Genomic DNA, 576,716 nt, shown 5'->3' on the forward strand with positions numbered 1-576,716 from the left:
AACGCTTCATTCTTGGGTCTCTTACAGCAGATGATCTTGAACTATGGGGCAAATTCTTTGACAGTCTAGGTTAAGCTTGGTCTTCTAACCAACAGTTTAGTAGGTTTTATGTCTTATTTTTTATATTTTTTAGAAGAAGATACAAATCCATAGGGTAAGTCCTGGGGTCTTTACCAACTTCTAAAGTCCCACGCTAAGTGTGGTCCGAACACCGCATCTACCCAGGGTATGCTTTTTCTGACAACAGCCTCCTCACTGTGATTTTCCAAGCGGAGCCAGTACCTGAATTGAACTGAAGACAAACTGACCTAACTCCTCAATGGAGCTTTCTTTCTCTGGTCAGGGTGCCAGGAAAACAGGCCTTCACCTGGTCCAATAGCAGTTTCGAGAGAAGCAGTTTCTCCTTCCAATTCCTCAACCTGAATATCCAGTAGAAGTTTGTGGAATAAAACCAGGCGAAGGTGTTGTTCTCAAACATGTTTATTTGTAACAGTTTTACATGGTGTGTTACAGAAATTAATGGAAAATTTCTAAAAATTTTGCTGTTCTGTTGAATGCATTGTACATAAAGTTAAAAATAACGTGTCCATATATGTTAACAAACTGTCATCTGAGGTAAAGTTAAAGTAGGTCTAGAAATGTACTGCAACAGTCATTTTCTCTTTCTCATCTTTATTAAAAAAATATGTGTCAGAACGCAGAAAGTGAAATGAACCAAACCCACAGAGTAAACATTTTTTTTTTTTTTTTAAAGAAGGTGCCCAGTACATTACACGATGGGGATTCAGTAGACACAGGGATGAGTACAAATTATCAAAAAAGTCTCGCGGCATGTAAAGAGAGCTACGGGGAATGGGAACAGAATGACAGGTGGTGTTTCCCTGGTTTCAAAATTTAAAGTGACAAATTTCGTGCTAGTGAAGGATGAGGAATTAACAGTTGTACACGCGGATTTTCTATCAGTCTAACTGGAACTGTGCACACTCCCCATGGCCTTTTGGTATCTGCACCTCAGCTCTTATTTGGAAATCTCACTGTTTTCCTGGGATAGGATACAGTGGTTCTGAGTTCCCCAAACAGTGCTTATTAGACAGCAGAATTCAGCCAATGATAATATGGATGGCAGTTTAAAATCTTGACTTTATTTCCCTCACTTTAATGTATTACAGGGGCCATCTTCTTTAAGTTCAGAGCCAGCTACATTTTCACCCACACTCAGTGCATGATGACAAATCCACTGGGCTGTCACTTTCCGCTACGAAATGAGCTCCAGATGGTGTACCTGAAACATCCACATCAGCCAGAGTTCACTTTGAATGTGTCAGAAGCAACCTGCAGAATCAGTGGAAGGGTGTGATACTCCAAGACAAACTCAAGACAACCATATTGAGGGAGAAGATAGCACCACTGGTTTAGAATCAGAATCACGGACAACAGAGCAATTTAAGTTACTTCCCTGTGGGAACTGCCTAGCTCATCAAATCCCCAGAAAATGCAATTGAACTGGTCTCAGGGCAACTCTCATGGTTATCACACCTTTCCCATTTTTACCTTCACATGGAAGGATCAGCTCATCCAAAGTTTGCACATTCCTGGAGAAATCATGTCAACCAAAATGTGACAGCTACACAGGAAGGTAGTGGCCCTTTTCAGCTCTTGAGTTCTTCAGACCTTCCATGTTAAGGTGACACATCTATTCTTCAATGGACATTTGCCAGTTAACTGGAAAACATTTAGATTCCAGTGACCTGACGGTGTAAAACATGGGCTTCAAACAGTAACAATTACCTTGACTTCTCAATTTTTTCCTTGGTCACCAAGTATACCTTCTTCCAAATCATTTTAGTTTCTGTTGATACAAAGTATCAAAGTACACAGGCCGATGGCAGTCAATCATATGAAGGTAAATTCTACTTTTCAAATTTTAAAACCAAGTAAGGATAATCACTCCCACCCCCAATCCAATTCATCCCATGATTCTTTAAAGTTTTCTTCTTAGTGTTAAACCATTCAATTCAACATACTGTAACTGCATAGGAACATCAGGAAAACACAGTTGACCTGTAGAACAATATTCTCTGTAGGGCAAAAATATAGATTCTTTATGAAAATCATGTGCTAAACATACAAACCAAACACTGCACTTTTTGTCTCATAAATGTAAAAAAAAAAGGAAGCTTAAATTCTTCTGTTTCACGTACAAACAGTCCAGTGATGTCTACAGGGTCGGTGGGAGGGAGTTTCAGAATCTGAAGGACAGGCCTTCAGAGCGTGAACTGTCTCTTTCTTGTTTTACACAGAGGGTCGTACTCTTGCAGAAAGACTTAGATGAGAGGCTGGAGTCACGTGCTCCCTTCCTGATCACTAGCTGCTGATTGGCTGACTGTTCCTGCCAGTTGTCCCTGAACTCCAACTTCCTACCATAGGCTCCAGAGTAGTTTCTGGAAAGTGAGCCCCATCCATCAAGTTTGTCACATTCTGCACTCAATCTGCTACCTTCTCTACAGTGTAATGGCATTATTTAAAAAGCATTTTCATTAACATTTATATTTACAAAAAAAAAACACAAACGGGCAATTTTTTTTTTTTCATTAGAACTCCTTAAAGCCATTTCCCTTAAATATTTAAAGAGTTTAATGGTAAGGTTTTTTTTTTAAGTTATAAAATAAAAATCCCATTTGAATTTTCTGATGTACAAAAAGAGATAGAGATGAACCATTGTGACCACAGAATCAGTTTGTTACTCTGAATATTCATGTCACCATTGTTCCATTAGCAAGTCGATTTTTTAAAATCCCAAACCACATTACCAGGATTGTACCAGAAGTATTTGGCAAATGACTTTTCTTTGAAAATGGCACATGGAGAAGACACTTGTCTGCATAGCATCACAGCAGCAAGATATCGGAAAAATAAAAACATCTCATTTTATTGGACTTAAAGAGTTTAGAGCTTCTGAGGAAATCAGATGTACTTTTCATCTTTCTCATCAATGGGATTCGATGTCCTTTCCTACTCACAGAGTGAAGGTTAAACCGAAATCTGTCTTTCTTCACCAAGATGCAGAAGAGCTTAAAGGGTTGTTTTGGCAACATTCTTAATCAAGAAGAATCATCAGCCACTTATTTGTCTTGTGATGATTTCAAGTGAATTCATTTCATATAGGGTTTTTTCTTTTTTCCCAATTGGATTTCTTCATCAATATCTAAAAAAAAGTCAAAAGCAATACAAAAATTTGTACACTCATTAATTTCAAACATGACAAAGAAAGGAAAGGGGAAAAAATGGCAGACCAGGCCTTGTGGAGTATTGTAATTATACCATCCTTTGTGAAAAGGCATACAAATGAGCATCTTGTGGTGACAGAGACCTTACATTCGCCTAAATAATGTCAGTGCCAACCCTGATGTACCTCTCTGAGGCCTGTCACTCCAAATCAGATGTCTTTACAGTGGTCAACAGGTTGAGAAATAAAAAGAGAATTAGGGTTTCACATACTAGGTCATCTTAAACCCACGCTAAGAGAGCCTGGAATATTTGTTGGGTGAGCACTTGCTTGATTTGTGATTTGATGCTGGGTATGGTTTTTTATACTTCTGTGTGTTTGTTTTTGTGCTGCCATAGACCTCTGCCAGTGGTTGACAAAACCTCTTAGTTCCCTCTTCCAAAGGAGTTCCATTGGGCAATCGTGAATTTCTTCGTGGGATGACGTGAGGTGGAAGAATACAAGAGAGCCTGTCGCGACGCTGATTTCCATGCCAGTCTTGAAGCACCCGCCACAAGCCCGCATTGATGCTATTTCTTACATCTGTTGATCTGCGCATAGAGAGGCTCCGGCTCCTATGGACAGAGGGACAAAGTGAGACCCGCTCTTTTCCCGATAGGGTTTTCTGAGACAGCTTGGGAAGGAGGGTTTGGAATTAGAACAGAAAGATGACAGCTTATGATGAATGACTTAGGTTATTTGGGGATTATTCTGTCATGGTGCATATCATTTTGGCATCATTCTTTACCCTTAAGAAGAACAGTCACCCAGTTGTGCCCTTGGTTTTCAAGCTGAGCCTGTTAGGGAAATCACAGGGTCTAGGAGACAGAGCTGGACCAGCTGTGTGATATGGACAAGATACTTTTACTTTCTGAGCCTTAGTTTACCCAACCATGAAATGGGAATAATATCATTTACCCTACAGGGTTCTTGTGAGAATTAGAGAGAATATATATAAAGCCTCTAGCATAGTGTTTGGCAGGAACGTGGTCTTCAGAACACGGTAACAATGATCATACATCAAGTAAACATTTTTTCAAGACAGTTTTATGAACGTCCACTTGAGACTGCTGCAATTCTGTCTCAAACTGCTCTTTGGTTTCTGCAAGCAGCATTGACTGGGCATGCTTTAGAGCAAGAGAACAGCAATCATGCCATTAGCTCTTAGTTAAAAGCTTCTAGGGCTTGTTTCCATCCACTCTCTGCTACAGTTTCAGGTTTGGTCAGTCACTTGCCTGCAGCCCTGGGGCTGTCCTAAGATATACACAAGGTTTTCACCAATATATGACACAGCAAAAGTTCAATCCAAATGTAGATGGGAAATGGTGTTTGGCCTCGCTGAAGTCATTTCAGACTTCAGTTCATACTGAAATGGACCAGGGTGCACTGGCCAAGCAGATCAGGTCAATATATTGGTCTGAAGCATGCACAGGCCCTTCTGTTAGAGTTGACATTCATGCTGTCACTCTTGGATATTTGTACCAGAATTAAATGGACACAATGACATCTTAATTCCACCATATTTTGTTTACTAGCCTGCCTCCTGCTATGTGGGTATAGATCCTTTACAACTGCTTATTTTCCTGAACCAACAGATGGAACTGGCATTCTGTAGCTATACCATGGGTCTGACACCATGCTGCATATTTTCAAGTACACTGTCTTTTGAATGTAGTGATTAAGGCAGCGATTTATCTCTTTCGCAAATGAGAAACCAAGCACAGAGAAGTTAAGTAATTCGACCATGGTCACATGGCTAGGAAGTCACATGGGACTTGAGACTTAAAAGTAAGTTCCAGTGCTTTTTCTCATTTATTACAATAGCTGCCATTAAACAACAACAACAAACCCCATAACAAACAAGCAAAAAGTCTTCCAGCTATGGTGTTGTAGAGTGTTTTGGAATTTATATAAAACACCTTTATGTCTTATTGGGTTGGCCAAAAAATTCACCTGTAACATCTTATGAGAAACTCGAAGAAACTTTTTGGCCATCCCAATATTTTATCTGCCTAACCATCCCCGGAGTGGCTTTTATTCTTTCCATCTTCATTTTGCAGGTGAAAACTGAAAATCAAAGAGGTTGTGTGAACTCAAAGTCATTGTTCTGCCTCTCATAGATTTAATATGTTGTATGATGGCTGGATGGCATCACCAACTCTGTGGACATGAGTATGAGTGAACTCCGGGAGTTGGTGATGGACAGGGAGGCCTGGTGTGCTGCGATTCATGGGGTCGCGGAGAGTCGGACACGACTGAGCAACTGAACTGAACTGAACTGATTGCTTGCTTTTATTGCAAAGTGGGGATGGGCAAGAAGATGGAATGTGAAGCCCAATGAAGAGAGCTTTTGCTTCCCCAGAGTCACAAGGTTACTTAGTAACCAGGCCGTAAATAGAATCCAGGACTCCTGAGATCAAGTCCAGCATATTTTCTTCTAGAGCTCATCATCTCTGTATTCTTCCAGGAACAAGGAGCTTCCTATTCTTGGAGGCACCCAGTTGTGTAATAGAACAGTTTGCCAATTGGAAACCTGCATGGTTTCCAACCATGAGACTTCATACTGTCCTTGAAAAGGTAAAAGAAAAAAAGTATAATACTTCTTCCAAATATCTGATGACATAAAGTAGGAAAGCTTATTCTTCCACACCCGACTCCTGAATTACCACCTGTGCATTCTGTCTGCCATTTTACACACAGAATTAGCCTGGCAGGTGCTCAGTGAAGGTCTGCTGAACGAATGTGAATGTCGAGGATACAGTGTCTACTTTGCTCACTGTTCTGATCCTTTTGTCCTAAAACACACTCTCCCCTGGCTTTATTCTCTCTGCGTCAAATTTTGAGCAAAAGCTATAGCAAGATGATTTATTAAGCACCTAATTTATTCTCTGCCAGCGTCTTGAAATGTTTCAGACACTTGTGGTAAGGCTAAACATGGAACTTTTCTGGGTGTCTGTGTTCTGGGGGTGGAGTGAGTGGAGCAAAGGTAGAGAGGTAAAGTAGTGAAGTCCCGCTAGTGAGAAACATCTCCTTGTGCTATGCTGGGCTGCAAGAATGCAGCTTCCTCTTTCCTGGGTAGACTTTCTCAGCTCACTTGGCTTTTTGGATGCCCTAAGAAGTCAGGCTGCCTTGATCTCACCCTACCATTTGCTTTATTCTAATTTTGGAAACTAATTTATTCAACTGAGAATGACACCTAAAAACAGAAGAAGACAGCAGGCTCAGACAGGGTAATTAATGCCACACTGCATTAACTTTCTGCAGCTGAGATAAATATTCACACATCTCCTGCTTGCCGGAATTTAGCTTCAAATACCCATCACAACAGCGGTAACGACTGCAGTCAACTCTCAATTATCCCCACTAATGAAGGGGAGCACTGGTGTGGAAAACCCCAAGCAGCAGATAATCCCAAAGTCTGACACTCTGATGCATTATACGTTTTGGAAATAGCTTTACTTTCCTTGTTACAGAATCTTAAGACTGTCAAGAGCTGGAGGGGAACTAAGAAATCATTTGATCCAGAAATTTCTGACCTGACTTCTGGCAAGGTCACCATGGGGTCTTCAGGTTATTTTTGACATTCCAAGAAGCCTAAATGGAATCACACATTAACATAGCACATTTTTGACATCTGTTGTTTTCTTTTGTCAGATCTGACCATATCTCTGCCCTGCTTCAAATCCTTCAAAGTCTCCTCATTACCCACAGGGCAGGGACGGGGGAGCCTGGTGGGCTTCCGTCTATGGGGTCACAAAGAGTCGGACACGACTGAAGTGACTTAGCAGCAGCAGCAGCAAGGTCAAAGTTCCTTCACTGGGCACATAAGACCTATTAGTCTCATAGTCCATTAGAACTAATAAATGCCCCTTTCCAGACCATGAATCAAAAGTCACCCTTCTGGTCACATATATCATGCTTTAAAAAAAAAAAAAATTCTTCATGCTTCTGTCAGAATGATACTTCTGCAAGGGATTTGGTCATACCAGTTTCTGATTGAAACAACCCTCCAGGCTTCTTAAGTCCCCAGGGATAATGCAGACACCCCTTCAGAATGACCCATGAGGCCCATCCAACATGGCTCCCTTTCCCATTGGCTTCATCTACTTCCACCCTCTGTTAGGTCACACTTCTGCTCTGTTCTTCTGGTCCCCTTGAAAGTGAAAGGGTTAGTTATTCAGTTGTGTCCAACTCTTTGCCACCCCATGCACTGTAGCCTGCCAGGCTCCTCTGTCCATGGAATTTTCCAGGCAAGAATACTGCAGTGGGTTGCCATTCCCTTCTCCAGGGGATCTTCCCGACCCAGGGACCAAACCTGGGTCTCCTGCATTGTAGGCAGATTCTTTACCCATCTGAGCCACCAGGGAAGCCCCTGGTCCCCCTGCCATGGTAAGATTCCCCACCTCTGAGATGCTGCTTAGACAGTTTCTTCCACTTTGGGAACCTCTCCTTATCCTGCACCTGTAGGTTCATACTTTTGGAACTAACCCAAATAGAAGGGCTTCTTGGACTGTGCAGGTGACACGGACCACTCTGCTCCTAGACGCCAGCAGTGCCCTGCAGAGGCCCACGTCCACACTGCCAGCACATTACCTCCTAGCGCTGTCCCCACAGTGAGCTCTGCTGCACCTTTCACGTCAGCGTCCCACATTCTGAGCAAAAGCTTGGAACCTGACAGGCACACCCACTTACAACACAGAGCATGAGGATGCAAATGAGCGAATGCAAAGTTGCCTCTCTTACTAGGACTTGGCAAATACTTATGAACGTTAATAAGCTCATTTGTGAATCTGGCATATTAATAACCTTTGTTTCTAGAGGACAACAAAGTAGATAGAAACCATGCGGCAAAGATGAAAACAAATCAACTCTCCAGCCTTTGACGCAAGTTGAATACCCTATGTTCTGGGAGATGCAGTCAAAGAGTACAAGCATGCTGATGTGAAATCGCGCAGATCCAGGCTGGTATTCCTACTACCAACTGCCTGCAGACCACTGGGAACACTTGCACTTGAGCAAGTTTGATTTATTGCTCATTGCAATGAGGGGAAACAGGGGCAAGTCTGGAAGAAGTGATTAGAAAGGGCTTCTTATGGGATTAAGCTTATATTAGATGTTTAGGGGGAGGGTCCAGAAAGTAAGGTTTCTCTCTGGGTTAGGTGCTTTCAGGAAGCATGAGTATGATTATCTTAATAATTCTTACCTGGGAGGCAGGAAGCACACAGTAAGGCCAGGAGCGAATAATGTTTGGTCATTTTTGGAGCTTGGATGATGATCATGGCAGCCATGGCTACTGAGTGATCTTGAATGGGCCTTGACCCATCATGGTGCCTTGTCTGATGCTCATGCTCTGTGAAACTGTTTACAATGCAATAGAACACCAAGGGCCCAGCTGTGAGGGCTGGGCTGGCTCCTGGCTGTCATGCTAATGTTCTCTTTCCACTGTCACCTACTTAGTAACCTTAAACTCCATGCAAGTTACTTAACCCTTCTGGGCATCAGTTTTCTCATCTGTAAAATGAGGCTAGAAGTCCTCATTGAGGATTGAAGGAGAAAACACATATTGAGCACACAGTCTGGCACAGAGATATTACTCCCCAAACAGTAAGGTTTCTTCTATCTGGGTGAGTGATTCTATCCTTCCTTTATAGAAGATGGTTTTCGGCCTAAAAATCACTGGTAGGTGGCTTTAAAAATTCCATCTTCTTCATATTGACACTTCTTCATAGTGTAACTGGGCTGTTAAGAAACCTAACAAATGGCACAGGATCTGTCCTGGGAAACTATGTGGAAAGAATGCAGAGTACATTTAAAGGGCTTGGTTGCAGGGCCCTGTGGATAGCAAAGACGTCCATGTGTCTGCAGACGACTTTAAATATGAGGTCTGAGCGCATGCCAAAAAACCAAGTGGAATCACAGAATGAAGAGTATTAACAGACTATATATTTATAGAAACCAAATTAGAGTCTATAGAGGGTTTTCCTTGATCACAGCCATGGTCTCGTTTGGGCATCACAGCGTCTATACCCTGGGTATTCCTAGCTCCTTTTACAGGGAAGAAGCAGGGCTCCTTAGAGTTTGGTGACTGGCCCAACGTCACTCAGCCAGCATAGGGCAGAACTGGGATACAATCACATTTGTTACATTTTTAGTTGGTTTTTTTTTTTTATTTCAGTAAAATATTTAGAGCAAAGCATTTGCCATTTTGATCATTTTTAAGCATATAATGCACAGACATTCATTATTAAATCCCTTTCTTTACCCCAAATAGACTCTGTACCCATTAAGCGACTTCCTAGTCCCCTTGACCCCTAACTCCTAGTAACTAGTCTCTCATTTACTTTTCCATCTCTATGAATTTACCTATTTCTCATTTCTAAATCAACTTCACTGAGGTATAATTTGCATACAATGAAATGTTCCCATTTTAAGTGTACAGTTTCATAAGCTGTGACGAATACATATACTTATCTGGGCCTCCCCAGAGCCATCAAGCTGTAGAATATTTCCTCACCCTACAAACTTCCCCCATGTCCTGCTCAGTCAGCCCCTCATTCCATTGTGGCCACACTGGTCTGCTTTTGACCACTGTAGGTTAGATTTGTTTTCTCAAGCACTTCATGTAAACACACCCAGGTCTTTCCTAAGCCCACTGTCCTCTCCACTGCCATGTGATCCCTTTTATAAAATGTCAAAGCAAGAAGGGCTCTCAGTCTGACAGTTCCTTTCCGGCAGGAAGAAATGAAGGCCTCCGGATGTGAGGGGTGCTTTACCAAAAGTCCACAGGAGACAGTGGAGAGCCAGGAGGGCAGCCCAGGGTCTGGACTCCCCTTTCCATGCATAATCCCTCACTCTCCCCACCTCTTCCCAGCCGTTTGGCTTGAAGTACAAAGGTACATAGTTTTCAATCCCACATTTTCACGAGCCCCTTTGGAAAGCCACCTCAATTGTGCTTATGACTTCACTTTAAATTTATTGTGTTTATTTTGGGAAAGCTTGGCCACATTAAGCAAAGGCTGGTCCAAAACAGATGATGAGCGGGGAGAAGACGCGGCATGCTGAGAAAGGTGGTCTTGGACGTGAGGTCACGCGCCATGCAGTCTGGTTACTGAGCAAGCCCACTTCTGCCCCGTCCTGGGCGCCTGGGGAGTGAGAGCCACGCTGAGCCAAGCTGGGAGTCAGACTGCAGCTGGGAGGTGAGCCAAAGCTTGAGGCCCTCAGCATCGCCCTGCCTAGGCAGCAACTTCAGCCTCGGGGTCTTTAAAGTCCCAACACTGGGGCCTACCTCAGTAGGGTCTTACATTTCCTTGCTTGGCAAAATGAAAATGGGGATGGTAACCATGGAGTAAAACTAAGGCGGAAAGACATCAAAGTTCCATCTAAATCCATGAAAAATGTTTAGAGCCACAAAGACTCCAGCCATCTTCCTAACTACCTGTATGAACTGAGGCAGGCATTTGACCTGGGTTTTTTCATCTCTGCAATGGGGCATGTAACACCAACATCATGGTCCTGTATGTAACATGGAATAAGTGAGGTCATATGACATAAAGAATTTTAACAAGTGGCAGGAGTTTTCCTTTCTTTTTTCATTCAAAGGAAAGGGAAAATGACAAAGCTTTCTGACTACTTTCAGCCAGAAAATCTGGCTTTTAGGATAGGAAAGCCTTCAAAACAAACGATGGATATAACGGTACTATCTTAGAGACTGAAGTTGCTGCCAAATGCACTAGCTTCCAGGGGCCTTGCAGTGCCAAAACCCACTTAGTGATCACAGGTGCGCAATCCGAGTTCCTGGGAGGTCCACACTCATTCTGATCAACTCTGCACTTCCCCAGTATGACGAATGATGGGCACCAGTAATCTGCTTTGCATATTTACATCACTTCTTTTTTTAGCTTGTCATGAGGGCACTAAGGTTGTGGATGCCTGTTCTCTGCCAAAAGCAAGTGGGCGTGTCCTGAGTAGGCTTCTGGTGGTCAGGAGAGGGTCCTACATATCAAGTGGAGAGTCACCGGAACCCCTAAAGAAGTCACCACATTTCAGGGACTTCTGGCCTTTCCTTCATTAGGTGGGAACAAGGACAACCTGGGAGAAGGGTGCTAGACGCTTTTTGAGGATTGGGTCTTCCATGCTCTAGCTGGGTAACCCTGGACAAATCAGAAGTCCTAGAATGTAAGAGCTAGAAGGGCCTGAGGAACTGCTTTTCTGAAGAGAAGACCAAAGGCCAGAAATGAAGTCATCTGCCTCAGGTCACAAGCAATTAAGTCAAACAGAGGCCGCTAAAACCCAGGTGTCCTGGTCTGGGTTGAGTGCTCTTAAGTTCTCTAATCATGGTCTAGAGTCAAATCCTAGCCTCCTGACATGTGATTCTTGTGATTTCAATGAGTTATTAACCTCTCTATCTTACCTGCCATATTTGTGAAATAGGAGTAATAAAAATATTCAAGAGTGTCTCCCTGAGGACTGATGTTTAATGAAAGCGCTATAAACAGGCTGCTGATTTTTAAAGTTATCTCATTAATAGTAGTAAGTGCAGGCTACTTGCATTACCTTCCACAGGGTGATTCTAGAAACAATGAGCATGATCTACCTCAGCTCAGCAAAGCACAGCCCATCAGCCCATTTGAGTGACTGCCAGTTCTTCTATAAATAAAGTCTTACCACACCCAGTCCTTATGGGCTATCTTTTGCTGTTTTCCTGCTACAATAGTAGAACAGATTAGCTGTGACAGAGGCCCGGATGGCCCACAAAGCATACATAGTTCACAGTGTTTGCTGAGCTCAGGTCTAAATGATCAGTGGATTCTAGCTCTGCCCACTGCTCTAGGGGCTGAAAATCATGTTGAAATCTCCACCTCTGGGCCTCTGTCCTCCAGAGTCTCTTGTTCAGCAGTCTACCAGCATCTGAACTTAGAAGTTCAAAGAAACCTCAAGAACACCTGGTCCCAAAGTAAACGTGCCTTTTTCTCTGCTTAAGCCTGCTGCTCTGTGTTCCTTAGCGTAGTTCCTGGCCCCACCTAGATCCCCAACAGGCAGGCAGGAGCCCGGGGAGTCACCCAGTGCATGCCCTCTTCATCCTCTCTTCCCGCTTCCCTTCAAGCCCTAACCGCCTCTTGATTCCATCTTTTCATATCCCTGGGCAACAAGCCTACCTCTCTAACCTGGCTAACACTGCTCTCAGCCAGGCTTTCCCATCTCCTACCTGGACCAGGTTGGCCTGGACGAGCTTCAGAGCACCACTATGCTCATGTAAAGAAGTGGTTATTTTCCATTTCTGTGGGTCTCTGTTTTAAGGCTTTTTGCTATGTGATTCTATTTAAAAGCAAAATAGTAATAATAATGCCAAATATGTGCTATTTTACTCTCAAAGCTTATAAAGCACTCTCAAACTCATGATATCTTCTGATTCTAGGAGAGCCTGAGGAGGGAGCTGTTGTCATGATTCATTTTCATCTATGTGTGAGGAGTGGGGTTCCAGGGGTTAGCTAAGGTCCTGCCTAAGATCATGTGCTTAGGATCTGTAATTCAGACCCAAGGCATCGTTTTTACTCTCTCCTTTTTTTTTCCCCCCAAATCTCTCTCCCAAAGCATCTAAAGTTCTGCTTTTCTTTCCCCTGAACACTAAAAATCCATCAGGTAATATTTTATGTCTCTTCGGTTCCCACTATGAAGATTGGTCTTTAAAAAAAATGACAGTGACTTATTATTTATGGCAATATGTATTGTTACTAAGGGAGACAGACCAAACAAGTCTCCATTGTTACAGATGCTACTTTGACTTGACAGCTGGGGAAGTCTGATAGGCAGTTTATTTACTTAGCTATTTAACCAAATAAATGTTTTCAGTTTTCTTTCATCTCCTCAAAAGCTAACATTTCGCCCTTAAAATTGCTCCAGCAACACATCAGTGGAGTATAAATTACCTGCCATTCCCACACCAGCCATTATAATATTATTTGGGTTCTTTTTTTGTGCTCTTGTTGACCCAGTCTTTCACAGACATGTGATTCTCCCAGATGGGAGGGTAGGGGAAAACATGAAATAATTGAAGATATTCTCCCTTATTGCTAAAACAGAAATGCTGTTTGAGATTGGCCCCAAAGCGTCCACCTGCGAGGATGGAGGCCGTCTGTTTCCTCTTAACAAGGGTGCGATATGGTTTTAACTTATCAACAGATGTCCCCCCTTCCTACTCAGAATTGTGCAGGCATTTCTAATAAAAAGCAGCTGGTGATAATGGTTGCAACGGTGATAAGGCTGAGACTCCTGCTTTCCAACTGCATGGAGGCAGAGGGGAAAATAGAGCTGTGGACGTAACTTGCCCTGCATGGTGTATTCTTTCTCCAAATGCCTGGAAAGGCGCTAAGAAATTGCAGTCAGTAAACTTCCGGTTGGGTGGATAGGTGAATGGAATGGAGACAGAAATATCAAATGTGGCTTGTGCTGTATTGAAGGAGGGGCCCAGAAGTCCCATTTGAACTTTCGTCATGGGTATCTTGGGAGCTTCCCTCATAGCTCAGTTGGTAAAGAATCTGCCTGCAATGCAAGAGACCTGGGTTTGATTCCTGGGTTGGGAAGATCCCCTGGAGAAGGAAATGGCAACCCACTCTAGTATTCTTGTCTGGAGAATCCCATGAACAGAGAAACCTAGCAGGCTACAGTTCATGGGGTCGCAAGAGTCAGACACAACTTAGTGACTAAACCACCACCACCACTACGTGGGTGTCTTACGGGATGTGTCAGCAAGGCTGGCATGGGCCTCTGGGAATGTGATCCCTGATAGGCCATTGTGAAATTGCCAGACTAAGCTTTCAAAGGGAGAAAACTGCTTCATTGAAGATTACAGCCCAGCCCTCCTTTGGAGCTGGGAACTACTTATTATGATTTACATGTGAATATAAGATAAGGCTGCTCTGTTTGGAGAAGTGAGTTGGCCTGTGAGGCCCTAAAAGGGTTCATTCTGATTAAGGGGCAGGGTGAGCCAGAGAACTAAGAAATAGGGTTTTTCATTTTCTTCCCCCAAAGCTCTTTTAAGGCATACTGAAAATTAATTACCTGCAACTAGAAAGTACAAAGCAAAACCTCCCAGGCAATGGCCTGGGTCCTTATGGTGGAATTTATTCAACACAAGGACATAAGGGCTAAATGTATAAAATCCAAGGGAGTGGTAAACCATTTTTCTTGAGCACATGTGATGTCGGTTTGGAGTGGTGGGGATGATGTTGGTGTTGCTGATGGCAACTAACAGCTCTGCTACCTTCTGTGTGTCAGATGCAGTTTTAAGAATTCCAGACATATCACTTAGTTCAAACAATAACCTCATGAGGAAGACTATTTTTATCCTTATCTTTCTAAATAAGATAGAGAATTATGACATCTCATCAGGGTCACATAGCTTTTAAGTGCCAGTGCCAGATTCTGAATTCACTCTTGTTCCAGAACCCAGATTTTTAAGCTGAGTACTGAGTGTCTGTCTCTATGTGCCATCTCAGTTAAGGTAATGGACACACCAGGCCCTGCCAGCAGATAAGCACACTAAGACTCCACAGCAAGTATGGTTCTTGCCCAAGATTTCCTGCTATTAGGTAGCTAACCTAGAATTTGAACTCAAGTTCCAAATTCTGAGCTCTTCCCACAAGACTGTGCCACATCCATTTACACCTCGGCCCTGGCCTGGGGTTCTAGACAGAGCATCAAACACAACACGGAACAGGCTGAAGCCCCACAAAACAGCTTGCAAAACTATCTCAAGCAGAACAGACTCATAAAGATGAGGGCGTGAGGCATCGATCTGCAAATGCTGTCCGTCATCTCTGTTCTCTAGAAGAAGTTCAGTTTTAGGGTTGGATGTTGGCTGTTATGCTGACGAATGGCTCTCGTCACCCCTACTTCACCACATTTTTCAAGCAAGGGTGAGCATGTGAAACAAAACAGATGAAAGGGGTAGAAAAACCTGTTGGGGCGTCTTCCCAAGGTGTCCACTCATCATCGCCAACTTCTGCCTTTCCTGGAACATCGACTCTGTCTATTAGCACAAGCTCCCGTAATCGCTTTGTAAGACTACATTTTTAGATGGGTGTTTGCATGGCACGATGGTATTCTCGGGTGCTACATACTGTACTGAGGTGAAATGTGGCAGAATGTATGGTATGTGAGATTCTCTAATCATAAAATCTATGAACAAAACGCACTTTGAAAATACTCGATGAGCTTTCAATAACCATCAAAATAACTTACGCACAAATGGCAACTGATTCCAAGGTAGTCTTAGAATCCATTTATGAACAGTGAAAACTATTTACCATTTTAATGGTTCTGACCATGCTGCTCAGGCCTAAAAACAGAGCTCTGCCAGTTAGGGCCTTGCAATCTTAGGCGTTTATGGAAAACTAGAAAAGTATCTGAAAATTGAAGACATTTGTCAAGGAGTGACCTTAGAAATCATGTCTGGGTAACAAGGGGGTACTTCTGTCTCCTGGGAAAGTTGGCTTCATCAGCCCCTCTTTCTATCCATCAAATCAGATGTATTGAAATTCAAGTGCCTAAACCCACTTCTAGTAAATGTAAGTACACCTCTCTCGAAGTCGCTGCTGATGGAGTCTGAAGTGGTTTGGTGGCAAACCACCGGCTGTCACACAGGTGCAAACAGCAGAGCCTCAGAAGTGAATGCCACACGTCTTTGAATTCTTTCATGTCAGAAAGGGTGCAGGGCCCCTTTTGGCCAGACAAAACAGGCTACCATGATCTTACATCTCTATCAATTTTATTTCAAGCACTGCTTGCTTTGTTTCTTAGTCTGCCTGCTGAAGAGTGTTTGGTTGGTGAATTTTTTTTTTTTTAGATCTGTGGAGTGTAGGCAAATTCTGTGACACACTGCTGAAGGTGTCTAAGCATCTGGACCACATCTCACTGAGAAAGAATGTGTCCATCTCAGAATGTTGATGCTTTCAGACACTGAATCCACATTAAGCAGCTCTGACCATGCCTCACCACCCCCCCCCCCACTCAGAACATATTGGTAATAAAATAGTATGACCATTCCCCACTCCTCACCTTTACCCCATCCCAATACATGTCAAAGGTCATGCATCCATGAGGATAGACAAGGTGGAAAACAGACACCAGGCAAGGCGAGATGATGCAAACATTAGGGATACGCTCAGGCCAGGAAGATGGTGCGAACATCAGGGATGCGACTTCAGAGGCAATGAACAAGCAGAAGGGAGAGCTGATGGCTTAAAGGGTGGGAGATCAAAAGGACAGATACCTACCCAGACCTGTGCTATCTAGCTACCGGCCTGTGGACTTATATTATCACCACTGGGCTCCCCACTGGGCTCACCAAAGGGATCACTGTTGGATGAGGCCTGTGACCCATCAGGCTAGAACACAAGAAGATAACACTTTTTTTTCTTCTTTTCAGTAATTTAAAATATAAGACAGCTGGGTACATTTTCATGCACACATATCATCCATTATTTTAAAGAAGGCAGCACTCCATTGAAAGGATGCCACTTCTGCGAATGTGAGAACTCACAACAATGTAATGAAAGGATAACAGTTTTCAGCTGCTCATTTGAACATAAAAGAAAACCCCTTTAGTCACCCCTTTAGAACCTGAGTCTGAGTCAGCATTCTTTTCTACATAGGCTTCCTCAGGCATTGTTCATTTTAGATACAGAAGTTTTAAACGGAAAAAAAAAAAAAAAAACAACTCAAAGAACAAACCAGTCACTTACAGCTTCTTGCTCTTCACTTTTGCTGGGACTCTCAAAGCCCTCTTCAAAGATGTCATCGGTGGTCGGATCACTGGCGTGGGATGCAGATGATTTGGATGGAGAGCTCTGTCTAGGGGCTGGGGTTGGAGCTACATGGAGACCATGCAAAAAAGAGAAAATATTCTAAGTGTCTGGAGGCGACTGTTTCTACCCCACAGAAACCCCAGGGGTCTGGTTGTTTGAGTCAAATCCCAGGACACCTCTTCCCATCACAAGTCAAATCAGTTGAACAGTTAATCTCTCTTCTGTATCTATTTATCCTGTCCTCTCACATACTTGACAGTCAGGAGGAGCTGGTCCACAGGGATGGGTGAGGCAATGGTCCTCAAGGGATGTTCCCTGGACCGGTAGTATCAGTCACATCTGGGGACTTGTTGGTAACACACATTCTTGGACCCTACCCTAGATACACTTGCTGAATCAGAAACCCCATGTTTCCATAGACTCATGTTGAGACCTGCTGGACGATAGTTTTCTTTCTTTCTCTTTCTTAATTTCATACAATTATTTCAATAAGAATAAATAGAGATGAGGAGAGTGTGACACATTTATTGGATGCCTTCCATGTATCAGAGGCCATCAAATTTCACAGGTAATATCTGTGATCCTCATAAAGCCATTTTTGAGGTAAGGGTTATTCAATTTTACAGATAAGGACAGTGAAGGTTGCTAAATTGCTCAAGGTCTCAAACTTGGCAAGTGGAAGCAGGCTTTGTATCGTGGCATGTAGTAGGTGTCTGATAAACCTGTGTGAATGAAGAGTGTCTCAGTGATCTGGGGAAATGGAGACGGCTGAAGGCAACTTCACAGCTGATGCTTTTTTCCTTGTTTCATAAGGATCTCCGTTTTCTGTCCTGATCTTCCCACAATTTCCGTGTCTTCCTTATTCCAGAGGTTTATAATAAATATGCCACTGGAAACCACCTTCCTTTCCATAATTTCTAATTTGGCACGGAAAATATTCCTCACTGGCTCAGCCCCAAGGTAGGGGGAGGAGGATAAGACTTGATTTACTAGTTGAACTTCAAAAGCCATTGATAAGGTCTCCCTGCCATTACTTCCCAGAATTTACAAAATCTGGCTGCTCATCAGACAGTGTGTGATTATAAAACTTAGTGAGTTGCTTTTGTAACTCTAACGTCTTTAGAATGACGTTATTTACTGCGTGTCAGTGAGCTAGACACAGTGCTGGGCACTTTGCATTCATCATGCCCTCTAATATAAACACTGCAGATGCTACTGTACCTGCTGTCTTTTTCTGATGAAGAAACTGCCACTCAAAGAGATGCAGTGCCTTTCTCAGAGTTAACACAACCGTGAAGAAGCAGGAGCCCCGGAAGTTAACACAAATCTGATACTGCTCAGCCCCACTGTGCTTTTCTATTTCTATCTGAGGATCACTTTTGGTTCTGCCGCACCCAAAACATTTGAAAGGTGATGCTGATGGACAGAGAATATAAAGACAGGCTGCACTCATTTTCTTTAAAACATAGATTTATTTTTAATTAAAAGGAAGTAGGTTTAAAGAGATAATTTATGCGAAAACACCTTGAGATGCAGCACACGCTTAATATTTATTAGTGAAGTGGGATTCCAAAGTGAGTTTGATGTGGTTTCTTACTTACTGAGAATCCTGACCAGGCCACCGATGCTAAGAGGTATACTGCTCATACTTACTGGATGTAATCAGTGGGATGCAAAACTGTTTATTTATGCAAGTGATTAAGCTTTAGAAGGTTTTATAGAATACCTCTATACTCTAAAACAGTAGTTCTCAATCTGGGACAGTTTTACTCCCAAAGGGACTTTTTGCATTATCAAGAGTCATTTTTCATCATCAAGGCTAGGGGAAGAGGATGTGACTACTGGGCATCCATTGGGTAGATGCCAAGGATGCTGCTAAACATCTGCAATCCATAGGACAACCACCCACAGTGAAGAATTCTCTGGCCCCAAATCTCAATAGTGCCAAGGATACAAAGCCCTGCTCTGAAAACACAAGAGTTACCAAGTGGCTTTTGTTCTGTTCCTTTTCCTTCATTCTCTACAATCTTGCAAAATACCTCCCATGTGCCAGATACCACAGGAGCATCAAAAAAGGTGGAGCAACACGAGGGTGACTAACACATATTCCCTGTCCTCAAAGAATTTACACTTCCCTCTTTTATATGTAGCTGGCACACCAGCCCCTTGAAAGAGAGACATTTGCTTTCAAAAGACACTTGCTTATTTATGCATGGCTATCATTTCTTTAGCGTTTCCTTTTTTAAAATTCATGAGTCTTCATTGAAACCCTGTGAGTTGGAGTAAATAGAGATGCCCCCACCATGTAGATCATATGGCCTGAGAAGAAATAGGCTATCTATACCCACAGAAGAGGTTCATTTTCAGAACAGCATTCCGGACCTGGCGGAAGTGACATTATCTAATTGTGTTAACATTTTAAGTTCTTTTAACAATTCACGGTATTGGTTAAGCAGTGATCCGTATCATCTGACAGTAATGAAAACGCCAACCTCACTGAGCCATGAGCCTTTTCCTTCCCCTTATCAACTGTTAAGGCACAGGCTGGATCACCAGGCATCTTCCTGGGTTGATGTCAAGCTGGCATCAGTGTACCCCAGTGTATCTGGATTCTGTTTAGCTGCATGGTACTCGTTTGCCAGAGGCTGGCAGTAGAAAAGTGAGTTGGGGGAGAATCATTGAATGACACAAACCGGACAAGACACACAGCTATCGAAGCCAGCTCACTTATCCTACCCAAGACGCAACGGAGGTTACGAGAAGTCACCCACTTGCCCAAAGATACAGCTTGGGGTAGAGAAGGCAGGATTAGAACCTCAGTGTAGGACTCTGCGTAAATCCACTCGGTGTGCCATAACAATGACGATAAAAATACTTCCTACTCTGTGAGGGTTGTGATGTTTTAGTACCTGTACCACTGAATGCTTTTTATGATCCTTAGCCTGAGATAGCTGAGGAAACTGAGGCACAAAGAAATAAAATGACGTGATCACTGGCACAAAACTAAGAAGTAATCAAGCTGCTCTCTGGATTCCTAGTCCAGAGTGTTCTGCTACAACAACTTATTTTTTTTTCCCCTTTGATTATCCAAAGCTTTGAGCCAAATTCTGACTGCTATTCTACCTGCTGTGGGAGGCTTTACAACTGCTCTATCTCTGGCCTGCATTTTCTCCTGATCTTAATCTTCTTTTTTATCCTTGTTCCTAAAAATTTTTAAATGCACATACTCCATTCAGTTTGAGTTCAATAAGCCATACCCCAAACTACGTATCAGAGCCGGGATACACATACATGAATACATGAAGGAGCGAAGGGACAAAAACAGAAGACGCAGGGTGACATGCTAGAAAAATAACAGGCTTGTATTCAGTCCTACCCTTTTGTCCATTTTCTTTGTCTTTGAATCTCACTTTCATTATCTGTCAAACAGGTCTAACAAAACTTGCCATCAGCATTGTTAGGAGTACAGAAATAACGCATATAAAGCCCATGGAGAAGGTGCATATAATTGGCATCTAATAATGGGAGGCTATTGTTAGTAGTAGTATAAACAAAGAGGCCTGTTGAATGCAGCTGAGGTGGTTTCTCTGACACCAGAAACAAAGCATCGATTGCTCTCAGGGGTTTCTGTCTCCAGAGCAGGACACTCACGTGAGTTGGTCGATGGCGTGGTAGAAGTCACAGGTGTCAAGTTCAACTGGGAGATGTCAAAGTCATCACAGTCATCCGTATCCTGTGCCAGCCCGACTTTGTTGAAGTAGCTGGAGAAGGCCTCTGAGGTGGAGGTGAGGGCGGGCTGGTCGGGTTTGCGGGAGGGCACAGGCGGAGGCGGGGCCATCTGGAAATCCTTAAACATTTCTTTTCCCATTTTCTGCCTGGGCGTGTCGGTCTGTGGACTTGACCTGGCGGAGTCGCCCGAGGCTGGGACGGTTGCAAGGGGGGTGAGGGGACCTTGGAACATGGCAGCTGGCAAAGGCATAACAGTTTGTGTGGGCATGAAGGCGGCTGGCGGAAACTGCCCGGCCACGGCGGGCCAGGGCTGCTGAGTGGCAGGGAAGAGACCCGGCTGGCCCCATGCGATGGGCTGAGCCCCCGGCATCACCTGAGCGACTGGCGGCTGAGCACCCATGGCGATCTGCTGTTGGACGAGGGGCTGCTGGCCCCAGAAGGATGGGAGGACGGCGCCCATAGCAACATAACCTGCAGGCATGAAAAAGAAGAGTCAGGAGCCCTGGGCACGAAGCATTCAGGGAGTCAAGTGATTGGCAGAAAGGTATCAAGTGGCAACTCAGCATCAGGGTGTGTGCTAGGATGCCAAGGTGAGTACAATAGAAGTCCCTGCTCTCCTGGGGTCTGCCTTCTACAGTGTGGTCAGGGATAAGTAGAAACTAGAATGCAGTGAGGGAGCAAGCCTGGCAGGCATTTGGGGGTAATAATAATAATGGTATAGTTCTTACAGTAGTTATAGTCTTATAATTCTTAAAGGTTTCTGACATCATACAGCTCAGGAACCGGTATGCTTGATGGGAAGGGCAGAGTGCTGGAAACAGGCACATCTGGGTTTGAATCTTGCTTCCCCTTCTTGCTAGACTGAGGGCATCCTCATTGCTTCTGCTATAAGTCAAGCTCTTTGTTGGAAAATCAGGCTACAATATGTTTCTTCTCCGCATCAAAACCGTGTGCAAGATGATTGAGATCAAGGTTAAAATTCAGACTGCCACTTCTTATCTGTGGAATCTGGGGAGAGCTTAAGAAGGTCTCTAAGCCTCTCCTTATCTGTAAAATGGGCAGAAAATACCTTCTGCCTTGTTGGGTTAAAGACTGAGATTATACATTTAAAATATAGAGAACTGTGGTTAACATAGAATGAATATTGAGTAAATGTTAACCATTAGTGATTTGAATCACAGCCTATAAAATTACTTAATACCTTCCTTGATATGTAAAAAACATGCAAGAAAAGGTAGCTCTAGGTATTATTATATATTATTGTTATGTCAATCTTAGAGATTAAAAAATGGAGCTTAGTAATCTATTTAGGAATACCACATACAGTGGCACAGATGGGTCACTGCAAAACTCCAGGGGTGTACTCACTTACGTTACCGTAATTTTTTGCTACAGTGAGATATAATCATTTTAAAAGGAGTACAAGTGATACTCTATACCACAATAACAGAATCAACATAATTTCCACTTATTAAGTGCTTACAACATGTTAGGTATAGTATTAGGTGCTTCACATCTTCACAAAATCCCTGCAGGGTCAGTATCATTATTTCCATTTTATGGATAAGGTGATTGGTGCTCAGAGAGGAAAAGTAACTCACACAGGGTCACACAGCGGACATTAAGCTGAAATCAGGGTCTGAACTGAGGTTATCTGTCCCCAAAGCCAGCATTCTCTCCAGTGCCCCCTACTACTTCACCCAGATGGCCAAGACTGACTTCTGATCTTAGCACAGTCCATAAAGTTGGTCCAACCATCAGATGTTTTAGCTTACTGTGGGCCTGGAGGAGACTCCCACATCCTTCCAGGGGTTCCCACCCTTCTCAGGGTGCAATCAAGCCCAGGAGACAGACGACCAGTCTAGGCAGAGTAGAGGATGAAGACTGATCTCTCAAAATAAGCATTTTTATGGCTGCCAGAAGGAATCTGCAGGTCCAGAACGGTGAGACCAGGGAAAAAAGAGGGTGGATGTACGGTATCCTGCTGCTGCTGCTACTAAATCGCGTCAGTCGTGTCCGACTCTGTGCGACCCCATAGATGGCAGCCCAACAGGCTCCTCCATTCCTGGGATTCTCCAGGCAACAGTACTGGAGTGGGTTGTCATTTCCTTCTCCAATGCATGAAAGTGAAAAGTGAAAGTGAAGTCGCTCAGTTCAGTTCAGTTCAGTCGCTCAGTCGTGTCCGACTCTCTGCGACCCCATGAATCACAGCACGCCAGGCCTCCCTATCCATCACCAACTCCCGGAGTTCACTCAAACTCATGTCCACAGAGTTGGTGATGCCATCCAGCCATCTTATTCTCGGTTGTACCCTTCTCCTCCTGCCCCCAACCTTTCCCAGCATCAGAGTCTTTTCCAGAGAGTCAACTCGTCGCATGAGACGGCCAAAGTATTGCAGTTTCAGCTTTAGCATCAGTCCTTCCAATGAACACACAGGATCGATCTCCCTTAGAATGGACTGGTTGGATCTCCTCCATTCCTGGGATTCTCCAGGCAACAGTACTGGAGTGGGTTGTCATTTCCTTCTCCAATGCATGAAAGTGAAAAGTGAAAGTGAAGTTGCTCAGTCGTGTCCAACTCTCAGCGATCCCATGGACTGTAGCCTACCAGGCTCCTCCGTCCATGGGATTTTCCAGGCAAGAGTACTGGAGTGGGCTGCCATTGCCTTCTCCAGTATGGTATCCTGCTGCTGCTGCTGCTAAGTCACTTCAGTCGTGTCCGACTCTGTGTGACCCCATAGACGGAAGCCCACCAGGCCCCCCCGTGCCTGGGATTCCCCAGGCAAGAACACTGGAGTGGGTTGCCATTTCCTTCTCCAATGCATGAAAGTGAAAAGTGAAAGTGAAGTCGCTCAGTCGTGTCCAACCCCCAGCGACCCCACGGACTGCAGCCCACCAGGCCCCTCCATCCATGGGATTTTCCAGGCAAGAGTACTGGAGTGGGCTGCCATTGCCTTCTCCGGTATGGTATCCTAGCAGCTTCCAAAATGACCTGGGTTGCGTTGATGACTCTGGTGAACCCAGAGAAATGACACGTGGGCTGCCTCACCTGTGCGCTAGCCTCAGATCCATCTGCCCTTCAACTGACTCATAAGAGATGGAGCCAACTTTCAAAGCCAGTGCATTTCCTTACAAGGTGAGAGGAGGCTCCAGAAGGGGTGGACACAGAAACACAGGCCTCCTGCTAATTAATTGTGTTCAATACTTTTACGGAATGAGGCAGGAGTGGCAACAAGCAAAACAGACAATGTCCTTATCCGATCACCTTGGTACTAGTGCAAGGAAATGAGAACACATACTAAGACTCTACTTCTCCTCTCTGAGCACCCATCACCTTATCCCTAAAATGGAGATAATGATACTGACCCTGCAGGGATTTTGTGAAGCACCTAATACTATACCTAACATATTGTTAGCACTTAATAAGTGGAAATTATATTGTTTCCGTTACTATGGTATAAAGTTTCACTTGTGCTCCTTTTAAAATCATTATATCGCTCTGTGGCAAAGAGTGACAGCTCGCTCATGTTGTCTATCAGAGAATAATACAATGACTTAAACATAACAACAAAGGATTCTGCAACTTTTTCTTATTTTCCCATTGACTTTGACAGGGTCCAGTGGTTCTTGGTGGGAGCTCTACTGCCTCCTAGGGGACGACTAGAAAATTCCTGGGGTGTGTTTGATTGTCAGGAAAACTTGGTGGGGTGGGGGGCAGTACAGTTTAAGGGTCAAGGGCACTGACACTAGCCCTCCTATAATGTGGGGAATTTGTGATTATTTGAGTGCACTTTGAAGCACGTGGAAATTTAGTTTCTTTGCAGTTTTAATTCACTTAATTTTTCAGAAATGCATACATCGGGGAAGATTATACTTTGTTCCTTTGGAACACAGTCAAGAGTTGATCAACAGCTTGGAAAATTGTGGTCCCTGTTCATGGCATTGGAGACAGAGTTAGCACTCCTATTCTGGTTGGTCTATTCTATTGCTGGTTTTAGGTACACACATCTGATCACTTAGCATTTGTTCTAGTGTGGTGGTGGTGGTGGTGGTTTAGTCGCTAAGTCGTGTCCGACTCTTGTGACCCCATGGACTGTAGCCTGCCAGCATCCTCTGTCCACGGGGATTCTCTAGGCAAGAATACTGGAGTGGGTTGCCATTTCCTTCTCCAGGGGATCTTCCCAACCCAGGAATCAAACCCAGGTCTCTTGCATTGCAGGCAGATTCTTTAACAACTGAGCTATGAGGGAAGCCAGTGTGGTGGCACCTGGGTATTTCCTAATGGAAATACATATCTTGTTATAATAAATTTGCTTTTATTTCTACTTTCTATTACAGCTAAAACACTATACTGATTTTTGAACAACTGTGTAGATAGTTTATATTCTGGATGAATTTCATTTCACGATATTAAGGGGGATGTCATAAATCCTCGTTATAAAGAGGGGCACTAAGTCTGACAGGATGAAGACTTGCCCATGGATCTTCCTACCATGCCAACCCTGATGCCCATTTCGATAAATGGATGGAAGGTTTCAGTCTCCAGTCAGACTTTTATGCTTGGCTTCCATCCCACCCTCCTCACTGCCACCATATTCTAAAATGCAAATACGGCTGTCCCTTGAATAATGCTCAGGTTAAGGGCACTGAGTTCTGAGCAATGGAAAACCCATGTGTAACTCATAGTTGACTCTCCATGTACCTGGTTCTGCACCCATGGAATCAACCAACCTTGGATCATACATAGTACTCCTGTAGTATTTATTGGAAAATATCCACATAAAAGTCAGTTCAGTTCAGTTGCTCAGTCGTGTCCGACTCTCTGCGACCCCATGAATCACAGCACGCCAGGCCTCGCTGTCCATCACCAACTCCCGGAGTTCACTCAAACTCATGTCCATCGAGTCGGTGATTCCTTCCAGCCATCTCATTCTCTGTCGTCCCCTTCTCCTCCCGCCCCCAATCCCTCCAAGCATCAGAGTCTTTTCCAGTAGACCCGTGCAATTCAGGCCTTTATTGTTCAAAAGTCAGCAGTATAGTGCTTCATCACCTAGAAAATGATGCCCAGAGACTGTAGCTTATCTTTGGGGCTCTGGTGTCAGCCCCTTTTCAGCTCTTCACCCCTATTTCCCATTTGCTCTCTCATTGGCACCCTTCCCTGCAGCAGTTGCAAACAACACAACCTGCTCCCTCATCTCTGCTGATCTACCTGCATGGACACCCATCCCTACTTCTTCACATGGTTGTCCCTCCTCCGCTCTTGGAGACTCAGTTCAGCATCACCTCTGCCCTCTGCACTCAGCCGGCTCTCCTCTGGCCATGCACAGTTCTTTATGTTCACCTCTATCGTGGTGCACGTCACAGTAAAAAGTTAGCGTCGTAACTGCACAGTGATTCTGTCTTCCTTCATTAGACTAGAGAGCCCCTGAGTGTTGGAACCTTTTATTTCTTTCTGCCTCTCCCATCTGTGTCTAGCCCAGTTGTGGGCACACATCCACTGCTCCATAAATGCTTAAGGCTGGAGAAAGGCTCTAGATAGAGGTGAGCGAGTCACAGTGGAATAAATTCACTGCATTTTTCTAAGTGTCCGATTCAACTCCAGCAACCATAAGTGCTATGATCTCTGATAAGTCAGTCTGCTGCTGGTGGCAGGCTTTCCTCCCCTATCCTTTTTCCCCTTTTTTCTACAAGGAACAAACAGATGGGCTGTACACACTTTTCTGGAGAGAGCTGTTAGCATGTCTCTCTGGCTTCATGCCATCTGCTTCAGACCAAAGTACAATATTAAAAAGAAAAAAAAAGACAGCAAGGGTAATTAGGTATCATGTTTGGGAACTTGCAGGTCTCACTTGCTTTCCTGAAAGGGGTCCCGGCAGTGGGGGCTTTCCCCAGACCCGTGAGATAAGGCTCCCTGGCCACGTGGCATTGTGTGTCCCTGACGGGACATCTCAGTGGCAGGGCTGCGCTAGCATTAGACATGGAAAGCCGCTGCGTGGTGGCCACTGCAGCCACTTAACAGATTAGTAACTGTTTACTCGCTAACATTCAACAGCAGAGGAAGGAGGTGCCAGTGAGCATCTGTTTATGCCACGAAGTTCAGATCAATCATAAATCTCTCTCTGCAATGAAAAGAACCACCTGCATTACTGCCTTGCAGTTAGATTTTTAAAAGTGTCGAAAACTGCAATTTATAACCAGATGCTGCACCTGGGAATACCCTCATTATTTGGGGAAAAAAAAAAAGGCAGACTAAAAGGTAAGAAAACACTGAAAACTGAAGGATTTCTCTAACATATATACAGAACTTGTGTGGTACCGCTCATCTACATTATGTCATTTGATGCACTTGTTCAAAAGTAGTCCTCCTGGGTGGCAAACACTGTTTGTCTTTGGAGATTCAGTGAAGAACAAGACAGTGTTAAAAATAAATAAATAAATTAAATAAAATAAATCCTTACCCTAGTGGAGGTCATACTTCTTGTGAGGCTGATCCTTCAACAAGACTCTGTGGTGGCTGTTATCAACAGCTCTTTAATTGGGACTTCCCTGGTGGTCCAGTGGCTAAGACTCTATGCTCTCAATGCAGGGAACCTGGGTTCAATCCCTAATCAGGGAACTAAATCCCACCTGCCATAACTAAGATCTGGCACTGCCAAATAAATAAATAAATATTGAAAAATATCTTTTTAATCTGCATACAAGGAACTGACAGCTTCCAGAGTGGAAGGTTTGATGTGGACAAGACCAGGAGCTGACTGTGGCTCAGATCATGAACTCCTTGTTGCCAAATTCACACTGAAATTGAAGAAAGTAGGGAAAACCACTCGACCATTCAGATATGACCTAAATCAAATCCCTTATGATTATACAGTGGAAGTGAGAAATAGATTTAAGGGACTAGATCTGATAGATAGAGTGCCTGATGAACTATGGACGGAAGTTCGTGACACTGTACAGGAGACAGGAACCAAGACCATCCCCATGGAAAAGAAATGCAAAAGAGCAAAATGGCTGTCTGAGGAGGCCTTACAAATAGCTGTGAAAAGAAGAGAAGCAAAAAGCAAAGGAGAAAAGGAAAGATATAAGCACCTGAATGCAGAGTTCCAAAGAATAGCAGGAGAGATAAGAAAGCCTTCCTCACCGATCAATGCAAAGCAATAGAAGAAAACAACAGAATAGAAAAAACAAGAGATCTCTTCAAGAAAATTAGAGATATCAAGGGAACATTTCATGTAAAGATAGGCTCGATAAAGGACAGACATGGTATGGACCTAACAGAAGCAGAAGATATTAAGAAGAGGTGGCAAGAATACACAGAAGAACTGTACAAAAAAGATCTTCATGACCAAGATAATCACGATGGTGTGATCACTCACCTGGAGCCACAGACATCTTGGAATGTGAAGTCAAGTGGGCCTGAGAAAGCATCACTACGAACAAAGCTAGTGGAGGTGATGGAATTCCAATTGAGCTATTTCAAATCCTGAAAGATGATGCTGTGAAAGTGCTACACTCAATATGCCAGCAAATTTGGAAAACTCAGCAGTGGCCACAGGACTGGAAAAGGTCAGTCTTCATTCCAATCCCAAAGAAAGGCAATGCCAAAGAATGCTCAAACTACCGCACAATTGCACTCATCTCACATGCTAGTAAAGTCATGCTCAAAATTCTCCAAGCTAGGCTTCAGCAATATGTGAACCATGAACTTCCAGATGTTCAAGCAGGTTTTAGAAAAGGCAGAGGCACCAGAGATCAAATTGCCAACATCCGCTGGATCTTGGAGAAAGCAAGAGAGTTCCAGAAAAACATCTATTTCTGCTTCATGACTATGCCAAAGCCTTTGACTGTGTGGATCACAATAAACTGTGGAAAATTCTGAAAGAGATGGGAATACCAGACCACCTGACCTGCCTCGTGAGAAACCTGTATGCAGGTCAGGAAGCAACAGTTAGAACTGGACATGGAACAACATACTGGTTCCAAATAGGAAAAGGAGTGCGTCAAGGTTGTATATTGTCACCCTGCTTATTTAACTTATATGCAGAGTACATCATGAGGAACGCTGGGCTGGAAGAAGCACAAGCTGGAATCAAGACTGCCAGGAGAAATATCAATAACCTCAGATATGCAGATGACACCACCCTTATGGCAGAAAGTGAAGAGGAACTAAAAAGTCTCTTGATGAAAGTGAAAGAGGAGAGTGAAAAAGTTGGCTTAAAGCTCAACATTCAGAAAACTAAGATCATGGCATCTGGTCCCATCACTTCATGGGAAATAGATGGGGAAACAGTGGAAGCAGTGTCAGACTTTATTTTTTTGGGCTCCAAAAATCACTGCAGATGCTGATTGCAGCCATGAAATTAAAAGACGCTTACTCCTTGGAAGGAAAGTTATGACCAAATGACCAACCTAGATAGCATATTAAAAAGCAGAGACATTACTTTGCCAACAAAGGTCCGTCTAGTCAAGGCTATGGTTTTTCCCGTGGTCATGTATGGATGTGAGAGTTGGACTGTGAAGAAAGCTAATGACCAAAGAATTGATGTTTCTGAAGTGTGGTGCTGGAGAAGACTCTTGAGAGTCCCTTGGACTGCAAGGAGATCCAACCAGTCCATTCTAAAGGAGATCAATCCTGGGTGTTCATTGGAAGGACTGGTGCTAAGACTGAAACTCCAATACTTTGGCCACCTCATGCGATGAGTTGACTCACTGGAAAAGACTCTGATGCTGGGAGGGATTGGGGGCGGGAGGAGACGGGGACGACAGAGAATGAGATGGCTAGATGGCATCACCAGCTCGATGGACATGAGTTTGAGTGAACTCCGGGAGTTGGTGATGGACAGGGAGGCCTGGCATGCTGTGATTCATGGGGTCGCAAAGAGTCGGACACGACTGAGCGACTGAACTGAACTGAACTGAACCCAGAGTATGGGTAGAAAAGTCAGGATCCCTGGTGAGCAGGGCGGAGAACTTTTACTGAGTGCTTACTTATGTAAACACTGCCAGGTACTGTTTTAAATGTTTTACTACATGTGATTAACTCAGGAACAGCCCGATGAGGTAGAATCATCATTCCCATTTTACAGATAAGTTCCCTGAGGCTCTGAAATTTTATAGCTGAATGTCACACAGCTGGTTAGCAGAAAGGTCTATTTATAGAGTATACTCTCCAGCCCTTCAGGCCAGCTCTGCCATGTGGTCAGAAGGTCAAAAACCTAAACTTTATTACATGCATTTTTTTAAAAAGGGAACATCCCAAGAAGGAAAAGGAAAAAAAAAAAAGGTAAAAACAAGACATATTTTCTTCTACTTTAGAAGTCAAGGTAATAATAATACTAACATATTCTACACAAAGCATTTATAACATGCCAGAATTTTTCAGAAGCACTTGATTTTATTTCATTTAATTCTCATGATATTGTTGCAAGGTAAGTATTATTTTAAATTCAGTTATAAAAATGAAGAAACTCTGGCTCTGACAGGTTAAGTAATTTGCCCAGGAGTCTAAAGCTTATAGATAAATGTCTGAGCCAGGGCTCAAACACAGCCTGCTCACTGCACTACACACCCCAGGTCATTTCCCACATCCCTGTTGCTGGCAGGGTATGTAGGGACAGCGAGATGGAGATTCAACAGCTGCAGAGATTTTTAAGGCCAGTTGAAAGAAGGCAGACAGTTTAACACCAACTGAAGCCCAGTTTTGTTTCTCGGCAGTGCTTAAGTAGAGTAAGAAAGCAAAAATATGCTAACTGAAATTAATTTTAGACTTACATTTTAAAAACTGAAATCTTGGAGGTAATCTATCATTTTTTTAAGCAGCTAAAGAAACAGAATCTGTATGGGTGGAGTGGTTTGTCCACACTGTGCAACATTGCTGATCAAGTGGGAAGACTGTAAAATAGAGTTCTCTAAAGCCATGACTGAGCGACTGAACTGAACTGAACTGAAAGCCATGACCTGGCCCCGGCTGGGTAGAGGGCCCGGAGCAGTACAAGCAGGTTCTCAGGCATTTTAGCCAAGTATAAGGGCCAGAACTGAATCCAGCCCCTGTTGCTTACAGAGAAAGGGGGTGGAGGCTGGGAGGGGCCACCGGTAGTACTCTTGACCCTGATACCTTCCTGGCTCATATCACATGTTTGCAGGGGCCCCTCCTCCTGACCATCACCTCTATTCACACCTGCCCTGCTCCACATTTTCTTCTGTTCGTACCACTGATCCACCATTCCTAACAGATTATGTTAAGGTACCCATTTTCATGTTGTCCGTCTCCGCACTTGAAAGTAAGCTCTCTGTGGCCAGGGCTCTGTGTCTATTGTAGTCACTGACACACCCCAGGCACCTCGAATAGGACCTGGCCCACAGTGCATACTCAGTGAACATTTATGGCATGAACATGCCTGAAAATGAGTAAATCTGGTGCCTAGAGGTCCCATCCTCTGTCCCAGTATATCTTCATGAATCAAATGGGACAAAGCATGGTTATTCTGAATGCAAGACTGACAGCACAGGAAGATTGTCCATGTCTGATGGACAACTATTATTCTTACTTAAAATGACAGATTCCATTACATTATTCCCAAGGACATCTCGGTCATTTCCAGTTTAGGTAAGGAAACTATTGCCACTGTTCCATTATAGGTTTGGGTAAAACAGATTTGATTGGGAAGCTTAGCAATTAAAGACATTTCTAGGCTACCTATACATTCTCAACTGTAAGTTAGACATATTAGCTACCAACCTGTGTTGCTTCTAGAAGTGATCCTTCAGCTCAGGAGGAATAACTATTTCAGAACAGAGTATGAGATTTTAATGTTACTTTAAGTAACAACAAGGTTTATATCTGGTGGCAAGAATTTGTTTCTAACACTATATAATTAAAAGTAGTGATTTACAGAAAAATGCAAGAAATTGGTGTTTTAAAACATACCAACTCTGTCATTTATATAAATAAAGTAGAAAAAAAAAGATAAAGCCACATATTTCAAATATGTAGTTAAGGGAAAAAGAAGTCTTTAAGAACCCCTGTATGCAAATAGCATAAGTAATACCACTTATCTCTGACTCAATAGACATGAATTTGAACAAATTCTAGGAGGTAGTGAAGGACAGGGAAGCCTGGCCTACTGCAGTCCGTGGGGTCTCAAAGAGTCAGACACGACTTAGTGACTGAACAAAACCACCAGCAGAATACTACCTCTGGCCATGTCCAGGTAGAATAGGCTGGCTTCATGGACTGCCTAATGCTATGAAAACAAGATGCCTCAGACCCCACCGACGCACACTGGCAGCACTGTTAACTATATGTATTTTTACCCTGTCATAAAAGAACATTTGGAAAATAGAACAAATACTAAGTCACTAAGCCCCACTGCAATTCACTGTTCACTGTCAGCAGAACTCCTAGGTATTCCTCTTTGCATGGGGAACACCCCTTCCTTGGGCCTCCACCCCTTCCATCACTCAGATCTCAAGAGGTCGGTGGAACATACCTGCCCCTTCCCCACTCCCACCTTCTCTGCATCCAACTGAGCTGACAGTGCCAATCAGGACTTGCACTGATTCACACAGCTATGTGTGCACTGAGCTCCCCAAGCTATACATCTGGAATCTTGACCTTTCTGGTTCAAGACATGACTGGTTTCCAGCCTCCCGCATACCAGAGCTTGGTAAGCACACTACTCCCTGCCCATGGCAGCTTCTCAGTGTCACCTGAAGAGTCACAGGGAGAGAGTGGTCACCCCACAGGTGTCTGGCATAACCTGGCAGCTGGTTCAGTCAGCCTTTTCTTTTTCTTGGTGGATGGAGGTGGGAGGAAGAGGACTTACCTGAGGGTACAGCAGCAGTGCCAAAAGGTACAGAACCAAACATGTCTGCACTCGCCGGAAGTGTCTGCGATGAAGACGGGATAAAGGCATCACCTGGAGTTGCAGGAGTCTGTCAGACAGAGAGGGGCGGGAGTGCGTGAGGCTCCTGGGAGAGCCTTATTGATGACCAGGATGGGGGGCAGCAGGCCCAGAAGTTAAACGGGGAGATGCTGCAGAAGCAAGCCCTGGTCCTGGCCACTTTTTGTGAACTGCAGACCATGAGCTGCTATGTATACAGAGCATAAAATGAGAAAATCAATACCTATTTCTAAAGCTGCTGACAGGCTTCAATGAGATCATGCATTTAAATCACTTAGTACTATGCTGAAGCACAGAACAGGTGCTCAGCTAACACTGGCCAGCATCAAGACTATTTAGTTTGAGCCCATACCCTCTGCGGGTGTCTTCAGGCCCTCACATTATCCCATAATATCTGGCTTTCGTCCTTTAGAAGTTAATTCAAACTGACATACACTCACTCAGGACCTACTGTGCACCTGGCTCAAGGCTGTCACTGAATACATGGTCAATAAACAGATGTTGACTAAATAAATAAAGATTAGCAAGTGGAACAGAAACCCTTGGGTCCTCGTGCCTCCCAGAAGAATCCTGCCCGAAACTTCACTTGCAAAAAGAAGCAAATGTTCTCAAGAAGATGATAAAAATGATGCCAGAGCAGCTGCCAACTCTAGATCCTGGCCAATGCTGGAATTTCAGAAATGTCTACTCCATGACATGGTGGGTAAGGTGAAGGCTACTGAAATCAAACCTTGAGTACTTGCTTCTTTAAAGGTCCATGCCTTTCCAGAAACAGAGTATGCATATTTGATGACATAATATCTTTATTTCTTTCCCCTTGGAATAGATTGGGGCAAGCAATTAGTCCTGAAACCATGGCAATTAAACAAGGCCATTTTTAGATTAGCAGCTTGCAGGAGGCATAGCATTGTTCTGAGGATTATTAAATACCCATTTGGATGGCACTCAGGTTCAGGGCCAGAAACACAGCCATGAGCTGCTGTATTAAGCACGTTAGACCATAATCAATGCCATTTGCTTTCCTCCAGTGTGACCTTGGGTGAGTCACATGCCCTGTCTGGAACTCAGTGTGCTCATCTGTAAAACAAAGGTGCTAAATAAGGCTAGAAGATCACTCCAGACATTTCTAGCTCCATGGCCCCACAGTTCAGAGATGCAGTTGCCTTCCCTGGAAGTGGGGAGAGAAAGCCTCACTAGAACCAACCAGGCTCCCTGGAGATAGGAGCTGCTGGCCCCTCCTTCACTGCTGCTCTGGGTACCAGGTGTTGGAAGCAGGGCAACTGTGCTCAGATTCCCTGGCGGCAGCTGTGGGCAGCAGGCTCTCCTGCCATCTGTCCTCAGTGAGGTTACAGCCTCTTCTCTGGGAGGCGCAGCTTGCCAATGAAACGGAGCACCATCCCTGGGTTTGCGCTAAACGTGTGGTCCCCAGAGGAGCCGCCCCCTCCCAGCAGCTTCAGCGGGTGCAGCTGTGGCTGACTGCTCTCCGCCCACCTCCGGGGAGTGGGCTGAGCAGGAGCTGGAGGGGCTAGCTTGGCTCTTTGCCGTGGCTGCAGGGTTGCTTCTGAATGCCTCCCATTCTCAAAGCGCTGGGATTCTATTTTGCTTTGGCTCCCTGTGAACTCTGGCCTAGTGCAAGCAATGACTGAGACAGCATGGCTGAAACTAGAGATGGGAATCCAAAGCTTTCTGAGAAGCTCAGAGAAGCCAAGCGTGTGGGAAGGGAGGAGGAAATGAAAAGAGGAAGGAAGGAAGGAAAGAAGGGAGCAAGCCAGGAGAGAGCTGGAAGGCCCCGGGGAGAAGATGCTTCCTTTACTGGGTTGACCACCCAGCTGGGGGGCTTCTGGGTAGGAGATGGCAAACGTCTCATCTCATCTGATGTTCTGTGGGGCTTCTCACCCATATTCCCAGCTGGACCTGTGCTCCTTGCAGGCAGGGACCACATCCCTGCTTCTCTTTCCACTGCCCAGCAAAACAGCAAGCACCCCAGTGATAGTCTGTAATTGCTGATGCATGATCTCATTTATTTCTCAAAACAGAGCATGCATCATAATTCCTTTTTTTAAAAAAAAAGAGCAGAGGAAATTGACATTTAGAATTGCTAGTTAATATGCCCAAATCAGACAGCTGGAAGAGTCTGAGTTGAAATCCACCAGCAGCTTCTTTTACCCAAAGCCCATATATTTGTCACCATGCAACTGAAGAAGGAAAGGAAAATGTAGGGCTCCAAGCACAGTGCATACTTACAGGGGGAGAGGTTATATCAGGAGGGGTGGACATGTCCCCAAAAAGTTCTAATTGGGTCACAGCCTGAAAAGACAAAAAGATAATGACGTAACCACAACGGAAGCTGATGCTGCTGGACAATGCTTTAAAAACAGTAAGATTTGAGGACATGTATTTCCCTTTTTCATCATGACTATATAAACAGTAAACCCAGTTGGTCATTATGATACTTCTTGATCCCAAAGACAGCATCTCAGATGCAGCCAGAATCAATTATTGTGTCAGTGTGTCTGGCTGTTTATCTGGGTTTAGTCAAGCAGATCTGGGCTTAGCCACCTTGCATAAGCAATAATAATACCATTTTACACATATTTACCATCCAATGCCAGCACTGTCTCTCTTCTCCAGGAGACAAAGGCAAGAGGTAATTTTATCATTTGCTTCTCTTTCCTGAGTATGTCTACACGTTACAAAATGCTTTTCCCGTACCAAGTATAGCAAGTCACCACTTCATGGCCACTTCTCAGTAAATTCTCCAATATCACTGACCCTGAAAGGTATGAACTGTCATCCCATTTTTACAGATGAATAAACTGAGTTTCACAGAGGTCACCTCAAGACCACCTAGGCCAGGACTTGAATTTTCTGCATGTAGAGCAGGCAGTCAAATGACAGTCCTCGAAATAATCCATCTTCAAGATAAAAAATACAGTTGGAGGAGGAGAAAATGTATCATTTAATAGCAGGAAGGGTATCAAAAACAACCCAGTATATACACGATTAATCACTCCGAGGAGCTCTATCACTGTGGATACTGTATCAACTATATTCCCATCCATCATCCCTCAGTGTCTGAGCAAGGCCAGCCACAGCAGTGGGAGAAGCCCTTTAAGATACACTTAGAAATTAATCAGTATACACTTCCAGCTTCAGAGTCTGTAGGAGGTCTATGGCCGCGAGTCAAATAGCCTGACTTAAAGTATACAATCATGTGTTTTGTGCAAATTTGCCCACTGCAAAAAGAAAAAGAAAAAAAAAACAACTTTCTGCTCATCTTCAGACTTTTAAGTGATAGTTTCTAATCAGGGGACTGAAAAACACCACTGGGAGAGTCTGTCCTGGCAGACAGGACTCCTGTCCTAGAAATCTGTTTTAACCAGGCAAAGTGGGATCACCAAGATGCACACAAAGAAAGGAACATTCTCCACTACTGACAAACTTGTGAGCTCTAAGCCCAGGAAGAGTCCCATCCCTGGGCTTGCATCTGAGTTCTATCACTGACAATCTCTGCAGCTCCTCAGGGCCACTTTTCTCTCACCTGGATATTAGAGATGGTAATATCTCCTTTGGAGATTTATTGATTATATTACTAGAAGGACTCTGAAGTTCGGGTAAGCTTGGTGAAAAAGGCACAACAGATCTTCTTTTTTTTGCTGAAAAGCAAGCACCTTAACCTGATAAACTCACTTTCAATCCTTTCTCTTCAGGTTTCAGATAGAATAAATGGTTCCTGGCACACAGTAGGGCCCTATACATATTAATTTCTTTCCCAACTACATAATTTTGGGGGGCTCCAAAATCACTGCAGATGGTGACTGCAGTCGTGAAATTAAAAGACGCTTACTCCTTGGAAGGAAAGTTATGACCAACCTAGATAGCATATTATAAAGCAGAGACATTACTTTGTCAACAAAGGTCCACCTAGTCAAAGCTATGGTTTTTCCAGTAGTCATGTATGGATGTGAGAGTTGGACTGTGAAGAAAAATGATCGCCGAAGAATTGATGCTTTTGAACTGTGGTGTTGGAAAAGACTCTTGGGAGTCCCTTGGACTGCAAGGAGATCCAACCAGTCCATCCTAAAGGAGATCAGTCCTGGGTGTTCACTGGAAGGACTGATGTTGAAGCTGAAACTCCAATACTTTGGCCACCTCATGTAAAGAACTGACTCATTTGAAAAGACCCTGATGCTGGGAAAATTGAGGTGGGAGGAGAAGGGGACGGAGGATGAGATGGTTGGATGGCATCACTGACTCAGTGGACACGAGTTTGAGTAAACTCTGGGAGTTGGTGATGGACAGGGAGGACTGGCATGCTGCAGTCCTTGGGGTCGCAAAGAGTTGGACATGACTGAGTGACTGAACTGAGCTACATAATATGCTGGTACACACTGGACAACTGTAAGGTGTTAGGCCCTGTGCTGGGTGCTAGGAACATAATTAGGAGGAATGTCAATTTTCAGCCTTCAGGGAGCTTACAGTCTAGTGGGGACAATCCACAGATATAATAATAAATGTTTGCTTGTCTTTGGGAAGGCTTATTTAGCATGTGAACAATATTTTATATTATTTGGTGAAACAGTGCTAATCCTTAGGCTCTCTCCCAAACCCACAGAAGGCATCATTCTATTTAATACGTTCAAAGGAGGTTTCTGGGCTTCTTGGCCCTTGGAGCTCAGTGCTTTGCAAATGGCCCATGACTGTTTTCAGCGGTAGGAAAATATTAAAATGAAGTTAATAATTAAGTTGCACAATTTACATTTCAAATGTGGTGAACTCGTGGCACACTTTTACTAACATCATAAATATAATTTATTGGCTAATTTTCTCCTTAAGCACAACTTTTAAAATAACCTTCATTCTTGAGCTACAGACTCTCCTCTTGCCAGATGATTTCCATTCAAGGATTAAACGAGAAAAAACATGCAGAGGCATAAAACATAGATTGTTATTTCATTCCATTGGATTTGCTGCTTAAATAGAACCTCGAGTTAATTAAATTTTATAGAAAAAGGGGATTCTTAGGCCATAAAATTAAAAATAATTCTAATAACAGTGTATGACTGAGAATCTGGAATAATATCTATTTTCACAGCCCCTCTCCCTCTTGTTAACCCTGGTTCTTTCATTTGTAACTTAAGAAGCCATGTTCCATCTGAGAATATTGTCGTAATTAATCATTTTAACAGCCTCATGAGAACAAAACTAACCATTCACATTTGTAGAGCACTTCATAGTTTATAACGTATTTTCCAACACATTACTGTAACATTGGATGCTCCCTGAGCTCTGTGAAGTTGGCAGCACAGGAATCTCTCCCACTATCTCTAGTTTGCAGATGAGCTAATAGAGGCCTGAAGGTAAGGTGACTTGCCTCTGATCGGTCAGCAAAAAAAGCTGGGCTAGACCCACAGACCAAGCAGCACCTTGTTCATCTACGTGTCCCTTTACCCAGCCCTACTTAGCCCTCCTTCATGGTGGAAGCCCAGCCCCACAATATTCTCCAACCAGAAACCAGGGTTCCTACAAGTCCTGCCACGGTTCACGTCACTCTGAAGAAGTCATCTCCAAGGTCAATCCAAGATTCCTCCTTGCCTTCCCCTTCCTGGCCCTTCAGACATCTTCGGGTAAAGATGTGGTTGTTGATGGCAGATTCTGCCCCTTCTTGAGGTCCTGGGCATCCTCCAGGGTAAACAGAGTGACCCTGGAAGCTGCCAAGGCCAGTGAAAAGGATGAGGAGAAGCTTGGCTATTGGAGCTCCCCAGTATCTCAATCAGGCCTGTCCCCTCCCAAGCCACTCTTTGTTATGAATCAGTGGTGGTTTTCCAATAACATCTGGAATGCCCTATAGGCTGTTTCATAATTAGTCCCCTGGTCCTTCTTTCCACTAAACCTTTGCAAGTAGACTCCCAGACCCCTCCTGCAGAGAAGCGCTGAAAGCGCCATTGATGAAGGCAGAGGTGTCCACGACTGACCACCAGTACACATTTACACAGACCCACTCCCTCAGTTTTGGCACTGGGTGCTCCTTCAATTAGGGCAAGCATGTAGTTCCTACTGTACATCAGCTACTGTGCCGAAAGCAGGGGACACAGGGATGCATAAGGTATCTTCTTGCACTGAATTTCATGAGCTGCATGTTCAATGGGACGACAGACCTATAGACACAGTGAGGACCGTGTTACAGAGGAGAGAAGCACCAGGGGTCACAAAAGGATGGGCCACCTCAGGGCCTTGGCACGTGCTCCTCCTCTGACCAGAACACTCATACCTTCCCCCACTCCCCTCTTTCGAGAAACAGACTAGACACCTTCATTTCTTCCCGGGAAGTGTTTTCTAACTCAATTTGTACCCCATCCCACTGTCCCAAACAGCTTATGTGAGACCCTTAGATGGACTGTCAGCCTTGGATACCCTGGTGGCTCAGTTGGTAAAGAATATGTCTGCAATGCGAGACCGGGGTTTGATTCCCGGGTTGGGAAAATCCCCTGGAGGAGGGCATGGCAATCCACTCCAGTATCCTTGCCGGGAGAATCCCATGGACAGAGGAGCCTGTCATGTCTCAGTCCATGCAGTCGCAAAGAGTCAGACATGACTGAGCGACTAAGCACACACACTCAAGGGAAAAATATGGATGCCTGGTCCCTACCCCTTGAGGTTCTTAATTAGTTGGTTTGAGGTAGTTTAGTAACTCAAAGTTTAAAAATTTTCCTGATGATTCTAATTTGCAGCCGAGGTTGAGAACGCCTGTCCTACAGACTTCCCAAACACATGTACTCAGGAGTGACAACACTCACTCGCCAGTGTATTAACCGATCTGAATAAACACTGGCTGCAAACCAGTACCTCTATTCCAGGTGATGTGGACCAAATAGCAGTCTTATCTCCATAGGTGCTGCTGCTGCTAAGTCGCTTCAGTCATGTCCTACCGTGCGACTCCACATATGGCAGCCCACCAGGCTCCCCCATCCCTGGGATTCTCCAGGCAAGAACACTGGAGTGGGTTGCTATTTCCTTCTCCAATGCATGAAAGTGAAAAGTGAAAGTGAAGTCACTCATTCATGTCCGACTCTTCGCAACCCCAAGGACTGCAGCCTATCAGGCTCCTCCATCCTTGGGATTTTCCAGGCAAGAGTACTGGAGCGGGATGCCATTGCCTTCCCCACCACCCCCAACCCCCACACTGGTTTTTATCTCCATAGGTGCACTGAGCAGCTCCAGTACAGTGTCTGAATCTCTACTATACTATGTTACACTCCACTACACTAGGCAATCCTACCCTACCCTTCTCTACCAATCCCATCTGCCCTCTCCTATGCTATGTGACACTGTGTCACACTTTGAGCTCCCTGAAGATAGGGGTTGTGTCCTCCACCCTACTGCATCTTGAGCATCTATCAGAATGCCTGGGACACATTAGGAGATTGAAAAATATTTGCTGAATGAAATAAATGAAGGGGTGTCATTTCCTCTCCAACATACACCGTTTCTCTCTCTCTCTCTCTCTCTCACACACACACACACACACACACACTCCTACTATTTGCCCTCACCGCAGGGCCCACCAAGAGTCTCTGAACATCAGCAAAGGCCTGCACCACAGCAGAGCACTGAGGAGAGTGAGGCTGTATAGAACAGATAAGAATGACCAGAACAACCCTCACTTCACAAGACCATGGAGGCCTTACCTTTGTTGCCTCAAAAATCTCGTCAAAGTCCATCGGCAGGTTTCTGTTCTGTAACCACAAGGCATGACTTATGAGCATGAAATGAGTGATGGGACAATGACGCGAAACCGTTAACCAGGCTGGGCCCTCTTGCGCTTACCGGGGTGGCTGCGGCAAACCGCTCTTCAAAATCCTCGAACGCACGGCCGTTCTGAAAGCGTAAGGGATGATGAATGAGGATGAAGTGAATGACATACAAATGACATGGATTTATGAGTTTAATGATGACATTATCTATGGTTTACACTCTCGTGGTCACAGGAGGCAGGAGCGGTTGCCAATGTGCTGTGAAAACCCTGGAATATGTTCCCAGAATAAACTGATGATAAAACATGTGCCTGGCTAGGAAATACAAGCCATAGGGAGTTTGTATGTTTAAAGTTCATCTTCCTGAAATTACAGACCCGACCCGGCCAGTCTCAATGGTGACAGCAGATAAGAGCATGATGTTTACCCTTGAGATTTTTGTTTTAAAAGGAAAAAGTGTTATCATGTGCTTTAGCCAAACTTAACCTTTGGATCAGCCTGTGAACAGCTGGTTTTGTAAGTGCCTTTGTACATACAACCTTTTCTGCCTGAAATGCTTCTGTCAGCCTGGCAAGCTCAAAGCTCACCCAATTCCTCAAACCCAGCTGAAAGGCCATCTCTTCTGTGAAGCTTTCTTTGGTCCCCTGAGCTGAAATCCATCCTCAGAGAAACAGCATAGCACCTGTACCCATTACACAGTGATCTTCCTGAAGCAGGGACCACGATGCTTGTTCCTGCATCCCCAGCAGGACACGGGGGATATGTCCCATGGCAGTGCTCAAAAAAATACATATGAATGAACAGATAATCTTAAAGATAGGCAGCAGCTGACCAAATCTAATCATTTTGTTAATTTTTTACTTTGTTTATAATTGTTGAGAGCTTTGCTACACCACTTCATAGTACCTCTGCCTCAGCATCCCCTTTGTGTAGCCAACCAGCCTACAGGGGCCTTGAATTGATACCAGTTTCTCCAGTGAAGTAGGTCCTGGATAACAGCCTACAGAGTCACAAGTAAATGTCCGTTCCTGATCTGACCATCCTAACAGCTCTTATGATTACACTCTCCCCAGGCTCCCAGGGCTTTGCCTTATGTATCCTTAGATAAGATTCCTTAGACACTTACCAAAACCCTGATCTTTTTGGTTTGAAATGACCAATCTGGCCTCAGACCAGGAACGCTAAAGCACTCTACCCTAGGGCCTTAATAAAGGCAAGTGCCCCAGACCCTGCCTTGTTCTCTCTGCCTGCTTCCTCCCTTCACCTCTGCATATGGCCCTTCCTCCAGGACCTGCACTAATAAATTCCTCTACCTCAACTCCCTGGTGGTCTTCTGTTAAACCCTGGCTTACTATCTGTTAGCCCAGAGCTTTATTTAAAGAATGTTAATTGAACAAAGTCACAACATTAATACATATCGTAGGTAATACTCATAATATTTCCATATGTACACGTTTATTTTTAATGACCATGTTTTTGGTCTATATGTCCAAACTAATTATGCTTGGGATGAATTCCAAGTAGTGTAATAGTAGTCTAAGTCTGATAATATTGACATTAACTTGGAATGATTATGCTTGAACAGAAATACTTGCATTGTTCCCTAATTTTCAGGAGAGCTTCCCGCTGGCCACGGAGGAGAGGAGGAACCATCAGCCATGACCACTTTCACTCTGTCTGTAGTAAATGTGACTGTACATCAGTCAGCCCCAGTTACAGGGTTGCAGAGAAGGGAAACACACATGCCCGTGCCCACTACGGCAGAGCCTTCACGCCAAACACCAGCAAGTTCTGTCATCAACCACCTGCTCCCACTAGGTGCTGGCTCGCCAGGATTCAACAGTGGCTCAGAGAAGAGGAAGAAGGATCACGTCAGATAATGGCAGAAATAACAATAATAACAATTATTATTATTTGGCTAGAGACGGGGAGACAGTGTTATCCTGTAACCTCTGGTGTGGCCTGAAAGGTTAAGGTTATGTCGCTACATCCTTTATAAATTCCCACACTTCTAGGGATTTATGGCATAGCCCCTACCAGCTAGCTCTGGGTCATAACTTTTAATAAAAACATTTTTTAGTGTCCAAAATCTCATTACATCTGTCCAATATAAAAAAGCAAATGGCTTCAGAGCATGATGGATGAATTAAATAAATTTGAAAAACAGCCGGTGGTAGAGTCTCATAAAACCCCCACCATATAATGAAAACATGTGAGGATAGCCAGCACTGGTGTGAGACTGTCACTTTGCTGGGGACAGAGAGGGGGTCTCTGATGGGGGTGGGGCCAGGGTGTGAGGAGGCGATTTCCGTAAATCCCATCTGGAGACTGGTCCAGACGGGAGAGTAAATGCACCTCTCGGGAGTCACACAGATGCGGACTGAATCCCGACTGCGCCCTGTGCTGTCTGTGTGACCCTGGACAAGTCATGGAGCCTAGGTTTTCTCAGTGGGATGACACTGGTAACATCATCTTAGGGTTATGGAGAGGATTAACTGAGATGCGAGTGCCGTGCTTTGTTTGCTGTTTGGCACACAGAGATGCTTAATAAATCGTAGCTATTATTAGGCTCTTCTCAATCAATTTCTTTCAGCTCACTTCTGCAATGCACAGGCACACATCTCTTAATATTAAGAAACTATTATTATATGATATTGGGAAAAAGGAGAAGCAAAAGTATCTTGTGGAAAGCCCCTCTCTAGAAACCACCCCACTTCAGAACATGGACTAGGTCCTGTGTAAAACGATGCCAAAGACTTCCTGCTCTTAGTTCTGAATGCCCAGTCCACTCTTGACCCCATCTTTTCGCTCTTATTGACACAGTCTTGCCGGGAGCATCTTCCCATCCATACCCTTTGTACCTGGCATATGTGGTTACCTTCCTGTTTTGATACTAGCTCCGTCATTTCTTGGACTTTCTTCCTCCTGCCTGGGACAGCCTTAAGGAATACTCAGGGCACTTCATCCAGCCATCAGAATATTCTTCCAGTCCCTGAATTATTCTCTCAGTTGACTCTTAAGTGGGGGAACCTGGAATCCATTCCCTAGTCTCCCTGCATCCCCAGGTCCTGTTTTACCCACATTCACTACTAGAGCTTTGTTCATTTACCTTCACGTCTTTTTCTCCCCTTATTAGATATATTCCTCACACTTACTATCATAACATGCATGCAGTTTTGTATTCTGCTCTTAAAATCTCAACATGACAACCTAGTTTACTCACAACTTCCATTTCTAATGAAGGTTTAAAAGAAGAGGTTCTCTTCTGTTGTTTCAATACAGCTCTAGCCCAAAGCATCATTAAGACACTGAAATAAAGCTTCCACATGAAGTTTACTTTCCCACAATCTGTCTTGAGCAGTGGGACACTATTGTCCCATAACTGAGTAGGGTAACTCTTAAGAAGATAAGATTCATGTTACTCTTGCAGCAAAAGTGAATGGATTAAGAAGTTGTGGTACATGCATACAATGGAATATTACTCAGCCATAAAAAGGAATGACATTGAGTCATTTGTAGAGATGTGAATGAACCTACAGATTGCCATACAGAGTAAAGTAAGTCAGAAGGAGAAAAACAAATATTGTATTATTAATGCACATATGTGGAATCTAGAAAAATGGTAGAGATGATCTTATGTTCAAAGCAGCACTAGAGACAGAGGCAGAGAACAAACGTATGTACACCAAGGGGGAAAGGGGATGGAGGGAGGAACTGGGAGATTGGGACTGATATATTTATACCACTATATATAAAATAGGTAACTAAAGAAAACCTACTGTATAGCACAGGGAACTCCACTCAGTGTTCTGTGGTAACATAAATGGAAAGGAAATCCAAAAATGAGGGGATATACATATACATAGAGTTGGTTCACTTTGTTGTACAATAGAAACTAACATAAGATTGTAAAGCAACTGTACTCCAATAAAAATTATTTTTTAAAAACGGTCTTACCAATTTAAAAAAATGTGAGTGGATGAGATGGGACTTGGGGTGAACACATCAAAAAGGATGACAACTTATTTATAGCTGCCAAATCATAAACCTGCAGTGGCTCTCACCCCTGGCTGCACAATGCAATCCTCTGGGGGAGATTTTCCACAGCTACACGTACCTGAACCTCGCCAGCTAAGATTTGGATTCTGTTGGTCTGGGGTGAGGTCCTGGCATCAGTAGGTTCTAAAAGCTCCCAGGCGAGTCTAATAGGAAGCCAGACTTGTGAAGCACTGTGCTGGGGAATGAACTCTCTGTAGGAATAATTAGTGCAAGTCCTACTGGGAAAAATGAAGACATCTTGATAGATTACATAATTGATTAATGAATTTCTCCAGCAAACATTCGCTGGGTGCTTTCCACATGCTGTGTTCCAACTAGGCGTTGGAGATACAAAGATGACTGGTACATGGGCCATGCTTTCTTAAAGTTCAGAGCAGAGCCAGGATATATAACCATTCTAGCGTGGAAGGTGGACACGTGGAAGGAGTGGGACAGGGAGCTCACAAGGCATCAAGACCTCAATTCAGACAGAACCTAAGCCAGCGCTGCAAAAGAATGAATTCAATTATTCATTTAGAAGGCTCAGGAGAAATGGATTAACTTAAGTGATTTGTAAGTGCACCAAGGTGGGTACTATTAATGCACCTACTGATTCCAAGCATTTGAATTGTGTGCCTTTCCCTGGTGAGTGATTTAACCATGAAGACAACATGATAATGAAGACTAATTCTCTCTGGGGTGTCTAGGAGTTTATGCTCTCTATCACCTTTAGCCAAGAGTAAACAGTCACTTTCCTACTACTTGGCAGAGAAAACAGCAGAAACTCTGTTTGGCAACTGACAAACAAAGCAGGGGGTGGAGTTGAGATGGGGAGTAGAAAACGTGATGTTAACAAATGATTTCTCTCATGAGCATCCCTGTCCAACAGAACTTTCTGTGATGATGGAAAGTCCTACACCTGTACTTCCAATTTGGTAGCCAGTGGCTGCACATGGCTATTGAGCACTTCAAATATGGCTTGTATGACTAATAAATTGCATTTTAAGTTTTATTTATTTTTAATTAGCTTCATTGTAAATAGCCATATATGACCAGTGGCTACTATATCGAACAGCAAAGCTCTAGATAATAGACATTAAAAACAAACAAACAAACAAAAAACTTCAGCTGCCTGATTTATGTGCTTTCTAAATACCAGACATATTCCTTCCTTACAGTCTCTTCTTTTAAAGAATATCCTAACTTTGTGTTGATGAGAAAGGTTCTATGGGAGCATTGAATTCTTGGCTATGTCTAGATAGCCATGAATCAAATTCAGTTTGCAAAAACCACAGCCTTCTTCTGGATGGAAGTTTTGTCACTGCCTGGGTTAAGCCAGAGCCAAATATCAGTGGGATTTTTTTTTTAAAGGAGGTTAACAATCTTTTAATGAACTTCAGGTGGAAATCCATGGGGCCTTATCATCATTCCAACAGAATGGAACTCCCTTTAAAGGCCAAAATGTCCCAGCCTACTGAGATCTGGGGTTCAGTGGTTTTGTGGGACTCAGTGCCTTGATCTAATAGAGGATTTGGTACTGCTTTGTGGCTCTGTCCCTGGAGTGATTGAGAAGTTGGCTCTACTCAAAGCTGGGCTGTATTTCAGCAGTTAACGGCTCTCCTTCTGCCAATTAACATTTTAGGAGGGCCCCAAGGTTGTCTAGACAGCTAGAGGGTGGAGGGAAATGCTTAGATCTTATAATGAGAGTTACATCTTCCCTTGAAGTGCACCCAAGGGTAATATATCTGCTAATCCCTGGGACAATGAAATATTTATATCCAACTTTCTAAAAATGAAGTTGGTTTAAAACAGCCCCCGTTTCTCTCCATTTTTTAATTGTGGTAAGAACACAACATGAGATCTACTTAACAAATTTTCAAGTGTATGATACAGTATTATTAGGGGCACAACCTCTAGGAGTTAATCTTCTTGCACAACAAACTTAATACCAATTGAATAGCATCTCCCCATTTCCCCTTCCCCAACCTCTGGCAACCACCATTCTATTCTCTGCTTATGTGTGTTTGACTACTTTATGGACCTCATATAAGCAGTATCCTGCAGTTTTTGCCTATCTGTGTTTGGTTTATTTCATGCAGCATAATGTCCTCAAGGTTCAGCCACGTTGTTATGTAAGCAGGGACAGACTTCTTTTTCAGGACTATATAATATTCTGCCGTGTGTATATACCACATTTTCTTTATCCATTCATGTGTCAACAGATATTTATGTTGAAATGGCCTTTCTTGACATGCAAGAAGAAAGTCAGGATGCAGACTAGAGGTAGAAGGAATTTGATGGTGCTTTATTCAGGGGCATGTAAGAGAAAGGTAGACTCCTTTCATGAAGATTAGGGCACTAAGTTGACCAAACTGGGCTAATGTGAATGAACAGGGGCAGCTGTGGCTACAGACCCTATATCTGGAGTCTTGAACTTTCCAACTTTAATCTCAGGCCAAGGAAACCAATGTGCATGCTTTTAAAGTGAGAAACTTCATGATTTTAGGAGGGACAGGCCATGGGCACGGGGAAGACAAATGTTAGAAACAGTGGCTTTCACAAGACATGGGAGTAAATGTCCATGGACAGATCAGAGGGTAAGGAAGATGTGGCACATTTATATAATGGAATATTACTCAGCCATAAAAGAGTAATGGCATTTTCAGCAACATGGATGGACCTAGAGATTATCATACTGATGTAAGTTAGACAAAGGCAAGTATCATATGATATCACTTACACATGGAATCTAAAAAAGTACACAAATGTACTTATTTACCAAACGGAAACTGACTCATAGACTTTGGAAACAGACTTTTGGTTACCAAAGGGGAATGGGGGAGGGGGAGGTAAGGGAAAAACTAGGAGTTTGTGAGTAGGATAAACACAATACTATATATAATATATTAAAAAGCAGAGACATTACTTTGCCAACAAAGTTCCATCTAGTCAAGGCTATGGTTTTTCCCGTGGTCATGTATGGATGTGAGAGTTGGACTGTGAAGAAGGCTGATCGCCGAAGAATTGATGCTTTTGAACTGTGGTGCTGGAGAAGATTCTTGAGAGTCCCTTGTACCGCAAGGAGATCCAACCAGTCCATTCTAAGGGAGATTGATCCTGGGTGTTCATTGGAGGGACTGTTGCTAAAGCTGAAACTCCAATACTTTGGCCACCTCATGAGACAAGTTGACTCACTGGAAAAGAGTCTGATGCTGGGAAAGGTTGGGGGCGGGAGGAGAAGGGGACGACCGAGAATGAGATGGCTGGATGGCATCACCGACCCTGTGGACATGAGTTTGAGTGAACTCTGGGAGTTGGTGATGGACAGGGAGGCCTGGCGTGCTGTGATTCATGGGGTTGCGGAGAGTCGGACACGACTGAACGACTGAACTGAACTGATATATAAAATATATAGTATATTATATAATTTTATAATATATATAAAATAATCCCAACAAAGACCTGCTGTATAGAGGGGGAACACTACTTAATATTCTGTAATAACTTAAATGGGAAAAGAATCTGAAAAAGAATAGACATATGTATATGTATAACTGATTCACTTTGCTGTACACCGGAAATGAATCCAACACTGTAAATAGACTATAGTCCCAAAACAGCTTTCAGTTTGAACTTCTACTTCACCATTGCTTTATCCTTGGATGAATTCCTTCCTTACTCTGAGCCTCAGTTTTCTCCTCAGAAAAAATAGGGAAAATAATGCTTATAACATGCAATTGCTGAGAAGGTTTATACACATGAAAAGAATGAGCACAGCACTTGACAGAGTAACAGCTCAAAGGATGTCAGCTCCCTTTCCTAAAGGACAGAAAGGGAAGGACGGGTGGGAGGGAGGAAGAGAGGAGGAGGGGGGAGGAGGGAGGGGGAAGAGGTGGCAGGGGAAGAGGGGAGGAGAGAGGGAAGGGAGAGAGAGAAGAGGAGGAAAGAAAGGAAGGGAAGAGGAAAGGAGAGCCACGGGATTAGACGCTTGGTACGTGACTGCAGGCAGGTTCCAGGCTACGGCAAAAGTTGGGAAACACTAGTCCAGGGAGGAGAAGGCAATCGCACCCCACTCCAGTACTCTTGCCTAGAAAATCCCATGGATGGAGGAGCCTGGTAGGCTGCAGTCCGTGGGGTCGCTAAGGGTCGGACACGACTGAGTGACTTCACTTTCCCTTTTCACTTTCACACATTGGAGAAGGAAATGGCAACCCACTCCGGTGTTCTTGCCTGGAGAATCCCAGGGACGGGGGAGCCTGGTGGGCTTCCGTCTATGGGGTCACACAGAGTCGGACACGACTGAAGTGACTTAGCAGCAGCAGCAGCAGCAGTCCAGGGAAGGAACAAAGTCACTCGGAAGAGAAGCTAACGGTGTGACACAATCTTCACATGGCAGACACTGGTCACAGTGGGTTCCTGCTCCTGCACATTTTACCAGAGCTTAACACTAGCAAGGCTGGACCACTGTGAAGTCCATCAGCCACATCATTCATTCCATCTACCCATACCCTTCTTTTCTCCACTGCCTTCCTTACACTGATTTCAGACCTCCAGTGGGCGACTCTATGCTTTCAGGCCCGTATCTTCTAAAACACATCCCTTATTTTCTTGAAAAATACACTTAAAGATGGGAGTGGAGGTGCAATTTGCAGGCTGCAAATTGTGCTAAGATACTAAGTGCTAAGTAAGTTTGATCTCAGGAAATGACAGCGCCCAGAGTTTGGGGTGGCGGCAGTGGTGACAGTGATGGCTGTCCTAAGGTTGTCCTAACCTGTCCCTCAGTCTCTGCATATCTGTTTATTGAGCAATTATGCTAAGATACAATCCTTGCCCTTAGAAGAAGACAGGCAATGATCATACGATTGGTGTCATAAATGAGACAATTCACATGAAGCTTGTAATACACAGTTCAGAGTAATGACATGATTCATGCCAGTGGTTACTACCACCGGTAACTGATCCCATCTTGGTGGGTCAGACATTTTGAGACAGTGGCATCTGTAGTGCTGGGGATTTTGATAGTTTCAATACTCTTGGCTGGATGGCATCACCGACTCTGTGGACATGAGTTTGAGTGAACTCCGGGAGTTGGTGATGGACAGGGAGGCCTGGCGTGCTGTGATTCATGGGGTTGCGGAGAGTCGGACACGACTGAGCGACTGAACTGAACTGAACTGAACTGATACTCTTGTCATGAGGCAGTGATTATAAAGAGATGATGGTATAGTTGTTAATATGGTGATAGCTCCAGATGTGGCAGTGTTGGGAATTGAGAATAAATGCCGAAAACACCAGCCTACCACGGAGCTTCTCTAGAAGTCCTGGAGATGACTTTATATTCTGATACTCACGGAAGCTTCCTGGGCTCTAGATCCTGTTCCCAACCCATGACCTCATTCCAAAGCTCTGATGTGTGACCATGAGGATTTTAGGATGTAGGGCCCATTCCTTGCTGTGGCTCCTCTGTGGGGTGAAGGGCAGGCTGCAAGATGGCTTGGCTACTTTGCTGGTTGTCAACAGAATAAACACACCTGCCTGGGTCTAAACATACAGTGACAATGAGAAACCACAGGGAAATCATCTCCTGAAGCTTATAATTATTTGTTTTTCATTCTCTCTTTCTTGATCTCATCTCCTTAAAAAATATCTATTATTCTAGTTCCACATTAGCAAAAACTCAAAGGGTTTTTCAACAACTCCTAACAAGATTTGGCGCTGGTTCAGTACTTTGAAAAGGGGCGAATGAGAATCACAGGGAAAGTGAAATCGGCTCCTGTCAGCAGGATGACAGGCTCTCAGCACACTCCTGGGGAGGAGGGCAGGGGGATGCTCAGACAGGCAGTCAGCTCCTTCTCTGTGGCTGTGTCTCTCTTAGAGAGGCTACTCCCGCGGTCCAGATGGCACCCAAACGGTAACAAGAAATATTGGATGGAGCTGAAATCAAGCAAGAGCAGCAGAGGCTCAGGCTGAAGGCAGAGCAAATCAGAGGAAATCACAAATGGAGAGGTGTCACAGCAAAAGGAAAAAATAGTCATGGGGGCCTTTGCCTGCTGCTCCGACAGCCGTTCCCTGCACAAGGTTTTTTCCTTTTCTTCTCTGGAAGAATGCAGATTCTACATCTTAGGCATTTATTTCATAATTAATAAACCTTTCCTGAATGCATACTCTCAGGAAGGCACTGGGCCAATCTTGTGAGGACTGGAATGCTGTCCCTTCTCTGAGCTGCAACCATCAAGTGAGGGAAATGGGAGGAAGCCCGTTCGGGTCACAGCATGAGGAGAGTGATGACAGGGACACCGCACGGAGGATTTTCACAGCCCATGGACCATTTTCACTGCTGCAGGACTGAAGCCAACTCCTCTGTAAATGACCAGAACAAGAATTCCGTTTCCATGTGGTTGGAATTTGACTAGTTTACCCATCTCTTGAATTTTCTTTATCGTAGAATTAGGGAACTATCCACCTTCTAAGACAGGACTTCCCTAAATAAGATTTGAGGTAATAGCTTAGTAAGCAAAGTGCCTGAGACAGAGCAAGATCTCCATTGTGCTGTGCTGTGCTTAGTTGCTCAGCCGTGTCCAACTCTTTGCCACCCCATGGACTGCAGCTCAGCAGGCTCCTATGTCCATGGGGACTCTCCAGGCAATGATACTGCAGTGGGTTTTCATGTCTTCCTCCAGGGGATCTTCCCTACCCAGGGATTGAACCCAGGTCTTCCACATTGCAGGTGGATTCTTTACTGACTGAGCCACCAGGGAAGCCCAAGATCTCCATTAGTGGGTTAAATATTAAGTCAATAATACAGTGAAGTATCCTTTCAGAGTATGATGGTATTTTATCGCATTTTGGACAGTTTTATGAATTGCAGGATTGCAGGGAAGTAGAACTAGAAGAGGCTATAAACATCTCTAACCCAACTCAACCCGATATATTGTTCAGATGAAGAAACTGAGGTCTTTAAGATTTTCAAAATCATGATAATGTTAGCAGCAGAGCTGGGATGAAACCCCAAGTTCCAAACTCCTAGTCTAGCTCCTTTATTTCCATCACAACTCCCCTCATGGGTGAACAAACTAAGAGGAGAGAAGAAGTCAGAGCAGAGAAGGCGGGCTCACAATTTACAACAAGGAAACTAAGGCCCTAAGGAGCTTGCTCATATGTAAGACAGTGAGGAAAATGACTCCTTCATAGAGCTCTGAGTATCAAGAGAGGTGATGTTCACCAATAAACTAGACTTGGAAGGCAGCCTACAGGTTGCAGTCAGAGGAAATTTACAAGAGCATAATTGTCTCTGATTGATTGTCCAACCTATAAACAGTTTGTAACTGTGTCATGATTTCATTTGCTCTCTTAACAGGTCTCTCAGTATATTATATTTCTTACTCTCTCAGGCATTGGTATAAGCCACTCCTCATGACTGGTTGCCCTTCCCATCCTCCTTCATCAGGAGACCCTGGAGACTTGGGTCTAGTAATCTGTCCTAAGCCCTTAGAAGGGGTTAGATGATCCTCCCCTGGGCATCATATATGTTGTAATGGTTGATTACTTTCTCTCTTCTCTACTACAGACCATCACCTCATGACACTAAGTTCCTTGCATCAGAAGCTGTACCTTATTCTTCATATTCCTAATGTCTAAATACCCCAGTTGGCTAGCAGACAAAAAGAAACTCATTGAATTGATAGATTAAAACAAAAAACCAGAATGAATAAATAGAGGCACTTGTTTATACAAGAGAATAGAAAACTGAACAGAAAGAAACTTGGTGATAGTGTGGTTTTCAAGGCAGAGGGTATGGTGGTCCATATGGTGTTTTCAAATGCTCAGCAAGTACGGGTGTGCACACACACACACACTCACTCACTGAGACACGGCATTTGCTATTGTAAACTCCAGAAAGGATGTCACATCCACTGTCATTTGACTGAATGAGACTTCGCAATCAGCAAATAACTCTGGTTCTAACTTCAAAGAAATACTAGGGAGATGTTCCAGAAAAGGTCATAAGAACAGGAATATGCTTTTCTTCTAGCTCTTCTAATATCTGGATGGCATCTTCTTCTGAATTCAAGCCCCTTCCATTAGCGACATCCATCAGTGGCTCAAGGGTAGCAGTCAATCTCTGATATTCCTCACCACTCGAAGTCCAGCCAATGCCTAGGCTTACCCTCCTTCCCAGCAAGTGATGAAAGGATTGTATCCCATACTGTTCAGACTCTCAAACTTAACTTTTGCAAAGAAATTTTGATCTCCTAAAGTCTGTTCGTTCCTTGTCTTCTGATTTCTACAAAGGCTACCAATTCAGGCCTGGATGCTCAGATCCTCAAAGGTGAAAGTTATCCTCTACCCCTCTCTCGTCCACACCCTGACATCCAATCATTCTTTAAGAAATGCTGACTCCATTTCTAGGACATATCCCACCTCTGCCTGCCCCATTCCCACTTCTTGGTGGCATCCTCTTTTGCCTGGACTGTTGCTTTTAACACTTTCTCCCTTAAGTTCATCTCCTATACAGCAGCCAGAGTGATATTTTTAAAATGTCAGATCAAGTTCACTTCCTGATGAGCACCGTCCACTGATTTCCATTACACTTGTGATAAAATTCAAACTCCTTACTGCTGTCTATACCATTGTCCATACCACCGTCCACGTTCAGCTGTTGTCTCTGAGTTGGAACCCATTCTCCACCACTCTCCCCTTCCCACCAAGCTCTGACCAACATCAGCCTTCTCTCTGTTCCCCCTGGACCCCTAGAACATTTCGGTCCCAGGTCTTTGACCCTACCTTTCCCTGTCCTGATTCCACTCTGCATCAGCCTGGTTTCTTCTCATAATTCCGACTTGGCTCAGGTGTCACGTCCCTAGACCTCCTCTGACTATTTACTTAAACACAGTCCTAGCTCCCAGCTCTTGTCACGTTTTCCTGTTTGGTTTTCTGACTAGTACTCGTGCACTGTTTGGAGAAGGAAATGGCAACCCACTCCAATACTCTTGCCTAGGGAATCCTGTGGACAGAGGGGCCTGGTGGACTGCTGTCCATGGGTCGCACAGAGTCAGACACAACTGAAGTGACTTAGCATGCGTGCATATATTGGAGAAGGAAATAGCAACTCACTCCAGTATTCTTGCCTGGAGAATCCCAGGGACAGAAGATCCTGGTGGGCTAGCGTCTACGGGGTAGCACAGAGTCGGGCACGACTGAAGTGACTTAGCAGCAGCGGCAGCAACAGCATGCACTGTATGTCTGTTTACTAGATTGTTCGCAGCCTTCTCCTGTGAAATGTGGGCAAGGAGACGGGACCTGGTCTGACATGTACAGCACCTGTGTCTGTGTGTGATGCGTGATGGACACTAGACTGTATTTGTAGAAGGAGGAAGGAAAGAATGCTTGAATAGAAAAATGCTTAAGTGACCAGTGGCTAGTTCTAGGAGGTACCTTCCAGTACTGCAGAAACTATAAAATTAAAACAAAAAGGATATTTTGTACATACCTCTACAGGGACAAGGGAACACTCTGTTTGTCACTTTGATGTCTGGTCTCTTGTCTCTTTTCCTGCCTTTTCTCTGACGCTGGGCAATGCATCTCTGAAGATCATGGAGCCAGGGTCAGAGGATGGTAGATTCGGCGAGATCCCATACAGATCCCACAAGCAGAAACCCTCTTTAGCCACATCCTTGCTACATCTGTTCTATGAAAGACCTTTTTGATTTAATCGCTATTTCTGGTTTGGTCACAAGTGGTTGACATCATTATTCCTTGTTTTGATAGATCCATAAAGTTCCTAAATGTACAAGCTCCTCTTGATCCTTCTCTCTTCCACACCCAGACATCCAGTCATTATAAGAAATACTGACTCTATCTATAGAACACACCACCAAACAGTCCATTCTGCTCTAAAGAGGAAGGAAGGGGCTAAATAGTAATATCAAGACCTCATCTGTTCTTGGCCAAGCAGGGATCAAGCATGACGGTAATCATAATAGCTGATGCTTAGATGAAATTTCCTCTCCATGAACCAGACACCACTCTAAGGTGTGTTCATATAATAACTCACTTAATTGCCATGGCAAATGTAGGTGCTATTGTTGTCCTCAATTTCAGAGGAGGGAACGGAGGCACAGAAGGGTCAATGAGCTTGCCCAAGGTTACACAGCTAGTAAATGGCAGAGCTAGGATGTTCGCCAAAGTGGGTGAGCTTTGAAGTACATGTTCTTGGCCAGTACTCTAGGGCGAGGAGAACAAAAGGTGTAAGACAACGTGTGTTTTACGATGAGGGTCAAAGTAAGGGGTTGGGAAGGAGCAGCCAGTGGGGAGAGGGGTAGTTCAGAAGCCCGCCCCTCCAGGTCCACTACATCCTCTCCGGAGGACCATGGCCTGATCACCCGGAAAGTGTTATCTCTACAGTGATGATGGGGCAAGGGGCTAGGACTTTCGAGGTGACCGTGGAAACAACAACCTATAGACAGCCAAAGAGACGAGGCTATGAGATTACAAATACAGGAGAAGGGGAAAAACCAGACTGCCGGGCTGACGGCATGGGATGGTGGGAAAGAGGAGTAATACAGAAGATCAGGCAGCGGCTAAGCTGCCCGCAAGCAATGTGATGACATACTGACAGATCTCTGTGACAGACAGAAAAACGAGAGGTGGAGACAGGGGAAAGAGGGGAAACAGGTGAGAGTGGACGTTCCCTTCACACGAGCTGTTCCCGGTGCACAAGTGAAGAAGCAAGAGACTCCTGCATCAGCAGACTTTACTTCCCTCTCCCTTGAGCAACTAAACCTCAGTCTTCTCATCCACAAAATAGAGAAAATAATAGTTGGCATGTTAACTAAACTAGATAAATGTGAAGTGCTGGAATCCACTGGGGGAACTTTATCAATCTCTATATATAAACACATGCGACCCTTACATCTATAGGGGTGATGCCCAGGAAGTTCTGTTTTCAAAAAAAGTGTCACCAGGGACTTCCGTGCAATCCAGCAGTTAAGACTTCACGTTCTACTGCAGGGGGCAGGGCGCAGGTTCAATCCCTGGTCAGGGAACTAAGTTCCCACATGCCACATGATAAAAAAAAAAGTGTCACCAATGACTGTTTGGCAATGTGATATTCGGGAATCACTGATCTGGATGCAGCTTGCCAAACACTGTGCTCCCTGCCCCCCAGTAAATACTCTGCAAATACCCTTTCTTGCCTCCTTTCTGAGTCACTGCAAAAACAGGCTTCACATACTCTGGGTTGGGACTGTCACCGATCTATATTTTCTTATTCTCCATGACCATTTATTCATCTCTTTCCCCTTTTGTACAACTAGAATTCATTCATTCTTCTTCTGCAACCACTAATAACAGCATTTAGGGGGAAAGAAAGAGCCTTAGCACGATGATTTATCCAGAAACACTGAATTACTGTACCGGGAGAGAATGAGTGTCAGCCTCAATGGATATTTACGGGGAAACTGTATATCACAGCTCTGCTCATTAGAGATGCTGTAGTTAAGTTTCTATGGATGTTAATGATCTATATTAGAGGGATAAGGAAAGATTCCCAGCAGCAGCAGCAGCAGTTAACAGATATCCCGGAATCCCATTTTCTTCCCACATCAGAGAGCTCCAAGGAATCTGATTTATGCCCACTGAAGGAGCAGGCGTGCACTGGGGCACCTGTATCTTTGGGGCAGTGCTGTCTCTGTTTTAGAATAGGTAGTGCGACTGGCAAAGAGTTTCAGGAACAAAGCGGATAGACAGCTCCTGCCTTCTGTTTGAAATCTCACTGTGTTCTGGTCTTAGAGACAGCTGGACCCAGTGGGAAGAGCATTTCCTGTGTGTGGGTAGGGTGGACCTGCGCCCTGGGCTACCTAAGATCACTCCCGTTCCTACCTATTGTCCTGACATAATTATTAATAGCAATCCCCCTTTCCCTTTAAAAGTGACCCAGTTTGGATGATAAACTAGGTCACCCTACCTTTAGGGTCAGAGAGAGCAGGATTAGATCCTTAGTGATGCCTCTTCTAGATGTGCTGGTTTAACTTCTCTGATCCCCAATAGCCTTTACGTAGAGAAGAGATGTACGTCTCAGAGTAATTTGGGAATGCCTTGACATAGTATGTTGTGCCTTCTATAGTCCCTTGCTTGATAAGGGCGCTCAACATTGGTATCACAACTGTTTGTTATCCTGACCCCACAGCCCTGGCACTCCCCTGCAGGCTCAGCCCCACCCCATTTAAGCTTGGTCTTGTTAGCATTATTGCTTGAGCAAGGAGAACGGAAAACGTTCCAGCCTCTTACCCTTCCCCTCAGTGCTCTCAGGACCCTAAAAGCACCCTAGTGGTTAGGCCAGGTCTTACTCATCATCATATTTCTTGAAATATGTGATATAGCCCTTTGTTCATAGAACAGTTCATAACAACAACTATGGCTAACATTTATTGAGTAGTACTTACTATATGCCAGGCGCTGTTCTAAATGCTTCACACGCGTTACCTTATTCAAGTTCTCAGAACGTAGTTACCACAATCATCATTCTCATGTTACAAGCAAATACACTGAGGCTCAGAGAAGGTTAAATAACCCACCCAAGTTTACATAGCTGGTAACAGAGGCAGAAAATTTTCAAGCATTAAGTAGTCAGTCTGCAAGGCTCACATTTTTAAGTGTACTCTCATGCTGCCTACCAAGTACTGAATACCTACACTGGGCAAACACAACAGAAATCACATCTGTTTTCTAATTTAATCCTTACAGGAACCCAGGGAGGTAGCTCTCCCCACATTGTTAACTGGTCACTAAGAAGAATCTGAAAGATAGAGTACCTTGCCTAGAATCACACATTTAAGAAGAATAATGCTCTGAATTGCTTCAAATTTCAATGCATACCTGTGGAATCTAGAAAAATGGTACAGAGGAACCAGTTTCCAGGGCAGGAATAGAGATGCAGACATAGAGAACGGGCACGTGCATACAGGGGAAGAAGGGAAGGGTGGGACCAACTGGGAAATCAGGATCGACATACGCACACTACCATGTGTGAAATGGTAGTGGGAATCTGCTGCATGGCACAGGGAGCTCAGCTCGGTGCTCTGTGATGGCCTTGATGGGTAGGAAATGGGGGTGGGGGGTGTGAGGGAGGTCCAAGAGGGAGGAGAGACATGTGTACATATGGCGGACTCACTTCATTGTATAGCAGAAACTAGGTTCAATCCTTGGGTCAGGAAGATCCCCTGGAGAAGGGAATGGTAACCCACTCCAGTATTCTCGCCTGGAGAATTCCAGGGACTGAGGACCTGGCAGCATAGAGTCCATGGGGTTGCAAAGAGTTGGACACAACTGAGCAACTAACACTCAGTTGCAACAACACTGTAAAGCAATCATACTCCAATAAAAAAATTTCACGCTCTTTCTGCTGTTTTACTGCTTCTTGAAAGTCTATAGTCCTGGTCTGCACTCAGAATTTGATTGTCCAATAACAAAGCCTTGATGGGAAATGATAAGAAGGTTTTCTGCATCTGACCGCCCAACTTCTCCCACCCATGGAATAACTGTGGGATTCTTTGACGGTACCTTCTCTGCACCTCTTCCCTTCTAGAACCTCTGTTCTTCAGAGAGAGGAAGGTAGAGGGTTTCCAAGTGGGTGGGCCTTAGGGTTCAACATGGGTCTAACCACATTCTCCTCTTTCATCTGTTTGTACAGACGGCTACTGGGCACGTTTCATTCAAAAAAAGAATTTTGAGTTTTATAAAAAGTTTAAAGACCATTCCTCCAGGAGACCAGTGGCAGAGGAATGAAGTGATTTATGCATATGTGATTTTTGCCAATACACAACTGAGCAAGGAGGGAACCAGGCAACCGCTGACACACCCATTTATCCCCTCCACATTGGCTTCTATGAAAAACAAGTTTTGGGGATGACTTAACACTGAGCCATCTACAACCCTGTTTGTACAACCCTTCACGAGAAACTTGATTGTTAACCCTGGGAGAAAGAACCAGATATCATTCAAGGTGGCAACGTGACTGGGCCCTGATGTGAGTCGTGGATTGAAAACAGAGAGGGAGATGAAAGGGATTATCTTTGACAAGAACTTGAAAACAGCAAATGGAAGGGCTGATGAACAAACCCTCTTAGAGGTCAGAGCTATAAAAAAACACATCTGTAAATGAAAAGAGCTATAGGAGAGGAAACAGGGCATTTGGCTCAGATCACCCAGTTATCTGATGTCCCAAAGTTTTCCACCTCGGAGACAGCTCGTATTTGTCTCACCATCCACATCTGCAAGAATGTCTAGATCTAGCCCCATCATCCACTCAAATGTACACACAGCCCTTCCCGCTTTCTCTTGTCAGCAGGGTCTCACCCTCAGTCCAGACCCACAGCGGTCCTCACTTGCCTACCCCTCAACACTCGGCCCTCAGAACCATCCTTTCCTGTCCCTGCTCCGTGCTGAATGATAGTGACCAATCCCAGTAAACCACATTGCTCGGGCTCCCTTGCCATCCATTTCCATTTAAATTTGACCAAGAGGAGGCTGGGATCAAAAGTTGGATGGTGGGAGGGAAGGAAAACTGTGAATTTCTCCCCTGCTCTCCCTGGGCAGTTTTCTTGCAATGGGTGAGTTTCTCCATGGTTTCTACCAGACAAACCTCTCCATGTCACCTCACCTCCCGCTGGGCAGCTCCCTCTGTGGTCCCAGGGCCTGCTGGCGACCCCAACTCCTGGGCTCTGCCAACACCACTGCCTTCCTTTGTCCGTTGAGCTCGAGGGGTAACTCTAGTAGCAACTTCCGACCAAGACTCATCTGGGTTGCCCCACTGTTGCCTATTTGGTTTTTTTAAACACCTTTATCAATAACCTCAGATGTGCAGATGACACCACCCTTAGGGCAGAAAGTGAAGAACTAAAGAGCCTCTTCACTTTCTGCCATAAGGGTGGTGTCATCTGCATATCTGAGGTTATTGATATTTCTCCCGGCAATCTTGATTCCAGCTTGTGCTTCTTCCAGCCCAGCGTTCCTCATGATGTACTCTGCATATAAGTTAAATAAGCAAGGTGACAATATACAACCTTGACGTACACCTTTTCCTATTTGGAACCAGTCGGTTGTTCCATGTCCAGTTCTGACTGTTGCTTCCTGACCTGCATACAGGTTTCTCAAGAGGCAGGTCAGGTGGTCTGGGATTCCCATCTCTTTCAGAATGTTCCACAGTGAAGCTCAACATTCAGAAAACAAAGATCATGGCATCTGGTCCCATCACTTCATGGGAAATAGATGGAAAAACAGTGGAAACAGTGTCAGACTTTGTTTTTTTGGGCTCCAAAATCACTGCAGATGCTGATTGCAGCCATGAAATTAAAAGACGCTTGCTCCTTGGAAGGAAAGTTATGACCAACCTTGATAGTATATTAAAAAGCAGAGACATTACTTTGCCAACCAAGGTCCGTCTAGTCAAGGCAATGGTTTTTCCCGTGGTCATGTATGGATGTGAGAGTTGGACTGTGAAGAAAGCTGATCGCCGAAGAATCGATGCTTTTGAACTGTGGTGTTGGAGAAGACTCTTGAGAGTCCCTTATACTGCAAGGAGATCCAACCAGTCCATTCTAAAGGAGATCAATCCTGGATGTTCATTGGAGGGACTGATGCTAAAGCTGAAACTCCAATACTTTGGCCACCTCATGCGACGAGTTGACTCACTGGAAAAGACTCTGATGCTGGGAAAGGTTGGGGGCGGGAGGAGAAGGGGACGACGGAGAATGAGATGGCTGGATGGCATCACTGACTCTGTGGACATGAGTTTGAGTGTACTCCGGGAGTTGGTGATGGACAGGGAGGCCTGGCGTGCTGTGATTCATGGGGTCGCGGAGAGTCGGACACGACTGAGCGACTGAACTGAACTGAACTGAACTGAAAGAGCCTCTTGATGAAAGTGAAAGAGAGTGAAAAAGTTGGCTTAAAGCTCCACATTCAGAAAACTAAGATCATGACATCCAGTCCCATCACTTCATGGCAAAGAGATGGAGAAACAGTGGCTGACTTTATTTTTCTGGGCTCCAAAATCACTGCAGATGGTGACTGCGGCCACAAAATTAAAAGACGCTTGATCCTTGGAAGAAAAGTTATGACCAACATATAAAGCATATTAAAAAGCAGAGACATTACTTTGCTGACAAAGGTCCGTCTAGTCAAGGCTATGGTTTTTCCAGTAGTCATGTTTGGTTGTAAGAGTTGGACTATAAAGAAAGCTGAGCGCCGAAGAATTGATGCTTTTGAACTGTGGTATTGGAGAAGACTCGAGAGTCCCTTGGACTGCAAGGAGATCCAACCAGTCCATCTTAAAGGAAATCAGTCCTGACTGTTCATTGGAAGGACTGATGTTGAAGCTGAAACTCCAATCCTTGGCCACCTGATGCAAAGGGCTGACTCACTTGAAAAGATCCTGATGCTGGGAAAGATTGAAGGTGAGAGGAGAAGGGGATGACAGAGGATGAGACGGTTGGATGGCATCACTGACTCAATGGACATGAGTTTGAGTAAACTTCAGGAGTTGGTGCTGGACAGGGAGGCCTGGCGTGCTGCAGCCCATGGGGTCGCAAAGAGTCAGATACGACTGAGCGACTGAACTGAACTGAACACCTTTGTAACTAGTTCCCCATGTTCATGTCTCTTTATTAAATTGCCTGGTATGGACTCTCTGTCCCTGACTCCATCTTGACGTAGATGTATAGATAGCTCCATTAGCTACGTAACAACCTCCCCACCTGCTAAGCCACCTGCCATACGCCTGAGTGATGTTGAAAAATGCCTCCAATAGTGTCACTCCACCACCTGAAAGTGACAGTGGCCTCCCCCAAACTCCCAGGTTCTCAGCGTCACACTTCAGGCCCTTTCCTTCCCTCCCTTTGCTATTCCTGTCTCCTTTCCCAAGAGGGCATGCCGTGGTCCTGTCATCCCAGACTGTTCATCAGCCCCTGGGATATGTGAGGCTTCTCCACATTTCAGTGCCTTTAAACACTCAATTTCTTCTTCCTGTATAGTGTTCCACCCTTTCCCAAGTGCCAAATTCCCATAATCTTTAAGAGTCTTTACAAACTCTATCCCCCAGGTAAAGACCTTACTAAACCCCCTCAGGCAAAGTTTACTGCCCCTCCACTGCCCCCAGGGCCTCTTACAGCCTTGACTATATTGATTGCGATTACTTTTATATGTCTATCTTCTTTTTGAGACCATTAACTTTCTTAAGCAGCTGGTCTGATTCATCTTTATATCGCTATGGAATAGAACACTGTGTGGCTGTTAGGAGATTCTTAGTAACCATTTGCCAAATGGATGAATTAAAGAATAGGATGAATAGAAAAGAATGAAATGAAATAAAGTAGAATGAAATAGAAATAGAATGAAATGAATAGAAGTTGTAAGGGAACTCCAAAGAGAGAAGGGTTTTGTAGCAATCAGAGGTCTGGGATTACAAAAGTAATGAAGGTCTGTCACTGCAGGTATGTGAGCTGAAGCCCAAGAGTCAGGAATGCTTATTTGCACTTATCACAAGCCTTGGAGGATTTTTGCTTTGGTGGGCAGGTTAAACGAGACAGCATCTTTTAATATTCCTATTAAGATTCTAGAAATTTAGGATTCTATCCCAGGAAAAAGTTTATGTACCGCTAAAAGAAAGTCCATTCAAGAAACATTAGAAGAGGCAAGCTTTTCTTTCATTTGTGGGAAGACACATATTCAGATTCCTTTTTCTCACTTTGAGATTATCTCCTCTCTCGTGACACCTCTGCTCCCTGTGTTGTGATCATTATAACTTCTCTACAATGTGGTGCTTAATCAGGAAGAGAAACTGACAAACGCTCAGATTAGACTTAATCCAATTATGCAACATCTTGATTCAGATTTCAAACTAAAGGAAAAACCAACTGCTAAACTGTGAATGAAAATTTATTTGCTGTGAATGATGGGGACTGGGGGGTGCAGGAAACAATTGTCCAGAGAACTCTTGCAATTCTTCCCATGAATGGATTGCCTCTTTCTACATTTGCATCAGCAAAATGGAAATGAATCCGGGGCAAGGAAAGCCATCCAGAGGCTGATTGCTGGGGGACAGGGGTCTCATAGAAAAACACCAAGGAGTTTGGAGTACAGGAGGCAGGGGCATTAAAATAAGCAGGATTCTGAGTTTCAGAGGTAGGCTGCTTTCATTAAGATTTGTTCTCTGGGATTCAAAAATATCTTTTCAACAGCAGGATGAGGAAAGCAGTGGTGTCAGGCAGAGTGAGGATCTAGAGAAGGAGAGAGGTATTCACAGGCATACACAGAGCCTCAGGCCTCCTGAGCTCCGAGTGTTTATAAAAACTTAAAAGCAATGAGTAATCAGAGCTGGGAACTGAGTTCCAAGTACTGATTCTGATCAGTTGAGGGTTAGGAGATGGAGGACTTTGCATTTTTCTGGAAACCTAACGGCAGCATTATTTTAGTGAAATCGTGTGGGTACCTGAGTCAGAAAAACACAGGGTTCAAATTCTGGCTTTGTGAGTTTCGTGAACTCTTAATGCCTCAGGCTCCTTATATGTAAATGACACCTACCTAGCAGGTTTGTGGTTACTGAAGGAGATCAGCCAAGACCAGAGCCTAGGCTGTCTGGGGCAGAGATGCTCAGTGGGGTCTTTCTGCTTTTCCCACAGCTATATTAGCCCTAGATCAAGTACATGTGGCTACTGTCCTGGTATCATAAAAGAAACCGAATGGAACCCTCGACTTCAAATCTGATCGTTGGGATGTTTATCAGTTTCATCCAGCCTGATAAACTGGACACAGGATACAGACTAGTCTACAGCCTTGAGGATACAGACTGGTCTAGAGCCTTGATTTCAAGTTCTATAGGAGAAAATTAAGGAGGAAAAGATTTCTAAGCACCTGCTCTGGGCCAATGCTTGCTCATTGAGGTGATCTGATTACACTACTTGGTTAACTTCTTATCCAGAGCACTAATTTCACTGGGCAAGGCCACAACTTATTGATGGACATTTCAGAGTAGACGTCTGAAGACAGGATTCTAATAATGAAGCCAGAAGATAATAATGAAGACAGGGAAGGGGTCTCTGGGGTATATGGCTTGGCAGCTGAGCTATCTGGGAGCAAAATGATGAGATAAGTATTAATACATGAGGGCAAATGGAATGCCAGAGGAGATAAGAAAAGTTGAAGTGTAGCACTGTAATTGCCTTTACAACATAAGGATTCCTTATAGAACCACTATGTGCTGCCTGAACACTCCTAGGGCCAGAGAACTCACTACTTTGAGAGGCTGTCATTTCTGAAAATCAGCTCAGATGGTCTTCAATTTCTTTCTTATACTGAGAGCAGTTTTGACCTCTCTTGTCATTAAACATGGGCCATTCTCTTAATCAGGTCAAAGTGTTGGTCGTTCAATCGTGTCCAACATTTTGTGACCCCATAGACTGTAGCTGCCAGGCCCCTCTGTCCATGGAATTCTCCAGTTAAGAATACTGGAGTGGGTAGCCATTCCCTTCTCCAGGGGATCTTCCCAACCCAGGGATTCAACTTGGGTCTCCCACATTCCAGGCAGAGTTTTTACTGTCTGAGCCACTTGGGAAGACTCTCTCTTAATCATAGAACAGCACATAAAATCAGTAGAGGTAACGAATATATACCATCCTTCAATCTTTACTTCCCCAGAATCTCATAAAAGTGACCCCTGAGCATCACAGAATATGTTTCATGTTGATGTGTGAGTCTCATGAAAGCCCTGAAGTGTTACTAGCAGATGGTGACCCTTTCCACTTTGCAGCCCAAGAAAAGGAGTCTCAGAAAGTCAAAGCGACTGACAAAGAGAGAATCTCAAGGAGGTCTTATCATTCCTTTCAATTTCTGAATCCATGTTACACCAAAAGGAAATTAATGTTGAGACTAAAGCATCCATTTGACAACCTATGTCCTTCCTATTTACCACTATGCCAAACTTCCCAAAATTTCTTTTGAAAGCCAAAAAAAGTTTAGCTAGTAATCACTGACTCCTTATTACTAATAATTAGAAAGTCTTTTATGTCTAATACAACTACATAAAAAGCTTTTAAACTGGGCAATTATAAGGTGAAGGATAAAAGATCTTATTTAGTTGTAAGAATATTATATGAGGGGGTGAGCGTAAGGGCTTCCCTGGTGGCTCAGAGGTTTAAGCGTCTGCCTCCAATGCGGGAGACCTGGGTTCGATCCCTGGGTCGGGAAGATCCCCTGGAGAAGGAAATGGTAACCCACTCCAGTAGTCTTGCCTGGAGAATCCCATGGACGGAGAAGCCTGGTAGGCTACAGTCCACGGGGTCGCAAAGAGTCGGACACGACTGAGCGACAGAACGGAACGGAACGGAGCGTAAGGGAGAAGAAGAATGTGGAATATTTCCTGTCATTGGAACTGTTGACCTTCACAGAGAATCTCAACTAAGTTCAGTGCTCTGAGGCATAAAAGGGTCTGGAATAGGCCCTTCAGCAGCCTGTGAATTCCTCGCTGTGAAACTAGACCATGTCCAAAGGCTAACAGAGTGCAAAAGGCACTAAATAATTAATGTAGACACTTTCCTCCCCATTTAGGAATGTACATTTTTGACATCCCCAAAGAGGCCAGGGTATTTGTCTAAAGAACATGACAGAATCATCAGCTGGCAGAAAGGGAGACTACCTGTCTAGCCCACCTCTTTGAGAAGGAAACGGATGAGAAATTAACCAGGTCTGAGTGTTGCTACCTAGAGGCAGTTTGTACACAGGAACCAGGACCTCAGTGATTTGCCCAGAGGTGCTTCCATGTCGCTTTTGCCTGTTCAAATCCTCTCATTCTTCAGGGCTTTGCCCAAGTTGTACCTTCTTTCCTGAAACCTTCCTAACTCTCTAGCCAACTAACATTTCCTGGCAGCAAGCATTTATGCCACCAGGTTTCAGACACCTTGACATAGAAACAGACCCACCTGTTTAAGATACAGAGGAGATCAGACCCTGTGCAAAGCTTCTGACTTCCTTGACCAGGAAGGGATGGAATGTATATTTCTAGGAGTGAGTGGGCTCAGATCACTCCTTATCTGGGCTCAGATTCCCAGGAAATGATGGAGGGAAGCAAAGCACGACCCCAAGAACAAATCTGCTGGAAGAAGGCCACATTATAGGTGCAAAGTAAGATAAGCAAACAAAAACATCCTAATGTGTTATTTACGAGAGCAGAACAGGAAAAGGGCCAGTACAGCTGAGCATCCTAAGTTTATGGGACAAGGAGGGTGTTCAACTAGGACAGGGATGAGCAATTATGAAAGTGGAAGTGTTAGGTGCTCAGTCGTATCTGACTCTTTGCAACCCCATGCTGTCAGACACCTCTGTCCATGGGATTTTCCAGGCAAGAATACTGGAGTGGGTGGCCATTTCCTACTCCAAAGGATCTTCCAGATCCAGGGATTGAACCCCGGTCCCCCGCATTTCAGGCAGATTCTTTACCATCCAAGCCACCAGGGAAGGTGAATGTGAGGGAGTAAAAACACAGAATTGGCTGTCTGTCTGAACCTGCATGCATGTGTGCATGCTAAGTCACTTCAGTCCGGTCCAACTCTTTGTGACCCCATGGACTGCCAGGTTCTTCTGTCCACGGTGTTCTCTAGGCAAAGATAATTGGAGTGGTTGCTATGCCCTTCTCCAGGGGACCTTCCCAACCCAAGGACTGAACCAGCATCTCTTACATCTCCTGCACTGGCAGGCAGGTTCTTTACCACTAGTGCCACCTGGGAACAATGTAACGAACACAATGAATTCTAACTTCTGTGGCCCTAAACCTCCGAAATCCCCAATACATCAAATTTGCTGCTTACTGAGTATTTCTCAGACCGTAAAGGAGTGATGATGAGCCACTGGCTGAGGCTTTAAAACAGAGGTTCTAGAGTTGAGATCAAGGGATCTCGTTGGCTTCAAGGCCTACAAAAACTTACATGTGGACATGTGTTTCTTTCTGGGGAATGAGTCTATAAGCAAAATTTCAAGGTGAACAGAAATCCCAAGAAAAGTTTCTTTATGTATCGTGTTGATTAAAAGTAATTCTTGTCCTCAAGGGGCTCACAGAAAAAAAAGGGAAACGAATAGCATAATAACAGTTCACAGCTACTGAATCCTCACTGTGTACCAAGTCCTGTGCTCATTCACATATTTAAGCTCATTTAGTCTCTAGCAAAAACTCTTTAAGGTAAGTGCAATCATTAACCCCAAAGTTAGGCTTTTAAGGAACCCAAGGTCCAATGGCTCAGTGGATACATTAAGAGAAAATAATCCTTTATGATCATCACGAGAAGGACAGGGGTATCCCAGAGAGGCTGATTGCTCTGGGGCAAGGAAGGCTTCCTGGTGGAGGTGGGCTGTCACTTAGAATACTTGGCAATCCTCAGCCCTGTGAGAACTGTTGGCTGGTGCATTGCTTGTTTCAGCAACAACTGGAAATGTTCTCATTTAATCTACTCCATGACCGCTATTAAAGGTTTTACATAAATCTTTCCTTTAATCTGTCAAAGCTAGAAGACAGACATTACTTTCTTTGTATAGATGATGACATTGAGGCTTAGAGATGCAGAAAGCTACTCAAGGATCCTTAATAGGTGGTCAGGATGAGAGCCATACTCAGATCTGACTCTGAAGATCAGGTGGTTGTATTTTTCTGGGCTGGGTGGTGGTTTTCTTCAATGACAGCCCCAAGCTGAGTCCTTTATTAGGACTCTGTGCAGATCTGTCCCAGGGAAGAAGAAACCAGGTGGTCCCCAGACTAACAGACCACTGGACAGTCTCCCTTCTTGTGGGAAGCTTGTAGGAGCCCCCAGACTCCCTTGGAAGATGACTGGTTGTCTTTGGTTTGTGTTTCTGGGTAAGGAGCAGGTGTTGAAGTGTGAACAGCGACAGTATGGCAGGGATTCTCAGAGCATAGATATATCCTGGGGAAAGGCACTTGGCAGACAGGAGGGGCTTTGGGGGGAAGCCTGGAGCAAGGGAAGATGTCAGAGCAAGGGGGACACGGGATACATGAGACATCTCCAGGAGGTTTAGGCAAGTGGAAACAACTTTCCAATACACAGACTATTTTATCCTCAAAATCACCTTGCAAGTTAGTATCAGTAACTCGTTTTGGAAGATGAGAACACTATGCCTCAGAGGCAAGGAAACCTATCAGAAGCCTTATAGGCAGTAAAGATTGACAGGAGTTAAGATTCCAGGTGCATCCATCTGCCTCTAACTTGAGACTATGCTTTTCACTTTCTCCCTCTCTCAGATTTCTAGAAATACTTAGATAGTTCATGGAAAAGCCATTATCACCATCAGATGCTTCTGAGAGTCCATGGTAACAGTGGGTTGGAAGCCACTGTGGGGCATTCAGGCAGCCCCGATATTTTCTAAGCAAAACCTTAGCATACGTTCTCAATGACTATTTGGAATCAGAGGAACAGGAAATTCTCATTTAAAAAAAATAGCAAGAATTTTCATAAATCCCTTCTATAAGGAAGAGGCATTCATATATTTATTAACTAACCCTAGAGTAGCCGTGTTGTGTCTGGCTGCTACGAACCAGACCCTGGGCTTGCTTCTGGTAACACAAGGACCTCAGGAAGCTCCCAGAAGCTCCCGAGGAAGAAGGATTCCAGTACTGTGTGGTCTACTCCTGGAGGAACGACAGGTGTGGAGGCACAAATGCAGGGGTGACGTGCTGACACTGATGGGAGAATTAAGAAAGACTCCCCCAAACACAAGGCAGGAGGTTGGGGGAGGGCTGCAGGAAGGGTGGGGAGGGTATGACTGCTAAGGGAAACTGAGGAGTCCAGGGGAGCTGGACCAGGGTGAGGCAGGCCAAAGATACAGCAGAGGCTGGGACCCGAGTGCTGTGTATGTCAGGTTGAGAAGTCTGGATTTTCTTTTTTCTTTTTTTTTTGGAGCTACTAAGCATGGAGGTGGTGTGGCCAGACTGGTTAATAAATTCACAAAAACCAAGGCAGCAAATGGAGCATGTTTCCTCACATATCTAAGCCTGTTAGGGGCAAGTAAGGCAATTTAGGCACAAATTGATTTGGAGGGAGCGGTGAGACAGGGGCTGGACCAAATTGAAACACGAAGAGGAGACCGGTGTCTTGGTGACAAGCAGGCTTGATTAAATGCAAAGGCCTCTGAGAGAAAAACTGTTTTTTCCGAATGGCACCACACCGCATGCCTTCTATCTGTTTCCACATCTGGTGTTTTTAAAGGGGCTGGTATTCGGATATGTCTTCTTACTAAAACTAATGTGCACTGAGTTTTGGAAACCGTATTTAGGTGGGACAGGATGGCTTCAAGAGACTGGCAGAGTAGGTAGAGAAATGGAAATAAGTCAGAAAGAAAGTTCACTAGGAAAAAGGGGAGTGAAGCCAGGGGAAAGTAATAAGGGACCAGAAAGACTCCTGATTGGAGGGATCCAGAAACTCAGGTTTGGAAAGGGTATCAAAGGCCTGCCCCTCTGGCCATTCAGTGTTTGAATCCCCGCCCCTCCCCCACCTTCATCCCATCATCTTTCTGACAGGTGGTCTTCAAGGCTCTGCTGGTACGGCTCCAGTGATGGGGAGCTTACTCTCTGAGGTGCCAGAGTTCCATCCTTGAGCAGTTCTGACCATCAGTAGATCACCCTTAGTTGGAATTGGAACTGACTTTCTTTAAGGGCCACCCCCTTGTCTCAGTTCCAAGAGTTGGCAGATACAGAACAGTATAATCCCTCTTCCATTTAATAGTCCTAGGGACACCCACCTCCATAGTCATGGTTTCATTTCTCCAGACCATAGGTTTTCAGGTCCTTCTGCTACTTGTTCATCAAATTGGGTTTCAAACCCCATTATTAATCTTATCTTGAAACATACAGGACTGTCTCTATGTCTCTCACGGTGTGGGGTCCAGGACTGATAACAGTGTTCCAGATAAGGTCATTTAGCCTCACAACAGCCCTGTTAGGACCAGAGCTGGGTTCCTGAGGGTCAGTAAGACTTCAAAACCGGTGCTCCTCCCACCCATGGTTGAATGAAGTCAACAGAGACTAAACACCCCAGTTCTTTCTACACAAGCTGAGGCAAAGTCATAGACCCCCCCACTCAAAGCCTGCATGGCTCCTCAGGGCTGCCTGGGTTAGGTAAAGGGTGCCTTCTGAGTGCAACTGAAGGTCTCAAACATGGTTCTGAGCCTAGCAGTGACACACAACTGAGCATTTTCCTTTGCATCTCAGATTTCCAGGAGTCCCCCTAGCAGATGGGGTCCAGGTGCAGCAGGCCCCCTGTTTTGCAAGCCTACAACACATGGCTTTTTCTATAGTGTGCTGATCACTGACTGGACCCTTAACACATTCCAAAGGCTCTGGTCAGCCTTTGTTCTGTCTCTCTGAAGCTTCTTGACCGCTTTCAAATTGAGTTAACAACTCTCTTCGCAGAACCAAGAACGGCCCCTGCTTGACCAGGCGTCATGGAGTCTTTGGCTGCAGACTTTTCCCATAAAACACCTGAGACTCTGAATCCCTTGGACATAGGAGTTTCCATGATTCAGCAGATAACCACTCAGGGAGCCAGACCTTCATGCAGACTCAGCCCCATCATTTCTACCTCTAACCCCTTTCCCCTGACTCACTGAGGAGTCCCCAGGATGCTATCCCCAGCAAAGCCATATAGGTAGTGATCCATATACATAAGAGCAGATGGTGGACTCCTTCCTCGGATTGCATATCAAGCCTCGGTATAAGGCCAGGTTGTACGGACCCAGCAGAAGAGAGGAGATGTACTTACACTTACAGGTTGACTTTTTGGCACATCATAAACACCTTCCTTCTTTTGGCTGGTGGGAACCTACGAAAAAATCAAATTCAACACAGTCAAAACACTCTGGTACTCTGCTTTTGAAGAACAAAGCAACCAGACTTTCCTTCCACTGGCTAAGCGTGTGTGAACTCAGCCCCTGAAGCCTGAAGGGCCAACTTCCAGCAGAAGAAGCTGTTGGTATCATGAAAGCATCAGGCCAGGCTCCTTCTCTCAGGCAAGCTGGAGGAGGAGAGGGGTGTGAATGATTCCAAAAAGGTTTGCAGGATGTCTCTGCCACTGGACTCCTCACAGTACCACAGCAGAGGAAGCAAAAGGCAGAGACCTCAGAGATCATGTGTTGAAAAAAATAATCATTGCACCAAAGATAAAAATGATGCCAGGGAGATGCTAAGAGTTGCCTAAAGTTGTTAAAGACAGTTTGCAGCTGAGCTTGAAGTACTCCATGCTGATTTGAGATCCAGGTTATTTAAAATTCAACAAATATCAAGGTCCTAAGACAAAATACAGCTTCTGTTGGGACCATGCACATACTATCTGATAATCACCGAAGGTTTTTCGTTAAGAAAAGGGTCCATCCATGGCAGGAAAAGCATGCGACCAGAATCAAAAAACTCTCCAATGGTTTTCTAACACTTCTCTGTAACTTCTTTCCTCCCTCTCTTCTCTTCCTCATCCATCTGGCCTTACTGGGCCACGTGATAACTGTCAAGCCCTAAGCAAGTCATTAACTCCTCTGAGCCTCACTGAAATGGGAACTTCAGCTCTGCTTCTTGCTTAGGTTATACATCAAAGAGAAAAGAGCGTAAACAATACAAGTCTATTTGGCACCATCATACTGTCAAATGTTAGAATGGTAATGTATTTTGCCATTGATACATTATGTAAATATGTACCCAAATACATATGATTAACAATGGACTTGTGGAATACTTTTCAAATGAGTCTATCAGGGGCCTTGCTCTGAAACATTCCAGTTTCTGACACTAGTTCATCCTCAGCAAGTAGCAAAGCTTAAGTCAAACCCTCCATGGGAGGGATCAGCCAGTAGTGGTTTTCTGTCTGATAACTGGTCTCTCTTTGATCAGACAGGGAGCCCCTTAAAAGCAGGCACAGCACATAAGAGCCAGTAGTCATTCAGCAGGTGTCTGCTACGTAAGTATATCATTGAGGATTCTGGAGAATAGTTAAGAAAAATTATCTTTTAATCTTGGACCAGCTTAGAGAAGAATTTGAGCTTATTCCTTGAGTCCCTTTGCCATTTTCACTCTCACTTAACTTAAAATCTTTATACTAACCCTGAGAAGTTGGTATTAAAATCTCCACTTTACGTAGTAGAGAGTGAGGCTCAGAGATGTTAGGGAAATTTAGAAGTTTCATAGCTAGTGAGCGATCAGAGTCAAAGGTAGTTCATTCTGGCTATGGAACAAGACACTTATCACTAACAGTATAAGTTAACACTGCCAGAGCATTTTCTATGTGCCAGGCATTATTCTAAACATTTATGTTCACATACATCCTCATTTAATCTGTGAGTGGGAAGCCAGGAGCATCAGCCTGCGTGGTCTGGCTTGAACTACTGCATCATACAGACAGCTGCAGCTCCCCCCTGTTCCCACCATTCCCACAGTAGATCTGGGTGCTTCTTGTCCTCTGACATCCATTCTATACTCCTGGAAGCTCGTGCACATCCTTGCAAAACAACAGGACTCTGAGTGAGCATAGCTGTGCAGAAGATGCATCTTCAGAATTACTCCTGCAAACTTGAGTTTGCAGGCAGCCCATGAAGAATGTAATTTCTTTGCTCCTGATAAGTAAGCTCCCTCCAAAAGGAACCCTCTAAGAGTGCCTACAGAGTCCTCGTTAACAAGGGCCAATAAATTACAAGCCCTCACTTTTATTTTTACTAGCAGCTCAGCCTTGCCTGAGCAAAATGAACAGTGTTTTTCTGTTCCCTGCAATTCACTGCTCACTATGGGCACTTAGTAAGTTGAACCACGGCTGACTCTCAATTATGCCTGCAAATGGAGGAGAAGCAGTAGGATGGAGAAACCCAAACTGTGCATAATTGAAAAAGCTTTTCTGCTTGGCTGTCCCATGGGTGAGATATCAACCTGCCTGTTTGTCTTTTAAGAATTATTTCAGCTAAGAAATCATGTTGAGAGGGCCACCAGAGTACTGGTGGAGCATTCCTCTGTACTTGTAACATCTGGTGCATCCTTTCATTAAGAAATAAAAGTTACCAAGAACCTATTAAGTGTCATGCACTGTGCTTTCCTTAGGACAATGTGGTGAATCAGACGAACGCGGCCCCTGACTTAACAGTGCTCCTTGTCTCGCTGGGGGAGATGCAAACGCCATCAGGCTACTGAAGCAGGGTGTAAAAGGAGCTTTATCTTACAAAGTAGTTGTCAAACCACATTGCAGCTTCCTGGTCACTCTGAATTCTGACAGATCTATAAGCCTGCTGAGGGCTCAGTAGATATTTTATTACCTTTGTTTCCCCATCTGTAAATACTGGTTAAACAAGAAACTTCTAGGCATCACACATTTACCACATATGTGCTAAAGACAGAAAAACCAGCAGAAACACTAGAAGGATGAAGGCCAGACAGTGCCTGGTCTCGGTTCTCATCTTCCCCTAACTGGAATGTCCCATCTGTGGACCATTTCAGTAATATGATGCTGTACAGAGTGATAACAGTCCTGGACCAAAAGGAGGTGGAGGGTCTGGTTCCTAACCCTGGCTCTGCCACAGGCTGTATGACCCTGGAGAAGTCACTGTTCTCTGAACCTGTTTCCTTATCTGGTTATCATGAGTATCCATGATAGTTTAAGGAGTTACCTACAAACACCTTGAAAGTGGGACCAGGCTGTGTGTCACTATTACATCCCGATGCACCCAGCACAGGCTGGTGCTCCATATGTAACTTTCAGTGCAGTGATATATTAATAGTGTGGAGGGGCAGGTTGACGGCTGGGTGACAGAGGATTAGAGACATGTCGTTTTAAAATAACAATGTGTAACAAATCTTGGGTAATTAAAAATGATTTTCAAATGAACAAACTTGAAGAATGTGCCCTTGGAAAGCTGCGATCTCACTGACGCTGGAAGCTTGCTAAAGTCTGAAGGAACGCTGCTGCTGCTACTGCGTCACTTCAGTCGTGTCCGACTCTGTGTGACCCCATAGACAGCAGCCAACCAGGCTTCCCCGTCCCTGGGATTCTCCAGGCAAGAACACTGGAGTGGGTTGCCATTTCCTTCTCCAATGCATAAAAGTGAAAAGTGAAAGTGAAGTTGCTCAGTCGTGTCCGACTCTTAGCGACCCCATGGACTGCAGCCCACCAGGCTCCTCCATCCACGGGATTTTCCAGGCGAGAGTACTGGAGTGGGGTGCCACAGAGGCTCTGGCCTTGGGCCCATCACTTAAGTATGAAGGACTTAAATTTCTTACATTTAAAATGGTAGTTATTACAACTGTCCTCATCTCACCAAGTTGTTGGAAAGGTCAGAATTAAGTGATGGGTAAAAACGCTTTGTACTGTGGGGTTCTGTGTTGTTCTAAAAAAGACAACTAATAATTTTTTTCTGAGGCATGCAAATAGAAAGACAATTATTATTATTATTAATTCAGTTTGGAAAATGAGACTACTGATCCTCAAAGAGAGGTGACATTTACTCAAGAGTCTCTCCCTCCCTTGTGTTGGAGTTATAAATAGCAAAGTCAAGTGAGGCTGCAGCTTTCCACTGGGCTCTCTGACAAGATAAGGTGAGCAAGTCGTGTTCTACTTCACTTAATACATCATCACAAGACGTCTCAAGCAGCATCTGATATTCATGGCATTAGAAAGTGAAAGGAACTAACATTTACACAAAACCTACTATGTACCAAGTGCTGTCCTGGTTGCTTTACATCTTCATACCACTTCTAGAAGCCGAGACTATAGTATCTATATCCTGTAGCCCAGGAAATTGAGACACAAAAGTTAGGTACTTCACCTGAGGTCGCAAAACAGTTAAAACCTTAGGCCCTCATTCCAGAAAATGGAGAATAAATAAAATAAAATCTGAGACTATCTTGACCAAGCTGAAGTATAAGAAACATTGAAGTCTACTCAGGAAGAATAAATATGGGACACTGGTAGGCCCTAAAAAATGTTGAGGCTCCCAATAGCAGTTCCTTAACAGCACAGCCTATCTTCAGGGCCAAGAGCTTACTTCTTGTTAAGCAAAATGAGGCCCAGTGGACTGGCAAGACAAGAGAGAAAGATAACCAGAGGCCCTTCCAACAGAGAGCAATAAAACAGTCATTCGCTTAAATGGTACTTCCTATTAATTATGGACAGAGGGGAAGATCCTGGATGTCAGAACTGTTAACACAAGGGTGACTTTTAGATACTGACTTGAAACCTATATAGAATCTACTTGTAAAACTTATCATCAAGGATATTCTGAACTGAAAAGAACCCTTGGATTTATTTATTTATGTACAGAAGTCAGCAAGTGGGAGGTTCTACCTCTTGCTAGCTCTGTAAGCCTGGGCAACATATGTTATGTTTGTGACACTCTCTTTCCTCATTTGTAAAGTGGGAATTATGACTCGAGCCACTTGGGGTAGCTATGAGACATAAGAAGATACTATATGTAAGCCCCCATTCACAGATACCTTGCTTGAGAAATGTTACCAAAACTATGTATACATACATACACATATGCTCGCACAGCACTTCTAAGCTTTGTTGCTCTGTAAAGCAAGGTAGCATGCTTCTCTAACAGTTCTGTGCTGAGGCCCTAGTTGCAAAGAATGGAAAAGGGCCATGCACAGGAGAAACTTCCATCTTATTTGCTCATTTTATAGATAAGTAAACTGAGACCCAGAGAAGGAAAGGGATTGATAAAGTGGCTTAATGGCTGTGGATGCAGTGTGTGACCTGGGATGAAACTTCTTTAGAGTCTCCTTGTGATCTTGTTTCATTCTCATGCCTACATGTGATTTAGGGAGAACTTATTCTCCTACTTTATCACTGGGGAAACTGAGCCTCAGAGAGGGCAAATGCCTTGCTTGCTACCCCTTAGCCAAAGGTAGTTGGTGACAGAGTCAGAACTACCAGTTCCCTGCTTCCCAAAGCCAGTTCTTCCTAGTACACGAGGCTGCAACCCAGAGAGCCCGACAGGGCACAAAAGAAGCCCTGCCAATTACAGATAAGTCTGAATTCAAGAACCTCTTATATTGAGAAGTCTAACTTTATTTTAAAAGGTTCTCTCTCTTCATCAGATGACTGGTTAGTGGTTCCTCTGGCGTCACATTGTAACTGAGCAGGACCCTGTGGGGCCTTCCCAGAACAAGCTCCTGCCTCATATTTTCTGGAAGTACCTAGATAATAGGATCTCATGAACATTTCCTGAGCTGTTCTGCAGATGCTAAAACCCCCAACAAATTGAAGAAATTAACTACTTGATGACCATGAGCATGTAGTGCCCAGACCTACTGATGCCTAAGGAACGATACTGTGATACCATCCTGTTACCACATGATTAACCTGAGAGTTGTGCACAAGCTGATCACATACCCTGCAACTCCCTTCCCTCACCTGACCTTTAAAATGCTTTCCTGAAACCCACTGGGGAGTTCGGGTGTTTTGAGTACTAGCAGCCCTGGCTCCTTGCTTGGCGCCCTGCAACAAACTCTGCTCTTTCCTCCACCACAGTCTGGGGTCAGTAAATTTGTCTGTGGACCCAAGTGTGGTTCAGTGACAATACTGACACACTGCAAGGTTGGACTTTAAAATTTGACACTGAGGACAGATATGCAACTTTTCTATTTAAAGACAGAAACTTTGTAAACGATGATTTTAAACAAATTCTCAAAGAGCAAGCTCACACTTGAACCCAGATGGAACCTGTGGATAGAAATATATCATTACCCCCTAGGGCTGGTTAAACCGAGGTGCTGGTAGAACTAACATACTCTGGTCATTTAGAATTCTGTACATTTGATGAAAACTGAAAATATGTTTTACTTTTATTACACAAGTAATGCGTGCCCAAGGCAGAATAACAGACCACACAACTGAGTAAATTAAGAAAATTAAAATCACTTATTTAAATACATTAAAATATTTCCTGCTTCCATAATGTTTATATTTCAAATTAGGGCTAAAATTCTAATTAATGAAAAATTGGAGGTTGTCATATTTGTTTGATGTGTGGCTGTGCTGTAATTACACAGATTCTTTGGTAGTAAAGCACAGGGGAAGCAGTGTGGGTTTGGTCCCAGCTCTTAACAGCTGTACAGCCTTGAGGAAGCTACTCAGCCTCTCAGAGCCTCAGTTTCCCCTTGAAAAAGTGGGGTTAAAATACCTACTTTACAGCATATTTAGGAGAATTAACGAGTTTAAAAGTGTACAGCAGACTTGTGATTGCCAAGGGAGGAAGGAGTTTGGGATTAACAGATGCAAACTGTTATCTATAGAATGGATAAACAGCAAGGTCCTAGTGTGTAACGTACAAGGAGCTATGTTCCATATCTTGTGATAAACCATAATAGAAAAGTATGAGAAAGAAGGCATATATATGTATAAATGAATCATCATGCTGTATAGCAGAAATTAACACAACATTGTAAATCAATTATACTTTTGTAAAATAAATTAAAAAAAGTGTGTTTAGGCTTCTTCACATAAGCAGACATTTTAAAGAATATTAATTTACCTTCCCTTCAGAAGGGATAAAACCTTTAGCTAGACTTTCTTTCATTCAGTTAATATTCCCAATGTTGTCTCCAAACAGCATTTTTGAATTTGGCCTTCATTTTCAGTGGTGCAATTGACTTTTTAAAGAAATTCAGCAGCACGTTCTTTTGAGAAATGAAGGACCCTCATATTCTGAACAACAACTCTCCAAAGAATTAATTTAGTAAAATGGAATGTTTGATTTCTGTGTCAACTGAAAACAGTTAAGATCCATTAAAAATTAAAATATTCTACCCAGTTGGCCATTAAACATGTCAATGATCAGAATGAAAACTACTGGTAAACGGCAGGGAACTGGAGCCAATTCACACAGAGGTATTTTAACAAGCCCAGAATGACCAACAGAGCAAGGTGGAGGCTGGGAGTAAGAAGAGAGCCCCTGGTGGCGGTGCGAAGGAAGGAGAGGAAAGTGATTTATACCTGATAAATGTTTTCTTCCGTTTCGGGATCACGGATTGGCTCGTGTCCAGCCTCAAACACAATGTACTATGACAGCAGCAGCCAGAGAGGAAAAGTTAAGGGGAAAATGAAAGAGGAAAAAAACAAAAAGCATTTGGAATTCAGGATACAAATTGTAGTAAGCATTAAAGACACAGGCACAAGAGAAAACACCCTGAAGAGACATTACTGACATTCCACGTGGCCTGGCACATTCCTGCCTCTTCTAAGGAAAATTGCCATGATCTGATGGTCAGCCTTTCAGTCAGGACTGCGTACGCACTACAGACCTTTCTGGAGATATAACCGCTTCCTTCAGTGGCACTGATCTCAGCAGTGTCTGCCTGTGCGGGAACTGCTGGGTGGGGATGATGTCTCCTAGGACCCCAACTTTGCCATCTCTGGGTTACAGCGGTAACCTTTGCTCCCCTTTGCTCCCTAAGGCCCACGGTCCTAAGCCAATTCTGATTTGCGGCTCAGAAGCCGCAAACGCCTTCATCTCATACATATCACCTTACTTTACATTCTCAGTTTTAAATACTGAAGTCAAATTTTCCATATACATGTTTCAGACTCTAAAAGACTGGGCCATTCCAAAAAGGACTATGTTCTTTACCCTCCGAGACCATGAGCCCGGGGCTGAGCTCATACTATAGATGATATACACCCCTGGTAGTCTAAAGCAAAGCCTGACATCAAATGCACCTTTGACTTTTGTTTACATCCATGTTAGATACTTCTTCTCTTTCAAATTATTCAGATTCTGTTAATTTCTTATCCATATTATTTTCTGTTCATCATAGCAGGGGCAGCTTTTGTGTGAAACTGCATTCTGTGAAACTACGAATGCATGTGTGACACACATATATAGAACCCATGTGTGTCCCAGTTAGAAATGTACATTTCAGATTGTCTTTTATGTCCCGTAAGTCAAATGTTTGGCTGCTCTCTCTCCTTGGGAATAAGCACAGAGTGGGAGAGGCCTCCTCTCTCATCTGCAGCTGTTAAAACAGAGCATATACTTGCACCCAAGAGAAGCCATCTCTACCCATACTTAGGCTACAACCTTGAAGAAAGTGCAGAGAAAGCTATGGACAGGCACGTCTGTGGGATCTCCCTTTCCCCCACTCACAAAAGCCCCTCTGGCGTGAGCCAGGGAATCAGGGGGCAGCCTGGACAATCAGGGGCCAGAGAGACTTCTCCTCACAGTTCTTTCCCCAGCTCACAAACCATCCTTTGGATGTGTGTTCAAATGTTGCCAAAACGTCAGTCCCCATCTCTGGTTCTTAACTCACTGAAGCCACCTCATTATTCAGTCTCTCTAATGAACTCAGAATATTCAAAGGACTCTTGCAAACATTCAGCTCTGGGATCAAACTTATACAGATTGCTGAGAAGGCTGAAGCAGGGGCAAGAAGGGAGAAGCCTATTTCTAAATCCCATGCTACTGATGCCAGCCAAACTTCTGTTAGTTTTTATGGAAATTTACTCCTGGAGGGCTTGGCAGACCTCATCCTCAGAAATAATCTTGGTCCCTCTCCAGGTTCTGCAGCCAGTGGAGACAAATGCCTATACCACTGGCCCAGGCCTTTCCTGACCCTCTACCCCGACTAGTTTCCAAAATTACCTGGTATACAGGATCTTCAACGTCCTCTTCCAGAATTGTCTACAGCAGAGTGAGGGAAGGGAGGATGAAAAGCAGAGGATATAAAGCGAGAGATGTGAGACTGTACTCAGAAATTACAGGACAGTGAAGAAACCAGCTCTGGGTAGGAGAGGCTGGTGGGTCATTAAGGCAGAAAACTGGCAGAAAAAAAATGAAAACCCTGTAGCCGCCCCACCCCCACTGTTAACAAGAAGCAAATGCAATTGACTTTCCTTAGATCTCCTCCCCTGAAATCTTCCCCAGTTTTAAGATTTCACTTTCTCTCATATGTCTAGAATCTCAGAGAATAGGGATCATTTCTAATGGCATGCTTTCGGTGCCTGTAATTTACACAGGAACGTTTCATCTTTGTTTATTTCTACTTGGCAGCAGGAGGAGAAGCCTTGACTGTCAGTTTTCATATCTGTTTATTTTAAGCCCCTGCTGTCTCCGGTACCAGGATAAATTCACAGGTATACCTGATACACAGCTTGTTCGCACTGCTTATCCTTTTGTGCCTTTTTTTCCAGCTCTTCTCTTTGCTTCAATTCATAAATAAGTTGAAAGAGATCTCTCAAGTCCAGAATAACAGGTTCAGCCTGGAGTAAAAGGTGGTAAAGCACATGAATAAGGGAATGGTTACTGCGCTGCAGTGACCAATTTTTGTTTTTGATGGCTACAACCCGCAGCCCTTCCTTTTTCTATTAAACTGAAAGCATTCCATCTTTAATTAATTCTACCTTGTTATATTGGTTTAGCAAATTGCATCTAGGCTAAAGTTCATTTCTTCAACTAATTATATTTGCAAATTCATAATAATCATAAGCATAAAAGGCACTGCTTTTATTTATTAGTAATTTCGAATACAACAAAATTAGGGTAGGCCTTATGCAAAACAGCTATTTGTTTTCTCTTATTTTCTTTTTAAATGAGGCTAGCAACACAAGGAAACTTATTTGTGTAGTGTGCCTCCATCCAGCTTAATCAGAAAGGAAAATAATTAGTCATTACGAAATACCCATTAGAAAAAGTAACAATAACACAACTGGATGGGCGTGAGCCTGTTTCTTTGCTCTGAGGCTGTTTATCTTTTCTAGATGGGAAGCTGAGTGTCAGCATTGCTGAGTCACATGTCACAATGGGCCCCCGAAGACCAATAGTGTGACAGTGCTATCCCAGAAAAGGTACAAGGAAAAGCATCCTCCTTGGAAGGGGGCTACTCACCGCCTGGGCTGTTTTTATGGCCACAAATCTGTGATTCCCCTCCTTCCCGCAAACATATCCGAAGGCCCGGTGATCTGTGATGTCCTTTGCGATGTAGGAAATTTCGTGAACAGCATGATGATGCTGAAGGGCCTGTGAGAGACAAAAAGAAGAGCCTATTTCAGGGGACTTTCCCTCCGAGCAGTTGATCAATAAGAGATGTGTTTCCGCTACGTGTGAACAAGCCCAGAGGGCTTTGGAAAAGCTGTTTGGTCCAGATGGAAGGGAAAAAAGAGCTGCGCCTGCCCTTGAGAAATGGAGGCTTCCTTGCATGGTCCTGATGCTGTGACCAGAGAGATAAACAGGACTGTTCAGATGCTGAGGGCGCATCTGTGATGGTGGCTCTTTCTTCTGCTTGCCGGGCCCAGTCATTCTCACCCAGTGGTACAGGCTCCTCTCCATCTTTCCTCATGACACAGCCCAGCCTAAGTTCTGCAGTGATATTTAGTACACGCACATAACCAGGGCCTCTGCTTGTCCCGCTGGACGGTGTACAGTGTACAATGGCCAGGGGCGCCCTCTGCATTCAGAGAACCACCGATGTGCATGGTTATGACAATTTTCCAACAGGTGGCAGTGATAAGACTGCCTTGAGGATCAAACACCCTTCTCTGTTTTGTCCCAGGTCACCAAATGGGTTAGACCCACACCTCTGAGGATTTTTACGTGTTGGTCCCCTTGTCTGCAAGACCTGTTCTTTTACCCACCTGCCTGAATTCTATTCCTCTTGAAAAGCCTATTTGAAATCACGCCACCTTGTGAAATCCCCTGAACAAGGCTTGCCCTTTCTTTCCCTGCAGAGGACAGTCTTCCCTCTTCGGTGTTTCCCAGAACTTCAGTCCAGCGATACTGGAACTCCCAAAGGATTCCTCACACACAGCTCCCGGGGCTCCTGCTTTCATAGATCTTCCTTCTCTGATACATTTTCCTGAATCCTGGTCTTCCCCACCTGACTCTGTCTTCATCTTTGTCATCCTAGTACCGAGTGCTGTGCCTGACCCATAGCTGTTGAACTAAATTGGGACTGCTGATCAGTAATTCAAACATCATTTGAATCTGACCTTCCTGCCCTTGTTAACTAAACTTCAACAAGCAATATCCACCATCCTGTTAAGCAATGGTGATCTTTATGGTCATTTTTCTAGATTAAATGTACCCCAAATATTCCTCATTAAACAGTACTCTGTAAAGGTTTATGTATGTATCTAGGCATTATATGATGTGTTTCAAGTCCTTACAAAGGACCTTTTCATTATACTGGGTGCTAAGAAGCTTGAATTCTAGTCACTATATGTGAACACAAGGCACTCACTGTATGTCTCTGGATCTCTGTTTATTCCTCTATTAAAGGAGAACTTTGAACCAGATCAATGGCTCCTAACCCAAAGTCCTGGATCTATAGGGATCATTAAAAATAATGAAAAGAGGTCCCAGGCAATTTTCAACATTTCAAAAAGCTAAACAGAAATTTATAATTATTCCTAATAAGATGACTTCTGTTATTGTGCACACAAATAAAAATGCTGAGTTTATTTAGAATTATATCTGGTTACTGTTGTACCCCTCAGCTCACCTTGGAGCAGACTCTCTTTGGCCATCAGTGATGGATTCAAATAATCCAAATAGGAAAGTAAATGACTATAAATGCATTTTACTGAACAAAGTCTCCTATGTTACTGAATCTGTGAAGGGAAGGAGAAATTTAACACGAGGAGAATTTGGTTATGAAAATATTGAGAACCACTGAAGTAGATCTTCTCCCAGGTCTCCTTCCATCTTCCCAGATCCTTTAATCATCTAGATCTCACATCACACAGCCAGCCTCTCAGTGGCGCCTGCCTCTTATGATGACCATTACTTAGTTCTGGATTGCTGGCCCTGACCTTCAAAAACGTCCATTCCCGGCCATCTTTTCAGGCTCTGAACTTAGGAATCATTTCTGCAGTAGAATTTGCTGCTGCAGCTTTACCTTCCAGAGGCCAGCCATTCACTCACCTCTTTCTTACTCTTAAGATGCTCCCTGTGGGTTTCATGCCCATCTAGGTTGCCCAGTGTCAGCTAGACATAATGCATGGAGGGTCGTATCACTGCCTGGTCACCCTAGCCCCTTAAGTGGCCATAAGACAACTTTATAATTTTAGTGGATTTTGACACAAAGTTGGGGAAGAAGAAAGTGTTTATTAGTAAAATGACCAGGATCCAATTGTTCCCGCTTTATTAAGAAGGCATATTTATCTAGCAGAGAAAAACTGCTCAGAGAGCAGTAGCTTTTCCATGGTGTTAATGATGTAAAATTGATGAGATTTATATTCACAAAACAAGGCGGTATTGATTTAGAGGCTTTTGTGAGCTTGAATGGGATACAGCAGAGAAAAGTGAGAGACAAAGGCATCCTCCTTCTCTTTCTTTCCTGCAAGTATTTCTTTCTCTGCATAATACAGTGAATGTTATCCATGTATCCTATTAAATCAAAGTTTGACGACAGCACTTTATTGATTGCCAAGTGGAATATTGCTCTAAAATTAAACCGCGATTAGAAGTCTTCCTGGTGGAATTAGATTCGGAGATGATTGTGCAATGGTAAAATATCACCTACTATGCAAGACAGCAGATGGAGATGTTTTAATTTATCTGTGAATCCTCATTAAGTGTTTTAAAGTCAAAACATTTTTAATGCCTGATGATACCTAATATTTCCTCACAAAGTGTAGCTGTGTGTGCGCATGAAGGGCTTAAAAATATTGTAACATTATCTTTTCCCATAGTTAATTTTATGATGTGTTAAAAAGGATTGCTCTGAAATTGGCTCATTCATTTGGAAACGAAGAGTCAGATAGGGATTATGTCTCCACTTTCTCCAACCTTAACCATGCAAACATCATAAAGATCCTTGGAAATACAAACATATTAGAATCCTTCTAATCCCACATTATCACATTCATCTTGGCAACTCAGAGGACACTGCAAATACTTGCTCAATGAGCCTCCAAATTGCTCCATGTCTTCAAGTAGGTTTTATCAGCACAAATCAAAGGCAGGTGGAGCCAGAGGAAATGTAAACATCATGTAGTTCAACTATGAGTTCATTCATGAAAGGACTGCGGACCAGAAGGTGTTCTGGCTGGACCAATACTTAATTAAGGCCCCACTCTCCCTACTCATAATGGAGAAGCATTGAGTAAAGGAAACTAGGTCATTTAGAATCAGGGTCTCCTTTCCTTAGACTCTTGGCTCCCTAGATCAACCACAAAACCATGATCCCTGATAAGCTAGGATAAGGAAGGGAAACTAAGGAAGGAGGTCAAACTGAGGGTGTTCTGGATTCCAGCAGATTACTAAGGTCAGAAAGGGTCACCAATCAGAAGGTCTGGGGTCAAGGCCAGCTATTAGGATCTCAAAGAAGAAAGTCAAGACCACCTGGTCTGGAAGGGCACTTTCAGGGGCTTGCCACCTGCAGTATCTGTGGAGCAGCCAAGGCCAGAAAGCGGAGGTGAAGTCCTTGGTAACAGAAAAAACAAAAGACCATTTCATCCCAAAAGTGTTTCTGTGGGGAGTTTCGAGGCATCATGTGTTGTTCCGGAGATGCAGAGAATACTGGGGCCAGAGGGAGAGGGAGAGAGTGGAAGAAAGGCAGGTTCTGGTTGCCCTTCTTCCACCCTTCCCTCAGCAAAGAGTTTCTGTCTTGGAAAAACATAATCTAGGTATGAGTGACTCAGTCATGTCCAACTCTTTGCAACCCCATGGACTGTAGCCCGCCAGGCTCCTCTGTCCATGGGATTCTCCAGGCAAGAATACTGGAGTGGGTAGCTATTTTCTTTCTCCAGAGGATCTTCCCAACCCAGGTATCAAACAAGGGTCTCCTGCACTGCAGGGAGGTTCTTTACCATCTGAGCCACCAGGGAAGCCCAATCTAGGTATTAAAGCACCGCCGAAAAATCAAAGCAGATAATTTGGTTTTAAAAAGAGTCTTCCAGAACACCCAATTTTTCTGCTACCGCTTCATTTACTCCTCCTGTTCTGAACCCTCTCATTGTGGATCAAATTGTTGCTACTGAATTCCAAGGCCAATTCAGAGATCAGCCTCGCCAACCCAGTCTGACTTTCCTCCCAGGAATAACAATAATCTGAAGGGGTCATCATCCCCCTCTGGGTTCTGGACTTTCTCACCTCTGTGCCATCATGCACGTGGTTTTCTCTGCTGGCTGCCTCTTCTTACCCTAACCATGCTTCATCATCTCTACCTCACTATATGATACCTATGCTTCAAGGCCTAGTTCCAACACCATGGTCATCTAGGGACCTTCCTCAACTCCCCTATTCCCTGTAACAATAATTCCCAACTCTAGAATTCACTGGGCTGTGCTCTTTTTCCTCTATCTGGGATGCTCCAACCTTCTTAGTTCTGTAACACATTTTCCATGCATATAGTTATTCACACCGTATAACTATTCAGTTCAGTTCAGTTTAGTCGCTCAGTCGTGTCCGACTCTCCGCGACCCCATGAATCACAGCACGCCAGGCCTCAGTGCCTAATACGTTCTAGGTCTCATTCTAAGTGCTGCATCTGCCCAAATGGTTAAACCATGGTCCCTTCCTCAAGACCCTTGCAGTCTCAAAGAACAGGCAGGCACAGAACCTAACAATCACAATATAATAAGACAAGCTTGATATTAAAGGTGTTGTAAAGGAGCAGAGGAGAAATGGGGAGGAGCATCCCAGGGAGGACTTGACAAAGGAGCTGACCTAGGACTCAGTCTCCAAGAATAAAGGGGAAATCCTCAGAAAACCAGAGAAAGGGCATTCTAGGCAGAAAGAATGAAGCAGGCAGACGCCTGTAGGTCCTGAAAACAAAATATCTGGAGAACATCTGTGCACATGTTTTCTCTCCACTTTGGGATGTTAACTCTTCAAAAAAAAAAAAAAAGAAATTTAATATCAGGTTCTCCTCAGCCTTATCCTGGTTCCTAATACTGTTCCTTTTGAACAACAAGTGCTAAGTAAGGTTTCATGAATTAAAGAAGGAACAAAGGGACTTCCCTGGTAGCTCAGTGGATAAGAATCTGCCTGCCAAGGCATAGGAAATGGGTTCGACTCCTGATCTGGGAAGATTCCACATGCCCGTGCCCCATAACTACTGAGTCAGCACTCCAGGGCCTGTGAGTTGCTATCTACCGAAGCTTGTGTGCCTAGAGCCTGCATTCTGCAACACAAGAAGCCATTGCAATGAAAAGCCTGCACACCACAACAGAGTAGTCCCCGCTTGCCGCAATTAGAGAAGGCCTGTGCAAAAAAGCAATGACGACCCGATGCAGCCAAGAATAAATAAATAAATATATTTTTTAAAAAAAAGAGAAAGGGGGAACCAAGCTATCCAAAGACATACAGTGCACAAGGTAGTCACTCAATAAATGCTCAGTGATTGACTAAATCAGGTTAATTCATGATATTTCACATAGAATTTATTCTGTAAATAGAGGGTTCCTTCTCTGATTACCATTTTTTTCTTAGCATTTCCATGAGCCATTTACCAATGTTTAAATGAAGTATCAAATTGTTTGCAGGGTTACTGTCTGACAGAATAAATTACAGAGAAGACTTAATTTGTAGTATGGTTCAATACAGCCAATTAAATACAGTATGGATTAGAAAGTCATCTGCTCAGACTTTACCATTAGCTTTTTTTAAAGAATAAATTCTAGCCTATTTAGCCTTCATATTATTATTGGGTGGGTATATGTGTGTATGAGAGGGTGTGGTTTCCCGAGGCTATACTATTCACAGGAAAAATACCCACCAGGATTCAAGTGAGTTAACAAAAAAGCAAAACAAAAAACAGATATGCAGATAGACACAGAATAAAAATAGATACATGAAAAATACACTGCTTCACACTACAGGCAATTACAGTAGTTAAAATCTCACTAGACAAAGAGAGGCCCAGGCTCATTATATAGGCCTTTCTCTTTTCCAACATATTTTTGGATCCATTTGCTGCATGGCAGTGCCAGCAAGGCTGGGAGTCAACCTCTGTACCAGCCCCCAGGCACCCCATCATCTGAGGCTCAATGGAGCAGGTCAGAGTGAATTTTTCTCTAAGTTCCCATACTGAAATCTTCTAGAATGTTTTACTCAAGGACAAGACCAGATTTCCAAAGATCCCAGACTCTAGCTAAAGAGGCAGCACGCTAACAGAGGAAAGAATGTTAACACTGGAGTCAGAGAGAACATAATTCAAATCCAAGCTGTTTCACTGACTGCATAGCTTTAGGAATGTCTCTCTAACTTTCTGAGCCTTCTCTTTTTATATTATACAAAGAATGATACAGAACCCAACCAGTTACTGAAAATATTACATTGATTCTGATAAAATATACCAGACTAAAGAGATGCCACTTTTCCCCACCAGAATGGAAAAAAAAAAAATACTCAGTGTTAACAAAAGTGTGGGGAAACAGAAACTTTCTTGGGATACTGGATTTCTCTAATATACGTATTAATACAATGGGACAAAGAGTGCCTCTCTCATGGTCCTGTTAGAAAGACTGATGAGTTAGTCTGGTATACATAAAGGGCTTGGAGCAACACAAGACACATACTGCAAGGGCTTTGTAAATGTTGGCTGTTATGGTTATTTTTGTTACTTGTGGGAGTGTGATTTGGTGTAACTTTTCTGAAAGGCAGACTGGCTATCTCAAAGCATTAAAGGTATGCATAAATTTTGACCTTATGATTCTTCTTGTAGGGATTCAAGTATCTATAAATAATGTAAGATGTGGTAAAAGACTTAGCTATGACATATTGCATGCAATGTTTAGAATAATGAAAAATTAGAAATGTCTGAAGTGTTGAGCATTAACAGACTGGCTGAAGTAACTGCATTTTGCTATAAGATGAAATAATATGCAGCTATCCAAAAATCACCTTGGGAATGTATGTACGTTTTGCTGTGAAAATATATTTTACTTTGCAACCAAAGATGGAGAAGCTGTATACAGTTAGCAAAAACAAGTCCGGGAGCTGACTGTGGCTCAGATTATGAACTCCTTAATGCCAAATTCAGACTTAAATTGAAGAAAGTAGGGAAAACCACTAGACCATTCATGTATGACCTAAATAAAATCCCTTATGATTATACAGTGGAAGTGAGAAATAGATTTAAGGGACTAGATCTGATAGATAGAGTGCCTGATGAACTATGGACGGAGGTTCGAGACATTGTACAGGAGACAGGGATCAAGACCATCCCCATGGAAAAGAAATGCAAAAAAGCAAAATGGCTATCTGGGGAGGCCTTACAAATAGCTGTGAAAAGAAGAGAAGCAGCGAAAAGCAAAGGAGAAAAGGAAAGATATAAGCATCTGAATGCAGAGTTCCAAAGAATAGCAAGGAGAGATAAGAAAGCCTTCCTCAGCAATCAATGCAAAGAAACAGAGGAAAACAACAGAACAGCAAAGACGAGATCTCTTCAAGAAAATTAGAGATACCAAGGGAACATTTCACGCAAAGATGGGCTCGATAAAAGACAGACATGGTATGGACCTAACAGAAGCAGAAGATATTAAGAAGAGGTGGCAAGAATACACAGAAGAACTGTACAAAAAAGATCTTCACAACCAAGATAATCACAATGGTGTGATCATTCACCTAGAGCCAGACATCTTGGAATGTTAAGTCAAGTGGGCCTTAGAAAGCATCACTACGAACAAAGCTAGTGGAGGTGATGGAATTCCAGTTGAGCTATTTCAAATCCTGAAAGATGATGCAGTGAAAGGGCTGCACTCAATATGCCAGCAAATTTGGAAAACTCAGCAGTGGCCACAGGACTGGAAAAGGTGTTTTCAATCCAATTCCAAAGAAAGGCAATGCCAAAGAATGCTCAAACTACCACACAATTGCACTCATCTCACACGCTAGTAAAGTCATGCTCAAAATTCTCCAAGCCATGCTGCAGCAATACGTGAACCGTGAACTTCCAGATGTTCAAGCTGGTTTTAGAAAAGGCAGAGGCATCAGAGATTAAATTGCCAACACCCGCTGGATCATGGAAAAAGCAAGAGAGTTCCAGAAAAACATCTATTTCTGCTTCATTGACTATGCCAAAGCTTTTGACTATGTGGATCACAATAAACTGTGGCAAATTCTGAAAGAGAAGGCAATACCAGACCACCTGACCTGCCTCTTGAGAAATCTGTATGCAGGTCAGGAAGCAACAGTTAGAACTGGACATGGAACAACAGACTGGTTCCAAATAGGAAAAGGAGTACGTCAAGGCTGTATACTGTCATCCTGCTTATTTAACTTATATGCAGAGTACATCATGAGGAACGCTGGGCTGGAAGAAGCACAAGCTGGAATCAAGATTGCTGGGAGAAATATCAATAACCTCAGATATGCAGATGACACTACCCTTATGGCAGAAGGTGAAGAGGAACTAAAAAGCCTCTTGATGAAAGTGAAAGAGGAGAGTGAAAAAGTTGGCTTAAAGCTCAACATTCAGAAAATTAAGATCATGGCATCTGGTCCCATCACTTCATGGGAAATAGATGGGAAAACAGTGTCAGACTTTATTTTTCTGGGCTCCAAAATCACTGCAGATGCTGACTGCAGCCATGAAATTAAAAGACGCTTACTCCTTGGAAGGAAAGTTATGACCATCCTTGATAGTATATTAAAAAGCAGAGACATTACTTTGCCAACACAGGTCCGTCTAGTCAAGGCTATGGTTTTTCTAGTGGTCATGTATGGATGTGAGAGTTGGACTGTGAAGAAAGTTGAGCACCGAAGAATTGATGCTTTTGAACTGTGGTGCTGAAGAAGACTCTTGAGAGTCCCTTGGACTGCAAGGAGATCCAACCAGTCCATTCTAAAGGAGATCAGCCCTGGATGTTCATTGGAAGGACTGAAGCTAAAGCTGAAACTCCAATACTTTGGCCACCTCATGCGAAGAGATGACTCATTGGAAAAGACTCTGATGCTGGGAGGGATCGGGGACAGGAGGAGAAGGGGACGACAGAGAATGAGATGGCTGGAGGGCATCACCGACTCAATAGACATGAGTTTGAGTGAACTCCGGGAGTTGGTGATGGACAGGGAGGCCTGGCGTGCTGTGATTCATGGGGTCGCAGAGTCGGACACGACTGAGCGACTGAACTGAACTGAATGAATGAAAAATAGCAGGTCACAAAATAGTATGCTCAATATAATCCTGTTTCTGACAAAAAGTATGATTTTCCATATATGTATGTGTATAAAGTCTGGAAGTACATTGAACAAAATCTTAATAGGAGTTTTTCCCTTGAATGGTGAATTTACCGGTGATTTTAAAAACTGGACGTTTGTTCACTTATACTAACTTTTTGCAAAAAAATTATTCTAATTTATACAAGTTACATAAAAATACTAAGTTTCCTGGACTTCACTGTTTGGTACAATTCTTCAGTTTTCCATGATGTATATATATGGATATAAGGCCTCCCTGGTGGCTCAGTGGTAAGGAAGCCACATGCAATGCAGGAAGCTCGGGTTTGATCCTTGGGTTGGGAAGATCCCCTGGAGTACGTAACAGCAACCCACTTGGGTATTCCTGACTAGGAAATCTCATGGACAGCGGAGCTTGTTGATCTACAGTCCATGAGGTTGCAACAAGAGTCAAACAAGACTGAGCAACTACACAACAACAATATAAAGATATATATTTTCAGCTCCAGAGTGGTAGAAACAATATTTTTCTTATCTTTATCCCACAATCAGGTAAAGTACCTGATATACAGTAAGGATTTAGTACTTATATATTTTTATCATAGAAAACATATGCAACTTTAATTTACATTTTAACCATTATTAGGGCTTCCCTGGTGGCTCAGAGGTTAAAGCGTCTGCCTCCAATGCGGGAGACCCGGGTTTGATCCCTGGGTCGGGAAGATCCCCTGGAGAAGGAAACGGTAACCCACTCCAGTATTCTTGCCTGGAGAATCCCATGGACGGAGAAGCCTGGTAGGCTATAGTCCATGGGGTCGCAAAGAGTCGGAGACGACTGAGCGACGGAACTGAACTGAACCATTATTAAGTGCATGGTTCTCTGACATTAAGTACATTCACACTGCTCTGCAACTATCACTACCATCCATTTCCCAAAGTGACCATCTGTATCATGAAACACTAACTTCTCATTCTCCTTCTTACAGCCAACCTGGAAACCACGTTCTACTTTCTGTCACTATGACTTTGTCAGTACCTATTTTTAAATGAATAATTTGAATGAATGAATCTGTCAGCAAAATCCTGAGTCTAAGTCTGTCCCTGAACCCCCCTGCCTCCCACACACAACCCTATTGGCTCTAATTCTGTTTCTCTAACACTTTATTTTCTCAGCTGTTAAAATAAGGAGGTTGAATTCGATAAATACTCATGTCCTTTTCTGCTCTTGACACTTCTGAAACTTTATAACAAGACAACAGTTATAAAAGACAGCTTCTTCTCAGTAACTCTCTGAACATATGTTATGAAAACAGAGCTCTGCAACCAAGTGAGTAAAGTTCTTGCCTAAAAATAGGGAGATGAACTAGTTAACTAGCTGAAAGCATTCCCGACCTATGATTTAGGCTTAAATTTGTCTTAACAGGCAAAGTGGAGCCAGGTGTGCTGAATCAATTAGCAATCACCACAGTGACAAGGAAGCAGATTTCTGCTCAGGAGAAATAAAAACCACCTTCCACAGGAAACCAGCTTCTGTATGAAGTGTTTCCTAACACTGGGGTTCAATCAAAATCCAACATCCCATGACCTAGGATGTGCTATCACATAATCACAGTTGGTGGAAAGGTGGACTAGCTATCCTCTCACATTCAGTTCACATTCATGCCTAAAAGCCCATCGGTACTAGGATACACCGGGCCCTGGAAATATGGAGATAAAGAAGATGCAGTCTGTGCTCTCAAAAGCTGGCAGTAAGTGTGCACGCGTAAGCCAGGGTGCTCCTATCTGCTTCACTCTCAGAGTACTCTGCATACTGTGTTGTCCTTCCCCATTTCAAAAAAAGCGTGTCGTGTGATGAAAGGATTTGGTCTCATCTATGTGGCCATGGGCAAGTCACCTTCCCTCACTGAGCCTCAGTTGCTTCATCTGTACAATGGGAATGATCCCTTCCTCAAAGGAATGTGAAGATTACTTAATGTGTCTAGCAGGATGTCTGGTAGACAGTAGGGTTTTCATACTTTGGATCTTTCCCCAGACAAATGAGTTTAAGATCTAATGGCTATGTGACATAGTGTTCAGTCACCAAGCATGGTTCCCACAGATTAGGCCTTCCTTAGAGCTCCCTGGATAATAGTCTTGGAGTAACCAGAGGATGGTGAGAAAATCTGCTGGGAAATCAGGTCATCAGGAAGGAGAGAAGAGCTGAGAGAGAGCGCATCACACTTTATGATGCCATCTAACAGGCAGGATCCTACTATCCTGGGAAATTTAACCCCGCAGTTTCCAGTTACATAATCAGAGAATTCCTTTCATTGCTTAAGACTGAAGTGAGTTTCATATTACTTGCAATGAAAAGATTTCTGAATCAGTGATCATCATTATCCCTATCTTAGACCAAAGGAAACAGGCTTAGCAAGAAGTGACTTGCCCAGGGAATATCAGGCTAACAGGAGATTTTAGCAAATCTCATTGTCACTCAAATCTACGCCTGGTTTATTGCTAGCAGTAATTCACGTTGGAATTCCAATTTTGAAAGAGCTTTGGTTATATTTTAGGATAAATATATATACAAATATATTGTTATTAGAAAGCAAGCTTTTCAGTGAAAGAAAAATTATATCTACACATAGACTTTAAGAAATAAGCCAATAATTGTAATTTGAATTGGAAATATCAATATGAGTTCATCCTTTAAAAACTATATTCTTAGCACTGTTTGCAGAAAGGGACTAGAAGTGATGAGACCCCAGGAGCAATGAGCACACCTAATGCAATCTGTTTATTAGTTAGATATCCATTTATCTATTGATCTCTTAGCCTATCTAAAGAGAAGGAGAATCAGGTAAAGCAAATATAGCAAAAGGTGAAATTTTCTGTGTGTTTGAACATTTTCATGATAATACAGTAGAAAAAAACATTACATCTCAATGTGCTCCTTTCTCTATCTCCCATTCCCTTTTCCTCTCTCTGAGAACAGGAGAAATCAAGGCACTGAACACTTCAATGACTTAATTGAAAGTAGGCTGCAGACAAAAGGCTTTTATCAAGTCCACCTCAGGCAGCCATTGGTCCAAAACACAAGGGGTCGTTCAGTGCATTCAGAAGAGCGCAGTACAGAGCTGCCAGTTTTTTTTGTTCCTTTGTGCTTTCCCAAGGCCAGCATAAATAAACATCAGCCAGTTGTGGTTCTATTTGCAATAATATTTTTTAAAGTTCAGGAGGAATACATAAGGGAACAATTTATACTTTCAAAACTCTGGATGGGAAAACATCCCAAGCTTGGAAGATTCTCCAAATATTCATACAGATTCAGATTTAATTTTCATTATATATTTTAAATATATAATGGCACAGACCCTCCCTCACAGAAGTCATCCAGAGAATGACTACCATGTGTTGGTCATTATGCCAGGTACTCTACATATGTAATCTTCATTTATTTCACTCAACCAACAGCTTTACATGTTATTTCCCCTCCTTTTACTGCTGAGACACAGAGAGGTTGAGAAACTCACTTCAGGTCACACTGCTGATAGGGCAGACCCTGGACTGATGCCAGGTATGGCTGGTAGCCTCTGTGCACTTAACACAGTATCCAATGTATTTTAACTGCCTCCACTCTCATTCTCCTAAAATCGGTGTTTTTATTTCTGTCTCTTTCTGCATGAAGGATCCTAATAACCATTGTAGGTGTTTAGTAATGTAACCAATGATTTCAACATTTCAGCTTATGGTGTAAAATTATTGTAGCAAGTAGGCAAATGAGTGTGAATGAATAGAAATGAAACAGCATGTTTTGCCACAAGTCACTGCAGAAACGAGGTCATTATATTTAATGGAAAATTACTTTTTGTGTTGTAACCAGCCTGAAATTAACCTCTGCCTTGGTCACAAAGAAGTCTTGCATGCCAGACAGAAACTTACAAGAAAGTGATGTGACTAAAATGCAGCCAATGGAAAGAACGCTGGATTAGGAGTGAGCAGGCTGGTGTTTTCACTTTTATTAAAAGATTGAGGTGAATAGCAGGTGGTGGTGGTGGTGAATATGGCTTCTAAGATCCATTTTAGTTGGATACTTGCATGTTTAAGAAACACGTGACTTTGGATAGATACAAGCCAGCATCTGAAATTCAAATCTATTCTGTACTACTTATGCCACCTTGGGCAAATTACCTAACTTCTCTGAACTTTAGTATATTCACCTGTAAGTCCATTTGTTTGGGGGGGGGGGGCTAAGTAAGATCCTGGTACCCTGCCTGGCATGCTTAATAAATGGTAGTTCAAAGATTCTATTCTGTAAATTGTCTGTCATCATTATATGTTTAATTTAGCCTCTCCAAACTCTTTAAAACTCTTTAAGTTGAAATCCTAAACTTCAGGACTTTAGAACATGACCTTATCTGGAAATACAGTAGACCCTTAAACAACAGGGGGATTAGGGACACTACTACCCACTCTTCCCCACCCTGTGAGGTAGAAAGTCCATGTATAACTTTACAGTCAGCCCTCTGTATACGCAGTTCTGCATCCAGCCATAGACTGTGTGTACTGGAATATGTATCTATTGCGTAAGTCTGCATATAAGTGGACCTGTGCAGTTCAAACCCATGCGATTAAAGGGTCAACTGAAGAGTGACATGACTAAAGTGACTTAGCACAGAATAATGGTGGTGATTAGTGGTTTAATTGCTAAATCATGTCTGACTCTTTGCGACACCAAGGACTGCAGCCCACCAGCCTCCTCTGTCTGGATTTCCCAAGCAAGAATACTGGAGTGGGTTGTCATTTCCTTCTCCAGGGGAATCTTTCCAACCCAGGATTGATTTCTTGTCTCTTGTGTCTCCTGCTTGGCAGGCAGATTCTTTACCACTGCGCCATGTGCTAGAATAGGGTATGCCTCTAATCCAATATGACTAAGGCCCTTATAACAAGAAAAAAAAAAAAAAAGAAAGGAGAAATGTAGACACGGACACATGGACTGATTGCCTTTTAAACATGAAGGCATAGATCCAAATGTGTCTAAAACCACCAGAAACCAGAAGACTGGTGCAGACCCTCCCTCACAGTGGTCAGAAGGACTCAACCTTGCCTAAACTTGATCTTGGACTTTTAGCCTCTACAACTATATGAGACAGTAAACTTCTGTTTAAACCCCTGGATTGTCATACTTTGTTACGGCAGCTCCAGGAAAGAAACACAGCAATTGCCTTAATTTTATCTCCAGATCCCTTTGTTTGATGAGTTTACCAAAAGAATACCATAGTGAAACAATAAAATCTTTGGTATCTAGCCCCATCTCTGCTCCCTCAGTGAGATTCAATTTTCCCATCTGTAAAATGAGGGGCAAGATGGGCATCTATCGGCTCTATCATTTTCTGGTTAGAGACAAGAAAACTGAGGCTCACAGGGGCCCAGGGGTCCCCAACCTCCGGGATCTAATTCCTGGTAGCAGCTTTGTTCTGCTTGTCAATGCAGGATAGCAAAGCCTTTAGTTTTCCTATTTCTGCCAGACCTGGTGACTTGACTCAGAAGCTGAGCGTGGTGCAGTGCCATGCAATTTATAATGGTGTCTATCCAATTAGTTCCCATTTAGTGCTGTGCAGTGCTTCCCTGAATAAACACCACCAAACCACTGAGGTGGTGGGCTGAGCTGAATACCAGGATCAATTGTTTCTTTTACACTAATTGGCCCCATGATTTGTTAGGCTGCTGCCTTGGAAAATGAACTGTCAGGAAAAGAAATTAGCACAAAATTGCCCCTCTCATTGAAAAAGCACCAAACACCATCCTGCAGCCGTGTTCTCCAACTCACCTTAGGGTCTCAGGGGCAAAATTGACATGAAGTAATACCTTCTAACCCTTGGCTCTATCATTTTCTGGTTAGAGACGAGAAAACTGAGGCTCACAGGGACCCAGGGGTCCCCAACCTCCGGGATCTAATGCCTGATGGTCTGGGGTGGAGCTGATGTAATAATGTAAGAAATAAAATGCACAATAAATGTAATGTGCTTGAATCATACCAAAAGCACCCCCCCACCCCCTAGTCCATGGAAAAAATCGTCTTACACGAAACTGGAGCCTGATGCCAAAAAGGTTGGGGACTGCTCACTGGCAAGCAACTTGTCCAGTCAATGTTCAGTCAATGGTGAAATTCAGAGCTGGTGCTGAAAGTAGGCGTGATGGCAGCAAACTTCATGCCCATTTTATCACATCAGGTTGCCTCCTGTAGGGCAGCAATCCTCAGGTTCTGCCTAGCTCTCTACTCTCTTATCCTCACATCTCCTCCTTCTGGCCTCTGTCTCTACTGGACTCAGAGAGAGCAACACTCAAGTGAGGGCAGCTATCAGGAGGCTTGGTTTGGTCACTCCGCACTTCCTGTACAAATACCATGGCCTGTTGGGCCAGCTCTGACTTATTTCCACAACTCAGCTCCAGTAACGGAGCATCTCCCTTGACTCTGTGGCAGGCACTGTGCTGGGAATACAGGGCAGGATCCTGGCCCTGGGGCAATCTCCTGTCTCTGGGGAGATGGGGCATTTGGTGCCTTTGTTTAATGGTTCCAAAGAAGCCCACTCTTTCTTCCTAATACCTAGCGCAGTCTGTAGTCATCCCTTCATGGGCATGATCACCTGGTTACTATCTGCATCTTCCATCAGTCTATGAAGACTAGGGAAGCAGTCCTCGCATCAGGCTCTGGTCATCTCTACCTCCCCAATACAGTGACTGGCACTTAGTGGGTGCCCAGCCACAGTTTTTTGAGTGAATAAGAGAATATTGTGTTCATGCCATAATAAAGGTATGAACAGGGTGGGAATGGAGGCAAGAACGGACTAGATTAGTAGGAGCTGACTAGGTAAATATTAGTGCTCCTGGGGGTGGTAGGGATTAAGAGGTTCCATCCAGACTCCTAATGTATACCCCCCCACCCTTCCCCTTTTACAATCATAAATTTGTTTCTGAACTCTGTGAGTCTGTATCTGTTTTGTAAATAAGTTCATTTGTATCATTTTTTTAGATTCCACATATAAATCTAAATGCCATCTGTTGTTGGAGTTTGGGGTTGACATGTATACATTGGTATATATAAAGTACATTACTATATATAAAGTAGATAACCAACAAGGACCTACTGTACAGCACAGGGAACTCTACCCAATACTCTAATAACCTATACGGGAAAAGAATCTGAAGAAGAATGGATATATGTGTATATATATATATATATATAACTGAATCATTTTGTTGAACACCTGAAACTAACACAGCATTGTAAAACAACTATACTCCAATATAAAATAAAAAGTTAAATAAAAAAAAAGAAAGATGTTCCATTCAAAGGGATACCAAAGAGACCTGATGGCATCAATCATATTACAGATAGGGAACTACAATCAGTTTGGGATGATTAATCCATAAGGCTAGCAGAGAGGACTGTGCTAAGATAGGCTGAGACCAGGGAATGCAGGCTTTTTGAAGGCCAGGTTAAAAAACCTATAAAAACTGAAAATGAAGTCACTCAGTCATGTCTGACTCTTTGCGACCCTGTCAACTGTAGCCTACCAGGCTCCTCTATCCATGGGATTCTCCAGGCAAGAGTACTGGAGTGGGTTGCCATTTCCTTCTCCAGGGGATCTTCGCGACCCAGGGATCCAACCTGGGTCTCCCGCATGGCAGGCAGACGCTTTACCCTCTGAGCCACGAGGGAAGCCCCTTAAAACACCTGGGTGGTTGAAACTGTCAGTGGTTTTTTATTTGACTCTGCTGCTCCTGCTGTTTAGTCGCAAAGTCATGTCCAACTCTTTGAGACCTCGTGGACTATAGCCTGCCACGCTTCTCTGTCTATGGGATTTCCCAGGCAAGAATACTGGGGGTGAGTTGCCATTTCCTTCTCCAGAGGATATTCCTGACCCAGGGATCATGTCTCATGTCTCCAGCTTGAATGGCAGACTCTTTACCACTGGGCTACCTGGAAAGCCCCACTCAACTCTGTAATTGACCCTTTCAGGAGGCTGCAAAGGGAGTCCATACTCAGGCTAGAGAAGAACAGGGAACTGAGCAGCCCCTCCCTGCTGGGGGCCATCAGCACGGGCACCAAGGGGATGTACAGCTGAAGTGTCTGAGATGGAGGTTCACAGGTGGACAGACGGTTTCAAGTGAGCTGGGCTGTTCTGTGGAGAGGAGGCCCTGAAGGCACTGGTCAGACTGCAGACTGGGCTTCTAAAAGCCAGATTCTCTCTGGTCTGGTGACAACACGGCAAAAACATTTGTGAGCCGAAGATAGGTCCCAGCTTTATCCACCTCTAACCCCTGCTCTCTGCCCACCATCCAAGACCCACAAATGACAGGAGTTCTGTCTCACAAAAACGTGAATGGCGGTGCTGGTGGTGGCAGGGATAAGGGCAGGGTGCCTCTTTGTTTCACTGGCTGCCTGGATGGTTTCTGAAAATAACTGGAAATGCTCCCAATCTCATAGCATGAGGTTCTGCGTGCCAGGGTCAGATGGGTCTGGAACATTGCTTGGCTCCACTATTTTCTTTGTAATAGGCCTCCACATGCCCTTTTGGTAGATGCTGGCTCAGAAGGCCACTGAACTGCACATGTCTGCTGTCAGGTGCTGGTGAACTTAAGTGATGGGGGATCTGGGAGGGCCAGGAAGCACAGCAGGCAAAGAGATGAACAACCCAGGTTCTTACATCAGGCCTCAGCTGAAGGCATGCTATGAGGCGACTTATATGGTGGCACAGGGCACATGAAAGGCACGTGGCTGGAGGCGGTCTTTGCCCTCCTGAGCACAGAGTCTGAAGGACACAGCTGGGGATAGCCAATCACAGCCAGGTGTGGTGCCTACTCAGAGATGCCAAGAACTGCCAACAGGGGCAGTTAACCCTGCTGGGCAGGCTGCTTGGAAGAGGAGGCATTTGGGCTGACTCGCAAAAAGATAAGGAGCTAGCAAGGCATGAAAGGGGAGCAGCATGTGCGAAAGCCAAAGGAGAATAGCTGAAGTAATTTTGAGGGGTTCTGGGATTGAGGGGTCAAGGGGTACAGATACGAGGTTACCTGCCTGACCATTCTGTGTATTCTTAATAGAACTACCTGCTAGTATGATCTGAAGGAGAGAGAGGCTGACAGGGCCACATTGCAGAGGCCTGTCATATGGTTCTGAGGATTCTACCAAGATCCCAGGGATGAACCACTCAGGAAGGTGCTGGGACTTTTGACGGGTTTCTGTTACCGAGCACTGAAGAACTGATGCTTTCGAATTATGGTGCTGGAGAAGACTCTTGAGAGTCCCTTGGACAGAAAGGAGATCAAACCAGTCAGTCCTTAAGCAAATCAACCCTGAATATTCATTGAAGGGCTGATGCTGAAGCTGAGCTCCAGTACTTTGGCCACTTGATGTGAAGAAATGACTCATTAGAAAAGACCCTGATGCTGGGAAAGACTGAAGACAGGAGGAGAAGGGGACGACAGAGGATGAGATGGTTCGATGGCATCACCGACTCAATGGACATGAGTCTGAGCAAATTCCAGGAGATAGTGAAGGACAGGGAAGCCTGGCAAAGAGTTGGACATGACTGAGCGACAAATCTGTACCCTAAGCCTCTTGTCTGCCGTCCTCATGCTCAGAACACTTGCCCTTCTGTCACCTGATGACCTGTTCACTGTGCACCTTTCTGTAACTTGTCTGGCCGTCCATTCAGGAATCTTCATGAGAATAAGAGCAGTAGTGGCTCACCCAAAGCCAAGCTGGTACAAGGATCACGGAGACCAGCAATGGAAAGAAGGATGAACTTGTGATAAAGACTCTCCTTGTCAAACTCCAGCCAGACTCCTCTGCTGGACTCCTCTTCTTGTCCAGCCCTCTGCTAGATGAGCCCTCCACCTTGGCCTCTGAAGATTTGAATAAAACACTAACATCATTTCTGACAGCTCAAGGCCACATTTCTAATGGCCCTAGCACCCATCAAAGTCCCTGCCTAAGACAATTCAAGGCTGCCAAAAGAATTTAATTGATTCTTTCAGCCACACTTGGAGACAGGGTTGTGTCCCCCCTCTGTGAGAGGCTAGAGCCTAAGCTTTGGATAAGGCCCAGTTATCAAACCCAGATGAGTTTCCACGTGGACTAAACCCCCATTTCCTGCTTTCTGTCATGTTTTGCTCCCTGACACTACATAGTCCCCACTCACCATCCACCCCTCCATCCCTGCATTCTCCCCTCAAACCCCAGTCACCTCTGCACAAACTGGAAAGAAGTTCAGTTCTTCTCCCTACTGGAAGGAGTTCCTAAATAAAATCTTTTTTACTATGGTCACATCCAGCTGTGTTTATCTTTGACACCATACAAGTGATGACAATCTCCAACCACAGTGTGAAGCCCAGGCCCTGGGCTAAGTGGGTTATCCATGACCTCATTTATTCTGGCCCTGGAGTGGAAGGCAGTCTGCACAGAGAAAAGGGAGGGGATGACTCAGTGGTTAAGGTTAAGAGCCCAGGCTCTGGAGCTAGAGGTCAAGGCCTGGCCTCTCTATTCACGGGCTCTGACCCCTGGGTTAGGCACAAGCCTTTTCTGTGACTCAGCTCTCTCACCCGGATCCTGGGTATAACTGTCTCCATCTCTCAAGTTGTTATGAGAACTATATGAGTCACACACACACAGCATGTTGAGCCCAGAACACAGTAAGGGCTTAATAAATGTGCCATTGTTATTTCAAAGTCATTCAAAACATAACCCGTGAGGGAATATCTTCTCTGTTTATGCAAAATATGTGCCCTCACCTAGCACAAATTCTTATGCATAGTCAATGCTTAATAGGTGTTTGTTGAGTAAATGACTCAACATTGAAATGCTCATCCCTGCTGTTATTCACTTCTACATGAGTGTTTTCAGTCTGGTCCCAGACCTGGGTGGCCACTCCTGGCTTGTGTCTGCACAGGAGCACTGTGGGACCCTTGAGTGCATCTACACACAGCATCTAATTGCACATCTTATAATACAAGGCAGATAAGGATGGGAATGCACATCTGTGACTCCCAGCTGACTCCCAGATCTAGTCCAGGAGTGGTGGCGGCCAGAAGAAACTCTCACATCTCTGGTCTCCACTGAGCAGAAGCAAAACTTGGTTTGAGGCTGCTGCATTTCATTCTTCCTTTGTGTATGAGAATGGAATGAGGGGACAAAGTGACAGGAGTTGTCAAGTTTTGAAATGAGTAATAAGATGTTTTTCGAGTGAGGCATATAAAATAGATGAGCTAAAAATACAGCTCCAAGAGCATCTGGGAAGGAGAAGGATTAGCAAGCAGCCTTAATTGCTGCAGAACAAAGACCCCTGCTGAAGGGAGTTTCCCCCACCAGTTGCACCTGCATCAGGTAAGCAAAAGGGTGAAATACACAGTGTTTATTCTGAATGCCGTCTCCCCACTTTAGGAAATTAATTCCAACAAAGTAGGGATCTAGAAATTTCACATCATGTAGATGCAAGGGGAAAAGGGGCTCAGTGAGTGGGAAAGACGGGGACATTTTGGAGCACCTCCTACTAGCCTGATGCTCTTCTTACAGGATCAAACTTAATTCTCATAAGCCAATGAGAAAGGTTTTATTATCACTTATTTGACAGAAAAGGATACTGAGGCTCAGAGAGGTGAAGCTGCAGGTTTAGGCTCAAAGAGCTGGAAGGTGGAAGTCCTGGAACTGGACATCCAGCCCACCCCATCCACTGCAACTGCCTAATCCCCAAATCCAAGGCCTGGATAATATGCTGTTTCTTATACATTTCCTTTGTTAAGTGTCCTCTACTTGAAGTATGTCTTCTAAAATACTGATAAATTCTCTCTCTATCCATCCACATACTCTCCCTCCTCACCTCCATCCTGCCCGGTTTTGAAAAAAACAAACAAACAAAAAAAAACATTGTTTTTGCAGGCCCAAGGCATTCATATAAAGCAAGTACCTCATCTTATCATTCAAAGCTCTTTGACATCTAACAATTAATATCCACTTCATACTTAGAGATGCTAAGAGTTTTATAGCTTTTAAAGCTCTGTCTAGTGTATTATCTCATTCACTATCTTGTTTTGTTCCACTCATGATAAGATGAGGAAACTACATAGCCCAGAGTGGCTAAGTAATCTGCCCAAAGTCATATGTAGCAGCAGATGGGAAATCAGCACCCATGAAGACCTTCTGAGGCTGACATCCAAGCTCCTTCTGTGTCATCTTGATAGAAACAATAAATGCAGGGGTTAAGAATATAGGCACTGGGAATAAGGCTGCTGGGTTCAAATCTTGGCTCTGCCACTCACTAGCTGTGGGGCCTTAGGTAAACATGTATGCCCTCTCTATCTGAGTTTACTGGTCTGTAAAATGAGCTTCATGGAACAACAGACTGGTTCCAAATAGGAAAAGGAGTACGTCAAGGCTGTATATTGTCACCTTGCTTATTTAACTTACATGCAGAGTACATCATGAGGAACACTGGGCTGGAAGAAGCACAAGCTGGAATCAAGATTGCCGGGAGAAATATCAATAACCTCAGATATGCAGATGACACTACCCTTATGGCAGAAAGTGAAGGGGAACTGAAAAGCCTCTTGATGAAAGTGAAAGAGGAGAGTGAAAAGGTTGGCTTGAAGCTCAACATTCAGAAAACAAAGATCATGGCATCTGGTCCCATCACTTCATGGGAAATAGATGGAAAAACAGTGGAAACAGTGTCAAACTTTATTTTGGGGGGCTCCAAAATCACTGCAGATGCTGATTGCAGCCATGAAATTAAAAGACGCTTATTCCTTGGAAGGAAAGTTATGACCAACCTTGATAGTATATTAAAAAGCAGAGACATTACTTTGCCAACAAAGGTCAGTCCAGTCAAGGCTATGGTTTTTCCCATGGTCATGTATGGATGTGAGAGTTGGACTGTGAAGAAAGCTGATTGCCAAAGAATTGATGCTTTTGAACTGTGGTGTTGGAGAAGACTCTTGAGAGTCCCTTGGACTGCAAGGAGATCCAACCAGTCCATTCTAAAGGAGATCAATCCTGGGTGTTCATTGGAAGGACTGATGCTAAAGCTGAAACTCCAATCCTTTGGCCACCTCATGCGACGAGTTGACTCACTGGAAAAGACTCTGATGCTGGGAAAGGTTGGGGGTTGGAGGAGAAGGGGATGACAGAGAATGAGATGGCTGGATGGCATCACCAACTCTGTGGACATGAATTTGAGTGAACTCCGGGAGTTGGTGATGGACAGGGAGGCCTGGTGTGCTGTGATTCATGGGGTCGCGGAGAGTTGGACACGACTGGGCGACTGAAGTGAACTGAACTGAAAATGAGCTTCAGGCTAGAAAGTTCTTCCACCACGAGGAACTGTGGTGATTGTTGTTCAGTGGCCAAGTTGTGTCCAACTCTTTGTGACCCCATGGACTGCAGCACGCCAGGCCTCCCTGTCCCTCACTATCTCCCAGAGTTTGCCCACATTCAGGTCCATTGAAACAGTGATGATTAAGTAGATTATAATATTCAATACACTTAAAATAGTGTCTTACATCTAGCAAATATCATTCAAGTATTAGGTTTTTATTTTTTTCAGTTCTTGTTTCTTTTTGAATATTTACCTTTCTCCTATTGTGGGAAGTCCTCCCCCCGCCTTGTTTGAGAGCATCCTGTAACTGGCCCAACACTCAGTTAGGATTTGAACTGAGGCTTGTCTGACATTTTCAGGTGTATCCTGAAGACTCACTTGCATGCCTCTCCTCGTGGAACATGGGGTTAGATGTAGAAAAAGATGGAAGCCGAGTCTCTATACTGGCCAGTAAAAGGAAGTGTGCCTCCTGGGAGAAACCCCCATCATAAGGACACATTCTCAGAGTGACAAGAGTCATCTCCACTGTATATATGTCTTTGTTCATTCAACAGAATTATTCATTGAATAATTGCTATGTTTTGAGCACTGCACTGGAACCTAGGGACACGATAATGAAACAGACACGGCCCCTGCCCCCCCAACCCCACCCCCCAAGTTCAAGGTCTAGTGGGAAGCCATGCAGGAGAAATAGCAGTGTGATGTGCTAGGTGCCCTGAGAGAGGAAGGACAGGGTAATTGATGAAGAATCCATGGAAGATGCCTTTAACCAGTATAGGGATGGGGTAAGCCCTAAGTACTTGCATTCTGAGACTAAACACAAGCATTTAGAAATCATACAATTTCTTTTCCTAACTTAAAAAAAAATATTCTTCTGAGGATTCCCTTTCCTATACACAAAATGAAGTAGTCTGTTTCTGGTTCAGGCAAGGAGTGACAATTGACTGAGATGGGGTGGAGGGGGCTTCACTCACATCATTCCCGCAAGGAGAAGAAAAACAGGTAAAAGGCCTGATGAGACGTTGCAAAAGCCAGACAGGGCTGGGTGCTCACAGCTACTCTGCCAGTGCATGGCGAGCGCAGACTGTTCTTTCTCTGGCTGATTCCAGAGCTGATGAGCAGCACAGATGACAGGACTGAGACAGAGGTTCAGGGAGGGGTAGGTGGCTCCCCATCACCTCCTTCTTGGCATTACGGAGGCAGGACAAAAGTTGGGAATTGGAGCACCTTGTGCTGCTGAAAAGCTGTTGTCCTTTGCTGGCTTGGAGGCTTCTTAGCACAGAAACAACATATAGCTAAGTTGGACTATAAAGAAAGCTGAGCACAGAAGAGTCGATGCTTTTGAACTGTGGTGTTGGAGAAGACTCTTGAGAGTCCCTTGGACTGCAAGGAGATCCAACCAGTCCATCCTAAAGAAAATCAATCCTGAATATTCATTGGAAGGACTGATGTTGAAACTCCAATACTTTGAGCACCTGATGCGAAGAGCTGACTCATTTGAAAAGACCCTGATGTTGGGAAAGATTGAAGGCAGGAGGAGAAGGGGATGACAGAGGATGAGATGGTTAGATGGCATCACTGACTCAATGGACAGGTTTTGGATAAACTCTGGGAGTTGGTGATGGACAGGGAGGCCTGGCGTGTTGCTTTTCATGGGGTCGCAAAGAGTCAGACACAACTGAGTGACTGAACTGAACTGAATGCCCTGTGAACCCATTTCCAGACTCATGCCTGGAAGCCAGACATTGAAGCAGCACCGGAGGGCTCTCTCTTCATCTAACATGCAATGGGAGACCTGACCTTAGTTTCCTCATCTACAAAATGGGGATAGTAACAACAGCTTCTGTGTAGAGTGACTATGAGGAATAAAATGGATATTGCATATAACACACATGATCAGGCTCATAACAAGCTTCCAATCAATGGTGGTGATGAGTTAATCCCAGTCTTCCAACAACCTGTACGGCTGTAGGCAATAATTTTACTTCTAAGTGCCTCAGTTTTCTGATCTGTAAAATGGGGACTAATAAACTTCACATCATAAACTTGTGAGTTAAATGAGATGATTTCTGTAGGAACCTAGGAGAGGGCTCAGAATGGCCCTGGGATCAACTGCCAAGAATCTAGGAGCTGACATCTTCAAACTTTTTATTTTTCCTTTTCTTCCATTTGAACATAGTTTTTTTACTTGTTCATTATTTTTTCACTCCTTCAATAATATTTATGGAGTACTTGCTCTCAGGCAGACACACTGCGGGGCAGCTTTGGTTCTGTCTCCTTTACTACAGCCATTTTCAAAAAAGAAACAGAGCCTAACATCACCTTGCAAATCTTTACATCGTTCTCCCTTCCTCACGAGTCTGAGCCATTTTAGCAGCAACATCCAAACGTTTGTTCCTTTCATCTACATATATGGAGATTTGGTTTCTAGATGCATTTTCTCAGCTGCCTCTGTATAAAGGTTGGAGGGTCTGAGATCAGAGCAGTTACAGATAGGAGAAGAAGGGGGAACTTTGGGTTCAGTCATGCTGGAATCAGCCAGTCCCATCCTAGATTTCCATGACATGCTAAGTTTCTTAGGATGAGTAGGGTTTCCTGCTGACCACTTTATATCTCCTAACATTATCAGGAAATCTGTACCAGAGAGTGTCGCCTGTGGGAACTCTCTGCAGTCGGGTCCTGAAGGACCTCATCGCTGCCTATGCTCCATTCCTTGTCTCCCGTGCCTGAATCACACCAGGATCACTGGAGGCAAATTCCCAAGAGGCCAGGCTGGGTGGAAGCCAGGAGGCAGGGCTTTGCAGATTTGGTTTCTGGGACAGTAGCCTGCCTTCCATTACACAGAAAAGCACCTTCCAATCACCCTGGCTGATACTGTTGACAACCTTACATCTTCATCACTTGCCTTGCATCCTCACCCACCTGATTTCCCTCAATTTTACCAACTGACTGCTTCCTGTTAAAAGCCTTTCTTCGGCTACAGCTTTCCAAGACTGAGCTATAATTTTTCCATCAACTAAAATCCACACTCTCCCTCATGCTGAACTGACTCACTTGACTCTTTTTTAGTTTTGGCTGTGCTGGGTCTTCGCTGCTGTGCACCAGCTTTCTCTACTTGCTGCGAGCAGGGGCTACTCTCTAGTTGCAGTGTGTGGGCTTCTCATTTTGGTGGCTTCTTTTGTTGTGGAACACAGGCTCTAGGCACATGGGCTTCAGTAGGGATGGGATCTTCTTAAACCAGGGATCAAACTCGTGTCCCCTGCTCTGGCAGGTGGATTCCTAACCACTGGACCACCAGGGAAGTCTTGCAACTTGCCATGCTAAGAACTTTTATGTACTATCTTATTTCAGCCTCATAATTAGCCTATACAAAAGATGTTATTATTATTAATATCACCAGTTAATCGATGAGGAAACTGAAGCAGAGAGAAATCATCTTTTGGCCAATATCAGCCAGCTGGAAAGGCACTGGGGCTAGGCTTCACACCCAGGCCTTTCTAACAACAGAGACTGTGGATTCACCAAATGAACAAAGCACACCAATTGCCTACCTCAACTTCTTTGCTTAAATGCTTACTGCTCATTCTTTCCTGGCTCTTCTCAGAATACTGCTTTCTGAAATGCCTAAAGTAAACACATGTAAGTCCAATAATAGATACCTCCACTGCATGAGGAGAAGGAAATGGCAACCCACTCCAGCATTCTTGCCTAGAGAATCCTGTGGACAGAGGAGCCTGGTGGGCTGCTGTCCATAGGGTCACACAGAGTTGGACACAACTGAAGTGACTTAGCATGCATGCCACTGCATGAAATAGATTTAAACTCCCCATTTTAAGCAAAGGAACTTAAAGAACACTCAGCAAAAGAAAAATGAAGTGTCCCAGCCATATGTGACAAAACATTAAGCTTGTTAAGATTCTGCTCCACATCCCTGTCTACCCTGAGGGCTGCATTTTTCATGTCTCCTTGGGGCCTTGAAGCCCCTTGGCCCTTGTAAACTCAGTTCATAGGGCACTTCCTCACAAGAGCCTCCCTGTTGACCCCAATTAAAGTTGCCCCCTTCAGCTCATCCCTAAGACATCACCCTTTTCTGTGGGCTTCATAATATTACTCTGAAATTAATTTGTTCCCTTATTTATGTCTTTATATATTGTCTCGCCTGCTTTGTTTGTTACTATATCGACAGTGCCTAGAACTGAGCATATAGTAGCTGACTGATAAACATTTGCAGAACCAATAAAAAGCTCCTGCTTATCCACCAACACCCAGTTCAATTTCCTCCCCAAACTGGGATCAGTGTCCCTCTTTCTGGATTCCCATACCACTTCTCTTATTTATCAGCTCTTACCAATTATAATTCTAGATTTTTCTTGCCTGTTTCTCCAGCTAGATCCCAGCCCCAAGACGGTAGGATGATGGGGCCTTTAAGTATAACATCCTTAGTACCTGGACTAGAGGGGCTTTCCAAGTGGCGCTAGTGATAAAGAACTCACCTGCCAATTCAGGAGATATAAGAGACGCAGGGTCAATCCCTGGGTTGGGAAGATCCCTCAGAGGAGGACATGGCAACCCATTCCTGTATTCTTGCCTGGAGAACCCCATGGACAGAGGAGCCTGGTGGGTTACAGTCCACAGGGTCGCCAAGAGTCAGACGTGACTGAACTGACTTAACATGCATACACACACCCAGACAAGAATAAAGCAATGAGCAAGTGGTAGAAAAATGTCTGTTGAATACATAGGCTGATTGACGCATGGATGGATACAATAAAGGAAGTAAAGGAAGAACGGACAATAATTTTTTTCAGCTGAAAAATTAAAATTTACAAATATTGCCTGAAATACTGTACCTTGAAGTTCTTTGATTTACTATATTAAATATATGGTAGGTTAACCATGAAAACTAAATGGCTTGTTACAACTAAAGTTCATATTGGGTTGCAGCTACATGGGTTGGCAGGGGCTCTGATGTACAGTCTCACTGGGCTCAGGTTAATGGATGTCTTCAAATCACATCCTATGGCCCTACAGTTGTTAAGGTAGGAGAAGTAGTAGCCAGAGGGTTACATCTGATGCTTATGAGCTGGGCCAAAAAGTGATGTATGTCACTTCAGTTCATAGTCAGATATACTCATGTGGCTCCAGCAGGAGCTGAAAATGTGGAGGAGCCATGGGTATGAGGTGGGGAGCAAGTTTCTTCCCTACTTGGGCATTACATAACTCCTAAAAGCCACACGAAGCACTAAAGCTTACGAGAGTTCCAGGTTTTGGGACATGTCACCCAATACTTTAGTGGGGCATGTCACTAAAATAAAGTATTAGTTCATCATTGTCTAACTTTTATTTATTTATTAAAGACATGGTTAACTACCAATTGGAGCTTTATTTTTCTTGAATAGGCTATAGAGTATGACTTCACAGAGTTGATATAACTTCAACCAAAGGCAGGAAAAAATTCCATTTTGATTATTATTGAAGGTATATATATATAGCCTCTTTCTTTTAAAAATAATAGCTCACATTTATTTACTGTCTACTTGGTGCCATTGTGGTTGGTCTTTTATTTATATAGTATCTAATCCTCCCTATAACCATACAAAATAATATTATATCTCCAGTTTTAAAAATGAGGAGACTAAGGGTCAAAAGGATTAAGACTCTTGACAAAAGTCAGACAAATCAGAAGAATCCAACTGGAATTTGAACTTAAGTTTATGTGACAACAGCTCTTCGAACCCATAATTATCTAACTGGGGCCCAGTGTATGTGGAGGACAGAGGAAATAAACTGCTGGGACTGTTTCTTTCTACTGTGCCTTTGAACCCTAACATCCTATGAAAGCATTCTACAGGCCACAGTGGAAAAAATTCAAACTGTATTATATAAATGTCACTGACTTATCACGAATAAGTTATGACTTATTCCTTGTTTAAATTTGTGAAAGGAAAAATGGAAGATTACAACTTAAGGTCCGATGTTCTATCAGACCATGAACAATCACAGGGCCCCATTTAGGAAACCAAAATAATAATCAGCAACAATTGGGGAAACTATTAGGATTATACACTAAATATACCTACTGGTGACAGCCCTGGGGATCATATAATTTGAGCTTTGCAGGCTCTGGAGTGAGACCACCTGGGTTCAAATACCAGCTCCATCATCACTAAACTAATAGGATCTTGGGCATGCTGGTGTCTGGGAGGAAGAAATTTTCCTCTACCCTTCTGCATTCTTCTGGCTGGTCTAAGAATTAAATTTCCATGAGACAGATTAACAGGAGAAAACATCTAACAAAAGTCTGTAACATGTATACATGGGAAAGACTGAGGAAATCTAAGTAACTTGCAAAAACAGCTGAAGTCATCACCTTAAAAATCATCTTTAGCTAAAGATAAAAGTGGATGTTGGGGGTACTTGTTTGGGGCTTCAAATGGGAGGAGGGCAATTCACATGGAGTTAGAAAAGCAAAGGTTTGGTAAATAAATGTTCTGGGCCATGCAGAGACAATGGGAAACAAATGGACTCCTGTATTCTTGCCCTACCTAGCTCATGTTCTTTGCAGGTATCTCTGGTGACAGCTCTATTCTGGAAATAGGTCCTCTATCTGAATTTTTTTAGGGAGTTAGGGGGAAGGTCAAAGTTTCTTCCTGACTCTCTTGAACCTTGACTGTTTTAGCTTGAACTAATTCACATGCCAAAGAGACATTTTGGGGTGACAATTTTAGCTCCACTACATTGCATAACCTTTCTGAATCTGTTTCCTTATCTATGAAACAAAGATTAAAATAGAATCTACTTTATCAGGTTATCACAAAGAAGAAGTAAGTAAACAGTTTATATATGTAAGTGATTTAAATATTGCCTGGAACATAGTAAAGGCTACATAGCTGCTGCTATTATGCTATTATTTTTCAGATGGTAACGTACATCCAGAAAGATTCTGCTATCCAACAAAATCAGACTCCTAGTCATATTGTATGTCAATTTATTTTCCTATTTGTTTAACAGCCCTGGCTGTGTGCTTTGTCTAGGCACTAGGGAATACAAAGACAATACATCACAGTCTCCATCCTCAGGTGGCTCAGATACAAATAATGATACTAGACACAGAACAAACTATATTGCATTGACTGTAAGATACTACAGACTGTAAGCTAAATGCTTATTGCAGAAATGTTAAACTGGGAGAGAAAAAATATCTTAAAATCACTGAAATATTATATGTTCAAGATATAAAGTAGCAGAAGGGGGAGGAGTGCCCAATTCTGCCTGGAAGAAACAGGGCTGCTTCAAGGAAGAACTGCAGGTTATACAAACAAAGTTCCAGGGCTGGATGGCTTCACTGGGAAATTCTACTAAACATACAATGAAGAACTTATACTGATCTTCCCCACACTTTTCTAAAAGATTAAAGCAGAGGGAATACTGCCCAAGTCATTCTATGAAAGCACCATCACCCGTATAACAAAACCAAGACACTACAAACAATAATAAAAACAAAGAAAATCACAGGGCAATACCTTTGATGAATAAATATGCAAAAATTCTCAACAAAATGTTAGCAAGCAAAATCCATTAAGGCAAAAAAAAAAAAAAGGATCATACACCATGATCAAGTTGGATTAATTCCAGGATAACATATGCAAATCAATGAATCTGATATACCACATCAACAAAAACCAACAACCATATGATCATCTCAGTAGATGCATAAAAAGCATTTGATAAAAGTCAACATCCAGTCATGGTAAAAAAAAACTGTTGCCAAAGTGGGTATAGAGGGAACATCAGTTCAGTTCAATTCAGTCGCTCAGTCGTGTCCGACTCTTTGCAACCCACCTCTATATAATAAAAGTTATTTACTAAAAACCCATAGCCAACATAATACTAAACAGTGAAAAGCTGAAAGCCTTCCTGCTAAAGGAACAAGACACAATGCCCACTCTCACCATGTCTATTCAACATAGTATTGGAAGCTATAGCCACAGTGATCAGACAAGGAAAAGAAATAAATGTATCCAAATTGGAAGGGAAGAGGTAAAATTATCATTATATGCAGATGACATAATAGTCTATACAGAAAACTCTATAGAATCTATAGACATAAAAACTACTGAAAGTGGTAAATTAATTCAGCAAGGCAGCAGGATACAAGATTAATATATGGAAATCTGTTGCATTTCTTTACACTAACAATAAAATATCAGAAAGAGAAAGTAAAAAAATAATCCCATGGAGAATCACATAAAAAAATAACAAAGTACCTAGGAATAAACCTAACTAAGGAAGTTTAAAACTTACACACTGATAAAGGAAATCGAAGATGATTCAAAGAAATGGAAAGAAATCCTATGCTCTTGGATTAGAAGAATTATTATAGTTAAAATGGCCATACTACCCAAAGCAACCTACAGATTAAATGTAATTCCTCTCAAATTACCCAAGATATTTTTCACAGAACTAGAACGAATGACTCTAAAATTTATATGGAACCATAAAAAATCCAGAATTTCCAAAGCAGTCAATCCTGAGGAAAAAGAACAAAGCTGGAGGAATAACTCTTCCAGACTTCAGACAATACTGCGAAGCTATAGTAATCAAACCAGCATGACATTGGCACAAAAACAGATACAGATCAATGGAATAGAATAGAGAACTCAGAAATAAACTCACACAACTATAGCTAACTAATGTTTGACAAAGGGGGAAAGGATGTACAAAGGAGAAAAGACAGTCTTTTCAACAAGTAGTGAGGGGAAAGCCAGACAGCTGCATGTAGATCAATGAAGTTAGAACACTCCCTCATGCCACACACAAAAATAAACTCAAAATGGCTAAAAGATTTAAAAATAAGATATGAGACCATAAAACTCTTAGAAAAAATATAGGCACAATATTCTTTGAATTACAATATTTTCTTAGGTCAGTCTCCCAAAGCAAAAGAAACTTTAAATGGATTAAAGATGTAAATGTAAGACTGAAAACCATAAAACTCCTAGAAGAAAACATAGGTGGAACACTCTTTGACATAAATCGTAGCAATATTTTTTGTGATATGTGTCCTAATGCAAAGGAAACAAAAACAAAAATAAACAAGTGGAATCTAATTAAATGTAAAAGTTTTTTTCACACCAAAAGACTGTTGACAAAATTAAAAGAACACCTACTGAATAGGAGAAACTATTTGCAAATGATGCAACTGACAAGGGTTTAATTTCCAAATAGCTCATATAGTTCAATATCAAAAACAATAAATTGGCCAGAAGACCTAAATAGACATTTCTCCAAAGACATACTGATGGCCACCAGGCACATGAAAAGACACTCAACATCATTAATTATTAGAGAAATGCAAATCAAAGCTGTAGTGAAATATCACTACATACCAGTAGAATGGCCATTATCAAAAACTCTACAAATAATAAATGTTAGAGAGAGTGCAAAGAAAAGGGAAACTTCCTACACTGCTGGTGGGAGTGTAAACTGGTACAGTCCCTGTGGAGAACAGTATGAAAGTTACTTACAAAACTAAAAATAGTTATCATATGATCCAGAAATTCCACTCCTGGGAATATATCTAGAAAAGATGAAAACTCTAATTCGAAAAGATACATGCACCCCAGTGTTCACAGCAGCACTATTTACAACTGTCAAGACACAGAAGTAACCTAATTGTTCAGGTGAAATGTAAAAGATGCACTATACATGCATGCATGCACATGCATCTCACACACACACTGGAATACTACTCAGTCGTAAAGAAGAACAAAATAATCCCAACATAGATAAACCTAGAGATTATCATACTAAGTGAAGTAAATCAGACAAAGAGAAATATTCTATTGTATGATCGCACTTATATGTGGAATCTAAAACATTAGTACAAATGAATTTATTTACAAAATAGAGACATTCATAGATATAGAAAACAAACTTACAATTACCAAAGAGGAGAAAAGGGAAATGATAAATTAGGATTATGGGATGTGAGAGTTGGACTGTGAAGAAAGCTGATCGCCGAAGAATTGATGCTTTTGAACTGTGGTGTTGGAGAAGACTCTTGAGAGTCCCTTGTACCGCAAGGAGATCCAACCAGTCCATTCTAAGGGAGATCGATCCTGGGTGTTCATTGGAAGGACTGATGCTAAAGCTGAAACTGCAATACTTTGGCCACCTCATGCGGCGAGTTGACTCACTGGAAAAGACTCTGATGCTGGGAAAGGTTGGGGGCGGGAGGAGAAGGGGATGACCGAGAATGAGATGGCTGGATGGCATCACCGACTCTGTGGACATGAGTTTGAGTGAACTCCGGGAGTTGGTGATGGACAGAGAGGCCTGGCGTGCTGTGATTCATGGGGTCGCGGAGAGTCGGACACGACTGAGTGACTGAACTGAACTGAACTATCATATATAAAAACAGATCAACTATAAGGATTTATTGTTTAGCACGGGGAACTATGTTCACTGTCTTGTAATAACCTATAATGGAAAATAATTGAAATAAGAAAAGAATACATATACACCTCTGAATAGATTTGCTGTACACCTAAAATAATCACAGTATTGTAAATCAACATATACTTCAATAAAAACAATTAAAAACTGAAAAAAAGAATGCAGGTTAAATAGGAGCTTGCCAAGCTGGAAGAGGGGTACGGACAGGAGAGGTGGGGACAGGAGATGGAAGCAAGGAGTCCCAGGGAGCGGTATTAGCAGGCATGGCTCACTGTGGAGGGCAGGGAATGAGAAATAAGATCCTCAGGGGAGAAGGCTAGAGATGAACCTGGAGAGAAAAAGCAGAAGATAGATCACAAATAATTCTGTTCTGTTCAGTTGCTAAGTTGTGTCCGACTCTTTGCGACCCCATGGATTGAAGCACGCCAGGCTTCCCTGTCCTTCACTATTTCCTGGAGTTTGCTCAAATTCATGTCCTTTGAGTCGGTGATGGTAACCCCTCTCCTTTTTGAGGAGAAATGTAACTGCTAACCCCTTCTCCTTTTGCCTTCAATCTTGCCCAGCATCAGGGCCTTTTCTGATGAGTCATCACTTTGCACCAGATTTATCAGATCATAAATAATAACATCAAATATAATTTTCAGCCCTTATAAGGCAGACACTGTTTAAGCACTGCAATCCTTCCAACTTCCCCTCCATGAGGGAGATACTCTTAGTAGCGCCATTTCTAGAGATGGGTGCTGGAGACACTCTAGGTCCACAGCAGGGGCAGAATCTGAATCCAGTCAGCCTGACTCCAAAGCTCTGCCATATCCACTCACCATGCCCTGTTCCTTGAGTCTCACCCTTGCCAGGGCACAGGATTTGACTTCTGCTCAGGGCCTTGGAAGCTGCTACTGAGTCAGACACAACACAGGGCTCTGTTCAAACAGAACTCAGAATCAACAGTCAACCCCTTTTCCATCTCTTTTCTACACTGACTTTCTAACAACTGTCCTCCCTTACTGATATAATTACTTTGGTATTTGAAAACCAATAACAAATTAAGGGAGCTACATAATCAACTGTTACATTAATTAGTCACCCTTTGTTGAAAGGCAAACATCCTGTTAAATGTGTGAGTTAATAACAACCTCTGCATCAGTTCTCAGTTTTCCACATTTGCAAAGGCTCAACTTCAGTCCCTAATGTGCAAACTTCTTTGCCTCTCCGCTAGCTATCTGAACCAAGTCCAGTCTTCTCCCGGCAGCCTCAAGTTTCAACAAAGAGGCCTGGATTCTGGCAGAGCCACTGACATACAAAGAACGCTATGGATGCAAATAAGCAATGTGTGCTCTGGACTATGGCTATGCTGTTTATTCACCCAACCATCCATTTATCCTCCTACCCTTCATACACTGATTCATCATTGACTCTATACCAGTCACTGTTCAGGGCACTAGGAGTAGAGAGATAAGGATTCCAGTTGATATTCAGTGAGCATTTTCGAGGTGCCAGGCATCTTACTAGGGTCCTACTTATTTAATTCCCATAACCACTCTATGAGTCAGGCCACTAAGGCATAGAGAACAGAAGTACCTACACAAAGTTGCCAAGCTCACAGGCTGGTAGACTGTGAATGAAGGCTATCTTGGCTCCAGAGTCACTGCTTTTATTACTATTTCACACTGCCTACTATCACGGGGGTAAATAAACAAGGGTCCATGCTCTCAGTGAGCTCCCCATCTAGTGAGGCAGTAGACACGTGATCAATCAAATGCCAAAGCAGTATGATCTTTGCAGTGACAGCAGCATGTTTATACAAAACCTTGGCCAGAGGATCTTCCCTTCTGCATTCTTTCATTCTCTCTCTCCCTTCCCCAAGCTCTCTCGGCCCACCCTGCCCACCCCCCCATCCCTCCCTCTCTCTGCTGTGGAATCACAAACAATTAACACACACGTTGCTAACAGCAAAATCCAAACTATTTCAGTAACAAAGCTCAAAGGATGTTAAGATGGATTGAGATAAAACTTAAAAGCTTGAGAAGAGCTACGGCCACCACCCTATGGTGATATTTTAATGACACTACACTGAAACAGACTACACTGCCATCTTCATTATATTAATGCACTGTAATGATTCCAGTCTGTAAATAGTGTTTGGAATTGACTGACATGATACCAAATTTGCACTTGCATGCATAATTCTAGTATTTTATTATTAAACCGAGCTCACAGATTGAGCGCCAGGATTTAAAACAAACAAAAATCTATAATTACGGCATATGAATTTTTCCCATTGCCAGTGCCTGTTCAACTATTTTCATCGAGAAAGCTTTTATTCTCCTCTTTTCAGAGCTTTTCTCGCTTCCAGTGGAGACCCATGACACAAAGTATAGGATATCATGAAGTTGCAAAGTTCAGGGGATTCTCTTTCTCATATTTTAAATGGAAAAAAAAATGTTTTTCATCTCCGGAATAGTTCATTAATTCATGTAAATGGATTTTTAACTGTATATTCACATGTGTGAAGAGGCCAGAATATGCTGAGGCCTCCTGGAAATTGTTAGCTCAGAAGCTTTCTGTCTGGTGCCCAGGGAAGCTCCAGATGGGAAGTTGAAAATGGCCAAGTCCTGGATATGAGTCAGACAGCTCCAACCTCAAAATGGCAGAGTTGGATAGGGAAGAGGAAGGTCCCTGAATTTAAGATCTGGTCTTAGAAATCCACAAACACAGGCCTTTCCAAAGAAAATGGACAAAGTGGGGGCATTTTAAGTCATTCTTCAGTCTCTGCCTAATACTGAACCCCTGGGTGCTAACATCGGGGTGCTAACATTATCTCCAAAGTGAGATGAGAGGCTAAGAGGAAAGCAGGGTCAGCTCTGGTGGGGAGGATGGTGGTAAAAAGCAAAACCCAGAGATTCGTGAAAGGGTATATCTCACTGCGGCGAGGGAGGGGGCAGACAGGAAGATAGTATGATTCCCTAATCTCAGCACACGGAGGCCCTCTAAGGCCCAGAACTAGGTGAGAGCTCTGGAGAGGCCCCGGGATCTCCCAGGTTGGGTGTGGATCTCACTAATAAGCTGTTCATTCTACCCCAGGCAAGCTGCTTGGCTCAGATGGTGAAAGAATCTGCCTGCAATGCAGAAGACCCAGGTTCGATCCCTGGATTGGGAAGATCCTCCAGAGAAGGGAATAGCTACCTGCTCCAGTATTCTTGGGGCTTCCCTGGTGGCTTGGATGGTAAAGAATCCGTCTGCAATGCAGGAGACCTAGGTTCGATCTCTGGGTTGGCAAGGTCCCCTGGAGAAAAGGATGGTAATCCACTCCAGTATTCTTGCCTGGAGAATTCCATGGACAGAGGAGCCTGGCAGGCTCTACAGACCATGGGTTTGCAAAGAGTCAGACACGACTCAGCAACTAACACAGCAAGCTATTTAACCTCTCTGAGCTTCAGGTTTCTCATTTTAAAAATAGGATTAATCACACCATGTGGACATAAGGATTAAGTGCGATCCCTCTTTACAAATTACCTAGGTACAGAGCCCTAGAGCAGAGGAGCGATATGTACTGGGTTTGTGGGGAGAAAGCAGGAGCAAAGGCCCTGAGTAGGTTTTGTGTGGGAAGGCAGAGGACTTACAAAGAACTGAGAGAAGGCCAGGTTTGCTGGGCAGGACGGAGTGGGACAGGGTGACGCAGGGAGGCAGGCCAGGATGAAGGCCCCCAGCACCTCACAGGCCATGTTAAGTGCTGTTATCTTTAGCAAAGGAAGCTATCAAAGAGTTTTAAGCAGAAGAGAAACTGGCTCTGTGTATATATTAAAGAGGTTGCTGGGGCCTGATTTTGCAGAATGGAGAGAACCAGGTCCAGAGAGTCTGTAAGAAAGACCAACCAAGTAGGAGGCCCAACACCCAGGGGAGATGGTGGTGCGGTGATTACAGTGACGGACGGTGAGATGAGGCAGGTGGGTGGGTCTAACATGGGTAAGAGGCAAATTCCACAAGACTTAATGCAGTCAGAGTGTGGGGATCAAGTGTATGGCTCATGTGAACGGATGAACAACGGTGCCAGAGACAGGAGGTCCTGGAGGGAACGGGTCTCTTCCACCTCAGAACACATGTGCCATGGGGAATGAGAAGGTAAGAATGTCCAGAATCACATTTTTGTGGTCTGCAGACCGGAAAAATCCTGTAAATTACTACTGATGTGTAACAAGGTAAGTACAAAGATGTTGTCCAGAAACTTCTATGGCAATGTTGCTGCAGCATCCAAGTGTGTGCTCAGTGGTCCCATCTCACTGAGAGGGGAGGTGGTGAGGTTCGTTACCATGGCACTCACATGGTAAGTCACGTGTGGCACAGGGCATTCATTGTAAGACCACCTCTTCTTGGTCTTCCATGAATTAGAAAATTAAGTGACCTGTCCTTCACCACAACTAGCTTAAAGAGGAACACCATGGGAATCTATACCTGACAATTTACATTATTTTTTGCAATTAACATTTGCTGATTTTTAACACTAAAGCAAGTTGACCTTAAGAGAGAGTTGACCTAAAGCGAACTGACCTTAAGAGAAGATGTGCTGGGAATGAAGGTAGGAAGGGCTTAAACTGGTTTCAGTCACAGCCTCTTACTTGAATCTATGCTCTGTGGTTCAGAAAAGCTGTATATTTCCTGGGAACTGTATGTTTCAGGCATAAACTATGGGAAAAGATGAAGTAAGAAGAAACAGAGCTGATGTGCTGCCAGCAGCCAGTGTACCTATAGGATAAAGCAGGATGGGGCCAACAACACTGACAGTAAGACAGCCTGGACTCCATAGCATCTGGCTGAAATATATGTTAAGAAATGGAAGGAGGAGAGGCTTGAGAAATGAGACATGAATGTGTGTTATAGAAAAAACTGGAAGAGGGCTGAGGGAGTGGGCTATCAGGATTGGTCATAACCAAATCCTATCACAGTGCAAATTCTGTTCAGAGAGGTGGGCTGGGACTTTGAGAAGCTATGTCAGAGAGAAACCAAGCTGTCCAACTCCAGTATTAGGTTACTTCACTGCATGCCCTCATGAACATCTATCCCTGATCACTAAAGCCCATCTCCCAGGGATGACTCTAGGTCAAGTATCTTCGCAATAAACGTCAATATCTAGGTACACTTAAAAATGATCACAGCCATGCAGTGACAGACGAGGAACCTCAGGGGGGACCTACAATCCCATCCAACTCCTCAGTGTAGTTCAGGCTATCAACAGATTCAGGATCCTTGCAGACAAATCTGGATATTTTACAAATTCTTTTGCTTTTACCCAGTATACAACAAACACCCTAATTGATGCAAAATGCCTCTACGGGAAGCACATGCTGGGAATGGGGGTGGGGTGGTGTGGATTAATTGGTCCCTGTAGCGAATGAGAGAAAAAAAAAAATGCAGTTTTCAAAAAGCCAACCTCAAAAGAGCCTGGAAAAGAACAAAGCCCTTTCAAGTGCTCTCGGTGTGTATTTTTCTTCCATCCTCCTGTTGTTTGCTGCTCCAGGGAGAGGTGGGAGCAGCCGCAGTCCTCCTCAGTAGGTGCCTGTCACATTGTGTTATTACAATTCTATATTTCAATTAAAGCAATGTAGCCAATTTAAAAGTTCTACCGTGCACCACTCGCGAAGCAGAGATCTAAGGATTCAACTCACATATTTTAATACCCCACTTTTTCCCCTTCTTCTCATTTTCATGTAAATCAGGTTGAACACTGTCTTTTTTCTTCTTCTTCTAATCTAACCCTCAAAATACAATGCCAATTAAACAGTCTGTGCAAAGACAGCCTCCACAACCCAGCTTGATTGTACCGTGCCACTTTGATTTTCCTTAAAGTTTTCTTTCTGTCCTTTTCCTTTTTTCTATTTTCCTATTCTAATTTGATAATTGATATGATTTCCTTCTAGGGCATACATGGGATTCAGAGCCCTATTCCTAATGGCCCTATTTGATGGGTTTTGGGAGAAAAACATGAGTGTGGGGCTGGGAGCCCAGAGTCTGAATCCAGGCTCCCTTGCTTCCTATTTGGGATGACCTCAGGCAGATCCCTTACCCTCGGCAGACTCAGCATCCTTATCTGTCAAACACAAAGACTAAAACCTGCCTTGCTGCCTCATCTGTCTTATGTGGTAGGTGCTCAGTTCCTGTTAATTTCTTTCTCCTTCTCTTAGGCAACCATGATCACATCGGGTTAACCTTTTCTAAAACAGAAATAAGATCTGAAATGACACATAAAGCCTCTGCTATTTTATCTGATGTTTTGAAATCTCTCTTTCTGTTCATTTATTTTCGCCCAGTATTATTTCTTTGCACTAAACCTTGGGGGGGGATTTTTAGTTCCTTTAATCTCAACAAGACACAGGCTCATTAAGACCGGCTCCACACAGTGGGTGGGAGGAGTGAGTGTTCTGTTTGCCCAATTTAACTACTTCATCGCAAATTTTAGGTCATTTTGCACATTCCACGGGGTATGCGGCTCTTTTATAAACAACAAGCATAACCCATCTTTGATGTATGTGGGTCTGGATCAGTCCCAAAGAGACCCAGTTGGTAGGGTGGAGCTTCCTCTCTGTTTCTTGTCCAAGGAGAGCCATGAAGGATCAGAGATCATAAAAATGTGAATTTTCACTTATACAGTATGAGGCCTTCAAAGACAGGCAAGTGTTTGAGACATAGAGAGTGGCTTTCTTTTGACTGAATGAGAGAAAGAAATGAGGTCCCTTTAAAGGCATAAAGTTGATAAAGGACAAAAGGAGTAGAACCCACACATCTTTCACTTCCTGAGCAACTTCTGTTGTTAAACTTGGTGGAAACCAAGATGGATAAGAACCTACTCTTGTCCTCAAGACTCACAGACTGACAGAGAGCAGAACCAGATAAACAAGTGCATTATAACAAAATGAACAAAAGCAGACGCAAAGGAAGAGACGGATTAGTGGAAGAATGATCAGTGCTATCAGGGTCTCAGGGAAGCAGGGTTGTATCAATTCAGAGGGGGTCAGGGTATCATGAGACTGGAGAGGATTTTGGGCATCATCTTGCCTGATATCCTTGATTTATAGGCAAGGTGATTTAATGAGAAGGTGAATTAAAAAAAATAAGGAAGATTCAGTTATAATATATATACATTTTTAAAAATCTTTTCGATTATGGTTGATCATAGATATTTAATTGGAGGATGATTGCTTTACAGTGCTGTACAGTTTCTGTTGTACAACAATGTATATCAGCTATAAGTATATACATATATATCCCCTCCTGTTCTTCTTGAGCCTCACTGAATGTCTTTGCTGTTCAATAGGAGTTAACAACACTGTAAATCAACTATACTTCAAAAAAATAAATAGGAAAAAAGTAAGGAAGAAAAGCAGCTTTGCAGTGTGCAAAGTCCAAGTATTCTGTGATCACTTTCTTCATCACTGAAGTCACTGTCACAATCTTCTGAATATACCTACTTCAGAAATGCCAGCTATATTCTGAGAATTATTGTGTGCTGGGTATTGTGTTCAGTCTTCTACGTGCTCTGTCTCACTTATCCCTCCTTGCAGCAGCCCTGTGAGGGAGATATGATTATTTTTCCCATATTTCTTATTAGGAAAAGGAAAAGGGCCTTGCACACAGTAGGTGTTCCTCTGTATTTGCTGAATGATTCAGTTCAGTTCAGTCGCTCAGTCGTGTCTGACTCTCCGCGACCCCATGAATCACAGCACGCCAGGCCTCTCTGTCCATCACCAAATCCCGGAGTTCACTCAAACTCACGTCCACAGAGTTGGTGATGCCATCCAGCCATCTCATTCTCCGTCATCCCCTTCTCCTCCCGCCCCCAACCTTTCCCAGCATCAGAGTCTTTTCCAGTGAGTCAACTCGTCGCAGGAGGTGGCCAAAGTATTGGAGTTTCAGCTTTAGCATCAGTCCTTCCAATGATTATATGAATCCAAACACCTTAAATGATTTCTAAAGACAATCTGCTGTGCTTCAAAAATCAATATCCCAGCTGTCATTTAAAGGCTCACAAGCTGTCAAATCATGGATGGATCAATGCATATTACTTCCAAGGGAGGAGGAAATTTCCAGGCAGACATTTCTTTTATCAGATGGGCCATGGGGACAGGGCAAGGCCTGAGATTATGAAAGTTACTCTGTGACACAGGAAGCATAATTCAACAAACACTTTGTTTTGGTCAAACCTAGAGATGAGTTTTGGAGAAGGCAATGGCACTTCACTCCAGTACTCTTGCCTGGACAATACCATGGATGGAGGAGCCTGGTAGGCTGCAGTCCATGGGGTTGCTGAGAGTCGGACACGACTGAGCAACTTCACTTTCACTTTTCACTTTCATGCATTGGAGAAGGAAATGGCAACCCACTCCAGTGTTCTTGCCTGGAGAATCCCAGGGACAGGGAAGCCTGGTGGGCTGCCCTCTATGGGATCGCACAGAGTCGGACACGACTGAAGCGACTTAGCAGCAGCAGCAGCTGCAGAGATGAGTTTGCACATAAGCATTTTTACATTAATCAACTCTAAGTAAGGTGGCCATATGTGTCCATTCATTTATTGTATGTAGACGGAGCATCTGTTCTGTCCAAGGGTTTTTGCTCTGCTGAGAATGAAAAGATGAATGAGACCAGCCTCCATCACCATTTCCAGAACAGTGTGGAGATTCCTTAAAAAACTGAAAATAGAACTGCCATATGACCCAGTAATCCCACTGCTGGGCACAGACACTGAAACCAGAATTGAAAGAGACACGTATACCCCAATGTTCATCGCAGCACTGTTTACAATAGCTAGGACATGGAAGCAACCTGAATGTCCATCGGCAGATGAATGCATAAGAAAGTTGTGGTCCATATACACAACAGAATATTACTCAGCCATTAAAAAGAACACATTTGAATCAGTTCTAATGAGGTGGATGAAACTGGAACCTATTATACAGAGTGAAGTAAGTCAGAAAGAAAAACACCAATATAGTATATTAACACATATATATGGAATTTAGAAAGATGGTAACGACGACCCTATATGCGAGACAGCGAAAGAGACACAGATATAAAGAACAGACTTTTGGACTCTGTGGGAGAGGGCGAGGGTGGGATGATTTGAGAATAGCATTGATACATGTATATTGTGAAACAGAGCACCAGTCCAAGTTCAATGCATGAAATAGGGCACTCAAAACCAGTGTGCTGGGACAACCCAGAGGGATGGGATGGGGAGGGAGGTGGGAGGGGGGTTCAGGATGGGAACGCATGTATACCCATAGCTGATTCATGTCAATGTATGGCAAACACCACCACAATATTATAAAGTAATTAGCCTCCAATTAAAACAAATAAATTAATTAAAAAAAGAAAACTAGGCCAGATGTTCAAGAGAAACAGGTATTCTAATGGGACAAAATATTCCAAATTGGGGCTCATCTTGGAGAACTGGAGCTCTGTTACCCTCAGAGCTATCAATAACCTACTTCTATGTACACTGCTGTTCTGAGAGGGAGTAGACATTCCTTTCAGATCTACCACCAACAGGTTTTGTAATATTGGGCTTAACTCTTCAATCTCTGTTGGCCTCCATTTCCTCTTGATAGCTAAAGGTTCCTTCTAGTTCTGAAATCCTATAATGTTTCAGTGTTTACATCTACAGAGAAAAGGAATATTTCACTTTACTCAAAATATTTACTATGTACTGTTTGTGTTCTTACTCCTTGGAAAGAAAGTTATGACCAACCTAGACAGCATATTAAAAAGCAGAGACATCACTTAATCAACAAAGGTCTGTCTAGTCAAGGCTATGGTTTTTCCAGTAGTCATGTATGAATGTGAGAGTTGGACTATAAAGAAAGCTGAGATTTGCCTCCAATAAAAAATAAATTAACTACAAAAAAAAAAAAAAGAAAGCTGAGCGCTGAAGAATTGATGCTTTTGAACTGTGGTGTTGGAGAAGACTCTTGAGAGTCCCTTGGACTGCAAGGAGATCCAACCAGTCCATCCTAAAGGAGACCAGTCCTGGGTGTTCATTGGAAGGACTGATGCTAAAGCTGAAACTCCAATACTTTGGCCACCTGATGTGAAAAACTGACTCATTTGAAAAGACCCTGATGCTGAGAAAGATTGAAGGTGTGAGGAGAAGGGGACAATAGAGGATGAGATGGTTGGATGGCATCACCGACTCAATGGACATGAGTTTGGGTAAACTCTGGGATTTGGTGATGGACAGGGAGGCCTGATGTGCTGCTGTTCATGGGGTTGCAAAGAGTCAGACACTACTGAGCGACTGAACTGAACTGATGGTAGTTCTATTTTTAGTTTTTTAAGGAACCTTTATATTGTTCTCCATAGTAGCTGTATCAATTTACATTCCTACCAAAAGTGTAAGAGGGTTCAATACATATGATAGCCAGGCATGGAAACATCCTAAATGTCCGTCAACAGAGAAACAAATAAAAAAGATGTGGCACATTTATACAATGGAATAGTACTCAGCCATAAAGAGGAACATTAAGCCATTTGCAGAGACGTGGACGGAGCTAGAGACTGTCATACCTAGCGAAATAAGTCAGAAAGAGGAAAAAACAAATATCGTATATTAATGCATATCTGTGGAATCTAGTTTCACCAACTCCAGGAGTTGGTGATGGATGGGGAGGCCTGGTGTACTGCAGTCCGTGGGGTTGCAAAGAGACAGACACAACTGAGCAACTGAACTGAACTGATACACAACACAGGAGAGAATATGTTAGAATTAAAAAAAAAAAAAGAGGAGTACAGATAAAGGGTTTAAGCAAAGGAGACTACTTACTGGTGGTGAAACCTAGGAAAGGTCCTGAAAGAGGAGCTGAAGGACGGGTGGGTTTCGGATGGGAGAAAAGGGGAGAGATGGAATTGGCAACAAGAGCAAGTAAGGGTGACCAATCTGCACCTTCAGCCCCTCCCCGGCTGGTGACATGGTCCTTGTTGCACCATCAAGGCTGGGATGTATCAGTTTCCTCTTGTGAGCACAAGTGCCTGCTAGTACCTGTCTCCCCACAGCACTCTTCACTCATCCCATGCTCTCATCCATTCATTCTGATCCAATTCAGGCTATAGCTTGTGTCCCCTATTCACAGATGCCTTCCCTCATTCCTCTTATCTAATTTTGCCAGCCACTCCCTATCATTTAACCCTGAATTTTAAAAAAATCACAATACTTATTGCTACCTGAAATTATTTATTTACTTATGTGGTTACTGTCAGACTCCTCCAATAAAATAGAAGGCAAAAAGGATCATGGCCTCATCTGTCTTGTTCCCTGAGTGCTGAAGCCTCCAGGCTTATTATAGATGATCAATAAATAGTTGTTGCACAGATAAATGACTAAATAATCTCTGCCTCAAATTTAGGGTGGATTTGTTGGTAAGGTTCAGGAGTCAAAAAACTTAAATTCTGCTCCAGGCTCTGAAATATTCTATTAGGAGAATCTCAGTTTCAGCATCTTCCAACTCCTCCCATTAAGAACATATGGATAAACTGAGTTTCCAACACCTAAAAAGTCTGTGATATCATTATGACATTCTTGCTGTCACACTTTCTTTTACTCTAGGGTCTAATGGGGAAAGTCAAATTGTCTGCTTAATTTCAAGATCCTTTCCACCTATCTAGAAATTTGCTTCCAGTCTTGGAGGCTAAGAGTATAGAATAGCCTCAGGGACCTGTGTTCTGACAGCCAAAGATGGACTTCAGGGTAGGGGCTGTGGCCATCCACTGTGAATCTCCAGGCCAGACCATCCTGAGTCGGTGGATATCAACACAGCTGCTTAGCAAGTTCTCATCACGCCCATGAATGTCTTCTGTTTCAGCCCAGTGGGTGAATCAATGTAGGGGTGGTCCACTTCCTGACCGTGCAGACCCTCATGCTATCTTCTACCCGAGAAATCCTGCTTGACTTCCAAGGAGCAAGGATGGGGCGTACTGCCAAGCCATGGTTGTATGCAAGCAGCCATGCAGTACATGTAAACCAATGGGAGTAGCTGTGTTACAATGAGCTTTTATTTATGGACAATGAAATTTAAATTTCATATACTTTTCATACATCATGAAATATTCTTAATTTTTTTCCAACCATGAACAAACATAAAAGGCATTCTTAACTTGTGACTGTACAAACACAGGTGGTGGACTCCATTTAGCCTACAGGCTGACTCTGACTCCGGATCCAGGATGTAAATCCATTCAGGTTGATGTCAGAGGCTGTTCTCTTCACTAGCAAGTACAGGGCACACCCCCAAAACCCAAACTTTTGTCCTTCCCAATGCACATGCTTGTTCTCAGAAATGCTCTTATTCCTGAAGAGTATTTGACAAGGATGGCCATGGAATACAGAATGTACACACTCTCAGAGTGGAATTCAACTCGGGGCTGGAACACTTTCCTGCTGCTTTTGGTGATGCCTTAGAGTCACTGTAGCAGTTTCTATGGCAACTGACCCGGTCCCTATGCCTCGGTGATCCCTGTTTAAGTTTTCTTCCCTGACCAAAATATGAATGCAGAGGTGGGGACCACCCGCCATGTTTGCATCTATCCTCCCCAGCCATCTTGTATTTAGGACTTCAGATACACCAACTTCATAGATATAATTTATTAGTTAACAGACCACCCCAGATACACGAGAAAATGGAATGAATAAACACCGTTCATGAAGGTTCATCTTTTTTATTACGCTCAGAGTTCTTAATGAATGAAAATGGAATGCAGATGGTGCTATTTTCTTCTTTGCTGTATCTTCAAGTTCAGTTACTGTAATTGAACAGATTAACTTAAAAGGGGCTGGCAAAGAAACCTCCTTGGACATGTATCGGAATCAACTGGAATAGCTTTTGCTCAAGAAATTCCATTTATGTTTGGGAAAAAAAGCAAACCGGTACTGCAGGTCTGTAATCAGTTTTCAAATTACAGAAGATGTTGTCCATTGTTGTGAAATGGGGCTCTGACAAGAAGTCAATCAGCTGTATTTGCTGCATCGATTGACACTTCAGTGGCCAAGGGAGAAGGCCAGCCTTTGCACAAGGCCAGCTCTCCAGGGACTAGATAAGTTCCCATGCTCAGAAGCATCCACTGCACTCAGACACCTGGCTCTGTTTACTCTCCCAAAGCAAGCAGAAGATGCACCAAGGTCCTCCACATTTCAAAAGAGATGGAAAACCCTTCTGTGAGTAGTAAGACTGAAATCAGACTGAAGAGGGTCAAAGTAACAAGACCCAGCAGACACGACAGGGGCTTCGGCGTTCAGAACACCTGGGTCTCAACCTCTGTCACATACCAACCACCATGATGATTATTTAACTTTTAAGCTGTGATGTTTTTCCTCTGAAGGGGGAAGATAGTAATTATATCTACATGATAGAGCTATTAGGAGAGTGAAACATGGTATGTGCATGGAAAGTGCTTAGTCTGCTAAGTTCCGAACAAAGGAACAGGTGCAAAATGGATGGCCAAAACCATCCTCAGCACCCCTAGTGCTAGCATCAGCCTAGCCCCAGTCTCAGCCCACCCACATCCCACTGGCACACAGAAAATGCTACACAGGGTCTAACAGAGGCAATGACTACGTCTACTGCAGGATACAGACGGCAACAGCCAGTGCAGAAGAGCGGTTCAGAAAGTGAGTTTCAGAGCAGAGAGACCCAGTATCCGGTTCCAGTTCACCTTCTTCCGAGCCATGTATCCTCAGGCACGTTGACACCACTAAGCCTCAGGCTGCTCATGTGTTAAATCACATTTAGTTCTAAAAATGTTCAGGGGATTATAAAGTATTTAGCATGGGGTTGGCACAGTGTGAGGTGGGCAATTCCATCACAGGGCAGTGTGAAACCAACTCTAGAACAGTCCTGTCTGAATGAACTTCCTATAATGAAAGAAATATTATATATGCATACTTTCCAATATGGAAGTTTTTAGAAAATATATAAAAACTCCTCCTATATGCTTTTCCTTTATTGTTACACTACTACCATGCTTACTATACTTCTGACAGCAAATGTATGTCGTTTTCCCCACATACAACAAGCAATGCTCTGAGACAACAGCTGGGTGAGCTACAATGTAACTGTCTCTGACAGGACCTGGCCATAGGGTTAGATACAACAGGTAAGGGTTGGTTTCTATGAAACTTTGCCCTTCTTCAGATGCCATTCACAGGTCCAAGTTGTTACCTGAGCTTCTCACCAACGGGTTATAGGTCGGAATTGCCCATGACTACGTTCTCAGGTTTGATTACTGGCTAGAGCAGCTCCCAGAACTCAGGAAAACCATTTCCTTACTAGAACACTGGTTAAGGATAAAAGGATAAGACAGTAACAGCCAGACGGAAGAGCTGCACAGGGTGAGGTCTGTGGAAGGAGCATAGAGCTCTGTGCCCTCCCCAAGGGAGCTACTCTCCCAGGACTTCCCTGGGCACCAACCTGGAAGCTCTCCGACCCCATATTTCTGGTCAATTTGTGGAGGCTTCATCACGTAGGCATGACTGATCAGTACCTCAATCTTCAGCCCAGTTTCCCATTCTCAGGAGAAGGGGGTCACACTGAAAGCTGCAAGCTTCTTATCCTGGCTTGATCTTCCTGGTGTGTCCAGCCCCCACGAAAGAGCCATCCAAGAAGCCCACCCAGAGTTGCTCCATTAGAACAGATGTCACTCCAAAACCCAAGAAATTCTGAGGGATTCAGGAACTCTGTGCAAAGAACTGGAGGTAGAAACCAATACGTATATATTTCCAGTAATTTGGGGCTTCCCAGGTAGCTCAGTGTTAAAAGAATTCACCTGCCAATACCAGAGACACAGGAGATACAGGTTCGATCTCTGGGTCAGGAAGATCCCCTGGAGGAGGAAACGGGAATCCACTCCAGTATTCTTGCCTGGGAAATGCCATGGACAGAGGAGCCTGGCAGGCTACAGTCTACGGGGTCGCAAGTGTTGGAAATAACTGAGCGACTAAGCGTGTGAGCCTGTGTGTGTGTGCACGCGCACACACACACTCTCTCTCGCCCTCCTATTATTTCACAGGTAGCCACCAGCCACATGTGGCTTTTGAGCACTTGAAGTGTGCCTGGGGTGACTGAGAAACTGTATTCTCAAATTTAATCAAAATCTAACTACTTTAAACCCAAATAGCCACATGCAGCTAGAGGCTACTACACTGGACAACACCAGTTCTAGAAGGATGAGCTAAAGTTTCTTGGGTCTTTAGAAAGCAAAAGCATGGTTTTCAAATGGGCAGACAAGGCAAGGCCATATGGGCTAGGGTTTTTTCCTGAGCTGGCCTCTTAAATAATAGATTCTGACCTGTAGAAGGCTGGTCCTCACTTTGAATGACCGGAAATGAGCCATTTCTTAAAAGAAAAGGAGGTGAAGCTGAGCTGGGTTGGAGCCTCTCTTGGAAGGGTCTGACTACCAATCTGATGTGAGTGCTCAGTTGTGTCCGATTCTTTTGTGACCCCATGGACTGCAGTCCCCAGGCTTCTCTGCCCATGTAATTCTCTAGGCAAGAATACTGGAGTGGGTTGCTATTTCCTGCTCCTGGGGATCTTCCCACTCCAGGGGTCGAACCCTCGTCTCTTAACGTCTGATGCATTGGCAGGTGGATTTTTTTTACCACTGTGCTACCTGGAAAGCCCTACCAAGCTAGTGAGGGATCCTCAACAGGCCATGTGGAACACTGTTCCACAGACAGCAGATGACATGAAGCAGTAGTTCCTGCCTCTACTGCCAGGTGTTACATGGGGATGCTAGCCCATCTCTCCTCACCTAACCGTGAGCTAATGCATCACACATACATGTCAACAGCATGTGTAAATACTCTTTCTGCAGCTCAGCAGACTATGCTCAGGGATTGTTTAGGGACATGGTTCTCATCTCAGAGTGCTTTGCCTTTGTACACAGATTAGCTCAGAAGGCAGGCGGAGGCCTTCACAGGGTCCTTCAGCCATACTGCCTGCATGAGCCACACTTCTTTAGAAGCTATTCCAACAATTGTCCTCATTTTACAAGAGGCCAGATACCAGCAGCAGCAAAGAGGACAACTCAGGGACTCATCTGCTCATGCAAGGATAAAGGGAGCACAAGGATAAAAATGGTTCTTGGAGTTGCTTTTCTCTTTTACTGACTCAGCGGATGGTTACAAGACAGGAGAAAGAGAGAAGATTATAGCCCAATGGCTTTAATACTAGACTTACCTTGAACTACTAAGACACTTGCCATCTTTGAAATATTCACAGGAAGAAGAAGTAATTAGGTGGCTTTTTACAGCTCTCTATAACTGCTATGAATTAAGAGGAGCACCATGGAGAGAATTCTTTTTATGTCCTGGCATATATCTTTGGCTACAAAGCAGAACTAGCATTTATCCTGAATAGAGACCTCAGTGACTTCTTCCCTCCCCTGTACAAACATCGCCCGGCAGACAGCAAAATGAGAGGCCAAGACAGTCACAGCTCTTCTAATTCACACCTATGTGGAAAAGCCCAATGATTCCTGGCTTTGACTTCTGTTTCCTCTCTCTGCTTTCTCTAGTGAAGGTTATGAAATAGATGAGAAGAGTCATTTGGCTAAGAAAGCTGGAAATTGTCTTGTAGTAAAAAGTAAGGGGTTCTCAATGGGAAAATTAACTGCATTTACAGAGATGCCCTTTGGATTTGCAATGACAGAGCCACTCCACAGCCTGGCCATCCCTATAATAAACCTGCTAACGTTTGTAGAATTCTAGAGTTCAAGTCTGAAACAAACACTTTCATTTACATTGTACTGGAGCCTGACAACCACTCTGGGAAAGACGTGTGGGGTATGTAGATTATTTTGACCATTTTACAGAAAAAGAAAATGAGGCTCACGGAGGTTAAATGTCCAAGATCACAAAACTGGTCAGTTGGAGAGCTGCTCTTTGAGCTTCTATCTCAGTCCTTAAATGCCACCCTCTTCCCACTTTGGTAGCAATTAACATTTTGCATGGTATTTTGCAGTTTTCAAGGCATTTCTGACACACATAGTATAGTTCAAATCCTCAGGGCAGTGCGATATATATCATTATCTACAACTGAAGAAACTGAGTTTCCAGAGCATTTGTATCACCTGCCAAGACAATGCAGCTCACAAGTATAACTAGGATTGACCCTGCGTGTTCCCTTCTGATTCTGTATTGATACCAAGCATTTGTTCTGTTCCTAAGCTATTTTATCTGCACTCTCACATTGAAAATCTTCCTAGAATGCTGTAGTCTATGTTGGTGATGGACAGGGAGGCCTGGCGTGCTGTAATTCATGGGGTCGCGGAGAGTCGGACACGACTGAGCGACTGAACTGAACTGATATCCTTTTCAGCCCTGGTTATAAAAATCTCATGAAAAGGGTGGGATTTTCAACACAATGTAGGGAAAGGGGTGTGAAGAGTCAGTCCTCATGTGTCCTCAGCCTGTACTCTGTGACCCGCAGCTCTGCTGGTTGGTACATCTGCAGAAAGAGTTGAGGATATAGCCTGGCACATCTGGGGAAACTATAGCCCAGTGACCTTCAAGGATACACAGCCCATCAGAGGAAGAGCTGGCATTTATTATGTCTTTGGATACTGGACATTTAGATAAAGGTATATGAGGTGGCCCAATCCTGAACCTGACCCCTTCACTAGTACTTTTTCTAGCTCATAAAACCAGTATAATTACAAACAGCTGGAGAAGAAAAACATGTGGCCAAAGTCAACAATGGTTTGTCATCATTCAAACAGACTTTCTAGTTAAGAGTATAGAGCTGCCATCACAACCACCAATGGATTTTTATAGTGGGGTGGTGAGGAAGTACAGATAGATCATGCTGCAAAAAAGAGTGAAAATAAAATAGATATCCAACAGGAATTTGCTGTATGGCTCAGGAAACTCAAACAGGGGCTCTGTATCAACCCAGAGGAGTGGAATGGGGAGGGAGATGGGAGGGAGGTTCAAAAGGGAGGGGAAATATGTATACCTATGGCTGATTTATGTTGAGGTTTGACAGAAAACAACAAAATTCTGTAAAGCATTATCCTTCATAAAAAAAAAAAAAAGAGTGAAAGCCTAAATGTGCGCTCAATCACATCTGACTCTGGGAGCCTATGACTGTAGCCTGCTAGACTTCTCTGTCCATGGAACTTTCCAAGCAAGAAGACTGGAGTGGGTTGCCATTTCCTACTCCAGGGGATCTTGAACTCACATTTCTTAAATCTCCCACATTGGCAGGTGGATTGTTTACCAATGCACCACCTGAAGGGCCACATTAATTCACATGTGGACAAGACACAAGCTGTAGTAAGGTACTAGCAGGTATCAGATCAGCTCAGTCACTCAGTCTTGTCTGACTCTTTGCAACCCCATAGACTGCAGCATGGCAGGCACCTCATGGACTGTAGCACACCAGCAGGTATCAGTTGCAAACAAAAGATTCTACCAAGGAATCTTTCTCCATCACCTTCATCAGCTTTGACAGGCTGGGAGACCCACAGGGATGAAGGGAAGACAAAGCTACTGCATCCCAGGCTCAAAAGTCAGAACAAAGACCGAAGCGTGATGTTAACACAGAAAACACGTAGCATACAGGCAGCAAGTGTGGCGTGAATTTAGACTTTGGAATGAAAAAGACCCAAGGTCATATCTTCCAAGTAGGCAAGTTTCAGAACCTATGACTTTCTCATCTTTAAAGTGAAAATGATACTGCCAGCTTCTACTTTTTGAGCACGTACTGTGTGCCAGGCACTGTTCTAGGCACTATATGTTCCTTGACCTCATTGAATCCTCTCAACAACCCTCTGACATTTTGTGAGGGTTGCTGTAATCATTTTCCACTTCCAAATGAATAATCTAGGTTACAGATAAATTAAATAGCATGTTCCAGATAACACAACTGGTAATACTTCCCATGTAGGGCTGTCTTGAGGATAAAATGCTAATATATGTTGGTAGCAGACATGTAGAGGAAGCCCAATAATTCATAGTGTCAGCCAGTATTATTATTCATATTATTATAATGGCCTACTACCATTCACTACCAGGATAAAGTACTGAGCCTCTCACATTTTTGGATGTTTAAACAGGCTGGAAGGCTGCTGGTAGACCGTTTATCTTAACTGCATCTACATCTTTTCCAGCCATTTGATTTTCTTAAACTATTTACACACAGGAGCAGCCTCCTCCTAGACTTCTCCCAGCATCAACATGTGCTTAATCCTAACAATGCAAGATTTATAGCATTCCTTTATTTGAGTTGATTCCAATGTGTCAGCAGATATGAATTGCAACATAAAATAATTACACTTGAAAGTGAAATGCAGGCCTAAGGATTCTGGTTGGCTATTTTTTTTTTTTTTAAATGCCAGCAATTTCTGAAAGACTGGATTTATTTAGTGCCTTCCCCACCCCCCACTCCCTCCTCTTCAGCACTTAGAGACCTCAGCATTTAGGAATGCCATTCTAGTTACCTTTATTACAGACTACTTTATCAATTACCCTGACAGTTATTCATACTATACGTGAATGTACTTTATAGTTGTCACATGTGCTCCACAGACAAGGTAATAAAATATATAATGCGTCATTCTTATCAGTAAATCCTAATGGGTGATACAAGCCACAGACTCCTGAATGGGAGCCTCTTAGAAGTGTGACAGAACTGAAGTGGCTTGAATTTATATACAAACAAATTAATGGAGTCTTTAATGCAGCACAAGAAGGGGGTTCCCACAAGGAAGATTAGCAATTAGGGCAGGAAGAGGCCTATTAAATCATCTTTTCCATCCCCAACCATGTAGGCTGTTCCCTATAGCAAAACCCCCTTCCAGGTTAAATTACCTAAGAGACTGGGATTCTGTTACAGCCCTTGGGAAACAGCTGATTGCCCAATCAATCTCCCCATTCCAATTCTTTTGGTTACACGGCAAGAGACTGGGAAAAAAACAAAAAGCAAATGAAAAGTGACTATATCGCAGGAAAAGTCTTACATCAGCCTCTTTTCCCCCCCTTCCTTTTCTACCTTCCTTTTAGTCTTCTGAAATCATTTTTAATTTAAGATATGGCATTTTACATTCACTTATCTGCATCCAACTCCTCTGGTTCTATTGAGCTGTATGTGGAAAGTGATGGCACATAAAGGCTGGCATGATGAAAAGAGTATTTCTGGATTGGAGTAGACAGCACCTGAGTTTCAATCCTGACTCGGGCACTGATTACTTGTGCAATTTAGTCTGGGCACCTTTCCTTTCATAGTTTGAGTTTCCTTTATAAAATTAGGATGCATTAGCCTGGTGGGCTGCCGTCTATGGGGTCACAGAGAGTCAGACACGACTGAAGTGACTTAGCAGCAGCAGCTTGATATAGTCATAATAGATAACTTCTACATTTATTCTGTTACTCAACTGTTTTGATTTTTTTAATTGAACACCTACTATCTGCAAGATGTGTGCCAGCGCTGATACACTGATGAAAATCCATGGTTCCTGCTCCCAAGGGCACATACGTATTGGAAAATACGCTGTCATGACATACCCAATTACAGCACATTTTAAACAACTGTGATAAAACATACATGACAGAGAAACTACCATTCCAGTCATTTTAAGTATACAGTTCAATGGCATTGAGCATATCTACACTGTTGTGCCAACATCACCACCAACAATTTCCACCACCTTTTTTATCGTCCCCAACTGAAACACTGTACCTGTCAAACAGGGACCCCCATTTTCCTCCCAACTCCACCCCTGGAAAACACCCTTCTATTCTCTGTGTCCATGAACTTGACCACTCTCAGGGAACCTTATGTAAGTGGAATCCTATAATATTTGCTTTTTTGTGTGATTGACTTATTTCACTTAGCACAATGTCTTCAAGGTTCACTCATGTTATTGCATGTGTCAGAATTCCCTGCTTGTTAGGGCTGAATACTAGCCTACTGTCTGTATATACCACATTTAGCTTATCCATCCACCCACTGACGGACACTTGGGTTGCTTCTACCTTTGGTACAATATAGTTTAATAACTACTGTAATCGAAGTGGCGGGTGTATGAAACTATAGACAACCATACCTAGGTTGGTAGGTTAGGCAAGAATTTCTAAACAAATGGTACCCAAGCTGAGATGACTTGAGGAGCAACTGGAGTCAACCAGGTAAAGGAAGGAGCGCAGAGAGGGTGGATGGAGGGAAGGCAGGGGAAAAAGGTCTAGGCAGAAAAATAAAACCAAACCCCACCAGGCCATGTGCGAAGGTCGAGAAAGACAGGCACATTTAGAACTGACAATGGTTCTCTTTGATCATGGGGGTCAGCTGGGGATGATGCTGAGAGGATTTCTGAAATGATCTGAGATGATCATTTTGCTGATTCTGTCCTCTACACAGTACCCGTATTAGATGTCTACTTCACCAACATTCCCCGTACAGATCAATTAAGTATCATCTGCTGGTTTAATTAGAATAACTCTGTTTGCTTTCCTTTTCAGGTCATTAATACAGAAGCACACACGTATGAACCTGAAGTGAGGCGGTCATCCCATGATCCGGCTTATCACACAGTCATATAATTGATTGTTTACTCAGCTGCTGGATCATGAGTCCTGGGGAGGAAGGGGGTTTTTCCCATACATCTTCATATCTCTGTGACTGGGACATAGGGCACACTAGGTAAATGTTTGATAGAAGAATTTAATTTTTACAGATGAAAGTATAAGGGAAAGAAAAACAAATGACTTCACCAAGGTGCCAATGGGAGCTCTGGTTTTTTAAGGGTGGAATTTTACTCTCTATAAAATAATTAACCTTAACTCTCCCAATGATATTCATATACTAGTTTCACAATAAGAAATATACACAAAGGCAGATTTGTGCAGAAAGTACTCTGAGGCTAGAGAAATAGCCTCAAGAAGTGTAAGGCACATTCAGTTCTCTTGAAGACCTTATCTGGGTGGCTGGAATATAGGCTCTGGGGCAGAACACCAACATGATGAGTGCCCTGAGGATACTAGAGCTGTCCTGAAGGAGGCCACAGTCAAATCTCTTTATATTAGATCCTACTAATTCTGAATGTAGGGACCTAGGCACCATCTCTTGTTCAATGAAACTGTTCTGTATAAGTCAGACAAAGTTCTTAGAAAGAAGGTCAAAGGAGGAACTGATTCATTCCTAAACATTTGGTAAGTGCCAGCTTCATACTTCTGACAAAAATAGTGTATTAATACATCAACAAGGAGCATTTATTTGGAAAGGACATCCAAACACACTCTGTCCCCTGGAATTATTGCAACAGAACTCTGCAGAAAGCCAAAGTCATCCCCATCTCCATCTTAAAATTGTGAAAACAGGCTCTGAGTGATAAAAGGTCTTGGCCAAGATTGTACAGCTTTATGTGTAGGAATGCATATACAAACAAATTTTATTCTGCCTGAAAGTCGAAGATCATAAATCTTAAATTATAATAGTAAAGACTGTCAAGTTTTCTCTTCTTGGTGACATTTATTCAGACATGGAGAATCAATAATAAAACCCTAAATATTGCTCAGGGAAAGTATATGACCAAGGGCAAAATAGATAACGGATAGTTAACACCTTGAGAACTGATAAGCCAAGCCCTATGAGAAATTCATTTTCAGCCAATTCTCAATGCCCTTTGACATCATTCAGATCTGCAGGTAAAACTAATGGACCATTAGTCTCAGCGTAAAAGACAGATTCTGCCATTATTATGCTGCTGCCTTATAATGACTATTATGAACAGATAAGGAAATTAAGATAGAGGCATTAAAACTGAAGTTTAATATCATAAAGTTTAAAAACTGATACTTTAAAATAAATGGTAATATTCCATGCTGACAAATATGCAGTGAAACATTTGTACCTCTGTACAACTTTCTAGAACCTAATATCAACCTCCCTGGAAAAAAACAGACCAAAGCATTAAAAGTGTACATATTTGTTGACCCAGGAATTCTGGAAATGAACTAAAAGAGGTACATACAGATGTGTATAAAAATACATGCCCACAGATACAGATACTAACAATATGGTATATATTAAAAAAAATTACACTCATAGACTAGAATGCTCTATAGTAGATAAAAATGATGCTATAGAAACATTTAATAAAATGAAATACTTCATTTTAATTTTTATTTAAATTTTATTTAATTATATGTAATTAAATTTTAAAAATAAAATTTTAAATATTTTAAATATATTCAATAAAAGAAAAAATGTGGATAAGTAATAAAGTAGATCACAAAGCAGTATTACAGTATAATTTCAATTTAAAAAAATATATACTCACATAAAGAAGACTACTGGTATATACACCAAAATAATGACTGGGTTTCTGTTTCAGTAGTGGGATTTCAGGTAACTTGCATTTTCTTCCTTTGACTTTACTATATTTTTATACACTGCCTATAATAAATAGATAACTTTTATATTACAAATAGAAAAGGCATAAAATACAAATAAGGATTAGTCTCTGTCCATTATCACTGTGTGACATTGGGCTGGCAATTAGACTCTCTGGGTTCCAGGTTGATCACCAATAACACTGCACGTGTAATAAGTAGACACTGTTGTTCAGTCACTAAGTCATATCTGACTCTCTGTGACCCCATGGACTGCATCCTGTTGGGTTCCTCTGACCACATATTGTAAGATTAATGCAAAGATCAGTTATAAGAAAAAAGTGAAAATACTTCCCAAACTACAAAGAGATTCTCAAATCTAAGAGATACTGTTTTGTTTTTTAAATCATTGTATCTGATGAAGAAATTTTTGTTAAGTGCTAGGGAGGTTGTATCACAGGCCAGAGATAGGCAGAAAAAAATAGAGGCACAGACTCTGACAGCACAGAAATACACATGAAAAAATGTGCATGTCCGTTTATGTGGGTGAATAGATGGTCCTACATGGAGTCACGAGATGATGTATCTCTGTATCTGAGCCTCAGACACTCTCCTTGGACCCATTTATATTGAAGATGAAGCATCTTTTCCTTAAAAGTGAGGTTACGACTGTCTTGAGTTTAGACACTGTCCAATACAATCTTTATTTTCAAAACTTTAAACATGTAAATTCAAAATAGTCTACACATCTCTTAGATATCATGAAAAATTCAAATCTCCGTCTCTGGAGGGGCAGGCATTTTGTATTTAGATATTGAGGCCATGCTTCTCATGTAATTTCTTGCACCTTTGAAATCTGATTTTCTAAATCACTTAAGAAGTCAAATCCATCCTGCCAGGCAAATCCCTGAGCTCTGTGAGTGAGGCAGCTTGAAGGAAGAGAGTACTGGGGTGATCCCAAAAGAAATATTGACTGAGCTGCCTATGGCTGAGATGGCTGCACGCTGCATCCAATGTGGGCTCATCAGACAGACGGAAAGCCAGGGCTCGAGTCAGAACTGAGAGATCACTGGTCTTTGTCCTGAGTGCCTGGAGTACCTCTATTCTCTGCCACCCGCCATGATCAGGACTCCATCTAGAATAGGGTTGTTGATACCTATGGTTATAGTGTGACCTAAAGGAGTGAAGGAGACCATGGATGTAACTCACTCAGGACAATAGATACAACTCTCCTAGGTCACCCCTCACCACCTCTCCCAGGCTAACCTTCTCTCTCTTCCTTCGCATCAAAGCATATCTGCACACGTTCCAGGCTGCAGGGAGCCCAGGTATCAAAATTCTGAGGCTCAGATCCCTGGACCCTGAAGGGACTCCCATCCCTGGGGGAAGCTCCCTCTGCTGGCAGGGTACAGGATGAGTAGGAGAAGGCAAAGATTTTTATTCTCCAGGAACTTATATTGTAATATTTAGAGTTGGGGCTTCCCAGGTGGTGCTAGTGGTAAAGAATCTGCTTGCCAACACAGGAGACATAAGAGATGCAGGTTTGATCCCTGGGTCAGGAAGGTTTCCTGGAGGATGAAACGGCAATCCACTCCAGTATTCTTGTCTGGAGAAGCCCATGGACAGAGAAGCCTGGTGGGCTACAGCCAAAGGGATTGCAAAGAGTCGGACATGACTGATGATCTGAGGAAACATAGTATAGAGTTCAACAGACAGTAGATGGTCAAAATGTTAAGGTCTTCCCTTCCCCTAAATTATTTGCATAGTATGTTATATTTCCTTAACAGCTGGCTGTACTTTCTATGTTATATACATAGTAGGTACTTAGTAATGTCTTTGGAAAACATATATGGCAATAGGGAAAAAGGGACTACATCTACATGCATATGAGAGCAGAGAAAGGGACGAAGAAGAAGACAGAGGTAAAGGAGATGGATGGGGAAAAGGAAAATGAGGGAAAAAAGTCACAGATGCGTAAAGCTCGTTAATAACAGTGGAAGTTGAGACTGAGTACATTATATGCAAACTTTAAGGCATTTTATAGAACATTCTATTCATCTGGAAGTTAAAGGAACTCTAGGAAGGGCAGATATGTCTTCCCATGGCAGAGGGAGCAGAGCTGCTACTTACTGTTCTCAGGGAGATAACTGTTCTTTTTTTTTTTTTTGGTAATTAATTTATTTTTTATTGGAGGCAAATTATTCCACAATATTATACTGGTTGGTTTTGCCATACATTGACATGAATTCGCCCCGGGTTTATATAAGTTCCCCCTCCTGAACCCCCCCCCACCTCCCTCCTCCCTTTATCCTCCCTCTGGGTCATCCCCGCATGCCAGCCCCGAGCATCCTATAACATGCATTGACCCTGAACTAGTGATTCGTTTCACATATGACAACATACGTGTTTCAATGCCATTCTCCCAAATCCTCCCACCCTCACCCTCTCCCATAGAGTCCCAAAGACTGTTCTATACATATGAGTCTCTTTCTTAAAATTCAGATGCCGCCCACAAAGCCCAAAGGTTTCAAATGGACACAGCTAGACAAGAAGGTGGATCAGAGGGCTGCCTGACTTCTACAATGAAGGAATTCAGTGAAATTCCACAAATATCTCCTGGGAGCTTACAATGTGCCAGAAAGTGGTAGATACAAGAGTGACCGAATAGTGGACCCTGGCTTCCACTTACTCACAGTGTAGCATTTTTGTTTCTTTGTTTAAAATTCTCTCTACTTTCATGTTTGGGAGTTATCAGGGAGTGCAACTGCTTTGACAGCTTAGCATAGTTATTCCTCATCTATAGAAAAGCAGGAAAAGGTACAAGAAAGAAGCAGTGACCAAGAGCACAAGACATAAAATAGGAGGGCATTAGATTCATCTTATCGATGATGCTAGATTTTTTTAATATGTATTTTTTAATTTTAGTATCAACACATAAATATTCAAATTCAAATAAATAAAATCTGTAACTATAGCACAAAACAACAAATGATGAAAAAGTCAGCCAGGATATCACTGAAGTGTTTTGTTCCAGGTAAAACCTAACCACTCACATGAGATATAACCACACATAAGCTTCCCTGTTGTGGTCAGCAAACCAGAGAATTACAAAATAATGTGGTGGACAGGGCAGTCCTCATTAACCGAGATATACTGGCAGTTCATTACATCTCTCTGAAACTCAGTGCCATCCTGCGTAAACCAGAGATAATACCTCATCTGGTAAGACTGCTATAAAGCGTGGTTAGTTAATTATGCCTTCATATTCTAGAGGAAAACATGGAGCCACTAAGAGGTTCAGTGATTCATAAAAGTATGAGGATGTGCATAAAGCACTTAAGACAAGATCTGGGACAACAGAAAGGGCTATCATTATCATCACTATTATTGTCATTGTTGTATTTATCATTACAGCTCAAGTGATAATTCAAATTCAGGCCCTCTGAAAACAAGCCCAGACTTCTTTGCATGACACAGGTCATCCAGACCCCAGGTTCCACCATTCACATCTCCCCAGATAGAGTCTCTCCTCTGAGAGGTGGATTTTATCAGCTCTCACTTTGACTTGGGACTTCCTGGTGGCTCAGACGGTAAAGAATCTGCCTGTAATGCAGGAGGCCGGGGTTCGATCCCTGGGTGGAGAAGATCCCCTGGAAAAGGCAAGGGCAACCCACTCCAGTATTCTTGCCTGGGAAAGCCCATGGACAGAGGAGCCTGGTGGGTTATAATCAAGGGTCACAAACAGTCGGACATGACTGAGCGACTAACATTTTCACTTTCACCTTGACCTGGGGTCTCACTTTCTATGACAGGTATTTCTCTACTGTTCCCAAAATTATTATTGCTGCTCCACCTCTGGCTGCCACCGAGAAGTACTTCAGACAGGCACAGAGAACCATCTGATCAGGGCTGGGCCTAATCACAGCATCACCATTTCGATACAAATAGTTCCTGAAAGGCATGTCTTCATTAAAATAGAAGTACCTATTAAATAAATGAGGCACAGTCTTAGAAAATGAGTTCTAAATTAAAATTTAAAATAAGCATGTAAGACAGAAAAACAATAAACAGCAGACCCCATATAAAGCAATCAGCCATCTAAACAAAGGCAGAGACAACCAAATGGACAGCTCTGATTTATCAAGTATAACGGCCTCTAGAATTCGGATGAGAATTTTCAGAAGTATCTTTTTCCATTACTCCATTGACCCTCAAATCTAAAGGAAGCTCCCAGAGCACATTCATATCTGTGATTTACAAGGCACGTATGTCATAGGCCTTTTTGCAAGGACAAAGGAGGTACAGTGGGAAAATGCCATAACCTCGCTGTACTTTAATCATTTTTCATAGCACTCATTACTTTCTAACAAAGTATTAGATGCACATATTATTTATGTGCATCTGTGAGAGTTAGACTGTAAGGAAGGCTGATCGCTGAAGAATTGATGCTTTTGAACTGTGGTATTGGAGAAGACTCTTGAGAGTCCCTTGGACTGCAAGGAGATCCAACCAGTCCATTCTGAGGGAGATCAGTCCTGGGTATTCTTTGGAAGGACGGATGCTAAAGCTGAAACTGCAATACTTTGGCCATCTCATGCGACGAGTTGACTCACTGGAAAAGACTCTGATGCTGGGAAAGGTTGGGGGCGGGAGGAGAAGGGGATGACAGAGAATGAGATGGATGGATGGCATCACCGACTCTGTGGACATGAGTTTGAGTGAACTCCAGGAGTTGGTGATGGACAGGGAGGCCTGGTGTGCTGTGATTCATGGGGTCGCGTAGAGTCGGACACGACTGAGCGACTGAACTGACTGACTGTTTCTTGTATGTCTCCCTGCATTAAAATGTAAACACAAGAGAGATAGCCTCCTTTTATTCATCAATGTATGCACATCCCTGAGAATACTACTTGGCACATAGTACGTACTCAATGAACATTTGGTGAATCCATAAATGGATTAAAATTTAAGGGTAGTCAGTCACCTCCTCTGTAAAATGGGAAAGATAACAAGTAACTAACCCTTGGACTGTCAGGGTCTGGCAATTATTACTTCACAAATGGTAGAAATAACTAACACGACTCTTAGAGCTGAATATTTACCTTCAATGTCATCCCCAAAGTAAGCCACCAAAGAAAGAGCCAGGGCCCAGAGATGAGAAACTGGAGATCTCCAGCTGGTGCTCACCCCGAGCTCCCGCAAGGCTTGTCATGGGGCAAGAATGAGGAAATTAGGAGACTCCACAGGGACCACCAAGCACTGAGCCGGCAGCGTATGGCTCATGGGCCAGCTACTCATCTTCACAAGGCAAGTCTTACAGGAACTTGCCAAGCTCACTTGTCGACACACCATCTGTGGGGGCCTTCAGATGACAGCGGCCAAAGAAAATGGTTAGGAGGCCATAAGGCTGCCAAGCTTACAACCTGGACCTTAAAGAAGAAGTCTGAGGGATGACCGCGGTCTTCAGGTGAGGAATGGGTACCACAGAGCGGGCAGAGGAGCCGCCCAAGGTCACTCTGCACATTGAGGCACTGGCCGCTCTAAGAGAAGCACCGCACACAACCCTCAGAGGCCCAAACAGGAGCTGATAAACCCTTACACACAGGGTGGTCTGCACAACAACAACCCGAAGAGCAGTGAGACTCTCCCCCGGAGAACAAATGAAAGGTCGCTTGCTTACCAGAGGCTGTAACTACGCCCATGGAAAGAAGAGACTGCTTCCATGTTCTAACTACTGTAAATACTTTCACAGTGAACAATGGGGTGCCTGTATCTTTCGCAAGTATAGTTTTCACTGGGTATATACCCAGGAGTAGGATCACTGAGCCATATGGTCTGGAGGAACAGGCAAATTTGGCCTTGGAGTATGGAATGAAGCAGGGCAAAGGCTCATAGAGTTTTGCCAAGAGAATGCACTGGTCATAGCAAACACCCTCTCACAACCACACAAGAGAGGACTCTACACATGGACATCACCAGATGGTCACACTGAAATCAGATTGATTATATTCTTTGCAGCCAAAGATGGAGAAGCTCTATACAGTCAGCAAAAACAAGACCGGGAGCTGACTGCGGCTCAGATCATGAGCTCCTCACTGAAAAATTCAGACTTAAATTGAAGAAAGTAGGGAAAACCACTAGACCATTCAGGTATGACCCAAATCAAATCCCTAATGATTATACAGTGGAAGTAAGAAATAGATTTAAGGGACTACATCTAATAGAGTGCCTGATGAACTATGGACGGAGGTTCATGACATTGTACAGGAGACAGAGAGCAAGACCACCCCCAAGAAAAAGAAATGTGAAAAGGCACAATGGCTGTCTGAGGAGGCCTTACAAATAGCTGTGAAAAGAAGAGAAGCGACAAGCAAAGGAGAAAGGAAAAGATATAACCATCTGAATGCAGAGTTCCAAAGAATAGCAAGGAGAAATAAGAAAGCTATCCTCCATGTTCAGTGCAAAGAAATAGAGGAAACAAAAGAATGGGAAAGACTAGAGATCTCTTCAAGAAAATCAGAGATACCAACGGAACATTTCATGCAAAGATGGGCACAAAAAAAGGACAGAAATCGTACGGACCTGACAGAAGAAGATATTAAGAAGAGGTAGAAAGAATACACAGAAGAACTGTACAAAAAAGATCTTCATGACCCAGATATCATGATGGTGTGATCACTCACCTAAAGCCAGACATCCTGGAATGTGAAGTCAAGTGGGCCTTGGGAAGCATCACTACGAACAAAGCTAGTGGAGGTGATGGAATTCCAGTTGAGCTGCTACTAAACCTAAAAGATGATGCTGTGAAAGTGTTGCACTCAATACGCCAGCAAATTTGGAAAACTCAGCAGTGGCCACAGGACTGGAAAAGTCAGTTTTCATTCCAATCCCAAACAAAGGCAATGCCAAAGACTGCTCAAACTACTGCACAATTGCACTCATCTCAAACACTAGTAAAGGAACACTCAAAATTCTCCAAGCCAGGCTTCAACACTACATGAACCATGAACTTCCTGATGTTCAAGCTGGTTTTAGAAAAGGCAGAAGAACAAGAGATCAAACTGCCAACATCTGCTGGGTCATCAAAAAAGCAAGAGAGTTCCAGAAAAACATCTACTTATGCTTTATTGACTATGCCAAAGCCTTTGACTGTGTGGATCACAATAAACTGTGGAAAATTCTGAAAGAGATGGGAATACCAGACCACCTGACTTGCCTCTTGAGAAACCTGTATGCAGGTCAGGAAGCAACAGTCAGAACTGGACATAGAACAACAGACTGGCTCCAAATAGGAAAAGGAGTACATCAAGGCTTTATATTGTCACTCTGTGTATTTAACTTATATGCAGAGTACATCATGAGATACACTGGGCTGAAGGAATCACAAGCTGGAATCAAGATTGCCGGGAGAAATAAAATAACCTCAGATATGCAGATGACACCACCCTTATGGCAGAAAGTGAAGAAGTACTAAAGAGCCTCTTGATGGAAGTGAAAGGGGAGAGTGAAAAAGTTGGCTTAAAGCTCAACATTCAGAAAACTAAGATCATGGCATCCGGTCCCATCACTTCATGGCAAACAGATGGGGAAACAGTGGCAGATTTTATTTTTCTGGACTCCAAAATCACTGTGGATGCTGATTGCAGCCATGAAATTAAAAGATGCTTACTCCTTGGAAGGAAAGTTATGACCAACCTAGACAGCATATTAAAAAGCAGAGACATTACTTTGCCAACAAAGGTCCGTCTAGTCAAGGTTATGGTTTTTCCAGTGGTCATGTATGGATGTAAGAGTTGGACTATAAAGAAAATTGAGCGCCGAAGAACTCATGCTTCTGAAATGTGGTATTGGAGAAGACTCTTGAGAGTCCCTTGGACTGCAGGGAGATCCAACCAGTCCATTCTAAAGGAGATCAATCCGGGGTGTTCATTGGAAGGACTGATGTTGAAGCTGAAACTCCAATACTTTGGCCACCTGATGTGAAAAACTGACTCATTTGAAAAGTCCCTTCTGCTGGGAAAGATTGAAGGCAGGAGGAGAAGGGGACAACAGAGGATGAGATGGTTGGATGGCATCACTGACTCAATGGACATGAGTTTGGGTAGACTCTGGGAGTTGGTGATGGACAGGGAGGCCTGGCGTGCTGTGATTCATGGGGTCACAAAGAGTCGGACACAACTGAGCGACTGAATTGAACCGATGGTAGTTCTATTTTTAGTTTTTTAAGGATCCTTTATATTGTTCACCATAGTGGCTGTATCAAGTTACACTCCCACCAACAGTGTAAGAGGGTTCAGTACATATGATAGCCAGGCATGAAAGCATCCTAAATGTCCGTCAACAGAGAAACACATAAAGAAGATGTGGCACATTTATACAATGGAATAGTATCAGCCATAAAGAGGAATAACATTATGCCATTTGCAAGATGTGGATGGAGTTAGAGACTCTCATACACAGCAAAATAAGTCAGAAAAAGGAAAAATCAAATATCGTATATTAATGCACATATATGGAATCTAGAAAAATGGTACAGATGAACCTATGTGAAAAGAAAAAATAGAGACACAGACAGAAAGAACATACATATGAACATCAAGGGGAGAAAGGGCAAGAGGAATGAATTTGGAAGTTGGAATTCACATATATACACTACTATGTATAAACAAGTAACTAATGAGAATCTACTTTACAGCACAGGGATCTCTACTCAACATTACATGGTGACAAAGAGGGTAATGCATCTGTGTATAGTTGATTCATTCTGCTGCACAGGAGAAACTAATACAAGATTGTACGACAACTTAATTCCAATTTAATTTTAAAAAAGGAAAAGAGAGAGACAACTGCTTGGAACTGACAAGAACATGGGCTTTCCCACCATGCCAGGCTAGAGTTAGTGCCTGGCTCTCTAATTTGTTGGTCACTTGGCCTTGTGTAAGTTCAGTTTTCCCACCTGTTTAATGGGAAAAATAATACTTAGCTGAATTCTTAGGGGGTTGAATTAAATGAGACCAAACATGTAAAAGCAGCTAGCCCAGAAAATAGGATCTCTTTATCTCCTTAAAGACCAAAATTCATAAAAATGATTCATTAAGGGAAAGACAGTACATTTCTGAGTTTACTGAATCTACTTGACAACGTTCACGGTCTCACTTTCCAGAGTAATGTGAATATCCTTTCTCCTCTGTCATGAATTATCCTGTCTAAATTATCTAACAGTGGCAGCTTCCTGACAGGGCCAATTTCTAAAAATATGTTGGTTTTGAGCTATAAATTGATTTCTTATTGTGATAAATTAAAATCCAATATCATCCAACAAGACACTGAACATACAGAGGCCTGATTTTTCCCCTTAGATGTTCATTCTCTTTGATATGAAAATGGATCTGGGGCAGCTGGCAGGCTGTGGGAGCCTGAACATTGAAGCAAATGAGCAAAGAGTACAGAGATGCTAGAGACAGAAGGGAAAAAAGCACAGAGGAAGGGAGGTAAAGTGAGGAGGAGGAGGAGGAGGGAGGGGAAACGATGCTTTCCCCTTTCTGTTTGTGAGCATCAGGGAGAGACTCAGCTCTGTCCTGAGAGATGTTCAAACCTAGGTGCTTTGCACATCATTTAACAAGAGGTTCAGGAGCCACTTCCTCTCTTTGGGTTCCGAATTTCTTCCCTTGTAAATGACTCACTTGTGGGTGAGTCAATGCCTAAGGGACCTTCCTTCCATCCCTGACATCCTAGGACTGAGGAACCCTGAGCCATGTACATTCTTCTTTCCATGCTCACTGCCTGCATGGCAGAATGAGCATCTTTGGCACGCAGCATCTTGGGCTCCACTATCTAGCCCAGACAATGAGTATTTTGTTATAAGTTTACTTATTCACTACTTCCTCTTCCTTCCTTTCCTCTTTTTCATTCCTTCTCTCTCTGACTGCCTCCCTTCCCTTCCTCCAGTGTGCCATTAGCATCTCTGTCACTTGCCAGGACCTGTGGTAAACCCTGCAGATACAGCAACGGATGAGGCCAGGTACCTCATGGGGCCTGAAGTCTGATGGAAGCATGAGTCAGCTCACTCTGATACAGACCACCATGTGCTACGATAAAGGTGAGTGGAGGATAATGCAGGATGAATACGAAAGGATTTCTTTATTCTGAGGGGAGGACATAAGAAAGCCCATATCAGAGAGAGGACAATAGATTGTTATTATTCTATTATTAATAGAACTAATAATATAATACTATTTAATACCTAGAGCTTTTTACTGTAACAGGCACAATTCTAAGTCTTACGTGATTAAAGTAAATCACAATTTAAATGATTCAATTAAATTAGAAGTGATTAAATTTAATCTTGCACCAACCCTAAAACATAGGGGCTTTGATTATCCCCATCTTACAGATGAGCAAAAGAGGTAGAAAGTCATTCATAAAAAGCATTGCTTTATGACCACATAGCTGGGCACGAGCAGATCCAAGGCAGCTCCTTCCACTCTGTCCACTCTCTGCTGCCAGCACCACAGTGGTGAGGAGTGTGGGCTGTAGATTCAGACAGACCCAGTATGAATCCTGCTTGGAGAATGAAATGCATAAAGCACTTAGTCTAAGAAAATACCTGGCCCAGGAAAGGTCTTGATAAGTGGTCACTGTTGTCCTGTGTTGCTGCTGTTCGTGCTGTTGACATTACTGGACCTTGAGGTATTCACTGAGCGATGAAGGGCAAAGGGCTGTTCAGAGTGGAGGGGTCTCCTTGAGCTAGACCTGAAAGTTGGGCAGTGCATGGTGGGTACAAGAAATGGCAAGATGGGACTCCCAGCGTTCTGCTCATGCACAGATGATACTCCCAGATCTGCTACCTACCGCTGAGCAGGGGGTGCCCTGCACAGCTCTATGGGGAGCTAGTCATCATATAGTCATCAAAAACATGTATAATTATTGTAACCATTTCCCAGTAAAAGTCATCCCAGGCAGTGAGCCTTAAAGAAAGGGATTTTTCCCTGATTTGCACAAAGGTGACTTACAGGTCAAGGATGACCTTACAGTCATGTACTTACCTCTCTGAATAACTAGTGCAGCTCCAGGGCCATAGAATACACTGAATAATAACTGAGCTGTAATGGACCTGATTCAACCAAAGCTCTTTGGTCTTATATTCCAGGTCTCACAACTGGGCCCTGCCTACCTTCTCAGTTTTATCTCATTCATAGCAAACTCACATTCTCCAATCCAGAATATCTGGCCATCTCTCTTCTCCACACCTGGCCTCCTTCATTGCTTTCTAATTCTAGGGCCTCAGTAAACACTTCTTATAATTCCCTTGGTCTGGTCACTCACTGGTCCTGTTATGTCTCCAACTTCAAACTCTGCCCATTCCTCAAGGGTCAACCCTCTGGTCCTAAATCATTCCATATCTTTTGTTTTTTTTTCCCTCAGATGGAAGAAATAATTTCTTCTTTTGAACTCTCATGATGACTTTGCATTTTTCTCTTGTTATTCTTGCTTTGAGTTTTTAATTATATATGTCTTACCTCCTAGGTTGTAGGTTTCTTGAAGAAAAGGTTTCAGGCTAGTTCATCCCCACCCAGCATGTAGAATGTCCCTTTCCCTTAATTAGTATTTGTGGAATGAATAAATGAATAAACCAAAGAAAATGGCAGCATGATCTGTACACGGATTCTTATCCTCATTTGATGAAAAACCTCCTTTTTATATAACAGTATTTTGTATCTTACTGTATTGTCTGGAAATGATTACATAATCTAACTACACACATAAAGTTTAAGCAAATCAAAATGTCCTAATTAAAACACAAAGGATAAATAAAATAAGATGATTTCTGGTAAAAAAATAATGTGAGTTTCTATATATAAAGGCTTAGTTACAACTATGAATGAAGAACATAATGACACTGAGCCTTCTTACAATTAATGAATAAATTTTGGTTTAAGAAAGCATTCAATGATCACTGACTCAATGGACATGAGTTTGACCAGACTCTGAGAGATAGTGAAGGGCAGAGAAGCTTGGTATGCTGCAGTCCATGCCAACAGGGTTATAAAGAATTGGACACAACTTAGCAACTGAACAGTAACTTTCCTTTATACTTGACATTTTTAAAGAAAAGTCAAATAAGTCCAGATAAAAGGTCAGTTTAAGAATGGTTTAAGAAAGCATTCAACCAGCACTGACTCAATGGATATGAGTTTGACCAGACTCTGAGAGATAGTGAAGGGCAGGAAAGCTTGGTATGCTGCAGTCCATACCAATGAGGTCACAAAGAATTGGACACAACTTAGCAACTGAACAGTAACTTTCCTTCCTATTTGACATTTTTAAAGAAGAGTCTTGAGAGTCCCTTGGACTGCAAGGAGATCCAACCAGTCCATCCTAAAGGAGATCAGTCCTGTGTGTTCATTGGAAGGACTGATGTTGAAGCTGAAACTCCAATACTTTGGCCACCTGATGAGACGAGCTGACTCATTTGAAAAGACCCTGATGCTGGGAAAGATTAAGGGCCAGGAGGAGAAGGGGACGACAGAGGATGAGATGGTTGGATGGCATCACCAACTCAATGGACATGAGTTTGAGTAAACTCCGGGAGTTGGTGATGGACAGCAAGGCCTGGCTTGCTGCGGTCCATGAGGTCGCAAAGAGTCGCACATGAATGAGTGAGTGACTGATCTGAACTGTGAACATGATAGCTAGACGTGGAACTGAGAGAGCTGTGCCCTGTTGTAGACTTAATATGAAGAGCAATCACAGGGGAGTGGTTTTCCAGAGTGACGACCAACTCTTAATGAGTTTCCAACAAAACAAAGCAAATCTTTCTGTTTAGTTGCACTCTGGAAAATGCACTATTATGAATATGAGATTAATTTTTATTTGTAGAGTTGGGTTTTACATTCAGATAATTATAAATAAATTTTTCTCATACATGAAAGTGTGGTAAGACATTTAAAGTCAGATAGCCAGGAAATCATTGTATTGTGTATGAATGTCTTGTACATTGTGGAGTGTCTAGCATCCTTGCCTGTAGTGAATTCCTATATCAGCACCCCCTTCCCCAAAAGTTGTGAACACCCGAAATGCCTACATTAAGTTCCAAAACATCCCTTATGGGTATGGAACCAGTAAAGTGGAGAATCTCTGGGGTAAAAGAAACAGACAAGCTCAGGAGTTACAAATGTGAATTTGAACTCAATTTCCACTACTCAGTGTAGCCTCAGGCAAGCCACACACTCTACTTATATTTTAGATGACTCATCTGTAAAAGATTTAGTCAGTCAGTAATGTCCAACTCCATGGACTGTAGCCTGCCAGGCTCCTCTGTCCATGGAATTCTCCTCCAGGCAAGAATACTGGAGTAGGTAGCCATTCTCTTCTCCAGGGAATGTTCTCAACCCAGGGATCGAACTTGGGTCTTCATTGCAGGCAGATTCTTTACTGTCTGAGCCACCAGGGAAGCTCCATCTGTAAAAGGAGGGTAATGAAACCTCCAAGAATTGTTGGGTGTCAAATGAGACAGGATCACGAAAGCCTGTCTACACACCTGCTGTAGACCATACGGTCTTGTTTAGTGGTTAATCATCATATCCAATCCCTGAGAGTGCTGTGTACTGCTTCAACAGCTCTCAGGATGACAGGGGTATCCCAGGTCCCAGCACCCTGCTTTGTAGCCCTTTCATCCTCCTCGCTGTCTCCCTCCCTAGGACCACTTTCCTTTGATCCACCTCAGCTGCTCTCCCCAAGTCCACTCCAAATATTCTGTTAGAAATAAAGGGAGAACAGTCCTGCTTTTGATGAGATACAAACAAGGGTAATATCTGGTTTTCACTGAAGAATAAGTGATTAAATCAGTCCTGAAATGTAAGTGCAGCCATTGCATTGAAAACATCATTACCCCTCTATTATGAGGGACAATATTCAATCTTGGGCCACTCTCCGCCTCTCCCCTGTTATGCCCTAGTTGTTCTGCATACACTTACTGATTCATGATCATTAAGTCATTTTATTTTCTGTGCAATAGGTACTGCTGAGCACCTACTATGTGGACTTCAAGTGCTAACCAGATATGAAGAGTGAGTTAACAGCCTTGTTAACCTGGGTGTTGATAGAAGTGTTCAATAAATATTTCCTGAAGGAAAGAATGAACACATGTGAGCACACACACATACCTTTCTCCTTTAGACATCTGTGCATTTAAAAATACGTTTTCCTCTTCCCTAACTTGCTTATCTGGTCCTCTTCAACTCCTCCATGGCTAAATTAGTGTGCCATTTTCTGTGAAAACTTTCCTGATTATTTCAAGCAAAGCTCTATCTCCATCCCCTGAGTACTGACAACTCCATTCACACCTGTTCTCAGCACGTGTCAGTTCATTTTGTGAGTCTGGTTTCACCACCAAACTGTGACCACCTCAGGGAAAAGGACACATCTTCATCTTTGAATCCTCAGGAAACAGAACATCATGCAGCACAGAACAAGCATCCAGTGCAGTCTTTCCTGACCACATGGTAACCAGTGGTTACCCTGCCAACATTCTGCCCACAAGACAGTCCCAGTGGTAATGCCACCCCTATTATCTTCACTCAGGAAGGCTCATTAAAATGAAAGTGAATAATGATGACAGTAAAACAGGGATAATACTGAATCTGCTCTAATATATATGAAAGGAAATCATTTATAAAGTTTGAAATTGCTATGGTCTCCTTCAGTTCAGTTCAGTTCAGTTCAGTCGCTCAGTCATGTCCGACTCTTTGTGACCCCATGAATCACAGCACACCAGGCCTCCCTGTCCATCACCAACTACTGGAGTTCACTCAAACTCATGTCCATCGAGTCGGTGATGCCATCCAGCCATCTCCTTCTCTGTCGTCCCCGTCTCCTCCCGCCCCTAATCCTTCCCAGCATCAGAGTCTTTTCCAGTGAGTCAACTCGTCACATGAGGTGGCCAAAGTATTGGAGTTTCAGCTTTAGTATCAGTCCTTCCAATGAACACCCAGGATTGATCTCCTTTAGAATGGATGGTCTCCTTATGTGTGCTCAAATTTCATAGGCTGAAATTCTGATGGCATTATTATTAGGAGATGGGGCTTCTGGAAGGTGATTAGGATATGAGGGTGGATCCCTGACACATGGGATTAGTGCCCTTATAAAAGAGGCCCTAGTAAGCATCCTCCCCCTCTCCCTCTTCCGCCATGAGAGGACACAGCAAAAAGGCACTATCTATGAGAAAATGGGCTCTCACCAGATACCAAATCCTGGGGCCAGGATCCTGGACTTTCCTGCCTCTAGAACAGTGAAATAAATGTTTGTTGTTTATAAGCCACCTAGTTTATATATATATATATATATAGTTGTTTATAAGCCACCTGTTTTAGGAGTCCAAATACTAAGAAAAATATGTAATTATTAGTTGTATCTTACTAGCACCAAGGACTTTGTACAAGACTATCTGGGTTTGAATCTCAGCTCTGCCATTTGAGAACTGTATAATTAAATTGTTTGGGCCTCAGTGTTCTCATCTGTAAAATGGTGCTAATAATAGCACTTCATAGAATTGCTGTAATGTACATAATATGCATAAAATGGTGCACATAATAGTGACAAATCCGTGCCAGCTAAACTAAGTGAACAAGCAGAATCCATTTGTGACTGGCAACAGAATGGGGTATTATCTTGAAAAGTTGAATCAGATCACTGCCCTCTATCCCGAGAAACAGACTTAACTTTAGGCTTCTGCAATATTTCTGATTTTTAATGCCACACATAATATGGTAGAATAAAATTGTAAATGAGAGAAGAAAGCTAGTGAGTTTCCCTGGAAAGACATAGGATTTGGGATTGGAAGGTCTGATTTGAGTTTTTAGTCAAATCAGGAATAATCCCAGAATTTCAGTTTCCTTATATGTGAAATGAAGATGACATCACTCCTGCATTGGTCTGCTTTGAGGATCTAGTAACATACCGATATGAAACCATTTCTATTCCTAATTTGCTATTGTTCCTACTATTACTAGTAACAGTGAGCTCATTTATGACATTTTCTGCATTCTCACTGATACTTTTGATATATTAGCAATACCTAGATATCTGAACATATGGACAGCTTTTGATATTGATTTATTTCCTGCAACATACTAATAATAAAATTTACTCACATAAGGATTGGGATCAAGAACCCCTTTGAAATTCAAGACAAGGTGTAAATTGCTGCAAAGGGTCTCTTTAATTGGGATCAAAACATTTTTGACAGCTTTTGGATTTTTAGAATTCTAACTATTGTCACGTTCTGCTAATGTTTCTTTTCTTGGTTTTGAAAAAAATAGCACGGCCAAGCTTGAACAGGAATACTTCTGACATGATAAACAACTAAAATTTATCATTCCAAATGAAAAAGACCCAGTTTTCCACTTCTTTGATAAGTAGGACAAAACACCACTGAGACTTTTATTCTGCAAAATTCAGCTGGGTCCCTGCTGGGCAATGACAACAGTTTAGTAAATTGTTCATGCTCACAATCTCCAATGGAGGTTTTGAAAAACCTCGAGTTATCTGAAGATAGGTCACATCCAATAGGGATGGATTTAAAGGAGAAACAGACTATCAAAACTAGTCCGGGGAATCAACTAAGATGTGACTTTGGTCAACACCTCATCTTCTACCTGACTTCCTTCCACAATATCTCCATCTTATGACTGTTGCTTGAATCCTCCGAGGGATGGTGTACTCACTTGCACAGAAGGTAGTCCATCTCAATGCTAAACAGCTCTGACTTGTGGAAAACTCTTCTTCCTCATAAACTGAAACTGCATCCTAGAAACTTCGGTCACCAAGTCTTGGTTCTGTTCCCTGAGTCACACAGAACACTGAGCAAGTCTTTGGAGAGATGAACAACGCTAACGCAGAGTGCCTTGCCCAACACTCATCTCTACTTCAGGCTTAAACGTTCAGCCCTCTCTACCAGTCTTCCCTAGACTCGCGTTAAGACAAATTAACAAGCTATGGTTACAAAAGCCCTAAGGTGAGAGCCTAAGGTAAGTCAGCAGACTAAGTACTAAGTCAGCCAGATAACATTTAATTCTGCCTTCATCCTAAATCTCCACTAGGATATGACATTTTTTTTTCCCCACAAAGTCAAATGGCTTTGAGCTGAAATGATGATTTTTCAGGCATTTTTTTGTGTGTCCAAAGAAAGAATCAAAAATCACATTACAAGGTTTGGTGGTATCTTTCTTTGGGGCCAGTTTAGCCACCATTGAGTGAGGATCTAGATAAAAGTAAAGAATATAAATTACCTCTGCTCATTAGCTAAAGTTTGGTGAATAGGACTATTTGATGGTGGGGTACATGATGGAATAGCAGGACCCCAAAACACGAGAATAAAAAGTAAGATAGACAAGACAAAATGCCTGATACTCTACCCCTGCCATTTCTGTCCCTTTGGTGGTGCCAGTGTCACGGTGATGGGCAGCTGTGGACTTGGCAAGAGACTGGAGATGATGACATATATTGGGGTATATTAAACCTTGTGAAAGTAATATCTCTCAGTTAGACTTGACCCACATTACTTGGTTCCTTCCCATAGAGGATGATAAAGAATGAATAATATCCTCCAAGTTTCTACAATTCCAAAGCTCTCTACCCGCTGTGTGTTACCCAGGATCCCACAAGGCCATAGCATGTCTGTGCTATTACTAATCAGGAGTAACTTTTCTTCAAGAAAATATATATTTTTTTTTTACTGTTAAATCATCATCCTACTAACCATATGGTCTCTTAATATGAGTCAGAACAAAGAGGGGAAATTTGTAATGCAAAATGACAAGGTTAAGTAGCTTGGTTAATTGAATATTGTTTATACACTGCTTGATAAACTACCTGTGAAGTTCATAGGAAGTGATATAAGTGGGAGTATGTTAGAAGCTATAAAGTACTGAGTGAATAAAAGAAAATCATGCCCATCTGACTCTTGCTCTCTGGACAAAACAGATCATAAAAAGTTTTTCTCTTTTTCCCTTACCATCAGCGAACAGGGTCAACAATTCTAGGCAAGTCCTGGGGATAAACCTGGGAGCTAATTGCTGCCAGGAGGTGGATGAAAATACAAACCACATCTTCAGTGGGTTCAACACACAGATCAGCCCTTACATTTCCTCATCATGCAGTGATAGATTTTTTTTTTTTAAACATTGAAAACTCCATTTATTCTTTTTGATGACAGCAATTGCAAGGGGCCACAGGTTCAATTCAAGAGAGTCTGGATGCTTTGACCAAGTCAAAAGACCCCCGTACATCTCCCTCTAGGACGCATGTCATTAAAGTTGCCAACACACAAGGAAATTTAACTTAAACTGTCACATTACCCACTGCTCTTCAAAGCACATCAATCTCCCATTGCATTACCAGGACTGTGTGACACTTTTATCCCAATTACACTGTAAGAAACACGGTGCAGTCATACTGTGGCCAAGTCAGGGAAGAGCCTCCCTTTGATGAACAATCACAGTTGATCAAGTTTGTCAGTTGCTTTATGTGTTTTTATGCTTGTTTGATATTCCTGCCCAGAAGAGTAGAGGCTTTTAAGGGCACATCTGTCAATGGATTCAATTTCACCATGCCATGTGATTCTTTTACTTACCCCTGTCTTCTCATCAAAGATTTTGATTCCTCCAAAGGAGACGGTTAAAAAGATTTTCTGTTTGTGTTCTCCTTTGGAACGAGCGCCAGCAACAACGCCCTGTTGAAAGGAAGGATGTGGTTTTTACTTTAGTGTTTTCATTTGAAAATTCCCTCTGGTCCCAAAGGCATGTCAGATACCATGAACCAAAGCCACCAATCACACATACTCTTTTCCCTCCCCACTTCCATACTATCTTTCCCAGTGGGCTTGCATCCTCTTGATGTTTTAGGGTAACACTCGTCCTCATTGCTCAAAAACTGTATAAACAAATATCTGAACTTAGATTCACTGGGCAAACCAAGATTTAGAGTGCCTACTTTGTGCCTAGATAGTCGGCTCAGAATTTGAGATCCTAGGATAAACACAATATGGTTTTCTTGTTAAGATCTTTTCTGGGTTTTGTATTAGATATGGTTTTAACCTTTTAAATAAAGATGAGTCATGGGATATGTTCCTAAATGTGATTTTAATTTCATACTTCTGGAAAAAATTTTTCATATGAATTAATTATAGAGATTAAAAAGAAAAGAAAAAATATTGCCAGACTGCATGTCTCAAGTCTGTTTAGAAAAATGTGATCGTCATCTGCCTCTGGCTTGAGTTTTTAACCACACATTTTGTATGTTCTTCTACCATTTTCCCAGTCATTCTTGTGCTTTCAAGAAAAGCACCTACCAAGAGCTTCTATTTCTCAAAAACCTGTTTCCCCACTTTTCCAGTTTATTTTTAATATACTGAGATATATGTATGAGTCAGTTAGAAGGTAAATGTCACAAAAGGTGGGTATGTTACTCTGCTCACTACTCTCTCTCTAGTACCTAGGACAGTCCCTGGAGGGTGGGAGGCACTCAAGAAATTATTATGACATGAATGTGCTATCAAGAGTTCCCTCCAAAGTTGATAGGATGCAAGTTAAGAGTAAAATCACTTGCTTCTTAAATTAGTCTCTGTGGTGGCCAATTATAGGCAAGCATGGGCTTCCCTTGGGGCTCAGCTGGTAAAATCTGCCTGCAATGTGGGAGACCTGGGTTTGATCCCTGGGTTGGGAAGATCTCCTGGAGAAGGGAAAGGCTACCCACTCCAGTATTCTGGCCTGGAGAATTCCATGGGCTGTATAGTCCATAGGGTTGCAAAGTCGGATACGACTGAGAGGCTTTCACTTTCACTTCACTTTTCATGGGTATCATACTAGGGTACAACTCAGAGGATGAGAACATTCAAGGGTTTTATGCTCTCGGACTGTTGCAGACTCTGCATTAGGTGTTTTGAGGCTTCCAACTAGCTTCCACAGAGTGGGAGATTAAGCCCATATTTCACCAGTAATCATTCTAGGATTTTTTCAGAGTAGAAAAGTCTAAAATAATAATGATTTCATATTCTCAAGATAAAAAAGTCCTTTGTGTTGTTGTCAGCACAGCATGTTCTGGAACAGAGTCAGAGGTATGACCAGCACAAGGAAGGGACATTCTTTTAAAGTTGTGTGATTATCCTCACTTTGGGTTCTGGAAATATTCTATGGAATCAAAAGATCTGTATTATACTTATGGCTGTGATCTTGGACAAATGACTTAACTCCCTGCTCTACTTCCTTGAGTGTAAATACTTCTCTGGCATGTTTGAGAGAATGAAATGAAAACGCATGGAAAGTACCTAGTATAGTGCTTGGTACACTGTGGGATGTCATAACCAACCTTTAGCATTTGTGGTCCAGTTCCTGTTTGGGAACTAGTAACAGGAAATGCACTCCCCTCAGGAGTCACCCATTCATCCTCAGGCACCTCTGACATACAGATGTTCAAAATGTTAGAGTCACCAGAAACCTTCAAAGTAATCAGTCTAAATTTCTCAACTGGCAGCTGAGAAAAATGATGTTTGATAAGCTGAGTAGACGTTTTCAAGATGGTACAGAGAACTGGTTAGAAAGTTGAGACTACACATCCACTTTCAAGGCTCTTGGTGCAAGAGTCATTACTTCCTTAAATATCTCTTCTTTCTAATAAGCCCAGATTTCTTTCCTGTATTCCTACCTGGTGTTCCTCTTTTGACCTTTAGGGAGGTACCCACTGACGTAAGATCCCTCCTCCAACGACTGTCCTTTACATAGTTACAGGGTCACTTACTCCCAAAGCGAAGCCCTCTGTGTCTTTAACCCCTCCTGTTCAAAGGTCTCTAGATTCCTCAATGTGCTGCTTGCTTTCCCATAAATTCACTGAGAGATGGTTTTATGGACATGGGAGAAGGCTCAGAGTATGTCTTTGCAATCCCAGGGGTAGTTCTTATTTCTCTTCAGTGTCACGCAAAGATGCTGTCTCTCACCCCTCCACCCTCCACTCCAACCTGCATCTGATCTTTCTCCCTGCATCTCCCTCCCTTATGGTGCCCTCCGGCATGCTGTATATTCATTTGTTGACTGTCTGCCTTTGCCCAACAGGACAAAAGCTCAACGGGCACAATGGGAACTTTGTTTTATTCATTCTGCGTGCCCATGGTCAAGAATGGAGACTGGAATAAAAAAGGCACTCAAACAAGTGAAGTGACTTTCCCCTGACTTGAGTAGTGAACAATCTAGGTTTTGAATCTATGAAAACCTTGACTTTGAAATCTGTGTTCCCAGTTTGATTTGGAGAAAAGTAACTGATGCTGCCATCCCTCTGCAGCCTGACCTTCAACTTCAGGATCCAGAATTATGCAAAAGAGAGAACAAGAAGCAGTCCTGTGATAAATGGAGGCGTTGGAAGGACTGTGGCAATGGGTAGGGAGCCTCTCTTTCTCGTTTGAGTCCTTCCAACGTGAAGACATCTCACTTCCTCTGGTCAAAAAGAGTAACTTCAATGACCCCATCTCCAAAACAGACCTAACAACCCCCAGCTCTTGGAATTACCTAATATCAAACAGCACTAATTCCCAACACGCAGTGATGCTGACTAGCTAATGCTCCCCTTCACTTCCTGTTACAAACGGTTCCAAGAACTCCCTGGCAGAATGTGGCTGCAGATAAAGAGGGATGGAAAGAGCATGTTTGAGAGCATTTCCGCTTGGGACTGCTGGTGATACAGCTTCCCAGGACAAACACAAGAGAGAAGGATGATGCACATGGTACAATCTTTGAGGAAAATAAACTCCAATTTCACCAAGCACATTTCTCCTGTGAGACACAACCCTGAAAAACTACACAAAGTCCAAGTAAACCTGCTGCCAGACAGCCTGCCACAGGGTCACACCTCCCCATGGTGTTTTGTAGAAGATCAGGTGACAGAGCTGGTTGGAGAATTAGAAGATATGGATATAGGCATCTTTTGGGTTTCTGGGTTTAATATTAGCCACCTGGCCTACAAAGTCATTGTTGGGAACCTGGAAATGAGAGAATTTTTCGGGTACCTACCAAATGGAAGGAGTTCTCTTATATGCTATGTAATTTAGCTCATCCCACAATTCTAGGAAGAATTATCTCCCTTATTTTACATATGACAAAACCTAAGGTCAGGGGGACAAGTGACTGCCTCAAACCTCGCAGAACTAAGAAGACATAGAAGGAATTCCAACAGTGATCTTTTGAATTTCAATGTTAGGGTTCCTTCCTATAAGGGTTCTATGGGGCAGGAGGGATGAAAAAAGGTGGAACCCCCAGCTTCCAGACACAGCAGTAAAGGAGAACTCTAAGTGAGACGACTCATACTTTTAACAACAGCAAACCGTGCAGATACTGCGCATCGCACAGGGTGCAGCATGCAGGGAGAGCTCAGCAAACCTGACTGACCATCACCACCGGTACGAATCCTGATACTGCGAAACAATGCCATGTGCTGGGCACTGTGTGGAATGACTGATGCAGGCCTCCCTGAGGAGTCACACTGAGGCAGCGTCTTACTGAAGGAATGTCTACACAGACAGGGTCAGGCACACCATCAGCACTGACCTGTCCAGTCAGGGACTGCCATGAGAGTCCAATAAGATGCTGCAGAGGAAAGAACTGAGACCTCACACAGCAGGGTGCATGCCCGTGATGGGAGACTGTTCCCCTCCAGGGAACAGGTCAAGCAGGTGAGCCCACACAATAGGCTGCAGGCCTAGCATATATCTAGAATGCTATTCCAGAAAGCTCCATGAACTAAACCTGGTCTCCAATCTCAGCCCTAGTAGTTAAATCAGCTGTACAGTCTCTGGGGGAAAACTCATCACAACTTTCACTTTTTTCCAGTTAAGAAGGGGATACAGATATCTTCTTCACTTTACACCCAGAGACTGGCCCCTGAGCTTTGCACTTTCGGGTCCTCTGAGCATCCCGTCCTCTGGATCCCACCAAGGAAGGCACGGACAGAAGGTCAGAGTGGGGGAAAGAGAGAGGTCCAGGTATTTCTTTGGGCTTCCTTCCCATCCCTGTTCTACTGTCTCCAGCAGTAGCTATAATTTTGCTTGGCAAGGGGACTTCCTCCTCAACCCCACCCTCCCTGGGTTCCAGTTAATACATCTCTCCTTGGGGTGGAAACAGCTTCCCACTGCTTCTAGTTTTTGGTGCCTCACCAGCTCGTTTGCTATCTTAACCTGGCCTACCCTGCACTAGTTGCTCCTTCATTAAAGTGTTGCATCTGACCTAGCTGGGGTGACTGTTTCCTACAGGACTTTGACTAATAGATTCACTTCAGACCCTGCAATCAGTCCTCCAGGCACTGTCTTTATGAGACACCATTTTGCCCAATACCTCTGAGAGGTGAGTACTTTGTAAGTTAATGATGTGGGGCTACCATGTAGTAGCTTACGGGTAGAGGTTTAAAAATCTAGCTGGGCAACCAAGATAGATTTCAGTGCAGATACAAAACAGAATAGAAGGAAGCACTTAACAATATCCTATCAAACACGAGACATCTGGAGATCTGGGTTTGAATTCTGGGCTTATTCCAGGTTAAAATGAAGGCTCTGGGGCAAATCCTATAACTTCCATGAGCCTCAGAATTCTTACTTACAAATAAGGAGGCTTATAGCTACCTCACAAGATAATATATATAAAAAAGATAATATATATAAAAGTGCTCTGTTGACTAAATCAAAATACAATGACAATGAGGCTTCGCTGGTGGACAGGCAATGGCTCACACAAACTCACATTACGAATCCCCTCTTAAATCTCTATAATCCAAGAGAAAAGCCTCTACAACAGGCACCAGCGTCAGAGAGTCTAGCAAACAGAATTTTTTTTTTTTTTTAATTTCTCAAATGGCCTGACATGAACAAGTGGTCCTTTTTGCAAGGCTAACAGACATTTTTTACTTCTTTGTCTTTCTTTTCTGGGCCGGTAGCCAAATGGAGAATCGATCATTTATGTTTCTGTGCTTCCTAAAGAAACACCACTGGGAGCAGAAATGTCAACATTCTTCTCTGCAACTTGCAAATAATGAAAGACAGTTGTCTGGAAACCAAGAACTCTCTACAAGTTCAGGGTATCTGGCAGGAGTGTGTTACGGTCAGACCAAGCCTCAGGGGTTTGGGGACCACTTGGTTAGAAGGGGTGACAGGTGGGACACTTTACTGCAGGTAACCAAGATACACACACACACAAGATACACACACACAGACACACACATACAGACAGACACACACACACACAGACCCACACACACACAGAGACACACACACAGAGAGACACACACAGAGACACACACACACGCTTAGCAATCATCACAAGGCTGGTCCAGCTAGCCTGTGTGAATGTTAATCTTTAGGGAGAACTTCGGGGCACACAAGCCAACTCCTGACTCACACCCACTGAGACCTCTATGCTTCTACGGAGGCAGATGGCTGATGAAGTGGTCTGTGACACATGCCTGGTGAATGCTATCTATCAGGATGCTGGGTGAGGATGCATCAGTCTCTTTCTTGTCCTCAGCAGAGTTGTAGCTCTGGGTGAGAATGAGTTCCTGGAGATTTTCTTGATGTCTTTTAATTCATATTTGTCAAAAGCACATCTCCACCTGCCTGGCCTCATACTCAGGAAGGACCAACTTCACCAAGAATTAAGGTCGTGGCCTTTATGCCCATCCTTGATTAGAGTCTCAGTGGGGAAGCAGGCATGGCACGGTCTCCTCTGGGTTCTCTCTCTGAAATCCACCTGCTGGTAGAGAGGCTGAGTTCTGCTGTGATCTCATACATGGGTCACAGTGCTGCTCTAGGGCAGTGGGGGTGAACAGGGAGGGCTGCAGTTAGCCAACTGCCCCACAAACCCACTGGAACAGCCTGTCTTCTTCAAGGATGCCTTGTGGCTGTGTACCTGTATCATGTCTTCCAGACCAGCATTTATCAGTCATAAAGCTGAAATTTAGAGTTCTTCCTGTTGGACTCCTTTGTCTACTTGTTGCCCAGGCGAGAATTTGAATTTGAATTAGGCAGAAGAAGGGGGCTCATTATTAGACTGTCCACTGCAAGGAGATCCAACCAGTCCATTCTAAAGGAGATCAATCCTGGGTGTTCATTGGAAGGACTGATGCTAAAGCTGAAACTCCAATACTTTGGCCACCTCATGCGACGAGTTGACTCACTGGAAAAGACTCTGATGCTGGGAAGGATTGGGGGCGGGAGAGGAAGGGGATGACAGAGAATGAGATGGCTGAATGGACATGAGTCTGAGTGAACTCCGGGAGTTGGTGATGGACAGGGAGGCCTGGCATACTGTGATTCATGGGGTTGCAAAGAGTCGGACACGACTAAGCGATTGAACTGAACTGAACTGAAAATCTCATAACATCATTTAATTATTCTTTTCAAAAAAAGATACATTAACCTCTTCCAAGGAGGCAATCTGTAAACTCGTGATTTTAACATCTTTTATACATTTTCTGGTATGCCTTCTGGTAGATTTATAACTATTAAAATAAAATTTGCTATGTAACAGCTTAAAAAAATAAAAAGAAAGTAATGGATACCCAGTTTAGAAAATAAAGAGTTTTAATAAAGAATGATTCCTATAGCTAGACTATAAGGAGTCTTAGAATCTGATACACACGTTAAAATGAACCATTGAGAAAATGTGTACAATATAAACAAAAATAATAACTGTGCCTTATTAAGCATTTATCAAAGAAAAGGCAAAGAAGTCGTTTTATAGACACTGTCCCATATAATATCACTAGGCACTTGGCCAGCCTTTTTTTCCTTCCCTTTTTCTTACATTAAAAAAATTATATTGACCATGTTGTATCCTCAGGGACTATTAGAAAATATGAAAAAAATGTACATGATGTATATCATTAGGTAAGGAAGAAAACAAGATATGAAACTATAAATAGTCATTCCAATTACACTACATATATGCATATGATTCACATATACATATACACAAATGTATATAAAAATACAAAGATTGTTAATAACACAAAAATGTTGATACAGATTTTCTTTTGTGTAGTGCAACTGTAAGTTAATTTTCCCTCTTACACTTCTCTGTGTTTTCAACATTTTACAGAGCATTTTTTTGAATTCTATAATCAAAAAAAGGATTAAATTATAGATCTTAAATGTATATGATACGTATAGATTTATTGTTAAATAATTTTTCTAATATTTTATATTACTTTTTTTAAAAAAAGAAGCATAGACTACATGGAGACTGCAACTGGAAACAGACAATACATGATTTTGTACGCTTTTAAAGGCTACTTAATAATATAATTTTCTCATTTTGTATATTAAAAATGTTCCCAATTTCTTAGATTTCTCAAGGAAAAGGCTTCTTTAAAACATTTAAAATTAGAAATTTCTTTGTGCTATCTCCAAATATCAATATCTAGTTACACATCACTTAAAAAATATTTTCCCTTTATTATAAGGTATGTGTGGGGAAAATTAATAAAAATTACAAGGAGACCCACCTCCCAGAATAATGGAAATAAAAGCAAACATACACAAATGGGACCTAATTAAACTTAAAAGCTTTTGCACAATGAAGGAAACTATAAGCAAGGTGAAAAGACAGCCTTCAGAATGGGAGAAAATAATACAAAATGAAGCAACTGACAAAGAATTAATCTCAAAAATATACAAGCAGCTCAGCCAGCTCAATACCAGAAAAACAAACGACCCAATCAAAAAATGGGCCAAAGAACTAAACAGACATTTCTCCAAAGAAGACATACAGATGGCTAACAAACACATGAAAAGATGCTCAACATCACTCATAATCAGAGAAATGCAAATCAAAACCACAATGAGGTACCATCTCACACCAGTCAGAATGGCTGCTATCCAAAAGTCTACAAGCAATAAATGCTGGAGAGGGTGCGGAGAAAAGGGAACCCTCTTACACTGTTGGTTGGAATACAAACTAGTACAGCCACTATGGAGAACACTGTGGAGATTCCTTAAAAAACTGGAAATAGAACTGCCATATGACCTAGCAATCTCACTGCTGGGCATACACACTGAGGAAACCAGAACTTAAAGATACATGTGTGTCCCAATGTTCATCGCAGCACTCTTTACAATAGCTAGGACCTGAAAGCAACCTAAATGTCCATCAGCAGATGAATGGATAAGAAAACTGTGGTACATATACACAATGGAATATTACTCAGCTATTGAAAAGAATACATTTGAGTCAGTTCTAATGAGGTGGATGAAACTGGAATCTGTTATACAGAGTGAAGTAGGTCAGAAAGAAAAACATCAATACAGTATATTAACGCATATATATGAAATGTAGAAAGATGGTAACGATAACCCTGTATGCGAGACAGCAAAAGAGACACAGATGTAAAGAACAGACTTTTGGACTCTGCGGAGAGGGCAAGGGTGGGATGATTTGGGTGAATAGCATTGAAACATGTATATTATCATATGTGAAACGAATCGCCAGTCCAGGTTTGATGCATGAGACAGGGTGCTCAGGGCTGGTGCACTGGGATGACCCTGAGGGATGGGATGGAGAGGGAGGTGGGAGGGGGGTTCAAGATGGGGAACACATGTACACCGGGGCTGATTCATGTCAATGTATGGCAAAACCACTACAGTATTGTAAAGTATTAGCCTCCAACTACAATAAATAAATAAATTTTAAAAAATTACAGGGATGAATAAAATCAGTTTTATTAACATAAAATCTTTTACCATATTCATCATATGGTAGAATATAGAAAAGTTATTAAAAAATAAAGTAGAAAAATCTATAAAATCTGAATGACTGTAGGATTTGATGACTTGGTACTTTTATTTTTGTTGGAACCACACAATGAAGATACAATTGAATAACATGTGATATGTTTTTATCATATCAATAACTACAAAACATGGGTTAGCAAAACACATCCACATAGGAGATGCTTAATAAAGATTTGCTAAATGAGTGACATATCCTCCCAATATATAAACGCAATGAGTCACCAGTATACTAAGCAGTATACCAGTATGTGAATAAATAAAAACATGGTCACCAGAGTGACTGAAACCATTGCTCCCTCTCGGTCACATCAAATGTGCACTGCTTAAAGTGAGAGGTTGGCACAGTACCTTGAGTTTCATCATCGAGTCTTGGCATAGCTTGTCTCCCCGAGCTGCGGAAACCTCATCAATTCCAATCAGTTTGGCCTTGTACCGGACCCCTTCACCTTTAAACCTCTTTATCAAAGTGGCTTCACTGCGATCCTGACCTAAAAAGAAAGAAAAGCAGGATTTCGATATGTACGTGTTCAGGTCCCATTGACTTTAAATATCCACAGTTGCAAGACTGGTTCTCTGGTTTACCTAAGTTCAAGGAAAATCAAATCATTGGATCCCATACAAAAGAATGACGACACTCCTGGATACAAATTCTGGCTCTATCCTTCCAAATCCTCAGACAGATTACATAATTTTCTCTAAAATTGTGTTTTCTCAGGCAGAAACAGAGAAAAAAATTAAAAAGTAAGCAACCACAAAGTGGCATGAAGATTTAAAAAAGCCAGATAAAACATAGAAAATACCCAATTTGGATTCTGATGCACACTAGATTGTCAACAAATGATCATTACCCACTACAAGTTTATGTCTGACACTCTTGTTAGAATAGTTAGCCCTGAGTCTCTCTGGTATTTCCAGCATTCAAAATGACTTTGGCCAGGGTCCAAGACCCTCCTTACACCCAATTCTATGGACCGTTTTATAACGAGGCTCCAGAGTAATTGTTTTGTATCAAGTAATGACCCAGGGTCAATTATCAAAGAATGGTTTTACAATATCTCTTCTGCTAACTCATGTGTATACAGAAATAAGCTTCCACACTCCTTGGTACAGTGCCCCCATAACTTGCAGTGGGATTTCCCAGTAATTATTAGCATAATATTTTGCTAAGACACATCAACCAGAAGTTCAAACACATCCACATAAAATAAAGACAGTAAAGTTACTGTGAACAGAGTATGTGTTTCTTGTGAGATGTTTTATAAACTTTATTCCCATTCTTCACAACTCAACCACATCCAGTTCCCAGATGAAGGTCACGGAATTCAAATAGCTTGTCCATATTCACACAGTCAGAAGAAACAGAATATATAGGAATTCGAATCTCTAGCTTCATCAAATGTCCATCAGAGGAGTCACAGGTTGGGGGCATTGCTCATCTGGTTCTTTTTTCTTTTCTTTTCTTTTTTGGGGGGGGTCACATATGGGATCTTAGTTCCCTGATCAGGGATCAAATCTGGACCCCCTGCACAGTCTCAACCACTGGACCACTAGGGAAATCCCAATCATGCAGTCCTTAAGCCTGGAATGCCATCGATACTCATCTCCTGGAATATCATGAACTTCAGTTTCTGATACCTCCTCCATCATGCCTTCTTTCATCAGTTGGAAATGTAGAGCTGAGGCTATCAGAGATAATTCAGCCCATTTCTCCCTATCTACACGATGCACTTATTGAGGCCCTTCCATTAAGTGGGGCTGAGAATTATTTGAGGACGTATTTAAAACAGAAACAAAAACAAAACAGTAATAGCTGACCGCTGTGTGATGCTTTTCTACTGACAGAATATGGCATGCACTTCATTCATTTATTCATTCATCCCTTACTGAGCATCGTCTCTGTGCCAGATGCTATCACTCACTGGCAACAGATGAATGAGACAAAGTCTATGCTCCTAGAGGCTCAAGTTTTTGATGACTGCAAACAAAAATGTGTAGTGTGTTATGCTAGGTATATAAGAAGGCAGAAGCTTTACGGCCAGACATCCTCATGTCAAATCATGGCTCTCACTTGTAAGTCAACTAAACTGTCTGCTGAGCCTCCATCTCCGAACTATTGAATGAAGATTAAATATTCACTTTCAGAGTTATTATGAACAGTAACTTACATGAGCTAGCACATGAATAGCATGGATTCACATGGTAAGTTCTGTATACACGGTAGCTGCCGCCCCTGTTACCAGCTCAGTAAAAGTAGCACCTAGAAGATACAGTTCTGAAAGCAGGAGAGCACAGAGAAGGGGTGTCTGCACAGTTAGTCCCGGACCTGTGGTCCCCAAATCCCACTTGATATTTTTTTCACCACACTCTTGCTGACTCCTGGTATATTGAAGTCTCTGAATTAATTCCACTAAGCAAATATAACACATGGATGATTTGTCTGACTGTGTAATCAATGTAAAAATTAAGCCTCTGGGATCAGTGAGGGCAGATGTCACAGAGTAAGTGAAGTGAAGTGAAGTCGTTCAGTCGTGTCCGACTCTTTGCGACCCCGTAGACTGTAGCCTACCAGGCTCCTCTGTCCATGGGATTTTCCAGGCAATAGTACTGGAGTGGATTGCCATTTCCTTCTACAGGGGATCTTCCCGACCCAGGGATCGAACCCGGGTCTCCCACATTGTAGCCAGACCCTTTACCATCTGAGCCACCAGGGAATCCTAAGAATAACATTTGCCATGATACACCCTATACTGACATCTAGCTGTGGGCAGTGCAGGTCACCTCTCCCTGCATTGTTAAACAATATTTGGTAGGAGTGGCCTATGATTTGATCTATTTCTTGGGAAGTTTATCTTACTCTTTCTTCAATTCCTGATACTATTTCAATCAGTAATGACATCTCTTTGACTATCTGGAACTTCCTCTAAAGTTTAACTATAACGGCAATACCAGGTAGTATTTATTATGTTATGTACAGCACATTATATGCATCAATTTGTTTAGTCCTTAAAATAATCCTAGAGGTAGGTACTGTTACTCAGATCTTATAGATGAGGATCTAAACTGAAGGTCTGAGAGGCCAAGTAACTTGTACAAACTCACTGAGTGGGACTTGAACCCAGATCTGTCTGATGCCAAAGCCCATGCTTGCGGTTTGCTTATGTTCTGTGTCTTCAAGCTTGTTCTCTTAATTATAATGATTAATTGTTTCTCATCTATCCGACTTCCCTATAAAAGTGTCAGTCACTCAGTCATGTCCAACTCTTTGTGACCCCATGGACTGTAGCCTGACAGGCTCCTCTGTCCATGGAATTCTCCAGGCAAGAATACCAGAGCGTGTAACCATTCCCTTCTCCAGGGGATCTTCCCAACCCAGGGATCAAACCTGGGTCTCCAGAATTGCAGGTAGATTCTTTACTATCTGAGTCACCATGGGAAGCCCTTGAGATGATACTTATATAAAAACTCACCTCGCCCAAATCTGTTGATCTTTAATATACTGGCAGCATTAAAACACCACTGAAAGATGGCTTGAAAATGGAACATACACATTCCACACTGCAGGTCATGTCCCAAAAATGTCCATAAGTCAGATATAAAGACAGTCTTAAGAAACATTTGTCAGGGCACAGAGCTCTGCTGAGGAGCACACTTTGTAAGAGGAGGCAGAGAGAGAGATCAGGTGAATGAGGGCAGAGATTAATAAGAAAATATTAGGCCATTTAGAGGAAAGTAGAGAGTCCAATTTAGATTAGGACCCAGGGCCAAGCTAATTTGTATGAAGGGCACTTATGCAGTAGATAATCCAGTTTCTCATTAAATGCTCCACCATTAAAAGGGTAATTTTTCATGAGCACATCTTGAGCGAGGTCTCAGATATATAAATTAAGAAATACATAACAGATATCAGAGCCATAAGGCTATTCCTTCATAGGCACATATGACTTGAGGGTGTTGAAGGGAGGGTCAGTCTTCATGCATCTAAAGTCATCATGAATCCCCAGCCTAGTCTGCTGAAAGTACCACTGACTCTCTGTTTTAGGATGGACAACAGAAAGGCTATGTGTTTAAGGAAAATCATCTATTATCAAGCATTTATGATATCAGTCACTGAGTCGGAAGTTTTACATGCAATCTTTTATTTAATCTTCATACCTGCTTTTTGAGTTTGTCTTTTTCATGAGCCCTATTTTATAGAAGATGACACCAATGCCCAAAGCTAAGGGCATTGCCAGAATTCTTTTAGGTAACAGCTTTGTTGAGATTTAATTCCTATACCATTCAATTCACCATTTTAAAGTATACAGTTCAGTGGTTTTAGTACATTCATAGTTATACAACCATCACTGGTAGCTAATTTCATAACATTTTCATAACTCAGAAGGAAACCTTGTGCTTGTTAGCAGTTATTGCCTATCTTCCCCAAACCCATCAGCCCTAGGCAACCACTAATCTACTTTCTGTCTCTATGGACTTGCTTGTTCTGGAGGCAATTACATTTCACACAAATGGGATCATGTAATATGAGGTCTTTTGTGACTGGCTTCCTTCACTTAGCATCACATTTTCAAGATCATTCGATACAATAGCATGTATCATTGTTTTGTCTTTTTCTTTCTGAATAATATTCCATTGTAAGGATATACCGCAACAGTTGGTGGACATTTAGCTTCTATTTCTTTAGTATTATGAATAATAGTAAAATGAACTATTTTTGTACCAGTTTTTATATAGTCATATTTTTCATTTCTCTTAGGATTATACCTAGGAGAGAAATTTCTGGGTCATACAGTAACTCTGTTAACCTTTTTGAAGAATTATCAAACTGTTTTTCCAAAGTGGTTCTACCAGTTTAAAATCTCACAAAGTATGAGGGTTCCAATTTCTCCACCAGCTGTTCTTGCCAACATCTCTTATCGTCACTGCTTTTTAGTCATCTCTGTAGGGGTTTAATGATATCTCACCATGGTTGTGTTTTGCATTGTCTGCAGGACTAGTGATGTTGAGCATCTTTTCATGTGTTCATTGCCCATTTGCCTATCCACTTTGGTGAAATGCCTATACAAACATGATACGCTGAATCTGACCCCAGGTCTTAGGCGAAATGTCATGCTTTTAACCATTAGGCTACAGGGCCTCCTGTGACCTGTCACAGCACTAACTGCTTCTCACTTTGTGCCACAGTTATTTGAGTAGATGTCATATGGAGTTGTCGTAAACTGCAAGATAGCTTACTGCTAAGACAAGCACAAGTACATACACCTCGCCTGATATTCTCCTATCTTGTCCTATTTAATCTTCTAAGGTTACTGGAAGGACGTGCATCATCATTCAAGAGGAAGAAACTAAATCCAGAAAGGTAACTAAAGTTATTTCAGTTAGGGCTCAGAACAGAGCCTCACCCTGTTGTACTCTGAGGCCTGAGTCCCTCCACGGGGAGCCCTGAGCTCTGGATTCAGATGACCTGAGTTCAAGTCCCAGCTCTCCCACCCCTGCCGTAACTGCGATGCCTTAGGTAAGTTCCTTTACAATGTCTTCCACAGCATCTTTCTCTGTTCAGTGGAGAAAAGAACAGTTGCTCCCATACAGGGTCACTGTGTAGGTCAACAAAATGCCACACAGACAGTATGCAGGAGAGTGACAGGCAAACAGCAAGAGGTCATCAGTGTTGGCTGCCATCTAGACGTTCATATTCCAGTGTGTCTGGGACAGTCCCTGTTTACACCTTATGTCCTGACACTGTTATTACTAGTACCCCTCATTATTCCCAGAAGGATCCCAGTTTGGATGATGAATTGTGTGGTCACCCTAATTATATTTTCTCCATCTATAAACTGTACTGCCTCAGCATGTTCTTTGTGCAAGGCACTGTGCAGATTCCCGCGGTACCGAGCTGAGTGAAAAGTGGCTCTTCTCTGGTCTGAAAGCCACATTTCAGAGACACAGATAGCTTTACAAAATGTTGAGATAATCAGGACTGTGAATGTCACATAGAGTTGAAGGGAGGAAAAATTGTTTCTGCTTGACAGGAAGAGGATGAGCAAACACTGCAGAGGTGAGATGACATTCGAGGAAGGATGGTAAGAAGCAGAGACTCAACAAATAGAAAAGTAAGGAAGAAGTTTTCTAGAGGAATTAAGATTATGGTAATATTCAAAGACAGGGAGTAGTCATGTTATTCTGAGTGATTCTCAACCCTAGTTATGTTTTATTTGTTTGCTTGGATTTCTTTTATTTAAACTTTTATTTTATATTGGAATATAGGTGATTAATAATACTGTGATACTATCAAGTGTACAGCAAAGTAATTCAGTAATACATATACATGTATCTATTTTTTTTTTCAAATTCTTTTCCCATTTAGGTTGTTAAATAATGTTGAGCAGTGTTTCCTGTAGGTCCTTGTTGGCTATTCATTTTAAATACAGCAGTATTTAAAAGTCAATCCCAAACTGCCTATTCCTTCCTCCCACCTCTCCTTCTTGGTAACCGTAACTTCGTTCAATAGTTTCTGTTTGGTAAAAAGTTCATTTGTACCATTTCTTTTTAGATTCTGCATATAAGTGATATCATATGGTATTTTTCTTTCTCTGACCAACTTACTTCCCTCAGTATTATAATCTCTAGGTCCACCCATGTCCCAGCAAATGGCATTATTTCATTTTTAATGTCTGAGTAATATTCCATTGTATATATGCACATCTTTTAGCCATGTTTTAGCATTATCTTGGCAACTTTTTCAAATACCACTCCATAGATTTTTTAGTATATTGATCTGGGATAAGCCTGAGCCAAACAATATCCTTGCAAAGTATTGTGTTTAAGCACACACCTCAATTGATGCTAACGAAGGCTGGAGGGGCTTAATTAAGAAGAGTTTTGGAAGTCAAGCTAAAGCTTTTGGGCTGTTTTTTAGACCACAGGCGCTATTAATGCTGTGGTCTGTTATGAGGATTAGACTAAAACAGTAACAATAGTATAGCAATATTTGGAGAAGTATAAAACTCTCATTGATTCTTTATTGGTTGACAGATATTCATATTCAAAAAATATACATGTGTATATATGTGTGTGTGTGTGTATATCTATATATATATATATATAGATATATAGTGAGTGCTCACTATAAGTTCTAAAGTGTTAGAGATATAGTGAGTGAAGTTACTCAGTTGTGTCCGACCCTTTGTGACCCCACGGACTGTAGCCTACCAGGCTCCTGCATCCATGAGTTTCTCCAGGCAAGAATACTGGAGTGGGTTGCCATTTCCTTCTCCAGGGGATCTTCCTGACCCAGGGGTTGAACCCAGGTCTCCTGCATTATAGGCAGACGCTTTAACCTCTGAGCTACCAGGGAAGCCCTGGATACAGAAATACAGTAGTGACCGAAATATAGAAATATCCCTGTACTCATAGAGCTTACATTCTGGTGAAAAAATCAATAGATTACTGCAGTCATTTTCTAAGTATAGTTTAATTAAAAACTGCCCATTTAAAACACACACACATCCCACATACACACAAAAAACAGGGATTCCTAAATCCCACCCGTTCAGATACTGAACCTAGTGGCAGAGACCCAGCAGACTGAGTTGATTCAGACACTAGTAATCCTGGAAGTTCACCAGGAACAGAAAGAAGTCAAACAGCAACCTTCTTATGTAGAAAATTTCCTGGGAGGTGCTATTTCTCAAACTGGGCCCTCAGAATAAGAATTTCAAAACAAAGTTTTGCCATTTAGAACTAAAACTTAGAGACTCTAACCATGGCCAGAACTGTATGTTTGCACTTTGTAGAGCTCAGTTTACTCTTTCACATCAAATGTGATGCCGTCCACATATTTTGAATTCAGAGCCAGAAATTGAGAGAGGTCATGTAGATTAAATTGATTCATCTAGGTAAGTTTCATGCATTGGAGAAGGAAATGGCAACCCACTCCAGTGTTCTTGCCTGGAGAATCCCAGGGATGGGGGAGCCTGGTGGGCTGCCATCTACGGGGTCGCAGAGAGTCAGACACGACTGAAACGACTTAGCAGCAGCAGCAGCAGCAGGTAAGTTCTACAGTGAAGATTTAAACTCAGGTCTGCCTAAATCAACAGAAGCAGGGTCTCTGGCGATGTTTTAGTTTTTAAAATCGCATCTCTATCAGTAAAATATTTTTGAGCATACAACTTTAAGATAGGTATATATCAGTATAAATAAAATTAACGTCCTTAACATATCTTACAAAGCCCCAACGAATCTGGTCCCTGTTGAAAGTATGGCCTCATTTTTGGACCACCCTCCACTCTACTTCTCACATTCTCGCCACAATGGTCTTCATCCTGTCTCTCCAAAAAGCCGTATTCTGAGCAAATGTATGCTGGGCTCTGCAGTTTTGCACCTGCTGTTCTTCGAACCTTGAAGCCACCACACCCCCAACCTCATCCTTCCTCCCCCCCCAGCCCCTTCCCACTTCCCTTTGACACCTGAAGTCTCAGCACAATGCCACGTGCCCAGGATTCTCTATCCCAGAGGTCTATCTGGGAGGTCCCCTCTGAGATGTGACCACAGTACTCTCCTGATAAGCCCCCTGCATTCCTGCAACAAATTAATCTCATTTGTAATCATCTGTTTAAATTGCTCCTTCTCATTCCTCTGTAAGCTCCAGAAAGCCCAGGACTGTGTTATATTTGTTAGCCAAGGTATCCCTGGAGACTGGCGTTTTCCTAACAAACAGACACATTTTCACTCAATTCCCTCACAGCATCTGTCACAGCACTGTGGCACCTCAGTGACTTTGTCTTCAAGCCTCTTTCCTTCTCTGCACTTTCGATCCCTGAGGATGGGGCTGTGTTCTCTGAACGTAGCATGGAGCCTGGCATAGAATGGACCCACAGTTCCCAGCTCTACTGAATAATTGAATACATGAATACAGTTATTTATTTATTCAAAAGAGGCCACTGACTCCCAGAGTCTGGATCACTCTGGGGAAGTGTACAGGGTCACTATAAACCCCTTCCAAACAGACTTTATCTCAAATCCATTGCATGAGTGTGGATCACTAAATCTTCAAGGAATAAAATTCCTAACGGGAGGAAGCAAATGTCACACCTGCAGTTAAGTTCACTGGTGCCTTCACTTCATGCCATTAGGGGGAGAGCATTTCTCAACCTCATCACAACCTGCTCACCTCATAACCGGGAAATGACTCTCTGAATTTAGATGGAGACAGTGCCGAGGACACTCAGTAAGCTCCCTGTTTTGAGCAGGCCTCAAGGATGCTGTCAGGAAGAAGACCATGTCCCTATGTTGGAGTGGAAGGCACTCCCAGCATGGAAGTCCCACACGGGGAGTGACTTTGTAGAAACATCAATAAAAACAAGCCCCTTGGGCAGAAGCCTAGATCCCAAAGAAGCAGGCAATTAGCATTTCCCGCGACACTGAGGCAGAGAGCCCACAGAAGTCACTGGAGTCATAATCGGTCTCCCACTCCAGGCTGTTCACTCAGGACGGCTAATGGCCAAGTAAACGAGATTTCACACCCAAGATTGTTCTCTCTTCACCTCCCCCACGCATCCTAGATTATAATGATCATGGCCACAGAAACCCACGCAAGAGCCAAGATTGTTTTTTCTACTGTGGGCAGTCTGGCTGTGAATTCTTCTAACTTTTGACAGTTACCATATTTATCTGTCTAGCAGAGGTCAACACCAACATATTTCTTATGTTAAGCTGAATATTCAATTCTCTTTTTTTAGATACTTACACACCTAAGGAGGTGTCTCAGCTCAGGCTGCTATAACAAAATACCAAACACAGTGTGACTTAAATGGCAGGCATCAATTTCTCACTGTTCTGATGTCTGTGAAGTCTAAGAGCAGGGTGCTGGCATACTTGACCCTCTTTTTAGTTGGCAGATGGCTACCCTCTTGCTGTGTCCTCACACAGTGGAGCGAAACAGCAAGTGCGAGAGCTCGGATTCTGTCTTCCTCTTCTAAGGGCAAGAATCCCACCAAAGGGGCCCCACCCTCATGACCTAATCAAAACCTAATTATGTCTGAAAGTCCCCACTTTCAATGTCATCTCATCAGAGGTCAAGGCTTCAACATAAAATTTTGAAGGGTGTGGGGGGAGGAGACACAAATATTCATTCTGTAACAAGAGGCTGGAATGAGGAAGAGGGAAAAGCTGGATGACATCCGAAAGCAGGTGTGTCTGTTCCATAATCATAAACTATTTAATTGAAAATTCAGAACCACCTTGGAGGCAGACTGCATCCCACTGAGAGATGAGGGAATGGAGGTCAGAAGGGAATGGAGGTCAATGGTATTGAATACAAGGCAACGCTGCTAGTGAGGGGCATGGTTGCCTAACTCTGGGGTCAGAAGGCACTGCAGTAGCTCTGTACCTACCTGTGTATGTGGGATTCTGGGGTACTCATTTAACTTTTGAGTGTTGGGCTCCATCTGTAGAACGCTGTATATCGCTTCTCAGCCTTTTGGCTAAGATCAAGTGTAGAATACTATAGTTATTTGTAGTCCTCTCCAGGATACTCCTTATTGCCAAATTCAGACTTAAACTGAAGAAAGTAGAGAAAACCACTAGACCATTCACGTATGACCTAAATAAAATCCTTTACGATTATACAGTGGAAGTGAGAAATAGACTCAAGGGATTAGATCTGATAGAGTGCCTAAAGAACTATGGACAGAGGTTCGTGACATTGTACAGGAGTCAGGGATCAAGACTATCCCCAAGGAAAAGAAATGCAAAAGGCAAAATGGTTGTCTGAGGAGGCCTTACAAATGACTGTGAAAAGAAGAGAAATGAAAGGCAAAGGAGAAAAGGAAAGATATACCCATTTGAATGCAGAGTTCCAAAGAATAGCAAGGAAAGATAAGAAAGCCTTCCTCAGTGATCAATGCAAAGAAATAGAGGAAAACAATAGAACGGGAAACACTAGAGATCTCAAGAAAATTAGAGATACCAAGGGAACATTTCATGCAAAGATGGGCACAATAAGGGACAGAAATGATATGGACTTAACAGAAGCAGAAGATATTAAGAAGAGGTGGCAAAAACACAGAAGAACCATACAAAAAAGACTTTCATGACCCAGATAACCACGATGGTATGATCATTCACCTAGAGCCAGACATCCTGGGATGTGAACTCAAGCAGGCCTTAGGAAGCATCACTACGAACAAAGATAGTGGAGGTGATGGAATTCCAGTTGAGCTACTTCAAAATCTAAAAGATGATGCTGTGAAAGTGCTGCACTCAATATGCCAGCACATTTGCAAAACTTAGCAGTGGCCACAGGACTGGAAAAGGTCAGTTTTCATTCCAATCCCAAAGAAAGGCAATGCTAAAGAGTGTTCAAACTACCGCACAATTGCACTTATATCACATGCTAGCAAAGTAATGCTCAAAATTCTCCAAGCCAGGCTTCAACAGTATGTGAACAGTGAACATCCAGATGTTCAAGCTGGATTAGAAAAGGCAGAGGCACCAAACATCAAATTGCCAACATCTGCTGGGTCATTGAAAAAGCAAGACAGTTCCAGAAAAACATCTACTTCTGCTTTATTGACTATGCCAAAGACTCTGACTGTGTGGATCACAACTGTGGAAAATTCTGAAAGAGATGGGAATACCAGACCACCTGACCTGCCTCTTGAGAAATATGTATACAGGTCAGGAAGCAACAGTTAGAACTGGACATGGAACAACAGGCTGGATCCAAATAGGAAAAGGAGTACGTCAAGGCTGTATATTGTCACCCTGCTTATTTAACTTACATGCAGAGTACATCATGAGAAACGGTGGACTGGATGAAGCACAAGTTGGAATCAAGATTACTTGGAAAAACATCAATAACCTCAGATATGCAGTTGACACCACCCTTGTGGCAGAAAGTGAAGAAGAACTCAAGAGCCTCTTGATGAAAGTTAAAGAGGATAGTGAAAATGTTGGCTTAAAGCTCAACATTCAGAAAACAAAGACCATGGCATCTGGTCCCATCACTTCATGGGAAATAGATGGGGAAACAGTGGAAACAGTGTCAGACTTTATTTTTTTGGGCTCCAAAATCACTGCAGATGGTGACTGCAGCCATGAAATTAAAAGATGCTTGCTCCTTGGAAGAAAAGTTACGACCAACCTAGATAGCATATTAAAAAACATAGATATTATTTTGCCAACAAAGGTCCGTCTAGTCAAGGCTATGGTTTTTCCAGTAGTCATGTATGTATGTGAGAGTTGGACTATAAAGAAAGCTGAGCACAGAAGAATCGATGCTTTTGAACTGTGGTGTTGGAGAAGACTCTTGAGAGTCCCTTGGACTGCAAGGAGATTCAACTAGTCCATCCTAAAGGAGAACAGTCCTGGGTGTTCCCTGGAAGGACAGATGCTGAAGCTGAAACTGCAATACTTTGGCCACCTGATGCGAAGAACTGACTCATTTAAAAAGACCCTGATGCTGGGAAAGACTGAAGGCAGGAAGAGAAGGGGACTACAGAGGATGAGATGATTGGATGGCATCACCAACTCAATGAACATGAGTCTGAGTAAACTCTGGGAGTTGGTGATGGACAGGGAGGACTGGCGTGCTGCAGTCCATGGGTCACAAGGAGTTGGACATGACTGAGCTACCAAACTATGGTAGTTGCTACCTTGGTGGGTCAGTGGTCAAAAATATGCCTGCCAATGCAGGAGACAAGGGTTTGATCCCCGGGTCAGGAAGATCCTCTGGAGAAAGAAATGGCAACACATTCCAGTATTCTTGCCTGGAGAATTCAATTCCATGGGCAGAAGATCCTGGCAGGTTACAGCCCAAAGGGTTGCAAAAGAGCTGGACGTGACTTAGTGACTAAACAACAATTAGAACATTTAGAAGGATTTGATGAGATAATACACATTTTTCTCTTAGCACATTCCCAGGCACACGGCAGTCTTTTAATAAATATATACTGCCTTCCTCCTCCCCAAATAACATATTTCACATTAAGCACCAGTGGCCCATAGCAAATTCATAGCACTTTAGAAGTAATGGTCCCAGCCGTTTGGGAATTTTTTGTTTGTTTGTTTCCTGGGAATAAGGTTGCAATTAGGAACAGGAAGTTCCTTCCTGAAGGCTACAGGGAGACCACCTTATGAATTATTAACACAGTATCCAAACAGACACTTCCTCCCTCCTTCTGCATATCTCCCTGAATTAATTACTAGGCCATCCATCTTGATGATAAGAAAATTTCAGAGTTCCCCACCCCCAGCCTACCAACATCATTCTGTCCATTGCTGAGAAAGCTCTATTGTTTGTTAGGTTGTCCCATTTAAGAACAGATTGTGGGGAGAATCTCAGGGCCCAGGAGCAGAGACAACTTATTTTATTTAGAATTCTATCTTGCAGTTATCCAGGTATTGATTTGCAATGGACAAAAAATTATGTATGCTGACTGTGTGGGGGGGAATGCTGATTTTTCTGTAATTAACTAGCTGGGCAGAGAGCAGAATAAGGGGAACGACACACTTAAGAGACTGTTAAAAGGCACTTTTATGAACATGGTGGCTGTCATCACTGCTAAAAGGTAAACTAATTAAAGAACTAAAATAAATATTCAACCTATAACTCTTACAGGCATTTTCTATAAAAATGTTCCTCTCTGCTATTTTTGGAAAGTCCTCCATATAAAGGGCATCTGGAGAATGGAGCACTAAGATTTCTACAGATTCTAATGTGAGGGGCTGGCCATCTGCATTTTCAAAGCTTGGCCAATGATTCCTAGGCAGAATCAGATTAGGAACCACACAAGAACAAGGGAGGTCCTTTAGTGAAACATACGTGAGCCAATTCTTACTCTCGGATAATTGGCCCTTCTTTCATTTTCCTGACAAAGGTCTACTAGTGCGTGTTTTCTTTCTGCCAGGTGTTCATTTAACAAATCTATTACAAACATTGTATGACATCATTGGTAAGCTCAATAACAGAAGAAAACAAGCATTGGGCACGTCATGCCACTCCGACAGATCCTTAAACCAACAGTTTCCTGCCAGTGCTCTTTCAAACCCCGTTTTCAAGTTTCTGTGAAGGGCACCTGCAGAGACCATCAAGCTAAGTCAGTGTGGGGTGTGACTCATACCCCTCTTGGTGACTCCTGGTGCCGGAGGGCATGTTGCGGCAGGAAGAGTCTGGGCCCAGGAATCCCCCTCACTGGACTGACAGCTAGCTTCCACAGGGCTCACATGGCCATCCGTTGTCCTCTCTGTGCCCCCCAAGCAACTAGGACAGTCTGGGCATTGAGTGGGTACTCAATAAATACTTGCTGAATAATGATACTCTCAGTAAGGGAACTTGCTCTCACTAATCCAGTCTTCAATAGTCTCTCCCAAACACGCAGACATAGCGTCTTATAACTTTTGAAAGTCAAGTTTACGTTCTCATCATGATGTCCAAAGACTCAGGTGCTATTAATGAGGTTAGTGGCACTGCAAACCCAGCAATGTTTCTCAATCAGAAGTCAGGCATATGCCAATCATATCTCCATGTAAGAAGGAACAGTGAGATGGAAAAAAAAAATAGAGATCTTCTGGTTTAAGATTATAAAGACATCTATAATCCTCCATTGCTGACTCCTGAAGTCCTCTGTGAAGGCATACCAGCTTGGTAGACCCTGCTAACTTGAGCCTGTTTCAAGGATTAACCATCCTGCCCTCTAATCTGAAGCTTTTTTTGGTTCTCATTTGCTTACCAAGAGCCTGAGGATGGCACACACCATTTACTTCTCAGGTCTTTGGATAGCTGGGCTTGTGTCTTTTTCTTAGTGGCCATGAGGCAGAGAGGGTAAAACCAGTTTGTGCTGCCACCATGCGTAAGGGAAAGCACCAGGTGTGCAATATTTTATCTCATGCTGATGCCACAGTGCAAGGCATAGAATGTGCTTTGAACAATTTGTATGCTCCCTTTCACTGTTCTTTTACTCCTCACAACAACCTAGCATGGCATGCATTCTTAGTCGCTTCTTATGGATGAGAAAATAGAGGCTCCAAGAGGTAAAGATTGGCCTAAGACCACAGAGCTCGGAAAAGGCGGAGCCAGGAGTGATGGAAAATCAATGGAGTTGAAATCAAAGTTTTAAGGCAAACAGGTAGATACAGAGAACAGAGTATTGGTTGCTAGAGGTGAAGCTGCTAGACGGAGGGTAAAATGGGTAAATGGAATCAACTATATGGTGATGGATGGTAACTCAGTGGTGAGCATGTTGTAGAGAATACAGAAATGGAACTATAAGGTTTAGCATATGAAAAAGATATTTTTACAAACCAATGTTACACCAATTAAAAAAACTACAAAAAAAAAAAAAAACCACTTAACAACAAAAAAATACCAAAGCAAGAAAAAAAAAGCAGGGAAAGGGCAGGTCTAAATCTATAGTCATGGAATTAATTTTTGATTCTGTTATGTGAAAAAGAAAGGGTCCTGTTACGGTTGCAGGGCTGCAGGGATGAAGACAGGTCAGGATGATGCACATAAGGGTGGGGAGGGGCAGGATGATGAAAGGGAAAGAACAGAGTTCAGGGGGGACTTGTCATTCGAAGGCTCCTGGCCTGGAGCAAGTCATTTCATCTCTCCACAGAAGACAGTTAACAGTGTTCCTCCTGCAGGATTACTGGAAGAACTGTATGCCATTGTATGGGCGAAGCAGCTAACAGTGCAGTACACCTCCTGGCTCACATCATATATTGATAATATTTTCACTTCCTTTCCTGTGAACTGCAGTCTGCATGTGGTGTCTCCCAAACCCAGTTTCTGGTCTGAAGACTCCTCCCCCAGGTGACATGCTGACCCAGGAAGGCTCTTGAGTAAGCTGCTCTCAGAGAACTGTCCACCACCAAAGAGTCCCTCACCCAAGGCCAGGTTCCCCTCATCTCACTCCCTCGCCCCCCTAAAGTGTACATCCAATCAATAACTGGCTGATTAGATGGGGTTGAATATGAAGGCCCACAGCCCAACCTTCAACTGGGGACGCCGCTAAAGGCAGGTCAAGAGCTCCCTGTGGAAAGGTGGGGATCAGCTGAGGCCTTTGTTGCAGCTGCATCAAGGTCAACTCCTCCCTCTGCCCAGCCCTGCCACCCACACTCCTCATCAGCACTGACTCTGAAGGTACTTCCCCAAAAAGCTTTCTAAGCAAATCTCCATCTCCACCACCGGTTTCCTGGGAACTCAATGGAAGACAGTACAGAATCAGTGCATTTGAGAGAAAGCGTTCTGACAGATGATACAGAAGGGGTCTTGACATGGAGATGCAAGCCAGCAAGTGTCTGTAATAACCCAAGAGTAACAGGAAGAGGGCTTGGGGTGGGGGGTGGAGGGAGCAGCACTGAATGTCCCAATAATGTAATCAGGTTTGACACTCCATGAGGCTAAGCCTAATCAAGAGGGCAAATCCAGAGCTAACACTCTCGCCAAATGCAACTCAAAGGCCCCTGGCAAAGCTGCTGTGGGCAGCTGCATCTGTAGGAGTGAGCTGGATGATCACCCATCCAAGGGCATCCTCACCACCACCAGAACTGGGAGGTCCACTGGGGTTTGCTTTTCTAAAGTTCACAACTTGTCTCCCTTTGGCAAATGCACATGATAGCAGATACTAGGCACCTACAAAGCCCTGAGAGCTGATGACAAATGAAGGTTACCTTGTTTTCCAATGAAAAATAACAGATATATTTTTAAACTTTTTCTATTTCTTTTTGTAAAAAAAAAAAAAATGTTTTTTTTTCTTTTCAGTTCAAAGATAAACATGCTCAAATCTTAAAATTTGGAAAATATAAGAGAGGAAAAAGAGGGCAAGTCATCCAGAATTTCTTCCAGGGATATCTATGGTTGCATTTGAGAATATGGCCTTCCAAAATTTCCTAAGTGTACACACACAAATGTACATTTCTCAAAAATATTTTCATACTGTACATCTGCAGCTTCCTTCTTTCATTTGGCAGGGCAGTACATCTTTTCTTCCATATTGATATTTTTTTTGTAACATGATTCTTGAAGTGAAGTGAAGTGAAGTTGCTCAGTCGTGTCTGACCCTTTGGGACCCCATGGACTGTAGCCTACCAGGCTTCTCCATCCATGGGATTTTCCAGGCAAGAGTACTGGAGTGGGTTGCCATTAACATGATTCTTAGTGGCTGCCTAATATCCCCGTCCTATAGACGTGGTGTAATTTATCTAGCCAACTCCCTATCATTGGACAGTTAAGATCTTTTCAATTAAAACAGTGCAAAGAGATACAATATTGAGAATTTCTGCTGAAGACAGGAGGAAGATGGATTTTCCCTGTGAGAACGCCTTCATGGAATCTTTCTACATGTATCAGAGATGACGTTTCATTATTTCCCCCTACCCTTCTGCTCTAGAGAAGTGTGGGCTCAAACAGACAAGTGCAAATGTGAAAACAAATGCAAAATTTACCTCTCCCAGAGTTTTTCAGTGGGAGAAACAATTAAGGAAAAGGAAGGAAGTCTATGATTTGCATCACACATGAATCTCTTGTAAGCTCTGAACATGCTGCCCACGGGAAGCCAGACGACTGAGATCAAAGAGAGAAGCAATGGAGTCAGCTTTAGTCAGTAAGCTGAGGTCATAGCGCAACACAGAACAGTTGAATTCCCAGCTTTAAGTTGTCACCCCACATGCACGAACACCCAACATTTGAAAGTCTGTTTTTGGACCCAGACTCTGGTTAATTAAATCACAAATGAACAAGGGTTTCTATTTTCATATGCAGCCTACAATTGGCCAAGAACTTTCTTCTGCAGTAGTCACCACTTTCACAGGGTCACCTCCATTAGGAGAAAAAAAAAATAGAGGGTTTAATTGAGTCTCTCTGCTGCCAACTTGCTCACAGACTATTTTTTAAGGAGATTATTTTGGTCCTAAAAGATTCTGGTGGGAGCGAGACTCACGCTTTATCTTCCATCTGCCTTCTAAACAAGAGGGCTGTGTATGCTATCGACTGATTAAATGATTTCTTTAGAGTACAAAGAAGTATTTGTGATGAAGACAACAGAGAGGGCAAATCAATTATTTACTGAGGAGACTGCGATATAAATTACATTTGATTAAACTCAAAGATAAATCACAGTGATGGAGGGTTTAAGTGGAATGTGCTGGAATAGACAGTGACTAAGTGCCCCCCGACATTGCCAGTAATGAACGCAAGGGCACAGGCCCAGCCCTGACACCCCTGGATTTCTAACACAGGCAGCCTAATATTCTTTCATGCATGGCACAAACAAGAGTTGAATGCCCACCACACAGCATTTGCCCAGGTCCCAGGCAACAGTCATGGACAAGGAAGAAAAAGCCCCTGCTCTCCTAGAGCTTCAGACCTGAAGAGGAAATAAAGTGAATAAGCCTATAAATAAATAATGAACGAGATCATTCCAGAGAGTGATAAGTGTTATGAAGATGATAAAACAGTTTGATGAGATGAAGAGTGACTGGGGCAGGGTGGGGAACAATTAATTTCGACAGGCTGGTCCAGGAAGACATTTCTGGAGAAATGACATTTGAAGGGAGATGTGAACATCAAGAAAAGGGCAGTCATACCAGGAGGGAATGTGCTTGGCTTGTTTACAAAACAGAAAGACAGTAGTGTGTGATGGAAGCAGATCCAAGAAGGAGGGGCCGGAGCTGCAGGGAAAAGGGAGGCAGGACTCCTGCATGTGCCGCTTTAGGAGGTCAGGTAAGGGGTGTGGATTTGTTTCTAAGCCCATCTAAAGCCAGGGTATTGAGAGGGGAAGGAGTTACGCAGGTACATGATGGCATTTATAACCATTTCTCCAACTGCTCTTTGGTAAAAGGGGGTGAAGTCAAAGCGGGAGGTATGGTGGTGATCCAGGTGAGAGAAGAGATCAGGAACATAGATTAACACACAGAAAAATGGGCTGAATCAAAACAGACACTGCAGGAAGGCAGACAGGACTCATTCACAGATTGTTTGTGGGAGAGACAGAAAAAAGGAGTCCAGTATGATTCTTGATTATGGTTTAGGGACCCAAGTGGAAGGCAGGCTCCCTTCCTGAGATAAAGCCATCCTAATCAGTGATGGAGACACAGCCAAGGGATCCAGGTGACTTCAGGTTCCCTTTAAGACCTTTCAGATTCCATCTCTGTGGACTGTGTGTGGAATTCAGAAGCAGACGGATGCAATCCCCCAATGCTGGTTCTGTCATGAGGGCACCAGGCCCCACTAAGTCTCGGGAAGTTCAAGACCCACCTGGATGTCTGAGCATGAAACCAGGATGTGTAGTCCATCTGGCAGAGAGGTGCTCCGTAAATATGAGGTTTTTTCCCTCCAGTTTAAATGTAGCCCCAGAGTACAGACTGAGCTATTTTGATGCTGAAAAACCATTATATCATCATCTAAAAACACTCTTTTTTTTTTTTCTATCTCACTGACTGTATGAGAATTGGGCCTTGGCCTCATTCATCAAGACTAGACAACTTTAAAGATGTCTGTCCAATCTTAGTGACTGAACCCCCAGCTGACTGCCCCCTTCCACACAGCAGGATCGTCCCAGTGACCTTGTTTATACAACATGACCTGACCCTCTGGCCCCTGCTGATCAGACCAGATGATGACACCTAGTCCAAGCTGTGTTGATCAGAGTCCCAGGCTTGGGAATTGAGAGCCAAAGCAGAGAGGAATCAATCTTTCCTTGTGGCTAGATTATAGAATTCTGGGTGGCCAACTTTTTCTGCCATTGGCTTGGGTAACAGAAAGGCAATCTTATAAAAAGCCAAGGGAATAGATGCTCTGGAAGATGTGACCACAGAGAAAAAACACTGTAAAAAAAAAATGAAAAGAAGAAAGAGAGAGAGAAAGAAATATCAGAAAGTAGAGTATCCCTGCTTGTGTTCCTGATCACTCGTTTGCAACCCCGTGAACTATATACCCCACCAGGTTCCTCTGTCCATGGGATTTCCAAGCAAGAATTCTGGAGTGGGTTCCATTTCCTTCTCCAAGGGGTCTTCCAAACCCAGGGATCAAACCCATGTCTCCTGCGTTTCCTTCATTGGTAGGTGGATTCTTTATCACTGAGCCACCTGGGAAGCCCGGGAGTATCCTTGCTGCTGCTGCTAAGTCGCTTCAGTCGTGTCCGACTCTGTGCAACCCCATAGATGGCAGCCCACCAGGCTCTCCTGTCCCTGGGATTCTCCAGGCAAGAACACTGGAGTGGATTGCCATTTCCTTCTCCAATGCATGAAAGTGAAAAATAAAAGTGAAGTCGCTTAGTCGTGTCCGACTCTTAGCGACCCCATGGACTGCAGCCCACCAGGCTCCTCCATCCATGGGATTTTCCAGGCAAGAGTACTGGAGTGGGGTGCCATTGCCTTCTCCCGGAGTATCCTTCCGTTCCGTTCCGTTCAGTCGCTCAGTTGTATCCGACTCTTTGCGACCTCATGAATCACAGCACGCCAGGCTTCCCTGTCCATCACCAATTCCTGGAGTTCACCCAAACTCATGTCCATTGAGGCGGTGATGCCATCCAGCCATCTCATTCTCTGTCGTCCCCGTCTCCTCTCACCCCAATCACTCCCATCATCAGAGTCTTTTCCAATGAGTCAACTAGATTCCCAATTCCTGATTCATCTCCGAGAGGCTCCGTTCACACATGCCCTTCCTTAAGTCTATGAGACAACTCTCAGTACTAATGATGTGTCCCTTTGTTATATTTAAGTCCATTCAAGTTGACTTCCATTACTTGCAACTACAAAGCTTTCATTAATAACGGATATGAATTTCTGTATATCTGGCCCCTGGCCCACCTCTGCATGGTCAGGAGACAGTCAGTAAATGTTTGTCGAATGGAAGGGATGTAGATGGTGGTACTCAGGGCACTGCCCCAGGGAATCTGCTTTATCTTTGCATCTTTCTACCTAGCTTCATACCTCCTAATAAAGCCAAAAAAAGAGAAAGAATTTGAATTTTGATATCTTTCCCCCACTGTCATCACCAAGATCTCAGGAAACAAATTGTTTAATTTTGCAGTTTATCTCCTTGGAGATTAACTTTAGCTTTCAGTTAATTTTATGTATAAGAGCCAATTATCTTATAAGCAACTTCTTTTTGTCTCCTTTCTGCTAACAAGGAAAAATAGACAAGTCTATTTGATTGGATAACAAAAGCTTGAATGCCTACATGGTCTTGCTGATTTCAACAAAGCGCCTCCTTTCCAAAGAGCTCAACATAGGATTGCAAGCACAATCCTAATGCTTCTTAAACCACTGTAGTAAAATGCCAGGGAGAAAATGTGACAAATGTTGATAATCAGCAATAGTAGGATATAACGGATCAATGGAAAACAAATAAGTATTAAATCCCTTTTAGTTTAATTCAGCCAACATTTTGTAAGCATCTTTCATCTAACTGATACCATGCCTGGGGCTAGAGCTGCCATGTATTAAACACCTACTGTGCTCCAGGTCTTCTCTTGTTTTGTTGAAAGAGGCTGTGTGCTATGACCAGTGCGTTCTCTTGGCAAAACTCTATTAGCCTTTGCCCTGCTTCATTCCATGCTAAAGGCCAAATTTGCCTGTTACTCCAGGTGTTTCTTGACTTCCTACTTTTGCATTCCAGTCCCCTATGATGAAAAGGACATCTTTTTTGGGTGTTAGTTCTAAAAGGTCTTGTAGGTCTTCATAGAACCGTTCAACTTTGGCTTCTTTAGCGTTATTGGTTGGGGCATAGGCTTGGATTACGGTAATATTGAATGGTTTGCCTTGGAAATGAACAGAGATCATTCTGTCATTTTGAGATTGCATCCAAGTACTGCATTTTGGAAACTTTTGTTGACCATGATGGCTACTCCAGTTCTTCTAAGGGATTCCTGCCCACAGTAGTAGAATTAAATTTAAATTAAATTCCTGAGTTAAATTCACCCATTCCAGTCCATTTTAGTTCACTGATTCCTAGAACGTCGACGTTCACTCTTGCCATCTCCTGTTTGACCACTTCCAATCTGCCTTGATTCATGGACCTAACATTCCAGGTTCCTATGCAATATTGCTCTTTACAGCATCGGACCTTGCTTCTATCACCAGTCACATCCACAGCTGGGTATTGTTTTTGCTTTGGCTCCATCCTTTCATTCTTTCTGGAGTTATTTCTCCACTGATCTCCAGTAGCATACTGGGCACCTAATGACCTGGGGAGTTCCTCATTCAGTATCCTATCACTTTGCCTTTTCATACTGTTTATGGGGTTCTCAAGGCAGGAATACTGAAGTGGTTTGCCATTCCCTTCTCCAGTGGACCACATTCTGTCAGACCTCTCCACCATGACCTGCCCATCTTGGGTGGCCCCACATGGCAAGGCTTAGTATCATTGAGTTAGACAAGGCTGTGGTCCGTGTGATCAGATCGACTAGTTTTTCTGTGATTATGATTTCAGTGTGTCTGCCCTCTGATGCCCTCTCGCAATATCTACCTTCTTATTTGGGTTTCTCTTACCTTGGTCGTGGGGTATTCCTACACATGGACATCACCAGATGGCCAACACCAAAATCAGATTGATTATATTCTTTGCAGCCAATGATGGATAAGCTCTATACAGGTAGCAAAAACAAGACCAGGAGCTGACTGTGGCTCAGATCATGAACTCCTTATTGCCAAATTCACACTGAAATTGAAGAAAGGAGGGAAAACCACTAGACCATTCAGATATGACCTAAATCAAATCCCTTATGACTATACAGTGGAAGTGAGAAATAGATTTAAGGGACTAGATCTGATAGAGGGAGTGCCTGATGAACTCTGGACGGAGGTTCATGACACTGTACAGGAGACAGGGACCAACCATCCCCATGGAAAAGAAATGCAAAAAAGCAAAATAGCTGTTTGGGGAGGCCTTACAAATAGCTGTGAAAAGAAGAGAAGCGAAAAACAAAGGAGAAAAGGAAAGATATAAGCATATGAATGCAGAGTTCCAAAGAACAGCAAGGAGAGATAAGAAAGCCTTCCTCAGAGATCAATGCAAAGAAATCGAAGAATACAACAGAATAGGAAAGACAAGAGATCTCTTCAAGAAAATTAGAGATACCAAGGGAACACTTCATGCAAAGATGGGCTCGATAAAGGACAGAAATGGTATGGACCTAACAGAAGCAGAAGATATTAAGAAGAGGTGGCAAGAATACACAGAAGAACTGTACAAAAAAGATCTTCACAACCAAGATAATCACGATGGTGTGATCACTCACCTAGAACCAGTCATCCTGGAATGTAAAGTCAAGTGGGCCTTAGGAAGCATCACTATGAACAAAGTTAGTGGAGGTGATAGAATTCCAGTTGAGCTACTTCAAATCTTGAAAGATGATGCTGTGAAAGTGCTGCACTCAATATGCCAGCAAATTTGGATAACTCAGCAGTGGTCACAGAACTGGCAAAGGTCAGTCTTCATTCCAATCCCAAAGAAAGGCAATGCCAAAGAATGCTCAAACTACCACACAATTGCACTCATCTCACACGCTAGTAAAGTCATGCTCAAAATTCTCCAAGCCAAGCTACAGCAATACGTGAACCGTGAACTTCCAGATTTTCAAGCTGGTTTTAGAAAAGGCAGAGGAAACAGAGATCAAATTGCCAACTTTTAATGGATCATGGAAAAAGCAAGAGAGTACCAGAAAAACATCTATTTCTGCTTTGTTGACTATGCCAAATCCTTTAACTGTGTGGATCACAATAAGCTGTGGAAAACTCTGAAAGAGATGGGAATCCCAGACCACCTGACCTGCCTCTTGAGAAACCTGTATGCAGGGCAGGAAGAAACAGTTAGAACTGGACATGGAACAACAGACTGATTCCAAATAGGAAAAGGAGTACATCAAGGTTGTATATTGTCACCCTGCTTATTTAACTTATATGCAGAGTACATCATGAGGAACGCTGGGCTGCAAGAAGCATAAGCTGGAATCAAGTCTGCCGGGAGAAATATCAATAACCTCAGATATGCAGATGACATCACCCTTATGGCAGAAAGTGAGGAGGAACTAAAAAGCCTCTTGATGAAAGTGAAAGAGGAGAGTGAAAAAGTTGGCTTACAGCTCAACATTCAGAAATCTAAGATCATGACATCTGGTCCCATCACTTCATGGGAAATAGATGGGGAAACACTGGAAACAGTGTCAGATTTTATTTTTTGGGGCTCCAAAATCACTGCAGATGCTGATTGCAGCCATGAAATTAAAAGACGCTTACTCCTTGGAAGGAAAATTATGACCAACCTAGATAGCATATTAAAAAGCAGAGATATTACTTTGCCAACTAAGGTCTGTCTAGTCAAGGCTATGGTTTTTCCAGTGGTCATGTATGGATGTGAGAGTTGGACTGTGAAAAAAGCTGATTGCCGAAGAATTGATGCTTTTGAACTGTGGTGCTGGAGAAGACTCTTGAGAGTCCCTTGGACTGCAAGGAGATCCAACCAGTCCATTCTAAAGGAGATCAGTCCTGGGTGTTCATTGGAAGGACTGATGCTGAAGCTGAAACTCCAATACTTTGGCCACCTCATGCGATGAGTTGACTCACTGGAAAAGACTCTGATGCTAGGAGGGGTTGGGGGCAAGAAGAGAAGGGGACGACAGAGAATGAGATGGCTGGATGGCATTACTGACTCGATGGACATGAGTTTGAGTGAACTCCGGGAGTTGGTGATGGACAGGGAGGCCTGGCGTGCTGTGATTCATGGGGTCGCAAAGAGTCAGACACGACTGAGCAACTGAACTGAACTGGAGAAGATCCTAGTCTAATGGAAGAAGTACAGTTTCATCAAAGGTGGTGTTTCGTAAAATGAAGGTACCACCAATGTGAAAACTGAGGGCCAGGGAAGAGTCTCACATTCTGATGGAGAAGACACAGACTGCCTATATCGAAGAGGTGGCATTTCACTGGGGGACTGTGGGACGCACAGGCTTCCAGAGATAAAACAGATATATTCAGTACATAAGTATATTCACACCTTAGTAAGAACCAGGAAAGTGGTGAAAACATAACTGGGGACCAATTATGCAGCGTTTAGGCCATCAGTGACATTATGAGGGAGGCATTATTCTTTTTTCAATCTTACAGATGAAGAAAGTTGTGTTCCCAGTGGGAGGGTAATTTCTTCCATCTCACATAATCTTCATTTAGCTGCTAATTATTTCCAGTTCAGGCATTTTTGATTCTAAATAATATATTTTACCCTGCTAGGTCATATCTTCCAAAGAATGGAAAGACAAAGGAAAAAAATAGCTACAAATTATAGGTGCAATAAATTATAAGGCTTCTTTCTACCCTCAGGGAATTTACAGTCAAGTCAGGGAAGTAAACATACACTCTGAAAACTGAAACAAGAAATCAAGGGAGAAAAACAAGTTAAGAACAGAAATCATCATGGTCCAGATCAGCCCAGGAATAACTAGCATGTATATTATTCTGAGCAGTGTCCTAGGGGTTTGGAGAAAAGACACAGGACTTTGAAGCAAGGTCCTTGGAGAAAGTTTTCAGAAAGAGGTGAGACTGAAGAAGCCAGGTCTCAAATGATGCACAATTTCCATCAAGTAGGGGACAGAGGTCCAGTCTCTGCCATGGTTAAAGGCAAAGATGAGAAAAGCTGCAAGGGAGCCTTTACCTAACTCTGCACAACAATAACTGCTCCACATTATTGGGCATCCCTCCTGAGCCAGGAATGATACTACGCACATGGTAAATGATGCTCAGGTACAGAAAATACACTGGGCATCAGAGAGGGACATGAGTTGGCTAAGAAAGACAGACAGCTGCATTCAATGGTGCCCATCTGACTCCAAAGTTCACTCTCTTTCCATTATGATCCATCACCTGTGCTCAGATTTTGGAGGGAGGTGAAGGCCACCTCTTTTCTGTGGGTGTTTCAGGGTGTCTTCGCTAAGCAACATTATTACAACGTGGTCCACATTATGGAGAAAGTGTCTAAGTCTGGGTGAAATAAAGGGAATTAAAGTGGAAATTCAGTCTTTTACTTTTCATTTTAGGCTAGAACTCAAATGAGAAGTGAAGCATCTTAAAGGCAACCAGGATCTGCAAACCACAATCTGTAAACAGAATTATCTGGTTCCAGATTCACTAAAAATGGGGTTGATGGCATACAAGGTGTTCTCACGAAGGTAAACACATCAAGGAATTATTATTTCAACAGTCCTCTTGCCACGCTCACTCTTCTCGACCCCTGCATACAACTGGACATCTCACTGTCTCCACTTTCCTAAAGGTATTTCCTCTTATGCTTCTGTGACTAGTATCCTGGTTCTCCTCCTTTCCTGACGGCTGTATCTTTTCTTGCCAGATCTTTAACGGAGGTTTTCCCTAATGTTCTGTCCGTGGTCTTCATTTTGCACTTGACAATCTCACCTCTCCTAGATGACATCCTAATTAATATATTTAGCTTTAATGCCTCTCCTGAGCTCCATGCTCACTTTTTTGACTGCCTTCTAAATGCCGCCATCTGATTTATTACAATGGGCAAAATTCAATATGTATAGAACTAAGATGACTAATTTCTCCTTTACTCAAACCAGCTCTTCCATCTCAATGCCCAATACCATTGCCAACTCCCCACCCCCCACAAAGCCTCACCAGGCCAAGTTTAAGTGCAGTCACCACAACCCAACTGTTTGTTTATGGCAACATCAGCAAAAGCACACTGTGCAATGACTTGCAGATGTGATGTACCACTTGTGATTTTCACTCATCGTTGAATCCTCAGTGTCTAGGACAATGCCCAGTGTAATACAGGCAATGTGTCAGATAACTCTCACAAGCAGTCTACACTTTATTTGGGTAGAAACCTTGGAAATACTTTTATTTCCCATTTACCTTACCATAACTTTCACACACATTATAAGAACTGTAAATAATATTTCCAAAATATCCTCACTGTCACCACATTTATTCAGGTCCTCAGTCTTCCCTAGATAATTCCATGGTATACTGGTTTATCTGTTAATACTTCTCCCTACTTAAGTCCATTTGATAGAGAACTATAGGATGCTCTTCAGACAGTATATTCTTATAAATTGAATTCCATTATTCACAAGTCTTCAATGGTTCCACTTCCCTCCAAACCAAATGAAACAGAAATTTCTCAGTCAATGATTCAGTATTTCATTAAATATTTACTGTACACCTACTTGGTAAACATTGGTGGAGCTAGAGGAGAACCTTATGGATAAATTCCCTGCCCTTGTGAAGATCACAGCCTTTTCAACTAGGGGAAAAAAATGCATTTCTTCTTCCTCACTCCCATTTTCCCCAACATAAGATCTTTGCTTCAGTCAAGCAAAGCCCACTGGAAGCCAGGTCCCCAAATACATTCTCCATGTTTGCATACCCATGCATTTTCCTGCACGTTTTCCGGCACAAGCAAGAGTCTGTCTTACCCCACCTGCCAGTCACCTTCCTGTTCCCACCTCTGTCCACCAGTCCAAAATGTTGAGAGTCTTGTCTCCTAGTTTTCTCTTATGTGATGAATTGAGTTCCTTCCAAAATACAATTTTTCCCTTGATCTCTCTCCCTCAATTTATGAATTCTATTGTCAGACATTCCCAAATGTCCCTTTCTCTTTAGTTCATACTGAAAAGTTTCTTATGAACAAAAGAAATACAGATAAACTGAAATGGGCACACATACACATTAAGAAAGAACTCAAGTAATTTACAAAATACATTTTCTAACACAGCTAAAATCTAGACACAGACAGAGGTACCTGACAACCTTATAGGTATGTGTATCCCTTCAGCAGTTATACAGAAACTCACTCTTCAAAGAGTTCTTTTTGTTTTTACTAATATTTACTTTGGCCACCTGATGTGAAGAGCTGACTCATGTGAAAAGACCCTGATGCTGGGAAAGACCGAGGGCAGGAGGAGAAGGGGAATACAGAGGATGAGATGGTTGGATGGCATCACCGACTCAATGGACATGGGTTTGGGTGGACTCTGGCAGTTGGTGATGGACAAGGAGGCCTGGCGTGCTGCAGTTCATGGGGTCGCAAAGAGTCAGACACGACTGAGCGACTGAACTGAACTGAGCACTTACTGTGTGCCAGGCTTTGTGCATATATTTTGCAAACTCCGTCTCAATGATTTCTCACAAAAATCCCTTAATGTACACACTGTTATTCTCTCCACTACACAGACTGAGGAAACCAAGGCTTGCATGTGTGCATGCTAAGTTGCTTCAGTCATATCTGACTCTTTGCAACCCTATGGATTGTACCCTGCCGGGATCCTCTGTCTATGGCATTCTCCAGGCAAGAATATTGGAGTGGGTTGCCATGCCCTCCTCCAGGGGATCTTCCTGACATAGGGATCTCACCTGTGTCTCTTAAGACTCCTGCATTGTCAGGCAGGTTCTTTACCACTAGCGCCACCTGGGAAGCCCAAACCAAGGCTTACAGAGGTAAAAAGGGCTTGGCCACGGTCACACAGGCAGCTAGAATTCATTTGAACTTAAGTCACTCCAGTACTATTGCCTAGAAAATCCCATGGATGGAGGAGCCTGGTAGGCTGCAGTCCGTGGGGTCGCTAAGGGTTGGACACGACTGAGCGACTTCACTTTCACTTTTCACTTTCACTTTTCACTTTCACACATTGGAGGAGGAAATGGCAACCCACTCCAGTGTTCTTGCCTGGAGAATCCCAGGGATGGGGGAGCCTGGTGGGCTTCCGTCTATGGGGTCACACAGAGTCGGACACGACTGAAGTGACTTAGCAGCAGCAGCAGTGTGATTTTTAACTATTAACAACACTCTGCCTCCTTTAAGTATGTAACTGATGAATGTGATATACTTAGCATAGTGCCTGACATAAAGTAATCATTCAATAAATGTGACAGGTGATAGATGGGGGAGAGAAAACAGGTTGACAGATACATACGAAAGTATAAGGTGCATTCACATATACAGAAAACACAAAATCCTGGCAACAGACCTGCCAGGTACTTATTATGAACTGATTTTACAAATAAAGATACTGTGATGCTAGCAGCTACAGGGGATTTGAAAAGCTTCCCCAGCTGGTAACTTGGCAAGTGCAGAATTGGAAGGCACATCTCTGAGTCCAGCTCCAGTGCCCTCTGAGATGGCCCCATTGTCTCTTTTCTCTCCCTAATCTATACACACTTCATCGTCTTTATATTCCTGCAATGTCTGGGAAAACAAAAGGGATGGTTCTGTTCCTCAAAGGGCTGGAATAGATGTGAGTTTTGGAGAGGTCATGGGTTGGCTACTCTTGCTCTCGTCTCTGCATGGAAATCACCCACAGGTGGGGAGCTTTTGATACTTCAAAAATCCTCTCTCTGCTGGAATTTTGCAGCCTGCAGGCGGCTCGCTCTGCAGGAGCCCTGGCTCCCTCACTGCTACCTGCACACTTGAAGGAGCTAAAATCCTACGTTCTCAGATCAAGGCAAAGGGTTCAATATGGCTCAGGAGAAAAGAGAAACTGTTTTGCGTTGTGGCTGGAAAACTCCTCTGAGTCAGGGGATGAAGGTTGCTGGCTCCCAGAGTCTGAGTTTCTTTATGAGAAAGCTGCTGAGAGTGGTGACAAGTAAGCTATCATCAGTCTGTTGGAGGTTTTTCCATGTATCATCAACTTGAAAGTGAAGCTGTACCAAAAAAAGACAATATCAAAGAAATGTCCAGTGATGCACTGGGGGCACGGCCTTGACTATGCACGTAGAAGGAACTCCCTTTTACATTTAAAAACTGATCAATAAATATGAATGGCAAAGTGAAGTGTTCTGTGCTCTCTTTGTACAATGCAAATCACTCAGGATGGTTTCAGAGAAGCTACTCTCCTTGGTCCCTCCAGCCGCCTCCGCACACCTGTAAATATCTTTTCTTGCCAGTGGAGAAAGGAGGCCTAGAAGAATTCCTCTCTTTTCCAAGCTCTCTGAGATGCCTTAAAAATGTTGTTTCAAGATGACAAAAACAGTAACATGTTTCTATCTGCTGTTCCTTTTCAGGCTGGTATCATGAGTCTGTTCTTATTGTCAAATCTCCTGCAGCAGGACGTGTGAACTGAAGATGACTGCATGCACGACCCAGAGGATTAAAAAATACACATTACACATCTGAGAAAAGATGACCCCTCTTCTCTGTGCTCTTAGGAAGAGCAGAAATGTCGTGTTCGGCACACCCAGATGTATGTCTCCGAAAAGGGTCCTGCAGCACACTTACATGGATACATTTAAAGGAGGCCACAGGAGGAGAAAGAGGTTTCCCAGGTGGCTCAGTGATAAAGAATCCACCAGCCAAGCAGGAAGTGTGGGTTTGATCCCTGGTTCAGGAAGATCCACTGGAGAAGAAAATGGCAACCCACTCCAGTATTCTTGCCTGGGAAATCCCATGGACAGAGGAGCCTGATGGCTGTAGTCCATGGGGTGACAAAGAGTTGGACAGGACTGAGTGCCTGAACAAGAGGAGGAGGAGGGACAGACGGAAGAAAGGTCAGGAACTAAGATGGACTGACGTGTGCATTAGTGTCCTAGGGATGCTGGAACAAAGTACCACAAACTGAGCAGCTTTCAAGAGAAATACATAGCTTTACAGTTCTGGAGGCTAGAAGTCCAAGATCAAGGTGTCTACAGGGCTGGTCCCCTGTGAGGACTGTGATAGAGACTCTGTTCCGGGCTCCTGCCTAGCTTGTCTTGCCAGTCTTTAGCACTGCTTGGCTAACAGATGCATCATTCCAATCCCTGCCATCATCTTCACAGAGCATCCTCCCTGTGTGTCTGTCTTTATGTACTAATTTCCCAGACATACCGGACTAGGACCTGCCCTAATGGTACCATGCTAATTAATTACATCTGCAACAACCTTATTTTTCAAGGAAGGTCACATTCTGAGGAGGCCAGGAGTTAGGACTTCAACACATGAAAACTGGAGGGAATGGTGGGTACACAATTCATAACACGGGTGCTTTAGGCATGTTAGCTCATTTCATCTTCAAAACAATTTCATGTAAAAGAAAAGACATAACGCTTTCTTGTCTACTGATGAAGAGGTGCAGGCTCAATAAGGTGAAGTGATCTGGCCAAACTGCAGAGGTAGGAAGAATGGAGCTGAATTGTGAACCTGAACCTAAAGACCCCATCTGTGCCCTTTCTGCCCTATAACCTCTGATCATAATGAAACTGGTTACTTGATCTGCCTGCTGCCACTGATGACTGGTCCCAAGGAGTGGTCCTTCATATTGAGCGTCGACATCGGAAAAACAGTGCTGCATGTGACAGGCATAGTGATCAGAGGCACCTGGCCCTTGCTATAGCCACTCACCCCTTAAACTATGCAGATTCCAAATCATGGGTTATTAAAGCCAGAAATAGCCCCCAGGTGGAGAAAGAGACTCAGTGCCAGAGAGAAAAGCAGGTGGAGTGAGAAAGACTATGTGCCAGAGAGAAAACCAAGAAAGAGGAGACTGCATTCTGTGACTTGCCCAAGACAGCTTTCTCAAATCAAATCAAGCTAACACAGAAAGGGTGCTGCTCTCCACATTTCATAAAGGCCATTTCACTTCTTTTCTTTGTAACTTGGCACAGGGTCCAAGAAACATTTTATTGTTTAGACACGGCTTTAATAACGAGGGTTTGATTCTTATCAACAGAGTTGCTAACAACTGGAGAGGGAATTTTTTTTTTTCCCAGGAAGGAAGCATCACAGTAAGTTCAGTCCACACAGGGGCTGTGAGGCTTCTGACTGTTGAAAGTCTGGAAACTCATGGAATTTCCAATCTGTCTTTTTAAAGAGACAGACCTAAAAATGAGTAAGATACGGTCACTGCTCTTAAGAAGTTTCTAGGATTGGAATTATGTTTGGTTCCTTTTGCAAGAATCCTCTTGTCTGGTGGCAAACCTCTCCATAAAAATTTTGATTAAATGATCTTACCTGGCAGCAGGCTAGACTAAAATACAAAGGAAGAAGCTCCCCAGAAGGGTACTTGGGAAAATCAGACTGACTTGGGACTTTGTGGTCCCGCCAGCCCCATCAGGATCAAGTCATGGGTGTTACAGACTTGGTACCTGTGATGGTATCTCCACACCTACCCCCTCACCTGTCCACATGCCAACCCCTAGCATTTGCTCTTGACATCCCCACCCCAGACACAGGCCCTTTGGCCAGAATTCTCCAGCCCATCCCCCTAAGAGTAATCCCTACCCTTGTCCAAGTACAAAAGTTAAAACATTTTCAGGTGGCCTACTAGATGCTAAGCAATATAATGGAGAGAAAGCAAATGACTCTGGCATGGCCTTTATCCCCACAGGCTCATAGTCTAGTAGAAAAACTAAATATTGAAACCAACGATAACCATCCAATGAGAATGAATTGATAGGTGTGGGAAAAGACGAAAAAAAATTAAGCTATGATTTTCTGAGCTACTACTATGTATTCATCACTTTTTTATGCTAGTCTGTTTATATGCCTTCAGTTCAGTTCAGTCGCTCAGTCGTGTCCGACTCTCTGCGACCCCATGAACCACAGCACGCCAGGCCTCCCTGTCCATCACCAACTCCCAGAGTTCACTCAAACTCATGTCCATCGAGCTGGTGATGCCATCCAGCCATCTCATTCTCTGTCGTCTCCGTCTCCTCCCGCCCCCAATCCCTCCCAGCATCAGAGTCTTTTCCAGTGAGTCAACTCGTCGCATGAGGTGGCCAAAGTATTGGAGTTTCAGTTTTAGCATCAGTCCTTCCAATGAATACATCATATCCACAGACCAACTCTATAGAAGATGTACAGGAAAAAAATCTCTTAAGCTAACCAATGTAATGTATTTGACCCTTCTCACTATCTGATGCTGCCTTCCTCACACTTTCAGGTAGACTACTTGATTTCTGTTTGATTCCGTTAAGTTAGATATTTACCAAGAACCTTACACCTTACCTGCTTATGAGAATTATACTTGTTATTGTAATTATAATAATCATTAAATATTACATGTATCAGTGAAACATGACTACAAAAGGAAAAGGGAGGTGTTATTTCTATGAAGTTCAACAACTGGAAACAATCAAAATGGGCAAGTTGTGAAAAGAAAGCGTTCTTAAAAAAATTAGGTGAAAAAAGCACACAAGCCCAGAAGGATTCTCCCCTCTGGTTACTTTGGAAGTGTTTTTAAATCCTCATGCCACTTATAAGAAACCAAAACTGGTCTTCATAGAAGATATGTTTTACAGGCATGGATTTTATTAGGAGAGTATACAACACTGCAATTAGCAAATCTATATCCCAAGAAAAGTCCTTATACTGACATCAAAAGGTCAGGAAACTTATGTACATTTATTATATGTCTTCAGTTGAAATAAAATGTAAAGGGAAACATGAGTCATTTCTTAAATGATTTCCCAGTTTAAATTTTTTTTTTTTGATTACCTGACCAACTGCAGATTCCAATCTTCTCTGTTAAGTGCTATTAGCAGGAAGATTTCTCTGTTGGGTTAATGTACTATTAGCTAAGGAACTCTGGGGGAGTCTTCCTGCAAAGTAGGTCAATTCCTTGCTCTATAATTCTGATTATGTCAAAGCATTTATTCATGAGTTTTCTAATTCAACCCACTTCAAATAGAGTCGTATTTATATCACCACAAAAAATTACATCCAAATTACAACTAAAGCCTTTGCATTTAGCTCTGTGGTGAACATGAGGGAAATTTAACCATTTGCATGGCATATCTGCACTGAAACAGTAGGGCCTCAACATAGCATCACAATGGCCCATCCTGGAGAATTTCTCAGAAAGACTGCAGTGTTCCTTGCAAATTCCAGATGTTGCTTCCTCTCTGCTAATAGCATTCTAGTAAATACTACTGGACAATGCAGAGAGTATTAAATACTGGACACTCAATGCAAAACCTAGCAGAATGACAGCCGCTGTAAAGTCTCCTTTTCAGGAAAGCTGGCTTCCAGGCTGACATTCTTAATAAGCTAGATTTTCCTCCTTGAATTTTTCTTCCTTATCTGGAGCATTACTGTATAGCAGTTAAGCGCAACATAGATGGACCTGGACTCAAATGCAGACTCTGTCACATTGAAGCTATGTGATTTGTGATTTGGGGCAAGAGACTTAACCTTTCTAAAAAAGTTTCCCCATTGACATTGTAGTTATGGTTCATGGGATGATTGTGAAGATCAAAGAAGAGGATGCATGTTAGGGTAGGAATATTCTCGGCTTCCCTTGGATGACTGGCATTTAAGTTTCAGCATTAACCAATATTACAGAGGTGTGTCCTTCTACATTTAAATATAAACCCTCTATTTAAATATAAACATATACACATCCTCCAACCTAGCAGTCCCATTTAATCTGAATGTAAGCTAATGTAAATGAAAGTATATGCTTTAAAAAATGGTTCTAGGAGCTCCAAGCACAGATGTTTTAGGATGGATTTAATTGTGGCATATTCACACAATGGAATACTATGTGTCAATAAAAACAGATGAACTACAAAATCTTTTATTACTTGCAGCAATGTGGATGCATTATACAGTTGTGCAAAACAACATAATCCTGATAGAATATACCCTGTGTGCTCGCATTTATATGAAATTCAAAATCTTGAAAAATAAATCCATGGATTATTTTATTTATGGATCAACTATGGTGGCTCAGATGGTAAAGAATCCACCTGTAATGCGGGAGACATGGGTTTGATCCCTGGGTTGGGAAGATCCCCTGGAGAGGGGAATAGCAACCCACTCCAGTATTCTTGCCTGGAGAATCCCCATGGGCAGAGGAGCCAGGAGGGCCATAATCTATAGCGTCACAAAGACTTGGACACGACTGAGTGACTAAGCACAGCAGCACATGAAGAAGAGCAAGGAAGGAAGTGTCATAAAAACAGGAGTGTTTCTGTAAGAGGAAAGGAGGGGACTATGGGGCTTCCCTGGTGGCTCAGAGGGTATAGCGTCTGCCTGCAACACGGGAGACCTGGATTCGATCCCTGGGTTGGGAAGATTCCCTGGAGAAGGAAATGGCAACCCACTCCATTTTTCTTGCCTGGAGAATCCCATGGACGGAGGAGCCCGGTGGACTATAGTCCACGGGGTCGCAAAGAGTCGGACATGACTGAGCAACTTCACTCACTCACGCTTAAGAAGGGATATGGGAAAATTCTAAGGATGCTGGTTACGTTATAATGTCTTGATTTGGATATGAGTTTTATAAGCATTCATTTTATAATCATTCATTATGCTGTCCATTTATGTCTTATTAATGTTTCTGTACTTTTTTATTTTTATCATGTTGCATAATACAAAACTGAAAACAACTCAAAGATACCCAATCGCACAGATACCTAACAAAGTGTGTGGCATCTATTAGGTGAAATAAAAGGGGAGCTGCCCCGCAACCCCTTCTGTACCTCCTAGAGATTAAAGGTTCACTGAGAATGACACACAAAATATTATAAAACATTTTAAAGGTTTTCTTCAACTGTAAACAATAAACTCAGGTTACTTTTAATGGAGAAGGAATGAATATTTTGTTTGGGGAGAAGAGTATCATCAGATTTCAGCCTCACATAGCAATCCTGACATTCCATATGCAGACTCTACCATGTAGCCTAAGGGCACCTGGGGATTTGGGGTGGATTAGAAGTAAGGCTTCAGCACCCTGTTTAATGACATGAGGCTGCTCTTCCAGGCTGTGGCACTCAGAGACCCCTGCTGATTTTATTTAAAGGAGATTCCAGCACAGCAGCAGCCTAGGTGGATGATGGATCAAGGCCTAAAATGCAGCAATCTGCTAAACATCTCAGGGACAGGGGGAACCCCCAAGGGCTACATCCCAGCCATTGTACCTGCAGTCACTTAATGGCTTCTAGAAGCAGAGCTCAGGAAGGGGCAACAACAGGTGAGATACCCATTTCACTGCTGCTTGCCACACTCCTAATGGGAGCCTAGGAGAATTTATATCAGATGCAAAGTGTGTATTTGTCCCTGATTCAAATAGCAGGGCTAGTCTCCATTTCAGATTCACTCTTAGGCCTTTCTGCATTTTATGAAAAGTGGTTGTATTCAGTATGAATCAATTTTCCCCTTGAGTTTTATTATTGAAATCATCCAAATAAATCACCTCTAATCCTCAATCCTACCTGCTTTAAAAGCCGGGGGGAAAGCAGTGAAATCCTCTTTAGAAAATACATAAGTGAAACATTTTTGTGCACTTGAGACAATGACTAGCTATTAAGTTAAATTTTTTCCTGAGGTGTGTGTGTGTATGTTTGTGGGGGGTGTGTGTGTATGTTTGTGGGGTGTGTGTGTACACACATGTGTGCGTGTGTGTGGGCATGTGTGCTGGACACAGAGGCAGTATGAAGTTTTAGTTTCCTGTAAGTTTGTAGGAGTATATCTAATGGCTTGCTTTTGTGTTGTTGTTTTTTTCCAGTGGCTTGTTTTTATATGTAATAAGGAAAAGTACTATTTAAACAAGAAAAGCATAAGGACAGATGGTGAACACGGACCCTAGGATATTAATCAGTCAACCAGAGGAGAACAGCAGCATGCCGATTTTCACCAACCAGTTCTGGTGTTTTCAAATTAGTCTTTCTGTTTTCTCTTTGTCCTAGTTGAGGGAGGGAAAGGGAAAGAAAAATGAAAAAGTGGCAACCTTGCAAGAACCCCTTCCTTAGCACACACTCTTCACACCCTGGCTAGTGTTAATCCTCTGGCCAAGTTATAAATCTTCACTTCGCTCTTCTACAGACTCTAAGAACAATCTGGTATACATACAAACTATGGAAATGATCAGCCAGTCTTAGGTAACAGACAACAGCAAAGGGGACCAAGGGATCCCTGTCTTGTCCTCTTACCTCTGGTCTCCACCATCCCCCTCCCCCCAACCAAGACCATCTCACTCTATTTTCACAAGTAGTTTTAATCCAAACTTTATTTTGTAGAATAACAATTTTTACCTGCACCCTCAGTTCTGCCATGGCCCTAGGGGTATATGCCGTAAAGATTAGAACATTTGTGTTGTTATTAATATTTAATGTTTTAATGTGTCAGCCACCAGGACTTTTTATGTTCCAGCTGCAAGCAAAAGTAAGCCAAAAAGCAAAACTGGGAGAGGTTTCAAGGTTTGTGGACAAATGGGCAAGGATTTTCAGAAGCAGCTTTGTGAAGGCTCTGATGTCATTCCACACAGGACATGACTTGTTGCTCAGTCGCCCAGTCATGTCTGACTCTGCAACCCCATGAACTGCAGCACACATTTCACTATAATTTTGGTCCCGGGTAACATGACATTCTTGTCACTAAGCTCCCTACATACACTTACACTGAAGAGGAAGTAATAGAGGTGTCTCTGTCCCTGTTTTTCTCTCCTGAGCGCCCATAACTTTCCAGGCACAATCCAGATTTATTCCCACAGAGGAAACCAAGCTAACCACTATTCATCTTTCAATACCCAGTTCAAATGCCAACTCTCTTTAACACCTGCTCTCTCCTCACTTCACAATTCTTCAGAAGGATTAGCTCTTTTGCCCCTTTCCTGTTTGCCTATTTCTGTTCACCTCAAACTTTAAAATCTTAATTACAGATGTGAGATAACTGCTGCTGCTAAGTCACTTCAGTCGTGTCCGACTCTGTGTGACCCCATAGACGGAAGCCCACCAGGCTCCCCGTCCCTGGGATTCTCCAGGCAAGAACACTGAGATAACTAGGCAATATTTAATCTGACCCCTGGAGCACATGTCCCATGCATCTCTAATTGGATGGTATCAGCAACTCCCTGATCATACAATGCCTTGTCTATAACTTGTTGATTCTTTTCTCAGATTAAAGAAGTAGGAATAAAGAATAAGTAATCAACAGATACGGAGAAGGCAATGGCAAGCCACTCCAGTACTCTTGCCTAGAAAATCCCATGGATGGAGGAGCCTGGTAGGCTGCAGTCCGTGGGGTCGCTAAGGGTCGGACTCAACTGAGCGACTTCACTTTCACTTTTCACACATTGGAGAAGGAAATGGCAACCCACTCCAGTGTTCTTGCCTGGAGAATCCCAGGGACGGGGGAGCCTGGTGGGCTTCCGTCTGTGGGGTCACACAGAGTTGGACACGACTGAAGTGACTTAGCAGCAGCAGCAATCAACAGATAACTGCATCTCTTCCCCAGCTTCCCCTTCAGTAACACTGTAAGCAAACCGTGTGAACAGGATAGCTTCTAAAGGTAGATCACGGTGAGTCAGCAAATCTGCATGAAATGGAAAATGAGGAAGAATCTGATCCCCGACCTCAAAGATTAATTACAATCATTTCCCTCTTTTCTCTTTAAAAACTTTCATGGCCAAGAAGAATCGTGGAGTTGATTGTGTGACCTAAGTCCACCTTCTCCCCAGGTTGCTGGCCTCCTGAATAAAGCAATCTCTCCTTCTCTAACCAACACTTGCCTCTTGAGTACTGTCTTTGTTTCACTCCTTCATTTGCACTGTCACAGTACTTGGTGTATTCTTTTCTCATGGTAGTGATGTCAAATCTGGCTGTCCATATAAATCAATTGGAGATATTTTTTTAATTTGGGCCCTCTCTCAGGGATTCAGATTCAGTAAACCTATGTGATCCATTTCAGTGGTCTTTACTAATAGGCTTTTAATATATGGGTAATCCTGTGAAGCAGACTATTTTGGGAACCAATCTTAACCACTAACACCATCTGACCTCATATTATAATCGTCTATATGACAATGGAAAGGCAATATAGCACTGGAAGTGTAAGCAAAGACTCTAAAGCTGGACTCCCTAGGTTCAAATCCTAGCTCTAACCTTACTGGCTGTGTGATCTTTGGCAAGTTATGCAACCTCTGTTTGTCTGTTTTCCCAGTCATGAAATGGGGACAGACAGTATCTAACACATAGGACTGTGGTGGGGATTGAATGGATTGCTCTGTGTGAGGCTCTTAGGTGTAGCGGATGCTTCTCACCATAGGTGTTCACTGACATCACATGTGGGCCTTTTATCTTGGTGCTGTCTCCTCAAATGTCAATGTTGGGCTCTATCTCAGGGACAGGTGCCTTTCCAGAGCAGGCTGACCCAGTGCCCAAAAAACCTAGCACCTTTATATAGTAAGATACGCCATTAAAGTGTCAGAGAAAGGAACTGATGTTCAGAAAACAAAAAGGAACTGAAGGGGAAGGAACCCAGTGATGTCAATAAAGGGGTCAGCATCTCGGCTCCAGTTGAGTCTCTTCAAAAGCAAAGCTTATTGTACAGATAAAGAAAGTGAGGGCCTGACTTGAAGCTCCGATGAACTACCTTCAAACCCTCAAGTTTGAGTCCTCCAAGGATCAGATAGTAGCAGCCTTTCTGCTTTACACAGACCTGATAATCAATGAGACTTCTGTGAATGCAGCTGATCAATGCACTTCACAACACTATCATTGAACACTTATCTTGAAAATGCTCATGACAATCTATTACACAGTCTAATTGAGAGGAAGGATTAAATGCTTCCTTATCTCTTTACCTAAAAATTGCAAGCAGGGAATGGAAACTCTGTACAAAGAATGCAACTGCTGCTGCTGCTGCTGCTAAGTCACGTCAGTCGTGTCCGACTCTGTGTGACCCCATAGACGGAAGCCCACCAGGCTCCCCCGTCCCTGGGATTCTCCAGGCAAGAACACTGGAGTGGGTTGCCAGTTCCTTCTCCAATGTGTGAAAGTGAAAAGTGAAAGTGAAGTCGCTCAGTCGTGTTCGACCCTTAGCGACCCCACGGACTGCAGCCTACCAGGCTCCTCCATCCATGGGATTTTCTAGGCAAGAGTACTGGAGTGGCTTGCCGTTGCCTTCTCCGAATGCAACTGCAGTCTCCCAAATCTACTTGTTCTACTTATTCTGTTGGCTGTGTTAAAATGATCTCCCCCATGATTTGCTTTAATTGAATATGTGCATCATTACCTGGAATTAAGTACAAATCCATGTGAGAGTGGTCTTGGGGAAGTCTAGCATGGGCTTTGCATTCAAACAAACCTGGGTTTGCATCCCAGTTAAGCCACTTCCTAGCGGTGGAGTATGACTTCAACCATCAAATGTGATAGTCATAACTGCCTTATTAGGGTTGTCATAAAAAGTGAATCCTAATTAACTGGTTAACACACTGATTAGTACTCAAGTACCTGAGGAATTGCAGAGGGAAAGGCTCAAACATGTACAGAACATCTAATAAAAGTAGCTATCAATTACCAAGGGTGAACATGTCCCAGGGACTTGAGATACTTTATCAGTAATCCTCATAATCGCTTAAACAATGAAGGAATCATAATGCTCTCTTGACAGGCAAAAAAATTTAAGGCTCAGGGAGGTGGACTTGGCCAAAGCTGCAGAATTGTTAAGTAGCAGAAAGAGGGCCAGAATGCAGAACTGCCTGTTCACTTACCCTGTATCACAAGGCTCCTTGCTGTGTTGGGGGCAGCAGGTACTGTGCAATATCCTTGGGATACCATGGGGGAGAGATTTAGCCCCCCGCCTAATCAAGGCTATGGTTTTTCCCGTGGTCATGTTTGGATGTGAGAGTTGGACTGTGAAGAAAGCTGATCGCCCAAGAATTGATGCTTTTGAACTGTGGTGCTGGAGAAGACTCTTGAGAGTCCCTTGGACTGCAAGGAGATCAACCAGTCCATTCTAAAGGAGATCAGTAGTCCTGGGTGTTCATTGGAAGGACTGATGCTAAAGCTGAAACTCCAATACTTTGGCCACCTCATGCGACGAGTTGACTCACTGGAAAATACTCTGATGCTGGGAGGGATTGGGGGCAGGAGGAGAAGGGGATGACAGAGAATGAGATGGCTGGATGGCATCACCGACTCAATGGACATGAGTTTGAGTGAACTCCGGGAGTTGGTGATGGACAGGGAGGCCTGGTGTGCTGTGATTCATGGGGTCGCAAAGAGTTGGACACGATTGAGCGACTGAACTGAAGTGAACTGGAGGCAGCTGGTTCCCAGGAGGCACTAGTGGTAAACAACCCGCCTGCCAATGCAGGAGACATGGGTTCGATCCCTGGGTCAGGAAGATCCCCTAGAGGAGAGCATGGCAACCCCTCTAGTATTCTTGCCTGGAGAATCCCATGGACAGAGGAGCCTGGTGAGCTACAGTCCATGGGTTTGCATAGAATCAGACATGACAGAAGCGACTGAAGCATGCATAAGCCAGAGGTAGCCACTGTTCAATGGAGGAGATGGAAGGAAAAAGACAGAAGCAAGAGACTGTATAAAGTAAAATACATGATGAGTTTCATGGTGGGGGTGAGGACAAGGCTGAAGCAGCACCAAATTCAGTCTCACGTTCAGGAAAGGTTTTAGCAGGAATGAGGGAAGAGCAGCAGGATTCTTACAGACCAGTACGAGTTTTCTTGGAAAGGATTCAGGGCATTCTGGAAAGAGAGCAAACCTTGATCCAAGGTACAGAGGTAAAGGATACCTTAGTATAAACAGTCTAGAACAGTGCTGTCCAATATGGTTGTTGTTTAGTCGTTATGTCTGACTCTTTTGTGACCCCAGGGGCTCTAGCCTGCCAGGCCTCTCTGTCAATGGGATTTCCCAGGCAAGAATACTGGAGCAGGTTGCCATTCCCTTCTCCACGGGAATCTTCCTGATCCACGTCTCCAGCAATGGCAGATGGATTAGAGACACTAGTATATGGCTATTCACATTTAAATTAACTAAAATTAAAAATTCGATTCTTCTGTCACATCAACCGTATTTCAAGTACTCAACAGGCCTATGTGGCTAATGGCTACCAAACAGGAGAGCACAGATGCAGACTATTTCTATCATCACAAAAAATTCAGTGCAACAGCAAGGGAAGATGAGATTTTAGATAATAAAATACAAAGCATTATAACACACAGAAGAGGCTGGAGGGGGAAGTACAGAGCTGATCACGAGGAGGCAAAGATGATGGTGAGCTGTTGAGAATTCTAAATAGAAAACTTAGGTAACATGTCTGTGTGTTAGAAAGGTCATTCCAGCTGCAAGGTGAGAAAACAAGGCATAGGTACTGTGAGAAGTGCAGTTAAAGCTGGGCTCAAACTTGTAGAGATGGAGAGACAGGAACATATGGAGAAATATATGCAGGAGATGAAGCCAGAGAATCAATATTGGGTGTATTGAGAGGGGAAGAATAAAGAATTCCCAGGATCATGGGCTGAGAAAACGTATTTGTATAACGTTACTATTACCTGGGGCATGAAACAGAGAAGGGAGATTGGACAGGGGCTGAGAGAGTTGATACCTTCCTTTCTGGGCATGTTTACCTCTTGCCTTTGGCACATTCTGATGGAGATGCCCACCAGGCAATCAGATGCAGAAACCCCAGGGCCGTTTCATCAAACTACAGTTGTTTCCTAATAACTTGTGAGCCATAAACCAGCTCACCTGGAGCAATAAAGCCTTCTGCGCACCAAGCATTTGACTGTGGAGGAAAATAATTAGAAAAAAATGAGTAACTAATCCCTCTCTTCAGAGGATTGATGATTTCCAGGGGAGACAGGCAGTGCTCTCATGAAACTGATGCTATTAGGGAGACAAGAAGAAGTCAGCAAAATGATGGAAGAATGGAGATGAGGATAAGCAAGAGAATGTGGGAGGTTTCATGGAGGAGATGCAGTTGTCTTAAAGCCTGAAAGGACATTGTTAGACAAGACCAATGGTGGGGAGGGAATTTATTAAGAATGGACCAATTCTCCCTGCTGCTGCTGCTGCTGCTGCTGCTAAGTCACTTCAGTCGTGTCCAACTCTGTGTGATCCCATAGACGGAAGCCCACCAGACTCCCCCTTCCCTGAGATTCTCCAGGCAAGAATACTGGAGTGGGTTGCCATTTCCTTCTCCAATGTGTGAAAGTGGAAAGTGAAAAGTGAAAGCGAAGTCGCTCAGTCATGTCCGACCCTCAGCGACCCCACGGACTGCAGCCCACCAGACTCCTCCATCCATGGGATTTTCTAGGTAAGAGTACTGGAGTGGCTTGCCATTGCCTTCTCTGATTCTCCCTGCTGCACTCCATTTTTTCTTACCATCATGTTTTTTTTTTTTTAATCAAGACTTTCCTAAAAAGAGTTAAGTGCCCATCACATAACAGGAATGTGACAAGAGTCAGAACTCCTGCTTCTCCACATCCAGGCACCTCAGGCCTCCTTACACTGACATGGGCCTCAGGGCTAGAGAAGACTCTCCCCTCCCATGTAGGGAAGGAGGATGTGGGTGAAAGCCCTCTGTGAGTCATAGGTGTTTCAGGACCTGGCAAATTAGAACAGTTTGATTCAGGTAGAAACTTGTGACATACTTTGGAGGGAAAGGATTCTCTAATTCGATGAGAGAGAACGCGTTAGAGGTTATACTGCCTCCATCCCTGCCCTCCTCTGATTCGTTCTCCTCTCTTAGTTTCCTGACCAGGGATGGAACCCATGCCCCCTGCATTGGAAGCTCAAAGTCTTAACCACTGGATCACCAGGGACATCCTTGGCAATGGTACTTTTAAGGGTTCTACTTAAGTGTAAGATGCAACCAAGTGGTCAGAATCACCAGACTTAATCAAACCTCCTGAGTGATTACATTAGAATACAAACTCTCTCTAACATATATCAGCATTTCTCCAAAAACAGCCCTGACAAAAAGTTCAGGATTACAATAGGAGAAACCAGCTCATGAAAATATGCACATGGGGTCTAGCTGGCCACCACTGATAGGAGGGCTTCCCCAATCCACCAGTGCGAGATGTACTTTATGTATTCTCATTTCCCTGGCAGGTAAGGATTATAAGGATAAAAAAGAGTACCCTGAAAAACATTATTTATTAGCGGACCCCTGGCTTCATGTGAATCAGGTTTTACAAATTTCATTTTCCACTGAAACAATGGAATGTTACACAGCTAATAATAAGGTACAGGCCTTGATTAAATACCCAATCCATAATTCAATAGAGGTTGTGCTGACATAATCAGCAAAGAGGGACCTTATGAATATCCAAATAAGCCACCACCTGAATTGTACGAGTCAGCATTCACCCCCACAAAAGCATATTATTTGTAAAGTGTGCAAAACATTCTTCTTTCAGTGCTGAACTTCAAGAATATTAGCGTTAGTGAAGTTCCATTAGTGATGTAAAGACATCTGTATTCCAAGTGAAGTCTTGCCAGCAGTCTTAGGATGCTTTGCTGGGAAATTACTCTGCTTCAATTACATAAGAAATAATATATGTCCTATAATTGAATAACAGGCTATTTGTCTATTGAGTGGGTCTAGAAAATTCCTAAATTGTTAGTTCAAGGCTGTTTGATTTCCATTTTGTACTGGAATGCCAAATTTTGATAGCTATTGTCATTTCCCTACCCATCCACCCACCCAGAATGGTACAATCTGAAAAGATCCCAGGATACAAGTTTTCCAATTTTTAAGTCAGTTGTATAAAAACTTCCCTGGAAGAGGGCATGGCAACCCACTCCAGGATTTTTGCCTGGAGAATCCCATAGACAGAAGAGCCTGTCTCCAGACTCTTTGGCTGCAGTCCAAAGAGTCGCAAAGAGTTTGGGACACAACTGAAGCGACTGAGCATGTATGTGGTATAAAAACTTCATACTGCATGTTGAATTTAAAAATGTGCACCCACGTTAAATGAAGCACATACCTTCTGTGAGTCCCCTGACCAACTCTGCTTTGACCTGACACCAAATCTTAAAACTGGCTGTGTTTGTCTTTTTCCTGTGACCACCAGGAAGCTCAGAATCAAAACTGTAGCTCACACCAAACAGGACCTTACTGCATGATTTTTATCTACCATTTCTTTTCTTGTTTTCATATTAGCTATGCTACCAATATGCCTTATAATGTAGGTATCACTATAAACCCGCTCACATCATCTTTGTAATAAGACAGAATGTAAAGAAACTCTGCAGGATTTTATGATAAGGCATCATAGCAAATTGCATGTGATTCTGGAAAGTGCATGTCCCAAAGGTGTCAATGGACTTGTTGGCTTGTGAAACACCATACTGGAAACTAGGAACTTCCAGGAAATCTGGCCATGTGGCCACTGCTCACACAGCACCCCTCCCTCAGCGCTGACAATCCACCCTGAGAATCACTATCCTGCCCTTTGAGATTGCCAAGTTAAGGCTGGAGAGTGCCCCAGAAATACCCACAAGGAACATGTGAGTCAAGTATAAAAGCATTAATTTCTAAATAAAGTTTGGAAGTCCAAAACTAACTATGGAAAGGAAGAAGATTCCCTCCATTTTTAACATCAATGATCAACTTCTAAAACAACTGACCAAAGTTATCAAAATGATTGTGCTTATCTCTAAAGAAAGAGGTGGGTCTCTGATCTTTAAATCCTTAGGCTGAGCAAGCTTTCCCACGCCATATGTAGAATGTCATCTTCTTTCAGGCAAGCAATACAGAAGTGGCAAGGAGTACTGGCAGGAAAAGTGATGGAGATACATCTAAGAATAAATCCCGAGACAGAGAGGAATTAGGAGAGGGAGCACAGAGTCCAAAGAACAAGGGCTGTGGAGTCAGGCCAGCTCGAGTGCAGACAGCAGCTCTTCAACTGACCTGACTTCATACCTGTGTGCCTGTCTGCTGGGCTCCACTCTGCCCCCTTCAGCTGCACAAGCCCTGTACCCACAAGGATGCCACAGACACAAAAGGGCTACAGGAACAATGAAGCAGTCAATGGATTCAAAGGACTGTTATTAACAAACATCTGTAGGGAAAGAATCTTTCCATGGTCACCTCCTGAGATTAAAGATGACTAAGAGGCACACGAGAGGGGCAGGACAAAGCAATTTCTCAAAGACACACTATTCAATTCAACTCAGCCGGTATTTACTGAGCAGCTACTATATTCTGTACACTCAGGATGGGGCCAGGGACACAGTGATACACAACCCAGACATCTAATGGTGACAGATATTCGGATAATTCTAAATGAACATGCAAAAGCCCATGATAAGGAAGGTCTAGGGTGCTGTGGGAACTCAGCAGACACACATATAAATCAGACTTGGGAAATCAGGGAAGACTGTGCAAATATAAGACATGTATGGCAGACAAAAGTAAGGCTAACAGCTAACAAAGAGGTTAAGTAAATTGCCAAAAATTACTTGCCCAATAAGTAGTTGAGCTGCGATTTCACCCTAAATCTGTCTGGCTTTTAGCAAACAGAGTGAAAAGGGAAAGGCATGCCCTATGGCCCTGTGCTGTGCCTGAGTACAGTGCAGACCCCTCTCAGGCAAACCATTTCACTGATAATCCACCTTAGAATTTAGAATTCCTATTCAATTAAGCACATTGACCATTTACACTCTGAAACAGAATTTTTCATCATGAGTCACTACCATACAATAATGGTTCAATGTGTGTGATCTATAAGAGAAGGTACGAAGAAAGAAAGAAATTTATAAATGGGGTTTTACAGAGAAAAAAGTGTCCCAGACTAATGAAAAAAATAAGATCAGAGTTTGGCTCATATTTAATTGGAGACTGTTTCATAATGACCCAGAGAAGAGGCACTGGGAGCCATCATTTAAATATTCTCACACCTCATTTGTCCGATGTCATCATCAAAGCGGGGGTGTGTGTGTGTGTGACTTAGTCAAAGTCCCAGTGCTTTTATCCACATCTACCTTGCTTCTCCTTGCTACTTTCTGGTCTTTGGCTTGACTTCCAACTGGTTTCTCTCATTCACCCAAACTGTTTCATTTACCAGTGATCCAAAGACTGGACATTTCTCTCTGCCTCACTCACCACGATCACTACTCCTGCAAAAATAACTAGAGCTCACCTTTGTTGAGTCTTTACTATGTACCAGACCCTTTGCTAAAATAAATTCATCTTATCCTGCAAGAATAACTAGAGCTCGCCTTTGTTGAGTCTTTACTATGTACCAGATCCTTTGCTAAAATAAATTCATCTTAAGAAGTTTTTCACTTAATCTTCATAGTGATGCCACAGGGTTATTCATTTTCTCTCAGTTTAAAAATCAGCAAACAGAGACTCTTAGTTTGCCCAAGGTCTCAAAGTTCAGAGGCGAGGGGAGGGTGAGGGGACAGAAATTCAAGTCCAGGCTTGTTGGATTTCACTTGACCACTCCACTCCATGGCCTTAATCAGGGGATGATTACCACTTATCTGGATGATCCCAGTCACCTCCTAATCATTAGTCTTCTTCCCTCTTCTCCTGCTCCTTGTCACCTACTAAGAATTTTGCTGCTGATGCCACAGCATCAGGATCCTCCAAGTGGTTCAACCACAAGATATAATAGCTGACATTTGGCAAATCAGACAAAGGTAGTCCTGTATCCACATTTATCACAGAGAAAACAAGGGCATGGTTTCCTTTCAATCAAAATGCTGAAGCCTTGATCTCACAGATCCTTCTTTCCTCTGGGGAATGGAGCAACCTAGTTATCTACTCAAACTACTCTGACCTCCCAAGGCCGAGTCCTGTTAGTCCTTACTAATCCAAAAATAATTAGTGGATAACAGACCCTGGCTTGTTGAGACAGAGTTATTTGTAAGCAATCTCTTGTCTGGAGCAAATGGTTTTGCAGGAATCACTAACCCTAATAGATTCTCGGGAGCACTTGCCACCTGCTTTCCTGAGACCCCTGTCATCTCTGACAGCGAGAGGGCAGGCAGGTCATGATGTTGAGCCTGGAGCTACAAAGGTGCCACCACATTGTCACTGATGAGGAGAATGAGGCCCGTCCACCCACCATCTGGAGAGCAGCCTGGATGGATGGGCATAGCCATTCCAAGGAGACACCCAGGAGAGCAATTAAGAAGACAAGGAGGCTTGTCTAAAACTGGGATATTTGGCCGGCTCTCAGAAGTGTTCAACATTTGCTGGCAGAGAACAGCAGAGGGAAAAATAAATTAAACAAAACCACCATAATGGCCCATCATGCCCAAGGGACCGTGCAGGATATCCAGGAGTGTAGAGCAGCTCACGCTAGGGCTGATCAGAAACTGGTGTTAGGGAAGGGCCCAGAGCCTGAGGCATCATGTTCAAATCAGTGTTCATTCCCACTCAGAAGCTAGAAACAGGAACAGACTCCCAAAGGGAGGTGACTCGAGAGAAATGGTTCTCAAATATGAGTGAGCATCGCATCACCTGGAGGGCTTGTTAAGGAACAGATCACCGACCCGGTCCCCAGAGTAGGTGTTTAAGTGTGAATTTCTGCTGAGTATACTGGTGAGGTTAATCTGGTCTGGGGGCCACACTTTGAGAACCACTGCTTCCGAGAAGAGAAGGGAAAGCAATGAGGATTAAGTTAGCTTCAACTATAACCAACATGTGTAAAAGTGCTTCCCACCCCATAAGGATGCTCTCACTCAACTTTTCAAACACAAAAGCAGACTTTCTAAACCACATTCTGCAGATGAGAAGTTAAGGCACGGAGAGGTGAAGTGAGCTGGTCATGGTCACACAGCTAATAAAGGAGCAGATCCAGGATCAGAATCAGGGTCCTCAGGACCTTAAAAAAGCCGCATTTGTTCTCAAGAAAAAGTCCCAGTTCCTGATGAACCTCAGGAAGACCTCTTAGCTCCTGAGACTACTCTGTCTTCTGTAAAATGCCTATTCGGAGCTTTCCCCCAACATACAACAACTCAATCTATTCTGTGAGACTTTTGCCCAAATCCAACAGACCCAAGATGAAATGCACAGGGGAAGGCACATGCACCACCCAGAGACTACCACAAAAGAAGTACAGAGAAACAGCTGCTGCAGCTGCTAAGTCGCTTCAGTCGTGTCCGACTCTGTGCGATCCCATAGACGGCAGCCCATCAGGCTCCTCTGTCCCTGGGATTCTCCAGGCAAGAATACTGGAGTGGGTTGCCATTTCCTTCTCCAATGCATGCATGCACAATTCAAAGTTGAATTCTGTTGGGGGTCTGGAAGAGTGGCGTGCTACAGTACCATCTAAGGGGCTCCACAACTCGTCGCCTAAGTGCAAAATTGGAGATCCTTCAGAATTACAAGTTGTTTGGTACCAAGGACTGTGCATCTGGTCTAAAGATAAGACTTAGTATCTGGAGGTAATTACTTATTTGTCAGTTAAGTCCCTTAACTCCACTGAGTTTTAGTTTCTTCACCTGAAAACAGGAGCTGCTAACATGAGCCACACTACTTCACAGGACAGCAGGAGTGAAATAATGCTATGGTGTATATATTTGGTGAGTTGTCAGCTGCCAAAACAACAAAAAGCAATAGGAATCAAGAGTGATAGGGAATGCATGCTCATGAGAAAAGAACTTGAAAACAGGAGCTCTTCAAGGAGAATTTGACTTCTTTACTTTGGGATTTTGCATTTTTATCAAAAAGCTATTACCTTCCTGGCCTGGCTTTCCTCAACTAAGATATGGAGATGCCTCCACCCGCAAGACCTCACAGAACGGTGCAATGTTCTATCTTTTTGTATTCATGGCACACTTTCAGATCTGATAATTTTTAGGGGATGCTTGACGAGTTGACTCACTGGAAAAGACTCTGATGCTAGGAAAGGTTGGGGGCGGGAGGAGAAGGGGACGACCGAGAATGAGATGGCTGGATGGCATCACCGACTCTGTGGACATGAGTTTGAGTGAACTCCGGGAGTTGGTGATGGATAGGGAGGCCTGGCGTGCTGTGATTCATGGGGTCGCGGAGAGTCGGACACGACTGAGCGACTGAACTGAACAGATTTAAAGACTCAAAACAACAACTCAGCATTACCTACAGCTCAATCGCTGTCCAGTCTGTACTTGGGTCGGCTGTCCATTAGCCCTTCCTTTACCACTGACTCATGTCTTGAGGGTCACCCTCACTGTGCCCTCTTACCTGCTCCTGAGGCAAAGCTCTGAGAACCATGTCCTCCTCCCTCCTTGATAACTTCCCATCACCCTCCCCTGCCTATCTCCTGCTCATAGAAAGTTAAACGGAGCTTCATAATCACCATTCCACGCAAAGTTCTGAACCATGGACACTTCCATAACAGTGATGGGAGATTTCTATCTTGATCATAATGTCAAAGCAAACCTGCACAAGGTTTAGAGTGTACAGCCAGTCCTGAACCACTCGTGCAGAGTTGAGGCAAAAATCCTGGTGTTCAAGGGGGTAGTGACTCTGTTTGGGTCACTGAGTTGCAAACTGCGTAATCTGTAACAAGTAGGTGATACTGCCCACTCCTGCTGATCTCCCAGGGCTGTGGTGAAAATCAAAAGATAGGATGGATGTGAGATTGAACAAAGGACCATACTGTAACAACAGTGCAGCACTCCAACAGATGAAACCATCGGAACTGCTGTTAGTGTCAGAAAAACAACACAGCACAGCAGCTGAGTGCAGTGCTTAAAATAGGGGCTCCGGACCTACATATGCATGCGTGCATGCTAAGTTACATCTGACTCTTTGTGACCCCATGAACCGCAGCCCACCAGGCTCCTCTGTGTATGGGATTTCTCAGGCAAGAATACTTGAGTGGGCTGCCATTTCCTTCTCCAGGGGAGCTTCCCGACCTGAGAATCAAATCCACGTCTCCTGCATTGTAGGTGGATTCACACCCATTGAGCCATCGAGGAAGCCCATCAGAAAATTAAGTTCAGTCACTCAGTCATGTCTGACTCTTTGCAACCCCATAGACTGCAGCACGCCAGGCCTCCCGGTCCATCACCAACCCCCGGAGCCTACTCAAACTCATGTCCAGTGAGTCAGTGATGCCATCCAACCACCTCATCCTCTGGAGTCCCCTTCTCCTCCTGCCTTCAATCTTTCCCAGTATCAGGGTCTTTTCAAATGAGTCAATTCTTCACATCAGGTGGCCAAAGTACTAGAGTTTCACACCATCCATATCATCCTTCCTCTGCTTTGGCCACTTGTCTTTCTTATTATTGCACTGCCATCCCTGTGTTCCATGTTCTCCACCTGCAGCTGGCAGGGCCCTTCCAGGTACCTTCCTATTCTTTCTCCACCAAGGGGCACAGCAGTGTTGACGATATGCGCAGACGGGGTGCAGTTTAGCCCTCCCTGGGTTAAAAAAAAACCTTACAACTCCACTACCATGCCTATTCTTTAAGAGCCATTAAGTTGTGCTTTTATCGCACCCTGTATTTTTATAAAATGTGGTAAAACACACATAGCATAAAATTTACTATTTTAATCATTTTTAAGTATGCTGTTCAGTAGTGTTAAATATATTCACATTGTTGTCCAGCCAATCTCCACAACTCTTTTCATCTTTCAAAACTGAGACACTTCTTTCCATTTCTCCTCCCCACTCCAGCCCCTGGCAACCACCAATCTATTTCTGACTCCATGAATTTAACACCTCTAGGTAGCTCATATAAATGAAATGATTCACTATTTGTTCTTCTGTGACCGGACCATTTTAATAATTCTTAGTCTTTACCCAACATTGATCTAAGCAGAAGTAACAATTCTGTTTAATGAAGATAATTTCTGAGCCTAGAGTTATTGGGCATCTGTCAATGGCATCAACCAAACTGGGGAGACTCCAGAATACTATAGTTACCACAACACAGACAGTAATTCAGATAAATCAGAAACTGAAAATACTCCTAGCTTCCAGGCATATCACATTAAGTGAAGTATCAATAATGTCTGATACAGTCCCTTTTGCTTGTTCAAAACTTAGCCTTTATGTTGTCTGGAAATTCACTTTTATTTGGCATTTGAAAGTAGGAAGCAACCATACATGATGATAACTGATGTTAGTAATAAGAGTAGCTAACATTAATTGAGGATTCACCATATGCCAAGCACTTCCTAAGCTCTTGATCACGTGATCCACTTAATACACCCATTACTGCTAACATTATCCCCCATTTTAGGGATAAAGATATGGAAGCACCAAAGTTCACTAACTGGATTAAAACCCCATGGCAAGAAGCAAGGTTTTTACTATAAATGACAACTGCTGTTTCTTTAGTACTTGCTATCGTTAGAACTCTTCTTAGCACTTTATACATTTCCTTTTCAAACACTGATGTTAAAACCACAGCATGAACTAGTGACTTAACTTACAAATGGGGACACTGGAGCTTTCACGTATTAGGTGACTTGTTCAAGATCACACACTGCTAATTAGCAGTAGAGCCTGATTTTAGAGACAGATTTGGCTCCCTCCATATCCAGAGACTACTCATCAGAAAGCATGGTTTCACATCCGCTTTGAGTACCATCATCTCCTCAAGACCGCAAATTCCATCACTCAGCTATGAGAGCTGGGCACACAGACACCAAAAGGCTGAGGGGACAAACACCTGTTTAGCTTCACTTGTCAGTTATTATTTTTTTGAGAGTCAGTTTTTTTTTTTAATACCCAGGGAATGTAATGTTAGAAGAAGTGCTTGGAAAGCAATCCAGTGGATTAGACTATGGTTTGAAGGTGATGATTTAGCAAACTGCAGAGGTGTTAGTAAAAATGAAAGAGAAGATCTCTTTGCATATTATCTCCCCAAAGAGTATCAAAAAAGAAACATTCTTGGCACATAAAATAATGAGGCTACAGTACACATAATAAACATCAATTATAATCAATGAAAACTTGCTTTTCTTATAAATTCTGTCTGCCGAACTTATACCAATAGGGTTCAAAGACATTAAAACATGAGCTGGGAGAAATGAGAAAGGATCTCAATAACTTCTAGAATCTTTAGGTTCATTACCTCAGCCTTCCCTCCTTTGCATCTATTCTACTAAACACTGAACTTTTACTAAAACCCACCACATACAGAGTGAGAGATGGCAGTGGGGTGGGGAGGGGACAACGGAGGTGCTGAAGGAATGATGCTACCCTCAAGAAATTCACAGTCTAGAAGGGAAGGCAGACATAGTCCTAAAGCAAAATAACCTCTCATAACCTCTGTACCACATTCAGAGTAAAATCCAAACTCCTGAGCATAGTCCCAAAGCCCTAAGTTTAGAGATTCAATTCCCACTACTCTCCCTTCACGCCAGGAATATAAGCCTTCCTCAGTCCCTAAGGGCCTTAAACCCAGTGGCATGTCAGCTGGAACCTAAAGGAGGAGACGGGGTATTTCAAATGAGACAGAGAGGAAAGGCAGAGGCAAGGCAGAGATCTGGTGAGTAGAGGCGCTGACCCCCAAGAAAGCAGGCAGAGCCAGTGAATGGAAGGATGAAAGTGAAAAGCGTTCAGTCATGTGTGACTCTTTGCGACTCCATAGACTATGCAGTCCAGGGAATTCTCCAGGCCAGAATACTGGAGTGGGTAGCCTTTCCCTTCTCCAGGGGATCCTCCCAACCCAGGGATCGAACCCAGGTCTCCCACATTGCAGGCAGATTCTTTACCAGCTGAGCCACAAGGGAAGCCCAAGAACACTAGAGTGGGTAGCCTATCCCTTTTTCAGGAGCTCTTCCCAACCCAGGAATCGAACTGGGGTCTCCTGCATTGCAGGCAGATTCTTTACCAACTGGGCCCTCAGGGAAGCCCTAGAATGGAAGGATGGGTGGAGGGCAAATAAGACAAGAATGAATCCAGCTCCCAAAGGTCTGCCTGTCAAGGTCAGTACCCTGCAGTGAGCTATGTGCACTACGTGGGACCCCAGAAGGGAACAAAGGAAGGTAGTGGTGTTAGAAGCATTTGTTTTAAAGAAAAAGTCTGTGGCAGCTGTGTGGAGGAGTGACTAAGATTGACCAGATAAGGAAACTGGGGCTGGGGAAGGGAAACACTTTCTAAGGTTACAATTAGTGAGGGTGGTGTGTGGACCAAAAAGCACCATTGTACCTGAGTCCCAACCCACCTATCAAAGGAACCCTCTAGGTAGCTTCCTTGCTACCTTGCCAAGAAGCTGTTAAGAAGCGCTCTCTGAAATCGAATCAAAAGAACTGGGCTCGAAAAGAATGTGTACAGATACATAACTAAATCTCTTTGGTGTATGGCAGAAAGTAACACGACATTGTAAATCAACTATACTTCAATAAAATGTTTTTTAAAACAACAGTGCACATAAAGCTTTGAATAACTTCTTTTGCAAAGTAAAAATTCTAACTACCGAAGCTTTTGAAAAGGGGGATGAACTAGTGGCTATCTTTTAAGATATCCACATAAAGGATACTTCAGCCAGGATATCATTAAGTGGCTAGTGCAGCTCACAGAGGCCTCACAAGGGTTGTTCCAGAGAGATGTGCCCAACATCTGGGCACTTTGTCACCTTAACAACTTGGAGGGAAGCGACAGCTGGCTTGTCTCCTAATGGCCTGGTGGCCATCATTACGTGAAACTGTGTCAAATTGGGGGAGAAATGTGACCAGAGCCATGACAGCCGTGAGTAAGCAAGTGGTGGTGGTGGTTTCATTGCTAAGTCGTGGCTGACTCTTGTGACCCCATGGACTGTAGCCTGCTAGGTTCCTCTGTCCATGAGATTCTCCAGCCAAGAATACTGGAGTGGGTTTCCATTTCCTTCTCCAGGGGATCTTCCTACCCAGGGATCGAACCCAGGTCTCCTGCATTTCAGGCAGATTCTTTACTGACTGAGCTATAAGGGAAGCCCCTGAGTAAGCAAGAGCATGGATCATTTCTTCCACATCTTCTTGGTGTAAGAACAACTCTGACTATAGTGATATCATGGGAGTCACTGGTAGGGCAACTGTAGATGCCTAGGGAATAAGATCATTGTTACCAACGATGGGGCCATGTGAAGAGAAGAGATGATGGGATCTGGAGTCAGAAGTCCTAGGCCCAATGGCAGCTCCATGACCAGCTCTGTGATGGTGAGTCAAGAGTCCCTCATGTCCGAGCCCATGCTTCATTGTCCATTAAATAAGAACAATGACCAGTCCATTGCCGGATGGTCTAGGCTAGTGCCAAGTAGAGCTAACACATAGCAGCATACTGAGGGGTCCAAATTAGTCCAAGATGCAATACATAGTCTCACAAACCTTCTTGAGGGGAGTCCAGAGTCTATCGGGGGTGGGGGAAGGACTGGCCAAGTTGAACATCCAGGCTCACTTGAGTGAAAAAAGTACAGGAGAGCCAGGGAAAGAGCACAAAATAAAGAGTTTCCAAGACAGGTGAAAGAGAGCAGAGGCCCACCCAACGTGATTTGCCACCTAGCGGAATAATTAATTGGTTACTTACGTGTTTGAACAACTATGTATTATGTATTTACTGTATGCCATATACTGAAATCAACTCTGATTTCACAGAAGAATCCAGACTAAGCCTTCTCTCAAAAATTTCACAGCAGTTAGTACCCCCAGGCAAGCACCAGATAGTAGGAGAGAAAAGGGGACTGGCCCTAAAAGCTTGGGAAGGAGAACTCAAGGATGGCTTCCGGGAGGAGGTGATATCTCTGCTGAGTTTAATAATCTGAGCAGGAGGTGAGCAGGGCTGGAAGCTGGAGGAAAGGAAGCAAGAGCACAGATATGGTAGAGGGGTGCCCTGAGGTCAGGAGGGTGCTACAAGCAGGGCATGGTGGCAGCGAGGCAGGAGTCAGAACCTGCAGCATCCATCTGTAAAGCGAACACAGGAATCTCCCTGTAGCACATGAGCAGGCAATGAGAGGGTTTAAAGCAGGGGAACAATATGATCGCTTCAGTTCACCAAGAAGGGGAATAACGAATGCAGACCAGAATGAGAAGCCCTGGGGCTGTGTCCTGCTCTCCTGTCAATCCCCATGTTGATTACCTACCTGACCTCCAAATCAGTCAAAGTCTCGAAATTCGGAAAACAAGGGACACGAACTAAAACAGCAGTCCCGGAACTATGGGTATAACAGACCATTGCTTTATTTCCTGAGCCAAAACCCTGGTTCTGGTCCTACCTCTGCCATCAACAAGCTGTGTGGCCAAGGACAGGTCCCCAAGCTCCTGAACTGTGAGCATTCCTAAAGCCTATGGGCTTGGGACCAAGAGATCTTGGTCTCTAAGATATCAGCTCTGTTAGTGCTGTTGTCTTCATAGGACTATGTGAAGCAAACCAGTACTTCATTTAGTCAAGTCCCTATGTTTCAGATGAGATCATTAGAACAACTTTAGGCAAAAACTGAATACTGCCCCCTAGCGGATACAAAATGTTGGTGACCATGAAGCAACCACAAACTTCCCTGGTAGTTCAACTGGTAAAGAATCCTTCTGCAATGCAGGAGACGTCGGTTCAATTCCTGGGTCGGGAAGTTCCCCTGAGGAAGGACAGGCTACCCTCGCCAGTATTCTTGGGCTTCCCTGGTGGCTCAGACGGTAAAGAATCCAACTACAATGTGGGAGGCCTGGGTTCGATCCGTGGGTTGGGAAGATCCCTGGAGGAGTGCATGGTAACTGACTCCAGTATTCTTGCACAGAGAATTCCATGGACAGAGAAGCCTGGTGGGCTAGAGTCCACAGGGTCGCAAAGAGTCGGACATGACTGAGCAACTAAGCACACGCACGTGATGCAGCCACCTACCAACTGCAGGAGACATAAGAGACGTGAGTTTGATCCCTGGGTCAGGGAAGATCCCCTGGACAAGGAAATGGCAATCCATTCCAGTATTCTTGCATGGAAAATCCCATGGACAGAGAAGGTAAGCACGCTACAGTCCACAGGGTCACAAAGAATAGGACATGACTGAAGGAACTTAGCACGCACACACACCTGTCCCCCTTTCACCTTGACTATCTTTAGCTGCTGCATAGCTGTGGTTCAGCAACACTCTAGCCTGAGGTCAACAGGTTTGCCTCAGATAATGTGTTTACGTTGCTAGAAAGGATGCATCCAGCATATATTTATTGATCACGTACTGTTCTAGGCATAGTGGGTAAACATCTCCATGGTCTCAGCCCTCATGTAACATGCAGTTCAGTCTGTGACATGGAGGGGAGGCATTAAGCCAGGATTAACCTGACAATGAAATACAAATTTAATCTCAGGGCAATATGTTATACACTGGTGACCAGCGTGTGATCTGGAGGCAATTCAGTCTGGGTACAAATTCCAGTCTGCTGCTTGCCATGGTACACTCTAGGCCAAGTGTTTTTATACTTCTGGGCCTCAGTTTCTGCACAGAGATGTGACAATGACTCAATGAGTTAATATACATAAAGCCCTTAAGACAGCACCTAGAACTTAATAAGAACTAAAACAAATGCTAGTGAAATTTTTAATAATTACATTTGACCAACCCCACAAGTTATTTCACTTGTAATTTTGTAAGTTAATGCTTGAAGGTGATGATCAATAAATAGGCAAGGTTATAGAATAAAAAACAACTCATGTTTACAGATGACTTTCCAATTTACAAAACATCTTCATACATATTTTCACTTTATAATCAAAACAAAGCTACCTGCAGTAGGTAGGCAAGGCAAGACATTTTTCTTAACGTCTTAATTCTTCACAGGGTCCTCAGCACTTAAGCCCAGGGTGAGAGACATACTAGGTGTGCAAAAGATGTTTCTTGAATGAACAAATGAAGATGAGAAAATTGAGGCATCATTTACTCTGAGATTGCCACTATGCTTGAGGCATTACACCCATTAAATTCAGAGAGCTTAGTGATTCTCTCAAGGCCATACAGCTAAGCAACACTAGGGGCTAAGTCCGACATCAGAAGTCACTGCTACTTCTGCAAAGCCATCAGAAAAAGTGTAAAGACAACTCCCCTGGAGGTCTAGTGGTTAGGAGTCTGCCTGCCAGTACAGGGGACACAGGTTCAATCCCTGGTCTGGGAAGATTCCACACGCTGTGGGGCAACTAAGCTCATGTGCCCCATGAGCTGTGACGACTGAGCACACACACCAGAACTACTGAAGCCGCACCTTCTAGAGCCCGTGCTCCAGAACGAGAGTCACCCCTGCTCGCCGCAACTAGAGAAAGCCCATGCACAGAACAAAGACACAGAGCAGCCAAAAATAAATAAAATTTAAAAGAAAAAGTGCAAAGAAACTCCCTTGTCATCGAGTTTCTGTAAGTTTGCCAATAAAACCGCTTATTGCATGACACAGAGTAGACACTCATGGTGTGATGACCAGCATTCATTCATCCATTGTTAGTCAAAAAGCATTCACCCTGTGTCTCCCCTGGAACTTAGCTGTGTGTCTACAGCCTTGGCCAAAAGATGGTATCCATCAACTTCCAAATCTTTCCCATGAACCAGTCCTGTAAAACCCAGGGCACATGATGCCACCACCTGGCACAGTTTTCTGGATTCCACCAGCAGGACTATCCCAGATCAGGACCCTTTTAAGCACTTCTTCCACATGTTGGTTGTCACTTTCAACAACCCACATGACCCAGGTCCTGCTTTTGTCTCCAGACTTGCTCATCAAGGACACTCAGCTCAGTCTCCCTGGAAGGCCTTCTCACAAACTCTTCCCTCCCTCAGAACTCTCCACTCCCTACCTGTGCCCATCCTTAACCAGTAAATTCCCAGTCACTCTTCAGGTCTCAGCTTATATGTCACATCCTGAGAAGAGTCCACTTTCCTGGGCTTCACTGTCCACGCCAGCCCTCTCATCTGTACTCTGAAAGTACATTCTGTGTTTCTAAATTCATGCAGAAAGGTATGTTAGGACAGTTGCAGGACCTGAGAATTCAGCAGGAACACAACAGACAAACTCACTGCTCTCATCAAAATTTCCTTTCTAGGCAGAGGTAGCATTTTCTCCCAGAGCTCTTATCACAATTGTAAAGATTTCTTTGAATGATCAATAGCTGGTTGTAATTCATACTCAAGCAGAAGATGGATAAGAATAGAGGTTTGGCTTTGTGTTCACCAATAAATCCACAGAACCTAGCACAGAGCCTGAAACCTGGCAGGTGCTTAATAGATGAGCTCTATGGAATCCTGGGTGTTCAATCCTGGGTGTTCATTGGAAGGACTGATGCTAAAGCTGAAACTCCAATACTTTGGCCATGTCATGCGACGAGTTGACTCACTGGAAAAGACTCTGATGCTGGGAAAGGTTGGGGGCGGGAGGAGAAGGGGACGACAGAGAATGAGATGGCTGGATGGCATCACCGACTCTGTGGACATGAGTTTGAGTGAACTCCGGGAGTTGGTGATAGACAGGGAGGCCTGGCGTGCTGTGATTCATGGGGTCGTGGAGAGTCGGACACGACTGAGCGACTGAACTGAACTGATGGAAGTTCCAATGAAAGATAACTGCATATATGAATGAGTGAGTGAGCAGTTCAAATTCCAAAAACATCTTATATAGATTGTTTTTAAAAATAGGTCAAGGAAAAGAACTTCCCAGGTGGGAAAGGATCTCCCTGCCAATGCAGGAGACACAAGAGACACAGGTTCAATCCCTGGGTCAGGAAGAACCCCTGGAGAAGGAAATGGCAACCCACTCCAGTATCCTTGGCTGGAAAATTCCATGGACAGAGGAGCCTGGCTGGCTATAGCCTATGGGGTTGTAAAGAGTCAGACAGACACGACTGACCACATGCACCCACAAGGACAAAGAAGGCATTCAAGTTGCTACTGTCACAAATTCAAGTAATCCACCATCTTTAAGGATTCCCTTCAATCTCTGAGTGTGGTACACATATTTCTGCCAAGCAGAGGTATTTGAGAACACGCTGCAAGGTGGTAATTATCTCTCCCAATATTCCTATAAATAGATTTAGGCAGCCCTCCACCCCATTCTTGTTTCATTGCTGGGTTTCTGGGCTGGATTTGAAAAGCAGATTTATTTTTTTTTTAAGCCCTGGCAATTTGGAGGCTATAGTTGGCTTATAGAGACTGTGCCTGCAGGTGCAAAAAAATACATTTTGCATACACAAAGAAATACAAGGGGGTCAAGCTGAATCCTTTGAAAATGTGGCCTTACATCTTTTTATTTTATTTTCCTGAATTTTTGATGAGGACAGATTTTTGCTGGTGTGCTGGAATCTGGCAGTTCCACGTGGGAGGATATTGAGATACAAAGAGAGGCCAGGTCTCTAACTAGGATCCCTTTACCTGCATTCACTCAGGAAGAAAAGAAAATGGAATGTGGAATTAATTGCTGAATTAACAGTTGAATCAAGATTAGAAACTGGAAGATGATGGAGAGGATTCATTCTCTGACATACTAATTCTGAACAGCTGGTATCAAAAAATCATATAGTGGCTATTCCCTCCATTTGGATAAGCACTTTACAGTTTAGAAGAGCATTTTCAAAAAAATATACATCTATTCATTATTTCATTTGATTCTCATTGAAAACCTATGGTTAAGTTATCACATAGGCACCAATTATCTTTTTTCTGTACAAATCAGATCATGTAGCTCCCCACTTCAGTAAATTCAGAGGAGCCCTACTGCTTTCAAGTTGAATTCCAAAGTCAAGGCTTGCCGTAACTGGGTTTAACCCACATTCCCGGGTGTGTCTTCCATTATTCATTCCCCAGTAATGAGCATGCAAGCACAGGCCTTGCTTCCCAAGAACTTTCAGTACAAGCAGGTCAGACAGACAGACAATCAATTTGAGCAAATGCATGTTAAGAAGTCCCATCACAGGGACTTCTGGAGGAACGGGGATTTAAGATGACATGTGTTAAGTGGGGATCTGTGTTAAGCGGATGAAATGTTTGGGGTAGTCATGCAGAGATGGTTTCAGGCAGAGGAAACTGGCTACAAAGCAGTATGAGAAAAAAATGTCACCTGCCCCCAACCCCAAACACAACCCCACAAATTAAATGCCGGCCACTGGTCACACATCCAAGTTTCAGACAATCTGACAAAGATCCCTCATTCTCTCTCCACTAGATAAACTCTTACTAATCCTTCAAGTCCCCTTCTTGTCATCTCCCCGTCCGTTTTCTTGACTTCTCCATTAACCTTTGCTTATACATGTATCCCTTTCTGCTGGACTATAAGCTCCCTGAGGGAAAAGAAAATAAAGTGTGGGACTTGACACACAAGTGTGTGGATGAACTGAGGTGGATCCTCTGTCTGGGACAGTGAGAAAGGGGACTTTGGTGGGATATGAATCAGTCACCCCTGAGACCGGCTGTCACCATGCAGTTGCAGTGGCAGCTAGAAAACCAAGTGAGCCAGCCTTTAAACTAGACTGACCAAGAACAAATTGGCCAGTAGGGATCCTTACACAACCCCACCACGTGACAGCTGAGAAAGGCCTCAAGAGGGACTATTAATGCTAAAGCTTACCGCATTCTGTGGCCGTGGCATCAGATACACTGTCTCCATTCCAACCCAAGCCCACATTGGTACGTTTTTCATCTTCTAAGACTCTCAAGGCCTCTTTCCTTGAAGGACATAACACAACCTATTCTAGTTCTAGAAAACTGGTGAGGACAAGGAGGCACATTTTGTGGGCTTGGCTCAAACTCGTCTTAGAGCAGTGCTTTAAAAAAAAATAAGAGCAGATTTTTCCCAAACTAAATAGTATTTCAGTTCAGTTTAGTTCAATCGCTCAGTCGTGTCCGACTCTTTTGTGACCCCATGAATCACAGTACACCAGGCCTCCCTGTCCATCACCAACTCCTGGAGTTCACTCAAACTCATGTCCATCGAGTCGGTGATGCCATCCAGCCATCTCATTCTCTGTCATCCCCTTCTCCTCCTGCCCCCAATCCCTCCCAGCATCAGAGTCTTTTCCAGTGAGTCAACTCTTCGTATGAGGTGGCCAAAGGATTGAAGTTTCAGCTTTAGCATCATTTAGAAACTCCCAAATCTAAAAAAATAATAAGACAGTTCTTTTGAAATGGGAGTAGGGGGGCAATGGGTAGCATTTATTCAGACTCACCCTGGCTTCCACTCCTGATGTACCTCCACAGATCTAAGGATCCACAAAACAAGAAATGGAAATAGCACTCTAGAAAAATGCTAAATGTCACTCCAAGTGGGTCTAGGAGGTTAGCCATTAGTCCATACCTGAAACATCAAGGAACGCGGTCTCTGATGGGGTCAGCAGAGATTGACTCCAGACCTGGGCACTTTGATGACATGATCTCAGAAAAATCATTTTAGGTTCCTTCTAGGCACAGCAGGCATGGGGACCCTAACAAAGTCTTTGCTGGGACTGTCAGGAGGGTTAGAGAAGTGTATGTAAAGTATTTCATACAGTAGGGAAGCAGCAAATATAAGCTGAATTAGCATGTGTAACTAAGGCTGATATGCATTTATTATTGCCATTGACTTTTACCAAAGTTGTCTTTTATTCATTGTGATCAGATATATGCCTAGGAGGCTCTGAATAATGGCAACTGATCTTCAACCACCCTCCCCCATTAAAATACAAATGGCAACGCTAATTTTAAGGAGATTTCAATACAGAGAAAAAAAGATGGTTGCAGCAATTTCCCAGAGGGGTCTGTCACCTTTGGAAAACAAAGCTGCTCTGTGGGAAATTCAAGACCATCCACTGAAGGGTGTTAATGGAATTCCAGAAAAAAATGGGGCTCCTCTGAAGGCACTGGGTCCCTTCCTGTATTCTCTTATTATTAAAGAGTTCCTTGGTTATCTTAAAGCATGAGGGGAAAGTCCCTCTTCACCCAACACAAAAGAGAATTTGTGAGACCATCTAATAAGAGGCAGGGTACCTCATGAGTCCTGAAAACCAAAATCTCTCACAAAATTGGGTTTCCCGGCAGTTCTACCTCCACTGCAATGTGCTGGTTCAGCTAATGTCACCCATTATTCTTTCTACAAATATCTATTATTCACCTTCCAAGTGCTAGGCAGTAAACAAAAAAGGTAGGTCCAGTCCTTTCTGAACTTAATCAAGAGGCAAGTAGGGGGCTCAGGAGGGAGGGGACATATGTATAATTATAGCTGACTCATGTTGTTGTTATAGTGACTATCTTGGTCGTGAAGATCTTTTTTGTACAGTTCTTCTGTGTATTCCTGCCACCTCTTCTTAATATCTTCTGCTTCTGTTAGGACCATAGCATTTCTGTCCTTTATCGAGCCCATCTTTGCATGAAATGTTCCCTTGGAATCTCTAATTTTCTTGAAGAGATCTCTTGTTTTTCCTATTCTGTTGTTTTCCTCTATTTCTTTGCATTGATCACTGAGGAAGGCTTTCTTATCTCTCCTTGCTATTCTTTGGAACTCTGCATTCAGATGTTTATGTCTTTCCTTTCCTACTTTGCTTTTCCCTTCTCTTCTTTTCACAGCTATTTGTAAGGCCTCCTCAGACAGCCATTTCGCTCTTTTGCATTTCTTTTCCATGGGGATGGTCTTGGTCCCTGTCTCCTGTACAATGTCACGAACCTCCGTCCAGAGTTCATCAGGCACTCTATCTATCAGATCTAGTCCCTTAAATCTATTTCTCACTTCCACTGTATAATCATAAGGGATTTGATTGAGGTCATATCTGAATGGTCTAGTGGTTTTCCCTACTTTCTTCAATTTAAGTCTGAATTTCGCAATAAGGAGTTCATGATCTGAGCCACAGTCAGCTCCTGGTCTTGTTTTCGCTAACTGTATACAGCTTCTCCATCTTTGGCTGCAAAGAATATAATCAATCTGATTTCGGTGTTGACCATCTGGTGATGTCCATGTGTAGAGTCTTCTCTTGTGTTCGATAACGTGATCACTGACCTAGAGCCAGACATCTTGGAATGTGAAGTCAAGTGGGCCTTAGAAAGCATCACTACGAACAAAGCTAGTGGAGGTGATGGAATTCCAGTTGAGCTATTTCAAGTCTTGAAAGATGATGCTGTGAAAGTGCTGCATTCAATATGCCAGCAGATTTGGAAAACTCAGCAGTGGCCACAGGGCTGGAAAAGGTCAGTCTTCATTCCAATCCCAAAGAAAGGCAATGCCAAAGAATGCTCAAACTACTGCACAATTGCACTCATCTCACACACTAGTAAAGTCATGCTCAAAATTCTCCAAGCCAGGCTTCAGCAGTATGTTAACCGTGAACTCCAGATGTTCAAGCAGGTTTTAGAAAAGGCAGAGGCACCAGAGATCAAATTGCCAACATCCGCTGGATCATGGAGAAAGCAAGAGAGTTTCAGAAAAACATCTATTTCTGCTTCATTGACTATGCCAAAGCCTTTGACTGTGTGGATCACAATAAACTGTGGAACATTCTGAAAGATATGGGAATCCCAGACCACCTGACCTGCCTCTTGAGAAACCTGTATGCAGGTCAGGAAGCAACAGTTAGAACTGGACATGGAACAACAGACTGGTTCCAAATAGGAAAAGGAGTACGTCAAGGCTGTATATTGTCACCTTGCTTATTTAACTTATATGCAGAGTACATCATGAGGAACGCTGGGTTGGAAGAAGCACAAGCTGGAATCAAGATTGCTGGGAGAAATATCAATAACCTCAGATATGCAGATGACACTACCCTTATGGCAGAAAGTGAAGAGGAACTCAAAAGCCTCTTGATGAAAGTGAAAGAGGAGAGTGAAAAGGTTGGCTTGAAGCTCAACATTCAGAAAACAAAGATCATGGCATCTGGTCCCATCACTTCATGGGAAATAGATGGAAAAACAGTGGAAACTGTGCAGACTTTATTTTTTGGGGCTCCAAAATCACTGCAGATGCTGATTGCAGCCATGAAATTAAAAGACGCTTGCTCCTTGGAAGGAAAGTTATGACCAACCTTGATAGTATATTGAAAAGCAGAGACATTACTTTGCCAACCAAAGTCCGTCTAGTCAAGGCAATGGTTTTTCCCGTGGTCATGTATGGATGTGAGAGTTGGGCTGTGAAGAAAACTGATCGCCGAAGAATCGATGCTTTTGAACTGTGGTGTTGGAGAAGACTCTTGAGAGTCCCTTATACTGCAAGGAGATCCAACCAGTCCATTCTAAAGGAGATCAATCCTGGATGTTCATTGGAGGGACTGATGCTAAAGCTGAAACTACAATACTTTGGCCACCTCATGCGACGAGTTGACTCACTGGAAAAGACTCTGATGCTGGGGAAGGTTGGGGGCGGGAGGAGAAGGGGACAACAGAGAATGAGATGGCTGGATGGCATCACCGACTCTGTGGACATGAGTTTGAGTGAACTCCGGGAGTTGGTGATGGACAGGGAGGCCTGGCGTGCTGTGATTCATGGGGTCGCGGAGAGTCCGACACGACTGAGCGACTGAACTGAACTGAACATGTTGTTGTACAGCAAAAACCAACACAACATTGTAAAGCAATTATACTCTAATTAACATTTTTTAAAAAGAGACAATAGAGCCCCCAAAGTCAGAGACTTTACTTACCTAGAAAGAGAACTGGGTAACTGACCACCTACGATGCATCGGAGACAGGATGTGTCACTACGTCATCTCATCCAGTTTTCTAATAACCAAAGCGAAAGTGCATTAGTTGTCCAGTCGCGTCTGACTCTTTGTGACCCCGTGGACTAGGCCCACCAGGCTCCTCTGTCCATGGGATTCTCCAGGCAATAATACTGGAGTGAGTGGCCATTCCCTTCTCCAGGGGATCTTCCTGACCTAGGAGTCAAATCTGGATCTTCCGCACTGCAGGCAGATTCTTCACCATCTGAACCACCTGCAATACATCATCTCATCCAGATTTTCTAATAATCAAAACTGAACCTCAAAAAAGGCAAACTTCCTTGCTCAGGTCAGGCACATAACTAAGCGTCCACCTGAGACTGTTTAGTCTCAAAGGCAATGCTATTTCAACTTGGATCTCCAGCACACAAGCTTAACAAACCTCATTTCATTAATATGTACAACATCTCCAAGTACATTCACACAGTGCAACCAAATGAGGGCCGCAAAGAAAAATTAGCGCATCTGCATTTAGAAACCACACGCCTTTATTGGCTCTTCTCTTTGTCACTCTCTTTTTCAACGCTCTCTCCCGTATCAATTCACTTTATCCTTTTCAATGAGCATTTATCCAATTTAAAGTCAATAAAAAACAATGTATATTTTTCACCAAATTTACACGAAGCACTGCAAAAGTACTTATGTGCTATTTAGGGTTGATGGTGCTGGAGCATGGAACACATTTAAATATGCCTTTAATTGAAGGCTAAAGGGGTTAGCAGGAAGCTGGTTTTGTTCTGTAATTTAGATAAGAGGGAGCTTGTTAGAAAGGCTTTGGGGAAGAGGTGGGGATAGGAGGGAGGCAGGGAGAGAGAGGAGGGAGAAGGAAAGGAAGGAAGGAATGCTCAGCAAATAGAACTACAGACATCAGGATGGACCAGATGATCTCTTTCATCACTACCCTTTTCTCCCCACCTTGAAGGAATGGGTGCAAAACCAGGCAGTGCTCCACTGGGCAGTCCAAGGATCCAGGCTCTAGTTACCCAAATGCGTAACTCTGACTGCCTTAAGATGTGTCCCCAGTGGCTCAGCTAGTAAAGAACCTGCCTGCAAATGTGGAAGACACAAGAGATGCAGGTTCAATCCCTGGGTCGGGAAGATCCTCTGGAGAAGGAAATGGCAACGCACTCCAATATTCTTGCCAGGAAAATTCCACGAACAAGAGGAGCCTGGCAGGCTACAGTCCATGGGGTCACAAAGAGTCAGACATGACTATGCACACACGCATAGTGGTAATGTGGGAATAGTCTAAGTTTCTACAAAAAACCGTCGAGCTTTCAACACCACTTGGGTTATTTTCACCTTTCCTTTGTATTTCAGTGAACATTTTAGGACCCAGGTCTGTCCCCGCCATGTGCTTTCTCTCACTAGACGAGACAAAGGAGCACCGTCATGTGCCAGGCTCTTGCTTTTCCTCAAAGGACTGCGCTGCAGCTCAGATCTGGCTCTCACACAGTTTCTCTTGCCTCTAAAGACACATGTAAAAGTCCACGATCCTTTTGGTTCTGCTGCAGGCCTGTGTCTGCAGATCAGAGCTGAGTCCCAAGCATGGGGCTCCATCAAGAGGCAGTGTGTAGACAAAGGGAAACATGAAGGAGCTTTGAGGTCAGGAAGACCTGGGCTTAATTATATGCTCCCTCAGCCCCTCTGAAGTCTGTGTGTCAGATAGGGCATTACAACAAGCACATGTCATGATGTGCGTACAATCTGACTTGTGTAGAACACTCCAAAGAAAGTCACACTTATTTTTATTGTTAACAAATACCATTTGCTCCAGGAATCATGGGAATGTAGATGATGACGCTTTTTCAGTTCATGATTTTCCCCAAAAGAAGAGCAAAAAAAAAGTGTGTGTCCTTTTACAGGAATAATTTAATGAATTAAATTTCTAACCTCTCTCTTTTCAAAAGGCGCTTATGCTGCCTTTGTGAAAGTGCAAAAGTGAAGGTCGCTCAGTCGAGTCCGACTCTTTGCGACCCCATGGACTATACAGTTCATGGAATTCTCCAGGCCAGAATACTGGAGTATACTGGAGCCTTCCCTTTTCCAGGAGATCTTCCCAACCCAGGAATCAAACTGGAGTCTCCTACATTGCAGGCAGATTCTTTACCAACTGAGCTATCGGGGAAGCTTTGCTAGATATTTATTTCCTGTGGCCATGCTGCAAGTCTTGGGATGGACTAGGTATTTATATCTCAAAGGGCTTAGTTCTTAAAAGTTTAATAAAGCCACAGCTCAAGACAAATTGATGGCCAATTTGTCAGGTCATGTGCAAAGTGTTCACAAAGGTTAAAGACCTTGAAATAGCATATGACCTTCTGGGACACCAAGCTGGGAAAATACTTCCTTGTCTTACTTTGAGATGCCCTAAAGCAGGCCCTGAAATAAGGATTCCAGAGCAGGTAACTGACTCAGGAGAGGAAAGAAACACTGGCAGGGGAAGGAAAGGTGATTCAGGGAAGGAAGACAGCCAAGAGAAAGTCCATTATTAAACCAGAACCCAGAAAAGTCTAGAAAGCAGAGTGAAACACACAACCTCAATTATTCTACCCAAAGGGTGAAGGAGCTGGGGTATTTATATAATAATGGCCAGAGTCATTGGTTAAGGGCTACAAGGGATGTTAACAATCCTGATTACTAGAATGGCTATCCTCATTTCCAGAAAAGTTGGCACGGAAATGCAGCTATGGATGGTACTAGAATGGCAGAGGACAATGGATCTGGATACGGAAGGGCCCTGGAGCATCTACTCCCCTTCCTAACAAGGTTTCTCATCTAAATGCCACAGATCATAATGCTCCCTTGAAGTGAAAGTCTCTCAGTCATGTCCGACTCTTTGTGACCCCATGGACTATACAGTCTGTGGAATTCTCCAGGCCAGAATACTGGAGTGGATAGCCTTTCCCTTCTCCAAGGGATCTTCACGACCCAGGAATTGAACCAGGGTCTCCTGCATTGCAGGCAGATTCTTTACCAACTAAGCTATCAGGGAAGGCCATCTAATGTTCCTTTCAGTTCAGTTCAGTTCAGTCGCTCACTCGTATCCCACTCTTTGCGACCCAAAGAATCACAGCACGCCAGGCCTCCTTGTCCATCACCAACTCCCGGAGATCACTCAGACTCATGTCCATCGAGTCGGTGATGCCATCCAGCCATCTCATTCTCTGTCGTCCCCTTCTCCTCCTGCACCAAATCCCTCCCAGCATCAGTGTCTTTTCCAGTGAGTCAACTCGTCGCATGAGGTGGCCAAAGCATTGGAGTTTCAGCTTTAGCATCAGTCCTTCCAATGAACACCCAGGATTGATCTCCCTTAGAATGGACTGGTTGGATCTCCTTGCAGTCCAAGGGACTCTCAAGAGTCTTCTCCAGCACCACAGTTCAAAAGCATCAATTCTTCGGCGATCAGCTTTCTTCACAGTCCAACTCTCACATCCATACATGACCACTGGAAAAACCATAGCCTTGACTAGACAGACCTTTGTTGGCAAAGTAATGTCTCTGCTTTTTAATATATTATCTAGGTTGGTCATAACTTTCCTTCCAAGGAGTAAGCATCTTTTAATTTCATGGCTGCAGTCAGCATCGGCAGTGATTTTGGAGCCCCAAAAAATAAAGTCTGACACTGTTTCCACCATTATTCCATCTATTTCCCATGAAGTGATGGGACCAGATGCCGTGATCTTAGTTTTCCAAATGTTGAGCTTCAAGCCAACCTTTTCACTCTCCTCTTTCACTTTCATCAAGAGGCTTTTGAGTTCCTCTTCACTTTTTGCCATAAGGGTGGTGCCATCTGCATATCTGAGGTTATTGGTATTTCTCCCAGCAATCTTGATTCCAGCTTGTGCTTCTTCCAGCCCAGCGTTCCTCATGATGTACTCTGCATAGAAGTAAAATAAGCAGGGTGACAATATACAGCCTTGACATACTCCTTTTCCTATTTGGAACCAGTCTGTTGTTCCATGTCCAGTTCTAACTGTTGCTTCCTGACCTGCATACAGGTTTCTCAAGAGGCAGGTCAGGTGGTCTGGGATTCCCATCTCTTTCAGAATTTGCCACAGTTTATTGTGATTCACACAGTCAAAGGCTTTGGCATAGTCAATGAAGCAGAAATAGATGTTTTTCTGGAACTCTCTTGAGTTCTCCATGATCCAGGGGATGTTGGCAATTTGATCTCTGGTGCCTCTGCCTTTTCTAAAACCTGCTTGAAAATCTGGAAGTTCACGGTTCACATATTGCTGAAGCCTGGCTTGGAGAATTTTGAGCATGACTTTACTAGCGTGTGAGATGAGTTCAATTGCGTGGTAGTTTGCGCATTCTTTGGCACTGCCTTTCTTTGGGATTGGAATGAAGACTGACCTTTTCCAGCCCTGTGGCCACTGCTGAGTTTTCCAGATTTGCTGCCATAATGAGTGCAGCACTTGCACAGCATCATCTTTCAGGATTTGAAATAGCTCAACTGAAATTCTATCACCTCCACTAGCTTTGTTTGTAGTGATGCTTTCTAAGGCCCACTTGACTTCACATTCCAAGATATCTGGCTCTAGGTGAGTGATTATGCCATCATGATTATTTTGGTCGTGAAGGTCTTTTTTGTACAGTTCTTCTGTGTATTCTTGCCACCTCTTCTTAATATCTTCTGCTTCTGTTAGGTCCATACCATTTCTGTCCTTTATCGAGCCCATCTTTGCATGAAATGTTCCCTTGATATCTCTAATTTTCTTGAAAAGATCTCTTGTTTTTCCTATTCTGTTGTTTTCCTCTATTTCTTTGCACTGATCGCTGAGGAAGGCTTTCTTATCTCTCCTCGCTATTCTTTGGAACTCTGCATTCAGATGCTTATATCTTTCCTTTTCTCCTTTGCTTTTCACTTCTCTTCTTTTCACAGCTATTTGTAAGGCCTCCTCAGACAGCCATTTTGCTTTTTTGCATTTCTTTTCCATGGGGATGGGATTGGTCCCTGTCTCCTGTACAATGTCACGAACCTCCGTCCAGAGTTCATCAGGCACTCTATCTATCAGATCTAGTCCCTTGAATCTACTTCTCACTTCCACTGTATAATCATAAGGGATTTGATTTAGGTCGTATCTGAATGGTCTAGAGGTTTTCCCTACTTTCTTCAATTTAAGTCTGAATTTGGCAATAAGGAGTTCATGATCTGAGCCACAGTCAACTCCTGGTCTTGCTTTTGCTGACTGTATAGAGCTTCTCCTCTTTGGCTGCAAAGAATATAATCAATCTGATTTCGGTGTTGACTATCTGGTGATGTCCATGTGTAGAGTCTTCTCTTGTGTTGTTGGAAGAGGGTGTTTGCTATGACCAGTTCCCTTAGATATATCTAATGTTCCCTTAGATATGACCAACTCAACTCCCTCCTGAGAGAATCAATTCCTAGGCAGGTTGATAAGAAGTACAGGGTCCCTGAGGAGGAGATAGGGATCTGGAATTCTCAAGAAGGAAAAAGAAGAAACATCTTTCTTCTCCACATTCCTTAGTCTTAGTCACATGTAATGTTTTTTCTTTAAGCCAGGAACTGATGATTACACAACAACAACTCAGTTTAAACTCTGTACTAAGGATTATGTAACAGCAATGTATCCTGCTTGAGGACAGTTTCTCCTTCCTGAAAACTTTCTGGCTAATCCTGTTATCTTAAAATGTAAATTATGGGAGTGTGTCTAGTAAGATCTTTACAACCTTCTTTTGAATTATTGTAATAACCAATTAAAAAATTATGCAATTCCCTTGCTAATACTAGCAAAAGGGACACTCCCCGTCCCTCTTCTGATGTCTGTGTCAGCTTTCTCTTCCCTTTTTGGGCTAATAAAACTCTGCTACACAAAAGCTCCTGAGTGATCAAGCCTTGTCCCTGGTCCTGAAGCTACATCTTCTTCAGAGATCATGAATCCGACACCATTCAGTTAGCTGTCACTCTGACTGTCTCACCTGGACCTCATCCTCCAAAAGCCATCTCCTTAGGCATCTCATCTTCATGCATCTCCTTAGGCCTACTTCTGTCATACCACCTATGTTCAGCATCATACTAAAACCACCTGTATCTTGATCACTCTGTAAATGAAATACCCAGAAAAGAATCTAGAACATGATCAGTGCCCAGCACACATTTGTTATGATAAAAAATCTGCTTTTTCCTGGGTGTTCTTTAAGGCCATGTACTCCAACAAGTGATTTCACTGTATATTGTCTGTCTGGTTTTCATGACATCCCCATTTATTGATTCCCCTCCCCATTTTATAGATGAGGAAACTGAGGTCTGGAGGGGTTAAGAGTTCAAGACTGAGAGCTCAAATGAGGCAAGATTGAGATTCGCATCTAAGGCGGCTTGATTCCAAAGCCATGACCTTACCCTTGAGGATTATGGAAGGAGTGTACAGGCAAGGTTACAAGGAATTTCCCATCCACTACAGGCTTTGGAGACAAATACAGAGTCACAAGGTGTTGCTGGGGCCATGAGGTGGACACAATTCAACTGCTATTTCCTCCTTGAGAAGTAGAGCCCACTGGGCAGCATCCTTTCAGAATCACCCTCTGGTGTCCAGCACATCACACAAGGCCTAGCACAGACTGAGTGTCCTGTGGGAGCTAAGTGGACAGAGCAAGCTGAGTAAAAATAATAACAAGGAGGTAAAGGGCATAATGAATATAAGGAATGTGGTAGAATGAATTGAAAGAATTAACAGGATGAAAGAGGCCATGAAGGATGCTGATTCAGGGAGAAAGTGCCATTATTGCCTTGGTGTCTCTCGACTGACATTTTCCAAACATCACTATCTTTTAGCAAACTTTGGAAAGCCCAAACAATATGCTTTAAATACATTGGTTTTTCTGCCGCAAAGAGAGTTTAATAAATCAGAGGAAGTTCATACTGCAAATTGGGTATTTATCATAGTGAAATCATGGACCGAAAACTGCCTCTGTTGTGGCGTGTGCTCGCTGCCATCAATGTCTTTTACCTAATCGCAAGGAAGGAGCGAATGCCTAGCAGTCAGCTTCCATTCCTTGCCACACCTTTGTTTTGTGAGCTAAGGGGACCACCCTGTAATATAACTCACATCTCCCATCATTGAGCTGAACAGATCTGACAGCTAATGTTTGGCTGCTTTATTTGACCTTAATCTGCTCTTGAACTTTGACTACTGCTACTGGATAACCAGCAACTGCAAAGTGGGAGAAACCAATGGGCATAATGACTGGTTCACAACACACTGCCCTCTTACTGTTGTTTAATTCAATGGCTCCCCATTGTTCCTCTCCTCTGGTCCCAATACCTGCATCCTCAATCTTTCCCTCATACACACCAGGCACTTCCTCAGAATACCTGGTCTACTGTGATATAAACACAACACAATTTCATAGGAAAAGGTCTTTATATGATTATAGAAAAGTCACATAGCTTGGAATAAAAAGGCCAAAACTAAAATGTCAATTTAGCTTCTTACAAATGGTGTGACCTTAGTCGAATGAATTAACCTCTTTAAGCCTCGGTTTCCTCATTAAGAAAACTGAGATAATAATGTCTAACTTCCAGGATTATGGTAAAGATTAAATGGGAAGAGAGAAAAAAAAAATCTGAATGAGTGCTTAAAAACCTGACCTGTGGAAGCTACTCTCATTAGCACTGGTATTAATATTAATAAGCATCATGTTGCTAGAGTCATCACTATTGTGTGATTTAAAGACATACAATTTCCATTAATATTTTAGGGGAAAATGTCTATTGCTATAATTTGAAAAGATAACCAAAATCACACTTGAAAAAGATGGTAAGATAAGACAGTCGTTTAAAATTTTCTTGCCATTAAACTCTTGAAAATAAACTGTTGTACTGAATAAAGATAGAACTCAAAAAGAATAAATAAAACATCCCAGTCTGTTTCCTGGGAGGTAAAGTCAGCAGGAGCTTGCCTACCCAGTTTGTTGGGGGACATGGAGATGGAGGGATAGTGGCTCTTGGTAAATGTTACAAGAGCCTCATGTCTTGTAGACTGCTGTGTCTCATCAGCAGTATACAAAGGCCTCATTCATCAACTTGCCATCTCAAAAAATAATCTGCATTTTGAGAAAGACGGCAAGACACCAGACCTAAATACACATACCCATATACACACGCAGATAAAAGTTCATCTCAAACCAACAGACTTACCAGGAAATTTGACGGAAACACCATGTGGTTGCAATCAAATTCATTGGGTTTCAAAAAGAGGGCAAAAAGAGAGCATTAACATTTTAACAGGCAGCAAGTCTAATTACCAATAGAACACACTTAAAATGTAAAAGGGGGGGCAAATGAACTGGTTTTCACCATGTGTGCATAAATACACAAATAGTACATTTTACTACCCACCCATTAAAGTGAAAACATCCATCTTCATCATATCCATTTCATAATATTAGACACTGCCATTCTAATCTGGTACCGATAAGAAGGAACAAGGCCTGGTATTTTACACCTGGGCACGTTTCATTTTGTTTCTTTTCAGTGACAGAATTCAATATGACACAGCTCAGTGTGACAGCATCAGGCTGAGGCTGTCACCTTAGGGGCTTATACATCTTTAAAATTCTTACAAAAGTGAAATTGACTGACAGCGAAGCAAAATGATGCTTTTAACTTGAGTTGGAAGATCAGAAAAGTCAATGAAAACACTGAGGGTTCGTTTAGGCTCTTCAGTGAAGAAGCTTTTGGAGGAAAGAACTGGAGTCTGAAATGCTTCACCACTGGAAAGAGGTGGGACCCACAGGTGGTCAGGAGGGGAACATCTGCAAGGAGGCCATACTGGGAAGAAGGGTGGAAGTTACGCTGAACTATAAAGGAAGACTTTTCTCTTCTCTATATTTTATCAGATACAACATGATGTGTAGGAAGGAATACGAGGTACCCATTCAAACCCTCCTTCCCATTTCACAGACCTAGGAGGCATGACTTCGGAGGAGAATGCCCTAGGAGGCATCACTTAACCACTGGGTGTCTCCATTAAATCACCTGCAAACTAGGGCTACAGAATAAGAATTTCAAAGTGTTGTGGAAACATCCAATCAACTCAAGGTCCGCTGACAGAGGAATGGAAAAAGAAGATGAGGTTCATGTATACAATGGATTACTACTCAGCCTCAAAAAGGATGGAATAATGCCACGTGCAGCAACGTGGCTGTATCCAGAGATACTAAGGGAAGTAAACTGCTGCTGCTGCTAAGTCACTTCACTCGTGTCCGACTCTGTGTAACCCCATAGACGGAAGCCCACCAGGCTCCCCCGTCCCTGGGGTTCTCCAGGCAAGAACACTGGAGTGGGTTGCCATTTCCTTCTCCAATGTGTGAAAGTGAAAAGTGAAAAGTGAAAGTGAAGTCGCTCAGTCGTGTCCGACCCTTAGCGACCCCACGGACTGCAGCCTACCAGGCTCCTCCATCCATGGGATTTTCTAGGCAAGAGTACTGGAGTGGCTCGCCATTGCCTTCTCTAGAGAAAGACAAATGCCATATGATATTTCTTATATGTGAAATCTAATTTTTAAAAAGTGATACAAATGAACTTACAAAACAAAAACAGACTCATACATTTTGAAATCAAATTTATGGTTTTCAAAGGGGAAATGTAGGAGTGACAAATGAGGAGATTGGGATTAACACATGTACACTACTATGTATAAAATAGATTACAAAAACCTAGGTTTTTGTAGCTACTGTATAGCAGAGGGAACTCAGCTCAATATTCTAATTGGGAAAAGTATCTGAAAAAGAATGGGTAGAAATTTAGTAACCATCTCTCACTACATATACCTGAAACAACTATTGTATGTCAACTATACTTCTATTTTAAAAGATAAACGATTGTGGTCATTAAATGACTAAGCCCCAAAATGGACACACACACACACACACAGATGTATAACTGACACTTTGCTGTACACCTGAAACTAACACAACATTGTAAATCAATTAGACTCCAGTAAAATTTTTTAAAAATGTATGTGACCCTCTCCTTCCCTCCTTGATTATTGGGCAGGGCACATCCCTCACTACACTTAGCCCTTGGCCTGGAAACCCCAGGGGCAGGGCACCACAGTAGCAGCTACTTGGGGGTGGGATCCAACACTTTGAGAGACTGGGCTTCCTGCTGGTGAGGATAAAAGGGCTGTAGGCACCAGAGGGCGTCCTTGCTGAGCACTGCAGTGATCTGCAGAAGTCCTGCTAACCAGCCTTCATCAGCTTCCTGAGCTTCAGTCCCGAAGAAGGCATGGTCTGAGAAGGCCCCAATGTGTTTCCACATCTCAAAGGCCATGATACAACACCAACCAGGATGAAGCTGCCCCCAGCACCCCTGGAGAGACTATAGGGTTCACATCAGCAGGAACACTGCCCTCTCCAGGAACTCTGCAAAGAGGGCCCAGAAAGAGACACAACTATGGGTTCCAGAGCAGGGAGCTGGTAGTTTTCAAACTCCTGTTCTCTATGTCACAGCATCCTGCATCCTACCATAAAGTCATGGAGCTAGAGGAATACCTAGCCTACCCTTTTATGTTTTATTTATTTTTTTCAGGCAAGGATGCTGGAATGGGTCACCATTTCCTTCTCCAGGGGATCTTCCTGACCCATGGACCAAACCTAGGTTTCCTGTATTGCAGGCAGGTTATTTACTGTCTGAGCCACCAGGGAAGCCCAGAACATATGTATCTGTCAGCTTAATTTTTCTCTCTGGAAAAGCCCCTGCTAAACATTACTACTTTGGCCACCTCATGTGACGAGTTGACTCACTGGAAAAGACTCTGATTCTGGGAAAGGTTGGGGGCGGGAGGAGAAGGGGACGACAGAGAATGAGATGGCTGGATGGCATCACCGACTCTGTGGACATGAGTTTGAGTGAACTCCGGGAGTTGGTGATAGACAGGGAGGCCTGGCGTGCTGTGATTCATGGGGTCGCAGAGAGTCAGACACGACTGAGCGACTGAACTGAACTGAAACATTACTAAGCTCTTGCTCTCTGACTCTCCTCCTCTACTATATCAGGAAAATATAGCAATGGATACAGTCACTGATGCTTCCCTAGCTGTGTGACCTTGGGCTGGTTACCTCACCACTCTGAGCCTGTCCCCCCATTAGCAACATAAAAATAATAATACTGGTTTTGCACAGTTATCAGAGGAGTGCAATGATACAAATCCCCTGGCCTGCCTGACACCTGATAGGTACTCAACAAATGTTCTTCTGTCCCCAGTTTTCTCAGCCCCATGCAGACTCATGACTTTCCTTCCAAAGATTATCCTTTAACCAGATGATCTTGAAAGCCAGCAACTGGGGTTTCAATCTTTTTTTTTTTAATTAACTAATTTTTTAATTGGAGGATAACTGCTTTACAATGTTGTGTTGGTCTGAATCTTGATTCCATCACTATTACTGCTTCAAGCAGGTCCTGTCCTTTTTCTTAGGCTCAGTGTCTGATAATTCCAACCTGTCAGAGCTGCAGAATGAAATTCTATGAGGATTTGCCTCTATGCTGGTCCCTTCTGGCTCTGATATTCTAAGATTTTGCTGATTCTAAAGCTAACATTTTATAATTCTCTGCTTAGATGAATTCTTGATATCAAGAATCCACAGTTGTATCATATGTGAGTGACTCCGTAGGCCCTTTTATGTTTTAAATGGCCACAAAGGAACTTAGAGGCAGGAGTTAAATAATGGCATAAGGATTATGAATATAAAAATTAAAACATCGCCAGTGGTAATATTACACGTACATGTCACTTTGTACTGGTTTGGCTAAAAAGTTCGTTCAAGTTTTTCTGTAACATCCCATGGAAAAACCCAAATGAACTTTTTGACCAACCCAATAATTTACAAAGCACCTTCATATGGACGAATTCTTTTTATCCGTATCTTGACAGCACCCTATGAGACAGGCAGGGTAATACTGTAATTCTCATCTTAAACAAGGGAGAATCCAGCATTCAAAATGGCGCATTGACCTTTCCAAGGTTGACCGGCTAATCAGTGGCAGAATGTGGACTGAAGGCTGGATCTGACCTCAATTTCTACCATCCTAAACTGAGCTACAGAAAAGGCAGCACTGGGAACCTGAGGACCTAGTCTGGCCAGTGAGAAGTGGCACAAATAGGGATGGTAGGGGCTGGTCACAACACAGAGAACAGGAGGGTGCAGAGGCAACAGGTGGGAGACGAGTCCCAGCGCTGGGTGAGCTGTGTGGCTGAAGGCCTAACGTGTTAATAGAAGATCCAGAGCACTGAGGGCCAAAAGAAACCAAATGCGTGTCACAGATGCACCTGAGCGTTTTCTCCCAGTCACACTGAAAAAGGTAAACAGAAACAGGTGGATTTCACAAATATATCTTATTCAATCCATCCAAAATATTATCATTTCAACATACACTCAGTGCAAAAATTGCTAATGAGATATTCCATACTTTTTTCTTACGCACCAAGGTAATAAAATCTGGGGTGTATTTTTTGCTTCCAGTACATCCCATTTTTGACTAGCCACACAATCAGGTGCTCCATGGCGACCATCCTGGACCATCTGGTGCAGATCTAGAAGTTCAGGTAGTGGGTAGGGGACCAGGTCCTGATCTCTGGGTCCTGGACAGACCCAAAGGGAGGAGGAGAAAGACAGTACTTTTCCTACAATTCATCGGAGTCTACCATCACACAACACGCAGATTCCACCCAGAACACAAAAAAGAAGCTCATCACATTGGCCTGGACTTCCTCCTTTCTCTCCCTGGGGAAAGAATGAGAGAGGAAGCAGAAGGCAGCAAAACTGCAGAACAAAGCTTGGGGTGCAGTGTGTCACAGGCAGGTGACCTCTTTTAGACCCTATGGCTTTACCTATAAAATGAGATGATTTGACTAACCCAGGATCCTTGCACTATTTCACCAGTCTTTTTTTTCATTCTTGGGTGACTGTGACAGTTAATTTTATGTGTTGATTTGCCTGGGCATGAGATAACCAGCTATCTGGATAAACATTATTTCTGGGTGTGTCTGGAAGGATATTTCTGGAAGAGATTAGCGTTTACGTCAGTAGGCTGGGTAAAGCTAACTGCCCTCCCTGATGTGGGTCCAAACATCCCCCCATCCACTGACAGACCAAATAGAACAAAAGAAGACAGAATTTGCTCTCTGCCTAACTCCTTGATCTGGAACCCCTGTCTTTTCCTGTCCCTGAACTGAGACTTACATCTTCAGGGCTCTTAGGACTAGATTGGAACTAGACTCCCAGCTTTCCTGGGCCTTCAGGTCACAGATGGCAGATCATGGAATGTCGTAGCCTCCATAATCATGTCAGCTAATGTCTTATATTAATAAATCTCTCTATATGTGTATTTATAATCATTTACATATCACATATACAGATGATACATATTCAGATATATACACCCACATATACATACATATTTCCATGTGTCTATACCATACGGGTTCTGAAGAATCTAGACTAATACACTTGTTACTTTGCCTTCTCTCCCAATCTCTTTCTCCCTACCTGCCTCCATTTCTCCCTGGTCCTCCTCCTGTATAAACTTTCATCATCCACTGAGCATGTGCTATGGGCAAGCCGTGTGCTAGTCACTGGAGGCTTAGAGTTGAGGAACACAGTCCCTGCCCTCAGAAGTTAGGTGTGGTGGGAAACGGATAAACAAAAAGGTATTTCAGAGGGATGCAAAGTATAACGGGGTCAACAAGGAGAGAGAATGTGACTATCCTTCGGTTTGAGGGGGATCATCAACAACCTCAAAGAGGTGAGGCTTTATCTGTCATGCTCAGTTACTAAGTCATCATTTCTTTTTCCAGTTTTCTTCCCCAGTGTAACCAAGAGCCTCTCAGTACGGTCACAATAAGTTGATAAATCCAAATCCAAAGCAAAGAAACTTGACATTGATGTTCGCCAATCTAGCCTTAGAGGACGAAGGCATGGCTTCTGTTTCAGATTAGAAAAACAAAATGAAACAAAACACAGTGAGAAATCATGCGGATTCGTGAGATCTGAGCATCAGGGGCCATGTGGAGTTCGACTGGGGAGTGATCGCTTGCCTTACGATCTCTCTCCTGCTCTGACTGAGACGGTAAAGGTCCACTTATCCCCTGGAGACTGTGAGCACCAGGGTTTGAGCCTAAGCTGTGATCTCACAGTTTTTCATGATGTGATGGATGCATAATATTAGCTTGATATGAAACATGTAGGGGGAAAAGCCGTTTTCCAAATCAGATGGAGACGAAGCATTCGGGAAGAATCTGCAAGTAGAAACTTAATAAAAACAGAAAACATTTGTTCCCAGGAGGACTTGCTAGAACAAACCAACTGTTCCATGTTTGACACTGCACTCAGAATATGGGAGAAGAGGAAATCAAATCAAAGCAACACCAGGAAAGCCAGCCCCACCCTTGATCGCTTCACCTGAAAACTCTACACAGTGACTTAGGACTGAGCACGCGTGTGTGCACGCACACACACACAATATATATTAGCCTCCTAAAGCCAAAAAATTTGAGCACACAGTCTTTGAGGTTTGAAAATATGTCTTTGTGTTGGCACGTGAATTTTGCGTTCAAGCACTCTTTATAGAAACTTACCAAATTGCCATTAATCCAATGTCTACTCAGCTCTGACGATCTCTAATAACAATCCTATAACCTTTCTGAGAAGGTCATCCTGCTCCTAATGGAAACACAGTGATCACTGAAAGTAAAAAATTGCCTCCTTCCATCAAGCTTATTCCTCCACAACTAGACCAAGGCAGCTCTGCACCTCCTTTCTTCCTTCTGCACAAATTCAGATTGGTTCTGGGGAACGTCCAGAGGTTTCAGAAAGTCCCTTTTTGGACCAGCCCAGACTAGTAACTGTGTGTGGAAAGGGTGAGTGGCACTGAAACACCTATTAGTGATCAGCATGCCTGCGAAGGGCTCTAAGCACAACCCCTCCAGGATCTGAAGAGGAAAGCCAAACTAACTGGCCTTCTCAGACTGGCACAGATAATTCTACTGGAAGACTGCCTAAGAAAAGAAACTAGTCTTCATAAAGCAGGGTATCACTTGTAATTTCCTCCCTAAATACCTCTTATTTCCTTCACAATACTTAAAGGACTTGGTATCTTAATTGACTTCTTATGCCATAGGAATATTTAAATTAAAGACTATGTGTTTTAGGTTCCACGCTAAAGTGCATTAAGGAAATTGATTTTAACTCTAGTACAGCTGGACCAACTTCCTGAAGGCTGTGGGAAGGCCAGCCTGCTACAATGGACCAGGCAGAGCTGGGTTCTCTGTTGGCAGTGGATATAGGTCCTGAGTAACACTTCCCAGCTGGTTCAGAAACAAAATCATGTTAACTTCAACTTATGTCACTATATTCCTTGGCCATAGGAATTCAAAAAGAAACACTTTGAAAACACAAAAGCAGAGTACTGAGACACAAAACAGGCCAGGCACACAGAGCAAGATGACAGAAAGAGAGCTCAGAAGATATCTGACAAATCTCTAGGTTGATGGAATCACACGGCCAGGGAAGAGGAAGGCTGGGAATTGTTTTTTACCCTACTGATAAAATGATCACCCTAAGTCACAGTTCTGACAGTGTCACTGCCTTGTTCAGAGACAACAACCCCCTAATCTGAGGAATAAATGATTGCAATTGCATTAAAACTCTTCCAAGATCTGATGCCATGTAACAGCACCCCCTCCACACCCTGATATCCAGATAAGCCTCCTTGTAGAGCTCACATTAACACTGCCTTGGCCAAATCACCATGCAGTCATTATTCATTCATCCAAACATGGGTACACTGTCTCCATGCACTGGGGATGTAAAACAAATAATAATCCTTGGCCTCTAAGAGCTCACAGTCTAGAAAAGGATGCCCATAATTACAGAAGGTTGACAAGTACCCTAGTATGGTACCAAACCATGCTACAGGAAAGCAGAAAAGGGTTTCTCAAACAGCTGAGCCGTGTTGTTAAAGTCAGTAATGGTATTCACAACGGGGACAAGGTTGGGGAAAGGCACTGAAGGGAGAAGACACAGCATGCGCTCCGGCACTGGGGAGAGAAAAAGCATCTCCTGGTTTGTGTCTTCTGGCATAAAAGCCTTTTTGTATGCATGCATGCCAAGCCGCCTCAGTTGTGTCTGACTCTTTGTGATTCTATGGACTGTAGCCCACCAGGCTCCTCTGTCCATTGGACTCTTCAAGCAAGAATACTGGAGTGGGTTGCCATGCCCTCCTCCAGGGAATCTTCCCGACCCAGGGATTGAACCGTGTCTCTTAACATCTCCGACACTGGCAGGTGGGTTCTTTACCACTAGCACCACCTAAGCCTTTATCTACTTACAGTATCTTCACTTCCATCTACTTCTTAAAATTTTACCTATTTTGTAGGACCTAGCTTAAATGATTCTAAGTCATCTTCTTTGTTTACTAGTAAAGACAAAATTTCTCTTCCTTCCTTTTTGCTTCCATGACCCACATTTTAGCACCTTACCCAGTCTGCTCTGTGTTCACAGTGACAAGGAAACAAAGTAACAGTGTCAAGAGGAGAGCTGGGTTCACCAGTAGGCGACAGAAGCACTGCTTTGACAAAGCAGCTTGGGCCAAGACAAAGGATGCTAGCATCTTAGTCCCTATTCCCTCCCTCAGGATGACGGCAGCGCAGGCGTGGGTGAGTGACTTACAGAGCCAGATCAGTGCGCTCTGCTCTCCGATCAGGGTATTATTCAGGGTAAAGGTAAAGCTTTGCAGGAGAAGGGCACTGACAAAACTAGGCTTAGTGAAATATGTTAACTTTCTTTTTTTCTATTACATTGATATAAGATCATCTAGGTCCCTCAAGTGGACAGTAATCAGGTGAGGAGTTTCAGTTTTGGACTTATACACATTAGAGAAATTTTCAATAAAAAAAATTCACAAGAACCATTATAGTTTTGCTATCTTCATATTTAACCCACCAAGAATTTTTTTTAAATATATGTACTATGACTGCTGTTTTATCAAAGAAAGGCATTTGGAAACTAAAATATAGAAAATTTGTCTCAAAATAAAATTTTGTCTCAAAATAACCAATATGGCTTTATGAAAAATACATAAGACTGTTATTTTTCCTACTAAAAATTAGACCAGTTCAGATTAGGCAAGTCAGTGCTTTAAAATTTATTTAGAGACCCCACCCAACACCATATGGGACTGATCCACCCAAAGGAGACCCACTCAATGTGACCCAGACCTCTGCACAGTTTCCTGCCTTTGAGTGCTGGGAGGTCCTGTCACTTGTTTCCTCTCAACAGAATACAGCACAGTGAGAGGGCAGTCACTGACTCCTGTGATTACATAAATTCTGTAAGACTCTACCTTGGTAGGCTTCCCTGGCGGCTCAGATGGTAGAGAATCTACCTGCTATATGGGAGACTCGGGTTCAATCCCGGGGTGGGGCAGAACCCCTGGAGAAGGGAATGGCTACCCACCTCAGTACTGTTGCCTGGAGAATTCCATGGACAGAGAAGCCTAGTTGGCTACACTCCGTGGGATTGCAAGGAGTCAAACAGGACTGAGCAACTAACCTTTTCACCAGCTTATTAAGAAAAGATTTCACAGGGCCAAAAATGGTTCTGCACATAAATGCTAGGGAATAAATGCTCCAGATTGATCTGGAGTAACACTGGTTTAAGGCTGTCAGTAACAGTTGCCTCTGTTTTTCAGGTTTCCAAAGCACTGGAAACCATGCAATTGTAGCCACGACATGGTGGTCTCCTTGGTTCCCAAATCCTTTTGACAGATCTCTCTGGGCTGTAGTCATGTTGCTAGAATCCTTCTGGAAACCCAAGAGGATCTTCCCAAGGACACTGGTAGAAGAGCATTGGTAGACTGTGTGTTCAGAGCTGTAAATCAGACATTCAACTGCACTGTTTCACCCTGAGGTCTAAGACAAAAATTCCCAAGAAAGTTGGATGGGGTGAGGCCTGAATTGTGGATATGTTTGGACCTTGGTACAGCATGCAGATTTCACAAGACTGCTTACCCATCATCACATGTGATCCTTTTGGCAATCTTCTGACATCAGATATTATAAGCAGTATATTCATTGTACAACTAAGGTTTAAAGGAGCTACATGACCAAGGTCACCTAATCAGTAATAATATAAACAATCTCTTTTCCCCAGATCTAGTGATATTTTCACAAAACTATGATGCTCTGGAATCAGACTGTCCGGCACACATGGGGCTTGAGTCCACAATTCATGAGAATCCTAATCTCCACATCCTTCCCTCCTGAGCTAGTAAGTGTGAGCTAAGACCCTGGAGAATGGTAGCATGAGGATACTTAACTCGTGCTTTCAGTAGAATCACACCCTCCCTACTTCAGCCTTGAGAAATCAAGACAAAATTTGTGGTGAGTGTTCTGGTTGGATGGCATCACCGACTCAATGGACATGAGTTTGAATAAACTCTGGGAGTTGGCGATGGACAGGGAGGCCTGGTGTGCCGCAGTCCATGGGGCTGCAAAGAGTTGGACATAACTGAGCGACTGAACAACTGTTAACTGAACTGGTCTAAGAAAAAGATGAAAAATACACACATCGTTTCATTCTCTGCCACAAAACATCCCAAGATGTCATTTTCTCTCTGCAACACTACCCTCTGCATCATATATAAAGAACATTTTTTTTTTTTTACCCTAAAATGGGCAGTAGTTAATAGTTGATTGCAGGGGGCGGGGGGAGCTTTTATAGATTATTTTTCCCAGTTCCTTTCACAAGAATTCCTTTTTATTTTTCTTTGCCCAAAGTGACCACTTGGGCAGGAAACTGGCATTTAATCTTGCTTTCCAAGGGCCAGGCACTGTTAGGTCTTTTACAAATGTTTTTTCATTAATCTAATACTTCAGTGAGGAAACTATTATTTTTGTTATTCCTTTTGTTTTTCCAGCTGAAGAAACAAAACCTTAAGAGTTGAAGAGATCTGCTTGAGATGACACAGAAAAACTCTGAACGGTACCCAAGCACATAGGACTCTCCAGCCTCTCTGTCCTTCATCTTTCTTTCTTTCTTTCCTTCCTCCCTCCCTTTTACCTCCTTCCAAATACATGAACAAATTCTGCCACTGGGGAGACAAAGTTCTGGTTCTATCCTAAGGAGTGTCAATGTAGTGAGTAATAGAAAAGTCTGCAATATGGTGATGGGGAATACACAGGGGTAGCGGAAGCTGGAGAAGGTCAGTGCCTGAGCTGTGGGTAAAGCCCAGCTGAGTCTGCCACGGGGTTGGGGGTGGGCATGAGCTTCAGGTGACGCAGTGGAGGTGGACGTAAGCCAAGGAGGCTTGGCACCAGCAGATCAGTGGTCAGCAAACCTGGGATACAGAACGTGAATAATGGGTGGCAGACATACAGCTGGACAGAAGGCCTTTAATGCAGCACTAACGAATCTAGAATTACTCCACCACAGCCCAGGCCCACGTGTTTTGATTTCCTTTAGACTCACAAGTCACAAAACTTTCACCCAGTTGACCCACTCTCATAGGTGTAAATATACTGATGTTCAATTTCACGCACGCGAGTGGAAAATCTATCCCCAATTTTTCTCCCACTGGGAAATGAAAGGATTAAGCATCATGGAAATTAATGACAGGAGCAATCCTATATCCAATCTAACTGTTCTTTTAACAAGTACATGTTGGCAATTGTTTGTATTTTATTATTAATGACTTGTAATGCCTTTCATGCCTGAGTCTGGGCACAGCTGCCCCACACCAGATGCCTCATCGGGGCACAAACATTCCAGCATGGCTTCCGGTGGAGCCTTGCAGTGGTACTTGTAGCAGCATAAAATCTCCCCCATCCTTCCTCTGGATGCCCTGGCAGGAGAATGTCTCCAACAGCTCCCCTATGTAGGGCTCAGCGCATAGCTCACCTTTGCACAGAAACCTCTCCTCTGTTTCAGCTCGTCAGAAACCAAAGGCGAGCGCTATTCAGAGTACGATCAATGTAGTCATTTATTAGAGAAGCAAAAGGGAGAAGGGACCGAGAGGCCGAGGAGAAAAACCACCACCCTGGACAGTGGAGGTTTCCAAAAGCACTTTCAGTGACAACTTTGGGAATCAATTTTATTTTTAAAGGACAGAAGAAAATAGATAAAATGAGAGATTTCAAAACAGGAGGTGTTACAGAGGAGGATGCTTTGTGTGGTAACAGCAAGGCTTTTGTCCACAAGTACAGGATCTGCTAGGGCCTTATGACCCAAGTCTCCCCCCGCCAGAAATTGGAAACTAGCCTTGCTGGCTTAGAAACTGACAGCAGGTCGCTGCGGTTCCCTATCTGTCACCCCCTCTTTGAGCTACAAGTGACCAGACTGGAGCCCTGTCTCTGGTTCTATGCTCAGCAGAGCTATCCATTCATTAAGTAAAAAGAAGAAGTGGTCTCTCACACCATCCACCTCCTAGTTAGCAGTGTGGATGGAAGCCAAGCCCATCCCAGAATGTGCCGCCTCAGCAGACTCTGGACAGAGGCAGGCAGATGCTGTAGAACACCAAGGGCTCTGCAGTGGAACTGTAATAAACAAAGAGAACCATCCCCAGTGGATCCTCTGGGGCAGTCCTACTTAGCAGTCAGCATAGATGCTCTTCAGTGGGCACTCCCAGCTTCACTCAATCCACATAGCAATCACCATACACCTGTGGGCATGGCTGGAGTGAGTCCCAGGGCCACAGTCCCTGGGGCTGGGAGCCACAGTGCATAGCCGTTCTTCCCACTGCTATCCTCCTTCAGGTTAGCCTGTGACACTGTGGAAAGACTAGCTGTGGAGTCAGAAAAACCTGGGTTCAACTCCCGGTTTCACCACTTATCAGTTAGGTGGCTGTAGGTAAGTTACCCTCTCTCTGATTCCTATAACATTACCTTCTCTTTATGCATTTCCCAAGCATCTTGCATTATGCTTGACACATTTTACTGTTCTTGCCAGTTTGCAGGTATCCTTAACTAGACAGACTTAAGTAAGTAAAGTGGCAGTTGCTCAGTCATATCCAACTCTTTTGAGGTCCAATGGACTGTAGACTGCTAGGCTCCTTTGTCCAATGGAATTCTCCAGGCAAGAATACTGGAGTGGATAGCCAGTCCCTTCTCCAGAGGATCCTCCCGACCCATGATTGAACCCGGGTGTCCCACATTTTAGGCAGATTCTTTACTGTTTGGGCTAATTCTTATTACCTTCTTTCTATGCATTTATCCAGCATCCTGCATTGTGCATAACATATTTTACTGTTATTGCCAGTTTGTAACTATCCTCAACTAAAGTTCCTCAAATAGACACCACCTCAGGCTTATTCACAGTCTTATCCCCGGAGACTACTACAGTGCCTGAGATATAACATAACAAACCTATGTAGATGAACACTGAATCTCCACCTAAAAGGACTGCTGTGGAAGGCATAAAGAACCTGGCACAGTGGGCCATCATTGGAGCCCTTAATAAGTGCTATTTCTCTTAATCTTGTCCCTTCTCTTCCCGGATTACTACTTGGGTTCTGCTGGGATTATGGCCAACCTCAATTATTGCCTACCAGATATATCCTAGCTAATAACCCACTGGCTGGAGAATAGGATCTTAGTTAAATCACTGTCTGAGAATAGGATCAATCTATCTTCCACCTCCCTTCTGGCAATGATAGAACATTGTTTCAAAAGGATGAACTATTCTTGAGCCAAGATGCTGCCAACTTACTAACTGGTCTGACTGCTATGTCCTACCCAACACCACCCAAAAGCCAGGCCTTCCTTGGTCATCAGTGCCAACCTGAGTCACACTGGAGTCCTTCCTCTGCCTTTATTGGACAGCATCGCATTTTTAGCATCTTCCTTTGAGACAGATCTAGAGCTCAATTAATCCTCCAGTCCTCTTTAAGATAACCACTGTGGTCTAATAAAAACTATACATCCTCAGTTCCTGAAAGAGAATTCAAAAATCCCTTGCTTGTAAGGTGACTTCTGGAAGGGCCCTGAGATAGATTCAGGATGGGGGCTGGTCACCAGAGAGGCGAACCACGTGATTAGAGGGGTGGAACTTTCAGCTTGGTCCCCTGCCCTCTGTGGGCATTGGATTTAATCACGTGACCAATGATGCACTCTATAATGCTTATATAGTGAAACCTCAATAAAAATTCTGAACAGTGAGGCTCAGGGAGGTTCCTGGTTGATGAATATACTGATGTACTGGAGGGCACCCCGACTCCACAGGGATGAATGCTCTTACACCCTCCCCTCCCCTCCCCCATTTTGCTGCTCTATGTATCTCATTTGGCTATTCATCTGGATCCTCTATAATAAAAGGGCAATCACAAGTGTACAGCATTCTCGAGTTCTGGGAGGTATTCTAACAAATTTCTGCACCTGAAGAGGCCACGCAAATCCCTCAACTTGCAGACAGCCAGACAGAAGTGTGGGTTTATTTTGTTGTTGTTCAGTTGCTCCGTCGTGTCTGACTCTTTGCAGGCCCATGTACTGCAGGATACAAGGCTTCCCTGTCCTTCACTATCTCCCAGAGTTTGCTCAAACTCATGTCCCTTGAGTCAGTGATGCCATCCAATCATCTCATCCTCTGTCACCCACTTCTCCTCCTGCCCTCAATCTTTTCCAGTATCAGGGTCTCTTTCAATGAGTCGTCTCTTTGCATCAGGTGGCCAAAGTACCGGAGCGTCAGCATCAGCCCTTCCAACGAATATTCAGGATTGAAATTCTTTAGGATTGATTGGTTTGATCTCCTCACTGTCCAAGGGACTGTCAAGAGTCTTTTCAGGCAACATAGTTTGAAAGCATCAATTCTTTGGTGATCAGCCATCTTTATGGTCTAACTCTCACATTGGTACATGACTATTGGGAAAACCATAGCTTTGACTATATGGACCTTTGTCAGCAAAGTGATGTCTCTGCTCTAAGTTTATCACAGCTTTACTTCCAAGGAGCAAACATCTTTTAATTTCATGGCTGCAGTCACTGTTCACAGTGATTTTGGAGCCCAAGAAAATAAAGTCTGTCACTGTTTCCATTTGTTTCCTCATTTATTTGCCATGAAGCGATGGGACTGGATACCATGATCTTAGTTTTCTGAAAGTTGAGCTTTAAGCTAGCTTTTTCACTCTCCTCTTTCGCCTTCATCAAGAGGCTCTTTAGTTCCTCTTTGCTTTCTGCCATTAGGGTAGTGTCATCTGCATATCTGAGGTTATTGCTATTTCTCCCATCAATCTTGACTCCAGCTTGTGATTCATCTAAACTGGCATTTTGCATGATGTACTCTGCATATAAGTTAAATAAGCAGGCTGACAATATATAGCCTTGACATACTCATTTCCCAATTTTCAACCATCCCATTGTTCCATGTCTGGTTCTACCTGTTGCTTCTTGGCCTGCATACAGGTTTCTCAGGGAAATGGTAAGTTGGTCTGGTATTTCCATCTGTTTAAGAATTTTCTCCAGTTTTCTGTGATTTACACAAAGGTTTTACTGTAGTCAATGAAGCAGAAGTAGATGTTTTTCTGGAATTTCCATCCTTTTTTATTATCCAATGCTGCTGCTGCTGCTAAGTCGCTTCAGTCGTGTCTGACTCTGTGCAATCCCATAGACGGCAGCCCACCAGGCTCCCCCGTCCCTGGGATTTTCCAGGTAAGAACACTGGAGTGGGTTGCCATTTCCTTCTCTAATGTATGAAAGTGAAAAGTGAAAGTGAAGTCGCTCAGTCACGTCCGACTCTTAGCGACCCCATGGACTGCAGCCCACCAGGCTCCTCTGCCCATGGAATTTTCCAGGCAAGAGTACTGGAGTGGGTTGCCATTGCCTTCTCCGTTATGATCCAATGGATGTTAGCAATTTAATCTCTGATTCCTCTGCCTTTTCTAAATCCAGCTTGTACATCTTGAAGTTCTCTCTTCATGTACTCTTGAAGTCTAGCTTAAGGATTTTGAGCAAGACGTTGCTAGCACGTGAAACGACAGCAATTGTGTGGTAATTTGAACATTCTTTGACATTTCCCTTCTTTGAGACTGGAGCGAAAACTGACCTTTTCCAGTCCTGTGGCCACTGCTGAGTTTTCCAAATTTGTTGGCACATTGAGTGCAACACTTTAACAGCATTATCTTTTAGGATTCAAAATAGCTCCATTGGAATTCCATCACCTCCACCAGCCTTTGTTTATAGCAATACTTCCTAAAGCCCACTTGACTTCACACTCCAAGATGTCTGGCTCTAGGTGAGTCACATACCATCGTGGTTGTCCAGGTCATTTAAGACCCTTTTTTTAAAAATAGTTCTTCTGGGTATTCTTGCGGCTGGCGTCTGATAAGGGGAGGGGTAGTCTTCCCCAACAGTAGAAACCAATATAACACTGTAAAGCAATCATACTCCAACTAAAAAAGTGAAAAATTAAAATAAAAAATGGGCTGGGAGCTTAACAGACACCTCACCAAAAAAGATACACAGATGACAAATAAGCATATGAAAACTTATACAGTCTACCTTACGTATCATGAGGAAGTGCAAATTAAAGCAACAATGAGATACCACTATGCACCTATTAGAATGGCAAAATCTGAAACACTGATAACACCAAATGCTGGCAAGGATGTGCAGCAACAGGAACTCTTATTCACTGCTGGTGGAAATCCAAAATAGTAAAGATGCTACGGAAGACAGTTTGGAGGTTTCTAACATAACTAAGCACTCTTACCATCTGATGCAGCAATTGTGTTCCTTGGCATTTAATGAAAGGAGCTGAAAACTTATGTCCACATAAAAACCTGCATTCATGTGTTTATAGTCATTTTGTTCGTAATTGCCAAAGCCTGGAAGCAAACAAGATGTCCTTCAGTAGGTGAATGGATAAATAAACCATGGTACATTTAGACAATGAATATTAGTCAATTAAAAAGAAATGAACCTTAAATGCACGTTATTAAGTGAAAGAAGCCAATCTAAAAAAAGGTGAATATGATTCCAACCATATGTTAAGCTACAAAAGGCAAAACAAGAGAGAAAATAAAAAGATCAGTGTTTGCCAGCGGTGCATGTGGAGAAGGAGGGAAGATATGAGCAGGCAGGGCACAAAACATTTTTAGGGCAGTGCAAACACTCTGTATGCTTCATAATGATGGATATGTGTCATTTAAAACCCATAAAATGTACACCACCAAGCGTGAATACCAAGGTAAACTATGGACTTTGGGTGATTATGAGGCATCAATGTAAGTTCATCCTTCGTCAAAGTGGTTGCACCACTTTAGTTTTTTGATAATGATAACAGAGGAGGTTATGTTTGTGTGCGGGGAGGAGAGATATGGGAAATCTCTATACCTTCTTCTCAACTTTGTTGTAAACCTAACAGTTTTCTTTAAAAGTCTTTAAAATAAAAAACACAACTGAGTGATTGCTAATTCAAGTGCACCCAGCTGTAAATCAGTGGTCTCTGAAAAGCATAATACACGAACATTTTAAAGAGATCAATTATGGAGGAAATTTTTTTGTCTGTTTTTTTTAATAGTTAAGATTTTCAGAAGTTTCCTGGGTCAAACTCCACCATAGTATTTACCTTTAAGATAAAACTATTTACACTGAACTTAATACGGATCACTTCTTAGCCCTCATCTTACTTGACAGGCCAGCAGTGCAGGACATCGTGGACCGCTCCTGCCTCCTGGAAACACCTTTCTCTTGGCTGTTATTCTCCTGGATTTTTCCCTTCCTCAGTCTTCTTCACTGGTTCCTTCTTATCTCCACACCCTCTAAATGTTGAGAGAGCACGGTTCAGACCTCAAAACTCTTCTCTTCTCTCCCCAAACTCATTGCTCCAATACTTTAACACGTTTTAATGGTTTCTGATTGCATCTATATCCTTCCTGACCTCTAGATTCCTTTACCCAGCTACCTACTCCACAACTACGCATGGGCATCTAAACCACATCTCAAACTTAAATGTCCGTAGGAGCACTCCCCCAAACTTTTCTTCCTTCAACATTTCCCAGCTTAGTAAATAGCAATGCCAACCTTCCCAGTTTCTCAGCCCCAAACTTTTGGAAACATTCTCAATTGCTTTTTTACAAGTGAAACTCTTAATAAACTCTGCGGGCTCTATCCTTAAAATTCATGGGGAAGTTAGCGGTTTCTCAACCCCTCCATCATTTCCTCTCCGAGCCGAGTATGCTCATCACTCATATTGTCTACATTCCATCATCTTCTCCTTGTTTCCACATGCATCCCCTTACCACTCCCTTACCTCCCTTACCCCCACTGCAGTCACCACAGCAAGTCTTTGAAAAAGCAAGTCAGATCTCATTACTCAAGAATGCTGCAATCATGTCAACATTTACAAGGGGGTAAACAGTCTTAGGTTAAGTAAACAATCATACCACCAATAAATGGTAGAAAAAGAGTGATTGAAACCCAACTCCTTCTGAATCCAAAGCCCACACTCTCAGTCATAAGCCCCTACTGTCAAGAAGCCATTGGCACATTAAATGCAAAATACATTTATATCCGAGGCCTTGGTGGAACTGAAATATATACACAAGATTTTGAAGTAGCAGAATAGATTCATTCGACAAGTACTATTTGAAAATCTATTACATATCTGGCAGTACTCTAGACCTGTTGGTTCAGCAATGAATACAGGAAACTGTCCTCAGAGAACTTAGAGTCTAAAGAGGAAGATGTACAATAAAACAAAATATATAGCGACTCAATGGAAATGAATTTGAGCAAACTCTGGAAGACAGTGGAAGACAGAAGAGGCTGGTGTGCTACAGTCCATGGGGTTGCAAAGAACAGGATACAACTTAGTGACTGAACAACAACAAAACAAACCGAGTGATAAAGCTGGGTAAAGAAGACGCAGAGAAAGGGATGCTCTTAATGCACTCAAGCAACAGCAAGAGGCCAGCTATTCTTCAGCAGAGTAACTGCCAGGCGAAAAGTAGGAAGAAATATTACATCTAATGGTGAAGAGTGAGGAGAGAAGCATTAGTTATTGCCTGCCTCATCACCCAAAAGAGAAGCAGCAGAAATTCTTTTGGTTCCTAAAGCATTAAAGGGAATACTTCTAATCTTCCATTCTATTAACAGACTAAGTGTCTGTAATAATACCTGGCATGTAATATATGCTCAATAAGACCAATATCCAGAAGTATTTTATCTGCCACTTTGTTCTTTTTCAAAATAGTCTTCACTATTCTTAGACATCTGCATTCTGATATATAAATTTTAGAAGCCATCAAATAACACACAAACACACCCATACATGTTAGGATTTTGAGCTGGACTGCCCTGAATTTATTGTATCATTTGCAAAAACAAAACCACAACAATTTTTATAAAGGCGCCAAGAAAAAAAACTGTATTTAGAACACACAAGATCTACATATCAATAAGAAAAAGGAAATTCACTCCTGATAAAAACAGGGCAAGGGATATGAACATGAAACCTGGAAGAGAAAACCTGAATAGCCAATAAACAGATGAAAATAGCCTAATCTCAAATGTATCTCTGGCAAATGCAAATTAAAAGATGAGGAATCATTCTACGTCCGTAAGACTGGCAAAAACTAAAAGTCTAACAGTAACAAATGGTTTAGTTATTGTTTTTTATATGGAGCACAGGGTACTCTTATACACCCTGCTTCTGGATATATAAATTGGGAAACCCACTTTAAAATATAATTTGGAAATATCCACTAAAACTGAAAATGCAGATATAGTAAGATCCAACAATCTGGTCCGAGACATTCTGCTTTACAATATCTTCTCACTTGAGGCCAAAGGGATAGATAAAAATAGTTACTGAAGATTGTTTATAGACCCACACTGTTAACTACCTAAGGGCTCATCATCAGAAGACGCGGTAAATAAATGCTTTTATATTCATTTAACTAAATACTAAGTAGCAGTTAAAATGAATGAATCAGAACTACTTACATATCAACAGGGATAAATCTCAAAGTTGATGCTAAGCCCAAACAGTGAAAAGATACGTTCATATTAAGTATGAATGCATTTTTGCAAAGTTTTAAAATACACAGTATCTAAAGCACATGTTGTTTTAGATATGTCATATACAGTAAAATTTTAAACTCTTGAAGAAACGTCAAACATCATACTCAAAATACTGATTTCCACTTGAGGAAAGTAGGAATAGGTTCAATTCTTAAAGAAAAAAAAAATCTGAAGCTCTGTCCAAACCAGGAAGTAGGTATGCTGATATCTATAGTAATAGCCTCTGTATTTATCCGTATGTTTAAAATCTGCATAATTTTAAAAGGCAACAATGAAACATCAGAATGGTTTTTTGGGTTGCAAGTGAGACTTTTTCAACATTTTGGTGGCCATCTGTAGAACTATATGGCCATATGCATCTTCCCAAAATTACGTTTCTGCTTCCAAGCAAAAGCAAATACCCTGTGTTACATTCATTATCAAGAGTTGAATTTGCCTTTTTTTCGATGGGGTTCACTTTGAGTTGAGTAAGTGTCTTTCAACTGAATTCTATCTGAGATGAGCGCCCCCGATTTGTTGCCCTATACATCAGAGGGAAATTTGCAAGAGCCTAAGATTTGAGTTATGCACAGTTCCCACCTTCCTTATTTGGTCTTTATCATCAAGACTTGTTTATTGAAGCATACATTTCTGCTTCCCAACATATGAAAAATATGTGACTATTACAGAGACTTCTATATTTGAGCTCTGAACTCAATGAACACCCAAGTAATCTCTCTCATGATTACAGATGCTTTCTCTAGCAACCCAAAATTGAGCTCTTTAACTCTCATTCTGACAGTGTGTACATTATCTTTTTTTATGCAAGCTAAGAACTACTCTGAAAATGTGTCAGCTATGACTCAGAGATTGGTTTAACCATTTGCTTTGTTTTTCAATATTGAAGATGTTTAAGAAAAAGCAAGAATTTTCCCTAAAGATTACAATTACCACCACTTTGGGCGGGGGGGGGGGGAGAACAGCTGCTCCAGATGTTAAGTGAATTAAATGACAACAAAGATATCAAACGTACTCATCAGATCTTCCAAAAGAATGTCATCCTGATAAGGAAATAGGATCATTAAAATTAAATGATTATATAGAAATGAACAAACATCATTTCCAATATTCTAATTTGGATTAGGAGTTAAAACTCAACCATGCTATTTCTCTTTTCTAAATAAATAGATTTCTTTCTGGAGGCAGCATGTTCTCTTATAGAGCATGAGTTTTGAAGACAAAACTGAGTTCAAGTCACAATTCTTCAAATTATTAACTGGTGACCTTGCAGAAATCACTTAACTTCACTTTCCTCCCTTGTAAAATGGGGATAACAAAAGTGTTATGGGATAATAAAATGTATATTATAGGAATCTGTGAAGAATTAATTGAGATGATGAATGAAAGGGCTTCAAAAACTGCTTGTCACATAATAAAGATGAGTTAGTAGTTATTAGTCATATTCTTAGTTGCAATAAATATTAGCTATTATTAGTATCACTTGCCACACATAACTGACATGTGTGAGACCTTGCTATTTTCAGCAGATCATCAAGAAAGTGTTCCTGATTCCTACAACTCAAATGAAGAATTAAAACCTTTAAAGTGAAAAGCCCACACATCAACATTCAAGATATGAGAGAACATTTTCTCTCCCCAACGTGGGGATGTTCGTAGGCATCTGCAAAATACCTGACATGGAGTGAAATGGATAACTTCCCTGACTCCTCAAAACAGAACTGGGCACTTCTTTCTCTCAATACTCCCAGTTCATACTTCTGTATTTCTAGTATACTTACTGCTTTTACTGCTCCTTCCACTCAGCCATGAGCTATAGGGGAGAGGAGACTGTTTCTTTCATGTCTGTATCCCCTGTGTCAAGCACAGAGCTCACCAAACACTGGGTGCTCAATGAATAATTAATGACTGACTAGCAAACAGAAAGGGAAAACAAAACAAGCATTTACCAAGTACTTGCTGTGTGCCAGACACAAAGTTAGGTGCTTTACATACCTGTCACCTGACCTAGTCCTCACGGTAACACTGGCAAGTAGGTACTGTTACCAACCACATGTTAAAGACGGAGAAACCAAGATTCAGAGGAAGAAGCCATCCCAGAGTACGAAAGTGGTAAATGATGGCACCAGCTTTCAAATTCGCTTTGGTCTAACGCTGAAACTCTTATTCTCTCCATTCATCTAGCTCACCCACCTTACAGAACAAACTCTCTTTGGGAAAAATGGAGATACATATGAAGTTTTAGAATGAAGACCCTCACGTGTGGGGCCCTAGAATGAAACATCTGTTTCGGACTCATCCAGTCTTCACTCTGATATCAGATATCAAGCTTCCTATTCCTTGACTGTTTCTCCTGAGTTTCTTACTCACTGGGTCTGTACACCATCTCCCTTAACCTATGGATTACTTGTAGGGCATATGCTGATACTTCAGTCGTGTCCTACTCTTTGTGACCCCATGAACTATAGCCTGCCAGGCTCCCCTGTCCATGGGATTTTCCAGACATGAATCCTGGAGTGGGTTGCCATTTCCTCTTCCAGGGAATCTTCCCAACCTAGGGATCAAACAAGCATCTCTTACATCTCCTGCATTAGCAGATGGGCTCTTTACCAGTAGCGCCACCTGGAAAGCCCAGGTTAAGCCACTCCAGTTAAGCTCTTAACCTGTAAAGTTTCTCTATTTTGTCTAAGTTGACTTTCTTAGATTTCAGCTCTCGGCAGCTTAAACCTGAGGTCTAAGGGAAAACTCTGAATTCTGACTTCTCTCACTCACCACCCTTGGTGGCCACTGCCAACCATACCCCATCAGGACATTTAATTCAGACTGGTACACTGCAAGTTTTTATAAAACACCCAAGACCAATAAACAGACTAACTGTCCAGGGGTTTGATGAGTCAAGAGCAACAAATCTATCACTACTCTCATACCATCACAGCTAATGCACTTGGCAAAGGCACTATATAAGCTGCCGTTTTTTTCCTTTTCCTGTTTTTATTTTCCTTTTTCATAAATCCCATTAAAATAAGCATAAAAGACAATAATACATGCCGTGGATTTCTTCACTACTTTGACATTAGCTTAGTCATCCATTCAGTCAGTCAGGCATTATTCAACAAATATTTACTCTACAACTGCTACCTGCTGGTCACCATGCCAGACAATGGGAATACGAAATGAACAAGACAGATGGCCACCCCTCATGAAGCTTACTTCCATCCTTAATATATTGCTTGAGTACTAACAGATGAAATGTACCTTAAAGATTGTCTAAACACTTCTTCCCAGTTTCAGAGAGGAAAACTCAGACCCAGAAGTCTAGTAAATGCCCGTTTCTCTGCCGTTTCCAATTGAAATCTCTGTCCAATACACCAGACGGTGCCCATCTGATGAGCAACATGTGAGTTGGCATTTATTAGGCGCCATGTAAGCAGGGACATTTAAAAAGGCCTGGCATTCAGTTCCCCCAGAAGTACTAGAAACTAATTTGACAGCAGAGTGTGGTTTCTTTGGAAAGACAGCAGGAGCCGTATAAATTTTTTAGAACAGGACTGTCATTATCACGACCATGTCCAGTCAAACATTCAGCAGGCATCCAACGCCTCTGAGGAGCTGGGAGTGGCCTTCCTTTCTCTCCTTGAAGGTGTTCAATGCATGATTTGTTACTAACAGGACTGTGTGGGCTGTCTGGAGAAAAGGGAACTGTTATAAAGGTAAAACTGAGTAGGAAAAACCGAAAGAGGCTGGCACCCACTTCTGAGACTGAAATGAAAAACCAAGTGCCAGCACTCCAAGTTGGGCTCCCTCTCAGGGTTATCCTGCTCCTGCTCCACGCTGCCTTTTCACTGCCTTTCTCTAACAGCTCTGCCAACTCAAGAAGGATTTGCCCATCGCAGCAATAAAGCTGCAAGCATCTGCTCCTATTCTTAAACTTATTTAAACCTGCTGCTGTCAGATGAGTGGCAAGGCCTCCTCCATGGACTAAGAAGAAAAAAACAAAACAAAACTATAGACACAGATATAAGTGTGGAGGTAGGACACAGGGAAGCGTACCCATAAGGGCTGAGAGTTGTCAGATAGAACAAATGTTGGGCTCATGCTAGTCACCAAGATGGGGCGATTTAGGAGAAAAGTAGGAAAGCATTTTCACCCACAATCACTACAAGGTCAATGGGACCTTAGTCGAAACAGTAAAGTCCCAGAAATCCTTTGGAAGGATAATATGTAGCATATATACCCATGTATTTACAAGTCCAGGTCCTTTTGTGATTATAATGATTAAAAAGGCCCCTAGCTGGGTGTGGAGGAAAGAAAATCCTCCTACATTGTTGGTGGAAACAGAAATTGGTACGCCACTATGGATAACAGTATGAAGGCTCCTTAAAAAACTAAAAAGAATTACCATATGATCCTGCGAACTCTCTGGGCATGTATCTGGAAAAGACAAAGACTAATTTGAAAAGATACATGCAACTCTATGTTCACAGAACCACTATTTACAATAGCCAAGACATGGAAACAACCTAAATGTCCATCCACAGATGAATGGATATAGAAGATCTGGTATATTTGTTCACTGGACTGTTAGCCACAAAAAAGGAATGAAATAATGCCATTTGCAGCAACATGGATGGACCCAGAGATTATCATGCTAAGTGATGTAAGTCAGACAGACAAATATTATATGTCACTTCTATACAGAATCTTTATATAGAATCTTTAAAAAAAAATGAACTTATCGACAAAATAGAAACAGACTCATGACGCAGAAAACAAACTTATGATTACTCAAGCAGAAAGGATCAAGAAAGGGGTAAATTAGGAGGCTGAGATTAAGAGATACATAAAGTGAAAGAGGAGAGTGAAAAGGTTGGCTTGAAGCTCAACATTCAGAAAACAAAGATCATGGCATCTGGTCCCATCACTTCATGGGAAATAGATGGAAAAACAGTGGAAACAGTGTCAGACTTTATTTTTTTGGGCTCCAAAATCACTGCAGATGCTGATTGCAGCCATGAAATTAAAAGACTCCTTGGAAGGAAAGTTATGACCAACCTTGATAATATATTAAAAAGCAGAGACATTACTTTGCCAACAAAGGTCCGTCTAGTCAAGGCTATGGTTTCTCCCGTGGTCATGTATGGATGTGAGAGTTGGACTGCGAAGAAAGCTGATTGCCGAAGAACTGATGCTTTTGAACTGTGGTGTTGGAGAAGACTCTTGAGAGTCCCTTGGACTGCAAGGAGATCCAACCAGTCCAGTCTAAGGGAGATCGATCCTGGGTGTTCACTGGAAGGACTGATGCCAAAGCTGAAACTGCAATACTTTGGCCACCTCATGCGACGAGTTGACTCACTGGAAAAGACTCTGATGCTGGGAAAGGTTGGGGGCGGGAGGAGAAGGGGACGACCAAGAATGAGATGGCTGGATGGCATCACCGACTCTGTGGACATGAGTTTGAGTGAACTCCGGGAGTTGGTGATGGATAGGGAGGCCTGGTGTGCTGTGATTCATGGGGTCACGGAGAGTCGGACACGACTGAGCGACTGAACTGAACTGAACTATTATATATAAAATAGATAAAGAACAAGGACCTACTATATAGCACAGGAAATTATATTCAATATCTTATAGTATTCTATGTGGAAAAGAATCTGAAACATACACATACACGTATATATATGAATCACTTTTCTGTATACCTGAAACTAACACAATGATGTAAATCAACTATACTTCAATTTAAAAAAAAAAACAGGTCCCTAACTCCAGAAGCTCATCAGTTCAGTTCAGTTCAGTTCAGTTCAGTCGCTCAGTCGTGTCCGACTCTCCACGACCCCATGAATCACAGCACGCCAGGCCTCCCTGTCCATCACCAACTCCCGGAGTACACTCAAACTCATGTCCACAGAGTCGGTGATGCCATCCAGCCATCTCATTCTCCGTCGTCCCCTTCTCCTCCCGCCCCCAACCTTTCCCAGCATCAGAGTCTTTTCCAGTGAGTCAACTCGTCTCATGAGGTGGCCAAAGTATTGGAGTTTCAGCTTTAGCATCAGTCCCTCCAATGAACATCCAGGATTGATCTCCTTTAGAATGGACTGGTTGGATCTCCTTGCAGTATAAGGGACTCTCAAGAGTCTTCTCCAACACCACAGTTCAAAAGCATAGATTCTTCGGCGATCAGCTTTCTTCACAGTCCAACTCTCACATCCATACATGACCACGGGAAAAACCATTGCCTTGACTAGACGGACCTTGGTCGGCAAAGTAATGTCTCTGCTTTTTAATATACTATCTAGGTTGGTCATAACTTTCCTTCCAAGGAGCAAGCGTCTTTTAATTTCATGGCTGCAATCAGCATCTGCAGTGATTTTGGAGCCCAAAAAAACAAAGTCTGACACTGTTTCCACTGTTTTTCCATCTATTTCCCATGAAGTGATGGGACCAGATGCCATGATCTTTGTTTTCTGAATGTTGAGCTTCAAGCCAACCTTTTCACTCTCCTCTTTCACTTTCATCAAGAGGCTTTTGAGTTCCTCTTCACTTTCTGCCATAAGGGTAGTGTCATCTGCATATCTGAGGTTATTGATATTTCTCCCAGCAATCTTGATTCCAGCTTGTGCTTCTTCCAGCCCAGCGTTCCTCATGATGTACTCTGCATATAAGTTAAATAAGCAAGGTGACAATATACAACCTTGACGCACTCCTTTTCCTATTTGGAACCAGTCTGTTGTTCCATGACCGGTTCTAACTGTTGCTTCCTGACCTGCATACAGGTTTCTCAAGAGGCAGGTCAGGTGGTCTGGGATTCCCATCTCTTTCAGAATGTTCCACAGTTTATTGTGATCCACACAGTCAAAGGCTTTGGCATAGTCAATGAAGCAGAAATAGATGTTTTTCTGAAACTCTCTTGCTTTCTCCATGATCCAGCGGATGTTGGCAATTTGATCTCTGGTGCCTCTGCCTTTTCTAAAACCTGCTTGAACATCCGGGAGTTCACGGTTTACATACTGCTGAAGCCTGGCTTGGAGAATTTTGAGCATGACTTTACTATCGTGTGAGATGAGTGCAATTGTGCGGTAGTTTGAGCATTCTTTGGCATTGCCCTTCTTTGGGATTGGAATGAAGACTGACCTCTTCCAGTCCTGTGGCCACTGCTGAGTTTTCCAAATCTGCTGGCATATTGAGTGCAACACTTTCACAGCATCATCTTTCAAGACTTGAAATAGCTCAACTGGAATTCCATCACCACCACTAGCTTTGTTCGTAGTGATGCTTTCTAAGGCCCACTTGACTTCACATTCCAAGATGTCTGGCTCTAGGTCAGTGATCACATTATCGTGACTATCTTGGTCGTGAAGATCTTTTTTGTACAGTTCTTCTGTGTATTCCTGCCACCTCTTCTTAATATCTTCTGCTTCTGTTAGGTCCATACCATTTCTGTCCTTTATCGAGCCCATCTTTGCATGAAAAGTTCCCTTGGAATCTCTAATTTTCTTGAAGAGGTCTCTTGTTTTTCCTATTCTGTTGTTTTCCTCTATTTCTTTGCATTGATCACTGAGGAAGGCTTTCTTATCTCTCCTTGCTATTCTTTGGAACTCTGCATTCAGATGCTTATATCTTTCCTTTTCTCCTTTGCTTTTCGCCTCTCTTCTTTTTACAGCTATTTGTAAGGCCTCCTCAGACAGCCATTTCGCTCTTTTGCATTCCTTTTCCATGGGGATGGTCTTGGTCCCTGTCTCCTGTACAATGTCACGAACCTCCGTCCAGAGTTCATCAGGCACTCTATCAATCAGATCTAGTCCCTTAAATCTATTTCTCACTTCCACTGCATAATCATAAGGGATTTGATTGAGGTCATATCTGAATGGTCTAGTGGTTTTCCCTACTTTCTTCAATTTAAGTCTGAACTTCGCAATAAGGAGTTCATGATCTGAGCCACAGTCAGCTCCTGGTCTTGTTTTCGCTAACTGTATACAGCTTCTCCATCTTTGGTTGCAAAGAATATAATCAATCTGATTTCGGTGTTGACCATCTGGTGATGTCCATGTGTAGAGTCTTCTCTTGTGTTGTTGGAAGAGGGTGTTTGCTATGACCAGTGCATTCTCTTGACAAAACTCTATTAGCCTTTGCCCTGCTTCATTCCGTGCTCCAAGGCCAAATTTGCCAGTTACTCCAGGTGTTTCTTGACTTCCTACTTTTGCATTCCAGTCCCCTATAATGAAAAGGACATCTTTTTTGGGTGTTAGTTCTAAAAGGTCTTGTAGGTCTTCATAGAACCGATTAACTTCGGCTTCTTCAGCATTACTGGTTGGGGCATAGGCCTGGATTACTGTAATATTGAATGGTTTGCCTTGGAAACGAACAGAAATCATCCTGTCATTTTTAAGATTGCATCCAAGTACTGCATTTCGGACTCTTTTGTTGACCATGATGGCTACTCCACGCCGCCGGAGCCGGCGTCTCTCGCGTCGCGTCTGCGCCGCCGGGGCCGGCGTCTCTCGCGTCGCGTCTGCGCCGCCGGGGCCGGCGTCTCTCGCGTCGCGTCTGCCCAGAAGCTCATAGTCTAGGGCAATAACTCTACAGGTGTATACATTAAAAATGTCCACAAAGATTTTATTACAAACGCGAGCTACCCAAGATCACCCAAGACCTTGAATCATAATAACTAATCAGGACATAAGAACTGGTATTTTAGCAAGTTCTGCCAATAATTCCAACGTGCATTCCTGGTTAAAAATCACTGGTCTATGGACAAACAGCACAGTTTTATAAGAGGCAGCCCTTCTTGCAGATTCTCACCATCACTCCCACCAGTTCTATAGCCTTGGGCATGCTATTTAACCTATTTAACCTCAGTTTCCCAATCTGTAAAATCAGTGCAATGGTAAAAGGAAGAACAATTTTTAAGTTCTTCCTAAATGTCAAGAAACTGGCTCACTGGAAAAGACTCTGATGCTGGGCAAGACTGAAGGCAAAAGGAGAAGGGGGTGGCAGAGGAGGATGAGATGGTTGAACAGCATCACCAACTCAAGGGACATGAATTTGAGAAAACTCTGGGAGATAGTGAAGGACAGAGGAGCCTGGCATGCTACAGTCACAGGGCCACAAAGGAGTCGGACACAACTAATAACAACAACAAAATGTTAAGAATAGTGCTAAGTGCTTTATACTTTTCTTTCACCTCATAACCTCATCAGATAGATATTATTAACTAATAGAAACTAATCTAAAGTATTTGTATTAGTTTCCTGTTGCTGAGTAACAAGTTATCACAAATTTGGCAGCATAACCTCACACCTGTTTATGAGTTCACAGTTCAGGCAGGCTCAATGGGCTTCTTGGCTCAGGGTCTGACCAGGCCAAAATCAAGGTGCTGACCAGAGGTGTTCTCAAATTGGGCTCTGGAGAAGAACCCACCTCCGAACACATTCAGGTTGTTGGCAGAATTTGGTTCTCTGTAGTTACAGCTGTGAGCTAGTGCCACTCACGGCTCCTCAAGCCCATGCCAATACCTCTTAGGGACCCTTCTCCACCTCTAAGACAGCAGCGGCACAGTAAATTGCCCTCATAATTTGAATCTCTCTGACTCCTTTTCTAAAGCAGAAATCTTAAAATCTCACCTTAAAAGCAGAAATCTCTCTGCTTTTAAGGGTTTGAGTGATTAGATCATGCCCACCTGGAAAATCTTCCTTCTTAACATAACATGATGCAATCACTAGACTGGCATCTCATCATAGTCACAGATTTCAGAGATTAGGGCACAATATTTGAGACATTACTTTGCCGACCAAGGTCCGTCTAGTCAAGGCAATGGTTTTTCCCGTGGTCATGTATGGATGTGAGAGTTGGACTGTGAAGAAAGCTGATCGCCGAAGAATCGATGCTTTTGAACTGTGGTGTTGGAGAAGACTCTTGAGAGTCCCTTATACTGCACGGAGATCCAACCAGTCCATTCTAAAGGAGATCAATCCTGGATGTTCATTGGAGGGACTGATGCTAAAGCTGAAACTCCAATACTTTGGCCACCTCATGAGACGAGTTGACTCACTGGAAAAGACTCTGATGCTGGGAAAGGTTGGGGGCGGGAGGAGAAGGGGACGACGGAGAATGAGATGGCTGGATGGCATCACCGACTCTGTGGACATGAGTTTGAGTGTACTCCGGGAGTTGGTGATGGACAGGGAGGCCTGGCGTGCTGTGATTCATGGGGTCGCGGAGAGTCGGACACGACTGAGCGACTGAACTGAACTGAACTGATTTGGGCATAATATTAGAAATGCTGCCGTGCACACAACTACAGCCAACTGAGAAGTGGGGAAAGTCTCAGCTGTAGCCATAAGGTTGGGTTAGACTCCCACTCTGCCATTTGATCTCTGCCTCTAGACAAGATACTTAATTTCTCTGAATGTCTCTCTCATCATAGTTTTGCTGCTGCTGTTCAGTCACTAAGTAACTCTGGGACCCTGTGGACTGCAGCACGCCAGGCTTCCCTGTCCTTCACTATCTCCTGGAGTTTGCTCAAACTCAAGTCCATTGAGTCGGAGATGCCATCCAACCATCTCATTCTCGGCCGCCCTCTTTCTTCTTTTGCCTTCAATCTTTCTCAGCATGAAAGTATTCTCGAGTGAGTCGGCTCATCATAATTAAGTGGAGGATATTATGAACTAGTTTACCTAGTATGAGGATTTACTGAAGTTCCACCTGGGAAATTAACTGATGTTTGATAGAAATCAGAAATGGAGAGAATGGTCTAAGACAGGAGATATCATTTTGTGGTAATGATCACATTACATTTTGAGGATTGTGATGGGAATTAACCATGATACGGCATCTAGTATAGGGCCTGGGTCATAGAAGGTGCCTGATATACAATAGTTCCTTTCCTCCTGGAGTCTATGTTGTACACGGTGGTGTGTCATCTCATGTAGGTTTCACAAATCCATGTCAGGTGTTGAGCTATTATTACCTGTGTTTTACAGGTAAGAAAGGGTCAAGTAATTTATTCAGTGTCCCTCATTAAATGAGAGCAGAGCGGCCCAAACTCAAACTTAGACCTGCCTTAGTCTTTAGCACTGTGCTTTCCATCTGAAAGTTTCAAAAAACAATTGCCTAGTGTATTACTGAATCATGTCTGCTGCACCCACCACAGTAAGCACAATTTTATGGCTTGCATTTTAATCCCCTTAACGCTAAGCTCACAGAATCATGCAGACTCATCACAATCCCAGCATCCCTGCGGTGTGCACAGCGCAGAATTGATAGTCCACTTCATTAGGAGGACACACAGGGCCTGTTAGCAACATCTGTCTCAATAGAAGCCAGCATGCTTCCTTATCTCCTGACCTACATTTTTCCTAGTATGATTAGCTCATTTTGGGGAGTAGTGCCCTTGTATTTGGGTTAACACCCTAAGTTCAAAGGTATTTGGCTCTGGACCCTGAGAGATCAACTATAATTCGATAGCCAAGAAAAGAACAAAATTGGTCTGGGGATCCAAAAGTTTTAACAAAGCTCTTTGATTCTCATTTGGCCTGGGAAGTCCCATGTGTACTCTTTCGTTCACTTGTTTGCATCGCAGTTCGTTCATTCATGTGGGAACCCATTCATTTAAACTGTCACTTTCAACTTTGCCTTTTATGAGAAGCATGGCCTTCAAAGATGACTAAGTGAGGTCTTGCTCACAAGGAGCTCTCCGTCGAGGAGGAAGAAGGATGTATTAAAGATTCATTACAACAGAACATGAGAAATGCCACAGCAAAGCTCTAAAGCACAATGAAGGAAGAGACCAACTGTCAGTAGACATTGTTTTGAAAGTCAGTTTCTTTTTTTATATGGCCACGTCAAGTCTTAGTTGTGGTGCACAGGCTCTCTAATTACAGTACACAGACTCTCCAGGTGCAGCACATGGGTTTAGCTGTTCCACGGTATGTAGGATCTTAGTTCCCCAACCAGGGATTGAACCTGCATCCCCTTCATCGCAAGACGGGCTCTTAACCATTGGACCACCAGGGAAGTCCCTGTCACCAGACATTTAACGGGTGGCTTGAAGGATGCACACAAAGAATGTGGATAAGAGGGAAGGGGTAAGAGGCAGGCAAAGGGCCCGGAGAATGAAACTACAAGTTGTGACTGGAAAATGGTGAATTCAACACAGCAATAGCACGCAAGGGGCAAGGGACAAGGAGGGCACAGGGAAGAATCCCAAGTATGCTCTCTTTATGTCATGCTGAACACTTTCTTTTCTTCTCAGTGCATAGGAAGTTAAGGACTGATTTTTCTTCTAAATGAGTAACTTTGCCATTTGAGAGCAGAACATATCACTCTGATCCCAGAGTAGGTCAAGATGAAGGGACAGAAAGCTAGTGAAAACTGATACCATGGATCCCAGCAGGTCCTTAGTTCCCTAGAGAAGGCACAGGAACTGGATTCCTAGAGCTTCCCCACCATACCCTCTAACATGATGGAAATATTCTGTGCTGATTGATAGGGTAGCTGTGAGTCACATGAAGCTTTTGAGCACTGGACATGTGGCTAGTGCAACTGATGAATTGAATTTTTCATGTAAATACATTTAAATTAATTGAATTTTAAACTTGCCATGTGTAGCACGTGACAGCTTTATAGGAGAACAATGAGTTAGAATTCTTTGGGTGTTTCCATCTGCACTCTCTCTTCTCAAGGGACCCAGCCTCCCAGTACATGTGGATGAGAGAGACTATCCCATGGTGGTGGTGGGCATTTCTGACACCTGTCACTACTGGATCTGAATTCTTTGAGGGCAGAAATTGTCTCTCTTCTATGGGAGTATACCCAAAGTGCCCAGCTCAGGACCTGACATGAGGAACCTATGTTGAGCAGAAGCAGGTATTGCCCAGATGAAAGGCAATCTTTCCCCACAGGGAGACGACTTATCTTCTCTTAGGGAAGCTTTATAATTAAACACAAACCACCTCTGAGACTTATTTTTAATAGACCAGAAGTGAGCTAAGTTGGAAAATAAATTATCCCTGCTTACCTTTATCATCCAACTAAAAGAATTTCTTTGTTTCTTTTTAGCATCAGAGCTCTATATATAGAAACAGGAAGATTTTTTCTTTCTTTCTCATAAAGCCACTCGTATTTCCTACTGCTAATGAGCTAAGCAAAAATGTTCATTATAATTTTCCTAATAGTCTTGAGTATATAGGACATAGTCTAAGAAAAAATAATAGCCCAAATAACTAGTGTTAAGTAGCACTTCACAGTTTATGAAACATTTGCCCATGCACTGATGAGTTTGATCCCAACAATAGCCTTGAAAGTTTCTAATCATCATTTTCATTTTACAGAAAAAGTAAAGGCTCAGAGCAATTCTTCAAATTATTCAAAGATTCAAAGCTTTATGAGGTAGAGTTAAAACTGAAAACCAGGTTGATCTAAGAAGCTCCTACCACATGTAAGGAAAACACTTTGAGTTAACTAAAAGGAATTATATGTAGATCTCGAAGACTGGATTAGATTTCAACATAAGAAAATTAAAGACAAGTTTTGCCTGTTCCGTTTTCCCTGCCTGGGGAGATATTCCCTTTTTTCTTTTTATTTACCCAAAGGATTATTTCATCCTGAAAGAATCCAAACAGACTAATTAGGTTCCTCTTCAGAAAAAAAATAAAAAAAAACTCTATTAATAAATTCTCTGCCTTCTGATTCTCAAAGACTTTTGCTGTTTGTCAAGTCATTTGTCAGTTAGCTAATTAATTTATCCATCCATCCAACTGGCAAACTTTTAAGGAGGCCCTGTTGTGAACCAGTCCCTCCACCCGGAATTCATAGACGAGAAAGGAAACAGCCTGTATCTTCTAGAAGCTTAAGCTTTCTTGTCTCTTGACCCTGATTATTTTGAATTGAACTAGTATTCATTTTCTTATTTCATTAGTCTATGGCACACTGCAAACATCACCCACCATCAAGCATGCTAGGCATGCTAGCAGTGTCATCATTCATACTGATGACAAATATGTATTAATTGTTGATAGAAAAGAATTTAGAAACACTATATTACTATTTGCTGAGCATTTCTTAAATCTCTACACTGTGATAAGACCTGGGAGTGGGGAGAAAGAGGGACAAAACAAATAAAAGGAAAAGGCACTTCCCTAAGCATTAGAGAATCTGATTAGGGAGACAAGGCATTTATAAAAAGTTGAAATGTAATAAATCAAAGAAGAATACACTCAAAAAGGCAAATTTGAATCTCATACAGAACATATGACAAATAATGGTTTTACTGCACACATTTATCAATCGTCTACAAAGTGCGACACACAGTGCAAAGTGTTTTGGAAAAACAGCTGAACTCTTAAGCAATTTTCACGCATCATCTGATTGGACCCACCAACCCTAAAATGCCAGAATCATTACAGATAGGAAAACCCAGGCTCAGAAGATGGTAGCCAGACCAGTGAACGTGAGAGTGTTAGTGGCTCAGTCGTGGCTGACTTTTTGTGACCCATGGGCTTAAGCCCACCAGGTTCCTCTGTCCATGGAATTCTCCAGGCAAGAATACTAGAGTGGGCAGCCATTCCCTTCTCTAGGACATCCTCCTAACCCAGGGATCAAACCCGGGTCTCCCGCACTGTGGGCAGATTTGTCACTGTTTGAGCCATCAGAAAGGCCTGGACCAAAGTCACAAATAATACAGGCACCAAGTCCCAAACTCAGGTTTTCTGATTGCATATCCACTATTTCTTCTACCAGACAACATTGCCTCTAATGTTACAAATTAACTAATGAAAGGTAAGAATGATGAACATAGGCTACAATGAGCTGAGGAGGATGGGCTTGGAAAATGAAGGATAGATATGATAGTACTACGGAAATTAAAATTTCAGTCATTACATGGAGTTTACCACTGCAGATTCAATGTATGTGATTAAACTACAGAGATTACTATTGCTATCAATGCTTGGTTAATTATATTGACCTTCCCTCTGGGATTGACCGTTGTTCTGGGAAAGGCCTTATTTAAGATAAATGCAGACCTTGTATCTTCTTGTACCTCCTGGTAGCGTTATCTGAGCTGTGCACATCCAAATATATTAAATAATGGACAACAGTTACACGTGTGTATATCTTTTCCATGTATGTATATAACCACTAGTATAGTAGGTATACTAAGAAAGAAAACTGAGGGTGCAATAGAGAAATCGGGCAGATATGATCTCATTCACCACTGTATCTCCTGACCCAGATTAGGTGCTCCATAAAAGTGCATTGTACTCGTGAACTTAACTGCTTTGTGTTTCTTGCCAACTATTAATCAGCACAGTATGTGTTGCACAACAGCCAAAAGGAATACACAAATATTCCATGTAACAAGGGGAAGGAGGAAGAAGAGCAGGAATGAAGCCCTGAGAAATACACTGTTCTATATGGCTATGACCTCTGTCAGCCTTCTCCTGCCTTCGTCAGCCCTTCTCTAATCGAGAAATAAGACATGCACATGAAACATCCCAGGTTCCAGCCTATCAATTCTGAAGTCTGTCACCCGGAGCAGAAAACAGATCTTCAGTCTCACTAGAATGTAGGGCCTGGAATTGGTCATCTGGTCATAGACCTAATTAATAGACACTGGGCTTAGAATGGGGCCTGGACATCCAGAGAATAATTGAGTTACTATCTGTCTGTGAACCCGGCCCTGAGGATAGGACTGTATTGCTAACTTGCTCGGCAGCTGCAGTGTTTCTCACTGGAAATGGGAATGCCACCATTTACATAGAGGGTCCTTCCGAGTCCATCTAGCCCTTGCCAGATCCTATCCCAGGAATTAGGGCCTTATTCTTCTTACTATGACTTCCCTCTGGCTCAGCTGGTAAGGAGTCTGCCTGCAATGCAGGAGACCTGGGCTCGATCCCTGGGTTGGAAAGAGCCTCTGGAGAAGGAAATGGCAACCTACTCCAGTATTCTTGCCTGGAAAACCCGATGGACAGAGAAACCTGGCAGGCTACAGTTCATGGGATAGCAAAGAGTCAGACACGAATGAGCAACTTCACTTCTCACTTCTCTTCTCTCCATACTATGAGCTTTTGGCCGGGTTCTGCCATGGAAAGGAAGCCATGGGGTTGTTCCTCTAACTTGCAGAGCTTCAAACACCCAGTGTTTATCCCTTCTGCAGCGAGGCCCCAGCTACCTTATTAATCCCCTTCTGTTCTAAGACCAACTTAAGGAAAGCCCATATTTTCAAGAGCTATCTACAGCTTGTTAATGCCTTCAGTCTTAGTCAAGTAATTTCCCCTAATTCCTATTTCTTAATCTTACAATAAAGTTACAAAATCTCACAGAAGAGTCTGCTTGAGTTTTGACAGCCATGTAGTCTTTGGTTTGCGGGAGCTAGTTTCACTTGTATGATCTTTTCATATGTATATATATGCATCGTTTCATATACCTATTTCTGGGTACTGGATGTGAAAAAGATATCACAAGTAAATGGTTATAGATTTATGGTTGAAATTATTAAAGACCAACTCCAAGGACTTAGAAAAAAGCAACCTTCAAACTTTCCCTGAACTTTTTCTAAGAGTTAAAAGCATCTTTACAGTTTCCCCCCTTCGGGGATTCAGAGCATCTTGGAGACAAAAGCATTTTCAGGTGCTTCCCTTCTGCCTTTAATCTTCTAACTCTGGGCAAAGGGGTCATAAAGGACTCAGCTTGGGCAAAGGCAAAGAGACAGAAAGGGATTCCTCTGGAGTAGAAAAGGGCCAAGGCTATTTCCTAGGGTGGGGGTGGAGGGAGATATACATCAGGGGGCTACAGGAGGTGCCTGCATTTCTGAAGGAGATGCTCAGAACACGTACTATCTCAGAACCTATTGGCCTTTACAATTTCCTTATTCTTACTTTGTAAGAAAAAAGTAAAAACAGGAGAAAGAAAAATACAAGGACATTCACAATGACAAGAGCAACATGCATGTAACTCCTCAGGTCTACATACAACCCCTTGATGGCTGCTTCATCATGCTTAAATATTCATCTCTGTAACTTAATTTTTCCCAATCCACTTAAAATTTTTGGAGTCACTTATTACGATTCCTAATTTCTGCCAAATATTTTAATACTAAATGTCATAACTTTCCAGCCATTCTTCAAGCAATTTTTAACCTACCTTTCAATATAAAAGAGTCAAAAGTCTCACAAAGCATTTCAAAACACATCTAAACAGAACTATGTTCTTAGACTATCTCCATTTGTCATCCCCTAGAGCCACAATTCTAAACATAATTAACCAACTGGAAAAAACTTCAAGGAGAATTTCATTCAGATCAGTATCCTTTGATCACTGTTATTCTGGAAGCACAATTCATGTGCTTAGTAGATATTCAATAAATACTTACTGAATTGACTTGAAATGGGTTGTCACTGTGAGAGTGGGTTGTCAGCTGTGAGAGTCCTAAAGTGGGTGCTCTGCGGTTCCTTCAACTGAGCTATTCTAGTTTATGTTTGAGCCATCCCAGCTGTTAACAGTGCTAATTATCTACCCGCTAAATGGAAAAGATATGACTGATCAGCCATGATGCATCAATACCTTCATGTTTATTGTTATTATTTTTATTTTAATCATTCTTAAAGACTGCTTACTTGGTGTAATTATGAGTGGTCCCTGAAATCACTGTGAGTGAATATAACAGCTGAGGCATACTTGGGAAAAATCCATAGAAGATTAGCGGTTAATGGTGCATCTCTCCCATGCATCCTGACATGCACAGTAGTTTTTCCAACACTTTTTGGCCCCCAAGTCTGTGTTTTCTTCCTTATGACTAAGTTAATAAAATTCTAAAAATTCTAAGCTCTCAATAGGTAGAAGAATCACAATCCATGCGTATGCATATACACGTTTTGGGGAAGGAGGAAGAATGCCAGGAATGGGGGGGCGGTCACACAAGCTCAAATCCAAAGCCCTGGCTCCCCTCCTCCCTTGTCCCTTCTCTGCTGCTGTCTCCTTGGATCTTGCACCTGTCCAATGTCTGACCTCCAGGACTCATTCTGCATGTCAGGCTTGCCTGCTGGACAAGGCAATTCCAGTTTTTGATGCACTGGAAATTTACTCCTTGCACAGGTCATGTCTTCTTTCAGACTCTGGAGAGGTCCACTGGGGCAGATGGATCCTGGCACTGTCTATTATGTGGCATAAACAGTGGTAGTGGTGGTGACATCCTCCACACCAAGGGTACAGACCAACCTTGACAACCATCGGGACCCCAACTCATCACTGAAACAGATGAACATTCTTAACATTCAGACCCAATCCATGCACTTCTCCTGCTACTCCCCATAGTCATTTACCTCGTGGCTTTTGTCCTTTAAACCAATCTTGAACATACGTCATTTTCACATGCCTCTTTTCCTTTATCTATGCCATTTCCTCTACCTGGAATGTTCTGCCTGCTGCTTCGTTAATTTGGGAAAACTCTCCATTTCCCCAAATCTATGTATTCCTTTTTTGTCCATCCTCTCTTTTGGACCCTTTTTTGGAAGAATCAGCTTTCCCTTCTCTCAGTCCAATTGCATTTTCGGCCCCATGTCCTTTTCAAAATCTTACAACATTTTAATTATTGTTTTCCAGGTCTGACTGCCTGACGACAAAGTGAACTTGTCAAAGGCAATGCACCACACTTTCCCTTTGTATTCCAAATACCTAACATAGTGCTAAACATATTCAATGTGCACAATAAATATTAGATATGTTTGATAAAAGAAAAAATGAACAAATGAACAAGTGGACCAATGAAGGAAAGGTGGATAGATGGGCAAACAAGTGAATGACTCTCGTTCCATGCCTTAGAGGAGTGTTATCCACTAAACTGCTACTGGAATTCACATATCACCAAAATGTGCTAATGGTGAACCTGAGCAGATGATCTCCAGCTGAAAACTCTGTCTTGAGAGGTACAGAATAGTATTCATTGAATTGTTACTCCTGAGCACTGAAAACATTTGTCCTGCAAATCACAGACACAGGGACTGTACCAAATCTTCCTTTCATTCTCTACCTGTAGCTTCAGATAAACACCATCAAAAGTCACTTAAAATGCTCCACATCGCCACTTCTTCTTTTGTAAAATAACTTTAATATATAATTTGAAGTTATTTGGAGGACAACATGCTATAATTCATGGGGCAGTGTAAAGCGAGGGGCTTATCACCCAGTAGTCAATAAATGCCCACGGTCCTCCTTTCTCTTATATTACCATGGGTTCTGAATCTAACTTATCTTCTCGTGTATCTGCTATGGTAGAGGCTACAGCCTGTACCCCTCCACTGGGCCACATTTACCAGCCTCCCTTGCAGCTAGGTGTGCACTTCTGACTGGTTCTAGCCCATGGACCAAAAGTATCAACAGAAATGAAAAGGGCCATTTTCAGGTCTTGTTCATAAAGACCAATTATGGACACTCTTCCACTGGCCTTTTTTTACTTTTCTGGAATGGAAACCAGCCCCAGGAAGGCCTTGGACCTATTTACAGGAAATGGTGGGACTTCCCTTAGCCTATATTCCTGAACGACTCATGGAAAAGAGACGCCTGCCAACCAGCTCAACTGCCCAGGGCTACTACAGGAGAAAGAAGTTAACTCTACTTTCTCTTGAATTATGCATTTTGGCTGAGTGGCTGGAATTCTCCTAACTAACACCACTGTATGCTTCCTTGACACCAGATCCACAGCACTGAACAAACCATAGAACTAGAACAGTGCTTGGCCAATGGTATATACTCATCTAAGGCTTCTAAAAGAAATGAGGGGGGAAAAAAATTAAGAAAACCATACGTACATCAGCTAACAAGTGTCAGGGCTGAAAATGTGTCCTTGAGTTTGACTTCATGGACTTTGTCAAAATTGACTATAAAAACAGTGTTCAAAGTATTATAGTTTCTGGCTTTCCTGCTGTGTAATTCTCAGCAAATATTGATTTTGAGGCTCAAATCTTTGCAATTCCCTGATAATGCTATTCCTCAGAATAATGAAGCAGGAAGGTCCCCGACGGCCACAATTGTGCTGGGAGGGTAGGAGCTGTGATTTTCTTTAACCACAGGTATCTGCCTTTGCTCAGGCCCTCATTATAGTGTATGGGATGTTATTTAATCGTCAATGAATTTTTCCCTAACACTTTTTCTCCTCCTTATAAAACACAGTCAAGTCTCTTGCAGATGCTATGTTGCCTTCACTAACAGGCTTCCCAAGACAATCATGAGAATTAACCCTCTTGATCTGTGATGCCCCTCAACAAGGGAGGAATGTTAAGCTCAGGATCACTAGATATGGGCAGTGCCAACTCAGACCTTCGCTAAAGGTTTTAAGCAGTGATTCAGACTTGAACCGATTATTCAGTTGTCACATGTTTACTGAAGGCCTTCCAAGAGCTTTTTGCTGGTGAGAAATGCATGATTTACTTGTGAAATGTGACAAACAATTGACCACGGGAACAGAATTTTGATGTGGTCCTTGGACATATAGAGAAAAACATTCATTTTCTGTATTATGCTGATTTATCTACTCCATCATTTTTTAGTTTATTGAGTATCATGTCCCACACCTCATTCTAGGAACTGGAGCTATATCTCTGTATAAAACAACGTTCCCCACTCTAATGAAGCTCTCAACAAAACAGTCCTGCTTATAATTTGATCTTAACACACCACACCTCTTCTGATTTTGTACATGTTATCTCTCTACCCAGAATGCCTGGTGCTCTTTCCATTACTCCACTCCATCTGTTTAACTCCCTGTGTCTGACAACTATCTCCATTCAAAATTTCCTCCTCTATTATAATGCTCTGATAATTTATTTTTTTAGACTAAAATCTGTACTACTCTGTATGTCTTGCAATAATTTTCTTTTTGCATTTGGCATATTCAGGCTTCCTTGGTGACTCAGATAGTAAACAATCTGCCTGCAATGCAGGAGACCCAGGTTCGATCCTGGGTTAGAAAGATCCCCTGGACAAGAGAATGGCTACCCAGTCCAGTATTCCTGCCTGGAGAATTCCATGGACAGAGGAGCCTGGTGGGCTACAGTCCATGGGATCACAAAGAATCAGACACGATTAAGCAACTAACACACAATTAGGGATGTTCAGGCCTACCTCTTCTCGAAAGGTGGCAACTGAAGGCAAGGTTTGAGTCTCTTCTACCTTTAGGTCCCAGTGCCTAGAACCAGCTGGCCCACAAAACTTCAGCCGACCTTTGCTGTCCTCAACTCAACTGCAAAGAAGGAAATCAAATCCCACTGAAATGGAAGTGCCTCCCCAAGACAACAGAACTACTTGGTAGAAGAGCTGAAACCAATTCATGCCCTTGCTCAGATGAATCAAATACATTGCCATGGACTTCGTGGTTTGCAGTTCTGTCTGAAGACAAATGTTCGTTCCTCATTTCAACTGGCAGAACATAGTGCATCCATCTGTCTAGGTTCTGTACTATAACTATTTATGTCAGTAATCTTTCAATCTTTTATATTCAGGTTATACTTACTACGGAATAAAAATATGTAAAACTAAGGCAGTGCCTACACAAGGGCGTCATAACCTAGGGAGATGGCAAATATACTAAAAACTAGAACATTTAGCTTCCTCTTTCTACCCTACTATAAAATCCTTTAAGGACAAACTGAGAGGGTTCTTTAATGGGACTTTCCTATTGCCTAGCACAGAGAGCTAGGTTCCAATAAAGTCTATAAAAAAAACAGACTCACTCCAAAAATCTTTTTAAGATTTTCCAGTTCCTGAAATTACAGCAAAAATCTATAGCCTTTCATAATTTGTACATGCCTATCAATGCAGAATAATGGGCCCACAGCAAAGATTCATTCACCAACCAACAACTTTTCATGAATTCATTATTTTGGTAAATACACATATTTAGCTTTTTTTTACATCAGTAAATTACTGAATGCTTTATATGCATAATTTCACGTATTTCTTTTAAGGGAAACGCTTCTATTCCTTATTTTACAGGAGAGAAATCTGATATCCATAAAGGTGAACTAACTTGATTAAAGTCATCCAGACAGCATTTTTCGGACCCGAGATTTAAACTTGTGTTCAAAAGTTGTGTGTGTGTGGCAGTGCCATGAGGGTGGGGGTGGGAAGGGGTAGTATGAATTGGCTGGGAAAAATAAAATGTGGCATCACTGAATTCATAGAAAAAATCAGATACTATTTTTAAATTTTTTAGCAAGTAATATATCTTTTAAAAACTTTTCAAATAAATTTTTTGACCACACAACACGGCATGTGGCATCTTAGCTCCCAGACCAAGTATCAAACCCGTGCCTCCTGCATGGAAGCATGAAGGCTTAACCTAACCACTGGATCACCAGGGAAGATCCCATATATTATTTTAAATAAAGGCCTTGGTATGTTCAGTTGTCCCATGTCACCCTGGGCTACCAAAAAAGTCAACACATCTTACCAATGTGAATGGTAGTCCCTTAAATATGCTAGTTTAAATAGTCAACTGTCTGTGTAAATGTGGAACATTTTTTTGAAGTGGAAAGTCTTGCTTTAAAGCAGAAAAACAATGGCATTGGGGCCGCCAGCTTCCAGGGCCATTTCTGAAAGCCCAGTCATCACACTGCCTTGATATCACTGTTAATCACCAGTGTCCTTAGCACCTATTGAAATGCTGAGATTTATGGAATATTTTGTAAGGATGTACATAGCTTCATCTTCTACCCAGACGGCTCCTTAAGAGGCCAACCTTTTAAAACTGTCTAGCCTGCTGGAGATGAATAATTTTGTAAACGAAGTATTTAAAAGGTTTAGTGTGTAATACAGCGAGTAACCCTGAGAACACTGAAATGGCCAGTAAGAAGCTTAAACTCGCTCTTGAGGAGACAGAAAAAGACATCATTAGACAAGTGCTTATAACTGCTGCCCCCCTGATTTTCTCATTTCAGGACTTTTATCAGCTCAGCCTTAACAGAAATAAAGCAAAGCAAAAAAAAAAAAAAAAAAATCCTTCCTTTTAACTTGCTTATGGAAAGAGAAAGGAATTTTTTTTTTCCTTCCTGGTCCCTGAAACCCTTTTCTTCCAAACAAAACCTGCTGGGAGAAGTTTTCTTTCTTTATTTGGAGACAGTGATTCTGGAAACAGAAAATGGTGGCCTTTCTATGCGATCAGAGAGTCTGAGAGGGGCCCGGGTTCACTGATGAGAGGCACTAATAGGGAATGACCTTTGTCACCATGAGCCCTCCAGCAGCCACGCTCCGTAGAAACCTCCGGGACCACAAGCCTGAACACTAAGCAGAGACTCTCCGGGCAGGATGAAAGTGAAACACACCTGCGGCTGTCTTCCTTTTCCTTTAAGTCCTTAAGAATAAATCACAGCCATTGTTACCCCACTATTAGTGAGTCAGAGACTTCAAAGAAGGGCTCTCTATAACTGAAAAGAATACATTTAATAATAGGGGGAAATTCCTATTACAGCCAATACAAAGATACATTCATTTGTCCTTCTCTTATATTTTTTTTTAAATCTTTCATCCATTGCTAATTATCAGTACAAACCTGGCCCACAGCCCACGTTCTCCTACTTGATTCTGCATCCAAGAAGATAAAATGTCATGCAAGTAAAACCAGTCCCAGCAACCTAAGTATTGGATGAAGAACTCATGGAGCTTATTACAAAGGAGCCAAGATGAGGTGAAGGCTCTTATTCTGGTTCCAGTGATCATAATAACAAACCTCAGGCTATTTTAAGGGTATCTTTAAAACAATGAAGAACTGCATTAGGAAGTATTTATTTCCGTGAAAACAAAAACGCAAAACACAACAAGAAATCAGTTTGACAACCTCCTTTCAGATGGATTCGATGTCAGGATAATTGCTCTTTTTTTCCAAATATGCATTCATTTACGTACTCAATTATAAGTTAATGAGTCTCTGCTGTGTACCAAAGATGACATCTCACATGTCTAGTTGCAGATATGGAAAAGTATACTGCCAGTGAAAATACGCTCTGGTAAGAAATACAATGGATGTAAAATAAATGCAGATGCCTGGCTCTCTGAGATGAAGGGCACCCACCCCCAGCAGAATGGGGGCATTAATTAGAGGCAAAGCTTCAGGGCTGAGAGAGCACCGGCTCTAAGGTTCTACCAACAAATAGCTGTGTATGGCCGGAGTGTAGCTATGAATCAGGGGGAGTAGATGGCAGGCACATCATGAATGGGCTTAAAACCATGCTAACCTGAAAGACTAGAAAGCAGAAGAGTAGCAGGACCAGTTCTGTGTTTCAGACAGATGATTTCAGACATCCAAGGGCCAGGTAGATTGGCTGTATGCATCAAGCTGAAGTGAGTCCACACAGTGGAGCCCCTCACCCTATTTCAAAGGACAGGAAGGTAGCATTAGCCCTTTCATCCCTCTCTATTGCCATTTCTAGTAAGAGAAGGGGTGCATGATCTGATCCTCAGGACTGGGAATGAATGTGGGGAGTGGAGTGCAGCCCATCTGCATGCAGTTCTGTTTCAGGATCTGCATAATGAGAGTGAGCATGCTGGTGTCGGGCCAATCAGGGCAAGTCCTGCCTCTGCCCCTGTTTGGGTGGGGGAAGAAGCAAGGGGAGGATATTAGTAGAACACTGTCTTCACCCCTCCCTGACCAGCTGAGTAACAGTGACTTTGAGTCCAGGAGGTCTCCAGATACAGACTTGGAGGGCAAGGAGGATGAAGACTGATTCTAACCTTAGATTTAAGCCACGTACTCCGGGCCCAGCTTTGCCAGCAACATGTAGGTATTTTCTGTATCCGGTTCCCCATGTCGTGTTTGTAGTTAGCTCAAAATGCAGAGGGAGAGGGACACACAAGTAAGTAACCCTTATGAAGATTCCCCAAGAAGAACCCAAATCACACAAATGGCAGTGGGGCTGAAAAGGACAAAAAGAAATTTCAGAGATACTGAAGGCTGGATTTGGGATCTGGATCAGCAGTACATCAGTGAATGATCTTTCAAAAATCACCACAGAACAAAACCACTAAAACACCTTTCAAATGCCAAGAGGAAACCCTGGAATTTAGCACTTATATTTCTGTATTTCTTAATATTGTTGGTATACATTTACTTTTCATATAAAACTTCTTTGTGTCAAAAAAAGACATGTTAAGACCATCTTCTATGTCCCAAGTATTTCAGTCTCTCTGATGAAAAATAATTGCTTTGAAGGGGGAGGGGCGGATGTTGTTTGGACATCCTTAATCAGCGCATTACCCGATAGGACATTTATTAAGGATAAAACATTTCTTTTATCCCAATAGCTGCCTCAGCAGTTGTTAAAATGAGAAGGGGGAGGGGAAAGAAAGCCTTTATCATTTCCTGATCTCTCTAGCAAATTGCCAATTTATGCACAGAATATTACAAATACTGCTGAATTATTTGAGCCTGGAATTAATTTAGAGAATCTTCTCCTTCTTTGAGTGCCCAGGGATTTGGCTTATCTTTATTTGCTGAAGGAACCATGTCACTGAAAGCAGTCTCAGGATTATTTCAAGTGAATGAATAATGAAATTGCCCAGCTTTCTAATGGTTTCCAAATTCCATGACTAGCTCTGGAAGCTCTTGCGGTCTAGTTCATCAGCTGGGTCCCCTCACTGTGGGTGAAGCACACCCAGACTTGAAACAGGAGGTTCTGCATGGAGTAATTAAAGGCAGTAAGGAAAACCCAGTGTCACCAGGGGTTACTGAAGGCTGCTTTGGCAGATGCAGAAAAGATATTTCATCCTTCAGACAGTATCATTAAGGTAACACACAAAATAATCAATTACCAAAAGCGGCCAGTTTTTAATAATCCTTCACTAGTGTGAAATCCCTTAATCATGTCAGAAATTATTGCTCTTCTCAGTGATAAGAGTGTGCCAAAGAAAGGAGAGGACTTCTTGACTTTAAAACACGATAAACAAAGGATCCAAATAAATGACTGTTTTACACAAAGTTTCCTCTGTGCCCTAGCTAACCTCCTAAAACTCCTCTACTCTTCCATGCTGGTCAGTTATGTAGCCAGTAATCATTCTGGACACCCATTTCCTTTTCTCATCTTGCTAAGCCATGACTATTTATTGTAAAGACAATACAAATACAGAAATGAAAATGAAATGCACACTTAATCTACAAAATCAAAGTATACACATTTACTATCTGGAGTGCTTCACTCTAATAAATGCCTCTACTCCCACCCACATACATACACACAGAGAGATAAAACTGAAGATTAAAACTGAACCAGACATTCATTCTGCTTTTGCACTGAGATCTTAAGAATCTTGTCAAGTCCTTAAACCGTTTTAAAAAACTTATGGCATATGATACTCTATCTTAAGATCATAACACAGAATTTAAGAGACTACTGATTCTTTTTTAATTACTGAAACCTCAACATTCAAAACAGTGCCTGGCAGAGAGCAGGCACTTGCTAAACATCTGATGAAAGGATAAATTAAATAGCATAAAAGAATAAACAATGAATGAATGAATAGTTTTTACCCTGAAAACAGTGAAATAATTCAGCTGTACAATCCCACTGCTTCTCCTAGAAACCATTAGGTCAGATGCAGGCACCATCATGATAAAAGTCTGGAGTTAATATAGTATGTGTCAAACCTGGTTATGAAATTGTCTTAACTCACTTTATTATAGGCTTTATGTATCAATATATTCTCTGAAATCCAAACAACACATCTCTTCCAGGATGACAAGAAAAATCCAGGCCCTCTGTTTTGTTCAAAAAAAAAAAAACCTGTGTCTCTTCTTTAAGAGTATCTGGCCTCTTTTACAGTCTACTGTCTAAATCTGAATGCTATCCCAGCATACTAAAAAGCCTCTCTTATAATAGTTCCAATAATTCTATTGAACTGGGACTTCAAGGCATTAAAATAAACAGTTGTAAATATCTACTGATTAAGCCTTAAACATAAGATATCATCAAATTGCTAAGTTCAAGGGGCTGCCATTTTCCGACTATTCAGCTCTTTTGGTGCAACTTTGATACATTTGCCTTAATGTGCCATTTGTGGAATATATATCTTAAATCAGCAGTGAAATGAAACCAACATCATTAATTCTACAAAAATCAGGGAACTGCCACATGTATTATCCTGCCCTATGCAATGTTATCAGCATGGTACTTCCCAGGCTGGATATTACAATTGCTCAATATTATCCCTTATTACTTTAAAAGCAATTTTACATTTCACATCCAAATTAATGGCTAATCTCAACAGACTTATTATGTTTAATTACTTTTTATTCCTGAATCCTTCCTTTCTCCCTGCTCATTCTTTCCTCAAATAATGGTCAAAAACTTGAGGTGTAATCAGAGAGCACAAAAGTTGTTAAACGGTGAATGCTGATTAGAACAGAGGTGGGATCTGGAACTGTAGCTCTGTAAATCCAAGAGCAAAGGGTCGCTGAGACCTACAAAAAGGTCATATTTGATCAGTTGAAAAATTTGGCCAAGGACAAAAATATCTAGGTCCAGCTCTGTTTCTAACATGCCACATCCTTAAGCAAGTTGCTACATCCCTCTGGTCTTCAGATTCCATATTTATCCATCAGAGCCTCCCTGTATCAGAGCCAACATCACACGCACGCACACCTAGGGTCCCTCAGGCCCTACCTTCATCCACAGTTTTAGCTAGAACTGTTAGCTCGCACCCATTTGGAGCCCAGCTTTCTAGACACGGCTGATCTTTTCGGATCCTGACCTGTGCCTCACTTCCTGTCACCTTTCTTTGTCCTTCAGACTCAAATCTTTGAAAACTGTGGTCAGTTCTGTATTCTGGTTTTCCTTCTTGATCAAGGTGTGAACTGATCAGCTTGGCTGTTTCCTGAAGTGGTACAAACCCTGGCCCTCTCTAGAAGCATCTAAGTCCAGCTCAGACTTCCTTCACCAGGTGGTCCCATGGTCTGGCAGTCATTGTTCCTGGACCAGACCCGTATCAGCTCCTGGGCCTATTCTAATGAAATCAGGATTTATATCATTGACTTCAAAATCTTAGGGCCTGGCATAATTTGTCCTTAGAAACGTAGGCTCTGGGCCCAGCAGTCTTACCTGACGTTCTTCAGCTGGCAGTCAGACCTGGGATCAAGAGGCCCCAGAATGACTTCCCTGCACAAATCCTGTTTCTAACCTGAGGTACCCCCTTCTCGTGATCATGGTGTCAGCTCTTGGGTTCTGCTGGATTGCTCTTCCTACCACCCTAACCTTCTCTAGGATAGTAGCCAGACTTGAGCCCCTTTCTGGTTCTGTGGTCCTGCCCCTACTAACACACTGCGCAGGTGATGTTAACACTGCTGGCAGCCTCCACAGTGCTGACTTACCTCCATCCTCCAAAACTGTGCCCTGTCAGCTTCTCTGGAACTCTGAGTATTCACTAAATACCGCCTGATGTAAAACTCAGAACTAAGCGTAGCAACTGCTTTTAAAGTGTCTACAATGGATAAGGTACTTGCATTATCTCTTTTATGTATTCCCAGCAATCCACATATGGAAAATGCTATTATCCCATTTTAAAGACGAAGAAAATTAGATGATCCAGGGTGCCACTGAAGTGAAAATTAGAGACTGAACTTGATCCAGATCTTTTCTGTGCTGGTTCGATTATCTATTTATATTAACTTGTTATGGTGGCTGTAAAAAATTATCCAAAACATGGTGTTTTAATGCAACAGCTATTTATTCTCTCAGAGTTATAGAAGCTAGACATCTACAGTGTTTCACTGGGCTGAAATCAAAGTCCTGGTAACACTGTGCTCCCTCCAGAGGCCCTGGGAGAGAATCCTATTCTTGTCCCTGCCAGCTTCTGATGGTTGCTGGCATTCCTTGGCTTATGGCCTCATCTCTCCTATCTCTGCCTCTGTGGTTATGTTACATTCGTCTATGTCAATCTCCCTCAGTCTCCCTCTTAAAAAAACACTTGTGATTGCATTTAATCTATACCTGGATAATGCAGTACAATCTCCCTAATGCCAGATCTATAATTTAATCACATCTACAAAGTCCCATAAATGTTAACATTCACAGGCTCCTAGAATTAGGACATGGATACTTTAAGGGGTCATTGTTCAGCCTATCATACTAATAAACAATCCATTCCAAACTTCCATTCATTGAAAGCACTGGATTCTTTCTTTTGGCATTGTGAATATAGTATTAATCTTCATAAGAGTGAACTTCCTCAGTTTCCAGAACAATGTGCATGTATTTCTCACATCTGAGAGCTCATATATTCTTCAAAGCATCAGGAAAGCAGGTATTAATGTCTATTCATGCTACCTCGTGGGAAATCGAAGCTCAGGGGGACACAGATTTTCACTGAGGGTCACAAGTTAAGAAGGAAGCAGGTGAGGTATGTACCCAGTCAGGTGAGCATGAATGTTCTTCTGCCTGACCAATCACCATCCCTTCTCCCAGACCCTTCCCCACCCCGTCCATTCCCTTCTGAGCTTCAGGAAATGTCCTCTCGCCGGCATTCCAAACAAGTGGGGAGTCACCAGGGCACTCTGTGCGCTCTCTGTTACCCACAGCGGTGCTGTGTGTCCTTCATTTCTAACACATCGAGATAACGCTTTCAATGAGTTTTTCTCCCACATCACTTCCCTCATCTATAAACTGTGTTACTTTTTCCCCTTGTAATTATTCTACATTTTTGTACTTTGAACTACATTTACCATCTGGCTAGCCCAATTACGCAAATGATCCAAATCCTTTTGATTCTGGTTAAACTGCTGGCTTTCCACTTCTAAAATCATCTGTGAACCTGGATGTGACACAGCAAGTCATAAATAGATGGCAGTGGGAAGGTGGGCGGTGGGGTGAAGTGGGGGAGACATGTCAGGATGGTGTCAGAGAAAGAATGGGAGGTGCAGGCTCGGGGTGGGGAGTGAATTCTGGACCCACTCCCCCAGGAGCTGGGGAGTTAACTGTATGAATACCCAAATGCAGCAGGTTCGGCACCTTTGCTGTCTTATTTCCTCATACTACAAAGAAATGAATTCTACATTCTCGCCTCTGTGGAAGATTTTTGAGGATTAATGAGCTGAAACTCCAAAACTTTGGCCAGCTCATGCAACGAGTTGACTCACTGGAAAAGACTCTGATGCTGGGAGGGATTGCGGGCAGGAGGAGAAGGGGACGACAGAGAATGAGATGGCTGGATGGGATCACCGACTCGATGGACATGAGTTTGAGTGAACTCCGGGAGTTGGTGATGGACAGGGAGGCCTGGCGTGCTGTGATTCATGGGGTCGCAAAGAGTCGGACACGACTGAGCGACTGAACTGAACTGAACTGAATAAGATGGGTTTGATTAAGCACCTTGGAGAGCAACACTACACAGTTAATTGACAACTAGATGATGTTGCACAGTAGCTGTTGTGAAAAGTGGGAAGTCCCTGTGTCAATAGCACATCCTCTGGTCTCTGCCTTCCCTGTGCAAGGTGTTCATTGCATCCAGGCCCCTGTTTGATTTCTTCCTGTTCATGAACCATTCAGCCAACAAAATATACTAAGAACTAGCTGAGGACCTAATGACCACAGAACTAGCTGTCTTTGGGAAACTCACAGTTTAGATGGGAGGCAGACGAGTAAAGAAGTGATTGAAACAGTGAAGCGAGGCCTGAAGGAGGGAAGCAGGAGATCCTAGAAAAGTAGAGAAGAAAGTGACCTAATTCAAGCTGGGGCTAGCCCATCAGGGCATCTGACTCTAGAATGAGGGATAGCTGAACTAATTCTTAACCAACAGGCAGGAGTTGGCCTTTAAAGAGGGAGAGGAGCACCCCAGGCTGAGAAGAGGGCACATGCAAAGACCTAAAGGAGGAGAGGGCAGGGATGGTTCCAGGTTTGAGGCCCTGCTAGTTCCTGGTGGGCAAAGGCAAAGCAAAGCAATGGTGAGAAACTGCAGAAAACAGAGTAAATTAACACACAAGTGAAGGCTCTGTCCTTTGTAATTTACGTGGGTCACAAGGCAATTAGTGTGCTGCTGCTACTTAGTTACTAAGTCATGGCCAGCTCTTTTCGACCTCATGGAATGTAGCCTGCCAGGTTCCGCTGTCCATGGGATTTTCCCAGGCAAGAATACTGGAATGGGTTGCCATTTCCTTTTTCAGGGGATCTTCCCTACCTAGGGATCAAACCCATGTCTCCTGCTTGGCAGGTGGATTCTTTACTACTGAGCCTCTTGGGAAGCCCAACTAGGGCACAAAAGTAGTAAAAAGATTATGAATAAGTTTTAAGAGAAAGTTATCACCTTGCCAACTGCTGCCAATGATTTTGCAGGTTTATGCAATCCTGCTGTGGGATCTGAATGATTAAAAACAGACCAGGACATCAAAAACTAACTGAAATGGCTTTCACAGCTTCAAGATAATCAGATTTGGGTTTGGGTTGTTGTAATTGTGGTTTTACATTATCTGGCATTTATTCTTGTTTGCTATTATACTGAGCAAGAAAGGAGTGAGGTGATTTTTAAAAAAATGACACAAGTTTACAAACGTCAAGGTTGTCCTTCATTGTCTAATCAACACGGAAAACATCCTTAAAGACTCGGAACTCTACAACACGTGCAGCGCTGACTCTCAGACACTAGGAACACTGCCAAGAAGCAGCCTTACTGCCCAGGTCTATGGGCAGAGAGGTAGAAACACAAAGACTCCATTGCTTCAACCACACTCAGGAAGACTGGTTCCACACCACATGTCGTCCTCGGGTCCAGAGCAGGGAGAAAAGAGGAACACAGTCCCTGCCTTCCTTCAAGGTGACCACACTTTAGGGTGGGTGATCCGGATAATTCTCACCATATTATGGTTAGAGGAATCCACTAGCGCCTGGATGCTTACTGAATGCAGGAGAGAATAGCAAACTCACTGCCTGCATGATCTCACTTAAACTTCATAAGAACCTTATGGGACGGGATCCTTTGGTACATCCATTTAACAGACCATAAAACTGAGTCTCAAGTTACCCAGTTTAAGTTCTTTTTCCAAGCCACCTCACTACTCTCAGGAAAACATAGAATCACAATTCAAACTTAAATCAAGTTGAATTCCAACCTTAGAACCTTTGCCACTAACGACTGTCAAGAGGCAATGCAATGGCATAAATCACAAAGTCCTGAGGCTACATAGCACAAAAAAGGGTCTTTACAAGATCCTCGAACCCAATAACCCCCCAGGGTATGAATTAGAAAACTGAGGCACACAGCAGTCAAGGGACCCACCAAAGGTCAAAAACAACTTCGAGGTGTCCAGCACTCTTGCTTCCTCACACTCACAGTGATTTTGCTGTGCATTTGCCCCGATCACTCTGTGGCCCATGTCAGCAGGACTTGGGCTGTTTTCAGGCCACACAATGCCAGCTCTTTTAATCAGAGGGGGTTGGTGTCTACTCTGCAGCTAGGCAGCACGGTTAAAAGAGCTCATTCTGGAGACGGTCAGTCCAGGTTCCCAGCCTAGATCTGTTGTGTGAACTTGAGCAAGTTATTAACCTCTCTGTGCTAGCTTCCCATTGCATGAAATGAGGCCCAATAGCTATCAATTAGGTTTGTTCTCAGGATTAAATGAGTTACTATGTGTAAGGGACTCAGATATCTAAGATACCCTCCTAATCTGTTGGGATACACTGGCACTCTGGTTCTCTGATACCCTTCTGCAACCCCCACCACCACCCCAGCCTTTGAAAGAAAACATGGACTGCCTGGATTTAATTCTTACATTTGGCAATGAATCTCCTCGAGATCTGGCATATATTTTCTCAAAATACAGATCAGTATCGGAGAAGGCAATGGCACCCCCTCCAGTACTCTTGCCTGGAAAATCCCATGGATGGAGGAGCCTGGTAGGCTGCAGTCCATGGGGTCGCTGAGAGTCGGACACGACTGAGCGGCTTCACTTTCACTTTTCACTTTCATGCACTGGAGAAGGAAATGGCAACCCACTCCTGTGTTCTTGCCTGGAGAATCCCAGGGACGGGGGAGCCTGGTAGGCTGCTGTCTATGGGGTCGCACTAAGTCAGACACAACTGAAGCCACTTAGCAGCAGATCAGTATCAAAGAAAATCCGTTTTATAACAAGAGATGTTAGAGGCTAAAGAGCCCTTTCAGAGCTATCAGAGCCCTTAACTCATCTTTTTCCTATGTCTGGTATCACCTTCTAATGTTCTTGACAACTTACTCAACTTAACAAGCGCAAGTTAGTCGCTGTTACATCCAACTCTTTGCAATCCCTTGGACTATAGCCTATCAGGCTCCTCTGCTCATGGACTTCTCCAGGCAAGAATACTGGAGTGGGTTGCCATTTCCTTCTCCAGGGGATCTTCCTGATCCAGGGATTGAACCTGGGCCTCCTGCACTGCAGGCAGACTCTACAGTCTGAGTTACCAGGGAAGCCCAGAATGTGCTGCTTATCCCTGCATTCTGTTCCCACTAACTGAAAGCAAGCTCTATGAAGGCAGTGATCCACGTTTATTTTGGCTCTTCTCAAGCAGCTAGAAATGTTCATTGAAGTGTTGGGATCAGCAGGAATCAAATCTGCTTCCCATGGGAACCTCCAAAGGCAGTCCTTGCTCTGCAAACACACAGGAAGTGCCCCATGCACACTTGCTAACAAGTGAATGAAGTGTGAGACATGCCACATACCAGCAGGCTGACCTTGGGCAAGTCACTGCAACCTTACCTGTAAAATGTTAATAATATATCCTATCTCACAGATCTCAAGGCAGACTTAACAGTAGGTGAATAGTAAAATTACTTTTCCAAACTGAAGTGCGGTACAGAAATGTCACTGTTGATCTTATGTATGGAATGACAGCGACACCATCCACTCATCATCCATCTAGGATGTGCGCTGAGCAAACGCAAATGAACACGGCACAGCCACTGTCCTCAAGGAGCTTACTGGTGTGGGGAAAAATAACGGAGGCTTTCAGGGAGGGGGTGTTTTCCAGCCAGTCCAAAGAGGAAATGACTGCCAAAAAAAGTGGAATCTAGGAATGCAAGGCAGAGAGAGGAAGAAGGGATGCACCCAGTGAGGTACAAAGCTATTCAACACGCCAGGGAGCTTGTACCTGTTAATACTCAGAAACACTCCTGTCACAGAGCATGGCTATTCCCAAGGCACCAATGAGAAAACCAAGGCTCAGGGAGGTTCAGTAACTTACCCAAGGTCACACAGCTTTATATGACAGAAGCCACATTTGAACCAGGCCTGCTGGACTGCAGTCACATCATATAACAATCATTAGCCAAAACAGGCCTAGGGAAGTTTGGTTTCTCCGGAGAGCTGTGAACAACACTGGTGCCATGTGATTTGGAATCTCAGGGCCCAAGGTCTGTGCTCTGGGCCTGGGGGTTTCTCCCCAGGGCTGCCCACAAGGATGAACACTGAGCACCAGACCCATAGATTAACCCATGTCTACAGGCCAACCACCAAGCAGGGCCAGCACTGCTAATGAGCTGGCAAGTCCCTGAGGGAAGTTTGCCTCCTTTTTTTCAGCAGACAGCGGTTTAAGTCACTCAGCCTTTCAGCTCACACCCAGAGCTCTTTTCCTCTTTGTAAGAAAGTCATTTGCATCTCTAAGAGGCTCATTTGCATCAAGCCAGGCCACTGGGGCTGCTCTTCCTCTTTGTAAGGTACTGAACCCATCATGTGAAGTGGGATCCAAAGCATCTCAGAGGGTGTGTGGGCAGAGGCTTACCAGCTTTGCATCTCTGCCCCCAGCCCAAGTCTAAGACAGAAGGTCCCCTGGCAGTAGTCTCTGATTCAGGAAATATGGGTCCCCACCCTCCAAGAATACCAGGCTCTTTGCCATATAACAGAACACAGTGGGCAAACTGGAGACATCAGGAATACAGACTCCTATTCTGGCCTGGGAGAATACCTTCTTTTATGCTCCCCAACTTTCTATATATATTCACTATAAATACTGATACATCTGTATTCACTTCTTACTTTCTCTATGTATCTCTGAATCCGTTTATTGGGATGGGCAAAAGCTCCCTTTTAGTTTTTCTATAAGATGTTATGGGAAATCCTGTCAACCCAAAATATCTTAACATATATTTATAGACATATAATAAGCAATATTATATGTATATAGTGTATGTGTGTGTGCTGTGCTGTGCTTAGTCATTCAGTTGTGTCCAACTCTTTGCGACCCCGTGGACTGTAGCCTGCTAGGCTCCTCTGTCCATGGGATTTTCCAGGCAAGAATGTGGAGTGGGCTGCCATGCCCTCCCACAGGGGATCTTCCCAACCCAGGGATCAAACCCAGGTCTTCCACACTGCAAGAAGATTCTTTACCAGCTGAGCTACCAGGGAAGCCCAAGCAGTGTATACATCTTCTGTATGTATCACATTGCTCTAAACATTTTGCTTTAGACTCATCTGTTCATATGTCTCCCCTACATTAACCCCTCAACCAAACGATGAACTCTTTGAAGGACAATAGTCTTTTCTGTACCCAAGCACCTGCCCAAATCCTAATACGTAACATGTATTCTTGCCTGGAGAATCCCAGGGACAGAGGAGCCTGGTGGGCTGCCGTCTATGGGGTTGCACAGAGTCGGACACAACTGAAGTGACTTAGCAGCAGCAGCAACATGTAACAAACTTAACTCATGAAATATCTACTGTTCACCTACCAGATCATGGGGACCCTTCTTGGCACTTGGGAAACTTCAATGAACAATAAACACAAAAATATTCCCCCTTTTGTGGAACTTAACATTCAATCAACACAGGAAACATAATAAATAAATAGACACTTATTTAATGAGGCTAACGAATGAATGACGGGAGGTGAGTGCTTGACCTGCCTCTGACCCCTCTCCAATTTGATTATGAACCTGTTTTCAACCAGAAAGTTTATATTGGCATTATAATTTGCAACACATATCTGAGATTTTACATCGATCCTAAGGAGAAGGGAAGCACAGAACCATGTGCCCTATTTTGTGGAGAAGAAGACTGACCCCTAGAGAGTGAGGACCCCTGAGCATGCAGCCTAAACATTGAAAGCTGGTCTCCTAATCTCCCAATCCTGTCCCCCAGCCTCCCAGGCTCTCACCCATGTGGGTGTGGCTGAACTTCCTGTTCTCAAAGATGAAGCAAATTTCAGTGTAACCCTGGCATTTCTCTTTGATCCTCTGACGTCCTGGTCTTAACACCTTTCTGATCATCTACTCGATCTCTTCCTGGTATACATGTCAATATCTCAGCTGTCAATATTAACAAGTTAGTAATAATAAATCAATGGCTTATGTATGTACAGTCTTTCCCAGTTTCCAAGGAGTTCTCTAACTTCATTTGATCTGACAACCCTTAGAAGCAGGGGACGGGAATGGTAGAAGACGGTTACTGCCAATTTCATTCTGCACATGGGGAAACAAACCTACAACAGGAAAGATGAGACCAGCCGGGGTTTGCGTGGGTGCCACATGGAAGAGCCAGGAAGGGCTTCTCTGACACATCCTTCTCCAACATCAGTGGGCTCCCCACCTCCCACTGGCCCCACACCAGCCCCACACCCAGCCCCCAGGCAGTTAATTTGCTCTGAATGTCTCATTCACCATCTCCCAAGCCCTGCTCCCTTCCCGTGAGTCAGCGAGTCAGGGGAGGCTGCCATCCGCACTCATCTTTATGCGGATAAGAAGAGCAGGATGTGTGTTCTTGTGTGGAAGCCTGTAAAATCTATTTATGGACCTAATTGTCAGTTTTCATGAGTGACAGGCATACAGTGCTTTGACTACCCAGCCTAATGTGTCTGTATCTGACATTTTAAACAGAACTTTCTCTTCCCCTCCCTGTTCTTTTAGGAAGTAATTTGAAAGAGCAGGTATTTTTAAATTCATATATCTTTAATTATATCTACACAACTGTCAGAGATTAATGATTTCCTCAATCTGCTTCTTCTTAAAGGAGAATTCGGAACTTGGGAAATGCTGAAAAGAGCTCCAATGGATATGCTGTCAGTAACAAAGACATTCGCAAGCAAGGGCTTCAGCTTCAGTCAAGTTCGGGTTCTTGTTGCAGATTAATTTTGCGCGACGTTTCCATGAATTATTGAGAGAGCAGCACTCGTGGACGGCAAACATAAATAGATCTATCCTTGTAAACCAATAAAAAAGCATGTGACAGACGGGGAGTAGGCTCCGCAGGGAAAAAATACTCCCCTGCTACCCCAGAGAAATAAGTAACAACAGGCCCCAGGTGTTATCCATGTCTTTTGACCCCCAAAGAAAAATCTCACCTTCCCACATAAGCAAACTCAATCTAGAAGCTCGAGGTCAGGGAGGACTTAAGAAAGAATCACACTGAGCTCTTTTGCTTGATATCAGAATTTCAGCTGCAATGAAACTCATTTAACAAAGATTTGCTTGATGCCAGATGGGTGCCAGGCACAAGGCAGGCCGGGGGTGCATGCTGGTCACAAGGCATGGCCCCTAGCATCAAAGGGACCACAACAGAGAGAGAATAAAAATACCTTGCAGAGAATCCTGGCAGACAGCGGAAGAAGGGCACTCAGGTATGCTTGTCTCATGAGAGAAGAGAGGCAGACAGCTGAGCACAAGCCCTCTTGCTAACCAGGTGCGTGATGCTAGGCAAGTCCATTTCTCTTTCTTCCCCAGTAAAATGAGATCAACACTACTTTTACTTTGTGAGCAAAACACAAAATCTGGCTTTTGTTTCCTATGGCTGTCTCATCTCCCCTGCACAAACCTTGTGCCCCCACACCCTGACTTTATCACCATTTCTCAAAAACGCTATGATTTCTTATGCCTCAATACATGCAGCATTGCAAGTGGCCCATGCATGGCTTCCTTTTGTTTAGTCAACTCCTTGAGAGTCCCTTGGACTGCAAGGAGATCCAACCAGTCCATTCTAAAGGAGATCGATCCTGGGTGTTCATTGGAAGGACTGATGCTAAAGACGAAACTACAATACTTTGGCCACCTCATGCGAAGAGTTGACTCACTGGAAAAGACTCTGATGCTGGGAAAGGTTGGGGGCGGGAGGAGAAGGGGACGACGGAGAATGAGATGGCTGGATGGCATCACCGACTCTGTGGACATGAGTTTGAGTGAACTCCGGGAGTTGGTGATGGACAGGGAGGCCTGGCGTGCTGTGATTCATGGGGTCGCAGAGAGTCGGACACGACTGAGCGACTGAACTGAACTGAATCAACTTTCATAAGTGAGGTTGAAGGCTACCTCTTCTGTGAAGCCTTCTCCAATCCCTGGTACATACCTACATGAAGATGTCACACTGAGCTATAGTTACTGTCTATTCTCACATAGGGCTTGTGTCTCAAGAAAGAAACTATGTTTCATATTTTATATCTTCAGGGCCTGGCTAGTGACTGGCCCATGGTAGACAGGTACTCCACCAACTGCTGTTTAAATGAATACAGAGTGAATGAATGAATACAACCAAATGAAGGATGAATAATACAGGCAAAGACCTTGTAAACTGCAACAGAAGAAGCTACTGTTTAATAAATGCTTACTTTGCCCCAGGCACATAGGTACATGCATATACTTTCAATCAACCACAAGATCTCCACAAAGTAGGCTTGTTACAGGTAAATACATGGCATGGGTACTGGCCAATCAGAACTGATGCCAGTGATACACGACACCAACCCTTTAGAAAGAAATCAAACCAGTCAATCGTAAAGGAAATCAACCCAGAATATTCACTGGAGGGACTGATGTGGAGATTCCTCAAAAAAACTGGAAATAGAACTGTCATATGATCCAGCAATCGCACTCCTGGGCATACACACCAAGGAAACCAGAATTGAAAGAGATACATGTACTCCAATGTTCATTGCAGCACTGTTTATAATAGCCAGGACATGGAAGCAACCTAGATGTCCATCTGCAGACGAATGGATAAGAAAGCTGTGGTACATATACACAATGGAGTATTACTCAGCAATTAAAAAGAATGCATTTGAATCAGTTCTAATGAGGTGGATGAAACTGCAACCTATTATACAGAGTGAAGTAAGCCAGAAAGAAAAACACCAATACAGTATACTAACGCATATATATGGAATTTAGAAAGATGCAAATGATAACCCTGTATACGAGATAGCAAAAGAGACACAGATGTATAGAACAGTCTTTGGGACTCTGTGGGAGAGGGTGAGGGTGGAAAGATTTGGGAGAATGGCATTGAAACATGTATATTATCATATGTGAAATGAATCGCCAGTTCAGGGTCGATGCATGTTACAGGATGCTCGGGGCTGGTATGCGGGGATGACCCAGAGGGAGGATAAAGGGAGGAGGGAGGTGGGAGGGAGGTTCAGGAGAGGGAACTCATGTACACCCGGGGCGGATTCATGTCAATGTATGGCAAAACCAACCAATATAATATTGTAAAATAATTAGCCTCCAATAAAAAATTAAAAAAAAAAAAAAAAAAAGCTGAAGCTCCAATACTTTGACCACCGGATGTGAAGAGCTGACTCATTGGAAAAGACCCTGATACCTGGAAAGACTGAAGGCAGGAGGAGAAGGGGGTGTCAGAGAATAAGATGGTTGCATGGCATTACCAACTCAAAAGAGATGAATTTTGAGCAAATTCCAGGAGATAGTAAAGAACAAAGTAGCCTGGTATGCTGCAGTCCATGGGGCTGCAAAGAGCTGGACATGACTTAGCAACTGAACAACAACAAATAGTGGGCTAAATGGCAACTCCTAAATGATCTTTCTCATGTCCTAATTCGGGGATCCTGTGTGTGTATGTAACCTTATTTAGTATAAAGGTCTTTAGAGATATATTTAAGTACTTCAAGATAAAGAGATCATTCTAGATTATTTGGGTGGGTACTAAATCCAAGGACAAATGTCCTTATAAGAGACATAGAGAAGGGGAGTAAGAGCATAAAGAGATGCAGCCACACACCAACGGATTTCAGCCGACACCAGAAGCCAGAAGAGGCAAGGGACAGACCCTTTTCTGAAACCTTCACATGGACACTTTGATTTTGGATTTCTAGCCTCTGGAACTGTGAAAGAATACATTCCTGTTATTTTAATTAATTATTTATTTGGCTGCATTGAGTCTTGTTGCAGTGCCTGGGCTTAGTTGCCTCACGACATGTGGAATCTTGCCAGACCAGATGTCCCTTGCCACTGCAAGGCAGATTCTTTACCACTGGGCCACCAAGTAAGTCCCTGTTGTTTTCTTAAGCCATTAAGCTTGTGGCAATTTTTTACAGCAACCTTGGGAAACGAGTACAGAGCGTTACCTTTATCTCTGCTATCAAGATGAGGAAACTGAAGCCGAGAGAGGAAGAGTTTTTTCAAGGTACATAGCTATCCACCAGCAGAGATGAGAGTCAGATCTGGGCCTGTCTTATTCGGAAGACTTTGTGTTCTCTGTGACATCAGGATCCTCCCAGGGGCCCCACAGAGAGAAACCTCCTAAGGTTCTCAGTGCAAGTTTGGATGCATACAGATGCTCAGTCCCTACCTGTGGAGATGCCCACTCACTGGATCTAAGGAAGGGCCATGCTACCTGTGTTTTCTGATAAACATCCAGGTGGTTTGTGTTACACAGTGTGGTTGTGAAGGATGGCACTGAAGGGTGGAGTTTTTGCCCTCACAGTCCTCCATGAATGCCCACTCTGAAAACACAGATCACGCAGCACAGAAGGTAAAAACAAAGGAATGAACCGAACCTCCAAATGAAAAGCTGAGCTCTCCATCTTTTTCATGGGCATCTCCCCAATGCTGCTATGTCATAAAAGAGTGAATGGGAGCCGGGGAGACAAATATATGGGCTGGTTCTAAACCAAAGCCATTCCAACTCCCCAAAGGGTTTGTTAAATCATTTCTAATTCCAAGGAGCTGAAGTAAATATTTAACATTGGATTCCTAATCCATAAATATTTACATGTAGGGATTTCCCCATGTTTGACAAGCCCACTGGAGGTTGTGCCGTTTTAGCAAGTGTGACTAAGGAAACCTTACAATCCCCCACCCCAAAACGAGGAACATCTGCCCACCCCTGCGAGAGTCCTGATGCAAGCAACAGTGTGTGTGAGCCTGGGGTGCAGCCATGATAGCTGAGAACTGCTAAGGGATTCAGCTTTGAACAGCGAGTTTAGGGAAGAAGAAATAGTGACACCTCCCTCCATAAAAAGGGGAAACTGACAATGTATAGTAAGTACCTTCCAAAGGATCCTGTGGTATTTTCCAACTGTTAACTTTATGGTGATTAACATTTAAAATGGGCTTCCAAAGTGAAAACGGTGATATAATTCCACTAGAGAATTCACCAAGAAATTTAAGAATCCTAGAGTAGGACTCCCCTGGTGGTACAGTAGATAAGAATCTGCCTGTCAATGCAGGGGACACGGGTTCGATTCCTGGTCTAGAAGGATCCCACATGCCACACAGCAACTGAGCCCAGGCCCCACAACTACTGAGCCCACACTCTAGGGCCTCTGAGCCACAACCACTGAGCTCGCATGCTGCAACTACTAAACCCTGCATGCCCCAGAGCCCATGCTCTGCAACAGGAGCAGCCACCGCAATAGGCCCGGGCACCACAGGGACAAGGGGCCCCTGCTTGCTGCAACTAGAGGAAGCTCATGCGTAGCAAGCAAGACCCAGCACAGCCAAAAATAAATAATTATTTTAAAATGTGGTGATACATGGTGCATAAAAACAGACATTTAGACCAACAGAAAACAATAGAGAGACAAAAATAGACTCTCACATATATGGTCAATCAATTAAGAAAAAAAGAATCCTAGAATAACTAGAATGACGTTGGCAGAGTCTCTCAACCCATCCAACCCTTTCAGTTGAGACATCTGTGTCTGCATATGTGTGTGTGTGTATGAATATATGTATGTATATATAACTTTATTAAGTTTATTTTCTTTATTAAATGTGAGGTATCCTGCAAGGAATTGAAAACTAAAAAGACCAGGTTCCTTCCTTGAGACGTTCTGACTCTCTCCCTAAATGATTAGAAAAAAAAAAAAAATTAGAGTTGTCACTTCTTAAATACCTACTATGTCCCAAGCCCTCTGTTAGGTTCTTTGTATATATATCTCATCTCTAATTCTAAAATCCTCGTTTTCTGAGTGAGTAAAGAGGTTCTGCAGGTTAACCAGCGTGTCCAAAGTTTTCTCATATAGTGTGGAGCCAGATTTGAAACAAAGGATCAGTCAGGGGCCAATCAGACAAGCAGAGTCCTTGCCAACTTTTCAAAGAGAGAATTTTATGTGGGGAACCCTTACAATGGTGTTAGAAAAGCTGAAAAGCCAGGGGAAAAGGAAGTGATCCAGGGATTAGCGAGAGCAGGAAGCTGTGAGCAGTCCTGCGATTAGACCAACAATAAAAAGGAGATGCTGTGACCAGGATGCAAGACAAGGGACTGGGACTATGGCTGTGTGGTCCAGGAGCGGTTAAGGCATCAAGAGGGGTGCCACCGTCCAGCAGGACCCAGATCCACAGAGCACATGCAGTGACTGCCAAAGCCACAAGTGGAAGAAGAGGGGGAGGGAAAAGTGTCCAACCTCTGCCTTTGTCCCACCCTGTAATCTCCCTCCATGACCTCCTACTGGCTGAGCCCAGCTGAAAGACCCAATGTCCGGAGAGCTTAAGGGAATGGAGTTTGCAATGTGTGCTTCCTGGGACAAACAGAATACCCTGCCATGCACAGGCAGAGGATGAATATGAGAGCAAACAAGCAAATGATCAGGATGCCAAGACCTGGGTTACTTCTCCGCCCTTGATTTTGCCGACAGAAAAACACTACATCATGAGAAGAAGCTGAGATCCAGTCTTGAAGAGGCCACCGTTCACCACGTGACCACATGCAAGCTGCACAAGTCCTGGGCCTGTTTTGGAAAAGCATCGTGCACTTGTTATGCCTGGCACTGCCAACTCATGGAGCTGATCTGAGGGCCAGGCAGGATGGCCTGGACCCTGGGGCTTTGTCGACTGTGAGGCCCTGGTGTGTTCCTGAACCACACAGCAGATTTTCTTTCACTTAGCAGTACTGTATACCTATCCAGACTCAACCCCTACTCCCACCACCGGGATATTCCCATCAGCCACTCACCCTGAGATGCCCTTTGCTCTAACCCAGCTACCTTGCTCAGCTCTGCTCTTCCCAAGGATATTTTCGAGGGACTGGAGAGAGGAGAAGGATTTCACGTCAGGAAACAACTGGCTGGTGGGGGAGAAGAAGGTGAAGGCTGGACTGAGGCTGCTGCCTGGTAATCCTCTCTAACTCCTGTATGGCAAGAGGTAACAGACAATCATTTCTTGTGACTGAGGCAAGATCAAAGGATTAAGGGGTTTTCGGTAAAGAAGGGTTGGTGCTCAGTCATGAGAACTATAACACTCGGGCTGCTGAAAAGAACAGCTTGCTAGGTGAAAGTCTGATAATACAGTCTCGGATGACTGTGAAAAGCCTGAGTTCTTTCAGGGAGAAAGGCCGAGGAAAGGGCAGAGCCTGGGTGTCTGCCCAGGAAAGCTGCCATCACATTCTAGATAGGCCTGGCTACAAACGTGCCTGCTGCTCCGGGAGGTGAGGGGTTACTAGCTGAGCCTCTGAGGTCTTCTACTAAAAGGGATGGTGTCTCACCCACCATTTATCAAGCACTGACCCCATGCACATAGGTCTGCACCCCAGCTTATACCAGTCCTCCCCCCGGAACAGCAGACAGAGTATTTTCATTCGATAAATGACTAGACTGAGATATGGTATCAAGTGCTGTATTTAAAGTTACTCCATTAACAACAGAAGTTACTCAAAATAGCTATATTTGTTAGATACTTACTCTTGTCTGCAGACTCCCCATGGACAGAGGACCCTGGTGGGCTCCAGTCTATGGGGTTGCAAAGAGTTGGACATGACTGAGTGACTAAGCACAGCACAGCCCAGCACATACGAGACACCGTGCTAAGTGTTTCGCAGTTAAGCCCCAAGCCATGAGGAAAAAAAGTGAAAGTGTTAGTCATTCGGTCATGTCAGATTCTTTGGGACCCCGTGGACTATAGCCATCAGGCTCCTTTGTCCGTGGAATTCTCCAGGCAAGAAAACTGGAATGGGTAGCTATTCCCTTTTTCAGGGGATTTTCCCAACCCAGGGAACAAACCCAGGTCTCCCGCACTACAGGTATATCCCTTACCATCTGAGCCAACAGGGAAGCCCTACTACATACCAGATACCAGACACCAAGCTAAGTGTTTCATAGTTAAGCCCCAAACTGTAAGAGATACGGGTCTTCTCAATGAACAATGAAGGACCAGGATCTGAAAGAGCCTGAGTAAAAGACTTGTGTTAGCCACATTCAGAAGTAGGAGAAGCAAGATTCAAACCAAAGTCTCTCTCCTACAAGAGTTCTTAATCACTATTCATCATTGCTTCGTTTGTTCACTCAGCAAATATTTACCAGGCACCTGCTATGTGCTGGGCATTGGTGGAGGTGCTGGTCACACTGCAACAGACACAGCAATGTCTTTGGGAAGGAGACACTCTCATTTGTGACACTGCAGGGTGTCAGGGACAATCCTTCCATCAATAGGTATGGAGCATCTTTGCACCATGTGAAACGTGAAGGGGAAAAGGAAAGATATACCCATTTGAATGCAGAGTTCCAAAGAAGAGCAAGGAGAGATAAGAAAGCCTTCCTAAGTGAACAATGCAAAGAAATAGAGGAAAAGAATAGAATAGGAAAGACTAGAGATCTCTTCAAGAAAATCAGAGATACCAAGGGAACATTTCATTCAAAGATGGGCACAGTAAAGGACAGAAATAATAAGGACCTAACAGAAGCAGAAAATATTAAGAAGAGGTAGCAAGAATACACAGAACTATACAAAAAAGATCTTAATGAGCCAGATAACCACGATGGTGTGATTACTCCCCAGGGCCAGATATTATGGAGTGTGAAGTCAAGTGGGCTGTAGAAAGCATCACTACAAACAAAGCTAGTGGGGGTGAGGAATTCCAGCTGAGCTATTTCAAATCCTTAAAAATGATGCTATTAAAGTGCTGCACTCAATATGCCAGCATATTTGGAAAACTCAGCAGTGGCCACAGGACTAGAAATCCAAAGAAGGGCAATGCCAAAGAATATTCAAACTATCACACAACTGCACTCATTTCACATGCCAGCAAAGGAATGCTCAAAATCCTTCAAGCTAGGCTTCAATAGTATGTGAACCGAGAACTTCCAGATATACAAGTTGGATTTAGAAAAGGCAGAGGAACTAGAGATGAAATTGCCAACATCCGTTGGGTCACAGAAAAAGCTAGGGAATTCCAGAAAAATATCTACTTCTGCTTCATTGACTACACAAGAGCCCTTGATTTTGTAGATCAAACAAACTGTGAAAAATTCTGAAAGAGATGGGAATACCAGACCGTCTTACCTGCCTTCTGAGAAAGCTGTATGCAGGCCAAGAAGCAACAGTTAGAACTGGACATGGAACAACAGACTGGTTCCAAATTGGGAAAGGAGTATGTCAAGGCTGTATACTGTCACCCTGCTTATTTAACTTCTACGCTGAGTACATCACGAGAAATGCTGGGTTGGATGAAGTGCAAGCTGGAATCAAGACTGCCAGGAGAAATACCAATAACTTCAGACATGAAGTTAACACCATCCTTATGGCAGAAAGGGAAGAGGAATTAAAGATCCTCTTGGTAAAGGTGAAAGAGGAGAGTGAAAAAGCTGGCTTAAAACTCAACATTCAAAAAACGAAGACCATGGCATCTGGTCCCATCACTTCATGGCAAACAGACGGGGAAACAATGGAAACAGTGGCAGATTTTATTTTCTTGGGCTCCAAAATCACTGTGGATGGTGACTGCAGCCATGAAATTAAAAGATGCTTGCTCCTTGGAAGAAAAGCAATACAAACCTAGACAGCCTATTAAAAAGCAGTGACATTTCTTTGACAACAAAGGTCTGTAAAGTCAAAGCTATGGTTTTTCCAGTAGTCATGTACAGATGTGAGAGTTGGACCATAAAGAAGGCTGACTGCCAAAGAATTGATGCCTTCGAACTGTGGTGCTGAAGAAGATTCTTGACAATCCCTTGGACTTCAAGGAGATCAAACCAGTCAATCCTAAAGAAAAGCAATATTCATTGGAATATTCATTGGAAGGACTGATGCTGAAGCTGAAACTCCAATACTTTGGCTATCTGATGCAAAGAGCCAACTCATTGGAAAAGACCCTGATGCTGGGAAAGATTGAAGGCAAAAGGAGAAGGGGATTACAGAGGATGAGATGGTTGGATGGCATCACCAACTTAATGGACATGAGTTTGAGGAAACTCCGGGAGATGGTAAAGGACAGGGAAGCCTGGTATGCTGCAGTCCATGGAGTTGTAAAGAGTCAGACCCGACTCAGTGACTGAATAACAAGAACCTTGGCCCCAGGTACCACACTTGGCCTATTGCACTTCTCCTAAGCGGCCAGGCCAGTGGGAAGGGCACACCTGTTCTGTGTCCAGCACTAACACTCTGCCTTGTTCTCAATGCCTCAGCGCTCATGGGCAGTGTCCGGGATGGGTATTTGCATATGGGTATGGCTTGAGCCCTGGGTTTGTAAGAGTTTTCACTTTAAGACCTTAAGGTCGGTCACCCAAAATAAAATGAGGGTTGGAAAAAGCTATAGCAAAAGTGCCTTTGTAAGTCCTTCCTCAGAAAGGTTAAGCCGGACACCTTCCAGCGGTTTAGTCAGCTCAAGAGACGCTGAGTTAACAAGTAGCAACTCAGCTCATTATGAACCCCAACTTTTCATCTTCCGGTGGCTAACTGGCACTAATGGGTGGGGCACAGGGTGGCTATCGAGTGAGGAGCTGCAGCGGGCTCTTTAGCATTCAACACCTAAAGGGTTTGGGATCAAGGACACAGAACATGACTATAAATGGAATAATGGCCATCCTGTCTGCACTCTGCTGCTGTCCATGGATGCTCAAGTAACCTTGGGTGGGAGAAGGCTGGGGACAACTGTTATTTTTGCCCAAGGGACCATTTCGTGTTGTCACGAGGAAGTATTTCTCATTCCACATCGCAATTACGTGTCTGTATCCTCAGTGATGCTCAACTTTGTTAACACAGAGTACCTACTGTGCAGCAGGCACTGGGCAACAGGAAGGGTTTGCAAAGAGGAACTATATCGTGTCCCTGCTCGCAGGAGGCAGGATGTGGTATGAAGACAGACATGGGGTTGAGGAAAGCGCATTAGCACAACTTGAGATCTAATGTAACAGAGGCTAGAGCCCCAAATTCAAGTGGCACACAGGAGGGGCTAAACCATCCTTGCACCTTGTTTAGCTGGGTCCAGGAAGGCTTCCTGGAGGAAGTGACATCTAAACTGAGCCTTTTCAGTAGTTGTATGTATTCGGTCTGTGCCTCCTTCCTTTGCATAGTCATCCCCTCCCACCACCCATAAGGTGGGCTCTAACACCTGGCTCGCATTACATATTCCTAACTCTTGAAGACGAGGAGTGACCACTGTCAGAAGTGGGCTGAGACTTACAGAAGTTCTTTCCCTAGAATTGGGATTTTGTGACTCAAGTCTTACTTGGGATCTTGAATGAACAAATCAATAAAGCTGGCCACGAGCACAGTGACCAAGGAAAGCCTGCTGCAGGGAGGGAGAAGCAGGAAGCAGAGCTGAAAAAGGCAAGAACAGCTCTGGAGAGATGGAAAGGGGACACGTCAGTGTCTGGCTTCTCAGGGTGGGGCTTGAGCCCTCAGGATGCCCAGCCTTCCAGGTTGCTTCTTTTATGAGTAGGTTCTGTTCCAAGCAACAGTGATTCTGAGGGAGGCCAAGGTGAAGGCTGAGCAGGGAGCCATGAAGTAGCACGGTGTGCTTAGAGACCAATAGGTGACACTGGAGCACTCAGCTGTAACTTTCTCGAAGGCAGGCAGGGGGCAGATGGTATCTCTCCACCAGCAGCAGCACCTCCAGCACAGAGCAGGCAGCAATGGACACACATACAAGGCCTTGCACAGTCTACCCCTTGCAAACCTTATGGTCCCAACAATCAACCATGATACATGGGCTTTAGTTTTCTCATGGTCACAAGAGCAGCAAACTAGAGTGAATGTATGTCCGGACATTTACATATATGATTTCATTTGGTCTGAATTATCTCCCCCAGAGATGAGTCCTATCACTCCTCTTTTACAAATGAATAGTGAGGCTTAAAGGATTTAGAAGTTGCCCAAGGTCACATAGGGTTTCCCTGGTAACTCAGCTGGTAAAGAATCTGCCTGCAATGCAGGAGATAGCGGTTCAATTCCTGGGTTGGGAAGATCCCCTGGAGAAGGGAATGGCTACCCACTCCAGTATTCGGGCCTGGAGAATTCCATGGACTGTATAGTCCACGGAGTTGCAAAGAGTCAGACACATCTGAGTGACTTTCACTTTCAAGGTCACATAACTTAATAAATAGAAAGAGGTGTGACTAGTCACTTTGTAATTCTGAAGACATTAACACAATCACTAGATATGCTAAAGAACACATGCCTCACAGGTTGTGAAAGCTGATGGAGCTGACTTAAATAAGGGCCTGGGCACATCAGCCATCAGCAAGATGTTCAGGAAATGTGACCTCCAGGCCTTCGTGGCCAGGGGGAGCAGTGCGGGGTGGGACAGCCACACTCCTTTTGTGTGCAGGAAGAATGCTAGGTACTAAGGCTTTCTTCTCAGGTTGTTAACCAAATAGCTGCTGCAGCTCCCCTCTTATTTGGTCCTTGCAGGCTGTCAAAGGACAGAATGTTCTGGAACTTGTTGGACTACCTGGCCAGAGAATCTAGGACCCTGATCTCACTGAGCTTCACCTGCGACCCCACAGTTGCCCACCTCTATCTGAGAATAGTGTGACCTGGGGAGAGGGCTCTGAATGGCAGGTTTGCACCAAATGGCAGCAAGTTGAAGAAGTCAGAGGGAATGTCCAATAACAACTTATCATACTTAGGCTTTATGAGGGTCAGTTTGGTGCCAAGATAGGGCCATGAGGACACATCTTGCAGACCACCAGCGGCAGGGAAGATGGAAACCTGGTGCCCCTGGCTGCACTCAGAAATTCACTATGGAGAACAGTATGGAGGTTCCTTAAAAAACTAAAACTAGAGGTGCTATATTAACCAAGAATCCCACTCCTGGACATATAACCAGAGAAAATCATAATTTGAAAAGATGCATGCACCCCAGTGTTCACTGCAGCACTATTCACAATAGACAAGTCATTGAAGCAACCATCGACAGATGAATAGATAAAGATATGGTACATGTATACAATGGAATATTACTCAGTCTAAAAAAGAACGAAATGATGCCGTTTGCAGCAACACAAATGGACCTAGAGATTATCATCATAAATGAAGTAATTCAGACAAACGTGATATAATATCACTTATATGTGTAAACTAAAAAAGATACAAATAAACGTACATATAAAACAGAAACAGACTCACAGACATGAAAAATAAACTATGCTTACCAAAAGGAAAAGGTGGCAGGGGAATAAATTAGGAGGATGGGATCAACATATACACACTACTATAGATAGATGAACCTTGGAAGAAAAGCTATGACCAACTTAGACAGCATAGAAAAGCAGAGACATTACTTTGATGACAAAGCTCCGTCAAGTCAAAGCTATGGTTTTTCCAGTAGTCACGTATAGATGTGAGAGTTGGACCATGAAGAAAGCTGAGCACTGAAGAATTGATGCTTTTGAACTTTGGTGTTGGAGAAGAGTCTTCAGAGTCCCGTGGACTGCAAGGAAATCAAACCAGTCAATCCTAAAGGAAATCAGTCCTGAATATTCATTGGAAGGACTGATGCTGAAGCTGAAACTCCAATTCTTTGGCCACCTGATGCAAAGAACCGACTCACTTGAAAAGAATGTGATGCTGGGAAAGATTAAAGGCAGGAGGAGAAGGAAATGACAGAGGATGAGATGGTTAGATGGCATCACTGACTCAATGGACATGAGTTTGAGCAAGCTCTGGGAGCTGGTGATGGACATGGAAGCCTGGTGTGCTGAAATCCATGGGGTTGCAAATAGTTGGACACGACTGAAAGACTGAACTGAATCAACAAGGACCTACTGTACAGCACAAGGAACTCTACTCAATGTTCTGCAATAACCAATATGGGAAAATAATCTGACAATAGATACATGCGTATGTATAACTGAATCACTTTGCTAAATGTCTTAAACCTACGTGACACTGCAAATCAAATATAGTGCAATATAAAATTAAAATCAGAAAGAGAAAGAAATCCATCTGCACCAAAATTATGCTTCCCACAAGCTGTTTCCAGCCAAAAAATAGATCAGGGCAGGAATACTCTGGCCAGCCCATTCCCAGGAAATACAGGATTCCTCTGATGAGCGACTTTGGCTCAATGACTCTACAAAGACCTTGTTGAGGTCTAAGATGCTTCCACCCATCCTATCTTCCTTCCTTCCCTCTTTGTTTCATTTAGGGTCAAACTTGCATTTATGGTCTTATGGCTCCCTTAGCCTCCTCTGGCTCCCTCTTTTTTTTTTTTTCCCCAGACACAAGGAAATCTCCTCATGGCCCCATATCCTCATCTCCCATGTCTGACTGGAATCCTACAAGCTCTTGACTCCACCAGCTGCTACTGCCACTGTAGTCTGGTGGTGAGCTGAGGCTGCAAGGAGGAACTTCAAGCTCCTGCTACAAATGGAAATGCCTGACACAACAGATGTCCTGGGACCATGTGTTAAAGGTGGGCCCTCCCGGTGTAAATCTTACTCCACTGATTCCCATCACTGAAGTTCCTGGGTACCACAGGTTATTTTCTGAAATGTACCAACCTCTGCAGCTGGCTTTGGAAGGATTTTAGAGATGATCGGCCCCATCAAGATAGATAATCCTTCCACTTTGAAATGGAAGATCATAATGCTTTTGCCCATCTACTCTGATCCCAGAGAAAATGGACCGATAAAAGAAAATGATTTCAAGGTTTAAAGCTACCCCATCGAAGGCAACCTCCTCAAAATTAAAACTCAGCAAGGCATAGTGAGATGACTTTTCAGCCTGTCATTCTTATAAAATAGAGATACTAAATAGGTCCCCAGTTTTCTTAGTGAAATAAAATTTTCTTTACTGAAAAAACAGAAACTAGTGTGGTGAGCAGGGTTCTAATTGGAAGCGGGAGTTGGATCACTCACTCACTCAGCTTTGGGCCTTGAGCAAGTTGCTTCCCATGAAATGTCCGTTTCCCCCTTCAGAAAGCAATCTATTGTTATTTGAATGAGTTACAGTAAGCAAAAGTACAACAGTCCTTAGTACAGAATAAGTGTTCAATAAATATTAGCTACCACAATATCAATAAGTGTCATGATCACTGGTTTATCACAAAGATTAACTGAGATTAAGAGTATTTGGCATATTTCAGGCCCTGGGCAAATGTGTACTTTCTCTGAATCTAAACCATGAGTTTCAATACTTAAAAAAAAGAAAAGTGACTAATGCAAGTTTCTTCTTTAAGAGGCAGAGGAGGGGAAGAAGGAGGAAAAAAGCTAATATTTAAGTAAGATCTGGTATAGGGCGTTTGTCTTCATTTCCTTTCAAGATCTTTATTGCCTTTTTTGTTTGATTGCAAGCAGTTCTGATTCTCCTGATAGATATGTGTTCTGTGCTCTCAAGAAGATAAAAAGGGAGAACATAAAATTATGTACACACAAACAATGATGGATGCCAAAGACAGAAAATTTCCAGTAGACCTGGTCTATAAATTGTCATTTAAATTTGCAATTTAAAAACACTGTCTGACTTTTTGATTTAGCTGACTGTATATGAGAGACAAATAATGGAATCCTAATAATCAAGGTTTAAATGACATCTCCAGTCTCCCAGACAGAGAGGGCAATGGGAGAATTCTAAGAAGAGAAAATAAATCTTCCAAGAATAGGAAAGACGACCAGAACTAAATAGTTGCACTAATCACTTGATGATAGATACCAGGAAAATGTATTTTTGACTGTTTAAAATTCGAATCCTTAACAGATGAAAGCTAGGTTATCAGCTGAAAACCTCTGAAGTCATTGTGAGGGGACAAGGCTGTGCTTGGTTTTTACATTTCATCACATTAAAATAGATGAACCAAAAAATCAAGGCACCAGGACAATGTATTAAAGTTGATGAGCTGAGGTTAAAAGATTTGAATGGCAAAAGCACTAGAGCTCAGAGGCCTCCACTGGCAAAGCTCAATGCCAAGGCTGTACCAGAATAGTGGCCCACGTTGGTGGCCCTCCTCCAAAGGGAAGCCCACCCCCAAAATCTCTCGTTTTCTTCTCACTGTAAGAAATGAGTTACCATCTTCCCTAGGCCACAAAATACAGAAGACAAACACTGTTATCAGCTGAAGGAGGAAAAGCAAAATGAATCACCAGCTACTGAAAACAGTTCTGTATATGCCCCAACTTCAGCAAGATTTGGCAAAGTTGGGAATGGACCACTGAAGAATGGCAACAGTGACAGAAGGGTTGGGAGAGATATTTCCTGAGCAAAAGCAAAAGAAACGAGATCACTTGAGATTTTTGTAAATGATGATTGTCAAAGTTTATAACGACACAAAACAGCTTAAAGTGTAAGGTTTAGTGAAAAAGTGTGGAATGAAATACGCAGGAGGATCAAACTAGAAGGTATGTGTTTGCAGGCTTGTGTGCACACACTTTCATGCAGAAAAACTAAAAACACTGAAAAGATATACACCTGAGTGTTAACTGCTTTCACTCAAAGCTAGGATACGACTTCAGAATCCTCTACACAGTGCTCCAAGCAGCTATTAAAATTGACCAGCATTGGCGAATTACTCAAAATCTATTTGCAATCTATAACTCTGAGAACAGAAGGAGAAGCTACAGTAATCATTATTTTAAAACATCAAAGGAAAACTAATGGAGTATAAATTACTGATTCTAGTAAAATGTAGGCCAAAGGCCAAAGAATCACCTCTAATATAGGCTGCTCTACTGTTCAACACACACTTAATGACCACACACTATGTACCTGGTCCTCTGCATGATAGGAAATGCATAAAATATGTGTGTATCTTGAAGGAGATTTTACTCAAGAAGAAGGGGGAGCAAGTTGCTGCCCAGTGAGATGTCTGATCTGCTGGCCTTCCTTTCAATGGAAGACAGAGTAGGATTTCTTTTTCGCAATTGGGGACTTAAATCTAATAGGTAGATAATGTCTGTAATAATAGGAGATAATTCACAAAGCATTCATTGAATTAAAAAAAAAAGAAATCTGAACTCCAAGAATCTTTATTTAAATCTCACAAACCCTGGGAAGTCCTTGGAAACCTGGTTATCTCTGTTTTGGGATTTTAACTTAACTCCAGTGAACTATAATTGCTTCTCAGTTGTCTGTCTTTCATATTAGATTTTAGGTTCTTTAAGCCAGGGGCTTGTTTACAATCTTCTTCTGTGGCCAGCACTCTGCCTGGCTTTAGAAAAAGCTCAAAAATGGAATGAAGGGAAGAAGGTAGGAAAGAGACAGGGGAGGGGAGAAGAAGGAACTCAAAGACCTCCCATCCCACCCATGTGGGTCATCACAGAGCATCAACCTGAGCTCTCTGTGCTGTATCGACAGTCTTGACCTAACTAGCATTTCCTGAACATCTACTCTGTACTAAAGATGACAGTAGGCACCTTCACATACACACCTCATTTAGCTGCTTCTCCCACTATTTTGAACTCCAGCCAGAACATTATTTATTAAAAGCTACAATGGTCTATAAAGCACGTAGAATTGGAAATCAGACTGCTCAGGTTCAAATCCTCACTTTGCTGGCTTCCAGCCTTGGACAGGCTACTGAATCTCTATGACTCCAGGTTTCTACATATGCATGTGAAATGTGAAAATAAAATGAGATTAAATATTTAACATGCTGGGCACACCATTTTCTTTCCCCTATAAAAATAGCTTTATTTCCTACAAACTTATATCCCTTCTACTATTTAATCCGAGTCTTAGCCTGACCAAAAGCCACTGGATACTCAACTGAGACAGCAGGGACAAGTCTTACAGAGATTAGGAAGCAAGGGCTAAAAGCGACCTGAGAGAGTTACACATTTCCCGTCTGCCATAAAGCATCAAGCTACCTTTCCTAAGTCCAGCCTGACTTCAGCACTCACGGCTATCCATCACGGCATCATTGCCATGTCCATCGTCTTTAGCACACACTTCCATATCGCTGTTAATAAAGGATGTGGGGATAATCATTTCCCCAATGATAGGGGTCCTGATCCTTTTTTAGGATCACATAATAAGAACATTTTTCATTGTTGGAGATAATTCCCCTTCCCAGGCACATTTGTCAAAGGCAGTTTCCAACAGTCCCGTACATCATCCTGAAATACATGATAAGATTCAGGTCTGCTATTCATCATCCGCTGGGCTTCTTCCAATGTGAGTTCCTGCGTGGCTTTTCTTGCCTCTGGTTTAACAATTGGAATGCATGTTCTTCCGAGAGCAGCAGTGCCAGCCAGGGAAGGTTGAAAGACTGAAGTGACCGCAGTCCCCAGGTAGAAGGAAGTGAAATCTCTAATGTTGATATAGAAACTCTTTATAAAAGTAAACTGCATATGTTGCCACTGCTTTGCAAGAGCAACCAGACCCCTAGGAAATGAGCTTGCACTGAGGTTCTATTCAATGACCACTGTGGAGAAAACACAGAATATATCAAAAAGGTCCTGTGCTCTGGATCATTTAGACCTGAGTTTAAAATTCCTGCTCTTCCATTCACATGATGAGTGATGCTGAACCAACTTTGAACTTATCTGAGTATGTTTATTCATCTGAAAAATGGGAGTGCTACCGACTTCATAAATCTTTTGGATTCTCATTGCATTCTCTGCCTGTATTGAGTAGGCGACTAATTAATGCCATTTCCTATTTCCCTCACTGGGAATTCTTTAATAATTCTCCTCCTCTCAACTTTGAGAGGATAAAATGATGCACAAGACACAGTCCCCTCTATCAATCCAGCAAGGAAGAGAAGTCTGTAAGTGAAATGTTAATAGATGGAAGAAAGGAAGGAGAGCTTCACCTAAATTAAAAATGTTCTAAAATTGTATGCTGCGAATCATGGAGAAAGGAAGGTTGAATTACATGGAGGAGGGGGAGGCCATCTAGCTGGGTCTCAGAGGATCAGACGAACCTTTAAAGCAAACAGGAGAGAAGGGGATTTTTTTCCAGTTTGAAAGGAGAGCTGCTGCAGCAAACTCAAGCATGTTTAGGAGGTTCAAGCAGGTCACTCTGTTCAGAATGTGCCAGGTACATGTAAGGCACAAGTAATACCTGCTAAACGGATGCGTGAGACAGAACCACAGGGCTCTTCAGAGCATCAATTCTGAGATTACAGCATTCACTCTGTCTCCCTGCTCCTACTTCTGTTTTCTCCCCTGTAAACATAAGATTTCAAATAAGGAGCTACCTCAAGAGGTTATTCTGCAAGATAAAATATATACAAAGGTGTGAATACATTGCCTGCTATTCTGTAATTGTGGGCAGAGAGTAGTTACCTTCATCACCATCATCCTCAGTATTTCCGATGTGGGGGTGTCCACTGGGAGGTAAACTGAGCCAATGATACTATTCACAGAGCTGGGGCATCTGCAAAAACAGAGCGCCTGTTCCTAATTCAGATCAAAATGTATTTTGATTAATATGCAGTCAAAATCCTTCAAGTGCACCTCATCTTGAACTCTGTGAAAAGTGGAAAACATCTGGAAAGCCTGGACTCTCTGGCATCCTCCTAAAGAAAGCAAAATGTTTCCTTCTCAGCTTCCAGAACCTTAGAGGTAGCAATCTTTCACACACCACAGTCACAGGGGGTAAAGTGCTAGGGCTTCTATGCTTTTCTAACTCCCTTTCTGCCTCCACCACATGGTCTACCATCACTCCTTTATGCCGCCAAGGCCGTCTCAGCCCAATGGTGTGGCTACTGGAATCTGTAGGAAGATATCTTTCAGTGTAAGTATCATTTGGTAATTAACAAGAGGACACTCATTCAGTAGGGAGAAGTTCAGTCCACTGTTCAGCACAGGCACAGGCTCTGGGGTCAGCGAGATTAAGGTGCAAATGTGTCCCTAACTTGTCACATGCTGTTTGATCTCAAGCAAGTTGTTCATCAATCTGAGCCTCAGCTGCTTCTCATGAAATAAGGGGATGCTTGTTTCCAAGCTTAAATGAGATATCTCCACTCCACCCTCACCTCTCCCTTTGACCTACGGATGCTCTCTTGATGGACTGGGCAGAAACGTGCAATCCTGCAACATACTGTACTCTGATCATTCCAGAAACTGTCACTATAGGATGGGGTTGCTCACATCCTGAAACACCTCGGACCTTCTTTGTCTGCTCAGAAGATCCATGCAGATAATAAAATCCCATGCTCTGGGCCACTTACTGATTACCTGCAAAGATGAAGACTCTCAGACACTGGGCAGGACTGTAACTTTACCTGACTCATAGAAATCGGAGGGCTAATATGAAGGGCTTTGTTCTTCCAAACATCAAAATTCAAGCCCAGCCACTGCCAGAGACGGCACACTGAGCTTAATGAAGCAGTGGGATGAACTAATATGGCAAATCTTATAGCTCTTACTACCAATATGGCCCACATCACACTGAATTATAGCACCAGACATGATTGGACACACATCGCAAAAGGGAGAGGTAGTTCACTGAATGGGAGGAATTTTCAATGTCACATAATAAGAATCTCTAGAGCAAGCTCTTAAGGGAGATGTTTATGGTTTTAAATTTTCTTTCTGCTTGTGCAAATCATTCTCCCCCACACTTTATGATAATTAATTCAACAAACATCTAATGAATACCTACCATGTTCCGAATGCTGTGCTGGGAACTCATAGTTAGTGGCAGAAGCAGAGAAATAAACAGAAAAGTATAAGAAAAATGTGGTAGATGTGATGATTTGAATAAATGAAGCGTGCTATGAGAGCCTTCACAAATCGAGGCATGCAAGGCTTTTTTAGTCATAAGTTCATTCATTCACTTATTCTTTCAACAAGGCTCACACCAACATCTTCCAACACTGTGCTTAGTGGTACAAGTGAAGTTAGGAGCTTGCCTGATGGCTCAGTGGTAAAGAATCTGCCTGCCAATGCAGGAGAAATGGGTTTGATCCCTGGGAAGAGAAGATCCCATGTGCCCTGGAGCAACTAAGCCCAGTCACCACAGCTACTGAGCATGTGCTCTAGAGCCTGGGAAGCCCAAGTGCCCTAGAGTCCATGCTCTACAACAAGAGAAGCCTCTGCAATGAAAGCTCAAGCACTGCAACTAGAGTAGCTCCCTGCTGGTCACAGTTCGAGAAAAGCCTGCTGCAACAAAGACCCAGCACATCCAAAAATAAATAAATTTTTTAAATTATTATCATTCTTTTTAAACCGAAGCCAGATATAGTCCCTGCACTCACAAAACTCCCAGACTAGAGAGGGATAAAGAGGAACTAAAAGATGATTAAAACCATGTATTAAGATGGGCAAAATGAGGTGCTTTGTGAGCACACACACTGGTCATGATCACAACTGGGGATGGCATTGGGTGGTTGCAATGGGCACCCCGAACATTTCCGGGGATGTAATAGCTCCTTGAAGCTAAAGTAGAAGTGGAGTTGCTTTGAAGAGAATTATTTTTAAGTACTATTCCTGGAAGAAGAAAAAACATTTGCAAAATTCCAAATGTGAAATATTAGCCAGGGAGTGGAGTATCATTCTGGAAGAGTGGTGAGGGATGTGACTGGAAAGATAAGAAGGGGACAGGCCAGGCAGGGCTTCCCTGAAGCCCTGATAAACCTCGTGGACTTTATCCTGAGGGCAGTGGGGACCGTTTGCAGAAGGGTCTGAAGCAAAGGTCAGAACTGATCAGATCTTCCCATTAGTGAGCAGTGTCAGGAAGAGCTTGGAGATGGATGATTGTGCAGACCTGAGGACTGCTCAGGAGGGTGATGGGATGGTCTGGATAACAGAGGAAGGAAGGCAGCCCAAACTATCCTGAGGAGAGGGGGAGTGTGGAGAGAGGGGTGAGTGGATTTGAGAGATATTTAGGAGGTTGCAGGAACATCACTGATTAATTCATCAAGGGCACTGGAAGCTTGAAGTGTCGAGGAGGATGGATCTGTCAAATGGTTGCCGGGTTCTGCAGGATGCCCAAGAGTCAGTCCAGAGAACAGGGAGAGAAAGATGATCCAAGTAAGGGAGCAGCAAGCATGAGAGTCGCAGCAGTGTGTCCTGAGATCAGGGCTCATGATGGCGCAGGATGGGGAGAGGAAAAGGGACAGAGAGGCATGGACCAGGCCTCAGTAGGCTGGCGTGCTGCTCTGCCGGGGTTACAAAATACGCTCACGGAGGAGAGCAGGTGTGCAGCGGGATTTGAAGAAAACCGACTTTCTGAAGGAACCAGTTAGAACAAAGTCACCAATGAAGCCAGAAACGAATTTGTCTTCAGGGAATGGCCACAGTGAGTGAGGTGCCCTGTAATAAGTTCAAGGCCATGTGCTTGTGGAGAATACAGACTACTCTGCCTGCTGCATGTAACATGATACAGCAGTCTTTCCATAAAAACTAGACTTCCGGAACCAAAATGATGCTTCCTCCCTCTCAAACTCTTTAGCCCAAGAACTTCGTGGACCAACCCCAGAGAAATGTATGTCGTCTTGCTACTAAATCCTTGAATTCTTGACACTGAATTTCCAAAGCCTGTAAATCACACCACCAGTAGAGAGTGATGAGCTCGCCAAGATCCAACTCTGAGAAAACAGAATGGTGCCATAAATTGACTTCAACCTGTTTCTATGTCCATCCCTGCAAAACAGTGTAGCCCTTTTTCACATTTTCCACCTCCCACATCAAGGCCCAGGGCCAACACGTGTGTTCAGAGGGCACCAACTTACACATCAGACAAAGTTGTTCATGCATTCCAGCCAATGATGACAAGCTATGTGACCTCGGGCAAGTCCCTTGATCTCTCTGAACATTATTTTCTTATGTGTTCCATGGGGCAATGGGAGGTTTGGGCTCATTGGGGACAATTTATCTAAAATGGATGGCATGCAGGAAGCACACAAGAAATGATGGTTATTAATGAATGTAGCTTGACAACATGGTCCATTTTCCTTTGTAGTTCCTGTCTACCTTCCCAGTTATTCTTGGAAAAAGCATGCTTTTGAAGACTGCCCAGTATGTATTTTTTCACTGCCTGATTACTCCATGCACCTCTGGAGAAAAGGGTACCTTCTACCTTTTTTAATATCCTGCAGCACTAAGAAAAAGGTCACCTTTCAGGTAGGCAGCTGGGGGGCCAGAGGGGAAAGGGAAAATTCCCTTATCTTGAGTCTGTAAACAGAGAACTGTGTTAAGTGTTTTATATTTTTGACTCATATAATAGTCATTACAACACTTGGAGACAGGTATTATTACCTCCATTTTAAGATGAAGGAACTGAGACCTGAAACAATTAAGCAGTTAGCCTGAGATATCCATGCAGTAAAGGTGCTGAGCCTTGATGCACATGTCAGTCTATCTGATTCTAAAGCATGAGCTCTTCCAGGAGGCTTCAACACAAAAGAGGGAGCAAACACACCAAGAGCGTAATCCTAAGAAGCGAAGTTGCTGAGAATCTATAAACTCAAGCAACACCATCCAGGGCGTTATTCCTGACTTCCAGCTGTGTCTCCGCCACTGACTGACCGAGTGATTACGGGCAAGTCATTCTTCTCTTAAGAACGCATCTTGAAAGAGAGGCTCTTCCGGCCCCCAAACACTAATTCCTTCTAAACTTCCATGTACTTCTAGACAAGTTATTCATGTTTTAATGTAAACAGACATCTGGAGTATCATGTTACTTGTATTAAGCTGAAATCCACTTGCTTTGGGTCAGGAAAGCAGTGAAAAAAGTTTTCATAAAAATTTTCTTTAGTATGATAAAAATGCAGTATTTATAAACTGGGGTAAAAATTAAACACAAAATTTATGAATAGTAACAGATGGAAATGAAGAAAAGTAGCAACATGGAAAAAATACATGCATGTGTGTGTGCTCAGTTAGGTCCTACTCTTTTTGACCCCATGGACTGTAGCCCACCAGGCTCCTCTGTCCATGAGATATTCCAGGCAAGAATACTGGAGTGGGTTGCTATTTCCTCCCCTAGGGGATCTTCCTGACCCAGAGATCGCAACTGCATCTTCTGCACTGCAGGTGAATTCTTTACCACTGGGCCACAAGGATGAGACCCACAGAAGTCAGAAGGGCCTCCCCTCAGGCAGAAGTTCTTGGACTATAGGTACTGGCTGGAGTCCCAATCTCCTTCTCCAGTGTCTCTGTCCCCCCACTCCACCTCCAGAACACCAAGCTCCCACTGGGCTCATGGCTAGGGCTGAATAAACATTTGCAGACAAAGTAATTAATTAAAATGCCTCTTCTATATGTCACACTTGGCAAACATAAGTTCTGCATCCATTGAGTGCCTGTGGAAAGTAAGGCTCAAGTGTGGAAGTGACTTGCCTGGAGGTGAACAACTAGAAAGCGGGGGGCCTGGGGTACAAACACAAATTCAAGGTCTTGATGACCCCAAGTCTGCCTACCTACAGGATAAAAGCAGCAGAGAGAAGCGATGAAACAGCAGCTCTCTCTGCACCAGAGGGCTGATAAAATTATTTTCCAAATTTACCCTCCCGAGGTCCTAAGGACCAGAGGGATAATAAATATGAAAGTTTATGAGCTCCTAAGTGGTAAGCCAGTTACTATTAACAGAGTTCTTTCCCAGGACCGACCAGTCAGTGGAGGGATTAGGACACTGAGCACGCCATTCCTGAAACCATTCCTTCACCACAACTTACAGAAATCTTCTAAGAAACCTCCCCAAAGTCTGCACAGCTACTGAGGCACACAGCTAGGGCTCAAACACAGTTTGGGAGGAAATAATCAGGAAGCATGTTGCTGTGTCACTCTTCTTCAGTAATTATCCTTGAGTAGAGTTCCACAATAAATATAAGGAAAGTGATTAAGTTTATGTCCAAGTATTTCTAGAAAATAGGGGGGAAATACTAAACCGTGATCTCAGAAGGAAGAGGACAAAAAAGCTAACCCTTGACCATATTGCACATCCCAAGCTGGCGCTTTATCCAAGATAATTTCACTCACCTTTCCGATAACAAGCAGAGTAGTAATACCCGCCCCCTCCCCCTACACACACACTGGAATCGCACACTTCAAGACAAGGGTCAATGGGGCTGCATTCTGCTTACACAATAGATAAGAACAAGGGTTACAGGGGAAAAACCAGGTCTGCTGGATTACCACAGTCAGTGCGCTTCCGCGAAACTGAGCTGCCGGATGGTGCTGACTAAAATCACCCCCAGATATGTCTGTTAATGCTGGGACCCACTCCTCTACCACAGTCTTCTACTGGGTGTCCTAAGGCCAGGATCACCACAAACTGTGTCGGCTGATCCTCTCTCTTTAACGGCAGATGATGAACCTGGAAGCACACATTCTTTCCTTCTGGTCCTCCATCAAATTCCACTCCCAGAATAGGCACCTCTGATGAGCTGTATGTGGGCTGACACAATCCAATAGAAATGAAATGAAGGAAACATCTTTATTTCTCACTACTTTCTTCCCCTCCTTATTTGAACTATGAGCACTCTAGTTGCATCTCATACACGGCCTGTCTAGAAACTCATTTTGTGGTGAAATATGCTCCAGTGTGACTTGTTTGTGAATCTGTCTGACTTACTTTCAACAGCCTGGGTCAAAGAACTAGGGTGATAGGTTTTTGAAGAATTATTAACGGCCTCTTAACATTCTTTATGCCGCTCTTCGTCATGATAGATGTCTCACATTGTCAGGTGTTGTTTTTTTAAGAAAGTAAAATGTCTGCCCCACCGACCATCTAAATCTTGCCAAGAAAAGAAAAATGTTTCTGTTCTGTAATACCAGGTAGTAAAATGAGAAATATACTTATGATAGAATGTCAAATGACAAAGCAGGATGTAAAATCATATGAACAGCATAATCTCAAGTACATATATTACCCAGGAAAGTCAGTTCAGAAGGAAGTAACTTAGAATGTTAATAAGTTATTTTTAATTTTTAGGATTATGCATGCCCACCTTGTCTTTTCTAGTTTTCAGTAATAGGTATCTATAACATTTAAAAAGTCTAATGAAACTATTAAAAAAGAAAAAATATTCATTGTTCATAAAGAAGTCTAAAATTATTGTTTCCTTAACTGAAGGTTATTAAATTTGACCCACGTCAGGCACCAAGATTGTTCAAGAAAAGAAAAATATATACCAACCTTGCTGATGAATATAAACAACAAAATATTAAGTAAAATATCAAACTAAAACCACAGGGTATATAAAATAAGATATCATAAACAGAAATGAAGATTAGAAAATCTATCAGTGAAATCCATGACTTATTTTAACTTTAAACTAAAAGAAAAAATACATGTATAATCATTGAAATAAATATAGAAAAAGCATCATAAAATTCAACATGAAAATTCAAGATTTAAAAAATAATTCCTAGAAATGATAAATGAAAGGGACATAATAATGTCGGTTAATAATAATGAATATTAAAAACAAATTTAAATATCACACGGTAATTTAAGGCATTTCCATTAATTTAAGAAAAAGTTAAGGATACCTGCTGCTGCTGCTGCTGCTAAGTAGCTTCAGTCGTGTCCAACTCTGTGTGACCCCATAGACGGCAGCCCACCAGGCTTCTCTACTAAATATAATATTAATGATTCTTTACAACCCCTTCCAGACTGTAGCCTACCAGGCTCCTCTGCCCATGGAATTCTCCAGGCAAGAATAATAGAATGGGTTGCCAATCCCTTCTCCAGGGTATCTTCCCAACCCAAGGACTGAACCTGAGTCTCTTGCATTGCAGGCAGATTCTTTATCATCTGAGTCACCAGAAAAGTCTATTGTATTAACAGATTGAGACAATGTAATAAAATAAGATAAAGAACAAATATTTAAAGATTGGGAAGAAGCCTGAAACTTACTTATAAGGTTATATATTGCTTCATTAGAAAATCAAAGAGGAGTCATAGAAAAATATTAGTAAAAGAGTTTAGCAACACTATTACGCTCAGGATTCAAGACTAATGAATATATAAAGTACTTACTTCCTTCTAAAGTTCTACTTATTTTGGCCCAGCTAGCAACATTTGTTTAATGGAATACTTAAACAATCCCACCACCGAAACTAAAGAACAGGAAATGAATTAATCCTATTACCAGCACATTCTTGGAGAAGGCAATGGCAAGCCACTCCAGTACTATTGCCTAGAAAATCCCATGGATGGAGGGGCCTGGTGGGCTGCGGTCTGTGGGGTTGCTGGGGGTCGGGCGCGGCTGGGCGGCTTCACTTTCACTTTTCACTTTCACACATTGGAGAAGGAAATGGCAACCCACTCCAGTGTTCTTGCCTGGAGAATCCCAGGGATAGGGGAGCCTGGTGGGCTTCCGTCTATGGGGTCACACAGAGTCGGACACGACTGAAGTGACTTAGCAGCAGCAGCAGCAGCAGCACATTCTTGGTCTCTCTTTTTAATGTATATGAGTGCTTTCCTTGTGCCTTGGTCCAGACAAGGGTATCAAAGATAAAAGCTGCTTAACACTGTTGCATAATTACAAATAATTGTAAAATCTTGTTCTGGACAAACCAGATATATACTTTTTAAGATCCCCTTGGGTAAGAGAAAACAATGTGATGATTCTGATAAAGATGAGAAAGAAGAGGAGGATGGAATGGAAAAGGCAGAAGAGAAATAGGAAAAAGAAGGGAGAGGTGGGAAAGATGGAGAAAGATGACGGAAAGAAGAGGATGAGAAGGCAGGAGAGAGGCGGGGGAACCGGGAAGAGACGAAGAAGATTACAGATAAACGTGTTTGAGTTTTCAACATATGCCAAGTTCTACATTAAGTGTTTTATTTCAATTAATCTTCCTAGTGAGCCTTTGAGCTTTGTAATACATCTTCATTTTTAAGGGAAAGGAAACTGAGTCTCAGTCACATGCTAAGGTCACATAGTTTGGAAGTAATATAGCAAAATCTGAATCCAGCTCTGCCTGCCCAGCCTTCACAGTATTAGTATTAACCACTCACTAGAGGATACTCCTGGAGAAGGAAATGGCAACCCACTCCAGTGTTCTTGCCTGGAGAATCCCAGGGACGGTGGAGCCTGGTGGGCTGCCGTCTGTGGGGTCGCAGAGTCGGACATGACTGAAGCGACTTGGCAGCAGCAGGAGAGGATACTCCTTGCACAGGTACTCTGTTGATTTTGGAGCTACTAAAGATGTGAAGATAAGGAGGAGTTCAAAAGGTCACCTTCACAGTCCCACTCCAAATCTTCAACTAAGCCAATGCTCTGAAAAACCTGAATCCTCTCTTTAGAATGCTGCAGGTTTTGTGTATTTAAATTAAGAATGAAAAGATATGCATTAAGTACAATTCTAATGCATTAAGCATTCAAGAGCGTAAGTTTAGTGGAAAGGTTAAATTTGAAGCAAAAATATAACTTGTCAGTTTCTAGTGAAAAAGCATTTGAATTCTAGTACATACCAGGCTCTGCAATAATTTTTTTTTCCATGTAGCAGTTCTCCTAAGACCTGTTCTCTCACTTGCTTTCCTTCTATTATTCTTATACTCGCATGCATAAAAAACAAGGCTTATATTAGGTTTTAAAGGATAAAATAGACTTCTTCCAAAATACCTGTGTTTCAAATAAACATCTAAAGCAAAATTTATAGTCCTTCTTAGGGTTCTGACTGTCCAAGAACTGCATATGTATTACATTTATGTCCTTTGCTTCCTACGGAGCATCAGACAGTGCCATCAGAAAACATGACTGGGCAGGCATGGCTTTGCCTCAGACAAATCATTGCCTATACAAAGCAACCAATGACAGCTTGTTTGCAGTCCCATACTGATGGATTTTAAGACCTGAAAGAGAGTTCCATTAATCCTCTTCCACGCAGTCTTAAAGACAAGGGAGGAAAAGAGATGACACAGAAAACACACACCACACCACACCACAGACACACATACACCCAGCAACAAGTTGTTTACATCTAATTGTAACAAGGAGACATGGTCATAAAGCCATTGAAACAAATCCTCCAAAAATCATGAACAGCAATAGAATTTATTATCACACTTATGCATGCCAGTCTTCTCTACCAGACACCTGTGTGCCTCCTCTATGTCAGACACTTTCTAATTGTTGGGAGTTAAAAAAATGAATGAGAGATCCAGCTCTGAAGGAGTGTATAGTACAGCTGTCCAGTGAAAAGACAGGGTGTTTTTAATAAAGTGAGATACTAATAAAGTGCTAATGAAACAAACAAAAGAAGTAACCCAATTTGGGGGAAAGGAAAAGCCTTTCAGGAGCCCTACTAAGCTCAACCCTGAAAAATAAGGAGAAGGTCAGTCTAAGAAAAAGTGGAGAGCAACTAAAGGATTTTGGGCTTACCTGCTAGTCCAGGTGCTCTCAAAATCTGGTCTCTGGACTACCAGAGTCTGCATCATCTCAGAACTTGTTATAAATGCATCGTGGGCCCCACCCTAGACCTAGTGAACCAAACACTCTAGGAACGAGACTCAGCAGTCTGTGTTTTAACAAGTCTTCTAGGTCATGCTTGCATGCCTGGAGTTCAAGAATCACTGGCATGGTCTGGACAAAAAGTCTGTTCATTCTATAAGATTTACAGAAAAATCTGAACAAACTTTTTGACAAACCTAATATATTCAAAGGTGAACTATAAGACACAGAATGCCTGGAATGCAAATAGGGTTGGGTGGGGATGTGGCACAGATTTAGGCAGTGATATTGCTAGAGGGATGGAGAGACAGGCAGAAGCCAGGTTAAGAAGGGCCTTGTATTTTATGAAGAGGTTTTTTTTTTTTTATTTTACCCAGAGAAGGATGAGCCATTAAAACATGACACTGTGAATACAAAAGACACCAAATAATGCGGGTGACTGTAAAACTATATGCAATCATAAAGATAGTACCAAATACTATTCCAAAGACCGAAAACCCACTCCTGAACAATAAGTAGCGATTGGGAAAGGAACAGATTGAGCCTTACCTTTCTTTCTGGAGTCTTTCTTGGCGCTGGTTTTCACAGCTACTTGAAGTTCTGTCTCAGTTGACATCCTACTAAATCCTTAGTCCACTTCACACAGATCCCGGGCCTTGGCCAGGCTCATTGAGGACTCCTCTTCAAGAAAATGACTCCTCCTTTCAGAAACGACACCCCGAGTTGCACATTTCATTCACTCCTTCCGAGCGCTGCAAACCAAGAGAAGAGAACACTCAGAATAACCACCCTGGTGAAGTCAGAAATTAGAAGGGCAAAAAGGAACTGTCAAACATACAAAAACAGGAAAACCTTGGTCTCCATGTATAAACTGCCCGCAAGGTTTCATTAAGCCATTGACAGGGCTCATACACTCTCAAGCAAAGAGCTTTAGAGGCCTTATTTGCAAAACTCAAACTAGAAAACACAGAGCAGATCTTTAAAACACTGGACTTTCAAGAAAAGCAAAACTCAATGCTTTATTTCCCATGTTTCTTATTGTCAAGCATGGAAAACCACCCAGAAAATGCAGCACAGGCGTATTTCCTGAGCAGCTCTGTGGAGGCATTTCCAACAATAAGGCACCCATCCATCAGGCAAGCTTGACCAGAGCCTTGGCAGCTGAAGCAGATCATAGGGAAGTGACCTGTGGTCTGTCCCTCACGAGCAGGCATCAGAAGGGACATGCAGTTGACATACAATTGGGCTTCAAGGGTAAGGTGACAAATGGGGCTGAGAAACTTTCCAGCAAGCCAATTTTTATGTCAGCTTTTCCCCCCAGCTATATGAGCAGACAAGCATTTAATGTGGGGAGGAAGAGAAATGGAAAAGGAGCAGGCAGACACACATTTCATCCCTCTTTCTGTAATAAATATGCATTGCACACTACTAGGTACTATTAAGTTCAGACACTGTGCTGGGAAGAGATAATAATGATAATAATACCACTTCAATTACGGCCAGTATTTACTATACATTTACTATATACTGTGCCCTCAGCTCCCGCTGCACATACATTATCTCATTTGATTTCATTTAAATTGAATGAATGTATTCCCGGTGTCAAGTCAACAATCTTTCCCAGTGACTCTCTATCTCTGATAGTTACATGTGAGAGTTCAGTTGAAAATAAACATTCAGGATTTATCCATTTTTGAAGAATATTAAGATAAAGCTACTGGAAATGGATCTTCAAACTGTGCAGCCAATTCTTAGCTCCTGCAATAGATCTAGAACTGTTTAATCTGAAAAGGGTGACCCGGAATGCCAGTTTCAGCTCAATAAGAATAATAACCCAAGCCCCTTAATCATGCCAATTAAAGATGGCTTAACTAGAAAATGTTTAATGTAAAAGGCACACAAAAATTTAATAAGGCTTAAATATGGGGAAATTCACACCTTTATCCAAAGATATCTTATTTGCTTGTTGTTAACAAACTATTTTTTAACAAGGACAGTAGCCCTGAATGAAGGTACCTAAGACTGCAACTAAAGAAAACGGAATATTACTTTCCTAGAATGGGGTACATGAAAAACTATGTTGAAAATGAGCACTTTTCCCACCACTTTTGTGCCATCTATCTGTATCATGCCACTAAAGCTCTCATCTCCTTCCTAACCTCTTGCCCCCAAAATACAACATTCCATAAGAGATAACAGAGTCACAAAATTTGGTCCTGTAAGGGAATAAATAATTTTATTAATGACACTGGTCACTTCATTGTAACAGATATCTACTAAGAACATAAGAAGGGTTAGGTGCAACTGCTGGCTCGTTCATGTCAACAGATGTGTACTGTACAACCATGCAGCCCAGAAGTACACAGTCAAAGCCGGACCTCTTGCCCTCAAAGAAGCTCAGTCTAGCAGAGGTGTTAGTCGTGTAAGAGACTGAAATGCACATGATCAGAACAAAAGCAGATTGGGGCACAAAGGAGTAAGTTTTTTTGCTTTGTTTGAAAGAGTCAATAAAGCTTCACAGACAAGAAGCTCTGCACGGTGTGATCTTGAAGAATGATGCTTTCATCAGGTGGAAGGCAAGGGAAAGGACCAATGGGTACTCATGCATGTATAATAAGTGAATAAATTGTTGTCTCATGCAGAAGCATCAGCATGTCCAGGGAGGCTTTAAGTTAACAACCAAAATAACAAAAGGAATCAGAAGTCTAGTAGGGAGGTGATATACTTCCCCAACTTCCCAATTTTCAATTGTGCTGTTACCTTTCTGTGAAATTTTTCAAGTCTACCTTGACATTCTCAAGGTTCAGTTCAAAGAGGTATCTTAGGCAGAAAGATTTTCTGATCTCTCTGTTAAATGGAACTGTAATAGGGAAGAATAAATCTGACTCCATATTGGATCTGTTTCTTTTACTTTAACCTTTGTACTCTATTGTTTTTGCTATAAGAATGTTGTCTGTAGCCTGAAATATACAGGATAGCCCATTCACAAGGCTCTGACCTTTAAATGTATAACATTTTTCCATTCATATAGAGATAAAAAGTTGCAAGGCAGAAAGAAACATTTGTCCTGTTGAAGGTTTAGAGGAACATTGTGACCTGACCTACATGGACAGCTGCAAGAACAAAGGATTAAAACACCCAGAGGTTTGCAACAACCAACCATATACCCTCACCTTTTAGTATAAAAGAAGCCTGAATTCTAACTCAGGTAGGATGGTTCTTTGAGAAACTAGTCCACTATCTTTTTGCTCTGCTGGCTTTCTAAATAAAGTCACTATTCCTTGCCTCAACAACTTATCTCGACTTATTGGGGCCTGTTGTGCAGCAGCAGTATGAGCTTGCACTGATAACAGTGTCTCTCCCTACTTATCTGATTCTTGGCCATCTTCATAGCCTGAGCCACTTACCAGCAATGTGATATTAAGGAAATTACTGAACCCCTCTTTGCCTACTTTCTCTACCTTTATAATAAAGTAAAAGTATTAATTAAAGGAAATTGTGATCACACATGTAACATGCTTGGAAGAGTGTCTGGAACATCTCCTGGCAAGTACTCAATAAATATTAGGCACTAATAGTTTCCTGTGTTATGAACACAGAAATACAAGGTCACAACACAGACTCAGGGTCATATTGCTATCCTCTTTTCACAGAGGAGGAAACCATGGCAGGTTAAGTTTGCTTTCTAAAGACAAATTGTAGGAAGTGGTAGGAGCTAGGATATTTCCATCATGCTGGGCTTGCACACAGTAGGTACCTGATCCATAAACACTGCCATGGACTGAAATATGTGGGTTTTGAACCATTTCAAGCACTCTTAAAAGTCAGTGTATAAAACTGGATTAGATTTGCACCATTTTCTTTCCTTTGACTTTGTAAGCCATAATATAGCACCTCTGTCTATTCTGTGGACATCTCCAGTGTCCCATTTGTTTAACAAAATGAGATTGTGTTCAAGTGTTATAAGCATTACTTGTGAATTCCTGAAGTACATCCCCATATCAATAAAGAAAGGAAACTAGCATCATCTTGAATAAAAACGTGCATGAGGAAGCTTCAGTAAGAAGAGAACATTCTACAGCCAGGGCCCTGGCATTCCCTTTAATTTTCCAAAAGCCAGAGGTTGAGTAAATGCTGTGAAGTAGCTCCAAATTATTTAGGAAATTCGTTTCTTTGTAATTAAGGAGATTAAAGTCCTCTAGGGCCAGAAAACCATGTGACAACTCAAATCATTTTTCCCCAGTAAAAGCTGTGGAACCCTATCAGTTAAATTCAGGCTCGCCTAGAATTTTGAAATGCTTCAATAATGTTTTTTTGCTCCACACAATCTGCAGTAATTTAATATTCCTGAAGTGTGTCAGGTTTTTTATAATGAGCTCTTCAAATCTAAATGTGAATTATGTAACATTCCACTACAGACATTCTGTCTACTGAACTGCTTCTAAATGTAAAATTCCATGTTCAGTGATGGGGGTAGGGAGGGGCGGGGTGCAAAAACACCAAATCACAAAGCAGAGAAAACAGATAGACCTTTTTAAATAAGACAAAGCACAAAGGTCTGAGCAGCTACAACAGAACACACACACACAAAAATACCTACTGTAATACACATTCGTGTTCACTCTCCTTCCCTCCCACCCTCAGGTAACCCAAAGGTGAAACAGCTAATTTTATGAGGACCCACTATTTGCCACGGAGAAGGGAATGGCAACCCACTCCAGTATTCTTGCCTGGAGAATCCCATGGACAGAGGAGCCTGGCGGGCTACAGTCCATGGGGTCGCAAAGAGTTGGACACAACTGAGCGACGACCACTACTCCTACTGTTCGCCAGGTTCTCTTCTATGAACTTCTCATTTATTACCTTAGGCGATCCTTCAGTCACTTGAAGTTATGTAATATTATGTTCATTTGACAAATGAGAAAAGGGAGGCACAAGTCAGTTCAGTAGCTGGTTCACAGTCATGTGCCTAGTAGGTTCCAGAGCACAAGGCAGGGTTCAAGCCACTCTTCTCCCCAGTTTCACTCAAAACCCTCTTGGAGGTCCATCAGCTGGAGAATGAATTAACAAAATAGTCTATCCATACAACGGAATATTATCCAAGCCATAAAACAAAAGGAAAACCTTAAAACAAAATGAAGGGCTGATCCAGGCTGCAAGGTGGATGAACTCGGCAAACAACATGCCAAGTGAAAGAAGTTAAGACGAAAAGTCACTTATTGTGAAAATGGAAAATGATTCTATTTTCCTCCAGACTATCCAAAACAAATAATCCAAAGGGAGATGGAAAAAAGAGCAGGGGCTGCCAGGTGCTGGGGGAAGCAGGGGACGGGGGCTGACTCCTTCATGGTTACAGGGTCTCCTATGGTGGAGATGAGGTGTTTTGGAACTAGATAGCAGTAACGGTTGAACAGCATTATGAGTAAAGTAAGTGACACGGGATTGTATACATTAAAATAGTTAATTTCATGTTATATGAATTTCATCTCAATTTTAAAAAGGAAAAACAGAAAGTCAAAAACAACTCTCCCAGCCAGGTGCCACATCCTTATTTAAGCATTGTGTGAGATGCTAAGACACTGAAAATTCCAATATAAAGGGATACCCAGTTTTAAAACCCAGATGAAGAGGTAGACTTCCAAGAAGTAGGACTTCCAGTGGCAGCAAAATTTGATGGATTAAAAATTGTATGTACTACTACCTGATGCTTCACGATTTGGCACATCTTAATCACTTTCATCTAAAGTATAAAGCACTGAAAACAGGCTATTTATCAATAAGGCACAAAGGTTCGCTATGGTACAGATAAGGAGTCTCAGTTTCCACATCAGTATAATGGGAAGCTCACCACCAAGATGGCAAGATTTGGAAGATCAATGAGACTTGGGCACTTACAAAGCCTAGCTCAACATACAGTATGCCAGTCTTTATGTAAGAAAGGAGGATACATAAACCTGCTTATCTTTACAGAAAGAAACAGGACAGACAAACCAGAAAACAATGAAGCTGCTTCTCTACATGGGGAGATCCTAGATGTTAAAATGACAGCATGACCAGGTAGAAAGACATGGCAAAGGGTCATACTTATCAGAGTACACTTTTACTTAATTTCTACACGTGGAAGCATATTAATGCTTCACATCTCAGATAAAAAATAAAATTAATAGCGATGGAAAGTGGGGGAAGGGCTAAAACTGGAAGTGAAACAAATTCAATTGTATTTCAAAGGAGCATCATAAACACAGTCCCTGAAGGGGTGGGAGAGAAATCATTAATATGAATAACTTACGAACACAGGATTTAATGGTTTACAACCTGTCATGAATAGGACCAGGGCAGGGAGCACCGCAAACAAACCCTGAACTCTTTTTAGTAGGCTTTTTTTGGTAGTGTTATGGGAAAAGCAATTATGAAACTATTCTAAATATATTATAGGATTAGGCAAAGAAGTAAATTCTTTAATGTTCTTGGGAGCTAAGACTCTCACTATTCAAGAATAACCATTAAAATATGGAAAGGGGGACGCCAGGAAAGAGCACTGTGGGGACAGTTTGGAAACTGGAGAATTCAGGGTTTAGACTCATGGTTTACAAAGTAAACACGCATCTGCATGTAGATGTGTGTACACATGTTTATATGCATATATTTCCTAGCCCTGTCCACTGAACAGGTCTAGAAGCAAAGATTCCCCAGTGACAAGGTGATATCTTAATACCCAGATTTTAGTTTCTACTACAACTCTTAGTAAAAAGACTGAGAGTTTCTAGAAGTGGGTTATTCCAGAGCCATAAAGGGCAGGTACAAGATGAGCCCAACGTATCTTATTGTCCCAGAAAGTCAGTAAATGCTAAATCCAGGAAGCCATCATTGGTCTTAAAGTGTGTTCTCATTTGTTATCTGTAGTTTCAAGCAGAAAATCTGCGATCATATAATGGAGACACTGAACAACACCTCAATCAGGTTATCGAAATTAACATTAACAGAGATGAGCCGATGGATATCAGGTGATATCCTGAGAAGACCACATCACTATGATGCAGTATCCTGGCCAGGAATCTAATAAGAACAAGCATACAAAAATGTGGAGAAAAGTCTATTCTTCAAAAATGGCAAACCAAAGATAGACTGTAGAAATATTTTAGATTAAAACAACCTAAACAGGTACAACAACTAAATGGAATATCAGACCCTCTTTTTGGAGAGAAAATAAATGCTACAAAGGAAATCAGAGAGCCAATCAACAAATTTGAATATGGACGGCAAATCAGGTAAAAATATTCTATCAATGTTTATTTTATTTGATAAGTTTCCTACAGCTATGTAACAGAATATACCTATTCTTAGAGAATGCATGCATGCATATTCAGCTACTTCAGTCATGTCCAACCCTTTGCAACCCTATGGACTGTAGCCTGCCAGGCTCCTCTGTAGATGGGAATATCCAGGCAAGAATACCAGAGTGGGTTGCCATGCCCTCATTCAGGGGATCTTCCTGACCTGGAGATCAAACTCACGTCTGCCTGCATCTCCTGCATTGCAGGTAGATGCTTTACCCACTGAACCACCTGGGAAGCCCATTCTTAGAGAATACATACCAAATATTTAGGTATAAAGGGCTAAGCTACATGCATCATCCAAATGATTCAGGAAAAACAGATCTCGGACATGTATATACGTATATGCAGCATATGTGTGTGTATATCATGGATATACACAGAGAGAATACACAAATGCTAATGCAAATGTGATACAAATATTAGCAGGTGAATCTAAGTGAAGGGTGTAGGGTATTTTTTGTATATTCTTACACGTTTTTCTGTAATTCTGAAATTATCTTCAAATTAAAAAAAAAAAAAAGCCTAGCTCAGACCATAACACACCCAAGTATGTAACAAAGCCAATTCTGGCAACACCTTTCTTTTTTAAAAAAAATCTCAGACCCAATTCCAGCTCCCTGGATGGACTGCTTTCTAATTCCCAAGGCTAGTTGAGTTTAAAATTAGTTTATGGCTGTCAGTTCTTATTATAGATTCCAACTTCATCCTGTATCTGCCTGGAATACTTGACTTGACACAAGTCTCTTGACCAAGGTTGTTTCAAGCAGGTCTCTCTCTTCCTGAGCCCGGGACCTCCCCTCCAGACTTGCCTCCATGCCAGGAATTGCCCCCTAAGACTTTTTAATCTATTAACCCCAGAGATCACCACAAGCTGGTTTTGAGACAAGCCTGGGAACCGGGACCCTTTGCTTCAGTGCTGCAATGCCTGCAACTGAACATACCTCTCCTGGAACAATAAAATACAAAGAAACTGTATGGAACTGCATGCATGTGCAGTTGGGGCAAATTCTGAACCCCAAAGATACAAGGAGACCAAAAACCCAATTGCTACTTTTGAGGAGCTGGGAGCAAAAAGCAGCATACTGTGCATGGCCCCTGCATGCAACTCCACCTAAGGGGTGGGCAAAACACCTAAGCCATCTACCCAGCCTGACCCCTGGACACACCCCTATCCTCAGTTCATATAAGGAACAAGCTTGCCCCTCTCTGGGAGCCAGCCAGCAAGGGAACCTATTGTTTGCTTTCACTCACCCCTGCTGCAGCAGGTGCCCCAATAAAGGATTTCTTGTCTGGCCTCTGATCAATTTCTATTGATTAAAGAGGTCAAGAACCCTGGTTGGTAGCGCTAATTATGTAGCCAGAGTCAGCCTTTGTTGGACCATCTCCCTCTGTATCCCTGGGACTATGACGTTAAACTGCCAACCCTTTTTCTGTTTTTCTGTTTTTTTTTTTAATATGTCAAGGGCTAACTGATCTGATATATTCCATTTGGAAACAGCCCAAAATTTGCTCCTTCTCTATAATCCTTCTTTTCAGGGTCAAGAGAATAGGAAAGAGCAAGGTTTAGTGGAGCCCAATGGCAGTGCTTATTTAATTCTGCCAGGGATGTCAGAAGTGCAAAGGCTATAAAACTGTAGTAGGATATCTGAAGGTAGTACATCTCTCTACTGATAAAACAGCACCATCCTCACAGCCATCACTTGCTTAGACCAAACCCATCCAGAAAGATACCTACATTGATAGAACATATCCTTGGTTTAAAACTCTGAAGGCCACAAAGTTGATAAATTAACAACCTCACAGCAGACCTGTTTTGCCACAACTGTATATGTCAGAAAAGGATGGAAAAATCACAGAAGTAAGAGACCTCTCTTGGCCTGAGACATCACGTTCATTGTGTTGCTTGTTGGTATGTTCACCTGACATTATGAAAAGAAAAATAAAAAGAAGTCAGGCAGCTTATATAAAGTTTTATATACAATCATTCTCCAGAAAAGGATAAAATTAATGAAAGAAGAAAACTGGAGTGAAGGGGAACAAAGAATTGGAAATGAAGGTAGAGGCAGAAAAAAGAATAGGGCACAAAAACAATCTTGAGGTTGCAGAAAATAAGCTGTAAATTTATTGACAGTCCTAAAGGACAAAGCAAAAAAGGAAATATGATCAGTTACAGGTTCCACAAAGGCCATGCTCAAATAACCTGAAGCCAGAAACACAATGAAAAGCATCTATAGGCTTTCATAAAATCAACAGCGTATGGTCCCATAGACATGAATTTCACATCAGCACTCTCTCTCTCTTTAAAAAAAAAATCCAACAGGGAATTTTCAGTGATCCTTAACTTATGTGAAGAGTATAATACTAAAGCATAATGTGCTCAGTCGCTCAGTCATTTCCGACTCTTTGTGACTCCATGGACTGTAGCTCGCCAGGCTTCTCTTTAAGCCGTGGGGAATCTCCAGGCAAGAATACTGGAGTAGGTTGCCATGCTCTCCTCCAAGGGATCTTCCCAACCCAGGGATCAAACCCAGGTCTCCCGAATTGCAGGTAGATTCTTTACTGTCTGAGCCCACGAGGGAAGCCCAAGAATACTGGAGTGGCGATTCATGGGGTCGCGGAGAGTCGGACACGACTGAGCGACTGAACTGAACTGAACTGAGCCTATCCCTCTCTCCAGGGGATCTTCCTGACCCAGAAATTAAACTGGGATCTCCTGCCTTGCAGGCAGATTCTTTACCAGCTGAGCTACCAGGGAAGCCCCTAAAGCATAATAGCGGTAGTATTTTTAAATACAGTCAAAACAATCTGACTCAAGTTGTTTTAAACTCTCTCTGAACAAAGCATGCTTTCTTTTAACTTGAAAAATAAACCACTGGGATCTTGCTGTACAGTTATCTGGTGGTCTGACATTTCTAGGGCAGATCTAGAATGAAAAAATCTAAATGGTCCATCAGTTTACTCATCTGTAAAATGGGATAATGCTGGCTATAATTCATGGGATTAAATGAACAGGAATAAATGAGAGTTATGTGAAAGTACTTTGGGGAAAATAAAATGCTCCACTCCAGAAGGCAGGTACTGTTATTACTCAGGTATCTGACATCCTTCAGTAAGGAGATGACAGGAGGAACAGAAGGTGTTTCTTTAATCAAACTCAAAGCTCACAAAAGTCAGAACCAGATTTCAGCAATATTAAAGGAATTTATGTGACAGCAACATGGCATACTTAGGAACATTTCATTTAACTAATGGATCACACAGTTTCATTGAGTATTTACTGCACCATGAAAATTCATTACATAAACTAATAGAGGATCAGAAAAAAAGTGTATAAGCTTAAAATAATTCCATTAGTGTTTTCAATACTTGGGGCCTGACTTCTAACCAACCTTCTAAAAGCTTTACCTACGATTTTACAAAAATGTATCAGTAAGTGGCAGAATCTAAAGCAATAGCTGAGGACTGGGTTGGACTCTTGCCTGACTCTCCCACTGACTGCTTATGTCCTTTTAGGCACTTAAGCTATCAAACTAGTCTGAGCCTCAATTTATTCATCTTTAAAATGGGCCATCTGGAGACCCCACAGTCTTCAAACGAGGGAGTAGGCAGCCCAGGCAGGATTGAACAAATTCCACTGGAGTGAAGACATCAATCTCTGTAATAGCTACTTATAATTATTTTAATATGAAAAATAGGAGACAGTTTATTCCTTTAACATGAAGATTCACAGTAGCGTATGTATATAAATTTTTGTATCTAAAAATTCATGTGCCGCTGCCAGGTGCAAACTTCAAATTGATTCATTAGTGGGTGAAAGAAGAAGCGATTAAAAGAAACATCCACTAGCAGATGACAGGCTTCCCTGATAGCTCAGTTGGTAAAGAATCCGCCTGCAATGCAGGAGACCCCAGTTCGATCCCTGGGTTGGGAAGATCCCCTGGAGAAGGGAACGGCTACCCATTCCAGTATTCTGGAATGGAGAATTCCATGAACTGTATAGTCCATGGGGTCGAAAAGAGACAAACACGACTGAGCAACTTTCACTTCACTAGCAGGTGACAGAGGGCCACCACAGTGATTGAAGAGGTAAGTGGCTGACACAGTTCAATTCTTTCAAGATGATGCTAACCTAGGAATCACCCTGGGGCTGAAGACCAACAATGGTGGGGACAAGGGGACCAACTGGGAGACTGCTTGCATCAGCGGAGCTACTGAGTTTAAAAGCTTATGCTCTTCAATTTTTCTTTCCAAAGATAATCTAGATAAATGAATTCTCAGGAAAAAATAGCAGAAGAGCCAATACCTCTAACTCCTTCAGCACATAGCCAGCAAGTTACTGGTTCTGTATATCAAATCAATTCTACATACGTTTCTAAGCACCTACTCTGTACACAGAAGACTACATGGGCGAGTTACAGAGAGAGCTGAATCAAAGCCTGGTGACTGCTACACCCTCCCAGGTATAGGGACTGGCCTCAGGTGGCCTTCATACCTGTTCCCCCGCACCAGTCCTAAAACTCCACCTCCCTCATCAACTAACTTTTTAGCCTATGCCTGTCCTCATTTTAACCGCACAAGCCACATGACATTGCGGGGCATGCTGTCTATTTGCTCTTGGAGACTGAATGCCCTCCACTATCATCCCCATTTCCTCCATTATGTGTCTGAGTACTGAGTAACTTGGAACTATAGCCATTCCCTGGGGTCTTGCGAAAAGAAAAGACAAGTATTTAATGAGGCCCTCCCTGTGAAGCGGATTTTTAAAAAGCAAGTGTCCCATTTGGCAGCTTCACCTACTGATGTATCTAAAATATATACCGCTGTTATTGACTCTCCTTTGCTCAAGTTGCGTTTCATTATCTTCAAAGCTGACAGTAGGGAAGAGAACCACACAGGCTAACATATGCCAGTGGTAAGCTGGGTGAGAAAGAGACAGATGTCCCCAAGCTGGGTGGTACCCAGGGTGGCCCTGGGCATGGGCTCAATCCTACACGGTCTATATCCCAGTGCCTGTTCTGACCACAGGGGGCACCTTCCCACTGGTTGCACTCAAGGGAGATCTCAGCACAGCGATGCCACCCTCTCATTAACCAGAGAGCCAAGAGATGGGCATGTTCCCTCCCACCACTGATACCCTATTTTAATTCTTCTCTCTCTTCTCAAACATCAATTTTTTCTACCTTCCTTTGGAAAAAAACTAAAGAGCCCATCATTTTCCTTTGCTTCACTAATGACTTGCTAGTCCAATCTCAATTACTGTAAAATGGAATACATGGATAGCTCAAATTTTCTCTACAATAGGATTCGCTCTTGATGGGAAGCAACCCAATTTCCACAATTATCTCGCTCACAAAACGTATCCACAACAGTGATAACCATAGGGCTGTGTTTTGCTCAAGCCATAAATGAGGACGGATGCTCTGACAAAGGAGCTCGTGTTTCCCGTTGTTTCCTGATTTGTGAATGTATTTATGTGAACCTTCTCATGGAAACTTAAAAAACTTCCATCACATTCAGCAAATACTGAGCAAATCGCCAACTTGGAGAGCTGTCTCCTATCCACACAATGCCCTCTTCACTGTCAGACCCAGCAAATGCCTTCCACTGTCAGCTGAAGCTCCCCTCCATGGGGAAGGCTTCATGTTCATCCTTCCCCTGGAGCACTGGCCTCTAGTGATGAGTAAAGCAACGCAGGGCGGAGGCACCCAAGCTTTGTTGCATGTTGAGAACATCTGAGGAGGTGGAAAGACTCAATGATAAAGAATCTGCCTGCCAGTGCAGGAGACCCGGGTTCCACCTCTGGATTGGGAAGATCCTCTGCAAGAGGAAACGGCAACCCACTCTAGTACTGGTGCCTGGGAAAATCCCATGGACAGAAGAGCCTGGCAAGCTAGAGTCCATGGGTGTGCAAAGAGTCAGACACAATTTAGCAACTGAGCACACACTCCCATTTCAGGGTTCTCATTTAACTGCTCTGAGGTTCCACCTGGGCATTAGGATGCTTAAAAATCTCCCCAAGCAATCTGAATATGTGGCAACATAGTTGAGAAATGCAGGCACAATGGTAAAGAGAATTCACAAGTTTCCGGGCCTCTGTGACCCACTCCCTGGTCCCACATGACTGGGCCTGTTATTGGATTCCCCTGACTCTGAACACTGCAAAATACAATGGCTCTGAAAATATTCATCAGATATGGTGAGTGTATTAAATGACATAATTTATTTAAGATGCTTAACACACAGTGGTAAGTGCTGGGGTCAGGTAGGAAAATACCCTACCTCGCAAAGATGTCACTGGAATATGATTTTAGATAATTTAGATAATGGGAATTTGGACTTCTGAAATGAGGAGGTTGTAGAGAGGCCTTGCCTGTATTCTGCATTTGGACTGGATGTGAATTTTGGGGGGGCAGAAAATGGATCGGAATAGTCAGAATAACGCCCCCTCCTGGAGATGTCCACTCCCTAATCTAAGTCCCAGCTTAGCAACCATTAGGGGTAAGGTGCAAACTTTTCAGCTTCACAGAGTCCACTCTTCATTGTTGTTCAATTGCTAAATAGTGCCCGACTCTTTGTATAAACTGTAGCATGCCAGGTTTCTCTGTCTTTCACTATCTCCGGGAGTTTGCTCAGATTCATGTCCATTGATTTGGTGATGCTATCTAACCATCTCATCCTCTGCCATCCCTTTTTGCCTTCAGTGTTTCCCAGGCTCAGAGTTAAGCTCTTTGCATTAGGTGGCCAAAGTGTTGGAGCTTCAGGTTCAGCATCAGACCTTCCAATGAATATTCAGGACTGATCTCCTCTAGGATTGACTGGTTTGATCTCCTCCCAGTCCAAGGGACTCTCAAGAGTCTTCTCCAGCACCACAATTTGAAAACATCAATTCTTCAGCACTCAGCCTTCTTTATGGTCCAACTCTCACATCCATACATGACTACTGGAAAAAACCACAGCTTTGGCTAAGTCTATCCCTTACCCAAAGACAATTCACTGATGATCAGAGTCACAGTTTGGCCTTGCAGGAAGAGTTAGATCCAAATCGGACATATGAAAAGATGGGTATATTCTCTCTCCCAAGAAACTGAACTCATTAATACAGATTCTGTCCAGAAGTAACAGGGCCAGAAGTGAAAAGGTACACATGAAGAGGCTCTGAGGCAGCAAGGGGAGACTGAGCAGAAGTTATGAGTTAGCAGAAGTGGAGAAGCCACCAGGCAGAGAAATATATGTACAATTAGGGGAGAGACAAAGATCACTTTCAGTACAAGTAGAAACAGGGTACCCAATGACAGGGAGAGAACGATGTCCTGTGCAATTGGAATGAGTTGACCTAGTCCCCGAGAGATATCCAGGATCCTTCCTGCCATGAAATCACATCCCAATGTCTGGGATGCCAGGCTTTGTGACTACTCTGAGATTACAGAGGAACTCCTTCTGTATAGATTACTCTTGTAGAAATTCCTTCTGCACACGGCCTTACAATGTCACACTCCTTCCTGGGATGGGGCTGTAACAAATAGCCTAAGACTCACACCCTGCTGTTCTTACCTGTACCTCTCATTTGAACCCTTAATTACATCACTCTTCATATCTTGCAGCTGACAACGTTGGAAATTCATGAACATCACCATCTCACAGACTGGCCTTGGGCTTTCAAATTACGGCTCCACTAAGTCTCAGTCCTGTGACCTTTGGCAACTCCAGTGAAGTTTGTACCTTACCCCTAATGGCTGCTGAGCAGAATAAATAAGATGATATATGCAAATTGTATAGGAGAGAGTCATTCCATATTGTTCTCTTTCCCTTCCCTCTAGTTCATTTGCATATCATTATTTGGAAGGAAAGGAGAGAAATTTCTGCTTTTTATTTCCTACACCGTATACCTATTAATTTTTCAATAGACACCGGTCAAAATGAATCAGGAAACAATTACCAAGAACCATCTCTGCTATGATGTGAAGTCTCATATGTTAACCACACCTTCAGGCTCTAGTCCAGAATATCTTCCCCAGACTTACAGTCCAGTCCATCCTTCTTGAAGGAAACACACACTGCGGCCACACTGCATCAGTCATAAACCCCAGAGCACACCTTGGTTACCCAATGCCATACCTTCTCACCTAATCAAACTCAGCCTACTCTTTGAGGTCCCATCCTGAAACAGATGACAAACTGAATATAGTATTATTGCAAAGAGTTAGTACAAAGATTGTGCCCAAGAGTGAGCCGAGTTGAAGGTTAACCTTGAAGGACAGGCCAGGATCCCAGGGCTAGAAGAGCAGAACATGTTGCTTCTCTTAGGCTTGAAGGGGTAAGAGAAGGGAAGGGTGACCAGAATGGGGAGCAAACTCAGTAGAAAACATTGCCATAAATGGAATGGTGACATTCAGTCTAGGATACAGCAAGTCCAAGGCAACCCAGATAAGAGAAAGCCTAAGAGCTGAGCAAAGCATACAGACTTCTTCACTCTCCTTCCTGCCCACCCTCCAGACTCCTGCTAGAACTCAGCATTGGCTATTTCCAAGAAGAGGCCAAGAGGCCAGGAAGCCCATGGATGCAGTCCACGCAGAGGGAGGAAGGGAAGAGGGAAAGCAGAGTGCATCCTGGAAGAGCCGGCAGACGACAGCCAGTTCAAGGTCCAAGGGCAGCTCCTCCTCCATGAAAGCTAGTCACAGCCTTCAGCATTCCTAAGGAGCATCAAGTCTATATGTCTCTTGTGACAGAGCGTGAAACTGAAGGGACAGACAAAGAAAGGAAAATATAATTACAGTTGTGATTACACTACTACGTGCCACGTTCTGTGATAAGCATTCTACATGCCTTGTCTCATTCATCTTTACAACCCAGGAAGGTTTATTACCTTCGTTTTGAATAAGTAGAAACTGAGGCATTGAACTGATGAAACATCAAGCCCCAGGTGGATCCAGATCTAGAGCCCAAGTGCACCTGTCTCCCAACATCACAGTGTCTCCATAAATTCACCCTGCGTTGCATACGTTGCCACTTTCTGATCTACCTACAACTTGCCCCTTGATGAGCATGAAGGCCACCTGAGGTGATGGACAGTCTTCCATTTCTTTTACACCTCAGTTTGCCCCTGTGCTAATGAGATGTTAGAAAGTCCCACCTATAGATGAACAAACAAAATCACAAAAATCTTTGAAATCCCCACAATCCTATTTTTCTTCAGTTTAAAAATAACCTGTTTTGCCAAACACTCAGAAACTTCTTTTTCCTCTTTAAAGACTTTTTTTTTTTTTTTAACACACATCTCATATTGGGATTCACAACTCATCACTCCTGCAAGAAATACCCCCAGGCTCCTTGTCTATTCAGGAAAGCACTTGGTAAATTTGGAAAACAGTTTAGATGAATTTCTGCCCGCCAAGTACGAGGATTCTGCGTAGACTTCTCTTCAAGTTTTAAAAGAAATATTTTGCTAGTTTCCTTAAGCACACCCAACAATAGTTTCTTTATTTTAATGGGCTCTGGTTCAAGACTTCAATACTAATTTGAACACAGACACACACTGTGATTAATAAATAATACAACCATGCAGCTCTGAACAGCTAACGTTACACGGTTGCATGTGTGTGATGTTACCGGGTGAGTGTTTCTAAAAGCCCTCAAATGCCTTTCTGATATGTTATCATTAACTCCTTCAGCTCTCTCTGCAGGGAAGCAAAGGGGAGCGGGCCTGAGCTCCATGTGGAGGTTGAGGTCTGAGGCCCAAACAGCTCTATTCCACACTCCCATCTTCATTTGGTAGGAAGACAACACACCCTTGTCAGAACACAGCAACAGGGAGAGGAAAAGATCTCCAGCTTCTCTTTGGAGGGTGCCCTCTGGTCTCCCCTTCATCTCTGCACTCATTTGACATATCCTTTCTAAAGACTGTCAACGTTTTGCCAACTACTTTCCTGTCCACACACTCATTTCATCTACATGACACCGCAGGAAGGTAGGCTTTGCTGTCCCTATTTTGCCAGGTTCGGACAAGAAGAGATGAGCCAGTGGTTTGCCAGGTGGGGAGTGTTGAAAATAGGACTGCAATTCACGTCTTCTGGATTCCAAGATCTTTTTTCCATACCTTGACGCCTCGCTCCATCTTAATGTTTTCCTGTAGATCATCGAGAGTTAAAATTAATACTATGGGGATGAGGGCGGGATGAGAGTAAGAGGGCAGGACCCTACGGCCAGGATGTTAGCTGGTCCCAACCCTCCTCTCTCACTCCCAGCTGCCAAGACCACACCTCCTTCATCTGCTGACTCCAGGCCACACCTCCTCCGGTCGGATGGAGCTCTGCACCTTTGCACAGCCACCTGGGCCAAGCCAATGGGGTCACTGGCCCCAATAAAATGATGCCTTTTCCCTCCCTGGAGGGAACTTCAGCCTCTGGTCATTCAAATTTATGGTCTAAATTAGGAATATTCATCATTTCAAATGTACAGTCTAAATCAGGAATATTCACTATATTAGAAATAATATCCATGTTAACTCTATTGTTATAGAGATAACAACATTAACACTAAATGACTTCCAAGAGCCAAAGTGGTAAATGAATGACTAAAGGTTTTTAATTAGGCTTATCTTTAAAAAATGATTCAGTGTCCAGAAAATAGCCATATTCTGTAAAGCAATTATCCTTCAATAAAATATAAATAAATTAATAAAAAAAAACCCTGAGTCAGTGTCAATCAATAGGAAGTTTCCAGAAAGCAGTCAGCAGGTCCTGGAAAGAGTCATTTGCATGGCATTTGTGACTTTGTAGGTATTACCTGCTAATATCCATCCATAGAGGAAGGGATACATGATCAGAAGAAGCATGAAAAGATCTCTTTCCCCAGGAATTCCAGGGAGAAACATCCACAAAAAAATTCAGTGGTTAAAAATGAGGACATGAAATACTCCTTTGAAAACACTCCTTTGAAAATGAAAGCTATGTCTGAATCCCTTCCCCAAGCTCAAGTCAAGAACTTAAAATGAGAATTAAAAAAAGAAAAAAGAATCAAAAGTGAATCATAACATCCATATATTTTTAAAGTACCATTTAAAAACTGTCAATTTGATATGTAATGACTTTTCATCTCCTTTTATCCAACCATTCTGTCGGCACAGTGCCATGAAATCACAATAAAGTAAGAAGTTGCTTCTAATAAATCAGGATTCTACAGCTAAAAAGTATGCTCACCTTTGTGTGTCCAAGGAAAATTCTATTAATGCCCTTGGAAAAAAACACAAACTCTCTTTGTCTCTTTTTGAAAGATGAGAAGCTAGAGCTCCAAGAAAGAAGCTGACTTACCTGGAGGCCCAGAACTAGTAACCAGCCATATCCAAGTTAAGACTGAAGTTGTTAGGCTTCTAGTCAGGAGCTCTAAAGCTAGAAAGGATCTTGGATGGCATTAAGACCACGGCCTAGAGACTTCATTTTTCAGATAAGAACTGTATCTTAGAGAGACTGAATGGTTTGCCCAGTCACCCAAATGATAAGCTACATAAAACAACTAGCCAGGTCATCTGATTCCTAGTCCTTTTCTGTCACCACCATGGTCCAACATATACACCATTTGTAACAGAAGCTATAGGAAACACTTCTATTCAGTTTCATTTTATTAGACAATTTCTAACATATCATTTGCTTTTACAAAATTCCTGCCCCAAGAACAAGCTGTTTTTTTTTAAACATTTCAAAAAACATAAAAGAACCTTTAAAAAAAAAAAAAGGAGAGTTAGACTTCAGCTCACGATATAGATAGAAGGTGCCCCCTGCTCAGAACATAATTTACAAAACCTGAGCTGCACAGGGTGACATTCTAGAAAGCATTTCCCTAGAACTTCAGGAAGAGGACAGAAAGAGCTCCTACCAGGGAAAACACTTCAGCACACCAGAAGTAAACAATACCTGAGAACCTGAGCAAATTAATTTCTAATAAAGAGCTCTACTCAGAGATTTTTAAAAATTAAATGTTACATTACCCATGTGATCAGACTGCAAAGAACAGCTCCTGAAGAGACAACTGCCCAGCCCAGAGCCACCCCACAAAGAAGGAAGGGCAAAGTTCACAGCTGGGAATAACAATTAGGAGTTTCAGTGATTGCCAGAGAAGGGGTTTGGCAAGGTGTGATCACGTGGGGAGAAGCATATGTGTTTTGCCATGAACGCCATCAGAGCAAGGAAGTTCAAGCAGAACACCCCCGCTCCAAGCTCCAAATACATTTCTTTATTTATTCAGTCAAAAGAGTTTAATTTACTGACTGCAGGCTGTTTGCCATGCATTGTTCAGTTGTAGGAACGTGGCTTATGTCCGAGTGAAAGAAGACAGAAAAAACAAATGAAAAAGTCAAGTGCAGGCAGACCTCAGAGATGTTGTGGGTTCCAGACTCTCTGCAATAAAGCAAGTCACACGAGTTTTTTGGTTTCCCAGTGCACATAAAAGTTAAGATTACCCTATAATGCAGTCTATTCAGTGTGCATTAGCATTAGGTCTAAAAAAACAATACACACGCCTTAATTTAAATACCCTTTATTACTTAAAAAATGCTAAGTCATCTGAGCCTTCAGTGAGTCATAATCTTTTTGCTAGTGGGGCGTTTGAAATAACTGCAAGAATTATCAAAACGTGACACAGAAATATGAACTAAATGCTGTAGGAAAAATGGTGAGGATAGACTTGCTCAACACAGGGTTTCCCCATACTTTCAATCTGTTAACACATTACTGACCGGAGATATAGTAACACATCTTTCATTATTATTCTTTAGTTGCTAAGTCACATCTGATTCTTTTGCAACCCCATGGACTGTGGCCCTCCAGGCTCTTTCTGTTCATGGGATTTCTCAGGCAAGAATACTGGACTGGGTTGTCATTTCCTCCTAGGGATCTTCCTGACCCAGAGACTGAACCTATGATTCCTGCTCTGGCAGGCGGATTCTTTACCTCTGAGCCCCAAGGAGGGCCTTTAGGTCTTTTGTTACCTGCATGTTATTGACTGAAGACATTTTTAGAGAGTGTTAGTGTTTTAGAGAGTGTTTTTAGAGGGTGATATAATTAACATCACCAGGCAAAGTTGTTAGAGCTTAAAATTGATGAAGGGTTCATTATACAACTGACGATTGTCATTATCATTCCCATTTTGCTCCGTTAGGTTTTTGTTCCAACCTGGTGTATGTTACAAATGCAATCTTTTGAAAAATGACACATCACAAAATTTTGAGTGGCGGAGAACTTTTCGGTGAGTTTTAAGCAGATACTTTCTGATAGTCCGAGAAACATATAGTGTCTCAGGGATGATGGTTCTTCAGAATATAGTTCAGATTCAGATGATGTGAATATTAGACCAACAAAAAGACAAACGACCTTAGAAATTGACTCTGATACGTAAAGGGAAAATGAAACTCATGGTGCTGGAGTCTGTTCCTCTGCTTCTGCAGAAGAGTGGACTGAAGACAACGTTCTTCAGGTTGTCACATTACACAGGTGTGTCAGTTATAACCATTAAATGTGACAACCTGCAAAGTTTGTCAGAATTAACTTTTGGCTAGCCAAAACAGAAATTGTTGGCCACAGGCATTAGTTTCTACAAAAATCTCCTAGTCAATAAAAAGCTAAAAAATAGTATCTGTGAAGAGCAATAATGCAAGGTACAGTTAAATAAAGTATTCCTGTATGTATGCAATATGTTAGACAGCTGGGAAGTGCTGAGGAGGAAAATAAGAGTGGAGAGGGAAGAAGTGCTGGAAAGGGGAACATTTCCCAACGAGTAGTCAGGGCAGGCCGCACTGAGATAGACTTAGAGAAGCTTTTAAGAAGGTAAAGGTGATACCAATGCAGACTTGGGGGATGAACACTTCAGACAGAATGGACAGCAAGCCCCCAAAGCCGATCATTTTGAAAGACAGTGAGGATGCTGTGCAACCAAGAAGGACCCTAGGAGACCTTCTCAGAATAGACCCCCACCCATGTCTTCTGTCTGCCTTTTGCCTGTAGGAAAACTTTAGTCAAGGAATAAATTTAATCAGAGAAGTGAAAAAATACAGAATGGTAGGAAAACAGTCAAGCAAGACAAAACAATAATAATTTAGCCATGAAACAAAGTCAAAGACCTTTAGTTCCTCAAGGACTATAGATAATATTCTGAGCCATGTCCTTTGAGATGTTTCACAGGTACTGAAACTCCCACCAGCTGGAAGAAGTTAACTAAGGTGCCCACAGCATACAGACCCCAGACTGGTTGGAACCAGAAGGTTAATGATGCTGACTCCCAATTACCTCACCACCAGCCAGTCAGAAGAATGTCCCTAAGTTGACCACATCCTCACCATCTCCTCCAGGGTGGAGACACCCAGTTTTGAGGGCATTAGCATGCTGTGGCCCCCTCTGCCTGGCAAAGCAATAAAGCTATTTCTCCCGGCTTCACCCAAAACTGTCTCCAAGATCTAATCAAGCACCTGTGTACAGAGGCTGCATTTCGGCTACAGCTGGTGTGGACCAGAGGGGAGAGGGAGGAAGAAGCAAACTGTGAGGCCAAGACAGAGGCCAGAGCTGGGTTCCAGGGAACACAGGATGGGCTCCTCACCTGTCACAGCTGACAGGCTACCAAAGAGCAATGCTCCCCACCAGGCTGGGTTTTTCAGCGCTGGCTTCACTATTCGCTCACTGTGCAACCCTGAGAAAGGAAAACCTGTATGAATTAAGAACAATCATAACCTCATCTCATTTATCCCGCTAACCCAGCTCCTACCACTGAAGTGAGATGATCTCAAAACACTAGACTCCCCCGTGTCACCTCTCCTCTGCAGAGAAGCCACGTGGGTTTAATATTTTCACCTCTATGTCACAGATAAGAAACCAAGACACGGAGAGTTCAGCTATTGGTCAAAAAAATACAGGTAGTGTCAGAACCAGGATCTGAACGTGGGTCTTTGTGACGCTAACAGCCACAGCTATGAGCTTCATGTATGACAGGGCCAGAAAAATGATGTCTGGAAACGACTTAATGATACACAGTATGGAAAGAGTGACTCAGTTTGTTATGTAGGATGAGAGCTGGGCAGTCCCAGTGGGAGCCCCCATCCCACACGTGGAAGACTAAACCTGTCTGGCTTCTGTTGGTAAGTCTGGCTTCCAGAAGCCTGATCACATTGGGATCCTGAGGCAGCTACCTAACTCTCCAAGGTTTAGGGACTAAACTTGAAAAGTGAGAAATAGACATCAAATTCCCCGTAGCGATCTTAGGATGATGGGGTTTAGTTCTCTATAAAAAGAAGACTTCCAGCCCCCAGTCCATCTGAAAGAGAGGAAAGAAAATCGGTCATGCAGATTAGCACCAGTTTATTGCACTGGACTTTGCTCCCAATATATCAAGATTCAGTTTAACTCACAGGAGAAATGAACATGCTCTGGTCGCTTTTCTCCCAGGAATGTTCCACACCTTTTATTTCCAAGAGAGTCTGTATTCAGACAAAGGTCACCTGTGAACAACTGAACTTGAGCCAGTAACATGTTATGACTGTTAGTGTGTTGTCTTCATGTACATAGCTTTCTTCTCAATGGATTGTGAAAGAAAAGCAACATATAGCATGAGGATAATGATGATGAAAATAGCAGCAGCCACGAGGTGAAGTCAATCTTAGACTCAATGCCTGGTTCTGAATTTCACTGCATCCTAACCTCTCTAAGCCTAAATTCCTCATCTCTGAAATACAAACACTAAGGTTTATCTCACAATTTTATTATTATGGGGAACAACAAGCATGTAAAAAACAAGTATGTATGTAAAATTCTTGGGCCACTCTAATTCCCTAGTAACTGAGAGTTGTTATTCTGCATTAAAATAAAGGTGAACAACATTTACATGGCATTTTTCCATCCATAATCTCAGATGATCCCCCAAACAAATCCCAGCCCTTAATTTAGGGTCTTTCACTTAGTAGTAGCTCAAAAAAAAAAAAAACTGAGCTCAAAAAGAGTTCAGAAATCATCCCGTCCTTTCATTTTACAAACTGGGAAACTGAGGTTCAAAGAGGGACCATATTAAACCTTTACTAAAGCAACCGCCTTCTGTTAACAATTCAGAGACTTCTTCTTAATGATAAACTCAGTCAAAGGACAGCATGGCCTCAGAAGCTAAATGCCATGGGAAACATCACCAGGGCATGGACAAATGTACCCAGGATCAAATGTAGTCATTGTGAAATCCAGAATCATCCAAAGGCTTTAGTAAAACTCCATTTTACACAGGAGAGTGGAGGAAAATGCCTTGTGCCTTGAATGCAAATTGGCCCCCATTAACATTGGACTCTTGCTAAGGGAAATGAAGGCCAAATTTTTTGAAGGTTCTAATTAGCAGAAAAGTGGCTGATGGGCAGTGGGGCTGTATGCAAACCTCAACACTGTTGCTTTCCACCTGTTTTTCCACTTACTCATCATCTAAGGGCTCCAGAAGAAGAATTCTACACTCAGTCTAACTTCTGTGGGATTGAACTGTCTGCTTGAACAGGGCAGGGCCAGCAGAATCCGACTATCAACTCACCTCACTATCATTAAGACCCTGGCTGGGCTAGTGCCTTTGTCCAGGAATCCTGGGAGGAAGCCTTCTGCATAAAGGTTCTATGCCTCCCTGTCTCGTTCTCCCAGACCAGATGGGGTACTGAAATTAAGAATACAGAGCCCCAGGTTTCAAGCATTGTTTCTGTGAAAGGATGTTTAGACTAAAAAAAAATGGCAGGTAAAAGCTTCCTTGGTGGCTCAGACAGTAAAGAATTGGCCTGCAATGTAGGAGACCAGGGTTCGATCCATGGGTCGGGAAGATCCCTGAGAAGGGACTGGCCACCCACCCACTCCAGTATCCTTGCCTGGAGTATACCATGGACAGATGAGCCTGGAAGGCTACAGTTTATGGGGTCACAAAGAGTTGGACGTGACTGAGCAACTAACACATCACCAAAGCAACTGAGAATAGGGCCTCAGGACGGGAGGAAAAGAATGCAGGGTTGGGACTGTGTCGATCTGTGTGTTCCCACATGGCTCTAAAAAAGTGTCAATGTTTCTGCGCCCTCCTCTGGTCCCCACATGGTGACTTTCAGAGGCCCCATCCTCTTCATTAAAAAATATATATATTAAAGTTTCATTCCGCAACAGTGTTGGTCTAACAACAAACGTAATCTTTGACCCTTAAAGTTCATTTCCTTCTTCTGATTTTAAAAAATTAAAACATTTATCCTGGGCTCCTAAAAATGCAGTGGGGCCTGAGGCATGGTGCTACTGCTCCAATAGCTACATTGACCATGATTTTCTTAACCGAAACATGGAATTCATGGCAGCTTCCTCCAAAAACTTTGTGAGCATTATTGGTTTAATCATCCAGCATCATGCCTGGAAACCAGCAGATGCTCAGTTTAGTTCAGCTGAGTTGCTCAGTCGTGTCTAACTCTGCGACCCCATGGACTACAGCATGCCAGGCCAACATATCTATCACCAACTCCCAGAGTTTACTCAAACTCATGTCCATTGAGTGGGTGATGCCATCCAACCAACTCATCCTTTGTCATCCCCTTCTCCTCCCATCTTTAATCTTTCCCAGCATCAGTTTCATTTCAGCATCATTTTCAAATAGGTCAGTTCTTCACATCATGTGGCCAAAGTATTGGAGTTTCAGCTTCAACATCAGTCCTTCCAATAAACACTCAGGACTGATCTCCTTTAGATGGACTGGCTGGATCGCCTTACAGTCCAAGGGACTCTCAAGAGTCTTCTCCAACACCACTGTTCAAAAGCATCATTTCTTTGGTGCTCAGCTTTCTTCACAGTCCAACTCTCACATCCATACACGACCACGGGAAAAACCATAGTTTGACTAAATGGACCTTTGTTGACAAAGTAATGTCTCTGCTTTTCAATATGCTGTCTAGGTTGGTCATAACTTTCCTTCCAAGGAGTAAGTGTCTTTAAATCTCATGGCTGCGGTCAACATCTGCAGTGATTTTGGAGCCCCAAAAATAAAATCAGCCACTGTTTTCACTGTTTCCCCATCTATTTGCCGTGAAGTGATGGGACTGGATGCCATGAGCTTAGGTTTCTGAATGTTGAGCTTCAGGCCAACTTTTTCACTCTCCTCTTTCATTTTCATCAAGAGGCTCTTTAGTTCTTCTTCACTTTCTGCCATAAGGGTGGTGTCATCTGCATATCTGAGGCTATTGATATTTCTCCCAGCAGTCTTGATTCAAGCTTGTGATTCCTCCAGCCCAGCATTTCTCATGATGTACTCTGCATATAAGTTAGATAAACAGAGTGAAAGTATACAGCCTTGATGTACTCCTTTTCCTATTTGGAACCAGTCCGTTGCTCCATGTCCAGTTCTAACCGTTGCTTCCTGACCTGCATAAAGGTCTCTCAAGAGGCAGGTAAGGTGGTCTGGTATTCCCATCTCTTTCAGAATTTTCCAGTTTATTGTGATCCACACAGTCAAAGGCTTTGGTATAGTCAATGAAGCAGAAATAGATGTTTTTCTGGAACTCTCTTGCTTTTTCCATGATCCAGAGGATGTTGGCAATTTGTTCTCTGGTTCCTCTGCCTTTTCTAAAACCAGCTTATCTGGAAGTTCACAATTCACGTACTGTTGAAGCCTGGCTTAGAGAATTTTGAGCATTACTTTACTAGCATGTGAGATTAGTGCAATTGTGCAGTAGTTTGAATGTTTTTTGGCATTGTCTTTCTTTGGGATTGGAATGAAAACTGACCTTTTCCAGTCCCGTAGCCACTGCTGAGTTTTCCACATTTGCTGACATATCTAGTGCAGGACTTTCACAGCATCATCTTTTAGGATTTGATTCCAGTTTTAGCTCAACTGGAATTCCACCACCTCCAGCAGCTTTGTTCGTAGTGATGCTTCCTAAGGCCACCTTGACTCCACGTTCCAAGATGTCTGGCTATAGGTGAGTGATCACACCATCGTGATTACCTGGGTTGTGAAGATCTTTTTTGTACAGTTCTTCTGTGTATTCTTGCCACTTCTTCTTAATATCTTCTGCTTCTGTTAGGTCCATATTGTTTCTGTCCTTTATCGAGCCCATCTTTGCATGAAATATTCCCTTGGTATCTCTAAGTCTCTTGAAGAGATCTCTGGTCTTTCCCTTTCTATTGTTTTCCTCTATTTGTTTGCACTGATCACTGAGGAAGGCTTTCTCATCTCTCCTTGCTATTCTTTGGAACTCTGCATTCAAATGGGTGTATCTTTCCTTTTCTCCTTTGCTTTTCGCTTCTCTTTTTTTCAAAGCTATTTGTAAGGCCTCCTCAGACAAGCATGTTGCCATTTTACATTTCTTTTCCTGGGGATGGTCTTGCTCCCTGTCAACTGTACAATGTCACAAACCTCCGTCCATAGTTCATCAGGCACTCTATCAGATCTAGTACCTTAAATCTATTTCCCACTTCCACTGTATAATCGTAAGGGTTTTGATTTAGGTCATACCTGAATGGTCTAGTGGTTTTCCCTACTTTCTTCAACTGAAGTCTGAATTTGGCAATAAGGAGTTCATGATCTGAACCACAGTCAGCTCCCAGTCTTTTTGCTGACTATATAGAGTTTCTCTATCTTTGGCTGCAAAGAATGTAATCTACCTGATTTTGCTGTTGACCATCTGGCGATGTCCATGTGTTGAGTCTTCTGTTGGCCAAACTCTATGAGCCTTTGCCCTGCTTCTTTCTGTACTCCAAGGCCGAGTTTGCCTGTTACTTCAGGTGTTTCTTGACTTCCTATCTTTGCGTTCCAGTCCCCTACCATGAAAAAGGTATCTTTTTTGGGTGTTAGTTCTAAAAGGTCTTGTAGGTCTTCTTCAGCATTACTGGTCGGGGCACAGACTTGGATTACCATGATATTGAATGGTTTGCCTTGGAAACGAACTGAGATCATTCTGTCGTTTTTGAGACCGCATCCAAGTACTACATTCCGGACTCTTTTGTTGACTATGATGGCTACTCCATTTCTTCTAAGGGATTCTTGCCCACAGTAGTAGATGTAATGGTCATCTACTAGTTAAATTCATCCATTCCAGTCCATTTTAGTTTGCCGATTCCTAATATGTCGACATTCACTCTTGCCATCTCCTGTTTGACCACTTCTAATTTGCCTTGATTCATGGACCTTGTCTCTTAATATTACATTATTGTTATTTCTGAGAAAATGTAACTTAGCCATTCGTCAAAGACTGTGAGCCTTTTTGGAAGGAAAGAGGCATGAGTTTGTTCCCTATGTGATTTACTCATTTATCAACTCCTCTGAATCTCCCCATAGCTGTGGGAATGTGGCCATTACTTAATACAGGTACACACTGAATAATGACAAGGAACTTGAAACATTATCCCTCCAAAAAGAAATTTCACCACAACTTTCTTTATGGGCTATTAACTGAAACAAATATATATATATAATACATATCAGAGCACTTGGAAGAAAAATCAATATCCTAGGTTCTGTGGCTGAAACTGAAGCCAGGGACTGGAAGCCCCCAGGGTTTCCCATAGAACTCTCTACTTTTTTAGGATGCTCTTTAAAAATAAGAAATGGGCAGATCCAAAAAGAATGTATATACATGTATGTGTGCGGGCATGCTTGTTGTGTCCAACTCTTCATGACCCCAGTGTCTGTAGCCTGCCAGGCTCCTCTGTCCATTGGATTTCCCAGGCAAGAATACTGAAGTAGGCTGCCATTCTCTTCTCCAGAGAATCTTCCCAACCAGGGATCTAACCCGAGTTGCCTACATTGGCAGGAGGAGTCTTTACCATAAAGTCACCTCAGAAGCTCATATATATCTATGCTATGTTACTTTCTGGTGTACAGTAAAGGGATTCAGTGTATATATATATATATCAGGTGAAATTTATTGATTTCATATGTTTCATAAATATATTAAGAGTGTGTGTGTGTATATATATATATACACATATATATACACACACACACATATATCTGAATCACTTTGCTGTACACCAGAAAATAACACAACATAGTAAACCTACTATACCTCAACAACAAAAATAAAAAACAGATGGAAGAAGGGAGAGATGGATGGAAGGAAGGGAAGAGGAAAGGAATGCTATCATGGTTTAAAACGTTTGGAAAGTCTTCATTACATATTTGTCCCCAATCTCTTGAAAAATCATAATGAATGAATATATTAAAGAATGTTGAAAGATCCTTTGTTAAAGAAACCCACTTACCTTTCAGACCAAAATTTCACAATTTCATTTAAGCAAGTATTTTTCTGGGCATGACTATAAATATCACATCTGATCCGGGAACTGCCCACCACCCTGGCCATCTTCTTGTTCTTTCCTATCAGGGTCCTTGGTTGCTACTCCTTCATTAGTTCCTTCTTATCTTACATGTCTCCATTGAGATGCCATTCTTAAAGCGACCTCTCCCAGATCCCTAACCTGCAGCAGCCTCCTTGTGTCCCTCCAACTAGTAATTCTCTATCATTTCAATCCCTATTTATTTACAGTATTTATTTCATTTACAATCTATCAGTAATATGTTTGTTCATTGTCTATCAAATCCCTTGAGGGCAGGCAGTTTTCCTGACTTCTTCATGTCTTTATAGCCACTGCAATGAGAACAACACTGTCAGAGAGTATACCTCAATAAATACCGATTAGATGGGTGGCTGGGTGGGTATGATGAGATGGTTGAGTGAATGACTGGATGTATGGATGGGCTGGTGGGTGGAACACAACTATTACATGATCTGTAGGGCTTCCCTGGAGGCTCGGATGGTAAAGAATCCACCTGCAATGTGGGAAACCAGGGTTCAATCCCTGGGTTGGGAAGATCCCCTGGAGAAGGGCATGGCAACCCACTCCAGTATTCTTGCCTGGAGAATCCCAGGGACAGAGGAGCCTGGCGGGCTACAGTCTATGGAGTCACAAAAAGTCCGACAGAGCAACTAAGCACAGCACAGCACAGGAAATGCCTTTAGCCTTCTGGGCCTTAGTTTCCCATCTATAATGGAGGACTTCACATTTAAAGTTCATCCTAGTATTGTTATTTTAAGTACAGCACCGACAAAGACAGAATCTAATATATCTACTCTGTGGCAAGGAGCTTCCCCTGGTGTTAACTTCATCTTTAAAACAACTTTATGAAATGGCTAAAAAAGCACATGAAAAGATGTTCAACATTTTCTAACTATTCTCTAATTATTAAAGAAATGCAAATTGAAACTACAATGAGGTATCGTCTCACACCAGTCAGAATGGTCATCCTTAAAAATCTACAAACAGTAAATGCTAAAGAGGGTGTGGAGAAAAGGGAACCTTCTTATATTATTGGTGGGCATGTAAACTGGTATAGCAACTATGGGGACTCTGATAGCTCAGTTAGTAAAGAATCTGCCTGCAATGCAGGAGACTCCAGTTCAATTCCTGGGCTGGGAAGATCCCCTGGAGAAGGGATAGGCTACCCACTCCAATATTCTTGAGCTTCCCTTGTGGCTCAGCTGGTAAAGAATCCACCTGCAAAGCGGGAGACCTGGGCTCAATCCCTGGGTTGGGAAGATCCCCTGGAGAAGGAAAAGGCAACCCACTTCAGTATTCTGGCCTGGAGAATTCCATGGACTGAATTATGGTCTGTGGGGTCTCAGAGTCGGACACGACTGAGCGACTTTCACTTTCAACTCTGGGGAACAGTATGGAGGTTCCCTAAAAACTAAAAATAGAACTACTATATGACTCAGCAATCCCATTCCAGGGCATAAACCCAGAGAAAACCATAATTCAAGAAGATACACGTATCCCAGTGTTCACTGCAGCACTATTTACAACAGCCAGGACAGGGAAACAACCAGAAGTCCATCAACAGAGTAGTAGATAAAGAAGATGTGGTACATACACACAATGGGATACTACTCAGCCATAAAAAAGAATGAAATAATGCTATCTGCAGCAATATGAATAGACCTAAAGTGAAGTCAGACACAGGAAGACAAATATCATATTATATTGCCTATATGTGTAACCTTAAAAAAGGTAAATATAAACTTATTCACAAAAAGAAGAGGGGTCACAGATATAGAAAACAAACTTATGGTTACCAGGGGATAAGGGGGAGAAAAAATTAGGAGGTAGGGCCTGACATGTACACATTATTATATTTAAAATAACTAATAAGAACCTGCTGTATAGCATAGGGAACAGTACTCAATACTCTATACTGGCCTATATGGGAAAAGAATCTAAAAAAGAGAGGTGGGGCAGTTATATGATTAACTGATCCACTTCGCTGTACATCTGAAGCTTAGACAACGCTGTAAATCAATTACACTTCAATAAAAATTTTAAAATGAATAAAAATAAAGAAAACAACTTTATGAGGGAAGTGTTTACTATCCCAACTTAAAGACATCAAACCTGAGGATGAAACCTGTATCTCTGACAGGTTGAACCTATCGGCCAAGACTACCGCCAGTCCTAAGCCAGTGTTTTTCTTCTATTATGAATCTATAAGCCAGAAGGAAATAGTGGTACTCTCTATTTTAGCAAAAGAAATTTGACTCCAAAAGAAATATGACTGCAAACGGAACAGGAGACAGGGAACAGGTGAGGCATTCTGCATGTAATTCAATTCACTGTGTATTCATCTATGCCTGGAAAACAAGAAGCATTCCCTGAGTCAGTAGATTTTTTAAAAGCCTAACTTTAGCTCCAAACAAATGTCTTCTATTTTTTAATAAAATCTCTGGCACTTTACTTGTAGTACTTGTTCTAAATCATCTCTCTACTTGACAATCAGGCACCATCCACCTTCCCTCTCACGTGAAGAGTTTATTTTCTCTTGGAGAGCAATTACCGGACAAATGCCAGGCTACAGAAGGTGTTTCTCCAGCAGCAGCATCTGTCTCCTTGGCAGGCTCCTCAGGCAATTTTATTGGCAGCACTAAAATGGCCAGGGGGTCAGTCAGAATTCAGCTGCCCACAAGCCCACAGGTGGCCTACAAGGCTCTGCCCGAATGTCTCAAAAAAGAAGCAGACTTGGACCCACCTCCAGAGTTGAAGATTGGCCAAAGCCAACTCTATCTAGCTCGATCAGAACCATTTGAGCCCATCCTGGTTTCTGTTGGGAGCCAAGAATTTCCCATGATCCTCTTTGATAAACAAACTGGCAATAACAACGATCTGTTTTAAGTCATAAGATGCCCAAGTTTTTGATAGGATCTGCAAATACACACTGCAGTAGGCAGCCTCTAAAATGGCCTCCAATGGCCTCCTGACTCATGGTACTCATGTTTTTGGTGACTTCCTCCCCTCTGAATAAGAGCTGGACCTAGTGACCTATTTCTAATAACTAGAATATAGCAAAAGTAACAAGATGTCAGTTGATAAATTAGGTTACAGAAAAGCTCTGGCTTTCTTCTTGCTGGCCACCCTTTGTGCCCCCCCCCACCTGCCCACCCCGCTTTGCTTACTCTGAAGGAAGTGTGCTGCCATATTTAAGATCGGCCCAATGGGGACACCCACATGGCAAAAAGCTAAAGGAGGCCGCTGGCCACCAGTCTGTGAGGAACGGAGGCCTGCCAACAGCCACAAGAGCAAGCTTGGGAACAGATCCACCCCATGCCAGCCTTGAGATGGATGCCGCAGCCCTGGCCAACACCTTGATTGTAGTCTTACTAGAGATCCTGAGAAAAAACAACCAGCTAACTAGCTAAGGCCACCTTCCATAACTGAGGAATCTAAATGCTTCTTGGTCTAAGATGCAAAGTTTGAGGGTAAAGCAGCAAAAACTAACTAACAGGTGTTTTAAAACAGAAAATTATATATATATATAACTTTTATTTATTTTTAGTCATGTCAATACAATTATCTTTTTTCAAGTCTGTTCAGATGTCACCTTCATGAGCCTATCCTAATCACCCTACTGAAAAATTACAACTCAAGTCTACCCGTGTTCCCATGCTACCATATAATACACCAGCTTTTCAAATTTCCTTAATTCTTAAGCATCACTGAACACTTTGCTGCTCAAAGTGTGGTCTCTGAACTAGAAGCATCAATATCAACATAGGAGCTTGTTAGAAATGCAAATCTTAAGGATGATTCCAGATCTACCAAGTCAAAAACCATGTGATAGGAAGTTCTCTAGCTGATTTACAGGATATCAATGTTTGAAAAACACTATCCTAACATTCTACAAGACTGTCTTATTTATAAAATTTTACTGTTTTTTTTAATGTCTCTAGTGAGATACAGAAGTCACTGCTGATCCTGGTTTCCACCGTTTGGAAGAACCCAGTCTGCTTTTGCAAAGGTAAACATAGAAATGAAAGAGATAGAGGGAGTACGCTTATGAAATTTTACAACCAATGCCACTTTGATCTAAGTGTGTGGTTTCTGCATCAGGAGTAGCTCCAAATGACAGGGTCAGAGCCCTCAACAAATCTCATACCTTACTCTCAGTTTGTCCCTAGTGATGAGCTGACTGAAATCTCTCTCCCATACGCAGCTTAAAATTTCCCAGGAATGATTCTGATTGGCCCTGAAACATCATTTACTTCCAGTCCAATGAAATGCATCTACAGAGCTAGAATTGAATACTTGCTCCAATCCAACCAAACAGTTGAGGTGGTAAAGAAGCATCTCCAGGAAAAGAAAAGCAGATTTTCTTTTTCTGAAGAGGGGGAGAAAGTGTCTAGTTAACAGAATATCAAATGCTCATTGAATTGTACAATTTTTTGCCCTTTAGGTGCTATTTCTCCACCTAAAATACCTACACAAATGCCCTGATAATACCTACAACCTCCATAAACTATCAGGTTGCTACTAAGCCTTCCTGAAACAGTTCAAGAGTTACATCTTCTTTGAGACGCTCCCTAGCTCCCAGGGGAGATTCATCTACTCTACTGGAGAAAATAATTATTACAGTAATTTAGTGTATTTGGTTCAGTATGACAAATGCATTAGTAAACACTCAAACTTTTATTTACCAATAAATACACACAGAAATGAACGTTCATCCAACTCCTGAGCCTCTGGATTAAGCAGTGAGGAGACAGAGCAATGTTTGGGCTTTGCATAGTATTTTCACATTTTGCATGTTTATTTTGACATGATTGCACCATCACAGTTCAGTGGATTCTCTGCCCTTTAGAGTAGCACAATGTGTCAAGGTCATGTATAAAAATAGGCTCTTCCATCAACAACCGACATGCAGACTCCATGTCCACGTGGTTTGCATCTGTCCCACATCTCCCATCCCTTGCCCTCTAACAACTGCAGGTTAAAGGCCTCCCTGTCATTAGCACTGGGGATCCCCACCTGTCTCTCCATCTGGGAGACTCTCAGGGGTGGTGACAGATCTTACTGAATCACCTCGTCTTCTTTAGAAATGTTGTAAGGCCCCGGGGTGGCTGCTAATTACTAGATCTGTTACTACTGTAGATGCCACTCTCCTTCCCCAGGAACAGCCTATCTGAGAGCAGCGGGGGGAGCTATGGAGATGGGCATCTGCATCCTGGCAGAGCTCACAGACCGACTCCCAGGAGGTAGGATCAGCAGCTGAGGACTGGCGGAGGGCACATGTGGGTCAGCAGCAGCAGCTGCAAACAAGCGCTGCTGGCGGACTCTTCCATGACAGCTTTCCTACTCACATATTTGGAATCCAGGCACTTCCTCTACATTACTCACTGATGAAGGATGCCTGCTTAGGGTAAAGCATCTTGAAGCCATTGAAAGTCCTGCCTCTTCCCCCTGCCTCTTTCTCTAGATACTGTCTGTCTCATACAAACAACTGTCCCTCCCCTCAACATGCAAACACTTGGCGTGACCTCTGTGTGGCACATCAGCTCACATGCTTTCTTTGGTGCATGGATGTTAGAAAGCTCTTTAACCCACACTGCCTCTTCTGCTTGCCCACCTCCCTTAGAGATGCTGAAAAAGCCAAACACACGCTTTCTTGGCTTCCCTTCTGGCTGGAAGTGGTGATACGAATCCATTCTGGCACGAACAGAATAAACAGGGATGGAGGTCTCTTGCTTTGAGAGTTCTTCCTGGGGAATTTCTGGGGGGTTTTGTCTGTTTTGTTTTAAACCTATGATAAAAGAAAGGAGACAAATAATGAAAGCTCTACCATACCACCCTGGCTGTCATGGCTTCTTTCTGTTTTCAGTGATGTCATATGAGGATGTGGTACTTGTTTCTATGGTAGCTATTCTGGGACCATAATGCATTAATCTGAGTATGACACACAGTAGAAAGAACTTCAGCAACTGATCACATCTTCGAACCACTGCACTGATCTTGGGAACACCTACCTCTGAATCTGCTGTATGAGATAACAAAATGACTTTTTTCCTGATCACTGACAACCAGGTTTCATTTTGCTCTAACAGTTTCACATTCCACTTCAAGTTTCTCATGCTAACTGTTCTTAAACTTTACAAGGTCAGAGAGAAGTGAATGAAGGCATCAACCTTCCCCATAAAAACATGCATACTCACAAGTTTTGCCTACAATTTCAGGAGCATCACAGACCCTCTACAAGCCCACCCATGGATAATGCATTACTTACTTGCTCATAGAAAAACCTGTCGATAGATTATGTACATACATACACAAGATTATATAATCAATACTGATATATATAGAATCCCAAGGGCTCCAAGACATTTTAAATTTCTTTGTCTTACAAGATACCTCATCATCTTCATCATTTGCTGAATGCCTACTATGTTGACGGTACCTAAGCAACTTTCTAAGTACTCTATATATAATCTCATTTGATCTCTAAGCCCTGTGAGGTAGATATTACTATTAGCTCCACCTTAGTGGAAAGGAACTGAGACTTAGACAGACTAAGTAAACTGCTCCAAGTCACAGGACTAATAAACAGTAAAGTTAAAATCTAAACCCAGGGAATCTGACTACACATTCCTTCTTTTAACATATATGTTGCGCTGTCTCAATTCTGCAAGGAAGACTAGGTACTATAATGAGGAAGTATATTAATAGTTTAGAAATCACAAAAAATAGATGGAATTTTAACCTAAGATGTTTGATTAACTAATGGTATTGGTTGTACATTTAAATGTTTTAAAATATAGCTGAATTCTTACAGTGTGGCTCGATCTGAAGACAGGAGATGACAGCATGTCTTAAGCAAACTACTACATTTGTGTTACTTTCAGTTCAGTTCAGTTCAGTCGCTCAGTCATGTCCGACTCTCCGCGACCCCATGAATCACAGCACACCAGGCCTCCCTGTCCATCACCAACTCCCGGAGTTCACTCAAACTCACGTCCATCGAGTCGGTGATGCCATCCAGCCATCTCATTCTCTGTCGTCCCCTTCTCCTCCCGCCCCCAACCTTTCCCAGCATCAGAGTCTTTTCCAGTGAGTCAACTCGTCGCATGAGGTGGCCAAAGTATTGCAGTTTCAGCTTTAGCATCAGTCCTTCCAATGAACACCCAGGATTGATCTCCTTTAGAATGGATTGGTTGGATCTCCTTGCAGTCCAAGGGACTCTCAGGAGTCTTCTCCAACACCACAGTTCAAAAGCATCAATTCTTCGGCGATCAGCTTTCTTCACAGGGTTTATTTAATTTAATAACTAATCTGAATATAAACACCAAGTGTTTTCCGGGTATCAGCCACTGTCAAGCATTTGATATGCATTATTCTCCTTAAGCTTCCTAATAAACCTATAGGGTAACCTGAAGAGAATGTTCCCATCCCCATTTTACAGATGATGAAACTGAGGCCCAGGAAGGTAATGTGTGGAGGGACATACAGCTGAGAGAAGCAAGTTCAGATTCCAAGTCGGGTGAAAGCGTTACCATGAGTCACTGTGTTATGCTGGCTCCAGTTTCACCACTTGACCCGCATTGTCTTCATCTAGAACATGAACATTTGTAGTCACATTTGCATTTAGGTTAAAAATCACGTTTCCAGTGTGCAGTAACAATCCATTCCTTCTGACCTAGAAAGCAAGGCTCATGGCTTCTCCGGTGGCTTTGATTTCCAGCAAAGTGGAGTCAGCCCACACTTTCTCTCTCTGCTCTGGACCTCTCTCTGGTCCTCAGTCACCACCTTGGGAATCTTACCAATGCAATGGCATCAACCCTCATGTCTTGGCAGAGCAAGCTCAGGTTCACACCTGCCATCCTGAACTCTCTCAACTCCCAAACTTTCATGGCCAGCTCTCCAATGGACCTTTTCTGCACAGACGCTTAAAGGTCACTTCAAATCTGGTGTCTAAATATACTTGAAATTGCAGAATCTTAGAGAGGGAAGGGACCACAAAAGGCAGATGATAAGAGTTAAAAGATTATGGTTTAGAAGTCAGAAAGCACAGGGTTCAAATCCTAGTTCTGAGCCCATTTCTTCTGTTAAAGTGGAATAATTGTCATCTTTATTAATGCTGTAGAAGGATTAAAGATAATAATGGATACAAACTTGCCTACCGTAGTACCTGGCACATGTCATGGACACTCAGTACACAGCAGTCACATTTACTACTAGTAAAATGATCCACAAAATTCTGTTCATACACCGCATGCATGCATCTTTCCACAATACCCACGACAGATGGCCATCCAGGCGCCGCTAGAACATTTCCAAAGATAGAGAGCTCGCTCATCACACCATCTCCCCAGGCAGCTGCTTCTATTATTGGATGGTTCTCACTGGCACCAAGTCTTCCCTACATTGAGCCAAAATCTGCCTCCGTGAATTCCATTGGCCCTAGCTCTGCCCTGTGGAGTAGCACGGCACAATTCTGCTCTCACACAACAATCAATCCTTCTGAAAACAACAATCAGGTCCTCACCACACCCTCTCTTCTGAAAGCATTCATTCCCACATACCCCCTCCCTTGACATGATTTCTATATTATCCACTATGTTCACTAGTTGCTCAAAGCGTGGCTGCTGTTGTTCAGTCGCTAAGTCAAGTTCGACACTTTGCAACCCTATGGACTACAGCACTCCAGGCTTGGCTGTCTTTAACCATCTCCTGGAGTTTGCTCAAACCCATGTACATTGAGTCGGTGGTATCATCCAACCATCTCATCCTCTGTTGCCCCCTTCTCCTTCTGCCCTCAATCTTTCCCAGCATCAGGATCTTTTCCAAAGAGTTGGCTCTTCACATCAGGTGGCCAAAGTATTGGAGCTTCAGTAACAGTCCTTTCAATGAATATTTAGGGTTGATTTCCTTTAGGATTGGCTGGTTAGATCTCCTTGCTGTCCAAGGGACTCTCAAGAGTCTTCTCCAACACCACAGTTCAAAAGCATCAATTCTTCGCCACTCAGCCTTCTTTATGGTCCAATTTTCACATTCGTATGTGACTACTAGAAAAACCACAGCTTTAACTATACAGACCTTTGCCTGCAAAGTGATGTCTCTGCTGCCTTTTTTCATAAAGCATGGTATCCAGAGGAGATTCAGCCATTTAGTACTTGTATGAGTGAATACTGTACTTCCATGAATGCATTTGAAAATTGTATTGTGATTTTCTTAGTAACCTGATAAATAATCACTGTTGCAGCATCGAGGGCATTAGATTAACTAAATTAAACATGGAAGTCTCCTCTTGTTGAGAGAGAATATACTGGGTCTTCCCCACCCAACCCTCTTCCCATCAACTCTGAGCTCCCACAACTTGATATATCCTGTAGACTTTAACCAACTGAGAACATTCTGAATCATTTTTGTGCCATCTATATTAATAACCATGCCACAATTCTTCATCCAAACTATTGACAGTACTTTTTAAAATAATTTCTCCTAAATGCTGTCCTCTGGAGAAGGAAATGGCAACACACTCCACTCCAATATTCTTGCCTGGAGAATTCCATGGACAGAGGAGCCTGATGGGCTACAGCCCATGGGGTTACAAAGACTTGGACATGATGGAGTAACACACACACACACACACACACACACACAGTCGTCCTGAAATTCAGCACTCAAAGCCTCCACTCTGGTTCATTTCCATCCACTTTAAGAAACCAGTGTTCAGTGAGAGATACTACGTAAGAGTCTCAGGACATATAAGAGGGCCCTTGTCCTTGAGAGGCAGGGAAGACAGACCAACAAATGAAAATTACTACACAGCACAGCAAATTCTATGATAGGAGACAGAAGTTAGGAAACAAGAGTCCAGAGGTGGCTCACGTATGTGGCCACATATTAGCATCACCTGGAAAGCTTCTAACTGCACACACCCCAACCAAGTATATCAGAAGCTACGTGGGTGGGACCCAACCATCAATACTTTACAAAGACCTTCAGGTGATTCCAACTCACAGCCAAGTTTGAGAAACAATAGACTAGATGAACCCAAGTAATTCTCAAGCTTTAATGTACACATGAATCACTGATATGTTTAAATTCAGGTGCTGAAATCTAAATGTCCATCAAAAGATGATGAATAAAATAAAGGAGATGTGGTATATATACACAATGGCATATTTCTCTGTCATAAAAAAGAATGAAATAATCCCATTTGCAGCAAGATGAACCTAGAGATTACCATACAAAGACAATTATCATATGATCACTTATATGTGGAATCTAAAAAATGATACAAATGAACTTATTTATGAAACAGAAGCAGACTCGGAGACACAGAAAACAAACTTACGGTTACCGAAAAGGATAGTGGGCTGTGTGTGTGTAGATAAATTAGGAATTTGGAAATAGCATGTATAAAATAGGGAAACGACAAGGACCTAACGTATAGCACAGGGAATTATACTCTATATCTTATAACAAACTATAATGGAAAAGAACTTGAAAAAGAATATATATATATAACTTAATCATTTCGCTGTACACTTGAAACTAACACAACACTGTAAAGTAACTATAACTCAATAAAAAAAAAAAAATTCAGATGCTGAGTCTGTAGGTCTGAGGTGGAGGGTGAGATTCTGTATTTTTAATTCACTGCCAGGAGATGCTAAAGTTGCTGGTCCATGGACCACACATTGAGGAATGCAGGCCTAAGATATACCATCTAACTCTCCCTTAATTCTATCTTCAGTCTTGGCTCCTTATTTACTGCACACTGAACCTTCCATTCCAGCTGACTGAAAGAGACAAGCAAATGGTAAGCTAGATACAATGGCAGTCTGTTTCTGACAGGAGCTGTGAGAGCCCAGAAGAGGGCACCTAATGAGACAAGAGGGTGACGGTGGCTGAGGAAGGTTTCCCAGAAAAGGCTAAGATTTCGCTGAATTACACACAGGAAAGTTATCCCAGACCCATCAAAGCACTAGACACAGCTTTATAGTCGTGGGAGGAAAAACAAAACGCAGAGCACATTCAGGAAACTTCAGTATTTCTTAGTTCCATGGATTCACTCACTCATTTAACTGTATCTGTGGCCTGGGACTTTCCCTACAAAGTTGATTTGAACCATAACAGAACTTTTATTACATGAAAGCAATACCTCCAGAACCAGACCATGATGTCTTCAAGGGCAGAATCAGGTGTAAACACATTGGACATCCTCAGTCCCCAGCAAAGTGTCTAGCCCCTAGAGATCTCAGAGCACATTTGTAAAAAAAATTAAGAGTAACAGTACTTTTTAAATCAGATTTTTCAGTTCCAGTCTTCTATTTTTTTTTTCCTGAAGCACAGACTGCTGTAAGAAGTTAAAGTTATTTACCAAGATTTCGAAAATGATGCAAACCAGTGAGATTAGGGTAGAGAAATGTTACCAAGGCTAATTAGAAAAGAGGAACACTTCTGAGAGAGGGGTCAAGAGGTGGAGTTGCTGTGAGGATGATGTGTACTTGTAGTTGCAGATGGTTGGTGGGTTTCTGTCTAATCCGAGAGCAACATAGCCCATCCCGTTCAGATGACTGACGTGGAGGAGAGAGGAGTTACCTGTGTCTGGGGCACACGAAACCGCAGAGGACTAAGACAGAGGAAGAGTCAGCCTAATTCAAGCAGACATTATCATCAGCCCTGGTTAATGGGAAACAATTAAGACAATCCATTTTTATGCAGATTAAAACATTTCAAATTAACAGGTCAATCGCACTCGTATGTTCTGAATTTGGGCTCCACCAGAGTCAGGTGAACCGTTACGTGAACCAATCTAAACTTCATTACAGGGGAGGACGCCGACTCTCAGAAATTCACACGAAACTCAATTTGGAGTTAATCGCTCACATTTTTCTCTCAGCTACCAGATATCCTAATTTAAAGATAGATCTGCTGGGCTCTCTCTTTTATGACAAAAGACAGAGAACATGAATTATTCATTAGTAGTAAAGGTATCATTTTACCTGTTTATTTTCCAATTAGGTGAAGTCAGATAAAGAAGCAGTCAATAAAACCAAGAGATTTCCCCCCCATTGTATGGAATTAAAAGAAGACCGTGTTAATGCGGGTCTTGGAGTCTATAAAAAAACATTCAATTAGCAGTGTATATTGGAGCGGAGACTAAGATGGGAATTGCTTACGGTCTAAATGCCTCCACGTGGCAGGGCTCTGAAGGTCTTCCAGGGTAGACCTCATCTGCCTTTCCTGCTTCCTGTATCTCCAAGCTACATCTCTAGCCAGTCCCCCTCCCCCCAACATCCATCCTCAGCTTCAAAGCCTTTGCTCAGGCCCTACCCTGGTTTGGCCAACTCCTCTCTGCTTCCAGTAAGCTCCCAAGTATTCTTTAAGGCACTGTTTTCCACTCTGTACTATGGGCTGTGCTTAGTTGCTCAGTCATGTCAGACTCTTTACGACCTCACAGACTTAGCCCACCAGGCTCCTCTTGTCCATGAGGGATTCTCCAGGCAAGAATACTGGAGTAGGTTGCCATGCTCTCCTCCAGGGGATCTTCCCAACCCAGGGATCGAACACAGGTCTCCCGCATTACAGGAGGATTCTTTACTGTCTGAGCCACCAGGGAAGCCCAAAAATACTGGAGTGGGTAGCCTATCTCTTCTCCAGGAGATCTTCCCAACCCAGGAATTGAACTGGGGTCTCCTGCATTGCAGGTGGATTCTTTACCAGCTGAGCTACCAGGGAAGCCCACTTTCCACTCTGCATCCGTTAAAAACAGTCCTGATCCCATCTCGCCTCCCACCAACCTCCACACCAGCATAGCACGGAGCAGCTCCTTTCCTCCATGCTCCAGTCACTCCATGTGTAGCTCTGTTTGGGTTTCAACTGATTCCTTCTGAACCACTCGAGATTCGGGGTTGAGGCTGTCTCCTTTCTGTACTGATATCTTGGTGTCCTGCCCAGAGTAGGGCTCTGGGTATGTTTGCCCCATTCCCAAATAAGCCTTGCTTGCCAGACACACAGACTCTAGAGCCACCCCCTGTTGACTCCTTCCCCTTTCCAGAGAAGCCACTAGACTTCCCTGAACTTCAATTCCAAGTTCCTTTCAGGCCAAGCTCAAGCTGAAGGCAGGCAGACAAGAGGCGGGAGGCAGAACAACTCACCTCCGCTGGCACTTAATGTACACCTTGCTGAATCCCTAGTACAAATTGTCCTGGCCCTCCTCTGGACTCTCAGACCCCCATGTATTTGCTGCAGCTAAAGGGAGTCAGTCTGCTTTGTAAGCGTAGGTTACACAATGAAGCAGAGTGGAAAGGAGGGCAAAGGTCAGAACTCAACCCTGCTGCTTTCAACACACCACTTAACCCTCCTGAACCTTCTTCTCCTCACCATCAAAAGGGTGATAAACATCACCTGCATGCAGGTTCACTGTGAAGACAAATGAAACACTATATGCATAGTGCCTGACTCTATGGAGGTGAAGTGATTATAACCAGATATCCACATATTTTCCTGTCTATCAGACTGTGAGCTTCGGAAGGATAGAGACATGTTTTGTTGCTCTTTTCCCTAAAGCTCTGGAGTCAAGTTGCTGCTTGTGTCCCCCCTAAAATTCCTATGTCGAAATCCTAATCCACAATGTATTAGGAGGTGGGGCAGCAGCAGCAGCTCTGGGGAGGTGATTATGTCATGAGAGGGGAGGTGATTAGGTCGTGAGGGTGGAGCCTTCACAAATGAGATTACTGCTATTTTATATATATATATATATACACACACACACACACATACACATATATATATGTATGTATGTATGTATTAAGAAGCCCCAGAGAGCTCCCTCACCCCTTCTACTATGTGATAACACAGAGAAGTCAGTAGTCTACAATCCTCAAGAGGGCGCTCACCAGGATCTAACCATACTGGTACCCTGATCTAGACCTCCAGTCTCCAAACTTGTGAGAAATAAATTTCTATTGTTTATAAGCCACATAGTTTCTATGGTACTTTATCACAGCAGCCCAAACTAAGACTCAAGCCAATTATCAGGACATCCATTCTCATGATCAAACAAAAAAGACAATGCTCATGTTCTGTCTGATCCAGACACATAGATTCCCAAGCTGGAAGCAAAGGAGGGCAAATTATGACCTAATCTAACTTTTCCAAAAGTGATCTCTGGAGAAAACTAGGAAACTGAAGTGTTTTGAAAATGGCCTCTATGTACATGTGCATATGGAAAACACTCCTCTCCACTGCAGGATTTCTCAGAACCTTTAGTGTTACTATGAACACTGTGATTCTCTGTTGGTAATGGCAGTCTTATGCATGGAACCCCTCAACCTCAGTTCAGCCACATAAGAATGGTCCCTGAGGGTCCTGGAATCCTCCTTTATTACGTGCTAACAGTTGTGTCCAGCTGCTTGCCTTTATGGAAATATTTTTTCCTGTTTCAGACTCAGTGTGTTCTCCTCTGTTCTGTTTAAGGATGTGCATCAGTGGCCCTCCTAACTTTCAATATTTCAGACTCCATGGTCAGGGTGTGTAGGCCAATTGCCTTGCTTTTGCCTTGAGGGATCAGCACCCACTACTGGGGCTGATTTTGTTCTGTCTCTTCACCATGTAAGAGCTGTTCCATCCAGTGCCTGACTGCACTGCTTCCTTAGCAACTCTGATACCAAGATGCAGAGTACAGAAGTGCTTGGGCTTCTACTGCTGGTGGCTGGCAATGTGATGACCCTTGCTCCAAATCGTGGAGTAGGAGTCCCCCCCCCCACCCTTTCCCCTTCACTGGTAAATGATGCATAATGTTCTGCTCAACACCAAGAAGATGGTGCAGGTAGCTTCCTAGTCAGCTCAGGCTGCCATAACAGAAGACCACAGGCTGGGGGCTTCAGTAATACACTTACTTCTCACACTTCTGCAGGCTGGCAAATCCAAGATCAAGGTGCCAGCAGACTGTTTCTGGTGAGAGCTCTCTTCCTATCTTGCAGATGGTGGCTTCTTGCTGTATCTTCACATGGCAGGGAGACAGAGAAAGCTCTCTGGTATCACTTCTTACAGGGCACTAGTCCCATCATGGGAGTACTACCCTCAAGATCTCATCTAAACTAAGTGTCTCTCCAAAGCCCCATCCATTAATATATTCACCTGTGAGTGGTCACTCAATCGTGTCTGACTCTTTGTGACCCCATAGGCTATAGTCTGCTAGGCTCCACTGTCCATAGGATTCTCCAGGCAAGAATACTGGAGTGAGTTGCCATGTCCTCCTCCAGGAGATCTTCCTGACCCGGGGAATGAACTGCATATCTTACATCTCCTGCATTAACAGGTAGATATTGACCACTCACTAGCACCACCTGGTAAGCCAAATATCTTCACATTTGGGGGTTAGGGTTTCAGTATGTGACTACTCAGCAGTGGCCATAGGACTGGAAAAAGTCAGTTTTCATTCCAATCCCAAAGAAAGGCAATGCCAAAGAATGCCCAAACTACCGCACAATTGCACTCATCTCACACGCTAGTAAACACATGCTCAAAATTCTCCAAGCCAGGCTTCAGCAATACGTGAACCGTGAACTCCCAGATGTTCAAGCTGGTTTTAGAAAAGGCAGAGGAACCAGAGATCAAATTGCTAACATCCGCTGGATCATCAAAAAAGCAACAGAGTTTCAGAAAAACATCTACTTATGCTTCATTGACTATGCCAAAGCCTTTGACTGTGTGGATCACAATAAACTGTGGAAAATTCCTCAAGAGATGGGAATACCAGACCACCTGACCTGCCTCTTAAGAAACCTGTATGCAGGTCAGGAAGCAACAGTTAGAACTGGACATGGAACAACAGACTGTTTCCAAATAGGAAAAGGAGTACGTCAAGGTTGTATATTGTCACCCTGCTTATTTAACTTATATGCAGAGTACATCATGAGGAATACTGGACTGGAGGAAGCACAAGCTGGAATCAAGATTTCCAGGAGAAATATCAGTAATCTCAGATATGCAGATGATACCACCCTTATGGCAGAAAGTGAAGAGGAACTCAAAAGCCTCTTGATGAAAGTGAAAGAGGAGAGTGAAAAGGTTGGCTTGAAGCTCAACATTCAGAAAACAAAGATCATGGCATCTGGTCCCATCACTTCATGGGAAATAGATGGGGAAACAATGGAAACAGTGTCAGACTTTATTTTTTTGGGCTCCAAAATCACTGCAGATGCTGATTGCAGCCATGAAATTAAAAGACGCTTACTCCTTGGAAGGAAAGTTATGACCAACCTAGATAGCATATTAAAAAGCAGAGACTTTACTTTGCCAACAAAGGGCTGTCTAGTCAAGGCTATGGTTTTTCCAGTGGTCATGTACGGATATGAGAATTGGACTATAAAGAAAGCTGATCACCAAAGAATTGATGCTTTTGAACTGTCTTGTTGGAGAAGACTTGAGAGTACCTAGGACTGCAAGGAGATCCAACCAGTCCATCCTAAAGGAGATCAGTCCTGGGTGTTCATTGGATGGACTGATGTTGAGGCTGACACTCCATAACTTTGGCCACCTGATGTGAAGAGCTGACTCATTGGAAAAGACCCTGATGCTAGAAAAGACTGAGGGAAGGAGTAGAAGGGGATGACAGAGGATGAGATGGTTGGATGGCATCATCGACTCGATGGACTGGGTTTGGGTGGACTCTGGGAGTTGGTGATGGACAGGGAAGCCTGGCATGCTGTGGTTCATGGGGTTGCAAAGAGTCAGACACGACTGAGCAACTGAACTGAACTGACTGATATGACTACTATGGAAATACAAGCATTCAGTCCATAACAGGTGGCATTTCCCAACCTTCTCCCACACAGAACCCTCCTTACAAGAACTTTAGGTGTGACTATAAACCAGGGATCACACTTGGGGATTTCCTGGGATAATCTAGAGTATAAGCTGTTGGAGAAGAGAAGGAGTAACACTGATCTTCCAAGGGATTATCCCACGCATCACCATTCTGCAGCACCAGGTGGCTTCCACAGAGGAGTTTGTCAGTAATTTTCCTGAGTATGAATGCATCTCTCCATGACCCATGGGGAAACCATCGTCCAGCCTTCCAGGGCTGCAGATGGGGCCTCTTTAGACCTGCTGCCAAATCTGGCAATCGAGTGTCCAAATGGTTCGCTCTGCCATGGAAGATTTCAGGGGAAAAAAGAAGGTTAAGAGATCACCAAAATGAGAGCATGTGTCAGAACACACCTCCTGTGCCTTGGCAGGAGAAGGGAAATGTACATGCTCAAGCTTGCCAGGGAACTGAACCAGAATGCAAAGGAAACGATTTCCATTCCATGGGCTATGTGGCTCCACGGTGGCCCCTAGAGATGTGAGGTGCCAAATCACTGACCTTGCCAAAGTTATTCTTCCCCAAAGCCAAAGAGATAAAAATGTTTTAAAAAACGAACATGGGGAGCCTCTTCAATAAATGGTGCTGGGAAAACTGGGCCGCTACATGTAAAAGTATGAAATTAGAATACTTCATAACACCATGCACAAAGATAAACTCAAAATGGATTAAAGATCTAAATTTAAGACCAGAGACTACACAACTCTTAGAGAAAAACATAGGTAGAACACTCAATGACATAAATCACGCAAGATCCTCTATGACCCACCTCTTAGGGAAATGGAAATAAAAACAAAAACAAACAAGTGGAGCCTAATTAAACTTAAAAGCTTTTGCACGCAAAGGAAACTGTAAACAAGGACATCCCTCTGAATGGAAGAAAATAATAGCAAAAGAAACAACTGACAAAAGATTAATTTCCAAAATATACAAGCAGCTCATACAAATCAATACCAGAAAAATAAGCAATCCAATCAAAAAGTGGGAAGAAGACCTAAACAGAGATTTCTCCAAAAAGACATACAGATGGCTAACAAACATATGAAAAGATGCTCAACATCACTCATTATTAGAAATGCAAATGAAAACTACAACGAGATATCACCTCACATTGGTCAGAATGGTCATCGTCAAAAAGTCTACAAAAGATGAATGCTGGAGAGGATGTGGAGAAAAGGGAACTCTCTTGCACTGTTGGTGGGAATGTAAATGGACACAGTCACTATGGAAGACAGAATGGTGATCCCTTTAAAAACTAGGAATAAAACAACCATATGACCCAGCAATCCCCCTAACTAGGCATATACCCTGAGGATATCAAAATCGAAGAAGACACATGTACCCCAATGATCACTGCAGCATTATCTACAATAGCTAGAACATGGAAGCAACCTAGATGCCCATCGACAGAGGAATGCATAAAGAAGCTGCGGTACATATACACAATGAAATATTACTCAGTCATAAAAAGGAACACATTTGAGTCAGTTCTAATGAGGTGGATGAACCGAGAGTCTATTATACAGAGTGAAGTAAGTCAGAAAGAGAAAAGCAAGTATCATATACTAACACATATATATGGAATCCAGAAAGATGGTACTGATGAAATTATTTGCAAGGCAGCAATGGAGACAGACATAGAGAACAGACTTATGGACATGGGGAAAAGGAGGGAGGAGAGGGTGGGATCTATGGAGAGAGTAGCATGGAAACTTGCATTACTATCTGAAAATAGATAACCAAAGGGAATTTGCTGTATGACTCAGGTAACTCAAACCAGGGCTCTGTAGAGGGGTGGGATGGGGAGGGAGATGGGAGGGAGGTTCAAGAGGGAGGGGACATATGTATACCTATGGCTGACTATACATATATGGAGAGGGCTAAAAGGCTGGCAGGGAATGGGCCTTAGAAAAAAATGTTCATATTGACAACACTTCAAGGAACAAATTCCAAGCTAATCTGCCTGCATTTGAAAATGCCTGTCATCCCAGTATCCTACCTTTCCATAATTCTACTGTTCATATTCTGTTTTCCTATCACAACCCTCACACAGAAGCCACAAAGCACCTGGAGTTCAGTGTAAGGAGAGCTAGGCTCCAGTCAAGGGATATGGCTTAGCGGACCAATGCATCCCACCATCACCAAACTAATCATTGTGTTCACAGCAGTCCCATTCCAACAGCCAAGACAGGGCAACAACCTAAACGTCCTTGGAGAGAGGAATGGATAAAGAAGATGTGGTACATGGGTGCAATGGAATACTACTCAGCCATAAAAAGATTGAAATAATGCCATTTATAGCAACATGGATGGACCTAGGGATTATCACACTAGTGAAGTAAGTCAGAAAGAAAAAGACAAATATGGCACATCACTTATACATGGAATTTATCTACAAAAGAGAAACAGACTCTCAAAGAACAGCCTTGTGGTTACCTAGGGGGACCGAGAAGGGGAGGGATGAAGTGGGAGTTTGGGATTAGCAGACGCAAACTATTACATACAGAATGAATAAACAATGTCCTATTCAATATCCTGTGATAAACCATAATGGAAAAGAATATGAAAGAACATGTATGTATATGTACAAGTGAATCACTTTGCTATACAGCAGAAATTAACACAACATTGAAAATCAACTATACTTCAATAAAATAAATGAATAAAAAACTATCCAGTGTCACGAGAAGCAGATGCCAGGCAGCCTGCCTCCACTCTCATCTTCTTTCCTCCCTGCACAGCCCACAGGAATACATACCATATCCCATAACGCAAGCTAACCGGACATGATTCCCTATCTCTTTCTAGTTATCAGTTACAAAGTCAATGAGAGAGATGCTTTTTATGGGCTACTTCTCACTGTTGGTAATGACACTAGTTTTGCCATGCATGCACTCTCCCTTTCCAGGGCTTCCTGTCTGCTTTCTGCATATTTAAATAGCAATTCTAATCATCCGGGTTTGATGATCTGCCTTGAAACCTTTCTCTAGTGTCATCTGCAGTTCGAGTCTTTGTTACATTTAGATTCGGCAAGCTTATTTATTCATCACATTCATTAATTCCAGGATGGTCTGCAATTTGTCTCTTCCAAAAAAAAAAAAAAAAAAAAACATACACAGACATACCTCTATATTCAGAGGACACTCGCAATGGTGAAAGCAGGTGCCTGAGTGCTCAGCATTAAATCTTCTATAGAGTGAAAAATTTACTATTAAATAATCTGGAAGAGGTCAATCAATAAAAATAACTAAATAATTGATAGTGTTATATTAGGTTAAAGTATAACATATGATCTTCATTAACCCGTCAAGAAATATCGCTTGAGTTAAACCACCTCTCTCAAATGAGCATCTCTGGTGTTAATTCAAAAGGCAATAGCAGTCACCCAGGGGATGTTTTTAATGTTTTATGCTTTCACTGCAGTGGTGTTTATAGAGGGGTTAGCAGGGCAATAAGGATCATATTTAGGAAGGCGGCTCGGTGACAGCTAAGGCACTGAACTACAATCATGTCATCTGCCTTCACGTAAGCAACGTGGACAGCTCCACTCTGGCTACTCAGCCTGGCTGAGGAAAAACTGACAAGCTGGTGGAAATTTACTGTAGGAGCAAAGGGCTTTTCCTTTTCTTAAAATAAAATAAAAAATCTCAGCACTTGGTGTGTTTTATACTGCATTTGGCTCTGAAGCGCCCTTGGTTTTTGTTGCATTTTATCACTGAGGGATGGGGAGGGTGGATGTGTACCACTACTCAGGTTTCGGGAAACAGAGCAGGAAGCAGAGTGCACAGGTTCTTGGAGTCATAGAAAACTGAGTCAGAATCCTTGCAGTACCCCTGACTAGCTGGATAGTCTGGAAAACTAATTTAATTTTACTGGGTCTCAGTTCCTTACTTATAAAAGGGAGAGAAGAATAACGACCCTGTTTCAGATGGTAAAGAATCTACCTGCAATGTGGGAGACCTGACTTCGATGCCTCGGTTTAAAAGATCCCCTGGAGAAGGGAACGGGGCTACCCACTCCAGTATTCTGGCCTGGAGAATTGCATGGACAGAGGAGCCTGGCAGGCTACAGTCCACGGGGTCGCACAGAGTCGGACACAACTGAGTCCTTTTCACTTTACTAACGACCTTGAAGTTTGGTAAGACAATGTCCACCAAATATTTAGCCTTTAATAAAACAGGCACGGAGCAGACAGTTAACGACACATAGGTTTCTTCCGCTTTTAGCAGATGAGAAGATAAAGTGCCAATAGGAGGTGCTTCTTGAGAGCAGGTGTTGCCCCTCACTGCTCACTGTGTCCCTGGGGCTCAGGGAACACCTGGCATAAGGAAGATGGCTCAGGAGTCTTGCCCACACCCACACTACTTTTTAGACTGTTGGAAAGACTTGCTCTTCCCCTAGCAGGTGCTGCACTCCGACCCTTCTGTGGTTTTGCACCTTTTCAGCATATGCTGTTCTCTCCGTCAGGAGTAATCTTTCCTCTTTTTTATCTGATGAGCCCAGTTTCATCTTTCTTTGGCCACCGGAAGAGCATCATCTCTCTAAACAATTAACTTTTCATCCCTGAGTTCCTCACCTCTTTGAGTGAGAGTGATAGTCATACAGTCCTGTCCAACTCTTTGCAACCCCATGGACTGAAGCCAGCCAGGCTCCTCTGTCCATGGAATTCTCCAGGCAAGAATAATGGAGTGGGTTGCCATTTCCTTCTCCAGGGGACCTTCCCGACCCTTTTTGGTTGGCATTTCCACACCGGGAGTCAAACCTGGGCCACCTGGGTGATAACCAGGACTCCCAACCACTAGACCTCTTTCACCTCTTCCCATTTACCTGCAAGGAACCTCAATCTCTCCACCACACCTGCTGCTGCTGCCCCTCACTCCATCACTGAACTTAACCTTGTTATGTCATTTTTGTTTGATTCTCTGTTTCCATGAATGCTGGCACAGAAACTGAACTGTCTGCTAACAGTAAGGACAAAAACAGTGTAATAGTAAAAATGGCTAATATATACAGACATACCTCTGAGATATGAATTCAGTTCCAGACCACCACAATAAAGCAAATATCACAATAAAGAGAGTTACACAATTTTTTTTGGTTTCTCAGTCCATATAAAAGTTGTGTCTGAGGATGTGTCTCCTCAGGCAAAGGAAACAGAAGCAAAAATAAACAAATGGGACCTAATACAATTTAAAAGTTTTTGCACAGTAAAGGAAGCCATAGACAAAAACAAAAAGACAACCAACTGCGTGAGATAAAATATTAGCAAATGATGTGTCTGATAAAGGGTTAATATACAAACTATATAAACTGCTCACACAACTCAATATCAAAGCCCAAATAACCTGATTAAAAATGGGCAGAAGGCTTGAATAGACATTTTTCAAGTGAAGACATACAGGTGGCCAAAACGACATGATAACATGCTCAACATCACTAATCACCAGGGATATGTAAATTAAAATCACAATGAGATATCACTTCACACCTGTCTGGCTATTTTCAAAAAACCACAAATAACAGGGACTTACCTGGCAGCCCAGTGGTTAACTCCAGACTTCCAGTACAGGGGGTGCGGGTTCCATCCCATGTCAGAGAACTAAGATTCTGTGGGCCAGGTGACATGGCCAAAAAATATATAGGCTATAAATAACTATAGTCTATTATAACTATAGTCTATAATAGACTATAAATAATAGAGTAGAAATTCCACACCTGGGCATTTAGCCAAAGAAAACAAAAACACTAATTCAAAAAGATATATACACCCCAATGTTCACAGCAGCATTAGTTACAACAGAGGTAAGACGTGGAAGTAACTTAAGTGGCCATCAACAGCTGAACAGATGAAGAAGATGTGGTATATAAACATAAATGGAATATTACTCAGCCATAGAAGGAATGATATTTTGTCATTTGCAACAAAATGGATGGACCCAGAGGATACTATGTTTCATGAAGCAAGTCAAATAGAAAAAGACCAACACTGTACATAATCACTCATATGTGGAATCTAAAATATTAGACAAATGAGTTAATATAATAAAACAGAAACAGATCTAGAGAACAAACTAGTGGTTACCAGTGAGATGGAAGGGAGGAGGGACAAGACAGGGGTAGGGGATTAAGAGGTACAAACTATTATGTATAAAATAAATAAGATACAAAGATATACTGTATAGCAGAGAAAATATAGCTAATGTTTTACAATAACTTTAAATGGAATATAATCTATAAAAGTACTGAATCACTGTTATACACCTGAACTAATGTACTATAAATCAATTATACTTTAAAAGTTATGTTTACACTAAACTGAATTAAGTGTGCAATAGCATTATGTCTAAAAAATAATATGCTGCTGCTAAGTCGCTTAAGTCGTGTCCAACTCTGTGCGACCCCATAGACAGAAGCCCACCAGGCTCCCCAGCCCGTGGGATTTTCCAGGCAAGAACACTGGAGTGGGTTGCCATTTCCTGCTCCAATGCATGAAAGTGAAAAGTGAAAGTGAAGTCGCTCAGTCATGTGCGACTCTTAGCAACCCCATGGACTGCAGCCTACCAGGCTCCTCTGCCCATGGGATTTTCCAGGCAAACATACATATCTTAATTAAAAAAATACTTTATTAATAAAAATGCTAACCATCATCTGAGCCTCTAGTGAGTCAAAGCAGTAACAGTGAAGATCACTGATCACAAATTACCATAACAAATACAACAATAATCAAAAAGTTTGAAATATTGCTGGAATTAGCAAAACATGACACAGAAATATGAAGTGGGCAAATACTCTTGGAAAACTGCACCAGTAGACTTGCTCAACTAGGGTTGTCACAAAACTTCAATTTGTAAAAGATACAACATCTGCAGCGTGCAATAAAGGCAGAGGGAAACAAGGCACGCCTTTACTTGGTGTGCACTGACTATATGCCAGACACTGTGGTGATCACTTTATGACTATTTGTTTTATTCTTCCAATAACCCAATTGTTTAAATATTCTTATTACTCCCCTCATACAAATAAAAATATTAGCATAGAGATGTTTAATAACTGTTCCAAGATTCCCAAGCCTCTCCCAATAGGGTGATATCATGGCACTGTGGTAAAGGGTATGACTCCAAGAGTCTAAATGACTCGGCTGAAAGATGTTTCACCATTAACCAGCAGCGTAACTGTGCCTGGCTCACTAACACACTTTGGCCTGCTCAGCTAAGAAGTGAAATTCCAGGATCCTGCTTCCCTTTTAGCTAAGGGTGGAGCAAAGGAGATATAAATACATCCCTTTCTCCAAAAGGCAAAGCCTCACAAATTGAATGCTTTTACCCTTCTTTCAACTGTTCTCCTTTCTCCTAACATGGCACTGAGACAAGAAAACTGAAGCTACAGCAGTTACTCTGCTCTCATGAGAAACAAAAACCACACAGTAGGGATGATCGATCAGAAAAGTAGGAGATTTGGGGTTCTTGGTGATTTTCTTGAGCAGATTTCCCAGCACTAGTTTACTATCACTCTTTTTTTAATATAACAATATAACAAAAATAAACATCTTAATTTTTCAAGCCACTTGTTTTCTGTTATTCGCAACCAAACACATGGAAACGGAGACAGTATCACTGTACCTCATCCCTCAACTGTCAAATGAAGGTAATAACAGTATCGATGTCTTATACAGTGATGTAAGGATTAAATAACAATATATTTAAAGATCAAAGCTTGGTTTCTGGCACACGGTAAGAGCCTACTGAATATTTATTCTTCTTATCATCATCATTATTACTTCTATTTCTACTTGTAGTTAATGAGAGACCTGGCACTCAGAACGCCACTGCTCAGCTTTTTTTTTTTTTTTAATAAATCAGTCCTCCCAAGACTCCTCTTTTTTACAGAGATAAATATATCTGGTAAATTAGCCATCTTTCTCTGTGGCTTTTGAAGATTGCTTCTAGATTTCCTTGTCATTTGATGGTCAATCCCTGAGATATACATAGGAAATGGATTACTGCCCACATACAACAGATTAAAGACCTGCAGACTCAGAGATATAAAGGGATTGCTCAAGGTCACATGGCTAACTTTATTCTAGGTTTTAAGGAAGTTGGTATAAATTCCCAGGTTCTTGCCCTATTCCAGTAAGAGCTTCTCTGGTGGCTCAGGTGGTAAAGAATCTGCCTGCAATACAAAAAACCTGTGTTTGATTCCTGGGTCGTGAAGAGCCCCTGGAGAAGGGAAAAGCTATCCACTCCAATATTCTTGCCTGGAGAATTCCATGGACAGAGGAGCCTGTCTATAGGGTCACAAAGAGTCAGACATAACTGAACAGTTTTCACTTTCACTTACCCTATTCCACAGAGCCCTGCTAAATCTGACCTTTGACTGCCTTCCAAATATCCTTCCTTCTTTTCTACATTTTATTGAAGTTTAATTGATTTACAATGTTGTGTTAATTTCTGCTGTATAGCAAAGTGATTAATGATACATACACACACACATATATGTGTATACACATAGACATTCTTTTTCACATTCTTCTCCATTATGGTTTATCACATGATATTGAATATACTTCTCTGGGCTATACAGTAGGACTTTGTTGTTTATTCCTTCTATATAGAATAGTTTGCATCTTTTCTAACCCCAAACTCCCACTCTATCCCTTTGCCACGTCCCCTCCCCCTTGGCAACCACAAGTCTGTTCTCCACGTCTGTGCTGCTGTTTTTGCTTAATCGCTAGGTTCATCTGTGTCATGTTCTAGATTCTACATATAAGTGATTTCATCATAAGTATCTGTTTCTTCATGGCTTTCTTCACTTAGTGTGATAATCCCTAGTTTCATCCATGTTGCTGCAAATGACATTCTTTCTTTTTTATGACTGAGTAGTATTCCATTGCATGTATGTACATCTTCCTTATCCTAGCATGTAAGTCTCTTTAAGGCAGGCACATTGTCTATTTTGTTTACACTGTAGTCTTAAAACTAAAGAGAGGAGAAAGGGAAGAACTCAAACCTCTGCAAAAGTCTGAGCGTCAAGCAAAGAGAGACCCAGGCTCAAATCCTGACTTTGTCATGTAACAGTGTGAGGGAAATAAATCACTGAATGGCTCCAGTTCACAGTATCCTCATATCTCACAGGAGAAAGAGCATAGCTATCACACAGGATTGCTGTCAACGTGACAGATGGTTACATGGGTAAAGAATGGAGCCCCCTGCCTAGCATATGTATGTTTAATAAACTCTACTCCTCGCCCTTCTATTTCTCCACTCACGTGCATCATCTGCAGGGCATGGTGCCAAGTGAACGGTGCTCAACCAACCAGTTAACGTCAAGAAAAAGAGATGAGTAGAAGAAAATGTTGAAGGCTCCGCTAGCTCTGCTCCTAAAAGTTACCCACCTCCCTGCAGCCCATGGAGACTGCAGTTGGTATCAGTGCCTATCACTTATGATGACCTGAAAATTAGACAAATAACTAAGTAACTGGTGCTTCAAACAGTTAAGTGCTTAGAATAGGTCTGGCACATAGTAAACTCTCAATAAATGTCTGCTAATATTATCACCCGTGTTTTGTGAACAAATCCAAAAACATTTGATATTTTCAATTATCACTGAATGTCTAAATCTGAGACAAACTAGAACCCATCACTGTTATCATCACTGTCCTTACACTTTTACTGACAAGAGGTACTGTATTGGGAATAACAGAGAGCAGGCTGGAGGAGGGAATAAGGGGGAGAAACAGATGCAACAGGTATTTAGGGGGGGAAATAAAACTGAAATAGGTTTTCAGCCTCAGACTCCTGTTCCCTCAGAGTAGAACCAGCCAGGCCAAGTAGAAGTTCCCATGGCAGGTATGAGTGGGACAGAGTGGTCCAACCCAGGTCACCATGATTAAAGCGAGGCCAAAGAAAGATGCACAGCCTTGTGTGGGACAGAAGGGCCTGGAACAATGCTCAAAGGACATGAGTCTGAGGGAGACTCCAAGCTCAGGGCTCTGGGGCCTGAGCACAGGACTAAAGAGACGCAGATGTGAAAGGGCACTGCTTAGGGTCAGACTGCATGCCCTCCAGGCCTGACTGCTACTCACTCAGCCTGCTCCCCACCATGAGGGTTGGGGGGGCTAACTCCTCAGAGCCTTTTTCTCATCTGTAAAGTGATGTTAGTAACTCCTCCTCCCCACACATTGCTACAAGGATTCCTAACCTAACGCCTTACATCCAGTGAGCACTTAATAAATGGCAGCTAACTAAAAATAAAAACAGTAGCCAATACTTGAAAGGACTCACTATGCGTTAGGGTTTCTTTGAAGTACTTTGCAAATAGGAACTGATTCAGTCCACACAATAACCCTGTGTGGAAATGCTATTCACAACGAGAATGATGATGATGATATAATAGCAGCAAACTTGCACTTCCCACAAGTCAGGCATTGTTTACAGCTTTCCATACATTAACTGTGACTCACAAAACCCTGTGGAGTAAATACTATTAATGTGCCTATACAGATGAAGTTTCTATACAGATGAAGAAACTGAGGCAGGGATTAGTGAGCCGACCTGAGGTCACCTGGATAGTAAAGCTTGAGGTTGGCATCTCTTCCAGCTTAGCTATGGTACCTCTCAAAGGATAAAAGCTCAGGAAAACCCTAAAGAAAGTGAAAGGACATTGCTGTCCTCCTTGTTTATAAATAATGAAACAACGGCTCAGAGAGGTGAGGTGTCACATAGCTGGAAACTGGAAAACTGTTTCTCTTTGGTAATGATCATCAAACCATAGCCTTTTGATCTGTGGTCCAGGACTACACCCACTTCAGCACAGTCTTTTCAACGATCAAATAGTTAGTTCTATTGGGTAAATATATTCTACCTATTCTTCAAAGCTGGGCTGACATCTAAAAATGCAGAAACAAAAATCTTGGAGTTCTCTGGTTTTCTTCCAGAGCTAAGTGATCGCTGGACATCAGGGAAAAAAAAGAAGCACAATGTTAAAAAAGCAACTTTATGTACTCTGATAATTAACAAGAACAAAATACATCTGACCCCAAATTGGATGTAGTTTGAACCAAACTAGGTCTTCAATCATTTGGAAATGCTAACAGGCCAACTGCTTGATTAAACACAATTTGTATTGTCAATAAAAAATGCAAATGACTATTTTACTGGCAAATACAGCATTGGACTTTGCTTGATATGAGGATTAAATTGCATTTCAAGAACAATTCAAGAGGTCAAATTATAAATGAACATCCCCTTCCATTGTCCTTAGGTCCTGGAGGCCAGAATAGGAAATACAACAACAAAAATAACTGCTGCCACTGTGTGCCATTTCAGTTAAAATAAAATCCACGCCGGTTTTGTTTGGTAGAGAATAATATTTAAGCCCCCAAATGGGTCCTGTAATTTAGCACATAATTCCTTGAAATTTACATGGCACACTCCCACTCATCTGAATCAACTGATAAACTCTCTTTTATTTGTATTAAAGAAAATGGGGATTAAAAGGTCGGGAATCCACACAGTGTAGATACGGAGTGCACGGGCCCCATTTTAAAACCTTTTAGTCAATCTGGCCCAGAGCTAAATCAAGTACACAGGAATTATGTTTGACTGCAAATATTCCCCGGTTACAGATAGGAATAAGACATGCATTCTGAATCCCATAGAAAAATATGGAATCACAGATGTTGCTTTTGAGCATCTTTATTTCTGAAATTACAAATAATCATTGTTGGCATCTGCGAGTGGAAAAACTAAAAAAGCAAAGAAATACCTCATCAGAGCATTATGATGTGATAAAACCTCAGGATGGCAGGCAGCCGGCAAGGCATTAACGCAGTTGTGCATTTTACATTCAGAGATGCACATGTCATTCTGGTTAAACATCATTGCCCAATTTCCCAAATTTCCCCTTTTTATTTTTTTCCTCTACATTTTTCACATTAACTTCAAGCAAGACAAGTTTATACAGCCTCTAATACCTTGTTACAGCTATTGTTGTTTTCTTTCTGAAAGCTGGAACATATTTTTAGAGCTGTTGGTAAACATGACTAATCCAAGAAGAAATTAAAGAGACACTCTGATTGCATGGGATGAGCAAACATAGAACCAAATAAAAGGGTTTGGTTTCTTTGTGATTCTTTGACCATGGGGTAAAATCTGAATTCAGAAAACATGGAAATAAAATGCCCTGAAAATAGGTACAAGGCAGCTCAAATATGCTAATGATCTGAGGATATTCTGAACAACTCCCCTGGAACTCATAGCAACACTAGGGACTAGTTTTGATCACTGTGTGTCAGGCATGTTCTACATGCCCACATATTGACCTACATATTAAAGGTAGGCAGGTACCACCTTTTCCACTATACAAATGAAGCATGGAAAGATTAGTGATTTGTCAACAAATTACAAGGTTACAGAGGCTTCCCCAATATCTAAGCAGGTAAAGAATCCACCATCAATACAAGAGACAGGGGAGACAGGAACTCGAACCCTGAGTCAGCAAGATCCCCTGGAGAAGGAAACAGCAACCTACTCGACTGTTCTTGCCTGGGAATTGAGGAGCCCGCTGGGCTACAGTCCATGGGATCGCAAAGAGTCGGACACGACTGAGCGACTTCACTGGCTCCTAAACATAACATTCTTTAGCCACTTAAGTGTCTCTAGATGTTATCTGTGTCTACCCTATTTATTAAGACGATTTCCCTTTTTTGTTCAGTCACTGAGTTGTGTTTGACTCTTTGTGACCCCATGGACTGCAACATGCCAGGCTTCCCTGTCCTTCACCAACTACTGGAGATTACTCAAACTCGTGTCCATCGAGTCGGTGATGCCATCCAACCATCTTGTCATCTGTCATCCCCCTCTCCTCCTGGCTTCAAACTTTCCCAGCATCAGGGTCTTTTCTAATAAGTCAGTTCTTCGCATCAGGTGGCCAAAGTACTTCAGCTTCAGCTGAAAGAACTTCAGCTTCAGCATCAATCCTTCGAATAAATATTTCCCTAAGCAACCTGTATTTGTTATTTATATATACAGCAAGTGTACAAATAGATATGATTTCCCTAAGCAACCTGTATTTGTTACTTATACAGATAGGAATTATACAGATAGATTCCACCTTCCCGTTTTACAGATGAGAAAACAGGTTAAATGGTTGTTGCTCTGGGCCTCCTCCTAGCACATGGCAGGACAGAGTGGGAGCCCTGAAGGTCAATCTCCTTCACTCACACAGCACAGCCTCTCTCCCCACTATTAGTCTCTTTGGAGAACATCCGCAGAGCCTGTGTTATTCACTCTAACCCTTCAGGGCCCTGCACCTCAGCACCTGGCAAGCAAGTGCAAGTATTAGTCTCTCAGTTGTGTCCGACTCTTCATGAGCCCATGGACTGTAGCCCACCAGGCTCCTCCATTTATGGGATTTTCCAAGCAAGAAAAACTAGCATGGGTTGCCATTTCCTTCTCCAGGGGATTTTCCCCACCCAGGGATTGAACCTGGGTCTCCCGCAATGCAGGCAGCATCAGAGCCACCAGGGAAGCCCCCTAAGCACAAACCCGATAAGCACTCGAAAGACTCCATCTAGAATACAGACTTCTCACCAACGGCTCAGCTAATACTCTGCTGCAAACTGCTATTATCTTCCTTGTGGATGACTTACTGTGACAGCTTCCTGACCACACCCTCTGCCTCTGCTTAGACTGCCCTACGGTAGGTTTTCAAAACACACCGGATTCTTCTGTTGCTGCTGTCGTTCCGTCGCTCAGTCATGTCCGACTCTGTGATACCATGGACTGCAGCACGCCAGGTTTCCCCGTCCTTCACTATCTCCTGGAGTTTGCTCAAACTCATGTCCATTGAATAGATGATGCCACCCAACCATCTTATCCTCTGTTGCCCCCTTCTCCTACCCTCAATCTTTTGCAGCATCAGGGATTTTTATACTAGGACAAAGCATTCTGTGACCTTCCTGCCTCACCACCTTAACTCCTCTAATCTCCTTGGACACCATTCTCCCCTCCTTGCCCTGTTCCAGGCACACTGGCTGCCGTGCCATTCTTCCCATAAGCATGGTGTGCTACCAGCTTGGCACCTGCACCTCCACTGGTCTCAGCCAGCAAAGCAGCAGGCCCTGCAACCTCCCTCAAGGTTCAAACGTCACTTTCTTAGGGAAGTCTGCCCTGATGTCTCTGTTTAAAATCACAAGCCCTACGCCTTGTGCACTCAGGCCGTCTCTTCTGCTACGTTTTCCTCCAAAGCACATTCTAATATACTGTGTAACTTGCATGCGAGTTGTGTTTCTTGCGCAAATCTCCCAACTACCAAGTAAACCTCTCCATTGGCAGAGACTGTTTGACTTACCACTGCATCTTTAGTACCTAGATGGGGCTTGTTTGCAGAAGCAGGTGCTAATGAACACGGGAGAGTGGGAGGGAGTGCAGAGAAAGAAGAGAATTCTCACATTTCTTGGTCTTCCAGGAGTGTCCACAGAAGACTAGTTCCCCCATGAATTCTGGAACCCCAAGGTCTTTTTTTTTTCCAATTGACATATAGTTGATTGACAATGTTGTGTTAGTTTCAGGTGTACAACAGGGATTCAGTTTATACACACACACCACACACACACAGTTTATACAACAGGGATTCAGTTTATACACACACACCACACACACACAGTTTATACACACACACCCCACCCCCCCACCCCACCCCCACCCCCAGTTAGATTCTTTTCCCTTAGAGGTTATTATGAAATACTGAGTATAGCTCTCTGTGCTATACATTAGGTCCTTGTGGGTTATCTATTTTACGTATTGCAGTAACCAGGGTCTTTCTGTTCATGCTCTTTTCTCCTCTTTTCCCTCCTTCTCCATCCCCCTTCCTTTTCAAAGACCGTTTTCCCTGAAAAATTTAAATCCTGTAATATAAGGCACACATATAGATGTGTCATTTTGCTCATTTTTGATGATGGTTGTGGTATGTGCCCTTTGCCATTTCAATCCCCTCCTTGCACTGGCTATTCTCAATATTGAGCTGGTAGCCTGAATCCAAGCATCTAGATATAAGGCTCAGTTTTTTAAACATTTTTTTTCTAAAATTAGAAATAAGTAGACATCTAATATTGGAGAAGGCAATGGCAAGCCACTCCAGTACTCTTGCCTAGAAAATCCCATGGACGGAGGAGCCTGGTAGGCTGCAGTCCATGGGGTCGCTACGAGTCAGACATGACTAAGTGACTTCACTTTCACTTTTCACTTTCACACATTGGAGAAGGAAATGGCAACCCACTCCAGTGTTCTTGCCTGGAGAATCCCAGGGACGGGGGAGCCTGGTGGGCTGCCGTCTATGGGGTCACACAGAGTCGGACATGACTGAAGTGACTTAGCAGCAGCAGTAGACATCTAATATAACCTTATAAAGGCAAAGGGACTTAGTTAAACACATATACAGTATTTATTTCTGCTTATAACTGTATTGTGGAACCCCAACTATGCCTGTAATTCTTCACATAATGATTGCTCAGCATGCCACAGGCAGTATTATTCAAGCAGTTTTTGAGGTCCAGGGTCATGTGTACTAGTCATAGCCTCACCCTGATAGGTTTAAGGGTCCTTGGACAAGGACATTCAGCTCTGTTGTCTCAACCACAAAACTGCCAAAAATCCCCACTTGATGAGTTTACTGAAAAGGCTGAATGAGATGTGTATTTACAGGTAGTTTATAACCTCTAAGCAGTTAATTAATTATAGCTTAATTTTTTCCTTCCTTCTTAAAATGTTTTCTTTTCTTTTTCTTGTCTTATCATTAAGCATTATCTAGAGCCTTTAGCCTAGTAATGACTGGAAGTAGAAAATACTTTCTTTTCTCATTTCTAATATCAGAGACCTTTTTTTTCATAGAAGCTACATTATTTTGGCCAAGTTTACCTAAGCCTCAGTTCCTCATCTGGAAAACAGGGTGAACAGCTGGGTGATGAGTGACGATGAGATGAGAGATGGTACACAGGAAACCCTGGCACCCCGTCCCTACTCAGTACCTGTCCATCACTGCTTCTGCTCATCTCCTTCCTGACTTACAAAAACATAGCACTTCTTTTTAAAAAACCATTGCCAAAGCCTTTAACAAAGCACTCTGTTATATTCTTATTACTAGACTGCCATTTCTAAAGGCACGTTTCAGAAAGGTAAGTGGGAATGAGAAGTGATTACAGACCAACGATTTCAGGCTGACCCATGAATTTAGCTGACACATTTAAGGTTCTTATGTTCTCATTTTTTAAAACCCACCTTTTAATCAAAATCCAACATGTATTTGCTGAACCTACCCTAGGGGCACACTATTAGGTTAGACATGGTAAGAGGTTTCAAGGATTATAATTAGAAATACATGTCAAATTAAAATAAGATACGATTCTTTATAATCTAGTTATGACAAAATGACATGTAGCACCCAAAAGTTGTATCAACAAAAGGCTTTCATGATTCAGCAATAGATAATAGTTTTCTGAAGCAGCACTTAATATCCTAGTGAACTCCAGAGAGGCAGCGCTCTGGGGCTCTGTAGAGATGGCAGAGATGGAGCAAGGTCTAAACACTTTGGATTCATTCAACAGACTTGTCCTGTGATGGAAATTTCTGAGGCTGGTCACTCAGGCTTGTTTCAAAGATGCCAGAGAGCAGAGCAAACACTCTGCTGTGCCCTTCCAGTTACCCCAAGTAGAAGGGAATTTGCATAGTAGACAGTGCTGCAACCCTACCCTCTTTGATTATATAGCTTAAGCCCCTCTCCAGAAAGAGAAAAGCCCAAACTGAAATACACATCACTAAACTCTGGAAACCCTGATGCTGAACTAAGCAGATGAATGCTTGTACACGAGCTCATTCTTCTAGATTACAACTAAAAGCAAGGGCCTGTCGTCAATTTGCATGTGTTCTGTGTTGGAAAATAAGCACCCTGGGTCTAATGAGGAGCAAACGGTGAGAATCCATCCCGCTGTGGAGGCTCGGGAAAACCTCAGGTCCTCTCTCTGCATCTGTGTGTCATGGTCCGTGAAGTCTATCAGATACGCGGTACTGAAATTGATCAGGCAGCCATCTGTATTGATTCCTGCTGCCACTGTGGAGAGTCAGTCACCGTAACTATTCACTGGCTACAAGGAGACACAATCTACATCTACTTCAATCCCTTCAGAGGCTGCAGCGTGCAGGCTCAATCTGGCCAGCCTGGCTCAGTACACAATAGGTAACGCTGTGCTTCAGTCTCTGGCCTGGCCTCGTGCTAAATGCATGCGCTGCATGTTTGATCTGTCACAACCTCCCCAGGTGTGTGTGCTGAGGAAGCAGAAGCAAGAGGCTTCAAAGCCAGTAACCAGGCCCATCTGATACCAGCCCCTGAACTCTGCACTAGAAGGACAGCCATATCCTGAGCACCCACTCACCTTCACCTCGTTTTTCAACCTTCCAACAGTTGCAGATGATGGGCATGATGATCACAGGAAACAGAGGCTCAGAGAAGCTAGCTAATTTGCTCCAGAAGAGTAGAATTTGTGGCTCTCATGACACCCAGGGGCTGGTCTAAGAATTTCACATGGTAACACTCAGCAGCTCCACGAGGTAGCTACTGCTCTGTGTCCCCATTTTACAGATGGGGAAATCGAGGCCCATGGAAATCAGTGAGTTTCCTAAGGTTACACAACAGCAAGCAGACATCCTGAGGTGGGTAGTCTGAGCTCAGTGTGTGTGCTCTTAGCCCCAAGGCTGCATCTCTGACTGGGGGCTATGTCTAACCTGCCCACCCTTCCCCTCCACCTCAGTTCCTCCTGACATTCAAATCCAGGGAGCCTGCCTGGCTCATTCTCTGGTATATGGTGGGAGGAAGCAGGGAAATCATCTGGCATCAAACCTTGGTTTTAGTGCTAAGCAAACAAATAAGCCAGAAGACATTTCGGCGCCCTATGGATTTTTCACTTGTCCAGGTAATGCCTTTGATGCCTGCCCAATAACCCTATTAGCTTGACATGAATATCAGGAACACATTTAAACAAACAAAGGGTCATTCCTTCTAAACCTTCAGGTTCTATCTCCTCTGAATGTGTGTTTTTATTCCAAGTCTCCAATGCCAATACTGTTGTATTGTGTGTATGTGTGTGCGCGCGTGTATTAAACAGAAGTCCCTAAACAAAAAGAAATAAAAAATTATTTTTTTTCTCTTTTGAACTGTTAGAATCTCAACTAGGTAAATTTCTCTTAGAACAAGAACATAGATCTCGTCTGCTGCATCTAACCACAGTATTCCCCAACCTTAGAGCACAAAGGTCCTGAGAAAAGATTACCACTAAGAATTTACTCTAAAAAAATAAGTGTTCTCCATCCAGCTAGTGCTCAAGCAGGCTTAGTGAATACCACATGTACAAAACCCCTTCTGATAACAGAATGTACTCTGACATCATCAAAGTCCTCAGAAGCTCTTAAGAAATGACATCCACTAAACTTTGGCCACTTCATGCGACGAGTTGACTCACTGCAAAAGACTCTGATGCTGGGAGGGATTGGGGGCAGGAGGAGAAGGGGACAACAGAGAATGAGATGGCTGGATGGCATCACCGACTCTGTGGACATGAGTTTGAGTGAACTCCGGGAGTTGGTGATGGACAGGGAGGCCTGGCGTGCTGTGATTCATGGGGTCGCGGAGAGTCAGACACGACTGAGCGACTGAACTGAACTGAAACATGGTTCAACACTACTTAACGGTAATTGAGTACATTCTCTGCTATTTAATGCCAAGGAGTATTCCAAGGATATTCCCTGACTTGCTTCATTTTATTCTGACAACAGCCCTATGAGGCAGGGCCTATCACTATGACCATTTTACAGGTGAGAAAGTAGAGGCAGGTTAAGTTACCTACTCACATACAGTATGCTGCAACCGTTGGGCAGCACCCGGAATTTCCCTTAATGAACCTTACTCTTTCTCACCTCTCTTCCTCTGTCGTGGGTTATTTTCTTTTCCTGAAACTCACCTTACCTCGCTGATTCCTATGTATCTTTTGAAACTATGCTGCTTCCCAAGGTTTTCTTTTTTTATAATTGAAGCAAAATTGATTTACAATGTTTTGTTAGTTTCAGGTGTACAGCACAGGAATTCAGTTTATAAAAAGAATACACGAGTAAATAAAGAGAATATATATATATATAAATTTTTTTTCAGATTTCTTTCCCTTATCAGTTCAGTTCGGTGGTTACGACAAAATACTGAGTATAATTCCCTATGCTATACAGGAGGTCCTTGTTGGTTACATATTTTATATATAGTAATATGTATATATCAATCCCAACTTTCCAATTAATCCCTCCCCACTTTCCCCCTTGGTAATCATAAATTTCCTTTCTATATCTATGGATCTATTTGTTTTGTAAATAAGTTCATTTGTATCTTTTTTCCAATATAAGTACTATCATATGATATTTGTCTTTCTCTGGCTTACTTCACTTAGTATGATAATCCCTAGGTCCAACCATGGCATTATTTCATTCATTTTTATGGCTGAGTAATATACCACTGTATATATGTACCACAATTTCTTTATCCATTCCTCTGTCAATGGACATTTAGACTGCTCCTGTGTCCTGGCTATTGTGAATAGTGCTGTTATGAACATCAAATTAGTTTTCTCTGGATATATGTCAGGAGCACAATTGCAGGATTACTCGGTAACTCTATTTTTAGTTTTTCAAGAAATCTTCATACTATCCTCCACAATGGCTGCACCAATTTACATTCCCACCAACAATGTAGAAGGGTTCCTTTTTCTCCACACCCTCTCCAGAATTTATTATTTTTAGACTTTTTTATGATGGTCATTTTGACCAGTGTAAGCTGATACCCTATTGAAGATTCCCTAAGGTTGTCTATCACCACTCCCTCCAAGGTGATCAGAAGCTGTTCTGCACCCACACTGCACTTATCATGCTGTATCATAAGGCCGTTTTTATGTGTCTGTCTCTGCACTGAGAGGTCCTTCATGGCAGGACTGTTTTGTTATCAACTTATCTCCACAGCACTTGGTACACAATAGATGCTCAATAAATGTTTCCTAAGGGAAAAAAATTCCAAGACAGCAAATATTATTTGCAGGAAAAGTTCAAGATGAATCTAACAGCTCTAACTCTCTGAGATTTCTCTGATGTCAGCTGCTGTGCCAAGCTGACATACAGTGTTATCATTTTATCCTCACCAGAGCCTTTTAGATAACTGGAAATATTACCTCCATTTTACAACGAGGCAAAGTGAAAGTGAAAGTCACTCGGTCGTGTCCAACTCTTTGCGACCCCACAGACTATACAGTCCATGGAATTCTCCCAGACCAGAATACTGGAATGGGTAGCCTTTCCCTTCTCCAGGGGATCTTCCCAACCCAGGGATCGAACTGGGGTCTCCTGCATTGCAAGCAGATTCTTTACCAACTGAGCTATCAGGGAAGCCCCACAATGAGGTAAGCTGAGGCTAAAGAATGGTAACTGACCTGTCCAAATTCATACGACCAGTATGCAAGAATAAGATGCTGCAAAAAACCAGTATCCAAACCCAAGACCATCCAATTCCAAAGTTCCTACTCTTCACACACGCAGTTCCAGGCTGCCAACATGTAATTTGTGGATCTGTTCTTTTAGTAACCACAGCACTGAGATCTCTTCTAGAACGTTTGTCTACTAAGAACAGTGCCCCTGGCCAGCCTCTTCTCTAACTGTTGAAGGAAATGAGCTAAGATAGCCTTCAGCGATGCCATCGTGATGGTGGTTGGAAAAAAAAGAATCCTGTGCCATTTTGCATTTGCTGCCTGTGAATCAAACTGTGAAAGCTAATTTAAAAACTTTCACACTTGGTTTGAATGAAGACTGTCAGCGCTTTGCAAATGCTAAATTGTACACAATTAGCTCAAAAGGTGTGAGTTCAGGCATACCCAGCAGCTTCTCAAATGAGAAGGCTCCCATGGTCACCCCGATGAACCAAGGGGAAAGCCAGAGAAGGTTCCAGAAAAAAAAATATGGAGAAGTGTCAGCGGTTTGTGAGGAAATTGGTCATTGATACATCTGCCCCTGTCTGCAATCCCATTAAAATGCAGTTCCCATCCCCACCCCCACCCCCTGAACACTAGTGCTTCATGGGATCACAGACTCTGGGGCATACCTGCCTGGGGTGAGTTACGTTAAGACACAGAGTCTTTGTTTTGTCATCTGTAAAACAGGGAGAACACTACAGTCATCAGAAAGCTTTGCTAGGATTTTACAGCATGCATGGAACACCCCTAGCATGGTGCCTCCCAGGTCAGAAGCCTGGTGATATTTGATGATGTCAGTCTTGTCGTGTGCTACCCTGATAGGATATGCACACCTTGAGGGCAGAAACACAGTCTTGTTGACTTTCATGATCCTGGTCCATCTGTATTATCTTACAGCCCAATCTTTTTCAGGGTGATTATCATTAGTAATATTACAGTTTGGCCCTTAAGTGGGTCCTAAGTCTTTGGCAGAGTGAAATGGAAGGAACTTTGAGGCTGCACCTGGGGATCTGTGTTCCTGTCCTGGATCTGCCTTCTTTCTGGGCCAGGGACATCTGCACAGACTGTTTGATCCCCTGGCACAACACCTAACACAGAGCACACCAGTGGTAAAGGGTTTTGGATGAACAAATAATAATGTATTTGAGCATCTCTTTTCTCATTTTAATAATAACTGCCTCACAGAAAATGGACCAGAGGGCAGTCTGTAAAGGAGAAATAAAGCACTGTATCAGGATAAAAACGAGCAACAATGAGCAAGGACCAGCAGAGACAACAGAAAAGCCTGCCTCCTCTCTGAGTTCCAGTGTTACCAGCAAGCCCAGGATCTGCAGCAGCATCCTTTTGGACCTATTCCTGCATCTAAATAATAAGAGTTTCTGTCTGACTGCCGTCTCCTGCCCAGCTACCTGACTTAGAAATTCTACAATCCTCTATAACTACCAGCAGGGAGACTTAATAAAAGAATTTTAATAAGAGCAGTGCAATTTTAAGGCAAAAATAACTGTAATTACTTGGAGACTTCATAACATCTAAAATCTGATTAAAATGTACCATCGTTTATGAGCTGACGTGAGATGGTTATCAGGTATCATAGCCCTGCAATTACTGCTGGTGTATATGCACAGAAAAGCCTCTGGACTGTTTCCTTTTCACACTTGCATGGTACTCTAATCCCTCCATAACAGAGCAATTTTAATGCAAAACAGATACACAAGGGAATGAGAAATGAAGGTTTGTTGAGCTACTATTGCAGGTCAGGAACTGGTAGGCATGTTAGAATGGCTAATGTATACATTAACATCATCATTGGAAGAATGAAAACCCTGGAAACGTGAAAGTCACAGAGCTGGAAAATGGAAGAGGTGAGTGAGGTTGGACCCGGATGCTGTTTGACTGTCACGGATATGTACTTTCACTCACAAAAGGGCTTAATTGGGCTGAGCAATGTCTACATCATGGCTTCACCATGGTCAGCTCCCATGTGGCATTTCGTACCCATTTCAGAGGAGGAGGGAAAAGCTGTAAGAGGAATCCACACATGAGGTTAGATTTGAGACTCAACTTAATTTCCAGGTACTAGTCTGAAAGCATTCTATGCATTTTACTTGAAGAATGCTATCTCATGGGTATTTTGATACAGAAATAATTGGGATTTTAAAACATTCATCTTTTTAACAATTACTGATTGCATCTTCATTCATCAGACAGTGAAAAGTTAATTCTGAGAGACTTTCTTAGCCACATGTAGAATGGAACCCCCATACTTCTTATTTCTGGTTTGCTTGTTTCCTCATATTTTAATTCTTATCCCACACATACAGTTGCAAAGTTATATATTTATTTACAAATAAATATACATATATGTATATATTTTATGTATAAATTTATAAATACATTTATTTATTAATTCTATTTCTTAAATTTATTATCATCTCCATGATTCATACCCCCCCCGAAAAAAAGAAGTGGAAGTTCTCCTGTGATAGGACTTTCTAATCTGTTTTGTCACTGTGGTTTCCAAACACCTGGAACATTGTCCAGAACACCGGAAGCAATATTTACTCTGAAATATTTGTTCAATGGATGAATGAAGAGCTGAGATTACAGCAGATCAAATGGGCAGGCTAATTTTCTGAACCATATATCAAGTTCTCAAAATATAGTGAGGCTTTTTCCTAAGTCTCTTTACCTCACACTATCTGAGTTTGCCATCTACCTCTTTAATTATTCATTCAAGCATTTAACAAGCATTTATTGAGTAACTACATGTGGCAGGATCTATTTCAGGTGTTTGGATTCTGGCTGTGAACAAAATAAATAAAGCCCATGAAGCTTATATTCTGATGGAGGAAACAAACAGATAAAATAAAATATACCTTTCATAACAAAAGGTGGTAATCAGACGTCAAACAGGGCAAACAGTGAAGGTGGGAGGCCAGTTCAGTTTAAGGGCTGGGAAGGCTGACAGAGCAGGTGATGTATCAACAAAAGCAGGTTACTTAAGGTCGGAGAGGACTCAGGAGCATCAGGACAGCAGTAGCAAAGTATAACAACAAGACCTAGACGTTTCTCGTCTTCAAGCCTTGTATTCCTCTTCTGGTGCAGTGGGAATTATAAATTCGCCCTGCCTACCTTGCAAAACAGGCCTGCAAGGACAATCAAATGAAACAACCCAGTTCCCAGGATGTGGGGAAGGAAAGGAAAAATGAGTGAACGTGGTCAAATAGTACAGATTTCCAGTTATAAGTCCTGGGATGTAACATAAGAGCATGTCACTACCATTCACAAGACTATACTGTAAATGAGAAACGTTGCTTAAAGAGTTGATCTTAAAAGTTCTTACCATAAGAAAAACAGTTGGAATAACGTGTAGTGATGGCTGTTAACTAAATTGACTGTGGTGATTAGTGTCCCAAATATATACAGAGCAAACCGCTACATTGGACACCTAAAACTAATACAAACTTGTATATCAATGATACCTTAATTCAAAAAAATGACTCCTGGCTGCTTTTTATTCTTCAATTTTTAGTGTTTAGATTTAAAATAGAAATGGCCAGGTTCCAGACGATACTTACAAAACATTTGCAATAAAATACAAAATTCAAGAATATCCAAATAAAGTTGAAATAATAGTAGCTCTGATTTTCTAGGCATTTTGAAGTGATTTTAAAGCAATGGAAATAAAATCCCATTCCCCCCATTCACAAGATAAAGGGGCTGCATTACAACATGATTTCTATGATCCCTTCCTGTCCTAATTTGCTAAGATTCTGTTGATATGAAAGAGGCCCATAAACTCTAGCTTACTGCACAAATGTGTGAGATAATAGTCATCACGATGCTTTTTATCATTACTCCAATGATCCACTTTGGTTCTGAGTTTGGAGCCCCCAGCATCATGGCGTTGATTAGACTTATATTTAAGTGATTTCAAGATCTCATTAAGTAACCTGAACAGTAATTTCATTCCTAGAGATGTTTTGTTGTCTAAGCCATAATTTAAATGTCCATCCTTAACTCTGCTTATTATCAGCACTCATAATGAGAGACAAAATTGTCATGTGTATGCTAAGTAGCTTCAGTAGTGTCTGATTCTTTGCGACCCTATGGACTGCAGCCTGCCAGGCTCCTCTGTCCATGGGATTCTCCAGGCAAAAATACTGGGGTGGGTTGCCATTTCCTCCTCTAGGGGATCTTCCTGACCCAGGGATGGATCCCATGTCTCACGCCTCACGCACTGGCAGGCAGGTTCTTTTACCACCAGTACCACCTGGAAAGCTAAAAGGCCTATTCTAATTTGGTTTTAGGCTGTATTTTAAGGTTTTGCTATGAAGTATCAGATGGACCTTCCCAGGTCTATTGAGGCAGAGACCACTAAAAAAAAGCAAATTCCAGGTACGTGAGAGATGCAGGGGAAAACGAGGGTGCTACCACAATACGGTCTGTGGATGGGCATCAGAGTGCAATCACTCCTCTGGCACTGTAGCAAAACTTCTTTGTCTTCATTCTAAGCTCAAGAAAGTGAACTAAGTTCAACAAATTTCCCTTCTAGATGGAGTAGATGGAGCAATTCAGCCCTTCCTTTGATCACAATTACCTGGAGCAATCAGCAAGAATATTTGGGAAACACAAGACTATAAATTCACCTCAAATGACATATCGACATGAACCTGAAAAAAACAAACTGACAAATGATGTAGTACTTAAAACTTACTGAGTGTTTCCTCTGTGCCAGGCAAGCAGCTAAGAGATGGAAATACAGACATACCTCAGAGACAGACATTGAGGGTTTAGTTCCAGACCAACAGAAGAGAGTCACATGAAATTTTTTGGTTTTCCAATGCATATAAAAATTATGTTTACAGTATATTATTGTCACTAAGTGTACAACAGCATTACATCTACAAACACAATGTACATACCTCAATTTAAAAATATTTGATTGTGAAAAAATGCTAACAGTTATCTGAGCCTTTCATTGGAAGGACTGATGCTGAAGCAGAAGCTCCAATACTTTGGCCAACTGATGTGAAGAGCTGACTCATTGGAAAAGACCCTGATGCTCAGGATTGAAGGCAGGAGGAGAAGGGGACAACAGAGATGAGATGGTTGGATGGCATCACCAATGCGAAGGTCATGGGTTTGAGCAGGCTCTGGGAGTTGGTGACGAACAGGGAAGTCCACGGGGTCGCAAAGAGTCGGACATAACTGAGCAACTGAACTGACTGATCTGAGCCTTTAGCAAGTAGTAATAAAATCAAAGGTCACTGATCATAGGTCACCATAACAAATACAACAATGAAAAGGTTTGAAACACTGCAAGAATTACCAAAATGTGACACAGAGACGTGAAGTGAGCAGATGCTGCTGGTAAAAAGGTTAACAAGAGACTTGCTTGATGCAGGGTTGCCATATACCTTCAATTTGTCAAAAACGCAGTATCTGAGAAGGCAGTAAAGTGAAGCACCATGAAACGAGGTCTGCATGTACAGAGAAGAGTAGGTTTTCTCTGCCCCTCAGAAACTCACTATCCACTGCAGGAAAAAGACCACTGAGAAATTCCCAGGACTGCTAAACTGTCACAAGGACTACAAAGAAGAGGACATTGGAAAAGCCAAGGACGGGGGGCATCTGTGTCCAGCTTCGGAAACTGTTCACGTAGGATGTGACCCTTATCTATGACTTGCAATATAAATAAATGGCTGCAGAATACTTTAAGGTGGCCGAGAAGCAGGAACTAATATTTATGAGTCAAGCCCAACGCTATATACATATATATGTGTATGTGTATGTATCTTGTAATTGTTAACTCATTTAAGATCTCAGGTACTGGTGACACAGGTCTTATCATCCCATTGTACAGGTGAAGTAACTGAGGCATGGAAAGGTGACTGTCTCCCTGCCTCACTCTTCTCGCCAGAGTCGGGAATGAAAACCAATCTGCCCTCCAAGAACCAACCAGGATGTGTTTCTCCCCCGACAAGTATCTCCAAGATGCTGGCTCAGTATCCAACCAGCAGCCCACTTCTCTTCTGCTTGACTACACAAAGTCTGAGCCATGTCACTTGGCTTTTCTCCTCTAGAAATGCCTCTAATTTACCCCTCAATCGCCAGGATGGGTTTTTTTTCTTGCTCCAAGAAGACTCCAAAGTTTTCCAGGGGAAAAGCCACACTTAGCCTAGCTCCGTCATTCTTCCCCAAAACACTGTTCCATCTACAGAGGTTAAGAGGTAGGTCGAGCCATCTGTAGGGGAAGCCATGACAGACAACATCCAGTTCAGATCCATTTCCTTCCTCTCAAGTCTGGGCAGGTGATCCTGACTCTCTCCTCCCATTCTAAAGAGAGTTGAATCTTCTTCCTCTGCAACCCCATATCCTTTGACACAGCCTTCCTTTGTTCCATATTTTTTTGCTTTTATCTCTCCTTCCTGCTTTAAGTGGGGTATTTTCCAACCCAAACCATCAGGCATTGGTAGAATTTCTGAGCACTTCTATAACCCTAACCTTGCTTTTGTAAAATCATCACCATACTCTGGGTAAAAGGTTTTTTTTTGTGTGTGTGTGTGTGTGTGTTTGCAGGGGCAGGGGGTGGTTGTTACAGGGCTCTGTGTAGCATCCAGACTGCCTGAGCAGCACACATTTCACCTTTAATTTTCTGACATTAAGTTTCCTTCCCTAGACTTAAAGCCCTATTTCTAAATAGTGGAAAGCTGTGGTACCTTTTCTCTAAATGGGTAGTGAAAAAAAGGGAAGTTCCCTGAGCAGAGTCTTCGGGGTTTTGAAATGTTTGAAAATAATCTCTTTTCCATTAATGCACAGAGTAACATATTTCCCCTGCTGCTAAATGACACCTTTCAGGACAGGATTAACATATAGTCCCACCACTCAGGCACCTTCAAGGAAAAAAGCAACACGCATTAGTTGAGTGGCTACGGTGGAATTCCACATCAGGTCCTTTCACATGACCGGGGAGAATCTTCCCTACTAAGGGGAAAAGAATACACACACAAGAAAGCTATGGACAAAAGTGAATCACGTTCATCTGCAGTTTGTCCAAGAGTCACTACAAAAGAATATTTTTATATGACTAAAACAGGGATTGTAGTCTCTTTTCCTTACCAGTTGCACAATCTCACCATTGTGTAGCTATCCTCAGATGGATTCGTTCATTCATGGGCAGGAAATGACAGGCATGGAAAACTTCATTTCAGCAGAGACAAAACTACTGCCAGTGGCACAAACATTTTGAAATGGACCTGGTTCCTTCAATGGCAAAAGTCTAGTGCCCTTTCTCCTAGCCCACATTGGCACATCACCCCGAATTGCTATCCTGATCAGCTACCCTTTATTCAGAATTTATCATGTGCTGAGCTCTATGATAAGCTACATATCCATCAAATTAGTTGGTTTTCAGGTTTATGGGACAGACACTATTTTTATCCTATTCTTGTTTTGGTAAGTCTTTGTTATTTTTTTTTAATTGCAGTATAACACTTGTTCTGTTAGTTTTTGGTATACAGCAGTGTGTGTGTCTGTGTGTTCAGATTCTTCTCCATTACAGGTTATTACAAGATACTCAATATTGTGTGTGTGTTCAGGTGTGTGTGTGTTCAGGTGTGTGTGTGTGTGTTCAGGTGTGTGTGTGTGTGTGTGTGTGTGTGTGTGTGTGTGTGTGTGTGTGTGTGTGTGTGTGTGTGTGTGTGTTCAGATTCTTCTCCATTACAGGTTATTACAAGATACTCAATTGTGTGTGTGTGTGTGTTCAGATTCTTCTTCATTACAGGTTATTACAAGATATTCAATACTGTGTATGTGTGTGTTTTCAGATTCTTCTCCATTACAGATTATTATAAGATATTCAATACTGTTCCCTGTGCCTTTGTTGATTATTTTATATATAGCAGTGTATATCTGTTTATCCCAAATTTATCCCTCCCCTGATTTCCCCTTTGGTTGACATAACTATGTCTTCTATGTCTGTGAGTCTGTTTCTGTTTTGTAAATAAATTCATCTGCATCATTTTTTAGAGTCCACACACAAATGATATTATCTGATTTTCTCTCTCTGACCCACTTCACTCAGTATAATAATCTCTAGGTCTATCCACGTTGCTGCAAATGGCAATACTTCATTCTTTTTTAATGGCTGAGTGATATTCCATTATATATATATGTACCATAACTTCTTGATTCATTCATCTGTTAATGGACATTTAGGTTGTTTCGATGTCTTGGCTATGGTAAATACTGTTGCAATCAACACTGGCGTGCATGTATTTTTTCAAATTAGAGTTTTCATCTTTCCCAAGTAGATGCTTAATAGTGGGATTATTGGATCATATAACTATTTTCAGGTTTTTAAGGAATCTCCATACTGTTCTCCACAGTGGAGGCATCAATTTATGTTTTAATGACGACTCTGAGGCAGAGAGCGCTTAAAGAACTGGTCTTTGCAGCTCCCGCCCCCGCCCCCCGCCTTTTAAATGGCACAGAATTTGAAAACAGATCTGCCTGATTTCATCACTCTCTACTACTTCCTTACTTACTACTATCTTCCACGAATAGAATTGACGACATCTGTGTGTTCAAAGCTGTGTAATAACAAACCACATGCTGTTGTTTGCTTTTGTTAAATGCTTCATGAGAGGTGCACAAGAAAAGGACAACACAGCTTCCAACTGGCCCTGAGGCCTGAACCGAACAAGCCTTCTTTGTATGTACTCATATCAACTTAGAAGAATCCTTCTCGGGGAGAGAAGCAGTAATTATAAGTTCCTGCTTGGCTAAGCCAATCACAGGCCTGCCTATACTTCTGGCCAGCACTGAAGGGGGACAATGACCTTGGGAATGAAAGAGAAGTAAATCCTACAGTCCAGGTGACTCCACAGAAAGTCAAAACTTCTGGCATTAGGTACCTTCAAAGAAAATAGCTGTTTCAGTCCCATGCCCAGACATGAAGATAAAATGAAAATCCCCTTAATGAATGATCATGATAAAGTTTGCAAACCATAGCCTATGGGTTTGTAAAATGATTCTATGGATTCAACTCACACAGAATTTATTAGCGATTTACTGAGCATGCTGTGCTGAGCTAAAGATACAGAAATAAAGAGGATAAGTCTCCTGGCCTCAGAGAGGCTCAAATGAAAACAAAAGGAAAAGGCATACTGAGGTAGTCACACCAGCACCCCACTTCTTGGATGCTCACCATGGGATAGTCATTGTGCTAGCTGCTTCATGTTTATTACCTACTTAATACTGCAAAGAGATACACTATTATCTGCAGTCTGCAAATGAGAAAGCTGTGGCCCAAAAATGTTGTCACCTGTTCAAGTTTCAAAAATCAGTAAAGAGCAGATCTGAGACTCAAATCTAGGTTTTTTTCAGACTCTGAAGACTGTTATAAATACAAAGAGGCACTAGATTCATGCTCAGAAATAATTACACTGCAGCATCCTAAGGCCAACAACAGAGGCAAACACAAGTCCAAGAGGAGCCACCAAAGAGAACGGAATTCATTGGGGGCCCAAAGAAAAGACAGGGTATCCTTCAAAGGGCTGACATCTGAATGAGGTTTTGAAGCATACCTAGGAGTCCGTCGGGTGGATAAAGGAAGAAGCTGAACATTCAAGGCAGAAAGAACTCAGGAGTTTGGAGGCATAAAAGATCACAGCCCACTAAGGAGTTTCAAGGAGTTCTGTGAAGCAACTCCATCAAATGATTCTAGGGAGAAGGATAATAAGGATAACAAGTTGCCTGCAAATACAAGTAAAGGAATAGGCTAAAGGGTCAGACATACATGTGTGTGAACACTCACATACATACACATCCTTTTATGTGATTTCCTCAAGCAGAGACAAACTTGAGTTTTACTGAACCCCAGATGGAAGTGAAAATAAGTGAATTCAGCTATGGCCATCACTAACTTTCATGGGGCCATTCAGCTGCAAAGAGCCCAGTCCAGCGACAGTGAACTTAGACCAAGCACTCACACATGCTTATTTGTCATTTCTCCCTGTTCAGAAATAACTATTAGGCTGCCGTGCATGTAAAATGGGGTGTGTTTTGCACCTTTCATTGTCTACGGATCCTGGTTATATGGTCAAAAAGGAAACGAAGCAAAGTAGAGAATCAAAAGTAAATGTAAAATGAGCACCAGTAATCCCTTTACATGAAAAGGCAACTTTCAAATTTGAACCCCCCAAATAATCTCATTTGTAGATTGCAGATAATAGTGTATATCTTCATAGCATTAAGGAGATAAGGAGATAATAAACATGGAATCGGGTTTTGAAGCATACATAGGCGTTCATCAGATGAAACTGCCAGATTCCATAACTGCTGCTGCTGCTGCTGCTAAGTCACTTCAGTCGTGTCCGACTCTGTGTGACCCCATAGACAGCAGCCCACCGGGCTCCCCCGTCCCTGGGATTCTCCAGGCAAGAACACTGGAGTGGGTTGCATTTCCTTCTCCAATGTGTGAAAGTGAAAAGTGAAAGTGAAGTTGCTCAGTCATGTCTGACTCGTAGCGACCCCATGGACTGCAGCCCACCAGGCCTCTCCGTCCATGGGATTTTCCAGGCAAGAGTACTGGAGTGGCTTGCCATTGCCTTCTCCGATTCCATAACTACATGAGCCAATTCCTTAAAATAAACCTTTCTATATATACACACATCCTCTTGGTTCTGCTTCTCTGGAGGATGCTAATACATATATTCTTTTAACCTTCTAATTCTGTTTCTTACCTTTTCAACTCAATTTATTCAGCAGATATTTTCCGAGAGCTCCACATGAACTAGTTACTGCACTAGGTGTTATCACAAAATTGAGACGATACTCTCAGTTCCCGTCCTCTCCTACTCCTGGTTTCCCATTCCTTGTTAGTCCACCCAGCTCCTCTCTGGATTATAAGATCCTTGAGATCTGTGATATCAAGCTCAGAGCTTCAAATAGACAACAGAGTAAATACCCAACCATGTTGTCAAAATGAATACTACTGATGCTTGCTATTATGATTTTCACCCTTTACTAAGTACAGACAAGGCCCTATGCTAGACACCGAGGATTCATTTCTACCTTGTTTTGTACCAATTTTTAGGAACAGATAGGGAGATGTCAAGAGGCTAGGTTACCTGCCTTGGGTCACACAGAGTTATTCACACTCAGATCTCTCTGAATCCAAATCCAGTGGATTTCTCATCATTGCTTCTGCTAAGGCTCCCTGACCCTTCCCCTCAAACTACAAATAACAAATGAGGCCTAGGATGAAGGAGCACCCCCAGAGCGCCAAGGCCTTCAGCCAAACTTCACAAACGTACAACTTCATAGCCTGCATGAGGCAACGTATAAATATGAAGACAATAGGATGGTATCTATGAACACCTCAAAGCTTCTCTTTCACTTAAAAATGTTCTCATAATTGTTTTTACTGCAGTTGATCATAAAAATGAATCACCTCAAATTTTTGAAAGAAATTCTCCTTCAAAATATGTCAACTTTGTGCCATGAATTCATTTATTTTGAGACCACATGATGCCTCCAAGTACTGCATTTTATTTACACATGACATTTTTTCACTCTGTTTTGATTCCACAGCTGAAAATCGCTTCTATCAATCTTTCGCTGGAGCCAAACATAACTGTTCTGCTCACTGAAACATTAAATACAGACTCGGGGTCCTAGAATCAAATTAAAAAAATAAAATAAGCTAGTATCTGACTGACATTCATAGTATCATATCCAGGGAGACCACAGATTCCAGAACTGCTGTGAACCTCCTTCCAAGATCAAAATCAATCAATCCTAATCCTTCTGGATCTTAAATCACCTCAAAAAGTCCAAAGCCTTTATACGGGCTGATTTTTCTTTTTGAGATTCAATTTTAGAAATTGTTTACTACTCTGATTTTGAAAGGGGTATTACATCTTCAATGAAATCGCAGACTCCGCTGGGGCACTGATGGTGATCAATGATTTTCCGCATCAGTTGCTCTTGGGTTGCAGGTGGGGGGTTGGGATGCTCGCAATCTACTTTTTCTTCATAATGCATCATTCTCTTTCTCAACAGCAGCAGCAAACAGGCACACCCAATACTGTATTACTTCCTTCCTTCATAATCATGTCCCACACAGGCTCTGACAGTCTAAAAAAAGAAGCATATCCCACGTTCTAAGGAGGAAGGGAACCCCGACCAATTTATCATGCTTTGTCTGCTAATGATAGACTCCTGCATAAGAGCCACCATACTAGAGAGAGGCAGCGGGCATGAAAAAGAGTGAATCAACTGTCAACGGGTGGGGTCTAGAGGACAGCAAAGCTGTGATTAGAATTTTCAATCAGGACTTCTACGATTCATCATGCTTCGGGAAAGGCAAGAGGAGTTTGCAGAGCCATATTCCCTCATCAGCCCTACCTTCCCTGCTTCTATCAGCAGAGTTCAGTCCCAGGAGCCACAGAAAATTCAGTGTCTTATTGACTCAAAGAATGAAACTGCAAAAGAGCTGCCAAGTGGGGCAGATGAGTGCCAGAATTAAACGACTTCCTCTCCACAATTAATCTCCAGATTCATGTCTTGAAAACACAATTCTGATCTTGTGGTGTCTGATCAAAAACTCTGATTTCAATGGGGGAGGGAAAGATTGGAAGCTTGGGACTGGCAGACACAAACTATTATTTACAGAATGGATAATAAATAAGGTCCTACAATACAGCACAGTGAACTATATTCAATATCCCATGATAAACCATAATGGAAAAGAATATGAAAAAGAATATATACAACTGAGTCACTTTTCTGTTAAGCAGAATTAAACACAAGGTTGTAAATAAACTCTATTTCAATAAAATGTTTAAAACTCTAATTTCTTCCTTTCCTCCTCTGTTTTTATCCACTCTCCCTTTCTTTCTCCCTGTTTTCTTTCCGTTCTTCCTAATTTCCTCCCTCCTTAAACTTTAATTTCCCTTCCTCTCAGGCTTAGCTTCTTGTCTTTTTCCCCCTTTCTCTCCCCTTCCTCCTTGTCTTATGTGCACTTGTTCCTTCTACATGGATTAAGCAAGACAACCCCAGCAGAGGGTAAGTCAGACACTGTGATGCAACGACGTGGAACTAGAGGAGTGAGTGATGTGCAGAAAAGCTTCCTTGATGAGGTGAGAACGTGTTGCCAGCAGAGGAAATGGCACACAAAAAGGCGGAGGACAAAACGCTGTGGGATGCTCAAGGAAACCAAGATCGATCAGGGAGGCTGGAGCACAGTTTGTGGTGGGGGGGCGGGGGGCGGCGCTATGAAACGAGAGGTAGGCAAGGCCATGTTGTTAAAGGCCTTGTACCTAAGGACTTTTTCTTTTCACTGTATTTATTTATTTTTGGCTGCGCTGGGTCTGTGTGGCACACAGGCTTCCTCTAGTTGCAGTGAGTGGGGGCTACTCTTCCTTGTGGTGTGGGCTTCTCATTGCCGTGGCTTCTCTTGTTGCAAAGCACAGGCTCTGCAGCACGCAGGCTTCAGTACTGGCAGCACGAGGGCTCAGTAGTTGTGGCACACGGGCTTAGTTGCTCCCTGGCATGTGGGGCCTTCCCAGACCAGGGCTTGAACCTGTGTCCGTCTCCTGCACTGGCAGGTAGACTCTTAACCACTGGACCACCAGGAAAGTCCATGTACATAAGGATTTTACGAAAGCAATGGAGAAAAATCACAGACCCTAAGTAGAAGTGGTGGTGGTGACTAGATTTTTAATTAAACTTCAATAAATACATACACACACAGAGGTCCTCTCTTAGATTATTTAAAACTGCAACTCACTCACTACTTGGGGCTTCTCAGGTGGCACAGTGGTAGAGAATCTGCCTGCCAATGCAGGAGCCACAGGAGACGCAGGTTCGATCTCCAGGTTGGGAAGAGCCCCTGGAGAAGGAAAGGCCAACCCACTGCAGTATTGTTACCTGGAAAATCCCATGGACAGAGAAGCCTGGCAGGCTACAGTCCATAGGGGTCATACAACTGAGAAAACACGCAACGGTGTTATTAACTCACTACTTACCCCCCTTCCCGTTTTTATTTCTTCCCATCACTCTTATCAGCAGCTAGTATTAGATCTACTTATTGCGTTTACCGTCTATCTATCCATTCTGAGAGCAGCATTTTGCTTTGATCCACTGCTCCTTCCCTTGAACCTAGGACAGTATTAATATTTAACATACAGTAGATATTCCATGAATATCGTTGAATAATATGATCTTTTCAGAGACAGTGAAACTCAATCATCTCAACATTTTATTTCAAGGGAAGACTTTGCCTTTAAAGTAGGCACATAGCTCAAACTCACTCATACTCAATTCCCAGCAGAATGCAGGTGAAACATCTATCTTTAAAGCAGTTATAATAAAAAATTGTGTAAAGAACTTAGAATGGTGACTGACCTATAGTAAGTCCTCAATAAACTTCAACAACTGTTTTCTGGTTTTGTGGATAAACAATTCCCAGGGAAGATCTTCAGGGTCTTAATCACTGAGCACACACAGGTCCTCAAGTGAATCGCATCAGCGACAATCAACCTGAGGGTTTCTTTTTTTTTTTTTTTAAGGTCAGATGGTCAGTCATTTCCCTAGAGTATTCTAAACACCACAACAAGCTCGTTTCAGAAAGAAAGAAGCCTTGGAAATGTAATGTACTTTTCAAACAATGCAGTTTCAAGACAAAAACTCAGCGGTGGCCAACAACAGTCCTAGAATCCTATATCCATGCCTCCTGGGGGACTGATGATTATCTTCCACGGCATCATCATCCAGTAACCACAGCCACGTATAATATTGCTTTGAATTTCTGACTGCCTCATGCAGGGGATCATATGCACCTTAATAGAAGGGTATGATATCACTGCTGGGGACGCACTAAGATGCAGAGCTAAGAGCCTGGGATCTAGTGCCCAACTTCTGGGCTTGAATCTCAACTCTGCCACTTTCTAGCTGTGTGACCTTAAGAGAGTGCCTTAATCCCACTCTGCCTCAACTAAGCATTAGGATGATAATAACCCTACCTCACAGTGTAGGATCAACTAAGGATCACCTCAGGATCAACTGAGCCAGTCCTGTGAATCACTTAGAACAGCACCTGGCACATAATGTGTTCAAAAAATGTATTTTCTCATCAATATATCTTAAGAGGGGATTCCCTGATGGCTTAGACAGTAAAGAATCTGCCTGCAATACGGGAGACCTGGGTTCGATCACTGGGTCGGGAAGATACCCTGGATAAGGAAATGGCAACCCACTCCAGTATTCTTGCCTGGAGAATCCCATGGACAGAGAAGCCTGGCGGGCTGCAGTCCATGGGGGTTGCAAAGAGTCGGACAGGACTGAGCAACTAACGTTTTCACTTTCACATCTTAGAACAGAACTGGTGCCCAAACAATACGAATAATTCCTTTTTGCTGCCCACTGAAAATGATCGGAAAAGGACTTAGACATAACTCTGTTCCTATCCCTGCTCAGAGAAATATTTAAAAACATGAATAACTCGAAAGGATCTGCCCCTTTCTGGTTGCAGCCTTAAGAGGCATGACCTGATTTAACTGCAGAATGTCAATATCTCCACCTGTGAGACTCACCTACAGTTGCTCTGTGGCCTGATAAGGAAACATCTGGTGTTTTACAAGCACTATAAAATATGAAGTTGGTATCACAACCAGAGAAGCTCCAATCACTTGGCAACGGAGGGAGTTAAGAAAAAAAGGTACGTCAAACTACTTCATCTTTTCACATTTGTGCAAAATTAAAATGACTCTTTGCAGAATCCAATTTGGATAAGCCCATGTCAATACTACTAATACAAGCCATCACTAATGACAAGATTGACAGCCCAGGAGGGTGAGCCATTTCATGTTCACTGTGCATCATATTTAATTCGCAAAAAGGAGTTTGTGTGTATAATTAATGCACTTTTCTTCCTGGCTTCATTTGGAAACATATAAAGGGTCTCGTGGGACTTCTGTAAGTTAGAAACAATTAATAACATAAAACCACTTAATTAAAGAGAATAATTGGTGCCTGTTTTAGACCAGAAAATGGAGGGATAAAAATCACTCAACGTGGAAACACGTCTAAAAACTGCCGAGTTTTAAAAGAAAGAACAATATGCAGCTGGAATACATGTAAGTCATGATAGTGGACCAATTTCCTAGGCCTTTTGTCCTAGATGATGTAAATCCAACCTACTTGATGTAGACGTGAACTTCAAGACTACTGACCCACAAAGACAAGTGTCGTTCTTAGGCAGGAAAATTTCATCTATTCATTATCTCAAAGCACATTTACAGCCCCTTCTCTGTACTGTTGTAAGGACCCACAGCTAAAAAGCAGCCCAGAAAATCTCAGCCTGACTGAGGAAAGAGAGAAGTCCACGAACAACTAAAACGCAAAGACATAGCACCGAGGTAAGAGAGGAAACCAAAGAAGAGTGAAGAGGCTCCCCCCGCAAAGTCTAGGAGAAGCAAGTGATGCTTACAGAGGCCCTGAACATTCAGGAAAAGAATGAGCATTTATCAGGATAGAAAGAGGAAAATGCAATTACAGACAGAACGTTATACACCAAGTCACAGATTATGAATGTACACATTGCTTGATAAATTACATAAAACTCAGTGTGGCCCAAGAATATACATTTCAGAGCAGAAAGAGATGACGTTGGAAACCAGATGGGGTACAAGAATGCACATGGAATCAGCAAAACTTGCTCAAGTCACAGAATTCTGTAATTGAGCACATACACAGTTATCTCCAGGCTTCAGTTTTCTCTTGAATAAAAGACAGTTGTTCACCCAAGATCATTCAGATGATAGTACACTGCACGATGATCCCAACTGCCTGTGCCCTTCCCAGTGAGGGGTTTATTCATCCTTGCCCTTTGCCACATGACTGCCAGCACCTCAAGGCAGACAGAGGATGCTCCCTGCCCAAGTGGCATTCCTAGTCTGACCAATGAGGATATGATAAACATAATGTGCAGTCCAACTAGGCAGAAACCTTAAAGGCACGTAATGTTGGTCAATGCAGACTTTGGCATTTCAGGTTTTGCCATAAGAACCTCAGAGCCTGGGTTTCTGGAATGACCAGGCTCTTGGGACTAAGCTGAGCAGAGCTACAGCTGACCTGAATAACAACTGAAATTTGGGGGTGGCTTGTTAACTACAGCAAAAGGTCACCAATTCAGAGATAAGTGAATAGCTCAGAGCCTAAGAGAAAGTCAAACACGTAAACCTACAACAACCAAAATGTGCCACAATAAACATAGGCATGGAACAGTACTGAAGAGCCAATAACATACATAAAAACGCTTGTCCCCTGTTAGGCATTTAAGCAATGTTTGATTCCTTCCTCTTAGACCTTTCATTTCAGGAAGAGGCAAAAGTCTCAGAGTTAAGGAATTATAATGAAGGTCATCTAAAGAGTGACTGTGTTAACTTGCTCTGTATTAGATACCTGCCATCAGAGTTAATGCGACACATTCTTGCCTGGTCTCAGATTTACCTTGGACAAATCCTTAAGCTCTCTGCACCTCAATTCTCTTCTCTGTAAAACGAACAAAGTAGTTTGGTACCTACTTCAAACTGCAGTTCTAGTAACTATATTAGTTAATTCATGTAGAGTCCTAAAAAGAGAGCCAAATATAATATGTGCTCAATAAATGCAAACCATTGTTAGTATTGATTATTATTACTATTAAACAGTAACAATATTAAGAAGAGGTGGCAAGAATTCACAAAAATACTATGCAAAAAGATCTTAATGACCCAGAAAACCATGATGGTGTGAACTCACCTAGAACCAGACATCCTGGAGTGTGAAGTCAAGTGGGCCTTAAGAAGCATCACTATGAACAAAGCTAGTGGAGGCGATGAAATTCCAACTGAGCTTTTTCAAATCCTAAAGGATGATGCTATTAAAGGGCTGCACTCAATATGCCAGCAAATTTGGAAAACTCAGCAGTGGCCACAGGACTGGAAAAGGTCAGTTTTCATTCCAGTCCCAAAGAAGAGCAACGCCAAAGAATGCTCAAACTACCGCACAATTGCACTCATCTCACATGTTAGCAAAGTAATGCTCAAAATTCTCCAAGCTAGGCTTCAACAGTATGTGACTCAGAAACTTTCAGATGGTCAAGCTGGATTTAGAAAAGGCAGAGAAACCAGAGATCAAATTGCCAAAATCCACTGGATCATAGAAAAAGCAAGAGAGTTCCAGAAAAACATCTATTTCTGCTTTATTGACTATGCCAAAGCCTTTGATTGTGTGGACCACAACAAACTGTGGAAAATTCTTCAAGAGATGGGAATAACAGACCACCTTACCTGCCTCCTGAGAAAGCAGGTCAAGAAGCAACAGTTAGAACTGGACATGGAACAAAAGACTGGTTCCAAATTGGGGAGGAGTAGATGAAGGCTGTATATTGTCACCCTGCTTATTTAACTTATATGCAGAGTACATCATGTGAAATGCTGGACTGGAAGAAGCACATGCTGGAATCAACACTACCAGGATATATATCAATAACCTCAGATAAGCAGATGACACCAAGCTTATGGCAGAAAGCGAAGAAGAACTAAAGAGCCTCTTGATGAAAGTGAAAAAGGAGAGTGAAAAAGCTGGCTTAAAACTCAACATTCAAAAAACTAACATCATGGCATCCAGTCCCATCACTTCAAGGCAAATAGATGGGGAAACAACAAAAACAATGACAGACATCATTTTCTTGGGATCCAAGATCACTGCAGCTGGTGACAGCAGCCATGAAATTAAAAGACACTTGATCCTTGGAAGAAAAGCTGTGACTAACATCAGTTCAGTTCAGTCGCTCAGTCGTGTCCGACTCTCTGCGACCCCATGAATCACAGCACGCCAGGCCTCCCTGTCCATCATCAACTCCCGGAGTTCACTCAAACTCATGTCCATAGAGTCAGTGATGCCATCCAGCCATCTCATTCTCTGTCATCCCCTTCTCCTCCTGCCCCCAATCCTTCCCAGCATCAGAGTCTTTTCCAGTGAGTCAACTCGTCGCATGAGGTGGCCAAAATATTGGAGTTTCAGCATCAGCCCTTCCAATGAACACCAGGATTAATCCCCCCTAGAATGGACTGGCTGGATCTCCTTGCAGTACAAGGGACTCTAAAGAGTCTTCTCCAGCACCACAGTTCAAAAGCATCAATTCTTCAGCGATCAGCCTTCTTCACAGTCCAACTCTCACATCCGTACATGACCACTGGAAAAACCATAGCCTTGATTAGACGGACCTTGGTTGGCAAAGTAATGTCTCTGCTTCTTAATATACTATCTAGGTTGGTCATAACTTTCCTTCCAAGGAGTGCTGCTGCTACTGCTGCTGCTAAGTCACTTTAGTCATGTCCGACTCTGTGAGACCCCACAGACGACAGCCGACCAGGCTCTGCCGTCCCTGGGACTCTCCAGGCAAGAACACTGGAGTGGGTTGCCATTTCCTTCTCCAATGTGTGAAAGTGAAAAGTGAAAGTGAAGTCGCTCAGTCGTGTCTGACTAGTAGCGACCCCATGGACTGCAGCCCACCAGGCTCCTCTGTCCATGTGACTTTCTAGGCAAGAGTACTGAAGTGGCTTGCCATTGCCTTCTGCGAAAGTGTCTTTTAATTTCATGGCTGCAATCAGCATCCGCAGTGATTTTGGAGCCCCAAAAAATAAAGTCTGACACTGTTTCCACTATTTTTCCATCTATTTCCCATGAAGTGATGGGACCAGATGCCATGATCTTTGTTTTCTGAATGTTGAGCTTCAAGCCAACCTTTTCACTCTCCTCTTTCACTTTCATCAAGAGGCTTTTGAGTTCCTCTTCACTTTCTGCCATAAGGGTGGTGTCATCTGCATATCTGAGGTTATTGATATTTCTCCCAGCAATCTTGATTCCAGCTTGTGCTTCTTCCAGCCCAGTGTTCCTCATGATGTACTCTGCATATAAGTTAAATAAGCAAGGTGACAATATACAGCCTTGACGTACTCCTTTTCCTATTTGGAACCAGTCTGTTGTTCCATGTACAGTTCTGACTGTTGCTTCCTGACCTGCATACAGGTTTCTCAAGAGGCAGGTCAGGTGGTCTGGTATTCCCATCTCTTTCAGAATTTTCCACAGTTTATTGTGATCCACACAGTCAAAATTCTGGTTTTTCCAGTAGCCATGTATGGATGTGAGAGTTGGGCCACAAATAGAGCTGAGTGCTGAAGAATTGATGCTTTTGGACTGTGGTGCTAGAGAAGACTCTTTGAGAGTCCTTGGACTGCAAGGAGACCAAACCAGTCCATCCTAAAGGAAATCAGTCCTGACTATTCATTGGAAGGACTGAGGCTGAAGCTGAAGTTCCAGTACTTTGGACCACCTGATGTGAAGAACTGATTCACTGGAAAAGACCCAGGTATCTCAGTGGTAAAGAATCCACCTGCCAGTGCAGGAGGTACAGGAGACCTGGGTTCGATCCCTGGGTTGGGAAGATCCCCTGGAGGAGGAACTGGCAACCCACTCCAGTATTCTTACCTGAGAAATCCCAAGGACTGAGGAGCCTGGTGGGCTGCAGTGCATGGGTTGCAGAGAATTGGACATGACTGTGCATACACAGTTTAACTCACAAAACAGTTTACTACTCTGAGTTTGAAGATACATTCCTTACAGTGAATTTCCATTGTGTTTGTAGGACTTCAGAATATTTGGTCAGATCATTAAAAAGTAATCAATATAAGCCTTTGAAAATGTATTCATTCATAAGAAAAGTCTATTTCCTTGTCTTCAAATGGTTGACTGCAGTGGTTTGTTGTCTTAGTGACTTTCACATGAAGTCAGCGATTTTTACACTTTCTGGGGTGAAAGATCTTCATGAGAGGGAGACAGGAAACTTGGGCATTCTCTCTAAACAAATGCAAATCACAAACTCAGAATTCCAACCAAATTCTTCTCCGTGGTTCCACAGCTGACAGATAGATGGTGATGGCCAGGTGTCAGATGTGAAGGGCCTTGTGGAAAGGGGGACGCCTAGAACACACAAAGTATGAGGGATAGGGAATTCCCTGGTGGTCCAGTAGTTAGGACTTCACACGCCAACTGCTGAGGGTCCAGGTTCAATCCCTGGACAGGGAACTAAGATCTTGCAAGCCATGTGGCATGGCCAAAATACAAACAGACAGACAGCAAAGAAAAAAAAAAAAAAAGCCCAAAACAAGTATGAGGGACAGAGGCCCAAACAGATCTCTCCCAGGACAATTCCCTGTTTCATTGGGATCGATGTGCTGAATGCAACACAATTTTCTGTGCTCAATTTTGTCCATATACAATAAACATAAAAGGTCTTGTCTGATAGTGTTATTGTGAAAACTAAATGAGGTGATCCACACAGAGTGCTTGGCATGATTCCTGGCACATGACAAGCTCTTAACAAACACAGGCTACTCTTTCCACGACAGGATGCAGGATGCTGAAGCCCAGAAAAAGGCATCACTTGACCAAGGTAGCACAGTTTACAGGTAGCAGAGAGGGATGAGACGCTGAGGGGCTCCGAGAACAGAGCTTACCAGTAAGTCGAATGCTGGAGTTAACAAACCAGACCATCTTGAAATAAGAAGTGCTAAAATCAGCTGCTATTTGTTTGCGGCTCAGCTGTTCCACCGCACCAGCTGCTCAAACTTTCAGACGTGTCTCAGCACAGAATCACCCCATCCTATATTCATTCCATCAACCTCCAATCTAATTTTGGTCCTAGAGAGCTTTTTTTTTTTAAAGGGGGCCTAAAATTGAATATCCATTCCTATTTATAGTAAAGGGATATTTCCTAAGAAAGTGCCTTGTAAGGAATCAGATCCCTCTTTCCTCAGCAGTTTTTCCCCCTGGCCATCTTGGGTCTATTTTGATTCCTTCCCTGATTGAAACATGTCTCAGAGGCTCTCATTGCTGAAGGGGTAGAAGCTTATGACAGGTCCATAGCCATGGGGTGTGCCCAAAGCCAGCATTAATGGGACAGAGGCCAGCACAGCTCCAACTTCAGAGACGGGGAGAAAAACCATCTCAACAGCAAACGCCAGCATATTTCTAGGAGTCTTAAAGAGCTCTCCCAAATAAAACTTCCAAAATTATAATATCAAAAGTATGGGAAATTGCTTAAAATCAAAAGGCGAACTATCAGACATGGGGCTTTACCACAGCCATCAGCCAAACTGGACAAGAGACCTGGGTGATGGGCCCCGACTGCCATTCACTAGCTGCGGAACCTTGGTGACTCGCCCTGCTCTCTTAGGCCTCAGCTGTCTGATATGGAAAACAACTAAGATAGAAGAATAAACTGTTTCAGGCTCCTCTGGTGGTCCAGTCATTAAGAATCCACCTACCAATGCAGGTGATACTGGTTTGATCCCTGATCTGGGAAGAACCCACATGCTGCAGGGCCGCTAAGCCCGTGAGCCACAGCTACTGAAACCACTGCAATGAGAAGACTGCACGTTGCAATGAAGAATGACCCCCACACGCTGCAACTAGAGAAAACCCGCATACAGCAATGAAGACCCAGTGCAGCCACAAATAACAAAGTGCCGCATTTTTATTTTTAAAAAAAGCTGTCTAGCTCTTTTTCACGGTGCCTCGGAGGTGGTCGGCTGCTTCAGGATGAAGCTGAACATCGCTTTCCCGCCCACTGGCTGCCAGAAACTCATTGAAGTGGACAATGAATGAAAACGTTATACCTTTCATGAGATGTGCATGGCCACAGAAGTTGCTGTGGACGTTCCAGTGAAGAATGGAAGGTTTCTGTGATCTGAATTAGTGGTGGGAACCACAAACAAGGTTTCCCAATGAAGCAGGGTGTCTTGACCCATGGCTGAGTCCACCCACTACTGAGTAAGGGGCATTCCTGTTACAGACCAAGGAGGACTGGAGAGACAGTGCCAGTCTATACGGGGCTGTCCTGCGGGGGCCAATCTGAATGTTCTCAATTTGATCATCATTAAAAAGGGGCAGAGGGATATTTTTGGACTCACTGATACTGTTATGCCTCATGGCCTGGGGCCCAAAGGAGCTAGCAGAATCCACAGACTTTCTAATCTCTCTAAAGAAGATGAGGTCTGCCAGTATGCTGTGAGAAAGCCCCTAAACAATGAAGGTAAGGAACCTAGAACCAAAGCACCCGAGATTCAGCGTCTGTTCTGCAACACAAAAGTTGGCCTATTGCTCTGAAGAAACAGCATGCTAAGAAAAACAAGGAAGAGGCTGAAAAATGCACTAAACTTTGCATCAGAAGAATGAAGCAGGCCAAAGGAAAATACCAAGAACAGGTTCCCAAGACATGCAGGCTGTCCTCTCTGAGAGCTTCTACCTTTAAGTCTGAGTCCAGTCAAAAACGCCATATTCTAAGAGTAACAAATAAGATCAGACATCAAAAAGAAACAAACCATCTGGAAAGACCTTTTCAGCTTCAAAATCAAAGGGATAGAAGAATATTTATAACAACATATTTCATAACAGTAAAAAATGTGGGAACTAACTAAATGACTCCATTACTAGGTTAGATAGAGAGGTATCCTAGGAACAGAATACTATACAGCACAAAGATTAAAGAACTATAGCTACATGCATTGATAGCAAGAAATTTTGAAAATACAATGCAAAACCAAAGTGTTTTTCAGTAAGATTACATTTATGTAAAGTTCAAAGCCAGAAAAATGAAATCAAATACAAATTGTTTAGGGAGACCTATGAAAAGACACCAAAGAAATGATTGACATGAAATTCAAGCTAGAAGTTACCTGGGGAGTAGGCAGGGGGATGCTATCAAGAAGATCTTAGGGAGTTTCGAGTGATTTATAGTGTTCTCTTTCGTGGCCTGGGGAGTGGGTACCTGGGGTTTCATTTTATTTTTATTTGCTTATTGTTCATTAATTGCCCACATATGAGGTCATAAACTTTTTTGCACATATTCTGCATTTCATGAAAAAGAAACAGGTCTAAGAGGGCCCAACATTTTAATTTAAATGGACTACTACATTCCAACTGAACACATGATACACCATTAGACCCTGCAACAGCCTGGAGACACAGCTAATACTGTGCTCAATTAGCAAAAGAGGAAACTGGAGTTCTGAGCAGTGCAGTAAAGAGGAGCGGCCACGGGTCAGGTGGGGTCTCTTTGTCTGCAAAGAGCATGGCTATACCAGGCTTTGGATATCAGTTCAGTTCAGTCACTCAGTCGTGTCCGACTCTCTGAGACCCCATGGACTGCAGCATGCCAGGCCTCCCTGTCCATCACCAACTCCTGGAGTCTACTCAAACTCATCCATTGAGTCGGTGATGCTATCCAACCATCTCATCCTCTGCCGTCCCCTTCTCCTCCTGCCTTCAATCTTTCCCAGCATCAGGGTCTTTTCAAATGAGTCAGCTCTTTGCATCAGGTGGCCAAAGTATTGGAGTTTCAGCTTCAACACCAGTCCTTCCAGTGAACATCCAGAACTGATCTATTTTAGGATGGACTGGTTGGATCTCCTTGCAGTCCAAGGGTCTCTCAAGAGTCTTCTCCAACACCACAGTTCAAAAGCATCAATTCTTCGGCACTCAGCTTTCTTTACAGGATATCAGGTCAAGTCTAATTCTGTGCCCCATACTCCCAAGAAGGCAAGAGCCTCAGAAAGATGTCTTACTCAAGGGTGGCGAGGAATATATAATTAAAAGAGCAGGAGTCATAATCTAACCCTAAAGTAACAGGCTCTTTCCAGTATGCGTGGCTAAATTCTATAAACTGGAGGCAAGGCGAAACTGGTGTTCACGTGCTAGTTCCCAAAGGGAGGAAACAGGCTAAGCCTCTCCAGTTTATCCTCTTCTGATCTGGCTTGCATGAGGTCCCGGACTTAATCTCCGATTTGTGCAGCAGTGGAAAGGTGTGCAGAAAGATAGGATGATGCTAATATGAGAGGGTGAAAATAATTTTCATATCCAAATGTGAGCAGCTCTTTGCAGGACCAAGGTCACTATGTGCAAATACGTTCATGCTCTCCTTCTCCCGGCCCCAAAATAGCAAAACGGCATCACTCAGTGTGCTGCTATCCATGGATTTTCCCATTTACATAGCGCTATTGTCTCTCTTGTTTATGAGTTTGTTTCTCAGCTCAGGAAACTTCAACCCACACATCAGCTACAAATGTGCTCCCTTCCATTTTTTCCCCATTACTCTTAATTAGGTAGTAAAATACAATCCACCTACGTGAACAAGATGGGTAAAAGAAAGTAATAGCTAAATGCATTTTTCATTTCACACATAACAATTTGTAAGCAGAGAGTCAGAATGTCCCCTGAAGCGAACCATACAATGCTTCCACCAGTGATGGAGGGTCTGGCTGTTTACATCCATCATGGAACGTCAGGGCTGAAAGGGATGCCAGGAACCTACTATCCAGCACGGTGTCTGGCACACAGTAGTGGCTTATGAAATGTTTGAATGGTAAATAATGCCAATTCATAATTATAGTAGTTAATACATATAGAAAGAGCTCATCATATGGAAGATACTATTGTAAGCATTATATCTACGTAAATTATTTCATCTTGATAGATATATCATTAGATTAGTATTGTCATTATCCTCACTTCAAAAACTAAGATTCCAAATGATGGAATTTATCCACCATCACACAGCTGGGGAGCAAAAAAGCAAGGATCCAGGCTGTTGACTCCAGCATCTGTGTTTTTAACCCCCATCACTATTCTGAGAATCTCTTAGAAGAGATGGGAAGAATGAAGTGCAGAAATGTAAAATGACTATACAAAGCTCACATAAAATGGTACCCTGGAAAAAAGCAAGAGCCCTGGAGTGTGAAAGACAGTTTCCAATCAGTGCTAGATGTCTTACATGTTTGGGACCTGAGCAACACGTGTGTTCAGAGACCTACTGGGAGTGGGCATCAGTTTTTCAAAGATTCTAGGACTGGTGTCAGTTTATATTTGCATGTTTCCATCTCCACCTCTGTAAAATGAAAGCAGCCACATCTGTGTCAGCACACTGCAGTGAGATTCAAGTCAGCAAAACAACAAAAGCTCCCCAAAATGCAGCTACCCAAAGAAACCTTGTAAGTTCACGTCTTAAGTATCACGCCATGCACGTGTCTTTCCATTGCATATGGGCAAACACACCCAAGAGGCATTTTTCCTCTCACCTCCACAAACTAGCCAAAGGCTGATATCAGAAACACATTAAGAAAAAGTCACACTTTATGGTAGGGGACAGCTGAATAGGGATTGAAAGGAAATAGCTTAGCTCCTAAGTCGCTTCAGTAGTGTCCAACTCTGTGCGACCCCATAGATGGCAGCCCACTAGGCTCCCCCATCCCTGAGATTCTCCAGGCAAGAACACGGGAGTGGGGTGCCATTGCCTTTTCCGCTTGTGACCGTAGAAAAGTAAATATTACATTTGCTTCATCCTAGTGGCAGAAAATTTTCCCCGAAGAATTGAGGACAGACAATATTGCTTAATGGTTAAAGTTGGCATGATGGAGAGAGACAGACCCTGCGTTGCACACTACCTTTTCTGCTTGCTAGCAGCAAGTCAGGCAACCTCTCCAGGCCTTGATGTTCTCATTCCTGCTATGAATGCTATGATGATGTATCAAAGTGGCTGGCAGAGAGCAAGAGCTTAATCAATGGAAGTAAGAACTCAAACCGTGGGATGAGAGAAGGGGAGGAAAGAGATCGAGCCCTTCCCCTGCGGTTGGTACCTAGGCCGAAGACATAGAAATGGCCACAAACAAACGAAAAGACGCTCAACGTGACTAAGCATTAGAGAAAAGTGAATTAAAACTACAGTGAGGTATCGGCTCACTATGGTCAGAATGGCCATTATCAAAAAATCTACAAACAATAAATGCTGGAGAGGGTGTGGAGAAAAGGGAACCCTCTTACACTGTTGGTGGAAATGTAAATTGATACACCCGCTATAAAGAACAGTAAAAAAAAAAAAGAAAACTAAACTAACAACAGAACTACCATATGCTGGCAATCCCACTCCGAGGCATATACCCAGAGAAAACCACAATTCAGAAAGATACAGGGACCCCAAAGTTCATTGAAGTGCTATTTATAATAACCACGACATGGAAGCAAGCTAAAAACCCATTAACAGAGAAATGCATAAAGAAGATGAAATATATACACACGGTAGAATAATATTCAGCCATAAAAAGAAACAAAAGTACCATTTGTAGAGATGTGAACAGACTTAGAGACTGTCATACACAGTGAAGTGTCAGAAAAACAAATATCACATAATATAGCTTATATGTGGAATCTAGAAAAATGAGACAGATGAATTTACTTGCAAAGCAGAAATAGAGACACAGGTAGAGAACAAATGTATGGATACCATGGGAGGAAGGAGGTTGGTGGGATGAATTGGGAGATTGCAATTGGCAATATATACACTACTAATACTATGTATAAACTAGATTAATTAATGAGCACCTACTGTATAGCACAAGGACTTCTACTCAATGCTCTGTGGTGACTTAAATGGGGAGAAAATCCAAAGAAGAGGGGATATATGTGTATACATAGCTGATTCACTTTGTTGTACAATAGAAACTAATATTGTAAAGTAACTATACTCCAATAAAAATTAATTTAAAATAAAATTTAAAAAATATCAAGATAATAAATATAAAGTCAGGGGATTACTTAAGAAGAAGGAATCAGAAAGTCAGAAAGAAATATTTTCCCTTTCCAGGACCAAGAACTTGATATTCTAAATAAATATTTTCCTTTTCCATATTTTACTCATCCATCATGAATAGAAAATTTGTGGATAAGAAATACAAGTGATGCACACATATGCCTCCAAGCAAGGGCCTACCAAGTGGACACAGAGGGAATGTTATTATACAAAACAAATGGCATACATTTTCCTGTAATGGTATTAGCGCACTGAATCCTCATAAGAGTCTTATAGTTGGAGCCATAACAGGTTCTAAGCTTGGCTCTGGGTTTAGGCTTGAGATGAAATCATGGACAGCTCTGAACCTACTGGGAAAGTTCCCTCTCTGGAACATGGGGGTTCTTTGTGTGGTCAGGATGAACATCCATGTACAAGGCTGGGGACCTAGCACTCAAACAAGTCCACATGTGAGTATGAGGAAAATAAGGGTTATTATTAATGAGCATCCTCATTATGGAGAATGAGGGTGACATCAATGAAGGACTGAACCAGGATCATTTCCAACTAAGAAGTTAGGAAACCAGGTCTTGACTCAAGGTCTGTTCTTGCATGACACTATGCTAATTAACTCTCTTTTCAGGCTTTCTTTTTGGCTCAGTGCTCCCCTCAGCCCCTGTGATAAACACCACTCCTCCTACAGTGACCCTCACATTCTCTGGCTGTCTGTGTCACCTCCAGCAAGAACTTTCATTGCCAGTTTCCACTAATAGCCCCCAAACACAGTCTTATCTTGAATATCATGTCCAGCGGGCATTGTCTAATCGTTTCTCAGTCTCTCCATCAAAATGTGAGCTCCTAAAGGCAGAAGCCACGTCCTGAAAACCTCTGTGTCTTGTTGTCCAGCATAAATAGCTGCCCAGGAAATATCAGCTAACAAATGATTTTAATCAGAAGAGTGCAAAATAAGATAATAATCAAGTTGCATGCTTTGCCAAAGGAAAACTCAACAGAAAGGACTCCTAGATTCAACTTGCAGCTTGCTGCTGCTAAGTCACTTCAGTCGTGTCCGACTCTGTGCGACCCCATAGATGGAAGCCCACCAGGCTCCCCCATCCCTGGGATTCTCCAGGCAAGAACTTTTTAAATAAATAATAACAAAGGTCCCCTTCTCTGGACCTCTAGTTTACTCACAAAGTAAAATAAAATATTTGCACTTGACTATTTTTAAATTATCATTTTCTGAGTCCAAATACATCTATGTTTTAACAATCTAGGAAAATCATTGTTTATCTGTGCATGAGAATCTCGGACTAATTTTACTGGGGTGGGTAGGGAGAAAGAGTGAGATACATTTAAAAGACAAGCGCCCCTCCCGCAAAAAAATCTGTGACCTTGGACAAGTCATATCATCTCCAATAATTTCCTCATCTGTAACTCAAGAAGGCTGAACCAGGTCATTTCAACCATCTTTTCTGATTTTAACTGAAGTGCCTTTGATTCCACTTTCCTCCTCAAGCTTTGAGCCCCGACCTAGAAATCCACTGGACCTTGTAAATATTTTTTATGGCCCATTTAAAAATCACACCACTGTACCAGTCTAGCCCACAGGACAAATTTAAATCTAAAGCTTAAAAAGTGATCTCAAATACCTTCCAATAATAGTAAACTTTTGTGCTGTTTCAGCATCAATCTTGGGAATGGTTGTGATGCTCTGACTCGTTTATAACTTTAAATGTAGTCCTTGGAAATACAGTCAACATGGTCGAGATTGGCCACAACTCTGGCAGGGCAACCAGGGCAGTTTTGGGAATGGGAAGCGGCTATATGCAAAGCTGTGATGATCTGGGAGTGTAAAATGAAATAATTCATTCCCCACTGAACCATAACATTCTCCATCTTGCCAGTGCGGATTCAAAAAGATTCAACAGGCCTCCCTGGGCCTGGGCCCCCAAGGCACTGAATGTAATGTTCAAAGGTGGCAAAGTATCTGGCCTCTTAAGTGTTCATCTGTGGAGCATCCCCCATCCAACCTCAGACTACTGTAATTGCCACAAAAATGCATCTATGGTGGTATGTGACCATGGATATGTGACCATGGATGTTTTGTTAATTCATCTTTTCAATGTATTTTTTACATGCCAGGTAGCCATGCAACCTATAGCTACTGAGTATCTACTATGTGCTGGCCATTAGATGCTGGAAGAGAAAAGAAAAAAGAAAAAATTCTCAACCAAGTTTTTATAGAAGGACAATACATACATATGCATATACATAAATATATAAAAGAATATGCTTATGGAAGCTAAATACATATTTAGAGACAGGTAATTGGTTTCTTATTCATACAGCAAGTATTTCCCAGGGGCCCATTACTTGCCTCGAAGTCCCAGGCCATGGGGATACAGAAAACACACAGCCAGCCCTGCCCTCAGGTCTCACTTGCTCAAGGAAAAGTCAACATATGAACAAGGGTTTGTATCCCTGGGATTTGAGTTTGCCTCTCCTTTTAAACTCTCAGATGTCACTTTGCTCTGTGTTTAGAAAGTCGAAGTGCTTTGAGTGGACACCACTTCAAGGCAGTGATTCTCAACCAGAGGCTCTTTACCCCCCAGGGGACAATATCTGAAGACATTTTTGGTTGTCAGAATGGTGGGAGGAGATGCTACTGACATCTACTGGGTATAGGCCAAGGATACTGCAAACCATCCTATACTGTACATCATCTGGCACAAAACGTCAATGGTACTAAGACTGAAGGGCTGCCCGGGTGGTGCAGCGGTAAAGAATCCACCTGCTAATGCAGGAGACTCAAGAGATGCAGATTTTATCCCTGAGTTGGGAAGATCCCCTGGAGGAGGAACTGGCAACCCAGTCCAGTATTCTTGCTGGGAAATTCCATGGATAGAGGAGCTGGCGGGCTACAGTCCATGGGATCACAAAGAGTCAGACACGACTGAATGACTGAGCACAATGCTGATATTGAGAAATCCCGATGAAAGTATGTTTGGCCATTCTAAAAATGTTAGGGTTAAACTTTAAAACTCAGGGGCACTTATAGAATTGGAAAATTGAGAAAGATGCCTGTGGTTTAGTTTAAAAAATAAATCTAAAGAATCAAAAAAAAAACTATTCAGTTGGATTTGCATGGAAATAAAACATGTGCAGGCTGCATTAATGTCTGCCTTACCCGAGAGGAAATTCAGGGACATTTGCAAATTATGACAATTTCTCTTATACATGCCATAAAATGGTGTGTTTAATACCTCCTGATTTACCAGGGGGAGAACAGTACTCCAGTCTGCCTTTGGTTTTCCACCTTGTAGGACTCACTGTGTAAGGCCTTACATCTCTCAGTTATGAGAACTTATCTCCAGAAAGACACATGGGCCCTGAGGCCTCCTTCAAGATTTGAAGAAGGCTGTAATTCAACCATCAGACAATCAATATTCCAATTCGGAATTTAGCACTTTGGAGCCACCAGAACGTTCAGAAACACAAATAAAGGACCTGCTTATGACTGAGGCCCAAATCATATTTATAATAAAATCACCTAATAAAAACAGTAATGACCTCCGGCTGACTTAACACAGCATGCTTTGGCACACAAGCTCCCTGAAAGGATTTTCACAGCCCTTGCCTTCAAGATAATACATCTAAGCTCCTATTTTTTTTTTCCCCCAAGGCTGAAGAGCCCAGACAGAAGAAAAGAAAAAAGAAACTATCACTTTGCTTTCATAGTGCCAACATGCACAGTATGTGTGGCAGATTATCTTGTAATAATATGATATTGTCCTCAAGAACTCTCTCCACTCATACATGTGACCTTTAAGACGAACGTATAATACACTTCTTGGTTCATCCCCTTTACAAGCAAAATTCAATCTCTCTCCCCTTCCATGGCTACCTTACAGATAAATCAAGATGCCCACTGATTGACACATTTAGCTGCTGGTCTGTTTGCTCCATCCCTCTGCCTCCTCTGACCAGCTTCCATGACCCCTTAATGATGCTCAGAAGCTATAAAATTTTAACAACACATAGCTGGGCTGATAATCCAAGTGAACAGTTAAGAGCATATAAAGTTTCCTGGGAGTGAGAAGGGACGGCGAGCAGGGAGAAAGAAGAGAGAGAGAGAGAGAGAGAGAGAGAGAGTGTGTGTTTAAAAGAAACAGTCCTGGTACAACCCTGCAGGCCTAGCTGCAAACACCTGTATTTCATGGAAAATAAAAGCATGCGCGCTTAGTCACTTCAGTCGTGTCCGACTCTCTGCGACCCTGTGTACCATGGCCCACCAGGCTTCTCTGTCCATGGGATTTTCCAGGCAAGAGTACTGGAGTGGGTTGCCACTTCCTTCTCCAGTGACAAAGTATGAAGTGAGTGAAGTTGCTTAGTCGTGTCCGACTCTTTGTGACCCCATGGACTATCTACCAGGCTCCTCCATTCACGGGATTTTCCAGGCAAGAGTACTGGAGTGGGTTGCCATTTCCTTCTGGAAAATAAAAGAGAACAGTGCAAGTGCAAAGCAAGGTGGAGTGGTCTGAATAGATCTCAACTTCCCAAACTAAATAAGTTTATCTCCTTTCCAAATTGCCAGGCTGTACATTTTATCATCTATGAGCTACTGTTTCCACATCTGAAAATTACTTCCTGAATCTATTAGCAAAAGTGGTTGAAAGGAAATCAGCAGTCGCAAATTCTGGTCCAAGCGGAATAAATCAGGGAGGGTGGCTCCCCTTGACACTGGCACAGACATGAACATATTTCAAGAACATAATCGCTGGGTCTTATAAAATTCAAGTTCAATTTTTTCCCATTACAAATTTTATATCTGCATCACCATTCTGAAATGCACATCAGAAGATACTTAAAGGATTATTAAAGAAGAACTGGATATAATTTTTCCACCCTATTTCAGACCCCTCCAGGAAGCATATCCCAAAGGGGAAAAAGCAGTATGTGCTTTTTAATGAAGTGTACAATTCTGGCTTGAAAATCCTTACTATGGCATGCCCAGGAAGGCAGGTCCCTTTGCAGGTATCTGAATTTGTTGACACAGGCATGCTAAGTATACTCGTGACAAATTAAAACACATAAACCAATTAACAAACAGAAAGTTTAACAGTAAACATCTGTCGAATGAATGAACAAATGGATTATTTTATTATTGATGAAAGGGCTAAATATTTTGACAGGAACGTAAACAAGAGAAGAAACAAAAAAGCTCTAAGAATGGATAAGCATTTTCATCAAAGCCATTATAACATGGATCACCTAACGGTACAAAGTTTTGTCATCTCGATGCATGAATCACTGATAGAACATGTAAACCTTTATTAACTCATTTTAAACATCTATATTAACATATTAATTCTTGCCTGGAAAGCAAACTTTTGATGGAAGGAAATGATCATACAATCTAACATTCTACTAATATTTGACATAAAAAGAAATTTATCCCAAAGTAAACTGCCTAAATTCAGAGCTGTATTATTTGGGGGAAAAAAATGAAAGTGTTAAGTTGCAAAGAGATTTAACCTTTCTGAGAGATATGGCCGATTCCCTCCACAGTCCCTGCCCCTGTCATCTCTTTGGCCTCTCCTCTCATATAGGACAACCTGGCGCCATCTGAAGGTTCTGCCTGGGTAGGTCTCAATCCTGACAGCACATTACAGTCACTTATGGATCTTTCAAAAATCACCTAAGTTGCATTCCCTTAGATGATGATGTAATTGCTTTGGAACTGGCCTGTGCATAATATTTACTACATAAATTTTAATATACAGCCAGCACTTGGGGGGCCTCTGCCTCATTTCAGGGGTGTAGCTACAAGCCCACCCTGTAAGGCTGGAAGGCTGAAAGTCCTCCCTAAATTTTCACAGGGCTCAGTATCCCGTCTTTTAGTGGCTGGTCCTGCTATGACTTGCCTATCTGTCCTAGGTCTTAGGGTTCTGCCTGGTTTTGGAGACACTAATCTGAAATGATGGTACCTTCATTTACAGCTTGTTTCATCACCCTGATAGACCCTTTGGTCTATCCTTGGCTGTGCCGCAGGATGGCACATTTGGCAGCTGATAGGGACAATGCAGGGCTTCCCAGGTGGTGCTAGTGGAAAACAATCCACCAGTGCAGGAGACACAAGAGACACGGGTTCAACTCCTGGGTCAGGAAGATACCATGGAGTAGGAAATGGCTACACTTAAGTATTCTAGCCTGGAAGATTCCGTGGACAGAGAAGCCTTCCTGGCAGGCTACAGTCCGTGGGGTCGCAAAGAGTCGGACACAACTGAGCATGTTAAGCACACATGGGGACAATGGGGTTCCCGTGGGCTTACCTTAAGAGTAGCACTCCAAGCAAGCAAGTAGCTGCCTCTTCTCCCACTTGCTTCCTCCACCACAGCTGAGTCCTTACCATCATGTTAAGTGGTTGACCCACAGGTGCCTGCTGACCCCTAGAACTGCCCTTGAAGTCACGCAACACTATGAGCACCACTTAAGGAGTAGCAGAGACTGAGGTGATGTCCTTGCCTCAGGCCACAGAGCCAGAAAGTTGCCAAGGTGAGACATGAATCCACCTGATGACAGAGGCCACCTGTCCTAGTCTGCTCAGGCTGCTATGACACAGCACTACAGACTGCGTGGCTTGAACAACAGAATTTTATTTCTCACAGTTCTAGAAGCTGAAAGCTCAAGGTACCAGCCAATGTAATATCTGATGGAGTCCACTTTCTACTCTGTAAGCAGTTGTCCACAGTATGTCCTCACCTGCAGAAGGGGAAGAACATCTCTCTGGGACCTCTTTGTAAGGGCACTTATCTCATTCGTGAGGGTTCCACCCTCATGACCAAATCAGTTCAGTTCAGTTGCTCAGTCGTGACCGACTCTTTGCGACCCCATGAACTGCAGCATGCCAGGCCTCCCTGTCCATCACCAACTCCAGGAGTTTACTCATCATGTCTGTTGAGTCGGTGATGCCAGCCAGCCATCTCATTCTCTGTCGTCCCCTTCTCCTCCTGCCTTCAATCTTTCCCAACATCAGGGTTTTTTCCAATGAGTCAGTCTTCACATCAGGTGGCCAAAATATTGGAGTTGCAGCTTCAACATCAGTCCTTCCAATGAATACCCAGGACTGATTTCCTTTAGGATGGACTGGTTGGATCTCCTTGCAGTCCGAGGGACTCTCAAGAGTCTTCTCCAACACCACAGTTCAAAAGCATCAATTCTTCTGTGCTCAGCTTTCTTTACAGTCCAAGTCTCATATCCATACATGACTGCTGGAAAAACCATAGCCTTGAATAGACGGACCTTTATTGACAAAGTAATGTCTCTGCTTTTTAATATGCTCTCTAGTTTGGTCATAACTTTCCTTCCAAAGAGTAAGCGTCTTTTAATTTCATGACCAAATAAGCACCTCCAAAAGTCCCACCTCCAAATACTACATTGGAGTTAGGGATCAAATATGAACTAGGGCAGGGGGAGGGGAGAGCACAACATTCTGGCTACAGCAGTCACACTTCCAAACCCTTTGTGCTTACTCTGACCCAGGTTCTGCACTAAGTTCTTTATACAGATTTGCACATTTCATCCTACTAGACCCCTACGTGGCTGGTCAGACAGGGAAACTGAGGCTCAGACAGGGAAACTGAGGCACAGACAAGAATGCGCCATATGGCCAGGTCCCAGAGCTAGCAAATGTTCAAGGCAGGTATTGAGTCCAAGCTGCTTGGCTCCAGAGTCCAAACTCTGGACCACTCAGCCCCTTCCCCTTCTCAACCACCATACTAGGTTGTCCCGGAGGTGACAGCAGCTCCTGTGGCCCTCTGTCATGACTCTCCAGGACCCTGCATAGTAGTGATATAAGTGGCTGCTTCCACCACAGGCTGAAGCCACCTGCATATACTCACTCTCATCTCCTTTGAATCTAATACGGTGCCCAGCATATTTAATAAGAAGCTGTTCTATCCATTTATCTATTCCTTCATTCAACTGACATTTTGTGCACCACCTTCTGTAGCTTCCAGGAATACAAAGATGACCTGATTGTGATTGCAGTCTTTTGGGAGTTTATATAAGCATGGAGGCAGGGACACAGCTGTCACACACCATGACGAGTGTGCTAACAGAGAAATCAACAAGGCATGGGAAGGGATGGACTACAAGTGATCCAACAGAAACACAAAAAGCCCAGCATCCCCACTTCATGACTCCACTGTCCTGTCTTTCATATCCACCCAACCCAGAAAATATGCTACTTTTCTTAAAAATACTGGCAGCTATGCCAGAGCTGATGGCAAAGCACTGCAGTTTTGAAGTATGCAGTCCCTGGTTGAGGCCTTTCTACTCCCAGCCCTGGGCTTCTGTAATCTGTCATCAGATATTTACAGTGATTGGCTCAATGCGCAGAGTATCACACTGCTTTGGTATGGTCTGGTCTTACTCACTGATGAGAACTGTCACGGGGAAGCTTGTACTGCCTAGTGGAATAATGCCTACACTGCTCTAGCTTGGAAAGGTCCATTAGCCTCCTCTAGGTGTAAGGAAATATTCGATTCTTTGTTTCTCACCATATGGTCTACTGCTAGATGATTAGTATGAACTGCAAGGATTCATACAAGAAGTTCATCCCTGCATGAACGCAGGGATACTGGACTCTTTTACTCACCACTGTATCCCCAGGGCCCAGAACAATCCCTGGTATACATATTGGGTGCTCAATGAATATCTGTTCGATGAATACAAAATACCTATTTGCTTACATGTTTGTTTTCAGCTACTTGTGAGCTTCTTGGAGACAGGGACGGTTTTTTTTAAATCTCTGGTACCTAGCAATGTGCCTGGCATATAATAGATGCTTAATAAATGTGTCATGAATGAGTGAATGGACAGGTGGAGGGAAAAAGAGAAAACTGTTCTAAGACAAAGAGACTCATCAAAACACAAAGCCTACTAACAAATTACCATCATCAACTAGTTTTATTAAGGGACAAGATAGGGCGCTATCTCGCTTAATGTTCTTTTCAATAAAATTTCCCTTCTTAAGCAAATGCATGCATGCATACACACTTGCAAGAACACAGAATCTCAGTGAATTTTGTTAAGTCCACCTGCAAAACATGAATTTGATTATGGAATCTGACAGAGTTAAAAGGCCAAAAACTGATAAGCAGTCTATTGATATAAGGAAGTATTTCTCAGAAGTGGTCTAGGGTCTACCTACATCAAATTCACCCACAGATTTTGTTACAAATGAAGCTATCCCAGCCCTACTACCTGTCTACACAATCAGAGTCTTTAGGGAGAGGTATCCAGTAACTGGAAATTTTGACAAGCTCTCCAGGTTATTTGCACCCACATAAAATTTGAGAATCATAGGCATCTATATGTTAACATATATAGTCTTCAACTTTAGCTACCACCAAAGGTGTATTGGAAAGTTAGGCAAAGGCAACTACCTAGAAGGTAATGCAGAAGACTTTTGTCCAGTGAGACCTCCCTTTTAGTGACTCAAAGACTCAAAAATAACAGATGATGCTATGTTACCTCAGAAATTTCTACCAGTTAGGGCCCAGAAAAGTCTAGAAGACCTTCTCAAGCTGGGATGACCAAAGAAGAGGTTGATAAAATGACTAGGTATAAAGGTGCAGGCAGGGTTACAGAGAAGCCAAAGGGGACAGGGCAGGACTGGAGGGTTAGGAGTCATTCCTGCGGAGCCACTGCAACTCCAAAGCCTGAAGGGACAGGCAGAGCGGTTATTAGACCTTAATACCTAGAGGCTGGGTGGAGAAGACCATTCTACGGGTCTGTGACCTGTGATGGAAGCAAGCAACCAGCTTGCAGTGATCCTGAAGGGAGAGAGACGGAGAAAAAGTCCCCACCTTTACTCGGGGCCCTCCATCAGCCCCCTGCCAACGTTGCCACCAGGAAAATAGAGCAGAAGTCAGAGAACAAGCAGGCTAACTCAACCACAGAGGTCCACCTCCCAGGACCCAGAGACGAGTGGAGGCAGGACCCGGAGAGACAAATGGAAGATGTTCAGCACAAACCCCCAGATCACTGAAGAGAATTCGATCCCGGCACTGCATATCTGCAGCTCCTCTGCCAGAGGGCAAGTGTCTCCCAATAATTAACAACATACATATGTGTGCCAGTCACTCAGCCATGTCCGACTCTTTGCAACCCCATGTACTATAGCCTGCCAGGCTCCACTGTCCATGGGACTCTCCAGACAAGAATACTGGAGTGGCTTGCCAGTCCCTTCTCCAGGGGATCTTCCCGATCCAGGGAATCAAACCCTGGTCTCCCTCATTGCAGGCAGATTCTTTACAGTCTGAACCACCAGGTAATCCCAACAATTGAAATAGCCATTAAGTTATCATGCACAGTCCCAAGGTAAGTTTGGCAACAAAACAAAAACTGGGAACACTCCACCTCTGCCTAAAAATGAGAGGGATGCAGTCATCAAAGAAATAAGAGGAATTTTAGAGTTGAAAACCTTGTTGAAAATCCTGGGAAACTGGAGCCTCAAGTCTGAATGTCTTTCTCAATGCCAAAATGGGTATAAATAAAGCCCCATAACTCTGCCTACACTGGAATGTCTCCCCTAATCATCACATAAGATATTGGGTATTAAGTGTCTTCCTGAAATTGCCAAGCCCTATAAAATGTAAGTTATAATTGCCCCCCTAAGTACAGTGCAGATGTGCAAAATCTGAGCACGAGGAGGAGGGAGCAACTCATTTTGTTTTCACACTTGAATGATCTGTGCCCAAATCAAAGGCGAACTGCAACATATGCTTTCATGTGAGTTTCCGTATTTTTAGCAGTGCATTAGGGAGACGGAGTCACTGGGATGCACGGAATTTGGCATCGCAGCACAGCATGGCTCAGCAACTTGGAGGTGGGTTAAGAACATATGTTTAACAGCCTTTTTCATGAACCCAAAAGGGGAACAGGGACGCTATCACTGCTTACTGAAATGGCTGCTACTTGAAGCATTTTCTATCTTTGATTAGTTTCCTTTTTAACGTAAATGAATGGTGGGGAAGTGAGAAGATCACTGGAAGAAATGCCCCAAGACCCTGGCTTTGCAATGCTGACTCTGTCACCAGCTGAGCTGTACCTGTGAGGTGCTGAAGCTAATGTGGAATTTTCAAACTGTGATGTGGGTGGCCTGAGGGTGATTTTTGAAGTTGTCTCAGGGCCTAACAGGAGGGTCCCTGAAGGTGAGAATGAGGAGGTGCTGAGGAGGGGCTGTTATCTGAGAACCCCTTTCCAGGCCTTTACCAACTTCACAGTGTGGAGTTATGGGTGGAATCTCACTGCTTAACATACAAAACACATGAGCAAAAAGAAAACACTTTGAAGTATATGATCTTTAATATCCCTTAAAATATGAGATAGATTTTTGAACTCCATCACATCCTATTGCATTTGAAGTTGTGAAACCATGAGTATTTGCCCAAACCTTCCTTCCATCTCAAGCATGAACCAACGTACCTAATGAACTACAAAGTAAGAATCATCTACTCAGAATGAAACTAATACTATGGCTCACAGGCAGGTTTGTACTAAATACTTTTTTAGAATACAGACAGACTGGGTCTTCTGCCCACGGAATAGCTTAGCTGCTTTATGAGAGTTTGATCACTACCTGTTAGCAACTGCTGCCTATGGATGGAAACACACATGGTGACCTCATCATTCAACCAAGCAGTGCCCCCAGGGAAAAACAAACAATACTGTCTGCTTGTTCACCAGCTGGAAAAACCACCTCCCAATTATGCAAATGATGACAAGATTCAGCATCACTCACTGGATAAAGTTTAATCTCCAAATCACACATCAAATATGACTTACCATTCGCTCCACTGGGCGAACAGGGAAACTGAGACATAGAAGCAAGAAATGAAACCTTTGTGTTGAAGGTCAAGGACTTGCTTTAGAATTCCATCACTCACGACTACCTGATAGTGAGTAAGTTACCTCATCAATCTGGTCCCAGTTTTTCCAACTGCCAAATGGAAACACAGACATTATTTCGCTTGTAAATCCATGTGAAATTCATAGAAAAGTGTTTGGGATATAGTAAACATTGAGTTAATGGTAGCTACTGCTTTCATTATTTTTGTCAATAAGTTAAAATGTGCCAAGCACTTTGTCAAAGTTGAACAGACCATTCAACAAACATTTACTAAGTACCTCGGAGGTGCTGTACACAAGTCAAGAAGCAACAGTTAGAAGCAGACATGAAACAATGGACTGGCTCAAAATTGGGAAAAGAGCATTTACAGACTGTATATTGTCACACTGTTTATTTAACGTCTATGCAGAGTACATCATGCAAATGCCAGGCTGGATGACTCACAAGCTGGAATCAAGATTGCCAAGAGAAATATCAATAACCTCAGATATGCAGATGATACCACACTAATGGCAGAAAGCAAAAAGGAACTAAAGATCCTCTTGATAAGAGTGAAAGAGGAGAGTGAAAAAGCTGGCTGAATACTCAACATTCAAAAAACTAAGATCACGACATCCTGTTTCATCACTTCATGGCAAATAGATGGGGAAAAAGTGGAAAGAGTGGCACATTTTATTTTCTTGGACTCCAAAATCACTGCAGTGACTGCAGTGATGAAATTCAAGGACACTTGCTCCTTGGAAGAAAAGTTATGACAAACCTAGACAGCATATTAAAAAGCAAAGACATCACTTTGCAGACAAATGTTCATCTAGTCAAAGCTATGGTTTTTCCAGTAGTCATTTACAGACATGAGAGCTGGATCATAAAGAAGGCTGAGTGTCAAGAAGTGATGCTTTCAAACGGTGGTGCTGGAGAACACTCTTCTGAGAGTCCCGATGCTAAAGCTGAAAGTGCAATACTTTGGCCACCTCGTGAGACGGGTTGACTCACTGGAAAAGACTCTGATGCTAGGAAAGGTTGGGGGCGGGAGGAGAAGGGGACGACAGAGAATGAGATGGCTGGATGGCATCACCGACTCTGTGGACATGAGTTTGAGTGAACTCCGGGAGTTGGTGATGGACAGGGAGGCCTGGCGTGCTGTGATTCATGGGGTTGCGGAGAGTCAGACACAACTGAGCGACTGAACTGAACTGAACTGGACAGCAAGGAGATCAAACCAATCAGTCCTAAAGGAAATCCACCCTGAATATTCATTGGAAAGACTGATGCTGAAGCTGAAGCTTCAATACATTGTCTACTTGATACGAAGAGCTGACTCCTTGGAAAACACCCAGATGTTGGGAAAGATTGAGGGCAGGAGTAGAAAGGGGTGACAGAGAATGAGATGGTTGGATGGCACCACCGACTCAATGGACATGAGTTAGAGCAAACTCAGGGAGATGATGAAAGACAGGGAAGTCTGGCGTGCTGCAGTCCACGGGGTCACAAAGAGTCCAGCACAACATAGCAACTGAACTACAATAACGACGAGGGGCTAGACACGGTTCCTAATTAATTTAATCCTACAACAATATGAAGTAGGCATTACTGTCTCCATTGACCAGATACGAAAATCAAGCCTTAGAGAAATTATTAACAAACTAAAGAGTATAACTTTTGCCAACCAAGGTCCGTCTAGTCAAGGCAATGGTTTTTCCCGTGGTCATGTATGGATGTGCGAGTTGGACTGTGAAGAAGGCTGACCGCCGAAGAATCGATGCTTTTGAACTGTGGTGTTGGAGAAGACTCTTGAGAGTCCCTTATACTGCAAGGAGATCCAACCAGTCCATTCTAGAGGAGATCAATCCTGGATGTTCATTGGAGGGACTGATGCTAAAGCTGAAACTGCAATACTTTGGCCACCTCATGCGATGAGTTGACTCACTGGAAAAGACTCTGATGCTGGGAAAGGTTGGGGGCGGGAGGAGAAGGGGACGACGGAGAATGAGATGGCTGGATGGCATCACCGACTCTGTGGACATGAGTTTGAGTGAACTCCGGGAGTTGGTGATGGACAGGGAGGCCTGGCGTGCTGTGATTCATGGGGTCGCGGAGAGTCGGACACGACTGAGCGACTGAACTGAACTGAACTGAAAGAGTATAACTGTCTGACCCAAATTTCCTAGGCTTTATCTTTCCTTGATGCTGCTGTAAAGGTGATATGGTATTGTGCAAATAAATCAGCTAGCCCAGAGTAGGTCCTAATAAACAGTCTGTCAATAAGCAGTCAATGACAGAATCATTTATGTAACCATACTGTCTAGTACACTTTTTCCCTAATATGAGTTGATTATACACCATCTTTGTACTTTTAACACCTTTGTCTTTTCATATTGATTCTTTAATTTGGTATAAATTCATACTATTATTAAATGGGTAAACAATTTTTATAACACTCAAAAACTATATCTGTGTTATTCATATATCCTGGCACCTCAGAAAATCCTCATGAGACTTCTAAAAAACTATCTCTTGATCTTAAAAAATTTAGGGCAGTCAGCATATGTTTCTATGGCGAGAGGAAATGAGTTATTACAGCTTTTAAAAATTATTTTTGCTATGCTCTATATAAGTAAAAAAAAAATGTCTTAAATAGTTGCTATCACAGGATGACAACAGACATTAACTTCTGGTAAAGTGACTTTGTCTAGATTTTTTTGATTGAAGTACAGTTGATTTTATAATGTTGTATTAATTTCTGCTCTACAGAAAAAAAAATTATTCTACACTGGTGGTGTTGTTCAGTTGCTCAGTCATGTCTGACTCTTTGTGACCCCATGGACTGCAGCACGCCAGGTTTCCCTGTCCTTCACCATCTCCTGGAGCTTGCTCAAACTCATGCCCATTAAGTCGGTGATGCCATCCAACCATCTCAACCTCTGTTGTCCCCTTCTCCTCCTGTCTTTAACCTTTCCCAGCATCAGGGTCTTTTCTAGTGAGTCAGCTCTTCACATCAGGTGGCCAAATTACTGAAGCTTCAGTTATCAGTCCTTCCAATGAATATTCAGAACTGATTTCCTTTAGGATTGACTGGTTGGATCTCCTTGCAGTCCAAGGGACTCTCAAGAGTCTTCTCCAACACCACAGTTCAAAGGCATCAATTCTTCAGCTTTTAGCCTTCTTTATGGTTCAACTCTCACAACCATATATGACTACTGGAAAAAAACATAGCTTTGATTATACAGACAAAATGATTTTACATACTGAATAATTTTTAATAAGTGATTAGCAACTCAGATAATTCAGAAAAACAGAATGGTACAAAGCCTGGAACATAATGATAATGACAATAACAACAACAACGTGTTTACCATTACTGTTATTGCATGCCAGCACTAGAGACACAAAGGTGAAATAGCATAGGTCTCTCCACTCACACAGGTATAAGTCTAATGAGACACATAAAGCAGTACCAAGCACACAACGGAACATTTTACAGCAGGAGCTAAGGTCTGTGTCTGATGAGAAAAATCAAGTAAGGCTTTACAGAAGAGGCAGCTTTCGATTTATGACACGCAAGATTAAGAGGAGTTCGTCAAATATACAATTAAAGGGCATTCCTAGCAGAGAGGCTGTGTCTAAGTCCTTCTCCATAACCCAGCCAGGCAAGACATAACAGCCTGCTGATGACATCTGAAATGTAAACAGGTGATGACTACGAATCTCCTATATCCATCCCCCAAGCTTGTTTCACCCCTCTCCTAAAATATTTTCATTCCAGGGACTTCCAGGAGGAGGACGAGGAAGAGAAAAAAAAAACCTCTGGGGTAATCTGCTTATTGTAAAGAAAATACAACTTTGTGTTCCTTTGTCATTCCCAAAGGGATGCTTCTATGTGACAGGCTAATCACCTGCAAAATTACCGTGAGGAGTTGGCTTTTAGTTACATACAAGCAGAATGGCATTCAGAGCATCTTCACATGGTTGGTTTTATAACTCAAGAAAGACTGCTCTGATTTAGCTTATTTTTCCAATTCAAACTCGGGAGATAATGAAACAAATGGATACTGCTACCTGTCAAATGAGAGGGAAAGAGAACCACAGGAAGCGAGTCTTGGGTAATCAATCCAGGCTTCTCACACTGAGGCATGGAGACGGTGTAATCATTGTGGGGGCCAGAGCATAAAGCACAAGGCTCTTGAGTATTTTTATATAGAAGACGTTACTCTTAAAATACTGATGATGTGTCAACGCCTGTAGATTAAGTACTGCCTGTACAGCGAAGTTGCACACATCACTCATGCAGATTGCTCACTGTGTTCTCGCTTGGTCTCTTGTTTTTTCAGGTCCAAGAAGCAACCCCACCACCGCCTAGCAAAGTTTTTAATGGAAAAATTTTATGAGGAAACCAGTCTCCCCACTATTTTCTCCCACACACACCATCTGCCTTGGCTCACCCGCACGCACAGAGGCTCCAAAATCCACTGAAATAAATCTGTGGTGTCTGTACAACCAATTCTCAAAGAACACAACTTTACAGTTCTGTGGCCCCTACCAACCCCTTCATATTAACAACTGGGCACTGCTTTCAAGGTTTCTCTCAGACCTGATGGTGTGACATTAAATTTTTAGCTCACTGCTTTCCCAGATCTAATGCTAACCCCTGGTCCTGAGATGTCCTGACCCAGAGCGTTTTCCCAAGACAAAATGCTGAAGGTAGATGTGGCTGCTTCTTGCAGGTACCAGGAAAGAAGCTGCTGGATGGCCTTCTTGTTTGTTTGTTTGTACAGAGCACGTGCTCTGAGGCTTAGGTTTTTAGTTACGTCTCTCAAGTATACAGGGTGCAATAATGCTTTCATTCTCCTTTGCTCTCCCAGCCAAGAGACACGCCCACACTGCTACCCACCTTATCCCAGGATGCACCAACAGGCGACTTGCTGCGTGTGGCTGGGAAGATCAATAACAAACCAACATCCTCACACATCAGCAAGGAGAAAACTCATGGAGGTGGCTGAGGATTGGATTAGAGATACTGCTCTTCTAATCACCTACTATGAGCCACTAGCCAAGTGGTTTCACCTCGCTGAGACTGTTCCCTCTTAATGAGGATGAATACTTACCTCTCTATGTTGGTAAAAGGCTTGCTTGTTCATTCTTTCAACAAATATTTACTGAGCACTCTATTAGTTTTCTACTGCTGCCCTAACAAATCATCACAACTTTACCGGCTTCGAACAACACAACTGTAACTACATTTAGTGCTGTATAAGTCCAACAACAGTCTCACTGGGCTAAAATTAAACTGTCAAGAGGGCTACCTTTCCTTCTGAAGCCTCCAAAGGAGAATTCATTTCCTTGATTTTCATTATTTCCAGAGGCCACTGATTCCTTGGCTTGTGGCCCCTTCTCACATGTACTGCAAAGCCAGCAATGGCAGGTTGATTCCTTCTCATGCTGCCATCTTTCTGGTTCTCTGCAGCCAGGAATGGTCTCAGCTTTTAAGGACCTGTGTGATTAGACTGGGCCCACCTAGATAATCCAGGATAATTTCTCTTCCCGAGGTCCTAATCTTAATTCTATCTGCATGGTTCTTTCGCCACATAAGGTGACACATTCACAGGCCCTGAGAACTGAGGCATGGAAATCTATGGGGGTCCTTATTCTGCCTATCACAAACACACACTCTATACGTGCATGCTCAGTCATGTCTGACTCTTCTGTGACCCCATGGACTGTAGCCCAGCAGGCTCCTCTGTCTATGGGATTTTCCAGGCAAGAACACTGGACTGGGTTGCCATCTCCTCCTCCAGGGGATTTACCTGACTCAGGGATCAAACCGACATCTCCTGTATTGGCAGGTGGATTCCTTACCACTGAGCCACCTGGGAACACTCTATATACATCAGTGAACAAAAGAAAAGTCCCTATTTCAGGGAGTAAACGTTCTAGTGGGTGGGGAGAGACAACAAACAGTTTTTAAAAACAGCAAAGTATTCAGTATGTTAGAAGCTCTGTGTACTGTGGAACAGATATAAACAAAAGACGGTAAAGAGGAGTATCAGGGTCGGGGGACAGACTCTAGTATTAAAGATGGTGGAAATATATATTAGAGGGTAGAATGAATGAAGCTGAGATCATGAAAGGGTTGCAGTGGTTGGGAAATTATAAGGCCATTAATTTTCAAAAATAGAGTTAAAGGATCTAGCACATAATCGTTCATGTTTCCCTTTCAACAGTGATGACTTTCCTATGAAGAACCCTGGTTAAAGTTTGTCCTTTTGATTCTAAGAGTGGAGTACCTGGCCCAATATGTGACAAGTTTTGTAGCAAGGTGCAAGAGTGCAGAGGTCCAGCCCTGCAAATGACTGGCTGGAAGACCTGGGAGCATCAGTCTCCTTTTCTGGACCTCAAAGATATCCTAGATTGATTGGCACTTACCCTGGGAACTTCACACTATTTGGAGACTAAAGATCAGTGTGTGTAATCAAAAAAGAGTGGTAGTAGCATAAAGACAAAACTATACACCGAAAAAATAGAATAGAGAGGCCAAAAATAAACCCTCGCATGTAACTCAACAACAACAAAGAACAAATAACTGAATTTAAAATGGGAAGAGGACTTTAGACATTTTTGTCCAAAGAAGACATATGAATGTCCAGCAAGCATATGAAAAGACGTTCAATATCACTCATCATTAAAGAAATGCAAATCAAAACTACAATGGGATACCACCTGACATCCATAAGACTGGCTCCTAGTTAAATAAAAGAAAAAAAGAAGTAATAAGTATTGGCATGAATGTAGAAGAACCTGCTGGAACACTTGTGCACTAATTATGGGAGAATAAAATGGCTAAGTTACTATGGAAAAACAGCAGGGTGTTTCTTAAAAAAGTTAAAATCAATCACTGTATCACCCAGTAATTTTGGTTCTGTTTATGTATCCAAAAGATTTGAAATCAGAGTCTCGAGAAGGTATTTGTACACTTGTGTTCATTTCAGCATTTTTCAAAATAGCCAAGCAGTAGAAGCAACCCAAGTGTCCAATAATGGATGAATGGATAAACAAAATGTGGTACATACATACAATGGAATATCATTTAAAAAAGGAAATTCTGACATAGAACATGGATAAAACTTGAGGACATTATGCTAAGTGAAATAAACCAGACCCCAATAAACAAATACTGTGTGACTGCACTTGTATGAGGTACCTAGAGTAGTCAAGTTCACGGAAACAGAAAGTGAAATGGTGGATGTCACGGGCTAAGGGATAGGAGAAATCACAGTTCTTTACTGCATTCTGCAAAAAAAAAACAAAAAAAGTTCTAGAGATTGGCTGCACAAGAGTATGAACATCCTCAACACTTAAAAATAGGCAGGATGGTAAATTTTACAGTATGTGCATTTTGCTATAATAAAATTTTTCAATTTAAAAAACAGTAATGTAAGATCAGTAAGGAATACACGTGTAGGATGTTTGCAAATCATGTTAGAACTGTAAGCACTGCCCCCGTGCTCTGACATGCTCTTTGATGAGAAGTGATGGGTTTTACAGAAGCACACACTCGCTCCCAGATATTTCATGATACAGCACGCAAAATGGGGTGACCGCCCGTGGTTCACAGTACTTGCAGGACACCATTTTGCAAGATTTCTGTGGCAGACTGTGTTCATTCCCCTGCCCAGATGAAGTACTGATGGATTACTATTATTCAAACATTGCAAATCAACACAAGTAAAATGTGGTACCATGTTTTGAAACAGAAGAATTAGGGCAAGACTGAGTCTAGATGTTTCACATAAGTTCTTCCCTGGATTTGTGTTAGCTCCCTTCAGTTTTTCTGAATTCATGGTCACAGACTTGGCTGAGCCTGCGTACAACAAGATGTGTGACTGAAATGAGCTTTACAAGTTTATTTCTCTGTGCAGGCTCTCGGCATGAGAAAATCACCTTTTGAATCATTTGTAATGCATTCATTCAACAAATATTCACTTAGCAACTACCATATGCCAGCTCTAGCTGGTAATAAGATGCAGCCTCTGCCTTCCAGGAGACTCATGGAGTTGAAGCATCAAAGACAAAAACCTGTGATTACATTTCAAAAGTGCAGAATCCAGAGGCAGGAGACAGCATGACATACTCCGGGAAAGAGTAAATACCTCAGTAAGAGTGGAATTCAGGCTTCGTGGCAGCAAAAAGAGAAGGGGCTAAAGAGTTACTGGGTTAGAATGCAGTGCAATTAAACTCCAGCCAAATGGCAGTGTTTCCCATTAAAGATGTTCCCAAAATGGCAAGGTGCCATGGAGATGGCCCATTGATGCTTCTCTGATTTTGCTTCCAAAGAAATGGGTGGTTCATTGATCACTCCCTTTGGGAGGGATTTATCGGTGTCCTCAGCCTCCTCTTGAGAGATGCACATTCCAGAGAGTTAAGAGCACGGGTTACAGTCAGCAACAGCCAAGGTTTCGATCTGAACTGTGTCTGTCACCCATTGGCTGTGAGGTATTGGGTGACTCACCTGTCTAGTGTCTGGATATACAGAACTGTATATACTCTAGTGTCTAGTGTCTGTATATACAGCATAACGAGGGGAAAAGAACGGCTCCTACATTACTGGATTGTTGTGTAGTTTACACGAGGAAATCGGTGTCATGTGCTTAGCACATGGTTAGCACTTCGTAAATGGTATGGATGGAATTCATCCATTTATTCATTCTTTCATCAGGCATTTAATAGGCACTTTCCAGACCGGGTGGAGGGGGCACGTTAAAGATAAAGCAGAGTTCTCAGTCTTCAAAAAGCCTCCAGACCAGCAGGTCAGATAGACATAATGACACAGGACAATAGGATGTCAACATGTTTCCTCTCTCCACCACTTAGGCCCCTTGGAAGAAGGATCCTGTCTAGTTTATCTCCATAAAAAGGATGGCACAGAAGTCCTAGAGGCTTCATTAGAGTCCACAGGTCTTTAAGGATAAACCTCAAAAACTGGTGACAAAAGAACCAGAGCCTGACTAGAACTTGCTGTATTTCCTATATTCTAGAATAGAGTCCGGAGAAGGCAATGGCAAGCCCCTCCAGTACTATTGGCTAGAAAATCCCATGGATGGAGGAGCCTGGTAGGCTGCAGTCCATGGGGTCGCTAAGGGTCGGACACGACTGAGCGACATCACTTTCACTTTTCACTTTCACACATTGGAGGAGGAAATGGCAACCCACTCCCGTGTTCTTGCCTGGAGAATCCCAGGGATGGGGGAGCCTGGTGGGCTTCCGTCTATGGGGTCACACAGAGTCGGACACGACTGAAGTGACTTAGTAGCAGCAGCAGCAGCAGAATAGAGTCTGTTAGAACTAAAAAGGACCCTGGAGACTGAAGGAACCCACTCCTTCCCTTTGCAGATGGACAAAGACCACACGAGTCACCCAGGGTCACTCCATTTGATTCAGTGCTTGCTCCCGAGATGGGGTGCTTTCCCCTCTTCAGATGCAGCCTCATTCCGCATTATCTTCTCAAGTATGTGTTTTTCTGTGTTTCATTGTGACAGAATGTAATCTCCACACCAGTCCTCAAATGAAGAAGGAATACCAACAACTGTCTGCTGGTTCTACCCCTTTCTACCTTCTAATACCTGAAGCCCACAGAGCATTAAGCTGGAGAAAAGCCCAGCTCTCTCTTCCTTCAGGAGCAAGTCTGTGAACTGCCTTTGGATCACCTGGGCTCTATCATTCCCACAGGCCATAGAAAATTTCCCAGTGGCCTGGCTGGGAAGGCACAGGGATCGCAGCAGTGGCATCAGCATGAATGGTCTAACTCTATTTTCCGAAGATACTATCCAGCTCTGCACTCCCCCCTCCACCCCTTTCAAATCGAGAGTAAGGCTCTGAATTTAGTCAGACAAAGGTTTGCATCTGGCTCTTCCACTTACTAGGTGAGATTTCAGGCAAATCATTTAACCTCCCCAAACCTGAGTTACCTTATCTGAAAAATAAGTATCATTCCACCCACTTCTGTAAGTCTGAGGTGTAATTATGAGGTCTGACTAGGATGCTATGTGTAAAGGAGCAGCACAGGACTGGGCAAGGGGCAATGCCTCGATAATGGTACCTGGGAGGAGGAGGAGAAAGTGATTATTCTGTTAGCATCAGAAACACTATCAGAATTACACTTCATCCAAAAGAAACAGCAGAAATTCTCATTGGGCCATCTCTGACTTTTGAACTTCATACCTTTGCTTTTAGTAATAAAAAGTACTATTACTAAATCATGTATACACACATACACACAAAAACCATCCCTTTTCTAAACATCACAGTAACGCTGTAAACCATGAGGAAACTAAGGATCAGAGGTCAAATACCTGGCAGCAGGTCACTCTGCTAGAAAAGCAAGAAACAAATTTGAAGTGAGGTATTTGCAAGGGCTGCCCATGTTTCATCAGCTATTGATATATTCACTCCACCCTCTTCCTCATGTCATGAAACAGATTCTGAACAAAAGCTTCAAAGGTTTACTTGCTGTCCATTTTCAGGATCTCAAAGAACCACTGGAGGCCCCTCCCAACCAGAACCCTTCCCCTCATGCAATGAAGACCTCTCATCTTCCCTCACACACTTCTTCCTGTGGGACATGAACATTCATACATGTGAGTGTTTCCCCTTCTAAATAAACAAACCCTGAGACTGGACGTCTGTCAACAAAGATGACCCTCCACCCATCCACCCAAAGTTTGCTAAACAACAATCCTGTCCTTAGACAATTTTTCTCCTACTGACCAGCCTAGCAGTCCTGATTCACCCAGAACATCACCCACCACCCCAGACAGCTTTGTTCCTTGTGCTAAATCTGTAACTGCCGGAGTTCCTCAGGGCTTCGGTATCTCGTGCTGTTTTTGCTCCCAGGTCCACATGCAGGTTTTCTTTCCTAGAATGATGAGATTTCCTTGAACTCCTCAAAGCTCCTTTGTACCCTCTCTTGTTTCTCGAGCTGCCTCTGACTGCCCACCAGCTCCATCTCAAGCTCCAGGCTCCCTCCCCTCTCCTGCGTCTCTCCACCTTCTGCATCTGGGGTCCTACCTACAGCTGGCCTGCCATCTTCCATCATGCTTTAGTCTCGGCCTCTGACTCTCTCTGAAGGCTCTTCTCCCCTCGCCTTTCTTTCCTCTGTGCATCTCAGACAAAGAGAGCCCTCTGTGAAGTGAACAAGTGTGCCCAGCTTCCCATCCACACAGCTCATTTCCCCTTCTGCTTTTCTTTTTAGCTTCCTTGTTTACCCCTCATTACTGTATCACTTTCCTTCTCCATGACCCTTTATCTTGCATGATCACTGAATCCCACTCCTCTCACAAACGTCTCCTTCCCTTGCCCACTCTGAAGGTGCAACAACATTATTTCAAGATATGTCACCAGCTCTGCTTTGCTCCCTCTTTCCATTAGGGCCCTTGAAGCTGTTCCAGCTACGTGTGCCTCCTTTTAATGTCATTCTTTTAGAAAAACTTTCAAAAATATTCTATTATGCCACAAGGGTAACTGTCGATTCATGCCTCAACCCTTCATCTTGTTTTAAATAGGAAGCATAGTTGGAACCTCGTTTTGAGCACCCCAAACACACACACCCTTCTCCTCCCCATTCCTGTTGTCACTATCTTGGCTCTGGTCCTAATTATTTCTCTCCGACACCCCTCACCCACATCTCTGACATTTTTCTTGTCAATTTCCATCTGCCCTTCACACCCTCTGCTCGAGACTGATTCCAAAAGCAAATGTGATCAATTAATTCCCCAGATGACAAGGTTCCAATAGCTTCCCGTGACTTTCAATGGAATCTAAACTCTCCCGGATGGAATGCAAGGCACTTCGGGATCTGGTCCCTCCCTGCCTCCGACTGCAAGCTCACATCCCTCTATCTACCACCATCTAAGCTCAAAACGGACAGTAATACGGGGCCACTTTGTGGATATAGCCAGGGGAAACACATTTTGGTAGTACTTCCTGCTATGCCTCTAATATGATGTTCTTGTGCTGGGAATGCCCATTTTAGATAGATAGATAATTGGATTGGCCAGAAAGTTTAGGTTTTCTGTAAGATCTTAGAAAAACCCAACCAACTCCAATAATTCCTATTATCTTTTCTCTTTTATCGCATTATCCTTCCAGCCTCAAGTCAACAAAGAAACAAAGAATAGATGGAGGGAAGGAGAAGTGACACGTGGAAGATGGCAACAAACAACCGCACAGTACACTCAGATAATTTCTGGACCAACAGATGACTTCTAACCCCGTATCAATTATAACTAAACTGTTCTTCAAATGAAGGAGAAGGTTGTAATCACCCTATACTTCCCTTGACACATTCACTTGGATACCCAGCTGTCCCAAGATAAACCAGCACGGCAATAAGAACGATAAAAATAATAGCTAATTGATAATAATAATATCCAGAAACCTTCAGAGTTCTTTACCTACATCAATTCATTTATGCCTCAATAAACAAGAGAGGAGGCAACAAACGTCAGTAATTTACTCAAAGTCATACATCTTTTCATAGAGGGCCAGAGTGCAAACCACAAAGCCAATGTTCTTAACCCTTACACCAATACTGCCTCTGTGATCTGCTATTTTAAGTAGTACAGTTAACATACACCAAATTTTCTTCAAGAAGTCTCACTATAGACAATGAAGGCTTGGGTCCCATATGGCCCCCTTAAATAGACTATAACATTCTTCCAGAAGCTCATCATAGTGAAAAGAATATGGAGTTTGAATCAGAAGGCCTGATGGGATTCAAGTTCTATCTATATTACTCAGTAGTCATGTGGCCTTAAGGCAAATCATTTAACTTGGTCTTCAATTTCCACCTGTAATGGAGATATTAACAACTATCCTCGTGGGAATGCTCCAGAGTATAAATGAGATAAAGTCTATAAAAGTATATTGCAAAGGTACTCATTTCAATTCTAGCAGTTCTCGTCAGACACCAAAATATCCATGATTATTCTCCTAATGTGAACATCACCTGCAACTCCTTAACTCCTGTACACTGAAGTCCTGCACATGTGTCCTGAATTTATCCTCACAGTGCAAAGAATCAGAGCACTGGTTACTGTTAATGTAATCTTTTTCTGGACAACAAAGTCTTATCCTATATGAAGTCACTTCTCCTTTCAAGTTATCCCTTGCAAGGGTCCTACAGAGATGATTTCACCCTCCCCTCAAGAATGAGGTAAGGAGATATCAAGGTGAAAGAGAAAGAAAAGCCAGTTTTGTTCCTTTTCATTTCATTTTTCAACCTACTGTGACCTTCATAATTTTCACTTTTTTGCTATGGTTTCCTTCTTCTCCTAACTTTCTATTCACAAACATTTACCAATCTTACTATCAGTTCAATTCAGTTCAGTTCAGTCACTCCCTCCCTCGTGTCCGACTCTTTGCGACCCCATGAATCACAGCACGCCAGGCCTCCCTGTCCATCACCAACTCCTGGAGTTCACTCAAACTCACCTCCATCGAGTCGGTGATGCCATCCAGCCATCTCATTCTCTGTTGTCCCCTTCTCCTCCTGCCCCCAATCCCGCCAGCATCAGAGTCTTTTCCAGTGAGTCAACTCGTCGCATGAGGTGGCCAAAGTATTAGAGTTTCAGCTTTAGCATCAGTCCTTCCAATGAACACCTAGGACTGATCTCCTTTAGATTGGACTGGTTGGATCTCCTTGCAGTCCAAGGGCCTCTCAAGAGTCTTCTCCAGCACCACAGTTCAAAAGCATCAATTCTTTGGCGATCAGCTTTCTTCACAGTCCAACTCTCACATCCATACATGACCACTGGAAAAACCATAGCCTTGACTAGACGGACCTTGGTTGGCAAAGTAATGTCTCTGCTTTTTAATATACTATCTAGGTTGGTCATCTCGGAGAAGGCAATGGCAAGCCACTGCAGTACTCTTGCCTAGAAAATCCCATGGATGGAGGAGCCTGGTTGGCTGCAGTCCCTGGGGTCGCTAAGGGTCGGACACGACTGAGCGATTTCACTTTCACACATTGGAGAAGGAAATGGCAACCCACTCCAGTGTTTTTTTCTGGAGAATCCCATGGAAGGGGGAGCCTGGTGGGCTTCCGCCTATGGGGTCACACAGAGTCGGACATGACTGAAGTGACTTAGCAGCAGCAGCAAGTTGGTCATAACTTTCCTTCCAAGGAGTAAGCGTCTTTTAATTTCATGGCTGCAATCAGCATCCACAGTGATTTTGGAGCCCAAAATACTGTTTCCACTGTTTCCCCATCTATTTGCCATGAAGTGATGGGACCAGGTGCCATGATCTTTGTTTTCTGAATGTTGAGCTTCAAGCCAACCTTTTCACTCTCCTCTTTCACTTTCATCAACAGACTTTTTAGTTCCTCTTCACTTTCTGCCATAAGGGTGGTGTCATCTGCATATCTGAGGTTATTGATATTTCTTCCAGCAATAACATTAAGGGTGTCTGCTCTCAGGATATCCAAATACCCAGCTTTGGTTCTACAGCTGTGGCCATTTTTCCTTCCATATCTGCATGCCCCATGGGTCACATAACCGTCTCAACAGCATCCTTTTAATCTCTACGGATCCACACAATCATTTCATGTAACTAATTTAAGTCCTTCAATCATGTTCCTGGTGACCATTCTTTTCCTCCAGCCATGCAGGAGAAACTCACTGATCCTAGCCAGTAACAGATCTGGGATCTGAACCCAATTTCCTTGACCACAACCAAAACTCATTAAAGAATATCACACTAGCTCTACATTTTTAGTTTCAAGAATGTTTAGTAATTCACAAGTAAATAGCCTAGTACTATGCTTGGTTTCAGTGTGTCTGTCTTATTTAACTTATATGCAGAGTATATCATGAGGAACGCTGGGCTGGAAGAAGCACAAGCTGGAATCAAGATTGCTGGGAGAAATACCAATAACCTCAGATATGCAGATGACACCACCCTTATGGCAGAAAGTGAAGAGGAATTAAAAAGTCTCTTGATGAAAGTGAAAGAGGAGACTGAAAAAGTTGCTTTAAAGCTCAACATTCAGAAAACTAAGATCATGGCATCTCGTGTCATCACTTTGTGGCAAACAGATGGGGAAACAGTGGAAACAGTGTCAGACTTTATTTTGGGGGGCTCCAAAATCACTGCAGATGGAGATTGCAGCCATGAAATTAAAAGACGCTTGCTCTTTGGAAGGAAAGTTATGACCAACCTAGAAAACATATTAAAAAAGAGACATTACTTTGCCAACAAAGGTCCATCTAGTCAAGGCTATGGTTTTTCCACTGGTCATGTATGGATATGAGAGTTGGACTACAAAGAAAGCTGAGCACTAAAGAATTGATGCTTTTGAACTGTGGTGTTGGAGAAGACTCTTGAGAGTCCCTTGTACTGCAAAGAGAGCCAACCAGTCCATCCTAAAGGAGATCAATCCTGGGTGTTCATTTGAAGGACTGATGCTGAAGCTGAAACTCCAATATTTTGGACACCTCATGAGATGAGTTGACTCACTGGAAAAGACACTGATGCTGGGAAGGATTGGGGGCAAAAGGAGAAGGGAACGGCAGAGGATGAGATGGCTAGATTGCATCACCGACTCAATGCACATGAGTTTGGGTGAACTCTGGGAGTTGGTGATGGACAGGGAGGCCTGGAATGCTGCTATTCATGGGGTCGCAGAGTCAGACACGACTGAGCGACTGAACTGAACTATGCTTGGTAAGAGACAAGAGGGATACAAAATGAACACAGAGAAGTACGAACAAAGAAGAGGCTATAACAGAAGCATCTGTTACCTCTGTATCACCTGTTGTGTAAAAAGGATGTATCACTAATGTATCGAGTAATTCACAGGAGTTTATTACAGAATCTATCATATGTAAGATAATCAAAAAGGATCAATCAAGTTGTGTTGTTGGCCGCTGTATTTTCAGGATCTAGTTTCCAGCTTGACATATGGGAGGTACACCTAAAATATTCAATTAATGAATGCTTCCATGTACTTTGCTAAGTTTGCATCTCTATGAGCATGCGACCTGAATATTTCTTGGTTCATTTACTTAACAACTATCATTTACTGAACATTTACTATGCTGGGAAACAATTAATGACCCCAGAGATGTCTTGATGCTAGCAGGTAAAAATAACTTCATATAAGACATGGTTTTTCCAGTAATCATGTATGGATGTGAGAGTCAGACCATAAAGAAAGCTGAGCACTGAATAATTGATGCTTTTGAACTGTGGTGTTGGAGAAGACTCCTGAGTGTCCCTTGGACAGCAAGGAGATCAAACCAGGTCATCATAAAGGAAATCAGCCCTGAATATTCATTGGAAGGACTGATGCTGAATCTCCAATACTTTGGCCACTTGATGTGAAGAACTGACTCATTAGAAAAGACCCTGATGGTGGGAAAGATTGAAGGCAGGAGGAGAAGGGAACGACAGAGGATGAGATAGTTGGATGGCATCACTGACTCAATGGACATGAGTCTGAGCAAGCTTCCAGAATTGGTGATGGACAGGGAAGCCTGGCACGCTGCAGTCCTGGCACGACTGAGCGACTGAACTGAACGACTGAACTGAAGACAAGTGAAGCATTAATTGGCCCATGCATTCCACACAGGCAGAGGAAAAAAATATGCACATGTACACAAAGAGGCGGAGAAGGCAATGGCAAGCCACTCCAGTACTCTTGCCTAGAAAATCCCATGGATGGAGGAGCCTGGTAGGCTGCAGTCCATGGGGTTGCTAAGGGTCGGACACGACTGAGAGACTTCCCTTTCACTTTTCACTTTCACACACTGGAGAAGGAAATGGCAACCCACTCCAGTGTTCTTGCCTGGAGAATCCCAGGGACCTGGGAGCCTGGTGGGCTTCCGTCTATGGGGTCACACAGAGTCAGACACAACTGAAGTGACTTAGCAGCAGCACACAAAGAGGATGCAACTTTATGTTGCTGGAAAACTGCATTTTTAAAGTAAAATACAAGGACTTCCCAAGTGCTCCAGTGGTTAAGACTCTGCTTCCACTCTAAGGGTCATGGGTTCGATCTCTGGTGGGTGAATCTGTATGTGCAAGGCCAAAAGAAATAAGCTTTAAAAAATAAATTGAACAGGAAATAAAGATGTCAACGTAAAAAAAGTCAGAAATAAAGTATAATACAGTGTTCATGCCAAAAGTAACTCTAATCACAACTCTTACTGTTTGTTGCTCCTTGATAACAAACTCCCTTTATTTGGAGTAAAAACCAAGATGTGTGAGAGGGTTTGGGCACGTTCCAGAAGCAGCCAGAAGACCAACGTGGATCAAGGAAAGTACACATGGGCCCGGGGAGGCGGAGGTAAAGACAAAAAGGTGCTTGCACGTGTGCTAAGTTATTTCAGTCATGTCCCACTCTTTGAAACCTTATGGACAGACAGTAGCCCGCCAGGCTACTCTGTCCATGGGATTCTCCAGGCAAGAATCCTGGAGTGGCCTGCCATGCCCTCCTTCAGGGGATCTTCCCGATCTGGGAGGTCTGTGAAGTCCAGGGAGCACTGTGCTGGTCTGTAAACCAAGGAGACCTGCTTTACCGGATACTCCCCCTAGAGACAGTCTGGGGCTGGGGGAAGAGCAAAGGCCCTGGAGCAAGTCCCAGGGGCTGCACAGTCAGGGTCAGCCAAGTCCTCCCTGTGTGACCTCTGGCAGGCTAACTCCTAGGCCTCAGTTTCTTATGCAAAATTCGGATGATAATAATAGTCTCTAACTCAATGTGTGCTGTGACACCTCAATGATCTTTTAGAATCATGCCTCATGACTAAATACTAGCAATAATAATCCATCTAAACCAAAGCCATTACTCCCCCCTGATTCACTAAAAGAATTTTGGTTTTCCTGAAGTTCCACGTCAGCATAAGGATCTGATTCAGGCAACCATTACAGAAACTGCCTGTAATTGATGCTTATATTGATTATCAACAAGATAGATCAGGGGTCTGCAACCTCTGACCTGTGGACCAAATATAGTTCGCTGTCTGTTTCTGTCTTATTAGAACATATTCATTCATATGTTCTACTATTCATGTAGTGGCTACTTTTGAGCTACAGAGGCAGAATTAAAGAGTAGCAATAAAACCCCTATAAAGACCCTATGAGCTGCCAGGCTGAAAATACCTACTAACTGGTTCCTTTCAGAAAAAGTTTGCTGGCCCCTGAGATAGAAGGCTGAATGATATATAGAGAGAGATGACATCCACATACAGGTGTACATGAGCGCAAAATAAACACATATATCCATAATCCAGAAACTTGATTCAAGATTTTGCTCCTAACCCTTTCCGGCTTTGGCTATTAGCTTAGATAAGCAGTTCTCAATGTCCTGCCCTCTTGTGATTTGCTTATATGAGTGGGTTTATCTGTCAGCCTTTATCAAAGGTGGTGCAGAAAGAGAACAAAATTGAGACCTTTGCCTTAGATCTTACCAGACTATTCGGGTCGACCCAGGTAGAGCTTTATTCAAAGCAATCATTTCACTAACACAGGTCAAATTACTTTCCCCTTTTTCTATCAGACCAACGTCAGACCCAATGGGCTTTGTGTTGCAAAGACAAACTGCTGAAAGCAGAGAGCTTCGAAAACCAATAGAAACACACAGTTACATTAGCCTGTAGTCTTGAAGTACAAAAACAGCCTTTGTGGTTGTCTGAAATACAAGAGATCTCAATCGCTGTTTACTGAACCTTAAACCTTGACAAAATAGGTTACTTTCAGGTCCTGAACTAGCTTCAGATTTATCCTTTCCTTAACAAAAGAAACTGAGCTGGATGAACCGCATCCCTTTTGCTATTTTAGAATGAGAGATTAGAGAAGAAGGAAATGGATTTCAATGAAACTTCTTTGCAGGTGCCTCTGGAAAGCAGGGATTGACCATGCTCTCAGAGCAGTATGTTCAAAATGGTTTCTGTGAACACTATTTTAATAGGTATTCTGTAAGAACAGGGAGGGGTTCCATGTCCATAAAAGCTCAAAGCATTTTGTTTTCTGTGCTTCTTTCCAGGGGGAGTTCTCCAAGTCTTTACCTTGTGCATTATGAACCTCCAAAGGGGAGACCACATGGGCAGTTTCCCAAACCTATTTGATCAAAGAAAGCCTTTATGGGTCTGAGTTTTCTTGGAACATAGTTTAGGGAACATGGTCTTTAGATAATGAAAAAGTTTACTGAAAGATGCGACCTACTTTTAGATACTCTAAGAAAACAGCTACTCATTAAAAACTGGTTGTTTTTTGCCATTCTGCCTGTTAAAGGAGCAAATAATTATTAATATACAAGTGAAACCCTATATTATCACTAAGTCATGGAAAACAACTTCTAAAGAAGCAGGATTCCCAAACCTCTCCTTGCAAACTGCCTCTCAGCTATCAAACTGGATACCACATATCATCGGTGACTTAAAGCAGGAATAAATAAGTGTTCCTTAAGCCACTACTGCAGGACAAGAACTGCTTGCCATGATATTGTATTTAGTCTCCAGAACAAACTTGCATGTAAAAATTTAGTATTTCCATTTTGCAGATGAAGAAACTGGGAGGCCAGAAAGTAACATTGCCAATTGTAAAATAACCAGCATTGAACCCATGTCTGGTTCAATCTATTCCTGGGTCTCATAACAGTTATCCCAAGCACTTTTCATTGAAATGTAGTTGATTTACAATGTTGTGTTAGTTTCAGGTATATAGCAAAGTGATTCAGTTACACACACACACAACATTATTTTTCAGATTCTTTTCCCATTTGGTTATTACAAAATATTGAGTATAGTCCCGGGTGACATACAGCAAGTCATTGTTGGTTATCTGTTTTGTATATAGTCGTGTGTATATAAAAGAATTCCCTGTGATGATGGAAATGATACATACTGTGCTGTCCACTAGCTCTACTAAGGTAGCCACCAGCCACATAACATGACTGATCCCTTCAAATGTGACTAGCACGACTGAGGAACTGGATGTTTTAATTAATTTACACTTAAAGAACCACAGGTGTTCCCCTATCATACTGGAAGAGCAATAGACCAACAGCATTCTTAAATACAGAGTCTGCTTGACTCAATTTTCAGAAACATCAAGTTTCTGAAAGATAGTTTCCTGCTACCAACCTCTGGGTTTTACCATATGTCACTAATTAAGGAGCCAACAGATCCCGAGGACAGGGATTAAAAGGGGAAATGGGTATGGGGGAGTAGACTGACCAATAAGGTAAAGAAGGGAAAGCAGAATATGTAGGCAAGATAAAACACAAGATACAGGAAGAAAGCAGGCTAGGGTTATTTCCTGTCAGGCCAAACCAACTGAAGTATGTTAATAAGGTATAAGGTGGTGAGCCAAAGACACAGCAAGAACAAAGCACCTAGAGATCTAGGGTAACTCAGAGAATGTCCGCTGCATTTTAGTAGGCTTTGAGACACCGTCTTATGCTTCTCTTATTCTATTTGCTGTCAGTGAAGCACAAGAAAAGTTTGGACACTCAAAACATTAGATACAAGTTTTGGAAAAGTCCATTTAACCTCACATTTCTTTGCCAAAAAAGCCAGGTGAGAAATGCATAACTGTGTCACATAGCATTTTCAGGTGTAAGGTGCCTGAAATTTTTATTAGAGGAGCCCAGTGCTTGACTTACTAACAAGTATTTGCTATATGGCTCTATACAGGCAGTTAGAACATCCCTAAGAGATTCCATTTTTGTCTCCATTTTTTCCCTGAGGTCATAAGGGACTGTTACTGTATAGAAATCATAAGATTCTAGAATTAGAAGGATCCAGACATTACTATTTTCAATTCCCCTATCCAATGTGGGATTATCCAGTCATCTATAGCACTGCATTACCTCAATTTTTTCAGCCTATAAAACTTGAGAAAGGGATCAAATACATGATCACATATAAATAATTTCTCACTTAGACAATTCCTTGAACCAAAACTTGCTTTTTCTAACCTTCACTTCTTTGATAATAAACAGAAGAATTCTAATATCCATTCCCCACAGCAGTGTTTAAAATACTTGAAGATGGTGAGTACACTCCACCCTCCCCTGATACACCCATCCCTGCCAACAAATAAATGTTTCAAAGCAGAAGTATCTCTGGTTGCTTCTATTATTTTTATAATTTTTGAGGAACAGCTTTTTTTTTTGTTTTATCATTCAACATTCTTTCTCCAGATACACTTTGGTGTGATCAATTCCCGTACCACCAATACTTTATCTCATCTACTACATTCCGTGCTTGGTGTTGGGCTCTGGGGAAAACAGCTGAGACAGAAGACACCATGCAACATTCATGGAGTTTATGTGAGGCAGATGTGTCTACACTTACTTAACTTCCAACTGACCCTGCAGAGAATAGGGACAAGAACTCAACTTTTTCTTTAGGTACCAAATACTTCTATTAATCCACCCTGAGAGTGATCAGGCATCTCTAGTAGACTACTGGTGAAATGTACTGTTGTTTGCTGTTTCTCAGTCGCTCAGTCACATCTGAATCTTTGTGATCCCATGAACTACATATATATAGCACACCAGGCTCTCTGTCCACTATCTCCTGGAGTTTGCTCAAATTCATGTCCATCGAGTCAGTGATATCATCCAACCATCTCATCCTCTGTCGTCCCCTTCTTCTCCTGCCTTCAATCTTTCCCAGGATCAGGGTCTTTTCCAATGAGTCAGCTCTTCTCATCAGGAGGCCAAAATACTAGGGCTTCAGCACCAGTCTTTTCAATGAATATTCAGGGTTGATTTCCTTTAGGATTGACTGGTTGGATCTCCTTGGGACTCTCAAGAGTTCTCTCCAACACCACAGTTTGAAAGCATCAATTCTTTGGCGCTCAGCCTTCTTTATGGTCCAACTTTCACATCCATATGTGTATTAAATCAATTCCTCCTCCCCCATCTCCTTAAGAACAGCTAGATAGCCACTACATTCTCTTTAGCTATTAATGATTCGCACATAAGTCCAAGACTCTGCATTTAGCTTTTTCAAATCTCACCTTGGTTGACTCAATCAACCCTCCTCAGGCCTGAAGATCTGTTTTAAGCCTGGCACACTGGCTCTTTGGTCTCTGTAGCATCTGCCAAACTGGCTGGCATACTTGGTCCACCTTCTCTCAATCCCTGCTGAAACTGTTCATACAAAAAACAACTTCTATGTGGTGACTGTCCAAGTTTACCAGAAGCACTGGATATCGAAGCTTTTACATTCATTCATTCAGTGAACGTTACTCAGTACCTTCTTTGAGTAGGGTCCTAAGGTAGGGGAGAAGGTTATAAAGAGAAAGAGACATGGTTACTGTGCTTGAGACAGAGTCTTATGGAGGTGACCATCATGTATCTGAACAATTAGAATATAAGACCTAATGCTGGTGCCACGGAGCATGATCAGGAGAGCCATCTGTTCGGATTGAGAAGACCTAGGAAGGCCTCAGAGAGAGGAGGGCAATGAACCAGGGCTTTGATGGATGACGAGGAGCTCAGCAGGCAGTGGTAGGGAAAAAGACAATAACAGAAACCAGTAAAAAATGGGTTTTTAATGATGCAAGTGACATAACTATTTCTTGTTTGTTTTGGAATTTTTCTCCTTTCTGGAAGCCTTTCTGAAAAACAGTATGTTAACTGACATCGCACATACTTCTCCTCAACTACAAATGGCCCTTTGCACTTCCAACATTTGACATGGGAGTTTTTAAGAAAACTTCTTTTCTATCTTAAAATGCAAAGCAAAACACCCCAAGTTTACCAGTCAGAGGCAAAAGCCTCTCGCCTTTGTTTCACAACTCTGAATGTCTTAACTACACATATGCCTGCTTCTATTAGGAAAGCTGGAGACCTTGGCTCTGGGCTGGGGGAGTGGCCACACTGAGGCTTTTCAAGGCTTCCTGGGTTTTGTCCCCTCCCTGTGGGGTGCCCAATTACATCTCATTTTCTGTGTTGCCTTTTACTTCCTTTGAACACTGACTTGAAGGTGGGTCATAGTTTTGAAAGTGCTCATCCAATGTTGAAGTCCTTCATCCCTGAAAATGCTGTCCGCCTCCTGGTGGGGCTTTTGTTTATAAAGAAGCTTTCTCACAATTCTTCCCTCCAGTTCCATCCTTAGTTTAAGCTTGAGATGATTAAAGCTGTGTGCAACAGGCAGAGTTGAGAAACCTTTTCCTCCCTTCTTTTCTACTGGGATCCCCAACACACCATAAACATCTTTCCAGCCGCACAAAATCCAAAAGGCAATAAAATGAAGAGTGACTGGCTTGGAGTGCAAAATTCTTTTTCCTTCTTGGAGGATAAGGAGAGATTTGTAGACAGAGACTGAATCTTATCTTTGTTTTCTTAGCTCAGTGAATAGCAACAAGCCTACAGGTGCTTAAGATTAATAAATGCTGAGTTAAGAGAGTAACATGATAAATGGACAGACAGCATAGTTTCCTGCTCTCCAAAGGGGAATCTCCTAATTAAATAACATTTTAATATTAATTCATGCCTGAGATTCTAGGTTTATGTCATTTTGTGAAATAAATCAGAACACTGACAGGCATATTTACTTGGGTAATATGCATATGCTTCAGAAGATGGGCCAAGTCTGAGAATACCAGTAATCTATAAAACTCCCATGACTCAAATGCTTCTCCCTCAGTTCACTGGTCAAGCAATCATGGAAGAACCAGAATCCTATCCAGATATCCCAGAATGTGAAAGATGAGAATACCCCATTTTACAGATAAGAAAAGTGAGGCTAAGAAAAGTAAAAAAACTCGCCCAATGTCACTTAGCTAGTAAGCTGCATAACTTGGATTGAATTTATTGTTGCTTCCCCAGGAAAGCTTATCATTCACATTCAAGGTAGAAAAATAATACATGTCAGCTCGATCCATAATAAACCAAATGGACTGAATTAACTCCAAGGTTCCTGCCTTGTTATGAAGACTAAGCAGCAAGTCTAAGATGTCAGGAGCTAGAGTCATACTGAAAAAGATAACTGCTTTAAAATAGACAGTGTGGGAGTACAATGGCCTGCCTTACTTCCCCAATGCTTGGGGTACTCGCTCACTGACCACATGTCTGCCTTTGCACAGCACTCACTGTATGGGTAGTTTTTATTGGATTAGGAGCCAAGAGGGCCTTGGGGATGACCATTTAAATTTCTTTCAAACTTAAAACAGCACTAGTGTTTGACAGCTAGAAGGGTCCCGTCCCTGCAGGAGCTCCTCTCCTGGAACGATCATCACCTGAAACACCTCTCAGTATCTGCAAACCTGTGCAAGAAATCAGCCCTGCGCCTCAGTGTTGGAACATTTACTTTTCAGGTTAATTTTTAACACCCGAGGTGGAAAGAATGAAAAAACAAACAAGAACAGCAGGCTTTCAGTCTGTAGACCTGTTTTCTTTCTAAACACCTCCCCCTCCCACCCTTTCTATCTAAAAATAGTGCTGGCACATAGTAGGCATTTATTTCAAGTAGCTGAGTGACCAAAAGTTACGAAAGTTCACCTGATTTGCTCATGGACTCCCCAGCTGGAAGCAGCAAACCAAAGGTTCTATCCAAAAATATGGTCAACGTACCTATGACTCTGTATTAAACAAGACTATTGAAGTTCAGTTCAGTTCAGTTCAGTTCAGTCGCTCAGTCGTGTCCGACTCTCCGCGACCCCATGAATCACAGCACGCCAGGCCTCCCTGTCCATCACCAACTCCCGGAGTTCACTCAAACTCATGTCCACAGAGTCGGTGATGCCATCCAGCCATCTCATTCTTTGTCGTCCCCTTCTCCTCCCGCCCCCAACCTTTCCCAGCATCAGAGTCTTTTCCAGTGAGTCAACTCGTCGCATGAGGTGGCCAAAGTATTGCAGTTTCAGCTTTAGCATCAGTCCCTCCAATGAACATCCAGGATTGATCTCCTACTCCATGCCAAAATCTGCCTTAAAAAAAAAAGAAAAGAAAACAAGCCACAGAGACTTTTTCCTATTGTCTCTGGTTAACACTGGTCCATGGAGACTTTCTGAGTGTGGGCCCTAAATTATCCCATGTAGCTGGGGCTGTTTATTTGAGACCCGTCTCGTCACATGAATCCACTGCATTACCATTTAGTAACGCCGGGGAAAGAGAGACAATCATAGTTGTGCTCATCTAGACACATTACACAATTCATACATGGGGCAATCACAAAATGGGATTTATTCAGTCTCAGGCACTGACGTTGATGTGGCTCAAACCTAATTTTCTAGAGTACAGTGCAATTCTCATTGATTTGAGGAGATGTATTCACATTGTCTTGCTCTGCAGACTGGCTCGCCATGCAAAAACAATCTCGAAACATCAAAACCCTGGTGAGGACGGCGGGAGCTCTCTTTTCTTTCTTAAAAGCACAAGAATGACCTTACCACCCAAAAGCCGCATTTTGACATGATGGGAAGTAACATAGCATGGCCCCACCATAAGACGCTGAGTAATCGGAAATGTATAAAAGGATTCTATTATGGGAATGAAATGATTTACCTCTCCACTAGACTGCAAACATTTGGCATTTCATATACATTAAAATGAAATCTGCCTGAGAAACTACTGAATTTACTTTACATGGCCTAAGTATTAATATCTAAGCAATTTTACAACTGTATAGGAACCCATTGCCTTTTCAGGCATATCTGTATTTGTTTTTGTCTTTCCCTGTATGATCTCTAAGATACGGTTGCAAAATATTTATTGACTGTCTCATTGCAAAATACTTTTCATATATGGGAAGACATATTTTTAAAAAGCACCTTCCCTCAAGGAAATCAGAGCCTTGTAGCAAAGCCAAGATAACAAAACCCGCCCAGTCTGAGACACACAATCTCATGCATGAAAGTACAGTAGGAACAGAGAAGGACTGAGCCTCCGTCAAGGGAATCTGGAAGAGATTTGAGGCAGAGAATGAGAGTGTGTGTGTCCCTAAACTACCCAAGAGTCATTAGGTATTATTTCACATGAATAAAGATTCAGGGTGGATAAAATCAGAGACTTCCAGTGGATCTTAGAGATGAATCACCAAAGCCGCCTTTCTCAACTGACAATATGCAGGTCCAGAGAAGTAAGCATAGTTCAATGACACCAGAACATCAAATGCACCTAATAACATAATCCATGGGTCCCATCAGGCCCTACACAGCCTGTTAGCACTTCATTTCTTTTACCTGCACAGATAACTCAACTCAGCACAGGTGCCTCAGTGAAGGTGCCCACAGAATTTTCCTAACACTGGGCTCCATGCTTTCAGCGCATTTGACATATAGAGAGCTTGTCTATAGTTCCACCTGGAATAAAAAAGCACTAAAAAAGAAAAAAAAAGAAAAACAAATTGTGCTCCAGACACTGCCTGCATCCTTACACAATAATAACTAACTAGTTAAAAATTGATAATATGTTAGAGTGACACAATATCTGGATTGAGGTCCTTACCGCCACTTTTGCCACAATGAAAATGAAGTAAAAATATATAGATAGATAAAGACCCCTAATTTCATGGTACAGTAGATGTTAGGACAAGAAATGAACTTATACCTATGAGGTCAATCTCATCTTACAGGCAGGGAATATTAATTTGCTGATATGCTTTATGCTGCAGAGTTTAAAGGAAAATTGCCATGAATGGTGCTACAAAATTTCAATGTCTCTTATGAGGCTGAGCACAAGCAGTAAAAAAGGAAACTGTTTTGAGTCACCATATTTTTATGATACAAAGGACTGAATAAGAAAATTGGATTATTAATAAAATATTTTCTACATGGACTTCGCAGATGAAAATAAATAGCTTCCCGCTTTTATGAAGATCTGATATGTTACAGTCACGTTTAAGGGCAGTGAGTCTCCCTTTTTGTAATTACTAATAGGCATAGTTTAATTACACTCATAAGTCCCAAGATATTGCTTCAATATACCAGCTGGGGAATGAAGTGCCCACTTGCTACCAGATTCATAGATTATCTGGAGTCTGACATGCAAATCCCATCAGCTTTGATTCAGATACTTCTAGGAAGGGGCTTAGGCAATATATCTTTTGCCTTATTCATAAAGAAAAATAATCACAATAGATGCATCGATTTACTTACCTTGTTAACTCTCTGGGGCATAGTTACCTACTTTTGAGAGGAGAAGAATTAACTAGTGAGCACACTGTCATAAACACAAGCAGAGCAAGACCAGACAGAATCCCAGCATCCCAGTGCTTTCATAATTGGAAGGCATCTAAGAAACCTCCTCTGGGTAGGGGAATGGTCCCTTTAAGTGACAGAAGCCAGCTAGGTGAGTTGACAGCAACTCACAGGACAGAAAACCTTCACTCTCCCTGACAAACTGGCTTTTCCTAAGAAGAGAATCAGGGGAACTAAAAATGCTTCAAAGAACAGTGCAGTGAGCAGCAAGTGAGTAACCTGTGTCTGCCAAGTACACATTTCCTACCCTGATTTTCTTTTCAGGAATCATCCTCTCATCTCAATTTCAGTTCATGTATTGAGCTGGCCAAAAAGTTTGTTCATGTTTTTTGTAAGATGTAAAAAAAAACACGAAAAGAACCTTTTGGCCAACCTAACAGTTTGGTGGGCCTGACTGACCCCACCCTCTGGCTTTATAGGTGGGCCTCGGGCCCAGTACTGGCCAATGGGCAGAAATTTGACCTCCCCAGTCCTGCTGCTGCTGCGTCACTTCAGTCGTGTCCGACTCTGTGTGACCCCATAGATGGAAGCCCACCAGGCTCCCCAGTCCCTGGGATTCTCCAGGTAAGAACACTGGAGTGGGTTGCCATTTCTTTCTCCAATGTGTCAAAGTGAAAAGTGAAAGTGAAGTCGCTCAGTCGTGTCCAACCCATAGCGACCCCACGGACTGCAGCCTACCAGGCTCCTCCATCCATGGGATTTTCTAGGCAAGAGTACTGGAGTGGCTTGCCATTGCCTTCTCCGTCCCCAGTTCTGACCACAGAGATGAATTCAGGAATCGGAACAAGTCCCTTGTGTACCAGCCCCGGGCTGTTCTGCGGCTCTACTGGGGAAAAGCCTTGTTCCCTTGAGTCAGGGTTGGTAAGCCAGAAGGATGTTAAGTCTGGATGGCTAGGGGCCGTCTCTGCCACTGCTGAGGAGGAGGCTTCTAACAAAGCCAACTCAAAGAAAGTCAAGCTGGCATGGAGAAACAGAGCCAACGGGGCACTCAGCTCTAACCATGTCTGAAGCCAGACCACACCTACTCTTGGTTATGTGAGCAGAGAAACTCCCTTTTGGACTGAAGTCACACTAAGCTAGATTCCTATCACTGGCAACCTGAGGAGTCCTCACAAAGTCAACACTTTCAACTCACTTATACTAGTACATGTGTTGCAATTAATGAACCAACTGGTGAACCAGTACATTATTATTAATGAAAGTCCACATTTTATCATTTCCTTAGTTGTTATTTAATGTCCTTTTTCTTACTCCTTGTTCCAGGATTTCACCCATGGTATCACGTAACACTTAGCCATTATAACTTGTGACTTTGACAGTTCTCAGACTTTGCTTATTTTTGATGACCTTGACAGCTTTAGGAAGTACTGGTTAAGTATTTTACAGAACATCCCTCAAGTGGGATTTGTCATAATTAGACGGGGGTTATGTGTTCTGGCAAGGAAGACTGACGAGGTGAAGTACCATCTTCATCACATCATATCAAGGGTAAATACAATCAACACAACTCATTCTGGTTGGTATTAACCTCAATCCCCTGGTTGATGTACTGTCTGTCAGGTTTTGCCACCGTAAAGTCACTATTTTTTATCCCCTTTCTACACTGTTTAGAAGGAAGTCACTATAAGCAGCCAATATTTAAGTATCAACTCAGACTTCTAACTTAACGTGGCAACAGGCATGTTGAGGCACCCTACACCATTTCCTGTCAAAATAAAGTAGAAACACATAGAGATGGAAAACACAGTATCTTGAGACTGTACCAGAGATCAAAAAATAAAGCTAGTCTATGGATGTCTGTATGAAAAACAAAATCCCAGCCTAAATATACTCTACTCTTTGAACCAGAACAGTATAAGTCCACATGATCCAATATGGCAGCCACGCACTCTATGAGATAATTTAAACTAAACTTAAATAATGTTAAAATTTTTAATTCAGTTTCTCAGTCATACTAGTTACATTTTAAATGCCCAGAGCCATGTGTACCTTGTAGCTACTATACTGGACAGTGCAAAGAGCATCTCCATCATCACCAACAGTTTCAATGGAGAATGCTGGCAGTAATTCTGCCCATTTCCAGATGTGGGAGGCAGTCACTATACTAATGATAAAATCAAGCTGCTGCAAAAGGTTGATAAATGAAGATACTCATCAAAGAATTATTTATATTAAAAAAGAATGAGCAACAACTTAAATATACAAGGAGAAAAGCTAAATGTTGATACAGGCATGTTAATGAAATATTATATAACTTAAAGAGGACATTTGGATAGACATTCCTCCAAAGAAATCATACAGATGGGCAAACAGGCATGTGAAAAGGTATTCAACATCACTCATTATTGCAGAAATGCAAATTAAAACTACAATGAGGTATCACCTCACACCAGTCAGAATGGTCATCATTAAAAAGTCTACAAATAATAAATGCTGGAGCAGATGTGGAGAAAAGGGAACCCTCTGGCACTGCTGGTGGGAATGTAAACTGGTACAGACACTATAGAGAACAACATGGCGGTTCCTTAAAAACTAGAGTTGCCATCCATTCGTTCCAGTCCGTCGCCCAGTCGTGTCCGACTCTTTGCGACCCCGTGGACTGTAGCCTACCAGGCTTCTCCGTCCATTGACTTCTCCAGGCAAGAATACTGGAGTGCGTTACCATTTCCTTCTCCAGGGGATCTTCCCAACCCAGGGATCGAACCCGGGTGTCCCACATCGGAGGCAGATGCTTTAACCTCTGAGCCATCAGGGAAGCCCCAGCAATTCCACTTCTGGGTATACATCCAGAGAGAATTCTAAACTGGAAAAATGCATGCACCCAATGTTCAGAGCAGCACTATTTACAATAGCTAGGACAAGGAAGCAGCCTAAATGTTCATCGATAGAGGAGTGGATAAAGAAGATGTGGTATGTGTATACAATGGAATATTACTCAGCCATGAAAAAGAATGAAATAATGACATTTGCAGCAACATGGATGGACCTAGAGATTAAAATACTGTGAAGTCAGCAGGGAATGACAAATATCATATAATACACTTTATATGTGGAGTCTAAAAAATGATATAAATGAATTTACCTACAACACAGAAAAAGACTCACAGACTAGAAAACAAACTTATTGTTAACAGAGGGGATAGAGTGGAGGTAAATCAGGAATTTGGGTTTAGCAGATATATACAACTATGTCTAAAATATATGAATAACAAGGACTGTATATCACAGGAATCTATATTCAGTATCTTGAAATAACCTATAATGGAAAAGAATCTGAAAAAGAACATACAAATATATGTATACATATATACATATATGCGTGCATATATATGTGTATATACACATAACTGAATTAATTTGCTATACACCTGAGGCTGCTGCTGCTGCTGCTAAATCGCGTCAGTCGTGCGACCCCATAGACGGCAGCCCACCAGGTTACTCTGTCCCTGGAATAAACTATATTTATAAAATAATATAAAAACACAAAACCTACTGTGTACCACTCAAAGGAAGGACATTTAGTATATTTTTAAGAGATACGGGAACATTGGATGTTTTATTTTGCAAGAAAAAAACAGTGTTTTTGTTTTGATGATTATTTTTAATGAACTCCACAAGGTAAAATGTTTATAGCAAAAAGAACAGAAAATGTTACAGCTCACTTTTAAGTAGTGTCTATGTGCCAAGTAATGTGCTAAATGCTTAACAGGTATTATTTGGCTTAATAATCAACATTTCAGATAAAATAGGGTACGATTTTTATTTCTATTTCATAGATGAGAAAAATAAAAGGTTGCAAGATTTAAGAAATGGAGGAACCTGGATCAAAATCCATGCTGGTCTGACCTCACACCACAGCCTCTTTATCTCTTCAACTCAAAAACACTAACAGTGATTGCCTCTGGGTAGAACTATTATATGTGACTTTTTTCTCTTTTGGGCTTCACTGGTAGCTCAGCTGGTAAAGATTCCACCTGCAATGCAGAAGACCCCCGTTTGATTCCTGGGTCAGGAAGATCCCAGAGACGGGATAGGCTACCCACTCCAGTTTTTCTATTTTACACTTTTTTGCTTTTTCCAAATTCAATAAACACAGATTGCTTCTTTAAAAAAATTTTTTTGAAAGAAACATTCATTAAAGTTGACCACAGTCATGAAATGGTTAAAGGAGACTGCTGTATGCAATGGATCCTCACTGAAAACAGGATAATTATGAACACAAGGAGCTTTCATATTCTGCTGAAGCTTCTTTTCAAATCTAATTTCTCAAAGTATATTGCTAGACGCTAATGAAAACCCAAAGAGACAAACGCATTCAGGAGATGTACAGCCAATGAATTTTCTGTTGTTTTTATAGTGAACAACTTTTTCATATCCTAACATTTTTATGCCAGTTATGAAAAAGATAAATAAATATTTATGACATTCACTCAATTCCACAGTAACTACTAAGTTGCTCATGTTCTCACTCTGGTTTGAAATGTGCATATTTTAGTGGCTGGAAGTCTCAACCCTAAATGAGAAAGCCACAGAACACTGTCATTTTTAGACCCTAAAACTACTCATTTGACTCACTACAGGGATTTGCCTTGGTAGCAGCACATAACAAGCTTAATTAAGGCAGCTGTAGACACAGACAGATACAAAGCTCAGTGCTGTCCAACGAACAGCTAAGAAAACACCAGAACTGCCATGGACACTGGTTTTACAAAGCCTCACCATGTATCAGAAGCATCTGATCAAGAACAACAAACAAGGTGACTGAGGGAACACACAGAAATAAATGGGAATCAATTTCCACTGTTCAACTGTCTTGCAGAAACTTTCCTTTACCAAAACCCCCAATTTACTCCTTGGTATATTGACTGAGCTTCCACTTGAGGGAGATTTATGTAGCTATAACAGGCTCATTATAAAGAATAGGCCAAAATTCACCAATGGGTAGTTCATGAGCTAAAGCCCACAGGCCAGTTATCTTCTGCCTACACACATTTTTTTGTTATTTGTTTTAACTGATTTAGTGCCAAATTTTTGGACAGAAGTACTTCTCATTAAAAAAAAAGTTTCTAGATTTTTTTGGAAAAACTGAAGACCAGACTACATTAATCCAGCACTCTCTTATTGCAACCATCAGTTGGAGCTGAATAATGGCTTACCTAGCATCCCCTCCCGCCACTCCAGACTATTCTACCAGCTAATGTCAACTGCATGACTCTTGCAGGCACCTGAGCATAAAGTGTTTCTAACAGGGGCACCTGAAAGACCATTAAAATACACCACACCTGACAGTCCTCATTTCACCTAAATGACCATAGCCATACTTCTCCAAGCACTGCTCTTTGAATCCAGGTAAGAGAAGTGAGGGATGCAGAGAAGCATCCTCTCTGCAAATGAAGTCTATTTTGTCACCATCTACCAAACCATAGGAGGAGAAGGGGATGACAGAGGATGAGATGGTTGGATGGCATCACTGACTTGATGGACATGACTTTGAGCAAGCTCTGGGAGTTGGTGATGGAGAGGGAAGACTGGTGTGCTGCAGTCCATGGGGTCACAAAGGGTCGGACATGACTGAGCGAGTGAATTGACCCAACCACAACCTCCCAACCAACAGCTGGTGAAAAGATGCTCCATGAACTAGCCATGTTTACCTGACCAGACTGACTTTCCCCGACTCCTCCTGCCCATCACTTTGTGATCCATCTGTACCAATGTATATACAGTGCCCACTTCACCTTAGTCATGCCCCCCAATCCATGTGTCTTCTTCTGCCTTTGCTGGTTTTACGTTTTCCCAGTGGACTGTATATGCAATGTGGGCCACTGGAGTTTCTGTCATGTTTACCCTATAGGCCCAGAATGGAACTCAGAACATAATTATTGCACCAAAGACTCATCAGCAAATTCCAGATCACCTTCAGAATGCTTAGCTTAAATACTGGTCCTTCCCTACCCTGGAAAAATCCATCCTTCTGTCTTATTTTTCACCACAGCTAATACTATTGGGGGCCATACTTAGCCATATTATTATCCATTTATTTGTGCTTTCAGGACTAATCTCGGATCTTGAGAAACAAACTTATCTTTTTTATGATTAAAAAAAAAAAAGAGTCAACCACTATCTTGCAAGGGCTCAAACATGCTGAGTAAATGGATGAAGTGATAGAGTACCACGATCCTTTCCCATAAGTCATCATCACTCCTTGTCATGGACAGGGAAGGAGCCATTATCTTCTTCATCCCCATCATCCTCATCGTCACTATCACCACTGGCGCCAGCACCACCACCTCCATTTGAAAAAACAGCAGAAACCCACTGCAAGCAGCAAAAGAGCCGGGGCTCAAAAGCATGCCTTTGTGACTAGTGTAGTTGAAGTGCAGCCAAGGGGACAGAAAGGATCCTACCCTGAGGACTGGGATTATTCTACAGGTTGCCACTTCCTCTTTCACACCCCCCAGATTTAAAAAATAAAAGGGAACAACTGCTTGTTTAGATCATCTCCAAGACAAAGCCACCATCATATCCGCAACCGGGAATGCACCCAGAAGATAGCTAAACTGAATAATGTATGCCTAATTCAATCCTAGTGGTGGCATGCCTGACATCTTCACCTATAGAACATATTTCATATCTCCTTTCTCTAGAGTTTTCTGTAAGTTATGGATTAATAAACATTTCCAAAGAATGCTGCTTTATTAATCTTGCAAAATAGTCAGAAAAAAAGGAAAATATTTTATTATGCCATCTAACTTGAATTATGATAAGTCCCATGTGTGCTGATAAGAAAGTTGCTTTCTGCAGCAAATTGTGTTTGTGGCCATGGTGGCTTCCCTTCCAGTTGGATTTGGAGGAAACAAAATATCAAATTGTCTCCTGACCTGTGAAGATGATAGGGGCCACCAAGGTCACAGCAAACCATGACTGATTTCAAGCCTCTCTTCTGAGAGCTGAAGAAAAAGAAAGAAGGCACAGAGAGAGCAGGTCTATTATCATTCAACTACTGAACTCTTCCTTACACTGAAGCATGTCCTTTTCAAAGGGAATGGCTATGGGGCCATGCCATCTATTTTATTTGTCTGAGGGGGAGGCAGAGTGGAACTACAGTGGCTGGCATATCCACGTGCACCAGGTACAGTTCTAATTGTGTTGTAGGTGTCACTCTTTTTTTGGGGGGGTGGGAAGGAGGTGTGCGATGTGACTTGTGGGGTCTTCATTCTCCTATCTGGGATTGAACTCAGACCCACCCTCATAAGTGAAAGCATAGACAGAGTCCTAATCACTGGACTACCAGGGAATTCCCCTGTGTCAGTTCTTTTGATTTACAAAACAGCCCTGTAGGAACCCATTTTACCACTGAGGCTCAGACAGTTCATGGTCTTGTCTGTGGCCACAGAGCTAATCATCGGCCAAGTCTCCTTGATTTGACCATCTATAAAATGTGGACAGTAAGAGCCTTCCTGTCTATCAGATAGGACTGCTCTGAAGATCAAAGGTGAAGATCTATATATATATATATAGAGAGAGAGAGAGAGAGAGTGTGTGTGTGTGCGTATGTGTGTTTGGATTTACTTGTATCTTTTACTTTCTGGCTTCCTTCACTCCATCTCTTCCTCCCAGCCCATGCTAACTTACTCAAACAAGTCAAGACTTCCCTCTCCCCTGATCCATCCGGTGTAATCAAATGCATAGAGAATGATACCTGACCTCACTCCTCAGTTCAGTTCAGTTGCTCAGTCGTGTCTGACTCTCTGCGACCCCATGAATCACGCACGCCAGGCCTCCCTGTCCATCACCAACTCCCAGAGTTCACTCAAACTCATGTCCATTGAGTCGGTGATGCCATCCAGCCATCTCATTCTCTGTCGTCCCCGTCTCCTCCTACCCCCAATCCCTCCCAGCATCAGACTCTTTTCCAGTGAGTCAACTCGTCGCATGAGGTGGCCAAAGTATTGGAGTTTCAGCTTTAGCAGCAGTCTTTCCAATGAACACCCAGGATTGATCTCCTCTAGAATGGACTGGTTGGATCTCCTTGCAGTCCAAGGGACCTCACTCCTATGACCCTACAAACAGAGTGGGGAGAAAATTTATAGGGTTAGCAGGTGAACCAAGTGGTCAGATTTTTGGTCCTGTAATCCTGCTTTCTTTGAGACATCCTCTTTTATATCAATCTAACCTAGTGGGGTATGTATTATCTTCATTTCGGAAAATACAAAGAAACATGCTGATGACAGGATGTGAGAGAAGAGGGAAAGGAACTATAGTACCTGGCAAGGGGAGGAGAGGAATTTGAAATTTTATGGACACTGACATCCAAGGGGTAAATTTCAAAGTGAAATGGATATTTTCCCTAGGTCCTCAAATACAAATATTATTTGAATGGGGAGAAATGAGTGGAAGTGAGGCTTATGGAAGAATTAATAGCATAAGAGAATCCAGAGAGAGAGAGACAAACAGAGCAACAGAGACAGGATAACAACCGGCAGGTACAACTACCACTCGGGGCTGCAGTAGACGGCTCTCTCACCTGCTCCCTCACTGGGCAGGTGTCAATCACAGTTCCCATGCACAGTGGTGTTTCCGCAAATGAAAAATGCTTCAATATTTCACTACATCATCACCAAATACTTGAGGATCTTAAGACACTGCGATGAAATGAAAGGGCACTAACACGGGTGCAGGGAGACCTGGGTCTTCACTCCAGCTCAGCTAGATGGCTTGCACACATCTTTTCGTTTCCCTGGACCCCTGATTGAAAATGGGAATAATATTCACTGACCTGAAAAGTCAAAGGAGACTGTAGCTACTGGTCAAACTGTGTCCCCTGGTCAGCCAGATGACTCCAGCCTGCCTGAAATGCTAGACCAGCGTGTCAGGAGCCAGACTCTGACCCCTGGGGCCCCAGGACCCGTTTTCATGTGAGGCAGGGGGGCTACCCAGGACAGAGTGGTGCCATTCTCTGCGCTATCCCTCATTCTCCTAGGGAACACAGGAGATGTCTTTTAAAGACCTCTGCCACCTAAATCAGGAGAGCTGCTGCTACACAAGGTGATCACTCCTCATCAGCCACAGATCTCACTTCCCCAGTCCACTGACCCACCCGGACAAAGGAGACCCCTGCACTACAGGTTTGCAAAGGCTGGCAATGACCCAGTCAAGGGCAGTGCTAAGCCACTGAGAGCCCTTCCCCTGAGGCTATTCTGCTATCAAATCACCTAGTGTTGATTCTGTGTGCTAGGAGGGGAGATATATAGACACACACACACACACATATACATATATGGCTGATTCATTTTGCTGTACAGGAGAAACTAACACAACACTGAAAAGCAACTATACTACAATAAGAATTAATTTAAACAAAAAGAATCCTGTGTTTAGTAACCACTCATAGTCACCAGATTTTTCTCCTCCCCTTTAGCCCCCACCATCCAGAATAAGAAATATGGTTGAGTAGGATGAAAACTCGGAGAAGGCAATGGCAAGCCACTCCAGTACTGTTGCCTAGAAAATCCCATGGATGGAGGAGCCTGGTAGGCTGCAGTCCATGGGGTCGCTAACGGTCGGACACGACTGAGCGACTTCACTTTCACTTTTCATTTTCACACACTGGAGAAGGAAATGGCAACCCACTCCAGTGTTCTTGCCTGGAGAATCCCGGGGATGGGGGAACCTGGTGGGCTTCCATCTATGGGGTCACACAGAGTCGGACACGACTGAAGTGACTTAGCAGCAGCAGCAGCAGGATGAAAACTTGGAGAAGGCAATGGCAACCCACTCCAATACCTGAAGCGACTTAGCAGCAGCAGCAGCAGGATGAAAACTAATGCATAACTAGAAAGCATATTTTAAAGATGGCATTTACAATAGCAACTACAAAAATACAAAGCATCTGGAAATAAATCTAATGAAAGAGTGCATACCTTTATGAAGAAAATTATAATTTGCATGCAAATACATTAAATAAGAACTAAATAAATGAAGAATGTTTATGGGAAGAATGGGTTTCCTTTGTGGCTCAGATGGTAAAGAATCCGTCTGCAATGCGGGAGACCTGGGTTCAATCCCTGGGTTGGGAAGATCCCCTGGAGAAGGGAAAGGCTACCCACTCCAGTATTCTGGCCTGGAGAATTCAATGGACTGTATAGTCCATGGGGTCGCAAAGAGTCGGACACGACTGAACAACTTTCACAATATCATAATGATGTCTTTTCCCTGAATTAATCTATGAATTCAAGCAGTAATTTCAATCAAATCTCAAGAAGTATTCTCATGTAAGTTTAAAAGGTAATGATAAAATGTATACATCAACCCTAAAAAGGAACAAAATAATGTCATTTGCAGCCACATGGATGGACCTAGAGATTGTCATACTGAGTGCAGTCAGAGAAAGACAATACGGTATCATTTATACGGGGAATCTGAGAAAAAAGGGTACAAATGGCCTTTCTTACAAAACAGAAGCCCAGTGACAGAGGCAGAAAACACACACATGGCCCTGAGGGACGGGATGGGGTGGGAGGGGGGGTTCAGGATGCGGAACGCAGGCACACCCATGGCCGACCCACATCAGTATATGGCAACACCACCACAACACTGTAAAGTAATGAGCCTCCAATGAAAGTAAATAAACACACACATGGTTGCCAGGGGATGATAAGGGGAGGGAAAAAATGGGATATTGGACTGACATAAACGCACTACTATATATAAAATAGATTCAGGAGAACATACTGTATAACACAGGGAAGTCTACCCAATACTCTGCAATGGCCTATATGGACAAAGAATCTGAAAAAGAAGAGTGGGCTTTTGTATACGTATGACTGATTCACTTTGCCATATACCTGAAACTAACACAACATTGTAAATCAATTATATGCCAATAAAAATTTTTTAAACTTGTACATGGAACACGAAAGGCCAACTTATTTTGAAGAAGGACACTGTTGGGGATTTGTCCTGCCAAACACCAAGGCTTGTTATAAAGTTATAATAATAAAGAAATGCAGTTTGGGCAAAAGAGTAGACCAAATTATGCCTAGAAACTAATCCTAAATGCCAGGATGATTTTCCCCCATGTGGAAGAAAATTAGAATAAACAGAATCAATTCCTACCTTACACCACACACACACACATACATACACCACAGATTATAGAACTTAAATGTGAAAGGCAAAACAATAAAGCTTTTAGAAGATAATAAAGGAGAATATCTTTCTGACATCAGGGTTTTTAAAAAGGCTTTCTTAAACTTAAGACATAAAAAGTACTAACCATAAAAGAAAAGATTGATAAATTCAACCACATTAAAATTAAGAAGTTAGATAGCAGAAGGTTGGCAAGAATCCAACTTCTATGTGGCCTATAAATCTACTCAGCTTCCCAAAGGAATAAATTACAGTAACCTTTTTGCATTCATTGGAACTAAGTTCTAACAATACAGGCTGTGTCTCGGATTCAGCATATGGCTGGCCTATCTTTGACTTCATCCACAATCGGATTACCGGTACTCTGATCTAACTTGAGTATGTTTGAATGGTTGTGTTTTATATTTAGAACTTTTGTGAGCATGCATGTAATAAGCATACCATGTGAAAATAACATGTGCCAGGACTGAAGACAAGCACCACCACATGCCATGGTCCGAGTGCATGGCCATCATCAGGAGATCCCGAGGGAACGGCATCACGTGACTTCTCTTTCTCACTCTCTGGGCAGCATCTACATCATTTATGATCATTCACACAAGTTGACTCTCAACCTGCCACCTGCAGGGATTTTTCCAGCCAAGTCAAAGACAGAAAATCCTAGGGGTGGATTTACAGCTACAATCAACATTGAACCCTATGGGAAAAGCTAATCCACTATCTTTCATAAAACCATGATCGAGTGCAAAAAGCCTCTCCCAGGGAACCTGTAAGGCTCCCACTTCCTTTCCCCTTCCATTCTTTCTACCATACATCCTTCGGCAATATTCTAACATTTGCTCAACATGTTAACATGTATATGACAGCAATATATGAATACGGGCTAGGATAATAAAGAAGGAAAACGTCACCCAAATATGATATATGTTTTAGGTAATGTGAGCTTTTTCAAGAGGAAGTCCCTCACTTCTATCAAGAAGGATGTTTCATTGGCATGATGGTACCTAATAATAAAACTTTGTTACTGAAAATAAGTTACTTCTCGAAGAACCTCATAAACCTTCAAAGTATCCAGTGTCCAGATACTGAACACTCATTTAGTGTTAATTGATAAATGTCCTTTTTTGATTGAAAACATTTCTAATTATCATTGTTCCTATAATTAAAGTGGATAGTTTTACCGAGTCAGCTCTTTTCATAGGACAAATCTGAATAAGTTTTGACTGTTAATGATTCCAAAAGCTGTTAAGAAAACAGAGATAACTTTCAGTAGTTGATTCAGTTCAGTTCAGTTTCAGATTACAAAACAAATAACTCCCACCAAAAAAAAAAAATGTGATTTCAAGATCACTGATCATAAAGAATTTCAATACGGTGTTGTCAATGGAAAACAATTTACCCCAAACTTTTTATCCCCATGAGTTTAATGAACCACATGACAATACACACATTCATTTCAATTCAACATAAACTTACTGAGCATCTACTATATTCCAGGCACAGTTGTTAAAAGGAGAAGCTATATCTCTTCCCCCTAAAGAGTTTATAAATGTCCTTTACTGGACATTTATTGGACAAATTACTATCTCTGCAGTGACTAGCTAGAAACTGGATTGTATTTCAATGTAATTCTTTTTAAGTCTGTTCTTCTGAAAAGCACATTTGAAAGAATTATATGGAATGATAAATACCAAATGTGGAATAGTGGTTACCTCTGGCAGGAGGGAAGAAGATCTGATGGGGGAGAGGTTACTAAAAGGCCTCAACTACATTTACATGGCTCGCTTTCTGAAGCTGAGTGGGAGGGACAGAGTTTTCTACTGCCAATTATTTACACATTTTCATGTCTTAAATATACTATATTTCAAACAAAACATTAATTCCTCAATCAAATTAACTGTTCTGCTTAAATATCATATGTGCTTAGCCACAAATCTTTTCTACAATCTATCTCGTGAGACATTGAGAGAGGCTCCTGGAAATCAAAGATTCTACAGCAAATAAGTCTGAAAAATTCTTAATGAAGTACATGAGTTTCTTTACTGTAGGGAATCTCTGAAGCTTTACTATGTCAGTAAATACTGTGTCTAACTAAGAGTACGATATAGAATTCAGTGCTTTCCAAATATTTTTGAGCATGGGCTGTTTTTCCCTGTAAACACTTTTATTTGAAATACTCATCACCATCCCTGTAGACAGTGCCCTAGAACCAGGTTTGGAAAATGCTCTACAGAATAATCCATGCCTGCCACATATGCTGCATGAGAGCCAGTCTCAGCAGGATGCCTATCCCCAAACCAGTGACGAAGCTTCCTGCCCACCTGTTCTTGCCCATTTAGTTCTTTCAATCTGGAATGCCTTCAACTCCTCAGAAACTCCTGGTCAACCTTCAGCTTCCTGCTGAAATGAAATTCCCTCTTCTGCGAAGCCTTACGTATCCTTTCCTTTCTCCAGGTAGAAATAATTTCTCCTCTGGAAGCTTCCAGTCCTGCTGTATGGATATTCTCTGCACCACATCTCATGCTGTATCAGCTACTGAATGCATGCATGAGGCCAGGTGCCCAGATGGCAGAGATTGCATCTTTGGATCTTGGAACTGTCCACGGTGTCTAACACTCAGCCAAAGCCAGGTACCAAGTAGGTACTAGTAAGATGTATTGAATGGACAGAGGGGTGATGTCCATATCAAGACCTGAATGGCCTCGATTTCCCAGATACTCCTCGTGCATATTTATCATTTTCAGCCGTCATGGCTGATTATGACACTAACAAGAACAGCAACAAACAGACATAAAGAATGAAAAGGAGATAAAGACTGCTTTAAACATAAAGAGAGTCAAAGGAAAAGAAAAAGATTCTTAACTGATGAAGAGCAGGTGGATGCATAGATCAAGCTGAGAAACAGACCAACAGAGAAGTCAGAAATTGGTACGAGGCTTACAGCTGACGCAAAGCACTGGTAATTTTCCAAGACTCACTCTAGAGGTCAACACAGCTGACTTGGATTCACTCTGAACGTCATATCTGTCTGCTACATTACCTCCTCTAACTTTATCCCCTAAGCCAAACAACCCATCTTTGCTACAACTAACTTTTACCATTATAAGCTTTGAGTTTTTCAGTTCAGTACCATTTTATTTCTATTGCCTGTTCTCTATGAGAATCCCTCACTGGGATTAGAGATCAGTTACATGTCAAGTTAAAATAAAATAATAATAAAAGCAAGTTAGCAATTTCTTTCCAACAGAATATGTTGCATATTTCATGAAATAGAAGCAGAGGAGTTTTCTGATTCCCAAATCAAAGTCTCCCCATTATCTAAGGACTCAGTGAAACAAAAATACAAATAGCATCTCACAGCGAAAGAAACCTGATCATTTGCTCTTCAAACTAAGTCCAGATACACATCTCATTGATTGAGTTCTGTGCTAGTTTTTCATGGATATAACCCCAGACGAGGGATTTTCTTTTTCTTACTGGACACATTTTTTCAGTACAGAATATCTGGCTGGCTTCTGCTCTTCGCTGGTAACACCCACCCATTTGCCTTCTCTTTCTGCTTCAGTTCTATTTATATTTCAGGCAACAACTCTATCCTGGTATAGGATACAGTCTGGTCTAGAAGGAGGAGCACTGAACAAAGAATTCTGGGTTCTGATAGTGCCTCTCAGCTATACAGTTTTGTATCACCCCAAGTCTGAATTGGTTTCCAGTCTGTAGATTGGGAAGAACCGACTACTCTAAGACCACAGTTGTCAACTACTCTGACCACAGTTGTTTCATTTCCTTGAAAATAACTGCTGACTAGGACATGGAAGCAACCTAGATGTCCATCGACAGATGAATGGATAAGGAAGTTGTGGTATCTACACACAACGGAGTATCACTCAGCTATAAAAAGGAACACATCTGAGTCAGTTCTAATGAGATGGATGATCCTAAAGGCTATTATAGAGAGTGAAGTCAGTCAGAAAGAAAAAAGCAAATACCGTATATTAACACACATATAAATGAAATCTCGACTGATGGTACTGACGATCCTATGTGCAGGGCAGCAAAGGAGACACAGATGTAAAGAAGAGACTTTTGGACTCAGTGGGCAAAGAAGAGGGTTGGACAATTGAGAGAATAGCGTTGAAATATATACACTGCTGCTAAGTTGCTGCTAAGTCACTTCAGTCGTGTCCGACTCTGTGTGACCCCATAGACAGAAGCCCACCAGGCTCCCCTGTCCCTGGGATTCTCCAGGCAAGAACACTGGAGTGGGTTGCCATTTCCTTCTCCAATGTGTGAAACTGAAAAGTGAAAGTGAAGTCGCTCAGTCATGTCCGACCTTTAGCGACCCCACGGACTGCAGCCTACCAGGCTCCTCCATCCATGGGATTTTCTAGGCAATAGTACTGGAGTGGCTTGCCATTGCCTTCTCCGAATATATACCATATGTCAAATAGATAAACTGTACAAGTTTGACATATGAAACAGGGCACCCAGAGCTGGTGCTCTGTGACAACCTGGTAGGGGGAGGGGGATTCAGAATGAAGGGAACACAAGTATACCGATGCCTGAGTCACACTGAGGTTTGGCAAAAACCACCACAATACTGTAAAGTAATTATCTTCAAAATAAGTATTTTTTTAAAAAAGGAAAATAACTGCTGAAAAGTACAATGAAATGGGGGTATTTCAGCATTATGAAAATCTCTCTATCCTCTTCACAAAGAGGGAAAATGTTGGAGAAAACATTTCCAATAAGCTGCACAGAACAAAACCTTTGCCTGAAATCCTTAAATATCACTCTTCCTCTCTACCTCTGGTTAGCAAAAAAAAAACAGTCCAGATACTCTAAGGACAGTTAAGTCTTAGAGTATCAGTGACAAACAGAAAACTTTTTATTATCAAAGGAAAGGATTTTTCTTTCCTCTGAAGGATAACATTAACTGTTAAATAACATCACCCACTGGGTACTGTTCCAAGCCTCTAGTGTTATAATTCTGATAATTCTCACAACAATCTTATGTGGCAGGTAGTTATCTTATTATAAAGGTAACTGAAGCACAGAGAAGTCTGATAAGCTGGTCAAGGCCACACAGTAGCAGAGCTAGGGGAACTGATGTCTGAACCTAGCACCTAAGTCCAGACTTTTAACCATCTGTTACACCATCTCTTAATTTTGAGAATCTCTGCTTACCTCCCTCCTTTGGTAACCAACAACAGCACTAATGCAATCTCTGCACACCCAGTTACTGAATATGTTAACCCAGTAGATGTATGTGAACCAATACCTATCACAGTGTCAGAAGTGTTCAAAATGTTCACTATCAGCCTAATGCCCCGCTGGCAACAGAAAAACACCCTCTAGTTTGCTTCTACAGGAAGTCTAACTATTCCATTAAAACTAACAGTAACTGTACTGTACTTAGTAGTGTCCAATTCTTTGCGACCCCATGGATTGCAGCCCACCAGGCTCCTCTGTCCATAGAAATTTCCAGGCAGGAATACTGGAGTGGGTTGCCATTTTCTACTCCAAGGGATCTTCCAGATACAGGGATTGAACCCGAGTTTCTTGTGTCTCCTGTACTGGCAAGTGAATTCTTTACCACAGCACCACCTGAAGAGCCATTATTCCCATTAAATGGAATATTTAATAGGGAATATTTCCATTATTCCCCATTAAATGGGACAGCCACCTTGGGAGAGAGCTGAGATCACCTCCACACTCAGAAATAACATGACACAGTCAGGACTGAATGCTTGGATTTCAATTGTATTAGTTGCTGTGTGACCTTGGGCCAGTTACCAACTCTTTCTGTGCCCAGCTCTCTGAATTATCACTTTTGGTATCAACCAAATACGAGTACTTGCTTTTAAGGGTTAGTGAAGGATTAAGTAAATGAATGCCAAATGCTTAAGACAGTATCTTGTTCTTAGTAAAAGCTCCACAAAGTTTAATTATTCCTGTTTTTATTAAAGAAGTGATTTGCCAATCCAGTACCTGGATTCCATCCTGCCCTTCCAATTCCAAATACCATCCTCTCTTCTTAGCAGAACTCCTTGCTATTACTAAAAGTTACCATTCTCCTGAAATCCTGCTACATGCCAAAGCGCCCCATGAGACATTTTTCCCCATAGAATTGTTCACAGGCCCATGAAGTAGAGAATATTGTCCCTGTTGTGCAAATGATGAAACTGAGCTTCTGAGAGGTCAAGTGATTCATCCTCAATCACTTAACCAGTGAACATTTTTTTAGCCCTGAGTAACACTTCAAGTTCCTGACAACTGCCTTCAATTTATGCAATTTTGTAAAGTGCCATTTAAAAGATATAAACTGTGATTTTCTTGCCTTGTTAGCTTTATCAGCTTGAGAGAAGGCTTAAACCCCAGCAAAAACAAAATGTTTGACTTAAGTGAATTATCAAAAATAATGCGTCCTCAATTAAGATTCTTCCCCTGCCTGCAGGGTGGCTCCAGGCACCAGAAATCCACCAACGGTAATTTTTAAGAGGGTACTATCAGGGACAAAGCCAGACACCCACCGTTTAAGAAACATGTCTTAAGAGGGCAGAGGGGAGCAAAAGCAGTGGATTCCTCTCTGGCTTTGGGAGAAAATGAACAATAAGTGATAGCATCTCTTCCCTGCAGCCTCACACAATGGTCTGTCTTGCAAATGAAACATACTGTGAAACAGCTTGTGAGATGAGCTTCATCAACAATAAGTAATTTTTATTCAGATTTTATTGTTGAATACAATGAACATGATTAAATGTTCCAGATATGCCTATTTAGACCTTAAGTAAACCACCACCCAAAAGAGAAAACAAAACAAAAATCACTAAAAATCATCTAAATCTGCTTTAGGAAGAGATTTAATTGCCAGCTTGATGTGTAGAAAAAACTGAATCCCCACTTGATAGCCGGCGCTTCCCAAGAAGATGGTAACAACGCGTTTGTACTCCCCAACTCGGCCTCTTCTCTAATCCCTGCAGATCAGATCCTCCCAGCGTCGCCAAATAGTTACAATGTCTGTCTTTCAAATCACCGCATTTTGAACTTCCTAAACCTTTAAGAGGGCCTCTGTGTATGGAAAAGAACAATAGCGCTTCAAAAGCCATTTCTGCGAGTTCTTCAATACTCCATTCATGAATGCTGGGGTTTCAATCAAGGACATCAGCAGACAATTTCTGATTGCTTAGAAGTTGACTTTTTTATACAGCTTTGATTAGATCTCTCTTCTCAATGGGAAATCAAGAAAATCTTTGATCCCTTTCAGATTCCAGAATTATCACCAAGCCTTGTCGGGATAGGGGTTGAAGGAGATGGGAGGTAGGGAGGGTTGGGGAGAAGCTGCGAAGCGTTCCTTTTCCGTTCAACCTCTCCACCTCCCCCTCCTCCTTTATCTTGCCTGTGCAATTCAGGGTTCTATCCAGAATCACTCATCGTTGAGATAATAAAAACAATGAGTGCTAATTCAGGGGGTGGGGATGATTTATAATTCTATGGGTTTCCCGAAGACCTATAATTGGCACATAAACGTACGAACGTGAACCGGATAATTAGGGGGTTCTGAACGCAAGCCACCTTTAATTTATATGATTAGTCGAAAACATGTTAAGTGTGATAAAGTTTCAGCAGAACCCCCACAAGGCCTTTATTCAAAACCATCAACATTTTGAAAGTGCGTTGAACGGGCCAGCGGGAGGGGAGCAGGAGGGAGTAAGAACCGATAGCAGTGGATCCTTGCTCCAGCCCCCGCCGCCGCGTTAGGAGCTGCATTGTAGCATCCTTCCCGGAGGACTCGCCCGTCAGCCCAGCTCCGGGCAGTGAAACACGCACTCGCTTCCACAGCCTCTCCACTCGCCCTTGTTTCTAAACGAACTAAAAGCCCAGGTGTGCGCCAGCCTCCAAACGCACACGCAGACGCCGACCCACGCGGGCGCACACCCCACCCGCCGAGGCCCGCGCCCGAGCGCAAGGAAGCCCGCGCAGCGGCGCTCTGCTCTCCGCCCGCCGCCGCCGAAACCCAGACCGCGGTCGCCCGGCGCCCCCCGCCTCCCCACCCCCACCCCATTCCTCCAGATTCGCTCAGCCCAGGCGGAAGTGCCCAGGCAGACCCCCAACAATGAGGACTTGTGTGCTGCCGTTAGGGGTGGAGAGTAGTTTACGTGGAGTGAAACATCGGGTCCGGCACGGAGCAACGCAGGAGCAAAGTGGCATCAACCTCAGGCAACCTTTCCCGGTGCCCCCATCGTCCCGTCCACCAGTACTTATACAAAAGAAAAAAAAAGTGCTTTAAAAAGTGCACAGAATACACGCGCCCTCCCACCAGGGGTCACAATAATACTTCGCGGGACTAGCCAGTGTGGGGCGGAGAGTCCAGGCTGCAGCTACCAGTGTTTTGAAATTGACTTAGGATACTCAGCCTTCAGCTCCTTTCCGACGACGCCAAGACTCAACCTCCCCCAGCCTAGACTCCCTGACTCCAGGCTCTGTTGGCGGTTGAGTTCTCCTTTCAGGGCTCCTTCATGAACCGAACCACGCGGATTGTAAAGTTTACCCGATGAGGGGGTGGGGCGGGGGTAGGCTGAGCTCTGCGGCCGAAACAGAGCGTCGAGTCTGGAGCAGAGAGAAGCAAGAGGGGTGAGTGGGGAAAAGAGAGGAGGGCGGGGGGCTGCGGAGTGGAACGGAGAGGGCGGCAGCAAAGAACCGAGTCTATGGGGGACTCTGGAAGAGATGGGTTCCGAGGAGACGCGGGGTACAGCTCCGATGGGGTTTGCAAAAGGGTAGGGGTTGCTGGGATAGATCTGGTTTTTCGACAGGTCGTAGCGGAACCGCAGCGCAGCCAAAAAGTAGGGAAGTGAAAACCGGGTTTGGCTGAGCATGGAAGAGGGTCGGACCTGGGGGCGTCCGCAGAGCGGCTGGGGAAGGGCTCGGGAGTACGGGCTAGGATTTGGAGCGGGAGGAGGAAGGCTCGTGGGTGGCTGGAGCCGGGGACGCAGGAGGGAGGAAGGCGCAAGGGATCCAGTAGAGAGACAAGTGTATTAGATGAGCAAGACTGGAAAGAGAACTGAGCGTGGTCAGAAGTGACACTGGGGATGGTAAGGGGAGATCCAGAAGGAAGGAGCAGAGTCGCCCCCCACCCCAGCAAGTGGAGGAAGAGGGAAGAAAACTGCAGTCTCTATCCCCTCCGCACTTCAAGCCAAACTCCCGAGAGGGGCGCCCCTGGAGCCCTCCTCCGCGCCCGGGAGCCCCGGAGGAGCCTCCCGGGCATCCAGGCGCCGCGTCCCCGCCTGACACCGCTCGGTGTTGAACTCCGCGGCGGCCGCGAGCCTCCCGCCGTGCCTCACCTCTGCTCGCCGAAAGCATCCTCCTCCGCAGCCGCAGCCGCCCAGGAAGCGGCTCCCCATGCCCGGCGGGCGGCGGCACTCAGGCGCGCTCTCCAGCCCGGGGAAGCCCGGGCGAGCGCCGAGCTGGGTCCATCCTCCCTGGGAGCCACGGGCCCCGCGTCAGAGCAGGGGGAGGAGACCGCCCCGCGCGCAGACCCGCCTCCTCCCGCGCCCCCGCCCCGTCGGCCCCGCCGGCCCCGCGCCCGCCCAGCGCCGCTCACCTGCCCGCTCCCCGGACGCCGCCGCCGCCTGGCTGCCCGCCGCGCGCCCTGGCCTCACGGCCTCCCGCGCCCGCTCCCTCCCGGGTGCTCTGTGCGCCGCCCGAGCGCGCTCCGAAAGCTTAGCGGAGTCGAGGTGGTGACGAGGAGGAGGAAGAGCGAGCGAGCGGGGGCGCCGCGGTTCGCAGTCGAGCCTCTGGAGCCCTGCCGCTCACTCCCCATCCCGGCGTCGACGGCGGAGAGCTGAGCCCAGAGCGCCGGGTCCCCGCCCCGGCTACGTGGGCGGAGAGCGGGAGTGAGGGCGAGATGGGGTGAAAGCCACCAGGCTCGGGTTTCTCACAAAGTATCCACTGTGTTTGCTACTCGCCATCGCCACCGGCCGCCTCCGCTTGGCCTTCCTCATTTCTCTCTACTCTTCCCATCCCAGGCCTCTAAACCCGCGCAGACCCAAATTGAAAAGAGCGCCCGTGCTCGAAAACCGCAGGGCAGGACCGGGCGTGTGGCCCCCACTCCCCTTCGCCGGAGGCGGCGCTCGTTCCCAGCGGCCCACCCTCGTCTGTGCCCCGCTGTCTTCATTGAGGCCTCCCAGCAAAGTTGGGCGAGGGAGAGGGAGGAGGCATGCATCCGTCACGCTTTCGCGAGCGTGAGTCCTGGAGAGAGACTCGGGACCCAGTTCACACCCAGTGCTTCCCCCTGCCTTCTTCCCTGGCAACTCTGGTTCTCGGAATGCCCTGGGGTAAACAACCCCCAGATTAGAACAGGCACAGGAGAAGGCCCAGGCAGAATGTAATCACTGGCTCCCTATTTCTGGTCCTAGCTTACCCAGATCCGCCAAACTGCAGAAAATAGTGTGTCCGTCAGAAAATAAGTTCTTCAACCCTGAGACTGGATTTAACGCCAGTGAATGGCTGTTTGCACACCCATCTTCAGAGTCCTGAATGCCAGGTGTGAAAGGAAAAAAAAAAATCGAGTCCAGTCCTGCGCTGTTGGAGCAGGACGCGGGGAAGGAAAAGAAGATACTGGCCTCAGTTCCTTTAAAAGTTTAATTTTACTCTTTTTAAGGGCCACAATCCTGTCCTCCAGCTGGGTAATAATGAAGCCAATGTGGCTGATTTGGGTTTTGCAAACCCCCCCGCGCCATAGTTTCCATCACTCATCCATGAAAATTTAATGAAGCATTTAGGGTTATTACTTCCAGAGTCAATGGGCTAAAAATATTTAGCCTAATGCACTCCTTGCAGAGCCAGTAGGTCCATGGCTGGTACAAAGTCATCGAGAGACCCTCCCTGCCTCCACAAAATTCACGACCCATTAAACTTATTCCATAATAACAGCTTCTGTACAAATGGAGGCCCCAGCAAACAGAAGCTGTCATGCACCTCCTGAAAAGATAGCAATTTACATGGAGACAAGAAAAAAGTGTGAGGTCACTGGCAGAATGCAATCTTGGGAGAAAAGTTGGTGGAAGAGAACTCCCAACAAGGTGGGAGGGAGGTCCCACCCGTGGATCCACCATCCACGGTGGATACAACTCTTTCTATTTACTTTTGGGTATGACCAGCCAGCCTAATGGTGGGGCCCAGAGAAAGTGGCTCAAGTCTCTCCAACTTTTCTAAAGTTCTAGAAAGTGGCAAGAATTATTACAGAACACTTAAGATACATCAGTAGGAAGTTCAGGCTCACCAGACAACTCTATCAATAAAACACTTCAGTTTTCACTTCCATAAAGACAGACCTCCAGAGTCTGAACTCAATACAGAGAAAACCAGGGGACATTGACAAATTTCCCAAGACCTCACTGAAATAGGGAAAGTGGGTGTAGAAAACCATCATGCACTTCAAACAACTGGGACAAATGTCAAACCTTAGGTGAGTGAATATAGGTTTTACTTCATCGACTCTCCCAAGACCACTGAAGTTTCTCAAATGCTTGAGACAGCTGTGAAACATCAAAACTATTTACATACATTTTAAGGCCTTACCTTTGAGAGCTGTGGACTTCACCCCTCTTCCTTCTTGTTCTATTTTCAAATGAGGTTATGATTACAAACTGAGGATAACACCTGACAGTGAGTGGTGGAGTGATAAAAATGGAAGGCCCTCTTGTAAAACTCTCTTTTCAGCCTTGGAGAATGTCCACCAGGGAAACTCAGAAGATTCCTTTTAAATCTGACAGGGGCAACAAGCTACAGCTGTTCCCAGCTCCAGGCTGAAGGAAAGTTAACACAGATTCTAACGCAAACAAGCTGCCCACCAAACACCTAATAGTCTTCAAGGTTAAACCAAATCACATCTTAAAGTACCATTTTAAGTTTTTACCCCAAATGTGTCAGGAAACAACTCACATAAATATTAGGGTATTTCTTTAATTCTCTTTTAAATAACAATATAGTTTGTATTATGTATGGCATAAAAACCAATAAACATTCTTTTATCATCTACCCTGATAAATAGCAAAGTAATAAGAACAGCAAAAATGTATGCATTGCTTATTATATTCCAGGATTCTAGGCACCATTCTGGGTGCTCTCCATTCATTAGCTCATTTAACCTTCATGACAGTCCAGGCAGTGAAGCATTCCTCTTGTGTGTACTGTATCCTGAGTCATCTTTGATAAGTTACTTACCTCTCTGAGCTTCAAAATTCTCTGTTCTACAGTAGTGATGCCTGCTTCAGGACATTGTGCAAGGTTTAAATGGAAAAATATATTGAACATGGCTAGCACTGAATAAGTCACTCAGTAAACATCGATTCTCATTCCAGAACAATTCCAAAATAGTTCACTTTAAATCAACTAGCATTTATAGAGTCCATGTTATATATCAGGCATTGTGGGAAGCATTGGAAATAATGATGATAAATCAGAAACATATCCTGCCTTTACAGAGTCCTGAGTCAACTGAATAAAAAACATGGGCATGAGTAGCATGCAGATGGACAGAAAGGAGTTTTATTGAACTTCACGTAATTCATCCCTATGCACGTGATTCTTCAGACAGCCAGAGGGGCAGCCTATATAAGTACTGTTTGAGACTGATCTGCAATTGAAGGCAAAATCAAATGTCAGAAATAATAAATCCAGCCAGCAATAATCACTCCTCCAAAGACAGGGATAAAAAGTAGTTCATTTTGTGTATTATACATTATTTCAAATTCTGTTTATTCCTACAATCATTTCCAATATACCTCTCATTGGATGAAGTATAATAAAATGAATTTGCGCTCTAAGCTCTGAGGGTTTGAAACACAAATTATTCCATGGCCACTGTTTATTAAATAGTTTGTAGTGCTTACATATGCCAGGAATATGCTAATATTTCTCTACACATAAACTCTCAAATTAATAAAATTTTGAATAACATTCAGTAGGAGCACTTCTACCCAGCTTATTAGAAATATCATGTGTTCAAAGTATATTAATACATAGAATGCACAAAATTTTGAAAGCTTAATACCAAAGGTATATAAGCTTCTCATCCTTTTCATTTAAACTCACATTCACACTCCAATTTTATTCATTTTTTCAAAAAGTATTTACTGATTGCTTACTTTATACTAGGCACACTGTTGGGCACTGGCTGAGAAAGAAAGCAAAAAGAAAAAAAAACTTGCTTTTAAACAACTTATAGGTTCATGAAAGAAACCCATCATTGTACTGCATCACAATAAATGCTGTATAATGATAGTGCTAAGTATGGGATGCTAGGTGAGCATCAAATCTGGACATTTAACCCAGATTAGGATGCTAAGATTTCATGAAGGAAGTGATACCATCTTGAAAGAAAACTGAATAATCATGTGAAGCAAGGAAAGGTATTTCAGACAAAGAAAAGAGAATATACAAAATCATAGCAGAGATTGTTCTCTGGTTGTGGCTACAAATGACTCTAGGGCTTCCCAGGTGGTACTCGTAGTAAAGAATTTGTCTGCCAATGCAGGAGAAGCAAGACCTGAGTTCAATCCCTAGGTTTGGAAGATGCCCTGGAGTAGGAAAAGGCAACCCACTCCAGTATTCTTGCCTGGAAAACCATGGACAGAAGAGCCTGTGGGGGCTACAGTCCACAGGGTTGTGAAGAGTAGGGCCCACGTGCACACACAAACACACACACACATAGTTGATTCCAGAGAAGCAACATAGACTGCAAAGGGTCTTGTTTGCCTTGTTCGTTCGTTCTGTTCTGTCGCTCAGTCGTGTCTGACTCTTTGTGACTGTAGCCTACCAGGCTTCCCCGTCCATGGGATTCTCCAGGCAAGAATACTGGAGTGGGTTACCGTTTCCTTCTCCAGGGGATCTTCCAGACCCAGGGATCGAACCCGGGTCTTCCGCATTGGAGGCAGATCTTTAACCTCTGAGCCACCAGGGAAGCCCTTTGGAATTTGGAGTGAAAGTAAGAGGTCCAGGTTTTGTTTTGTTTTGTCTTGTCTTTTTAAAAAACAGAAAAGAAACTGTTTTGTAAAATCTTTCATTAACCATACTGTATACTTCAGATACTGTTCTTGTATGTTCTGGACACACAAGTAAAACATTCAAAACCAATGAAAAATATTTTCTGTATGACTTCATCCAAAGAGAAGTTCCCTTCTTTCATGATACTAGCCTTGCTTGATTCCAGGGAAAGATTGTGTGGCAATATTACTAAACTTGACTTTGGTTTGCAGTCGCTTTAAGTAACACTCCTTTTATTTTTCCAAGGAGCGGGTGGAGAAGAGTAGCACACTGCAATTGTATTTATGCCACCAATCTGCTCTTTTTAGCTAAATGCACAGTAGAAACAACATGGAGAGCTAAAGTGATTGTCAAAAGGCTCTTAAGTTCCAATACAAACCCCCAGTTTTTTCACTCACAAAGTAGAGCTTAAGGTGATATTAGTGCTTGAAAACAGAAGTAGACTGAATGCTATCAGAAAATTGATTGAGTCTCTGATGCCTAGAGAGGCAGAGAAGAATATGCCTACCATATGATACAGCTGCCATGTATTTTGTGGCTACTGTGTTAAAGATATGACAAATATTTGTTGTTTGCCTCTTTGAAGCCATTCCTCTTTCTTCTCCTGGGGGACCCTTCCCCTACCCAATAATATTTTTTTCTACTTAGTTATAAGAGAGCTGACTCTACCCGTAGCTCGAGGGATGGACAGGTGCCACACATTTCTTGGCCGCAATTCAGGGATGGTCAAATGGGTGACCTGTGTACTTGTGACAGAGCAACTAGGAAGAATGTTTTCTCTCTACCGTTGGACTGGACACTGGAAAGTCTGTAGCTGCAGAAACCCATTCCATAAGAGAAGCCTTTGGATGAAACTACACGAGAAGAATACAGGATTAAAAGATGGGAAAATAGACATGTATGAGGGCATTGTTGAAGGGCTTTGGTTTAGTCATGCCTAAGCCCAACTACCAGATCCCCCTCCAGATTTTTCAGTTATGTGAGCCAAAATAGTCCCTCTATTACTTAGGCCAGTTTGAGTTGTTTTTTTGTTTGTTTGTTTTTCATTTTTGAGCAAAAGAATAATTTCTGATATACCAAGAACTGCATTATGAACTTTCTAAGTTATCCTTTTTAATATCAATAATGAACACCTAAAAACTATTTGTGCATATTTACACCTGACCTTCTTCTAAGAAGAATGTGAACTCACATTTTATAGGTCAGAAATAAATTCAGAGAGGGTAAATACCTTATCCAAAGTTATACAGTCAGACAGCTGGAAAATGAAAAAAAAAACTATATGGCATTTATGACAGCACCTCACAAAATACTTAGGAGTAGATTGAATAAAAGTTGCACAAGTTTTCTCCACCAAAACTTACAAAATGTTTATGAAAACAATTACAGGTGACCCAAATAAATGGAGAGGCATACCACGTTCATGATTTGAAAAACTCAGTGTTGGTGTCAACTTCTCCCCAAGTTGAACTGTAAACTCAGCACAATCGCAATAGAAATCTCAGCATATGTTTTCAAGAAATTGATGAACTAATACTAAAATGTATATGGAAATGCAAAGGGACTTACAATAACCAAAATAATCTGATAAAGAAGAGCAAAATTAGAGAGCGTATCCTATCTGACTTCAAGACTTACTATAAAGCTATGGTAGTCAAAACAGTATGATACAGGCATTAAGGATAGATAAATTGATCAGTGGAACAGAATAGAGAATCAGAAATAGACCAACATATAGGCCATCAATTAACTTTATTTTTTTCTTTTACAAAGGTGTGACTGTTACTCATTAAGGAAAGAAAAGTCTTTAAAACATGGTATTAGAACAACTGTTTAAACATATGGGAAAAATATTAACCTTGAAATCCTTCTCATACCATACATAGACCAAAATATAATTGCTAAAATGGTAAAGTTCTAAAGGAGAAAATTACAGAGTATCATCATGATGTGGAGGGATGCACAGATTTCCTAGAGAGGACAGAAAATCACTGAACATAAGTGAAAAAAATATCAGTTGAACTTTATCAAAGTTTAAAACGTGCTGATCAAAAGACAACATTTAAGAAAATGAATGGTAAACTATAAACCTGGAGAAAATATTCACGAAACGTATATCTGACAAAGGACTTAAATCTAAAAGATATGACTATTCTTATTTAATAATAAAAAGACAACCTAGTTAAAATGAACAGAATACTTGAACAGATACTTTACAGACTAAGATAAACTGAATAGCAGATAGTTATATGTAAAGATGTATGAGGAGAAGGAGACAACAGAAGATGAGATGGTTGGATGGCATCACTGATTCGATGGACATGAGTTCGAGCAAGCTCTGGGAATGGGTGATGGACAGGGAAGCCTGCTATGCTGCAGTTCATGGTGTCACAAAGAGTCGGACATGACTGAGCGACTGAACTAACAGAAAGATGTACATCATTAATCATAAGGAATGGTATCACAATTTTGAAAAACTGCCTGGCACTTTTTTAAAAATCAAATTAAGGGTACATCTGCGCTTCCCAGGTGGCTTAATGGTAAAAATATCCACCTGCCAATTCAGGAGACGTGGAGTCAAGCCTTGGGTTGAAGGAAATAGCAACCCACTCCAGTATTCTTGTCTGGGAAATCCCATGGTTAGAGGAGCCTGGCAGACTAGAATCCACAGAATCTCAAAAGTCGGACAGGACGTAGCAACTAATCAACAAACAAACAATAAGTGTACATCTACTCTGGGCATCTGTAGGTGTCTACTCATAGTATATACCCCAGAGAAATAAAGCATGTATACACACACACACACACACACAAACATATATACTACAAAGTTTATAGCAGCATTCTTTATTCATAATAGCTCAAACTGAAAACAACACAAATCTCTTTCCACAGTAGAATGAATAAACAAATTATAGACTATCCATACAGTAGAACACTACTAAGCAAGAAACAAAATAAACTATCAATAGGTACAGCAACATGGATAAATGTTTTTTAAAGAGTTGAATAAAAGAAGCCAGATTCAAAAAAAGACATTATTATTATTCCATCTATATGAGGATCAAAAACAGGAAAAATAAATGTATGATAAGAAAAATTATGATATGATAAGAAAAACAAATATTGTTTATTAATGAATATATGTGGAATCTAGAAAAATGGTATAGATGATCTTATTTGCAAAACAGAAATAGAGACACAGACTTAGAGAATAAATGTATGGACACCATGGGGAAAGGGAGGATGAGATGAATTGGGAGATGGGGATTGACATATATACACTATGGATACTATGTATAAAATATATAACTAATGAGAAGCTACAGTATAGCTCAGGGAACCCTACTGAGTGCTCTGTGGTGACCTAAATGGGAAGAAAATCCAAAAGAGAAGGGATATACATATACATATAGCTGATTTGCTTTGCTATAAGGTAGAAACTAACACAACATTGTAAAGCAACTATACTCCAATAAAATTTTTTTAAAAAACTAAGTTATCCAGTGTTTAATTATTTTCAATGGTTTGATTTTTAAAAAATAAGTAAATGCCATCATTTATAAAATTAAAAAAAATTAACATTAGGCCTCTGTGGAGGGAAATTGCCTGGAAAGATATACTACATCTTTAATGTGGAGTTGGTTTACATAGGCAAATACATTTTTCAAAATTGATCCAGCTACTCTAATGATCTATGTATTTCAATATATGTCTATTTTATCTTAATTTAAACAATTTTAAAAAGAGAAGTCACAGAGAAAGTGGAGCAGCCAGTCAGACTCCATATCTTTATGAGAACCACATTACTTAAAACAACATTCAAAAAACTAAGATCATTTAATCTAATCCCATCACTTCATAGCAAAAAGATGGGGGAAAAAATGGAAACAGTGGCAGATTTTATTTTCTTTGGCTCCAAAATCACTGTGGATAGTGACCCCAGCCATGAAATTAAAAGACACTTGTTCCTTGGAAGAAAAGCTATGACAAACCTAGACAGCATATTAAAAAGCAGAGACATCACTGTGCCAACAAAGGTCCATATAGTCAAAGCTAGGTTTTTCCAGTAGTCATGTATGGATGTGAAAATTGGACAATACAGAAAGTTGAGCACCGAAGAACTGATGCTTTTAAACTGCGGTGCTGCAGAAGACTCTTAAGAATGGCTTGGACAGCAAGGAGATCAAACCAATCAATCCTAAAGGAAATCAACTCTGAATAATCATGCGAAGGGCTGCTGCTGAAGCTGAAGCTACAGTACTTTGGCCACTTGATGAAAAGAACTGACTCCTTGGAAAAGCCCCTGATGCTGGAAAAGACTGAAGGCAGGAGAAGGGGGAGACAGAGGATGAGATGGTTGGATGGCATCACTGACTCAATGGACATGAGTTTGAGCAAAATCCAGGAAATAGTGAATGACAAGGACCACTGGTGTGCTGCAGTCTATGGGGTCACAAAGAGTTGGACACAACTTAGCAATTGAACAATAACATTACGATGGCCCAACACAGGTGTTCATGCTAATACTTCAAGTCATGAGTAAAATGTTCTGCTCTCAACATAAAAAGAGTGCTGTATGTTGTGCATAGCCCTGCCGAAGCAATGAGTGTTTTATTTTTTTCTTTTAAAAAAGCATCCTTTAAAGTACATTAATAAAAGATAGTTAGGCCAAAATGGAGCATCTTCCACAAAATGAAAGCACTAACCAGTGATGACGTGCGTGTCATCAGAGGCAAAGAATTTCCTAACACAGGAGTTAATCAAATATAGGTTGGCTGATAGCTTGGCAGGAATTCGATGGAGAAATTCAAGCTTAAGATGGAGGAAGTGAAGGGGAGAAAGAACTCTTAAGACCTTTAAATTCTCTTTCTAAACCCCAATATTCAATGATGCCTTGAAGAGTTCTTGTCAAAAACCATAGTCACACTTCAAATGGTTCTCTCTTCTCCTGTCCCAAAAAGCCAATAAGAGGCTATAACTCTATTCCGAAAGATATAAGCTTCATGGTTGGATGTGTATGAAAACCTCACAAGGGAAAAGTTGCCACTCTTTCCTGGAAACATACTGATGCAAATCACATTTTATAAAATATTTTTTTTAAATAAAAAAGAATGTAATTGCTCATTGAATTGTAATATGAATGCAAATTAACTTACTGTAATTATACTGTGCAATTTTCTACTTTAAAAACTTAGAAAATGGAAGAGACCTGATAAGTAATTTGAACTTAATTCTTCATTGTGTTCCTTCATTATGCAATGGTTACCATAAGCAATTTGCTCTGTTTTAATGTAAAATGTTTTTAGTTCATACCTTTACATTGGCAGGACTCAAATGAGACCATTTAGTAGATACAGATACTTATTTTTCCCCTCTACAAGTGCCGTGTAGAAATAATGAAGATTAAAATTAATACAACACAAGGGAATTTGTGAAAGATTCTTCATATATTTTCATTTTGGAACCTTTAGCACATTAAGTGTCTCTATCCTAAGCCCTCAATGCGTTTTAAGTAATCAGGGAATTCCTAACCAAATAGCATTCCGATGATCAGCATTCATGCTTTAATGGCAAGACTTTGGCATAGAGGTAAAGAAATTGCGTGCTAGTCCCAGCTCTGCCACTAATTAATTGTATGACCTTCTCTATTCAGGCCTTCATTTCGCTCATATGTAAATTAAAAGGTTGGGCTAGGTGATTTCCAGCTTCGGTCCCAGCCTTTACAGTCTGAAATTGCTCTGCACTCACTCTTTCCTTTGCATTGTTTAAGCAACATGAGTGACAGTAAATGAATTTCTTATTTAGAATTAATGACCATCTGAATGAACCGAAAGCCCTCTCGTTCAGGCATTCACTGTTAAAGAATGTCTAACAAAAAGATTATCTGTGATGATGCAAATGTAAAAAATAATAATTACCCGTTTTCATGCTAATAATAATTTGCATGTGTAGTTCCCTCAATGCGGATCCTGTTAAAGGCAAGGCAAAGACACAGAGAGCTGGGGATCTCATTAAGTAGCAGCACAGTGTAGTAGAGAGTGGGTAAGGCTTGGAATCACAAGACTTGGTTGGGTCTGGTGTTTCCTGTAGCGAATAACCAGAGGAAATTCGTCAGCCTCAGGAATTTTATCTCTTAGATTGGATGTTCTTAGTTACTTTCCTGGAAATTGTAAAAATTAAACGCATAATGCATGGAAAGGCATTTGGTCACCTGGATCAGTAAATGTCTCATTTCATCCCCTTAATAACTGTGAAGTAGGTGCTACTATTTTCTCATTTTCCACCCCTCCTCCCCACCCCACCCCCAAGAAAAAAACAGAAGGTAAGAGGACTTTGGTCCATAAAGAAGGCTGAGCACGGAAGAATTGATGCTTTCAAACTGAGAAGCTGGAGAAGACTCTTGAGAGTTCCTTGGACTGCGAGGAGATCAAACCAGTCAATCCTAAAGGGAATCAATGCTGAATATTCACTGGAAGGACTCTTGCTAAAGCTGAAGCTGCAATACTTTGGCCACCTGATGCGAAGAGCTGACTCATTCGGAAAGACCCTGATGATGGGAAAAATTGAAGGCAGGAGGAGAAGGGACAGCAGAGGATGAGATGGCTAGATAGCATCACCAACTCAATGGACATGAATTTGAGCAAACTCTGGGAGATAGTGGAGGACAGAGGAACCTGGCATGCTACAGTCCATGGGGTCACAAAGAGTCAGACATTACTTAGCAACTGAACAACAGCAAGAGTTTACTAACTTGTTCAGGATCACAGGACACTTGTCTGCCCTGTCTTTCTAGAGGGGATGGTAGTATTCTTTCACTTCTGAAGTCACATAATAACATATACAGATTTTTTTTCTCTCTACGTATATAACCTTCCAAAAAGGGGGGAACTATTTCACGTTTGTACAACTAACAGGACTGTAAACGTCCACTCTTCAGCTGCAAAACAGCAATGAAAGTACCTATATTTCTCTAAAGGATATTCTTTAAGTCCCTCTTTAGCATTCATCCCACCTACTCCCTTTCTTCCTTCCTAAAACCCTCAATTCCCATTTGGAGAAGAATATGATTTCTCAGAAGCTGACAATATCTACAGCTCTGGATTAGAACACAGGACCCAAGCTAACCCAGTAAACCCTTTTCATCACACTCCATCCCCTTGACCAGACTAATTGATTCAGGGACTAGCAGAAAACTTCACCTTGTTCATCCAGACTTCTGCTAGAAATACTCAGAAAAAAAAAAGAGCCAGAAATCAACAGTGTGGATGCCTAAAGGGAACAGCCCTTATGATAAAGTTGGACCCAAAGACGTCAAAGCAGAGAGAGCAAAATAAATCCCATCCTGCCCCATCACGGCATATCTTCTTAAAGCCAACATTACCTGAACAATACCATGTGGCAACATATCCTTTTAATTGTATTATCCAGCATCATTTGCAGTTTTCATTACTTTCCACTGAAACCATGCCATCAGCTCAATGAAGAGGTATTAAATATGTAATGAAGCCATGAATGAGAACTTGTAAAAAGCTGCACAGCCACAAAGTTTAATAATGGTGATTATGACAACAATGAAAATGATGATAGAAGTAAAGAAGGAAATGAGTGCCTTTCAACAAATATGGCGACAAAATTTCACGTAGAGCAAAAGCTGCTCTCCATGATTTAAAAAAATATAGTTCATTCCTCTGTTTTCCCATAATTCATCTTAAAATATTCTGGCAGCATATATTTATATCCCTGATCAAACCACAACTGATGATGGATCTTTTCTTGACCACAACTTCTATATATCTACTTCTTCTATATATCTATATATCTATCTTCTTCTATATCCATCACTTTGCTCATGCTATGCCCTCCTCCAGGATTACTCCATCCCATTCTCATTTATTGAAATCTTTCCTCATCTGCAGGATCTCGTTTAAATGAAGCTCCTCCACCCCTCCCCAATCATTCTGTTTTCACTCCCTTTATATGTTGTGCCTACTTATTATCCTGATCCCTGCCATGTGTTGGAGCCATTTTCCACATGTCTGGATCCCCCGTAGAGACTGTAATCTCTTAGAGTAGATGCTAAGCTCCTTCTAAATGGCAGAAAGAAAAAGATGTATGTAACATCTGTCACTGAACTAATGTTGAAGGTGATTCAGCTGATGTGGTTGTAATTCCACCACTGAGCAGTCATCAATCAAAACATGTAAGGAGCACCTATGAAGAGATGAGAATGCCTTATAATTAAGAATGCTTAGATCACAGTCTAACTGGGAATTGTGAAGGAAGACAGGAGAATGGATGACCAGAGAAGGAAGGAAGGGGGGAGGGAGGAAGAAAGGAGTGGGGAGGGAGAGAGGCGGGGAGGGTAGAATGGAGGGAAAGAGGGAGCTCGAGGGAGGGAGGGAAGGGACTGAAGGGAAACAGGGGAGGGAGGGAGGAAGAAAGAACGAAAGAGAGCAAGGAAGGAGTATGGTTTGTGGAATGTTGTCAGAGGGTGCCAAGGCAAAGTTCTCCGCGGCTTTTGTCTGCCTTCTGGTGCCTTGGGGAGAAAAAAGTACCTTCAGAGGCTCCTGTTACCCAAGACTATTCTCTAATGGATATCTCCAGGGTGATTAGAAATACAGAGTCTCTTCTATATGTGTCCCAGGTAGCAATTTTCTTGTATATTTATAAATATAGAATAAAATATGAATAGTGATTAAGATCATATAACTTTAAACTAGATCTTCCTTTCTAATTTTAGTTCTGATACAACAAGGATTTGAATTTGGGTGCATTCTTTGACTCTCACTTGCACTTATCTCTCCTGTAAAATGGGGATAATGATCAACGAGTCTAATATTTAATTATTAAATAATGTTTGTAAACCTTTGTCATTCTACCTAGTATATGGTAAGAAACTTAATACATCCGTGGTTATCAGTAGTAGAGGTTGCAGTAGAAAGAATTAATTTGCACATGGATCTCTCTTTTTTTTCTTTACTCAGTCGTCTCTAGAAAAGTGACCCTTCGGATAAGCACCCATATTCCAGAGTATAGCCATGAAAAACTTTGGTAACACCACTGCCCATCCTGGTATTCAGTCCCTTAAAAATGCCCCTAGTCTTACTAAGCACAATAAGCTAAATAAAATTAAGACATTTGTTGTTGATCTTCAGTCTCTCCGTCTTGTCCGACTCTTTGCAACTCCATGGACTGCAGCACGCCAGGCTTCCCTCTCCATCACCAACTCCCGGAGTTTACTGAAACTCGTGTCTGTCGAGTCGGTGATACCATCCCACCACCTCATCTCATCCTCTGCCACCCCCTTCTCCTCCTGCCTTCAATCTTTCCCAGTTATCAGGGTCTTTTCCAGTGGTCATCGGCTCTTTGCATCCGGTGGCCAAAGTATTGTATATATATATTTTTTATTTGAGTGAGCTTCTTTTCTCAAAAACCAATAATCGTTGACCCTAAAATTCCCCATATTTGCAAACATTTATTTGGGCAGTATATGAAAGCACATCAGATTCAAAGTTATCCCTATTAAAAAATGTCACTCTCAGGCTCTTGCATTCCCATACATTTTCCTGCATGCGAGATAAAGGGTAGAAATACAGCTGGCATGCCAGAAGTGTCAGTGACCCTGGGTCTTACTCTGCAGAATAGTGCCACCCCGGGATTGTAATTTGCCATGTGTGTATCAGTGGAAGCTATTGTGGAAACTACTGATAGAGGTGAATGGAACTATCAAAAGGCTTTGAACACTTGAGGGAAAGGGCCGAATCTGTGGTGTAAACACATTATTCTGATAGCAGAAAGAAGGTGGGGTGATGTATCCAACCCACCCTGACTTCAGGTATTTACTTCCACTGCATCCCCTACTTTTTGCTGCATCACACCACTCCCTAACTACTACTACTGATATTCACTGAGAAGAAAAGAGCCTGAAATTTTGGCTATTCACTTAAAAACTTAACAAGTCTATCATGAGTACATGGTGTTACTTCCAGAAGAAAGTTCACATTTCTTGCCAAATTCTAAAAAGTGACACTTAGTCATTGGGTATCTTCCATATCTGGGCTTCCCTGGTGTCTCCGTTGGTAAAGAATCTGCCTGGTTCAATCCCTGGGTCAAGAAGATCCCCTGGAGAAGGAAATGGCAACCCAGCCCAGTATTCTTGCTTGGGAAATCCCATGGACAGAGGAGCATGGCAGGCTATAGTCCATAGGGTCGCAAGAATCAGACCCAACTTGGTGACTAAACCATCAACCAACCGAATCTGGATTAAATAAATCGAAAGCTATGACAAACCTAGAAAGCATATTAAAAAGCAGACATTACTTTGCTGACAAAGGCCTGTCTAGTCAAAGCTATGGTTTTTCCAGTACTTATATATGGATGTGAGAGTTGAACCATAAAGGAAGCTGAGCACTGAAGAACTGATGCTTTTGAACTGTGGTACTGGAGAAGACTCTTGAGAGTCCCTTGGACTGCAATGAGATCAAACCAGTCAATCCTAAAGGAAATTATTCCTGAATATTCATTGGAAGGACTGATGCTGAAGCTGAAGTTCCAATACTTTGGATTCATGATGGGAAGGACTGACTCCTTAGAAAAGACCCTGATGCTGGGAATGATTGAAGGCAGGAGGAGAAGGGGACAACGGAGGATAAGATGGTTGGATGACATCACTAACTCGATGGCCATGGGTTTGAGCAAGCTCCGGGAGTTGGTGAAGGACATGGAAGCCTTGCATGCTGCAGTCCATGGGGTCGCAAAGAGTCAGACACGACTGGGTGACTGAACTGAACTGAATGTTTACTCAGTTTAGGAACTTGTAAGTCTGCAGTTGTTGGTTGAATGGCATTGTCTGAGATGGTCACACTCTGAATAGTTTTATAGTAGGAAGGCCAGGTCGTAAGAAGAATCAAGATCCTACTGTGCCCAAAGGACCACGATAAACATTAAAAAGAGATGCTGTTGGGAACACAACCATTCACTTGCCTGCTTCCTCCCAGGGACCTCCCTCCTCCCTGAACATACCATGTACCTTCATGACTTGATATTTTTCCTCATGCCCTCCTCTATAAGAAATGCTCTTCTCCACCACTTTACCTAACAAACATCCTTTGAGGCCTTTGGCATTCTACCCACTACCAACCGCACCTGTTCCAGGCACTATCAGAAGTTCTCTCATCTGCATTATTTAATCACCTTATGAATCCCTCTATTATGATCATTTGTTTAGTGCCTGTTTCTCCAACAGACTGAAAGCCATCCTCAAAGCTTCCCCCTGCCTCATTTCTCTATAGCCAGTCCTTCCCCAAACCGTGTCAAGTCTACCTGCAACGTGTAACTCGAATCCATTCACTTCCCTCCTCTCTCCTGCTATTACCCTGGACCTAGAATTTCCTTTTCTTCTGCTTTCAGTCTTGTTTCCCAAGAACACAAGTTCCAAATATTAGCTGCAGTAACATTTAAAAAACCAATTCAAATCCTCCTGTTGAAAATACATCACTGGTTCCTCATTGTACTTAGGTTCCCATAAGTCCTGACAATGGCTCTCAAGTCCCTCCCTGACGTGACCAGTCTCACCTCACTCCACTCTCCCCTGCTCAGTACACTCCAGCCACAGTGACCTTCATTCACTTTACTTCATTCCCAAATCCCCATCTCAAGGCCTTTGCAGATAATGTTCTGTTTGTTGGAACAGTCTCTCCCAACCTCTCTAACAGCCCCTCCGCATGCCTCAGCTCCAACACAGTCATTAATGGTCAGCTTAAATGTCACTTGTTCAGAGTCCTGACCTGACCTCTATCCTTAATGATGTTCCCTTGTTAAAATCTTTCAAAGCATCCTGTAATTTCCCTTCATAGACCTAATTATAATATATAACTGTTATTCATAACTATAATATATGTTTTATAATTATGTCTTGATTTAATGTCTATTTCCCCAAGTAAACTATAAACTCCATGAGGACAAAGAAATATTTTTGTTTGCTTGTTGTTTTTATGTGTGTTTGGTCACTGTAGTAGATTTCATGGTGGCTCCTGAAAATATATGTCCACATCCTAATCCCAGGAATCTGTGAATGTGACCTTACATGTATGCCCAGTCTCTTCAGTCATGTCTGATTCTGTGCAATCCTATGGGCTGCAACCTGCCAGGCTCCTCTCTCCATGGGATTCTCCAGGCAAGAATACTGGGGTGGGTTGTCGTGCCCTCCTTCAGGGGATCTTTCCAATCTAGGGATCAAAACCGCATCTGTTACATCTAACCTACATTGACAGGTGAGTTCTTTACCACTATTGCCACATGGGAAGCCTGAATGTGACCTTATTCGGAAAGAATTTTTGCAGTCTTGACACTCAAATTAGGATCTTGAGATGAGAAGACAATCCTGGATTATACAAATGGGTCCTAAATCCAAACACAAGTGTCCTTATAAGACACACATAGAGAAAAAACAGAGAAGAGGAGGAGCAGTGTGATCACATAGGCAGAGACTAGAATGATGTGGCCACAAGCCAAGGGATGCCTGCACCCACAGCAGACTAGAAGAGGTAAGGAACAGATGCTTCCCTGAGCACACAGTGGACTTTGAACTTCAGGCCTCCTGAACTATGAGAAAGTAAATATCCATTGTTTTAAGTCACCAAGTTTGTGGTAATTTGTTACAGCATCCCTGGGAGTCTCATAAAGTAAGTTACATATTCCTAGTGCTGAGAAGTAACTATGTGTTGGATGAATGAACGGATGAGCATTCATCATTATATACCAGAACTTGCCACGGTAAATAGAACACAGTAAATGTTCAAAAGAACATGAGTTTGAGCAAGCTCCAGGAGTTGGTGATGGACAGGGAAGCCTGGCGTACTGCAGTCCATGGGGCTGCAGAGTCAGACATGACTGAGTGACTGAACTGAATTGTTCAAATTATTTATTAAATTTTATCAAATTGGATCTTATTTTGTAGACAAATAGGCATATAACATATTTTAGAGATTAAATATGCAAAAGAAATCTAATATATAAAGCTTAGGCAAATTTCTTCTTTTATAGATTCGAACAATAGAGTTGAGAAAGGCTATCTGATCTACCCGTGGCCACACAGCAGGCTCAGGGTGCAGGAAATTGCATTTATTTGTATAATTCATATACCAACATCTACTAGAGTATCTTCCCTAAGTACAACTACATCATTCTCATTAAAATACTTTTCTATGTTGTTAAATAGAAATGCTAGCATTCATTGTCATTAAGCTAGTTAGTGTGTGTAGATCTACACTGAAATTGAAATAAATATTGAAATAAAATCCAAGAACTGTAAGTTAAAAAATTTTATCCCCATTCAAATTCCAAGGAATCCAAGAGGGAATACTGGGTAGACATTTACTATTACATTTTACTTGATTTAATTATGATTTCATTTGTTGTTCAGTAGCAAAGTCATGTCCAACTCTTCACAACTGCATGGCCTACAGCATGCCATGTTTCCCTGTCCCTCACCATCTTCTGGAGTTTGCCCAAGGTCATGAACCAGTGATGTCATCCAACCATCTCATCCTCTGTTGCCCTCTTCTCCTTTTGCCTTCAATCTTTCCCAGCATATGATTTCATTACTGGTATTCAAATATTTAAGAGTTTATCAAGGATTATCTCTTCATTTATGAATTTAACCCCAAGTTTATTAAAATGCATAGAATAAACCAATTCATTTCAGAACAAGGTCTTTCCTACTTAATTTTTGACCTAAGTGTAACTCCACGTGAGGGGTCTCTAATGATTACAGTTTAAATTTAAAGCTTTCCTCCAGACCACCTGGTACATGGCAGAATACACTGCATCTGTTTCTATCAATGTAAAAAAATCTTGACTCAATCCTTCTTCCCTTCTTCTTCCTCTGCATGGGAACACAACATAGCTCCAGAAATCATAATTTCTGTATTTATTTCACCAGTCTAATTTTATGATTGTAGGCAACTAACATAACCTATTTATGTGTCACTCACACATCCCCCACCTATCCAGTCACTCATGCATGGATTCAAACAGTATGGATGCCAAACTACATCATTTAATTTAAAAACTTATGTTCTTTTTCATCTTTGTGTCCCCAGTCAAGCCATCCCTGTGTAGATGCACCATTAATACCTGTCTATAAAATAAACTGAAAGATGATGTTTCTAGAAACTAGCATATTTTGTCCTTTGAGTCTATTATGTGTGACTAAATTTGGAAAATCTAGTTAGAGTTGGAGGAATCCAGAAAGTCATTTAGTTCCATTCCCAGCTGCAGATGAGTTCTTAATTATGCACATCAATGTAAGTTTATCCATTATATCCCCAAGTACCCTTGGAGCTGGAGCCTTCCTAATCTCCCTTGAAATCTATTCTTCTGAACAGCCATGTCTGGTTTCATTTATAAAGCCCATATTTTTATCATTCGAACATTCATTTACTCAAAAAAATTCCTGAGTGTCTCCCTTGTGAATGATGCACTGGGCTAGACACTGAGGATAAAGTAATGAAAGACTAGTTCTGTTCCAAGGTAACTCACAGAACAATGGGAGAGAAGATAAGTAAACAGGTGGTTCTGTAAAATAATGTCCTTAGTACTATAATACAGGTAAATACTAAGTGCTTGAAATCCCTCCCTATGTCCCTGGAGTTATTTAGGGTGTAAGAGTGACCAGCAAGGCTTCAAAAGAAGCAGACACTATGAGTCTGTTGGGACAAAGGTCATCCCTCCCTTAGCCACTCACCCACCAGACTCTTTACTACTCAAAGAGCCTCTCCAACTAATTTATTTCCAGTGACAATGATCAAATTCTCACAGAAGTTCCAAAGAGAGAAATCCTTGTGAAGATTTATCTCTCTCTCTGGGCAACCATGTGGCCACGGCCCAGATGAGATATGACTGTTGTACCTTTATTTGTGCTCACACTTGCACATGGTTTGTTACCGCCTCAATATATTCCACAGTTTTTAGAGGAAGATTTACCCCTTCTGTGGGCTTTATTTTCAGAAAGGTCAATGAAGAACTAGATTCCCAGAGAAAAATGCTGTATGATGCTTATATAATGTGAAATCCAAATGTGATTATACCATGTCCTTATTTAAAATAATTTAATGGCTCCCAAGTGGCTGCAGGATAAAACCCAGTGTCTTTAATCTGGTGTTACAGGACTTCCATGGCGAGCACCTGCCCAGGCTGCAGCTGAATCTCTTATCAAGATTCCCTAACATGTTGGAAGGCACCAGGCAGAACTCTTTCAGATTGTAGGAGTCATTGAAGGGCTTAGTGGAGAAGTGATAAGAGCTGGGCTACACTTTCAGAAGCTTGTTCTACATTCCCTGAATGAAGCAACTGAAAATCCTTATATAATTCAGCTTACTTCCTCATTACCCCTTTGGAATGATGCAGACCACAAATTAGGAGGCAAATTACAAAGAAAGAAAATAAATAACGAAAATGTTCATATAAACTTTTATAAAAAATACAACTATAAAGGATCTCCATGATATTTACTATTACTTCTGCAAAGATGTCAGGCTGAAGGTTTGCAGACAGCCTCCCTGAACTGTGCCAATGATAACCCATTAAGTGTTCTCAAATAACTGGGAATTTTGACAAATCATAAATCACCCAATAGTATATAAAAATAGCCCTCTATATGTCCCAACTGTTTTGCACAGGTACATGGGGTTTTACATGTGAACTGTTGTGTTTAGTTACTTTAATGCACCCATATTTTGAAGTGCATTTGAATTCAGGTGTTGATTTTACTTTTTTTCTTTTTTAAAAAAATAAAATACAAAACACACACACAAAAATCAAATCAGTTAAGAGATATACAACCATTCTACTCTACTGGGGAATAAACTAATTATAGGGAAAAAACCCTACAGCAACTTGAAAGTTAGAGTCAAAGTAACTCGTTCTTTAATACCATTTGAGCATTGTATTATTATATTGAACAAGCAATCACTGAATTTGTCTTCTTTGGTGGATTAATTAATTGAATAAATATTTATTGAGCATACATAGACCACTAAAAACCAAATGGTTATCCAAGATATTATCCTTGCCTTCAAGGAGCACAGTATTTCCATTTATTTTGAGGTTGCAGTAGCAAGAAATCAAAACCAATAGAGGACACAATTTGCTAAATCCTATTCCTTCATACTGGGGTGGCGCTAGTGGTAAAGAATCTGCATGCCAATGCAGGAGACCAAAGAGACACGGGTTCAATCCCTGGGTTGGGAAGATCCCTTAGAGGAGGGCACAGAAACCCACAGTAGTATTACTGGCTGGAGAATCTCTTGGACAGAGAGTTTGGCGGGCTACAGTCTACAGGGTCACAAAGAGTCGGACATGATTGAAGTGACTGAGAATGCATTCCTTCATATTGGGCCTCCTAGGTGGCACAATGGTGAAGAATTTGCCTGCCAATGTGGGTGATGCAAGAGGTGCAGGTTTGGTCCCCAGGTCAGGAAAATCCCCTGGAATAAGAAATGGCAGCCCATTCCAGTATTCTTGGCTGGAAAATTCCATGGATAGAGGAGCCAGGTGGGCTATGGTTCATGCGGTCGCAAACAGTCAGAAATAACTGAGTGACTGAGCATACAGCACCTTGCTTTATACTATCAAGACCACCCCTACACACACACACACATACACACACCGTATTCTGAAAACACTGATTAAGAATTGGGCTTATGTTGTTATTGATCCCAATTCTAAATCACTAAATCTCATCTACCTTATGCTCCAAATGTTGGTAGGTCCTTACCTTCGCACTTCTGACCTTATGGATCATTTTTTAATAGGACATTTTATTCACACTTTTATTTTTGCTCAACTTTTGTTTGATTCTTCGTGAGAAACACCACCTGAATTTGTCTTGGATAAATATTTTGCTTTCTGATCTAGGGGTCAGAGGCCATGTCCAGTTCCGGGTTGGGAGGAGGGGTAACTCCCCAACCCACTCACCATGTTATAAAAAGTCCCCATCAGACAACCCCCATAACAACTTCACATTTTAAAGAAGAAGTGTGTAAATGTAAGAAATATGATAGACTATGAATGTAAGTCAGGATTCTACTTGCCATACAGCAGTGTAAAAACACGAATATTACATGAAAATAGTGACTAAAAACCAAGAAACTCTAGATGTGCCATATCGTGAAGATCGCTTTTGCTACCATATCAGAATCTACATCCCATTTTCAATTTTACTGTTTTAGTCTCTTTGACTTGATTTCGTAAGTGGTTCGTAGTCAGAGAGTGGACTATTTAGGTGCCTTAAAGACCCTTTTTCCAATCTTATCAGTGGCTGTGAAACTTTTTCCAAGTATGTCATTTAGTGTAATTTTCCTCAGCTTATGAAAATGTGACATATTTGACATGACTTGCTATATATGTTAGGCGCAATATATTTATTCTTGAATTATTTAGTCTTAAATCCTGGGTGTTCATTGGAAGGACTGATGCTGAAGCTGAAACTCCAATATTTTGGCCACCTCATGCGACGAGTAGACTCACTGGAAAAGACTCTGATGCTAGGAGGGATTGAGGGCAGGAGGAGAAGGGGACGACAGAGAATGAGATGGCTGGATGGCATCACCGACTCGATGGACATGAGTTTGAGTGAACTCCGGGAGTTGGTGATGGACAGGGAGGCCTGGCGTGCTGTGATTCGTGGGGTCGCAAAGAGTCGGACATGACTGAGCGCCTGAACTGAACTGAACTGAAATATATGAAAGGCTCTGTGTCCAACCACTGGGTATACAATAGCCAACAAGACAGCTATGATCCTGTCCTTTAGGGAGCTCACAATGCTGTGTTAAAAGACACTTTACACATTAGGGTAGTGAATACACTGTAGGTTGTTTTTCACTAGGGGTTCCAAATAAACATCCTTAAAAGAAAACTACCAGAGTGTCTTATGCTCCTGGAATTATTTTAATAGGAGAAACACCCTTGCTATTATTCAACTGGAAGGTAATGACTGAAATGTATATTGACTTAAATTCATAGTATAGATGACAAATATTGGATATTATTTTATGAATAAAACTCTTGATAGGAGAGAACAAGGAGAATGGTACGCTAGGTGCCCTAGGTTCTAAATTTGAGGAATTAAGGCAAAGAGAAACTTGCTGTTATGAGGAAAGAAACAGTCTACCAAACAATCCAGCTTGTGGTGGGTCCATTGTATTTTTTTTTTCTTTTTTTTTTTGGCTGAAAAGAATACTAAACTTGGAATCAGAAGTTCTGGTTTCCTGTGTTCCTGTTTGGGCTCTACTACTCCATTTAGTGGCTCTGAAAAAGGCCCCTATTCTCTCTGGGACTGAAGTTACTTGTTTATAAAAATGGATAAGATATTTTTCCCTGTACTCAGTCATGTCCAGACTCTGAAATCCCATGATTGCAGTCTGCCAGGCTCCTCTCCATGGGATCTTCCTGGCAAGAGTAGTGGAGAGGGTTGCCATTTTCTCTTTCAGGGGATCGTCTTGACCCAGGAATCGAACATGCGTTTCTGGCATCTCCTGAATTGCAGGTAGATTCTTTACCAACTGAGCCATTGGGGAAGCCCTGCAACCAATAATTAAAAAATTAATGCTCAACTTCTCAAATTTATTGGGAAGGTTAAAAAAAAAAGAAATGGCTTACAACTCAACATTCAAAAAACTAAGATCATGGCATCTGGTCCCATCACTTCATGGCAAATAGATGGGGAAACAATGGAAACATTGACAGAATTTATTTTCTTGGGCTCCAAAATCACTGCAAATGGGACTGCAGCCATGAAATTAAAAGACGCTTGCTCCTTGGAAGAAAAGCTATGACCAACCTAGACCGCATATTAAAAAGCAGAGATATTACTTTGCCAACAAAGGTCTGCCTAGTCAAAGTTATGGCTTTTCCAGTAGTCATGTATGGATGTGAGATTTGGACCATAAAGAAGGCAGAGCACTGAAGAATTGATGCTTTTGAGCTGTGGTGTTGGAAAAGACTCTTGAGAGTCCCTTGGACTGCAAGGAGGTCAAGCCAGTCAATCCTAAATGAAATCAATCCTGAATATTCATTGGAAGGACTAATTATGAAGCTGAAGTGCCAATACTTTGGCTACCTGATGCAAAGAGCTGACTCGTTAGAAAAGGCCCTGATTCTAGGAAAGACTGAAGGCAGGACAAGAAGGGGATGACAGAGGACGAGATGGTTGGATGGTATAACGTACTGAATGGACATTTTTTTGAGCAAGTTCTGGGAGATGATGAAGGACAGTGAAGCCTGGCATGCTTCAGTCCATAGGGTCACAAAGAGTCAGACACGACTGAGAGACTGAAAAGCAACTGTACTGATTCATAGGCCATAGAAATGTAAGCTGTTAATAAGGCAGGAACACTGTTCCATCAGGTCCAATACAGCAAATTATTTCCAAAACATGAATGAGAGCAGCGTAACCTAGGAACACTGATTTAAAATTAATTTACACATATAAGTTCTATTTTCAAACTTTAAAATAATGAACTTTAATTTGCCTAAAGCTATGCTTCTGATTACAATAGCAGATGATTTCCTTATGTCTTTCAAAAGAATTATTGTGCCACAGGGCTTAGCTTGCATTTTAAAATAAATGTGTTCCAGTAGGATTGGCTGGTTTCTGTCATCCAATTATCCTGCAGTTAACACATGTGATACAGATTAAAATGAAAGTACCATAATACTTTTGAAAGAGTTTTGCTTTCCTAAGAAGACATGTTTCTTGTTTTACATTAGCCATGATTTAATTGAGGGTCATGAGACCTAAAGGACACAAGTCTATTAGGCCAGTATTCATTACATGTTTCCTCCTTGCCATGGGATGGATCAGCTAATTCTATATCCCAGACTCCACCAAGACCACCAGCTTCCAGACACGCCTATGCATTTGTCCCACATGGGCAATTCTCCATAGTCTTGTCAGCTCCCCATCCTTGCTGAGAGGTTAATTCAGTGAGGTTCAAAGAAGTTAAGCGTCTGTCCACAGACACATAGAAAAAGGTGAGCCTATACGATCTGAACTTAGGTTTCTAAGGCACCAAAGCCCGTATTTGTTCTTCCTACCACATCCTGCTGATTTTCAGAACATCTGTTTTCTCTATAGTGAATTTTTTTTTTTTTTTTTTTGGTGGGAGAGACCTGGGTTACAGTATTCTATTTTTTAAAAAAAAACTATATTAAAAGATGTTTTGTGATGTGTAGGACAAAGAGGCTATTTAAATTGAAATCATTTTCCTAGTATCCAAGATCTCTAAATCTCATGCACATTAAGTTTGAATTAACACTAACAAGGGTCTAACAGCTTTGATGCTGTGTTCTTAGATAATTAAATTCTTAGAAAACCATTCCACATTCGAGGGAGACGCGAAGGACAGAGAGTTCAGTCTAAATTCAAAGTCACTTACACATTGTTACCTGCTGTTTCCAGGCCTTCATGAAATCAGCAGGGAGGATTTGATATTAAAAATGAGGGTATCGCTCTCTCTCTTTTTTCCAAATCCTCAGGGTGGGGGGAATGGTGGAACTGTCCACTGGAACTCTTTCTGAGCGATCACCTTACTTTGGCATATATCATCCACTGGAAGATCCAGGCCAATTTGCACCCTGAAACTGAGGCCCCTATTAGCAACATGTCTCATGTGTACAAAGCACTTACTAGTCTACAAAGCCCTTTCCATTCATTATGGCATGTGACCCTCAGATCCACCTGCAGAGCCTTGAAAGAAGGCACATACTTCTACACCATCATCCAGATGATGGCAGGCTGCCAACAGGCCTCATCAGGGAGTATCTACCATGGATAATACTTTCCACCCTAAGCTAACATCTGACCCTAAGACTTAAAGTCATAAACAAAATCTTGTTGTATCTTAGAAGTAAGCAGGCTTGGACAGAGTAACTCACAATAACAAGCCTCACAAGAGGCTGATGAATACGCTTAAATTCCAGCTTAAGATTTTAGGATGAGAAACAGAACTGTCAGTGGGTAGTAATTATTAAATCAGCATAATCAGGGCATTTTGTTCCAGGACAGACAAGTTATCTGAAGGTCATTGATTTTCAAGATGGGAAAGCTAAAGCTCAGAGAGATGAAACAACTTGCCATAAATGATCTAACTGGTAAGTGGAGAAAACAACTTGAACTCTTCACCTAACTCCAGGGATAGAACCAGCAGCAGGATTGAACAGGGGTGGGGGGAATCAGGGAGGCTGGTGGTGATTCTTGTGCTAGGTAGGTCCTCATCTTGGCTAGTGCTTAGATGGGCATCATGGATGCTTATCCTCCTGTCTCTCCCTTTAGTCTTTCTTTGACTGATCCAAATGGTTAGATGGCATCACCGATTCAACGGATGTGAATCTGAGCAAACTCTGGGAAGTAATGGAGGACAGAGGAGCCTGGTGTGCTGCAGTCCATGGAGGCCCAAAAGAGTCAGACATGGCTTAGCAACTGAACAACAATAAAATGGCCCTGAATCAGTAAAGAATGACTTTAGTTTTGCTCTGGCTTGGGAGGGAGATTCTGTTACATTGAGGCAACTTTGTATATTTGTGCTTCCATCTGATATGTGCTAGTTTATAGTTGGAAGGCTACTTCCAATTCTTCAGGCAGTTTGCTTATGTCCTAGGCTAGGATGGCACCCTACAACCAGTTCTGTTTACCAATATATATTAACTCTTTCCAGTAGATGGGGTGGGAATTATCCCCAGTTTTTGTTTGAGGAACTAGGGATTCAGAGAATTTCTAAAACTCAGCAAAGATCATACAGCTTGTAAGCATAGGTTCCAGACGAGTCCATACCTCAGGCTTCAGGTCTTGTGCTCTTTCTACTACATCACAATGCCTATGGGCAGCAATAATCATAATATTCATGGACCACTGTTCTAAACATCTTAAATGCACTAATTCATAGGATCATCACAGCAACTATTATTATTTCTATTTTATCAATGATAAAACGGTGGGGCAGAGACACCAACTAACTAGCTCAAGGGCACACAGTGAGTATATAGTAAAGCCAGGATTTAAACTCAGTCTGGTTCCAGAGGCTGTGCTCTTATCCGCATCCTCACAAGTGGAAGAGAGAAGACTACTCTGGTGTGGGGTTTCAGGGAATGAGGGACGGTCTTGGTTTGGCTGAACATCCTTTGCTCATCTATGGACCGTTGCTAAACTCTGACACTGGGGCCTCAGCCTGGTTTCTAGGAGGTCCATCTAGCTTCTAAAAATGCAAAGTGACTCATTAATTACTTACATAACAGTGTAGTGGAATATCTGACAAGATGAAGGTTTTGTGAATGAAATTACACTGCACGGAGACCCTGCCAAGGAAGGAGAGGAAGCTCAGCTTCTGGATCCAAAATAAGAAGGAGAAAACTAGTATCTATGTTCTGGGATTCTCACATCCATCCAACCCACTCATTGTTGACAACACAGAGAGCGAAGTGACGTTTGCATCACTACACAGCTCGCAGGGCAGAAATAAGAATTCAAACTCTGGTCTGACTTCAAAACCACTGTTCTCCCTCCAGAGCATGATTACTCCCAGTTCATTGAAGTCACGATCTCACCCCCTAGCCCCCACCTCCCGAAGGTGTCACTTTCCTAGATGTAAAGACTTAAAGTCTGTTGCTTAACCAGACTATCAAAAGCCAGAATGTTCTGAGTTTAGCGAACAGAATGCGGGGAGCATTTCAAGAGTTTTCTGAGTGTTTGTTTTTGAAATGCCATTCCCGAGAAGCCCTAATCCAATTACTCCTCGGCCACAATATTGAGCTGACAGCTCAGGAGCCAGAATAGGCAGTTACTGTTACTAGAAGAGACCCAAATAGGTATTTCTCTGCTTTGGAAAGATGCTGCTAACTTGCAGGAAGGGGAGGGTGGTAAGACAGTCAGGATTAAACATTTCCTACACCTCTAGGATGGGCCAAGCACATTCATTATTCCCCAGATTCCTCTCAATAACCCTGCCAGCTAGGTACTACAGCTCCGCCTCTTTCTACAGATGAAGAAACTGAAGATAGCTGAGCAACAAGCTAGGAGTCACATAGCTTAAAAACACTGGAGCAAAGTTTTCAGGGCAACACTACTCTCCCCCATATTCCTAGCAGGCACATCCTCTCTTGACTTAGCTTGGGCAGGAACATTTTCAGATATGTAAAACTCCTATAAAGGTTAAAAAGGGTTCACGATAGAGCCAGTGTTTCTAGCCAGTCCTCTTTCTGGCTTTAAGTTCATACTAGCCTATGCCCCAAGCTCTACCTGGGGCTTGGAATGTGAACATTCCATTGCACTTCTGAGGAAAATACAAAATGTAAAGGACCTGTTTAAGCATCTTATGACTAGAGGCCATACGTTGTCTGACCTATGCATCACTGTAGTCAATGCCTGGCCCACTCAATAAATGTGGGACAGAGGCTAGGAAGGAGAAAGGAAGAAGAAAGAGAGGAGAAGGAAGGAAGGAAAAGTACAAGTAAAAGTAAACTGGTAGAATTTGGGAGTTGATTACCTGGGAAGGAGTTAGAGAAAAGGGAGAGAAACCAATAAGATGCAGACATGGGCCATCAAGAATCTTATTGTCTAGGAGATGAGAGTTATGTCTGTGAATATTTATCATCAGTTCACAGAGTATGTTCTTTTAATAAATGAGAAAGTGTACCAATTATTTTTTTTTTATTCTGAAGTTTATATTCCATTCTGCCACTTGAATTACAAGCAAGGAAATAATTTAACCACATATGTACTTTCTGTATTCATATCTGAGAAAATCTGCTGAAATGCTTTTGAATAAGATTCAAGAAAATGCCCCTAGCCAATCAATAAGCCAGGGGGAAAAAAATCTTCTCTATGAATTGCTGAATGATCCATGTGTTGATATTTTGAAGCTACAAGAGCCTTGTGTTGTTTTACTGAAACTTATCCCACAGCAGATTGTCAGAAAATATCATGTGGTTTTGCAGGTTAGCTGATCTGTAAGAAGGTCAAAAATGGCATGAATACCTTGAACCACAACTCCAACTCCGTAATCTAATTTCTTTAAGTCCTCAGACATGTTCTTACTGAAAACATAACCAGAAAAAAAGTATAGCGACAGAAATCAATTTTCTCATTTAATCAGCTTCTTTGTGAATTCAACCATAAATTATGTGCTAGAGGAGTCTAATCACATTGTATATGAATCTCGCATAATTTGCATTAATTACAACCTAAGATGTAAGTGTATTATGTGGTATTGTATGTATTTTTAGTTTATCTCATTAAAAAAAAAGTTATAGCTGCTTATGGTAGACATGACTTCTTTATTTCTCCAAACGCATAAAAGAAGAAAAACAAAATCCTACTGATTAGTTTAGGAAATGGTGTCTTTAGGAAGAAGATAATCTTTTTAACTCTGCTGGTTCTTGAATCGTAGCTAAAGCAGCATCTCCAAGATTCTTGCAAGAGTCTCCCTCCATATAAATCTCCTTTGCAGCTTAAAAGAGAAATGCATAAGAACCAGCTACCTGAATGATTGCAAACCTTTGGTGAGGTGCTTCTGGGTTAGGTTTACTGTGTCCACTCTTAACTACAATTCTTCAGACACTCATGACTAACAGTGAATGTGGTTCCTATTCTTTCCTGCTTTATAATCACAGGGCTCATTCCCAACCTTCCTAAAAGTACAGTTTTTAGGGAGAATGAGGCAACTCTCCATAAACCAAGATGATAATTAGTTGAGGACAATAGCTAGCTGTTGAGATGGCAGGAAAAGTCCCTTTTATGGCTAGAGATGCCAGAATATGAAACTGTTCATTCTTTCACTCATTTCATAAAACTTTACTGTATGCCTGTCATGCACTAAGAATTAAGTTGAGCACTGGGAATTCTAAAATGAACAAACAAAAAATTCTCTATCTTCAAAGAGATCAGTCTGGCAGAGAAGGCAGAATATAATCAAATTATGTCAATACTATGTTGCAAATGCTTTAATAAAGATATGTGAAGGGAACAGTAATTGATACAAAGGAAAGAGAGGACAACTTCATCTAGTGGGGGTGGGGGGCAATCAGGGAAAGAGGAGGAAATGCAAAAAAGGCATGACAATCTAGAAGAACCAAGGAGATTTCAGGTACATGTTTTAAATTAAGGACTATTGTTTGTATGTGTAGGGGACTCTAAGTAGTTTCTAAGGGGGAACTGTGACAAGATTGGACAGGCAGGGATGGGTCACCTTGTGGAGCAACCAACCTTTACCCTGTGTGAGTGGTATATGTATATCAGATCTATTTACTTATTCATCTGTCTAAATATCTATCTTGTGTATGTATGGTATATTTAATTCTCATAAATCGACATAATAATATCCATTATCTGAAATTTACAAATAAGAAAGCTGAGACACATCTGGATATCCAAAGACACATAGCTGGGAATTAACAGCATCAAAGTACAAATGTATGGAGTCTAATCCTAGAGTCATGCTCTTCATCATTACCTGAGAGTTTGGACTTTACAGTTAAGGCATGAGGAAGAGTTTCAAAAAGAAGAGTGTTATGGTATGTGCGTGTATGTGTGTGCATGGTAGCATGGTCAGTCGTGCCCAACTCTTTGAGACCCCATGCACTGCAGCCTACCAGGCTCCTCTGTCCATGGGAATTTTCGGCAAGAACACTGGAGTGGGTTGCATTTCCTACTCCAAAGGATCTTCTAGGCCCAGGGATTGAACCGGAGTACCTTCCATCTCCTGCACTGGCAGGTGGATTCTTTACCACTGTGCCACCTGGGAAGCCCAGTGTCATGGTAAAAGCAGATTTTTACAAAGATCCACAATCCAGAATGTGGCGAATGGACTACAGAAGAAAACCAGTTTAGGAGATCAGTGTTCATCATCAAAGCAGTATAGCAAAGACCTAAACTACTGCATCACAGTAAAGTGATTTACATCACAGCAAAGTGATTTACCCCAAAGCACCATAACCAGCTAAGTTTGGACAAGAAAGCAGAGTCTGGACTCAGATCACCATACTGCATCATTCAACAATCTTATTAAATATGGAATTAAAAGACCATCGGTTCTAATCTGCAGGTGGGGCCCTGAGTCACGGAACTTAAGAGTTGAAAGAAACTTAGGTTGATTCAGTATATTTATCTTCTCCAATCAGGGATTCCTTATAGAACATCATTGTCAGGTGAGGATCCATTCTGTACCAGAATTCATTGCACAAAATGTCTTTCAAATGATTAACAACGTTCACTCGATGAACATTTATCTAGCATCTATTGTGGTTAAGGCTGTAGAGACAATGAACAAAACCCAATAAGATCCTTTAGAAGCTTACAATCTAACACTAGAAGTCATTCCCTTCTAATATCTACTTATTGTTGCTAATTTTACACCCAAGAATTATACATAGTAAGCTTATTCTCTCATGCCTGGCAGCATTTCAGAAACGGAAAGATTTGAGAGCTCTTAAGTGTTTCTTTTTCTCTTTTCCAAGCTGAACATTCAGTTTCTTCAACAGTTTTTCAGATAAGGCAGTCAGATCTGCTAATGACTGCTTGGTTTATAATGAAGAAATTGTTGCCAAACATTACTGAAAAAAATACACCACCTCTCACTATTACCAGAGCCCAAGACTGATGGAAAAATCCAATCAGATATAATTAGAAAGATTGCAGATGTTGGTGGCTGTGAGATGTTGGATCACCAGGATCATGCAGGGCACTGTATTAGACTCCAAATTACAGAGTAAATTTAAAATAAGAATACCTTAATATACTTTCACTTATACTCAAGATTAAAATGAAGTTATTATATGAATCTTAATAGTCAGAGGCTTCTGGTTTAAAATAGTATTAGAAATGTAGTTGGAGAAAACCTGTCAATCTTCCAATAAACACAGAAAATCCAAAACTCATGAAAACCCATCAATTACCAGTGTCAAGATAGTGACAAATTATTCAAGAGTTGCTCATTAACTATAAGCATTGAATTGTTTAAAATGTAATCAATGTTCCAATCATATCATTCCCATCTGATCTTAGACAGGAAGCTTCTTCAGCCCTTCCCAGTTATTTCCACTCTGATTCCAAAAAATAAAATCTGTTCCAACTTGAAAACTGGGCAGACATTCTTTTCCTAATGGGTTCCACTTTTGAAAGAGAAAAGTTGAGCCCAGAGTGTCCTTCCCAACTTTCCTTATTAGAATTCTTTTTATAACTACTCCAAACCATAATTCCCAGAATGAAAAAGACAAAATTAGAATCAGGAAGAAAGACAAAATGTTAATGGTAGTGCAATGAATCCAAGGAGGCATGATTTCCAAAAGTAAAATTGTAAAATTGCCAGAGATGAGGGAAGAAAAAGCATGTAGTCCTGTAGCAGTGAATCCTGGGGACTGCGGTTCATATATACTTCATCTGGGATCCTGGAGAGGAGGGCAAAGAAGAAAGACCCTGTCTCTGTAGAACTAGATAGATGTGTGGTAAGCACAAGAGTTGCACTAAGAACTCTGCATCAATCAGCCATCTGTGGCACATCTGTTAAAGGAATAGACCAGCATGTCAGTGGACAGAAATTGGGGTCAAGGGCAATCCACATATCACGTTTGTTGGCAAACAGTAGGTCTGAATAGATCTCTTCTGTTAAAGGATGTGTAAATAGAAAACAACAATATGAACGTGGAGGCTGTAAAAAAAATAAAAGGGCTATAGAGTAAGAGAAATGGGATTATACATTCAGAAGACTTATGAAAATTGTCTATTGCAGGAACTCTAGAAGGAATAATTTTAGAACACTATTTGGCATGCTCAGTGTATGCAGGAAAGTATGATCTTCATGAAACCAGAACCAAAGCCACAAGAAAGAAGGGCAGAAGTAAATTTAAAATGCTAAAATTAAAGCCTACATTTGAAGTAGTAAAGAACAGAATAAATTTTGAGAAAAATGGGATTTGTGATGATGAGGACAAATTTGAAAAACTTTCAGAGGTAGAAAAAGGACAAAGGCCAATCAAAATAATTAGAAGATGAGAAAAATGGAGGATGGTAGAGAAAATCCCGTGCAAGAATTATAGGATTGTCAGAGGATTATCAAGATCAAAATGAAATTATTATATGAATCTTAATAGTCAGAGACTTCTGGTTTAAAATGGTATTAGAAAGTAGTTGAAGAAAACCTCTGTCAGTCTTCCAATAAAGACAAAAAGCCAAAAATTCATAAAAACAAGAGCAAATGACAATAACTGAAATAGACATAATAATTTAAAACATAATTGAGAGAAACTTCCTTGAGAGAAAAACAAAGAACAAAATAACAACATATTTGTTATCTACAAATTACAAAAGTTTGCTTCATTTTAAGTAAAATCAGCCAACAGCAGACCCACATCTATGTCAAACTTGGAAAGAATGGTAGTTTATACTGTCTTACTAATAAATTGGGATAAATACTATGGTGTTTGTGTGTGTATGTCTGTGTGGTATTTGTATCTGTGTGTGACTCCCTTCCAGTAAGATAGTTAATAAATAAGTATATCTATGTGAAACATAGATATAAGTATGAAATGTGTAGACATGTATATGTACAGGTAACATACATATATAGGCTTCGCTGGTGGCTCAGATGGTAAAGCGTCTGTCTGCGATTCTGGAGATCCGGGATTGATCCCTGGGTCAGGAAGATCGCCTGGAGAAGGAAATGGCAACCCACTCCAGTACTCTTGCATAGAAAATCCCACGGACAGAGAGGAGCCTGGTGGGCTACAGTCTATGGGGTTGCAAAGAGTTGGACACGACTGAGCAACTTTACTTAACATACATATATTTTGTAACTATTTTCTAGTTCCCTTAAGGATTCTAAAATATATTTATAGTAGTCCATCACATCATGAGTTACTTAATGTTTTTCAGTTCAGTTCAGTCATTCAGTCAGGTCCAACTCTTTGCCACCCCAAGGACTGCAGCAAGCCAGACTTCCCTGTCCATCAACCACTCCCAGAGCTTGCTCAAATTCATGTCCATCAAGTCGGTGATGCCATCCAACCATCTCATCCTCTGTCATCCCATTCCCTTCTGCCTTCAATCTTTCCCAGGATTGGGGGCTTGTCCAGTGAGTCAATTCTTTGCATTAGGTGGTCAAATTATTGGAGCTTCAGCATCAGTCCTTCCAATGAATATTCAGGACTGATTTCGTTTAGGATGGACTGGTTGGATCTCCTTGCAGTTCAAGGGTCTCAAGAGTCTTCAAGACTCAAGACTCTCAAGAGTCTTCTCCAACACCACAGTTCAAAACCATCAATTCTTCAGTGCTCAGCTTTCTTTATAGTCCAACTGTCACATCCATACATGACTACTGGAGAAACCATAGCTTTGACTAGATGGACCTTTGTTGGCAAAGTAATGTCTCTGCTTTTTAATATGCTCACACAGAGTCGGACACGACTGAAGTGACGCAGCAGCAGCAGGTTGGTCATAGCTTTTCTTCTAAGGAGCAAGCGTCTTTTAATTTTATGGCTGCGGTCACCGGCTGCAGTGATTTTGCAGCCCAAGAAAATAAAGTCTCTCACTGTTTCCATTGTTTCCCCATCTATTTGACGTGAAGTGATGGGATTGGATGCCATGATCTTAGTTTTCTGAAAGCTGAGTTTTAAGCCAACTTTTTCACTCTCCTCTTTCACTTTCATCTAGAGGCTCCTTAGTTCTTCTTCACTTTCTGCCATAAGGGTAGTATCATCTGCATATCTGAGGTTATTGATATTTCTCCCGGCAATCTTAATCCCAGCTTGTGCTTTATCCAGCCCAGCATTTCGCATGATGTACCCTGCATAGAAGTTAAATATGCAGCATGACAATAGGCAGCCTTGACATCCTCCTTCCCAATTTGGAACCAGTCTGTTGTTTGATGTTCAGTTCTGTTGCTTCTTGACCTGCATACAGGTTCTCAGGAGGCAGGTCAGGTGATCTGGTATTTCCATCTCTTGAACAAGTTTCCACAGTTTGTTTTGATCTACACAGTCAAAGGCTTTGGCGTAATCAATGAGGTAGATGTTTTCTCTGGAATTCTCTTGCTTTTTCTATGATCCAACAGATGTTGGCAATTTGATCTCTTGTTCCTCTGCCTTTTCTAAATCCAGCTTGGACATCTGGAAGTTCACAGTTCATGTACTGTTGAAGCCTAGCTTGGAGAATGTTAAGCATTACTTATCTAGCATGTGAGGTGAGTGCAATTGTGCGGTAGTTTGAGCATTCTATGGCATTGCCTTTCTTTGGGATTGGAATGAAAACTGACCTCTTCCAGTCCTGTGGCCCCTGCTGAGTTTTCCAAATTTGCTGGCATATCGAGTGCAGCACTTTCACAGCATCATCTTTTAGGATTTGAAATAGCTCAACTGGAATTTCATCACGTCCACTAGCTTTGTTTATAGTGATGCTTCCTAAGGTCCACTTGACTTCACATTTCGGGATGTCTGGCTCTAGGTCAGTGATCACACCATCATGGTTATCTGGGTCATGAAGATCTTTTTTGTACAGTTTTTCTGTGTGTTCTTGCCACCTCTTCTTAATATCTTCTGCGTCTGTTAGGATCATACCATTTCTGTCCTGTAATGCTTTTAAGTCACTCTAAATTTCATGATTATATATATAGTTGTATTATAAACTTTAAACAACCACATTTCTGTTTATCCTATGAGGTGAATTTGTCAAGCTTAAACTGCTGGATTAAACAATACAGATAATAATTTTAAATTATAAATTTAGAAATACAAAGTAGTCTCTGACCAGAGAGAAGACTCCCATTTCCTTTGAGATGATCACCTCCAAGTTAGCCTAAAGCTTCTCTTTAATACTTCAACCAGAAGTCAGTAAGAAAATGTCCAAAGTCTTCTCAGAATAAAAAGTTGTAACACAAGATATTCATCCTTAGCTAAGCTATCTTAATGTGTAAAGGCAAAAGGAAAATGTGCAAGGGTTCAAATTATATGCCACTTATATACCCCTATTAAAAATTCTTGATAAAGAAGAAATGGAATGTTACTCAACAACAAAAAGAATGAAATCATGTCATTTGTAGTAACATGGATGGATCCAGAGATGATCAAACTAATTAAAGTAAGTCAGACAGAGAAAGACAAATACAATATGATATCACTTATATATATATATAATATAAATATGACACAAATGAAATTATTTACAAAACAGAAATAAACTCACAGACAGAAAAAACAAACTTATGGTTACCAAAGGGAAAAGTGGTTGGAATAAATTAGGAGTTTGGGATTATTAAATGCACACATTACTATATGTAAACTAAATAAACAACAAGGACCTATTGTATAGCACAGGGAACTATATTCAATATCTTATAATAATTTATAATATTTAAAAATTGTATAGTTCAATTAAAAATGTTTTAGGAATTTAAAAAAGAATGATTACAAATGTAGTCATGTAATCTTAAGATGTTACATGTACACCTAATAATTTTCTTATAATAGATTTTACAAAAGCTAGTTGTCTTCATGAGTCATGTGAAATAAAACCTCTTTTTTGCTCTACCTTTAAAAAATTGAATGAGATCAAATAATATATTATGTGTTTATAAACATTTTTAATGATGTAGAAAAATATGACATAGTCATAGAAAAAAAGTTATTTTAATTTATATGGAGGATGATCTGCCTATATAAAGAAAAACCAAAATCAATGTTTAAAAGACTAGAAAAAGACCAAAATCTTATAGGTTGACCATGATCAGTGGTGGTGATGTGGTCGATAAGTTGTGTCTGACTCTTTGCAGCCCCGTGGATTGTAGCCTCCAGGTTCTTCTGTCCATGGGATTTCCCAGGCAAGAGCACTAGAGTGGGTTACCATTTCCTTCTCCATAAACTGTGAAAGTGTTAGTCTCTCAGTTGTGTCCAACTGTTTGTGATCCCATGGACTGTAGCCCTCCAGGCTCCTCTGTCTGTGGGATTTTCCAAGCAAGAATAATACAATGAGTAGCCATTTCGTTTTTCAGGGGATCTTCCTAACCCAGGGATTGAACCCAGGTCTCTTTACCATCTGAGCCACCATGGAAACCCAACTGTGATCAGTAAAACTTGAATATTTTCCCTTTTCTCGTACTTTTTTTGAACTTCCAGAATTTGTGTAAAGAACAACACCTTATAAAATCACAAGAGAAATGTATAATTCAATATGTTTGATGAAATACCTTTGAGCAAATTGATAGTGAGTTTTTATTTTTTAAATTAATTTTTGTAAGCTACTTACAAACCTATCACCAAGATACATTATTTTATATTTTGTTCTCTTTCAATCAGTCTGTAAAGGGTTTTTATACCTGTAATACAGTTCATATACCATTGTAAAGTCCCTATTTTCTACTCAGTTTTACTACAAAAACACATATGCATGTTTCTACTTGGAGAGACAGCACACTTGGTATGTTATGATGGTAAACCATCCCATCACACATATACACTGTGGTTTATAGAAACATTTTCCTATTTTGGGCATTTAGATGTAGGTGGTTTGTCATGATGACAAATGCCACAACTTTGCACTCAGAGCCCTTTTCTTCTTTTTATAAGTTTCTTGGATATCCTCCAGAATTGAAATTTTTGTGCATAAGGGAATGCATGAACATTTTTATGGCTTTTGTTATATGTTGCCAGATCACCCTCCAAAATTTATGGAGTTTCCATATCCTTAATATTCTCTTACAGGAAAAAAATGAACAGAAGGAAAAACCTATTGGGCTTCTTGAATGTGAAACTAGAACAGGAGCTGGCAATCAGTTGAATGGTCAATTCTAATTTTATAGGAAGAAACAGGAATCAAGAGTAGTCACTGGTTCCAAGATTCAAGACAAGTTTCATACAGAACAAAGATCAAATTTAGACCTCTTGACTACACAGCTCCACTCGTGTCGCCACACCAACGTATTCTCTCCCCTTTCTTCAATCCTCTTCCTGGAGTCTAAGGAAGAAAACTTTTCTTTTAGCGTAAGGCAGTAGAGGAAGCAAGAATTTGCTTCAGATCAAATCCTTGCTCTGCCACTTGTAATTCTCACCATGCTGCTTAATTTTTCTGGCCCTCAGTTTTTTCTAACTATAATATGGGGATCCTTAGACTATGCCCACTTTACAAGGTTGTTGTAAGGGTTAGAGACAGTGTTTGTGGAGCCATCATTAGCTCATATGGTGCTTTGCAAAGGTTAGAAAGAATCACTCCCTCTGAAGACGTGTGCAACGCGGCTAGAATGCACCATTTTATGAGCAGACAGAAGACTTGTGCCAGTTAGAAAAGGTGTCCCTTCCAGGGGAAGCAGAGCCTAACAGGGTGTAGGGAGCACAACACAGGATGCTATAAGCTCTTATTCATCCCTTTGTCTGAGAGCCTTCGTGTTGAACCACATAGTGAGGCCCAATCCGTGGGTCATCATTCTTATTCTCATTATTGTTTGGGGAGGTCGGGAGGACAATTTCCTTAGGACACTGAACCCATGCACCCTAGCCCTACAAAGTGAAGGCAGAGAGTACTTCCTGGCAAGCAAGAGTTAACAGGGGGCTAAATCCCACTGTTCTGAAGGCCATCAAGGCCAAATGAAAGCACTGACCTTCATTCATTCAAGGTTTGTACTTCTGCTAAGGGACCATAGTTTGCCTGATGCATCTGCTGTTTCTAATTTGGCCTGTTTGGGTAACAAAGCTCCCAGTGATCATCTAAACCTCATTTGATGCACCTGTGAACAATTCATTATATTAATATAACAGCAGGGGAGGAGCAGAAACACTAATAAATAGACGTTAGCTGCCAGCACCCCTTGTTGTTGCAGCCGTGGAGGACCTTCATTCTTCTCTCCTCCCACTCTCTGGCCCTGGCTACACTGGAAAGGTCCTGTATACTGCAGGGACGGTGGATCTCACGCCCTCAGTCCCTGCATTTAACCAGAACTAAGCACATCAGTGAACTGTCTTTTCTCAAGCTCTGTAGAATTTCCACCTTATCCAATTTTAAAAAAACGTGTTCTCAGGTAGAACTAAAGAGCCTCTTGATGAAAGTGAAAGAGGAGAGTGAAAAAATTGGCTTAAAATACAACATTCAAAAAACTAACATCATGGCATCCAATCCCATCACTTCATGGGAAATAGATGGGGAAACAATGGAAACAGTGAGAGACTTTATTTTCTTGGGCTCCAAAATCACGGCAGCCATAAAATTAAAAGATGCTTGGTCTTTGGAAGAAAAGCTATGACCAACCTAGACAACATATTGAAAAACAGACATTACTTTGCCAACAAAGGTCCATCTAGTCAAAGCTATGGTTTTTCCAGTAGTCATGTATGGATGTGAGAGTTGGACTATAAAGAAACCTGAGTGCCAAAGAATCGATGCTTTTGAACTATGGTGTTGGAGAAGACTCTTGAGAGTCCCTTGGACTGCAAGGGGATCCAACCAGTAATCCGAAAGGAAATCGGTCCTGAATATTCATTGGAAAAACTGATGCTGAAGCTGAAACACCAATAAGTTGGCCACCTAATGTGAAGAACTGACTCACTGGAAAAAACCCTGAGAGGAGAAGGGGATGGCAGAGGATGAGATGGTTGGATGGCATCACCAACTCAACGGACATGAGTTTGAGTAAGCTCCAGGAGTTGGTGATGGACAGGGAGGCCTGCCTTGCTGCAGTTCATGGGGTTGCAAAGAGTTGGACACGACTGAGCGACTGAACTGAACTGGAGTGAACTGAAGACATGGAGCATGAGTGTTGCTAACTAGGGTTGCTTTGTTTAGGCTCTGGGAACTCTCCTTATGGCTGAAACTCTATTTATCACAGCAGATCTGTTCCACAGCAGCCCACAGAGTGATTGGTCAATGTCTTTATTTTGTTGACTCTCAGCAATTCTGTGCTGGCCTAGAGAGAATTTTCTATCACTTGAGAAGATATCCATGTATGTTTGCTAATGCTCTGTTTTACTGCTTCTTCTAAAACATGGCTTATTTTTCTTTCAGTTCAGTTCAGTTCAGTCGCTCAGTCATGTCCAACTCTTTGCGACCCCATGAATCACAGCACTCCAGACCTCCCTGTCCATCACCAACTCCCAGAGTTCACTCAAACTCATGTCCATCGAGTCGGTGATGCCATTCAGCCATCTCATTCTCTGTCTTCCCTTTCTCCTCCTGCTCCCAATCCTTCCCAGCATCAGAGTCTTTTCCAGTGAGTCAACTCGTCGCATGAGGTGGCCAAAGTATTGCAGTTTCAGCTTTAGCATCAGTCCTTCCAATGAACACCCAGGACTGGTCTCCTTTAGAATGGACTGGTTGGATCTCCTTGCAGTCCAAGGGACTCTCGAGAGTCTTCTCCAGCACCACAGTTCAAAAGCATCAATTCTTCGGCGCTCAACTTTCTTTATAGTCCAACTCTCACACCCATACAAGACCACTGGAAAAACCATAGCCTTGACTAGATGGACCTTTGTTGGCAAAGTAATGTCTCTGCTTTTTAATATACTATCTAGGTTGGTCATAACTTTCCTTCCAAGGAGTAAGCGTCTTTTAATTTCATGGCTGCAATCAACATCAGCAGTGATTTTGGATTCCCCCCTCAAGCATAACTCACTCAACTTCAAACTAAAATACATAGTTCTGGAAACCAAAATCAACCTACAGATGTTCCAATATGGCGTACATCACACCCCTCCCCCATCCTCCCCCAGTGTGTGACCCTGACTTCCTCTCCAGCCCAGTCTCTCCCACTTTCTGTCTTGTGTTTCATGTTCTAGGAGGAAAAGGGAACTGTTGGCAATTCCTCGTGGATATTATGCTGTTACCTGCCCCTGCATGTTTGCCCAAGCTGTGTCCTCTGCCACAAATACCCAGAACTGCTCAGTGAGCCTTTTACCTCTTCTTCATCCTTCACATTTTGCTCAAGACTGAGTTAATTATCCCTCATCTGTGTTCCCTGTGCCCACCTCTGTCATTACATCTATCCTTTATGATTATAACTACCTGTTATGTTTCTGTCTTTTCCCACCACCTCCGCAGGAATGTGGGCTCCAGAAATGTCGGGACTGGCCTTAGTCATGTTTATCCTCAGTAGATGAATAAAGCCAGGTGCAGCTTTCTGCTGAGGGGAGATGCAGGTAGAGGAGAAAGGAATATATAAAGATGGTGAGACATGAACTTCAGTGGTGTAGATGGGAACACTGGCCACGAGACAGTGAAAGTGAAAGTTAGCCACTCAGTCGTGTCCTACTCTTTGTCACCCTATGGACTGTAGCTCACCAGGCTCCCCTGTCTGTGGAAGAATCCTCCAGGCAAGAATACTGGAGTGGGTTGCCATTTCTTTCTCCAGGGGGTCTTCCCAACCTGAGGATCGAACCCAGGTCTCCTGCATTGCATGCAGACTCTTTACCTACTAATCCACCGGGGAAGCCCCGAGGTCAGGCCTCGCTGCCAACGGTTAGCTGTGTGAGCTTAGATAAGTCAGTTCACCCATTTAGGCCTCTGTCTTTCATTTTATAAAGAATATTGGATGATGTTCGGAGCTCAAAGGATTCTGCTGGGGTAAGAGTTGTCCCCGGGCAGGTGGGTAAAACAGATGAAACTCCAGTACCTTCTTTCCTCAGATTCAGCTTAATTTGAAGAATGAGTTCTATGTCTTAAACTATTGGCCTGAGAAAGTAGTTAGCAACTACTGAAACCTCCCATGATGTTTGATATCTATTAACTCACTTCCTCCTTACAATAATAACCCTATGAGGGGGTAGTACTGTTTCCATATTTTAAAAGAGGAACTAAAGCACAGGAGAAATCAAATAATGTGCAAATGGATACACAACTCAAGAGTGATGGAGTTAAGATTTGAACTCAGAGTAAGGGGCCTTTCAGGACTAATACTTGGTGGCTTTATATTGAACTGAGGAGATAAATAATAAACATAACTATGTACATAATATAGTATTTGCAAAGCAGTAAGCCAGTGATGCAAATCTAATGGCCGAAAAGCAGGGTCCAGAGGATGGTGTAATCATCTGGCTTGGCTTTTTCAGGAAGGGAGCTTGGAGGAGGTAAAACTTTAGCAGAAACCCCAAATGAGAGCAGGATTCGGATAAATGAACAAGTGAGGGAGAACTATTAGATCTAGGAGAAAGGCAATAGAATCTAATCTAAAATGTAAAGTGAATATGTTTAACAAACCCAAAGGTAGCTAGCAGCAGGAACTGACAAGCCACTCCAGTATTCTTGCCTGGAGAATTTCATGGACAGAGGAGCTTGGCGGGCTATAGTCCTGTTGCTGCTGCTGCTAAGTCGCTTCAGTCGTGTCCGACTCTGTGCGACCCCATAGACGGCAGCCCACCAGGCCATGGGTTTGCAAAGAGTCGGACATGACTGAACGATTAACACACACACACACACACACACACACACAAACACACAAGGTAGAAAGGGCTTCATAGTTTATCTCTAAAAGGCATTCATTCCTTCTTGTCCCTGCACCCACAGGTCCTATTTGGGCTTCCCTGCTGGCTCAGATGGTAAAGAATCCACCTACATTGAGGGAGACCTGGGTTTGATCCCTGGGTTGGGAATATACCCTGGAGGAGGGCATGGCAGACCACTCAAGTATTCTTGCCTGGACAGAGGAGCCTGGTGGGCTACAGTCCATGGGGTTGCCAAGAGTCCAACACAACTGAGAGGCTAAGCACAGCACAGTCAGGATCCAAGTAACAGCTGTACCTCTGACAAACTGTGCTACCCTGGACAGTTCCCTTGCCTATGATGAGCCTCAATCTTCCCATGTTTAGAACAAGGTTAATGATGGTGGATTGCACATGATAAATGTACAGTTATAACAAAGTATAAAAGCACCAAGGTTATTACAATGGGCATATTTTAACTATCTTCAATATGCTTATTGTAAAAATTGTGTACATATAATTCTTGAAGTAGCAATATAATAAGGGTTTCTATTTTGGAGGTCTTAGATTTTTATTGTCATGTAATAACACTCTAGGCTTCCCTGATGGCTCAACAGGTAAAGAATCCACCTGCAATGCAAGAGGCACAGGAGATATGTGTTTGATCCATGGGTCAGGAAGATCCCCTGGAGAAAGAAATGGAAGCCCACCCTAGTATTCTTGCCTGAAAAATCCCATGGACAGAGGAGCCTGGTGGGTTACAGTCCAAAGGGTCGCAAAGAGTCAGACACGGCTGAATGACTGAACATGCAATATACTCTAGCTGTACATTTTTGCCTCAAGGGAGGTATAGAGAAGAAATATAATGCCCCAAATTTATTCTAAGAGACAAGAAGGAAGATTTCTAGGATGAGTGTGCTTCTTTCTTTTCTGCTGTTTCAAACTTTTAGTGGCCTGAAGCAGCAGAGTTTTCTAATAAACACTGCAAAATAAACATCCTAGTGATTGAATTAAAGAGATATTCTTGTTTGAATTTCCCACAACACTTAGCTCAGCCCCAAGATTCAATAGGATTCTATCTTATCCTATCCTATTGTTTCTAATCTCTTCTATTTATTCATTTACTCATGAAATATTTATTGAGAAACTATTTTGTGCCAGGCACTCTATTACGTGTGTTGGCATAAATAAGACATAACACATGTCTACAAAGAACCGATCATTTAAGTCAGATGCAGATATATAAACAACAAATATTTGCTATATCTCTACATTGGAGAGTTTCTTATGTACAACATAGCCTATGCTCTAGCTGTAGAGGAAGCCTGGTGTACAACACGGAGAAAACCCAAGAAGCCCCACTATCCTGAACTTGAATTTTTCTTGGTTCCTCAAAAAAATGAATAAATACTAGCTAACATTTCATGTTACTAATAAACACTGAACTAAATGCTTTAATGGACTATCCAATTAACCCTTCAGTTCAGTTCAGTTGCTCAGTCGTGTCTAACTCTTTGCGACCCCATGAATCACAGCACACCAGGCCTCCCTGTCTATCACCAACTCCTGGAGTTCACTCAAACTCATGTCCATCGAGTCGGTGATGCCATCCAGCCATCTCATTCTCTGTCATCCCCTTCTCCTCCTGCCCCCAATCCCTCCCAGCATCAGACTCTTCCAGTGAGTCAACTCTTTGCATGAGGTGGCCAAAGTATTGGAGCTTCAGCTTTAGCATCAACCCTTACAACACTAAAAATATGGGTTTTATCATTATCCCCATTTTAAAGATAAGGCCACTGAGGCTTAGAGAAGTTGAGCAACTTGCATGCTCTCTTTCACCTAGAACTCTTTTTTTTTATGTGCTATACCCTTTGTTTTGAAAATGCCATCTCCTTATTTTTCACTGGTCCCCTCACACACCCCTCCCCAAATGACTAGATAAACCTAACTCCCAGCTGTGTTTCTGATTTTAGTTTGAATATCCCTTTCTCAAAATGGCTATCTTTGATCTCCTGTGCCACCTTCTCACAGCACAGGTACTCTGCAATCTTGGCTTATAATCAGGTACCAGAATTGCTTCCATGTCCTGGCTATTATAAACAGTGCTGCGATGAACATTGGGGTACATGCGTCTCTTTCAATTCTGGTTTCCGTGGGTGTATATGCCCAGCAGTGGGATTGCTGGGTCGTATGGCAGTTCTATTTCCAGTTTTTTAAGGAATCTCCACACTGTTCTCCATAGTGGCTGTACTAGTTTGCATTCCCACCAACAGTGTAAGAGGGTTTTTAAGAAATATTTTTTGAAACCTTCTGTGTGCCAAGCCCTTTTCTGGACTCTTAGAAAATACTAGTGAAAGAAACAAACCCAAACCAGAAGGGCCTTTGAGGAGATTATGGCTGGTGAAGGAGAGGCAGATTCTACAAGCAATTCTGAAAGAAGGGGGGAGAACATATACACAACATTTCAGGCAGCCATCAAATTCAAAAGATCTCCAAGCACTTAATAAGAAATTCTTCCTGGGGTCTTATCATACTGTTTCCACAGATGGGAAAAGGACAGTCGATTGGTGGATTGCATCAGTTATCTTAGGCAAGTTGACATTTGTTGTACTGCAGGGGATTTCTCTTAGCACAATATTTCCTGGGAGGAGCAGGTAAATATTGAGACAAGATGCACATCAAGTTTTTTTTTTTTCTTTTCCCTGCGAACCACTGTACAATAATCAATTCCAGAGATAACAAAGGCATTTGTTAACAGCTCCTTCTCCTTTTTCAAAGCTCAGTTCTCAGTCTGGCAATGTTACAAAGCTCAAGAAAAGAAGTGTTGTTAGCAGATGCCAACCACTTGTCAGAGGAAAAATCCAAAAGGCACTCTGCAATACCTCAGCTTTTTTACATACAGATAGGCTTTCCGTCCCCCAGTTCATCAAAATTCCTGATGGAGTGGCTGCAGAAATGGAAAGTGAGGGCTTTACAAGATGATTAAATAAGAAAAAGCTCAGTCCAGCAAAAAATCTCCCTGCACAGTCCTCTGGTTTTTAGGTTATATTTTCACAAATGAGTTCATGGCTAAGGACATAAGTTTCTTTCCATTAACTTACTCCACACATTACATGTGCCATTACTGTTAACATTTTTTGGTCACCTGTGCTAGACTTTTCAGACAAAGCTTTGTTTCTTTCACCTTTGTGCCTTTGCCTCCCTGGGTAGCACATCAAAGTTCCCAAGGGCGTATATTCTCTGAGCAAATGAATGAATGCCATGAATGAACATTCAGTGGGTGAAGTCAGTGCAGCCCCTACTTGGAAGAGATACATAATTCATTCTTGGAAGGGTTTTTGCAGAATTTTTACAAGTACTTTTGGAATTCACCTATGTAAACAGATTAATAGACTCAAAAACTGTTTTCAAAAGATAGGATCAGAATTGGGGATAGATTTTTCTTTTTATTCTTTCTGAAGAGAAGAAGCTTTTTGTTTCGGGTTTAAACTGCGGTCTGATGAAGTCCAGTTGCCTCTGTATCCAACTGGACTCAAGAGTGGGAGTCTAATATGTGAGTAGGCGTAACAGATAAATGAGTGAATGGATGGATCTTCCTGTTCACTTTCCTTGGTCAGTGTCTGAGAGAACAGAGGAAAAACTGAATGAGAAGGCCAGGTTGAGGCAAGCTCACATCACACCTCATACCTTTGGCAGAATTATATTCTCCTGATTCAATTGAAGGAGGACAGAACTTTGTTGAGTCTCAGAGCTTTATATCCCAGCCATCATCACCACACTTTAATTGCTGTTCTTGGATGAAACACCATCACAGCCTTACTTATATGCTCTCTTTATCTCTAGTGAGCAAGGAGGATGTAAGACCCTGGTCAAGGACCAAGCTCAGCTGTTTGTTCCCAGCCTGCTGATGCACTGATTTCATTGCCAACCTTCGGAGCCAATGTCAGGAGAGGCTGATGGTCCAATCATCTCCAATCCATGAATTGCAGCTACCTTAAGCCTCAAAGAATATCCCAACGCTCTCTTATCTTTTCAAATCAGTCAACTATCCTATAGAAAAAGCAGACTGCGGTTTGCAATTTCTGTGGGCATATCAAAGAAGTAGGACTCAACTTTCTCATGTGTACTGATTGGGGTCGCTCATCTTCAGCTTCTTCCAGTTTCCCAATTTCCTACATGCTTGATTTCCCACCCCCCACCCCCTCTTTTTTATGAGAGTTAGGAAACTTTGGAGAAAAAATGCATATATATATACATATATGTACATGCATGTATATATAAATTCAAATTATGTAGAAAAAGAAGATAAGCTCTCTGAGTGCACTTAGTCATCCAAGATGTGGGGATAATAATATTTAGGTATCAGAGCTCCAGGGAGGATCACATTATATAATATAGTGATTGCTGAGCCTGAGTGTTTTTGCATTCGTTTTTGGTTTCTGCATAACAAATTACCACGTTTGCCAGCTTAGAGCAACATCCATTTATTTTCTCAGAGTTCTGTAGGTGAGAAGTCTGGGCAGATTTGGCTGAGTTCTCCACTTAGGGTCTCAGTCAGGGCATCAGCCAGACTGGTTTTATCTGGAGACTCTGGGAGGAATCAGCTTCTACGCCCCTTCAGGTTGTTGGCAGACTTCAGTTCCATGTGGTTGTAGAACTGAGGTTCCTGTCTCCTTGCTGGCTGCCGGCGGGCACTGAGCTCAGTCCCTAAGGCAACTTGTATTCCTTCTCACACGACCCTCTCCACATCAGCAATGTAGTGCATTGACTTCTGACTTTTGAAACCTCCCCAAATTCTTGTTTTTCCTTAAACCAGAGAAAATTCTGCATTTAAAGAGGCCGTGTAATTAGCTTAGATTCACATAATCCATCTTTTGCCATATAAAATGACGTAACTGTGAGAATGACATCTCATTGTATCCATAGGTTCCAACCACATTCAGAGGGGAGGAAATTACATAAAAGCTGTGCCCCTGAAAGCCATTCTTAGAATTCTGACTACCACAGTGTATCAGAATCACCTTGGAGCTTTTAAAAAATTTATTGATTCTTCTCTACTGAAGACCCAATGAATCAGAATGTCTAAAATTACGACCTGGGAATTTGTATATTTTAAAATGTCTTCATGTAATCTAAACTTAACTGGCCTATGAATATAATATGAAAATCATCGAGTTAATATATTCAGAGAGCCTTGTACAGTGCCTGAGATATAACAAGAACTGAAGAAGTGTTACTCCCTGTTCCTCTCCTCTACTATCTTGGCACTAAAAGTGTGGTCCATTGACCAGTATCACCATCACTTAGGAATGTCCTACAAATAAAGAAGCACAGGAATTACCTCACAGACTCAGAATCTGTATTGTAAAAAGATCTCCAGGCCTTTTCTCACATTGCCTTAGGAAGTTCTCCTAAAATGGACCCATATTAGAAACCCTACAATGTCATTTGGACTTACTATTTCCAAATGGATGTGTATATACAAATATTTCAGTTCTATTAGAATCAATTCGACTGAATACCAGACCATTTTCTCACATTTATTGTTTACCTAGCACAGTGATAGCTGGTATATGAAGAAAAAAAAAAGAATTGTAAGTTATGATCATGGTTAACTAATGCTCACACTGTTATTGGAAGCATAAAATACAGAACAATTCAAGGCAGCAAGTTTGATAGAACATTTTGAGCACTGTAAAAGCATTTTATGTCAGAATAGACAGGGAGAAGACCTTGTGCTGGTTCTTAAGATAGGCATTCTTTAAAGCCTAGATCAAATGCTACTTCATTTGTTCATTCTACATTTGTTGAGCTCCCACAAGGTACTGGGCACTTAGAATAGACACTGTTCCTGAATTCCAGGGGCTTCCTGGCTCTCTGCTTTGACCTCATGCTTTTATTGCATCATTCAGACATGTACTTGTTGAGTGTATCAGGTGCCCATGAAAAATCCTGCATGTCACAGAGAGCAAGGGACATTTTTCTTGGTATCTACTTTAGCGTGACAGTGCTTGACATTTGGTAAAGAGCTCAGTGAGTGAGTGCATGGATGGATGACCACAGGAAAGAGAAAGGGCATGTCTGTGAGGAACATGCATGGGTAAAGGCGTGGAGGGAGGCATGCCCACAGCTTCTAACAGAGAGGATTCCAACCTGATCTGATCTGAGGGTTCATCCTGGAACAGCTGATGGAGAAAGCTTCACTGGAACTAGAGTACAGAAAAAATGGAATTTTAGGATGGAAATTGCAGTTTCCAATTCAACAGATATGCATTAAGCTGAGGAGCAACAGGGAGCTACACTATAGGATATCGAGGGGAACTTTGACATATGGTTTGGAAATCTTCAGGGTCAATACTTTATAAAGGTGACTCACATAGATCAAGTGGCCCTAAACAGAAAAGATTAATGTGGCAGAGACGGAGGCAGCAGGACAATGTATAGGTGTGTGCACACATATGTGTGTATTTACTGTGCGTGTTTGAGGGTTGTAAGGAGAGAGGTATCATAGCAGTCCGAGAAAAAAAGCATGAGCAGATGCTCAATATGGAAAAATTCCCATTTCAAGCAAGCCAGAACAGTTAAAAATAGATTGATAGGCCAAGTCTATCCCAACAGAGCTCTGAGAAAGCATCCTTGGAATGCTGATATACAGTTCACTCACTCATGTATTCATTCTTGCATTTATTCAACAAATATTAACTCAATGCTGGGCACTGTGCTAAGGTCTGGGATTACAGAGATGAATAAAATGAGGTTTCCTGCAAAAGCCCTTCCAAATTAAAGCTATTCACTCTGTCAGAGGATTAATCATGTTACCGATAAGATGAAATTGCTCAAAATTGAAGATGAAAAACTCCTTCTGCAAGTTCTTTAAGCTTTCATTGAAAGTCTGATATTTTCTAGCTCAGCAGTGTGTTTAAATGGAAGGCAGACAGATAAACCTGGTGCTGCATCCATCTGTTACTAACTACCTGAGTTTATGTCAGTTTCTTCATTTGTAAGTGGGTATAATCACTGCAGATGCTGATTGCAGCCAGGAAATTAAAAGATGCTTACTCCTTGGAAGGAAAGTTATGACCAACCTAGATAGCATATTAAAAAGCAGAGACATTACTTTGCCAACCAAGGTCCGTCTAGTCAAGGCTATGGTTTTTCCCGTGGTCATGTGTGGATGTGAGAGTTGGACTGTGAAGAAAGCTGATCGCCGAAGAATGGATGCTTTTGAACTGTGGTGCTGGAGAAGACTCTTGAGAGTCCCTTGGACTGCAAGGAGATCCAACCAGTCCATTCTAAAGGAGATCAATCCTGGATGTTCATTGGAAGGACTGATGCTAAAGCTGAAACTCCAATACTTTGGCCACCTCATGCGACGAGTTGACTCACTGGAAAAGAGTCTGATGCTGGGAGGGATTGGGGGTGGGAGGAGACGGGGACGGCAGAGAATGTGATGGCTGGATGGCATCACCGACTCGATGGACATGAGTTTGAGTGAACTCTGGGAGTTGGTGATGGACAGGGAGGCCTGGCGTGCTGTGATTCATGGGGTCGCAGAGTCGGACACGACTGAGCGATTGAACTGAACTGAACTGATGATTCCTACATTACAGGACAGCTGTAAAACTTAAAAGAAATGATCAACATATGTGAAGTGACTAGGTAAGTACATGACACATCTCTGGGTTTGAGAGGATGAACCTACAAACTGCAACATCCAGGCTACATCACTGACCGGCTTCTAGTCACATTTGGCCAATGGTGGGAAACCAAAAGAATCACAGGGGAAAAGGAGAAAGAAGTTGGGATATGTTTTCCCCATTTCTTTCATGCTCCCTCCCCACTTTATCACTGAACCCCTGGTAGCAGCCACATTCCTGTGAGAGGCTAGGTCCCACCAACAGCCCCAGCTCCACTCTGGAACTTGCATGAGGCTCCTCTCCTTGCTCCTAAAAGCAGTGGTAATGTTTCCTGCATTGCTTACCCCTGTCTGGGTCCTTCACCATCCACTATTGGTTTCTTTAACTCTCCTCAGATCTTTGTAAGTCCCTTTGTTAGCCCCATCATTTAAACCATCTAGGTTGAATTATAATTCCTATCAGTATTTTGACTGGTACAAAGATATTACATTTGACCAGTAAGGCCGCAACTTCTTAAAGTGTCTTTCATGAGTTATTCTGTGGAAAAGAGGTTTCTATGGTCAAATAAGTTTGGAAATGCTGTATATTTGATCTCCTTCTTTGAGAGTCACAATATATATTAACATATTAAAAGTTCAGAGAAGCCTGAAATGAAGAAATGTGTTTAATTTTATTTAACAGCATTTTCTATACTCATTTGACCATGAAACTATTATTTCATGTAACACCTATTAACATCCCACACTTGAGGAAATGCTGAACTAGGCTAAACTAATAAGATAATTTGTCACATTTATAGCGGTTTGAGGGCAGAAGAACATTGGATTTGGAATCAAGATTTGCTACCTCTTGTCCTGGGTCTGCCACTGACTCATGGATGTCCTTGGGCAGACACCGCACTGAAACTCAGGCTCCATGGTGAGGCTGGAGAAATGATCTGTTTCTTTTCCCTCTTACAAATCTGACTCCAGTGCACACTCATAATGTTTTCATCAACAAGAGCAATCTTGGCAGTTGGGGCAGACGTATCTCAGGCATGTTTTGCTTTGTTTCTTTTGCAACTGCAGCTTTTCACCCCCCAGAATTTTACTTCTTCACAGTTTTCGTATCAGTCAAGACTCCAGAATTTCAAAAGCACTTGCATCAAGCTACACAGAAATGTTTATAAAGCAGTGTTCCACCATTTTTAACGTTCTTTCTTCTCTTGCACACTACAGTTTCTGCAGTAGAAAAGGGATGGCACTGAAAGTTTCTCCAGTAAGGTCTTAGGATGAGCTGAAAGTACTACTTTTCATTTGGTTACTTATGCATCAGAGAGGGGAGAGCTCCCCAAAGAGTCTTGTAATATAGTGAGTCAGAATCCCTAACTCTCAGACTACCCTGGTGGTTCAGCGGTAAAGAATCTGCCTGCCAATGCAAGGGACAGGGCTTTGCTCCCTGGTCCAAGAAGGTCCCACGTGCTGCAGGGCACTGTTCTCATGTGCACTGTAACTATTGAGACTGTGTGCAGCAACTATTGAAGCCTGCACACCTAGAGTGCATGCTCCAAAACAAGAGAGGCCACTGCAAGGGGAACCCTGCAGACTAGAGAGTAGCCTGAACTCGCCACAACAAGGGAATGCCCTCAGGCAACATCAAAGACCCACTGCAGCCAATAAATAAATTAATAAAGAGATGCTTTTGTGGCCTTCCTAAAAAAAAAAAATCCCTCATTCTCATATGGTCTAATCCAGAAAAGCAATGCCTGAACACATTTAAACTCTTGATGATGACTCTAGTGATGTTAAAGAGTCAAGGCATCAAATAGCATCCTAAATCCTAGACAATCCAGCAAGAAAGAGCTATGTCTCTGGCCACCAGAACAATCCCACAGACATTTCACTCGCCTTGGCTGATATTATTCCATCCACAAAGCACAGTCCAGATATTTCTCTCCACAAGGCGAATTGTAGCTCACAGGAAATGGAATTGAATACAGATTTCAGTTCTCAGAGTTTTAGATAAAAATGTAAATGAGGAGCAAGACAATAATTAAACAAATCATTCCCAGGAATTTTTATGGCCTACTTAAAAACCATCAGCACAATTCAAGACACAGCAAGACATTCTGAGTCCTCAAAATAATTGATCTGTGACAAGGCAAACACTCATCTAATCACAATGCTAAAGTTGAATCAAAGGAGCAGAGAGTTCCCTAGTTTCTCATACTATTCCTGTTTTCCCCCTAGATATTTAAGGAGAAGGTGATGCATAAGATTCTAGAACGAAAGATCAGCATGATAGTTTCATTTTACAAGGTGATATAATCTATCATCCAAATTCAACACTATCTGAGACGGTGATGACTCAAATTACATGTAAAACAAAGCTCTCCTTTCCAAATGGGGACAGAGAGGTAGGTGCTCTGTGAAATGACTATTTCCCATGTAGTTAAAAAATAAGAGTGTCCTCTCCAAAGATGACTTAAAATTTCCTTAATGTACAAATCAAAATGCTGAATGCACTTCACAACTGTTGACTAATGTTTGGAATTAGAATTGTGATGCACATATTTGACTGGTTGCATCCCAAATTGTCACATTTCTATATAATAGAACATAGATAATATATGTAATTTCTATATAACAACAACACTTTGTTGTTGTTTAGTCACTAACTTGTGTCTGACTCTGCGACCCCATGGACCATAGGCCAAAAGGCTCCTCTGTCCATGGGATTTTCCAGGTAACAATACTGGAGTTGCCATTTCCTTCTCCAGGAGATCTTCCCGACCCAGGGTTTGAACCTGGGTCTCCTGCATTGCAGGCAGATTCTTTACCACTGAATTTCCAGGGAAGCCCCTATATACCACTTGAGACAGAGCTAAAAGCCATTTTCAGTCAGTCAGTCAGTTCAGTCGCTCAGTCGTGTCCGACTCTTTGCGACCCCATGAATCACAGCACGCCAGGCCTCCCTGTCCATCACCAACTCCCGGAGTTCACTCAAACTCATGTTCATCAAGTTGGTGATGCCATCCAGCCATCTCATTCTCTGTCGTCCCCGTCTCCTCCCACCCCCAATCCCTCCCAGCATCAGACTCTTTTCCAGTGAGTCAACTCGACGCATGAGGTGGCCAAAGTATCGGAGTTTCAGCTTTAGCATCAATCTTTCCAATGGACACCCAGGATTGATCTCCTTTAGAATGGACTGGTTGGATCTCCTTGCAGTCCAAGGGACTCTCAAGAGTCTTCTCCAGCACCACAATTCAAAAGCATCAATTCTTTGGCGATCAGCTTTCTTCACAGTCCAACTCTCACATCCATACATGACCACGGGAAAAACCATAGCCTTGACTAGACGGACCTTGGTTGGCAAAGTAATGTCTCTGCTTTTTAATATGCTATCTAGCCATTTTAGATGAGTTCAATGTAAATGCAGATGTTCATCAAGGTGGATGTTTGAGAAATGTAACTTTGGCTAGGAAGTGCCTACAGTGTAGGCTGGGGAAATAGAGTCATGCAAAAGAGAAAATCTGTATTGCAGAGAACAAAGGATGATAGCAGTTAAAAGCAGAGGAATCAGGAAACTAGGGCAGATAATGTCTACATATACATTTTTCTACAGATGAGACAGTAAAGTCCAGAGACATGCTGTCTGAGTCTCCTGGTAAATAAGTAGCAGAGCCAGAGCAACAACAAAGAATGGACTCCTAGGCTGGTTCTCTTCCCAGAACACTTTGTTGACCCTCAGCCAGGTTCTGGCCCATGCAGTTTTAGGACAGGTCAGCTATAAGGAAAACGGTACTGGTCTCTTAACTTCTAAGGCCCATAGAGGGTCATTCCAGGGTAAGAGAGGCAAAGCTGTTACCAGCTTGATTTAATTAGGGACATATTTTTACTTAGAAAAAATACCCTCCTCTTACCATTTTGCTTAGCATGTTCATACATTTATATTTATGGTGCATAAAGGAATTAGATTCTGCAGCAAAAAATACACTAAAATCCTTCTTCCTTGCCTTAATGAGTTTGGGTTTAAGGACAGTCTTCTCTATCTAATGCACAGAGCAGGGAGGCTTTGCTTTATTTCTCCAGGAAGCAATGAAGTCCTTGACCTCTCTGGGAAGTTCATCATATGCTTCTCTGTGTTACTTCTAGACTCTGTACAGGACCTAGGTTAGAAGTTACCACTCAGATTGCATTTATAGTGGAGGCAAAGTGGTCAAGAACTTGTAGTCAGACAGATCTGGGATCAAATCCTAATCTACTAAAAATGACTCTGGACACTTTTGTATCATAATTTCCTCATTTAAAAAAAAAAATGGGGTAATAGCTTCACCAAAAAGTGTGTAGTATATTCTGTTGGTTCCTGAGCTGGGTACCTTCCCTGAACTGCCCTGAATGTTGGCTGCACACACCCCCATCAATCATTTGTGTAATAATCCCCTTCTGGCCACCTCATTCGACGAGTTGACTAATGCTGGGAGGGATTGGGGGTGGGAGGAGAAGGGGACGACAGAGAATGAGATGGCTGGATGGCATCACTGACTCGATGGACATGAGTTTGAATGAACTCCGGGAGTTGGTGATGGACAGGGAGGCCTGGCGTGCTGTGATTCATGGGGTCGCAAAGAATCGGACACGACTGAGCGACTGAACTGAACTGAACTGAAAGCCTCTGATTCTAGGGAATCAACTAAAGACAGAGTTGTGAAGATTAAATGATAAACCAGTTTTCACATTGCCCAACATGGGTAAAGTATTCCCAAATAGTAGCTATTATCATATTATCAGCCAAATATCTGAAACCTTTAAGACAATTCCTAACACTTTGAATGTGCTGTGTGTGCTCTGCTGCTCAGTCATGTCCAACTCTTTGCTACCCCATGGACTGTAGCCCACCAGTCTCCTCTGTTCATGAATTTTGCAGGCAAGAATGGGTTGCCATTTCCTTTTCCAGGAGATCTTCCTGACCAGGGATTCAACCCACATCTCTCACCACCAGCACAACCAGGGAAGCCCTTTGAGGTGCTCAGTAAATTACACAAAGTGAGGCTACATGAAATCATGGCTTGCCATCCATGCATTTGATCTATTCGTGCATGCTCAGTCCTTTCAATTATGTCCAACTCTTTGCAACCCTATGGACTGTAGCCCACCAGGCTCTTCTGTTCATGGGATTTTCCAGGCAAGAATATTGGAGTGGGTTGCCATTTCCTTCACCATGGGATCTTACTAACCCAGGGATCGAACCCGCATCTCTTATGTCTCCTGCACTGGCAGGCAGGTTCTTTATGACTAACACCATCTGGGAAGCCCATCTGATCTGATCTGAGTACCTTGACTATCCATGAAGGTATCTGTATTGACCTTGATCTCTATCGTCTCCAAATAGCACTTACCCCTCTATCCATTTCTATATATTTTCCTTTAAGCATATTAGCTATAAAAATGTCTACTGTATTCCTAAAGACAAGATGTCCACAGTGGAGAGAGAAATAATACGGTTTCTATTCTCAAGAAGTATAAATGTGTTCACAGATTTACTATCAACATAAAAGAACAATGCACATCAATAGATTTCAGGAAGTATTTAGGGAAAAAACATTAAGGTATTTATATGTTTACAGTTTTATAAGTAACCACATTAATGGGATATTGATCTATTTAAAGAATTTACTTGCTTTTTCTCCTCTTAAAATACTGGAGTATTGATAATACCGAGCAGTCTGAGCAACTCAAAGGGCCAAACCTATATTTTGAAAATTTATAATCGCATGCTCTCAACAAGTATGTAATAAAATTAAACAAGATTCTGACACTTGATGATTCAGTTGTCATAACTTGTGGGATACTTTTGCCAGGAAAATTAGCAGTTCTGGGTTGCTTCCATTTGCACAACCATGAAAACAAGTCCATCTCCCCTCATTCCTCTCCATTTATCTATATCTGCTAAATAGAAACCTTATTTAATTTAATGACAGGCAATATATAATGAACTAATTTTATAAATATGGGTTCACTTTTTGTTTCCATTAGGAAATATGAACTTTCATGTCCCATTGTTTGTTCCAGAGAATATTACAAGCTCAGGTCAGAAGTTTTAGGGAGAAGAAGTTCAGTTTCATGACTCTGTGGGAAAGTAGTTAGCCAGAAAGACACATCCTATATAAAAGTGTTTATATTCATGATGGAATTCAACAGTTGAGAAAAAAAAGCAGGGGGAGCACTCTTCATAAGGCAAGTGGGCCATTCCAACAAAATAATTCTCCTTCAGAAGCTTTAGTGTTTGAGGCAGATAAAAACAAAGGGACTCTATGGTATATTTGAGAGTGCCAGAACATGAACATACCCTTAAATATATATTATGATGATTCTGGATGCTCTGACACCTGGAAATGTGGGGGTACTAAGAAGGGAAGCATCGGGTCTAGGAGAAGCGAGGTTGTAGCCTGCGCCCAGTAGGGAAATGAAAGATAAGTAAGGAGGACAGTGGCCTGGGACTCCAGCCTAGGAAGCAGGAAGGCATCACAAGATGGTACCGCCTAGCTTTTTTCCATGGAAAACAGCCAACCCAATAATTTAGCATTCAGATTCATAGGCCTAATCTTTGGCTAAGGAAATCATGGCAGAGAGAAAAGAATGTCAAATAACTTCCTGGAGGTCACACGTACTAAAAAGCATTACTGTTGGCCATCAAACTGCAATTTCTATAGAGTGCCATATGTTTTATGCAGAGTTTCTATGAGACAAGAGAACTGAGTCTCCGACAAGCTAACTGAAGTATTCAAGATGTTATTAGTTCTCAGGTTTAGCGCCAGGACTTTTGCCCGAATGATGAATTTCTTCATGAACGCAAACACTTTCATCTCTTATAATAGGATATTTCTTTCTAGCTAAATACTTTCCTGCAGAGCCATGACTGCCTGCTAAGTTCTGGCTCTTATCTGCGAGGTAATACTGGCCACCGTCATATTATAAACCACCTATCTATTCACTCAGCTTCATTATCGACTGTGAGCTCCTCGATGGGGGAAACTGCGTCTTGTTATCCCTATATTCTAGGATAAGCCATAGGGCTTGGCTCAAAAATACTTGTTGAATAAACGAATGGACTAGATTAAACTGTATATAGGATACACTTGGTTCTCAGGCATGCCTATAACGAGTGCAATCATGAATACAAAATGAAAAAAAATGCACATTTTATATTATGTGTAACATTTCTCACAGTGCCTTTATCTATCTATACAATTTCCCATTCTTTTGTGACGATCTCCCGACCTTCATCCAAAGTGATCACGCCTTCTACTAAACTTTGTTAATGTATTTGTTACAATAGAAAGAGGCCGAAGAGAACAATGGACCAGGCTTTCTCTTGGATGAAGATCAGTCTTCATCTGTGAAATGGTGACACTTACTCCCACTTATTTAATATGTATTGAGTGATTTCTGGGGGCATGTATATATGTGCATGGTCCAAAAGCAAAATGAGGAGCAGGACATGGTTCATGTTCTCACAGATTTTATAATTTAGTGGGGGAGACAGACATGGAAGTAGATAATTACAATGCAGTGCAAAAAGTGCTGTGTTAAAAACTGTGTGCCAGGGGGCCAGAAGGAAACTGTTGGGCCCAGCACTGGAGTTTTAGGGAGAATTTCTTCAATGTAATGGCTAAGAGCTCAGGCTTTGGACCCGAAGCCTTGGGGTCAAAACTCAGCCTGACCATTTTGCCCTTGGGTGACCTTAGGCAGTTTACTCAATGCAGTGGTCACTTCCCATTTCCCTGTCTGTAAAACAGGAATAATATCAGCTCCAACCTCAGAAGTTTGTTCTGAAGATGAAAATAGTAAATAAGACCTCAAATTTATGGATGTGAGAGTTAGACCATGAAGAAAGCTGATCACTGAAGAACTGATGCGTTTGAACTGTGGTGCTGGAGAAGACTCTTGAGAGTCCCTTGGACTGCAAGGAGATCCAACCAGTCCATTCTAAAGGAGATCAGTCCTGGGTGTTCATTGGAAGGACTGATGCTAAAGCTGAAACTCCAATACTCTGGCCACCTCATGAGAAGAGTTGACTCACTGGAAAAGACCCTGATGCTGGGAGGGATTGGGGGCAGGAGGAGAAGGGAATGACAGAGAATGAGATGGCTGGATTGCATCACCGACTCGATGGACATGAGTTTGAGTGAACTCCAGGAGTTGGTGATGGACAGGGAGGCCTGGCGTGCTGTGATTCATGAGGTTACAAAGAGTTAGACACGACTGAGTAACTGAACTGAACTGAACACATAGTAAAAGTCTGATTAAGGCTTCACAAAAGTTGTGTCTTGAACAGTGAGTTGGAATTTGTTGAAGAAACAAAGAAAAGTATAATATGGAGAAGGCCTTCCAGGTGGAACAAACAGAATGCTAAATAGTTGTGATGTGCGGAGCTTTCAGTATTTCGATTTTTAAAAAGATGGTAAAAAATACACTTGACATCACAATTTGGTACACACATAGCTAAAACCACAGTTTAGTAAAACAATACTTACTCTCACTGTGTCAAATATACTCAATTTATTTCAATCCATTCTAATTTTTTTAATGTTGGTTGAAGTCCATTGAGTTAATTTTGTGACCCCCTTAGTGGGTTAAGACCCACAATCTGGAAGACATCTATTTTAGAAAACTGTAAGTGCTGTGGTTTTACATAGCTGAAGTGCTGAGCATAAAAGGAACAAGCCTGATTATGCTACACATCATTCCTGGCCCTAGACCCTAATATGAATGAGAGTGATTGGAGATGAAATAGAAAAGAAAGTCAGGGTCCTTACTCTAAAGTTCCCTCATAGAAAAGGGTTGGTGGGAATGTAAATTGCTGCAGCCATGTGGAAAACAGTATGTAGTTTTCTCAAAATACTACAGTTGCCATATGATCCAACAACCCCTATTCCTACACATAAACCCAGACAAAACTATATTTCAAAAAGATACACAAATCCCTATGTTCATAGCAGAACTATTTAAGACAGCTATGATACAGAAACAATCTAATTGTCTATGGACAGATGAATGGATAAAGAAGATGTGGTACATGTATACAGTGGAATATTCAGTTCAGTCCCTCAGTCGTGTCCGACTCTTTGCAACCCCATGAATCACAGCACACCAGGCCTCCCTGTCCATCACCAACTCCCAGAGTTCACTCAAACTCATGTCCATCGAGTCGGTGATGCCATCCAGTCATCTTATTCTCTGTCATCCCCTTCTCCTCCTGCCCCCAATCCCTCCCAGCATCAGTCTTTTCCAGTGAGTCAACTCTTCGCACAAGGTGGCCAATGTAAGGCAGTTTCAGCTTTAGCATCAGTCCTTCCAATGAACACCCAGGAATGATCTCTTTTAGAATGGACTGGTTGGATCTTCTTGCAGTCCAAGGGTCCCTCAAGAGTCTTCTCCAGCACCACAAAAGCATCAGTTCTTCGGTGATCAGCTTTCTTCACAGTCCAATTCTCACATCCATACATGACCATGGGAAAAACCATAGCCTTGACTAGATGGACCTTGGTTGGCAAAGTAATGTCTCTGCTTTTTAACATGCTATCTAGGTTGGTCATAACTTTCCTTCCAAGGAGTAAGCGTCTTTTAATTTCATGGCTGCAATCAGCATCTGCAGTGATTTTGGATCCCAAAAAAATAAAGTCTGACACTGCTTCCACTGTTACCCCATCTATTTCCCATGAAGTGATGGGACTGGATGCCATGATCTTTGTTTTCTGAATGTTGAGCTTCAAGCCAGCCTTTTCACTCTCCTCTTTCACTTTCATCAAGAGGCTTTTGAGTTCGTCTTCACTTTCTGCCATAAGGGTGGTGTCATCTGCATATCTGAGGTTATTGATATTTCTCCCAGCAATCTTGATTCCAGATTGTGCTTCTTCCAACCCAGCGTTCCTCATGATGTACCCTGCATAGAAGTTAAATAAGCAGGGTGACAATATACAACCTTGACGTACTCCTTTTCCTATTTGGAACCAGTCTGTCGTTCCATGTCCAGTTCTGACTGTTGCTTCCTGACCTGCATACAGGTTTCTCAAGAGGCAGGTCAGGTGGTCTGGGATTCCCATCTCTTTCAGAATGTTCCACAGTTTATTGTGATCCACACAGTCAAAGGCTTTGGCATAGTCAATGAAGCAGAAATAGATGTTTTTCTGGAACTCTCTTGAGTTCTCCATGATCCAGCGGATGTTGGCAATTTGATCTCTGGTGCCTCTGCCTTTTCTAAAACCTGCTTGAACATCTGGAAGTTCACGGTTCACATATTGCTGAAGCCTGGCTTGGAGAATTTTGAGCATGACTTTACTAGCGTGTGAGATGAGTGCAATTGTGCGGTAGTTTGAGCATTCTTTGGCATTGCCTTTCTTTGGGATTGGAATGAAGACTGACCTTTTCCAGTCCTGTGGCCACTGCTGAGTTTTCCAAATTTGCTGGCATATTGAGTGCAGCACCATAAAAAAGAATGAAATAATGTCATTTGCAGCAACATGGATGGACCTAGAGATTGCAGTATGAAGTGAAGTAAGTCAGATGCCTAATATCATATGATATCACTATTATGTGGAATCTAAAATATGACACAAGTGAACCAGGCTAAAAAATAGAAACAGACCTACAGACATAGAGAACAGAATTGTGGTTGCCAAGGGAGAGAAAGGGTGGAGGAAGAATTGCGAGTTTGGGATTAGCAGCTGCAAACTATTATATACAGAATGGATAAACAACAAGGTCCTACTGTACAGCACAGGGAACTAGATTCAATACCCTGTTATAAACCACAGTGAAAAAGAATATATGTGTGCCCGTGTAATTCAAAAAATGCTAAAGACCCTCATAAACCAAGTTCCTCAGGCCCAACTTTTGCAGGTGCTGAGGAACCACTGCAGAGTTCTGACACAATCACCTTTAAGGGTGTGGGTGATCACCCTGGTGGTTGTGTACAGGGTGGCTTTGGAGGGGCCAGGATTGGAGGGATGTCACAGAGTTATGCGCTGATGAAAGCTCTGAATGACTGCTCGATTCCATTATGATAAACTTGGCAGTAAATTACACACCTCCTGCTAAAATTCAGTGCCTTTTCCAGGATGTTGGAACCTCTATCCTCTTTACAATCGTACCAAGATTTTTCTGGGTTGGATGTCATCACTGACTCGATGGACATGAGTTTGAACAAGCTCCAGGAGTTGGTAAGGGACAGGGAAGCCTGGTGTGCTGCAGTCCATGAGGTCGCAAAGAGTCAGACACGACTGAGCAACTGAACTGAACTGCACTGAGAGAAAGTCCAGGGTCTCAAGGCTGCATGAGTAGCTCTGCTTTCCAAGGGTAACAGCATTTGGTACTTACAGTATTAGAGAGGCTTGTCATGATGAATTTTACTTTTAGCAAGTCATTTGAAAATATTATGCACCTAATCTGAACTCTAACCTATGGGAAATGATTTTTCATAAAGAGAAATGTAATGCATTTTCTGAAATAGTACGAAATTTAAGTGGCTATCAAAGGCTACTTTGTTAAAATTATCTGCTGATATTTGATGCCAGGGACTATTTGCAAGCAAGGTTTTTGGCAAATTAGGATTTAATGGTTCAAGAAACTATCATTTAATGAGTGCCAACTGAATGCTAGTGCTTTTATACATATTATGATCACTTTAAATACTGTTAGATGAACAAAGTTCCTATTCTTTTCAGTAAATCTAATAACTAAACTTACTAAAGTATCTATAAGTTCAGTATCTATAACTTTAAAGACCATGAATGGCTTGCAGACTTTTCTTTAGAACACCTGTATATCTGCATTCACATTGGATGAATTATATGCTCACCATGTATTTGTTTATTCAAATTATACTTGTTATTTTTATCCTGTAATCTACTAAGTAGCAGTCTTCCCTAGTAGATCAGACGGTAAAGCAGCTGCCTACAATGCGGGAGACCTGGGTTTGATCCCTGAGTCAGGAAGATCCCCTGGAGAAGGAAATGGCAACCCACTCCAGTATTCATGCCTGGAAAATCCCATGGACCAAGGAGCCTGGGGGCCTACAGTCCATGGGGTTGCAAAGGATCGGACACAACTGAGCGACTTCTCATCTTCTCATTAATCTACTAAGTAACATGCGTAGTGATGCAATATATTCACAAAAAGAAGTATTTCTTTTTATGAAACCTAAGTTGAATGCTTTGGAAAGACTTGATAACATAAATGAACTGCCTAATAAAATGTTGAATTAAGTTGGAATAAGACACTATAAAGAATAGAAGGAAGTGGTAAATGCTTAAAGTGTTGTTAAAACACGCATTCTACTTTAAAGAATCTGACACTGAGAAACATTTTAAAATGCTTTATACATATGATTCCTGCCAGGGGTCTGGTCAGTGGGCTATGTCCTCCAAGAGAAGCCCTTGGCTGTAGATGAGAAGATTGATAAAAAAACAAATTATATTTATTTTGAAATAAATTATTTAATGTCTGCACAGATTATTTTTATTCGTGTCCAACTCCGCGACCCCATGGGCCTGCCATGCTCCTCTGTCCATGGAATTCTCCAGGCCAGAATACTAGAGTGGGTAGTCATTTTCTTATTCAGGTGATCTTCCCAACCCAGGGATTGAACCCAGGCCTCCCGCATTGCAGGCAGATTCTTTACTGTCTGAACCATCAGGGAAGCCCTTAAAGTAGCACTAGTACTCATTTTTGCTAATGAATCAGCATTTTGGGCCCTTCTGGGTGGGACAGCTCACCTCTGCTGCACTCCGTGATAGCTGGGGCAGCTGAAAGGTCAGGGGCGGGGAGTCATGTGTAGGATACTGCATTCACACCTGGCAAGGGAAGGTGAGAAGATGCTAACAGCTTTCAGCTGGCACAACAGGGGATGTTTGGGCATCTTTTCCTCTCTCTGTGGCTTCTCCACATGGTCTTTCTAGCATGGTGGCTTCAGAGGAGCCAGAGTTCTTACAAATCAGTTCTGGACTCCTGAGGGATCAGAAAAAAGAGTAAGCCTAGTAAAAGTTGTATTGCCTTTTACAATCTAAACTCACACGTGTCCTTTCCACTGTAACCTACCCATCAGAGCATTTACAAATATGCACCCATGTTCAAGAGGAAATAGCATGGACCCTGCCTCAGATGGACATTCCAAGTAGACCACATGGGATGAGAATAGTTGGCCATCTTTGGAAAATACTATCTGTTATACCTGTTTTAACTTATTATCTTTTTCTTCCAATAACTGGCTAAGAATCCTGATGCATGCAGGCTAAATCACTTCAGTTGTGTCCGACTCTGTGGCCCTATGGCCTGACAGGCTTCTCTATCCGTGGGATTTTCCAGGCAACAATACTGGAGTGGGTTGCCATGCCCTCCTCCAGGGGATCTTCCCAACTCAGGGATTGAAGCTGTGTCTCTTTTGTCTCCTGCATTGGCAGGTAGGTTCTTTACCACTAGCACCACCTGGTAAGCCCAAAGACCCTGATATCATTAGATAAAAGGAATTTCATTGGAATTAATGAAATTAATTCTTACAACAAACCTACTAGATGGGTGCCATGCTGGGGACCAGGAAGCTGAGGCTCAGAGCAATAGTCTGACTAAAGCCTGCTCTCTCCCCATTAACACTTGCTGCCTTTCTTCCTCTGATAAGGCATGAAGCTTGTGTTTTCTATATGTAAACATTATGTTCCTCCCAAGACCTATAAACCAGCCCAACCCACTGGGACATCAAAAAACCTGGATGGACAAAATGGAGTGTGAATTATTTCAGTTCCACAGCACATTACACATCACCTGTATTAGTGTCTCCAAGTTTCTGCTACACATTAGAATCATCTGGGAAACCTAAAAATTTCTGATTTCCACGTTGCATCCTATACCAATGAAATCACAGTGTCTGTGGGTAGAAGCCAGGCATCAGTCATTCTTCAGTTCAGTTCAGTCGCTCAGTCGTGTCCGACTCTCCGCAACTCCATGAATCACAGCACGCCAGGCCTCCCTGTCCATCACCAACTCCTGGAGTTCACTCAAACTCATGTCCATCAAGTCGGTGATGCCATCCAGCCATCTCATTCTCGGTCCTTCCCTTCTCCTCCCACCCCCAACCTTTCCCAGCATCAGAGTCTTTTCCAGTGAGTCAACTCATTGCATGAGGTGGCCAAAGTATTGCAGTTTCAGCTTTAGCATCAGTCCTTTCAATGAACACCCAGGATTGATCTCCTTTAGAATGGACTGGTTGGACCTCCTTGCAGTCCAGGGGACTCTCAAGAGTCTTCTCCAACACCACAGTTCAAAAGCATCAATTCTTTGGCGATCAGCTTTCTTCACAGTCCAACTCTCACATCTATACATGACCACGGGAAAAACCATAGCCTTGACTAGATGGACCTTTGTTGGCAAAGTAATGTCTCTGCTTTTTAATATACTATCAAGGTTGGTCATAACTTTCCTTCCAAGGAGTAAGCGTCTTTTAATTTCATGGCTGCAATCAGCATCTGCAGTGATTTTGGAGCCCAAAAAAATAATCTGACACTGTTTCCACTGTTTTTCCATCTATTTCCCATCAGTCATTCTTAGATGATCCCAAAGTGAAGATCCCAAAGATGGGATTCTTAGATGATTCTGAAGTGAAGCAAAGTTGCTGCTGCACTGTAAACCAGATTCTCTCTGATCTAATCCCTCTTCAAGTTTCTACAAAGCCTTGCCTCTCTGGCTCTTTCTCTCTCATTTTTGCTACTGTTCTTGGCATCTCTGGTTCTCCTCCAAGTTGCTTACCCCAGGAGTTTTGACCAGGTAGTATCTTCAGCCCATACCTCAGACCCTAAAATGTAGCAGAGAGCCATATAACTTATAGATCTACTATTTGTATCTCAGTTTTCTCATCCACATTATAGGAAAATGACAATGACAATAATAATACCTCCATTGCCATGTTATTATAAGGATTAAACGAGATAATGTGGGACATATTCAATAAGTCTGTTAAAATATTTGTTGAATGGATGAAAAAATGGAATCATTTCATAAATTTATTTTATGACCAAAGAAATTAAGTCAACATGAATCTGGTTTCAGGTATTAAACATGGATTAAATATTCATTTTAGGACACATTTGTTTTAAATTTAACACATGGGTTCATGAATAACACTATAAAGAACCCATTCCTTAAAATATTAATATAAATATCTATGCACAAGAGGAAATAATTGGGGGATTTTATCTCCTCTGACAAATAGGAAAAAAGGCCATTTAAAAATATTACTTTCTCCCTTTCAGACAGAAAGTGGAGGTGAAGCACAAGAAATCCAAGTTCACATGCAAGGGCCATGATAAAAAATGCAGGTGCTGTGAAACATTTATAAGGGCCTCGCATAAGGCAGTATGTAGGCTTGAATCTGAAATGACATTTTGGCATAAAACAGATCTCCCACAGGCAGATTTGAAACTTCCAGAAAAGTCTGAAAATGACATCTTTCAAAATGAACAATCATCAAATATGCCCAAGTCATTACCTCAAAGTACTTTGCTAATGAGACAGGCTGAAGAAATGGCTAAAAATAATTGACCCCGGTTTTACAGCTGAAAAGTTGTAAAAAAACACCAAAAAAAGCTATTGCAGGGTACCAACCTAGAATTAGGCATTGGCAACTGTTTGGCATATTAAATACAAGCATTAGGACATGTCTGGCTCAGTAGAGAACCACTGCCAATAGCTTTTTACTCACGAATTTCAAATTGCTTTACAAATGACTTGATGTCGTCTTTTCTCCTGTAAATTTTATTCCCCTTATGTTTTTTTTTTTAAGACATTCACCCCAATATCTAATGAGATGTTTGCTCCAATATCTTATTAGGTCCTTGCACAATTCTGTAAATGAGGCAAGGCAGATTTTATTGTTCCCATTTTGTAGATAAAGACATTGAGGTCTGGAGAGGTTAATAACTTGCTTACATCTTTCAAAGTCTTTCAAATGGCCTGCTCTGTCTCAGCTTAACAAAAACTACAGCATAACATGGGTACCTGTATAAGTGTTTTTCAGGAAGGAAGTCAAGATAGGAAGAAGGAAATTAATGTCTATGGAGCACTTATTATGTGAACTATTGGACACAATGTGGAGAATTGCTTCTAGTGTGTTAAATATAACAAGTAGGCTATAAACTGGTTGTACCTAATCATCTCAACTTAAAAGAATGCAGAGGAAAAACACAGAAAACACCAGGTACTCTTCTAGACACTGGAACTTGGCATTTGAAAGATGGACGCAATCCCTGCCCTGTGCTGCATATGTGCTGGAGGTGAAATGGACAATAGAGAGGAAAATCAATTCATCCATCAATCAAGAATATTTCCTGTGGTGATAGTGCCATGGTGACTGTGGGAATAAGATGATAAGAAATGCACAGGATGCGAGTTGGGGAAAGATAGGCAAATTTGAGCATAACCAGAAGGGTGCTAAAGAACACACTGTACCAGGTCTCAGAGAGAAGCATGTTAGGGCAGGAAACATTGAGAATAAAAGCCTGTGGTAGCAATGAGCATCAAGAAATGGAGGAGAAGTCTAAAGGTCAATGTCACAAGCAGAACCAGAGGAGAGGAGGACAGAGGAAATAGGTAGTCAGGGGCCAGATTGTGATGGGCCTCACAGGCTGTGTAAGTTGTCTGAATTTTATTAAAATGTGATGAGCAAAATCAGAATTTCTTCAATATAAGAGTCCTCCCTTACCCTAGGGGATATGTTCCAAAGTGTCCGTGGAAGCCTGAAACCACATATGGTACCAAAGTGCCAAACCCTGCATATACTACATTATTACCTATGGTTGTTGTTCAGTTGTGTGCGTCTCTTTGTGACCCCATGGACTACAGCACGCCAGGCTTCCATGTCCTTCACCATTTCCCAGAGCTTGCTCAAACTCATGTCCATTGAGTCAGTGAAGGCATCCAACCATCTCATCCCCTGTCTTCCCCTTCTCCTCCTGCCTTCAATCTTTCCCAGCATCAGGGTCTTTTCTAAAGAGTCAGCTCTTTGCATCAGGCGGCCGAAGTTTTGGAGCTTCAGCTTCATAATCAGTCCTTCCAATGAATATTCAGGATTGATTTCCTTTAGGATTGACTGGTTTGATCTTCTTTCAGTCCAGGGGACTCTCAAGAGTCTTCTCCAACACCACAGTCCAAAACTATCAATTCTTTGGCACGCAGCTTTCTTTATAGTCCAACTCTCACATCCGTACATGACTACTGAAAAAACCATAGCTTTGACTATACAGAGGTTTGTTGGCAAATTAATGTCTGCTTTTTTAATATGCTGTCTAGGTTGGTCATAGCTTTTCTTCCAAGGAGCAAACGTCTTTTAATTTCATGGCTGAAGTCACAATCTGCAGTGATTTTGGAGCCCAAGAAAAGAAAGTCTGACACTGTTTCCATTGTTTCCCCATCTATTTGCCATGAAGTGATGGGACCAGATGCCATGATGTTAGTTTTTTGAATGTTGAGTTTTAAGCCAGCTTTTTCACTCTCCCCTTTTACCTTCAGTAAGAGGCTCTTTAGTTCCTCTTCGCTTTCTGCCATAAGGGTGGTATCATCTGCATATCTGAGGTTACTGATATTTCTCCCAGCAATCTTGATTCCAGTTTGTGCTTCATCCAGCCCAGTATTTCGCATGATGTACTCTGCATATAAGCTAAATAAGCAGGGTGACAATATGCAGGCTTGATGTACTCCTATCTCAATTTGAAACTAGTCTGTTGTTTCATGTCTGGTTTTAACTGTTGCTTCTTGACCTGCATACAGGTTTCTCAGGAGACAAGTAAAGTGGTCTAGTATTCCAATCTCTTTAAGAATTTTCCACAGTTTGTTGTGATCTACACAGTCAAAGGTTTATCACAGTCAATGAAGCAGAAGTAGATGTTTTTATGGAATTCTCTTGCTTTTTCTTTGACCCAATGGATGTTGGCAATTTGATCTCTGGCTCCTCTGCCTTTCTAAATCCAGCTTGAACATCTGGAAGTTCACTGTTCACATACTGTTGAAGCCTAGCTTGGAGAATTTTGAGCATAATTTTGCTAACGTGTGAAATGAGTGCAACTGTGCAGTAGTTTGAACATTCTTTGGCATTGCCTTTCTTTGGGATTGGAATGAAAACTGATGTTTTCCAGTCCTGTGGCCACTGCTGAGTTCTCCAAATTTTCTCACAAATTGAGTGCAACACTTTCACAGAATCATCTTTTAGGATTTGAAATAGCTCAACTGGAATTCCATCACCTCCACAAGCTTTGCTCATAGTGATGCTTCCTAAGGCCCACTTGACTTTGGACTCCAGGATGTCTGGTTCTAGGAGAGTAATCTCATCATCATGATTATCTGAGTCATTAAGATTTCTTTTGTATAGTTCTGTGTATTCTTGCCATCTCTTCTTACTATCTTCTGCTTCTGTTAGGTCCATACCATTTCTGTCCTTTACTGCACCCATCTTTGCATGAAATGTTCCCTTGGCATCTCTAATTTTCTTGAAGAGATCTCTAGTCCATTCCCTTTCTATTGTTTTCCTATATTTCTTTGCACTGACCACTAAGGAAGGCTTTCTTATCTTTCCTTTCTATTCTTTGGAACTCTGCCTTCAGATAGGCACATCTTCCCTTTTCTTCCTTGCCTTTCGCTTCTCATTTTTTCTCAGCTATTTTAAGGCCTCCTCAGATAACTATTTTGTTTCTTGCATTTCTTTTTCTTGGGGATATTTTTGAACATGGACCTAACATTCCATGTTCCTATGCAACATTGTTTTTTACAGCGTCAGACTTTACTTTCATCACCAGACACATTCACACCTGAGTGCTGTTTCCACTTTGGCTCAGCCTCTTCATTCTTCCAGAGCTATTTCTCCACTCTTCTCCAGTAGAATATTGGGCACCTAATGAGTTGAGGAGTTCATCTTTCATGTCATATCTTTTTGTCTTTTCATACTATTCATGGGGTTCTCAAGGCAAGAATGCTGAAGCACCATTCCCTTCTCCGGTGGGCCACATTTTGTCAGAACTCTCCACCATGACCCATCATCTTGGGTAGCCCTACATAACATGGCTCATAGTGTTATTGAGTTAGACAATGCTGTGATCCAGATGATCAGTTTGGTTAGTTTTCTGTGATTGTGGTTTTCAGTCTGACTGACGCGGGAGACACCGGCCCCGGCGGTGCAGACGCGGGAGACGCCGGCCCCGGCGCAACCGACCAGGCAAAGAGGTGCAGCCGAGAGGAGCTACCCCACGCCTGAGGCCAGGGCCAGCAGCTGAGAGGAGCTGCCCCATTTCCAACAGGTGGTGGCAGCGCGGGCGCAGGAGGGCCGAGAGGAGCTACTCCACGTTCAAGGTCAGGAGGGGCGGCCTTGAGGAGATACCCCTCATCCAAGGTAAGGTACAGTGGCTGCACTTTGCTGGAGCAGCTGTGAAGCTATTTTCCACGACCGAGTTAAGAGAAACCCAAATAAGACGGTAGGTATTGGGAGGGGGCATCAGAGGGCAGACATACTGAAATCATAATCACAGGCAACTAGTTGATCTGATCACATGGACCACAGCCGAATGTGGTCCACTGGAGAAGGGAATGGCAAACCACTTCAGTATACTTGCCTTGAGAACCCCATGAACTGTATCAAAGGGCAAAATGATAGGCTACTGAATGAGGAATTCCCCAGGTCGGTAGGTGCCCAATATGCTACTGGGGATCGGTGGAGAAGTAACTCTAGAAGGAATAAAGGGATGGAGCAAAAGCAAAACCAATACCCAGTTGTGGATGTGACTGATAATAGAAGCAAGGTCTGGTGCTATAAAGAGCAATATTGCATAGGAACCTGGAATGTTAGGTCCATGAATCAAGGCAAATTGGAAGTGGTCAAACAGGAGATGGCAAGAGTGAACGTCGACATTCTAGGAATCAGTGAATTAAAATGGACTGGAATGGGTGAGTTTAACTCAGATGACCATTATATCTATTACTGTGGGCAGGAATCCCTTAAAAGAAATGGAGTAGCCATCATGATCAACAAAAGAGTCCGAAATGCAGTACTTGGATGCAATCTTAAAAACGACAGAATGATTTCTGTTCGTTTCCAAGGCAAACCATTCAATATTACAGTAATCCAGGCCTACGCCCCAACCAGTAACGCTGAAGAAGCCGAAGTTGAAGAGTTCTATGAAGACCTACAAGACCTTTTAGAACTAACACCCAAAAAAGATGTCCTTTTCATTATAGGGGACTGGAATGCAAAAGTAGGAAGTCAAGAAACACCTGGAGTAACAGGCAGATTTGGCCTTGGAGCACTGAATGAAGCAGGGCAAAGGCTAATAGAGTTTTGTCAAGAAAACGCACTGGTCATAGCAAACACCCTCTTCCAACAACACAAGAGAAGACTCTACACATGGACATCATGAGATAGTCAACACCGAAATTAGATTGATTATATTCTTTGCAGCCAAAGATGGAGAAGCTGTATACAGTTAGCAAAAACAAGACCAGGAGCTGACTGTGGCTCAGATCATGAACTCCTTATTGCCAAATTCAGACTTAAATTGAAGAAAGTAGGGAAAACCACTAGACCATTAAGGTATGACCTAAATCATATCCCTTATGATTGTACAGTGGAAGTGAGGAATAGATTTAAGGGACTAGATCTGATAGATAGAGTGCCTGATGAACTATGGACATTGTACAGGAGACAGGGACCAAGACCATCCCCATGGAAAAGAAATGCAAAAAAGCAAAATGGCTGTCTGAGGAGGCCTTACAACTAGCTGTGAAAAGAAGAGAAGCAAAAAGCAAAGGAGAAAAGGAAAGATATAAGCATCTGAATGCAGAGTTCCAAAGAATAGCAAGGAGAGATAAGAAAGCCTTCCTCAGTGATCAATGCAAAGAAATAGATGAAAACAACAGAATAGAAAAAAACAAGAGATCTCTTCAAGAAAATTAGAGATTCCAAGGGAACATTTCATGCAAAGATGGGGTCAATAAAGGACAGAAATGGTATGGACCTAACAGAAGCAGAAGATATTAAGAAGAGGTGGCAGGAATACACAGAAGAACTGTACAAAAAAGATCTTCATGACCAAGATAGTCACGATAATGTGATCACTGACCTAGAGCCAGACATCTTGGAATGTGAAGTCAAGTGGGCCTTAGAGAGCATCACTACGAACAAAGCTAGTGGTGGTGATGGAATTCCAGTTGAGCTATTTCAAGTCTTTAAAGATGATGCTGTGAAAGTGCTGCACTCAATATGCCAGCAAATTTGGAAAACTCAGCAGTGGCCACAGGACTGGAAAAGGTCAGTCTTCATTCCAATCCCAAAGAAAGGCAATGCCAAAGAATGCTCAAACTATCTCACAATTGCACTCATCTCACACACTAGTAAAGTCATGCTCAAAATTCTCCAAGCCAGGCTTCAGCAATATGTGAACCATGAACTCCCAGATGTTCAAGTAGGTTTTAGAAAAGGCAGAGGCACCAGAGATCAAATTGCCAACATCCCCTGGATCATGGAGAAAGCAAGAGAGTTCCAGAAAAACATCTACTTCTGCTTCATTGACTATGCCAAAGCCTTTGACTGTGTGGATCACAATAAACTGTGGAAAATTCTGAAAGAGATGGGAATCCCAGACCACCTGACCTGCCTCTTGAGAAACCTGTATGCAGGTCAGGAAGCAACAGTCAGAACTGTACATGGAACAACAGACTGGTTCCAAATAGGAAAAGGAGTGCATCAAGGCTGTATATTGTCACCTTGCTTATTTAACTTATATGCATAGTACATCATGAGGAACGCTGGGCTGGAAGAAGCACAGGCTGGAATCAAGATTGCTGGGAGAAATATGAATAATCTCAGATATGCAGATGACACTACCCTTATGGCAGAAAGTGAAGAGGAACTCAAAAGCCTCTTGATGAAAGTGAAAGAGGAGAGTGAAAAGGTTGGCTTGAAGCTCAACATTCAGAAAACAAAGATCATGGCATCTGGTCCCATCACTTCATGGGAAATAGAAACAGTGGAAACAGTGTTAGACTTTGTTTTTTTGGGCTCCAAAATCACTGCAGATGCTGACTGCAGCCATGAAATTAAAAGACGCTTACTCCTTGGAAGGAAAGTTATGATCAACCTTGATAATATATTGAAAAGCAGAGACATTACTTTGCCAACAAAGGTCCGTCTAGTCAAGGCTATGGTTTTTCCCGTGGTCATGTATGGATGTGAGAGTTGGACTGTGAAGAAAGCTGTTAGCCGAAGAATTGATGCTTTTGAACTGTGGTGTTGGAGAAGACTCTTGAGAGTCCCTTGTACCGCAAGGAGATCCAACCAGTCCATTCTAAAGGAGATCAATCCTGGATGTTCATTGGAAGGACTGATGCTAAAGCTGAAACTGCAATACTTTGGCCACCTCATGCGATGAGTTGACTCACTGGAAAAGACTCTGATGCTAGAAAGGGTTGGTGGTGGGAGGAGAAGGGGACGACCGAGAATGAGATGGCTGGATGGCATCACCGACTCAATGGATATGAGTCTGAGTGAACTCCGGGAATTGGTGATGGACAGGGAGGCCTGGCGTGCTGTGATTCACGGGGTCGCGGAGAGTCGGACACGACTGAGCAACTGAACTGAACTGAACTGAACTGCCCTCTGATGGATTAGGATAAGAGGTTTGTGGAAGCTTCCTGATGGGAGGGACTGGCTGTGGGGTTAAGGGTCTTGCTGTGGTGGGTGGGGCCATGCTTAGTAAATCTTGAATACAATTTTCTCCTGATAGGTGGGGTTGTGTTCCCTCCCTGTAGTTTGGCCTGAGGTCAACCTGTGGCAGGGGTAATGGTGACTTCCTTCAAAAGGACTTATGCCAGCACTGGGGCTCCCAGGATTGCTGTATTCAGTGCCCCTGACTGTCAACCCATGCCTACCTCTGATAAAGTTTAATTTATACATTGTTGTTGTTGCTATTTAGTTGCTAAGTCATGTCCAACTCTTTGTGACCCCGTGGACTATAGCCCACCTGGCTTCTCTGTCCATGGGATTTTCCAGTCAAGAATATTAGAGTGGGTTGCTGTCTCCTTCTCCAGGGGATCTTCCCTACCTAGGAAATGAATCAGTGTCTCCTGCATTGGCAGGCAGATTCTTTTACCAGTGAGCCACCAGGGAATACGTTAGACACAGTAAGAGATCTACAATAAGAACTAATAATAAAATAGAGCAATTATAATACTGCACTACAATAAAAGTTACATGTATGTCGTCTTTCTCTGAAAATATCCTACTGTACACATTTAAGGCCATTTCCATCTTAACTAAGCACTCTCCATGCACTGTGGCTATAATTTTTGTGGTTGAAGTGTGACAGCAATATTGTGAATTTCTTTTTCCTCCTTCACGATTTCAAGACTGGTGGTGGTGCTTCAGTCACTAAGTTGTGTCCAACCCTTGCGACCTCATGAACTGGAGCCTGCCAGGCTCTTTCATGAACAGAAGATTTGGTCTTAGTGACCTTGGCATACAATTTTGTTTTCTTTCTATATTGAAAACTTTCACCTTTTCAGTTAAAGGAAACATTTTACAGTTTCTCTTTGGCATATCCAAATTGCCAGCATCACTGCTTTTTATTTTAATTTTTTTTTATATTGGAGTGTAAATGATTAACAACATTGTGATAGTTTCAGGTGGACAGCAAAGGGACTCAGCCATATCCAACATCACTACTCTTGTTGCTTTGGGGTCCTTATTAAGCAAAGTGAGGTTTACTTGAATACAAGCACTGAGATACCAGATCAGTCGACCTAAAAACCAGGATGACTTAAGTGACTAAGGGACAAAGGGATGATTCAGGTCCTGTGCTGGATGAATTGGGATGGTGCCATATTTCATCGCGCTACTCAGCATAGCGTAAATTTAAACTGATGAATTGTTTACTTGAGGAATTTTCCATTTAATATTTTTGGACTATGGTTGATCATGAGTAACTAAAACTGCAGAAATTGAAACCATCAGTAAGGGGGTAGTATTGTATGTGTTTTGGGTAGGGGTCTTGTGAATGATCTGATTTACATGTTACAAATACTGATCTGGCTGCATGTAGAAAACAGCTTGTAAAGAGGAGGTAAGTCAAGGAGACCAAAGAGTAGCTGGTAGGAATTGTCCAAACTGTCCAGTCCAAGGAAGAAAAGACAATGGCTTGGTTAGTGAAATAGGCCTAGAGGTGCTGAGAACTAATTTGGTTTGAGATATTTCTTGTGGGTGGGGAGGTGTGATTTCAAATGATTCTACCCACTACCAGGTGCGGGGGCTCAGGGAAAGAGCAACTTTGGGAGAACAATGAAAAGTTCTGTTTTGGACATGCTAGATTTCCAAGTGGGGACATGGTAGAGGCAGTCTGGAGCTTAGGGGAGTGGTCAGGGCTGTAGGCATATATTTGAGAGTCATGGGTATATAAATGGTTTTTAAAGTCATGTGGCTAGCTAAGATCATCCAGGGAGAGAACAGCTGGAGAAGAGGGCTCAGAACAGAGCCCTGGACTTCCCTAGGATTTTTTAAAGTATTTTTATCAGAGCAAAGTTGCTTTACAATATTGTGTTACTTTCTGCTGTACAAGAAAGTGAATGAGTTATACACGTACTGATGTCCCCTCTTTTTTAGATGTCCTTCCCATTTAGATCACCTCAGAGCACTGAGTCGTGTTCCCTGTACTGTATGGTAGGTTCTCATTAGTTATCTACTTACCATTTTTAGGTCTGGAAGAGGAGGAGCCAGCAGCCAAGCGTGAAGACTGTAATTGAGCAGCCATGAGATAAAAGGTAGAAGGAAACTGGGAATCTACTTTAAGTTTTCTTGAAGAATAAGAGAGAAAGAGAGAGAAAGAATTGTTTCTAGAGGTTGGTGTTCCAGACACAGAATGCCTCTATGCTACTGGTAAACAAATTATCTCAAAAAATTTTTTACATTTCCTCGAAAATCACAAGAGGGTAAGAACTGGTACTGACCTCTGAGGCAGAGCTGGAACTTGAGATGAAGTCCTGCCACTGCCTCGTGCTATTTCTTGCAACTTGAATGCATCAAACCTGCAGGCAACTTGGCCTTATCTTCTGTAAAGTTGGGATGACAGAAGCCAACAGCAAACCCACAGGCTTAGCAGAGCACACTCCTCTGTGCCACCCTCTTCTTGTGACTCTTCCCTCCACACTGCATTGGACTGAAACATGCTGCTTCCAGACCTGACTCTAGCTTCTAGGCAGTGAACTCTAAGAGCAAGGACATCATGTTATATACACTGGGTCCCAGGTGATGCCTGGTGCGTGGAATAGAAGAGGAGTCAAGATCTGGCTCTTTGGATGAAACTTCTACTATTTTTACTAGCAGGGCAACACTGGATACATTACTTATCCTCTGATCCTCAGCTTCCTGATAGTTAAACGGGAATTGACACCTGTATCACAAGGAGATAAATTATGTAAAGTGTTTGCTATAGAGCTTGGTATTGGCTAGGAGGAGATACATTATTAGCACAAGCATGCCTTGTTTTATTGCCCTTTGCTTTGCTGCACTTCACAGATACTGGATTTTTTAAATCAAGTAGAATGTTTGTGGCAACGCTGCTTTGTGATTAGTTACAACGGGCACCAGAAATGCAGACACACAAGCTCCTCCTTGCCTTGACTCAACCTGCCCAGGTTCCTGGGGAAATAACAGCAAACACCTTCCCCTCCCCACCTGCCTGCATCCTGACCTCATCCCATGACCCATGACCATTTTCCCAAGACTATTTGCTCACATTGTGTCTCAGTGTCACATTTTTCTACTCTCACAACATTTCAAATTTTTTCATTATTATTATACTTCTTATGGTGAGCTGTGGTCAGCGATCTTTGATGTTATTATTGTAATTGATTTAAAGAACCACAAACTGTACCATGTAAGACAGTCAACAATCGATAAGTGTGTGTTCTGACTGTTCTACCATCTGGCCATGCCCCCTGTCTCTCCCTCATCTTGAGTGTCTCTGTTTCTGGAGATAAAACAGTATTGAAACCAGGTCAGTTAATAATCTTATAATGGACTATAAGTATTCAAGTGAAAGGAACAATCATACATCTCTCACTTTAAATAAAAAACTGGAAACTATTAAACTTAGTGAAGAAGGCATGTTGAAAGACAAGACAGGCTGAAAGCTAGGCCTCTTGCACCAAACTGCCAATCTGAATGCAAAGGAAAAGTTCTTGAAATAACTTAAAAGTGCTCCTCCAGTGAACACGTGAATGATAAGAAAGTGAAATAGCCTTATTGCTGATAGGCAGAAGGTTCTAATGCTTTGGATAGATCAAACCAGTCACTACATTCCCTTAAGCTGAAGCCATATCCAGAGCAAGGCCTTAACTCTCTTTAATTCTATGAAAGCTGAAAGAGGTGAGGATGCTGAAGAAAAAAAAGTTTGAAGCTAGCAGATGTTGGTTCATAAGGTTTAAGGAAAGTAGTCATGTCCAGAACATAAAATTGCAAGATGAAGCAACAAGTGTTGATATAGAAGCTGCAGCAAGTTATCCCGAAGATGTAGCTAAGATAATTAATGAAGGTAGCTACACTAAGCATCAGATTTTCAATGCAGACAAAATAGCCTCCTATTGGAAGAAGATGCTATCTAGGACTTGCACAGCTGGAGAGGAGAAGTCAATGCTTGGCTTCAAAGTTTCAAAGGACAGCTGACTCACTTGTTAGGGGGTAGTGTAGTTGGTGACTTTAAGTTGAAGCCAATGGTTATTTACCATTCTGAAAATTCTAAAATTAAATCCTCGCCCTTAAGAATTATACTAAATTTACTCTGCCTGTGCTATAAATGGGATAACAAAAAGCCTGGATGACAGCACATCTGTTAACAATATGGTTTGTGGAACATTTAAAGCCCATAACTGGTATATATTGCTCAGGAAAAAAGATTCCTTTCAAATGTTTACTGCTCACTGACAATGCACCTGGTCACCAAAGAGCTCTGATGGAGCTGTACAATAATTAAGGCTATTTTCACGCCTGCTAACACAGCATCCATTCTGCAGCCTGCAAATTAATGAGTAATCCCAACTTTCAAGTCTTCTTATTTAAGAAATACGTTTGTAAGGCTACAGCTGCCATAGATGGTGATTCCTTTGGTGGATTCAGACAAAGTAAGCTAAAATCCTTCTAGAAAGGATTCACTATTTTAGATGCCATCAAGTACATTTGAGATTCATGGGAAGAGGATAAAATATCAACACTAACAGCAGTTTGAAAGAAGTTGACTTCAACCCTCCTGGATGATTTCGAGGGTTTCAAGACTTCAGTGGAGGAAGTAACTTGCAGATGTGGTTGAAAGAGCAAGAGAACTAGAATTAGAAGGGGAGCCTGAAGATGTGACTAAACTGCTGTAATCTCATGAATAAACTTTTACCAGTGAGGAATTACTTCTTGTGAATGATCAAAGAAAGTGGTTTCTTGAGATGAAATCTACTGGCGAAGATGCTGTAAAGACTGTTGAGATGACAACATACGATTTAGAATATTACATAAACTTACTGATGAAGCAGTGGTAGAGTAGACAAGATTGATTCCAACTTTGAAAGAAGTTCTAACGTAGGTAAAATCTATCAAACAGCATTGCTTGCTACAGAGAAATTGTTCATGAAAGGAAGAGTCAATTATGTGGCAAACCTCACTGTTGTCATATTTTAAGAAATTGCCACAACTATCCCAACCCTCAGCAACCACCACCCTGATCAGTCAGCAGCTATTAACATCAAGGCAAGATCCTCCACCAGTAAAAAGATTACAGCTCATTGAAGACTCCAATGATGGTTAACAATTTCTAGTAATAAAGTGTTTTAAAATTAAGGTATGTACTTTTGATTGTTTTTTACACATAATCCTATCACACACTTAATAGACAACAGTAGAGTGTGAACATAATTTTTAAATGCATTGGGAAATTTTTTAAAAATTTTGTGCACCTCATTTTACTGTAATATTCACTTTATTGTATGGAACCAAACTTGCAATATCTCCAAGGTCTGGATGTATTTGTGTTGCCACACATTTGTGACCCACTGTCTGCCCTTCTCCATCCTGCTCTGAGTTCCAGAGGATGACATGATCAGAACCACAGGGTCAGGCAGATCTGAACTTAGATCTATGCTCTTCTGTTTACCAGTTGACTTTGATACCATGTGTGTGGCTTTTAGCACCATGAACTTTAGTTTCCTTTTCTGGAAAGAGGGGATAGTAACACCATGCCCAATGGGATGTTGGTAGGATAACTGTGAAAAAATGCAATTAAAGTCCTTAGCACTGGTGTCCTGTATGCACTAGATAAATTCTCATTGTTGTCACCATCTCTGTGATGTGCAAGAAAGTCCTTGTAAACTGTAAATGATTATACAACCACAAAGAGATATTTTAATTGTTATTCACAGGAAGGTCCATTGCTGCTAGCTATAAGGCTGCCCTTGATTGAAATGTTGCATTCCTTCTTTCCATCTTGTACAGGGATCTATGATCACTGCCTCCTCTAATATTTGGCCCTGGCTCACCCCCTCCAGGAAGCCTTCCCTAATTAATTGTATTTTGTCTAGTCTTTTATTCTCCAAACACTCTATCCTTGGAAGTCAACTCAGATATACAAGACAGATGAATTAGGGTTAATTAGTTGTAGCACTAGAGGATTCCTCAGGATTGTTTTAAATCATGCACTCCCAAAGCACTGTTCAACTACATTCAATTTACAAACATTTGATTAACACTCAGGGGCTCTGGGACATCACTTGTGCTGACACTGAGGTCCAGATTTAGTTTGGGCTACTTAGTGTATGTATGTTAAATGTTGTTTTTCTACTCTTCAGAGTTAGTTTTGCCTCTTCTAGGATTTACTATTAATTTCCAACAAAAAGGACCTTGGCTTTAATTTTTATTACTTTCAGGGAAGATGTACCCCAAAGGGGTGTCATAGGTGGGACTCAGAGGCAGGGAGACCACCAACTGATTTTTAAAAAGCCACATGCTGCTGCTGCTGCTGCTAAGTCGCATTAGTCGTGTCTGACTCTGTGCGACCCCATAGACGGCAGCCCACCAGGCTCAGCTGTCCCTGGGATTCTCCAGGCAAGAACACTGGAGTGGGTTGCCATTTCCTTCTCCAATTTAAAAAGCCACATAGTTCACGCCTATTGTACTGTCTTAGTTGTCCCTGTTATGGAAAGTAACAGAGAAGGCAATGGTAACCCACTCCAGTGTTCTTGCTTGGAGAATCCTAAGGACGGGGGCGCCTGGTAGGCTGCCGTCTATGGGGTCGCACAGAGTCGGACACGGCTGGAGTGACTTAGCAGCAGCAGCAGCATGGAAAGTAAGAATTTCCTGGAACGGTAACAAATTATAGACCAAAAGTGGGGGTTTGAGGGGAATTTCACTCCCCAAATCAAGGGATTACAGAATCATAGACCAAGATAATAGTTTTAGAATAGTTTTTTCTTAATTTTTTTCCTTTGTTACTCTCCTGATCAATTATGGTAAAATCATTCAAAGATGGGGGACAGTGGGCTTGCTTCAGGTATGAAAATGAAGGGGAGGCGGAGGGAATGGCAGACTCCACAGCAGGGTTGGGAGAAGAAGAGCCTTGGGAACAGAGATGTTACATCTTCATGTGATAATACTGAAGACAAATATAAAACAGGCTGTGTCCCAGCCACTTAAGGGAAGGAAGGAAAAAGTAGAAGTCAGGGCCTTCTGTACTCTGTGTGCATGCATGCTCAGTCGTGGCTGACTCCTTGCTACCCCATGGACTGTAGCCTGCCAGGCTCCTCTATCCATGGGATTTCCCAGGCAAGAATACTGAAATGGGTTGCCATTTCCCACTCCAGGGGATCTGACCCAGGGATTGAACCTGCATCTTTTGTGTCTCCTGCATTGACAGGCAGATTCTTAACCACTGCACCACCTGTGAAGAATCTACTCTGGGATTTCTTGACAGGGACAGGATCCCAAGGAGGATGCAGAGGCCTGAGCAGCCAAAAGGCTCCACAAAAGCACAGGCTTCCTGAGAAGGGGCACAGAAGAGCAAGCCCAGCCTCCTGATGGGCTCAAGTCTGGACACTCGGCTTTTAGGGATGATGGGAGGGGCCCAGGCAGCAAGATGTGGGGTAGAGTGCAGATGCTGGTTCCTCTTCCTGCTCTCCGGCCTGGGCAGGCGCCCAGTGGAGGCTCAAGGTGAACTCTAACTCACAGGCTGCAGCTTCAGCTGAGGATTGCCTGCCAGCAGGGCCAAGGCAATCATTCCAGACCTCCCCACTAATTTCTGTCCTGCCGTGCTCTGCACAGATGCCCACCCCACTCCAGACTGTGCTGCTGTCTCAGGATAAAGATCTGCTCTGGTTCTGGTGCTTGGCTTTTATATTTGGTGATTCTGGCTCTCAATCCCTGCTTATCTACTCAAGGACTCAGGCTTGGTTACGTTCTCTCATCCACCCCATGTAAAAAACTGTTAACAGTCTGCTGCTAACGCTCTCCTGAAATATAAAGGAAAAGGGCAGGACAACTGCTAGAAAAATGAAGAAGGAGCACAGTTGTTAGGATGCGATAAAAACAGCTGGAACCAGCTGAAACCAGCCCCTAATCTGAACATTTCCCTAGATCAATACATACAGAATCAACACATCCTTTTAATAGCTGAATAATATTCCATAATATAAACTGTCCCAATGTATGTAACCACTACTATACTGAAGAATATTGAAGTTGTGTCCTTCTTTTTACTGCTATAAATAGTATTGTAATAAGCATCCTTATACAGATGCACTCACAAGTTACAACTTTTGTTTCTATTGAAGATATTTAATTATTCCAATGGGTCCATGAGCACATGGGTATAATTAAGATGTCTTAGAATTAATCGGTGGGTCAGCCGGTATGCACATTTAAAACTTCATAGGTGCTGCACTGCCAGATATTATAAGAGAATACAATTTATAGCTAGACTTTCAACACACTAGTTGGTGATTTTGGATGAATTATTTTGATTTCTGAACTTCAATTTCCTCATCTACAAAATGGAAATAATACATTTTTTGAAATATAAAGATAATAAGTGTTTGCCACCTGGCACAATCTGGACACGTCAGTTCAGTCAGTTCAGTCACTCAGTCATGTCCAACTCTTTATGACCCCATGGACTGCAGCATGCCAGGCTTCCCTGTCCATTACCAACTCCCAGAGTTTACTCAGACTCAAGTCCATTGAGTCGGTAATGCCATCCAACCATCTCATCCTCTGTCATCCCCTTCTCTTCCCGCCTTCAATCTTTCCCAGCATCAAGGTATTTTCAAATAAGTCAGTTCCTCACATCAGGTGGCCAAAGTATTGGAGTTTCAGCTTCAGTATCGGTCCTTCCAATGAACACCCAGGACTGATTTCCTTTAGGATGGACTGATTGGATCTCCTTACAGTCCAAGAAACTCTCAAGAGTCTTCTCCAACACCACAGTTCAAAAGCATGATTTCTTTGGCGCTCATCTTTCTTTATAGTCCAACTCACACCCAGACATGACACTTAGTAAATTTATATATATATATATATAATTCTGCTTGTTATCAAAAGACAAATCCTAAATTTACAATTAGAAGAAAAATAAAACCAAAGGCATATGACTGGATGACTCATGCTAATTCCAGTGCTCCCATTATTTGGTGTAAGCCTGGGCAAATCATTTGAATCTTTAGGGCCTTCATATCCACAGTTATTGAAAGTGGGCATCAGAAAAGCTACCTCTAGGTTCTTCTGTAGTTCCATGATTTCTGTAGTTGGTTATTCTGTTTCCAGGGCATTATTAGGATAAACCTATCAGTCTCTCAGATCTACACAAATTATTTGCACTGAGACAGAGAAAAAATTGTAAAATAAAACAGACAGTCCCAGGCCAGTCCCTTAAATACATTGTGGAGAAAGACAGTTGGCCCTTAAAGAAAGCATATTCTTGTACTTGATTTGCACTGTTGTCAGGCACATCAAAGCTGTGATACCATATCTACTAGGTTATCAAACTTTCTCCTTATAAAGAGGGGCATTAACCAAGGTATGCTGAGTGGAATTAAAGTGTGAAATTTTTTTCCATACATTTTAAAACTGATTGGATACTTTAATTGAAGATATAAGCCTTCTCCCTTATGTGCTTAATGGGCTTCCCTGGTGGCTCAGACAATAAAAAATCCGCCTGCAATGTGGGAGACCTGGGTTCCATCCCTGGGTTGGGAAAATGCCCTGGAGAAGGAAATGGCTACCCACTCCAGTATTCTGACCTGGAGAACTCCATGGATAGAGGAAACTGGCAGGCTACAGTCCATGGGGACACAAAGAGTCGGACATGACTGAGTGACTTCTTTTGGAAATGTGGCTAAATTGAAAGTATGACTCAAAAACCATTAGCGTGGGAGGAACTTTAGAGCTTCTCTCCCAATATCTTTATCCATTGGTTTACTCATTTACTCAACTAATGTTGCTGTGTTCTAGAAAAGAGAACTTCTAGAAGAGATTCAAGGTAAGTGACATTTTCAAGGGTGCACAGTTAGCTGGTAGAAGAATCTAGACCAAGACTTAGGCTTTCTGACTCCGGATTTTAGTGCTCACTCTGTTTGCCGCGTTGCAGCAGTAATCATCAATTTAGTGACTATAATTTCATGCACCATAATTCTCCACAATAATTTCAATATATACACATGACTGGGCTTCTTGAAATTTTTGTTCTCTAAGATTTTTATGAAAAAAGTCACAACCCATACATTTCCCTTGTGATTGTTTTCTCTTAAACCATCGTGTTATATAGCAGAACATTTGTTTTGGTTTCAGCCTACAAACTAGAGAATCCATTACTAATGTCTGGAGAGGCTACCATGCTTCTGATAGAAATATAATTCATTTAATAAAAAGTCAAAATTTGTAACCACTGTTATTTGGATGGTGTCAAAACAATGAGTTATGGAGTTTCTTCAAACCAAGGCAAGAGCTTTGAACTGTCTATTCCTCCTGCTCCCACTCCCCATAGTATTTCAAGTCCGATGCCACATCCAAAGTGGAAAGTTGATATAATAGGAACCTTCAGAGTCTTGGAGTAATAACTGTAACAGACTCTTTTTTATTATGTGTTGAATATAATTTACAGGTAGGAGTTTTTCAAAGCTGGGAAGGACACAACATTTACGTACTCGCTATAATAGCCTAAATAAGTACAGGAAAAGCTTGAACTGCAACAAAGAAGAAAGAACGGGCTTCAGAGTCAGGTGGACTGAAGTTTAAATTCTGACCTTGTCACTTCACATATTTGTGAATGAGAAACTCTTCTGTTCTCACTGAGCCTCAGTTACCTCATGGGTAAAATTGGGATAATCATCTCTTCCTCCTCATAGGGTTGTTGGAAGACAATATAGAAGAAATGCAGTTGTGCTAAATGGATAACCAACCAGAACCTACTATGTAGCTAGTGGGACTCTGCTCAATGTTATATGGCAGCCTGGATGGGAGGGGAGAATGGAGGAGAATGGATACATGTATATGTATGGGTGAATCCCTTTGCTCTTCATCTGAAACTATCACAACATTGTTGATCCACTACACCCCAATACAAAATAAAAAGTTTTTGAAAAATGTAGCTGTGTCCAGTACAATGGCTGGCACATAGTAGGTGGAGCTGGAGTCATGAAAAACATGGATAAAATGAATCCAGTAAGTAACAACAGCAGAGTAGAGTACAGTTATCATGAAGGGTCCATACTTGAAACAAGAGTTCATAAAGATGAGGAATGTGCCTCTTTCCCACCTAACCCCCACCATTCCACCCCTCTAGGTCATCACAGAGCCCTGAGTTGAGCTCCCTGTGCTATACAGCAGTTTCCTCCAATTAAAAATAAATTTAAAAAAAGAAAAAGAAAAAAAGAAGATGAAGAATGTGGTCTACATGAGGTCCTACATGGGCAATACCACATAGAAGAAGAAAGAATGGCTTCTTGTTAAAGCAGAGAAATAGTGTTCCATGAAGTAACATATTAGATGCTTTCTGGCAAGAGAGGAACAGTAGCTCTTTGCAGCCCAGACTGAGCTTGGTCAAGTAAGATTTTCTAGAATAGGTGAGTCATGAACTAGAGCTTGAAAGTTAAGTGAGATTCCAATAGGCAGAAAGAAAAAGGTTAGTAGTCCAGGAAGATAGCCTGCACAGAAAAGGCTCTAAGACTGGAATGTGACTGATACATTCTGTGCTTGGAGAAGAGATGAGTACTGAAAAAGAGGAAAGGGAGGGGAAGAAACTGCAAAGCGTATTTATTCTGACTTGTGGAAGGGCTTGATTGTCAAACTAAGAGATCTGTGTTTCCTCCAGTTGACACGGAAAGTCAGAAGCATGATCTCACGAAAAGCAGTCTTTTAGGAAGAATAAGCTCAAGGTTGAGCAGGAGTGAAGAAAAGGCCAAAGGCAGGGGGAGGTTATGGATTAATGTAGGGTGTCGTGGGGCTGGGCTCAGAGGACTGGTGGATTTTACATTCCAGCATTACTGCTTGATAGCTGTGAAGCCATCAGTGAGGTACTCAGCCTCCCTAAGCTGCAGTTTCCTTTTCTACAAAATGTGAATAAGAATGTCAAGGTTTTGTGTGACGTTCACACACATAAATAAATTAATAGGCAATTAACAGGCAGTTTACTTTGTAGTCTTGGAGAAGGAAATGGCAATCCGCTCCAGTATTCTTGCCTGGAGAATCCTATGAACAGAAGAGCCTCGTGAGCCCCAGTTCCATGGGGTAGCAAAGAGTCAGACACAACTGAGCAATTAACACTTCATTTCATTTACTTTGTAAACTTTGAAACAGGGCTGATCAACAGAACTTCCTGGGATGTCGATAATGTTTTGTATTTATGCTGGTCATATTGGTTGTCACTAGCCACACTTGAAATCTTAGTCGTCATCCTTGAAATGTGGCTAGTGTGACTGAGTAATGGAATAATTAATTTTAATCTACTAGATTAAAATTAAGCAGGCACCATATTGGACAGCACAACCCTAGAGCCCAGGAGAGTGGAAGGAGAAATGACTTTCAAAACAGAATGGCCCAGGTTTCAAACACGTTTATGACCCAAAGGGCCAGTCACATTAATGCTCCAGGAGGAAGAGGAGCAGATGTATTTTCAAAGTAGCTAGATGTCCTTGAACTGTGGGCTCTAGCCACCAAGGACTTCTTGCATTCCTAGACTACACTAGGCTCACGAGAGCTTCTGTGAGGCTCTGTCTGTATTTAACAACCATCTACCTTGGTCCCTTGACTTTGCTTGGAGAAATTAGAGCTCCTTTCAGGCTTAATTCAGGCATCTGCCACACATGGTTCACAGTGGGTTCTAGCTCTGTGGAGATTCTTAGGCTGGGTTATGTCCTCAGGCTCACTATCAGAGCACAAGTCACGTGTCACAGTGCAGCCTTTCCCCCCTCCAGAGGCTGTTAATACAGAGTTCAGGGCCTCCACTGAACATTAGGGATCAAATGATTTTTATGGAAAACTATATATAACAAAAGTTTTACTATTTTAACCATTTTTTAAGTATCCAGTTCAGTGGCATTAACTATATTTAGTGGCATTAAGTATCACCATCGTCCATCTACAAAACATTTTCATCTTCCCCAAACTCAAACTCTGTACCCGTTAAACAATAACTCCCCATCCCCTGCTCCTCCAGGCCCTGGCAACCACCATTCTATTTTCTGACTGTGAACCTATGTTAAGCACTCCATAGAATCAGAAACATACAGTATTTGTCCCTTTATGACTGCCTCATCTCATCTAGCGTAATGTCCCCATCCATGTTGTAATGTTGTAGCACGTGTCAGAATTTCCTTCCTTTTTAAGGCTGGATAATATTTCATTGTATGTATCTACCACATTTTATACATTCATCTGATAATGGACACGTGTGTTGCTTCCACTTTTTAGTGAAATTATGATTATGAATAATGTGGCTATGAGCATGGTGCATGGGATCTAATTTTGTATCATATTTTTCTGTCTCTAACTCAAACTGGCTGACCTACAAAGGGAATAAAATGATAAGAGATTTTTTTTTAATCACAGGATACAAATAGAATTTCCCTGCCAAGTACTATTCCTGGAAATACAAGAGGTATCCAGTAAAAGTACTGAGTACAAGGAATTAAGAAAGGGAAAGATGAAAGAAAAAATGAGGAGGGGGAAAGGCAGGCTGATTTATTCACAACTCAGACCTGCACACAAATTGAGTTGGTTTTCCCATTGAGAATATCCGTCACACTGGAAAGGCCTATCTCAAACTTTAACTGAAAGTTGTTCCTTTTTTTTTTTCTTTCATTTCCCTACCTCTTCCTTCCTCCGTTCTTTCCCATTCATTTTTCCCCCTTTCTTTTCCTTATTCTTTATTATTTTTAAAACCTGGTCGCAAAATCAGAAACCCTGTGTATACTTTTGCCATTTGACTGAGATAAGTTACAATCCCCTGAGGCTTAGCTTCTTCATCTTTACAGTGAGACAAGCTCATCTTCCCAGGTTTGTGCCTGTGCCTGTGTTTGGTATGAAGATGAAAGACTGGTATCCTCTGTGAACTCTAAAGAACTGTATAAACTATAGAGATTTTGAGTTTTCTCCACAACTTTTCTTTCTTCTGTGTTTTAATTATAAGAAGTCAATTAAAATCCATAATGGAAAAAGAGACTGGAGACTTAGGGAGAATTTCATATTAAATTCCATTTCTAAACCTAGAGGCGAGGAGTGTCAAATTGTTAAAAAATTTTTACATTCTAATCACTTTCTGACCCTATTGAAGTTTCAAGTGTTCTATTTGGGCTTGACACAGTCAGTGAAAATATTAAGCTTTTATAACACCAAAAAGTGCTAACACAACTACAGTCATACTTCAGCCACAGGCGACATTTAAAGAATTCCCAGCTACATAATCACATTAACATTTAATGTGCCCACATTCAGCTAAAATGTGTTTCCTCTCTTCTGCATCTTCTTCCTGAAGCAAAAATGCCAGGAGAACTCGAGAATTCCATTTGGGTTCCGGAGTTCCTGCAAAAAGGGGCATCCTCCAGACTTCTTCCCCATGCAGATAGCTCCTCGAGGTAAACACAGCTTGTACATGTGGGCAAACATCTTTTATCATTTTCCACTCTTTACAGGTCAGCCAGTTTGAGTTGGAGACACAGGAGAGTTCCCAGAGAAATTCATTACTGCCACTCATTCTGGTTTTCCGTCTCAATATAATTAAGCTTGGCTAATTGTCTATCATGATTAAAATCATGCCAATAACAACCTTGTTCTCACGTTTGGCTCGGCTCCAAACTTGTTAATCGCTCTTGTTTTAGAGTAGGTCACTCTGTACCTTACTTCAGCTGTGAAATTCCTTAGACATAACGTGCTTAGATAATAAGATCATCCTTGGGTGACCAGGAACCGTCAACACAGATGACACAGGCTGCGGCTAATATTCGGGATAACTAAATCACAATTAGAGACCTTCGCAACAGCCTGAAACACCAAGCTGATTTTAACACAGTGCTATCACACTATGGAAAACATGTGAAGTCTTGAATGTGGCTTAAAAGGATTAACTGCACAGAGACAGGATGGCAGGAGTTACCCAAACAGCCTGAATGATACAAAGTGGGCCCCAAGTTTAATGTGAATCAATATGACTTTTAAAAATATAAGATATGGGGACTTTCCTGGTAGTCCAGTGATTAAGAATCCATGCTTCTACTACAGGGGACACACATTTGATCCTTGGTCGGGGAACTAAGATTCCACATGCCCCCTACCCCCAAAATTACAAGATATGCTTCGCTTAACTGAAATTCAATATCTCATCTAATCTAAGAGGTACTGGTGATAAGGTATACAATTATTTATTTTATTTTCTTAGCCTCCAAAATCACTGCAGACAGTGACTGAAGCCTTGAGGTTAAAAGACGCTTGCTCCTTGGAAGAAAAGCTATGACAAACCTAGAGAGCATATTAAAAAGAAAAGACATTACTTGGCTGACAAAGGTCCATATAGTTAAAGTTTTGGTTTTTCCAGTAGTGATGTATGGATCGGGTCTTCCCTGGTAGTTCAGCTGGTAAATAATCTGCTGCAATGCAGGAAACCCCAGTTTGATTCCTAGGTCAGGAAGATCCCCTGGAGAGAGGGATAGGCTACCCACTCCAGTATTCTTGGGCTTCCCTGGTGGTTCAGGTAGTAAAGAATCCACCTGCAATGCAGGAGACCTGGGTTGGGAAGATCCTGTGGAGGAAGGCATGGCAATCCACTCCAGTATTCTTGCCTGGAGAATCCCCACGGACAGAGGAGCCTGGTGGGGTACAGTCCATGGGGTTGCAAAGTCAGACACGACTGAGTGACTAAGCACAGCACAGCATGTACAGCTGTGAGAGTTGGATCATAAAAAAGGTTGAGCGCTGAAGATTTAATGCTTTTGAATTACACTGCTGGAGAAGAATCTTGAGAATCCCTTGGACAGTAAGGAGTTCAAACCAGTCAATCCTAAAGGAAATCAACTCTGAGTATTTATTGGAAGGACTGATGATGAACCTGAAGTTCTACTACTTTGGCCACCTGATGCAGAGTTGACACATTGGAAAAGACCCTGATGCTGGGAAAGACTGAAGGCAGGATGATAAAGGGAGTGGCAGAGGATGAGATTGTTGGATGGCATCACCAACTCAATGGACCTGAGATTGAGCAAACTCTGGGAGATAGTAGAGGATAGGGAAACCTAGCATGCTGCAGTCCACGGGATCACAAAGAGTCAGACATGACTGAGCTATTGAACAACAATAACAGGAAAAAATGATGCTGCCAATTAAAAGTTATGACAATGCTTCCATGTCATTTAGAATTTGAATTTTCTATTGACCAAGAGATTTCTTGGACAGATATGTAATCTCTATCTTGCAACTCTGTTCCTATGCTTTCCTGAGTAGAAATAACATTTCATTTCAAAGCTGAATCATACTATAATCTTTATGAAAATCCTTTAACTGTCAGTCCAACTCATCACATGTAGTGCCAGCAATGTGCATAACTCAGCAGAAGTGATGGCGGAATGAGCTCTGACCAGGTATGTGAGCCGAGGTAGCGACAACTTCCTCCTGGCCAGGGGGAATGATAAGATGTCAGCAACTTGAGGATGCAACCTCATTTCCCAGATATTAGAATGTGGAATAAATATGTATGTAAGGGCTTATGCAGGATAGGATAGGGTGCAAAGCAAGAGAGGTGATAACCCTGTTCTTTAGTGCTGGTGAGTTCTGTATCTTGGAGAAGCATCTGAGCTCTGAGCAACATTTTCTGTGCAAAGTTCTTTTGGATTTCCATATAGCTTCCCCTCACTCAACATTGCATAAGACTCTGCTTACACCAATGGTTGAAGTGTGAAGTCATTTTTATTCTCGTGTTTGATTTATTTAATATTTATATTTTTACTGATTTGGGTGTTTAGGGCCTGAGTTACATTATGTGGGATCTAGTTCCCTGACCAGGTTTGATCCCAGACCCCCTGCATTGGGAGCACGGAGTATTAGCAACACCTCATCTAATCTCGGAGAAGGCAATGGCAAGTCACTCCAGTACTCTTGCCTAGAAAATCCCATGGATGGAGGAGCCTGGTGGGCTGTAGTCCGTGGGGTCGCTAAGGGACGGACACAACTGAGTGACTTCACTTTCACTTTTCACTTTCACACACTGGAGAAGGAAATGGCAACCCACTCCAGTGTTCTTGCCTAGAGAATCCCAGGGAAGGGGGAGCCTGGTGGGCTTCCGTCTATGGGGTCACACAGAGTCGGACACGACTGAAGTGACTTAGCAGCAGCAGCAGCAGCATCTAATCTAAGAGGTACTGGTGATAAGGTATACAATTATTTATTTTATTTTCTTAGCCTCCAAAATCACTGCAGACAGTGACTGCAGCCTTGAGAATAAAAGATGCTTGCTCCTTGGAAGACAAGCTATGACAAACCTAGATAGCATATTAAAAAGAAAAGACATTACTTGGCTGACAAAGGTCCGTATAGTTAAAGTTCTGGTTTTTCCTGTAGTCATGTACAGATTGGGGCTTCCCTGGTAGTTCGGCTGGTAAATAATCTGCCTGCAATGCAGGAGAACTTGATTCAATTCCTGGGTAGGGAAGATCCCCTGGAAAATGGATAAGCTACCCTATCCTATGAACCACCAGGGAAGTCTCTTCTTTATTTGTTTTAGAAACTGTATAGTCCTTTAGACACTGTACGAAGGTCAAGGGAGTCTCCTTCATTTCTGTCCTATTAGTAACTAGGTGCCAACAAAGGTCCATATATTTAAAGTTATGGTTTTTCCAGTAGTCATGTATGGATGTGAAAGTTGGACCATAAAGCTCTGAAGAATTGATGCTTTTGAACCATGGTGCTAGAGAAGACTCTTAAGAGTTCTTGGACAGCAAGGAGACCAGACCAGTCGATTCTAAAGAAAATCAACCCTGAATATACATTGGAAGGAATGATGCTGAAGCTGAAGCTCCAATACTTTGGCCACCTGATGCAAAGAACTGACTCATTGGAAAATACCCTGATGCTGGGAATGATTGAGGGTAGGAGGAAAAGGGGGCAACAGAGAATGAGATAGTTGGACAGCATCACCGAATTGATGGACATCAGTTTGAGCTAACTCTGGGAAATAGTGAAGGACAAGGAAGGCTGATGTGCTGCAGTCCATTGGGTTGCAAAGAGTAGGACACAACTGAACAAGTAACTAGGTGTGACCTAATACATAGTAAGGGGCTCAAGGGATAAAAGAACAAATAAAAGAAGGAATGAATATTGTGTTATGATGAACTCTGGCTCACAAAATAGATTTCTCTCCTAAGAATTTGGAAAACATTATTGTGATTAAATGATTGCTCAAGCAACCTTAATTACTGGAATACAAAGGTGGTGTCACTTTTCACGAAATTTCTTATGTCTTAACAATGGCCCTCATCTCCCTATACCTCCTCCGCATTACACGTGTAGACCTTGTGTTCTAATGAGGATCCTCAAACTTGATGCCAAGCAGCTCTGGGTGCAAAATTAACTCTGCCATTTAACTGCCTGAGGGAACTTGAGGTTTTTATTCTCTCCTGGTCTCAGTTAAAGAGATCTACGTCTTGAGATTGTCGTGAGGACGAAATGCCAGGTAGACAGCACCTATAACTGTGTCCGCTATTGTATAAATTCTCAGAAAGTTTTAGCTACAGGTTTAGAAAGCAAAAGAGCTCTCGATCCTACCACGTCTGCTGGTTGGCAGGCCAAATCTGAGAGGAGGCTCCTCTATTTCTGTTTTAAACAGTAAAATTAAGACTCAGAATAAAATCATAGTGGCAAACTGAGACATTTGATTCAGTTCTGATCAAATGATGTTTATTTTTCCAAAAGGATTTTCAACCTTGAGAGAACATTAGAGATGGTCTAGTCCCAGACTCCCATTTATCACATGAGGAAGTGAGGAGCAGAGAGACCATGTTTGCTTTCAGCACCACTCAGCTGTTGATGGCAGAACTGGGACTGGAGCCCACAGATCTGGACTCTGAAAACGTTTGCTTCAATGTTTTTCACCCAACATGGTGTCCAGCTCTGAGAACTGCATCTTTCACTGAGAACACTTTCGCTGCTCTGTGGTCTGCCCTTGCCTCCTCTCCAACCTTATTTTCTACTGGCATGGCTCTCCTCTCTCCCCCACACCCACGTTTTAGTTATCCCGCAAATATACTCATTCCCCCATGTCCTTGCTTTCTGTTCAGAGAGTTCTCCTGCTCCTTTCCATGTGTGCTTCATCACTTTAACTCAAGCCTCTTCTTAAATGACACCTCTTCATAGAGGAATTCTCTATCCCAATTAGCCTGTAGACCCTAAATGAAAGAGCCCCAATCTGCCACCACCTAATATTCGCAATTCCTTTGCTCTGCTTTTCCTTACAGCACTTACTATTTGCTTTTTTAAGAAATTTAATCATAATTGAAGTACAGTGTTGTGTTAGTTTCAGGTATACAGCAAGTGATTTAGTTACGTATATATATATTCAGATTTTTTTCCCTTATAGGTTATTATAAAATATTGACTATAGTTCCCTACACTGTAGGTTGTTGGTTATCTGTTATATATTGTAGTGTGTAGATGTTAATCCCAAATGCCTAATTTATTATTATCCTAATGTACTATAATGTACCTAATGTATTATCCTAATGTAATGTATACATTATCTTAATGTAATGTATTTTACTCGTTTAATGCTATGCCTCTTCCACGACCACGTAGGGTTCATAAAATCTGTGACTGGTTTTGTTGGTTTTGTTTTGTTCATCCCCATGTCACCACCAGAGCTACGACTGGCACATAACGTGTGCTCCATGAAAACAGTTGTTGAATGTCTACTATGTTCCAAGCACTGGGATACGCCACCCTGGGAAAAACAATTGTAAGTCAAAAAGACAGCCTCTCTGCAGTTTCTAGTGTAGTGAGGGACACAGATATTAAATAATTACTGAAGTATATTGTAAGAGTATATAATCAGGAGATGTGAACTAGTCTCGAGATTCTGGGAAGACTTCTCCCAGGAGGTAAACTTCTGCATACACATCTGACGGATAAATGGGTGTAAACGGGGTGAAGAGAGTGGAAGACAGGGTTTCCAACAGAGAAAACACTAATAATACGCTCTAGCAGGGAGAAGGGGTAACGATGGAGGCAGGTATCAGAAGGATGGGGAAGAGTGAAGAAATCAGACTGTGGGAGACTTTTCAGGGCACATGAAAGATTTTGACCTTTATCTTTTGAGTCATGAGGAGCCACTGGAGGATTTTCATCACGAAGGTGATAATTCAGTTCTGCATTTTTAATGATCGATTTGGTGGTTGCTTGAAGATTGATGCAGAAGAGGGTAAGCAGGGAATCAGAATGACCAGCTAGAGGTCACTGCAATAGGCCCTGAGAGGAAGTGACAGTAGCTCATACCAGGGCAGAGACTGGGAAAGGGGGAAGAAATGGGGAAGTAGAGACAGATGTAGAGAACAACCCTATGGACAGCAAGGGGGAAGTGGGAAACTTAGATGAAGTGGGAGATTGGGATTCACACACATATACTATTGATATGAGAGCCCACCGTATAGCACAGGGCACTGTACTCAATGTTCTGTGGTGACCTAAATGGGAAGGAAATCCAACAAAGAGGAGATATGTGTATGGACCTATAGCTGATTGACTTTGCTGTACAGCAGAAACTAATACAATACTGTAAAGCAACTATACTTCAATTAAAAAAAAAAAAAGAAATGAATGCTCCAAGATCTCAGAGTTATATTTAATTGGATTTGGTCTGGGATCAGGATTGAGGAAGAATGTGTCAAAGATAACTCTCAGGTTTTTGGGTTTATTTTACTGGGAAATTCAGTAAAAGGTGGTAACAGAGACGGGGAATCTTGGAAGAAGACAAGGTCATGAATGCTGTTTTGGATGTGCAGATGCTCTTGAGGCATCTAAATGCAGATATGAGGCAGCAAGAAACATACGTCTGGAGCTCAGGAAAGATGTATCTCCACACTGGAGATGCACATGGGTGCTTGAGGCTACAGGTGTATGAGAGGTAGAGGACAGTCTCCAGTGGTGCTTTATGAAACTCCATAATTTAATGGCCAGGTAGGAAGGTGGACCTGAAAGGGCACAGAGGAGTGACCAGAAATGAGAAAAGCAGGGGAAGTGTGTCCCATTGATCGGGAAAGTGGAGGTATTCAGTGGAGAGAGGTGTGATCTGCAATGGCCCACGTGGCAGACAGGAGAAGTGGGTGCTGCTGTGGGGTTTTGCGGTCGATGACATCAGAGCCACCTGTTGACTGGGAGGGCCATTCAAATGAAACATCAGAAAGAAACAAGATTAGAAGAGGCCAAAGGGAAAATAATAGGATTTGTAGTGGAGACAGCAATAAAAGCCAGAATTTTTGAGAATAGGTGGGAAGTTAAGAGCCAGAGAGAGAAAAAGGTTTTAGTTGGTGGGGGAATGGGTTGGGTTTCTGGAAGATTATATATCCGTTGATTTAAAAACTGAAGACTTGAGCATGTTGACATGATGATGGAAAGGAACCTCATTCCAAAGGACACATTTGAAAGCCTGTGTAAATAACCTAGTCTGGGCAAAGGAACTGAGACCACTCTCCTCTGTTGTACTAGGAGGGAAAAAGGGCAGGAGGGAAAATTTATCATAGAGAGCAAGACAATATGGAAAGGCTGATCCTTTTGAAGTTGGTGTTCATACCAGTCTGCCCACTGAAGTGACCCTCCAGTCACCTGTGTTATCATGAACACAAGAAAAGATGGGCTCAGTTTATTCCAGATCGGGTTTTTTCCTAGATGCACGTAATGAGAAAGAAGAACCAAGGAAGTTATAGATTGTGACAAATGTGTTGTAGACATTATGTTGAATAAAGTATGCATTTATTATTACGTTTACTGGTTGGAGAGAAGGTATTTTCTCTTTCACGCATTCTTATTTTGAGCACTTTCTTTAGGTGAGGTTTTAGGCTTATCTGGGTCAATCTGGTTCATGTCCACATTTTATACTTGACTGTGAACTGCTTTCAAGGAAGGGGCCATAACTAATTCACATCTGCATTGCCTAAGTTTGGCTAGGTATTTTTCATGTTGCAGATGCCTGATAAATGGTAACTAAGTATATTGTATAAATTGATGCATGTGGAGGGCATTTAGGCAGGGCAATTACTAATAAGACACTTATCTATTCTTTAATAATAAAAATAATAATCACCACTATCCTTGATACAGATTTATGGTTTGCCTCTCAAAATAAAATACACAGAGTGAGCTGAAAACCTGACTTTAGTTGTGAAGGAGAGATGTGGTCATTATTTTTTCAGTTCTGTTTGCTAAGGAGATGTTATTTCTCCCCCTTCTAGATAAATGAGAAAAAGAGGAGCGAAGCAGACTAGATCGCTTTAAAATTCTTCATTAGCATCCACACTGAATAAATTTCAATGGCAGGAGCCTTAACACAGCTTTCACTGTATCTGATGCACAGAAAACGAAGCCTGCCAATCTTGCAACATGTCTCAAGATGAGGAAGGTCAACATATCAGAAAATAAAATCAGTGGCAGAGATTTCAAAGAAATTCATCCCAAGAGTTCTTCTCAATGAATGCAGTGGAAGATTGAAGAATTCAATTACATGAAAAAGAGGCCTTTTTTTTTTAATACCATGCCCAGCTATTAGTTTTTTTGTCATTGCTAACATGAAGGCATATTGTTAGCCATCAGGAAATCTCAACAAATTCATACATTCAGATCACAAGGGATTTGTTTGGTAGATGGATCTGAAATCTGGTCTGCCTCCAACTCCTCACCCAAGATTTCATTTATGCCAAGGAGAACGTTATCCATAATCAGAGATAGAAAAATCTAACTCATTGCCACTGAGCTGCTTTATTCCTTTAGAAAAGAATCCTACTTTTAATTCTGATGGAACATAATAATTAACATTTTTTATTTGAGTTTGATCAGTTGAATTTCTTCTCTCTTAGAAAGCAGAGACAGTGAATGGTTATCCAAGTATATTCTGGGAAGCAATATTGCCTTTGTATGAAGAGACTTAAAAATGCATCTTAATCTTTTGCATAATAAATAAAAATCTATGGGTTGATTCAAAGGAAGTAATATTTTTTACTCTAAAACATAAAGCTTTATTTATAGAAATGTTCATCGTGGCACGTTGTGTACTAATCTCTCATAAGATGAATAGCCGCAGACCCCTTACATCCTGGCATGTGTGTTCCCTCATAAAGTGACTTCAGTGCTCCTGTCATCCAGAGGTAGCATCTATTTTTCTATCCCTTGATTTGGGACTGACTGTGGGACTTGTCTTGACCAAAGGAATGGGATGGAAGTGGAGCTTCACTGGTTTGAGAACTTAGACCTCAAGAGGTCTTGGAATTTGCTGGCCCTCTTGGCATGCCACCCTGAGACCTCCCAGTAGGGAGTCAGCTGGCTTATAAGAGGACAGAAGAACTGAGGAGAAGAGGGTCGCCCAGTGTTCAGCCAGCACCAACTGCCAGGCATAGGAATATGGCCATCTTGAACCTTCAAATTCAGCTGAGCCTCTAGCCAACAGCAACTGCTTGAGTGAGTCCAAAGTAAACCAGTAGATCCACCTAGCCACCCGAAAGAAGCATGAGAAATAATAAAGAAATGTTGCTTTAGGGCAGTGAAGTTTTAGGATGATACCCTCAAAGAATTAGATGATGGAAACTGGATATACCAAAGGAAAAAAAAAGAAACAATAAACAATAATGGAAAGGGTAAATGAATTATTCTATACTCGCATGATGGAATATCATGAAGATATTACAAATTATGTTGGCAGAGAGCTTTTGGTGGTTTGTGAATGTGCTTGTGTTACAATGTTTAATGAAAAACAATATGAAGAAAGTTATATACCATGGGCTGTCATTAAGCAACAGAGAAAATGGCTGGAGAAAACATACCAGAATGTTTCAAAGGCTGCTGCTGATGAAATCAATTATATCTTTTAACTTGTGCTTTTCTCCTATACAGCTGATTGTAATTGTATTTCTGCTTCCTCTCTTTATTCAAGTCAACAGTCATAAGTGCTTTAAAAAAATATTGTATCCCAAATTGAGGTTGAACTTTCACTAGTGTTTTTAAGAAAGATTCTTGCCAATATTTATACTGTTCTGCCAAAACACCTCCTCTCACAACTCCTTTTCTTTCCATGGTGTCAGTGGGAAACACGGGTCTTAAAATCAAAGAAACCCACTAAGGTAGGACAGTCACCTGTGGAAAATTTAATCTGGGCAAAGTAGTTAGAGTAGGATCAATAAAGAACATGTTACAGGTTAGGCATATTCTAGTTTGGTTTCCTTCATAGCACTTAGCTTTCTTTGATGTCAGGTTTTCTATTTGTAGATTTCTCCACCTCAAATCTTAAGTCCATGAAGTGGAATTTTATTTATCTGATTCCTGCTATATTCTGGTCATAGAATAAATGTTCATTAAATGAATAAACAAAATAGTTGTCCAAAGACTAGCTTTGTATTCATCAAGTCTCTGTCAGATAAAAACCTAGCAGTGAGAATCCTAGACTCGGGAGTTCAAAAATCTATTCTGGGGCTTTTAATTTTCGACAAATCCTCTCACTTCTCTGAGACTAAATTTCTCGACGTGAAGAGAGAATGCTAAATTTTACTCTCAAAAGATAGCTTAAAGTGTAAGAGAAATTTACAAGAAATGACAGTAAATCAGGGACAATTTTAAACTAATAATAATAGGTGGCACTTGTCTGTGTGTCAAGAGTATTACATACATTAACTGTCATCCTTATTGCTATAGGATGTAGATATTACTGTTTTTCACTTTACAGATAAGGAAACTAAGCCTCATAGAGACTTAAGATAGATCAGCTAAGAAGAGGTAGAATTTAATCTTGGTAGAGTTCCTTGGTTGGGTCCAAATCACATACTCATTCTAATATAATAATAATAATTGCATTTGATAACTCTTGCAGATAAATGTTACCACAGTACTAGAAGAATGTTATGATTCTTCTCCTTGCTCCTTTTCTGACAAACTCAGATTCCTGAGACTTAGGATGCTCTAGTCAAATTCCTGAGCTTCTCCATAACCCTCTTTGGGTCCCTTTCTTTATTGTGCTGGAACTCAGACTGTACATTCTAGAAAGAAAAGAAGTGCAAGAGCCATACTGTTTCTAAGTCCCTCAGATCAGTCACTCAGGCATGTCCGACTCTCTGCGACCCCATGAATCACAGTGCGCCAGGCCTCCCTGTCCATCACCAACTCCCGGAGTTCACTCAAACTCACCTCCATCGAGTCGGTGATGCCATCCAGCCATCTCATTCTCTGTCATCCCCTTCTCCTCCTTCCCCCAATCCCTCCCAGCATCAGAGTCTTTTCCAGTGAGTCAACTCTTCGCATGAGGTGGCCAAAGTATTGGAGCTTCAGCTTTAGCATCAGTCCTTCTAATGAACACATAGGATTGATCTCCTTTAGAATGGACTGGTTGGATCTCCTTGCAGTATAGGGGACTCTCAAGAGTCTTCTCCAGCACCACAGTTCAAAAGCATCAATTCTTCGGCGATCAGCTTTCTTCACAGTCCAACTCTCACATCCATACATGACCACAGGAAAACCATTGCCTTGACTAGATGGACTTTGGTTGGCAAAGTAATGTCTCTGCTTTTAAATATGCTGTTTAGGTTGGTCATAACTTTCCTTCCAAGGAGTGTCTTTTAATTTCATGGCTGCAATCAGCATCCACAGTGATTTTTGGAGCCCCCCAAAATAAAGTCTGCCACTGTTTCCACTGTTTTTCCATCTATTTCCCATGAAGTGATGGGACTAGATGCCATGATCTTAGTTTTCTGAATGTTGAGCTTTAAGCCAACTTTTCACTCTCCTCTTTCACTTTCCTCAAGAGGCTTTTGAGTTCCTCTTCACTTTCTGCCATAAGGGTGGTGTCATCTGCATATCTGAGGTTATTGATACTTCTCCCGGCAATCTTGATTCCAGCTTGTGCTTCTTCCAGCCCAGCGTTCCTCATGATGTACCCTGCATACAAGTTAAATAAGCACGGTGACAATATACAACCTTGATGTACTCCTTTTCCTATTTGGAACCAGTCTGTTGTTCCATGTACAGTTCTAACTGTTGCTTCCTGACCTGCATACAGGTTTCTCAAGAGGCAGGTCAGGTGGTCTGGGATTCCCATCTCTTTCAGAATGTTCCACAGTTTCTTGTGATCCACACAGTCAAAGGCTTTGGCATAGTCAATGAAGCAGAAATAGATGTTTTTCTGGAACTCTCTTGCTTTCTCCATGATCCAGCAGATGTTGGCAATTTGATCTCTGGTGCCTCTTCCTTTTCTAAACCCAGCTTGAACATCTGGAAGTTCACAGTTCATGTAATGCTGAAGCCTGGCTTGGAGAATTTTGAGCATGACTTTACTAGCGTGTGAGATGAGTGCAATTGTACGGTAGTTTGAGCATTCTTTGGCATTGCGTTTCTTTGGGATTGAAATGAAGACTGACCTTTTCCAGTCCTGTGGCCAGTGCTGAGTTTTCCAAATTTGCTGGCAGCACTTTCACAGCATCATCTTTCAAGATTTGAAATAGCTCAAATGGAATTCCATCACCTCCACTAGCTTTGTTCGTAGTGATGCTTTCTAATGCCCACTTGACTTCACATTCCAAGATGTCTGGCTCTAGGTCAGTGATCACACCATCATGATTATTTTGTTTGTGAAGATCTTTTTTGTACAGTTCTTCTGTGTATTCTTGCCACCTCTTCTTAATATCTTCTGCTTCTGTTAGGTCCATACCATTTCTGCCTTTTATCGAGCCCATCTTTGCATGAAATGTTCCCTTGATATCTCTAATTTTCTTGAAGAGATTTCTTGTTTTTTCTATTCTGTTGTTTTCCTCTATTTCTTTGCATTGATTGCTGAGGAAGGCTTTCTTATGTCTCCTTGCTATTCTTTGGAACTCTGCATTCAGATGCTTATATCTTTCCTTTTCTCTTTTGCTTTTTGCTTCTCTTCTCTTCACAGCTATTTGTAAGGCCTCCTCAGACAGCCATTTTGCTTTTTTGCATTTCTTTTCCATGGAGATGGTCTTGGTCCCTGTCTCCTGTATAATGTCACGAACCTCCATCCATAGTTCATCAGGCACTCTGTCTATCAGATCTAGTCCCTTAAATCTATTTCTCACTTCCACTGTATAATCCCTAGGTCCTACCCATTAAATACATACATACTTATTTTTGTCACGGACGCTGTAAATACATACATACTTATTTTTCTCACGGACGCTGCCCTGGTTGTGGCCCTAAAACCTCTCCCCTGAAACTTTGCTGTTCCCTCTTTTTTAAAATATTTTTATGTGGACTATTTTTAAAGTCTTTACTGAATTTGTTACAA

The 576,716-nt window shown here is 42.4% G+C and overlaps 1 protein-coding gene and 1 pseudogene across 3 annotated transcripts; one reads left to right on the forward strand and one right to left on the reverse strand.

Annotated features, from left to right (window-relative positions):
- Positions 1-345: 345 nt before the first annotated feature.
- DAB1 (DAB adaptor protein 1) lies at positions 346-477,014 on the reverse strand. 3 transcript variants are annotated; one of them, XM_055402647.2, is made up of 17 exons: positions 476,885-477,014; positions 324,103-324,305; positions 164,969-165,108; positions 155,435-155,533; positions 80,395-80,526; positions 79,650-79,769; positions 79,153-79,191; positions 77,508-77,573; positions 70,305-70,364; positions 40,529-40,579; positions 40,390-40,437; positions 34,946-35,008; positions 32,624-32,732; positions 20,722-21,270; positions 17,008-17,135; positions 16,540-16,650; positions 346-3,840 (listed from the first exon to the last, which is right to left on the reverse strand). In XM_055402647.2, the coding sequence occupies exons 2-16, from the start codon at positions 324,167-324,169 to the stop codon at positions 16,555-16,557; spliced, it is 1,767 nt and encodes a 588-aa protein (XP_055258622.1). In that variant the 5' UTR covers positions 324,170-324,305; positions 476,885-477,014; the 3' UTR covers positions 346-3,840; positions 16,540-16,554. The 3 variants fall into 3 exon arrangements, with proteins under 3 accessions (XP_055258622.1, XP_055258624.1, XP_055258626.1); XM_055402649.2 differs by lacking the exon at positions 16,540-16,650; XM_055402651.2 differs by lacking the exons at positions 77,508-77,573; positions 79,153-79,191.
- LOC129540344 (small ribosomal subunit protein eS6 pseudogene) lies at positions 412,252-427,328 on the forward strand (annotated as a pseudogene).
- Positions 477,015-576,716: the final 99,702 nt, after the last annotated feature.

Source organism: Moschus berezovskii, chromosome 4 (assembly GCF_049115385.1).
Source record: "Moschus berezovskii isolate FMDL1 chromosome 4, NW_MosBer_1.0, whole genome shotgun sequence".
Classification (NCBI taxonomy): Eukaryota; Metazoa; Chordata; class Mammalia; order Artiodactyla; family Moschidae; genus Moschus; species Moschus berezovskii.

What these genes read in the sequence shown, in the direction of transcription:
- DAB1 (XM_055402647.2), bottom strand. Translation starts at nt 324,169, where the DNA reads ATGTCAACTGAGACAGAACTTCAAGTAGCTGTGAAAACCAGCGCCAAG. An exon ending in TCTTTGATGAGAAGACAGGG is followed by an intron (nt 80,527 to 155,434) that starts GTAAGTAAAAGA and finishes TGTCTCTCACAG; the next exon opens with GCCCTTCAGCATCATCATGC. An exon ending in CCATAAAAACAGCCCAGGCG is followed by an intron (nt 79,770 to 80,394) that starts GTGAGTAGCCCC and finishes CTTTTACTCCAG; the next exon opens with GCTGAACCTGTTATTCTGGA.